Source organism: Pinus tabuliformis, chromosome 3_2 (assembly GCF_031772625.1).
Source record: "Pinus tabuliformis cultivar Carrire ecotype Pingquan chromosome 3_2, CPIR1, whole genome shotgun sequence".
NCBI lineage: Eukaryota > Viridiplantae > Streptophyta > Pinopsida > Pinales > Pinaceae > Pinus > Pinus tabuliformis.
Window position 1 is genome coordinate 1,242,345,150 of NC_142302.1, and position 562,224 is coordinate 1,242,907,373.

Below are 562,224 nucleotides of genomic sequence, written 5' to 3' on the forward strand. Positions count from 1 at the left end.
AAAATCTTGATGGACTGCTGGCCTTTGAAATATTTGTAAGTACTTGTTTCAGTTAAGTAAGTCTTGAGTCATATTTTGTTTTTGTCAGATTTGAGTGTCTAGTTTCAGCTGCTGAATGTCTAGTTTTAGCTTTTGAGAGTCTTGTTTCAGTTTTGAATTAGTCAGTTCAACTATGAGTCTTGAGTCAAAGTTTCATAGTAATTGGTTTTTGGTTTGTCAAAGTTATTGACTCCATAGCCCAATGGACGAAGGCACTGCCTGCCTTCCAGAGATCTGTAGTTCTTAGCACCTCCAAGGAACTACCATCCCCATTGGAGCCAATGTTAGAGTCGGTTTTTTCATCCCTCCGTCAGAGATCAAATCCTCTTATTGCATTTCATATTAGGTGTCCCGCCTAGTCATTTGCATTCCATTAGGCGCATAGTTCATCTGACGGTAGTGGCATTCCTCCAGTTTCCCTCATGTTATCTACCTGCTGGCTCATATTTGCTCATAAAAAAGAATATACAGTATGCTTTTTATCCTGAAAATTGCAAAGGTTGTCTTTAGGGTTTCATGGTCAATTAGGTCTAGGGTTTCATTAGGGTTTTGTCAAAAAATGTGTCAAAATGTCTAATAATTACCAGTAGGCCATGAGGAGGTTGCAACATCAATAAATTTCATCACCAAGTGTTCGAAAATGTGTTTTCTTCAAAACTCTGTTTTGAGAAAAAAAACAGAGTATTTAGCTTTTATTGTAAAAAATCATGAAAATTTTGTTTTCCTCATTGTAAATTCATTCATCTGTAATCCTGGTTTCTTTCCTTAGCCCCAGAAGCTTCAAAACTGCAAGACAGGTAGAGCTCGGGTCATTTAGTTCATCACAAAACTCAAATGAAGTGAAAAAGTGAAAAAAACAGAGTTTGAAGATAAAGTCATTTGCAAAACATTATGAAAGTGGGTTTTGGCAAAATAAATTTAAAATCTCCATGTATAAATCATTCCTCCAAGTGTTTGAAGTTCATTTGTACTCCAAGAGAAAAAAGAGCCAAGAAAAAACGATTTTGGTGAGTGAGTGACAAGTTTGGGTGAGTTTGGGTGAAAATCGACAGGCACGACGCACTGGGCAGGAGGGCGCGGCACATGGGCCTCGTTTTGCAGTGTAAAAGAACACGGGCGCGGCCCATTGGGCCTCGTTTTGCAGTGTAAAACAACATGGGCGCGACGCATTGGGTTGTATGCGCGGCGCACACAGCCAGAGAGCCTAAAACTGCTAGCATTTGCTCCAAATCGCCAAAAATCGCACGGATTTGCCTTGTGACAAGTAGGTAGATCCTCCATCATTGTTTTTCATCCAAGTTTGTGCTTATATCATGGTGGTTGATGAATGGTAATGGTTTTAAAAAAAACATCAAACCCTACCATTTGAAATTCCAAGAAACTTGCTGCCTAGGGTTTGATTAACTATTTTTCTACCAAGTCTATCATCCCTCCATCACTCCCTTATCCCATTTTCCCCTTGATTTCGTTATTCCCCTAAGCTCCCTTACACCCTAAGTTCATTAATCCCCTATCCCAGTTTCCTTTCCCAAATTCCCAAATTTCCAAATGTAAACCCCAAACCCTAATCCTATACAAAAACTCCCATAACATCCCATATTTCCCTAACTAAATCTATCCCAACAGTCCCAAAATTCCCATTATTTTTGCTCCCCTTATACTCCCTCAATTCACTATTTTCCCTTGGTGGCAGAGGTCAAGCACATCACCAAAAAAACAGTCCAATACAGTTTGACATATCAACACCTATTTCTCCAGGACAGTTATCTACCAGCTGCTATGGCATCTAATCCTTCATATGATTATGAAGAGGAGACCCAAAGTGACTCACCCACAGAGGGACATGCACCCAGGAGGCCTCATAGAGGTGGCAAACATATCAGAGAGGAACCAACCACTCTTACTGAATTACAGGTCTGCCCTCTTGCCATTTTTTGTTTCCAGCATCAGTCGTGTTATGAATTTTGCGACAAGGTTGCTAATATTCAGTTTCATCATGAGTTGGCCTGCTTATTTGTGTTTCATTTACATGGTGATCAAGCCACTCTTGCTGGTGTCACTTTCACATTAACACCAGAAACTATTTCATTAGTAACCGACATACCAAACATTGGAGAACCATGGAACAAGAAGCAGAAAATTGACTGACAGCACTATGAACCATACATCAAACCCGGTTTTTTGAGACAGCTCAAGGGAGTGTTTCCTTTTCGGTACCTCAAGGATGAATATGCTCCTTTAATGAAACTCATGAAGTATTTCACCTGTGAGGGCCGGTTCTCCCACTTGTATGCTTATCACATCAGGTTGGTGATGCATTTTACTCAGGTGCGGATGATGAACATTTCTTACTTCATATGCCAAAACATAGAGAAGATGACCACTCTTGTGCAGCACAAGACCCCTCAGCAGCAGTTCAACAATATTTATCATTTTTCTCTCATCAAAATTATGGTCGTTCATCAGCTTGGATTACAGGGCATCACTTGAGATGACTTCATCTCTCGTGAGTTTTTCAGAGCTCAACAGGGACCTTTAGAGGCTGGTCATGAGACATGTGGACCTTCTTATCAGCATGAGGGCCATGAGACCACTAGTGTGCCAGTGTTCACCACCTATGAGAGGGGCACTAGACGGTTGTTTGCAGTAGCAAAGCGAGTGTTATCTCCACCCAGGGTGGAAGGGGCCTCACTTCCTTCATCAGCATAGCAAATTCAGGACTAAGGCAAGAGGCCACTACAGGAGGAAGGACCATCAGGTGAGCGGGAGACTGATTTCATCCTCATTGAGGGTGATGATACCAATATGGGCCCTTAAAGCGCAAATCTTAGTGAGATCATTAAGGAGCAGCAGGAAAACATTGATGCCTTGTCTACCAAATTGGATAGAGCCCAATGGACTATACAATACTTGGAGCAGAGGAATAAACAACTTGAGGATCAGCAGGTGGTTATGGAGTTGCAAAACATTCAGCAAAATCGCCAAGCTGCCCGAAGGAGGAGGGTGGAGTTCACTTCATTGGAGCAAGAGATAAATGCCGATAGGGATTCATGGCTCAAAAGAGTCAATATCCACTTGGAGAGGAAGCTAGAAAAGGCAATAAATGAGAAGAATATGCTTAGAAACTTGTCATATCATTACTTGTCCCAGAACTTGGTGTCCCAAGCGAGAATCAGGAATTTGAAAGCAAAGTTGAAGAGAGCATCAAGGAGGCAAAAAGAGGATGAAGGAATTTAGATCCTGGTTGAGGCTTCCTTGGCCTATCACAGCACTTGATAGAGAAGACTCAGCGCAAATTTCAAGAAATTTGGAGTAATTTTTGCATTTTTGCAAATTTTTGGCACAAAAAATAGGTTTTTCTGCCCTATGCGCTGCGCCACGTGGCGCTTGCTTTTGCTAGAGGCCTCCAAATCACAAAAACTCAACATTTTTGGTTTTTTCATGCAAAATTACACTTTCCTACCTATGGCCAAGAAATTTGGGCAGGTTTTGAGCCCTCAAAAATGTCAAAAACACTCAAAAAATGACCTCACTGCCCCTATTTTGACACACAGGAAGCAGTGTTGGGAGAATGGACTTTTGGAGGGGTAAATGGAGGCAAAATTGAAAAATTCCACTTGGGTTTGAAAGTAGACAGGTATACCTTTCCATCAAGCACACCTAGAGCTCATTTGGACATTGGAAAGTCCTCCAAAAGTGGATCCAAACAGGTGCTACGCATAGAGAATCAGGTGCGGCGCATTGAGGAAAAATTGCCAGTTTGACCAAGTTTTGCTCTGTTTTTCGCCCAGCTTCGCCTAGATTTTCACTTGTATAGGTATATTCATCAGTTTAAAGGTTGTTTGAAACTGAATGAATCAATTCCCTTGTTTTTAGAGGCATGCTGTTATGTTGCCTAGTCTCTAGTTCTCAGTTTAGAATCAGTTGAATCAGCTCCTAAACATGTGAGCTCGACCCCTAGAGGCAAGGATGAACTATGTTTGTCTATATTATGTTATTTTTTAGTCATTAGCATGGTTGGACTCTTGAGAAAGCCTTGAGCTTCATTGTACATTCATTTTCAGTATTTTGGCTAAGGAATTGAGACCAGGATTTACAACACTCTTTGGGATTCATGTGGCAATTTGTCTTGGTACAATTCTTCTCTTTGTGATTGTGAATTTTTTTATGTGATTGCATTATCTATCTTATTTCTTTTGAACTAAACAAACAAGAGTGTAAGTAGAATTCATTGAAAGTGCAATGCTCTACTTGAAGTTTGCTTTAGTTGTTTGATGTTTTCAGTTGTTTGGGGAGGATTCATGTTTTCTCTTGCCCTCTTCAACACCTCACCTGTCTTTTCCTTCCATCTCACTAAAATTTAAGTGCTAAAACGATTGCCTACCTTGCCCCATTGAGATCTCTGCAGAACTGAACTTCAATTCCCGCAACCCCAAAATGTGCCTTTTCCTTTGAGCCAACAAAACACTATTTTATCAAATCAACTCTCTTGCACATATATGTAGCCTAAAATCAAAAGATATTTTAGTCATCTCAAGCCCCACAGATCCTTATTTGCTGAGATTGACCCGGAGAGAACCCTCTCCTGACGTGGAAGGGCTAGCTACCAGGCTGAGACTGGTTTGATGTTGGCCCTAGATCTTACCTTTTCAGCCTGACGTAAATCTAGGCACTAACACGACATAAAACTGAAAGAGGAACAACACTATCTGAAACCCCAAAGTCTTTGTGTTTTATTAACCATAAAAAAGATACAAGAGCTTTCTTAGAGCAAGTAATATGATTCAAAGATCGGATCCAAATAATGGAGATAGGCCTCTCATTTATAGAAATTATCTTCAATGGCTAATTGGCTTGATCTCCGTCCAAGCAATCTCAACCATTGATGAAGATCAAATGATATATTAATCATCACCGTTGAAATAAAGTTACTTTTAAGGAAATTCAAATTTCACTTATAATCTCCTTTTAATTATCTCAAAAATTATTATTTTGAGTTAATTGCCTCAAAAAGTTGACTTTGACTTAACTACTATAGCCCAAGGGTCCAAATATATTCAAATTTTCATTATTCCTTTGGTCAGGGACCTCCAAAAATTAAAAACTTTAAAACCTGCGAATTTTAAATGTTGGAGAATTTAATTTTTCCTAGGACCTAAATTGATTAAATTTCTAGCTTTAGCGTTTTAATTTATTTTAGCTAGAAAATTTAATTAATTGACTCATGAGGGGATTATTAATGTTTCAAACCCTATAATACTTTAGCATTAAAGCTAAAATATTATTTACATGAGATATTACATTTCTAACCCATGAAGGGGAGACACCCATTCGTTATAGACTCTCAATAATTACCCAATTCTGCAGTACCAAATATGATCTAATAGATTAAGTGACTTATAATAAAATAATCTAACCAAATTGTTGAAATTATTCTCAAATCACTTTTACAGATACTCGATAAATAACACTAGGACTCATTTAAAATCCTAACTACAAAATCCACCCTAACTTTGAGGTGAGGCTGGAGGGAAAAACTTTGTCGATCATTTGTGTTTAGAAACACACATGAATCGGTGAGACTAAAAACCTGCTAGGATAGAAATCATCTTCAAAAAAATAAATTTACCTAGATTGTTACATACATTTGTCTTACTAGGATCATTTACATTACAAAATGCACAATGGGGTTACAAAACTCCAGTGTACATATAGCTGATAATGATGAATATGTGGATCATCTAAGTGCTCGGACATGCTGGAAATCCATGTGCAAAAAAATGTACAGCTATGGGATAGTTGACATGGAATGGTCAACATCTGGCTCTACTTGGGGACATGTTGCTTCATCAAAGGAATGTGAGAATATTGAATCTGCACTGAAAGAAAACAAAAAATGACATAAGTAGCGTTCATCCAAATATAATCCAAAAATAATCCAAATATAAGTAGAAGCTCTGTAACAATTCTATAAACATGAAATGAAAACTTAATCTAAGAATAGAAATAAAATGCTAAAATGACAAGGTGTAGGGTTAGAAATACAATACAAAGGATGCCCCATGGAATCAGATGTCATCTTTGAAAAATAACTTGAACATTTGGCCATTTGTAGGTAAGTCAAGTGGTTCACCATCAAATCTGCTCAAGTGGAATGAATTTGGACCTACAATGCCTTGGATGATGTAAGGTCCCAACTAAAAATTGTCAAATTTCTTATGCAAACCTTGCTTCTAATTTTTGTGATCCCATAGTAAAACTATATCTCCAACCTGCAAAGATCTAGACCGAGAAGATTTGTCAAAGTTTTTTTAATGTTAGACTGATTTTTTCATATACTATCAACTGATTTCATGTGTGTTTCATCCAACTCCACAATTTGATCAATCCTGTTTTCAAAAACATCTTTATCACTAGAAAAATATTGAAGGAGTCAGTAAGCTGGTAATTTAATATGGAAAAGTAATGTCACATCCATGCCATAGACTAGTTCAAAAGGACTTTTACCAGTAGCTTTATTTTTAGTTATCCTATCTTCCCACAAAGCATACTTGATTTTGTTGTCCCTGGACCACTTGCTATCTCCTATTATCTTCTTGATAATGGTTATAAGATTCTTCTTACTTGATTTAGCTAAGACATTACCCTGAGGATAGTAGTTAGATGAATGAGATAACACAATTCCATACTTCAAACAAAAAGATGAAAACTTTATAGAACTAAAATCCTTAGCATTATCGGTGGTGATTTTAGCTGGGACACCAAATCTACTAATAATATGATTTTCAATAAAATCCATTATGACTTTTTCAGTGGAATTATTAGTAGGAATGGATTCAATCCATTTAATGAAATAGTCGGTAGCCATTAAGATCCATGAATATCCATTACTATAATTTTCATGAAATTTCCCAATGGAATCCAGACCTCAATGCTGAAAAGGTGCCTCAACAACAATAGCCTATAGGGGCAGGGAAACTACCTTATGCTTCCCAGTGAAAATTTGGAAAGCTTGGCAAATTCTAACAAATTTATGAACATAAAAAAACATAGAAGGCTAATAGAAACCAGCTCTAAGGATTTTATGGGCAGTAGTTCTAACAGCATAATGACCACCACAAAATCTTGAATGAAACCCCGAAATTAACTTTTTAGACTCTATCTCATCAACACATCTAAGTACAATTCCCTCAGGATTTCTCCATCCAAGGCCATCTTTCATAAGTCAATACTTAGTGGCTTTTAATATAAGAGACATTCTCCTATGAGAAACTAAATGGTTAGAACATGTAAGATTTAACAAATAATAAATAATATCCTTGTACCATTCATGCTCTCCTAATCTTTGCAACTCAGATGAAGATGAATCTTTAAGACAAATCAAACCAAGATATTTTTCATTTCCCTCGGCCATCATTTTAGCCAAACCTTGACCTTTAACTAACTTGGTGGGTTTAATATCTAAATCATATTTTTGAATCTTAGTAACCCACCTAGCACGAGTCCCTAAGCAATCAGTTTGAGTTAATATATCTTTAACAACAGAGTGTGGGACAAAAGAAATGATCTTGGAATAACCCACATAAGTCCTGAAATGCTTAAGATATTTAACTAAGGCATAGGCTTGCTTTTCCGTTGGAGTATAATTTAATTCAAAATTTTGAAGCACACTACTCATGAAAGCTATAGGTTGTTCATGATCGTCTTTGTTATTTTGTAACACGACACCAACAATGGTATCTTCAGAAGCAAAAGAGAAAATCATGAAGTCTTTTGAATAATCGAGACTAACTAAGATAGGAGCTTTATCAATATCACCTTTGATCTCCTAAAAATCCTTTTTGTCATCGTCTTTCCATAAGAATTTAACATCCCTTTTTAGAAAACTTTGAATTGGCTTAGCTATTTCCGCGTAGTTTGGAATAAATCTTCTAAGGAAATTGGTTTTCCCAAGAAAAGACTAAAGGGGTTTGAGATTATGATGGAGAGGAATCTTTTGGATTGCCTTAACCCTCTCAGGGTCAATCTTGATCCCATCCTTGGAAATGATGTGACCAAGCAACTTCCCTTTTGTTACTCCAAAAATAGACTTAGCAGGATTCAAAGAGATTCCAAATTCTCTGAATCTATTAAAGACCTACCTCAAATGACCTATATGACTGATACAATTCTTAGAAAAAACCATAAGATCATCCTGATAAATTTCAATAATTTTATCGATTAAACCCTTGAAGGCATAGTCCATAGCCCTTTGAAAGGTAGCCCCGACGTTAGTTAACACAAAAGGAATTCGAATGTATTCAAATGTACCCCATGGTGTGATGAAAGTAGTTTTGAGTCGATCTTCCTTCTTAACCCAAACTTGATTATACCCAGAGAAACCATTTAGTAGGGACATCATTCAAGAACCTGTTATCCTTTGTAACATAGTCTCCGTGTTTGGCAAAGGGTAATTAACCTTTTTTACATGCTAAATTAAGGTTCTGAAATCAACACAAAGTTTGACTGTCCCATTCTTCTTTCTAACAATCACTAGATTGGAACACCATGATGGATGCTTAGTATGAGTAATGATTCTAGTTGTGAGCATTTTTGCAAGCTCCTTTTGGTCTAAGGGGGCCAACCTAGGGTTTATTTGCCTAAGCTTCTGACAAAAGGGCTTAGAATTCTCCTCCTTTAAAGGGATAGTATGATCCATGACATCTTTCCTATAACCCTTTAGCTCATCATAATAAAATGCTAAGAAATCCTGATATTCATGAAGTAAATCAATTATATTTTTTCTTTCTTCCTTACTAGTACCCTTACCAATTTCAACAATTTTATGGTCACTAAGGGTACCTATGTTTACTTCAATAAATTAGCCAGGATCCATCTTATTCTCTTCTCCTTTCTTTATGGAATCATGTCAATCAAAGTGTTGCTCTAAGGAAATAACATTCCCGGGAGTGGGATTTATAATATATTCATAGTCATCAGACCTATCCTCCCTATATCTTACCTGAAAATTCTCAAATCATCCAAGTTATTTAAAAAACGAATCACTTTCTTTTCATCATTAAAAACTTGCCAATGCTCTAAGTTATTTGGAACAAAAGGTCTGAAATAATTTCCATTTTAATCTTATCCTTCACTAATTCATCAGGCAACTACAAGGTAGATTGAGCTACAACAAGCTCATCGGCCAAACTATTTTTCTCTCTTGGGATAGCTTCGTTGTCAAGAGCATCAATGTATTCCAAAATATCCCACACTACATTCCGATAGTTTTTCAATCTCTCATTCTTACAAGTAAATTTATTTTTGAATTGCATGATAATCAAATCAGAATCTCCCTTAATATGAAGAAATTTAACCCCTAAGCCCTTTGCCAACTCAAGGCCAAACAACAAAGCTTCATACTCAGCCATGTTGTTGGTTGTTCCAAATTCTAATAAATAGGCAAATTTGAAAGGAGACTTCAACACAATCCCAACACCTTTACCATGCCTAGATGATGCACCATCGAAATTCATATACCATACTTGACTCTTCAGATCACCTATCTTTTCATCAACCTTAACTTCTTAGGGGATTATGGAATTAGACAGAATAGCATAATTCCCCAAGTCATGTTTGTCGATGATCACCTCATTATGGGGTCTCTTAGGATCTTCCACATGGAATCTCCTTTCTAGCTCCCTATTTATTCTAATGAACCCGAAACCTATAGGAGAAGGAATCATAGCATATGACCAATTCATTTGGATACTTCCTCCTAGAACATAATGTCAGGGTAGACTAACAAATGGACCTGTAAATCCTTTATTAACCCATGTACTTCGATTTTCTTAGAATCCATGGCACATATGTTGTAGTAAGGCCTAGAAATACTTAAATTTAGTTGTTCCATGACCCTCTTGGTCATAACAAAAGCTGAAGTTCCTTAATATAACATGCAATTGTACAACCTTCTGTTATAAAGGAAAATGACCTCCTCATCAACTCAAAGGAGAAAGACAAACTGGTTAAAGATATGTCCTAATTCACAGTCCTATTTTCAAAGGTAACGTTCCCCAAGAACTAGCAAGAAGAGTTAGGACGCTCGCCATGCATGAGTTAGGGGCGTTAATCCCTAGGGTAACTCATTGTTTTTCCCAAGGGACAGAGTTACCTAAGTTTTGTGAGATTTCGAAGGTCAAAGAGCGGTTTGACTGACTGGCATTCCACTTTTCACTCAAATGTCAGCCCGAAAAGCAGGAAACATCTACCTTCGACTTGTCTAAGGATATTGTTATTCCTAACATAGTCTAATGGAAGGGGAAAGAGAAATAAAGCAAGGAAACATCCTAGCTTTTTCCTAAAGGAACTCATGAGAGAGTTGGCAAGGATAAGCCTCTCATCATCTATATATTGGAGGCTTGGGCATTGTGAAAGAGGTCAAAGGATTGTCAACTGATTGTCGAAACTTTGTATGAGATATAGTTGTTTTTCTACCAAGAGGTTAAGAAGAGAGAGAGAGAGAAAGGAGTTGGAGGATTAAGGGAAGCTTGATTCACCAGATGGTTGTAATCATTATTTCCTATCTAATAATATAGACCTGTTGTTGTGTTGTCTACTCGATGGTGCTAATGTCATGTTTATTTACATGTTGATTTAGTACCATAGTTTATGAGTAGCTTAGATGCATGTTGTTTTCATATCTTTATGTATTAATATTTTGATTATCAGAGTTCATATGTTGTAGTATTACTCTCCATCTTGTTTATATGCAAGTGTTGATCTAGGAGCTAGCAAAGGGGTCTTCCGCTCTGCTACATTGGGTTCTCCAGCAAGACTACATCAAGATATGAGGTAATCTCTCCTTTTCTTCTTTGATTATCATGCATTGATATAGATATGTATATGCTTCTTTGTGCCAGCTACAGTTAATTTGAACAGTCTTCCTTGGATCCTGGGAAGATCCTTGAGGGTATTCCAACCACAACCACCCGTGAATTAATCCCTATAGCACATGTAACCATTAACCATCAAGGTAATGGAAAAAGGTTGATGCTCATTGTTCTCAAAATCCATACTTTGCAAATACACATGAGCATCCTGGTTGACAGTCTCAGGAGCCTTGCCCTGAGTAACATTAATACGAGGATTCTCAATGGCGTTTAACAAATTATCCCTTTGGGAAGGGATTTTCAAAAATTCGGTGACAGGAACCCAGATTTTGGAATTGTTCAACCATCCACCCAAATAAATATTCATTTCAGAGGAGGGGTTAAAATTTCGAAGGGGGGCATGATTATCACTTTGATCTTTATCCCTTCTTTGATAATTTATCCCCTTATCTTTCATAATTTCTAAAATTTGATCTAAAGAGGGCCTTTCACCGAATACTTTAACCACCATATCATTATCATTTTCAAAATTATTGATACTATAGGAAGATGTGAAAGGCCTGACATCATGACTATGTTCCTTAAGCCTTTCCCAATTTTCATTTGATAGGTGATACTCCCTACCAACAACATTAATTTGGTTACTTACCCCAAAGATCCCACTTTCAAAAATTCTCTTAATAGTGGGGCAAGTAGCTTCTTCATGCAAAGCATCACAAGCCCTAAAATATGGAGGAGCATCCTCAACAAGATTGGCAGATTCAACGGGATTTTGTGGTCGATGTTCATTTGATTGCCCTTTCCTCTGCCAAGCATTATTATTTTCGTTATTATTTCTAGGTTGGGAACTTTGAGCTTGCGACCTTTCCATTTGGACCAACCTAGATCGCAGAGTACTTACCTCTTTGGCATGGTTAGAGATTAATTTTGCTTGGTTAAGCTCCATGCTTTCCAACTTTTGAAGTAACTTTTTCATAGGATCATCTTTAGATTCCTTAAATTCTTTACCCTTAGGCTCTTTTAGCTTTATGGAAGCTCTATCAAACCCTGGAATATCATATTTCCAAGATTCCTTCTTATCCTTTTCAAGCTCTTCGGCTAAATTTTGACACTCCTTATAATCAACAAGTTTAGCACGTCTTAATTCATAAGAGGTGTCAGTGTTAAAAGCATCAATGTAGAAGTCCCGGTGAGATTTATCAGGAGGTTTATAATATTAAGGTAATTCCTTAACAATACCATTAAACCTTCTATTAAATTCCTTAGTAGTTTCATTTTATTTTTTATTTATGATACTTAGGGATTTAACAAGATGCATGTCTTCCATCTTATCTCCAAACTTCTCCTTGAAGGCATTAGTAAGAGCTTGTAATGAATTGAAGGATTGATTAGATCTTTCGGTGAACCAATCTAAAGCATCATCTTCCAAAGAGAGCACAAAGAGCTTCATCCTTACATCCTCATGAGCAACATTAGCACCACCCCATTTGTTAATGAAATGCCTAAAGCAAATAATATGATCTTTAATAGTTACCATAGTATTGCATTGGAAAGAATGCAATTTATCCATACCTGTATTAGGAAGGTCATGCGACTAACACTAAATGTTAGTGAAATTGCAAGGAAGATACAATTCATCCATGATGTATTGTTGAATGGGATCTAAAAAAAGTGAATGGATATCAGAGAGAGTTTCCCATCCAATATTATCAAGGTATGCACGGGAAGAGAGCATGTTTATTGAACTCTAAAAACCCTTTCAGGATCTGGAGTGGGATTAATCAAAGTATTCGAATTTCTTCTAGTGCAAACCCTTGTAGGAAATGAATAAAGTGGAGTCGCCACTTGGAAAAAAAATCTACTCATATACTTGAGATGAGATATGAAGGATAGAAAATGAAAGATAATAATTTTCGTAAAGCCAGGGTCCAATAAATAGGTCCCCGAAAATGGCTCCAAAAAATCTTGTCACACAAAATATTTAGGTGCCACGACAACGACTCAGATCGGGGGTTGCCACACTGATTCCCAATCCCTCTGTTTTATTTTTTCTTTATGATACTTAGGGGTTTAACAAGATGCATGTCTTCCCTCTTATCTCCAAACTTCTCCTTGAAGGCATTAGTAAGAGCTTGTAATGAATTGAGGGATTGATTAGGTCTTTCAGTGAACCAATCTAAAGCATCATCTTCCAAAGAGAGCACAAAGAGCTTCATCCTTACATCCTCATGAGCAGCATTAGCACCACCCCATTTGTTAATGAAATTCCTAAAGCGATTAATATGATCTTTAACAGTTACCATAGTATTGCCTTGGAAAGAAGGCAATTTATCCGTACCTGTATTAGGAAGGTCATGGGGCTAACCCTGAATTTTAGTCAAATTTCAAGGAAGATACAAGTCATCCATGATGTATTGTTGAATCGGATATGAAAAAAGTGAATGGATATCAGAGAGAGCTTCTTGTCCAAGATTATCAAGGTGTGCACAGGTAAAGAGCATGTTTAATCAAACTCTAAAAACCCTTTCAGGATCTCGAGTGGGATTAATCAAAGTACTCGAATTTCTTCTAGTGCAAACCCTTGTAGGAAATGAATAAAGTCGAGTTGCCACTTGGAAAAAAATCTAACTCATATACTTGATATGAAAGATGAAGGATAGAAAATGAAAGATGAGAATTTTCGTAAAGCCAGGGTCCAATAAATTGGTCCCCGAAAACGGCGCCAAAAAATCTTGTCGCACAAAATATTTAGGTGCCGCGACAACGGCTCAGATCGGGGGTTTCCACACTAATCCCCAATCCCTCTTTTTGAGTTGTCTCCCAATAGCATACTAAGGGGGGTAGACCCTATGAAAATGGAATGAGAGGAGATCAGTTGGGAACCAACCAATCTGGGAGACACAGCTAAGCAACCAATACTTGTTTAGATTGTGCGAGACTTTTAAAGGATTCGATTTGATTTGAGGAAAATGGTACCAGTGCCTTACAGAGTCAACTATCTTACAAAGGAAATAAAGTCCAAGTAATGGATGGGAAGTTGCTCCTGAATGAGTCGACTATCCTATATGCAAATGAAAAACTTAAATCTATGTGAAATGCAGAGACTTGGTCAATTTTAGTTAAAATGTTTGTTTTAAGTTTTATCCCTTAATATTTCTATCGACCAAGCTTATGCTTCGAAATATGATTTTAATATGCAATAACTATATTAGTATGCAAACTCAGTGAAATGATGTGATTGTGAAAGGAGGGCCTAAAATTATTTCTAAAATATGTCTCGAGTGTTTTTTAACTTAAGGCTCAGAAAAATTATCTTAATGTGGAATCAAATACTTATACCAACAATGTAAAATATGAAGTCTACACAAGTAATTACTAAAAACATAACAAGAAACCAATGTAAAATGCTAGAAATAAAACACTTTATATTTAAAAATCCATTTGTATGAGGTACTCAATCATATCATTATATGCATGAGTAAAACTAGATTAATCCTTCCTGAATGAGCAGGCAAAAACAAATGTACTTCAGAAATTAATCTTTTAAACTCATATCACATCATTGAAATATCAGCCTAGAAATATGCTCTTAAAACCAATGATAATGCCAAAAATTTATTTTAAACCAATGATCCTATTACCATGCAAGATTCAAATTTTTTCTATGGGTAACAACAGAAACTTCAAATGCGAAACTGCTAACTAATAATTCAGAAATTTTATGAGTTTAACTATTTCAAATCTAGTGATTCATTTAATCTTAAAACTCAAAAATAAATTATTGAAAAGCAAAGAAATAATATTCAGGAATTTGTCAATTAACATGCAAAAGGTTACTGAGGATGACTTCTATTTCTAAAATGTATTCCAATAAAAGAATTGTAAACCTGTTGTGGAACTTTAGTTAACTGAAACTCTATGCCAGTATAGTCTTGCTTTCAATTAGATCAATGAAATTGTGAAAATTTATAATACGAAATTCTACTTCAGTAACTGATTTATTTCACCTACTTATCTCTCACAATAAGTTATTTACGAAATCCCTTCAGTAAACATCCAAATAATTTCTACTGCAGTTATCACACAATTACATAGAGAAAATAGCAATGATATACAAGAACAAGAATTAATCACATCAACGCAGTTGTTTTTGGACAATTATCCCAAAAAAATCCCAATGTGGGAAAACTGGTGCAGCAGATGAGGGTTTTATTAATCTTCAACAACAATCGCTTTACAAAGAATAATTTCACAGAGAAACTGAGACACTTCTGAGAGAAATCAACTGAGACAAAGTTTCTCCTCCTCCTAGAGAAGTTATGACACCCCGGAGACCCTTCACACACCTCTGCGTCACTTTTGTGCCACTCTGAATCACTCTACGTTAGCCTGCGTGAGGACTGCGTCTCCAATGGTATTATCTGCATGCTCTTCCCTCTACGCTATCTCTCGAATGCCCTGCGTCACCTCCTCCTCAGTCATTGACTGTTGCTGATGCCATCTTGTTTGTCCACCCTGCAACTCTCCCTTTGAAATCAAACTCCTTCTCCTTGAGAATCGATTTCCCTTGGGATATTGAGTACTTGCGACCCAAAATGGATTTTGGATAGATTCATAAGTCAAGGTGTTCCTCACAAAGGAAAAATGAAAGTCCAAGGAAGTTCCTGGAACTAGCCCCATTGCAGAGATCGTCTCATTCTGAATCTGCTGTAACTTGAATGGGCAAAAATGGACTTAGGATGCAGAAGTTAGCACTCAAGGAAGATTCCCTTTGTTCTTTGGGAAAAGAGGCAAAAACCCCCAAAAAAGGCCTAAAAGGCCTTATAAGGGAAAATCGCATCGCATGAGGAAAAGAGGAGGACTTAAGGTCGGGCAAAAGGCACCCCCGATCAGCGACCTCCGATGATCGAATCAGCGGGTCGGATCGGATGCAGGCAGTGGCAAAGGTCCCGGTCGATGCGATATTGCAATATGCAATATCGTGGATCGCCAAAATTGGCGATGCCACGAGGCAGAGGCGGGACCTCGGGCCAAGCAATATCGTGATCGCCAGTATCGGCGTCGGCAGATCGCGTCGGCATAGGCCACGCCATATGACTTACCCCAGGTCCATGCGATATATGCGATGCAATGAAAATGGACCCAAAAGGGTTTTGTGAATGCCAATATATAATATTTCAAGTCCGTCTAAAAGCCATTTTACGAGATTTTTCAATATTTTAATGTATTTTTAAAATACCAAGGGGAAACCATGAAACATGGGAATTGTGACTTGCGATAGCGATTTCAGGCAAACCCGATAGAAATATAAGGCGAAATTCAAGATATTTGAAGTCTGATAAACGGAAAAGTGACGAGTTTTCCTGTGTTTTAGTGTATTTCTCTGTGTAAATAGAGAACACTATTCTTGGGGATTTCAAAGGCCCAAAGGTCCCTTCCATTGCAAAACAGGTGGCCACCATACCTTGGGACGTTAGCAATGATTGTTAAACACTCCAGAAGGAAGATGAAGGGACAGCGACCGGGAGCCAGAGAGCCCGAGAGCTGAAACGAATAGACAAGCACTGATAGGCTTAAAAGTCGTTCCATGACAGAGACAGAGGGGTTGCTGAGTCTGAGAGCACGATTGAGAGGCATAAGCAGGCAGTGCAACGAGCTGAAGGGGGGGAAAGCCTGAGAGTGCGATTGACAGGCAACAAAGGTGTAGAAAGGTCGTTGGAAGGTTGCCAAGGATCGCTTGGAGGTCAAGCGGATCACAAAGGCATGCAGAGGTCGAGAGAGAGAGCTTAAAGAAGAAAAAGCCAAGGCCAAAGCCAAGAGCCAGAGCCAAGAGCCAGAGCCAGAGCCGAGAGCCAGAAAGCCGAGAGCTTCAAGGGCCAGGGAGAGATGGTGTTCTAAGCCCACTGTTCTTGTGTAAAAAAATGGAGTTGAGCCAGAGATCTTGTAAAAAGATTGCTGCCATAATCCCAGAGAGCTTAGTCGAGTTGACTAGAGCTCAAGGAGACGTAGCCCAAGAGTTTTGTGTGAACTCCATATTAAATTGTTGTTCTATATGTTTTGTTTTATTGCTACATTGTTTATTGTTATATGTATGTGTTATATCAACATAAACAACAGATTTTAAAGTACACAAACAGTTTTAAAAAAAATACCAGCATACACCTTAATATCAAGCACTTATTAATTCCGCACTGGTTAATGAATAAGACTTGGGAATATTTAAAGCTTTGGAAGTGGGAGAGGTTCTTATAAGTTAGACAAGAAGCCTAAGTGCCCCATTTTCAGATCAGGTGGTATCGGAGCTTAAGTTTGGTTAACCACACCTTTAAGAAGGTTATATCATAATGCTTGATTGAAAAAGCAAAGATTGCTTGTCTAAAAGGTGTTCGAATAGCAAAGGGTTGATTGTATGCTTGTTTTGCAGACTGACTATTTTCTGAGTTTGCAGAGGTAAAGGGAAAGCTACTGATAGCTCAGTCCAGGAAGGACAAATAGGAAGAAGGGTTGAAGGCATTCCTGTATCCCAAGGACCTCAAGGCAGTCCTTAAGCGCAAGAAGTTGTTGCAAAAGTTTTCTGCAATAAGCTCTTTATTAATCTTGTTTGAAGTTCTTTGTTCATTGGCATAATGACAACTTCTACAAGTGTATCCTCGAATTCCTCTTGCATCACAAGACTCTTTGATGAAGACATAAATCAAGACTTTTTCATTATGATGGGCAAGGTGAGAGAAATGTATGAGGATGGAAGGAAGAGTAGCAGACTTAGAGAGAAGTTGAATTCCATGAAGGAAGAGAAGCAGTTTCTTTCTGACAAATTGCAGGAAATGGAGAGGCAACTTCATATTGCAAATATGAACCTAGATAGGATGCATGAGTTGGAGACACAACTCTTTGTTACCCAAGAAGCCTTAGTCAAGTATCAGCTTGAAGAAGAGGTAAACCATTCCAGTTTGTCTTCAAATTATTCTAAGGATGCTTATATCGGTTCTTTTGAAAAACATACTAGAGGCATAGGTTCCAAGCTAATGTCCAAGATGGGCTATGAAGGAAAGGGGTTGGGAAAGCATGCACAAGGTATTGTTGAACCAATAATGGTTGAAGAAAGGCTTAAGTATTTGGGTCTTGGCTATGGACAGTCTTATGGAGAGAGTTCCAAAGCTACCATAAAGACCATTGAAACAGCTCCCAGAAGGGGTTTCATTGCAAAGTGTGAATATTATATTCAGGAGGAATGCAATGGCTTGAAACATCATTTGCAGGATGCAGGTGTTCAGAAGCACACACTTGAACTAGAGAGTTGTGGAAACTCTAACAACCTTGAAGAGATTGATGGTGTTCCAAAGGGAGCCACTTCTTCATTTGCTTCACCTCCTCATGAAGGAAATAAAGGTGAAAGAGGCAGGTATAAATCTGGTTCTAATCATATTCCTTTTGATTTTGCAAAGCATGGTAAATTTCCCCATAAGCATGGGAAAATAATTTCATGTTCCTTTTGTGGTTTGGATAACCATCATGTTTCTAGATGTTAGAAGAGAATGGCCACATACATGAAACTTTTGAAGGAAAAGAAGCAATGAGCCAAAGGTCCATTGGACAAGGCAAATCATGTTATCAAGAGGATGCACATGTGTTGCACTTACTGCCATTAGCAAGGGCATCTTGCTGAAAGGTGTTGGACTCTGAATCTAGAAATGCTTCCACCAAAGCTGAAGAAAGTGGAAAGAGAAGGTGGCAAAAATGGAAATGAAGTTTCCATGAATGATGTGCTTCAAAATGATTCACATGTTGATGCTGATGTGCAAACAAAGGAAAAACCTTTGAACTGGATTGGTAAGAAATGGTTAGAGTTCTTTTCCAATTAAGGTTGCATGTCTACTGATGCATCTATTTGCATTTCTTTGTTGATGAGATGCAAGTTGCAGGTTTCTACGAAGATGGTGAATGGAAAAGAATGAGTGGGAGACTCACTTTGTTGCTGCAACATTATATTTCATTTCAACTTCAAAATTCCAGTGTGCTTAAGCGAAAGTTGAAGGATGAAATGCATGCATGAGCATGAGATGCATGAACACAGGGATGTTGATGTTTTCCTTGTATTTGAACATGTGTGTGTAATTATCTTGAAGGGCTGATTGCTTTAAACATACATGTAGTATTGACTTGAAAAAAGTTGATTTGGTCTCTGAGATGGAGATAGTAATGAAGTGTTTCATGTTTTGAAAAGAGTCCTAATGGTCCTTTTCTACATGCTTGACTTGAAGGGTCATTTGTTTTAAAGGCATGTTTTGTGGGCTTGTCGTCTAGTCCATCATTTGTATGCAGATGTAAGACATGGAGGTGTTCACAAGATGTGAAATCTGTTTCTTTTGTTGAAGCAGGAGTTAGTCCATCCAGTTGTTGTCTATATTTCTGTTGTTGTTAACAGTTGTTGTTGACAGCTTGCCAAACATGTACAAATGGAAGTTTTGTGGAGCAGATATACTTCACATTTTTTTGAGCCACCTTGGATCAATGATCAAGTCAGAGAAGTTCAAACTACCTTCTATGACCATTTCAGTAGGAGTTCTGCAGGAAGGTAAGGAGGAAGACAGCTCTTCCCAAGAAGACCAGCCCATCTAAGAAGGGAAGTGGTTAGAAACTTTGGTTCAAAGGCACTATGCAAGGCAAGTGTAGGGAGGCTGAAAGAAGAGGGTGAGTCACTCTCATTTACTGTTCAGATCCGTATATTAGTCTTTTGGAGACCAAAAGTTCTTTTAGTGGGAAGGCGTGATCCAAAATGGATTTTGGATCGATTCCTAAGTCAAGGTGTTCCTTATAGAGGAAAAATGAAAGTCAAAGGAAGTTCTTGGAATTAGCCCCATTGCAGAGATCGTCTCATTCTGAATCTGCTACAACTTGAATGGGAAAAAATGGACTTAGGATGCAGAAGTTATTGCTCAAGGAAGATGCCCTTTGTTCTTTCGGAAAAGAGGCAAAAACCCAAAAAAAAAGGCCTAAAAGGCCTTATAAGGGAAAATTGCATCGCATGAGGCAAAGAGGAGGACTTAAGGTCGGGCGGAAGACACCATTGATCAGCGACATCCGATGATCGGATCGGCAGGTCGGATCGGAGGCAGGGGATGTATACCCAAGGCAAAGGTCCCAGGCAATTCGATATTGCGATATGCGATATCGCCGATCACCGAAATCAGTGAATCGCAATCAGCGATGCCACGAGGCAGAGGCGGGACCCCGGGCCAAGTGATATCATGATCACCGATATTGGCGTCGGCAGATCGCGTCAGCATAGGCCACGCCATATGACTTACCCCGGGTCAACGCAATATATGTGATGCAATGAAAACATACCTAAAAGGGTTTTGTAAAAGCCCATAGATAATATTTCAAGTCCGTCTAAAAGCCATTTTACTGGGTTTTTCAATATTTTAATGTATTTTTAAAATACCAATAGGAAACCATGAAACATGGGCATTGCGACTTGCGATAGCGATTTCAGGCAAACCCAATAGAAATATAAGGCGGAATTTAGGATATTTGAAATCCGATAAACGACAAAGTGACGAGTTTTCCTGTGTTTTAGCGTATTTATCTGTGTAAACAAGGAGCGCTATTCTTGGGGATTTCAAAGGCCCGAAGGTCCCTTCCATTGCAAAATGGGTGGCCACCATACCCTGCGACATTAGCAATGATTGTTAAACGCTCCAGAAGGAAGATGAAGGGACAATGATTGGGAGCTAGAGAGCCAGAGCGCTGAAACGAACAGACAAGCACTGATAGGCTTAAAATCCATTCCATGATAGAGACAGAGGGGTTTCTGAATCTAAGAGCATGATTGAGAGGCATAAGTAGGCACGATATCGGCATCGGTGGATCGCGTCGGCATAGGCCACGCCATATGGCTTACCCCGGGTCCATGCGATATTGCGACTTGTGATACATATCCAGACCCGATGGGTTTATGAATGCAAATATATAATACGTCAAGTCCGCCATAAGGTCCTCCGACGGGATTTTGCAATGTTTAATGTATTTTTAAAAATACAAAAGAAAACCATGGAATGCGCCTATGCGACTTGCGATGGTGATTTAAAAGGTGGACCCGATGAAAGATAAGGTAGAATTCATAATATTTGAAGTTCGAAAAAATGACAGATTGATGATTTTTCCTGTGTTTTAGCATATTTCTCTGTGTAAACAGAGAACACTATTCTGGGGGATTTCAAAGGCCCGAAGGTCCTTTCCATTGTGGAACAGGTGGCCACCTCCCCTAAAGATGTTATGCAGTGATTTCTAATGCTCAGAAGAGGGATTTGAGCGGACAGAGGCCGGAAGCCAAAGAGCCCGAGAGGGAAAATGAACAGACAACGCCGATTGGCTAAAAGCCACAGAATGACAAAAAAAAAGAAAAAAGGAGAGGGCGGCGTTGAGACAGGAGCGCAAAATGCTAAGCCAAAGCAGGAAGCTAAGGTGAAAGAGAGCAGCGCAGAAAGCACCGTGCAGAAGCAAAAAGAGGCCAAGGGAGCAAAAGCGAATGCGCAGGGCAACCAAGGGAGTCACTTGGAGTTCAAGTGGAAAGCCAGAGAGCTGTAAATTGCAAAGAGCCAAAGAAGCCAGAGCCGAGAGCCCAGAAAGCTGACATCTTCAAGAGCCAGGGATAAAATGGTGTCTAAACCCACTGTTTCTGTGTAAAACAACAGGAATTGAGCCAAGATCTTGTAGAAAGGACTTTTCCATAATCCCAGAGAGCCTAGTTGAGTTGACTAGAGCTCATGGAGATGTAGCCCAAGAATTTTGGGTGAACTCCTAATTAAATTGTTGTTCTGTGTGTTTTGTTTATTGCTGCATTAGTTATTATAGTGTGTATTTACATATCAACATACACAACATATTTTAAAGCACATAAACAACCAACAATAAATATAAGCATACACCTATAATTTCAAGCATATTATCATTTCCGCATTGATTAATCAATAAGACTTGGGAATATATAAAGCTTTGGAAGTGGGAGAGGTTCTTGTAACTTAGACAAGAAGCCTAAGTGCCCCATTTTCAGATCAATTTGCTTGGTGTGTCTCCAAATGACCCTCAAGTCTTTTCTTATACTTTTCCTATTGATGAATCAACTATCGAGATTAAGTCTCTAATCAATAGCTAAGATTAAAACAGACTTGATCCTCGTCTCTTAGAAGCTTCTCACCCTTATCTTTATTAATACCTATTAATATTTTATTTTCCTAAGTTTAGACTTAGGAACACATTAAAAATATTAATTATTTTAAAACTCCTCATCTGGGTGGAATTTCTCCAAACTATTTCTCGGTCTTGGAGATCTCATGTGTTCTAGCCCCTCCACAAAATTTCGAAGCTAGAGCACATCCAATGCTACCCAAAATCAACACTCCCTCTTAGCGAGGAATGTTGATCCTCTGCATCGGTACTCTACGTTGTTTGATTTTTAGTCTACTGCGTTGTTGCAACCTGTACTGTTGCCCATGAATTGCAACTATCACGGCTACATCTTTACTGTCACTCCCTCTGAATGTGCTGCATCATGTTGCCCATAGCACTGCCACTACTAACTGCTGCACTGCAACTCCCTATACTATCTGCTTCTACTACTGAAACAGATTCTTCATCATCCCCATATTCTCCCTAAAATAAACAAACTTTGTTCTTCCTAGAGCCTTGGTGAGAAATATATGCCACTAGTTCTCCTGTTTGAGTGTACCTCAACTGTATTGTCCCTCGTTGGACACAGTCTCTAACGAAGTGACACCTGATATCAATGTGTTTCGATCGATCATGAACTATTGGATTCTCGAAGAGCTTGATGCAACTCTGATTATCACACAAAATCTTGGTCGCTTCCATCTTCATCCTGAATAGATTCACAAGCAATTTCCTAAGCCATATGGCTTTGCACAAAGTTGTGCTAGCTGCCATATATTCTACTTCAGCTGAGCTCATAGCCACGGATTTTTGTTTCCTAATACACGAGGAGGTCATTCCTGATCCAATGTTGAAACAGTACCCAGTGGTACTTTTCCGATCTACTGAACTTCCAGCTCAATTTGCGTTAGTGAACCCACTCGACCTGATGTCATTGCCTTGGGTGTACAATAGTCCATGCTCGACTATTCCTTGTATATATCTAATAACATGCTTGGTTTCTGCCTAGTGCGCCCTCTTTGGTTCTACCATGAACTGACTAAGGGTGTTGACAGCGTAACAAATGTCTGGCCTTGTATTGACCAGATACATCAGGGACCCTATAAGTTGCCTGTACAAGGTGGGATCGACTTCTTTATCTTCTGATGCATCAATCTTCTTCCAGTTGGTGATCATTGGAGTAGCCATAGGTCTACATTCCTACATTCTGAACCTTTTCAAAATCTCTATAACATATCTCCCTTGTCCAAGGAAGATTTCACCCTTCTGCTGCCAAACTTCCAACCCCAGGAAATAATGCATCCATCCCAAATCCTTCATGTCGGATTTTTTGGCTAATTTCTCCCTACAGTCTTTGATGAGCCTGTCAGGAAAATATCATCCACATATAGTACCAGGATTAGAGGCTCATTCTCTACGACAAGATAATAAAGATTAGGATCTGCGTCACTCTTGACGAATCCCATCTTCTTGAAGTAGGCATCAATTCTACTGTACCATGCTCTAGGTGCCTGTTTAAGCCCATACAAAGCTTTCTTCAATATGCATACATGAGATTCCTTCTCATGTGTCTCAAAACCCTCTGGTTGTTTAATGTATACTTCTTCTTCTATCACCTCATTCAAGAACGTCGTCTTAACATCCATCTGGTGAATCTCCTACCCCATTTGAGCTGCAAGGGATATCACGGATCTAATAGAAGTATACTTGGCTACTAGGGTGAAGGTTTCTTCATAATCTATCCCTTCCTTCTGAGCAAACCCCTTAGCCACAAACTTAGCTTTGTATTTTTCTACACTGCCATTTGCAACGTATTTGACTTTGTAGATCCATCTCGACCCTACAACTCACCTATCCTAAGGCCTAGGTACCACTTCCCAAACATCATTGACCATTATGGAGTTGTACTCCTCCACCATAGGATATACCCATACTTGATGCTGAATGGCCTCCTGAAAACTAGAGGGTTCACCAACCTGAGCCACCAAGGCTTGGTATCTATCAGGCTGTCTACGCTCCATTTTCTCGTTCCTAGGTGCCCCGAAAAAATCTTCTGCATCTCGTAGTATCTGTCAAAGTTCCTATCTTGCTCTACCACTGGTAGTGGTGTCACACGGAATTTGTCAAGGGTGCGGACACGACTGACCTTCCTAGAAGTCTAAGACATTCTAATGACAAACAAGACAAAATGGAGTGATCTTTCTCTAAATACACCTTTTACAACATGAAAACTACAAGTGTTTAGGCTTACCTTATTCCAAAACGCTGTTGTTGAAGTCCGTTCTTGACGATCCGGATGAGCTCCTCCTTCAAGTCAATTCCTGCAACCACAAACAATCAAACAATTACCAAGCACTTGCATTTCATATAATAAAACATATATTCAACATGCAGACCAAGGAACACATGAAATAACTCATTAACACAAGCTATTGAGAAAAATAAACCAGTTTGTATTAATAACGAAACAAAGAAACTCTTACAACCTGGCCTTGGTGTTGTGCAAGTTCCTCCCAGGGTCCATCAAGGGTTTTCCTCTACTTTGACGAAGCTCACCCTCTCCCAAGTAGAATCAAGTGAAGACAATCTCTCCTCACAAAGGCTCTAATGGAAGACCTAAATCCTGCAGCATTTACCCAAAGAAAATGTATAGCTCCAACCTCTTCTCCTTCTGGCTCAATGCCTTTATTTATAGTGCTGTAAAGAGGTTATTCAGGTCCACTATCAATGGGATCATCCCCCTCTTTGGGTGGGATAGCTCCCTTATTGATGGGATAAGTTCCCCCTTAATAGAGATACATGAACCAACTGGAGGCGCATCCATTTCATCAAACCGACCTCTAGAATGTTCTAGAAGTAACCACAAGTAACTTTTTCAAGATAAAACTCGCGCATTTTGCCTTTTACAGAGGGACGCACCTGTCCCTTAACATACAGAGCGTCCATGGACGCAGATTTTGTGAACATGGTCAGCGTCCCCGCAGGTAAGGCTAGAGAGAACCTGCGACCCCAGAGATAAACATAGTTTTTACAAGACTTTCTCTCTTCTTTGAGTTTGAGATGGATAACAGAGGCATGAGACTTGCCTAAGAGGGTAGCATGACTGTTGATTTGAGCCATACTAACTGTAAGTAGTCAAGGTGACATTTTTTAGTGTAACAGATTGCCCCCTAAAGTGCGAAGCCTGGAATAGAGTAGGGTTTTGTAATTCTAGGAAGGGTGAAGCGCTTTATCATTTCAAGGATTGTCTTGTGGATGGCCTGGTTGGAACCTGCAATTTTCAACACAAAATACATGGATAAGATTATATCATCACTGAGGTAGGCATTCCCATACTCAGATTCAAAACTTTAACTAATGGACTAACTATTCTGATACAGGAATGATCTTGCAGTACATCATTTTAATAGACTTTTGTAGACACAGTATGGACGCAGCCATCTGTTTATGATTAGTCTACATAGATAATGAATACAAAACTCCTCGCAGCCTGGATGGTAGAAACTAGATCCAGGGTCTTCACTTCTACTTCCCGAATTGGTACGATTCTAGCCATGTGATTAAATGATTCGATGTCGAACATGATAGAAACCACTTGATTACCAGTCAATGATGTAAACTGTTAACAAGCGTGAGAGAAACCACCAGTAATGTCAATGGTTCTCAAAGTACCAAGCACAACCCGTGAAATGTGAATAGATGTTTTGATGTCGAACACTTCACGGAATCCTTTGATCGAAAGTCAATGATGTAAACTGACGTCAAAGGCGAGAAACCTGCCATTGATGCATGCAGACTTCAAGGTACTGTCGATTCCTAAGTCATCTTTCTAGATAATGTGTCGATGTCGATAGAAAGCGACCCGTTGCAGGCAAGCCCGCAACACGAAATCATTGTTCAAGTTGAAGAAATGTTGCTGTAAGGACTGACTCAGGGATGGTCAAATGGATGACAAGTATTTTGCAGATGAAAGTTTTGCTTGCAGACCTCTTGAACACATAACGACACAACAGATGGCTTGGTGACGAATAACTCAAAGTTAATCCCCGAAACCCGGTTAAAGACTTTCAAAGTGATTTGGTCAACTGTGAGGTAAAAGATTTCCCAACCCAGGTGAATGAAAAGTGTCGTGTTCAAGAGTGGTAATAAAGTTTCTTCTGAGACAAAAGGTGACAAACAGGTTCATTCTTCTCTCTTTTCCCCCACCATTTCTGGCAAGTACCTCTTTATTTTTAACAAGCTTGAGGAGGATAACATATGCTTGATTATAAGCTCATCCTTCGGACGAGTCCAACCTAGTTTAAATTCGAACCCTAGGAAGGAGTGGTTCGTTCCTGTTTGTAATTGAACAGGTCCTCTACTGTAAAAGTTTTAACGAGCCCAGTATAGGAGAAACTCGGCGTTTTTCAATTTTAGAGAGTCTGAAAAAACTAAAGAAGGCTCCACGTTGAACTTTTTCGTATATTTGTGTCCCTCAAGCCCGAAAAAGTATAAAACAATACCTGGGGGAACCGCTTGATCTTGCGACCAAGGAGTACTTTCATAATAGTGTCGTTGACCTGAAAAGTAAAAAGCGATCAAGGACACGTCGTTTTATTTCCTTATCGAGTTCGAAACGACAAAAACCCGGCAATCTTTTCCTGATTTTGCGGTCAGAAAAGAGCTAAAAGGGGACCGTCTTTTAATTCCGTTTTAACGAGTGAAAAAGAAACACTCGGCGATCTTTTCATGTTTTAGGAGTCAGAAAAGGGCTTAAAAGATGACTCTGATATTTTTGTTTGTGAAAAATTACAATTTCCCTCGAAATCCCTTTGTCCTGCACAAAAGCAACACATTACTCATACCTGTTTAAAATAGGCAAAAATACATTCAAAAACATCTTTTCATGGTAAAAAATGAACTAATTCATCCAAAAAACCTATAAAAAGACCTTTTACCATGTCATTTTTACCGTTTCACTGTTGAGGTTGAAAAAGGAGCTTTTGACAAGAAACTTCCCGTGGTCGCTGCGGAAAATCTGACCGTCGGAATCGAACGCCGTCTCATCCAGGTATTTTACACATCCTACTCTGCATTTCTATCCGTTTAGAATTAATTTTTAGGTCTTAGTTTCATTTTTTGGGGGGTTTTGGTTTTGGAATGCGCCTCTCGGCGGACGCAGGTGCCCTTCGGGTGACCTGCGTCCCCCGACTTTTTCTCATACGGGAAAACGGTCGGAAGACGCAGTCCGCCTTCAGGCCAGCTGCGTCCGGGCGCCCTGTGCTACAAAGCCGGGGTGCGTCCTCCGAGAAACGCGCATTTCAAAACCCCAACTCTCTCAAAAAACCACCAAAAATTCCCAAATCAATTTCTAATTGCTATTTTTGATATGCAGGGCATTAATCATGTTAGACTGGAGAGAAAGAGAGCATGTAGAGGAAGATGAAGCTGCAATAAATCATCAACCTTCCCTGGATGCCCTAAGAGCATGCGGATTATACAAATATTGGACCATACCGGGCATGAGGGGCCAGGTAAGATTCTTGGAATGGCTGGTTGAGCGATGGAACGTATAAGAACAATGCTTTTACATAGGAGGGCACCAGCTCGAGATAGAGCCCTCGGATGTATACTTTCTCACTGGCTTGCCAAACAGAGGTGAGCAACTCAGTCTTGCGGGGACTAGGCCGGGTGGCCAATCCCTTGATAGTCTCCGCGAGGATTGGTGCACACGTGGGGCTCACCATTCAAAAGGCATAGAGATAAAACACATCACTCTACCGGAACTCAAAGTCATAGCGTTCACGGTTACCAGAATTTGCGGCGCGGCCGCTTTACACATTGCTTCCGGATCCCAAATGCGGATGGCAATTGACTGTTACCAAGGCACCATTTTCAACTGGTGTGAAGCTGTGTCGGCTCATATGAAGAGCCAACTGACCAAGGCAAAGAACGGACGACTAAAGACTTTTGGATATGGGCCTATAGTCGTGAGCTTTGCCTTGGAGAGAATTCCAATGCTGATCCCTCAGCAACTCACTGTTGATATCTTGGGTCCCCAGCAGCCAAAGCTGATACGATGGGTTGCGGTGATGGCCCGGCATCCTGACGAGGGCGCGACAGTAGTTCGATTCTCAGATAGTTATTTTGACTGGTTAGAGGGCCAGCTTTTTGTGATACAGGACTTTCCGTATGCCGGAATGGATTTCAGAGGTGATCCGGACATGGTTCTTCCACAGGGAGAACAATGGGACGACAGAGGTACTTTTTATTTTCACAAGTTTTCTAGTTATGTATTTTTTTTGTATTTTTTATATATATCGTCTCAAAATTAATAGTAAATCTTTCAAAATGCAGATGTTGGTCCACAGCGTCCAGCCAACCTCCGGCCTTATGATAGACTACATCCAGCTGCACCGGTACCGGCCCCACAGGATGCGACAGCAGAAGTACTAGCTGAGTTGGAGCATGATCTAGAGCGTCTCACGGCAGATATACCTGAGACTACTATGGACGACATTCCTATCAGGCTTCAGCGCTTCGTAGTCGCGGTCCCTGGACCGTTTAGGAGATTTTTGCGTAAGGTAGCCCGCGCAGTGGTGTCGTACAGAGAGCACCACCAGTGATTGACTAGTCACTTTTGTAGTCACATGTGACATTTTTGACTTTTTGTACTATCATTTTGCCGATCATAAGGTGTTTTCAACCTATGATCGAAGACGATGTATATATTTTTTGACACACTTCTATCTATATATATCACTATTACCGGCTTATCTTGTTTAACATATGTGATGAAATGTTTTTAAATTTACTTGCATGATTATCGTAAATGTCTGTCCAACATTCGAGAAGCAATTGCATCTGCTAATGTATTCAAAGACCTTGGAATATGTTGATATTCAATGTAATCAAATTCACGTTCCAAGAGACGCACTCTCAAAAACAACCTTAATAACACAGGATTTCTAATGGCATAAACTCTATTAAGCTGTAATACAACAAGTTCAGAATCTAACCTCACTATCAAACGTCGAATTCCAAATGAAATAGATTCGGATAATAATTCAACCACTGCACTGTATTCTGCAATGTTATTCGTTGTTTGACCGAGGCTTACCCCATGCATAGAAACTAACTCGTCAGAGGGCGAATAGATAACCCAAGCTGCGAAAGAGATTCCGTGTATTACGACAAGCACCATCAGCAAATCCAATGTATGTTTGGAGAGGCGTCGACATCTACAATATCAAGAGTAAAACCAAGATAAGCCAGAATAATGACGAAAAACCACACTCGCTAAGCTAAGCACACTGACTAAACTAACACACTTGCTAGCTAGAAAGGAAATCTAACCTATCTAAAAATTTCTCCATACCCATCATTTTAAGCATAATACCTCTTTAGGTAAAGTCCATTTCTGGGTTTACCCAAAGAGTCCCCATCAAAATCAACTAACTCATAAGCCCCTTTTGCTAGCTTTCGCTTTACAATGTAGGGCCCATGCCACATGGGAACGAATTTTCCGGCACCTAGCTTATCGTTAGCTTGATCATATAATAGTACTAGGTCTCCTTCCGAAAAACTTCGAGGGGTTACATTTTTATCGTACTGAGCTTTCATTCGTTTCGCGTGAGTCTCGATAGCTAAAGTAGCGTCACGTCGAGTCTCATCTAATTTAGCCAAGTATAATAACCGTTTCTCCTCTTCGGAAGTAGCTGGAAGTAATTCGACAGCCATTTGAAGTGATGGGATTTCGCATTCAATAGGTAACACAGCTTCTAAGCCATAAACTAGCTGGAAAGGGGTGAAACCTGTTGAATTTTTCACTGAAGTTCGATATGCCCATAGCGCCGAAAATAACATGTTATGCCAATTCGTTCGATGGATACCAATGATCCGTCGAATCATGATGACTAGAACTTTGTTGATTGACTCAACCAAACCGTTGGCTTGCGGATAATAAGGAGTAGAGCTATCGTGGCGCAAACCAAGCTGGCTTGTAAGCTCAGTCATCATGACGTTTCGAAAATGGCTCCCATGGTCAGTAATGATTGCTTGTGGGACACCAAACCTAGTTATGATATGATTGAATACGAAAACTGCAGCTGTCTTGCCGCTTGCGTCGAATGTAGGCATCGCCTCGGCCCATTTTGTAAAATAATCAACCGCGAGGATGATATACGCATGCCCCCCGGCCGAGTGAGGGTTACAAGTAATAAAGTCAATGCCCCATTTGGCGAATGGACCAGCGGCAATTATAGGGTGGAGAGGAGCAGGTGGAGCGCGCATCTTTCGATCAAACACTTGACAGTTGTGGCATGTTCTGACAGCAAGGATACAATCTTTAAACATAGACGGCCAGAAATAGCCAGCGCGCAACACCTTCTGAGCTGTGGCATACCCAGACATATGACCGCCACATGCTCCAGAGTGACAATCATTCAAAACTCTCTCAGCCTCTTCGTGAGTTAAACAACGTCGAAAAACTAAGTCTGCCCCCCGGCGATAAAGTGTATCTCCAATAATTCTGTATTGCTGGGATCGAAACCGAATTTTTCGACGGTCTTCCTTGGAAGCTTCAGGCCGAAAGGTTTGGGTTTGGAGATAGATGATTATATCCCCATACCACGGATCTAAAGTGCTAATAAGAAACAAAGATTCGTCCGCAATGGACTCCTCTGCCACAGTCTCTGTGTCAGCACTCGGGAAATCACACATCAATTCCGCAAAAACTAAAGATTTCTTAGACTTGGACTTCTCGAACTCCAAGTCGAACTCTTGCAGGATAACAATCCATTTAGAGTACTTGCCCCCTAGCAGTTGTTTTGTCAAAATATAAATCATAGGGTTGCAATCCGAAATAACTGTAGTCTTGCGGAGAAGAATGTAGTGACGAAAACGCTGGACAGCTTGAACGGCTGCCAGGGCCAATTTCTCCACATGCGAATATTTTAACTCAGTGGGATTTAAGGTTCTACTAAGATAATATATCACATGCTCTGCTTTGAATTCATCTTCTTGAACTAACACCATTCCAATGGTGGAATGCGAAGCTGCGAGGTATAAGAAGTAGTCCTGGTTGTAGTTGGGAGGATGCAATAACGGTGCATGGGTCAACGCGTGTTTTAATGCATCAAAAGATTGTTGGGCAATCTCGTCCCAAAAGAATTGTGCGTTCTGTTTCAACAACCGTGTAAAACCTTTAGTGACCTCGGCGTAGTTTGGGATGAATCGGCGTAAAAAGTTCGCTTTCCCTTGCAAACTTTGGAGTTGGCGCAAACTCGAAGGAGGAGGCAATTTGATGATAGCCTCGACTTTCGAGGGATCGACGCGAATGCCGGCTTTTGAAACAACAAATCCCAGCAATCGACCTGTTTCTATACAGAAAACACACTTGTGGGGATTCAACCGAATTCGATAATGCCTACACCTCATAAAGATTGCTCGTAGGTGGACAAGGTGATCAGCTCGATGTAAAGAATGAGCAGGCAAATCATCGAGATAGGGTTGCACAATGTGCTTGATGTCATGAAATGCATAAGACATCGCCCGTTGAAAAGTGGCCCCGGCATTCTTAAGTCCAAAAGGTAATTTGCAATAAGCAAATGTCCCCCATGGACAAATGAATGCCGTTTTTGGTTGGTCGGCAGGTAGAATATTGATTTGATTATAGCCTGAGAAACCATCCATGAAGGAAAACATCTCACTTCCGGCACAATCATCAATAATTTGATCGATATAAGGCGTAGGATAGTTGTCTTTTGGACAAGCTCGATTGATATCCCTATAGTCGATACAGATTCTTATTGTTCCTTGTTTTTTATTGACGGGAACAATATTCGATACCCAATCCGTTAACGGGATCGGATAAATGAAACCTGCTTTCAACAGCTTTTCGACTTCTGCTTTAATCGCAGCCGCTTTTCGAGGGTGAATCTGACGCAACCGTTGCCGAATGGGTTTAGCATCCGGGTAGGTTTTGATTTCATGAACAACAATGGCAGGATCAATTCCCGGCATTTCCTCGTAAGACCAGGCAAACACGTCGCGGAATTCTTGGAATAGGGCCTTGTAAGTTTGGATTTCTTCTTCAGTACATGCGGCACCTATATGAATGTTCTCCTCGATTCCGGGCTTCACTGAAATATCAATGGGAATAGTACGAGAAATATTCCCTAAATTCAGCTCTGAATCAGAATGTTTCGTTGGATCCTGAGCGTCTTTGACATATTCAGCGGTAAAGATAGATGAAAAATCATTTTCAAATGCATCATCCTTAGGTAAAAACGAAGATCTGTGATGGAGATCTTCCCATGGTAGATCATCTACACTTAGGATTTCGCGAAGTTGTTCGTCAGATGACACTTCTTCGGGAAACGTTATCCGTTCTAAGGGTGAGGTGAAAAGTGACTCTTCACTGACCACATTCATTTGGTCGGTTTCGGTTGAATGAAAGTCGGTAAAAGACATAAGAGCTTCATAAGCAATCTCATACGGACTCAACGGCATAACATCACCGAGTGAGTCTAGCTCAGAGTCAGAGGGAACATACCAAGGATCATCATAAATAATGTTTTCTGACGTGATCATATGAATTGTTGCAAACGAAGGGTCTGCATTGAGTGGAGGGAGAGGAAAAGTTCCCAGTAAACCGGAATCCTTAACTAAACCTACACCAATGTCCCTATAAGGGATTGTCGTTTTACCAACATGCTGGATAGTTTCTGAAGAGGTTGGGTCGGATGAAAAGTATGTCAGCTGATCAATAGTCACGATCTTACCGTTATGTGGAAACTTAATGACTCTGAAGACCGATGAAACGACCGCTGTCATAGCATATGACCAACTTCGACCCAAAAGAAGGTTGTAGTCTAGAGGGGCATCAACCACTTCCACATCCAGACTAACGGTTTTACCTTCGACCCCTATAGGCAATTCTTGTAGAATACCAAACGGACGGAACCCACGGCCATCAAAGGCCTTAAGGATGGTGGGGGATTGGTTCAACGAAGGAGAACCAAGCGATCTCCAACATTGAATCGACATAATACACGTAGAAGCTCCCTCATCAATCACAGTCCGATGAATAGGCCTGTTTTTGACTATCACTGGAATTTGGAAAGCCATTTGATGGGGGAGACGCGGTGTACTACTTTCTAGATCAAAGATCATTAGGTTCGGGTCCTGAACATCGACAGCTCCAATAGCCGACAAAAGCAATTTTCGTTGCGCTGGACATGATTGCAGCACTTCGAGTGCCGACATTGCTGAAGGTGAAACAGCTAAGTCTTCAACAATGTTGTAATTCTGGGCTGCTCTCGCATGTGGATTGAAAGCAGACCTTCGAAGTACACCCTTGGCGGGCGGCTTAATCACTAAGTCTGGGTTAGGTTTTTCGATCTGTAGTGGATCGGAACCAGGAGCTGAGGTTGATGGGTTAGAGTGAGAAGATTCTGCTTCCTTACCATCAACAGGAGCCTTACTACCATAATCTTGCGATCGAGTCGCAATCCTGACATGAGACATCATCAAAATGGGTTCTTCACTGGCATTCGAAGAAGAACCTATCATCTTATTCTCCTGCTCTGGAAATGGATTTTTTAACACAGCAGGAGTGGGAGAACCTTTGACTATTTTCACTACCTCGGCCCGATGAGGGCAGTCTCTCGTAAAATGATCTTCTTCACAAATAAGACAAGGATATCGAGGTTTGCGTTTTTCGTCATTGGTTTCCGACTTTTCCGTTTTCTCCTTTGGAGCCTTGTCTGCTTTAGCCTTCTTCTTTCCTTTCTTCTTTCCACCGTTTTTTGATTTGGCCGTAGATGACTCTACAGCGTGAATGTCGGCGGTAAGTTCAGGAGGAGAAGACTCTCCTGTCGGAGAATCAGGCAAAGTGATAATTGGAGTATTGGAGGCCTTGGAAGACTTCTTCTTACTCTTCGTAGTCACGATACCAATCATACCATCAGCGGCATGAGATCCCGAAGGAGCAGCAGCGATTTGGTTTGACTTTGGAAGATCCGGAATTTTCTCGTGTAACGTACCCGACTGAGTGTAAACTAAGTCAAGGTATTGTGCCTGAGCAATGACTTGCTCCTCAGTAACTACTCCGGCCTTAGCTACATCTTCAGTAATTCTTGGTAATAATGATTTGACAAACCATTCAGCTAAGATTTGGTCCGGGATAAAAACTTTCACTAATCTTCTTCGACGTCTCCACTCATGGATGTGATCAGAAATGTACGTGGATGTCGATTGTTTTAGCGAAGTTAATAATTCTGTACCATTATCGTATCTGACTGGTAACTGAAAATGAGTTAAGAACGAGGTAGCTAACTGGCTAAAGTTGTAAAAAGAGGCCCGTGGTAACTCAATGTACCACTTGGCTGCGAGACCAATGAGTGTACGCTGGAAAAGACGTAAGCGGATGGAATCATCTGAGATGGAATTTGATGCACACCAGAGGTGGTAAGTCATCACGTGATTAGACGGATCCTCTCCAGACTTACCTTCGAACTTGGGTATATCGCTGGGCAACTTATTTGGCATTGGCGGCCAGAACTGAAGATATTGAATTGGATCGTTCGTTAGGCGCGTCAAGTCGGGTAAATCTAAAGTCGCAATAAACGGTAACTGCCGGTTAGGATCTCTAAAACTCTGAGTCACAATACCAGCCCCAGGAGGAGGATATCCAGGATAACTAGGAACAGGAGTCGCATTTGGGATATTATATCCTCCTGGAAAACCAGGATTAACCGGACCGTACTGGGGTTGCTGAGGTGGTTGATAAGTGTACCCAGGATACGGTTGATACTGGTAAACCGGTTGTTGGGCAGCTTGCCCAGGTTGATACTGTCCCTGGTACGGAGGTTGAACAAATTGAGGTTGAGTAGTAACAACCGTACTTGTACCAGGTTGGCCTGCAGGCATCTGGACTGTGGTTTGAACCGTGGGTCCAGACAACGGTACAGATGTCTGAGGAGTGGTTACAGGGACAGTAGAAACCGGAGCTGCCGATACTCCAGAAGTAAGCATGGTAGATGAAGCGGTAGTTGCTGCAGCCGTGTGAGGTGGAGTACCAGGTGCAATTGGCGGCTGAGTAACTACGGAAGTTACAGGGGTCTGAACACTTGACTGGACAGGTTGCGGTTGCTGGGGTGGACCAGGAACTGCAGGTTGTCCTGCTTGAGGTACCGACTGTATACTTGGTTGCGACATCTGTTGACCCTGTGACGGATCCCATGTTAACATTCCAGGGTATTGACTCGTAACAGGTTGAGGATACTGAGATCCATAGCCGTATTGAGGATAGGGTTGATAATTGTAAGGTGCAGTCCCATATGATTGCCCTTGAGGTGGTTGATAACCTTGACCAGGGTATTGACCCGTAGGTTGATAACCTTGAGGTAAATACGAATACTGGGGTTGACCTTGACCTTGAGGTTGGTATCCTTGAGGTTGGGGGTTGATACCCTTGGGGTTGCCATCCTTGAGGTTGCCATCCTTGAGGTTGATATTGATACTGAGGTTGACTTTGGGGTACATATTGAGGCTGGGGTTGATACCCTTGGGGTTGATACCCTTGAGGTTGCCCCCCAGTCACGAATGAAGTACCTTGAGGTTGCCCCCCAGGCATTAACGAAGGTTGCCCCCCAGGCGGTAATTGGCCACCTTGAGGTTGGTTAATGGGAGTTGAACCTGACATCATATAAACGTCACCTATACTCAATGGTACATTACCACTGTTTCCAACTAATAACCCATGATCAATGGGTTGAGGAGATGCTCCCGCAAAGGTACCAGAAAGTGATTGATACCCAGTAGGAACAGAAGGACCGCCATGTAAAAATGATTCAGGACTTTGTGAAAACACAGATGACTGACCAGACATATTTACAGGAGAATGAATTCCTCTAGGTGGAACCGGAGTACGAGGTGTAGAAAAACCTACTGAGTTGTCTAAAAAATTGGTTAATGCAAGGTACCAAGATTCACTTCTAGGAGGACTGTAAAAGATGGATTCACGCTCCCTTAGATCAAGGGTAATTAGATCTTCAGAATCAGAAACGCCTATTTCTTCCTCTGGAACAAGTTCTTCTATAGCAATTAATCCAACAGGAAGATTTTCGGTGATAATTCTTTCTATTCTTGGTGAATCAGGAACACTAGGAGTTGGAGTAACAGGTTCGGAAATTTCAGGTTCTTCGCCTGTTTCACTGGCAGATGAAAAACTACCAGCAAGCTCGGAAACTGTAACTGCTTCGGGATTGTAACCTGTTTCTAAACTTTGGTAATCTGGATGGACTACCAAGGAAAACTCTCCTTCTTCAGGTGATCCTACTCTACTGCCACTAGGAGGAGTTACAAGGACCTTTAACCCTTCTAAATGACCCGGAATGTCTTCAGGAGATTCACCCCGCGATTTACGGAGTTTTCTTAACAAATCTATTCCGGTAACAATCTCAGGAGACTTGCCCCGAAGTCTACGGGACTGTCTCGGTAATTCCGCCACAATTAAAGATTTTAACTACAACACACGAAAACAAAGTAAAAAATTTCAAATCAAACCACCTAAAGTCTTCTAAAGAACCAAACAAATTTGAAGCACACGCCTAAATAATCTAGAGCGTCAAACCACACACAAACAGTAGTCTTCCGGACCAAAAGCGCTAGTTGGTGATTAGGCCCAACCTCGCAGGATTCAGTACAGAAATGGCGGGTGGAACAGTTACCCCGGCAACCTGCTTAATGAATAGACTGGACCAAGTTCCTCCACTTTAACCGTCTCGAAGTGAAGCGAACCCCCCAGAAAATCCAAGTGAGTATAACCGACGTCTGCTCCAGGTACAGTGGGACCTTCCCTCCACCGTCACCTTGGGTAGAATCCTAGATATTATGGCCACTAAGGTTACCAATCACAACAATTACACCTGGGGGAACAGTCTAAACTCCGACAGCACGCAAGGGCAGAGTAGCAAGCTCCAATCCCCTTACCGGCTCCTTGACAACAATCCAAGGTTTACCGATAAGTGACCCCTGGCTCCTCGACAATGGTTAATCCGAGGTTTACCGTTTGTAATACGTACTGCCTGGCGTCGTTCCCAACGAGGGAGGAATGATCCCCTCACTGGTTCGGACACGAGCTCGTGCTTCTCCTTTAAGAGGAGCTTTCCCAGAATGTAACTGAAACAATTGGATTTGTTCTACTCAAGATAGACTATCTGTTTGGTTTTGTAGTCTTGGAGAGTTAAGTACTCACCTACTCCAAGACCCTAGCCTAAGCTATGTTGGTGCTTCAGAGCCCTAGAAAAATAAAGATTACTAGATTGATTTTAATTTAAGCGTTACTTTTAAGGTTGTTTCTAAAGTCAAAAGGTGATGGAAGTGAAACCAGTGGTGTGTTGACTCGACTCGAAACCACTACAAAATGCACCTAGAATGATTTATCCACTACTTTACTTTTTCGATGAATTGCTTAACTAAAAAGTTGAGAGAATGCAATCTTTATAAAAGCAACTTCTTAATTGAAGACAATCAAAGAAACAATTGTCTTTTCCAAGCATAAAAACATAACCTCTCTTTACATGCACGAAAAAACTCTTTTCTTCTTTCGAAAACAAAAAGCTACTTGAAACAAGACTTTTTAAGAAGATGTTTTTGTATTTTTCTTTTAATAAAGCAAATAAATCTAATATAACCAAAAATCAATCTTAACAACTCTTAAAATCTATGAAAATGCACTCATAAGCAAACTAAAGGCAAATTTACTCTAAGCAATCTTAACGAGGCCAAAACTAACAATGATTATTTCTAAGGTGTTTTACTTGATCACAATCAAATCAAGGACTAGTTTATTGCAGAACCAAAAACTAGTCAAAACAAAACTCTAATCTTTTTGTTCTTTTTGTAAAATGGAAATCAATACTTTATAAACAAGCAATTCGAAATTTGACCCAACACAACTCAAATGGCAAGTTGCTCACAAAAGGAGACTTTACGACAGGCCCGACTTCTAAGAAGGTTGACTAACCAGAGAGATCTAAGGCTGGACAACTTTCTACTATCAAAGTCACTACAAAGCCTTTCCAAAAATCAAACCCTAGGTCTAAACTTCGTTGAAAACCACTAAAACACTCAAAGCTCACAAAACTAGTTCAGGTGAAAATTCTTGATAGGGTACTAAAGGATCTGGGCAGAAAACACTAAGGAAAATCAAAATCTAAAAGGAATTTAAAGCAAAAATGGAATTTTCTTAAGTTTTACAGGAAGACGCAGGCAACCCGTTGTCACAGGTGCGGCCCCGCTCTGTGCAAACGGAAACAGCGCGTCCAAAGACGCACTGTGCAGTACTCAGAGGGTGCGTCCTTCTGGAAAAATGAAGAAAAACCAAATCTAACTAAATCTAAAGCTAAGCCACCCAAATACTAATTCTCACAGTCAAAAACCAGAAAATAAAAATGATTTTCTCAAAGCAAAGTTCATATAAAGGAAAAGACTCTCTCATTAATGGATTCCCCAGTGGAGTCGCCAATTTGTCACACGGAATTTGTCAAGGGTGCGGACACGACTGACCTTCCTAGAAGTCTAAGACATTCTAATGACAAACAAGACAAAATGGAGTGATCTTTCTCTAAATACACCTTTTACAACATGAAAACTACAAGTGTTTAGGCTTACCTTATTCCAAAACGCTGTTGTTGAAGTCCGTTCTTGACGATCCGGATGAGCTCCTCCTTCAAGTCAATTCCTGCAACCACAAACAATCAAACAATTACCAAGCACTTGCATTTCATATAATAAAACATATATTCAACATGCAGACCAAGGAACACATGAAATAACTCATTAACACAAGCTATTGAGAAAAATAAACCAGTTTGTATTAATAACGAAACAAAGAAACTCTTACAACCTGGCCTTGGTGTTGTGCAAGTTCCTCCCAGGGTCCATCAAGGGTTTTCCTCTACTTTGACGAAGCTCACCCTCTCCCAAGTAGAATCAAGTGAAGACAATCTCTCCTCACAAAGGCTCTAATGGAAGACCTAAATCCTGCAGCATTTACCCAAAGAAAATGTATAGCTCCAACCTCTTCTCCTTCTGGCTCAATGCCTTTATTTATAGTGCTGTAAAGAGGTTATTCAGGTCCACTATCAATGGGATCATCCCCCTCTTTGGGTGGGATAGCTCCCTTATTGATGGGATAAGTTCCCCCTTAATAGAGATACATGAACCAACTGGAGGCGCATCCATTTCATCAAACCGACCTCTAGAATGTTCTAGAAGTAACCACAAGTAACTTTTTCAAGATAAAACTCGCGCATTTTGCCTTTTACAGAGGGACGCACCTGTCCCTTAACATACAGAGCGTCCATGGACGCAGATTTTGTGAACATGGTCAGCGTCCCCGCAGGTAAGGCTAGAGAGAACCTGCGACCCCAGAGATAAACATAGTTTTTACAAGACTTTCTCTCTTCTTTGAGTTTGAGATGGATAACAGAGGCATGAGACTTGCCTAAGAGGGTAGCATGACTGTTGATTTGAGCCACACTAACTGTAAATAGTCAAGGTGACATTTTTTAGTGTAACAAGTGGGTATATCTATCTGCTCCTCCTCTTCTTAAGGCTCACCTTCTGTTGTTTTGTCTTTAGGAGAAATACTAGCGCCAGTTCCTGCTAGTCGAAGTGGATGAACCAATGGATCATCCTTTGATTGCTCATTGGAAGGAATTTCTCGGGATATTCCGAAGGCTCTGTCCTCCATTAACTTCACATCCCGTCGAATTACGATATTCCTATTCCTTGGAAGATAGATTCTACATGCCTTATAATTCTCACTATATCCTACAAGATATCCTTTCTTTGCAGTCTGATCTAATTTCTTCGTCTTCTCTTTGGGTACATGGCAGTATGCCAAACTCCCAAATATCCTAAAATGCTTCACCTCAGGCTTCTTACTAGTGCAGACACTTTCTGGAGTAATCTTACCTAATGCTCTATGAGGAGTCCTATTCTGTATATAGACTGTCGTGTTGCATGCTTCTGCCCATAGAAACTTGGGAATATCTTGATCATACATCATTAACCTGGAAGCTTCAACAATAGTCTGGCTCTTCCTTTCTGCTACTCCATTCTGCTCCAAATTATAGGGGGTTTTCCACTCTCTTCTGATGCCTTCCCTTGCACAAAAATCAGTGAATTCCTTGTCGATGTATTCTCCACCATTGTCTAAGTGCAATATCTTTATCTTCTTTCCTGTTAGGTTCTCAACTAGAGCCTTGAACTCCTTGAATCGACCAAAAACCTCATCCTTTGTTTTCAGAAAGTAGATCCAAGTCTTTCTGGAACGATCATCAATGAAGGTGATGAAATATTCGAAACCACTAAGAGATTTTGTGGACATGGGTTCGTAGATATCTGACTGTATCAATCCTTGAAGACTCTTATCCCTATTGTTTCTTTTGGAAAACACTACCTTGGCGTGCTTGCCTAGTGCACATTCTCTGCATACATCATCTCATTCAGTACATAATTCTGGAACTCCTAATACTATTTTCCCGAGAATTATCAGAGCCCCATGGTGTGAGTGTCCCATCATCCTGTGCCATAGTTCATTCAAATATTTATCCCCACTGATGCCTATCAGTGTCATTGGAGATTCTAGTTGTAATCTACACAACCTATTACTTCTGATTCCAATCTGGGCCTTCTTTTTCCAGATCGGGTGTTTGACATATACTTTTTCGTTAATGAAAAAAACATCATAGCCCTTGTTTTGAAGCTGAGATACAAAGATTAAGTTCATCCCCAATACTGGCACATGCAGCACATTGGTTGCTCGAATTCGATCCCCTACTTCCGTTTGAAAGACTACAATGCCTCTTCCTACAAGGGTACACTTTGCCTTATTTCCCATGGTGATATGAAAATTCATCCTTTATTCCTGATAATTTGAAAAAAATTCTCGTATTCTTGTCATATGCCAGGAAGCTCCATTATCTCTATACCAAACCTCAAAGGAGGAAGAACTTGCTAGGCAAGCGACTTCTTCTTCCAGTCTGGAAGCTAACATAGAATAATCGTGATCCAGGTTCTTCGTGCTCTCTTCTTTCTTTGGAGATCTATGTGAGTCCCTCTAAGTTGATGCCTCAACATCATGCTCCTGACTCATAGAACATTCTTATATCCTGTTGCCTGATCTCTACTCTGATACCATGTGAAAATTTCTAATATGAAATTATAATGCATTAACTAATTTATTTCACCTACTTATTTGTCACAATAAGTTATTTACAAAATCCCTTCAGTAAACATTAAAATAAATTACATAGATAAAATAACAGTGATGTACAAGCACAAGAATCAATCAATCAACACAGTTGTTTTTGGACAATTGTCCCCGGAAAAACCTAATGTGGGAAAACCAGTGTAGTAGATAATGGTTTTATTAATCTTCAACAACAATCGCTTTACAAGGAATAATTTCACAGAGAAACTGAGGCACTTCTGAGAGAAAACACCTGAGACAAATTTTCGCCTCCTCCTGGAGAAGTTCTCACACCCTGGAGACCCTTCACACACCTTTGTGTAACTTATGCGTTACTCTACGTCACTCTGTGACACTCTGCATCAGCTTGCGTCTCCAATGGTGTTGTCTGCCTACTCTTCCCTCTGCGTTGTCTCTCGAATTCCCTGTGTCACCTCCTCCTCAGTCACTGACTGTTGTTGATGCCCTACCCTTCCTCCACCCTGCAACTCTCCCTCTGAAATTGAACTCCTTCTCCTTAAGAATTGATTTCCCTCGAAATACTGAGTATTTTCCCAGTGTATCTCCAAATGACCCTCAAGTCTTTTCTTGTACTTTTCTTATTGATGAATCAATGGTCAAAATTAAGTCTCTAATCAATAACTAAGATTAAAATAGACTTATCCTCATCTCATAGAAGATTCTCACCCTTATCTTTATTAATACCCATTAATATTTTTATTTTCCTAAGTTTAGACTTAGGAACACATTAAAAATGTTAATTATTTTAATAACTCCTCATCCAGGTGGAATTTCTCCAATCGATTTTTGGGTCTTGGAGATCTCATGTGTTCTAGCACCTCCACAAAATTTCGAAGCTAGAGCACATCTGATGCTACCCAAAATCAACACTCATGAGGTAAGAGTTTAGAGGATGTGCACTAGTCAACCCTTAGGGGCTTGAAAATACTTGGAGATAAGATTCCCAAGTCACTAAAGATCTCCAAAAGGCAAATTAGAAAAAAAAAAAAAAAAAAATTGAGAATTTTTTTGTTAAACATTTTGGGTTTTTTTTGGAAAAAAATTGGGAATTTTTAGGAAATTTTTCGTGACAAAATTATGGTGAAATAGGGTGAGGGAGTAGAGGCTTGAGGGCCAAGAAGGTAGCTGGAATGGACAGATAAGAGAGGGAGATGGAGGCCGAGAATGAAGGGGAGGTCAAAAATGCAAGGGAGGTCGAGAATGAGGGAATCCATGAGCTGAAGGTGAGGGTCATAAAGGAGAAAGGGAAGGCTGATAATGAGGCCAAAAGGGAAAAGAGGGAGAGGATGGAGTGAGGAGGAGCTACGAAGAGATGAGGGAGGCAGCCGAGGGAAAGGAGAGGATTACGTGAGGGAGAGGGAGGACCAAGGAGTAAGGGAGCCGAGGGTTGAGGGAGAAAAGGAGGGAGGTCGTAAGTTTGGAGGGATAAGGGAGGCTGAGAGCAGGCGAGAGGAGAAAAGAAGGACCGAGAAGGGAGAAAGAGGCTGAGAAAAAGAGAAGGGGAGGCCAAGAAGGAGGCTGGATATGGTTAGTGCATGGCCTCAAGGCCATAATTTGTTTTTCTCATGATCCTCTTGAAATTTATCTTCAACCTGCAAACAAAATGGAGATGTTCTCTGGGGCCTAGATCTATCTCCAAAATCCACAAAAATCACCTACAATCTTCATATTTTCCCCTGCACAAACAAAATATAGAAAATGCCAAAACATGTACATACAAGAATATGAAATACTCAAAAGCCCAATGAAAAAAAATGATATTTACAAATCTACAATAATATTCTACAGATCTAACATATCTACATATCAAAGCCTTTTATTAGCTAGATCTAAACAATTTTGCACAAATTTATAAATAAACTGGAAATTTTAAAGAGGCACAAGCCCAAGAAAAACCCTGCAAATAAAATATTTAATAAGATGACTTTAGAAATTTAAAAAGAAGTAGGTTCTTTAGATTCTATAAATTGAGAGTCAGTTGGTCTAGTTGAGGACTTCTCCAAATGCCTAAATCCTGAATGATAACTTCTGCACACTTATATATGATTGTTAGATTAACAGAGAGGCAAAAAAATCATAAGATCGTCAAGAAATAGAGATACATGTTAGTTCTATCAAATCAAAATGATATTTAAAAAACCCTGAAATTTGTGCAGGATACTTATGCACAGATCAATCCTCAAAGGCTATTATCTAGCAAATAAAAATAAAAGCAGTAGAGTATTAAGAGAAATATTACCACATAAAACTGAAAGAGGAACACCACTATCTGAAACCTCAAAGTCTTTAGGTTTTATTAACCAAGAAAAAGTTACAAGAGCTTTCTTAGAGCAAGGACATTATTCAAAAATTGGATGCAAATAATGGAGATTGGCCTCTCATTTATAGAAAAATTCTCCAACGGATAGTTGGCTTGATCCTTGCCAAATCAATCTCAACCATTGATGAAGATCAAATGATATTTTAATCATCACCATTGAAATAAAGTTACTTTTTTAGGAAGTTTGAATTTTACTTTTAATTTCCTTTTAATTAACTCAAAAATGATTATTTTGAGTTAGTTGCCTCAAAAAGTTGACTTTGACTTAACTACTATGGCCCAAAGGTCCAAATATCTTAAAATTTTCAATATTTCTTTGGTCGGGGACCTCCAAAAATTAAAAACCCACAAATTTTAAATGTTGGAGAATTTATTTTTTCCTAGGACCTAGCATTTTAATTTATTTTAGCCAAAAAAATTAATTAATTGACTCATAAAGGGGATTATTAATTTTTTCAACTCTCTAATACTTTAGCATTAAATCTAAAATATTATTTACATGAAATATTACATTTCTAACCCATGAAGGGGGGACACCCGTTCGTTATAGACCCTCAATAATTACCCATTTCTGCGACACAAAATATGATCTTGTACCCTTAGTGACTTGTAATAAAATAATCTAACCAAATAGTTAGAATTATTCCCAAATCACTTTTATAGAGACTCTTTAAATAACAGTAGAACTCATTCAAAATCCTGATGACAAAATCCACCCTAGATTTGGGGTGAGACTGGAGGGAAAAACTTTGTTGATCATTTGTATTTTAGAAATGTACATAGATCAGTGAGACCAAAAACTTCTTAGGATAGAAATCATTATCAGAAAAATAAATCTACCTAGGTTGTTACATACATTTATCTTACTAGGATCATTTACATTACAAAATGAAGAATGGGTTTACAAAACTCCAATGTACATATAGATGATAATGATGAATTTGTGGATCATATGAGTGCTCAGACATGATGTAAATCCATGTGCAAAAAAATGTACGTACAGTTATGGGGTAGTTGACATGGAGTGGTCAACAAGTAGTATCAAAGAAATCCTTGAAGCATTGTTGGACTATTGTTGAATAAATATTTCAAGTCTTGTTAAAAATTATTTTGGAAGACTTAAAGAGGCATTGAAGCCTCCTTGAAGAATTGAAGCAGATTGAGAGGGTTGTGGCCCTAGAGGATTAGAGTCCTCACAAAGGTTTGGAGCATTGTGGAAGACCAAGTTGGAGCTTGGACTTGAGCATTGGAGTTCTCAAGTAGACCAAGTTGGAGCTTGGATCTGAAATTAGGGTTAGATTCCTCACCAATTAGGGTTAGATTCCTCACCCAAGGTTGAAGCCTTGGAGAATTTGAAGAATCTATTATATAGGTTGGAGCCTGGTTGTTTGTAAGAGGATTGGAATCCTAATTGTTTCTTATTAATAAAATTATTTTCTTGTTGTACATCTTATTTTCTTATTTTATTGAAGATCTTAATTGACATAATTTAAAAATTACAAAGAAATACTAATTCACCCCCCCCCCCCAGTATTTCCAACAACATACGGGAAATCTTAATAGAAATGATGGCTGGAAAATTAGTAAGAACTAGATTCCTGCCCTTTCTTCTTGATTTTCTTCCTCCTGAATCATCTATGGATTCCCTTTCTCTTTCCCTAGTCGTTTCCTTCTTTATTTTCTATTGGTTTTCTAGTTTTCTTGTCTTGTTTTGGTCTAAATTGTCTTCTTACTTTTGATTGACATTTTCTTGATTGTTCTTTTATAATTACCTTTCCTATTAGTGTGATTAATGTAGTACTTTGAATGAATATATATATTATTCATGGTTATTATGATTTTTTTCTATTATTATGATTAATAATAATTTAATTTTACATATACATATATTTATCTGTCTTATAATATGTTGACTGTGTTGGAGGCCACAAACAGGTGCATGGGGTCTCCCCAATGTGAAGTCCCAATTAGACCTCACACCATTTGGAGTAGGATCCCCAACTGGGATACGATCGGTTGCGAAAGAGATGGGTTTTAAGAGTGTGCCTTGGTTGCAATAACTAAATAGAATGATGTATGCACAACTTTGGTAGAAACAAGTGTATGGTCTTTGTGAAGTGTCAAGTGAAATGCATGATAATTTCTATCACATCTAAGGGAGAGAGAGTGGGCCCTTTAGAAGAGATATAATCCTTTTATGCTAAAGAAGAATCCAAGGCTCTCAACAATTCTCCCAAGCTTTCGATCCTAAGCCAAAAGACCAGCCAATTTCCCTTTACATGAGTTATTAGGGTATATCTATAACATATGAGATGACTATTCATCTTCTTTTGTGACTCTTTGACTTCCCTCACAACTCTTTGACTTCCTTTTACATAATGACCTTTCATATTCCAAAATTGACACTTGGACTTCCACTTACAAAATATCTAAATAAAAATATTTACAAATACCCACATAGGACAAAATTGGGTATAGTCAACTAAACAAGCCTAATAGGACAAACAACATGTCAAGTTTGAGTTCGGGGGAACTCTAGCTCAACTGCTTCAACTTGTATCTCTTCCTTCACATAGCAATGCCAAGATATATACTATGCAATGATATCCTCAAATTTTTCGATGGGATCAGGCTCGAAGCAGACTCTAGCCTCCATTTCTTCTAGATACACAGTCTTGGAGCCAATTTGTGTTTCCTTTTTCAACAAGAACAACATGGTGTTGATCTTGGTAGGGCCACCAATATACTTTTTCATATCATGTACGTTAACCTCTAGGTCCCCTTTGGTAGCGCTCTGCTTGAACTGGTCCAAGTATTCTTCCACTTTATGTTTGATCGTATTTCTACCTTTAGCCTCTATGAGTGTGCCAACGGAAGGGATCTTGTGATACTTCACCATGAAATCCACATTGTGATACAACTGTGCATAACCATTAGGGGAATTTTGAGGTCTAAAATGGGCCTCCTAAGGAAATTATAAAATAATAGTGGAAATATTAAAATAATGTTAGATTACATCATCAAAGTTTAGAGGGAAAAAAGAAAAAAACTATTTTTTCAACTCATATTTTCAACTTATCTCCCTATGGGTTAACTCAAATTTCGAGAAGAAACGCTTGTTAGATGCAAAATTTGATTCCTCATCTAAGGATGACCCATGTTTCATACTTTTGATGGACTCTACTACACGAAAAATGAAAAATATATGAAAAATGTGATTGCAATCACGTTTTTTCATGTATTTCTCATTTTTCGTGTAGCAAGGCCCATCAAAAATATGCAACATGGGTATTGCTTGGATGAGAAATTAAATTTTGCATCCAACGAGTACTCCTCCTCGAAATTTGAGTAAAATCTTAGGGAGATAAATTAACAATATGAGTTGAAAAAGTAGTTTTATTATTGTATTATTTTTTAATATTTTTACTTTTTTACTCCAAAAATGGTGAATCATCCCCCATGGTTGACATCATCATCTTGAATCATATTGGTTCTTATAAAGTTTATTTTGGTTGTACATTTTTCTTAGGAGACCCATTTTAGACCTCAAAAATCCCCTAATGAGGGTTGAATGTTGGTGATGAAAGTGTCGAGTTGTTTGTTGCTTTGGATAAGCATCCAAACTTTAGCCTTCTCGAACTCAGCTTTTTGCCTTGCCTTCTTCACCAACTCAGGAGTTGCACCTCTATAATACATTCCCCACTCATGCACAACAGTAATAGATGCATGAACACCTTGAGAGATTTCACATTCTCTAAAGATTTATATTGCATTCCATGTAGGCGGACAACTGCTTTGTGCACAGTGACCAAATCCTCATAGAGGTTCCTCATAGTTTCTCCCAATGTCAATACTTCGCCAGATATGGATTCTTTGAGTTCTTTTATATACACCTGTGCATAAGCGACTTTCTAAACCTCTTCCTAGATATATTCAATCTTTTTCCTTGTTTCCTCTAATTTCTTTGTCATCTGTCTATTCTCGACCATCAAACATTTTGTGTTTAACTTGGAGCCTCCTATGAAATCAAAGTTAGCTGCAACAATATGTTCCGGATTTTTCCTAGTGTCCATCAGGATCACCTTCTCCTTAATAAAATTAGGATGTGTGAGGTCGTACGAGAAGTGCTTCTTTCTTTCTCGTACGAGAAGTGCTTCTTTCTTTCTTGTACAATCTTCTTCTACAAATCATCATAAGTTAAACTGTAGATATCCATTGGCGAACCTTCATCAAGAGGAGCAATTTTCTCTTCCTCGCCTAAAGCTTGCCCTTCTGTAGGAGGAGGGGGAGACAGAGTGGTGATGTGATGCATAAAAGGTATGATATCAACATCTTGATTATGTTTCTCCAGCTCTATCTCCATGTCTTGTATCACTATCAAGTTTTCGATTTCCTAGGCAAGTTATTTGACCTGCAGCTGCTTACTTCCTTCAAGTAGTTGATCTTGTTCTTCTTCTTCGGCTTGTTTCTGTATTTTTTCTTCCTCTTCTTATCACTTCCTTTCTTCTTGTTATTTTTTTCTTATTCCTCCTTCTTCCTTAATTCTTCCTCCTGCTTCCTCTACTTCCACCTTATTTGCATTTCTATAGCCGCTTTCAAGATGATCAGATCTTCTTTGAATTTGTGGCTCTGCTCTTTTGCTAGACTGTGCATAACCTTTCTCTTGCCCTTTTCATGCATTGGGTTGTGCCTTTCTAATATATTTGCTTCCTAAGTGGCTTTTTGTTGAGAAGTGGTCTACGATGTACCTGCAAATTTGAATGGTGCATGGGGCTTAGAGGCATTATAAAAATTCTTGATAATTTCCTCCTTTGGTCTCGAATAAGCCCTGCTTGGCCAACCGAAATGTATCTTTGTACAATGTCTTTTACAAACAATCATGGGATTGTACGGGTGGTATTCCATAAGACCAAATCCAAATTTATCTAACTCTTTTCCCTCAGGCTCCATAACCTTTAGTTTCTTAATCTCGTACTATCCAATTTACAAAGGAAGAGTGGGCCAAGGCGCTTTCTTCTTCCTCTGCATGACTCCTGATAAACCTGTGGAAATATGATAAGATACTTCCTACATGATCAATTTTTCAGTGGCATACCTCGGAAACAAATGAGAATATTTCTGACCACCGAGCACCCTAAGGTAAGTTCCATCTGGCGAGTTAAACCAATCGGAAATTTCTGCTACTGCTTCCATCCCCTGATGAGACATGCATGGTGGCTCTTCCTCGAAGATCATCTTGCACAAAACTATGAGGAAGTTATCGGTAAAATTCTCTATGACTCCTCTGTAGCTACACTCTGAAAGAAATTTCCAGTAAATATGTACAATAGGGTCCTTCAGTGTCCATGTCCAACTCATGCCAAGAAAATAATTATGAGCACATATCACATCCAGCAAGTAAGAGAACATATAGAACCTGGCTTGCTTACCCTTAGGAGGGTTCTTGGCATTAGTCACATGGATATTTAACTGTTGAGCCAACAAATCCGACCAATTGAATTCTTTCCCTTCATTCACAACCTTATGCAGCAAAAATTCCCAACCTTCAAGAAAGGTCTCAATACTCTTTTGACCATAGATCAGGAAACCTAGGACTATAACTATTTAAATGATTTTTTGAGAGATTTGATCATATAAGTGTTATTGGGTGTCTGGCGTAATTTGGATGGCTCTTTCACCCAACCTTTGACGACATATTTAGTGCTCAAGTCACTGGTGACTACGTGGAAGTGAGAATCCATGGAAGCTTCTGGCAAGGGAAAATGATACATCAGTTGATAGTCATGTGCCATGAATGAGGCAAGCCTTTTTCCACTGACACTGTTGAGGATCATGCTCTTTCCATCTAGGTGTGACAATATCCACTTGATAATGTCTCTGCAAAGGAAGACCGGAAACCTACATGCAATCTTATGCAATCCTGACTTTTGGACATTGATATATACCTGTCTGTCTTCTAGATCTACTTTGTAACTAGTTGTTGAGAATGCATGTTTTGATGTGTTCCATGTGATATCTGAATATTTCTTAATGAAGAGTTGAGTCTCTGATAGAACTGGCATAGTGACAGTGGTACTCTCAACTACTTCACCAGTGTTTCTCTCTATGGTGTCTTTTGAGGTAGGTCTCTTCTATGGCATGATAATAGAAACTGATAAAAGAGAGATAAGCTCAAAAAGTGCAGTACTTGTATCACAAGATGCACTCATGGCGAATACAAATCAACTCAAGCAAAACAATTCATTTAGCAAGATCGAAGCAACAACTTAGTGACTAAAGGGAATGATTGTGCAATTTTTGGTCTAAATATTACAGTTTGGGCTCATGAACTGCGCATTGCGCAATCTCAACAAGAAAGGGGTGAGCTAGAGGCTTGAGACTGAGCAATTAGCAGTCTCAGCTAGGAAGGTTGAGGGGAGAGACTGTGCATTGTGTAGTCTCAGTAGCTAGGGTTGAGTCTTGAGGCATAAAACTCGCAATGCGTAGTTGGGCAAGTAGTGACTGCACATTGCGCAGTCTTAGAGGCCAAGCACGAAGCTTGTGCCTTGAGTATGTGAGTTGCATAGCTGTGAGAGGCAATTTTGGCGAAGAATGTGCAGATATGCCCAAGAAGGAGAGAGAAAAGTGACAGATCTAAGTGTTGGGGCAAGAAGGAATGTAGATCGGATTGAGGGGAAGTTAGATCAGTGAAAATTGAGTGCCTGAAACAAGCATACAAAAGGAAAAAAGAACATGCATAGAATGACACAACAACAGTAACTGTTGATGGGAAAAAATAAAGAAGTCGATATGAAACTAGTAAAATTTGAATGACGGACCAAACCACACTTGTAAAATCTAATAATAGTTAAAATGTCATCTACCATGAAAAGAAACAGGAAAAATAACACTTATAAAAGAAAAAGCGACAAAAAAAATTACAAAAAGTGACACATGCAAAACTTACCCGAAAGAGTTCCACAAACTTATCCGAAAGCTCCTTGATCTCATTGGGAATGATAGAGCTCCAAGATATAATGTGAAAATGATCTCTAGGGGTGTCTATTATATAGTCTAATCGAGTTAGGGTTTATGACATGTGTTGACCTCTACCGGTCAACTACCCATGCAGTACACCCCCTTTTTCTTGCAAAGAAAGGGGCAGCACCTGGTCGACATATCCGTGCCATCCAACAGTCATCAGCAGCTTGATCAATCTAATTGTAAACCTAGTCTGCATGTATTAATTGTAAATAATCTTAGCAGATATGAGTCGTGTATGTGAATTGCCTAGGTGGGCCTAACTTTCTAGTGGTAATCTACGTCCCAGAAGGTTTTTCGTCTCACCGATCCATGGATCGGCAGAGTTTTCCTTCAAACCTGACCCCAAATCCGGGATGGATTTTGTCATTGGAATTTTAGGAGAATCCTAGTGTGTTGATCTGCTAGATTATAGTTGTGTCGCAGAACTAGGTGATTTGTGAGGGTTTGTATTAAGTGGGTTTATCCCCTTGAGATGTAAATTGTAAAAGTCATGATGTAATGTGTCTTGAGGGTTGAAAAATGTTTTAAATCCCCTCGTGAGTCCTAAGTCCTAGGTCCTAGGTGATGTTTCCGAAGGCTTAGTTTGATGATCCATTTTAAAATGAATTAAAAAATTAAAAAATGAATAAAAATAATAAAAAATGAAATAAATAAAAAATAATAAAAAATTAAAAAATAAAGCAAAAACCCTATGTAATAAAATAATAATATTTTAAGTGAATGCATGCAAAATATTATTTTTAATAAATCGACGGGTGAGATCAAAAGATGTCTTGATCTTCATCAACGGTCGAGATCATTTCAGCATGGATCACTCGAACTAGCCGTTGGAGTCATTTCCTTTAAGTAGGGTGCTAGGGGTCAGTTCAGATCATGGGATCTGTGAGTCTGATACTGAAGAAGCTCTCTTGTAAATTTGTTTCTGGTTAATAAAAGAAGACTTTGGGGTCCATATCTTGCTAGTGTTACTCTCTTGAAATGCTGTGAGATTGTTTAATTTTCTGCATATGTTATTTTCAGCCGTTAATAATAGCTTTTTGTAGAGTATTGTGAGCACAGGTATCTTGTTCACTTGCTAGGGTTTGGGTGCTGTTAGGGTTTCTGAAGTAATGGCAGGTATCTCCATTACTTCCTGAGATCTAGCAGTATTTTTGCCCTCTTTACTAATGGTTGTTTTGAGCTGTGCAGAAAACATTTTCTGAAGGAAATTTGTGGGCGTTCGGGGAAGTTCTCGGCTGAACCAGCCAACTCCCGCAAGCATTTTTTGCTGAGCCCAGCTGGATTTGATCCTGGGTCTATCATTCGGTTTATTTTTCTAATTTGCATGAGAGATTTTCTGAAGTTCTTCACAGTGACAATCTGAAATCTTTATTTCTTTAAAATATTCCTGTGCTCATTGCTGAATCTGGCTGTTAAGGGGCCAAATCTGTACATTAATCAGCTGTTTTAGGGTTTCAAAATTTTCTGATCTAGGGTTTCAAATTTCAAGATTTTGCTTTGTACAGTTTTGATTAAGGTTTTTTTTTGTATCTACAGGCATAAGGTAAGAAATCCGTCTAGACCAAAATCGCTCCAACGTGCTCAATCGCAGAACGAGGAGAGGTTTCAGTTCATCAGCTATCGGATCGGTGTAATACTGGGCATCAAGCCGTCTGCATAGCCTGCGGATCTGGACTTTAGCGTTAAATTTATCCTTGTGGGAATCAGCAAAAAATTGCCGCTGTATTCATGCGAGGAAAAGGCTCCTTAAATCTTCGCCAGCAGAAGAAAATCCTGAAACGAATCGAAAGAGAATACGTCGCTATCTCAGCAAATCATGAAGGCAACATCGGATTGCTCAGATCTCGATTTCTAGTTTGATGAAGCCAGGCGGCTCAGACAAACAGTGGCTTCCGTCAATATATGATCTTCATTCACACACGGTATCAAATTCTAATTCACGGCGGCTCAGGTAACGTCTGTAAGGCTCGGAGCGTTCGGTGCTCAGGGAAAATTTCAATCTGAATCGTATTTCTCTCTGCCATCACCTGTGTATGCCAAGGATTTTTCTGCGATTGCTCATTTAGTTCTGATGCCGGGCCAAGTCATGCATATTCACGCATTTTTTTTCTCCGGCTAAGTATCAATGTTTCAGTTTCTTGGGTTTTACGAATTTGCGCAGGTAATCTCCAATCATTCAGTATCAGGTAAATCGATCTTGTTCTGCATGGTTACGTCCAGCCCTTTTTTCCATTTTAACGCAGAGGGTGACCACTGAATCGAAATCTTTATGGCGGTATTTTCATTATAATTTCGTTTTTTTTTCTTTCAGAGGTTAAATCGTATTTCTTTGATGTATATACGTATAGAAAAGGGTAAGCGTAATTAAATTTTTATTTTTGGATTTTAATAAATAGTCTCATTTTTATTTATATTTATATTTTTAGATTTTAATAAATATAAAAAGGAAAAAATAAAAAAGGTTAAGCGTAGTTAAATTTTGATTTAAATAGACTCTAAGTTTAAAATTTCATAATTTTTAGATTTTCTGTTTGTTATAATATGAAAAAATAAAAAAATCAAAAAGAAGATTTATTTATAAAATATTTTTTGGCTTAGTTAGAGTATGATTTTGTTTTGTTTAGATTTTGATTTGTTAGATTTGTTTTAAATTTAGATTTTAAATTTAGATTTTATATTTTTAGGTTTTTTTTATTTTAGATTCATTTTCATATATTTTTAGTTAAAAAAAAAAAAATCGTTTTTCTTTTAAAATTCGAAAAAATATAAAAATTTTGTGGAAAATTATTTTTGCCAGATTCAGTTGTTTTCATGTTATATCTTTCACACTGAGATCTAAAATTTTCAAGTCGAGATACGAATATGATATCTGGTTAATGGTTTATGACTCGTGGTGGTTTAAAGCCATTCATCTGTTTTAAATTTTCAGTTACTAGATATCGTTTTGGTCATTCTAAGAGCATTGTGATTTAGCTGATGACAAATGATTGTTGTTCACGGTTTATGTTTCTATAATCATCTAACAAGTAATCGTTTTAATAACAATCTCTTAAGGCACTGGTCTGCTAAATTAATCAAATTCATCTAGTGCTTATCTTATCGTGTCTCGTGTCTCCCAACCAACTGGTCGACAGTTGGTCTTCATCATTTCACAGGGTCTACCCCCCTTAGCCGCGGTAGACAGGCTTAAACGGAGGGATCAGAGTGACAGCCCCCGGTCTGAGGGTTGTCGTGTCAATCCGCGCGACAACATTTTTTGGCGCCGTTGCCGGGGATACTTTTTCTCGGTGTTTCAAACGACAATCATCCTTCTCATTTTTATCTTTTCATCTGGCCCGGCAACGCCAACATTTTTTGGCGCCGTTGCCGGGGATAGAGTTTTTCTGTTCCTGGAGGTTTCATCGACATTCACCTTCTCATCTTTCTCATCTCTCATTTTGAGCTGGTAAATTCAACCTTTTGGGTTATCATTTGGATCTTTTATTGCTTTATTTTTCGCCATATCAGTAGCATCTCTTCGGTTTGTTTCTTGTTTGGGTGGCGACTCCACTTTCTCATTTTTCCCAGACAAGAAGCTTTCTTCATATCTGCTTGTGGTTACTTTTTGGATCCTAGAATCAGATTCATTGTTCAAGTGGCGACTCCACTTCTTTCATCTCTTAATTTTCTTGAGCGGAAATCTCTTTCTATCATCCATTTGATCCCTTATTGTTCATCATAGATTATTCATTTAAACCATGTCATTTTACTGATAATCTCCACGATCTTCCGAAAGAGGCCATTTCTAAATTATTTAAGTTCTTGGGTGGTGATTCGGTCGTTGTTGGAAAGCATTTAAACATGTTTACTTGTGTAATGATCTTATATTGTAGATTTCCTCAATATAATCATGAAGATTTCAAGATGCGTCTATTTGTCCATTCTTTAGAGGGTGATGCCTTGAATTGGTTTAATAATTTTCCTAATGGTTTTTTCACTTCTTTACAAGACATTCTCAATGCTTTTAAAGATAGATATGATAGTCCAAACAGCTTGCCTTCTACCTCTAAAATTGTGCAAAAGAAAGAAAGTAATCTTATAAAAAATCCAGCTGTTGAAGAAAGTTTTCAAGATCCGAATGTGTCATCCACCGGAAATACCGCAGACCAAGTTCATGATAGTGAAAAATCAGGGACAAATAATAGTGAAAGGGAAGAACAAAAGCAAATTATACAAGATCTAATGATGCTGGTAAGAAATATGGAAAGCAATCAAACTAGTCTTATCAATGATGTTAAAACTTTACGCACCCATCTGGAAAAACGTAATAGGGAGTTGGAGGTCACACAAAATCAACATGCTAAGGAAATTGAGGCCATGAAAATTAAATATGAAACAGAAATTAGAAACATGCAAAGCAAGATGTCAGTCTTAGAGGAAAATATGGTGACCATGAACGCTGATCATGATAGGGAAATTGACTCTATGACGTTCAATCATAACAATCAGTTGGTTGACATGCAAGCGAATCATAAAGAAGAAATAAATTTCATGCAACATTGCTTGATGGACATAAAAGAAAAGAATGATAAAGTAATAAAACACATGCAAGAACACCATGCCATACAAATTAGTACTATAAGGGATGAATGCTCTAGTTAGATGGATGCCATTAGAATACAAGTTCAAAAGATTCAATAATGGTCAGATGATAAGAGAAACCAGGAGCCTTCTCATTTGCCGCAACAAGTTCCATCTTATTATGAGGAGGTCATTAGGTGGTTAATTGAAGGTGATCCAGATAAGCTTAAAAACGATAAAAATCAGATGCAAGACACAAAAAGACTTAGCATGCATATCTTACACACTTCATCTGATAGTTTCGAAACAGAAAGTTCCAGGTCATCAGTAATTCGACCTGCCAGAAAGAAAAAGCGCAAGAGAAAGAAAATAAGAAGAAGATTTGACGCATCAGACGGTCGCGAGCAGCTTGATTTTCGGATAGGAAAGAGTCCTACCATACGCAAAATTGGACATGGTACATCCGACAAGCAGCCGACAGATTTGCCTGAAAGCAGGCAAATGCTCAGTATGCACTATATTGAACACATCTGATGCTGTAGAGCATCCTTTGTATCGTATTTCTAACCCTACTCCTTGTTTTTTCCGCATTTTTGTTTCTGCTTTAGATAGTCAATAAATGAAGAGCTTTTTTCTTTCCTGTGCTTAATGTATATGCTGATTTTTGGATGGACGCTACTTATTTTTGTGTTGTATGGATGCAGATTCTGGATTCTCACATTCCTGCAAGCAGCAACGTGTTCCCAAGTAGAGCCAGATGTTGACCTCTACCGATCAACTACCCATGCAGTACACCCCCTTTTGCTTGCAAAGAAAGGGGCAGCACCTGATCGACATATCCGTGCCATCCAGCAGTCATCAGCAGCTTGATCAATCTAATTGTAAACCCAGTCTGCATGTATTAATTGTAAATAATCTTAGCAGATATGAGTCGTGTATGTGAATTGCCTAGGTGGACCTAACTTTCTAGTGGTAATCTACGTCCCGGAAGGTTTCTCGTCTCACCGATCCATGGATCGGCAGAGTTTTCCTTCAAACCTGACCCCAAAGCCGGGATGGATTTTGTCATTGGAATTTTAGGAGAATCCTAGTGTGTTGATCTGCTAGATTATAGTTGTGTCGCAGAACTGGGTGATTTGTGAGGGTCTGTATTAAGTGGGTTTATCCCCTTGAGATGTAAATTGTAAAAGTCATGATGTAATGTGTCTTGAGGGTTGAAAAATGTTTTAAATCCCCTCGTGAGTCCTAAGTCCTAGGTCCTAGGTGATGTTTCCGAAGGCTTAGTTTGATGATCCATTTTAAAATGAATTAAAAAATTAAAAAATGAATAAAAATAATAAAAAATGAAATAAATAAAAAATAATAAAAAAATTAAAAAATAAAGAAAAAACCCTAACTAATAAAATAATAATATTTTAAGTGAATGCATGCAAAATATTATTTTTAATAAATCGACGGGTGAGATCAAAAGATGTCTTGATCTTCATCAACGGTCGAGATCATTTCAGCATGGATCACTCGAACTAGCCGTTGGAGTCATTTCCTTTAAGTAGGGTGCTAGGGGTCAGTTCAGATCATGGGATCTGTGAGTCTGATACTGAAGAAGCTCTCTTGTAAATCTGTTTCTGATTAATAAAAGAAGACTTTGGGGTCCATATCTTGCTGGTGTTACTCTCTTGAAATGCTGTGAGATTGTTTAGTTTTCTGCATATGTTATTTTCAGCCGTTAATAATAGCTTTTTGTAGAGTATTGTGAGCACAGGTATCTTGTTCACTTGCTAGGGTTTGGGTGCTGTTAGGGTTTCTGAAGTAATGGCAGGTATCTCCATTACTTCCTGAGATCTAGCAGCATTTTTGCCCTCTTTACTGATGGTTGTTTTGAGTTGTGCAGAAAACATTTTCTGAAGGAAATGTGTGGGTGTTCGGGGAAGTTCTCGGCTGAACCAGCCAACTCCCGCAAGCATTTTTTGCTGAGCCCAGCTGGATTTGATCCTGGGTCTATCATTCGGTTTATTTTTCTAATTTGCATGAGAGATTTTCTGAAGTTCTTCACAATGACAATCTGAAATCTTTATTTCTTTAAAATATTCCTGTGCTCATTGCTGAATCTGGCTGTTAAGGGGCCAAATCTGTACATTAATCAGTTGTTTTAGGGTTTCAAAATTTTCTGATCTAGGGTTTCAAATTTCAAGATTTTGCTTTGTACAGTTTTGATTAAGGTTTTTTTTTGTATCTACAGGCATAAGGTAAGAAATCCGTCTAGACCAAAATCGCTCCAACGTGCTCAATCGCAGAACGAGGAGAGGTTTCAGTTCATCAGCTGTCGGATCGGTGTAATACTGGGCATCAAGCCGTCTGCATAGCCTGCGGATCTGGACTTAAGCGTTAAATTTATCGTTGTGGATGAAGAGTATATGGACACACAAGTGGAAAAGGATTATCATGTTCTTTATTTTCATCTTTGGTATTTCTCCACTGCCAGTAGGCCTAGACAATACCCTGGTAGAGTCAATTCACAAATGCAAAAATTTCTCTATTGCCAACGAACCTAGATAGTACCTCAGCGAAGTTGCTTGCTTCACGTCCCTGTGTAGGAAGCCTTTCTCTTCTTTCACCTTTTATTCATTTTTATATTTTTTGTAGAACTGTGCATCGACACTTATTTATTTCATGGCACAGAAGAGGGATCCTAACATATTGAGAGCATAAGAGGTTGTTCTTTCAGAGAAGAATATTTACATACCTCTGAAATACAATCCACTTGTTTAAGTTTACTCCCCTCCTTACTCTACTCAACTTAGTTGACAAGATAAAATAGATAAAACATAGGAAACTGATTAAAGAATAGGGTACTAGTTATAGATACAAGCATCACAATTCCACAAAGGCTTTCTCCAAGAAAGAATGTATTTTCCATATGGGTATCATCGTCTAAAATATACAAGGCTCGTGCAAAGAGAAGGAATAAACAATAATCCAAGCATTAAAAGGGGCATGATTTCCTCTTGAAATTTTCCATGGTCATTTTGAAAGAAAAGCACGGTTTCATGCAAAACTTATGTAATAGAAAGGAAATAAAAGGGTAGGGAAAAAGGTAAACAACAACAAAAGGAAAGAAACTAAACTAAGCTACCCTACTCTAAGCTAATAAGGGATAGGATAACCTTACTTAAAACTAAACTTCCAATGTAACCATCGAAGCATTACCTGACCTATATGGGTGAGGGAATCAAAAGCAAGAAAGATCATCAAGAGAAATAGTTGACAAGATATATGAAACATGACATGCTCCAAAATTCAAAGACCGAAAACGCAAGAAGAACAATACAATAAGAAAGCATATGCTAAAAAATATTCTAATGCATTAAGATGATTGTGCACATTGTAACAAATTGTCAAGCTAAAACATTCTTTCGAACTTTCAAACCTGGAAAACATAAAGAAAGCGAAAAACTTGTGTTTTGCAAATGGGCTTGTCAGGTATGATTCCTCCAACCATTGAGCAATAGGATCGTGAAAAACAAATAAAGGATCTGAATATTGCGAGATAGATTAATTTTCAACTTTCACGATTATATGATGAGGTTTCTTTAAAGAAATAATATCGACCTAATCATGCTTGGGACTAACATCAAGACTGCGAGAACCTGACTTAACCATTAGTGCAAATTGAAGTGCCTTGAAATCTTGAGGTAGCTCCAAGACATTGGAAGATAGATCATCGAAGACCATTGGCTTAGAATAATCGATAATGGAAGGTACAAATTCATTAGTAGGTGAATCAATGAATAGATTGAGAAATCCATGATCAGGATTTTCTTCATCCGAAATAATGAAATCCTCGTGATCTGATGAATCGTGGAGAGGGGGTGATCGAAAATAAGAGATTTTACTCTTTGTTTCTAGAAACTAATTGGATGATGGATGAGAGAGATCACAAAGGGAATATTTTTCCTCACCTTGATCTGATGTAAAACGACATTCCACCATTCCTCACTGCGATCAAAATTGACATTATCTAAGACTAACTCATTGAAAGAGGTGACATTTGTAATAGACTCATGGAAGATGTTAGGATAATGAGGGGGAGGTGAGAGAGAACAAAAATAATATTTCATCGCAAATAATTGTTTAGAATCAAAATCCCACACATAGTCATTTTGAATGATATCACAAGTTTTCGGGTTAACACTGACTCCATCCTGAACTCGATCCTTTTGAAAATCAGGAGAAGTGATTATAACAGGTTGTTGTGACAACTCAAAATTAGGAGGATCGAAAGAGACAACAAATGGAGAATGAGAAGGAAGAATATGACTAGTCAAATCAAATTCGCAATCGAAACTTGCATTCAAACTTTGAACATGTAGGGTGGGGGAAGATGGTGGTATATCAATAGATTGACTTTCAAGTTCTCCAACCTCAACCTATGTGTATGGAGTTGTTTGATGAGAAGAAGATGAAGAGTCAGTGAGAACAACAACTTCTTTTCTTGCAGAGATCCATCATTAGTATATGTTGGGAGACTTTCAAAAGATTCATTTGATGGATTCAAAGAAATGTGAACAAGATACTCAAACTTCTCTTTAATAAAACTCCAGTGAATATCATCTTTAGAAAATTTGTAACAGGAATGAATAAAATGATTGTGAAATATTCAAGAGATTCATCAAGTGCTTTTCTAAGACAAATGATTTTCTTATAAACAGATTCATAGTCATACATGTCAAAGGCGCGGTGAAGCTCCTTGACAAGATGTTCGAAAGAGTGAATGGAAGCAGTTGGAAATGTGTAACACCATTCTTTAATGCTTGTTTTGAATGTAAGGATGAACAACTTGCAAGCAATATCTTCATAGTCAATTTCACAGTAAGTACAAAATTCAAGAAAGCGAGCGATGTGCTCAAGAATGGTTGTTCCACCCCCACCATCAAACTTCAAATTTGACAAGTCTTGAATTATCCCCATGGTAACTTTCATATTTGCAACTCTAGAAAAACATGTCGGGGTCAAGATTTGGGAAGAACCCAGTTGAAGGAAGAAAAAAGTTCAAACAGAATTTCACGAGATCAAATTGTCATCTAGCCCTCCTTCTAGCGCTAAGAAACCAGTTGACGGTGCTAGAAGCCGCCAACAGGTGCATGGGTTCTCCCCGATGTGAAGTCCCAATTAGACCCCATACCGTTTGGAGTAGGAGCCCCAACCAGAATATAGTCAGTTGCCAAAGTGGTGGGTTTTAAGAGTGTACCTTGGATGCAATAACCACATAAAATGATGTATGCATAAATTTGGCAGAACAAGTGTATGGTCTTTCTGAAGTGTCAAGTGCAATGTGTTACCGTTCAAACTAGCAGGGGTCCTAGAAGGGGATCCTAGAGGGGAAACTACTAGGTCCAAAGAAACAATGGAGTGATAGTCGATTATCACCACAGTTAAATCTCCCTACTATTTATGAACTTTCATTGATGGGAGGAGACCCAGTATGAAGGGAATCACCAGATGAATGGGTCAGTGAAGAGGTAGGGAGTGATTCCTTTGGCCTATTCATAAGAGAGACTCAAATGTATGGTTTACTTGCCTGAGAAGAAAGGTGTAAGGCTCTCTATGAAGGGCCAAGGGGATTTCAAGGGCTAGGGTTTAAAAATAAGACTTATGAAGGAGGGACCTATTACTAGAAACCTTTGTGAAAACTGGGTTTCAAAATGGTCTTTGTGAGATTACCTTCAAAAACTTGCGGGACCACCTGAGACCAAGTAGACCAAAAATCAAGTCAAGAGGAATTGGTCACTGAAGGAGGGGTTTGAACTAATTGTGGAAGAGAAGAGGATCAATGCAAAAATCTTCTTGGAATTGAATGCAATGATCCATATGAGGTCACTAGCCAAGGGAAACCTAGGGCAAGAAATGGTTCTTGAGCTAGGGCTTGCAATATCTCGAGATCCCACCGTCGGATTTGCTTCAAATTTGGAGGGCCTCTATAGAAATCACCAACGCAATTCTGGACAAAAATAGAAGTGTTTGGATGGCTAGATTGTGAAATAATTGATGCCCTAGGTGACTTATGTAGGCTAGACCTGGAGAGAAAGAGAGAAATGTGAGAAAAATATGTTTTTAGGTGATCATCTATGGAGGACCAGTTCCTAATCCTTTGGGAGAAATGGATTCAAGATGATTCCAATGCTTAGGATAGTTTCATTCAGTCAAGGAGGCCTCTAGAACAATTTTGCATGTCAATTAGGGGATGAGAAAAACTCCTCCAAGGTCTTTATACTTCAATGTGCAATATATGATGACTTGTCAAGTTAAATTTCAATGAAATATCTCTAGAAACATTCACTTTTTCAAACATGGCCCATAACATGATGCAATGCTAATAAAAGAGAAATTTATGCCCTTTTACCCAAGAAAAGCAACAAAATTTCAGCCTAGTATAGCGAAAATCCCAGCATCATTTACATGACAGAAAAAGAATGACAAAATAAAATTAAAATAACACTTACATGTGAGAACAAGTATATCCAATCATCATCATATGTCAATATATAAACTCCAAGATAAAATGAAGATATCTAAACATCAAAATTCATACATCCATCCAATTTCGTCCTTCAAAGAGAATAATGAAAATATCACAAGAGAATATGATCAATCCAAGTGATGATGAGAGAAATGAATCACCTATCATCTATTTATACACTTCCTAATGAATTTGATTTAGCTAATTAGGCCTAATTTAGGCCCTAAAATAAAATAATGTGCATAATAACAAAACTTTTGGTGACAAGCCCACCAAAAAGCTCAATAATGTAAAGATAAGCCTTTCAAGAGGGTTGAATGATCAACAAAGTAATGTCATTGGGCCTTTGAGGATGCTTGATGAAATCCAAGGGGGGCCATGATGAAGAAAAGGGAATCCAAACATGGTGGAAAGGGGTTGGGCCCTTGTTATCCAATCAATAACATGTGGTGCTCCCAACTGGGTGTGGGGGCACAAGGACAACCTCATGGGTCTCCAAATGGATCAAATATACCTGTAAACCATATGTAAGGGTCAGAGTGATGACATAAACCCTCCATTTGCAGCAAGAGGCATCCTGGAACATCTACCAAGTGTATGGTACAACTGTTGAGCCAACTGGGCATGTTGGACCAGGTGCATCAGTCTCATCCAAAAGGTAGAGTACAAGCAATCAATGAACATTGTCGGGGATCCGTGAAGCAATATGTGTTATGGTGGAGACCCATGGCTCTCAACAACAATCCTACATGTACCAATGTGACCCTGTGGAGAGCTAAGACCCTGTATAGGGAGACCAAGCCTTTAATGAAGACCCACCTACAATCCTACATAAGATCCAATGTGTCCCCTTTCCCTCAAGTACAACAAATAATTAAAATAATCAAGTAATAATTCTTACAAGTTATGGGATCAATGGGGCACTTCATGGTGGCATGCCCTTCCATAGTGGGCTTTAGCAAGTACAAGTGTCTCCAAGCTCAAAAGGGGGTTAACCAAGGACCCTATTTGGTGGTTTCAACCTCTAAATGGGATAACATGTCCATAGTACATCCTTTAAGAGGTAGGTGACAAATGATATAATGATGGAATGGAATAGGGGTGAGGGGAAACATCCAGACCACATGTCAAGGTACATTGGGTAGCTATAACAAGGGAAGACCATACATGGGTATATGAATGTAGGAGGGAGAAAATTGTGGTACATAAGTTAGCCCGGCCTTTGTTTTTCCACCCTTCTTCATATTCCTTTTGCCTTTGATTTATTTTTCTTTCTCATAACTGCTCGAGGATCCAAGGGATAGAGAACATGATGTGTTATATGTAGCGGTGGATACCCACTTGAGGTCGGGCAATTCATCGCCCACCAGGGGTTGGGACAATCATGGATTCCTTAATGATGGAAGGGGCTCATCTAGGGCCCATAGGAACCAGGGTGATGACCATGCATAAGGGGTAGAGATTATGTTCAGTTTTTCCCACGTGCTAAATTTGTATCTCCTGGCCTTATTTTTCATTTTGCGGTACATTTCCTGTTGAGAGTGGCCAAATTATGATTTTTACTTTATTTTTAGATACATCAACTTTCGGGCCATCATTCCAGGCCCGAACCAAGGTGTGGACTAGGGCAGGGGGCGTTGAATTTCCATGATCTTGGGTCTAGGATAGAATCTTAGAATATCTGACACTACCAAACCAAGAATCTCAACAAGAACTACTTTACACATCGAAAAATATAAAGCAGTGAATCACATATGCACAAGTATACACAATTTTTAACCAAATATTATACAATAATGTACAACCCAATATTTGTTATATTAAACCAATCTTAATAATACAACAGTCTATGGAATACAAGATATGCTGACGATTATGTTGCAAGCTCTATGTCGTATCTTGTCTTGTCGATCCTTCACTCCCGTTCTGAGCTCTAGCTGCCCTTTAGTCCATGAAAGGACAACACATAGAGTCTCCAGGAGGGTTGTCACCTATCATTGTTGCAAGTTGCTTTCGCTACAATGAACACGAGATGATCCAATCTACTCTAGGCTGGCCAATACCTGAGCTCCGATCTTCCAATCTAGCAATCACTTTTTTCCATCAAAGTGCTACACATTAGGCTCCAAAATTCACCCTCACTTCAGTTGTCACACCTCCTTTAGGACTACTAGTCATGGGCTACTTTGGGTAGCCAACACTTTGCCCTCCACTAGTCCAATGGCACCCAACACTTCACTATAAGTTCTGCTCCTAATTGAGGTCTCCAATTGCCCAATTTCACCTCAACACATGGCACTTATAGGCTTCTCATAAAACTAATCCAAAATGGACCCTAAAACACAGATCCAACACAAGAAAAAATTGCTCCAAATTTGTTGTATCATTGTTGTTATAATTGTGTCCTGGTTAGGGCATCATGGCATGCTGCAATAGCCCTAAAACATACACCCAAACAACCCTTAATAACTATGGCCTCACCTAGGAAGGATCCTCCATTTATGTGTTGTTGTTTTGGGCATAAATATGCTCCAAAAAAAACCCACGCAGGCACTGTTTTGTGGTGGTAAGGCCTCCGGCCTACCACAACATCCTACCTATACCTACGCCCCCACAAAACAAAGTTTCCTTACCTTATTTATGCCTAAACATTCCTGTGTCCCTCCTACTTATGATCAACCTTCCTGCAAGTGTAACCAACCCTTTAAATAGGCCCACACAGTGCCAACCTCTCTCCAATTCACTCGGCCTCCCTTCAACAAAACTTGGCCTCCGTGTAGTGGAAAAACTGTGAAAATTTATGAATCTAACAAATCAAAAATCCTACAGAAGTAAACTGATTTGCATTACCTACTTGTGTTCTTCATTTTAACAAGTTATTTTCAGAATTATTCAGAAAATATTAGTGCAAATATACTCTAGCCTACACCAATATACAGATCAAGAACTGAAAAATAAATGAGACAACCACACAAAGGACACACTTATTTTTGCACTAAACATCCTTGGAAAAACCAAATGTGGGAAACCGATGCAGAAAATCTGAGGGTTTTATTATTAAGAAGATTTATGAATACAACGAGGTTGCCAAATCCGGCTCACCCAACAAAGAATAAACTCGGCAGAAGTACCTCTATCTGGAGACAGATATTTTGGAGAATCCATCAACTAGATGAACAAACCCCACAGGTGACTGTGTTGTCCCTAGTGCTGTGCAGCGATGGCTCCTCCGAGCTCTGCGCTAGAACTGCATCACCTCCTCTAGGAGTTGTGTCACCCTCCCAGTGAGCCTTCCCGACTCAGAAATTGATCTGCTAAACTAATCCCTGATTTGCCTCACAGAAACTGATACAAAATGGATCCAGAAACACTCTAAGTCTTCAAAAATCAAAATAATCGCAAAAGGATGAACTCTTATAACAAGCGGAAAACACAATCAACAGGCAGAAACATTAAGAAAACAGTGAAAACATGCTTATCAACAGTCAAGAGGAACAATGTACAAGAGCCATCAGATCTGGCTGATCAACGATCCAGATCCGATCGGCAAATCGCAATTGGCGGTGGCAGATGGGGCTTATCAGAGGTGACCATATAAATGTTGCGATAGAGATCAATGGGGTCGACGAGGACCATCGATCAAGCACGCAGATCGACGACCCAGGTTAACCCGCCATATCACATCGACAAATTACAATGGAGCGCTTTCAATGGCTCGGGTGCTCATGCGATATGCGATTGCGACAAGTCACATCGCAAAGTCGCATCGGAGCAACACCATGGAGCGGGGCCGATATAAACACAACTCGCGATAACTGGACTTGATAACATTATAAACGATATTTGATATAATTTCAGATCCGGAAAACAGAGTTTTCCTCTATATTTATGTTTTTCGTTAAATAAACGAAATACAAAGGATAAAGCGCCGATGCAATACCCGAAAGGGTTTGTTAATGCAAATATATATATTTTCAAGTCCAATATGAGCGGGATTTTCATATTTTAATGTATTTTAAATATAAAAGGGGAATCATGATACAAGCGGGATTTCGAACGGGCCAAAGGCGGTAAGTGGTTTGGGTCGGGCTCTGCCCAATCCCATACATTGGCTGCCACGTGTCTAGGCCCTGGAGAGAGAAAACCACCCTTATCGGGTGGTTAACCCCCGTACGAAAGATCCACCCGAAATGAACCACAACCCTTGGATCCAGATCTCCTAGATCAACGTTGGAGATGCGATGTGATTAAAAGGCGGACCCGATAGGAGTTATAAGGCAGGATTCATATTATTTCAAATCTGATAAACGAAAGTTTGGCGATTTTTCACACTTTTTAGTGTATTTCTCTGTGAATACAGAGAACGTTGTTTCTAGGGATTTCAAAGGCCCGATGACCCATTTCGTTACAGAACAGGTGGCCACCATCCCTGAAAGCATTTAGCATTGATTGCTAACGCTCAGAGGGGGATTTGAGCGGACAGAGGTCGGGAAGCCAGAGAGCCTAAGAAGGAGAAATGAACAGACGTCGCAGATTGGCTTTAAAGCCACAAACTGACAGAAGCAAAGACAAGCAGTATTTGAAGCAGTGCTGAGACAGAGAGAAAAAAGAGACAGAGAGTCAGTGAGGAGAGTCTGTGTACTCAGAAAGACTTGAGGAATCCAAGTAAAGCCTTATTGTTTGTATCTGTTGTGTGAGGCTCAAATTGAGATCACTTCTATAAAAATCTGTTTTCAAAGACATAATAGAGAGGTCACCACTGAAGGCTGGACCAGGAGACGCATCCCAGGAGTGTTTGGTGAACTCCATATTAAACTTGTTGTGTTTATGTGTGTTGTCTATTATGTTTCTTTATCTGCTTCATTGTCTATGTATTTCGCAATCTTATCGATCCATTGCACAAAGTAACATAGGCAAATACATGCATATGAGTTTGTAATACCTTAATAATTGTCTAAGATCTCATTTTCAGATCAAGTGGTATCAGAGCTTTAGGTTTGCTAAGGTTAGACAAGCTTGTGCTGGATTGTTGAATGCTAACTAGGTCAAAGCTCAAATTAGGAGAAGGAGAACTAGTTGATACTAACCCAGAAATTGGAAGAGTCTATCCTAGGAGGAAAATGAAAAAAGAAATTCCCTTGGAATCAGACTCTCAGTTCATGGACAGTTTCATGACCATGAGAGCCATGGTAGAAGAGATGTATCGAGAATTTAAGAAAGGTCGAGGGGAAAGCCCTTCAGCATCTCAAACAGGCAAAGGAGTAGAGGAACCTCTTCTAGTTGCCCATTCAGAACCCAAAGGGAAAGGGGAAGAGACTCCTCCATCAACACATCCTTCTAGCCCTAAAAATAAAAAGAAGAAAACATCTTTTATTAAATTAGATGTAAAATTTGATTTGCCAATATATGATGGAGAATTAAATGTAGAAAAGCTAGATAACTGGATTAGACAAATTGATGTATATTGCAGGGTGCAAAACATCGATTCAGAAAGGAGAAAGATTCAGCTGGCCAACCTTCACCTTGGAGGAACTGCCCTAGTGTGGTGGGAAGGCAAGACACAAGCTGATTTGAAGAAGCATGGTAAAATTATTTCTACCTGGAGTGAATTTGTTTCTACCATTAAAAAACAATTCTATCCACTAGCTTATATGCAGCAAGTGATGATGAGTTGGCAAACTCTTCACCAATTAAAGGGGCAAAGTGTACAAAGCTATACCCAGGAATTTAGAAAAAGAGCTTTAATTCTAGGCATTTCTCTAGACTCACCTGAAACTTTGTTGAAGTATATAGGTGGTCTGCATAGCTATTTGAGGCACACCATTCTCATGTTTAACCCCACTAGCATAGATGAGGTATCCGTTCAGGCTACACATCTAGAGGCTAGAGGCAAGAATGTGAACCCAGAGATTGGGGGATCATCAAAACCCACTGCAAGAAAGAACAAGGAAAAGAAGAAACAGAAATGGAAAGAGAGGAAGGCAAACGTTGTACAGAAAAACAAACCTTCATGCACTCATTGCGAGAAGGATGGACATGATGATGCACATTGTTGGTCTTTGTATCCGGAGCTGAAACCCAAGAAGTTCGATGGCAAGAAGAAGAAGACTATTGCTGCTATTTAGAAAGATTTGGGGTTAGACTCAGGTGATGAAACAATAGTCACAGCCACAGGTATAAAAGGTAAAAATTCTGAAGCATCTACTAGTAATTTACACAAACTATTGATAATAGAGAAAATTAGAGGAAAATACATGAGCTTTTTCATATTAGAGTTATTTCCAAGCATCAAAAGATTGATACTTTATTTGATAGTGGCTCACAAGTAAACTTGATTTCTGAAGCAATTGTAAAGAAGTTGGGATTACTAACCACACCTCACAAAAAGTCATATCCATTAGGGTGGGTATGTTATAAAGCAAAGCTACAAGTGACTAGACAACGTAAACTTAGGTTTTCTTTTGGGTCAGCATTTGTAAATGAGGTTGAGTTAGATATAGTTCCCTTGGATATATGTGGAATTGTGTTAGGAAGTCCTTACTTGTATGATAGAAAAACAATTTTCTATAGCACTAAAAATAAGTATCAACTCACCAAAGATGGAATAGAATATATTGTAAGAGCTCATAAACTCAAAAATTTACACGCTTATAAACTCAGGGCAGATGGAAAGAATTGTAAATTAATGCAAGCAATTTTTACTAATGGTTGTAAAGGAAAAGAACCCTGATAATACCAATATATTTGAGGGTTGTGATGCTAAACAGAAAGCTGATTTAGAAAACGTTGTTTCAGAATATGATATCCTATTTCAAGAACCTAAAGGTCTACCACCCAAAAGGGAAATTGTACATGATATTCATTTGCAGCAAGATGCTCCATTGCCTAACATCAAAATGTACAGATTATCCGTTTTAGAGAATGCAGAGATCAAGAAGTAGGTGCAGGAGTTGCTCGAGAAAGGGTTCATAAAACCAAACATATCACCATGCGGATCTCCAATCGTATTGGTGAGAAAGAAAGATGGTTCATGGAGGATCTGCATTGATTACAGAGCACTGAATAAAATAACAATCAAGAATCATTATCCCCTTCCTCACATTGATGATCTATTGGATTAGTTGAAAGAAGTTGTTTACTTTTCCAAGTTGGACTTGTGTAGTGGCTACCATCAGGTCGGAGTAATAGAACAAGATGCATGGAAGACTACTTTCAAAACAAAGCAAGGGTTGTATGAATGGCTAGTTATGCCTTTTGGCTTAACTAATGCTCCTGCCACTTTCATGAGAGTTATGAATGATGTACTCAGGCCTTTTATTGATGATTTTGTAATTGTATATTTAGATGACATTCTTGTTTTCAGTAAAACATGGGAAGAACATTTAAAGCATGTAAAGCAGACTCTAGATGTTTTGAAAAGAGAAAATCTCTATGTTAAGTTATCAAAATGTGAATTTGGAAAAACATCTTTAAATTATTTGGGTCATATTGTAGGGGGTAGTGAATTGAAGATAGATCCCTCTAAGGTTGAAGTCATTGTGAACTGGCCTAAAACCAAATCTGTTATAGAAGTTAGGAGCTTCTTAGGAGCAACACAATATTGGAGAAAGTTTATTGCTAACTTTTCCTTGATTGCAGCTCCCTTACATGCTTTGACAGGATTGAACAAGGTGTTTCAGTGGGGAGGCAAATAGCAGAAAGCCTTCGACACCTTGAAAGAAAAGATTAGTACAACACCAGTACTAGCATTGCCATATCTTCAAAGACCATTTGAGATTGAAACAAATGCCAGTGACTATGCCATGGGAGCAGTGTTGATGCAACATGGTAAACCCATATGTTATCATTCTGAGACATTTAATTCTGCAGTAGTTAATCATCCCACATATGATAAAGAGTTGTATGCATTAGTACAGAGTGTGAAAAAGTGGAAACATTACTTAATGGGCAAAGAAACAATTATACATACTGATCATCAACCACTTCAGTATTTACACTCGCAAATTAAATTGCAACAGTCAAAACACTATAGGTGGATGGGTTTTCTACAACAGTTTCATCTACTCATCAGATATAAGAAGGGCATACACAATAAAGTCGCAGATATGTTGTCTAAACCAATCATAAATGCATCTACTATCTTTAAGCATAATTCAGTATTGCATGAAAGCTACATTGAACAATATGTTCAAGATGTAGATTTTAAAGATGTATATGCAACTTTAAGTCATGGCAAACAAGTAGAAGAATTGGATTATCATGTTAAGGACCAACTCTTGTATTGTTTGGGAAAGTTATGCATTCCTCAAACTGAAAGAGTTAACATAATCCAAGAAGCACATACTTCTCTAATATCAGGTCATTTTGGTATAAGTAAAATAGTTGCACAACGGCAAAGATTCTACTATTGGCCAAGAATGCATGAAACAGTTTCTAGATATATTGAAGGGTGTACCATGTGTGCTAAAAGCAAGCCCAATAATAGAAAATTAGGCATGTACACTCCACTTCCAGTTCCTTCTCATCCTTGGGAAATTGTTTCCATGGACTTTGTTGGGGGATTGCCAAAATATAGAAAAAGTCATGACTATTTATATGTTATTGTGGACAGGTTCAACAAAATGTGTATTTTAATACCTTGTAACAAGCAAATTATAGCTGAACAAACAACAAATTTGTTCTTTCAGCATGTCTGGGTTCATTTTGGGCTACCCACTTCCATTATATCTGACCAAGATTCCCGATTTGTTGGTAAATTTTGGTCAAGTTTGTGGGAATTAATGGACACCAAACTGAAGAAGAGCACAACCTTTCATCCACAAACAGATGACCAAACAAAGGTGGTCAACATGACAGTGATCCAGTTGCTCGTGGGTTATTGCAGCAAGCATCCCAAGCTTTGGGATGAAAATTTATGTTATGTGCAACATGCTTACAACCGTGCTAAACACTCTTCTACACAAAGATCTCATTTTTGACACTTGTTTTGGTTTTACACCAAAGTCTCCCTTGGATTTTGTCTTTGGGACAGACATAATGGTTGATGGATATCGTGATGTGGACAAAGCAACCAAGTTCATTGAACAGATCCAAGAAATTCCCCAGGCAATGCAGGAACAGCTGGAACAGAGCCAGGCCAAGTACAAGGCAAGGCATGATAAGCATCGAATTGAGCATAGCATCCAAGTTGGTGATCAAGTCTGGTTGTACATCAGCAAAGACAGAATGCAAGGTGAAGGTAAGAAGCTGAAGCCAATAAGGTATGGGCCTTTCAAGATACTTGAAAAAATTGGTGAGAATTCTTTTCACCTTGATTTTCCAGCTTACATGCACATATATTCAGTGGTTAATGCAGAAAATTTTGAGATTGTTTGAAGCTTCATTAATTGAAGATCCCGAAGAGTAAAGTCAGTTGCCTTCTATTGATGATCTGTTGCCTGAATATCTCAATGAGTTGCAGGAAGATACAGTTCTGTACAGAAAGGTAAGAATTACGCGCAGAGGGGATATTGAGTACCTCAAAATTGGACTCAAAGGTTCAAAACCAAGCAGTGCACGATGGATGGAAATTTGACAAGTGAGGAAGTTGTATCCTCACTTGATCGATGCTTGAAAACCAACTATTGGTGGTCCAAAAGCTTTTTCAATGGGAAGGCGTGATCCAAAATGGATCCAGAAACCCTCTAAGTCTTCAAAAATCAAAATAATTGCAAAAGGATGAACTCTTAGAACAGGCGGAAAACATTGTCGGCAGGCAGAAACATGAAGAAAACAGTGAAAACAGGCTTTTCGGCAGTCAAAAGGAACAATGTACAGGAGCCGTCGGATCTAGCCGATCAACGGTCCAGATCCGATCGGCAAATCGCAATCGGTGGTGGAAAACAGAGCTTATCAGAAGCGACCATATAAATGTTGTGATAGCGATTAGTGGGGTCAACGAGGATTGTCGATCAAGCATGCAGATCGATGGCCCAGGTTAACCCGCCATATTGCATCGGCAGATTACAACGAAGCGCTTTCAACGGCCTGGGTGCTCATGCAGTATGCGATTGCGACAAGTCGCATCGCAAAGTTGCATTGGAGAAACACCACGAAGCGGGGCCAATATAAACACAACTTGCGATAACTGGACCCGATAACATTATAAACGATATTTGATATAATTTGAGATCCAAAAAATAGGGTTTTCCTTTGTATTTGTGTTTTTCGTTAAATAAACGAAATACAAAGGATAAAGCGCCGATGCGATACCCGAAAGGGTTTGTTAATGAAAATATATATATTTTCAAGTCCGATATGAGCGGGATTTTCATATTTTAATGTATTTTAAATATAAAAGGGAAATCATGATACAAGCAGGATTTCGAGCATGCCAAAGGTGGTAAGTGGTTTAGGTCAGGCTCCGCCCGATCCCATACATTGGCTGCCACGTGTCCAGGCCCTGGAGAGAGAAAACCACTCTTATCAGGCGGTTAACCCCCGTACAAAAGACCCGCCCTAAATGAACCACAAGCGTTGGATCCAGATCTCCTAGATCAATCGTGGAGATGCGACGAGATTAAAAGGCGGACCGGATAGGAGTCATAAGGCAGGATTCATATTATTTTAAATCCGATAAACGAAAGTTTGGTGATTTTTCACAGTTTTTAGTGTATTTCTCTGTGAACACAAAGAATGTTGTTTCTGGGGATTTCAAAGGTCCGATGACCCATTCCATTACAGAATAGGTGCTCACCATCCCTAAAAGCATTTAGCAATGATTGCTAATGCTCAGAGGGGGATCTGAGCGGACAAAGGCTGGGAAGCTAGAGAGCTTGAGAAGGAGAAATGAATAGACAACACAGATTGGCTTTAAAGCCACAGACTGACAAAAACAAAGACAAGAAGTATTAGAAGAAATGCTGAGACAGAGAGCAAATAGAGACAGTGTTAGTGAGGAGAGTTTGTGTACTCAGAAAGACTTGGGGAATCCAAGTAAAGCCTTGTTGTTTGTATCTATTGTGTGAGACTCAAATTGAGCTCACTTCTGTAAAACTATGTTTTCAAAGAAATAATAGAGAGGTCACCACTGAAGGCTGGACCAAGAGACGTAGCCCAGGAGTGTTGGGTGAACTCCATATTAAACTTCTTGTGTTTATGTGTGTTGTCTATTATGTTTCTTATCTGTTTCATTGTCTATGTATTTCGCAATCTTATCAATCCATTGCACAAAGTAACATAGGAAAATCCATGCACACGAGTCTGTAATACCTTAATAACTGTCTAAGATCTCATTTTCAGATCAGAAACCCCAGCGTTGCCTCTGCGTGATTGTGTCAGCCCCTCTAACTTATGCATCAACCTCCTAGAGTTGTAATGTTAGCTCAAGTGCTGCTCTCTCTGTGTGTATTCTCCAACTCACCCCAAACCTTCCTTTATACTTTTCCTATTTAGAAATCAACGACTGTGATATAATCTCTAATCAATTACTAAGGTTAAATTAGACTTGATCCTCGTCTCTTAGAAGATTCTCACCCATATTTTCATTAATACCCATTAATATTTTAATTTTCCTAAGTTTAGACTTAGGAACCCCATTAAAAATATTAATTATTTTAATAAAATACAATCCGGGTGGAATTTCACCAAATGATTTCTGGGTCTTGGAGATCTCAGGCATTCTAGCCCCTGTACAAAATTTCGAAGCTAGAGCACATTCGATGGTACCCAAAACTCAACACTCCCTCTTAGCGAGGAATGTCCTCTAGCAATACTTCCCAGCAGAAGTATCACACTGATCCACGTCATCGGTCCTCTACATTGCTGATGCTTGGCCTGCTTCCCTTCATCCATTGCGTTGCTGCAATCTGTACTGCTGCCCATGACACTTAAATGGTCACTGTTGCATTTGTACTGCATCTCCCTGTCAATATGTTGCATCATGTTTCCCATAGCATTGCCACTGCTAACTGTTGCACTGCAACTCAGTTGTTGAGAAGTAAGCAACTAAAAAGCCACCCAAAATATCACATGCTGGTTAGTCTAGATGCCCCTTGATGTTGAAGCTACCTCTGCTACTAATTTGTGTTGACCCTCTAATGCTACTGTGATATTGTTGTATATTCTTTATGTCTTCTACACTGTTGCAACACTCCACTACGCGGATTTAGACTTTGGCACTCTAGCTCTGCCACTATTTCTCCATCATACCTCACACCAAATGACTCTCATCATTCTCCTACTTCCATTAAGGGCTCCTGTATCCGGATGTGATCCAAGAGTTTGGGAACCTCAAGGTTCCTTGCCATCTATAGTCCTCCCAACTACAACTCAATATCACCCCACCTCTTCTCTAGAGGTGCATGACCACTCATGGTGCAATCATCATCTTCCACTCCATCAACTTTTGTTGAAGCAGCCTTCGAATCATACTTTTCTTCTTTACCCTTCTTCTGAGGGAACTGTGTGGGGAAAGGACCCATTTCTCCACATCTGAAGCATTTGACTTTGGATATGTCCTTCTTTTGTTTTTGTAGCCCTTGTTGTCTCGTTGATGCGAGAGCCACATCCTCCTCTTCCTCCTTGATTTTGACCCCTTTGTTGTTGTCTCCCGCCTTGGTCCATCGTATGATCTCTTTCTGTCGAAGAGCTGCCCACATCTCCTCCCAACTGGGAAGAGAAGCCCTACCCAAGATGCTTTGGAAAAAGGTTTTCCAGTCCTCAGTGACTGCATTCAAGGTATTCCTTACCATAAATTTAGCATCTAGTGTAGACCCTACAGAAGTTAGTTGGTCACAGATCCTTTGCAACCTGAGAAAGAAGGGATCAATTTCTTCTCCCTCTTCTGCATTTGAAATTGTCTAAACTGACTCTCAAGCAACATCTTCCATTGAAAGGAAGTTTCCTCGTACAATGTGGTCAAGACCTCCCGCATTTCCCTTGATGTGTCCTTCTCAGCAATATGTGGCATCGCATGATCTTTGACCCCATTCAAGATCATGCACTTTGCTTTTTCCTGAGCATCCTTGTACTTCTTGACAGGATCAGCATCACCAGAACAACAACCGTCCTCAAGGCATAATCCTTGATGTGATTTTTATCCAAAACTGTGGAGATTTTGGCCTTCCAGATGACAAAGTTGGATGCTCCATTCAACCCATCCAGATCCCTCAATCTGTTAATGTCCATCTCTGCTCAAATGAATGTCGAACATGTTCTCTTCTCCCTCTTTTGCTACTGCCACAGCAAAACTCGGATCTAGATTTCTTTGGCGCTATAAATCCTCTAAGGAACAAGCTCTTTCTAAATTTCGATTTCCTTCAAGGAAATCCTTCTGCCAACCACTGTTGAACCACCCCTCTCGAATCTCTCTTTATTGTTGCTCAGCACTGGATCTAGATTTCTTGGCAAGAAATCTTCTGAGGAACCGATTCCCTCTACTTTGCTTCTGCCCCACTAGGTATTGTTCTGCACCAACAGAATTAGCACCCCACCAGCAACTCCATATATACTCTGTGTTGCACCTCAGCCACGACAACCAAAAAAGTGAGACTCAATAGCCTCTACACTGGCCTAGTAGCCACTGTGATGCCCTTCGCAGCGACAACGTCACCCAATCAGGCTAACACAGGCTTTGCGTGAGCCTCCCTTGGTGACTGTGTCACACCTCCTCTGCTCTCTTGGCCTGAAATTGCGTTGTCTCTCAGGATAGCTGCCTTCATGCACAAATTTCTCTGTCCTTTCGTTGATGGCTTCAATGCTCCTTGATCTGTAATCGCTTTGATACCATGTGAAAATTTCTGAATCTAACAAATCAAAAATCCTACTATAGTAAACTGATTTGCATTACCTACTTGTGTTCTTCATTTTAACAAGTTATTTTCAGAATTATTCAAAAAATATTAGTGTAAATACACTGCAGCCTACACCAATATACAGATCAAGTATTGAAAAATAAATGAGACAACCACACAAAGGACACACTTATTTTTGGACTAAACGTCCCTGGAAAATCCTAGTGTGGGAAAATCGGTGCAACAGATATGAGGGTTTTATTACTAAGAAGATTTATGAATACAACTAGGGCACCAAATCCGGCTCACCCAACAGAGAATAAACTCGGCAGAAGTACCTCTATCCGGAGACAAATATTTTGGCAAATCTAGCAAATGGATGAACAAATCCCACAGGTGACTGTGTTGCCCCGAGTGTTATGCAGCGATGGCTACTGCCAGCTCTGCGTTGGAACTATGTCACCTCCTCTAGGAGTTGTGTCACCCTCCCAGTGAGCCTTCCCATCTCACAAATCGTTCTGTTGAACTAATGCCCGATCTGCCTCACAAAAACCCCATCGTTGCCTCTGCGTGACTCCGTAAGCCCCTCTAGCTTTTGCGTCGCCCTCTTGGAGTTGTGTTGTCTCTCCCTAGTGTTGTGATGCCTCTCTATTATGTATTCTCGGCCTTAGAAGAAATTCTCGTTGTCGAACTTCCCCTCTCTGCACTAGAATCTTACTCCAAAATTCTTAGCAAACCACGCCCCGAAATTTCGATCTAGCTCAATTGTTGCTCTATGTGTGTGTATTCTCCAACTGACCCCAAGTCTTCCTTTATACTTTTCCTGTTGAGAAATCAATAGTCATGATCTAATCTCTAATAAATGGCTAAGATTAAATTAGATCATCGTCTCTTAGAAGCTTCTCACCCATATTTTCATTAATACCCATTAATATTTTAATTTTCTTAAGTTTAGACTTAGAAACCCCATTAAAAATATTAATTATTTTAACAAAATACAATTCAGGTGAAATTTCACGAAACAATTTATGGGTCTTGGAAATCTCATGTGTTCTATCCCTTCCACAACATTTTGTAGCTAAAGCACATCCAATGCTAACCAAAAATCAACAAAAACAACCCTTATTCCACCCAAAATGGTTTCCTAAACTCCTATTGTTCTTACTCCTTGACTACGACCCAATTTTAGAGATCAATGCTTGACTTGTTTTCACTTGGATGAGTGAAATAACACTCTCCTCACCTTCTATTTATACACCTATAGAAGGGCTCCTCAAAACATCATTTTAGGGCATATACAACTATTACAAGGTTAAATAACATTAAGCCGACCTTGACACTTCTTGTGCAAACCCACACATAACCTTCAAAAATTCATATCTCCATTTCTAGAGCTCTGATTTGAGTGATCTTTGAAGCGTTGGAATCTCCACGCCAAGATCTATCACTTCAAATTTTATCATGCTTAAATTCTTCATGGTTTTGGCCCAAATCTCGATTGGTGCAAAACCCCAAGCTTGGGTTCCAAGCCCACAAGTAACTCTTGTTGCGCTGTTCCCTCCAATCCCTAAATCCTAGCGCTTGGAGTACCTCCCAAGCTACTCAAAAACCAACAGGGGGAGGCTAATCCTATAAGGACCCAGTGGACACATGTACATCCAGATGGGAAAAGAGATGAATTAGGCTCAAATGAGTGGAAAGGGAATAATGTATGTGGTATCAAGAAGTGGAACCACGCAACCTGTTAGAGTCGGTCTGGTCATCCCTCCATCAGAGATCAAAACTCTTTTTGCATTTCATGTTTAGGTGTCCCATCTCTCTTGATCAGTTGCATTTCGTTAGGAGCATGCCATAAATCTGACGGAAGGGCTTTTGTCATTCATTCCCCTCATGCTTTGCACTGTTGGCTCAGGTCTGTCCATCAAAATCAAATCTTAAAAGTCATTTGCAGTTCTGTTTCATTTTCTAGGTCATTACAGTCATTTTAGTCATTAGGTCTAGGGTTAGTCAAGCTGTGTCTTCACAAAGTCTAATAAAGCTAGTAGGCTAGAGGGAGGTTCTTGATAAGTTGTTATTTCAAAGATTTTTATCGTCATATAGATGGATTATGACTTTTCTTCAAAACTCTATTTTGAAGACAAGTCGACATTTTGTTATTTGCAATAATTTTCAAAAAAAATTCAGTTCTTGAATTCTTCAAGCGCTGCCCTGGTCTCCTTTTCCAAATTCCATGATAATTATCCCTGCAAAAAATTGCCAAAAAATTCATCATTTCAACCAAAAAATCAAGGAGGAAACAAAAAGTTAGAGTTCTATTAATTGTAAAAAAATGTCAATTGCAAAACATTACAAAAATGGGTTTTGGAGAACCAAAAATCAAGCCAATGTCTTTATAAGGTTTTGCTATCAAGATGAATGTCATTCTGCATGCCAAGGTTGGAGAAAAGCATTTCAAAGCAAATTTGGGTGAGCAGTGCGTGTTTTGGAGAGAAATCGTTTGCAACTAACCGGCGTGGCGCACATAACAGGTGGCACGGCGCACTGGAAGCGCACGGTGCACTGGGATTTTCTGCCTAGTGTTAATTTGAACGGGCACGGCGCACTGGGCTCTTGGTGTGGCACAGATAGTCCAAAGCCCGATATTGCATGAAACTTCACCAAATTGCTCATTTCTTGCGAGATTTTGTCAGGTAGGGTTGCTATTTTGACATTGCTTCAAATTTTCTGATAAGTGTTGGTGGTTTATGGGCGATAGCGGTCGAAACAAAAATCCAAACCCTCCCTCTAAAGTGCCTTCAGAGGAAGTTTGCTATAGGTTCGTTACTCTTTGATTTGTCACCAAGGATCCTCCTTTTCCCCATTTCTCCCTTGTTTCCTCATTTCCTACCCCCACCCACTAAGCTGATCAATCCTACATTACATTCAAATCCCAAAAACCCAAAACCCTAGCCCTTATAAAAATATCCTCAACCCTATACAACTAATCCCAAACCCTAAACCTTATTCCCATACATAAAATCCCCCCCCTCACCCTAATTAAATTTATTTCAATATTCCCTAATCCCCTATTGTTTTCCCCTTCCTAACATTCCCTGGTTGCATTTGCTTTTTCCCCTTGGTGGTAGAATCACAACACAACAGTTTTTTACATCATTAAAGGCCAATTCAAGCACAATTCATACACAACAGTCATCTTGTCTTCAAGGTATTTTGTACAGCAGTCATGGCATCTTAGCATTCATTGGACTATGAGGTAGAAACCCAAAGTGACTCTCCCTTGGAAGAATAGGGACCCCAGAGGCTTCATAAAAGTGGCAGACATGTTAGGGAAGAACCGATCACCCTTACAGAATTGCAGGCCTGCCCTCTTGCTATGCAGTGTTTTCAGCATCAGTCATGCTATGAGTTTTTTCAAAAGGTGGCTAGTGTCCAATTTCATCATGAGTTGGCTCGTCTTTTTGTGTTGCACTTGCACGGAGATCAAGCTATCTTGGCTGGTGTCACCTTCACACTTACACCAGAGTTTGTCTCATTAGCAACCGTATACCAAACATTGGTGAACCATGGCACAAGAAACAAAAGATTGATCGGCAGCATTATGAGCCATACGTCAAAACCAGTTTCTTGAGGCAGCTCAAGAGAGTGTTATTGTTCCGATATCTGAAAGATGAATATGCTCCACTAATGAGATTGATCATGAAATATTTCAGCTGTGAAGGATGGTTCTCTCGTCTTTATGCATATCACATCAGGTTGCTCATGCATTTCACCAAGGTACAGATGATGAACATTCCGTATTTCATTTGCTGGAACATAGAGAGGATGACCACCTTTATACAGCATAAAACACTTCAGCAGCAACTTAACAGTGTATATCATTTTGCTCTTATTAAGATTTTGGTGGTTCATCAGCTTGGATTGCAGGGCATCACTTGGGATGATTTCATCTCTCATGACTTCTTCAGAGCTTCACGGGGAGTATCAGAGGTTAAGCATGAAGGTGAACATTCTCATCAGTATGAGCGCCATGAGACTGCTAGTGTGTCGGTATTCATCACATATCAGAGAGGCACCAGACATTTGTTTGCAGCGACAAAGCGAGTGTTATCTCCACCCGGGGTGGAAGGGGCCTCGCTTCCTCCATCAGCATCACAGGTACAGGACAAAGGCAAGAAGCCAATGCAGGGTGAGGGACCTTCAGGTGAGCCATCAGGGGAACGAGAGACCGACTTCATTCTCCTTCATGATGATGATACAGATACGGGTCCACAAAGTGCCAAACTTAGAGAGATCATCCAGGAGCAGCAATCAGAGATCGAAGCCTTATCCCTTGACTTGGAGAGGGCTAAGTGGACCATGAAATACTTGGAGCAGAGGAACAAACAGCTTGAAGATCAGCAGGCAATCATGGAGCTACAAAACATTCGTGAGCATCGCCAAGCTGCACAAAGGAGAAGAGTTGAGCTCACGTCATTGGAGCAAGAGATTAATGAGGATTGGGAGGCCAATCTCGAGAGAGTTAACATGCACCTAGAGAGGCTGTTGGACAAGGCCGACAAAGACCATGCACTGCTGAGACACATGGATTTTCACTACATGGCACGAAACAAAGTGTGCAAGGCCCGAATCAGGAATTTGAAGGCGAAATTGAGGAAGGCAATCAAGAAGCAAAAGAGGCAAAGGGAGCTCGATCGTCTTCAGATATTGGCCGAAGCCTCTTTAGCCCAGCATAACACTTGATAAGAAAGCTCTAGCCCATATTTCAAGAAATTTGGGGCATTTTTGGTATTTTTGGAAATTTTTGTGCAAAAATAGGGTTTTTCTCCCTGTGCGCCGCGCCACGTGGCGCGCGGTTACGATTGGAAGCTCCAAATGCAAAAAAGTTTATAGTTTTGGATTTGTCATGAAAAATCATGATTGTTGGTGCATGGCCAAGAAGTTTGGGCAAGTTTTGAGTCCTTAGGAGGTCAATAACACCCTAAAAATGACCTCTTTGCCTCTAATTTCACACACAGGAAGCAGTCTTAGGAGATTGAGGTTTTGGAGGGGCAAATTGGCACCAAATTCAGAAATTCCACTTGGGCTGGAAAGTAGACAGGCAGGGCTTTCCAACAAGCACACCTGGACTCAATTTGGACTTCAGAAAGTGCCTCAAAAGCAACATCAAAATGGCGCGACGCATACAGAAATTGGCGCGACGCACAGAGGTTTCAGCAATTATAGTAGATTTTGTGGTCATACCTATGGTTTAAATATGATGGTTAAGAGGGCTTTTTGTTGGTACAATGGGATGTTCATACTATAACCAAGGACAAGTTGTTCTTACCATGCCTTAGGATGACGAGGGTCTTGCATGATTGATGTTGTGACTTAGAGTAGTATCCTTTCAACCAAGTACGTGGTGAGGGTGATGCTTGCTCAACATATTGGTTGGGCTAGAGGGAGATTTTGGCCATGTGATATTATCACTTCTCCCCACATGTTTTAGTTCTTTGAAAACCTTATTTTTGGAGTATTTGGTAATCTTGGAACACTATAATAGATTTGGTTCATTGTCATTAAAGGGTCGGATCTACCTAGTTTGGAGCTAGTGAGTTTAGAGGTACTATGTTGCATTGATGCCATGTTTTCAAACTTGTAAAGCAGCAAGAAAGACATTTTCTTTAAGAGAGACACGTGGGATTCTTCCTCTCATGGCTAGATGGATTGGCACTTTCTTGCTCAAGAGTATTGTTTGATTTCCCCCAAACCTACCTATTATTGAGTTGAGGAGCTCTATCTCAAAGTCTGAATTGTTTTCAAACTTGCAAATTGTCAAGAAAGGCATTTTCTTTAAGAGAGACACATGGGATTCTTCCTCTCATGGCTAGATGGATTGACACTTTCTTGCTCAAGAGTATTGCTTGATTTCCCCCAAACCTACCTCTATTATGGGGTTGAGGAGCCCTATCGCAAAGTCTGAATTGTTTTCAAACTTGCAAATTGGCAAGGAAGGCATTTTCTTTAACAGAGACACACGGGATTCTTCCTCTCATGGCTAGATGGATTGGCACTTTCTTTCTCAAGGGTATTGCTTGATTTCCCCCAAACCTACCTCTATTATGGAGTTGAGGAGCCCTATCTCAAAGTATGATTTGTTCAAGATAAATATTAGGATGTCAGTGCCTTCTTGGAGATATAGGGGGCGTAGTTTTGGTTTCCCACTTCTCTAGCATGTCCACTAATGTGGAGGATATATTAGTCGCGTCAACTTTCAAATGTGTGGTACGTTTGACTTTCTTTAAGTTATAAGAGTTTTCTTGGTTGATGACTTATTAGAGAATGCCATTCAAGGCTCAATTGGCCTCTTTTAGATGGGTTATGTACAATTTTTCATTAATTCAACACTGAAGCATATTTTTTAGCAGTGCCTAATTGCCAAACATTTTTAGAGCAACACTAAGGATTGATATTCAACTCTTTTGTAGGGCAAGTTGCAATGGTGTGGTGCAATGTTTGGAGATGGTTGTTTTCTTATTCACACTGCTTTCTCCAAATTTCATAATGCTCGTGGATTCCAACTTTTTTCCAAGTGTTACTTATTCATTTCTTTTCTTTTTTCCTTTCAGAATGAGCATAGCTCATTGTCTACATTTTACCTTGTGGCAAGATGAGATCCACCATCAACGCCTAGCTAAGGGCACTTTGTTGATTAAGTTGCATCTTCCTTCTTGGAACTGAGCAAAACTCCAAGTTGATATTTTATATGTTAGAGTATGTTTCCTATGATCATTATGTCCTTACCATTCTAACTCGTTTCACTCCTGCTAGCTACCTTTGAAGTATTGTTTAACAACTATCACATCCACTCTTACACACAAATTACATGGATCATCCATCACTAGGAGATCATTAGGAGGACAAGGAGATCTTTTTCCCTTTCCATGATCCCCAAAAGTAGCTTACTATATAGATTAATCATTGAACCCTGTGTGAACTATTAGAGTAGGGCAAACAATTTCACCTCATATTTTGCTTCCCTTTGTGCTTAAAGGAAGGGTGTTTGAGGAGTCATGAACTAGTGTTTACATAGTAGGTCACAATAAGGTATGGTAAGTTACTCACCCATTATGGACAAGGTACTGAGGTGCAAATGCTGTACAAATGCATGAAAAAAACAGAGAAACAACAATACAAGAAAACCAAATGCCAAACTGAATTTTGGATCGAACTGTTTTATTTATCAATGAGATTTCCCCGCTTTACATTTCATGGGCAAATGCCTGTTTTATAGTTACAACTAATTAACCGTTACAGACTTATTCGTTACAACGAACTGACTATACCTAAATTTGCTAAAACGACTAAATCGTTGTCAAAACTAACAAACTCCACCTTAACAACAATTTTCCCATTCATCATCTTTCCTGCAAGCCAAGAGAAGCTAAACACCATCGCAGCTTCTCCACTGTAACTGGCTTTGTGAATATGTCTGCACAATTTTCTCGTGTATGGACCTTTTTAAGAGCTACTTTTCCGCCATCGATCACATGTCTCAGAAAATGATACCTTACATCAATGTGCTTGGTTCTGCTATGATAGGCAGGGTTTGTAGCCAAGTGAATAGCGCTTTGACTGTCACAAAGTACATTCACTTTCGCTTGCGTCCTTCCAATCTCATCGAGCAAACCCTTTAACCAGATTGCTTCTTTACTGGCATCTGAAGCAGCTATATATTCAGCTTCGGTAGTGGACAACGCAACTGTTTCTTGAAGCTTTGACATCCAACTAATTGCTCCACCTGCAAGAGTAAAGACATAACCTGTAGTAGATCTTCTTTTGTCCAAATCACCTGCATAGTCAGCATCTACATATCCGCAAACTGATCCTTCACTACCATTAAAGATGATGCAATGGTCACTTGTGCCTCTTAGATATCGAAGCACCCATTTCACTGCTTGCCAATGTTCTTTACCTGGATTTGCCATGAACCTGCTGACAACTCCAACTGCATGTGAAATGTCAGGTCTTGTAGATACCATCGCATACATTAAGTTGCCTACAACGTTTGCATATGGTACATGAGACATATATTGCTTTTCTTCATCAGCTCTAGGACTCAAAAACGAAGAAAGCTTAAAATGGGAAGCTAAAGGAACATTAACAGGTTTCACATTATTCATAGAGAACTTTTCAAGTACCTTCTCCACATACTTCTGCTGTGACAACCAAAGCTTACCATTTTTCCTGTCTCTGTGTATCTCCATGCCCAAGATATGTTTTGCTGCTCCAAGATCCTTCATATCAAACGCCCTAGAGAGTTGAGCCTTTAACCTGTTGATCTCTTCCATGCTTTTGCTTGCAATAAGCATATCGTCAACATACAAAGCTAAGATAATGAATATGCCATTGAAACTTTTGAAGTACACACAATGATCATACTCACTTCTTATAAAGTTCTGGCTCACCATGAAGGAATCAAACTTCTTGTACCATTGTCTGGGAGACTGCCTCAGACCATACAATGATTTCCTGAGCTTGCAAACTAATCTTCTGCTGCGACCTCGTACAAAACCTTCTGGTTGTTCCATATATATCTCTTCGTTCAAATCACCATGTAGAAAAGTTGTTTTGACATCTAACTGTTCTAACTCAAGATTAAGCAACGCAGTTAGTGCCAACACAGTACGTATATAAACAAGTTTTACAACTGGAGAAAAAATCTCATGAAAGTCTATACCTTCAACCTGAGAATACCCTTTTGCTACCAGTCTCGCCTTATATCTTTCGATACTACCATCAACTTTCCGTTTCAGCTTGACGACCCATTTACATCCAACAACACTTCTCCCTTCAGGAAGCTCTACAAGATCCTAGGTATTGTTCTTGGCTAAGGAGTCCATTTCTTCTTCCATAGCCTTTTTCCATTTCTCGCTATCTGTATCATCTATCGCTTCCTGATAACAAGACGGTTCCCCATCTTCAGTAACCAAAGCAAAAGATGAAGCAGAATCTTCATACCTTTTGGGAGTTTTCCTTTCCCTTGTAGACCTTCTCAGAGCATCTGGTTGCTGAACTGGTTCAGAAACTTGCACTGGTTCAGAAGCTTCAACGGCTTCCTTTGTGTCTTCAACACCTTTGTCTCCAGAAGTCTCTCCTTCCTTTCGACTGTCACCGAAAGATCTAGCCTCCAACTGAACTCGTTGACTCGGTGATACCTGTTCCTGTTCAATTCTTTCAACATTTGATTTTAATAAAGAGGATTCATCAAATGTTACATCTCTACTAATGACTATCTTCCGCAATGTATGATCCCTCAAATGAGAATAGTCACAAGACTGACCTGTCCAAACTTCTTTAGGAATTTTACAATCAATCGCTATTGAAGGTGATCTGTTAACTAAATAACAAGCAGTAGATACTGCTTCTGCCCACAACTCCTCTTGCAAGTTAGCATTGCTGATCATGCTTCTGGCTCTTTCCATAAGAGTCTGATTCATACGCTCAGCAACACCATTTTGCTGAGGAGTATAAACAACAGTTTTGTGTCTAATAATGCCCTCATCCTTACAGTATTGTTCAAACTCAACAGAAGTGAACTCACCACCATTGTCAGTTCTTAGACATTTAATAGATTTGCCTGTTCTTTTCTCTACCATTACTTTAAATTGTTTAAAGACATTGAATACATCAGCTTTCCTTTTTAGCATATAGACCCAAACTCTACGAGAGTAATCATCAATGAACGTTAAAAAATACAATGCACCTCCATATGACATAACAGGGGAAGGCCCCCACAGATCAGAATGAATGTAGTCTAAAACATCTTTACTATTATGATTGCCAACTTTAAATCTCTGTTTACACTGTTTTCCATACACACAATGTTTACAGAAATCTAAATTCAAGGATTTCAGACCGGGAAGAGATTTACGTTTCATCAGTATGTGAAGACCTTTCTCGCTCATATGACCCAAACGCTGATGCCACAGACGAGTACCTGCTTCTTCCTTTTCTGACGCAACCGCTGCTTCACCGACCTGAGTACTTCCTTTTAACCTGTAAAGATTTCCGACCTTTTCTGCCTTCATAACCACAAGAGCACCTTTGAAGACTTTCAAGACGCCATCCTGACCTATAAACTTATAACCATCTGAATCCAACACACCCAAAGAGATTAATTTTTTCTTCAAATCAGGTACATGTCTAACACTAGTTAATGTTCTAACTGTGTTATCATACATCTTAATCCTGATATCTCCCATCCCAACAGTCTGACATGACATATTGTTACCCATAAACACAGAACTACCGTTTACATTTTCATACGAAGTAAACCAATTTCTATGTGGGCACATATGATGTGAAGCACCAGAGTCTAACAACCAGCTATCAAAACTCTGAGAGACATTACATTCAGGTGAAGTTTCATCTATCATACACAATTCTTCAGCAGATAAAACTTCGTCTACCATACCTGAATCAGCCTGATTCGCTTCGTTCTTCGGGTTTTCGGATTCCTTCCGTTTCCAACAGTCCTTCTTCAAGTGTCCAACTTTACCGCAGTTCCAACATTTTGCCTTACACTTCTTGCCCTTCGATTTCGACCTGGAAGACCCCCTTGGTTTGTCTCCTCTTTCCTTTGAGCGTCCTCTAGCGACCATGGCTTCTGATGCAGTTGTATCAGTGCTGGATTTCCTTCGTACTTCTTCAGACAGAAGAGCTCCCATGACTGATTCAAACTCCAAAGAATCAGCAGAGCTGAAGCTGATTGAGTTTACGAAGTGATCCCATGATTCAGGCAGAGAACACAGCAAGGTTATGGCTTTATCTTCTTCCTGTATTTTGACTTCCATATCTGTTAATTGACAAATTAGTGTATTAAAAACATTCAAATGTTCTGCAACGCTTGAACCTTCTTTCATTCGAAGACTGTATAACTGTCGTTTCAGATAAATTCTGTTGGTTAATGATTTTGTCATATAAAGGTTTTCAAGTTTTTCCCACAAACCTGACGTCGTAGTCTCTTCAACGATGTTGAAGAGAACTTCATCCGCTAGACATAACCGGATGGTACTGAGAGCTCGGGCATCCAAGTCCTCCCAGTCTGAAGTAGTCATGGTTGTGGGTTTCTTAGTAACCCCATCCAATGCCTTGTGCAACCCTTGTTGCACAAACAGATCTTTAACCTTCAGTTTCCAAAGAGCAAAATTGCTCTTTCCGGTGAATTTCTCCACCTCGAATCTTGCATTCGACATCTTGGCCATTTTTCCTCCTTCCTAGGGTTTCAGTCTTTCTAGGATTTTATATTTCCCTTTTCTTTTAGGTTTTCCTTCAACTAAAGAGTATATCTCCTTATTTCTCCAAATAGGAAAAAAAAACCCTTAAAATTTTTCTTTTCTTCAATAATAAAAAAAAAAACTGTCTCCTTACTTCTCCAAAACCCTTAAAAAAATTCCTTTTCTTCAACAAAAAAGACTGTTCTGTTCCTCCTATTTCACTCACACATTCCTTTAAAAAAAAAATCTGAAACAATTTCTGAATACAAGCCCAGAATTATTTAGCAACGGCCGAACAAAAAAAAAAAAAAAAAAAAGATACCCGGTCTTTCACACAGCTTTTGCTGGTCTTTACGCAGGTTCTGAAACGCTGACCTCCTCTTACGCAGGCTGATTGCAAGTCTTGGACTCACGCTGCCTTCACGCCCATCCAACCGCTCTCACGTAGGCTGATTCAATGCACAGCTGGTCTTTACACAGGTGCTGATTGCAAGTTCTTCAATGCACAACCGCCTTTTATTCAACGCTTTTGCACACGCAGATTTGAGAAACACCTTCACGCTGACCGCTGAACACCTAGACGTTCACTCTGACCGCTGAACACATAGACGCAGCCCTTCCTCCACGCAGGTCTGGCAACGTGGAACTTGGCTGGGCGCAGAGACACCTTCACGATGACTGTAGAACGCAGAGATGCAGAGACACGCCTTCACGCTGAGAACAGCCTCTCGACAGCACCCCTGGACTCCAGACTCAATTCACTGGCTCTGATACCAATTGCTGTACAAATGCATGAAAAAAACAGAGAAACAGCAACAGAGAAACAGCAATACAAAAAAACCGAATGCCAAACTGAATTTTGGATCGAACTGTTTTATTTATCAATGAGATTTCCCCGCTTTACATTTCATGGGCAAATGCCTGTTTTATAGTTACAACTAATTAACCGTTACAGACTTATTCGTTACAACGAACTGATTATACCTAAATTTGCTAAAACGACTAAATCGTTGTCAAAACTAACAGCAAAGACCAAAGGGAGAGGAGAAGACAACATTTTAAAACTGCTAAAAAACCTAAATTTGCTAAAACGACTAAATCGTTGTCAAAACTAACAGCAAAGACCAAAGGGAGAGGAGAAGACAACATTTTAAAACGGCTAAAAAAGATGCCCACTCTCTTGATCCACAACTTATTCTCGTTTTCTTTTGACTTTAATTTCTCTGCAGGACAGGTTATGATGTCTATTATAGACCTTCCACTTTTTACATTGGTATTAGTAGATGTTTTCCTGCAAGTATAAGAGACACACACAAACATGCAAGCACACATTAACTAAATTATCATTTTTTCGAAAAAAAATTACTTTTTTTATATATTTGATATTAAAACTTATAAAATTTCATCTCAACCATTTAGAATCTGGGAACCAAGTTTTCTACTCCCGACACATGATATGGTATCATTCACCTAATTATGTACAAAAGGGCCTATAAGGCCCCTTCGTTACATCATTCAAAAAGGACCAAGAATTGGATTCTTCTAGTTAATTAACTACTACTACTATTTATTCCTGAATAAAATATTAAATAATACACTGAAATTCCCATGTCAAGCTGTTCAGATACGAAATTCTGGGCACTAAATCATACACGATGTATGTCCGTAAATCTCTCGTCCTTGCATGTAAAGTCCGAAAAACCAAGAAATATTTTGTTTATGCAATATTAATAGTTATAAACGTTTCTATTGTCTTACATTTTCAGCCAATTGCCTGCATCCAGTCTAAGAACCTCTGGCAAAACCATATCATCATCGTCGTTCCTTGAGGAATGGCAGAAGTCACAACCTATTTAAGAACCTCTGGCAAAACCATATCATCATCGTCGTTCCTTGAGGAATGGCAGAAGTCACAACCTATTTTATGATGCAATAGACCAAATATTCCATCCCACTTTTCATGGACATCAAAGTATGGAAAATTAAGGAAAATTGAATGCAAGAGTTTCCAGGGAGATGAGCTATATCATTCAAATTCCACGGAGCATCTAAAATAATAAGCTCCTTTTTCTCGCGGAGCATTGTAAAAGTGGAGTAAAACATACAGACCTTAATGGCTAACACCATTAAAGATAAAATACTATATAAGCACGCGTTGTGTGAATTTATGTGATGGACACAAGATATGTCACAAAGCTTTTATTGTTCTCATATGCCTCTGGTATGTCCAAATGTCTTCGTTATTTTTGAGGTATACGATCGGTAAGATGCCTTTGGAAGTCCTTCAACTGCTCTGTGAGATCTTGGAATGATGGACGGCAATTTGGATCACTGCATCATCAAATGTATGTCCTGTTATAGCTATCATTTTGTGAAATACATAAACACGCCTCTCCTTACAAAATACTACAAAATACAAGCAGACACCAATAAATAAGGACACCTGTGCCAACAGCTTTCAATCATGGATGTCCATCGAGGATTCAATCCTTCTGGGATCTGCAATAGTTGGTTCATAAATCCAACAGCTCCAACCACCTTTGGGTTGCAACAAAATTTCAATAACCTTTAGTTAAAAGGATAAAGTAAAACAGCACTATAGAACAGTCAAGTTTCAAAATGTGAGCATCCAAACATTCTCAGAAATATAAGAAACGATTAAAAAATGAGTTTAGATTAAAAAAAATTCTCCATTGAAGCAGGAATCTTAAGGATGTCATGATGTAATTCATTAACCCAAAACAACGTGGGCTTTGCATATTGAAGAAAACATATGATTTCCACTCAAACAAAATCAAATAATTGTCATAGATGCATGACTATGAACTTTATGACAAATAATCTTATCGCAAATTAGAAACGCTGGGATAGTCGGGATGTGTACGCATAGTATGCTGTTTTATAGATCATGAAAATAAACATTTTATATTTTTTTAGTTTTTATTTGATAATTTTGTTTTAAAATAATTTTGTTGAAAATTTTGGTAAAAAATCATTGGAAGGGTAAATATAAATTGTTGAATATATCCAAATGGAATACATTAAAGATTTTCAAAGTTTTGAATATATTTATAAGGTGACTTATAAGGTATTTAAAAAAAATTAAGTAAATGGAAGAGTGCAGATGGCCTAAGGTCGTGTTTAATAATATATTGTGCAAAAGAAAGAAGACTTGGATGCAGCAAAATAGCAAATAGTTTAGTAAATGGGGTATTTGCTTGAACATGTATCCCACAAATAGTAAAGAGATAAAAACTTTTGTTATGGATAAGTTCCACAAACATACTAGGGAGAAAGAAGTAGTATTATGTTGAAGAGTTTAATGTCACTCATAATCATCAACAAAATGCATACATAGGGGCCAAAATTTCTTGGAGAGCCAAAATTCTTATTGCTCAATTAAGGACTAATTCTCATCAACTCCGTTGTGAAACGGGGCGAAATAGGGTGCTGGAAAAGGCCAAAAGAAAATTATTAGAATGGTAAATATAAATTGTTAAATATATCCAAACTGAATACATTAAAGTTTTTCGAAGTTTTGAATATATTTATAAGGTGCAGCCATAAGGTATTTAAAAAAAATTAAGCAAATGGAAGAGTGCAAATGGCCTAAGGTTGTGTTTAATGACATATTGTGCAGAAAAAATAAGACTTGGATGTGGCAAAATAACAAATGGTTTAGTAAATGGGGTATTTGCTTGAGCATGTGTCCCACAAACAGTAAAGAGAGAAAAACTTTTGTTATGGATAAGTTCTACAAACATACTCGGGAGAAAGAGCTCGGGAGAAAGAAGTACAATATTGAAGAGTTTAATCTCACTCATAATCATCAATAAAAAGCGTAAATAGGGGCCAATATTTTTTGGAGAGCCAAAATTCTTATTGCTCAATTAAGGACTAATTCTCATCAACTCCATTGTGAAATGTGAAATGGGGCACTCGAAAATGCCAAAAGAAGTGTGGGAGGAAAAAGTATGTATTTTTTTCTCTTCCGAAAAAGTGAAAACAGAAAATCATTTCATTTTAGAATGCGAGGCCTTCAAAGACAACAGCGAAAGTTATTCAGATATTCTGGCAGTGAGCTCTTAGGATAATCTATTCAGCAAAGGGTTTGTCGAGAAGTTGGGAGTGTATATTGTGAGACTTCACAGAAAAGGGCCAAATACAAGAACCAGCTGGAGAAGCAATCTTTCCCATATGCTATCTTTAGCCTCGTGGACATTAAAATAATTTCATTTCATTTCATTATATTAAATGCATTTAAAAGAACTAAAAATACCAATCTCATCTAATATTATGTCATCAAATTCCAATGGAAAGACAAAATCCTAAAACAGTTAAACCTCACATAACCCCTAAATATAATTGGTAGAAACTATTTTCATTATAGGAACCCTAAATACAATAGGTAGAATACTATAATTAAGACAAATACGAGGCTGTTTTGGAAAATCTGTAACCAAGCGTCTATCGATCCCGGAAAGCAATTTGTAAAGCAAACTTGAAAAGAGTTGCAATTTGTTTTCGCGCAATCATTGAAGATTTCCAACAAACACTTGCATACTGGTAAATGAGTCGTTTGAAAGCGCAGATTGCAAAAACCATGGGGATTTCTTGTTCGAAGAAAATCAAAACTGATGAAAAGCAGAGTGGATAATCACTGAACACGAAAAAACACATGATAAAAATAATTATTGAATAGATGCCTCGCATTGTTATATGCTTAAAAGGTGGTGCTCTAGGCACTAAAACATTGTTACATTGAAGGACACTTTTCGATATTCACTTTTTTTCGGGGCTCTCTTGTGAATTGAAAAAAAGTGAAATAAATGCTTGTAATTCATATTTCAGATTCAGCCCTAATGATCATAGTAGGAAATAGATCTAAGACACTTCGAGGCTCAGGTAAAATTTCTAAATTTGCAATAGAAGTCAAATTTTCAAAATTCCAACAAGGTATTAGAGTTGATTGGACTGAGATTGCCTTCTTGCTGATTCGAAGGTCAGATATTTCAATCGTTGAACCTGGAAGCCGTTACGAAGGTGATGAAACATTCTTGAAATGATCACTTGCACTTTTGAAGGGCTTGATGGGTTGTGTTATTTCCTATATTACCATCTAAGTGGAAAATCCCAATCCACGAATGCTACCTTGAGGGTAACAAATGGGAGTTTTTCCATTGTCACCTTAATAAAACTTCCACTTCACTTTTGGCCGGCTCTGAAGAAGCCAAGGAGCTATCCCCCTTTAATATCATAGTTAATTATTGGAAGAGACTAGTAAATCTTGATTGTAATTAAGCTATTCACATCAATGAACCCCACAAAAATATATCATATGCAATATAAAAGATTCAACCACTTGGTGAGAATAAGCTTAAATCACCACAATCTACTTAGATGCTTGAAATGAATTCGAAATAAGTGGATTATACCTCAAATCTGATTTGTTATGTATGCAAAAAATATATTTCAGAAATAAGTGGATTATAACTCAAATCTGATTTGTTATGTATGCAAAAAATATATTTCAGATTTGCAATATGCCAATTCCATCCCAAGCTAATCATGAGCTTTGAAGAACTAAACTATCGACAACATAGTGAATTTAACTTGCAAGATAACCAACTTTGAGTTAAATGTAACCACAATAGATGCTATTTTATCACATAGATAGGCTAGCCGCTATACATAGTGTGATGTTAAGAGCAATCTAATATGTGCTTAAGGTAGCACAAGTGCCAGGTGAACTTGGCTTGTCTTTGACCCCCAAATCTGTTTCATGTATTCAATTGTGTAAATTCCAGATTTCCGATTATAAAGATATTTTCTGCCCACCATTGCTGCATGCAGGCATTCTCATCTACGAGGTTATTTATATTCTGGGAGACAAGGTTCATGTATGAACATTGTTGTAGCATCACACCATCATCATCGTTGGATGTGCTCCCTCTGGAGACCCTTAATACCTTGGTTATTTCAAAGGTTCACCAAGCAGATCTTATATGCATTCTGGATTATTTGGAGGAATAGTTACAACTATGATAGTGGAAGTCTTGTAATAAATCTTGCTGGGCCAAAACACTATGAATTCTAGACTTCACACTTCAAAATCCCAAACAATGACATCGTTGAAAATGGATTTCCAAGTTTTAGATTTTTTGGTATAAAAGAATGATGTATCAGATACTAGGCAAGTGGTGAGTAGTTTTGGTGGGTCAATATAGGTGAGATGGAATGTTTTTTCACCAATATTAGTGAGTACCATACAATAGACCAAGCATACAATATCTTCATTCTTAACCCCAACCATGACTCCAATTAACACACCTATTGTTGATTTTGTAGCCTTAAAAGATATTCTACATTGGCTTGCTGTCTTTAGATGTAGAAGATATTTGATTCTCTTTTAAGTGCTTGATGGGTGGAGTAAGTGATTTTAAAGTTTTCCTAAGGTTAACTAACAAAAAGTACAATAATTAATTTAATTAATTATTGTGGACTATTAAGCGAAAGTTCTAAGGATAAATAATAAAATTATTTAAGTGACTTATTAGATATAATCTCAACCATTGGTCTCAATCAAAGCTTCAAATTCAATCCTAGCCATTCATCACTTAGGAGATTAGCGTTAGGGATCTTGGCTTAATAAAATTATAAAATAAGCCTAAGGGAGAGGTGAAAACACAGTTGTGAAGAAAGTGCTGCAAGGAATTTTGGGAGAAATTTGAAGTCGATTTCAAGAAAGAGGGAGGTCGAGTTGTTGAAGAGGAGGCCCAAATTGTTGGAGAAGACCGAAATAACCAAAGAGTTTGATTTTCTCAAGTGCACAAGGGTTGTATGGGATAAGAAGAAACGGGGGCAATTTTCTAGTGGGACAAGTCTAATTCTCCAAGGCCGAGTTTCTTTTGGAGTTGATTTCCATGAGCCAATTTCCTTGAGGCCGGTTTTCCCAATGGGGTCAAGTTTCCAAGTTTCCAGCATTTGTATTTTTCTGTGTATTCTTTGTGGGTCTAGGCCCGGATTTTCCTAAGATATTTAATATGAAGGAAGATTGTATTGGGTCGTTGTTGTAGTTGATTGATCTCTCCACTTTAATTTTGCCGCATTTTATTTTCTAAGTTCATAAACAAATGTATTTATTTTATCAGCAATTTTAGAAATATTTGAGATGAATATTTTATGAGTTTTTAATAAATTGTTGAAGTATATCAGATCTGGTATAAAATAATTTAACATGGTATTATCTATGGGGGAGATTAGATATCACAAAGGTTTTATGCTAGCATAATTTTTATATTACAACAAGGGTTTTGTGGCCAAAGTCGATCTAGTAATATGGCATCCTTAAGTCTGAGGTATGAAGACAGATTGGAGAGGGTTGTAAATTTCAATCCATGGAAGGAGTGAACCACCTTTGTTTTGATGGGGAATGGTTTATGGGCAATTGCAAGCCAAGAGACTCGAGTTAAGATGCTACATGTTGCACACTTTCTGTCAAAGTTCCGAGGAAACAATACATGTTGCACACTATTTGTCAAAGTTCCAAGGAAACAAATTACTATATTTTTCTTCAATGGATCAAGATCATCAACCATCAACACTATGTTATTGTAAACCCATTTTGCAAATTTTTAATGTAAATGATGCTAGTAAGACCATGAATGTATGTAACAACCTAGGTAAGCCTATTATTTTGGTGATAATTTCATCCTAGGGGGTTTTTCGTCTCACTAACTCATCTATGTTCTGGTTGGTAGAGTTTTTCCCTCCAACATCACCCCAAAGCTAGGGTGGAATTTGTCGTCAAAGTCTTAGGTGAGTCCTAGTGTTCTTGTCAAGTCTTATGTAAAAGTGATTTCGAAATAATTTAAGTTAATTGGCTCAATTATTTTATTACAAATCATTTGGTCTACTAGATCATATTGTGTCGCACAATTGGGTATATGATTTGAGGGTCTAAGTTGAATGGGTATTCGCCCTTTGATAGTTGAATTTGTAAAAATCTTATGTAAAAAATATTTTAGTGCATGGTCCCTCATCATATTTACACCATGGCTAAAATATTAGAGGGTCGAAAAAATATTTGATCCCCTCAAATGTCAATTAATTAAATTTTATGGTGAAATTAAATTAAAATCGTAAGTAAGAAATTTAATTAATTAGAGTCAAAATTAAAATGTCTAGAGAAATTAAATTCTCCAAGTAGAAAAATTCGTGGGTCTTAAAGAAATTAATTTTCGAAGGTCCCCAAAGGAATATTGGAAATTTCAAGAAAAATTGGGCTCCTAGACCTTGGTGGCTAAGTGTCAATTTTATGAGGAAATTAGTTCAAAATAATTATTTTTGAGCTAATAAAAAACGAATTTAATGAAAAATTCGAAAATTCTTCAAAATAAATATTTTCAATGGCTAAGATTAAATATCAGCAAGGATTTATCAACGGCCAAGATTATTTTGACAATGATCAAGCCAACTAGCCATTATTTTTCCACTTGGAGGAATTATTTATTCATTTGTGTCAAAAGCCATTTGCTTTTTGCCTTAGAAAAATTTGCAAAAAATCTGATATAATGCTATTGTCCTACTACTGTCCCATTGCGAACATTTTTTTAATCATAATAAAGACTTTGGGTTGTAATTCATGGTGTTTATTGTTCATTTGGATTGTGGTATGTGTTGGGTATGGGCTTTCATATGTTGTGCTTAATTAATTTTAAAAGTTTGTTTTTCATTAAATGAGGATAAGAACATTCTATTAATAGATTTTGGGTCTATTTTAAGTGATCTAATTCGCCCTATGTCTAGCAAGCTTTTCTTGAGAAAAAATAAGTGTGAATTGTGGGCTAGCAACACCCCCATCTCAAAATGGAAACAAATTGAGAAAATCCAAAAACGCTTGATCATGAGCAAGTTCAAAATAAAAAAATTCAGTATCTTATGAGATAATGTTGAGTGAAACAGGAGAAACTCTCATTGAAGCAATTGCTATGGTGCAGCTCATAAGATATCTAAAAAAAATTGGGCAAATGGGAGTAGGTAGATGCCCTAATGTTATCCTCAATGAAGGCATGAGCGAAAGAAAGAAAACATGGATGAAACAAAACTACATATGGATGCAAAAATGGAATATCTACCTCAATCCCTATCCCACAAATAGCAAGGAGCTAAAGGATTTTGTTATGGAAAAGTTTCGTAAATGGGTATGGGGGAAAGAGTTGAGTAGAAAGAAGAAGTACTACATTGAGGAATTCAACCCTACGTGTGATTTACAACAAAAAGAGTTCATTGGAGCTAGCATTCCGTGGAGGGCAAAAGTTCTTATTGCTCAATTAAGAACCAACTCGCATCAACTTCGGTGTGAAACAAGACAGTGGAAAAGGCCTAAAGAAGTTTGGGAAGAACGGGTGTGTACATTTTGCACGTCTGGGGCCGTGGAATCGGAAAAACATTTCATTTTGGAATGTGATGCTTTCAAAGACATTAGAGAAAGTTATGGGAATATGCTAGCATCGGTTTCTTGGCATTGTATATTCAGTGAGGGGATTGTTGGAAAGTTGGGCCAGCTCATCATCAATTTGAACAAGAAAATAATTGAATTACAAAAGACAAAACGCAGGGAACTAATAGTCCTTTCATTGATAATGTTTGTAGGTTTACCAGTCCTTGGTTTCCAAGTTCACAAACTATGGGCATGAACTAGCCTTGTTTGGATCTCAAATATTTGTTGTGGTTTATCTAAATTCGCTAAGGTTGTGGCTTGCATCTAATTTCAAAAGTTTTATTAGCCATTTATCAAAGAAAAACTTCAAAAAAAAAAATCGAAATTTATTTTCAAAACCCTTGTATATTTGTAAATTATTTTTTCTAATTAGGGTTTTGAGTATTTATGAATCTATTTTTGCAGGTGAGTTCAAGTGAAAAAGCAGAAATAGAGCTAGATCTAGGCCCTTGAGGGTAAGAGCTAGTGTTTCCCTCCTTGGTCCCTGCATCACCCTTCTAGCCCTCTACGTCACCTTTTTAACCCTGTTCAAGGTTGGCAGTGAGGACTAGAGGCCTCAACCTCCCCTTCTCCCCCAGCGTCAAGGGTTTATGGCCCAGGGTGTGCCTAGGAGGCCTTAACCTCCCCTTAAACCCCTAGATAGTAGCCCTAAAGCCCCTAGGGCCTAGCCGTAGACTTTTTAGGGCTTTCTCTCCTTCCTCCACCCTTCGTTCTCCTTTTGTGGCCTCTTCTCCACCCTTTTTTAGGTATTCCTTAGCCTTTTCCCCTAGCCGTTGATTTTTTGAGCTCTTTTCTCTTTCCCTTAGCCCTCATTTAGCCCTAGTTTGGCCCCTATCTATTTTTGAAAATTTTTGGGACTGATTCCTTGGTGGTTTTGCAAAGACATTTGGCTCAAAAGCTTGTGTTTTCAGGTTGCAAGAGCATTGAAGAAATTTTGGCAAAGTTGGGCAAGTAATCTACAAGCCCTTGGGTGTAGGGTTTGCTCTCTAAACCCTCATTTTATCTATGTTTTGTTACAACTGTAATAACATCTTCATAAGAGTGATACCTAGAAACACACCTAATTGGTCAAAATACTTTAAAATTGCAAAATAAGTTTTTCCTAAATTTTTGGCCACTTGAGCTTTGCAAATCTAGCCTAGATCTACATTTTTGCTTGATAGAAATTTTATGCATGATCACTGTATCAGATCTGAATATTTTCTTAATAACACTCCTAAAAGAACTTAAAAATCAATTTTTCAGTTTGGCATTTTTATTCTAAGCTTTTTTTGTATATTTTGGCACTTGTTGTAGCATCAATAGCTCACTCTTAACATGTTTTCTTACTGTTGTAACAAGTCATTTCAGATCTGATATTGGCTGAACATAACATCTTAAAAGGGTTGAGAACTCATACTTTCATATTGGTTAACTTGTTCTAACACTTAGCAATTGTTGGGCACAATTTGGCACACACCCTCACATTGATAGCTCATTGACTTCACTCTTGTTTCTCTGTTGTCATAAGTACTTTTCAGATATGATATAACATCAAATAAATCCTCAATAGTGGTTTTTATTTTTTCATGCTCTAAGTGATTCATTATGGAGAAGATTTGTTGCTTAAACATTGGAATCTAACGTTTACTTGTCTTGTGTTAGCTATAAGAATTGCTAAAACTTTGCACTAAGACACTTGTTGTCGCACAGATTGACACGACAACGCTCAGACCGGGGGCTGTCACTCTGATCCCCGATCTCTCTATTTAAGCATGTCTCCCGCGGCTAAGGGGGGTAGACCCTATGAGGTGATAAAGACCAACTGTCGACCAGTTGGGTTGGGAGACACGAAGAAACAAGCACTAAATAGATTTTGTTAAGTTAAAAGACCAGTGCCTTATGGGTTTGAGGTTTAAACGATTAATTACTAGATGTTGCAGAGATGTGAACCATGTACATCAATCATTTATCATCAAATCACTTGAACGATGCAAGATATCCAGTAAAACCACAATGCTCCTATAATGATTAAAGCTCAATAGCGATATTCCAGCGATTAAAAATTTCGAAAGATAAATGCTTTAAACAACCACGCAATTATGAACATTAACCAGATATCATATTCATGCAGCTAATCTTCAAAATGATCATTCATGTGCAGACTCGCATAAAATGATAAACATTCATTCCACATCAAAAATTTTAGCCTTAACAAATATAATAAAGCGTGATAAACCCCTGAGCCAAGAGCGAAAAAATATTTCCAAAATTTTTTTATGTTTTTGAAATACAGCGAAGATTTAAAGCTAAATGAAACTTTCAAACAAGAATCTAAGTGATGTTAAAATCAAAATCTAAGAAAATGATTTTTTTATATTTTATACCCCTTTTTTTATGATTTTATACCTCTAAAAAAAAAATTAAATTCTAAATGAAATAAAATCTAATTTTAAAACAAGAAAAATGATTTTGAACTGAAACAAACAAACAAACAAACAAACAAAAAAAAAAAAAAAAAAACAACTTAAATCTAAATCTAAACTAAAAAAAGAAAAATAAAACCATAACTAAAACCTAACGAAAACTTTACGGATTTCTTTCTTTCTTTCTTTCTTTCTTTTTTTTTTTAATTAAATCTAAAATAAAACCTAAATCTAAAATTTAATAAATAAACTTAAACTATGCTAACGTATATCATAAAGCTAAAGCTAAAACAACGTAAAATAAATCTAAATGAAACTAACTGCTGAACCAAAATAAAACTCAGATTTAAAATCGAAATCTACCCAAAAAAAATGACTGAGGTTCGAATCGAAAATCTAACCAGCGCAAAAGACCCAATCGTTCCCCACGTCGTATACGCAGGTCCGTAGAAGCTCGATAGCACAAAGGGAAAGAAATATGGCTGCGTAGGTGACTGCGTGGGCATGTAAAGGGATCGAGGGTTGCAGAAGTTGAAATTACGCAAGGTTTTAGCACTAAATGGAACGCGAGCAGAGCGAAAATATCCACAAGAGATGATGGATTAAGATGAATTGCAGGCTTGACGTGAGGGATGAGAGGACGGTCAGGGTTTTGCAGTTTCAGCAATGCTCGATGGCTGAATCCTCTGACATGTGGTGTATCGTTGCAGGCTTGATGTGCAGGTGAGCGATGGGAGAAAACTTCACGCAGGAGGAAAGAGGAACTCGTTTTTCTGTGCAGGTATATAGGCGGGATATGCTCAGCGTGAAAGATTGGACCTGCAGAGATAAGAAAATATCTTGGACAGGGCAAATGGCACTGTGTAGAGGATAAACAACTTGCTGCGTGAGGGAGAGGAAGTGAAACGTAGCTGCAGCTGGAGATAACACACAGAGACGGCAGTGTAGTGCAGATCCAAAATTCGAATTTTTTCCAAAAAAAAATTGAAGAGAACAAGCAACAGCAAGCAGATTGCCCAGAAACTAATGAAACTTTCCACGAAATTTATATCTAAATTTCTCTGCTCCAAAAGCACCTGTAACCTGCAGAAGAAAAGAAAACCCTAGTATAATATATGTATAAAACAAAATTGAAACCCCAGATCAACTAAGCAATTTACAGCTTTTGACTCTTAAACAACGAGATCTATCAGTAATCAGCAGTAATATTGTCGAAAATTTCAGATTTTACTATGAAAAACTTCAGAAAATCTCTCATGCAAATCAGAAAAATAAACTGAATGATAAACCTAGAATCAAAACTAGCTGGGCTCTGCAAGAAAATGCTTGCGGGAGTTGGTTGGTTCAGCCGAGAACTTCCCCAAACGCCCGCTGATCTTCTTCAATAAGGGTTTTCTGCATAGCTCACTTCAACCATCAATAAAGAAAGAAAAAATAATACTAGATCTCAAAAAGCAATGGAGATACCTGCCATTACTTCAGAAAGCCTAATACCATTCAAACCCTAGCAAGTGAACAAGATACCTGTGCTCAACAATACTCTATAATAAGCTGTTACTAATGGCTGAAAATCAAAATATGCAGAAAATAAAATAGCTCACAGCACTTCTAGAGTAACACCAACAAGATTTTAACCCCAAAGTCTTTCTTTATTAGCACCAGAAAAGTTTACAAGAGAGCTTCTTCAGCGCAAGACTCCAAGATCCAATGATCTCAAATGACCCCTAGCACCCTATTTAAAGGAAAAGATCCCAACAACTAGTTCAAGTGATCCATGTCAAAATGATCTCGACCATCGATGAGGACCAAGATATCTCTTGATCTCATCCGTCGAATTTTTAATGTATTAAAAAAATTGAAATTCTGCATTTATTTACTCAAAATATTATTATTTTATTATTTTAGGTTTTTTACTTTTTTTATTAAATTATTTATTTATTATTTTTTAATTTATTTTTAAATGGATCTTTGAACTTAGCTTTTGGGAAAATCGCCTAGGACCTAGGACTTAGGACTTATGAGGGGATTAAAATATTTCTTAACCCTCAAGACACTTTACATCATGACTTTTACAACTTTACATCCCAAGGGGGGAAAACCCATTTGACATAGACCCTCATAAACCACCCAGTTCTGCGACACAACTATAATCTAGCAGATTAACACACTAGGATTCTCCTAATATTCTAATGACAAAATCCATCCCAGCTTTGGGGTTAGGCTGAAGGAAAACTCTGCCGATCATGGATCGGTGAGACGAAAAACCTTCCGGAACGTAGATTATCACTTAGAAAATTAGGTCCACCTAGACAATTTACAGACATGACTCATATCTGCTAAGATTATTTACAATTTATACATGCAGACTGGGTTTACAACATAAATTGATCAAGTTGTCGACGACTGTAGAATGGCACGGACATGTCGATCAAGCGCTACCCTTTTTGCAAAGAAAAAGGGGGTGTGCTGCTATGGGCAGTTGACCGGTAGTGGTCAACATCTGGCTCTACTTGGGGACACGTTGCTGCACTATAGGAATGTAAGAATCCAGAATCTGCATCCATGCAACACACAACAAAAATAAGTAGCGTCCATTCAAAAATCATCATATAACATTTAAGCACATAAAAGATAGAAGCTCTTTAACAATGAAAAGTAAATCTAATCTAAAACAAAAATGAAATTCTGAAATGACAAGGAGTAGGGATAGAAATACAATACAAAAAATGCCCTATGGCATCAGATATCATCTTTGAAGAACATGAGTTTGGTCCAGCTATATCTCGAATGATGTAAGGTCCCAGCCACAAACTGTCAAACTTATGTTTTCCTGGTTTCTCATTCTTGCGGTCCCAAAGCAATACCATATCTCCCACCTGCAAAGATCTAGATCGAGAAAATTTATCAAAGCTTTTCTTAATGTTAGATTGATTTTTACATATGGCATCAAAAGCTGTCCTACGGGTTTCATCTAACTCCACAATCTGATCTATTCTATTCTGAACAACATCTTTATTAGTAGAAAAATTCTGAAGGAGCTGATAAGCTGGCAATTTGAGGTGCACAAGTAAAGTTACATCCAAGCCATAAACTAATTCAAAGGGAGATTTACCAATAGCTTTCTTCTTAGTGATTCTATCTACCCATAAAGCATACTTGATTTTGCTGTCCCATGATCTCTTATTATCTCCTACTATCTTCTTGATAATGGTTATGAGATTCTTGTTACTTGATTCAGCCAGACCATTACCCTGAGGATAGTAATTTGACGAATGAGATAAGACAATGCGATACTTGAAACAAAAAGATGAAAATTCTAAAGAACTAAAAGCTTTGGCATTGTCAGTAGTGATCTTAGCGAGGACACCAAATCTAGTAATGATGTTATTTTCAATGAAATCCATAATAACCTTTTCAGTGGCATTCTTAGCAGGAATGGCTTCAACCCATTTAGTAAAATAATCCGTAACAGTCAAAATCCATGAGTAGCCATTGCTAGAATTTTCATGGAACTTCCCTATGAAGTCCAGACCCCAATGCTGAAAAGGTGCCTCTACAATGACAGGTTGTAGAGGCAAGGCAGCAAGCTTCTGTTTCCCAGTGAAAAGTTGACAGGCTTGATAGGCTCTAACAAACTTGTGCACATCAGAAAAAATTGAAGGCCAATAATAGCCAGCTCTCAAGATTTTGTGGGCGGTAGTTCTAGCAGCATAATGACCACCACAAAATCCTGAATGAAACTCAGAGATTAATTTCTTGGACTCAACGTCATCAACACACCTAAGCACTATGCCCTCAGGATTTCTCCACCCAAGGCCATCCTTCATAAGGCAATACTTAGTGGCTTTTAGTCTAAGAGCCCTTCTCTTATGAGCGACTAAATGGTTAGGACATGCAAGATTCATCAAGTAATAAACTATGTCCTTGTACCACTCATGCTCTCCTAATCTTTGCAACTCCGGCGAAGATAGATCGCTAAGACAGAACAAACCAAGAGTCCTTACGTTACCTTCTGTTAACATCTGAGCTAAACCTTGGCCTTTGACCAGCTTGGTGGGTCTGATTTCTAAATCATACTCTTGTATTTTAGTAACCCACCTAGCGCGAGTCCCTAAGCAAACGGTTTGAGTTAATATATCCTTAACAGCAGAATGTGGGACGAAAGCAATGATTTTAGAATAACCCACATAAGTTTTAAAGTGCCTAAGAGACTTGACCAGGGCATAAGCCTGCTTTTCCATGGTATTGTACTTCAATTCGGAATTTTGAAGTGCTCTACTCATGAAAGCAATAGGCTGCTCGTGACCATCATTATTCTTTTGAAGCAGGACACCAGCAATGGTATCTTCGGAAGCGAAAGAAAAAATCATGAAATCCTTGCAATAATCGGGACTAACTAAGACAGGAGCTCTTGCGATAGCACATTTGATTTCTTGGAAAGCCCTTTTGTCGTCTTCTTGCCAAACAAATTTTGCATCTTTCTTTAGAAGATTTTGAATAGGCTTAGCTATTTCTGCGTAATTTGGAATAAACCTTCTAATAAAATTTATCTTTCCGAGGAAAGACTGAAGGGATTTAAGATTATGAGAGAGAGGAATCTTTTGGATTGCTTCAATTCTTTCAGGATCAATTTTGATTCCTTCCTTAGAAATGATATGGCCGAGTAATTTCCCTTCCGTTACTCCAAAAACAGACTTAGCTGGATTCAAAGAAATCTCGTATTCTCTACATCTATCGAAAACCTGCCTAAAGATGATTTACATGACTGGTACCATCTTTAGAGAAAACAGTAAGATCATCTTGGTAAATTTCAATAAATTTCCCGATTAACCCTTTGAAGGCATAATCCATAGCCCTTTCGAATGTAGCCCCAGCGTTTGTTAATCCAAAAGGCATTCTGATGTATTCAAAGGTATCCCATGGTGTGGTGAACGTGGTTTTATGACGATCTTCCTTCTTAACCCATACCTGATTGTACCCAGAAAAACCATCTAGCAGCAACATCATTCCAGAACCGGTTACTCTTTGCAACAAAGTCTCCATGTTTGGCAAAGGGTAATTATCTTTCTTGCATGCTAGATTGAGGTTTCGAAAATCGACACACAACCTTATCGTACCATTCTTTTTCCTAACAATCACCAGATTCGAACACCACGTTGAATGCCTTGTTTGGGCTATAATCCCTACTACAAGCATTTTCGCAAGTTCTTTCTGAACCAAGGGGGCTAATTTAGGATTAATTTGCCAAAGTTTCTGACGAAAGGGTTTAGCATTTTCATCTTTTAAGGGGATAGTATGTTCCATTACATCTTCCCTATAGCCCTTTAATTCATCATAAGAAAAAGCTAAAATATCTCGATATTCGTGAAGTAAATCAGTTAGCTTTTTTCTTTCCTCCACACTAGTACCTCTACCAATTTTAACGATCTTTGGGTTTTTAGAAGTACCAATGTTTATCTCGAGATATTCGTCTGGGTCCATCTTATTTTCTTCTCTCAGCTTCGTGGCATCATGCCGATCAAAATGTTGCTCTAAGGCAACCACATTCCTAGGAGTAGGATTTATGATATGCTCATGATTTAAAGATCCATCCTCCTCAGAAACTATCCGGAAATCCTCAAACTCATCCAAACTATTAAGAAAACGAATGACTTGCTTTTCATCATTGAAGACCTGCCAATGCTCTGAGTTATCTGGAACAGATGGTCTGAATATTACTTCCATTTTGATCTTATCTTTAATTAGCTCATCAGATAACTGGAAAGTAGTAGAAGCTACGGCAAGTTCATCTGCCAAACTATTTTGCTCTCTTGGAATTGCTTCGAGGTCAAAGGCATCAAAATGCTCCATAGTATCCCACACAGCATTTCGATAGTTTCTTAATCTTTGATTTCTGCATGTGAATTTATTTTTAAGCTGCATGATAAATAAATCAGAATCCCCTTTAATGCTAAGCAATTTAACCTTCAAGGACTTGGCCAACTCAAGCCCCAACAATATAGCCTCATATTCAGCGACATTGTTGGTTGCTTCAAATTTTAATCGATAGGCAAACTTGAAAATGTGACCAAGGGGAGATTTAAGCACTATTCCAGCACCTTTACCATGCCTAGACGTTGCACCATCGAAGTACATATACCAAACTTTACCCTTGAGATCCCTAATCTTATCATCGGGAGGAATTATAAAATTAGACATGATGGCATAGTTCCCAATGTCAGATTGCTCTTTGATTATTTCGTTGTGAGGTCTCTTAGGATCTTCAACATTTATTTTCTTTCGGGCCCTCTATTTAGTCTTACAAAACCATTACCCCTAGGAGAAGGAATCATAGCATATGACCAATTCATTTGAATACTTCCTCCTAAATCAGAGGCCCACTTTCTAGATAACAGCATACCCCAGGCATCAGGCACATCCACAACAACAATATCCATGACAACCATGATGTCTGGGTAAATTGAAAGATGAACTTGCAAATCTTTGATTAAACCATGCACTTCGATTTTCTTAGAATCCATGGCGCATATGTTATAGTAGGGTCTAGAAACTCTTAAGTTAAGCTGTACCATGACCCTTTTAGTCATTACACAAGCTATTGCACCAGAATCCAACATGCAATTATTCAATTTATACCCATTAACTAATAAGGTGATAAAGAAACGCTAGTGATCTTTGTTATCAGCATCTAAGCTTTGCAGATATATGGGAGCATCATGATAGTCAACTTCCCGAGTCTTCTGTTGAGAAGTATTGACTTGAGGACCTTGAATCGCTTTTAGTAACTTGTCTCTTTGGGAAGGGATTTTAGCAATCTCGGAGACATGAACCCAGATTTTTGCATTGTTATACCAACTTCCCAAATCGACATCTATTCCAGAGTTTACACCAGGGTTAAAAGTTCAAAGGGGAATTTGGTTCCCGCTTTGATCTTTATCCTTTCTCTGATAGGTCAAACCCTTATCTCTAGCAATTTCCAAGATTTGCTCGGGAGAGGGCTTTTCACCATATAACCTAGCCAAAATATCATCTTCATTTTCAAGGTTATTTATACTAAAAGCTGATGAAGGATTCACAACATCACGACTCTTTTCCTTGGCCTCTATCCAATCATCCATAGACAAAGGAAACTTGCTGCCTACTACATTTATTTGATCAACTGTTCCAAACATTCCATTATCTAAAATTCTTCTAACGATGGGACAAGTGGCCTCTTCATGAAGAGCATCACAAACCCGACAGTAAGGAGGAGCATTATCAACCAAATTAGTTAGCGGATTAGGAGGTCTCTACTCACTAGATTGACCCTTCCTTTGCCAATTGTTATTTCTATTATTATTATTTCGAGGTTGAACATTCTGCGTTTGCGCTCTTTCCATTTGGATCAACCTATTCTGCAAAGTGGTTATCTCCTTATTATGATTAATTTCCATGGTTTCAATTTTTTGAAGCAATTTGAGAACAAGTTCACTCTCAGGTTCTTGGACTGCTTTTCCTTTAGGTTCCTTTAGTTTCGTAGTAGCCCTATCAAAACCTGGGATCTCAGATTTCCCAGATGCTGCCTTGTCCTTTTCAAGCTCTATAGCTAAGGCTTGGCAATCTCTATAATCATTAAGCCTAGCACGCCTTAATTCATAAGATGGCTCAGGACTAAAGGCATCAATGTAAAAATCTCGGAGAGATTTGTCTGTAGGTTTGTAATCTTGAGGTAATTCTCTAACAATACCATTAAACCTTTTATTAAATTCTTCAACAGTTTCATTCTCTCTCTTTTTTATTATGCTAATAGCTTTTACGAGGTGTCTTCCTTCTCTCTTGTCTCCATATTTTTCTTTAAAAGCATCAATGATCGACTGTAAGGAGTTAAATGAATTCTGAGGTTTTTCTGCAAACCAATCATAGGCATCGCCTCCTAGAGTTAAGATGAAAAGAGTCATTCTGACATCTCATGATCGAAATCAGCAGATCTTGCGTACTTAGCCATCCATATGCTAAAATCTCGCAAATGAGAGTTAGCACTAATCGCATTATCTCCTTGAAAGTTAGGCAATTTATCGATCCCAATAGATGGAATATCGTTGGGATATCCTGGAATGTTAGAAAAATCACAAGGGGCATACATATCCATGATGTTGTGCCTAACTTGACCTTTAAAAAGCAAATGAATATCAGAGAGGGTTTCTTGTCCAAGGTTTACAAGAAGTGTACGAGAAGAGAGTTTGTGTAATCGTACCCTGAAGACCTTTTCAGGATCAGGTGTAGGATTGCACAAACTGCTTGGATGTCTTCTAGTATACACTCTTGAAGATAATATATGAAGTGGAATCGCCCCCTGAACAAGAAGTGAAACACGAAAAAGCTCGAGATGACACCGATTTCATTATCTATCAGCCTTTACGCTTCTCATTTAGCACTATCACGCTGCGTCCTTTGCGTGGCTGCTATCCTCAGATCCTGCCATTGCAAAACCTGCAAATCGCTGCTCTCTCTCCATACGTCCAGCTCTCTTTCATCACCAAACACTGCTCCGTTGCCGCCGTCAAATGTCACGCAGACCTGCATATTAAAAATAAAAAATAGAAACTGTTGGCCCTTCAGCTATCCGCGGTCACCTGTGTGTTACCTCCACGCTGCATTTCTATTGCATATTTCCACCATTGAAACTGTCGGATCCGCGTGGCTCTCGCTTTGGCCCTTCTCCATCCCGTAGCCTCTCCTCCCTTGCTCCTTGGTCGACATCGAGCTCCATATCCGCATCAATCTTTATTTCCTTCACGCGTTTTCCATCTCCGCCGTCCCGCATACACTGAAACACTCAGCAATTTTTTTTTTATGAACAGGGTAGCGTAGTTAAGATTTGTATTTTGGAATGCGTATGGTATAGGGTTTACATTTTGATTAAGTTAGTTTCTTTCTTTTTCTTTTAGAATCAGATTTTATTTGATTTAGGACTTATATTTCATATAATTTTGTATGCGATCAGGTGATTAGTGTTGTATTCAGTTTAGATTTTAGAATTAATTTTTATCATAGTTCAAAGGTTTTTAAATTTCATTTGAGTTAGGTTTTTGATTTATTCCATTTTAATTTTGATAAGAGTTTTGATTTTAAATTTAGATTTAGATTAGATTTTAAATAATTTAAATCTTTTACTTTAGTTTAGTACTAGGACTTTATTTTTGTTTTGTTGCAACCTTTTAAATAAAAAATTCCTAAAAATTATAAAACTTTGAAAAGACATAAAAAATTTCTTTTCTTATAGTTTAGATTTAGAATTATTTTAGTTTAGATTTAATTTTGTTAGAAGTAAATAAATAAAAAAAAAAATATATATATATATATATAAAACAAAAAATAAAAAAATGATAAAAGGTTTCCTTTTAGTTTAGTTCAAATTTTGGATTTAAAGTTTCATTTACTTAGTCTTCCATCTTGTTTTATTTAAAAAACTAAAATATTTTGAGAAGGCTTAACAAAAAATTGAAAATTTCATTTTGGCGAATTTTGCAGTGTTTATGTTCCATTTCTCTATGGCTGAATGCACTTAAAGGTTTAGTTAAAGTTAGCTATGTGAAAGTGGTAACTGATCATCATTTAAATTCTATGATCATTTAACGCATTTAATTTTTCTTTAAGTTTAATTGCTATATCATCATTAAAGCATTGTGAATTTACTGGATATCTTACATTGCTTGGGTTATTTGATGGTAAATGTTTGTTTTACATGGTTCGTATTTCTGCAACATCTAATCATTTAATCGTTAACTCCATAAGGCACTGGTCTATCAATTTAATAAAATCAAATAAGTGATTGTTTTCTCTCGTGTCTCCCAACCCAACTGTTTCACAGTTTGTCATTCATTTTCCCATAGGGTCTACCCCCCTTAGCCGCGGGAGACAGGCTTAAACGGAGAGATCGGGGATCAGAGTGACAGCCCCCGATCTGAGCGTTGTCGTGACAATCTGTGCGACAACATTTTTTGGCGCCGTTGCCGGGGACAGAGTTTTTCTGTCCTTGGTCCTTTCCTTTCAAGCTTTTCCGTGTTTCACTTCCTGTCCGGGTGGCGACTCCACTTCACATATTATCTACAAGAGTGTATACTAGAAGACATCCAAGCAGTCTGTGCAATCCTGCTCCTGATCCTGAAAGGGCTCTCAGGGTACGATTACACAAACTCTCTTCTTGTACACTTCTTGTTAACCTCGGACAAGAAGCCCTCTCTGATATCCATTTACTTTTTACTAGTCCAGTTGAGCACGACATCATGGACATATTCGCCCCGTGTAACTTTGCTAATATTCAGGGTTATCCTAATGATACTCCAAAGCATGGAATGGATAAATTGCCTATCTTTCAGGGAGATAACGCAATCAGTGCTAATTCACATCTGAAAGCTTTTAGTTCATTGCTTCGGAAGTACGCAAGGGCCGCTGATTTTAATCATGAAGATGTTAAAATGACCCTTTTTGCTCTGACCTTGGAGGGTGATGCTTTAGATTGGTTTACTGAAAAGCCTCAAAATTCATTTGATTCCTTACAATCGATTATTAATTCCTTTAAGGAAAAGTATGGAGATAAGAGAGAAGGAAGACACCTGGTAAAAGCTATCAGCATAATCAAAAAGAGAGAAAATGAAACCGTTGAAGAATTTAATAAAAGGTTTAATGATATTATTAAAGAATTACCTCAGGACTATAAACCCACTGACAAATCTCTTCGAGATTTTTACATTGATGCCTTTAGTCCTGAGCCATCTTATGAATTGAGGTGTGCTAGACTTAATGCTTATAGGGAGTGCCAGGTTTTAGCTATCGAGCATGAAAAGGACAAGGTCGCATCTGGGAAGTCTGAGATCCCAGGTTTTGATAGGGCTGCTACAATATTAAAAGAACCTAAAGGAAAAGCAGTTCAAGAGCCTGAAAGCGAACTTGTTCTCAAATTGCTCCAAAAAATTGAAACCATGGAAATTAATCATAACAAGGAGTTAGCCACTTTGAAAAATAGGTTGATTCAAATGGAAAGAACACAAACGCAAAACTTCCAACCTCGAAATAATAATAACAGCAATAACAATTGGCAAAAGAAGGGTCAGTCTAGTGAGTAGAGACCTCCTAATCCGATAACTAATTTGGTTGATAACACTCCTTATTGTCGAGTTTGTGATGCTCTTCATGAAGAGGCCACTTGCGCTATCGTTAGAAGAATCTTGGATAATGGAATGTTTGGGACAAGTGATCAAATAAATGTGGTAGGTAGCAAGTTTCCTTTGTCTATGGATGATTGGATAGAGGTCAAGGAAAATAGTCATGATGTTATGAATCCTTCATCAGCTTTTAGTATAAATAACCTTGAAAATGAAGATGACATTCTGGCTAGGTTATATGGTGAAAAACCCTCTCCCGAGCAAATCTTGGAAATTGCTAGAGATAAAGGTTTGACCTACCAGAGAAGGGATAAAGATCAAAGCGGGAATCAAATTCCCCCTCGAACTTTTAACCCTGGTTTAAACTATGGATTAGATGTCGATTTGGGAAGTTGGTTTAACAATGCAAAAATTTGGGTTCCTGTCTCCAAGATTGCTAAAATCCCTTCCCAAAGAGATAAGTTACTAAAAGCTATCCAAGGTCCTCAAGTAAATATTTCTCAACAAAAGAATTGGGAAGTTGACTATCATGATGCTTCCAAATATTTGCAAAGCTTAGATGCAGATAACAAAAATCACCAGCCTTTCTTTATCACCTTGTTAGTTATGGATATAAATTGAATAATTGCATGTTGGATTCTGGTGCATCAGCTTGTGTAATGACTAAAAGGGTCATGGAACAGCGTAACTTAAGAGTTTCTAGACCTTACTATAACATATGTGCCATGGATTCTAAGAAAATTGAAGTGCATGGTTTGATCAAAGATTTGCAAGTTCATCTATCAGTTTACCCAGACATCATGATTGTCATGGATATTGTTGTTGTTGATGTACCTGATGCCTGGGGTATGCTTTTATCCAGAAAGTGGGCCTCTGATCTAGGGGGGAGTATTCAAATGAATTGGTCATATGCTATGATTCCTTCTCCTAAGGGTGATGGTTTTGTAAGACTAAATAGAGAGCCCGAAAGAAAATTTCATGTCGAAGATCCTAAGAGACCTCACAACGAGATAATCAAAGAGCAATCTGACATTGGGAACTATGCCATCATGTCTAATTTCATAATTCCTCCCGATGATAAGATTAAGGATCTCAAGGATAAAGTTTGGTATATGTACTTCGATGGTGCATCGTCTAGGCATGGTAAAGGTGCTGGAATAGTGCTTAAATCTCCCATTGATCACATTTTCAAGTTTGCCTATCCATTAGAATTTGAAGCAACCAACAATGTCGCTGAATATGAAGCTATATTGTTGGGGCTTGAATTGGCAAAATCTTTGAAGATTAAGTTTCTTAGCATTAAGGGGGATTCTGATTTAGTTATCATGCAACTTAAAAATAAATTCACATGCAAAAATCAAAGACTAAGGAATTATCGAAATGCTGTGGGGGATACTATGGAGCACTGCGATGCCCTTGACCTCAAAGCTATCCCAAGAGAGCAAAATAGTTTGGCAGATGAACTTGCCATAGCTTCTACTACTTTCCAGTTATCTGATGAGCTAATTAATGATAAGATCAAAATGGAAGTAATATTTAGACCATCTGTTCCAGATAACTCAAAGCATTGTTAGGTCTTTAATGATGAAAAACAAGTCATTCGTTTTCTTAATAGTCTGGATGAGTTTGAAGATTTCCGGATAGATTCTCAGGAGGATGGATCTTTAAATTATGAGCATATCATAAATCCTACTCCTAGGAATGTGGTTGCCTTAGAGCAACATTTTGATCGGCATGATGCCACGAAGTTGAGAGAAGAAAATAAGATGGACCCAGGCGAATATCTTGAGATAAACATTGGTACTTCTGAAAACCCAAAGATGGTTAAAATTGGTAGAGGTACTAGTGTGGAGGAAAGAAAAAAGTTAACTAATTTACTTCGCGAATATCGAGATGTTTTAGCTTTTTCTTATGATGAATTAAAGGGCTATAGGGAAGATGTCATGGAACATACTATCCCCTTAAAAGATGAAAATGCTAAACCCTTTCGCCATAAACTTAGGCAAATTAATCCTAAATTAGCCCCCTTGGTTCAAAAAGAGCTTGCGAAAATGCTTGCAACAGGGATTATCACTCAAACAAGGCATTCAACATGGTGTTCAAATCTGGTGATTGTTAGGAAAAAGAATGGTACGATAAGGCTTTGTGTCAATTTTCGAAACCTTAATCTAGCATGCAAGAAAGATAATTACCCTTTGCCAAACATGGAGACTTTGTTGCAAAGAGTAACCGGTTCTGGAATGATGTCGTTGCTAGATGGTTTTTCTGGGTACAATCAGGTATGGGTTAAAAAGGAAGATCGTCATAAAACCACATTCACAACGCCATGGGGTACCTTTGAATACATCAGAATGCCATTTGGATTAACCAACGCTGGAGCTACGTTCCAAAGGGCTATAGATTATGCCTTCAAAGGGTTAATCGGGAAATTTATTGAAATTTACCAAGATGATCTTACTGTTTTTTCTAAAGATGGTATCAGTCATGTAAATCATCTTAGGCAGGTTTTCGATAGATGTAGAGAATACGGGATTTCTTTGAATCCAGCTAAGTCTGTTTTTGGAGTAACAGAAGGGAAATTACTTGGCCATATCATTTCTAAGGATGGAATCAAGATTGATCCTGAAAGAATTGAAGCAATCCAAAAGATCCCTCTTCCTCATAATCTTAAATCCCTTCAGTCTTTCCTTGGAAAGACAAATTTTATTAGAAGATTTATTCCAAATTACGCAGAAATAGCTAAGCCTATTCAAAGTCTTCTAAAGAAAGATGCAAAATTTGTTTGGCAAGAAGACGGCAAAAAGGCTTTCCAAGAAATCAAATGTGCTATTGCAAGATCTCATGTCTTAGTTAGTCCCGATTATTCCAAGGATTTCATGATTTTTTCTTTCGCTTCCGAAGATACCATTGCTGGTGTCCTACTACAAAAGAATAAAGATGGTCACGAGCAGCCTATTGCTTTCATGAATAGAGCACTTCAAAATTCCGAATTCAAGTACAATACCATGGAAAAGCAGGCTTATGCCTTGGTCAAGTCTCTGAAGCACTTCAAAACTTATGTGGGTTATTCTAAAATCATTGCTTTCGTCCCACATTCTGATGTTAAAGATCTATTAACTCAAACCGATTGCTTAGGGACTCGTGCTAGGTGAGTTACTAAAATACAAGAATATGATTTAGAGATCAGACCCACCAAGCTAGTCAAAGGGCAAGGTTTGGCTCAAATGTTGACCAAAGGTAACGAAAAGTCTCTTGGTTTATTTTGTCTTAGCAATCTATCTTCGCCTAAGTTGCAAAGATTAGGAGAGCATGAGTGGTACAAGGACATAGTTTATTACTTGATGAATCTTGCATGTCCTAACCATTTAGCTGCTCATAAGAGAAGGGCTCTTAGACTAAAAGCCACTAAGTATTGCCTTATGAAGGATGGCCTTGGATGGAGAAATCTTGGGGGCATAGTTCTTAGGTGTGTTGATGACGTTGAGTCCAAGAAATTAATCTCTGAGTTTCATTCAGGATTTTGTGGTGGTCATTATGCTGCTAGAACTACCGCCCACAAAATCCTGAGAGCTGGTTATTATTGGCCTTCAATTTTTTCTGATGTGCACAAGTTTGTTAGAGCTTGTCAAGCCTGTCAACTATTCACTGGGAAACAGAAGCTTGTTGCACTGCCCCTACAACCTGTCATTGTAGAGGCACCCTTTCAGCATTGGGGTCTGGACTTCATAGGGAAATTCCATGAAAATTCTAGCAATGGTTACTCATGGATTTTGACTGCTACGGATTATTTCACTAAATGGGTTGAAGCCATTCCTGCTAAGAATGCCACTGAAAAGGTTATTATGGATTTCATTGAAAATAATATCATTACTAGATTTGGTGTCCCTGCTAAGATCACTACTAACAATGCCAAAGCTTTTAGTTCCTCAGAGTTTTCATCTTTTTGTTTCAAGTATGGCATTGTCTTATCTCATTCGTCAAATTACTATCATCAGGGTAATGGTGTTGAAATTTGGTACCGGAGGACAGGTGGTTCCCTTAGGCTTTGATCTTTGGCCTAGGGAAAAGTGTCCAAAAGAATTTAATTTTTCTCCTAAAGTAACTTTATAATTTTTATAAAGTTAAATCTAATTTAAAAGTGACTTTAAGTGATAAAGTTATTAAGTCTAATTTTAAAGTGACTTTTATAAAGTCAATGAAAAATTAGAAAGAAAAAGTGACTTTGGAAATAAATGACTAAGTGGGTCTTTATTAAAGTGGGGTGAATTAAAAAATAGAAAGTGAGATTTAAATGAGCATTTAATCTCAGCCATTGATCTAAATCTATTTCAGCCATTGGATTTAGGGATCACCCAAAAGTCACTTAGGGTTGGGTTAAGGGAGGAAAAGGAGGAAAAAGATCATTAATTCTTTCTTGAGCAGAATGAGAGAAGGAGAGCAAGAGAGCAAGGGAGATTTCTGGACAGCCGAAAGCGGAGTTTCAGCAGCTGAAAGCGGAGTTTCAGCAGCTGAAAGCGGAGTTACAGCAAAGCGGAGTTTCAGCAGCTGAAAGCGGAGTTACAGCAAAGCGGAGTTTCAGCAGCTGAAAGCGGAGTTTCAGCAGCCGAAAGCGGTGTATCAGCAACAGCCGCGGTGTAACAGCAACAGCCGCGGTGTAACAGCAACAGCAGCGGTGTAACAGCAAGTTTCATAGCTGAAAGCGGAGTTTCAGCAAAGCGGAGTTTCAACAGCTAAAAACGGAGTTTCAACAGCTAAAAGCGGAGTTTCAGCAGCCGAAAGCGGTGTATCAGCAACAGCCGCGGTGTAACAGCAACAGCAGCGGTGTAACAGCAACAGTAGCGGTGTATCAGCAAGGCTAAGATAAGTTGTAAAAGTTTGTTTGTTGATTTTTGCTGAACATTTCTCTCACTGTAAAAAGGCATTTTCCAGAAATAAAGAAGAGCTCTCAAACTGGTTTTCCCCAAGATTTGTAGGGGGTTTTTCCAGGGTCACATTGACCAAAAATCTCAGTGTTTAAATGCGTTTTAATGGCTGTTTGTTACTGCTGATTTTTATTTCTGTAATTTCCAGCATTCTGTAAAATTTCCAGAATTTGTGTTTTCAGCAAATTTATTTTTTTCAGCTTGTTAAATGTATGGTTATGGGAAAGAGCATTTAACTATATCGGAGAAATAAGGAGAAACTGAAAACCGGGGTGGGAAATGAGAAATTTCTACATGGTATCAGAGCTTGAGTGCTGAAGGGCAGTTTGGGACAGCAAAAGAAAAAATCACAGTTGCTGATTTTTCACTCAGAAAATTCCAGCAAGCTGATTTTTTATAAACAACAGTTTTATCTTTATCACAGCAGTGCTATTTTTCAGTTTTAGGACAGCGATATGTCATTGGGATTGAGGGTAGAGGATAGGCTGGATGGGCATATAAATTACAGCGTTTGGAAGGAGAGAATGCAGAGTATGTTTGAGGAGGCAGAAGTCTGGGATATCATGGTGCATACAGCACAGCACCCTGTTGTTGTGCCTACTGATGCAACTCAGTTGACAGCTTATAATAGAAAAAACAACAAGGGTAAGAGGTTGATTCTAGACGGAATCAAAGACCATTGCATTCCCCATGTGAGAGGAAAGAGCAATGCCCATGAGATGTGGACAGCATTGTCCAATCTCTACCAGAGTACCAATGAGAACCGGAAGATGGTCCTGAAGGAGAAGCTGAAGAACATTAAGATGGGTAATGATAGTGCAGCTGGATATCTCACAAAGATTACTAATGTGAGAGATGAGTTGGCAGCGATTGGAGAGGCCATTCCACCCACTGAGTTGGTGCGGATTGTAGTGAATGGCCTCCCCCGTTCATGGTTGAACTTTGCTGATGGGGTTTGTGCACGTGAGACCCTTCCCACATGGGAGAGGTTTTGGGATGATTGCATTCAGACAGATATCAGGAAAGGACAGCTTGGGGCAGCCAAGCCAATTGAGCAGGATGAGAATGTAGCACTGGTGGCAGGAGGCAAGAAAGGCAAAGGGAAGAAGCAGGCTTCCACAAGCAGTGGTGGGGGCAAAGGCAAAGGTAAAGGTAAACAGGGGAACACACAGAAGGACTATTCCAAGGTGAAGTGTTGGAATTGTCAGAAGATGGGACACTATGCAGTTGTGTGTCCGGAGAAGAAGAAGAAGAAGGGGAAGAACCAGGACGTGGCAGCTTCAGCAGAGATTGAGGACTTTGCAAGTCGTTTTGACCGAGAGTTTGCGTTCACTACATGTGAGTCCTCTAGTGCAGGATCATCTGCCACACAGGTTCAGAGGGAGCATGCTTTTCCCTCGATTAGCGGAGCATCTTCAGGTATTTGGTATATGGACAGTGGGGCTTCACGTCGTATGACAGGAGTCCGTGAGTACTTCTCAGAGCTTTCAGAGAGTGGCACTGATATTGAGGTAGTACTCGGTGATGACAGAGTTGTTAGAGCAGTCGGGGTGGGACAGTGACATTTCAGAGGGAGTCCAAACCTCCCTTGAAGGTGTCAGAGGTTCTTTATGTGCCAGGGATGAGGAAGAACCTCATATCCGTCTCAGCTTTGGAGGACAGAGGATATGAGGTACTGTTCAGGGGAGGACAGGTGTTGATGTATCCCAGGGGCACTCCAGCTGATTCAGCTAGAATGATAGGTGTACGCCATGGAAAGGTGTACAAATTTGCATTCCAGCCCCTTTTGTCATTGAGCAGTAGTACCGACAGCAGAGCTAGCAGTTCTGAGCTGTGTGAGATTTGGCACCGCAGGATGGGACATATGTATCATGGAGCCTTGAGGACATTGCGGGAGATCACTACAGGTGTGCCAGATTTCAGTACTGATCACTTTGATACTTGCAGAGGTTGGGCGATGGGCAAGTTTTCCAAATCCCCTTTTCCCAGCAGTCACAGCAGAGCGACTGGGATACTTGATTTGATTCATTCTGATGTGAGCGGTCGGATGTCTCATGTTTCCTTGAGTGGATATGAGTACTATGTTTTATTCATTGATGATCAATCCAGGAGGACCTGGATTTATTACTTGAAGACCAAGAGTGAGGTCTTCAAGCGGTTTCAGGAGTTTAGAGCTCTTGTGGAGACACAGACAGGTCGGAAGATCAAGTCCCTGAGGTCGGACAATGGAGGAGAGTACACCCTTGGAGAGTTTGTTGACTATTGTGCGGAGGCAGGCATTAGGAGGGAGTTCACTGTTCCTTACAACCCCCAGCAGAACGGGGTTGCGGAGAGGAACAACAGATCCATCATAGGGGCTGCCAAAGCCATGTTACATGATCAGGGGTTGCCATTGTTCTTGTGGGCAGAGGCCTGCAACACAGCTGTTTACTTGCAGAACATGAGTCCGCATCGTGCCTTGGGGCACATGACTCCGGGGAGGCTTTCTCTGGGAAGAAGCCTGATCTTGGTCATCTTCATATCTTTGGATGCATTGCATACTCCTATATACCCAAGGAGAAGAGGACCAAACTAGAGCCCACCGCAGAGAAGGGTATCTTTGTGGACTACAGTGAGACCTCAAAGGCCTTTCGGATTTACATTCCTGCACAGAGGAGAGTTGTTGTCAGACGGGATGTGAAGTTCGAGGAGGACAGGGCCTTTAGGAGGTCACAGGAGTTAGAGTATCTGGATCAGCCAGACCCTCAGCAGCAGTTGAGTCAGTCGCAGGGATCCAGTGGGCAGGGATCAGGAGGATCTGGAGGTACATCTATGAGGATGTCAGGTCCATCAGTGAGCAGTGGCTCGCCGAGCCAAAGGGGTGGTGCTCCGGGCAGCATGCAGAGCAGTTCACAGAGCAGTTCACTAGGGAGTCCACTGATGGACAATTCACACGGTACCTCAGCTTCTACAGGTTCAGGTGCAGGCAGGACGACAGCAGACAGACAGTCAAGAGTTCAGGCTACTGATGGTGATGAGGAGGAGGAGTTTCATTCTCCTATGGGAGAAGCATGCTCAGGGAAGAGGAAGCCCAAGTGGCTTCAGGACACCTTGAGAGATGCCACATCTGTTGCTGAGCCGAAGAGGCCGGTCAGAGAGAGTAGACCACCTGAGAGGTTTTGTAGTTATATGGCGATGGTTACCAGCATCTTTGACTCTGAGCCTTCTAGCTATGAGGAGGCAGCTAGCCAGCAGGTCTGGAGAGAGGCCATGCAGTATTCTTCTATCATGAAGAATGATGTTTGGGAGGTGGTGCCGAGGCCTGAGGGCAAATCCGTGGTTACTTCCAGATGGCTTTACAAGGTAAAGCATGCTGCAAATGGCAGCATTGAGAAATTCAAAGCAAGGTTTGTGGCTAGAGGGTTCTCCCAGGTAGAGGAGTTGATTATGAGGAGACCTTCGCTCCCGTGGCTCGATATACTTCGATACGCTCCATTATATCGATAGCAGCAGAGATGGGTTGGAAGATCCACCAGATGGATGTGAAGACCGCATTTCTCAATGGCTTCATACAGGAGGAGGTGTACATTGAGCAGCCACAGGGCTTTGAGGTGCATGGGAAGGAGTCTCATGTGTGCAGACTGAAGAAGGCCCTTTATGGCCTGAAGCAAGCTCCCAGAGCTTGGTACTCCAGGATAGATACATATTTGCAGGGGATGGGTTTCACAAAGAGTGAGGCAGATCCGAACCTTTACTTTATTGTGATTGGTGAGGAGCCTCTCATTCTGGTGCTGTATGTGGATGACTTGGTCATTACAGGTGCAGAGAGACTCATAGAGCACTGCAAGAGAGATCTTGCGGCGGAGTTTGAGATGAAGGACATCGGCTTGATGCATTACTTTTTGGGTTTGGAGGTGTGGCAGGAGGAGGGGCATTTCTTCCTGGGGCAGGGGAAGTATATTGTGGACATCCTTAGCAGATTCCACATGGAGGATTGTAGACCCATGTCGACACCGATGATCACCAACTGAAAGAAGTTTCATGCTTCGGATTCCGAGTTGGTGGATCCCACATTGTACAGGCAGCTGATTGGTTCCTTGATGTATTTGGTCAACACTAGACCAGATATCTGTTTTGCAGTCAACACGATGAGTCAGTTTATGTGTGAGCCTAGTAAGGTTCACTGGGTGGCTGCAAAACACATTTTGCGGTACTTGCAGGGGACAGTGGATTATGGTCTGGACTACAGGCAGGGAGATGGAGTGAGATTGGCAGGATACACTGATTCTGATTGGGCAGGTTGTGCTTCTGATAGGAAGAGCACTTCAGGGTGTTGTTTTGGGTTGGGTTCAGCAGTAGCGTCATGGTTCAACCGGAAGCAGCAGTCAGTAGCACTGAGTTCAGCGGAAGCAGAGTATATGGCAGCCAGTCTAGCTAGTTGTGAGGCCATCTGGCTTCGCAAGATGTTGTTTGGCTTATTTGGTCAGCCGTTGAGACCTTCAGTGATTTACTGTGATAATCAGAGTTGCATTAAACTCACGGAGAATCCAGTATTTCATGACAGGTCAAAGCATATCGGGATCAGATATCATTTCATCAAAGACTATGTTCAGAAGGGAGCTGTGAAGCTTGAGTATATTTCCACTGATGAGCAGGTTGCAGATATTCTTACCCAAGCCTTACCACGGGGCAAGCATGTCTATTTCAGAGACAAGATGGGTGTGGTGAGGAACACCTTCCTCGGTAAGAGGGAGTGTTGAAATTTGGTACCGGAGGACAGGTGGTTCCCTTAGGCTTTGATATTTGGCCTAGGGAAAAGTGTCCAAAAGAATTTAATTTTTCTCCTAAAGTAACTTTATAATTTTTATAAAGTTAAATCTAATTTAAAAGTGACTTTAAGTGATAAAGTTACTAAGTCTAATTTTAAAGTGACTTTTATAAAGTCAATGAAAAATTAAAAAGAAAAAGTGACTTTGGAAATAAATGACTAAGTGGGTCTTTATTAAAGTGGGGTGAATTAAAAAATAGAAAGTGAGATTTAAATGAGCATTTAATCTCAGCCATTGATCTAAATCTATTTCAGCCATTGGATTTAGGGATCACCCAAAAGTCACTTAGGGTTGGGTTAAGGGAGGAAAAGGAGGAAAAAGATCATTAATTCTTTCATGAGCAGATTGAGAGAAGGAGAGCAAGAGAGCAAGGGAGATTTCTGGACAGCTGAAAGCAGAGTTTCAGCAAAGCGGAGTTTCAGCAACTGAAAGCGGAGTTACAGCAAAGCGGAGTTTCAGCAGCTGAAAGCGGAGTTTCAGCAAAGCGGAGTTTCAACAGCTGAAAGCGGAGTTTCAGCAGCCGAAAGCGGTGTAACAGCAACAGCCGCGGTGTAACAGCAACAGCAGCGGTGTAACAGCAACAACCGCGGTGTAACAGCAACAGTCGCGGTGTAACAGCAACAGCAGCGGTGTATCAGCAAGGCTGAGATAAGTTGTAAAAGTCTGTTTGTTGATTTTTGCTGAACATTTCTCTCACTGTAAAAAGGAATTTTCCAGAAATAAAGAAGAGCTCTCAAACTGGTTTTCCCCAAAGAGTTGTAGGGGGTTTTTCCAGGGTCACATTGACCAAAAATCTCAGTGTTTAAATGTGTTTTAATGGCTGTTTATTACTGCTGATTTTTATTTCTGCAATTTCCAGCATTCTGTAAAATTTCCAGAATTTTTGTTTTCAGCAAATTTATTTTTTTCAACTTGTTAAATGTATGGTTATGGGAAAGGGCATTTAACTATATGGGAGAAATAAAGGAGAAACTGAAAACCGGGGTGGGAAATGAGAAATTTCTACAAATGGTCTGCCTGAATCAAGGAACAAGAATCTCATAACCATTATCAAGAAGATAGAAGGAGATAATAAGAGATCATGGGATAGCAAAATCAAGTATGCTTTATGGGCAGATAGAATCACTAAGAAGAAAGCTCCTGGTAAATCTCCCTTTGAATTAGTTTATGGCTTGGATATAACCTTACCTGTGCACCTGAAATTGCCAGCTTATCAGCTCCTTCATAATTTTTCTCCTAATAAAGATGTTGTTCAGAATAGAATAGATCAGATTGTGGAGTTAGATGAAGCTCGTAGGACAGCTTTTGATGCTATATGTAAAAATCAATCTAACATTAAGAAAAGCTTTGAGAAATTCTCTCAATCTAGATCTTTACAGGTGGGAGATATGGTACTGCTTTGGGACCGCAAGAATGAAAACCAGGAAAACATAAGAAGTTTGACAGTTTGTGGCTGGGACCGTACATCATTCGAGACGTAGCTGGACCAAACTCATTCCACTTGAGCAAATTGGATGGCGAACCACTTGATCTACTTGCAAATGGCCAAATGCTCAAGTTGTTCTTCAAAGATGATATCTGATGCCATAGGGCATTCTTTGTATTGTATTTCTAACCCTACTTGTTATTTCAACATTTTATTTCCGATTTAGGATTAGATTTACTTTCCTTGTTAATAAATGAAGAGCTTCTATCTTTCATGTGCTTAAATGTTATATGATGATGTTTGAATGGACGCTACTTATTTCTGTTGTGTGTTGCGTGGATGCAGATTCTGGATTCTCACATTCCTGCAAGTGCAGCAACGTGTCCCAAAGTAGAGCCAGATGTTGACCACTACGTGTCAACTCCCCATAGCAAGTACACCCCCTTTTCTTCGCAAAAGGGATAGCGCTCGATTGACATGTACGTGCCATTCAACAGTCATCGTCGACTTGATCATACTATGTTGTAAACCCAATCTGCATGTGTGAATTGTAAATAATCTTAGCAGATATGAGTCATGTATGTAAATTTCCTAGGTGGACCTAATTTTCTAGTGATAATCTATGTTCCGAAAGGTTTTTTGTCTCACTGATCCATGATTGGCAGAGTTTTCCTTCAGCCTAACCCCAAAGCCGGAATGAATTTTGTCATTAGAATCTTAGAGGAATCCTAGTGTGTTAATCTGCTAGATTATAGTTGTGTCGCAGAACTGGGTGGTTTATGAGGGTCTATGTCAAATGGGTTTTCCCCCTTGAGATGTAGAGTTGTAAAAGTCATGATGTAAAGTGTCTTGAGGGTTAGAAAATGTTTTAATCCCCTCACAAGTCCTAAGTCCTAGGTCCTAGGTGATTTTTCCAAAGGCTAAGTTCGAGGATCCATTTAAAACTAAATTAAAAAATTAGAAAATTGAAAAAATAAAAAACAATAAAAAAATTAAAGATATAAATAATTAAAAAAATATATATATGTATATACAATAATGATAAAATTTAAAAATTTAAAAAAAATAATTAAAAAATAAATAATAAAACAATAAAATAAAATAAAAACTTAGAAATAATAAAATAATAATATTTTTGAGTAAATAAATGCAGAATTTCAATTTTTTAATGCATTAAAAAATTCGACGGATGAGATTAAGAGATATCTTGATCCTCATCGACGGTCGAGATCATTTTGACGTGGATCACTTGAACTAACTGTTGGGAATTTTTCCTTTAAATAGGGTGCTAGGGGTCATTTGAGATCATTCGATCTGTGAGTCTTGTGCTAAAGAAAGCTCTCTTGTAAACTTTTTCTGGTGCTAATAAAGAAAGACTTTGGGATTGAAATCTTGCTGGTGTTACTCTCCTGAAGTGTTGTGAGCTGTTTTATTTTCTGCATATCTTTATTTTTCAGCCATTAGTAATAGCTTGATTTAGAGTATTGTTGAACACAGGTATCTTGTTCACTTACTAGGGTTTGAATAGTATTAGAATTTCTGAAATAATGGCAGGTATCTCCATTGCATCTGGGATCTAGTATTGTTTTTCTCTCTTTATTGATGGTTGAAGTAAGCTGTGCAGGAAACCCTTATTGAAGAAATCAGTGGGCGTTTGGGGAAGTTCCCGACTGAACCAGCCAACTCCCACAAAGCATTTTCTTGCAGAGCCCAGCCAGTTTCAATCCTGGTTTTATCATTTAAGTTTATCTTATGAATGCATGAGAGTTTTTCTGAAGTATCTCATAGTAAAATTGAACTTCTGAAAATAGTATTGATGATAACTGACAAATCTGGTTCTTGCAGAGTCATAAAGCTGTAAATTTTGTAGCTGGTTTGTAGGGTTTTAGGTTTTTATCCTTGCATATATTATCTTTGGGTGTTTGTTCTGCCACTGCAGGTTGCAGATCTGAAGGTGAGCTTAAATCTTGAAGCCAGATCTACGCCCTGGGGGGTAAGATCTGGCCTTAGAATCAGTGATTGCAGGAATACTTATTTCAGAGCTGGAAAATCTTTATTGGGTGTGATAACTAGAAATTCTGAAGCATAGGAGTATCACTTTATTTGCAAATTTCGGAGAAATTTTAAAGGGTTTATCAGTTTCTGGCTGCATATTATATTTCTTTGGAAAATTTAAACAAAAAATACGTATTTTAATTTGCCCTCTGAAATCTGTTCTGGCATAATTGTTTTCGAAGTTTTATTTGAGGGTTTGATGCTTTGCAAGCTATCCCAAACCTCACGCAGTTTCCATCATTTAATCTGCTGCAGCTCCAATCATTTTCACGCAGTCCTCTTCCCTCTGCATGCTTTCCCTATTCTGCTGCCAACAAATTTGGAACCCGACGCTGTCCATTCCAACTTCAACGCATACTTCATTTGTTGTAGCAAGCATATTCACTGGGTATTGTTCTCTGCAGACACCGATTTCATTATCTATCAGCCTTTACGCTTCTCATTTAGCACTATCACGCTGCGTCCTTTGTGTGGCTGCTATCCTCAGATCCCACCATTGCAAAACCTGCAAATCGCTGCTCTCTCTCCATACGTCCAGCTCTCTTTCATCACCAAACGTTGCTCCACTACCGTCGTCAAATCTCACGCAAACCTACATATTAAAAATAAAAAATAGAAACTGCTGGCCCTTCAGCTATCCGCAGTCACCTGTGTGTTACCTTCGCGCTGCATTTCTATTGCATATTTCCGCCATTGAAACTCTCAGATCCGCGTGGCTCTCGCTTTGGCCCTTCTCCATCTCGTAGCCTCTCCTCCCTTGCTCCTTGGTCGACGTCGAGCTCCATATCCCCATCAATCTCTATTTCCTTCACGCGTTTTCCAGCTCCGCCGTCCCGCATACACTGAAACACTCAACAATTTTTTTTTTATGAACAAGGTAGCGTAGTTCCTATGGTATAGGGTTTACATTTTCATTAAGTTAGTTTCATTCTTTTTCTTTTAGAATCAGATTTTATTTGATTTAGGACTTATATTTCATATAATTTTGTATGCGATCAGGTGATCAGTGTTGTATTCAGTTTAGATTTTAGAATTAATTTTTATCATAGTTCAAAGGTTTTTAAATTCCATTTGAGTTAGGTTTTTGATTTATTCCATTTTAATTTTGATAAGAGTTTTGATTTTAAATTTAGATTTAGATTATATTTTAAATAATTTAAATCTTTTACTTTAGTTTAGTACTAGGACTTTATTTTTGTTTTGTTGCAGCCTTTTAAATAAAAAATTCCTAAAAATTATAAAACTTTGAAAAGACATAAAAAATTTCTTTTCTTATAGTTTAGATTTTGAATTATTTTAGTATAGATTTAATTTTGTTAGAAGTAAATAAAAATAAAATATATATATATATATATATATATATATATATATATATATAACAAAAAATGATAAAAGGTTTCCTTTTAGTTTAGTTCAAATCTTCGATTTAAAGTTTCATTTACTTAGTCTTCAATCTTGTTTTATTTAAAAAACTAAAATATTTTGAGAAGGCTTAACAAAAAATTGAAAATTTCATTTTGGCGAATTTTGCAGTGTTTATGTTCCATTTCTCTATGGCTAAATGCACTTAAAGGTTTAGTTAAAGTTAGCTATGTGAAGGTCGTAACTGATCAGCGTTTAAATTCTATGATCATTTAAAGCATTTAATTTTTCTTTAAGTTTAATTGCTGGATTATCGTTAAAGCATTGTGAATTTACTGGATATCTTACATTGTTTGGGTTATTTGATGATAAGTGTTTGTTTTACATGGTTCGTATTTATGCAACATATAATCATTTAATCATTAACTCCATAAGGCACTGGTCTATCAATTTAATAAAATCAAATAAGTGCTTGTTTTCTCTCGTGTCTCCCTACCCAACTATTTCACAGTTGGTCATTCATTTTCCCATAGGGTCTACCCCCCTTAACCGCGGGAGACAGGCTTAAACAGAGAGATCGGGGATCAAAGTGACAGCCCCCGGTCTGAGCGTTTTCGTGACAATCTGTGCGACAACAAGTAGCAAAGGAGGATCAAAGAGGGGTGATTCGACATTATTTGGTGGGAGGATTTCCATGAAGGAAATCAAGACTCAGAGGGAGTCTAGAAGGAACTTGCTCCTTAGAGGATTTCTAGCGCCAAAGAAACCCAAATCCGAGTCTTGTTGGGGTAGCAGCGAGAGAGGGAGAAGAGAACCTATTCTAGACTTGTTTGAGCAGAGATGGCAGTTAATGGATTGATGGATCAAGAAAGACTAGATGGAGCATCCAACCTTGTCATCTGGAAGGCCAGGATCCTGGCATTCTTGGACAAGAATCGCATCAAGGATTATGCCTTGAAAGTAGTTGTTGTTCCTGTCGACGCTGAGCCTCTCAAGAAATAAGACAAGGCTCAAGCAAAGGCGAAGTGCATGATCTTGGACGGGGTCAAGGATCATGTGGTCCCACATATTTTGCTGAAAAAGAAACAACAAGGGAAATGTGGGAGACCTTGACCACCTTGTATGAGGGAACTTTCGTCGAACGGAAGATGTTGTTGGAGAATCAGCTAAGACAGTATTAGATGTAGAAGGAAGAAGAAATCGATCCCCTCCTTCTCAGGTTGCAAGGGATTTGAGACCAGCTGACTTTCGTAGGGTCTACACCAGATCCTGAGTTCATGGGAACGACTGTCCTGAATGCAATCACTGAAGACTGGGAGACATTTGTCCAAAGCATTTTGGGCAGGGCTTCTCTGGCTTCTCTCCCCAGTTGGGAGGAGACGTGGACAGCTCTTCGACAGGAAGAAATCAGGCGGTTAACCAAGGCGGGAAGTAGCGACCAAGGAGTCAAATCCAAGAAGGAGGAGGAGGATGCAACTCTCACATCATCGGGACGACAAGGGCAGCAAAAGAAGAAGAAAAAATATATAACCAAAGTAAGATGCTTCAGGTGTGGGGAACTGGGACGTTTCGCCACACAGTGTCCTATGAAGAAGGGCAAGGAAAAGAAGTCTGACTCGAAGGCTGCTCCAACGAAAGCTGACAAAGAAGGCGAGGATGGCGATTGCGCCATGAGTGCTCATGCACCTCTAGAGAAGATGTGGGGAGACATCGAGTTGTACTCGAGAGGACTACATGATCCTTGAGGTGCCGAAACTCTTGGATCACATACGGCTACGGGAGCCCTTAACGACAGTAACAAAATGACAGGTGTCGGCTGGAGCGATGTGTGACGGAGCAACAGTAGCAAAGCTAGAGTGCCAAAGTCTAAGGCAGCGCAGTGGATGTTGTTGCAGTGCGAGAGGCACAAAGCATTTTGCAGCAGCGTAGTAGCAGTAGAGGGTTCGCACAGATTAGCAACAGAGGTAGCTTTAGCACCACGAGGCATCCAAACTAGCATGTCAATTTTTGGGTGAAGTTTTAGTTGCTTACTTCTTAGCAACTGAGTTGCAGTGCAACAGTTAGCAGTGGCAATGCTATCGGCAGCATGAGGCATCATTTTGAGAGAGATATGTAGTACAAATGTACCAATGGCAGTGACAAAGTAATGGGCAGCAGTGCAGGAAACAATGCAGTGGATGAAGGGTATCAGCCAACCATCAACAACAAAGAGAACCAGTGCAGTTGATCAATGTAGTACTTATGTTGAGAAGTGTTACTGCAGCACATTCCTCGCTAAGAGGGAGTGTTGATTTTGGGTACCATCGGATGTGCTCTAGCTCCAAAATTTTATGGAGGGGCTAGAACACATGAGATCTCAAAGACCCAGAAACCGTTTGGAGAAATTCCACCCAAATGAGGAGTTATTAAAATAATTAATATTTTTAATGGGTCCCTAAGTCTAAACTCAGGAAAATAAAAATATTAATGGGTATTAATAAGAATATGGGTGAGAAACTTCTAAGTGATGAGGATCAAGTTTGTTTTAATCTTAGCCGTTGATTAGGGACTTAATCTCGACCGTTGTTTCATCAACAGAGAAAGTATAAGAGGACGTTTGAGGGTCAATTGGAGATACACTGGAGAGATCAAACAGTTCGATTTTTCTAGGGCGAGGGTTGCCGAGAAAATCGAGCTAGTGATCTAAGTTGCAGTGAGGGGCAGTTCGGCATAGGAACTTCAGTCCAAGGCCAAGAATATATAGTAGATAGGCAAAGCAGCACTAGGAGAGACAATGCACCTCCAAAAACGCTGACACAGAAGCTATAAGAGCTGATGCAATCCCATAGAGGCAGCGCTGGGGTTTCTGTGAGGCAGAGAGAGCAGCAGTTCAGAATATCGATTTCTGAGCCAAGAAGGCTCACTGGGAGGGTGACGCAACTCTTAGAGGAGGTGACGCAGTTCCAGCGCAGAGCTTGTAGCAACGATCGCTGCCTAGCACTGGGGACGACACAATCACCTGTGGGGTTTGTCCATCCAGTTGTTGGATTCGCCAAAATATCTGTCTCCGAATAGAGGTACTTCTGTCGGTTTATTCTTTGTTGGGTGAGTTGAATTTGGCACCGTAGTTGTAATTGGAAATCTTCTTAATAATACAAACCCTCTATATGTTGCATCGGTTTTCCCGCATTGGGTTTTCCCGAGGACGTTTGTCCAAAAATAATGATGTCCCTTGTGTATTTGTCTCGTTCTATTTTCAGTTCATGGTTTGTATGTATGTGTAGTCTGCAGTAGTGTTTTTCATCGTTGTTTAATAGATAAATAACTTGTATGTAAAAACAAGTAGGAGATGATAAACCAGTGATTGCAGTAGGATTTCTCATGTGTAGATTCAGAAATTTTCACAAGAGGGGTTGACGCAGAGCCTCAACGCAGTGCTAGAAGGGCGCAGTTTCTGTCAGGGCAGAAATCCGTTGGAAAAAAAGCAAGACACGTAGAAGGGGAACTTCCTCCTCAGAGAACTTTCTGCGAGAAAGTTCGAATTTCTCACTTGCTGGGCAAGTGTGCTAAGCAATGACTAGAGGAGTCAATTCAATTGTTGGATAAGATGGCATCGCATGGGCTTAGAGATCAGGACAAATTGGACAGAGCCTCCAACTATGTCATATGGAAGATCAAAATCTTAGTTGTTCTAGAGGAATATGATCTCGAGGCCTACATCAAAAGTGTTGTAGTTGTTCCTGTTGACGACAATCATAGGAAGAAATACAAGGCCGAGCAGGGAAAGGCAAAGAGGTTGATTCTCGATGGAGTTCAAGATCATGTGGTCACACACTTACAGGGCAAGGATACAGTCCGGGAGATGTGGGAAGCCTTGTCATCCCTGTATGAAGGCTCTTCCGAACAGCGGAAGATGTATTTAAAGCAGAAGTTGCAACAGACCTTGATGCAAAAAGGAGAAGGGGTGAACCTCTATCTTTAATGTCTTCAGGACACTAGAGGCCAGTGCTGTAGTGGGGTCCACTCCTCAGCCAACCGCGATGGTGAGGATAGCCCTGAATGGAGTCTCAAATGAATGGCAAGTTTTCGTGCAAAGCATATTGGGCAGGGAGAAACTACCTTCATGGGAAAAGATGTGGACGACTCTTCAAAAGGAGTTAAGGAGGGACCTAGTGAAGGTCAACCTCAGTGGTAGCAGTGGGAGTGGCACAAAGACGAAGGAGGAGGAGGAGAACGCAACTCTAGCATCGAAAGGACAGCAGAAGTCGAAGTGGAAGAAGGACATTTCGAAGGTGAAATGTTTCAGATGTGGCGGGTTGGGTCACTTTGCCTCTCAGTGTCCTTTGAAGCAAAATGATAAAGACCAGAAACATGATCCTAACGTTGCAGCCGCAAAGATTGACGAGGAAGACTATGCCATGAGTGCCCACGCATCTCCAGGAGGGAGATGGGGCGATATTGAGTTTTAGTCAAGAGGACTACATGTGGGCAGGATCCCTGAGGAGTCCACCTCCTGGATCAATTCCTTGCTACGGGAGCCCAAGATTCAGTAATAGCGAGATGGGCTTAGTGTCAAATCATGCAGTGGATTGTTTGGAAGATAGATGCAGTCGTTGGAGACTAGAGACTAATCAACATAGAGCAAGATTGGCAGTAGTGCAGTTGGCACAGTGCAGTGGTCAACAACGGCGCAGAAGATTCAGAGGGTCAAAGACTAGAGCAGTTAGATTACAACATTCATGTTATTATGTTGAACACAGTTAAGTTCAGTTAATTTTGGATGTTTTTCAGTTGCTTCTCTCAACAACTGAGTTGCAATACGGATGCAGTGTTAGCAGTGGCAGTGCAGCATAGCAAATGCAGCATTTGAGAGGGAGTTGTAGTACAGATGCAGCAGTGCCAGTGCCAGTGTCACGGGCAGCAGTACAGTAGCAGCACCAGCACAGTGTTGGTGGCAGCAACAATGCAGAAAGGAGGTGCTTCAGAAGTAGAGTAGCATGTAGTTGGACATTCTTGCTAGAGCACTTTCCTCGCTAAGAGGGAGTGTTAGTTTTTGGTAGCATCAGAAGCGCTCTAGCCTTGAAAATTGGTCGAGAGGCTAAGGCACATGAGTTATAAATAACCCAAAAACTGTTTGGTGAAATTCCACCAGAATTGTATTTTATTAAAATAATTAATATTTTTAATGGGGTTCCTAAGTTTAAACTTAGGGAAATTAAAATATTAATGAGTATTAATCAAAATATGGGTGAGAATGATCTAGAAGGCATATCAAGTCATGTTTTAATCTTAGCCGTTGATTAGAGACTTAATCTCGGTCATTGAAGACTCAACAGGAAAGGTATAAAATGACGGCTTAGGGTTCATTTGGAAACACACACAGAGAGAACGAATTGATCTAGAATTCGATTCCTAGGGCAGGGTTTGCTAAGGATTTCGAATTAAGTGATCATTCTGTAGCAGATGGGCAATGAGAATCTAGGACAAGGACTTTACGGAGAATATTGACAGAGAGGCGGAGAGAGCCAGCAGAGAGGCAGCGCAGTAGCCGGGAGAGCTGACGCTAGGCCAGTCTGGGCCCACGCAGCCTTGACGTAGAGACAGAAGGGCCAACGCAGAGGAGAAAAGCTGCCTGACACGCATAAGTCGGAACTGTTGGGAACAGCAGGAACTTTCGGGAACTGTTGGAACCGTCGGGATAGCTAACGTAGAGGGCAGAAGAGGTGACGTAGAGGGCTGACACAGAGCCTGAAGGCTAACACAGACCCTGAAAGGCTGACGCAGGGCCAACACAAAAATAGCTGGGGTTAGCCAGTCTTGTGCCAGATCAGCCGGAATTCTGCCAGGTGAAGTGAGGTAAAACTCACTCAGATTTTCCACCAATATTTTTCTCTATAAAGGATTGCTAGATGAGCATCCTATATTTGTATTCATATATTTCTCCTGCATAATAATAAAACCCCCAAAGCTGCAGCACCAGTTTGCTATGTTTTCTGTTTCATGAGATCAAATATTTAATTAGTGTAGGCTACAAAAGTAATCTGCTTCAGTGTTCAAAAGAATAACTTGACGAATGTAATTTTAAAAAAATCAAGTACGTGAAGTAGATTTAGATTCGCTGCACTAGGGGTTCCTTAGAGATTAGGAATTTTCACATGGTATTAGAGGATTGATTTTGAAACAGGAAGAGCATATCGAGTGCTAAGCAGAAAAGTTGCCTGTCACGCAGACGCTGGAACTTTCGGGAACAACCGAAACTGCCGAGAACTGTCGAAACAACTGGGATAGCTGACGCAGAGGGCATAAGAGGTGACGCAGGGCTAGTGCAGAGCCCGAAAGGGTGACGGACCTACACAGAGCCAGCCAGAAATCAGAAATCAGCTGGAATTCTGCCAAGTTAAGTGAAGTAAAACTCACTCAGATTTTCCGCCAGTATTTTTCTCTGTAAAGGATTGCTAGATGTGCATCCTAAATTTGTATTCAGATATTTATCCTACATAATAATTAAACCCTCAGTTGTTGCCCCAGTTTTCCCGCATTGGGTTTTTCCGAGAACTATTGTGTCCCAAAATAAGTGTGTCCTATGTATCTTGTTCTTTGCTCTGTTTTCTGTTTCATGAGATCAAATATTTAATTAGTGTAGGCTGCAGAAGTAATTTGCTTAAGTGTTCAGAAGAATAACTTGATGAATGTAATTTAAAAATCAAGTAGGTGAAGTAGATTCAGATTTGCTGCAGTAGGGGTTCCTTGAGGATTAGGAATTTTCACACAATGTACTTCACAGTATCTAGAAAACTTCCTCTGGTCTCACTGTCCCTGCCCCTCTCTATCTCTGCTTCCCTACTGAAGCTCAAACTCTTCCAACACTGCTAGCTTTCTAGAAAATCGAACTTTCCAAGGAAATCGAACTCTCTATGGTTCTCACAAGTGTATTCTCCATCTACCAATCGACTTCTTCTTATAATCCTCCATTGGACCTCCAACAGCCAAGATTAAAACTTAACTAAGGGCTCAGATTAATTCTATGTCGATCCGTGTGAGTTTCTGGATGAATTAGTGTAGGCTGCAGAAGTAATTTGCTTAAGTATTCAGAAGAATAACTTGATGAATGTAATTTAAAAATCAAGTAGGTGAAGTAGATTCAGATTTGCTGCAGTAGGGGTTCCTTGAGGATTAGGAATTTTCACACAATGTCCTTCACAGTATCTAGAAAACTTCCTCTGGCCTCACTGTCCCTGCCCCTCTCTATCTCTGCTTCCCTACTGAAGCTCGAACTCTTCCAACACTGCTAGCTTTCTAGAAAATCGAACTTTCCAAGGAAATCGAACTCTCTATGGTTCTCACAAGTGTATTCTCCATCTACCAATCGACTTCTTCTTATAATCCTCCATTGGACCTCCAACAGCCAAGATTAAAACTTAACTAAGGGCTTAGATTAATTCCATGTCGATCCATGTAAGTTTCTGGATGACTCACACCTTATCTCAATTAACACTAATTAATTAACAAAATTTTCTAAGTTTAGACTCAGGAAATATTAAAAAATAGGGTAATAATCTAATTGAGACACTTCAAGGTGGAATTTTCGTAAACGATTTCTGGGTTATGGAGAGCTCATGTGTTTTAGCCTCTCCACAAAGTTCCAAGACAAAAACACCTCTGATACAAAAACTAACAGGAGACATTTGGCACTCTTTTTGTAGGGTACGTCGGGATCCGGCATGAGCAGGGGATACCGTGTACAACTGAGGCAGTTTTCCAGTGGGTATCCGGGCTACAAACATTATGTTGGCACATTCTCAAGAGGGCGAATGGAAGACTTAGTGGTGATGGTTGGCAAGAACAGGACGGATCCACGTACACTGAGTCGATTACGAGTATCAGATACCCATCTATTCACAGCATTCAGGGGGTAGCTATTTGGCACATGTGGTTTACAGGGGTCATCAATACTGCACAACGATGGGCACATGGCAGTGTAGCATGCATCAGACTAGCTCATGATATATGGAGCCTATATATTGATTCCATGCAGGGACTAGAGACGAGGCACGGATGGATTCCAACAGTTGTCAGAGTTATGCCGCAGCAAGTCAGGCTATGGGATCCAGGGATTCAGCTCGTTGATAGATCACTCTGTCTCTTGATGAGTGGAGTCATGAAAGATGGTGATCTAGTTCACTCTTGGGTTGACACATGGTGGTTTGCAGAGGCCTTCATTGTATGGCGATGCCGGATTTCCTTGTTGCTAAACAGGTTTAGGGTTAGCTTTGGATGGGTAGGCTTTGGCATCATGGAGATGCCTAGGCAGGATGTACTTGGCCTTAAACAATACTTCCTCATCAAGTTCCACGAGAGGAGGATACATTATGTGCATGATGGGCAGTGAATTATAATCAGAGTGGCACAGTGTTGACATGGTGGCATCATTTTGAGATTAGCATGGTACCCTAGTATTGAGGGATTCATTTATGACAGGATGGTGCACAGATTTAGGGTGACTCAGTGGCACATTTGGGACCCCGATACTGCTTGCTTTGACAATTTGGGCCGGCAGAGAGAGGGAGCACTTGTTCAGGCATTGCTCGAGGACAAGCAATTTTTGGCAAGGACTGTAATATCCCCAATTTTGTGAGCATGGTAATATTAAGTAAATGCAGAAAATATTATTTTGGAAAAAGGTGGCAAGCATTATTTCAATGGAGATTTGGCGGCAAATTATTATTTTAATAAAATGGAGGCAAAGTCACTTACTGGAAAGTGGCCCCCACCAAAATAATAATTAAAAAGGGAGACTGGGAGCATGGGGAGAAATCATAAAAGGAGGATGGACTCATTTGCTAATCATCTTTTGATTATTACACTTCACATTACATCTTCTCTTGGAGTTCTTTAGCACAAGAAGGCAAGTGTTGTTTAGCATAGGAGTTCCAAGCAGAATTCCACCCTCATTTCAGAGAACCTCGAGTGTCTCCCTAGTGAGGAAATTTGGGGAGCTCAACTCAAAGTTTCCATTGGGCTTAATTGCAGGTTACATTAGCTGGTATGAGTTCCTTCCAGGGCGTAGAGGTGGCTCAAATTGCTTTTGGGGAGATCAGTTATGGACGAGCAGAACACCCAAGGATTTGAAGGTATTTTCTCTTTTTTTAGCCAGAGATTTTTGTGCTGATTAGCAGGGATGAGTTTCAGGGAATTTTTGGGGTTGAAATTCTACATTTCTGGAAGTGCGCTAGGGTCTCGACTCTCCATGCAGGCTTGCGCAAAGGCTGGAGAATTAGAGTTTGAGGAGAGGTAAGGGCCAAAGATGGGAGGTATTCCTCAACAGATAATTTATCTAGAGTTGGGATAGATTTCCAGTGCTGGATTTGGGCCTAATTCAGCAATATCAATATTATGGAGGACTTTCTAGCCAAATTGGGAAAATTGCACTTGTTGGGGATCACCGAGGGTCGGTGGATTCAACCCAAATCATTTCTAGGATTTTGTGGGTTTATTGAGAGGAGTCTCCAACTAATTTTACAAAAAAAATTGGGTGATATTCAAACCTGATATCCTCATTCTTATAGCAAGGAGAATTGTTAATTATCTAGGGAATTTGCATCATTTTGTGGGTTCAGTTTTGGCTTGGAGAGAGGCCAAACATTTTCTGAGTATTTTCGGGTTTCATGAGAGGAGCTCACAACTGCAATTTCAGAGCACTCCGAGCATTATTTTGAGCAGAACGTCCCATGTGGCAGTTTGTAGGAGATTTTCTGGGCAGTGCGTATTATCAATTTGGAGCAATTTCAACAATTGGGTCAGCGAGATTTAACCTGGGGTTTGCACAACTTTCTTAGCAAGCCCAAGTTCCATTGTTCCCTTATTTTGTACTTAGATTTCCCCATATTAATAAAATGGTTCATATTTTTTGCCCATATTTACTGGTGTTCTAGATTGGGTACCTTGATTTCATATTTTGTCTATTGTTCTTAGCACATGTTTAGATATTACTGTTAATTTCTCCATTAGGAATATTAGAATGACTGGTTAATATATATGTATCTCAACTTTCAAGAGCTTGAATGGGAGCCTCTTACTTCTGAGCCGACTTGACTTGATGGAGCACCGACTTGATCATCTTTGATCCAAAAATATAAAATTTCTCTTTTGAAACAAACATGAAGACCATGTTTTATTTTGAGTATTACATATATTTGGAGGGCTACAACTTGATTATGAAGACCGAACAAAGCTATAAATGTTAGTTTTGTAGCATTGGATGCGTTCTAGCCTTGAAATTTTGTGGAGAGGCTAGAATACATGAGATCTCCAAGATCCAGAAATCGTTTTAGGAAATTCCGCCTAGAAATGACTTCTTTAGATTATTACCCAGTTTTTAAATATTTCCAAGTCTCAACTTAGGGAATATGGTTAATTTATCAGTAAAAATTAAGTCAAGGTGAGAATCATCTAGGAACTCACACAGATCGATCCAGAGATGATCCTAGCCATTGATTAAGTTTTAATCTTGGTCATTGGTGCTCCAATATAGGATTATAAGAGGAGGTCGATGTGGTCATGGAGAAGATGCTTGAGCTGTTCAATTTCATGAGCAGATCGATTTCCAGACTAGCAGCAGTCAGCTGCCAGAGAGAGAGAGTTAGTGAGATCGAAGCAATGAGAGGGGCAGAGACAGTGAAGTTGGAGGAAGGATTCCAAATCTGGAGAGTGCATTTGCAGAGAGGCAAAAGAGCCATAAAGAGGTTGACGCTAGGCCAGCGCAATAGCCTCTAGAGTCAAAATTGATTTGCTAGGAGAGATTGATGTTTTCAGTTCCAGAGGCCGAGAAGGAGTCCCAGAGTGCCAGAGAAGCGTCTTTCTAGTCAGCAAAAGGTAGAACGACTTCATTAGAGTCCACACCGAGGCTAGATGTCCAGCCAGCTACGCAAAGCAACGCAGAGGCTCAGAGGGCTGAAATTCTGAACAAAAGTTATGCCAGGAGATTACCTATGGGGTGAGGAAAATTCCTCCACATATTTTTGCCAATATTTCTCTATAGGATTGTCAGTTTCAGCATCCAGTTGTACTCGTATTATTTCACTATTGCTTAATATTATTACCCTCAACTGTTGCACAACCAATTTTCCCAAGTTGAGTTTTTTCGAGGACTTTTGTCCAAAAATAACTGTGCGCTAGCATTTCTTCCAGCGTTTATTCTTCCACAGTTTTATTTGTGTAGGTTTCAATGTGATTTATTCAGTATTTACTATAGCAAACAACGAATAAATTGTTAAATTAAATTAACAATTAGGAGAATAATTTCCAGTTGCTGCAGTAGGATTTCGGTATTGGAATTTCCACATGGTATCAGAGCACAGTTGATCAGATCGAGAGCTCAGAGGCGAAGAGAGGAGTTTCATTGTTCAGTGTGGGCAGCAAATCAAAATTCCCAGGGGCGGTGTAGTCACTTTGCCAAGAGGCTGAGTTACTTGAGGATATTCTATTTTTCTGGGTGAGGAGCAGAAAAATTCGATCTCTCCAGATCGAGTGATTCCAGAGGTAGAGGGAAAAGCTCAGTATTTTTGTGGAGCAGATCTCTAGCTGGACGCAGTGGCTTTTGCAGCAATTTGCTAGAGCAGAGCCAACATCGGGTGGAAGAGAGGAGCCCACACAAGGGGAAATTTTTCCTTAGGGAACTTCTAGCCTCGAGAAGTTCAATTTTTCCTTGCATATCAACAATAGTTGTGAGCAGATCTTCTCACTCCAAAAGGGAATGTGAATCACTGGGTAGCAGCGAAGCAGAAGGAAAGAGGAGATTTTCGCCATTTTGTTGAGATGGCCACTACTAGGCTTTCAGATTAGGACAGGTTGGATGGGGAGTCCAACTATGTCATCTGAAAGGCAAGGATGCCCTTCCTTCTGGATGAATTTGGCCTGAAGATGTATATTGATGCAATGGTAGGCTGGTAGCAGTTCCCCAGGACGTAGACCAACTGAAGGAATATCAAAAGGAGATGGCACGGCTAAATGTTTGATCCTAGATGGTGTCCAGGATCATGTGGTTTCTCACATAGTTGGTAAACATAATGCCAAAGAGATGTGGGATGCCCTCACTATGTTGTACGAGGGTAGTTCCGAGCAGCAGAAGATGTACCCGCAGGAGAAGCTATGGTGTGTCAAGATGCAAAAGGGGGAAGGCATAGACCCCTTCATCACCAGGATTCAAGAGATTTGGGACCAGCTTGCAGTTGTTGGGGCAACGCCCAACCCACGAAGCTAGTGTGATTGACACTCAACAATGTCTCCGAGGAGTGGCAGGTATTCGTCCAAAGTATTTTGGGCAGAGATACCTTGCCAAGATGGGACAGGATGTGGGTCGATTTGCAACAGGGGGAATTGAGGCGAGCTCTTCTAAAGAACTCCATCAATGGTAGCAGTCGCAGATCGAAGCAGGTGAAGGAGGAGGAGAATGTGGCCCTCGCATCGAAGGGTCCTAGTCAGTGACAAGGGGAGTAAAGAAAGAAGAAGGACCTATCAAAGGTCAATGGTTTTAGATGTTGTGAGCGTGGTCACTACAATACCCAATGTCCTCTCAGGAAGAAGGACAAGGAGGAGAAGCAGGACCAGCAGGCAGCTTCAGCAGAGATCAATAGATTATCCTCCAGGTCAGAGGAAGACTTAGCCATGTTTGTTGATATACCTCCAAGAGTGAGGTGGGGAGACTTGGTGTTGGAGCTCCAAAGTGCTACATATGGGCAAGATCCTTGAGGATTCCACCTCATGGATCAACACCTTGCTACGGGGTCCCACAATATTCAGTATCAGGATGGATCAGTGACAATTGATGCAGTTAGATTCTAGAGTGACAGTTGCAGAGACTAGCAACAGTCAAATGTTGGAGAGCGCAATGCAGAGTTGGCAGCAGTGCAGTTGGCACAGTGCAGAGTCAGCAGCAGCGCAGATACTTCAGTGACAATGCAAATGTTAGTAGCAGTCAAAGACTCGAGAGATAAATGCATCATACTGATCACAGTTGATTCAGTGTTTTGGATGCTTTTCAGTTGCAGATGTTGCAATTGCAACAACAACAAATGAGAGAGAGTTATAGTGCAGAGGCAGTGTTGGCAGCAGTATGGCAGTGAAAGCAGCAGCACAAATGCAACATATATCAGAGTTGCGAAATGGTTGGTGGGCAATATCACCAGACATCAACAGCGTGACAGGAGATGATGCAAACACAGGATGCTGCTACAGGGTGTGTAGTAGCACTAGAACACATTCCTCGCTAAGAGGGAGTTTTAGTTTTTTTGTAGCATCAGATGTTTTCTAGCCTTGAAATTTTGTGGAGAGGCTAGTATACGTGAGATCTCCAAAACCCAAAAATCGTTTCTAAAAATTCCGCCTAGACATGACTTAATTAGATTATTAACCAATTTTTTAAATATTTCCCAAATCTAAACTTAGGGAATATGGTTAATTCATCAATATTAATGAATTTAAGGCGAGAATCATCTAGAAACTCACACGGATCGATCCAGAGATGATCCTAGCCATTGATTGAGTTTTAATCTTGGTCATTGGTGCTCCAACAGAGGATTATAAGAGGAGGTTGATGTAGTGATGGAGAAGACACTTGAGCAGTTCGATTTCGTGAGCAGATCGATTTCCAGAGTAGCAGCAATCAATTGCAGGAGAGAGAGCTAGTGAGAGGGGCACAGAGACAGTGAAGTCGGAGGAAGGATTCCAGATCCAGTGAGTGCATTTGCAGAGAGGTAGAAGAGCCACAGAGAGGCTGACGTTGGAGCAACGCAATAGCCTCTAGAGGCAAAATCGATTCGTTGGGAGCGATTGACGTTTTCAATTCCAGAGGCCAAGAACGATTCCCAGAGTGTCGGAGAAGCATCTTTCTAGACAGCAGAAGGCACAACGACTTCATCAAAGTCCAGTCCGAGGCTAGAGGTCAAGCCAACTGTGTAGAGTAGCGCAGAGGCTTAGAGCATCGAAATTCTGAAGGCAAGTTGTGCCAGGAGATCGCTTGTGGGGTGAGGAAAATTCCTCCCCATATTTTTGCCAATATTTCTCTATAGGATTGCCACTTTCGACATCCAGTTGTACTCATATTATTTCATGGTTGCTCAATAATAAAACCCTCACCTACACCAGTTTTCCCAAGTTGGGTTTTTCTTGGGAACTTTGTCCAAAAATAACTGTGTGCTAGCATGCATCTCTTCCAGTGTTTATTCTTCCACAGTTTTATTTGTGTAGGTTGTAGTGTGATTTATTCAATATCTGCTGTAGCAAACAACAAATAAATTGTTAAATTAAATTAACAATTAGGAAAATGATTTCCAGTTGCTGCAATTGGATTCCGATATTGGAATTTTCACAATAAAAATTCAACATGCCCCATATAAATATTACAGGGGAGTGCCCTTTTTGTAAGAAGTTGTCTCTTTGCGACATGCCCTTGCATAATTATTAATTATTATTATTTATATTTTATTATTTTTATTATTCCATATTCATCTTCATAAGAATAATTCATTAAACTTACAACATTGGAAAAAACCCTACTCCCGCCAGCAAAAAAAATTCGCTTTTGGTAACAAGGATCTTCCGTTGTGCGGGGGCAAGGATGCTGAACCCTAGCCGCCTCTGCCCCCGGTTTCGCCTCTGCATCTTGGCCAGGATCCGACGGTTTTCGTTGCTGCAGACGGTGCAAGTTGGCAATGCGTTGGCCTCTCTTTTGCTAAGATTTGGAGCGTTGAGGGAACATGGGCATGGAGGACTTGGCCGACACTATTCTTGTTTCGTGCTGTTGCAACTTGCCTGGGTGTGATGGGGCTTCTGAAGGCCGCTGTGGAAGATAGATGGCAGCTTGTTTATTTTCTGGTTTGTCTGATACAGGAGGAGAGTTTGAGGGGGCAGGGGAGGAGTGGCTACCCAGGTAACTTTTTCCCCATTTCGTGCCTATCTTCATTGCCTAGGCTGCCAGGATTTGAGCTTATCTGTCACGGATTCTTTTCTCATGAGTGTTTTCGCCTGTGATGGTTCGGAGCTGAGTCCGAGTTGTTCGTGGTCCAATTGGTTCTGCCGTCTCCCTCTTGGGGCTGCACCACTGCTATTTATTTGATGTTTTTTGTAGTGGGTATGGAGTTTCTCTGTTACCCTCTACAGGACTGCTCCTAGGCTCAGTGTTTTGCCTCTTTGGGGTTTCTGGGCCCCTGTTTCTGCAGGATTGCTGGGGTTTTCATACCCGTTTTTTTTGTCTTTTGCCCTGAAGACTGTACTTCGGGCTTTTTCATGAATACTCCATTTGGAGTATTGATTTGTAAGTGGCTCTGCTCACTATTCTACATATGCTTTTTGCATCTACAACATGTAATTTTCTGAAATCAATGAAAATTATGCTTTTTCTCCCCGGGAGAGAAAGAAACAACCAAAAATAAAAAATAAAAAAATTATTCATTAAAATCTTTATGCAGAAAATGACTTGATCAATCAAATATTATAAAAGAACAATTCAGAGCCCCTAATTGCACAAAAGTTGAAAGACCATGAGCTTATAAGGGTGCCATACTTGCATAGAATTGAGACCAATCCATGGAATCTGCTCAGTGGCAAGTTCCCATAATATAACTCCAAAACTGTAAACATCTGACCTGTTCAATTGAAAAAAACCAGCATATTGATGTGATCATACAATCAATATGTACTCTAAGGTAGAGGTAAGATAATGACAGACAATATGACAAGATATATAATAAATTCTACTCTAAAGAAACCAACAAATCATATGGGAAGCAATACCGACTTACTTTTCATTGGAATATTCATTTCTCAGTACTTCCGGAGCCATCCACTGTGGCTGCAAAATAGACAACACTCCATGTTTATCATAGGAATATATATATCTATATCTATATCTATATATATATATATATATATATATATATAAACAGAAAAGAAACAGATTTGTATGAATTACAGCAATGCAATATTACCGTTCCCTTTCCTGACTTGCTAGTTAGAAAAGTGTTAGTTTTTAAACGTGATAGACCAAAGTCCGCAACCTGAAGTTTTCGAGCCCAAAAAACATCAAGATACAAGAGAATAAAATTAGATAATATAATTTTATAAATATCCAACCACAAAAGAAATTCAAAAGAAATAGCAAGTTTTGACAAGAGTGCAAGTGGAACACAAAAGAGATAAAAAAAACCACAAACCTTTACAGTCCAGTTTTTGTCAACCAAAAGATTTGAAGATTTCAAGTCACGATGGATAACGGGTGGGTTGGAGTGGTGAAGGTAGTTCATTCCACGTGCCTGTATGAAGTACACCGCAATTTTTTAAATTATTAATAGTATAGTTCATGTACCATACAGTTGAATATTAAAACACCAGATTGCCATGTGGACATATAGAAGCTGCTGCGTAGAAATAAATCACTAACTATGTCCAATGCCATGCGTGCTCGTCTCCTCCAATCCATCCCCGGAGTTTTTCTTTGTAGCAATCGGAACAAACTCCCTCTACAATGTAAAAGATATATTATAAGACAGATAATTTACGAAATTTAAAATGCTGTAATTATAACTCTTACCAAAAAAATGTATTTTAAATAATGATTGAAGATACCAGATACTACAAAAGGTAAAAGTGTGCTATTTAATATGTTAAAAACCTGGGAGGTGGTGGGGAATACAGAGGCCTAAAATATGAATGCACTTACAATGTCTTATTTCTGTTCTGAGCATAATCTAAAAAAATTCAAAATTGCTATGTAGCATGAAATGGAAAAAAAAAATGGCACATGCAAAGCAGAATGCATAACCGAGAATTTGAATAAGAAAAATATAGAGGAGGTCCTGTCTAAGAAAACAAATTCTAATATGCATTTAGTGTTTACCTGATAGAAGAAAAGAAAAAATATGATCATTGTAAGCAAAATTGATTATCACTTCAAATTTTGTTAAATAAAAGGAGTTCAGAAGAAGCTCCAGTGATAAATGTATGTATCCTCTCAATAAATTTGTTGACAGCACTGAAGAAGCTCTAGAAAAAATTGGTGTACAAACTATTTTATAGACTTGACTTGTAACATTGTTACTAACCCAGTGAACTACCATGTAAGACTTAAAGTCATAGTAAGCTTTTCGATATTTGTTAATTATTAAAATTGGTTAATAATCTAATTATACTGATTATTAACCATATGATTTGCAGTGTATCTATTTCGATATTTGTCGTAGCAGATAAATTGTTAAACTAATTAACAATTAGGAGAAATAATACAAGTTGTTGCAATAGGATTCCGGTACTAGAATTTTCACATGGTATCAGAGTGCAGTTGATCAGTCGGAGAGCTCAAAAGCGAAAGAAGGAATTTTGTTGTTCAATAAGAGCAACAATCTGAAATTCCCAGGGGCAACGCAGTGTTCTACCAGGCAGGGCAAGTTACTCGACGAAACTCGAACTTTCAGAGCAGAAAAAATCGATTTTCCAAATAGAGTAATTCTAAAGGCAGAGGGAGGAGCTTAGATTTTTTGTTGGGCAGATCTCTAGCTGGACGCAAAGGGTTTTGCAGTAGTTCGCTAGAGCAGAGCCAACATCGGGTGGAAGAGAGAGAAGCACACAGAGTTGAAGGAAAATTTTCCTCTGGGAACTTCAAGTCTCAAGAGTTTGATTTTCGTTACAGATTGGCAGTAGTTGTGAGCAAATCTTCTCACTCCAGAAGGGAGTGTGAGCAGCAGATTCAGCAGCCGGGCAGAGGGAAAGAGGGATATTTTCGAGGTTTATTTCTCCAGTTTTGAGTTTCCAGATTTTGCAACTCTACAAGGATGGTCGTATGAGATTGCCAAATGAGGTCTTGCGGGTTAGCCAGAATGCATATCTGGGCAACATATCGGCTTCTAGTTGTTGGAGCAAGTGTGAGTTGTCTAGTGTGACCTGCAAAGAAAGGAAGGGTCCCAGCCAAGGACTAGGCTTGAAAGGAGATAGTGGGGAACCAGATCGAGGAGGAGGAGTATAAGACTCCAATGTGACATATATGATATTGGGCAGGGTCCAATGCAATTGCAACAAGGAGATCGGTCAAATCCGTTCCAGTTTGTTGCAGCGGGACCATCATCCTTACTATAGGAGCCCATAGTATCATAGTAGCAGATTCAATGTCAGAAGATGCATCCAGTGATTCAAATGACAACTACAAATCTAATTGCAGTCACTACACGTGAGACAGTTGCAGAGCTAGATGCAGTGACACAGGCAATGTGAATTTCCCAATTGCAATATGCAAGTGCAATTACATCTAGAATATTCCCAGTGTAGAACTTCGCAGTCCAATTTCCAGTGTAGGAGGACAATGCAAGTTTCCAAGAGGGAGCAGAAAGATTTCCCAAAGGGAGATTGAGACTCAGAGGGAGTCTAGATTTAGAGGGAGCAACCCTATGGAAGCTAGTGCTCCAATAACTGAGAGATTAGACCCATTATTGCAATAATTGCAACATGAGTGCGAAAGAAAGGTAACAGCTATTGAATTGAGGCTTCTGTGATCCAATCAACTCTAGCCGTTATCAATATAGCCATTACCTGGTCATGGATTACAGCCATTGGAGTTTCTGCTCTATCTATTTAACATGCAAAGCCTAATCTACTCATTCAACTTGCCCTGTGAATGAACCACACTAGTTGGTTCAAAACGCATCGACAAATGAAATATCTTGTGATTTACGTCGAAAAATCTCTCATAAAGGTAACAGCAGCAATATGAGTAGATTAGAGTCCCAGAGTTGTAGAGATTTGGGCAGGATCCTTGAAGTGTCCCATGGATCATTCTATGGTTACGGAGTCCCACAATATTCAGTAGCAGGATGGATCAATGGCATTTGATGCAGTAAGTACCAGAGTGACAGTTGCCGACTAGTAGTAGTCAGATGTTGATGAGTGCAATGCAATGTTGACAGCAGAGTAGATGGCTCATTACAAAGTTAGAAGCAGCACAGATTCTTCAGTGACAATGCAGAGGCTAGTAGCAATCAAGACTTAGGAGACAAATGCATAATACTGAACACAGTTGATTCAGTGTTTTCGATACTTTTCAGTTGCAGCAGCAACAGATGAGAGGGAGTTGCAATACATATGCAGTGTTAGCAGTAGTATGGCAGTGTTGGCAGCACTATGGCAATGTTAGCAGCAACACAGATGCAATGTATATTAGAGTTGTGCAGTGCTTGATGGACGATGAGTAAGGGAATAGTGCAGTAACTAAGCGAACAACGCAGTGACTGAGGAAACAACACAGTGACTGAGGGAGCAACACTGTGATTTAGGGAGCGGCATTGTGACTGAGGGAGCAACGCAGTCATTTTCAACAAAGTTTCTTGTCAGACATCAATAGCGTGACAGAGGTCATACAGAGACAGAGTGTTGTGGCAAGGTGTGTAGCAATAGAACACATTCATCGCTAAGAGGGATTTTTAGTTTTTGTAGCATCGGATGTGTTCTAACCACGAAATTTGGTGGAGAGGCTAGAATGCATTAGATATCCAAAACCCAGAAATCATTTTTGGAAATTCCGCTTACAAGAGTCTCAATTAGATTATTAGTCGATTTTTAAATATTTGGTAAGTCTAAACTTAGGGAATATGGTTAATTAACCAGTATTAATTACTTAGGGAATATGGTTAATTAACCAGTGTTAATTGCGATAGGGTGAGAATCATCTAGAAACTCACACGGATCGATCCAAAGATGATCCTAGCCATTGATTATGTTTTAATCTTGGTCGTAGTTGCTCTAACAATGGATTATAAGAAGAGATAGATGTGGTGATGGAGAAGACACTTGACCTGTTCAATTCTTTGGCATATCGATTTCCTGAGTAGCAGCAGTCAGTTGCCAAAGAGAGAGCTAGTGATCGAAATAGTAAGTGAGGGGTAGGGACAGTGATCCAGAGGAAGTTTTCCAAATCTGGACAGGCAGCAACAAGAGGGCCGAGTTATCCCAGTGAGGCAACGCAGAGCTCTAAGCAATAGCTCCAGAGAGGGAAGTTAAATTTGTTGGAGAGAAAATGGTTCTTAGATGCAGAGGGTCGGAGAGACAAAATTCTCAGTAGAAGAAGGTAGAACGACTTCATCAGAGGCCAGTCAGAGGCTAAACATCATAGTTACTGCGCAATCCAGCACAGAGGGTGATGTAGAAGCTTTAAGAGGCCGAGTTTTCTATACGCAAGTTGTGTCGGGATGGTTTGTGGAGGAAGGGTAAATTCCCTTCAATTTTTGCCTAGATTTTCTTGCTATGAATTTCCAATTTCAGGAATCCAGATTGTACTCAGATTTTCACTATTACATAATAATAAAAACCCTCACTGTTGCACCAGTTTTCCCAAGTTGAGTTTTTCCAGGGACATTTGTCCAAAAATAATTGTCTTGTATTTTGTGTGCGCTAGCATTTCTCAATTTCCAGCGCATTATTTTTCCGCAAAATTTTATTTGTGAAGGTTGCAATACGTTTATTTCGATATTTGTCATAGCAGATAAATTGTTAAACTAATTAACAATTAGGTGAAATAATACCAATTACTGCAATAGGATTCCAGTACTGGAATTTTCATAAGAACTTGGGGCAGTTCCCTGCAACAAAATTTGTTAGTTGAAAATAAATAGATCAACCCTATGTCTGCAATTAGGGCACCAATGGTTGGCTGAGGCCTTGCTTGTCAACTTTAGCCCTTGAAACCCTAGCCAAAAAGGCTAGTTAAGCTGCAAAACCAAGTGTTATACAAATAAACTCAAATTTCTTGGTGCAAATTACAATAAATCAATGCCAAATAATTTTCAATGATGTTCCAAGCCTGCAACCACAAAAAATTAGCTGAAGAATTGCTGCAAAACCCCACCACTTTACTGAAATCATAACAAAACCCCACAAAAACCCTCCAGTCCTCCAAGGCTCGCGGCTAGGGCAGAAAAGGCCTTTAAGGCCTGTGATAGGGCTAAAAATCCCTAGAAGAGCATCCGCTAGCCCAAATAGGGTTGCGGCTAGGAAGTAAATCCCTTCAAGGGTTACGACCTGTTGATCTAGATTGTCATTGATGTCAATATGGCAATATTTTGGATAGTAAATAATGATGTGAAGCCAAGCAGAGCAGATCCGTGAAGCAATAACAGCAGGAAGAGTTCATCGAAAGCAATCAAAGAAGAGCTATCGGAGCAGTGTATCGAAAGTCATAGGAGTGAAGAGAAACCACAGGAGCGACGAGCCAAGACAAAGCAGATCTATCGAAGGAAGGAATAAACCGTGGAAACCTATTAAAAAGTTCACAACGCATAAAACAAACCGGAAGAGTTAACATATCGGCAGATATAATATCAGCAGGCTCTATTACATGCCACCGCACAAAACCCCCGATTGCAATTTGAGCTGTGGACCCGACTTTCCAATAGAACAAGCTCTAATATAATACCGCGTCCGCCACTATAGGAAGTTACGTATCGCAAGTCATAAATGTCACCACCCAAAAACCTGCGATTGCGATGCCATTGCGGACTCGCTGCACCATTGTAATACAACTCAATAGAATATCACATCAGTTGCATAATTGCAAACCATAAGGTTTATTATGTATCACCACCGCAAATCCACCGATTGCAATATCTACTACAGAACCGATGGTTCCACTACAATACGCCATAATACAATATCGCATCCACCGTAAAAACTTTCATATTGCAAGTCATAAATGTTGATTTGGGGTAGCATCGAATGTGCTCTAGCCATGAAATTTGGTGTTGAGGTTGGGGCACATGAGTTCTCCAATACCCAAACAGGGTTTGGGCAGATTCTAAATAGTTTGAGAAATATTAAAATAATTAATATTTTTAATGGAGTCCCTAAGTTTAGAATATTAATGTGGATTAATATAAAACTGTGTTGGAATGGTCCAAAAGACATGGATCAAGCCAGATCTAATCTTAGCCGTTGATCAGGGACTTAATCTCGGCCGTTGATATGTCAACAAAAAAAGTATAAGAGGAGGCTTGAGGGTCACTTGGAGAACACACCAAATGATCAGTCATTCTATTCTCTAGAGCGGGTTTTGCTAAGAGAGATAGAATCAATGATTGAAGTTGCAGCGGAGGGGTAGTGAGTACAGAGAGACAAAGAGACAGAGATAGTGCTGGGAGATCAGCGCAAGAGCCAGAGAGAGTTACGAAGAACCAACCAGGGCTCACGCAGGGCCACGAAGAGGCAGCCAGGAGCTGCGTAGTGCTTCAGAGAGGCCAGTGTTGCTGACACAGAGGGCCAGAAGGCTGACGCAGGCCCAATCATGGTGACGCAAGGCCAGCGTTGGGCAGAGAGAGGCTAACGCAGTCCAGAAAGGCAGACGCTAGGGTTTCTGGGGCAAATTGGCACTAAGGAGCTGCCAAAGGGTTTATCCAGGGTTTCAGCGGGGACATTTGTCTCAGACTGAGTGGTACTACTACCAAGGGCATTCTCTGTCGAGTAAGCCGGATTTGGAACCTAGATTGTACTCTGAAATTGCTTAATATGAAAACCCTTAGATAGTTGCACCGTTTTCCCGCATTAGGTTTTTCCGGGGACATTGGTCCAAAAATAACGGTGTCATTTTGTGTGCTTGTTTCTATTTCCTTCAGTTGATGATCTATAATATGTTGAGCATGCACCAGTGTTTATTTTCAGTATTTACATTGTAAATAACTTGTTAAGTAACGGAAAAAGTCGGTAGGAAAAAATCAGTAAAGTGCATGGAGGGTTTCTAACTGGTAGACTTAGAAACTTCAACATGGTATACAGGCATGGTTGCAAATCATAGGAGAACAGACGACATCAGCCGAGCGGAGCAATAGCAGCAGAACACAGATGTCCCGAGTGATAGAAGTTGTGTCTAGCATCGCAGCAACAAGGGAAGGGTGACGCAATACCTGCATCATCAAGGGTGAGCTAGGAAGAGGCAACACAAAGGCTAATGGAGGCAAAGGGAGACACACACAGAGCCACGCAGAAGCTAGGAGGGCTGACGCAGTTGGCTGAGGAGGCAGAGTTGCTAGTGCCGAGATTACACAGAGCCTAGGAGCTCTCACCTTCAGGTTGCTGTGGTTTAGTAGGCTGTGGGAAATTTGCAGAGTGGAGCTAGTGGGGTACTGTAGTTAGAACAGTACCTAACAGGGCAAGGAGGAGGGAGTTGCTACCGAGGGTTTCTAGCCAACAAATCCAGATCAGTGGTGCAATGGCACAGACGATCAGAGTAGGGGGCATCTCGACATCGGCAGAAGGATTTCCAAGAGGGAAATCGAGACTTAGAGAGAGTCACATCGAGAACTTCCAGGAGGGAAGTAGAAGAGCAACATGGCACCACACGAAGTAAGAGACCAGCACTGTTGGACGGAGCCTCAAACATCGCAGTCTCGAAGGCCAGAATCTTATTTTTACTTGACAGAAATCGTGTCAAGCACTTCGCCTTAAGGACGATAGCAATCCTAGTTGATAACGACAAGTACGAGGAGGTAATGGCGAGGGCCAAGAGCATCATCCTTGACGGGGTCAAGGACCATGTAGTACCACACATTGCCGAGAAGGAAATGGCATATGAGATGTGTAAGGCCCTAAAGAAATTGTACCAACATACTTCTGTGCAGAGAAGAATGTTACTAGAAAATCACATGAGGTCATACCAGATGAAGGGAGAACCGATCGACAACTTCCTCGGTGGACTGAATGAGTTCCGAGATCAGTGGACTTCCATAGGGACCACGTCGGATCGGGAATTAATGGTGAGGACAGCCCTAACTGCAGTCTCAGAAGACTGGGAGGTATTTGTCCAGAGTATGTTGGACAGAGGGACCCTTCCACCTTGGGAGGAGATGTGGGCGGCGCTTCGCCAAGAAGAGATCCGATGACAAACAAAGGCAGGAAGTAGTAGTAAGGGGATCAGAGTCAAAAAGGAGGAAGAGGAAGATGTTGCCCTAACATTTAAGGGAAAGCAAGAAAAAAGGAAGAAGGATCTCTCCAAAATCAAGTGCTCCCACTGTGGGGAGTTGGGTCATTATGCAACCCAGTGTCCAAGGAAGAAGAGTAAGGGAGAAGTCTTCCGAGACTAAGGCAGCGCCAAAAAGGGCAGAGAAGGAAGTGGTGACAGACGATGACTGTGCCATGAGTGCACACACGCCACTTGAGCGAACGTGGGGAGACATCGAGCTATAATCAGACGGACTACAAGCGATGAGGGGCAGGATCCTCGAGGTACCCAGCCTCTTAGATTAGACCATGCTACGGGAGCCCCTATGAGGACTAGCAGGACTGGCAGATGTGGGTAAAGAAGGATGCAGATGGAGCAACAAAGAGAGCTACAGTGCAGGATTCCCAGGATAGCGCGAGGCTAGCAAGCTGCAACGGTGCGAGAGGCACGGGAGTGTTGCACCAGTGCAGGATGGCACAGAGAGGTGTGCAACAGTGGAAGATGCAGGGAGTTGTTGCAGCAGCGCAGAGGTCAGAGAGGGAGCACTTGTCAGCGGCAGAGGGAGCTTCAGCATCAGCGGGTGTCTCTAGCCCAACAGAGAGGTCAGATTTGGGAGATCAATTACTTACTTCTCAGTAACTAAGTTGCAGTGCAATAGTGGGTAGCACGATGCAGCATGATGAGAGGAGATGCAGTGCAGATGCAGCAGTGGTAGTGATAGAGCCATGAGCAGTAGCACAGATGCAGAGGGAGCTATCGTATAGATGCAGCAGTGGCAGTGGCAGAGCCATGGGAAGCAGTGCAGGATGCAGCAGTGCAGAGGATGATGGGCAGCAGGCCTAGCATCAGCACAGGGACCGATGTTGGATGATCAGGGTGATGCTCAGTGAGGAGCATTGCTAAAGCACAATCCTCGCTAAGAGGGAGTGTTGATTTAGGGTAGTATTGGATGTGCTCTAGCCACGAAATTTGGTGGAGAGGTTGGGGCACATGAGATCTCCAATACCCAGAAAGGGTTTGGGCAGATTCTAAATAGTTTGAGAAATATTAAAATAATTAATATTTTTAATGAAGTCCCTAAGTCTAAACTTAGGGAAATTAAAATATTAATGTGGATTAATATAAAACTGTGTTAGAATGGTCCAAAAGACATGGATCAAGCCAAATCTAATCTTAGCCGTTGATTAGGGACTTAATGTCGACAGTTGATATGTCAACGAGAAAAGTATAAGAGGATGCTTGAGGGTCACTTGGAGAACACACCAGATGATCAGTCATTCTATTCTCTAGAGCAGGGTTTGCTAAGAGAGAGAATCAGTGATCGAAGTTTCAGCTGAGGGGCAGTGAGTACAGAGAGACAGAGAGGCAAAGATAGTGTCGGGAGATCAGTGCAGGAGCCAGAGAGAGTGACGCAGAACCAGCCAGGGCCACGCAGAGGCAACTAGGAGCTGCGAAGTACTTCAGAGAGGCCAACGTAGCTGACACAAAGGGCCAGAAGGTTGACGCAGGGCCCCCTGAGGAGGACGCAGAGGGCCAGAAAGTTGACGCAGGGCCTCCTGAGGCTAATGCAGGCCTAGTTAGGGTGACGCAGGGCTAGCGTTGGGCAGAGAGAGGCTGACGCAGTCTAGAAAGGCAGACGTTGGGGTTTCTGGGGCAAATTGGAGCAGAGAAGTTGCCGGAGCATTTATCCAGGGTTTCAGCCAGAACATTTGTCTCAAACTGAGTGGTACTACTGCCAAGGGCATTCTCTGTTGACTAAGCCGAATTTGGCGCCCAGATTGTACTCTAAAATTGCTTAATTAGAAAACCCTCAAATAGCTGCACCGGTTTTCCCGCATTGTTTTTTTCCGGGGACATTGGTCCAAAAATAATAATGTCATTTTGTGTGGTTGTTTATGTTTCCTTCAGTTGATGATCTATAATATGTTGAGCATGCACTAGTATTTATTTTCAGTATTTACATTGTAAATAACTTGTTAAGAAACAGAACAAGTAGGTAGGAATAAATCAGTAAAGTGCATGGAGGGTTTCTAACTGGTAGACTTAGAAACTTCAACAATAAAGGGATGTCACAATTAAAACAACGATCGTGATATAAGGTGTGGATCTGATTGCTCTATTATAAAACACACTAATGTAATATCGCATCTACGTATCAAAATTTTCATATCACAAGGCTTAAAGAGATGAAACATTAAAACGTTGATTGCGATATAATATGCAGACCCAAGAGCTCCATTAAAATACACCTTTACGTAGTATTACGTCCGAGTATCGAAAGTTACACAAATCATAAAGGGTTGTCACCCCGGACCGTCGATTGTGATAAACCCCGGAACCGCCGATTGCGATAAACCCCGGAACCGCCGATTGCGATAAACCCCGGAACCGCCGATTGCGATAGAAGTTGTGGATCCAATGGATCTATTGACAATTGTTTAATGTTATATCACGTCCGCCTCATCAGCAATATGAGTATCAGCTATGTTACTTTGGTAACATTAAAGGTTGCAATTATGGGACCTCCAAAAGTTGCGATTGCGATTAGCGGTGACCTGGCATGTGGGGACCGCCAGACTTCTATTATAATATGGTTATAGCCTCTCTAGTCTCTCCGTAAATAAACAAGTCGGCCTCCCTCCAATAAACATGTCTCTCAAGTCGTTGGTGAAACTTGTATAAATACAAGTTAAAACATTTCACTAAAGGTAGCGATTGGGTATCGAGCACAAAGAAGAATTAAAAAGTTCACAACTCGTGAACTTGAAAAGACAGAGAAAGTCGAAGGTCGAGAAGCCAAAGGTCTAGTAGAAGACGAAAGTGCAACGGAAGCCGAAAGACGAACAAAGAAGGAAGTAAAAGACAAAGTGGGTGGACAATCTTTTGACCTACTTCATCTTGGAAGGTTCAGACCCAAAGTGAAGCCATAGCGCAGATAACGACCTGTTGCAAAGACTACAAAGACAAGATTTGGAAAGAAGTTCTTGGAAGCAGTATAATACAATCAAACATTTCATGACAGATTAAATCTATAGGGTCGGAGCCCTTGGGGTTGGTGCCTCAAAATTGGAAGGATTGGTGTCCTTGGAGTTGGTACTCCTAAATTCAAGGTTGGTGCCTTGGTAAGATAGGGTCGAAGCCCTAGATGTTGGAACCTCATCAAAGTCCAAGTTGGTGATTGGAAAAACTCATCAGATATTGTATTCAATCTTTTTCTATATTTAATAAAATAATTTCTTTGATTAGAATTGTAAAGAATCTAAACTGGTAATAATAACAATTGAAAAAAAATACTAATTCACCCCCCTCTCAGTATTTCCAACAATTGGTATTAGAGCCAGCTTCTTCCGAATCAGCCTAACAGTTGGAAGAAGGATTCTTAGTTAAAATAAAGAATCAAGATATCACAGCAAGAAGGCTTCCCTTGTTCGATGGTACTAATTTTGGTTTTTGGCAAAAGAGAATGTTTTACTACTTACTGTCCCTTGGACCTGAAGTTTGGAACATTGTTTTGAATGGGTACAATGCCCCTCCCACTCTTCCTACTAATCAAGAGGAAAGGAAAGCATACATTGTCAATGCTAAAGCTCTAAATTCCATTACCAGTGGAATTACTGATTCTGAGTTTACGAAAGTCTTGAATTGTGACTCGGACAAAGAAGTATGGGATAAACTGGTTAACTTATATGATGGGGACTCCAAGGTTAAGAAGGAAAAGCTTCAAACTCATAGTAGGCAGTTCGAAAGTCCGAAAATGGATGATGAAGAAGATGTTGCATCATACTTCCTCCGAGTAGCTGAAGTAGTCGCCTCTCTTAAAGGATTAGGAGAAAAGATTGAAGAAATCACTATTGTTCAAAAGGTCTTAAGATCTCTCCCAGACAGACTTGACTCCAAATTAAGTGCTATAGAAGAAATGAAGGAACAAGACACTCTCAAAATGGATGAACTTCATGGAATCCTCACTGCCTATGAGATGAGAAAAGGAATCCCACGTTTCAAAGATGCAACATTCAAGGCCTCAAAATCAAAAAAGTGAAAAGGATGGAATATCAGCAGTGATGACTCCGATGTTGAATCCGAAATTGGTGCAATTTAAATGAAGATTAAAGAAAGGATCCAAACTAAAAGGTAATCATCCTCTTATTTGTTTCAACTGTGGAACAATAGGTCATTACGCTGCAAAATGTCCTCATAAGCATGACGGTGATAATGAGGAAGGAAGGATATACAAAAAGAAAGGATTTACTAAGAAGAATTTCCTCTCTAAACAAGATGAATCTGATGAGGATGAATATGTGGTCATCAAGAAGAAATCATCCAAAGATATCTTCCATCACAAAGAAAGTAATGATGAAGAGAATGACTATGCTGGAAGCAAGGAAGTACTATTTATGGCATTCACTAAAGATGATGAACCAAGAAAGGAAAATGAAGAAGATACAAATGAATTACTGATAAGTACCATTGAAGAAAATGAGGAGTTACAAAAGAAGGTTATCTCTCTTAAAACGGACAAAGAGGAAGCTAAAAGAAGGGAGGACATTATATGTGAAAGACATGAAGCTGAAATAGTATCTCTCAAAAAGGAAATGGAAAAAATCAAAAGAATTTGGCAAAGTTCTCAAACACTTGATCACATTCTCAACACTTAGAAATCTCAAAGTGACAAGTCCGGGATTGGTTTTTCATCAAGTGCAAAGGATAATACAAGAAGCTATGTTGACGTACTTTGCAGCAATCCAAAAGAAGAAAAATCATCTCATCAAAGGCCCGACTCAAATCCAAAGAATGAAGAAAGAGCAACTCCAAGCAAGTAGGTTTATTCAAATCATGGCTATTATAACAGGTACCAAACTATCTTTCTTGGACAATGTTATTATTGTAAAAAAATTGGTCATCAAGCTAAACATTGCATGGCTCGTAAACCATGTAGTCTCAAAGGGCAAGGACAAATCAAGACTTTCAACCCGTTTGATCCTTTCGCCAAATTTGATCCAATTTGCTCATTATGTAACGATAATCGACATAGCGAACAAAATTGCCCCCTCAAAAGTAGAGAAGCAAAAGATGAGAGTCCCAATATGGATAAATGTGGTCTAGCTTTATGTGCTCACAGTGAGGAAAATCTTTGGTTTGTGGATCTTTGGTGCTCCAGGTGACAAAAGGAAGTTTATCTCATTAAATAAAAAAGAAGGAAATGTATCCTTTAGGAGTGGGCCTACCAAAATTGTTGGAAAAGGAACTGTTACCCTTATTAATGGAAAAGGAAAGGCTCAAAATGCTTTGCTGGTAGATGGGCTCAAACACAATCTCTTGAGTGTTAACCACAAATTTGTGATCAAGGACATAATGTTGTCTTCAGCATTAAAATTTTTGAAATAAGGAACTCTTCCTCGAGAGAACTTGTGGAAAAAGGAGTTAGAACATCAAATAACGTCTACATTCTGAATAAAATTCAAGAAGATAAATGTTATCTAAGTCAAACAGGTGAAATTTTGTTGTGGCATAAATGACTGGAGTTTTGATAACTTGACCAATATCAACAAAATCAATGCAGTAAGGGACATTCCAAAGATGTCCAAACCAGATCAAGTTGTATGTGGCCCATGTCAACATGGGAAGCAAACTAGAACCAGCCACAATACTAAGGAGTTTTCCACGAACTCTTCCTCAGGAGAACAATGTGCACCTATGAGCACACCGATGACCACAAACTACAAACTAAGCAAATATGATGATCCCCCTAGTAGATGCAACTCTTTACAGGTCAATAATTGGAGCTCTCTTATACTTAACTGCTACAAGGCCCGACATTATGCAAGCAGTGGGAATGGTGGGAAGATTTCAATCAGCTCCTAAGCAATCCCACATGTTGGTTGTAAAAAGAATTCTCAGATACTTGAAAGGAACCCCTGACTTTGGTCTTTGGTATCCCAAAAGCACAAATACTACAGTGACAGCTTATACCGACGCTGATTGGGCTGGAAGCGTGGATGATCGTAAAAGCACCAGTGGAAATGCATTTTTTATGGGAGATTGCATAATAGCTTGGCTCAGCAAAAAATAATCATCTATATCTCTCTCTACAATTGAAGCCAAATATATAGCCGCATGTGACTGTTGTACACAAATAGTATGAATGAAGGAAGCTTTGAAGGATGTCAACATAGAAACTAAACAGTCAATCACCATCCATTGTGATAACACAAGTGCTATCAGTCTCAGTAAAAATCTAGTGATGCACTCAAAAACCAAACATATACCAATCAAGTATCGTTTTCTCTATGAACAAGTGGCTAAACAAAACATCAAGTTGGAATATATCAATACCAAGCAACACATTGCATATATTTTCACCAAACCTCTTCCTCGAGAAGCATTCGAACATATCTCCATCAAAAGATGGGGGTTATTGCTTTAGCATCACACTAAACCAATTCTTAAGATGCCACGTGACAGGGGGAGCAGTTCCACAGGGGGAGTCCTTGTGCACTCCTTTGCCATTGATGTCAAAGGGAGAGAGAAGAAGAATATTGCCACCAATGACAAAGGGGGAGATTGTCATTGATGTCAATATGACAATATTCTGAATAGTAAATAATGATGTGAAGCCAAGCAGAGTAGATCCATGAAGCAACAGGAGCAAGAAGAGTTCATCGAAAGCCATCAAAGAAGAGCTATCAGAGCAATGTATCGGAAGTCATAGGAATGAAGAGAAACCATAGGAGAAACGAGCCAAGACAAAGCAGATCTCTCGGAGGAAGGAATAAACCATGGAACATAGCGAAAAGTAACCCCGCAGAAAAACCCCTATTGCGATTTGAGCCACGGACCTGACTTTCCAATAGAACAAGCTCTAATATAATACCGCTTCCACCACTATCAGAAGTTACGTATCGCAAGTCATAAATGTCACTACCCAAAAACCTGCGATTGCGATACCATTGCGGACCCGTTGCACCATTGTAATACAACTCAATAGAATATCGCACCTACGGACCTGATGGTTCCACTACAATACGCCATAATACAATATCGCATCCACCATATAAACTTTCATAAAGTAAGTCATAAAGGGATGTCACAATAAAAACTACGATTGTGATATAAGGTGCAGACCTGATTGCTCCATTATAAAACACCCTAATGTAATATCGCATCAGCGTATCAAAATTTTTATATCAAAAAGGCTTAAAGGGATGAAACGTTAAAACGTCGATTGCAATATAATATGCAGACCCGACAGCTCCATTAAAATATACCTTTATGTAGTATCGCGTCTGGGTATCAGAAGTTACACAAATCATAAAGCATTGTCACCCCGGATCGTCGATTGTGATAAACCCCTGAACCGCCGATTGCGATAAAAGTTGTGGCTCCGACAGATCTATTGACAATTGTTTAATGTTATATCGCGTCTGCTTCATCGGCAATATGCATATCGGCTATGTCACATCGGTAACGTTAAAGGTTGCGATTGCGGGACCTCCAAAAGTTGCGATTGCGATTAGCAGTGACATGGCATGTGGGGACTGCCAGACTTCTATTAAATATGGTTATAGCCTCTCTTGTCTCTCCGTAAATAAACAAGTCGGTATCCCTCCAATAAACGTGTCTCTCAAGTCATTGGTGAAACTTGTATAAGTACAAGTTAAAACGTTTCACTAAAGGTATCGATTGGGTATGGGGCACAAAGAAGAATTAAAAAGTTCACAACTCGTGAACTTGAAAAGATAGAGAAAGCCGGAGGTCGAGAAGCCAAAGGTCTAGTAGAAGACGATCGTGCAGCAGAAACCAAAAGCCGAGCAAAGAAGGAAGTAGAAGACAGAGTGGGAGGACAATCTTTTGACCTGATTCATCTTGTAAGGTTCAGACCCAAAGTGAAGCCAATGATCCCCCTAGTAGATGCAACTCTTTACAGGTCAATAATTGGAGCTCTCTTATACTTAACTGCTACAAGGCCCGACATTATGCAAGCAGTGGGAATGGTGGGAAGATTTCAATCAGCTCCTAAGCAATCCCACATGTTGGTTGTGAAAAGAATTCTCAGATACTTGAAAGGAACCCCTGACTTTGGTCTTTGGTATCCCAAAAGCACAAATACTACAGTGACAGCTTATACCGATGCTGATTGGGCTGGAAGCGTGGATGATCGTAAAAGCACCAGTGGAAATGCATTTTTTATGGGAGATTGCATAATAGCTTGGCTCAGCAAAAAATAATCATCTATATCTCTCTCTACAGTTGAAGCCAAATATATAGCCACATGTGACTGTTGTACACAAATAGTATGAATGAAGGAAGCTTTGAAGGATGTCAACATAGAAACTAAACAGTCAATCACCATCCATTGTGATAACACAAGTGCTATCGGTCTCAGTAAAAATCTAGTGATGCACTCAAAAACCAAACATATACCAATCAAGTATCGTTTTCTCTATGAAAACGTGGCTAAACAAAACATCAAGTTGGAATATATCAATACCAAGCAACACATTGCATATATTTTCACCAAACCTCTTCCTCGAGAAGCATTCGAACATATCTCCATCAAAAGATGGGGGTTATTGCTTTAGCATCACACTAAACCGATTCTTAAGATGCCACGTGACAGGGGGAGCAGTTCCACAGGGGGAGCCCTTGTGCACTCCTTTGCCATTGATGTCAAAGGGAGAGAGAAGAAGAATATTGACACCAATGACAAAGGGGGAGATTGTTGATCTAGATTGTCATTGATGTCAATATGACAATATTCTGAATAGTAAATAATGATGTGAAGCCAAGCAGAGTAGATCCGTGAAGCAACAGGAGCAAGAAGAGTTCATCGAAAGCCATCAAAGAAGAGCTATCGGAGCAATGTATCGGAAGTCATAGGAATGAAGAGAAACCATAGGAGCAACGAGCCAAGACAAAGCAGATCTCTCGGAGGAAGGAATAAACCATGGAACATAGCGAAAAGTAACCCCGCAGAAAAACCCCTATTGCGATTTGAGCCACGAACCTGACTTTCCAATAGAACAATCTCTAATATAATACCGCGTCCACCACTATCAAAAGTTACGTATCGCAAGTCATAAATGTCACTACCCAAAAACCTGCGATTGCGATACCATTGCGGACCCGTTGCACCATTGTAATACAACTCAATAGAATATCGCACCTACGGACCTGATGGTTCCACTACAATACGCCATAATACAATATCGCATCCACCATATAAACTTTCATAAAGTAAGTCATAAAGGGATGTCACAATAAAAACTACGATTGTGATATAAGGTGCAGACCTGATTGCTCCATTATAAAACACCCTAATGTAATATCGCATCAGCGTATCAAAATTTTTATATCAAAAAGGCTTAAAGGGATGAAACGTTAAAACGTCGATTGCAATATAATATGCAGACCCGACAGCTCCATTAAAATATACCTTTATGTAGTATCGCGTCTAAGTATCAGAAGTTACACAAATCATAAAGCATTGTCACCCCGGATCGTCGATTGTGATAAACCCCTGAACCGCCGATTGCGATAAAAGTTGTGGCTCCGACAGATCTATTGACAATTGTTTAATGTTATATCGCGTTTGCTTCATCGGCAATATGCATATCGGCTATGTCACATCGGTAACGTTAAAGGTTGCGATTGTGGGACCTCCAAAAGTTGCGATTGCGATTAGCAGTGACATGGCATGTGGGGACTGCCAGACTTCTATTAAATATGGTTATAGCCTCTCTTGTCTCTCCGTAAATAAACAAGTCGGTATCCCTCCAATAAACGTGTCTCTCAAGTCATTGGTGAAACTTGTATAAGTACAAGTTAAAACGTTTCACTAAAGGTATCGATTGGGTATGGGGCACAAAGAAGAATTAAAAAGTTCACAACTCGTGAACTTGAAAAGATAGAGAAAGCCGGAGGTCGAGAAGCCAAAGGTCTAGTAGAAGACGAACATGCAGCAGAAACCAAAAGCCGAGCAAAGAAGGAAGTAGAAGACAGAGTGGGAGGACAATCTTTTGACCTAATTCATCTTGTAAGGTTCAGACCCAAAGTGAAGCCAATGATCCCGCTAGTAGATGCAACTCTTTACAGGTCAATAATTGGAGCTCTCTTATACTTAACTGCTACAAGGCCCGACATTATGCAAGCAGTGCGAATGGTGGGAAGATTTCAATCAGCTCCTAAGCAATCCCACATGTTGGTTGTGAAAAGAATTCTCAGATACTTGAAAGGAACCCCTGACTTTGGTCTTTGGTATCCCAAAAGCACAAATACTACAGTGACAGCTTATACCGACGTTGATTGGGCTGGAAGCGTGGATGATCGTAAAAGCACCAGTGGAAATGCATTTTTTATGGGAGATTGCATAATAGCTTGGCTCAGCAAAAAATAATCATCTATATCTCTCTCTACAGTTGAAGCCAAATATATAGCTGCATGTGACTGTTGTACACAAATAGTATGAATGAAGGAAGCTTTGAAGGATGTCAACATAGAAACTAAACAGTCAATCACCATCCATTGTGATAACACAAGTGCTATCGGTCTCAGTAAAAATCTAGTGATGCACTCAAAAACCAAACATATACCAATCAAGTATCGTTTTCTCTATGAAAAAGTGGCTAAACAAAACATCAAGTTGGAATATATCAATACCAAGCAACACATTGCATATATTTTCACCAAACCTCTTCCTCGAGAAGCATTCGAACATATCTCCATCAAAAGATGGGGGTTATTGCTTTAGCATCATACTAAACCGATTCTTAAGATGCCACGTGACAGGGGGAGCAGTTCCACAGGGGGAGTCCTTGTGCACTCCTTTGCCATTGATGTCAAAAGGAGAGAGAAGAAGAATATTGCCACCAATGACAAAGGGGGAGATTGTTGATCTAGATTGTCATTGATGTCAATATGACAATATTCTGAATAGTAAATAATGATGTGAAGCCAAGCAGAGTAGATCCGTGAAGCAACAGGAGCAAGAAGAGTTCATCGAAAGCCATCAAAGAAGAGCTATCGGAGCAATGTATCGGAAGTCATAGGAATGAAGAGAAACCATAGGAGCAACGAGCCAAGACAAAGCAGATCTCTCGGAGGAAGGAATAAACCATGGAACATAGCGAAAAGTAACCCCGCAGAAAAACCCCATTTGCGATTTGAGCCACGGACCTGACTTTCCAATAGAACAAGCTCTAAAATAATACCGCGTCCACCACTATCAGAAGTTACGTATCGCAAGTCATAGATGTCACTACCCAAAAACCTGCGATTGCGATACCATTGCGGACCCGTTGCACCATTGTAATACAACTCAATAGAATATCGCACCTACGGACCTGATGGTTCCATTACAATACACCATAATACAATATCTCATCCACCATATAAACTTTCATAAAGTAAGTCATAAAGGGATGTCACAATAAAAACTACGATTGTGATATAAGGTGCAGACCTAATTGCTCCATTATAAAACACCCTAATGTAATATCGCATCAGCGTATCAAAATTTTTATATCAAAAAGGCTTAAAGGGATGAAACGTTAAAACATCGATTGTAATATAATATGCAGACCCGACAGCTCCATTAAAATATACCTTTATGTAGTATCGTGTCTAAGTATCAGAAGTTACACAAATCATAAAGCATTGTCACCCCAGATCGTCGATTGTGATAAACCCCTGAACCGCCGATTGCAATAAAAGTTGTGGCTCCGACAGATCTATTGACAATTGTTTAATGTGATATCGCGTCTGCTTCATCGGCAATATACATATCGGCTATGTCACATCGGTAACGTTAAAGGTTGCGATTGCGGGACCTCCAAAAGTTGCGATTGCGATTAGCAGTGACATGGCATGTGGGGACTGCCAGACTTCTATTAAATATGGTTATAGCCTCTCTTGTCTCCGTAAATAAACAAGTCGATATCCCTCCAATAAACGTGTCTCTCAAGTCATTGGTGAAACTTGTATAAGTACAAGTTAAAACGTTTCACTAAAGGTATCGATTGGGTATGGGGCACAAAGAAGAATTAAAAAGTTCACAACTCGTGAACTTGAAAAGATAGAGAAAGCCGAAGGTCGAGAAGCCAAAGGTCTAGTAGAAGACGAAGGTGCAGCAGAAACCGAAAGCCGAGCAAAGAAGGAAGTAGAAGACAGAGTGGGAGGACAATCTTTTGACCTGATTCATCTTGGAAGGTTCAGACCCAAAGTGAAGCCATAGCACAGACAACGACCTGTTGCAAAGACTACAAGGACAGGATTTGGTAACGAAGTTCTTGGAAGCAGTATAATACAATCAAACATTTCTTGACAGAGTAAATCTATAGGGTCAGAGCCCTTGGGATTGGTGCCTCAGAATTGGAAGGATCGGTGCTCCTAAATTCAAGGTTGGTGCCTTAGTAAGATAGGGTCAGAGCCCTAGAGGTTGGAGCCTTATCAAAGTCCAAATTGGTGCTTGGCAAAACTCATCAGATATTGTATTCAATATTTTTCTATATTTAATAAAACGTTTTTTTTATTAGAATTGTCAAGAATCTAAACTAGTGATAATAACAATTGAAAAGAAATATTGATTCACCCCCCTCTCAGTATTTCCAACAGCGGCCAAGCCCTAAAGGGTTGTCGCTAGTGAAACAAGCCCTAAAAGGGCTGCGACAATGGCTAAAGGAGAGGGCCAAGGCCTCCAGGAGGTTGGACGACTCCTCTAAAGGGGGGCCAAGGCCTTAGAAAGACCTCAAAGGGCAGCGGCCAGCCCCAAGAAGGTTAGCGGCTAGGCTAGAAGGGTTGGACAGCTAAGCCTTAGGGCCAAAACAAATTCCATAAAACTGCAAACAAAATTCTATCCACAAATTTGTTGTCAAAATGTTGGATGCTAGGCTTGGAGGATGAACAGAGGCTATATCTTGCCTTCCTAGGCCTAGATATGCCTCAAAACCCCAAGAAAATCTCTTGATTAGCTTGAAGTTCACCTGCACAAATGAATCAAAATACCAAAACCCCAAATATATATACAACAAATATAACCCCAAAAATATATAAACCCCAATTGCTACAAAACAAAAGTTAGAAAAAATTTACAAATTATTTTACAAATAATGTAAAAATTTATTTACAAATATACAATGGTAGAAAATTAAAAAAATGGAGAAATATTTTTTGAGTAATAGTAGTGGATGAATGTATTTTTTGAAAAATTTGAATATTGGCCAAAAACCCTTCTGCAAAATTAAAATACCATATAGAAATCTTAGAGCCCAAACAAAGCTTGTTCTTCCCCACAGTGTGTGAACTTGGAGCCCAAGGGCTAGTGTACCCCACAAATCTCTATAATTCTTCTCAAGTAGAACTGTTAGATCATATGGTGAATCAAATCACCTACGATAAAAAATTATTTAGCCAATAGAATACTCTTATCACCGACAAATGAAATAACAAGTTCATAATAATTTTAGCACAATATAGGAAAGCACATAACTAGCACGTACTACAGATCAATGGAAGAAAAACACCAAGAACTGAACCCCAAAGTCTTTCTCTTATGATACAAAAATGTTCCCAACAAAGCAATGGCTCAATATTTGGAGCCCAAGGGCTAGTGTACCTGCAAATCTCTATAATTCTTCTCAAGTAGAACTATTAGATCATATGGTGAATCAAATCACCTACGATAAAAAATTATTTAACCAATAGAATACTCTTAACTGACAAATGAAAACAAGTTCATGATAATTTTAGCACAATATACGAAAGCACATAACTAACACGTACTACAGATCAATGGAAGAAAAACACCAAGCACTGAACCCCAAAGTCTTTCTCTTATGATACAAAAATGTTCCCAACAAAGCAATGGCTCAATATTTGGAGCCCAAGGGCTAGTGTACCTGCAAATCTCTATAATTCTTCTCAAGTAGAACTATTAGATCATATGGTGAATCAAATCACCTACAATAAAAAATTATTTAACCAATAGAATACTCTTAACCGACAAATGAAATAACAAGTTCATAATAATTTTAGCACAATATAGGAAAGCACATAACTAGCACGTACTACAGATCAATGGCAGAAAAACACCATGAAATGAACCCCAAAGTCTTTCTATTATGATACAAAAATGTTCCCACCAGAGCAATGGCTCAATACTAGCGTTACAAAAGTTACCTCGTCCAAAGATATTCAATCGAAGCAAAATGACTTCTATTTATAGATAAATCCCTCCAAGTGGAAAATAACGACTAGTTGGTTTGATCCCCGTCAAAATAATCTCAACCATTGAAAAAATGGTGGGGGGGCGTACCTCAGATTTCGCGTTCTCTCCCTAGTACCTCGGCCCTAAGGTCCTCGTTTTTAGAGGGTCAGATGGAAGGGGAAAGAAACTTTCTCCAAGAAGGTGTAGATGCCCCGGTAGCGGATCCACGGAGGTTTCGATCCACCACTATATGTTGGTACTCCCATGTCAAATGGAAATGCCAGGTTCAATCTTTTAATCTCCACCGTCGAATTTTTAATTTTGACGAAAAATTTGAAATTTTCTTAAAACTCATTTTTTATTAATCCAAAAATTAATATTTTGGATTAATTCCTTCAAAATTTTGACTGACTTAACCACCAAGGTCCAAGGGCTTATTTTTTCTTAAAATATCCATTTTTGTCTTGGTGGGTGACCTCCAAAAATTCACTTCTTTTTGACCCACGAATCTTTTGGTTATTTTCCACCTACAGAAATATTAATTTCACTATAATTGTTTTTTACTCAAAATTAATTAATTTTCCACGTTATGATTTAATTTTATTTTTGCCCAAAAAATTAATTGATAGTAGAGGGGTTAATATTTTTTTCACCCTCAAATATTTTAGCCATGGTGTCAAATACGAGGGACCGTGCACTAAAATATTTTTTACATCAAATATTACAATTAATTCGAACCTCAAAGGGGGAATACACCTTTACATATAGACTCTCATAACGTTACTCAATTCTGCGACACAATATGATCTAGTATAGGCCAAGTGGTTTGTAATAAAATAATTTAACCGAATATGCTTAAATTATTCCCAAACCACTTTTACAAAAACTCGATATAGCACTAGGACTCACCTAAGACCTTGTCAATGAATTCCACCCTAGCTTTGGGGTTAACGCTGGAGGAAAAACTCTATCGGATATCCGTGTTTTGAAACACACATAATTCGGTGAGGTTAAAAAACCTCCTATGATGAAATTTGTCCCCAAAATCATAGGGTTACCTAAGAGTTGTTACATGATTAAACGATCATACTATCATTATTTACAATATAACTTGGCAGAAATTGGGTTTACAATGATAACACAATGTTGGCAGATGACTTTGATCTTTAAAAAAAATTCTCCGCATCTTTACATTCTGCTTCCTTGAACTGTTGACAAAATGTTGTCAGCATCTAGCTCTACTTGGGGACACGTTGCTTCGTTTAAGGAATGTGAGAATCCATAATTTTGTATCCAAGAAAACAGAAGTCCATCAAATACATATCCATTCAAAATCCAAATCATCATGTATATATAGAACATTTGTTGGAATAGAAAAATCTACTCTAACAAATCAAAACATAAAAACATAATTGTAAATGCAGGAAAGAAAACTAAGGACATAAATGAAGTCCTAATTAAGAGTGTAGGGTTATAAATACAAGACAAAGGATACCCTATGGCATCAAATGTCATCCCTATAGTATAATTTGAGCATCTGCCCATTTGTTGGAAACTCCATGGGATCGCCCTTCAAAGGATTGAGATGTAAAGAATTTGTTCCAGCAATTCCTCTGATAATATAAGGCCCAAGCCATAGACTATCGAACTTTCCATGATTGTCGAGTTTCTCATTATCGCAATCCCATAATAATACCATATCGCCAACAACCTGTAAAGACCTATTCCGAGCTCCATAATCTAATCAATTCTTCTCTGCACTAAATCTTTTTCATCTGTAAAATGTTGACGAAGCCGGTAAGCTAGAAGCTTGAGATGAACAGGTAAAGTTACTTCCAAACCATAGACAAGCTCAAAGGACTTTTCCCGATAGTCCTCTTTTCCGTGATTATCTCTGCCCATAATGCATTTTTGATCTTACTATCCCATGATCACTTGTTATCCCCCACAATATTTATTATGATAGTTATCAGATTTTTGTTACTCGACTCTGCAAGACCATTTCCTTAGGGATAACAATTCGAAGAATGAGATAGAACAACACCATACTTGAAGCAGAAAGAAGAGAACTCAGAAGAACTGAAAGCTTTGGCATTGTCTGTTGTAATTTTGGCAGGAACACCGAATCGCGTGATAATCTAATTTTCAATCAAATTCATGACAACTTTTTCGGTGGCATGCTTTGTTGGAGTGGTTTCAACTAACTTTGTGAAGTAATCATTGCAGTCAAGATCCATGAATGGTCATTACTAGAATTCTAATTAAATTTACCAATGAAATCCAACCCCCATGTTGAAAAGGAAAATCTGCTATCACTGGTCGAAGAGGCAAGGCTGTTAATTTCTGCTTTCAAGTGAAAAGCTGGCATTCCTGACAATTTCTGACAAATTTATGCAGATCTAAGAAAATGGTAGGCCAATAATATCCAACACGCAAAATCTTTTGGGTTGTGGTCTTCATCGCAAAATGGCCCCCACAAAATCCTGCATGGAACTTAGTGATAATCGTCTTAGTTTCGTCTTCATTTAAGCACCTGCGTACTATTCCATTTGGATTTCTCCATCAAGGTCATCTTTTAAGATACAATACTTGGATTCCTTTAGCCCAAGAACTCTCCTCTTATGAGCTACCAGGGGATTAAGGCACGTGAGATTTATCAAATAGTAAACAATATCCTTATACCATTCAATCTTTTCCACTTTTGAAGTTGGAGGGAAACAAAAGATTCAACCACTCCATTTTGGCAAACAACCTCTAATGCCTTTTCATTACTTTCTGTCAACATTTGAGCCAATCCTTGGCCTTTAACAAGCTTGGTTGGTCTAATTTCAAGATCATACTCCTAAATTTTGGTCACCCAAATGGCACGAGTCCTTAAGCAATCAGTTTGAGTTAATATATCTTTGATAGCAGAGTGTGGAACAAAGGCAATGACTTTGGAATAACCCACATATGTCCTGAAATGCTTAAGGGATTTGACCAATGCATAGGCTTGTTTTTCCATAATGTTGTAATTCAACTCTAAATTCCACAAGGATTTGCTCATGAAAGCAATTGGTTGCTCATTGCCATCTTTTTTTTTCTATAATAGAACACCTGCTATAGTATCTTCAGATGCGAATGAAAAGACCATAAAATCCTTTGAATAGTTCGGGTTGACTAGGATAGGTGCCCTAGCTATAGCAAATTTCCCTTTTTACCTTTAGATTTCCAAGCAAATTTAGCTACCTTCTTCAATAAACATTATATGGGCTTAGCAATTTCAGCATAGTTTGGAATGAATCTCCTAAGGAAATTAGTTTTTCCAACGAAATATTGAAGGGACTTAAGATTATGTGGTAATGGAATCTGTTGAATAGCCTCAACCCTTTCAAGGTCAATCTTTATACCATCTTTGGAGATAATGTGAGCACAGTTGAGGCAGACAGGCAGTGCAGAGGCATACATTGCAAAGTTTCAGAGACTAGCTATGATGGTATCTGAAATCTCGAAGGTGAGATTGGTCATGTTGTTTGTTAAGGGACTGACAGACTCATTGTGTGGTTGGGTGAGGGCCTATAAGCCCGTGACTTTGCATGATGCGATCTCCAGGACTAGGGACATGTTGGAGGCAGTCCCTAAGACCAAATTACCTCCCATGCCTACCTTTCCTCAAAGGGTTAAAAACAACATACCTCCTCAAAAGGAGTAGACAGGATGTGGGCAGATGGATGATGAGACCAAGAGGGACCTTTGAAGGAGGAAGTTGTGTTTTATGTATCAGGAGCCTTGGTAACCTGGACACAAGTGTTCCAAGGGCAAGGCCCACTATATTGAGGTATTTTCTGATAGCGAGCCAGAGGAGGAGGGCAAGCAAGAGCAAACAGGAGAGGAAGAGCATCATGATGCAGGGGAGGAGTCACATTATCGAGGTGCCAAGGGGGGCATCATTGCTTCACTTATAGGGGTTCTGAGATATCATACGTTGAGGATCAGGGGCACCATTCAGGGTCAGATAGTGACATTTTTGGTCAATGGTGGGGCCACCCACAACTTCATTGATGCATAGCTAGTAGACCAGAGAAGTTTGGAGATGCAGCTTTTTGAGGGCTTCTCAGTTCTGATACCTGGGAACTGTTACTGCTCAAATTAACAGGGAAGCTAAAGGGGGATCCCTAAAGGGCAAATGCTATACCAAGGACAACAAATGGAGACTTAGCCCATTGTCACCTCAGATAAGGCTCCCTACTATTTACGGACTTTCACTGATGGGAGGAGACACGGTATGTTATAGATTCACCAATAAAGGATAAATCAATAAATGGACATGGAGTGACCCAAACGATCCCTTTCTAGAAGAGGTTGAAGGATAGATCTTGCTTGCTTTCTAAACAAGGTACAATGTCTTCTAGGAGAAGGATGGGAAGGTTTGAGGGTTAGGTTCAGGGAATATGACTTGTGAAGGAGTTTCCTAATCCCTAAAATCCTTATTGAAATAAGTATCTTGGATGTTTCTTGAAGAATTATCTTTTCAAAGAAATGGGACCACATAGAACCAAGTGGACCCAACCTAGGTTAGGAGATAAGAGTTTAGCAACCAATGATGTTCTTAACCTAGACAAGGAAGGAGAAAGGATCAAAGAAAGAATTTTCACTTAAAGTTGTTGAATTGATCCTATGAGGCACTAGCCTTGGGGATACTAGGGCACAAATTGATCTCGGAGCTAGGGCTTGGTTTTTCTCACAACTCTACCATCAGAATGGCTTCAAAATTGGAAGAGGCCTTGACAAAACACCAATGCAGGAGAGGCTAGGAGATTGAACTTTTCGGACGACTATTTTGTCAGGAAAATGATGCCCTAGGTGACCCAACTTGGCTAGAACTAGGAAAAGGTGAAAAGGAGTTGATTTTAGGTGACCACCTCTTGGTAGATCAGTGCCTTAGTCTTGGGAGAATGGATTCTATGATAAATATGAATGAGGACCTTGATTCTTAGTCAAGAAGGCCTTAAGACTACCTCGTTAACCTTCTAGGACAACGAGAAGCAATCTTGCAACTTTTATACTTCGATATCCAAAAGGTGATGGCTTATCAAGATGAATTCATTGATAGAATTATCCCTAGGAGATTTCATTCAAATTACATGACCCATACATTGAGAGATGCTATATAGAAACAAAATTCCACAATATAAGCAGTAAATGCATGCAACAATTAGCCCTAAAAATAGTGAAAATCTCAATCCAATGTATATGACAAAGTAAACCAAGAATAGCATTAAAAGCATGTACTTACATGTAATAGAACATATCCAACCATCCACAATTTGACAATAGAGAAGCTCCAAGATAAGATAAACCAAATACACACATCAAAATTAATCCATAAAGCTCCAATTCATCCTCCAAGAAAAAGTGTGAAATTCTCAAGAGAAAGAAGAAATCCAATCCAAAGTGACGATGAGCAAATGAACTCATCTCACTTGTATTTATACACTAATAAGGAATTCGAATTAGTCGCCTTGGCCTACATAAGCCCCAAAAATAAAATAATGTGCTACTATCTAACTTTTGGTGACAAGCCCACCAAACTAGCTCACAAATGAAAGAATAAGCCTCTTAAGAGGTTAGATGATAAATAATACATGTTGTAGGGCCGTCAAAGAGCCCTGATGAGGTCCATGGGTGCCACAATGAAGAGTATGACCCTCAAAATTGATGGACAAGGGCTTTGCGCCTAGTTCTCCAAGCAATACACCTGTGGTGCTCCTAATGGGTGTGGGGGCACAATAATAACCTCATGGGTCTCCAAATGAGTCGAAGAAGGCGATAGATTGTCTACAAAGGCTCTAATGATGGTGTAGGGGATGCCACATCATCCTACAAGTCCTAGGTCAGCTACCAAGTGCATGGTACATCTGTGGGGTCGGCTAGGCAAAGTTGAACCAAATGCATCTTCCTTGTTCAATAAGAGTATCTCGAGCAATCTTTGAACATCCTAGGGGATCCACGGAGTGTTGTCTACTATTGTGGAGGTCCATGGCTCTCAACACACACCCTACATGGGCCAATGTAGCCCTCTGGGGGTTAGGACCTCATATAGAGAGACCAAACCCAAGATGTAGACCATTTGCAATCCTACATAAGATCAAATGTGTACCCTAGCCCTCCAGTACAACAAGTCATTAGAGAAATCGAGTAAATGAGCTTACCAACCATGGACCACAAGTGGGGACTTCATAATGGTATGCCCTTCCATAACGGGCTTCGAAATGTGCCAATATCTCCCAAACTCCAAATGGGGTTAATCAGGTTTCCTATTAGGTGGTTTCTACTTCTAAAGGGGATAATACGTTCAAGGTACATCCTTTAAGAGGTGGTGGTATGTGATAGGTAGATGAATAAAGTAGGGGATTAGAAGGGGCAACCCTAGGCCACATGTTGGGGTGCAAGGGTAGCTAATAAAAGGAAAGCCCACACTTGGGTTTATAATGTATAGGAGGGAGCAATCGTGGTACATGAGGTGCCCCGGCCTTGATTTTCCCACCCTTCTTTATATGTCTTTTGTCTTTTTTTATTTTTCTTTGATTAATTGCTTGGGGCTCAACGAGTAAGAGCATGATGTGTGAGATATAGCAGTGGATACCACCTTTTAAGGTAGAGGAGTTCATTTCCCAACAGGGGTTGGGACAATCATCGGTTCCTATATGATGAAGGAACCTCATAAAAACTATAGGAACCAAGGTGATTTGGGTAGCATCGGATGTGTTCTAGCTCTGGAATTTTGTGGAAGGGCTAGAACACATGAGATCTCCAAGACCCAGAAATAGTTTGGAGAAATTCCACCCGGATGAGGAGTTATTAAAATAATTAATATTTTTGATGGGTTCCTAAGTCTAAACTTAGGAAAATAAATATATTAATGCGTATTAATAAGAATATGGGAGAGAAAGTTCTTAGTGACGAGGATCAGGCCAGTTCTAATCGTAGCCGTTGATTAGGGACTTAATCTCGGTCGTTGATTCATCAACAAGAAAAGTATAAGAGGAGGTTCGAGGGTCAATTGGAGATACACTAAATTCATCAAAGAGTTCGATTTTTCAGGGGCGAGGTTTGCTGAGAAAATCGAGCTCGTGATCTGAGTTGCAATGAGGGGCAATTCGGCAAGGGAATTTTTGTGTAACGCCGAAGAATACATAGCAGAGAGGCAGAGAAGCACCGGGAGAGACGGCACAATCCTAGAGAGGGTGACACATAGGCCGTAGGGGCTGACGCAGGTGACGCAAAAGCCGTAGGGGCTGATGCAAGCCCTTAGAGGCAACACTGGGGAGATTCTGTGGGGCAGAGAGGGAGCGGTTCAACAAATTGACTTTTTGAACAAGGGAGGCTCACTGTGGGGGTGACGTAGCTCCTAGAGGAGGTGACGTAGTTCCAGTGCAGAGCTTGGACCAGCCATCGCTGCCCAACACTGAGAACAACTAGATCACCTGTGGGGTTTGATCATCTAGTTGTTGAATTTGTCGAAATATCTATCTCCGAATAGAGGTACTTCAGCCAGGATTTTCTCTTTTGGGTGAGCCATATCTGGTACCCTAGTTGTATTCAAGAATCTGCTTAATAATACAAACCCTTTATATGCTACACCGGTTTTCCCGAATAGGGCTTTTCCGGGAACGATTGTCCAAAAATAACGGTGTCCCTTGTGTGATTGTCTTAGTTTATTTAGTTCATGATCTGTATGTATGTGTAGGCTGCAATAGTGTTTACATCGATGTTTATGTAATTAAATAACTTGTTAATGCAAAGAACAAGTAGGAGATGTTAAACCAGTAATTGCAGTAGGTGTTTCTGATGTGTATATTCAAAAATTTTAACATAGTATCAGAACAATTGCAGATCATAGGTGACTGAAGACACCAACCAAGAAATCCAGAGAATTTGCAGCAAAAAAAGCAGTTGTCCCGAGTGACAACATTGTTCTAGAGACAGAGACGCGAAAGGAGTGACCCATTACAGAGAAGGTGACGCAGAGGCTCACACAGTGCCTGCGTCAGCACTCTGAGCCAGGTGAGGGTGACGTAGTAGCTGGGAGGAGCCCACACATTAGCTGCGTCAGCTGTCAAGGCCAATGCAGAGGCAGAGGAAGGAAGATCAGGCTCATGCAGAGCCACGTCATCTTTCTGAGCTAGGAAGGATTGACGCAGTTAGCCAGGAGGAGTTGATCTAGCCCAAGCAATGATTGCACAAAGCCTAAAGGGCTCAGATTCTTCAAGTTGTCGGGGATAAGGAAGCTGAGCAGATTTTCGGTTTGAGGAGCTGGTGGGATGCTGTTTCTGTTGGTGCAGAACAATGTCTAAGGACACTGAACCAAGGTAGAGAGAATCACTGCCTTGATAGATTTCTAGCCAAGAAATCTGGATCCGGGCTGCAACAGCAAAGGAGGATTCTAGAGGACCGATTTGACAGTTGGCCGGAGGATTTCCGAGAGGGAAATCAGGACTCAAAGGGAGTCTAGAAAGGAGCTTGTTCCTTAGAGGGTTTCTTGCGCCAAAGAATCCCAGATCCAAGTCTTGCTAGATTGACAGCAGGAGAGGGAGAAGAGAACCAGCCCTATTTTTTGAGCAGAGATGGAAATGAATGGGTTGAGGGATCAAGACAGATTGGACGGAGCATCCAATTTTGTCATCTGGAAGGCTAGGATCGTGGTAATCCTAGATAAAAATCGCATCAAGGACTATGCCTTGAAGGTGGTTGTTGTTCCGGTTGACGTTGATGCAGCGAAGAAGTACGAGGAGGCCCAGGCGGAGGCAAAATGCATGATCCTAGATGGGGTCAAGGATCATGTAGTAACACATATTGCTGAGAAGGAAATAGCAAGGGAAATGTGGGAGACCCTGACCACCTTGTACCAAGGCTCTTCCATTCAACGGAAGTGCAACAGAAGATGTTATTTGAAAATCAGCTGAGGCAATAACAAATGCAGAAAGGAGAGGAGATAGATCACTTCCTTCGCAAGTTTCAAGGGATTCACGACCAACTGACTTCCGTGGGGTCTACACCAGACACAAAGTTCATGGTCAAGACTGCCCTGAATGCAGTCACCGAAGACTGGGAGACATTTGTCCAAAGTATTTTGGGCAAAGCAACTCTCGTTGGGAGGAGATGTGGGCAACGCTTCGACAAGAAGAGCTCAGTTGATTGACCAAGGCAGAGAGTAGTGGCAAGGGAGCCTGGGACAAGAAGGAGGAGGAGGAGGATACAACGCTCGCATCAGCGGGATAGCAGGGGCAACAAAAGAAGAAGAAGGACATCACCAAGGTCAGATGCTTCAACTATGGGGAACTAGGACATTATGCTACTCGGTGCACCAGGAAGAAAGGCAAGGGGGAGGCTTCTGAATCGAAGGTTGCTACAGCAAAGGTGTGCCATGAGTGCTCATTCGCCTCTAGAGAAGAGGTGGGGTGACATGAAGTTGTAGTCGAGAGGACTACATAAGGGGGCAAGATCCTTGAGGTGCCCAAACTCTTGGATCACATATGACTACGGGAGCCCTTAACGACAGTAGCAATGTGACGAGTGTCGGTTGGAGTGAGGTGTGATGGAGCGACAGTGGAAAAGCCAAAGTGCCAAAGTCTGAGGCAGCGCAGTGGATGTTGTAGTAGTGCAAGAGGCACAAAGTAGTTGCAGCAACGTTGTAGCAGCAGAAAAGGAGCACATCTTAGCAGCAGAGGTAGCTTTAGCATCACGAGGCTTCCAGACTTACCAGGATGTCAGCTTTTGGGTGAAGTATCAGTTACTTACTTCTCAGTAACTAAGTTGTAGTGCAGCAGTTAGCAGTGGCAGTGCTATGGGCAGCATGAGGCAGTATTTTGAGAGGGAGCTGCAGTAAAGATGTAGCAGTGGCAGTGGCAGAGTCATGAGTAGCAGTACAGGAAGTAGCAGTGCAATGGATGAAGGGCATCAGGCCAAGCATCAGTAGCACAAAGGACCGATGCAGAGGATCAGTGTAATGCTTCTATGGTGAAGTGTTGCTAGAGCAAATTCCTCGCTAAGAGGGCGTGTTGATTTTGGGTAGCATCGAATGTGCTCTAGCTCCGAAATTTGGTGGAGGGGCTAGAACACATGAGATCTCCATGAAATCGTTTGGACAAATTCCACCTGGATGAGGAGATATTAGAATAATTAATATTTTTAACGGGTTCCCAAGTCTAAATTTAGGAAAAAAAATATTAATGTGTATTAATAAGAATATGGGCGAGAAAGTTCTAAGTGACGAGGATCAAGCCAGTTCTAATCTTAGTCGTTGATTAGGGATTTAATCTCAATCGTTCATTCATCAACAGCAAAAGTGTAAGAGGAGGATTTAGGGTCAGTTGGATATAAACCAAATTGATCAAAGAGTTTGATTTTTCAGGGGCAAGGTTTGCTAAGAAAATCAAGCTAGTGATCTAAGTTGCAATGAGGGGTAGTTCGGCAAGGGCATTTATGTCCAAGGCAAAAGAATACATAGCAGAGAGACAAAGAAGCACTGGGAGAGACAGCGTAGTACCAAAGAGGGTAACGCAAAGGCCGTAGGGGCTGACGCAGGTGACGCAAAAGTCGTAGGGGTTGACGTGTCACGTAGGCCCTTAGAGGCAGCATTGAGGATATTATGTGGGGCAGAGAGGGAGCAGTAGAGCAAATCGACTTTCTGAACAAGGGAGGCTAACTATGGGGATGACGCAGCTCCTATACGAGGTGACGCAGTTTCAGTGCAGAGCCTGGAGCAGTCATCGCTGCCCAACACTTGGAACAGGTGGGTCACCAATGGGGTTCGATCATCCAATTGCTGAATTTACTAGAATATCTGTCTCCGGATAGAGGTACTGCTAGGATTTTTCTCTGTTGGGTGAGCCATATCTGGCACCCTAGTTGTATTCAAGAATCTTCTTAATAATACAAACCCTCTATACGTTGCACCAGTTTTGCCGAATTGGGTTTCTCTGGGGACGATTGTCCAAAAATAACGATGTCCCTTGTGTGATTGTTTCAGTTTATTTCAATTCATGATTTGTATGTATGTGTAGGCTGCAATAGTGTTTACATCGATGTTTATGTAATTAAATAGCTTGTTAATGCAAAGAACAAGTAGGATATGTTAAACCAGTAATTGCAGTAAGGGTTTCTGATGTGTAGATTCAGAAATTTTCACAATCTCTGTTATGAAACCAACTCACAAAAAGATAGAAAAGATATATCGACTTAAAAAGCAACCTCTTCGAGGGGGCAACCTCCTTTACATTACACAAATGAACAATTCTTGGATGATCCAAATGACTAAACCTCCTTTCTATATATAGGAGTCTAAGGGATCACAATATAATCAAAGTCAACATAACAATAATAATATAAGGGAACAACAATAACAATAGTGGGCTTCTATGGGGCACACTAATAACAATATGGGGACAATAGGGGCCCAATAATAACAATAAAGGCTACAATGACAATAGTAATGGGGGAATCACTAGTCTTATAGGGAACTAACATGCCCCTCTCCTTAAAAAAAGTGTTGTCCTCAACGCTTGAGTATTTCTAGATGCTTTTGTATAAAATTCTCATCCTCCCATGTGGAATCTTCAGAGAGTAAGTTCTTCCACTTGATGAGATACTCTGAAATTGATCGATTTCGTAGCTATCGAGTTCTTGTTTTTGTTTTTGTGACTGCTTCAAGTTCCAATATGATTTTTCCTTCCTCGTCAAGTTCTGGCAATATTGTTTGAACAGGGAGCTTATCACCTATAACCTTCTTTAAACATGAAACATGGAAAACTAGGTGCACTCGAGACTCTACAGGAAGCTCCAATTTGTATGCCATGGTACCAATCTTTTGCAACACCTTGTATGGACTATAATACTTTGGTCATAATTTATTATCCTTCTTAGCTTGCTTGACGGACATTTGTCTATATGGTTGTAGCCTTAGGAATACACAGTCAACAACTAGATCAAAACCAATGTTCCACCAAGGTTCCGGGACGAGGGGGCGAGGGAGCGAGGGGGCGCGGGAGCGGCCTATGCAAAAGCTCCCTACCATTTTTTAGGAAACATGGGGGAGCGTCAGGGTCTTAAAAAATTATAAATATAAAATATAATTTATTAATTGAGTCCACAATGACAATTTGGTTTGAATTGAAAAGCTGCAAAGCATGATCATTAATATGAATATCATTTGACATTATCCAAATTTATAATAACATATAAAATAATAAATTTAAAATTCTAATTCAGCTTGGTCAAATTCTAATTTAGATTTTAGTCAGACAGAGGGAGAGCTTCAGCTTGATAAGGTAGCCACTGAATTCTGTGAAAAGGTAAATGAACAGATCAGGAACACTGCATTAGCAGTAGAAGGGGCAACTACAATGGGTTGTCCAGCTGTATTGGATCCAACAGCTAGAAAGTTTGTTATGTTATATATAATATAGACAGTACACCATATGCTGAAAGAAGAGTTTTAGTTCGAGGAGAGATGAGAAGATAACATGAAAGAGTTTCTGACAGTTTACTATCAAATGACATTGACTGCAGGATGACCATCTGCGAACCAACTTGGGTGACCAACGATAGCATGGATAATTTGTCTACCTTATTAGAGCAATGCCATGCAGTTCAAACTTCAAACTAACAGTGTATTTCAGGGGTGAAAAAAATTTTCAGACCTGAGAATTCAAGCTGAGCAACTGTGGTTTGTGTAAATTTTGTAACTGTATAAATTCATATATAACGACAGTTCCTGAGATTTCTTGCTGCCCATAGTATTTTGTCATGCTTGCAGTAAACGCATGTTAGTCTATAGTCCACCCAATTATTTCCCACATGACATAGGTGCTGCTTCCATAGTTTGTATGTCAAATGTCATGCAAATTAAAAACACAAACTGAATGTCTCATATTCTTTGCCTGTCACTCCAGTTATCTCCCCACTGTAATCCAACCATCACTTGAGAAAAAAAGGAGAAGTTTTAAAAGGGAAAATGCATGTACGTGTTATATGGTCCAACAAATTTCCATGATACTGACCCTCTAAAATAACGCTCTTTGAAACCAAAAGACAGCACAAGACGTATCCCCATACAGCACATGAGTAGCTTTGTACCACTTTAGGAAATCATAAACTATAAGCAAGGCCATTTTTTTGGGAGCATGGGGAAACGTCCCCTCAGGGAAGGAAAACATTTCCTTGGCATGTCCCCCTGAGTTTCCTCCATTTTGGGAGCGTGGGGAAATGTCCCCAAGTCCCCGGAGCGCGGGGGAGCGAGGAAACTAGACCCCTAAGGTGGGGGGCGAGTCCCCGTGTAACACTGATCAAAACGTATTTCGCTGCGATGTTGATCTGCCTGTTGTTTCATTCTATTCTGCGCCAAAGTGAGGTTATCCTTTAAGAGTTGGAGAACTTGTTGTTGATGCTCGATCTGATCTTCCACTACTTGAACCTTAGAATTTTCTCTTAAATATGATGTGATGGATGGTGGATGATATCCATAAAGTGCCATAAATGGGGTCATTTTTGTTGCACTATGGAAGGAAGTGTTATACCACCATTCAGCTACATGCAACCATTTGACCCATTGTGTCTGTTTATCAAAGACAAAGCAACGAAGATATCCTTCCAACCATTTGTTTACTATCTCAGTTTGCCCATCAGATTTAGGATGATAAGATGATCTATGAGCTAACTGAGTGCCGAGACAAAAAAAATAATTTTGTCTAAAAATTCCCAGTGAAAATAGGATCTTTGTCGCTTACAATAATCTTTGGGTTTCCATGTAGCTTTTGAATTGTTTCCATAAATGCAGTAGAAATTGTACTAGATTTAAATGGATGAGATAATGCACAAAAGTGTGCATACTTAGTAAGTCTGTCAACTACCACCATGATGACCCTCTTTCCTTCGAACTTGGGTAAATCTATGATAAAATCCATTGAAACCTCCTCCCAACATTGGCTTGGAATGGATAAAGGTTGTAATAGACCTAGGGTCTTAATTGTTTCAACTTTATTTTGTTGGCAAACCAAACATTCCACCACAAACTTTTGAATATCCGATTTCAGGCCATCCCAAAATAATTCCATCTTAACCCTGTGGTAAGTTTTTAAAAATCCTGAGTGCCCTCCTAAGGGAGAAGTGTGCAATTCCATAAGAATCTTTTGTTTGAGTTGGGAATTCTTACATAGGTATAAGTGATATGTGTACCATAACGAATCATTTTTCCAGCTAAATGTGTCGGATGTACTAGGATCTTCTTGTATCTTTTGAATGAGTGCCCACACTTCTTCATCATTCTTCCATTCATCCCTTGCTTCGTTTATCCAATCTGGTTGGATAATAGAAATGGCACAAAGCAATGCTTCCACATCCTCATCCTTTCTTGAAAGTGCATCTGCCACAACATTTTGCTGCCCTTTTTTGTAGATGATTTCAAAGTCATAACCTAACATCTTTGTGACTCAGTTTTGGTACTCTTCTAAAGATAATTTTTGTTCTAAAAAGTATTTAAGACTATCATGATCCGTTTTTACTTTGACGTGTCTTCCCATTAGGTAGGGTCGCCATTTCTCAAGTGCATGTTGTATTGCCAACATTTCCTTCTCATAAATAGCTTTGTGTAAATACTTTCCTTTGATTGGACGACTTTCGAAAGCAATGGGTCTTCTTCTTGCATTAAAACAGCAACAATTCCACAAGAAAGGTTTTTGTGAAGTCAGGTGTAGCTAAGACCGGTGCTTGGAACATTGCCTCTTTAAGATGTTCAAAGGCCTTTGTTGCTTCTGGAGTCTATGAAAATACATTTTTCTTCAATAATGTTGTTAGGTGCTGCTATTCTCCCATAATTCTTAACAAACTTGAGAATCGAGATAATACCCTGTCAACCTGAGGAATCCTCGCAGATGCTTTATGGATGTGGGGATTTTCCATTCCTTAATGGCTTTAATTTTGCTAGGGTCTACCATAACACCTTCATGAGATACAATATGAATTAGATATTTCACCTCTTGTACTCCAAAGAAACATTTAGAGCTTTTTGCATATAATTGTTTCTCCTCCAATAGTTTCAGCACCCTGTCCAGATGTTGAACATGATCCTTCTAAGACTTGTTGTAGATTAGTATATCATCAAAAAATATTAACACATTTTCTAAGGGTGGGTTTGAAAATGGAATTCATCAAACCTTGAAATATAAAAGGTCCATTGGTAAGGCCAAAAGGCATGTCCAGAAATTCATAATGACCCTCGTGAGTTCTAAATGTTGTTTCCGAAATGTCCCCAGTCTTCATTCTGACTTGATGATATCCTGAATGAAGATCCAACTTGGTGAAGTAAATTGATCCATGTAATTCATCAATGACAGGGATGGGAAATTTATCTTTAATAGTGAGCTTGTTGAGCTCCCTCTAATCTGGACACATGCGCCATGATCCATCGTTCTTGTGCACCAATACTACTGGAGCAGAAAAAGAACTCTGACTAGGTTGAAATATACCAGCGTCTAGCATTTCTGCAATCATATGTTCAATTCCACTCTTTTGGGCATAGGGATATCTGTAAGGCCTGATGTTTGGAGGAACACTTCCTGGAATCAAATGAATAACATGATCATGATCACAAATAGGTGGGAGGCCTTTGGGATTGTCATATACCTTGAAATGATTGTCAGACTTTTTGAAGATCTGGAGAAAAAGATGATTTCGATGTGGGAACCTCTAGCGAACATAATTGTGCAATTACACCTCGTTGTTCTTTCTTTAGAAGCTTTGTCATTCCGTTAGAGTTGATTATCTTTTCCAATTTCCCTGTGATACCCCTTAATTCAACTTCTTTTCCTTCTAAACAAAATTTCATAAAAAGCTCTTGAAAATTAAAAGCTATTGTACGCAAGGATTGTAGCCATTGGACTCTTAGTACAACATCAACACTACCCATTGGAATGGAAAGCATTGGGCTATTCAATACATATTCTCCCATCGATAGCTTGATATTATGGCACTTTCCAGAGTAATTTATGGTCCCTCCACTTGCAACCATCACTTGACACTTTGGTGCTGGATATAAGAAGCAATTCAATTCCTTGGCTATCTTAAAATGAATAAAATTATGGGTACTGCCTGAATCAATCAACACTATTACCTTTTTTTTCTTGATATGTCCTTCTATCTTGATAGTTTGAGGAGTGGTAATTCCAGCCAATGCATTACAAGATATGGTCGGATTCATTTCTTCTTTCTCTAGGGTTTGTTCCTGGTGTACATCTTCTTCTTTTGACATTTCTTGTTCCTTTTCTTCCTCCTCTTCACAATCTATGTAAAATAATTTCTTCTCAGCACACTTATGACCTTTAGTGTATTTTCTACAACAACTGTAACAAAGCCCTTTTGCTCTTTTTTCTTCTAATTGTTGTGATGTCAACCTTGTAGGTTGTGGAAGGCTAGGGAAAACAACACTTCCATCTTTATAGTTGTGAGTGGTAGACTTCCTGGTTGCCATAATTTTGGTTTCCATTTTTCTTCCCAACCTGAATGCCTTCTCCAATTAATCAAGTTCCCAAAGGTTAACCTCATGTTGGATGTTATCCTTTAAAGTCTCTATGAACACATCAATCCTATGGTCCTCTGGAATATCTTTTACCCTTATATTCAATTTTTTGAAGTCCTCAATGTGCTCCATCATTGAACCCTTTTGTTTGAGATTTATCAATTGGCTAAAAAAAGTGTTGCTTTCAGTATCCTCATAATGTGCTATCATTTCTTCCGTAAAAATTGCTCAAGTGACAATTTGTTTACGAGAGCAAATCCATCGATACCATACACACTGATTTTGTTCCAAATATAAAGTTGCAATACGTAACTTTTGTGTGTTTTGCACATTATGGAGATCGTAATATTGCTCCATCTGTAGTATCTATGTTATGCGATCCTTGCCATCAAAGTTCCTCATATCAATCTTTGGAACATGGTGAGTCTTCAATCCAACGTTAAAGTCTATGAAATCATGATTAACATTTCTTTTGTTCTCATCATGAGTTTCCTTTACTACCGCTTCACCATTAGTAAACATTTCTTGTAGCGACTTTGTCAAATCTGTCTTCAAATCTTCCATTTTTCCTTCCATCTTAGCTTCCACGTCTTTCTTTAAACCATCCATCTTAGCTTCCATGTCTTTCATTAAACCATCCATCTTATCTTCCACGCCATCGATCTTAGGTTCCACGCCTTTCTTTAAACCGTCCATCTTAGCTTCTGTTACTTTTTGTGAAAGTGAATTTTGTTGCAGTTGGTCTCGTAATTTTGATATATCATGTTGCATTTCTTCCTCTTCCTCATGAATCATGCTAGAGCTTTCAGGTTACTTACTAGGGGTTTCCATTTTCTTTCTTCGGGGCATTAATTAATGATAATTATGCCTCACTATGCCCTTTGAATTCCTTCAAACTAATTTTCAAACCAAACTTATGCGAAATCTTAAAAAAACCACACACCTTTTTTCACTTTGTAGGAGCTCAATATTGAATCTGATGTATCTCTAAAATTCGGGATCTCCAAGGTCTGAAATTGCGAACTGTGGTAGCCCTCTGAGTCTTTCCAACACCACCAGTCTGATCGAAATTGGATTTTCCAAGAAAGAGTTATGCCCAATCTCCCAAGATGACCTGATTATATACTTTTTCAGTAGAGTGAACTTGTACGAAGTGCCACGTGTCACTGTTTCAACCTTCGGACCTGAAAACGATGCACAGAAAACTACAGTCTGTCCTCTTTTTGTAACTTCTTATGAAATTTAAATCTGATACTCACAGAGAAAGTTATGACGATTTCCCCAAGGTCCCCTGTTTTGGATGTAATTCAGGAGCCTGCAAAAACCCTAACTTCCATAGATCAAATCTCTGAAAATATAGTGAGACAAGATCTAAAATTCGGACTCGAGGATCACCGAGTTTTCGTCTCAAATGGGTTTTTTTGCTTATAAACGACGCAAAAAAAAGTTATAGCGAAAATTCCACGATGACCTATTTCGAGCAGCGACACCCTAGAATCCAAAGTTCTGATACCAAATGTTATGAAACCAGCTCACAAAAAGATAGAAAAGATAGATCAACGACTTAAAAATCAAACTCTTCGAGGGGGCAACCTCCTTTACATTACACAAATGAACAATTCTTAGATGATCCAAATGACTAAACCTCCTTTCCATATATAGGAGTCTAAGGGGTCACAATATAATCAAAGCCGACATAACAATAATAATATAAAGGCACAACAATAACAATAGTGGGCTTCTATGGGTCACACCAATAACAATATGGACACAATAATAACAATAAGGGCTACAATGACAATAATAATGGGGGAATCACTAGTATTATAGGCATCTAACAATGGCCGTGATGATGGAGTAGAGCTTATGTATTAGCTTTTTCCCACGTGCTAAATGTGCTTGTCTCAACCATCTTTTGCATTTTGTAGTACATTTTCTTGTTAAATGTGGACAGGTATTCTTTTTCTTTTATTTTTAGCTGTATCAACCTCTAGGGCATCATTCCAGGGCTGACCCAAAGCGTGGGCAAAGGGAAGGGGAGAACTAACCCTGTGTGGACCCGATGGAGGAATGTGGACCCAGGTGGGAGAAATGATGAATGGGGTAATAATGAGTGGAAAGGGGATAATATATGCGAATGAGGTAGCGGGACCACGCAGCAACCAAAATCAAGTTTTCAAGTGAAATACCATCCCTAAAACTAAATGGTTAATAAAAGAGATCCCACGGGACTAGAATCCAAGGTTAATATCCAAAAGGGGTCTAGGGGACAAAAGAAGAGACCTAGCCCATTCTTTTCACCGAATCCTCCCATTAATCCATGTCTGGAAAGTGTCCATGATAAACAAACTACAATACTCAATTAAGAAATGGCAAAGCATACCTTTAGGTTCAAGAGGCTCATCTTCAAACATACGATCATGGCACATGGGTGAAGGACCACATCGCTGACTCAAGTGACCTAAGGTGTGGGCAAGGGGAAGGGGAGAACTAGGCCTACGTGGACCCAATGGAGGAATGTGGACCCAGGTGGGAGAAATGATGAATGGAGTATTAATTGTGAAAATTTCTAAACTGAAATTCTACAACTGCAGCAATTGATTTATTTCACCTACTTATTATTCACAATAAGTTATTTACGAAATCCCTGTAGTAAATATTAAAATAAATTCTACTGCAGTTATCACACAATAACCCAGAGAAAAAAAAACATGCACAAGAAACAATCACATCAACACAGTTATTTTTGGACAATTGTCCCCGGAAAAACCCAATGTGGGAAAATCGGTGCAGCAGATAAGGGCTTTATTAATCTTCAGCAGCAATTTCTTTTACAAGAAATGATTTTACAAAGAAACTAAAAGAAAACACCTGATACTTTCCCTTTGAGACCTTCTGACACTTTGGAGACCATGCTCCCACTTCTGCGTCACCCCTGCATCACTCTGCGTGACCCAGCATGGCTCTAAGTGGCTCTGCGTCAGTGTGCGTAGGTTTTGCGTCTCTCCTCTAGACTACATCTCTCTCTACATCACCTCCTCCTCTGTCACTGCGTCCTACTGATGCCCTCCTCTTCCTCCACCCTGCAACTCTCCCTCTGAAATCGATCTCCTCTGCATGAAAATTAGTTTTCTTTGAGATATTGAGTATTTGATGGTGTGTCTCCAAATGATCCTCAAGTCTTCTCTCATACTTTTCCTATTGATGAATCAAAGGTCAAGATTAAGTCCCTAATCAATGGCTAAGATTAAAACACACTTGATCCTCGTCTCTTAGAAGCTTCTCACCCTTGTCTTTATTAATACCCATTAATATTTTTTTTCCTATGTTTAGACTTAGAAACCCATTAAAAATATTAATTATTTTAATAACTCTTCATCTGGGTGGAATTTCTCAAAATGATTTCTGGGTCTTGGAGATCTCATGTACCTTAACCTCTCCTCCAAATTTCAAGGCTAGAGTACATTCGATGCTACCAAAAATCAATAGAGTGGAAAGGGGGTAATATATGGGGTAATCAATAGAGAGCAACTGAGGGGCATTGAGTACAGAGAAACAGAGAAGGCAGAGATTGTGTCGGGAGAGCAGCGCATCAGCCAAGGAGGGTGATGTAAAGCCAGCAAGGGCTCACGCAGAGGTATCCAAGTGCTATGTAGAGCACCAGAGGGGCCAGCGCAACTGACGTAGAGACTCCCAGAGCTAACGCAGCGCTTCTTCGGGCTGACGCAGGCCTAAAATGGTTGACGCAGGGCCCATGTGAGACAGAAAGGGGCTGACGTAGTCCAGATTGGGCAGACACTGGGGTTGCAGGCGCAGTTTTGTGCTGAAGAGCTGCCGAAAGGATTTTCCAGGGTTTCAGCCAGGAGATTTCTCTCAAACTGAGGTAAAGCTGCTAAGGAAATTATCTGTTGGGTAGGCCAGTTTCGGCACCCAAATTGTACTCTGATATTGCTTAATAAGAAAACCCACAGATAGTTGCACCAAGTTTCCCACATTGGGTTTTTCCGGGGACATTGGTCCAAAAATAATGGTGTCATGTGGTGTGTTTGTTCTTGTTTCTTTTAGTTGCTGATCTGTAATATGTTGAGCATGCACTGGTTTTTATTTTCAGTATTTACTTTGTAAATAACGTGTTAAAGAAAAATAACAAGTAGGCACGAATAAATCAGAAAAAGTGCATGAAGGGTTTCTAAACTAAGTAAACTAACAAGTAGGCACGAATAAATCAGAAAAAGTGCATGAAGGGTTTCTAAACTAAGTAAACTTAGAAACTTCAACAATGGTTGGCTCAGGTCGCGGAGAAATGGCACAATGAGCTAGTTGGTGGCTGCAAGGGGCTGCTGGCTGCCCCGCTGAGGACCATCTTAGAGAATAAAAAAAATAAAAAAATAAAAAATCTCTTAGGGATATCACCCACAAAATGGTGAGTAATAGGAATCACACTATGGAGTGTACAAGATGATCCCCAAGCTACATTTGACAATGGAGAACTATAGGATCACCGACAACTTCTTCATGGTGAACATGTCAGACACCAATGTGGTGTTGGGCGTTCAGTGGCTGTACAATAGGGTGCTACACCAGATGGAGTTCATAGGGCCAGATGAAAGAAGAATGTGTTGAGGAGCATATCCCTATACTTGTATGCCTATCCCTATAGGGATATGTACTTGTGTGACTACAAGTATATATCCCTATACTTGTATGCCCTTTGTATGGCAATACAAGTAATCTATGGCATCCCAAGTTTTCTTTTTTATTTCTCCTTGTTATGATGTGATATAGGCTCGATCATGCCAAAACACAGGAATCTAAGATTAAAAGAAGTGCACCTCCTATCATTGTAAAAACTGAGCAATTATATATAACAAATGTATATGGAGAGATGAAAATTATACTATGAAAAGAACCTACAGTTACAACGAAATTTTATATCATAATTATGGATGTAACATAAATCCTTTTCTTGCTATGAATAAATTGGCATGATAAGTACTTTCAGGGAAGCAACATCAATTAATCACTTCCTGTTATTATGTTTAACAGCAAAACAAGTATGAAGTCTGGAAAATTGAACATACTTGGCATAAGCCTTTATGATCAAGTTTAATCAGTAAAAATTGTCACTTTGTTTTTTTTGCATTACCCTGAATCATTAGCATTCTGTATAAATTTCCTAATGATTTTCCAGCCTTGGTTTATTATTTCCAGAGACTGTTCTTCCAACAAACAAAATAATGCATTGGTTCGGTAATCATCTGTAAGGATCAATGTTGAAAGTATAATTTTGGAGAAGATATTGTCAAAGGTCCAGCAATAAAATTATTACAAATAGTGGGGAAAATTCAAAAATATTGGAAAATATCAGCAAGCACAAACATCGACCTGAAAAATGGACAAATCAGTGATCTAAAATCTCTGAAAAAGCCATAAAAATTGAGATTAATTGGAGATTTTGCAACAATCGTAAGGACTAGCTGAAATCTGGGAATCAATTTCATTTAATCTAAACTTTCACATAATATTTCACAAAGCCTTCCATCCCTCTGTAAGCAACCATCAAGGATAACTGTCCCCACCAAACCTAAGGCACACTACACAAAACCATTGAGGGCAGTCACTCTATACATATACTCGACGCAATAGATCGTCCTCAAATATGGTAACAAATTTAGGAACCAAAACTTAAGAGATTTATATACTCTGGATCAGATGTAGAGACTGCAAAACATTTGAAATACATGAATATCAAAATTGAAGCTGAACAAAGGGGAGACAGAAATATTGAGAACAAACCGTGGAAGAAACTCTGATACTATGCATAGCCGCCCTGAAGAGGCCACTGCTCCCATAAAAAGAAGTATGTTTGGATGCCTCAATTTCCTCATGATTTCCACCTTCACATGAAAACAGACAGTACTCAAATTCTTTGGACCTAATGTACTTCAAAAGGAGACCCACATATAATATAATAAATTAATAATAACATCATCATTTAAATATGACAAAATATTTCTCAGGAAGCATTGCTCCATCAAAAGATTTTTTTAACAATTAAGAAGTGTTAATAGTGGGAGAGACTTCAGCTGCTCCCACAATAAACTCCTGCTAGCACCAACAGCTCACAAGCCAGCACTAGCCAGGTAACTTATGACTTAGCAAGGGCCGAGACATCTGGAGACACACTCATGGGGGTCCCACACCAAGGGAATGCCTACCCTGCTAACCTTATCACAACAGGCCAAGTGTCTCACTGGGGACTCGAACTCAGGTAGGGAGAGTACAAAATTTACCTCCCAACCACTTGAGCTATTGCCCCTCAACATTGTTGCATTAAAAAGGTACACAAGTCTTATTCAAACTTCAAACAAATGCCGGATATGAAAACAGATAGACACACCTCCTCCTGAAATGATTGCAGAAGTTCCTTCGAGTATTCCTGCTCCGTAAACACCTTAATAGCTACATCCTGCATTGGAATTCATTGTAATAGATTACAAATAGCATGTGTGGTTTTTCTCAACACTACTAAGCAATATAAAACCAAAAACCAATCTATAAAGACTTGTGAATCAGCAAGATTAGTGAGAAACATACCGAACCATACCAAAGACCATGGTACACAGTTCCACAAGAACCTGTACAAAAGTTGAGAATCTTAAACAGAGTTACTTACACAAAAGAACTGCAGAAAGTTGATAAAACGAGCTTTCTCTTAAGAAGAATTATGAACCACTATTTGACTACAAGGCTACTGCATTTTTCTGGTGAGGTAAAAAAATTCTGATTAGAAAATTAATTTGCAAGGCAGATATTTTGTCCACTGCCATGTTCAGAAGATAGCACTGGAATGTTTATGGAGTATATCTGCAAGATTGTAGCAAATATAGAAGTAGAAGAAATAAAAATAAGGTTGATAGCCTTTTCAAAACTGAAATAATGCCAATACCCACGAGTTATCAGAAACTAGTCAATGGGACTGAACGGCATCATTTAATATAAGGTACATCCACGAGGAAGTGCTTGATGCATTTACTAAGAAAAATCCAACTAGGCACAATTGTAAAGCAAAAATACTAAAAGAATAGAGGGCAGAATCCAAAATTTAACCCAACTATCTCAATCTTCCTCGACAAAAGCTCTGAAGTATCCACTGTATGACAGCAAAATTTCATGCAAAAACATCTCTAACAAATTCTGCCTCAACATTTAAATTCTAAAAGTTAAACTCTAAAAGGATTAGAGCAAACTTTTGGAACACATTTTCAAGTACATAGCATAAGTGCAAAAGCAACTCCTAACACTAATCTACCAAAAGCCAAGAAACTAAAGAGCTAGAGGATAGTAATAAAAGATAATACAGATACAAATCCATCTCAAATATAAAACACAGATAAAGGCACAACAGATCTAGAAGAAGAATGAGGAGATGAGGAAGAAGTGGTCTCCCCAGCAGTATCTTTGATTACCAAGAAGAGCCCAATACAATGTTCAATAAACTCTTAGAGAGATATGTGTAAAAGTCATCTTATCCTTGAACTATATTTTAGAAATTGAGAATAACAAATTGGGTCAACACAAACAAGATGTAAAACAATTGGCGACAAGGTGTTCTTTAAAGGCACTCCTTGTGTGAAGGTCATTGGTTCGAAATCTGGTCATCTAGCTTATTCATCTGATGAAGGTGGGTAATTTATTGTGAGGTACACTAACCATTTTAGTATTCAAGTGCTTAGATTTAATGTTTAAAGGCATTCTCGTATGGATCACTGGTTGAATCGAATGATAGACAACTATCGGTGTAATACTTGTGTAAGTTTTAACCCCATACAGAAATTACCTACATATGAATTCTAAAAATAGAAAATAAACAATGGCGAGAGCATAAAACATAAAACAAATATACACAGAGATTTTCCCCTAGATCACAAAATCGGGACTACCAGATTCATTTTTCATTATATTCCTTTCAATGTTATAATACATATATATACATGCCGAAGCATCCATAAACCCCAATCCATTAACCCTGGATTAAAACATAACCGTAGTTCCCTTGACCGGATCTACAAAATACCATGGATAGAAAACCATCATGCCCAAAACCATGTGCGAAATCCATGCACAAAACCACAGGTAGGTCCACCCACCTAATATAGGGTCCAAAAAAAAAACTACCACCCCCCTGCATAACCCCTTGCGCATGAGGTAGTCGTGGAAAGAATATAACACAACCCAACAACTTGTTCCCTTACTTCACCTTTGTGGCTATCTCTTGCCCCTAGTCGAATGTGACCTTCCTCAGGGTCTTTCTTTCACTATCTAAGAGGTGAACAAATAGGATGCTCCGATGATGGTAGCGTTCCATATTATCCATACATAGCACTTGTCATCACTGCCCTACTATGTTATCCCACCTTTTAATTGGTTGTTGTCAATTGCTCTTGTTGTTTTCCTGTTGACCTTGTCCTATGAGAAGAAGTTGTTGTATATACAAGACGTTGATGCAGTTGTAAGAAAAGGAAGAGCATAAGCCCATTATCAAACTACAAACGAATGGCAAGGGATGTAAAGGAACAAAATTCAAATTATAGCTTTAGCTCTACCCCCTCTATATTGCCACTCGTCTCCGAAGGTATCCATGCATATCATGCCTATCAAAGTAAAAGGAACTCTCAAAGAACATCCCAACTGCAATGAAGCAATAAAATACTCATCTCACTAAAAGGGGTTATCTCATTATTAAATGATAATCAATGAATATTATTAAACAAGATAAGTAAAGAAAGAAAAATACAAATATGGGGAGTTGAAAAAAAGAGTTGAGGAAGAAATCAAGTAGCTAAGTGTTCCCACTGCAAAGATATTTACAGACAATGGCTTGATATAACCTAGCATAAGGCTATGCCACCATTCATTACGTAAACCCCAATCCATAACACCCATGTTGGGAGCGGGATCCCCCAAGGACAATTTTGGGGCTAAAAGCCCATGTTTGAATCAAATTTTGTAATAAACTTGTAAAGACTTCGCATTTTGTGGTTGCGAAGCACGAAGGTATCATAAGTCATAAAGGGTTGTCCGCCCTTAACGTTGAAAAGTAATGTTGGTTGTAAGAGATCTACCCATGGTCCGCTGACCATGGAATTGTATAATAAGAGCTAAGCTCTAAGTAGTTAAAAGGAGGAATGAGGTAAGAAGTCTAAGTCTTGGGTCATAGCGTAGGTAGAGGCTCTGCAGCTGAGTGCGCAGAGGCCTAGGGTAGAAGTCCACAGCTGAGTGCGCGGACCCCTGCAGCGGTGTGCGCAGGGTGGATAGAGTTGTAAACGCTTGGGAAGATATAAATAAAGAGAAATATTCTGCAAATTCTGTGTATTTGTTCTATGGATGCATTTTGATATGTTATATATGAATTTCCTTTATTATGCTTATATGATGCGCGAATGAATGTAATTACATTGGAAAACTGAACGCAATTAAGGATATATGTTTACACGGTGTTAACTATAATTGTTGGATAAAGATAAGCAAGTCACTTAGATTAATTGGGGAATCTGCACAGTACGCTACCATAGCAGCGCGAAATAACCTGAGCTGCAGGTTAGGGCTACGCGAAGGTCGATCGTACCCTTTCGCAGAGGTTTTGAAGGGCAGAATAGAGGGCTCATCTTGCAAAACCCTAGAGCGAAGCGACCTGCGCGAAGGCAAGGATAGAGAGAATTAACTGACATCACAACCATCTCAGGGTGCGGAAACTTGGTTCCAGCATCCCCCCCATACTGCTACGGGTGAGACTTCAGTCCGCACTCTGCCCGTTGATGCCGAAAGGGCCAGTAGTGTAGGGATTTGTTTGGCTAATTAACGCTGAGCCTGGGTCAGGCCCCCTCAAGCCAATAACCCATCACTTACACCTATCTTCTGAAAATGCCGAATTAGGAACTATTCCTCTCCTTAGGATTGGAAGCACCAAATAGGGCCATTTGACAACCCTCACATACTTAAGCATGGTAACTTCGTATAATCATACACTAGTAGGACATTTCAAGATGACGCTAGTGTGAAGTGCTTTGAACACAAAACTCCCAAACTGCTTGCCACGTGTCCTCCAACACGTCATGCTCACATCATATCCCCCTAACGATAAGCCGCCATCTGTCCAGTTTAAGGAGAGCGAGGGATCACTTGACGACTAGGTTCACACTTGGGTTTACTTAGTAAATGGGAGCCATCAAACCCGGAGCACTTTAAGAAATCGTTCTCACAACACTATGGGGTTCCAACCTTCCTAGCTTCCAGGGTGGCCACCTTCAGCAACTTCCCCCCCTTGCAATCCAAGTGACGGAAGAAGTTTCCATTGTCGTCCCTCTACAAAACCCCGGTGCCCTTTACCATTGAGTCCCTGACTCTAAATTAAATTATCTTTTGGGCTTCAAGCTCTACGACTCTTTTGCCCTGTCATGGCGACTAATGCCAACTTTCCTATAAGTTCATGGCCTCAATCCTCTGCGCCGCTACAAGGCCTTCCTCCTCATTCTCGTCATGACTCGGTCAAGTGACATCAAATTTGCATCGCGCAGTGTCTTAGACGGAGAGCTCTGCAACCTTCCCGGCTACAAGATTTGCCACTGCATAGGCTTCTTCGAGCCAGTCTTGCCGACTATGGCTTTGTCTCAAAAATCAGGTAGACTCCCAGATGTGCTTCACGGTTTCTTGACGATACCCTTGGTTGCTTAGGATGATCTACGACGTTATCCCTCCAGAGCTTGGGTGATAGATTCTCCAATGGGTTCCGTAAGTGCTCCTACGTCACTTACCTACCACAGGATTGGTGTGGACTCTTGAGAGGTTCCTACCTCTCCTACCACACGCCGACAGTACTGAACCCTAGGTCGAGCCTGCAAGCATATCCATGGCGCTACACAGAGCCCTTGGTTGCCTCGACATCCACCCTAAGACGCCAACAACAGGTATCCATCCAAATGAGAATGCAAGGTTGAAGGTCATTTACGCAAAGCTTGGAACTCGACTAGTCCCAGAGGAAAACTCCCCTTGACGTTAATACATTGCTTGCCATGCAACACAGAAACTTGTGTCTTGGAAAACAAATAACATGCAAGCAAATACAGACCCTACTATGCAGATGGTCTTCCATGTAATCTTCATATTAATAAAAGGGTCTCAAAACCCACTATCTTTAAAGTTTTAATCCAAGCTCTCATGGATCGGCCATGACATGTAACGAGTTTCGTCTCTACCTTAACGCTGAGTTATTTATGTGTTGCTTCTCACGTTATTAAACATGTATGTAGATTCAAGCTCAGCGCATCATTGTGGCTTAGTCATTGTTATCATGCGGTTTGTTATGCCTCTTATGCATCAAATGTTTTGTGTCTACCATTAGCAATCATTACACATATTTTTTCTTTCATCTTTCAAACACATGCATCGATATATTTAGCGCACATATATATATATATATATATATATATATATATATATAAGCATAATCAACACAATGCAATCCCTGAATCCAAGTTGCACGAAACGGGGAAACGGGTACGAGTTTCCGAAACAGGCACGGGTACGAAACGTGACCCCCCCCCCCCCCAATTTTGGAAACGGGGAAATGCAATATATATATATATATATGGATATGGCACGGGTACGAAACATGACCCCCCCAAATTTTGGAAACGGGGAAACGCAATATATATATATATATATATATATATATATATCAATGTTGTGAAAAGCGCGAGCGGGATTAAATCGGCGCCGGGAATGAAGCGGAAAAAATCGGAAAAAGCGGGAAAAAAGCGTTTGGTACAAAAATATTCATTTTTTTTCATTTTTTTTCAATTTTTTTAATATCTAAACCATCTACAACATAAAATAAATACATTGACACATAAATATGATAAAAAAACTAATATATAAGATGTTTAATATCATTTCTAGCGCTAAAATCACACATAACATTGAATCATGTCCTGAATAGTAAGTCCTGACTCCTGAGTCCCAGCTCAGCCTCAAAATATCAACAAAAAATATGATAATGTATCTCATCATGTCATAATGTCATATACAATAAAATGAGGTCTAATCCTATTGATTTCCTCTGCCCCTCTTGCGAGAAAATGCCACAGCTTTCCCTTTCCCTCTAGATGTAGACGCTGGTGCTTGTGCTGGTGGAGATGGCAGTGGAGTCTGATGTGCTCTAGAAGCTGAAGAACTAGAAGTAGGAGCTATAGGAGGTAGACCACGTCCTCTACTGGTGGCAGGGGTAGCCCGAGTAGGTGGTGTCACCTGGAAACATTACAATCTCCCAATCCTGAAATCCTGAAAAAACTGATAAGTCTGCTGGATTTTAAATGAAATCTAAAATTCTACTTTCTCCATATGAAATCCAATGAGGCTGGAACCACTCTCAAACATCCTGAGTCATTTCATGGTAATGTTAAAAATTTAAGTAAAAGGATGAAAATGAAGATTAAGGAGAATGTCACTTTTACTTTAAGAATTTAACATTACCATGAATAGCATATCCATACTAGGGCCTAGACTTGATCATTAAGCTGCCCCACTCAAAAATTATTTGTTTCTTTCAAAAAAAATTGCATGAAAAAACCCAAATGACCAAAAGAAAAACCAAAAAAAAAAATATAAAATCGTGCTGCCCTGACACCCCGAGCTTTTTTCCAAAAAAAGCGCGATTTTTTCGAAAAAAGCGGCAAAAAAAAATTTAGGCGCTTTTTTCCCATTAAAAGCGCGATTAAATCGGCTTAGGGAAAAAAGCGCGATTTTTTGAAAAAAGCGCGATTTAATCGCGCTTTTAACAACACTGATATATATATATTAGAACATTTAAGAAATATGTGCAATCATAAAGCATATACGATACATTCTAATTTATTACATTATGATTAAATTGCCAATTGTCAATGCATAAACTATAAGTCTCTAAATTGACATCACATTTACTCATGAATGATCACATAATGAAAATAGCAATATTTAAAATCAGCCATGAGAAATTTCTAATTTCTTGTCTCGTGCTTGATTGGGAGTCTTCTCCTACATAGTCAGACGACCTTAGTGCTCTTGATTAAATACAAGTTCCATACCCTAGTACCCTACGTGCTCTTGATTATTGGGAGTCTCCCTTGCATAGAGGGCTTGGTTCTCTTGATTAAATACAAGTTCCATACCCTAGTACATGACAAAATCCAATGGAAACATTGCAATCCCCCCAATCCTGAAATCCTGAAAAACAGATAAGTCTGCTGGATTTTGAGTGAGATCTAAAATTCTATTTTCTCCATATGAAATCCAATGAGGGCGAAACCACTCTCAAACATCCTTTTTCATTTCATGGTAATGTTAAAAATTTAAGTAAAAGGATGAAAATGAAAAATAAAGGAGAATGTCACTTTTACTTTAAGAATTTAACATTACCATGAACTGCATATCAACACTAGGGCCATAGGCTTGAACATTAGGCTGCCCCACTCAAAAAAATCCTCTTTTTTATAACTTGAGAGGCATCTAGAAGCATCCAGAAGATATTTTAATCGCCCAATAGAAAATTAGAAGCGAAAAAAATTTAAAAAAATACAAGAAAAAGTCAAGTTAGAAGAGGAAACTCCATTGTACGGCCTGGAAACGCATTTCTGGCCATACTAGCCATGTTTCCTCCTCGAGAAATAGGCCAGTACGGCCGGAAACGAGTTTGCAGGCCGTACGGTACGAGTTTCCTTGTTTCCATTTCGTTTTCGGTCGGAAACAGACCCTTCTCCAACATTTCCTGCAACTTAGCCCTGAATCCAGAACCATTATCTACAACATCATGACATGATTCATTAGAAGATAAACAGCATACATAGATACTTATCTTTGAACTTGCATGGCAACTGAATCTAGGACAAGGACTCTCCACCCAACCGTAGAAAGTTGCAGCCACACTTACCTGCACTCGTCACCCCCGGGCAAAATTCCAGAGTCTAGGGGGGTTGCTTGCTTCTGGGACTAGCACACGAACTGCCACTGAATCAAGGACTCTAGATGACTTCCTTCCTCAATCCCACCAACTGACAATTGCTTGGACGATACCAGGAGTTCAGAGACACCCAACCTCACCCCCAAGTGCACACACAGTGATTCACCCTCATCTAGGGAGTCCCTAATCCACAGTACCATTAGGGAAATAACCACAAGTCTTCATTCCAGTCTTCCTCTGCCTCTGCTCCAAGATGGTATGTTCCCAAGTTGTTACTGGGCTCTAGAGTCTTTTATCTCAACCCACAGCCTCCATGGGACCCAAGCTATTACAGGGCTTCAGACATTCCATCCCAACCCACAGCCTCCAAGGACCCAAGCTGTTATAGGGCTCCAGAGACCTTTGTCTCAACCCACAACCTGTGAAAATTTCTAAATCTAACAAACCAGAAATCCTACTGCTACACTGATTTGCATTGCCTACTTGTGTTCATCATTTTAACAAGTTATTTTCAAAATTATTCAGAAAATATTAATCCAAATACACTGTAGCCTACACCAATATACAGATCAAGTACTGAAAAATAAATGAGACAATCACACAAAGGACACACTTATTTTTGGACTAAACGTCCCCGGAAAAATCCAATGCGAAAAACCGATGTAGCAGCTCTGAGGGTTTTCTATTATTAAGCAGTAGTTCTGAATACAAATGTTAGTTTCCCTCCTGACAAACCAATGACAGAGAAATACAATAGCGGAAAATCTGAGTGAGTTTTACCTCACTACACCCGGCACATTCCAGTTGATCCGACAGCAAAACTAGCTAGTCCCAGCTACCACTGCGTTGCCCCTTGGCAATAACTACGTTGGCCTACGTGGATCTCTCTCAGGCACTGCGTCAGCTCTTCTTCCCACTGCATCAAATTTCCAGCTATTTCGGCAGTTCCCGGCTATCTGCGTGGAAGACATCTTCCTCCTCTGCACTGGCCCTTCTGCCTCTGCTTCAAGACTGAGTGGGCCCAGAATGGCCCAGCGTCAGCTCTCTCGGCTACTGCGCTGCCTCCACAAGCTTCTCTCTGCCTCTCTGTCAGTATTACCGAACTATCCCTGCCCCTTGCTGCAAGAGATCTCCTCAATCGATTTTTCCTCCTGAGAACTTCTCACTTCAAAACATCGATTTCTTGATCTGTCTGTGTGTCTTCTCCAACTTACCCCAAGCCTTCATTTACACTTTTCCTGCTGAGAAATCAAAGACCGTGATCTAATCTCTAATCAAAAGCTAAGATTAAATTAGACTTGATCCTCGTCTCTTAGACGCTTCTCACCCATATTTTCATTAATACCCAATAATATTTTAATTTTCTTAATTTAGTATTAGGAACCCCATTAAAAATAGTAATTATTTTAATAAAATACAATCTTGGTGGAATTTCACCAAACAATATTTGGGTCTTGGAGATCTCATGTGTTCTAGCCCTCCATAAAATTTCGGAGCTAGAGCACATCCAACGCTACCCCAAAAAATCAACACTCCCTCTTAGCGACGAATGTGCTCTAGCCATACTTCCCAGCAGAAGTATCACACTGATCCATGGCATCGATCCTCTGCGTTGTTGCTGCTCGACTTGCTGCCCTCCATCCAACGCGTTGTTGCATTCTGTACTGCCGCCTAGGACACTGCCACAGTCACTACTGCATCTATACTACAACTCCCTCTCAATATGTTGCATCATGCTGCCCATAACACTGCAACGCAACTCAGTTGCTAAGAAGTAAGCAACTAAAAAGCCACCCAAAAGTTAACATGCTGGTCAGTCTAGATACCTTGTGATGTTGAAGCTACCTCCGCTGATAATTTGTGCTGACTGTCTAATGCTACTGCGCTCCTGTTGTATCTCTTATGTGCCTCCCTCACTGCTGCAACACTCCACTGAGCTGCGTTAGACATTGACACTCTAGCTCTGCCACTGTTGCTCCATCATCCCTTGCACCAGCTGACTCCCATCATTCTGCTACTATCCTTAAGGGCTCCCGTAGCTGTATGTGATCCAAGAGTTTGGGAACCTCAAGGATCCTGGCCCTCACTGTAGTCCTCCCGACTAAAGCTCAATATCACCCCACCTCTTCTCTAGAGGTGCGTGAGCACTCATGGCACAATCGTCATCATCGTCCTCTCTGTCAGCTTTTGCTGGAGCAGCCTTTGAGTCAGACTTCTCTTCTTTGTCCTTCCAAGGGCACTGAGTGGCAAAATGACCCAGTTCTCCACATCTAAAGCATCTGACTTTGGATATATCTTTCTTTTTTCGTTTCTGCTGCCCTTGTCCCGCTAATACAAGAGTTGCATCCTCCTCTTCCTCCTTGTTGACTTCGATCCCTTTACTGCTTCTTCTCGCCTTGGTCAACCATCTGATCTCTTCTTGTCGAAGAGTTGCCCGCATCTCCTCCCAACTGGGGAGAGAACCCAAGATGCTTTGGACAAAGGTTTCCCAGTCTTCAGTAACTGCATTCAGGGCAGTCCTGACCATAAATTCAAGATCTAGTGTAGCCCCTACGAAAGTTAGCTAATCACGGATCCTCTGCAGCCTGAGAAGGAAGGGATCAATTTCTTCTCCCTTCTGCATCTGAAACTGTCTCAGCTGACTCTCAAGCAACATCTTCCGCTGAACGGAAGTTCCCTCATACAATGTGGTCAAGGCCTCCCACATTTCCCTTGTTGTGTCCTTCTCAGCAATATGTGGGATCACATGATCCTTGACCCCATCCAAGATCATGCACTTTGCTTTAGCCTGAACCTCCTCGGACTTCTTGAGAGGATCAACGTCGACTGGAACAGCAACCATCCTCAAGGCATAATCCTTGATGCAATTTTTATCCAAAACTGACGGGATCCTGGCATTCCAGATGACAAAGTTGGATGCTCCATCCAACCTACCCTGATCCCTCAACCTTGAACTATTGATTTGGGGTAGCATCAGATGTCCTCCAGCCACGAAATTTGGTGGAGAGGTTGGGGCACATGAGATCTCCAATACCCAGAAAGGGTTTGGGCAGATTCTAAACAGATCAGGAGATATTAAAATAATTAATATTTTTAATGGAGTCCCTAAGTCTAAACTTAGGGAAAATAAAATATTAATGTGCATTAACATGAATCTATGTTAGAATGTTCCAAAAGACATGGATCAAGCCAGATCTAATCTTAGCCTTGATTAGGGACTTAATCTCAGCCGTTAAGATGTCAACAAGAAATATATAAGAGCAGGCTTGAGGGTCACTTAGAGAATACACCAGAGTGATCAGTCATTATATTCTCTAGAGCGGGGTTTGCTAAGCAAGATAGAATCAGTGATCGAGAGAGCAACTGAGGGGCATTGAGTACAGAGAAACAGAGAAGGCAGAGATTGTGACGGGAGAGCAGCGCAGCAGCCAAGGAGAGTGTCGCAAAGCAAGGGCTCACGCAAGGCCACGTAGAGGCAGCCAAGTGTTGCGCAAAGCACCAGAGAGGCCAATGTGTCTGACGCAGAGGCCCAGAAAGCTGACGTAGGGCCTCCTGCGGCTGACACAGGCCAAGAAAGGTTGACGCAGGGCTAACGTGAGATAGAGAGGGGCTGACGCAGTCCAGATTGGGCAAATGTTGGGGTTGCAAAGCAGTTTTGTGCTAAAGAGTTGCCAAAAGGATTTTCCGGGGTTTCAGCTAGGAGATTTCGCTCAAACTGTGAGGTATAGCTACTAAGGAAATTCTCTGTTGCGTAGGCCAGTGTCGGCACCCAGATTGTGCTCTGATATTGCTTAATAAGAAAACCCTCAGATAGTTGCACCGGTTTTCCCACATTGGGTTTTTCTAGGGACATTGGTCCAAAAATAATGGTGTCATGTGGTGTGATTGTTCTTGTTTCTTTTAGTTGTTGATCTGTAATATCTTGAGCATGCACTGGTGTTTATTTTCAGTATTTACTTTGTAAATAACTTGTTAAAGAAAAATAACACGTAGGTAGGAATAAATCAGAAAAAGTGCATGAAAGGTTTCTAAACTAAGTAAACGTAGAAACTTCAACATGGTATCAGAGCGTGATTGCAGATCACAAGACTAAAAGACATAGCCGAGCAGAGCAATAGCAGCAGAAAACAGTTATCCAGAGCTGACAAAAGTTGTTTCTAGCAGCGTAGAAACCAAGAAGTGTGACGCAGAGCCAGCGAGAGCCACGTAGAAAAAGTCGGGAGCTACACAGAGCCTCAGATAGGCCAGCGTTGCTGACGCAGAGGGCCAGAGGGTTGACGCAGGGCATCCCAAGGCTGACGCAAACCCATCTGGGGTGACGCAGAGCTAGCGTGAGGCAAAGAGGGGCTGACGGAGTTCACAGAGAGGCAGTTGTTGTAGTCTAGAAGGCTGTAGAAATATTGCAGAGTGGAGTTGATGAGGTATTGTAGTCAGAACAGTACCTAACAGAGCAGGGACAGAGGTGTTGTTACTGAGGGTTTCTAACCGAGGAACCTAGATCAGCAATGCAGTGGCACAAGACAATCAGAGTAGGGGGCATCTCGACAAGCAACAGAAGGATTTCCAGGAGGGAAATCAGGACTCAAAGGGAGTCCAGAAGTGAACTTCCAGACGGGAAGTAGAGACTCAGAGGAGTCGAACAAATAACTTCTAGAAGGGAAGTAGAGGAGCGTCATGGCACTACACGAGGTAAGAGACCAGGATAGACTGGACGGAGCATCGAACTTCGCAGTCTGGAAGGCCAGAATCTTATCAGTGCTTGACAGGAATCGTGTCAAGAACTTCGCCTTGAAGGTTATAGCTATACCAGTCGACCCCAATGATAACGACAAGTACGAAGAGGCAATGGCGTGGGCCAAGTGCATTATCCTTGACGGGGTCAAGGATCACGTGGTACCACATATAGCCGAGAAGGAAACGGCAGTTGAGATGTGGGAGGTTCTCAAGAACCTGTACCAGCATACTTCTGTGCAGAGAAGAATGTTGCTCGAGAACCAGATGAGGTCGTATTAGATGAAGAAGGGTCAATCGATTGAAACCTTCCTCGGAGGACTGAATGAGATCCGAGACCAGTTGATTGCTATAGGAGAGACATCGAATCAGGAGCTTATGGTGAGGACAGCGCTGAATGTTGTCTCAGAAGATTGGAAAGTGTTTGTCTAGAGTACACTGGGAAAAGGGACTCTCCCACCTTGGGACGAGATGTGGACAACTCTTTGACAGGAAGAGATCAGACGGCAGTCGAAGACAGGTAGCAGCAACAAAAAGGGATCAACGTCAAGTAGGAGGAGGTGGATGTGGCCCTAGCATCTGAGGGAAAGCAGGAGAAGAGGAAGAAGAAAGATCTCTATCAAGTGCTTCCACTGTGGCGAGATGGGTCATTATGTGACCCAGTGCCCAAGGAAGAAGAGTAAGGGAGAGTCTTCCAAGACTAAGACAGTGCCAGCCTGGGCAGAGAAGGAAGTTTTGACAGACGATGATTGTGCCATGAGTGCACACACACCTTGAGCAGAACTCGGGAGACATCGAACGGCAGTCAGGAGGACTACAGGCGATGAGGGGCAGGGTCCTCGAGGTACCCAGCCTCTTGGATTAAACCTTGCTACGAGAGCCCCGAAGAGGAGTAGCAGGAGTGGCTGATGTGGGTAGAGACGGATGCAAATGGATAGGCAGAGAGAGCTACAGTGCAGGAGTCCCGAGACAGTGCAGAACTAGCAGGCTGCAGCAGTGCAAGAAGCACACGAGTGTTGCACCAGTGCAAGAAGGCATAGAGAGGTGTGCAACGGTGCGAGATGCAGGGACTTGTTGCAGCAGTGCAGAGGTCAAAGTGGGAGCACTCGTGAGCCGCAGAGGGAGCTTCAGTATCAGTGGGTCTTTCTAGCCCAACAAGGAGGTCATTTGCGAGATCAGTTACTTATTTCTCAGTCACTAAGTTACAGTGCAGCAATGGGCAGCACGATCCAGCATGATGACAGGAGGTGCAGTGCAGATGCAGTGCTGGGAGAAAGGACCAGCAACAGCACAAATGTAGAGGGAGCTGTCGTACAGATGCAGCAGTGGCAATGGCAGAACCATGGGCAGTAGTACAGCAGGCAGTCGTGCAGAGGATGTTGGAACTTGGGCAAGAAGGCCTAGCATCAACATAGGTACCGATGACGGATGATCAGAGTAATACTCAATGAGGAGTATTGCTAGAGTACAATCGTCGCTAAGAAGTAAAAAAGATCCTTTTTCACACCCCATTGATTTTTGAATATGGTTGTAAGCTCTTCCCAATTTCTAATGCTAACTGCTAGTAACTGCCTAAACCAAATCCTCACATTTCTTTCAAGTGACTGTACAAACAATCTCATATAAACGTTTTCTTGTTCAATATTCATGTTGTCTGCGAAGTCAAGGAAAGCTTGAAGAGGGTCCTCAGCTGAGGGACCGGTTTCTCCATTGTAGTTGGGAAGGTATTTTAGGTACCCAACTAGGAATGCATCAAGGTTATCAGGTAAGACTAAAGCAGCATATCTACCCTGTACAATAGGTCGGAAAGCCATGACAGCACGTGGTATATGAGGTGCTTGAGGTATATGAGGTGCTTGAGGTGTATGAGGTTGTCCAGGTGGAGTATGAGGTGTGTGTGTGGATGTAGAGGATGAAGAAGAAATAGAAGAGGAAGATGGTGTTTTAGGAGTTGATGAACTAGTTGGAGGTAAAGGAAGAGGAGATCTCCTGAAAGACTTCAAAGGAGTCCTAAGAACTAACTTTGGGACCTGTAAAGGGATACCTTCTTTTGTTTCAAAGAGAGGATTGGAATATATAGAGAAAGTCTCCTCGGATAGTTTAGAAGAAGAAGCTTCAGGTCGGTCAAAAATGGAAGGGAAATGATAGGTGGTAGGGAATACGAAATCTGTGGGTTTATATTCTGGTAGATTAACACCCAATTCAAATTCAATTTTAGGTGATCCTGGAGGTAGTATGGGTCTTGGATGAGATTCTAATGAATGAATAAGGTAGGCTGACTTAAAATCAACTCCTTTATTTAGAAGTTCAGCGACCCTAGGTGATAAATGGGAATGATCAGGATCAGATGGGATATTACTATAGGGGTCAAATGATTCTAATTCTTCAGACTGTAGGACTGAAGAGGAAGAAGAAGATGGTTGGTGTCCCCTTTTAGATCTGGCTTTTTTCAAAATCTTTTCAAGATCTGACAAAAGACTATCTCTGTCACCTTCTGAACGGATCTGGTATGTTTAAAAGGTGCCAGCTTGGGAGTGACGAGTCGCCTAGGTGAATGATGTTAACCTTTCTAAATCCTTTAATCACCTTTAAAAGAAAAGAATGAATGAATATCGTTCTCCCAAGGGAAACTTAAATGAAATTCGAATCCCCGGCAACAACGCCCGTCTGTTGTTGTACCTCTGAGATAGTAGTAGGTCAGCTACCAATATCAGAGCATCTAAAATAATTGTTTTGGGGGTTTTTGGTTTTAATTTTGGAAGACCAATGAATGAAGACAGATGTAGAATTGAAGTAATTAATCCTTTCGGTTATATTAATACTTCAGCAAAGGGCTGCTATAAAGCATTACACGGTGATATAGATCAAAAATAGTGGTGAGTAGAAGACAGCAAAAAATATGATTATCACAGTTTCCAGACTATAAAACAGAACAATCATAAATTGGAAAACCTTCTAAACTACGTTCCAAAGGTTCAAGGCAGTATACTTAATGCTTACACAAGATGTTGATGATTTACTGATTAGAGGGGATTAGCTAAACAGACAATTCATTAATCCATTCTCCTAATAAATGATCACTTCAGGAGCTTATAGGAATCAATTGAGATACAAGTTGTTCCTACCTAGATATCTTTATAAGTCATAAGCATATGAAGAAAAACATAATGATTGAAAACAAGACAAACTTATAGGATAACACAAAACCGTGTAAAACTAGATTCAGAATCCTCTGCTTTGTATTAAGGTTCCAGAAAGACTGAGTACATCTAGTGTCTGCAAAAGCTTCCTTCAAAGGTGGCTTCCAAGTTCCAAGTAGTATTAACAGTCAAGACTTTTCAAGCAATGAACTATGAATCTCGAACTTCGAACCTATAACATCTCGAGAAGAAAGTTATTTATACAATAATAAAACTAAAAAATATCTTAAAACTGTTTAAGATTTATTCTAGGAAAGGAAAGATCTTCATGCAAGAAGATAGGGGCAGCTAGTGAACTGCTTCTTGCTGTCCCCTTTTATTCAGGTTGTGCTAGCTTTGTTTGTCTGATATTTTGCCCTTTATGCTGATCGATTGTTTGTATCTTTTACTCTAGCCAATTCATTCATTTAATCTTTATCTAATACTCTTTAAACTCTGTTTAATATGCTTTCACCCTCCTGAGTAACCTTTACTGTGATCCTTTTATCCTTACTGTGGATTTCAGATTTTTACTGTGTTTTTCAACAATAAATCGCTTTGGATTTTATGTTACAAGAGTGAAGCGATTTGATATGGTCTTCATATTTGTCCTCCAACTCTACACAGTCTTTTTCTTTGTAAACCTGGAACAGTAGTCTTCACCTGCAACACAAAAATCATTTAAGAAAAACAAGGTGACAGAGACGGTCATGACTGGCTTTATTAAGTCTTTAAAAGCTATTGGAAGGAGTCTGGCGCATATCTGAATGTAAAATGATGATTTTTTGGTCGCAGAGGCTTATGGAGGGTTCGCCGTGTAAAACAGTGAAAAACAAAGCAAAATGGTCATTTGGCGTTCAAACGGGAAAAGCAATTTTCCTTTGAAATATCGTGCGATAGTGAACAGTAACCATTTTGTCGTTTTGTGGAAGGCGGTTTTCACCGCACCACCTATAAGGCACAGGTGGTTTTGGGGAGAGGTCACCCGAAACGATCTGAACCTGACACGTAGCAATGGGAACAATGGAATACTGCTTTTCGAGTGGGTAATGCCCGTATAGAGAGTCAACTCGAAATTTGCAGAGGGCCGTTGGATCTGAACACCTTATATCGGACGATGGTGGAGTGAAGGAGGAGTACGGAGGGTACGAATGATAAAAAATGGCAGAAATCGTTGTATTATGGCTTAAAACCAAGATTAGCGATTAAAACAGAGGTTCAGTGATTTCTTCGTTAAAATCATAAAAAACAATTTAACGAAGAAAAACTTTGCAAAACGCATATAGCGGATTTGAAATTTTATAAATGTGGGCAGATAAACGCCGTCGAGTCTAGGCTCAAATCGCATATCGGAGATCGCATCGACAGAGGGTGTTGCTATTAGCGGGACTTGCGATGAAGGGCAGATGCGAAAAGGCGATAAATTATGGTATATATTGCTTCAAGTCCGTCACGCATCGCATATCGCAATTTGAAGGATATATGTTATAGCTGGGACTTTGCGATGGGGGCGGATGCAATATGGCACGAAATATAATATATATCTGCATCGGGTCCGGGCCCATCGCAATCAGGGATCGCAATGGCGGAGGGTTGGTGCTTTAGTGGAACTTGCGATGAGGGGCGGATGCAATATGGCTATGGAATATGATTTATACCCGCATCGGGTCTGGGCCCATCGCAATCGCATTTCGCAATGGTGGAGGGTTATTTATATGAAAGACTTGCGATCCTGCCAATGCGATGTTTTTTATAAAATACATAGTTTTTAACAAAACTAAGGGTTTCGGGCAGTGTTACTTGGGAGCGGGAGCGAAAGCGGGGAGCGGGAGCGAAAACGGGAGCGAGACCGACATTTTCAGAAGCTCCTGGTCTGGGAGCGAATCCCAGAGCGTTTTATATATATATATATATATATATATATATATATTTTGATACATATATGTCAACAAAAACATGTAGAATAATGAATTAGATATAAAAAACATAGATTGAACCATATAACAACAATCATCTAAAAGTTATAATCTTCATCAACCACGTCCACAAGTTAGTAACATAGTAACATACAACATATTGAGTCTCATGATTCATCAATCTTAAAGTTTCAAGCTTTCAAAATTCAATATATAACATTTATCATCATTGATCACCAAATTTGTACTTGTAAGCTAAGCGTAACCATTACAACAAATAATAACTAACATGAAATGAAATGAAATGAAACAACTTTCAACTTTTATGAAGCATCATATTCATAATTCATTACTAATGAGTTATAATTGCCAACTTCAAACTTAAATTGTCATATATTGCTTAAAAAAATATCATAATAAATATGAAAGAGTCAATAGTTATAAAAGCTACTAGAAACTAGAAAAGAGAAGTAAATCTATTATCTATTTCTTATGCTTGAGCCTCTTACCACCACGAAAAATGTCTAATTTTTTAGTCTTGTTGGAAAATCAGGATCTTTGTCATTAATATCACCCTCTAAGCATTAATATCCAGAGGTATCTTTGTCATTACCTATGTATCTGTATAGGGATCTTTGTCATTAATATCACCCTCTAAGCATTAACATAAGATAGAAAAAGCATAGCATGTCAAGTCAAGATTTTGTTTGAGTGATGCATACAGTTTTAGGAGGGTTATGATAGAGGAGTTCGACAACCAATGTCACCAACATCAAGGTACATAGAGAGATTGGTGCTCTTGATTTAATACGAGTTCCATACCCTAATACAAATGACAAAATTCAATGGAAACATTGCAATCCCCCAATCCTAAAATACTGAAAAACTGATAAGTCTGCTGGATTTTGAATGAAATTTAAAATTCTACTTTCTCCATATGAAATCCAATGAGGTCGGAACCACTCTCAAACATCCTGAGTCATTTCATGGTAATGTTAAAAATTTAAGTAAAAGGATGAAAATGAACATAAAGGAGAATGTCACTTTTAAGAATTTAACATTACCATGAATAGCATATCAATACTAGGGCCTAGACTTGATCATTAAGTTGCCCCACTCAAAAATTATTTGTTTCTTTAAAAAAAATTGTATTTCAAACATTACTACAAAAAAAATTTGCAAAAAAGGCAAAACCCTCCCAAAAAGGCAGGGAGCGAAACTTTTTTTAGGGAGCGCGCTCTCGACCCGCTCCCGCCCGGAGCGCGAATTGGGAGCAGGATCGGGGGGGTTCTCCCCCGCAACACTGGTTTCGGGTTATTTAATTAAAGGAGCTAAAATATATGGGAAAGGGAATTTTAGGGGTTTTAATACATTAAGTTAGTATTAATGTGGAATATGAGCGAAAATGCGCTAAGTTATGATGTTTTTTATGTGTTACTGGCTTTCCACATATATATATATATGAATACTTAGGCTAAATGACTTTTGTGGGTTTTTCATGTAAAAAGGGATTTTACATGGGATTTTTACTTTTCGTGGGCAAAAAGGGTTTTGAACTTAGGAAAAGGGGTTTTTGTGGAAAATGAATGAATATAAATGTATGAAGGTAAGAAAGGGGAAATTAGTAAATATAGGAATGAATGGGGTGAAATTAGTAAATATAGGAATGAATGGAGATGAAATTAGTAAAGTAGTCCTTTATTTGCTTTGTATAATCGCCTGATTGACATAGAAACATATGTTAAAAGATGATGATGTACCCTTTGTCCAATGAACTATCAAACATTCTGCAACCTTCTTCTACTCACCCTTTGCTTATCCTGTCATTTTTTCTTTACTTAATGGGTGCATTTAAGCTAACAAACCCTTTCCTTTCTTCTTAATTTTACAAAAGCAAACTATCCAAATCTACCCTTATAACCTCCAAGGGCTCAAATTAAACTAATGAGCACATTATTATTCTCTACCTAACTACTGATCTGCCAAGATTAAACAATTTGGCCAGATCTTTATTCTCTAACTATAACATCAAATTTAAAGCATGAAGCAGTCAAGATTAAACAGTTTGATTGTCATGAGTTGTGGCATTCAAGACAAGTTGCACACAACCATTATTTTGCAGAAACAGAGTAATGGCATTTAGACTTGCTCACTTTCAGAGTTTATTTGTTTTCTTTTCTTTCTAACCTAACATTTTGTTTTTGCCTTGATTTTTTGAAGCATCTAACCTAACATTTTCTTTGATATGGACATTATCATCAAAATATTTTTTTTCACTAACATTTTATTCACTATTCTTATGTCCATATCCTAACTTAACATTTTTTTTAAATATTCTATCTTATCAAAACCAAAAAATGCTACAACATTGGCTCCAACTGGGGACGGCTTTCCCCTGTAGAATGCAGAGAACCTGTAGATCCATGTGCCTTTTCCTCGGGCTATGGAGACCTTGCTGTAAGAAAAATCACACTGACATCTTGGAAAGGAAAAGAAAACCAGAGTATTTACAATGAAAAATATTTCAACTTCTTAATACTGAAGGTAATGTTTGAGAAACCTTCCATTAACGATAAGTAGAATATTGCCCCTCAAGATTCTGCAGCACAAAAGTGTTACCCTTTACTTCAACAATTGCTAAAGGTCCAAACAATAGATTGTCAAATTTGCCATGGTTTCCTTTCTCTTCTCTCCTAGCATCCCATCTTAGAAATAAATCTCCTTCCTTAAAGTCCCTCTCCCTAGCTCCTCTGTCACGCAGGACCTTCATCTTATTCTGATATTTCATCAATTTGTATTGAACTTCATCTCTGTTTTCATTAAGCTCGATAATCTGATTTATTCTTCTTGAAAAATCATCAGGTTCATCTGTTGCATCCTGCATGAATTTCAAAACAAGGAAGGCCAAATTGGTAGGGAAAATTGCATATTTCTCATAGACTAACTGAAATGGAGATCTGCCAATTGATCTCTTTGAAGTAATTATGTTTGCCCATACTGCATAAATCAAATGTGAATCCCAGCTCTTCTTATGATCAACTAGAGTCTTTTTTATTACATTTACCAAACTCTTGTTTGATGACTCTGCAAGACCATTACCTTGAGGGTAGTATGGAGTTGAAAGATGTAACAGAATCTGATATTTCTGGCAAAAGTCAATCAATTTAAAACTAGAAAACGTTGTTGCATTATCAGTTACAATTTGAGTTGGGCAACCAAATCTAGATAAGATATTCTCCTCAATAAACTTAATTACTATTGCATCAGTAGCATTTCTGACTAGAATTGCTTCCACCCATTTAGTAAAGTAATATGTTGCAGTGAAGATCCATCTATGTTGATTACTTGAAGTGGGGTGAATCTCTCCAACAAAATCCAATCCCCATTGAGAAAAAGGTGTTGAAATTATTGATGGAATGAGTGGAAGAGCTGGTAATTTTTGTTTACCGGCAAACATTTGACAAGGAATACAACCTCTGACCTTTGCCCCTACTTGCAAGAACAATGTAGGCCAATAAAATCCTCCCCCCAAAATCTTGTATGTTGTTGCTCTCCAAGCATAGTGTCCCCCACAGAATCCTGTATGAAACTGATCAATGATTCCTTTAGTTTCTGATTCTGTTAAACATAATAACAAAATATTCAGTGGATCTTTCTAGTATAAATTTGCATTTATAATGCAGTACTTGACTGATTTTAACTTGAGGGTTTTACACTGGGTTTTGGAGAATGATGCTGGACACTCAAAATGGATCAAGAAATTTACAATATCTTGATACCAGTTTGACAACAAGAATTTTTCATCAATGTGTATTGCATTGATCTGCTATGAAGGTAGAGGTTCTTGTGGATTCTCCCCTTTAGAATGAAGGGAAGGTTCTTGTGGATTCTCCCTTCTGCAAGGACAGAAGGTTCTTGTGTATTCTTCCCCTGTATTTCTAAAACAGAATTGATTCCAAGAACTCTGCAATTGGATTCAGCTAGAAGCTTGGCTAATCAGGGAGGGGAAGGGAAAAAGCAGTAGTAGAAAGGAAAAGGAAATAAGAATAAGAGAAAGGAAATAAGGAAATAAGAATAAGAGGGAGGGGAAGGGAAATAGCAGTAGGAGAAAGGAAAAGGAAATAAGAATAAGAGTATTTCCTTTCTCTTATTCTTATTTCCTTTTCCTTTCTCCTACTGCTATTTCCCTTCTCCTCATTTCCTTTTCCTTTCTCCTACTACTATTTCCCTTCTCCTTATTTCCTTTCTCTTATTCTTATTTCCTTGAGCTTTTACTAGCTTGGTAGTCTTGATAGTTAGATCAAACTCCAGAATTTGAGTGATCCATCTACCTCTTTTCCCATCAGTGTCTGGTTGGCTTAGGACAATTTTCACAGCACTATTAGGGACATAAGCAGTAATAAGTGAATGTAAGACATACATTCTGAATGATTTCAGGGCTTGAATGAGGGCATAGCCTTGCTTCACAATGATGTCATACTTAAGCTCAGCATCTCTCATAACCTTGCTGAAAAAGGCTATGGGTTGGTCATGGGAATCTTCATTTTTCTGTAAAAGAACAGCAACAAGGGTTGTTTCAGAGGCAAAAGAGAAAATACTAAATGGCTTAGTATAATCGGGGCTGGCTAAGGTGGGAGCTTCAGAGATTGCCCTTTTTATTTGTTCAAATGCATGCCTAGAAGAGGGAGTCCATTTGACTTCATGGTCCTTTCGGAGCATGTCTGTTATATCTTTCACTATCTCTGCATAATTGGGAATGAATCTCCTTAGAAAATTAATCTTGCCTAGAAAAGCTTGAATCTCCTTTCTGTTTCTAGGCAAGGTCAATGTTTCAATGGCAGATACTCGTTTGGGATCAATTACTACTCCCTCCTTTGAAATTATATGGCCCAACAATTTTCCTTCTTTGACAACAAACAATGACTTCTTAGGGTTCAATGGTATTCCAAATTTTCTACACCTGTCAAAAACCTTCATCAAGTGCTTTAAATGTTTCTAATCAGATTTAGAAAAAACAGTTATGTCATCAAGATAAATAACCACAAATTTATTTACCTGACCCATGAAAGCGATGTCCATAGCTCTTTGAAATGTTGCTCCAGCATTGGTTAAGCCAAATGGCATCCTAAAATACATAAAATGTACCCCAGGGTGTAGTAAATGTTGTCTTCTCTCTATCTACTGTATCAACGTTTACCTGATTATAACCTGAAAAACCATCAAGCATAGAAAGTCTTTGTGCTCCTGAAACCATTTGAAGTAACTGATCCATTTTGGGCAAAGGATAATTATCTTTTAATGATGCCTTATTCAGATTTCTAAAATCCACACAGTCTTATTTCTCCATTTTTCTTTCTACCAGGAACTAGATTTGCAACCCAATTAGAATATCTAAGAAGGAGAATGATCTGAGCATCTAGCATTTTCTTAATCTCTCTTTCTACAATTGGTAGAAGGGCTAGATTTATCCTTCTAAGCTTTTGTTGATCAAGTTTTGCTTCTGGCTTCAAAGGAATCTTATGTTGTATTAACGAGGTATCATAGGTCTTTAAATCAGTGTAAGTCCAAGCAAAAACATCTTTATAATTTTGCAGTAACTTAAAATATTGAGCTTTGATTTCAGGGTCTAGAGATGCACATATTTTGATGTTTTTGATATCTTCATCGGTGCCAATGTTAATCTCTTCTATGTCATTTTTCGAAGAAATGGACTGTGGGTTTCGGAAAACATCATTTTGATCAAATAATTTTTCTAAAGGAATGAGTCCTTTTGGAATAAAATTATTTGATAATTGAATAATGTCGTGATTAGCAATTTGGGTTTTGAAATCTGAAGTATCATTTCCGTCTGCGTTTTCATTTATTTCAATTCTATCTTAATCAATTTGAAGAAATGAAAAATCATCTATTACCTGCAAAAAGGATTTCAATTGTTCATCATCTTCGAATATTTGCCAATGTTTCAGATTATCTGGGATAGATGGCCTATATTTGACTTGTATCTGATAGACTACATTACATCAGTATGATCAGGGATTTTAAAAGCGCTGAGAGAGACAACTAAGGCATTTGCGTGAATATTTTGATCTCTGGGAATAAGAGTCAAATTAAAAGCATCAAAAAGGTTTTCAACTGAATCCCATACTTCATTTTGGTAGGACCTAAGCCTAGGGTGCTTGGTCTGGCAAATATTTTTTACTTGCTTAACAATAAGTTCTGAATCGGTAAACACACTTAAGTTTTGGACTTTTAAGCTTTTGTCTAATTGCAATCCTAAAAGGAAAGCTTCATATTCAACAACATTATTAGTAACTTCGAAGTCTAATTTACATGATTGTGTTATATTTTCTTTTTCAAGTGAAATTAAAACTACTCCAGCTCCTGCCCCATCTTTCGTGCAAGAGCCATCAAAGAACAGTTTCCAAATATCAGTTTGGTTTGGTTCAAGACTTTCAACTACTACTTCAATTTTGACTTGAGTTTTATGTTGGTTTGAAGTGAGCTGGAAACAACCAAAGTCTTGATCTATTGCATAAATTGGATGGTTCCTTGGCTGGTCAGTTTTACAAACAGTGTGTACAAATCTTACCTCTCTATATAATCTTAATTGCTCTCCTCCATAAACAGGAATAGTAGCATATGACATATCCATCTATAGAGTTCCCCCTAATTTGACACAGCATGACCTAGAAAGGAGCATTCCAAACTTGGGAGGGATATCTGTGACAACAATATCAAGTTCTACATTTTTGACTGGAATTTGGGCAAGGGTAACCACTAGATCCTTGATCAATCCTAAACAGGGTACCGTTTTAGAATCAAAGGTGTACAGGTCATGGTAGGATTTAGTGATGTCAAATTTCAAATGGTCCATGATAGATTTAAGCATAAGATTGTGTGATGCTCCTAAATCAAGCATACAACTATACAACATGGAATCATTTGTTTTAAGAGTTACATAGAAAGGAGGCACTATCTCATCTATCATGTCTAAACTAGGGCCAAAAACCACTGCTGCATCTTGCAGACTTATGACATCACCTTCAGCATCAACTAGGTATTTTCTATCCATTTTGTGACTTGGCTTTTGTAACCAAGGTTTTTAGAAAGTTCTGACAATGGAATTGGGATCTTAACTCTCTAATTCTTTTTCAACATTAAATGCAGTCAAAACGTTTTTCCCAGCTTGGGAAGTATCAATTCACTCATCTAATGGCTAAACAAGAGTTGTTTGAGCTTCAACGGTTTTGGTATGTGGTTCAATTACTGGAGTTTCCTTTGGAGGTCTCCCAGGACCAAGCCTAGGCCTAAGATCATACCTCTTGTTTAATTCTGCAATTAAAATTTCAGAAAAAGCATGATATTTAGAGACCTGTGCAGCTTCCTGATCTTCTTGAACCTGATTCTATTGTGCGAGAGGAATGATGGTTGTTTGATTGGAAGAAGAAGAATCCATACTATTAATATCTTCAGTAATTGTCATAGTATTAACATCAGGTTGTTGGTCATCTATCAATAGAGGAGTAGGAACCTGTTGATCATTGCTAGGTCTCTGAAGAATTTGTAGTGGTGGATTTCTTTTCTACTGACCTTGATTTTGGTTTTGAGGTCTAGTAATTGTTTGTTGTATTGTCCTAGGTTGGGTGTCAATCTTTGAAATCCTATTTGGTAGGTTTCTAAGAAGAGATCTTACTTCATGTATTTTTGAGTCCTCTGATTTAGTTTTAGTGGAACTAGAGCCTTCTTGAACAGATTTGAGTTTTCTTTGAGCCTTTTCTTCCTTAAGTTTTAAAGAAGTTGAGGCTACCCTATTTGCTTCTACTTCTATAGCGTTTGTTTGCATATCTTCAAGAGTTCTTGAAGTTCTCTCTCATAGCATAACAACAAAGTCATCATCAAAAGCTTTACAAAATCTAGACTTAGCTGCTGCTACAGGGGGCTTACAATCAGCAAGAATTTTGTGATAAAGTTTATTGAATCTTTTTATAAAATCTGATACTGGTTCACCGAAGTTCCTTTTAAGCTCTTCAAATTCTGTGAGGAAGTAAAGAGGATCCTTTTTCACACCCCATTGATTTTTGAATATGGTTGTAAGCTCTTCCCAATTTCTTATGGTAGCTGCTGGTAACTGCCTAAACCAAATCGTCACATTTCCTTCAAGTGACTGTACAAACAATCTCATATAAACGTTTTCTTGTTCAATATTCATGTTAAGGAATTTAGACTTCTGTGATCCATAACATTGTCTAGATAATCTTCGGCAAAATCACATAATCAATCTTTTGTCGACGCGTTTCGAACCAACCAGTGTGGTTCATCGTCAGGACAAGTTGAAGAACTAATCTGGTTTAGCTTGATTAAATAGAGTGTGCAGAGACTCCAACGGCTATATTGCAACGGCTAATTTTGACCTGAGGATCAAAGTCAAACCCCTGATTTTATTATTAATAGAAGCATCTAATTTATTATTATTAATAAATTTATTGTTTAAATATAATGGTCATTATATCTTCATATTTATTAAATAACCTATATTTATTATTATCCCCAAATTATTTAAATACAAATAAATATTATAAAATTACTATTATTCTTAGAATTTAGTTACCATAGGTAACTGTGTAATTATTTAATAATAATTGTTTAAATCAAAGGGTCCAATGGTAACCTAGATATAATGGTCATTAATAAATAATGGTAAACTAAATCATGGTAAACTAAATATAATGGTCATTAGAAATTTTTTAAATACAATAAATAGTATTAAATCACTATTATTCTTATAATAAAGTTACAATAGGTAACTGAGTATTTATTTAACAATAAATATTAAAATTAAGGGTCCAATGGTGAACTAGATCTTCTAAAATAAATCATTTTTATTAATTATTTACATGTAATGGCCCATTCGAAATTAAAATAATAAGTTCATACAATAATTTATGTATATTAAATAATCTATATTTACTTAATAATTTTTAATTCTAATATAATAAATAGTATTCTAGTTAAATCATTATTATGTAAAAACCATAATTAAAGAACATGTTTATCTAATTTAGTAATTTATATCCATTAAACATTACTAAAATTTTTTATCAAAATTAACTATGTTATTACTTATAATATTCATGTTGTCTGCAAAGTCAAGGAAAGCTTGAAGACGGTCCTCAGCTGAGGGACTAGTTTCTCCATTATACTTGGGAAGGTATTTTAAGTACCTAGCGGGGAATGCATCAAGGTTATTAGGTAAGACTAAAGCAGCATATCTAGCTTGTACAATAGGTCGGAAAGCCATGACAGCGGGTGGTGTATGAGGTGCTTGAGATATATGAGGTGCTTGAGGTGTATGAGGTTGTCCAGGTGGAGTATGAGGTGTTTGTGTGGATGTAGAGGATGAAGAAGAAATAGAAGAGCAAGATGGTGTTTTAGGAGTTGATGAACTAGTTGGAGGTGAAGGAGGAGGAGATCTCCTGAAAGACTTCAAAGGAGTCCTAAGAAGTAAGAATTAACTTTGGGACCTGTAAAGGGATACCTTCTTTTGTTTCAAAGTGAGGATTGGAATATATAGAGAAAGTCTCCTCGGATTGCTTAGAAGAAGAAGCTTCAGGTCAATCAAAAATGGAAGGGAAATGATAGGTGGTAGGGAATATGAAATCAGTGGGTTTATATTCTGGTAGATTAACACCCAATTCAGATTCAGTTTTAGGTGATCCTGGAGGTACTATGGGTCTTGGATGTGATTCTAATAAATGAATAAGGTATGCCGACTTAAAATCAACTCCTTTATTTAGAAGTTCAACAACCCTGGGTGATAAATGGGAATAATCAGGATCAGATGGGATATTACTATAGGGGTCAAATGATTCTAATTCTTCAGATTGTAGGACTGAAGAGGAAGAAGAAGATGGTTGGTGTCCCCTTTTAGATCTGGCTTTTCTCAAAATCTTTTCAGGATCTGACAAAGGACTATCTCTGTCACCTTCTGAACGAGATCTGGTATGTTTAAAAGGTGCCAGCTTGGGAGTGTGGAGTCGCCTAGGTGAATGATTTTGACCTTTCTAAATCCTTTAATCACCTTTAAAAAAAAAGAATGAATGAATATCGTTGTCCCAAGAGAAACTTAAATGAAATTCAAATCCCCAGCAAGAGCGCCAGTCTGATGTTGTACCTCTGAGATAGTAGTAGGTCAGTTACCAATGCCAGAGCATCTAAAATAATTGTTTTGGGGGTTTTTGGTTTTAATTTTGGAAGACCAATGAATGAAGACAGATGTAGAATTGAAGTAATTAATCCTTTCGGTTATATTGATACTTCAGCAAAGCGCTGCTATAAAGCATTACACAGTGATATAGATCAAAAATAGTGGTGAGTAGAAGACAGCGAAAAATATGATTATCACAGTTTCCAGACTATAAAACAGAACAATCATAAGTTGGAAAACCTTCTAAACTACGTTCCAAAGGTTCAAGGCAGTGTACTTAATGCTTACACAAGATGCTGATGATTTATTGATTAGAGGGGATTAGCTAAACAGACAATTCATTAATCCATTCTCTTAATAGATGATCACTTCAGGAGCTTATAGGAATCAATTGAGATACAAATTGTTCCTACCTAGATATCTTTATAAGTCATAAGCATATGAAAAAAAACATAATGATTGAAAACTGGAAAAACTTACAGGATAACACAAAACTGTGAAAAACTAGATTCAGAATCCTCTACTTTGTATTAAAGTTCTGGAAAGACTGAGTACATCTAGTGTCTGCAAAAGCTTCCTTCAAAGGTGGCTTCCAGGTACAAAGTAGTATTAACAGTCAAGACTTTTCAAGCAATGAACTATGAATCTCGAACTCCGAGCCTATAACATCTCGAGAAGAGAGTTATTTATACAATAATAAAACTAAAAAATATCTTAAAACTGTTTAAGATTTATTCTAGGAAAGGAAGGATCTTCATGCAAGAAGATAGGGTCAGCTATTGAACTGCTTCTTGCTGTCCCCTTTTATTCAAGTTGTGTTGGCTTTGTTTGTCTGATATTTTGCCTTTTATGCTGATCGATTGTTTGTATCGTTTACTCTGGCCAATTCCTTCATTTAATCTTTATATGATACTCTTTAAACTCTGTTTAATATGCTTTCACCTTGCTGAGTAACCTTTACTGTGATCCTTTTATCCTTACTGTGGATTTCAGATTTTTACTGTGTTTTTCAACAGTAAATCGCTTTGGATTTTATGTTACAGGGTGAAGCGATTTGATATGGTCTTCATATTTGTCCTCCAACTGTACACAGGATTTTTCTTTGTAAACCTGAAACAGCAATGTTCACCTGCAACACAGAAATGATTTAAGAAAAACAAGGTGACAAAGACGGTCATGAATGGCTTTATTGAGTCTTTAAAGGCTATTGGAAGGACTCCGGGGCGTATCTGAAGGTAAAATGATGGTTTTTGGTCGCAGAGGCTTATGGAGGGTTCGTTGTGTAAAACAAGCAAAAACAGAGCAAAATGGTCATTTGGGATTGAAACAGGAAAAATAGTTTTCCTTTGAAATATCGCACGATAGTGAACAGCAACCATTTTTTCGTTTTGCGGAAGGCGGTTTTCATCGCACTGCTTATAAGGCATGGGTGGTTTTGGGGAGAGGTCACCCGAAACGATCTAAGCCTGACACGTAGCAATGGGAACAGTGGAATACTACTTTTCGGGTGGGTAATGCCCGTACAGAGAGTCAACCCGAAATTTGCCAAGGGCTGTTGGATATGAACGCCTTAGATCGGACAGTGGTGGAGTGAAGGTGTAGGGAGGGTACGAATGATAAAAAAAAATGGCAGAAATCATTGTATTATGGCTTAAAACCCAGATTAGCGGTTAAAACAGAGGTTTAGTTATTTCTTCGTTAAAATCATAAAAAACAATTTAACGAAGAAAAACTTTGCAAAACACATATAGCGGATTTGAGATTTTATAAATGTGGGCGGATAAACACCGTCGGGTCCATGTTCAAATTGCATATCGGAGATCGCATCAGCAGAAGTTGTTGCTATTAGCGGGACTTGTGATGAAGGGCGGATGCGAAAAGGTGATAAATTATGGTATATATTGCTTCGGGTCCATTGTGCATCGCATATAGCATGCGAAGGATATATGTTATAGCTAGGACTTCGCGATGGGGGCGGATGCGATATGGCATGAAATATAATATATATCCGCATCGGGTCCGAGCCCATCGCAATCGGGGATAGCAATGGCGGAGGGTTGGTGCTTTAGTGGAACTTCGATGAGAGGCGGATGCGATATGGCTATGGAATATGATTTATATCAGTGTCGCGTCTGGGCCCATCACAATCCCATTTCGCAATGGTGGAGGGCTATTTGTATGAAAGACTTATGATCCTGCTGATGTGATGTTTTTTATAAAATACATAGTTTTATAACAAAACTAAGGGTTTCGGGTTATTTATTTAAAGGCACTAATATATACGGGAAAGGGAATTTTAGGGGTTTTAATACATTAAGTTAGTATTAATGTGGAATATGAGCGGAAAGGGAAAATGCGCTAAGTTACGATGTTTTTTATGTGTTATTGGCTTTTCACATATATATATATGAATAGTTAGGCTAAATGACTTTCTGTGGGTTTTTCATGTTAAAAGGGATTTTACATGGGATTTTTACTTTTCCTGGCCAAAAAGGGTTTTGACCTTACTAAAAGGGGTTTTTGTGGAAAATGAATGAATATGAATGTATGAAGGTCAGAAAGTGAAAATTAGTAAATATAGGAATGAATGGGGATGAAATTAGTAAAGTAGTCCTTTATTTGCTTTGTATAATTGCCTTATTGACATAGAAACATATGGTAAAAGATGATAATGTACCCTTTCTCCAATGAACTATCAAACATTCTACAACCTTCTTCTACTTACCCTTTGCTTATCCTATCATTTTTTCTTCACTTAATGGGTGCATTTAAGCTAACAAACCCTTTTCCTTTCTTCTTATTTTTACAAAAGCAGACTATATAAATCTACCCTTATAACCTCCAAGGGCTCAAATTAAACTGATGAGCACCTTATTGTTCTCTACCTAACTATTGATCTGCCAAGATTAAACAGTTTGGCCGGATCTTTATTCTCTAACTATAACATCAAAATTAAAGCATGAAGCAATCAAGATTAAATAGTTTGACTGTCATGGGTTGTGGCATTCAAGATAAGCTGCACACAACCATTATTTTGCAGAAACAGGGTAGTGGCAATTAGACTTGCTCACTTTCAGAGTTTATTTGTTTTCTTTTCTTTCTAACCTAACATTTTGTTTTTGCCTTGATTTTTTAGAGCATCTAACCTAACATTTTCTTTGATATGGATATTATCATCAAAATATTTTATTTCACTAACATTTTATTCACTATTGTTATGTCCATATCCTAACTTAACATTTTTTTAAATATTCTATCTTATCAAAACCAAAAAATGCTACAACAGTGGAAAGGCTAGAATACATTGTGAAAATTTCTGAATCTACACATTATCAATCCTACTGCAATCACTAGTTTACCATCTCCTACTTGTTTTTACATTCAACAAGTTATGTAGTTATTTAAATAGTGATGAAAACGCTATTGCAGACTACACATACATACATATCATGAACTGAAATAAAATGAGACAAATACACAAGGGACACCGTTATCTTTGGACATTCATCCCCGAAAGAACCCAATTCGGGAAAACCAGTGCAACATATAGACGGTTTGTATTATTAATCAGATTTTTGAATACAACTAGGGTGCCAAATCCGGCTCACCCAACAAAGAATAAACTTGGCAGAAATACCTCTATCTAGTGCTGGGCAGCGATGGCTGCTCCGAGCTTTGCACTGGAACTGCATCACCTCCCCTAGGAGTTGCGTCACTACGTCAAAGCTCTCCTTCTGTGTCACTGCAACACTACATCAAAGCTCTCCCTCCGCGTCATTGCGTCAAAGCTCTCCTAGTGCTTCTCTACCTCTCTACTATGTATTCTCTGCCTTGGACTGAAGTCCCTCTGCCGAACTGCCCCTCACTGCAACAAATCACATGTTCGATTTTCTCAGTAAACCTCACCCCAGAAAAATCGAACTGACTGATCTCTCAAGTATGTCTCCAACTGACCCTCAAGCCTACTCTTATACATTTCCTGTTAATGAATCAACGGCCGAGATTAAGTCCCTAATCAACGGCTAAAGTTAAAACAGACTTGATCCTCGTCACTTAGAAGTTTCACACCCATATTCTTATTAATACCCATTAATATTTTTATTTTCCTAAGGTTATACTTAGGTACCCATTAAAAATATTAATTATTCTAATAAATCCTCATTCGGGTGGAATTCCTCCAAACGATTTTTGGGTTCTGGAGATCTCATGTACTCTAGCCCCTCCACAAAATGTCGGAGCTAGAGCAGATCCGATGCTACCCAAATCAACACTCCTTAGCGAGGAATGTGCTCTAGCAATACTTCCCCATAGAAGCATTACATTGATCTACTGCATCGGTCATCTGTGCTGATGCTGCTTGGCCTGATGCCCTTCATCCACTGCACTGCTGTGTCTTGTACTACTGCCCATGACTCTGCCACTTTCATTGCTACATCTGTACTACAACGCTCTCTCAAAATGTTGCCTCATGTTGCCCATAGCAATGCCATGGCTAACTGTTGCACTGCAACTCCGTTACTGAGAAGTAAGTAACTGGAACTTCACCCAAAAACTGACATGTTGGTCAGTCTGAATGCCTCATGATTCTGAAGCTACCTCTGCTCCTAATCTATGCTCCCTCTCTGTTGCTACTGCGTTGTTGCAAACTGCTCTTTGCCTTGTTGATTTGCGGTAGCATCGGATGTGCTCTAGCCATAAAATTTGGTGGAGAGGTTGGGGCACATGAGATCTCCAATACCCAGAAAGGGTTTGGGCAGATTCTAAACAGTTCGGGAGATATTAAAATAATTAATATTTTTAATGGAGTCCCTAAGTCTAAACTTAAGGAAATTAAAATATTAATGAGAATTAATATGAAACTGTGTTAGAATGATCCAAAAGACATGGATCAAGTCAGATCTAATCTTAGTCGTTTATTAGGGACTTAATCTCGGCCGTTGATATGTCAACAAGAAAAGTATAAGAGGAGGCTTGAGGGTCACTTGGAGAATACACTATAGTGATCAGTCATTCTATTCTCTAGAGCGAGGTTTGCTAAGAGAGATGGAATTAGTGATTAGGGAGATGAAGCTGAGGGGCATTTGAGTGCAGAGAGACAGAGAGGCAGAGATAGTGGTGAGGGAGCAACGCAGTAGCCAAGGAGTGAGATGCAGAGCCAACCAGGGCTCACGCAGGGCCACGCAGAGCCAGTTGGGAGCTGCGAAGAGCCTCAAAAAGACCAACGCTACTGACGCAGAGGGCCAGAGGGCTGATGCAGGGCCTCCCACGGCTGACTCAGACCCATCCGTGGTGACGTGGGGCCAGCGTGAGGCAGAGAGGGGCTGACACAGTCTAGAGAGAGGATGACCCTGGCGTTTCTGGGGCAGATTGGTGTTGAGTCGCTGCCAGAAGGATTATCCGAGGCTTCAGCCAGGAGATTTGTCATAAACTGAGAGGTATTACTGCCAAGGAAATTCTCTGTTGGGTAGGCCCGTTTTGGCACCCAAATTGTACTTTGATATTGCTTACTAAGAAAACCCTCAGATAGCTACACCGGCTTTCCCACATTGGGTTTTTCCAAGGACATTAGTCCAAAAGTAATGGTGTCATATGGCGTGTTTGTTTATGTTTCTTTTAGTTGCTAATCTATAATATGTTGAGCATGCACTAGTGTTTATTTTTAGTATTTACACTGTAAATAACTTGTTAAGGAAAATAACAAGTAGGTAGGAATAAATCAAAGAAAGTGCATGGAGGGTTTTTAACTAAGTAAACTTAGAAACTTCAACATGCCTCTCGCACTGCTACAACATCCACTGTGTTGCCTCAGACTTTGGCACTCTAACTCTAACACTGTCTCTCCATCACACCTTGCTCTAATCGACACCCGTCATTTTGCTACTGTCATTAAGGGGTCCCATATCCGTATGTGATCTAAGAGTTTTGGCACCTCAAGGATCCTGCCCACTTCTGTAGCTCTTTCAAACAACAGTTCTAAATCAGCTCACCTCCCTCCCGGAGATGTGGCTACCATCTCTACCAAAAGAATGTCGCCCTGGTTCTCTTCTCCCTCTTTTGTTGTTGCCCCAGCAAAACTCGAATTTGGATTTCTTCGACGATAGAAATCCTCTAAGGAACAAGCTCCTCTGGACTCCCTCTGAGTCTTGATTTCCTTCACAGAAATCCTCCTACCAAATGTCGAATCACTCCTCTCCAATCTTCCACGTGGTAGAACCCGGATCTAGATTTCTTTGGCTAAAAATTTGTCAAGCTAGTGACTCCCTCTACCTCGGCTTTCTCTCCACAAACACTGTTCTGCACCAACAGAAATAGCGTCCCACCAGCTCCTCAAATCGAATCTGCTCCTCCAGCCTCGGCAATTCACTGATTCGAACCTCAGGCTCTGCACTGGCCTAGAGAGTTGACGCAATGACTACATGGGCTCCTCTCTGGCTATGCGTCACCCTCTACAAGCTTGAAATGGTGACGTAGGCACTACGTAGGCCTCTACGTCACTCCTACAGTTGCTCCTCGGCCTCTGAAACAACGTTGTCACTAGGGACAATTGCTTCTCTACAGGAAATTCTCTAGATCTCCCAGGTGGTGTCTTCAGTCTCCTATGATCTGCAATCCTCTGATACCATGTGAAAAATTCTGAATCTACACATGAAAAATCTTACTGCAATCACTGGTTTACCATCTCCTACTTGTTTTTACATTCAACAAGTTATTTAATTATTTAAATAGCGATGAAAACACTATTGCAGAGTACACATACATACAGATCATGAACTGAAATAAAATGAGACAAATACACAAGGGGCACCGTTATTTTTGGACAATCATCCCCGAAAAAACCCAATTTAGGAAAACTAGTGCAGCATATAGAGGGTTTGTATTAGTAAGAAGACTTTTGAATACAACTAGGTTGCCAAATCTAGCTCACCCAACAGAGAATAAACCTGGCAGAATTACCTCTATCAAGAGAAAGATAAACAAACCCCACAGGTGACTGCGTTGTCCCTGATGCTGGGCAACGACGGTTGCTCCAAGCTCTACGCTGGAACTGCGTCACCTCCTCTAGGAGTTGCGTCACTACGTCAAAGCTCTCCCTTTGCGTCAATGTGTTAGAGCTCTCCCTCTGCGTCAATGTGTCAGAGCTCTCCCTCTGCATTAGAGCTCTCCCTCTATGTCACTGCAACACTGCGTCAGAGCTCTCCCTCTGCGTCACTGCGTCAGAGCTCTCCTGGGGCTTCTTTCCCTCTCTGCTATGTATTCTTGGCCTTGGACTAAAGTCCCTCCGTCGAACTGCCCCTCTCACTGCAACAGATCACTTCTTTGATTTTCTCAACAAACGTCGCACAAGAAAAATCGAACTGACTGATCTCTCAAGTGTGTCTCCAACTAACTGTTAGGATATTCCGACACATAGGAAATAGTTAAGTATAACTTGGTCTAGTATAGAGTTAGGTAAAGTGTGTTTCTTTACTATGTACATTTTGTAACTTACAATCTGATGGTCACGATACGTAGTGATCTGACGGTTCATTCTCTCCTCGGTTTTACCGACACTTGATTCGTGGCTTAACACTCGATTGGTCCATGATCTCTATTTAAAGAGCATGGAGGGTCATTTGTAGGTTAACTGTCCATGAGAAAAGCTTAGGTAAATTTTCATTATTTTACTAATAAATTGCCTGAACTGGCCGCGTTGGCTCAGGCCGTGGACTGTTTCCCTCTTTGAGGGTTTTAACCACGTCAAAAGTACTGGTGTATTGATCTGTGATCTGTTTGTGAGCGGTGTCCTTTGGTGTTATGTCTGAGGAACTTACCCTGTAAATTCCTACGTGGTATCAGAGCTATTTGAAGGCCGCATCCGTTGGTGATCCAAATCTGAAGCCGATAGAACTGCATCCGACTGTCGTTTCCTAGATCTACTGTTTCTGACTACTTTCGGGCCGAGAGGACTGCTCTATTGTGTTAGGAGCATCTGTTCAAATAAGGAACCCCTTTCGTTTCACACGAAAAGGTTTCTGGTAGCCCTAGCTACGTCATTTTTAAGATATGGAGGTATACAGTGTTTATTTGCAGTTTACAGTTATTTTCTCTCTGTTTATTTCGGTTTCGGTTTATTTATCTTTTTGTTTTTTTTTATTACCGGATCTGAACCTTTCATTTCTGCGTATGCTCTTTGCCTCGCGACTCTGTGCGATCTGCGCAAATCAGAAACAGAAATGAAGGATTTTTCTCATGTGGATGCTCTTTTTCGCTGCGCCTTAGTGTGATCTCGGAAATTCAAAAACATTGAGGAAAATATTTAGTTTCCGGCTAAAGCTAACTTCGAGCCGCAAGGTTCGTTTTTTTTTGTATGTCCGTGTTGGGTTTTGTGTTTTTTGTTTTGTAGGGAAAAAGAGTTTTCTCAAAGCAAGCATGCAACCCAAAGCTTCAACCCCCTCTCTCTCTCTCTCTCTCAAACTTTTTGTATAGCTCACTTGGTCCAAAGCTAATTTATGAAAGTAGAGGTCTTGAGTTCAAGTCTCCTTTTTGTGGGGGCAGATTTTTCATTTCCGCACATTCCCGCACTTCGTCGGCATCTTCATCAAATTTTCTTCAAAAAGCCATAACTTCTTCATCCGGAAGCCGTTTTCAGAACCGTTTTTTTTTAAACAGCCGAATTTTTCGAGATCTTTCCATTGGAACACTTAGTTTCAGCATCTATAGCTTCAATTTCTGTTAAAATGGAAAGTCCATGCCAAGTTCTTGACAGCACCAACTACTTCCAATGGTGGTCCTACATTGTGGATTTACTTAGAAGTAAAGGTCTCTACAGAATAGCCTCAGGCCAAGAAACCAAACCGAAAGATGAAGATAAGGCAGCTAAATGGGAAAATAGGCAAGATCAAGCACGTGGGTTGATAGGGATGTCTATTTCTCCAGATCTTAGATTCCATATTGCAGAACTTGATAATCCTGATGAAACATTGAAACAGATTACTAAAGTTTTTGGAATAAAAAATGAACTTAGAGCCCATCAACTTGAAAATGAGTTGCTTACATTGGACCCCAATAATTTTTCTTGCGTTGAAGATTTTTTGTCCAAGTTCAAGACCCTTAGATGTTCAAATTTGGTACCAGAGGACAGGTGGTTCCCTAAGGCTTTGATCTTTGGCCTAGGGAAAAGTGTCCAAAAGAATTTAATTTTTCTCCTAAAGTGACTTTGTAATTTTTTTATAAGTTAAATCTAATTTAAAAGTGACTTTAAGTGATATAGTTACTAAGTCTAATTTTAAAGTGACTTTTATGAAGTCAATGAAAAATTAGAAAGGAAAAGTGACTTTGGAAATAAATGACTAAATGGATCTTTCTTAAAGTGGGGTGAATTAAAAAATAAAAAGTGAGATTTAAATGAGCATTTAATCTCAGCCTTAGATCTCAATCTATTTCAGCCATTGGATTTAGGGATCACCCAAAAGTCACTTGGATCACCCAAAAGTCACTTGGGGTTAGATTAAAGGAGGAAAATGAGGAAAAGGTCATTCATTCTTTCATGAGCAGATTGGGAGAGCAAGAGAGATTTCTGAGCAAGGAGGAGAAGGAGACAGCAGCTTGGCACACATTCCAAGGCAACAGTTGAGCAGATTTGTACAGCTGGTTCAGCACACAATGAAAGGCAGATTTTGCCACAATTTTCGAGTGGTTTGCACAAAAATCGACGAGCAGTTTGCTGATTTTTTTGCATGCAAAACGAGGGCCGTACAGCGCATTTATTGCAGTCCGTACAGCACATTTAATGATGGCTGTACAGCAGCATTTAATGCTGAAAGTGGGTACAAAAATCGAGGAGGCCGTATAGCATTTATTGCTGTCCTGTTTGCTGTAATTTCCAGTTTGCTGTGAGGCATGGGAAAAGAGATAAGTTGTAAATTTGCTTGCTGATTTTTTGCTGAATATTTCTCACTGTAAAAAGACAATTTTCAAAAATAAAGAGCTCTCAAACTGGTTTTCCCCAAGAGTTGTAAGGGGTTTTTCTAGGGTCAAGTTGACCAAAAACCTCAATGTTTAAATGTGTTTTAATGGCTGTTTATTACTGCTGATTTTTATTTCTACAATTTCCAGCATTCTGTAAAATTTCCAGAATGTGTTTTCAGCAAATTTATTTTTTCCAGCTTGTTAAATGTATGGTTATGGGAAAGGACATTTAACTATATGGCAAAAATAAGGAGAAACTGAAAACCGGGGTGGGAAAACAGAAATTTCTACATGGTATCAGAGCTTGAGTGCTGAAGGGCAGTTTGAGACAGCAAAAGGAAAAATTACAGCTGCTGATTTTTCACTCAGAAAATTCCAGCAAGCTGATTTTTTCATAAACAGCAGTTTTACCTTTACTACAGCAGTGCTATTTTTCAGTTTTAGGACAGCAGAATGTTATTGGGATTGAGGGTGGAGGATAGACTGGATGGGCATACAAATTACAGCGTTTGGAAGGAGAGAATGCAGAGTATCTTTGAGGAGGCAGAAGTCTGGGATATCATGGTGCATACCACACAAAACCCTGTTGTTGTGCCTACTGATGCTACTCAGTTGGCTTGAGTATAATAAGAAAAACAATAAGGGTAAGAGGTTGATTCTAGACGGAATCAAAGACCATTGCATTCCTCATGTGAGAGGAAAACGCAATGCCCATGAGATGTGGACAGCATTGTCAAATCTCTACCAGAGTACCAATGAGAACTGGAAGATGGTTCTGAAGGAGAAGCTGAAGAACATTAAGATGGGTAATGATAGTGCAGTTGGATACCTCACAAAGATTACTAATGTGAGAGATGAGTTGGCAGCGATTGGAGAGGCCATTCCACCCACTGAATTGGTGCAGATTGCAGTGAATGGTCTCCCCCGTTCATGGTTGAACTTTGCTGATGGGGTTTGTGCACATGAGACACTTCCCACATGGGAGAGGTTTTGGGATGATTGCATTCAGACAGAGATCAGGAAAGGTCAGCTTGGGGCAGCCAAGCCAGTTAAGCAGGATGAGGATGTAGCACTGGTGGCAGGAGGCAAGAAAGGCAAAGGGAAGAAGCAGGCTTCCACAAGCAGTGGTGGGGGCAAAGGAAAAGGTAAAGGTAAACAGGGGAACACACAGAAGGACTATTCCAAGGTGAAGTGTTGGAATTGTCAAAAGATGGGACACTATGCAGTTGTGTGTCCCGAGAAGAAGAAGAAGGGGAAGAACCAGGACGTGGCAGCTTCAGCAGAGATTGAGGACTTTGCAGGTCGTTTTGACCGGGAGTTTGCGTTCACTACGTGTGAGTCCTCTAGTGTAGGATCACCTGCCACACAGGTTCAGAGGGAGCATGCTTTTCTCTTGATTAGTGGAGCATCTTCAAGTATCTGGTATGTGGACAGTGGGGCTTCACGTCACATGACAAGAGTCCGTGAGTACTTCTCAGAGCTTTCAGAGAGTGGCACTGATATAGAGGTAGTACTCGGTGATGACAGAGTTGTTAGAGCAGTCGGGGTGGGGACACTGACATTTCAGAGGGAGTCCAAACCTCCCTTGAAAGTGTCAGATGTTCTTTATGTGCCAGGGATGAGGAAGAACCTCATATCCGTCTCAGCTTTGGAGAACAGAGGATATGAGGTACTGTTCAGGGGAGGACAGGTGTTGATGTATCCCAGGGGCACTCCAGCTGATTCAGCTAGAGTGATAGGTGTACGCCATGCAAAAGAGTACAAGTTTGCATTCCAGCCCCTTTTGGCATTGAGCAGTAGTACCGACAGCAGAGCTAGCAGTTCTGAGCTGTGTGAGATTTGGCACCGCAAGATGGGACATATGTATCATGGAGCCTTGAGGACATTGCGGGAGATCACTACAGGTGTGCCAGATTTCAGTACTGATCACTTTGATACTTGCAACAGAGGTTGTACGATGGGCAAGTTTGCCAAATCCCCTTTTCCCAGCAGTGACAGCAGAGCGACTGGGATACTTGATTTGATTCATTCTGATGTGAGCGATCGGATGTCTCATGTTTCCTTGAGTGGATATGAGTACTATGTTTTATTCATTGATGATCACTCCAGGAGGACCTGGATTTATTTCTTGAAGACCAAGAGTGAGGTCTTCAAGCGGTTTCAGGAGTTTAGAGCTCTTGTGGAGACACAGACAGGTCGAAAGATCAAGTCCCTGAGGTCAGACAATGGAGGAGAGTACACCCTTGGAGAGTTTGTTGATTATTGTGCGGAGGCAGGCATTAGGAGGGAGTTCATTGTTCCTTACAACCCCCAGCAGAACGGGGTTGCGGAGAGGAAGAACAGATCCATCATAAGGGCTGCCAAAGCCATGTTACATGATCAGGGGTTGCCATTGTTCTTGTGCGCAGAGGCCTGCAACACAGCTGTTTACTTGCAGAACATGAGTCTGCATTGTGCCTTGGGGCACATGACTCCGGAGGAGGCTTTCTCTGGGAAGAGCTTGATATTGGTCATCTTCATATCTTTGGATGCATTACATACTCCTATATACCCAAGGATAAGAGGACCAAACTAGAGCCCACCGCAGAGAAGGGTATCTTTGTGGGCTACAGTGAGACCTCAAAGGCCTTTCGGATTTACATTCCTACACAGAGGAGAGTTGTTGTCAGACGGGATGTGAAGTTCGAGGAGGACAGGGCCTTTAGGAGGTCACGGGAGTTAGAGTATCTGGATCAGCCAGACACTCAGCAGCAGTTGGGTCAGTCGCAGGGATCCAGTGGGCAGGGATCAGGGGCAGGGATCAGGAGGATTCGGAGGTGCATCTATGAGGATGTCAGGTCCGTCAGTGAGCAGTGGCTCGCCGAGCCAGAGGGGTGGTGCTTCGGGCAGCATGCAGAGCAGTTCACTAGAGAGTCCACTGATGGACAATTCACACGGTACCTCAACTTCTACAGGTTCAGGTGCACACAGGAGGACAGCAGACAGACAGTCAAGAGTTCAGGCTATTGATGGTGATCAGGAGGAGGAGTTTCATTCTCCTATGGGAGAAGCATGCTCAGGGAAGAGAAAGCCCAAGTGGCTTCAGGACACCTTGAGAGATGCCACATCTGTTGCTGAGCCGAAGAGGCCGGTTAGAGAGAGTAGACCACCTGAGAGGTTTTGTAGCTATATGGCGATGGTTACCAGCATCCTTGACTTTGAGCCTTCTAGCTATGAGGAGGCAGCTAGCCAGCAGGTCTGGAGAGAGGCCATGCAGGAGGAGTATTCTTCTATCATGAAAAATGATGTTTGGGAGGTGGTGCCGAGGCCTGAGGGCAAATCCGTGGTTACTTCCAGATGGCTTTACAAGGTAAAGCATGTTGCAGATGGCAGCATTGAGAAATTCAAAGCAAGTTTTGTGGCTAGAGGGTTCTCCCAGGTAGAGGGAGTTGATTATGAGGAGACGTTCGCTCCCGTGGCTCGATATACTTCGATCCACTCCATTATATCGATAGCAGCAGAGATGGGTGGGAAGATCCACCAAATGGATGTGAAGACCGCATTTCTCAATGGCTTCATACAGGCGGAGGTGTACATTGAGCAGCCAATGGGCTTTGAGGTGCGTGGGAAGGAGTCCCATGTGTGCAGACTGAAGAAGGCCCTTTATGGCCTAAAGCAAGCTCCCAGAGCTTGATACTCCAGGATAGATACATATTTGCAGGGGATGGGTTTCACAAAGAGTGAGGCAGATCCGAACCTTTACTTTATTGTGATTGTTGAGGAGCCTCTCATTCTGGTGCTATATGTGGATGACTTGGTCATTGCAGGTGCAGAGAGACTCATAGAGCACTGCAAGAGAAATCTTGCGACGGAGTTTGAGATGAAGGACATCGGCTTGATGCATTACTTTTTGGGCTTGGAGGTGTGGCAGGAGGAGGGGCATTTCTTCCTGGGGCAGGGGAAGTATATTGTGGACATCCTTAGCAGATTCCACATGGAGGATTGTAGACCCATGTCGACACCGATGATCACCAACTGGAAGAAGCTTCATGCTTCGGATTCCGAGTTGGTGGATCCCACATTGTACAAGCAGCTGATTAGTTCCTTGATGTATTTGGTCAACACTAGACCAGATATTTGTTTTGCAGTCAACACGATGAGTCAGTTTATGTGTGAGTCTAGGAAGGTTCACTGGGTGGCCGCAAAACACATTTTGCGATACTTGCAGGGGACAGTGGATTATGGTCTGGACTACAGGCAGGGAGATGGAGTGAGATCGGCAGGATACACTGATTCTGATTGGACAGGTTGTGCTTCTGATAGGAAGAGCACTTCAGGGTGTTGTTTTGGGTTGGGTTCAGCAGTAGTGTCATGGTTCAGCCGGAAGCAGCAATCAGTAGCACTAAGTTCAGCGGAAGCAGAGTATATGGCAGCCAGTCTAGCTAGTTGTGAGGCTATCTGGCCTCGCAAGATGTTGTTTGGCTTATTTGGTCAGTCGTTGAGACCTTCAGTGATTTACTGTGATAATCAGAGTTGCATTAAACTCACGGAGAATCCAGTTTTTCATGACAGGTCAAAGCATATAGGGATCAGATATCATTTCATCAGAGACAATGTTCAGAAGGGAGCTGTGAAGCTTGAGTATATTTCCACTGATGAGCAGGTTGCAGATCTTCTTACCAAAGCCTTACCACGGGGCAAGCATGTCTACTTCAGAGACAAGATGGGTGTGGTGAGGAACACCTTCCTCCGTAAGAGAGTGTTAAAATTTGGTACCAGAGGACAGGTGGTTCCCTAAGGCTTTGATCTTTGGCCTAGGGAAAAGTGTCCAAAAGAATTTAATTTTTCTCCTAAAGTGACTTTGTAATCTTTTTATAAAGTTAAATCTAATTTAAAAGTGACTTTAAGTGATAAAGTTACTAAGTCTAATTTTAAAGTGACTTTTATGAAGTCAATGAAAAATTAGAAAGGAAAAGTGACTTTGGAAATAAAAGTGGGTCTTTATTAAAGTAGGGTGAATTAAAAAATAAAAAGTGAGATTTATATGAGCATTTAATCTCAGCCTTAGATCTCAATCTATTTCAGCCATCGGATTTAGGGATCACCCAAAAGTCACTTGGATCACCCAAAAAGCACTTGGGGTTAGATTAAAGGAGGAAAAGGCCATTCATTCTTTCATGAGCAGATTGGGAGAGCAAGAGAGCAAGAGAGATTTCTGAGCAGGGAGGAGAAGGAGACAGCAGTTTGGCACACATTCCAAGGCAGCAGTTGAGCAGATTTGTACCGCTGGTTCAACACACAGTGAAAGGCAAATTTTGGCATGATTTTCGAGGAGTGGTTTGCACAAAAATAGAGGAGCAGTTTGCTGATTTTTCTGCACGCAAAACGAAGGCCGTACAACGCATTTATTGCAGTCCATACAGTGCATTTAATGCTGGACGTACAGCAGCATTTAATGCTGAAAGTGGGCATGAAAATCGAGGAGGCCGTACAGCATTTATTGCTGTCCTGTTTGTTGTAATTTCCAGTTTGTTGTGAGGCATGGAAAAAGAGATAAGTTGTAAATTTGCTTGCTGATTTTTTGCTGAATATTTCTCACTGTAAAAAGGCAATTTTCAGAAATAAAGAAGAGCTCTCAAACTGGTTTTCCCCAAGAGTTGTAGGGGGTTTTTCCAGGGTCAAGTTGACCAAAAATCTCAGTGTTTAAATGTGTTTTAATCGCTGTTTATTACTGCTGATTTTTATTTCTGCAATTTCCAGCGTTCTGTAAAATTTCTAGAATTTGTGTTTTCAGCAAATTTATTTTTTCCAGCTTGTTAAATATATGGTTATGGGAAAGGGCATTTAACTATATGGGAGAAATAAGGAGAAACTGAAAACCGGGGTGGGAAAACAGAAATTTCTACATTAGACTTCTCTTGGAAGGTGTTAAGGTTAAGAAAGAAGATAGTAACCTTATCTATTTCATTCTTACTAAGTCGGGACCAGCCTACTCTGTGTTTGTTTCCACTTTCCATTTTACAAAAGAAGCCTTCATTTCTCAAGGACAAGACAACAAGTCCCCTTCGTTTGATTCCTTTTGTGATTCTTTAATAAGAGAACAAGAAAAACTCTTACACCTTGGTCTTCTTAATCTTGGAAACTCTTCTAAGAAAGCGTTAGCCGCCCAGCAGCAACCAAATCCAAAGAATCCTAAGAAGTTGTATCCTAAAAGGAATGGTCCTAAACCAAACAAGGGTCCTAAGCAATTTCAGCCTCAAAATGAAAAATCATTTCAACAAAATGATAAGACAAATAAAAACAAAGGGAAGAAGACTGATAGACATTGCAACTTTTGTAATCAAGATGGCCACTTAGAATCCAAATGCTTTAAGAAGATGGAAGTCTTGGAAGCAGCAATGAAGGAGCATAACATCCATTTGGAGCACTCTTCAACTTCAACTTCATCTTCAGGAATGGCACTTTCTGCATGTGGTTGTCAAGCATCTCGGTCTGGCTATGCATTAAATGTATCTTCTTCTTCTCATTCTCATGAGTGGCTCATTGATTCTGGAGTTTCTTATCACATGGCCAAAAACAAAGCCATGTTTTCTTCTTTAAATGATTGTAACACCAAAAATATATATGTTGGTGATGATAGATCTCTTAGTGTTGTAGGGTCTGGAACTGTTCATATAGACAATGGTCAATTTAATGATGCATTATGTGTTCCAACCTTATCCTGCAACCTTCCATCTATATATCAGATAACTCATTCAGGTGAAGGTAAAATCGTTGAATTTTCACCTCACGATGTTGTAATTAAGGACCTAAGAGATCCAAGACAGATTTTAGCTACTGTCATCGCTGATGATTCTACAAGGTTTCATAAGTTTCACAACTTTGGGTCATCAAATCTTCCCTCAGTATTTGTTGCTCATAACGATGAAGTGAGCAAACTTTGGCATGAGCGATTTGGTCACTTAAACTATCGCTCCCTTCAGAATCTATGTAAAGAAAATATGGTGACAGGTCTTCCAATGGTATCTTGCAGAGATGGTGTTTGTTCCGGATGTGTACTCGGAAAACATCATCGGGACAATTTTGAAAAACGTGCCTCTTGGCACGCCTCAACCCCTTTACAGCTTGTGCATAGTGATTTATGTGGTCCACTTCCAGTTGTTTCATTCTCTGGCTACAAGTATTTCTTAACTTTCATTGATGATTTCTTCAGACGCACTTGGGTATACTTCTTAAAACTCAAGAGTGAAGTATTTAACATGTTCTTGGCCTTTAAGGCCTTTGTTGAAAAACAATCTGGACATCAAATTCTTAAGCTAAGATCTGATAATGGCGGAGAATATGTTAACAACAAATTCATCAACTTTTGCACTGAGAATGGAATTCAAATGCAACATACTGTTCCATATACTCCACAACAAAATGGTGTAGCTGAAAGGAAGAATCGCACCTTAAAGGAAATGGCTAATTGTATGCTTCAATCTAAAGGACTTAGTCTTAATTATTGGGCAGAAGCAATTAACTGTGCAAATTACATAATAAATCGCACTCCTACTAAGGTTTTAAAGAATATCACTCCAGAAGAAGCATGGAGCTCAATTAAACCAGATGTAAGTCACTTTCGTGTTTTTGGAAGTGAAGCATGGGCCCATATTCCAGATGAAAAACATAAAGCTTTAGAACCTAAGAGTGAAAAACGTATTTTTGTTGGATATTCTGAAGATGTCAAAGGATTTAGACTTATTCCACTTACGTCCAAAAATGTTATCATTAGAAGAGATGTAAAGTTTGCTGAAAATATATCGGCCTACGAGCCTAGTTCGGCGGATGTGCCACCTCTCCCTATCTCTTCTACTTTTGAAAATATTTCTTCTTCAGATGATGAAAGCGAGGATGAAAATCCTCCCCCACCTTCTCAGGATCCTCCTTCAGCTCCTCAGCTTCCAAAATGGGTCCGTGCTACTCGGGATGCAGCAGGTGATCTTGCCGATGATCCTACAGATCAGCGACGTACACGTTCTCAGTTTGATAGAGCCTCTTCTTTACTGGCTCAAGCTGCAGTGAATTATGATCCTGACACCTTTGCAGAAGCTTCAGGCCATCCAGATTGGGAAGCAGCTATGAATGAAGAATATCATTCATTATTGGCAAATGATACATGGGATCTTGTTCCTCTACCAAAGGGACGAAAACTTGTTAGATGCAAATGGGTTTACAGAACCAAATATGGACCAGATGGGAAAGTTGATAAACATAAAGCTCGTCTTGTTGCTAAGCGTTTTTCACAAGTTGAAGGCATTGACTACACTGAAAGCTTCTCCCCTGTTGCCAAAATGAACTCTATCCGCCTTGTTCTTTCCCTAGCTGCCTCTTTCAAATGGGAAGTCCATCAGATGGATGTTAAATATGCCTTCTTGCATGGGGACTTGCATGAAGAAATCTATATTCCATTTACCTTTCCAGTTCTATTGCCCTCAGGTTCTCATAAAGAAATAGAAGGTAAGTATGAAACTGAGCGTAGCTCATCAGGAAAGCTATTGTTGATCCTTCAGAGCCCGATCTGCATGATCCTTTTTCTGGTGAGTCCAATTGTGACTCGCCCGGTTGAGCCGCACCAGATCCAGAAGAAGCGGTTGTTGTATATCACGAGGATATACAGGAGTTGGTGAAGCCGCTCGGGACAGGACACGCTTTTCAAGCAGCAATTCCTTCCGGAACAACCTATTGGCTTTATACAAACAGACTCCAGCCTTGCATGTCGGCTTAAGAAATCCCTTTATGGTCTCAAGCAAGCTCCTCAAGCTTGGTATGCCAAAATGGATAACTTTCTTTTAGAATCTGGCTTTTCTAGGTGTCATTCTGACAATACTGTCTACACCAAGAAAGTGGGCAAGTCTCTTATCATTCTTGTTCTTTATGTTGATGATCTTATCCTGACTAGTAGTGATCCAAACCTTATAAACCATGTGAAGTCTAGCCTTAAAAGGAAGTTTGAAATGACAGACTTAGGACACTTACATTATTTTCTTGGTCTTCAAGTCTTGCAATCCAAGGAAGGTATTTCCCTTTCCCAGTCCAAGTATGCCTGTGATATTCTATGCCATTTTCACATGGAAGACTGTAAGCCAGCCCCTTCTCCCTTCCTGTCTGGAGTCAAACTTTCAGTCACTTGTACTTCTCCTGAAGTTGATGCTACCTTATACCGTCAACTTGTAGGAAAACTTTTGTATCTAACCCATACTCGTCCTGACCTTTCCTTTGTTGTTGGCCTTGTTGCTCGGTTTATGCAAAACCCACGTGAAAGTCATTGGAAAGCAACTAAAAGAATACTTCGTTATGTTCGAGGTACAGTTCAGTTTGGGATTCATTACAGTGCCGAAGCATCTCCTCTATTGGTTGGTTTCAATGATTCCGATTGGCTGGTGACCCTGATGATCGGAAGTCTACTGCAGGTTATGTGTTCACTCTTGGTTCAGGACCTGTTACATGGGCTTGAAAGAAACAAGGTGCCATTTCTCTTTCTTCAGCAGAAGCAGAGTATCGTGGTGCCGTAGAAGCTAGTAAGGAAGCCTTGTGGCTTCGTCAGATCCTGTCAGAGTTTGGCTTTCAGCAGCAACATCCGACTACACTTTGGTGTGATAATCAAAGTGCCATTCAACTATGCAAAGATCCAGTCCAACATCAGCGCAGAAAACACATTGAACTGCACATGCACTTCATCAGAAAGCTCATTCACGACCATGTTCTTGAAGTGCAATATTGTTCAACAGATGATCAAGTTGCAGACATCTTTACAAAGGTTCTCACAGAGGCGAAGTTCACTAAACTTCGATTTATGGTTGGAGTTCAGGAAGTTGTCACTAAGGGGGGATAGGCTCTAGTGCCTCCTTCCTTCTCCTATTGCGTCATATTTGTAAATCCTTCAATCCTATCCCAAGTTGTTCTTAAGGGGAGATGTTAGGATATTCCGACACATAGGAAATAGTTAAGTATAACTTGGTCTAGTATAGAGTTAGGTAAAGTGTGTTTCTTTACTTAACTTACAATCCGACGGTCACGATATGTAGTGATCCGACGGTTCATTCTCTCCTCGGTATTACCAACACTTGATCCGTGGCTTAACACCCGATTGGTCCATGATCTCTATTTAAAGAGCATGGAGGGTCATTTGTAGGTTAACTGTCCATAAGAGAAGCTTATGTAAATTTTCATTATTTTATTAATAAATTGCTTGAAGTGGCCGCATTGGCTCAGGCCGTGGACTGTTTCCCTCTTTGAGGGTTTTAACCACGTCAAAAGTACTGGTGTATTGATCTGTGATCTGTTTGTGAGCGGCGTCCTTTGTAAGTCCCTAATCAATGGCTAAGATTAAAACAAACTTGATCCTCATCAGTCAGAAGTTTCGCACCCATAGTCTTATTAATACCCATTAATATTTTTATTTTCCTAAGTTTAGACTTATGTACCCATTAAAAATATTAATTATTTTAATAACTCCTCATCCGGGTGGAATTTCTCCAAACGATTTCTAGGTTCTGGAGATCTCATGTATTCTAGCCCCTCCACAAAATATCAGAGCTAGATCACATCCAATGCTACCCAAAATCAACATACATGATATCTCCAAAAGCGGAAATTCCTCCTAGAGTGTCTCAATTAGATTATTAACTGTTTTCTAAATATTTCCTAAGTCTTAGGAAATATGGTTAATTAATCAGCATTAATTGAGATAAGGTGAGAATCATCTAGAAACTCACACGGATCGATCCAGAGATAATCCTAGCCATTGAATAAGTTTTAATCTTGGTCATTGGTGCTCCAACAGTTGCTTATAAGAGGAAATCAATGTGTGATGGAGAGATTATCCAGTGCAGATATTCAATTTCCCAGGCAATTCGATTTTCTTAGTAGCAACAACTCAACAAAGAAGATAGCACCAAAGGGTGAGTAGCAGGCGGAATAGGAGAATAATAGCATTCCGAGAGGAAGATTTCCAGTTCTCGGAAGAGTCGAATGAGGGAAGGCTGAAATCTCCAGAGGGCCAGCATAGGCTTTGCACAGAGGGCGACACAAGGAGCTCAGCGCAGTGGCTGGGAAGCTATTTCGGAGGCAGAAAATAGTTGTGGGGTGAGAGAAAATTCTCACAATATTTTTGCGAGTATTTTCCTCGGATTAGATTGCCAGCTGGGCATCTAAATTATTGTACTCATAATTGCTACTGAATATTAATAATAAAACCCTCATCTGTTGCACCACTTTTCCCAAGTTGGGTTTTCCAGGGGACAATTGTCCAAAAATAACTGTGTCGAAATTATTGTGCACACTAGAAATTCTCAGTTTCCAGTATTTTATTTTCCGTAGTATTTTTATGGTGAAACTTGCAGTGTGATTTTATTCGTTATTTGTCGCAACAAATAAACTGCATAATTAATTTTTTGAGTTAGAAGAATAATTTCCAGCCGCTGAAATAGATAAAATTTCACATGTTATCAGAGCATTAGAGATCAACCGGGAAGCTTAGTAGCAAAGAAGAAAATTTTGCTGCTCAGAGGGAGCAGCATGCTGAAATTTTTTAGAGGCAGCGCAGTCCATTGATAGGTAGGCTGGGTTGTTAGGGTAGCAGTTTGATTTTCAATTGAAGGTAGGCAGGAAAATCGAATCGCCCAGATTAGTGATTCCAACAATCAAAGGGAGTAGTTGCAGCTTAGATTTTCGCTAAGCAGATTCCTGGTTGGACGCAAAGGATTTTTGCTACATGCTACTCTGCGTCGGGTGGAAAAGAGCAATGGCAAACAAAAAAATTTCGAAGTAGAGCCATGGACAAAAGTAACATTCAAGAGACTTCAGATTTGTCTTCCAAAGTGGAAGACAAATTTGCTTGCTTAGTAGGATCATCTTCACAAGGAGTTTGGTATATACACAGTGGAGCATCAACTCACATGACAAGGTTAGAGAATATTTCTCTAACTACAAAGAGGTGCAGATGGACTTCCAGATTACAATGGGAAACAAAACGAAATGTACTCCAAGAAGAAGAGGTACCATATATTTTCAGGGGGAATCAAGAGAAAGCACCAATGCTACAGATGTATTGCATGTGCCAGGATTGGGTATGAACTTGACTTCAGTATCCCAGTTGCTGGATAAGGGGTATGACATTCACTTTGTAAGCAAGAAAGTGTTTGCGAAACACCTGAGCTAGAAAAGACATTCATTTTGTAAGTAAGAAAGTGTATGTCAAACACCCAAGCTGGAAAAAGGTAAGACAGGTTGGAGTTCGAAGTAACAAGTTATACCGGTTACAAATCGATTCTCCAATGGCACTGATAGGCAATTACAGTAGCAATGGGAAGGAGTAGAATGAGTTATGGCACAGGAGAATTGGACATCTACACCATGGAACACTCAAGATGCTCAAAGAGATGGTAACATGGTTCCTGAACTTGGCACTAAACACGATGATGTGGGCAGAGGATGCCTACTTGGGAAATATGCTAAGGCGACATTCCCAATAAGTGACAGCAAAGCTGATGGCGTGTCAGGAGTTGTAAACTCAGATATTTGCAGCCCGACATCCACTAGAGATCTCAGCGGTGTCGAATATTTCGACACCTTTATTGATGACCATTCCAAGAAAACCTGGATCTACTTTTTGAAGACCAAGGATGAGGTATTCGATTGTTTCAGAGAGTTTAAATCTCTCGTGGAGAATGCGACAAGGAAGAAGATCAAAGTTCTTCGCTCAGATAATTGTGGAGAATATATTGATAAAGACTTCACAAGTTTCTATGCGAAGAAAGGCATCGAGAGAAAATGGACAACTCCATATAATCCACAGCAAAATGGTGTACCAAAGCAGAAAAACAAAACCATTGTGGGAGTTGCAAAGGCTATGTAATATGACCAGAATCTGCCCAAATTTTCGTGGGCAGAAGCATGTAACACGGTAATGTATATTCAGAACAGGACTCCTCATAGAGCATTGGGGAAGAAAACGCCAGAAGGAGTCTCCACAAGGAAGAAGCCTCAAGTTAGCTACCTCAAAATTTTTGAGGTGGCATTGCTTATTGTCATGTGTCAGATGATAAAAGGCAAACTGGATCATACTGCAGAGAAGGGGTTCTTCGTTGGGTACAGTGAAACCTCAAAAGAATTCCTCAAAGGGAAGCGAATAGACTCCTTCCTCCAAGTGCCCATCAACGTCTTCTTATATTTCTTTGTTCGGACTCCAATGGCTAAAATTAAATCTTAAACTATGGCTACGATTAACTTGAAGTCGATCCATGTGAGTTTCTAGAACATTCACACCTTGACTTAATTAATTTTGATTAATTAACCATATTCCCTAAGTTTAGACATAGAAAATATTTCAAAACTAGGTAATAATATAATTAAGTGATTTCTAAGTGGAATTTCTAGAAATGGTTTCTGGGTTGTGGAGATCTCATGTATTCTAGCCTCTCCACAAAATTTTGTGGCTAGAACGCATCCGATGCAACAAAAACTATGTTGCAGGAAATGTAGGGCAAGGGGGAGTTTCCATTCGGAAATGAGTATGAAACGTTGAAACGCGTATGGTACGTCCCTGAAACGTGTTTCAGGCCGTACTGCCACGTTTCACGAAACTAAAACCTGGCCAGTATGGCCTGAAACGCGTTCCAGGGTCGTACGACTCACGTTTAAGTTTTTTACTCGTGTTTTTTTTATTTTATTTTTAATTTGTTTTCTAATTTATTTTTAGGTTATCCTAGTGACTTGGAGAAAGTAGAATTAGAGTTTTAGATCTCACTCAAAATCTAGCAGACCTATCTGTTTTTCAGGATTTCAGAACTGGGGGGATTGCAATGTTTCCATTGGATTTTATCATGTACTAGGGTATGGAACTTGTATTTAATCAAGAGAACCAAGCCCTCTATGCAGGGGAGACTCCCAATAATGAAGAGCATGTAGAGTACTAGGGTATGAAACTTGTATTTAATCAAGAGCACTAAGGTTGTTCGACTATGTAGTAGGAGACTCCCAATCAAGCACGAGACAAGAAATTAGAAATTTATCGTGGCTGATTTTGGATACTTCTATTTTCATTATGTGATCATTCATGAGTAAATGTGATGTAAATTTAGAGACTTGTAGTTTATGCATTGACAATTGACAATTTTATCATAATGTAATAAATCAGAATGTATCATATATGCTTTATGATTGCACATATTTCTTAAATGTCCTAATATATATATATATATATATATATATATATATATATATATATATATATATATATATTCGCATTTCCAAAAGTTGGGGACGTCGCGTTTCGTATCGGTTCCCGTTTTGGAAACTTGTACCCGTTTCCCCGTTTCGTGCAACCTAGTACAAAAACTAACATTTCTTAACTCTAAACTTAGGGAATATGGTTAATTAATTAGTATTAATTAATTCAAGGCGAGAATCAACTAGAAACTCACACAGATCGATCCAGAGATGATCAGAGTCATTGATTAAGTTTTAATCTTGGTCGTTGGTGCTCCAACAGAGGATTATAAGAGGAGGTCGATGTGGTGATGGACAGTACACTTGAGCAATTCGATTTCTGAGCAAATTGATTTCCAAAGTAGCAATAGTCAGTTGCTAGAGAGAGTTAGAGATCGAAGCACCGAGTAAGGGGCAGAGACAAGGAGGCTGGAGAAGGCATTACGTTGATTTTGGGTAGCATCGGATGTGCTCTAGCCATGAAATTTAGTGGAGAGGCTAAGGCACATGAGATCTCCAAGATCCAAAAATCGTTTGGAGAAATTTGATCAAATATTGATCTAGGACTTTAATGAAAGCTCAAATTTCAAAGTGTTCGAAAGAGTGTTGAACCTGAACGACCGGATATATCTTGTCTTCCTGATTCTGGCGCCGTGAACGGTTCGAAAAACCGACACTGTATGAAGAAGTTATTGCAATTTGAAAAAGCCCAGTAAACTGCAATTTCCAAGAATTAATTGACTTTTGGGAAATATTAAAAAACGAATATTCCTTGGAATATTCCCCTATTCCCCGAAATATTCCTTTTGGCTGACCAATCAAGTGTTGACACGTTGGCAAGCCCAGAGGCCGCCACGTGGCCCTAGAATGGTATTGTAAAATTTTGTTGGGTCCAATGGAATCGAACCCATGACCTCCGGCAAGCTAAACCAGCGCACTACCAACTCTACTCTAGATTGTTTCTTAACAGCTTAAGGGCAAATGTTGTATTTATGTTTTAACGGGTCGCGGTTTGGGGGTCAGGACCACCAGCGGTCCCATAAAACCTGGTCACATATCCGCGAAGTTAACCGTTTGCCAACAAACCGCCAGCCTTAACGGCCTTATCCCTAACCGTCAGCGGATTAACCAGTCACATGCACGCCAGATGGTAATGGTAACCGCTAGCTCCGACAGTTAGCTTCCGGGAGCGCTAAAAAAAGACAGATTTTGCCAAATTAGCTACAGTTAAGTGCCAGTTTGCCAAAATTAGTGAAGGATCTCTAGGGGAAACTACCTAAAGGCACTCCAGAAGCAATTTTTGACCTAAGAGAGTGAAACAAGAGGCTAGCTAGGCTAATTGAAGCCTTTTGAAGCCAATGGAACAATCCTGAGAAGCTGAAGAAACCATCTTCAAGGACATTTTCATCCAGAGAGATTTTGGAGCTTAGGGCCACCAGGGGTTGGAGGCAGTTGCAGGAGCTACCAATATTCGTTCTCAAGAAACAAACAGTGATTCCTGACTGTAATGAACCTTCTGAATCCATTGCAAGGGTTTATAGAAGCATCTAGAGACTTCTAAAGGTCGAGATGCTACAGGGAAGTTCCAAGCAACCTAGCGCCAACTGTGGAGGAAGGCCTAGATTGGGGATGCAGTGCTCATTTTGAGCAAATGAACAGCTTATTGTTGATGTCTGATATGTTCTGGAGACAGCATAAGAGGTTTCAGAGACAGTTGAAGAATTCTGAAGGAGTTAGTGACATCTAGAAGCTCAGGGAAACTCAGTGCACCGATTAAAGGAATCAAGTCTAGGGGATCTTAGATCTGCTCGCAGAGTGATGATAGTCGTAACAGGGATATAGATGGTTTTCTAAGCCCATTGGCTCAATTCAGTAACCTTTGGAGTTAAGTGTGGAACTTGTAAAAGAAACTTTGCCATAATCCCAAAGATCCAAGTCCAGATGACAAAAGCTCAAGGAGACGTAGCTCACGATATTCGAGTGAACTCCTAGATTAAATTTGTTGTTATGTGTTGATGTTTATTTGTTGCTTTCTATGGATATTATGTGTGTTTAATATCAGCAGAAACAAATCGACTTAAAGCACTTAAACAGTTAAAAACAAACAAAGACATACACCTGTTTCAAGTACTTAATTCCGCAATTGTCAACATAAGCTAGATCATATATTTGTAAGCTTTGGAGTGAGAGGTTCTTGTAAGCATAACAAGTTGTTAAACCCTCATTTCAGATCAGGTGGTATCAAAGCAGGATGCTTGATTGACAGAGCAAAAGATTGCTTGTTTGAAAGGTGTTCAAATAGTCAAATTCTATTGTTTGATTATTTGTAAACTGACTATTGTTTGAGTTTGCAAAGGTGAAGGGAAAGCTACTGATAAGCTAAGTCCAGGAGAGGACAAGAAGGAAGAAGGGTTGAAGGCATTCTCCTTACCCAAAGGACCTCAAGGCAACCCTTGAAGCATAAGAGGGTTTGTTTACAAAAGGCTGCTTGAATAAGAATTTGATTCTAATGACATCTAGTTCAAAAATTTGTCATTAGTCCTTTGAAAGCTTTGTGAATTTTGTTGAAGTGCTTTTGTTCATTTTTATAAGGACAACTTCTACAAGTGAGTTTTCCAAATCCTCCTCTTTCACAAGGTTCTTTGATGAAGACATGCAGCAAGACTTGTTCATCATGATGGATATGGTGAGGGAAATGTATGAGGATGAAAGGAAGAGCACCAAACTTTGAGAGCAGTTGAATTCCATGAAGGAAGAGAAGCAGTTGCTTTCTGACAAATTGCAAGAAATGGAGAGTCAACTTCATATTGCAAATATGAATCTGGAAAGGATGCATGAGTTGGAGACATAGCTCCTTGTTGTCAAAGAAGCCTTAGTCAAGTATCAGCTTGAAGAAGAGGTAAACAATTCTAGTTTGTCTTCAATTTCCTCTAAGAATGTTTATGTTGATTCTTTTGAAAAACATACAAGAGGCATAGGGTCCAAGTTGATGTCAAAAATGGGCTATGAAGGAAAATGATTGGGCAAACATGCACAGGGCATTGTTGAGCCAATAATGGTTGAGGAAAGGCCTAAGTATTTGGGTCTTGGCTATGGACAATCTTATGGAGAAAGTTCCAAAGCAGTCATGAAGGAAATTGAAACAATTCCTAGAGGGAGTTGCATTTCAGGTTCCCTACCTCAAGCTTGTAAAGATTGTATTCTTGGGGAATGCAATTGTTTGAAACATCATTTGCAGGAAGAAGGTGTACATAAGCATACACTTGAACTAGAAAGTTGTGAAAGCTCTAAAACCATTGAAGAGATTGATGGTGTTCCAAAGGGAGCCACTTCTTCATTTGATTCACCTCCTCATAAAAGTAACAAAGGTGAAAGAGAAAGGTATAAATCTGATTTCAATCACACTTCTTCTGATTATGTTAAGCCTGGTAAATTTCCGCATAAGCATTGGAAAAAAATTGCATGTTCCTTTTGTGGTTTGGTTAACCATAGTGTTTCTAGATGTTGGAAGAGGATGGCCACATACAGGAAACTTTTGAAGGAAAGAAGGCAAGAAACCAAAGGTCCATTGGACAAGCCAAATTATGCTGTCAAGAAGATGAACATGTGTCGTACTTATTGCCATAAGCAAGGACATATTGCTGAAAGGTGTTGGACTTTGAATCCAATAATGTTTCCACGAAATTTGAAGAAAATGGAGAAAGAGTATGGGAAGAATGGAAAGGAAGTTTCCATAATTGATGTGTGTCAAGATGATCCACATATCGATGTCGATGTGCAGTTAAAGGAAGCACCTTTGGTGTGGATTGGTAAGAAATGGTTAGAGTTCTTATTCAATTAAAGTTGCATGTCTTTTGATTTGACACATTTCTTTGCTAATGGAATGCAAGTTGCAGGATGGAAAAGTTGAGTATATAGACTCACTTTATTGCAACAAAATTATCTTCATTTCAGCTTTCAAAGTACATGTACATGTGGTCGAGGATCTCGTACTTATGATTGAGCTTAAGAGAAAGTTGAAGAATCGAATAGATGCATGAGAATGGAATGGAATGTATGGAATTTAAATTTTGAATTAATTAAAATGCATTTAATTGAAAATTTCGAATTTCCTCAAGAATTTAAAATTTCGACGGATGAGATTAAAAGAAATTTTGATCCTCATCAATAGTGGAAATTGCTTTGACGAGGATCACTCAAACTAGCTGTTGCAAGATTTATCTTTAAATAAGAAGTCATTTGTCAGTCAATTCATCCGATCTCTGGATCATGTACTAAGCTCTCAAGCTCTCTTCTATACTTTTTTGAATGCAAAAGTCTTAGGGGTTTCAACGTGCTGTAGTGTTACTCTTCATGAATGATCTAAAATGACCATAAACTAAATATTGATGTAGAATTGATTAACCATTAATGATTTGAATCTTAGTTGAAGCACGCAAACCGAGGAAAAATTGTTTGAATAGAACACTTTACAATAGCTGATTAAACATAAAATCGATGCATAACAGAGGTGCAACCAGTAAAAACACAACGATACCAGAGAGCAAATTGATGACGGAGCTCGTCCCCGATGGACTACGTCTCCAGGTCCGCTTTCAAGATGGGCAACCGTTTTTATTAGGAATGAGAAGGAAGGAGTCAATTACACAATGAATTAGTCACACTGAACTTGCACACAGGCAATTCTGACCTCTGCATCGGATAGCCCTCTGAAACAGTGTTCCAACGCTGCTTATGGTTTCCAAACTGACCCCGGATGCTCCTGAAACACTAAAAACAAAATCGCCCATGTCCTCCAGAATTTGCATACAAAAGTCAAAAACCACTCTCCTTGATCAATGAAGAGAAATTTTGCCTTTATAGGCCTAAAGATGCATAAAACCACCTTGGCTGAATTCAGGATGAATTGGTTGCAAATTGGTTGTTTTTTTGCTTCGGTCTAGTGACATAGGGAAACCTAGGGTTAGTTCCATGGTCCTTGAATTAATTCCAAACATAAAACTGTGTTAAAAACCCAAAAATAAACTTTAGGTTAGCTCGAAACTGCTAGCTAGCAGCTAACTAGACGGAGGTGCTAAAGGCCCATGTGAACACCAGTAATAGAACCGTTTGTTGGCGGTTACCTTGGCGACTTGCCCTTCGACGGGTTCCGGTCTGCGGAGACGTGTCACATGCCAACAGTGGCGGACCGCGCGGCTAGCTATCCTCCAAGTGCTAACCATCATGACTTAGCTCCGACAGTCTTCCAAACCATATTATATGTTTTCTCCGCCGCGGTTTAGACTAACGGTTTAGGCTGCGGTTCCCGAACCCTTACAGTCAAGATCGCCTTGTCACATTTCCATGGTTCTGTTGCGGTCTGTGGACGTGGTTAGGGACTGATATGTTTAATTGTAATGTTTTTTAATGTTTTAACATTGAAAATAGGCCGAGAGTGTTGTATAACTTAGGTTTAGGACTTTAGGTTCGGATTTTAACACTTTGGTTAGGTTTTTTTAATACATATTTCAATTCATTAAGGTTTAGAACTTAGGATTAGGGTTTAGGTTTAGATACATGGTTTGATTGAGTCTAGTTTTAGGGTTAGGGTTGTATAACACATTTGTCATAATGTGACAAAACCAAAAACATGTCATCGATACAAGAGCAGTTACGACGACAATATAAATCCTGAGAAGGGGAACCATATCGAACCTTTGGCACGGACGACACCCATGTCGACCCCAAAACCTGCTTGTCGAATGACAAAACACATGTCGTCGACCAAATCCTAGGGAACTATCGATGAACTCATATCGACAACCAGATGCAAACCCATATCAACTGAACGCCATGAAACCATGAACATTACCTGAACAATCTGATCCATAACCAACACTTGTCGAACTGTCGAAGCCGAATTGAAGTGACGACAACACTGAATACTGATGACGACACTTGAACACCTGTACAATTGAATCAACGGATCCTCCTGGATCAATGAATTTATGGTAATATTGTTTTAATTTCTTCTTAATATTATGTGTAAATTAATCTGAATATAGGTATCGTATTCAGTTTGTTGGATCTAGGATAACATTTTTAATTTTGATTGAAGTAGCAGGTATCTCTATTTCTTTAAAATTCTACTGTTGTTCTATTTCTCTACTTGATTCGATGGTTGATCTAGTGTTTGCAGAAGATCTCTCAGGTTCTCATTGAGCGTTTGAGGATAATCTTCCGTTGGACCAGCCAACTCTCAACACATATTTTCTGAAAAGCCTACTTCATATAAGCCTCGGGATTTATCTAACGATAATCTTTTTTCTGCAAGGCTTTTTTGAGCTAGTACTTCTCTAAAATTTCAAAATCTTTTAAATATTTTGTGGAAATTTTGATATATCTGGCTATTAAGAGCCTTGGATTATCAGGGAATTGGACTCATACTCCTTAGATCTGATAGATCTCTAAATTATTTGTATAGATCTCTAAATTATTTGTATAGATCTGTTATTTACTTGTGTAGATCTGGAATTTTGTAACATAATTTCGAATTTTAACACTTGGGTTTTCGAGATTTTCTCTATTTTTTTACATATTGGGTATTGGGTTTTTCTCTTTTCACTTGTGCAGGAATAGATCTGAGAAATCAGCCAAGAAAATCTTTAGATCTGAGCTAGATCTAAACCCAGGAGAGCAAGATCTTGGCTCAAAGATTGTGTGCAGGAATAGATCTGAGAAATCAGCCAAGAAAATCTTGATATCTGAGCTAGATCTAGACCCTGGAGGGCAAGATATAGGCTCAGATTGTGTGCAGGAATAGATCTGAGAAATCAGCCAAGAAAATCTTCTGATCTGAGATTTTTTCAAGCAAATCTGGGGTTTTGAGACAGATTTAGGCCCTAGAGGGCAATATCTTGTCCCAAATTTGTTTGCAGGGCCAGTGATTAAAGATTTTGCAATAAATCTGAAGATATGAAGCAAAATAATTTTTTTCGGAACAAGGGTTTCAAGTTTTGAGGCTCCTAAGCCCAGATCTGCCTTCTCTTAGCCCAACGCTAGTTCTATTGGCCTTGTGCTAGCTCTCATTGGTCCTAGATTCCCCTTGTTCCATTTCTGATTTGAATATTTAATTTTCTGAAGCTAAGCGTTGAAGGTTTTTTGCAGAAAATTTGGTAAAAATTTGTGTTTTAGGTATTGGAATTTTTTTGTCAACTTGGGCAAGTGATCTTCAAGGCCCAGGGCCTAAGGGTTTGATCTCTAAACCATATTTTTCCTCATTGTTTGCTACAATAGTCATATACCTTTCTAATAGTGGTAAAAAACACACCCAAGTGGTTTGAAATTAACTAAAAAAATTGCTAAATACATTAATACATCATTTATGTTTGATGTGTATCAAAAATTTGGCCTAAATCTACATTTTGGGTCAATGTTATCTCTGAATAATTATGTTTCTGAAGTCTGAAATATAACAATGGCAAAATTTCATGTGAGTTAACCTAGAAATCAGTTCCTAAGTTGTCTAATACATTGAGGAATTAATTTCTTGAGTTGGGCATTCATCATTAGGCTTATTTCATGTTTTAATTGTTGGCTATAATAAGTATATCAAATCTCATATAATTCTGGAAATCACATCATAACAGGCTGAAAATTTTTGATAATTCATCTGGGCAAGTTTGGAAACTTTTCGATAAATTTTTTGCATAAAGATATCATTGATAGCTTATTGTTTTCATCGTCATATCACTGCCATCATAGAGTTTTTATTACTGTTGTCCTAAAAACTAATTTTTTGAAAATTAAGTACTCTGTCATGGAATTGTGATAAAATGCATATCTTTTATTTCATAAACTGAGTATTTTTTTAGCATCTATCGACATTGATTGCAAAGAAGTTTTTGTTCTCTTTGAGCTATAATTGTATAAAAAAAGATTTGAAATAAGCTTCTGATTTAATTGTAATATTTTCAAGGGTTTATTTTTAAGTCTTCATCCAATAAAGCAATCTTTTTATTTTGCGATTAAGGGCTTTTGCGACACAAGTGTTTCTAATCCTCAGGTCTAACTTCTTCTCATCATCTGGTGCATTTGCATATAAGTTAGTTTTGCATAAATAAAATTTACTTCCAAGCATAAAGCTTGGTTGGTAGAGAGAAAGGTATCCATCCATCTTTGCTTGAGAAGCCTACTTTTAATAGTACTTAAAACAGTGACCTTGCAGTTGTCAGAGCCACAGCTCTCAGCAGCGCCGGAGGCACTAGGTGTGTTAGATTTTCAGGAGAGGTATCGTTAATCACACCTTAGTGTGCTTCACCTTATCTTCTTTCTGTCAATTACTACGAAATCAGGCTCAATATAGGAAGGATCGAAGGGTTAAAACTTAGATAGGCATTTAACTAAAATTAACCAAGATTCTTGCATCTCATATTAACTTTAAAATCTGCACTTCATATAAGATAGTCATTCATCGAAGCAGTAGTTGCAAATCAATTACTTGGTCCTAAATTTCCTAGCAAGATATAAGGCACTGGCATCAATTGCTTAAAATCTAATCAAATCCTATAAATCTTGCTAAAAATCTAAATCAAGTAATTGGTCGCTTCACTGTGTCTCCTGAACTGGTTGGTTTCCAAAGAGTTCTTTATTCCATTTTTGTAGGGTCTACCCCCCTTAGCCTGCTATAGGGAGACAACTTAAATGGAGAGATTGGGGATCAGGGTGGCAGCCCCTGATCTGCGCTGTTGTCGTGGTGCCTAGACATTCTGTACGACAACAGGTTCCTAAGTCTAAACGTAGGAAATTAAAAATATTAATGTGTGTTAATAAAATATGGGTGAGAAAGTTCTAAGAGATGAGGATCAAGCTAGTTCTAATCTTAGTTGTTGATTAAGGACATAATCTCGGCTGTTGAAGACTCAACAGAAAAAGTATAAGAGGAAGCTTGAGTGTCAGTTGGAGATACACCAAGTGATCAAAAGAATTCGATTTTCTAGGGCGAGGTTTGCTAAGCAAATCGATTTATCGATCAGAGTTGCAGCGAGGGGCAGTTCATCAATGGATTTTCATCTGAGGCTGAAGAATACATAGCAGAGAGGCAGCGCAGTGCCGGGAGAGACAGCGCAAAACCCTAGAAGCGCTGACCTAGAGGCCGTAAAGTTGACACATAGGACGCAGAGGGCTGACGCAGTGAGACACAAAAGCCGTAAAGGGCTGACGTAGTGAGACGCAGAAGCCGCAGACGTTGACGCTAGGTCTCAGAGGCAGCGCTGGGGAGATTCTGTGGGGCAGACTGGGCACAGATTAGAAGACTCTAAGCCGGGAGAGGGTGATGCAGCTCCTGGAGTCACGCAGTTCCAGAACGGTCTTTGGAGCATCTTTCACTGTCCAGCATAGGGAACAACTGGAGTCACTGTGGGGTTCATCATCCGGTTGCTAATTTGTCGGAATATCCATATCCGGATAGAGGTACTATTGCCGAGGAAATTCTCTGTTGAGTGAGCCATTTCTGGCACCCTAGTTGCATTCACGAAATCTACTTAATAATACAAACCCTCTATATGTTGTATCAGTTTTACCGAATTGGGTTTTTCTGAAGACGATTGTCCAAAAATAACGGTGTCCCTTGCGTTATTGTCTCAGTTTATTTCATTGCATGATCTGTATATATGTGAAGGCAACAATAGTGTTTACTTCAATGTTTATGCAAATAACTTGTTAATGTAAAGAACAAGTAGGAGATTGTAAACCAGTAATTGCAGTAGGGGTTTTTGATGTGTTAGATACAGGGATTTTCACACATTAGAGATCTAGCGAGTGCATTTGCAGAGAGGCAGAAGTGCCACAGAGAGGTTGATGTTGGGGCAGCATAGCATCCTCTAGAGGCAAGATTGATTTGCTGAGCGAGAGACTTCCTCAATTCCACAAGCAGGGAAGGAGTCCCAGAGTGCCGGAGAAGCGTCTTTCCAATCATCAAAAGGAAAAACGACTTCATCAGAGACCAATCTAAGGCTAGACATCCAGCAGGCTGGGCAGAGGGCCGAATTTCTAAAGGCAAGTTGTGTCGGGAGTTTGCCTGTTGGGTGAGGAAAATTCCTCACTAGATTTTTGCCAGTGTTTTTCTCTATAAAATTGCCAGATTTCGACATCGAGTTGTACTCAGATTTTCACTGCTGCATAATAATAAAAACCCCCACAATTGCACTGGTTTTCCCAAGATGGGTTTTTCTAGGGACATTTGTCCAAAAATAATTGTCTCATATTTTGTGTGTGCTAGCATTTCTCAGTTTCTAACGCATTATTTTTCGTTGTATTTTATTTATGAAGGTTGAAGAGTGATATATTCAGTATTTGTCGTAGGAAACAACAAATAAATTGTTAAATAAAATTAACAATTAGGAGAATTATTTCCAGTTGTTGCAATAGGGTTCCTGTTCTGGAATTTTCCCAGGCTAGATGCACCTAAGAAGCCCTCAACGTTGGAGCAAAGGAGGCCACTTTGAGCAGTTGGAGACACTTGGAGACCCCTTTGTGGTGCCCCAACTAAATCTTGGGACCCCATAGGATCCATTGAGGTGGATTTGAGCGCCAACCCTCAACTCATGGACTTGACATGCTTCTACATCATCTTGTGTTGATTTTGGGTAACATTGGATGTGCTCTAGCCATGAAAATTGTTGGAGAGGCTAAGGCACATGACATCTCCAAGACCCAAAAATTGTTTGGAGAAATTCCACCCAAATGAAGATTTATTAAAATAATTAATATTTTTTATGGGTTCTTAAAGTCTAAACTTAGGAAAATAAAAATATTAATTGGGTGAGAAAGTTCTAAGTGATGAGGAAGATCAAGCCAATTCTAATCTTAGCCATTGATTAGGGACTTAATCTCGGCCGTTGATATGTCAACAAGAAAAGTATAAGAGGAGGCTTCGGGGTTAGTTGGAGATACACCAAGTGATCAAAGAATTCGAATGGGGTGAGGTTTGCGGACGAAATTGAGTTAGTGATCAGAGTTGTAGCGAGGGGCAGTTCAGCAAGGGATTTTCATCTGAGGCTGAAGAATACATAGCACAAAGGCAATGAAGTGTCAGGAGAGACAACGCAGGCCGTAGAAGGGCTGACGCAGAGGTCATAAAGCTGACGCAGTAAGACGCAGAAGTTGCAGAGGCTGACACTGGGCTTCAAAGGCAACGCTGGGGAGATTCTATGGGGCAGACTGAGGGTAGATCAACAGATTCTGAGTCGGGAGAGGGTGACACTGCTCCTAAGCAATGCTTGGAGCAGGTTTCGCTGTCCAGCATAGGGAACGACCGGAGTCAATGTCGGGTTTGATCATCCGATTGCTAATTTGCCGGAATATATCTCTCTAGATAGATGTACTACTGCGGAGGATATTCTCTATTGGGTGAGCCATTTCTAGCACCCTAGTTGTATTCACGAAATCTGCTTAATAATACAAACCCTCTATATGCTGCACTGGTTTTCCCGAATTGGGTTTTTCTAGGGACGATGGTCCAAAAATAATTGTGCCCCTTTGTGTTAGTCTTAGTTTATTTCAGTCCATGATCTGTATATTTGTGAAGGCTACAATAGTGTTTACTTTGATGTTTAAGCAATTAAATAACTTGTTAATGTAAAGAACAAGTAGGAGATTGTAAACCAATAATTGCAGTAGGGGTTTCTGATGTGTTAGATTCAGAGATTCTCACATGGCATCAGAGTGATTGCAGATCATAGGCGATTGAGACACCAGCGGAGAAATCTGAGAATTTGCAGCAGAGAAGCCGTAGTCCTGACAGGCAGCATTGTTCCAGAGCCGAAGAGGCAAAAGGAGGAGTGACGTAGTACAGGAGAAGTGATGCAGAGGCTCACGCAGTAGCTAGGTTGAGCAGATGCAGTCCCTGGGAGGAGCCCACACAGTAGCTGTGTCAGCCATTAGGGCTAGCGCAGAAGCAGAGAAGGGCAGATCAGGCTCACGCAGAGCCACGTCATCTTTGTTGATTTGTGGTAGCATCAGATGTGCTCTAGCCATGAAAATTGGTGGAGAGGCTAAACCACATGAGATCTCCAAAACCCAGAAATGGTTTGGGGAAATTCTAACCGGTTAGAGAGATATTAAAATAATTAATATTTTTAATAGAGTTCCTAAGTCTAAACTTAGGAAAATTAAAATATTAATCGCTATTAATATAAAACTGGGTGAGAATGCTCTAAATGACATGGATCAAGCCAAATCTAATCTTAGCCGTTGATTAATGACTTAATCTCGGCCGTTGAAGACTCAACAGGGAAAGTATAAGAGGAGGCTTGAGGGTCAGTTGGAGATATACTAAGATTGATTAGTCAGTTCGATTTTCTGGAGCGCGGTTTGCTGAGAAAATTCGCACAAGTAATCTGTTGCAGTGAGGGGCAGTGAGTACATAGCAGAGAGACAGAGATAATGCCAGAGGGTCAGCGCAGTGACTGAAGAGGCTAACACAGAGGCAACCAGAACTACGCAGAGGCAGTAGGAGCCACGCAGAGGCAGCTAGAGACGGCGAAGATGTTGAGGGGCATGCATAGGTGAAGCAGAAGACCAGAGAGCTGACGCAAAGAAGCAGAAGGCTGACGCAGAGCCTTGGAGAAGCGCCTGAAGGATTTTCGTGGGGTAGACTCGCTGAATATCTGTCTCCAAGAAGAGGTATTACTGTCGTGTAAAACTCTCTGTTGAGTGAGCTAGATTGGCACCCTAGTTGTACTCAAGAAATCTGCATAATAATAAAACCCTCAGAACTATTGCACCGGTTTTGTCGCGTTAGGTTTTTCTGGGGACGATTGTCCAAAAACAACGATGTCCCTTGTGTGTTTGTCTAGTATTTCAATTGTTGATCTGTATATGAGTTAAGGCTGCATTTGTGTTTATTTTCAGTATTTATATGTATAAATAACTTGTTAATGGAATAAACAAGTAGGTGAAATAAACCAGATAATGCAGTAGGAATTTCTAATGGGTCAGACTTTGAAATTTCAACATGGTATCAAAGCGTTGCAGATCACAAGAGGACTGAAGGCACCAAAATATCATAAATTTGCAGCAGTAACAGTTGTCCCGAGAGACAAAATTGCTCCTAAGCAGAAGGGAGCAGAGAAGGAGTGATGCAGAGGGTTTGTGTCATCATTTCGAGCCAGAGAGAGGGCCAACGTAAAAGCAGAAAGAGGCAAAAGAGGCTCACGAAGAGCGACGTCATCCTACTCAGCTAGGTAAGCTTGACGCAGCTGGAAGGCTCAATTTCTTCAGTTGCCGGGGTCTAGGGAGCTGTGGGCAGATTGTGGAGCTGATGGGGTGTTGTTACTGTTGGAGTATAACAGTACCTAACGACACAGATCCAAGGCAGAGCGATTCGCTACCTTGACGGATTTCTAGCCAAGAAATCCAGAGCCAAGTTAGTTGCAAAGAGGATTGGAGAGGAGCGGTTCGACATTTGACGGGAAGATTTCCAGCAGGGAAATCACGACTTAGAGGGAGATTTCTAGGAGGGAAGTCAAATCTCAGAGGGAGTCCAGAAGAGGAGCGGTTCGCCATTTGGCGAGAAGATTTCCAGCAGGGAAATCACGACTTAGAGGGAGATTTCTAGGAGGGAAGTCAAATCTCACAGGGAGTCCAGAAGAGGAGCGGAGATGGCAATGAACGGACTAAGGGATTAGGATAGGTTGGACGGGGCCTCCAAATTTGTCATCTGGAAGGCTAGGATTCTGTCAATCCTAGATAGACATCGCATCAAGGGCTTTGCCTCAAGAACCGTGGCTATCCTCAGATTGCAAGAGATTTTGGACCAACTTACCTCCATAGGGGCCACGCCAGATCAGGAGCTCATGGTGAGGACTGCCCTAAATGCAATCTCCAGGGAGTCGAAGACATTTGTCCAAGGCATTTTGGGCAAAGCTACTCTTCCAAGATGGGAAGAGAGATGCGGGCAGCTCTTCGCCAAGAAGAGATTAGACGGTTGACCAAGGCAGGGACTAGTAGCAAAGGAGGTCGAATCAAGAAAGAGGAGAAGGATGCAGCTCTGGCATTCGCGGGACAACAGGGGAAGAGGAAAAAGGAGGACATCTTCAAGGTAAAGTGCTTCCAGTGTGGGGAGTTGGGTCATTATGCAACCCAGTGTCCCAGAAAGAAAAATAAGGGAGAGGCTTTTGACTCCAAGGCAGCTTCGGCTAAGGCGGAGAAAGAAGTCGAGACTAATGACGACTGTGCCATGAGTGCTCATGCACCTCTAGAGAAGCGGTGGGGAGACATCGAGCTGTAGTCAGGAGGACTACAGAAGATGAGGGGCGAGATCCTTGAGGTGCCCAAACTCTTGGATCATATCTGGCTACGAGATCCTCGAATGACAATAGCAAGATGACAGATGTCAGGAAGAAGCAAGATGCGATGGAGCGACAAGGCAGTGCTAGAGTGCAGAGGTCTGTAGCAATGCAGTGGGGGTTGCAGCAGTGCGAGAGGCACAAAGGTGTTTGCAGCAATGCAAAAGGCACAAAGGAGGTTGCAGTAGTGCGAGAGGCAAAAAGGTGTTTGCAGCAGCGCAGAGGCAGCAAAGGGAGCACAGGATAGCAGCAGAGGTAGCTTCAGCATCAAGAGGCTTCCAAACTGACAAGGATGTCAGGATTTGGGTAGATCAGTTACTTACATCTCGGTAACTGAGTTGCAGTGCAGCAGTTAGTAGTGGCAATGCTATGTGCAGCATGGGCACCGTGTTGCGAGCTAGCTGCAATACAGATGTAGCAGTGTCAGTGAAAGTGTCATGGGCAACAGTATAGGGAGCAATAGTGCAGAAGATGTTAGGCAGGCCAAGCATCAGCACAGGTACCGGTGCGGAAGGATCAGTCTGATGTTCAATGTTGGAGCATTACTAGAGCACATTCCTCGCTAATAGGGAGTGTTGATTTGTTGTAGCATCGGATGTGCTCTAGCCATGAAAACTGGTGGAAAGGCTAAAGCACATGAGATCTCCAAGACCCAAAAATGGTTTGGGGAAATTCCACCCAGTTAGAAAGATTAAAATGATTAATATTTCTAATCGAGTTCCTAAGTCTAAACTTAGGAAAATTAAAATATTAAAGGATACTAATATAAAACTGGGTGAGAATGTTCTAAATGTTGATTTGGTGTAGCATCGGATGTGCTCTAGCCACGAAAATTGGTGGAGAAGCTAAGGCACATGAGATCTCCAATACCCAAAATGGATTTGGGCAAATTCTAAACAATTTGGGAAATATTAAAATAATTAATATTTTTAATGGAGTCCCTAAGTCTAAACTTAGGGAAAATAAAATATTAATGTGAATTAATATAACATTGTGTTAGAATGGTCCAAAAGTCATGGATCAAGCCAGATCTAATCTTAGCCATAGATTATGGACTTAATCTCGGTCGTTGATTTGTCAACGAGAAAAGTATAAGAAGAGACTTGAGGGTCACTTGGAGAACACACTAAGAGATCAAGATTTCGACTTTCTGGGGCTGGGTTTGCTGAGAAAGTTGAGAGAATGATCTGGAGTTGGAGCTGAGGGGCAGTGAATACAGAAGCAAAGAGGCAGAGATAGTGCCAGGAGGATCAGCGCAGCAGCCTGGAAAGCTAACGCAGAGGGCAAAAGCCGGAACTGCCGAGAAAGCTGACGCAGAAGGCAGAATCCGGAACTACCGGGAACAACCGGAACTCCCAGGAACTGTCGAGAAACCTGACATAGAGGGTAGAAGAGGCTGACGCTGGGGTTTTTCGTGGGGCAGATTGGCGCTGAGGAGCTGCCAGAGTGTTTATCCGAGGTTTCAGCCGGAACATCTGTCTCAGATTGAGAGGTGCTACTGCCGAGATTTTTCTCTATTGGGTGAGTCGGATTTGGTACCCAGATTGTATTCTGAAACTGCTTAATAAATCAAACCCTCAGATAGCCGCACCGGTTTTCCCGCATTGGGTTTTTCCGGGGACATTGATCCAAAAATAACGGTGTCATTTGTGTGCTTGTTTCTGTTTCCTTCAGTTGATGATCTGTAATGTGTTGAGCATGTACTTGTGTTTATTTTCAGTATTTATTTTGTAAATAACTTGTTAATTAATCAGAACAAGTAGGAAGGAATAAATAAAAAAGTACATGAAGGGTTTCTAACAGTTAGACTTAGAAATTCCTGTTGGCATTATGATGCATGTGTTGTACTTGATGGCAACCCTCTCATAGAAGAATATCTCACTTATGTATAACTGGATGAATCTTCAGAAGAGATATCAGATGTGACTGATGGAGGACAGCTCAAAGGAATCAGATGATAGTTCTAAGTGTGACAAATTAGCTTTGCCATCAAGTCCAAAGGGGGAGATTGTTGCCATTATGAGATAAGTGTTGTCCTCGATGGCAAACCTCACTGATGACAAATCATAGTACAGAAGGTCAGCAGCAAGGAATTGATGATCAGACTATAAGAAGAAGAGAAAGTTCATACACGCAGGTTCGTTAAGCCCAAGTCGCGTGTACACGCTGGTTGGCTTCAGCAAAAGCGCGTGTATGTGGAAAAGTACCTTTGGTCCATGGCGGTTAGTCCTTGGAAGTTGTGCCTAGGGTTTCGGACCATTGTGTCTCGACGGGCGTGTCGATCCCTAGTTTTGAAGTTGATGGTATTGGATTTCTATGGTTTTGGCTCTTGGTATTGAACAAGGCCTAAGGCTATATAAGGAGAAGGAAATCATTAGGCAAGTGCATCTGAAATGTCTTGAATATCTGATGAAGCATTAGATCCAGTATGCAGGGTTATGGGTTGATGATGCATTGCTTGATCTGAGCTAAGGAGAGATCTCACCGGTTGATGGAGAACTAGATCTAAAGAGAGATCGAGATCAAATGGTTTGAAATGAACTATCTTTATGATGCTTATTCTAGATCTATATACTGACGCATGTATTATTCTATAAATGTTATGAGTATGACTGATGTCTGGTACAGCTGCAAGTTATGAGAAATTATTTTTAGATCTGTACGCGGGTTGTCTTTGGCAAAAGCGCGTATACACGCGGGTTTGATTCATCGAAGTAGCGTATACATTGTAAAGCTTGATATTTGAAGTTGCAGATGGATCTGATGGTTATTACAGAGTTCTGTGTCTGCTCTGTGTTCTGGTGACTGTTGTTAACAGGGTTTCAGTGATTCAGAGTTTGATGATTGTTTTGAGCTTCAATGATAGTTATGGGTCCAGTATGAAAATTGGATGAAAAATGGCCTTACAGATTATGTGTTGTGCTTCAGTGTATCCAGTCTGAAAATTGATGAAACGTGGTACCTGGAGATGAGAAGATTGTAGGCAAGCACCTACGTACTAGTATCTAAGCTAGTACAAAAGCTAAAGGAGATCTTTGGAGCATTGTAGCAGGTAGCAGCCTGCGTACTAGTAAATGGATCGGCTAGTACAAGAGCAAAGGGGGTTGTAGCTCCCGTACTGGTATAAGACTGCACCAGTACAAATATTGTAAAAGGATTTTCTTATTAAGAAGAAGATTGAGATGACTTGCAGCAGGTGGTTTTCACCCACATTGGGTTTCCACCTTATATCTTTGTGTTCATGTGTGTGGCTCTTGTGTGATGTTCTGTTCTGTTATTCTGCACCTGTCTACTGTTAATATGCTTAATAATGATCTGATGCATTTACTGAAGATTAAGCTAACTGAATTATAAGATCTCTGGATATAAGCGAGTTTCATTAGACACAGTAGCGTGTACACGCGGGTTCACTTAATTGAAGTAGCGTATATGTTTCTGAGTATGAAATTGAAAAGTTTGATTGATCTGATAATACTGATTCACCCCCCCCCCCTCTCAGTATTATTTCCAACAATTCCAACATGGTAACAAAGCGTGGTTGCAGATCACATGAGCACTGAGGATATCAACCAAACAAAGCAGCAGCAACAGAAAACAGTTGTCCCGAGTGGCAAAAGTTGTTCCTAGCAGAGTAGTAGCAAGGAAGGGGTAACGCAATGCCTGCGTCATCAAGATTGAGCCAGGAAGAGGCAGCGCAGAGGCTGAGGGAGGCAAAGGCAGGGGCACGCAGAGGCCAGGAGGGCTGACACAGTTGGCTGAGGAGGCTAATTTGCTGGTGCCGGAATTGCACCGAGCCTAGGAGCTCTAACCTTCAATTTGCTGGGGTTTAGGAGGCTATGGGTAAGTTGTAGAGTGGAGCTGGTGGGGCACTGTAGTCAGAAAAGGACCGAACAGGGCAAGGCCAAGGTAGAGGGAGTTGCTGCCGAGACGGATTTTTAACCAAGGAATCCGGATCAGTGTTGTTGCACAGAGGATCAAAGAGGGGCAACTTGACATTGGCAGAAGGATTTCCAGGAGGGAAATCGGGACTCAGAGGGAGTCTAGAAGAGAACTTCCAAACGGGAAGTAGAGAGACTCAGCAGGAGTCGAACCGAGAACTTCCAGACGACAAGTAGAGAGACTCAGCAGGAGTCAAACAAAGAACTTCCAGGCGGGAAGTAGATTCAGCAGGAGTCAAACAGAGAAGTTCCAGGCGGGAAGTAAAGAGACTCGAAGGAGTCGACAAGAAGAGCAGAGAAATGGCCATGAATGGGCTGAAGGATCACGACAGGTTGGATGAGGCACCCAGCTTTGTCATCTAGAAGGCCACGATCCTGTCTGTTCTATATGCCATGAGTGCTCATGTGCCACTTTAGAAGAACTGGGGAGACATCGAGTTGTATGCAGGAGGACTACAGGCGATGACGGGCAGGATCCTCGAGGTACCCAGCCTCCTGGATTAGACCTTGCTACGGGAGCCCCGAAGAGGAGTAACAGTACTAGCAATGTTAGTAGAGATAGATGAGGATGGAGAGATGGAGGGATCTACAATGCAGGATTCCCAGGACAACGCGAGGCTAGCAGGCTGCAAGAGTACAAGAGGCACGGGAGTGTTGCACCAGTCCAAGATGACACAGAGAGGTGTGCAACGGTGTGAGATGCATGGAGTTGTTGCAGGAAAGCAAAGGTCAAAGAGGGAGCACTTGTAAGTAACAAAGGGAGCTTCAGCATCAGGAGTGTTTCTAGCCTGATGGAGATGTAAGAGTTGGGAGATTAGTTACTTACTTCTCAGTAACTGAGTTGCACTGCAGCACTTAGCAGTGGTAGTGCTATGGGCAGCACGATGCAGCATGATGAGAGGGGTTGCAGTACGGATGCAGCACTGGCAGTGGCAGGGCCATGGGTCGCAACACAGGATGCAGCAGTGCAAAGAATATTGGGTAGCAGACCTAGCATTAGCACAGGGACCGATGCCGGATGATCAGGGTGATACTCAGTGAGGAGTATTGCTAGAGCACAGTCCTCGCTAAGAGGGAGTGTTGATTTGGGGTAGCATCGGATGTGCTCTAGCTACGAAAATGGGTGGAGAGGCTAAAGCACATGAGATCTCCAATACCAAGAAAGGGTTTGGGCAAGTTCTAAACAATTTGGGAGATATTAAAATAATTAATATTTTTAATGGAGTCCCTAAGTCTAAACTTAGGGAAAATAAAATATTAATGTGAATTAATATAAAACTGTGTTAGAATGCTCCAAAAGTCATGGATCAAGCCAGATCTAATCTTAGTCGTTGATTAGGGACTTAATCTCGGCCGTTGATTTGTCAACGAGAAAAGTCTAAGAGGAGGCTTGAAGGTCACTTGGAGAACACACTAAGAGATCAAGATTTCGACTTTCTGGGCTGGGTTTGCTGAGAAAGTTGAGAGTGATCTGGAGTTGCAGCTGAGGGGCAGTGAATTCAGAAGCAGAGAGGCAGAGATAGTGTCAGGAGGATCAGCGCAGCAGCCGGGAAAGCTGACGCTGAGGGCAGAAGCCGGAACTGCCGGGAACTGCTGAAACTGTCGGGAACTGCCAAAATAGCCGGGAAAGTTGACACAGAGGGCATAAGCCAGAACTGTCGGGAACAACCGAAACTCCCGGGAATTGCTGGAACTGCCGGGAAAGTTGACGCAAAGGGCAGAAGCCGAAACGGAAGGGAACAGTGGGAACTGTCAGGAACTACTAGAACTGCCAGGAAAGCTGACGCAGAGGGCAGAAGCCGGAACTGCCGGGAACAACCGAAACTCCCGGGAACTGCCGGGAAAGCTGACACAGAGGGCAAAAGAGGCTAACGTAGTCCCTAGAGGCTGACGCTGGGGTTTTTCATGGGGCAGATTGGAGCTAAGGAGCTGCAGGAGTGTTTATCCGGGGTTTCAGCCAAAACATCTGTCTCAGATTGAGAGGTGCTACTGCCGAGATTTTTCTCTGTTGGGTGTGCCGAATCTGGCACCCAGATTGTATTCTGAAACTGCTTAATAAATCAAACCCTCAGATAGCTGCACCGATTTTCCCGCATTGGGTTTTTCCGGGGACATTGGTCCAAAAATAACGATGTCATTTGTGTGCTTGTTTATGTTTCCTTCAGTTGATGATTTGTAATGTGTTGAGCATGTACTTGTGTTTATTTTCAATATTTACTTTGTAAATAACTTGTTAATTAATCAGAACAAGTAGGAAGGAATAAATAAGAAAGTACATGAAGGGTTTCTAACAATTAGACTCAACAAGAAAAGTATAAGAGGAGACTTGAGGGTCAGTTCGATATACACCATGATTGATCAGTGAGTTCGATTTTCTAGAGCGGGGTTTGCTAAGGAAATTCAAACAAGTGATCTATTGCAACGAGCGGCAGTGAGTACATAGCAGAGAGGCAAAGATAGTGCCATAGGGTCAGTGCAGTGACGAAGAGGCGAACGCAAAGGCAACTAGAGTTATGCAAAGGCAACAGAAGCCACGCAGAGGCAGTTAGAGACTACGCAGAGGCTGAGGGGCCTGCGTTTGTGACACAGAAGGCCAAAGAGCTGACGCAGAGAGGCAGAAGGTTGACGCAGAGGATTCTAAAGCTACGTTGAGGCTAGCAAGGCTAACACAGAGGGTTCTAGAGCTACGCTGAGGCTAGCAAGGCTGACGCAGAGCCTTGGAGAAGCGTTGAAAGGATTTTTGTGGGGTAGACTTGCTGAATATCTGTCTCCGAGAAGAGGTATTGCTGCCATGTAAAAATCTTTGTTGGGTGAGCCGGTTTGGCACCCTAGTTGTACTCAAGAAATCTGCATAATAATAAAACCCTCAGAACTGTTGCATCGATGAAATAAACCAGAAAATGCAGTAGGAATTTCTTCAGACTTAGAAATTTCAACGATCTTCCTGAGCCAGGAAGGGTTGACGTAGTTGGCCGGGAGGAGCATATTTAGTGCACAAAGAGATCGTGCAGAGCCTGAAGGGATCAAATACTTCGAGTTGCCGAGGCTAGGGGAGTTGTGCAGATTTTGATTTTTGAGTTGGTGAGACGTTGTTTCTGTTGGTGCAGAAGAGTGTCTAAGGAGACTAAACCAAGGTAGAGGGAAGCACTACCTCGACAGGTTTCTAGACAACAAATCTAGATCCCGGTTGCAGCAGAAAAGGAGGATTGGAGAGGAGTGATTCGACAGTTGGCCAGAGGATTTCCAAGAGGGAAATTAAGACTTAGAGGGAGTCTAGAGAAAAGGAGCAGAGATGGCAGTGAACGGATTGAGGGATCAAGACAAATTGGACGAAGCTTACAATTTTGTCATTTGGAAGGTCAGGATCATGGCAATCTTAGATAAACATCGCATCAAGGACTATGCCTTGAGAGTAGTAGTTGTCTTGGTTGACTTTGATGAAACCAAGAAGTATGAGGAGGCCCAGGCATTGGCAAAATGCATGATCCTAGAAGTGGTCAAGGATCATGTAATACCACATATTGCTGAAAAGACAACAGCAAGAGATATGTGGGTGACCCTGACCACCTTATACCAGGGCTCTTCCATGCAGCGAAAGATGTTATTTGAGAATCCGTTGAGGTCATATCGGATGCAAAAAGGAGAGGAGATATATCCTTCCTTCTCAGGTTTCATGGGATTTGCGACCAGCTTACTTCCGTGGGGTCTACACCAGATCCGGAGTTCATGGTCAGGACTGCCCTGAATGCAGTGTCCGAGGAGTGGGAGATGTTTTTCCAAAGCATTTTGGGCAGAGCAACTCTTCCTATTTGGGAGGAGTTGTGGGCAGCTCTTCGACAGGAAGAGCTCAAGAGATTGACCAAGGCAGGGAGTAGCGGTAAGGGAGTTCGAACCAAGAAGGAGGAGGATGTAGCTCTGGCATCAGCGAGACAGCAAGGGCTACAGAAGAGGAAGAAGAAAAACATATCCAAGGTCAAGTGCTTCAACTATGGGGAGCTGGGACATTATGCCTCTCAGTGCCCTAGGAAGAAAGGCAAGGGAGAAGCTTCCGACTCAAAGGCTGCTCCAGCAAAAAAAGCGGAGAAGGATGTCAAAACTGATGACGAGTGTGCCATGAGTGCTCATGCACCTCTACAAAAGAGGCGGGGCGACATGGAGTTGTAGTCGAGAAGACTACAAAGCTCAGGCAGGATCCTTGAGGTGCCCAATCTCTTGGATCACATACGGCTACGAGAGCCCTTAACAACAAGTATCATGATGACAGGTGTCGGGTGGAGCAACGTGTGATGGAGCAACAATGGTAGTGCTAGAGTGTTGAAATCTGAGGCAACGCAGTGGAGGTTCCAATAGTGCGAGAGCCACAAAGGAGTTTGCAGCAGCGCAGTGGCAACAAAGGGAGCACCGGATAGCAGCCGAGGTAGCTTCAGCATCACAACGCTTCCAGACTAACCAGGTTGTCAGTGATTGGGTGAAGTCAGTTACTTACTTCTCAGTAACTGAGTTGCAGTGCAACAGTTAGCAGTGGTAGTGTTATGGGCAGCATGAGGCAGCATTTTGAGGAGTTGCAATACAAATGTAGCAGTGGAAGTGACAGTTTCATAGGCAGCAGTGCAGTGGATGAAGGGCAGCGGGACAAGCATCAGCATCACAGAGGACCGATGCAGTAGACCAGTGTAATGCTTCTATGGTGAAGTATTGCTAAAGGAGTGTTGATTTTGGGTAGCATCGGATGTGCTCTAGCCATGAAAATTGGTGGAGACGCTAAGGCACATGAGATCTCCAAGACCCAGAAATCGTTTGGAGAAATTCCATCCGGATGAAGAGTTATTAAAATAATTAATATTTTTAATGGGTTCCTAAGTCTAAACTTAGGAAAATAAAAATATTAATGTGTATTAATAAGAAATGGGTGTGAAAGTTCTAAGTGACGAGGATCAACCTAGTTCTAATCTTAGCCGTTGATTAGGGACTTAATCTCGACCGTTGATACGTCAACAGGAAAAGTATAAGAGGAGTCTTGAGGGTTAGTTGGAGATACACCAACTGATCAAAGAATTCGATTTTCTAAGGCAAGGTTTGCTGAGCAAATCGAGTTAGAGATCAGAGTTGCAGCGAGAGGCAGTTCAACAAGGGATTTTAATCTGAGGCTAAAGAATACATAGCAGAGAGGCAGTGAAGTGCCGAGAGAGACAACGCAGGCCCTAGAAGGGCTGATGCAGAGGCCATAAAGCTGACGCGGAGGACGTAGAGGGTTGATGCAATGAGACGCAAAAGCCGCAGACGCTGACACTGGGCTTCAGAGGCAGCGCTGGGGAGATTCTGTGGGGCAGACTAGGAGGAGATTAGCAGATTCTGAGCCAAAAGAAGGTGACGCAACTCTTGAAGATGTGACGCAATTCCAAAGTAGTGCTTGGAGCAACTTTCGTTGTCCAGCACAAGGAATAACCGGAATCACTATGGGGTTTGATCATCTGGTTGCTGATTTGCTGGAATATCTGTCTCCAGATAGAGGTACTACTGCCGAGGATATTCTCTGTTGGGTGAGCCATTTCTGGCAGACTAGTTGTATTCACAAAATCTACTTAATAATACAAACCCTCTATATGGTGCACAAGTTTTCCCGAATTGGGTTTTTTCGGGGACGATTGTCCAAAAATAACAGTGTCCCTTGTGTTATTGTCTCAGTTTATTTCACAGCATGATTTCTATATTTGTGAAGGCTACAATAGTGTTCACTTCAATTTTTATGCAATTAAATAACTTGTTAATGTAAAAAACAAGTAGAAGATTGTAAACCAATAACTGTAGTAGGGGTTTCTGATGTGTTAGATTAGGGAATTTTCACATCTTGGAAACCTCCTTTCGCTTGGACATGCTATTTGGAGCTCATTTATTGTATGACGTCAGCCCTACAGAGCTAACGGCTCACACATGTGGGCTAATTAGGGCCTACTATGTTAAATCTAGTTGGTTGGCTTGTAACCCAAGCATATTTTGTGATCAAACTTGTTTTAGGGGTATCGTTAGGCTAATTTTGGGTCATACTCATATAAATAGAGAGGCTCATTCTCTTCGATCATCATCACTTGGCCTTGAATTCGGCACTCTTAGAGATTTTGGCCTTCTTTGTATCTTGTGAACATGTGATTCTATGGATCATTTTTGTCTATCGGAAGTGTTTATTGACATTGAAGAAGTAATCTTGAATAAATAAAGGATTGTTCATTCATTTTGTCTTGTAAGTGAACCTTGTACTTGATCAATCTTTGATTTTATGTCTAATGTATGAAATGAATTGGCAATCTAGTGTTTATATAATGTGCTCTTATTATTGAAGATCTATTGTATAGAATCTAGATATCATCATTGTATGCATTACTCATGTATGAAATGTGAATGGAAATCCCCTTAGTGAACCTTTGTAATAGCTCTCCCAAGTGACCTTGATCCCTCACAAAGATAATCATTATGGTTTTGTGCTAGGGCATAAAAAAATCCTTACTCCTTTGCAAGATTTAGCCAATATTTCACATCCATAGATTCCATCATTCCAAGGACTAGGCATTGGCCTTGTCAATTTGGTGATCAAACCTAAATTCACCCCCAAAATAATTTTTTTCTCTCTTCTTCTAATTTCGACCCCCTTAAGGATAAGTAGCCAAGCTAGTGCTTGGTACTAATTTTTTTCTCTCTTCTTCTAATTTCACCCCCCTTAAGGATAAGTAGTCGAGCTAGTGCTTGGTGTGAATTGGCCTAAAAGGGGAATTTTGGATGGTGGAGAGATTCAATATTGAGAGAAGACTTGGTTGCCCCAAAATCAACCTACCTCAGCGGCCAATCTTTCCATCTTAAGTCCTAATTCTCTTGCCCTAGGTAGATTTGCCCTAGGAAAATCCTAGTTTCCAAAGCTTCAACTTAAGGGCTTGTCAAAGGTTTCGTAGACAATTTGCTTGCAAATACTCGTTGATTGGAAATCTTTTCTTGGTTTGTTGATCCTAGGATATCCCATTTCGCTTGCCCTATGTCAATTATGCCAAGTGTGTCTTAATTTGGTCTTATTAGAGGATGTGAGTTGCCTCTATTTCCTTGATTAAGCCTTGTAATTAAGAAAAGCCATCTTCTATAATCCTCTAGGCTGACCTTAATCCTTGTGCCTTAATTTGGTTTGATTAATGTGAGTTGCCTCTATTTGCTTGATTGAGCCTTGTACCTAAGAACAGCCATCCTCTATAAGCTTCTAGAGTCACCTTAATCCTTGAGCCTAGCATATCCTTCACAGGTGACCTCTATAACAGGAAGCCTCCCATTGGTCAAAGTTCATAAACCGTAGGGGGTAGTGGCTACGGTGACAATTGCCACATCTCATTGTTGTCACTTAATCTAGTGTTTTCTTTGTAGGGTACCCCTTTACAATACCTTCTAGATTCTGTGAAAATTTTTGAATCTAATAAAACAGAAATCCTACTGCAGTAAATTGACTTACATTATCTACTTGTTTTCTTCAATTAACAAGTTATTTTCAAAAAAATATTCAGAAAATATAAATGTAAATACGCTGCAGCCTACACCACTATACAGATCAAGAACTGAAAAAAAAATGAGACATCAAGCAAAGGACACTTATTTTTGGACTAAACTTCCCCGGAAAAACCAATGTTGGAAAACCAGTGCAGCAGCTCTGAGGGTTTTCTATTATTAAGGAGAAGTTTTGAATACAAATGTTGGTTGCCCTCTCGACAAACCAATGATAGAGAAATACAATAGCAGAGAACCTAAGTGAGTTTTACCTCACTTTACCCAACAGAATCCGGTTGATCCGGTAGCGAAACTGGTTGGCCCCATCTGTCCCTTCACAGTAACTGCGTGGCCCTGCATGGAGCTCTCTGAGGCTCTACGTAGCCCTTCTACCCACTGTGTCAGCTATCCCGGCAGTACCGACAGTTCCCGGCAACTCCCGACTTTCTGCGTGGAAGGCAGTCCTTCCTCTACGCTAGCCCTCTTGGCTCTGCATCAAGGATGCGTGGGCCCAGACTGGCCCAACGTCAACTCTCCCATCTACTGCATTGCCTCCACAAGTCTCCCCCCGCCTCTCAGTCTGTATTCCCGAACTCTTGCTACCACTCAGCTGCAAGATCTCCCCAATCGATTTCCCTCCCAAGAACTTCTCTTCCCAAAAAATTGATTTCCTCAATCTCTGTGTGTTCTCTCCAACTGACCCCAAGCCTCCATTTATACTTTTCTTGTTGATGAATCAACGACCGAGATTAAGTCTCTAATCAACGACTAAGATTAAATTAGACTTGATCCTCGTTTCTTAAAAGCTTTTCACCCACATTTTCACTAATACCCATTAATATTTTTATTTTCCTAAGTTTAGACTTAGGAACTCCATTAAAAATATTAATTATTTTAATAAAATACAATCTAGGTGGAATTTCACCAAACGATTTCTGGGTCTTCGAGATCTCATGTGTTCTAGCCCCTCCAGAAAATTTCGGAGCTAGAGCACATCTGATGCTACTCAAAGTCAACACTCCCTCTTAGCGAGGAATGTGCTCTAACAATACTTCCCAATAGAAGTATCACACTGATCCACGACATCGGTCCTCTGCACTGTTGATGCTCGACCCACTGCCCCTCATCTACTACGTTGCTGCAACCTGTACTGCTGCCCATGACACTGCCACTGTCACTGTTGCATCTGCACTGCAACTCCCTCTCAATATGTTGCATCATGTTGCCCATAACACTGCCACTGCTAACTATTGCACTGCAACTCAGTTGCTGAGAAGGAAGCAACTAAAAAAGTGACTAAAAAGTTGACATGTTGGTCAGTTTGGATACCCCGTGATGTTGAAGCTACCTATGTTGCTAATCTGTGCTGACCCTTTGTTGTTACTGCGTTGTTGTTGTATCTGCTCTGTGCCTCCCGCACTGCTGCAACACTCCACTGCGCTGCTTCAAACTTTGGCACTCTATCTCTGCCATTGTTGCTCCATCATCCCTCACACCAACTGACTCTCGTCATTCTGCTACTGTCATTAAGGGCTCACGTAGCCATATGTGATCCAAGACTTTGGGCACCTCAAGGATCCTGCCCCCTGTGTAGTCCTCCTAGCTACAACTCAATGTTGCCCCACCTCTTCTCTAGAGGTGCATGAGCACTCATGGCGCAATATTCAACATCACCGTCATTGTCAGCTTGCGTTGGAGCAGCCTTTGAGTCAGACTTCTCTTCCTTGCCCTTCTTTTGAGGGCACTAAGTGGCGAAATGACCCAGTTCACCACATCTGAAGCATCTAACTTTGGATATATCTTCATTTTTCCTCTTTTGTTGCCCTTGTTGTCCGGCTGATGTGACAGTTGCATCCTCCTCTTCCTCCTCCTTAGCTCTGCTTCCTTTGTCGCTGCTTCCCGCCTTGATCAACTGTCTGATCTCTTCCTGTCGAAGAGCTGGCCACATCTCCTCCCAACTGGGGAGAGAAGCCCAAACCAAGATGCTTTGGACCAAAGGTTTCCCAATCTTCAGTGATTGCATTCAGGGCAGTCCTGACCATGAATTCAGGATCTGGTGTAGACCCTACAGAAGTTAGCTGGTCTCGGGTCCCTTGCAACCTGAGAAGGAAGGGATCGATTTCTTCTCCCTTCTGCATCTGATACTGTCTTAGCTGACTCTCAAGCAACATCTTTCGTTGAACGGAAGTTCCCTCATACAAAGTGGTCAAGGCCTCCCACATTTCCTTTGCTATGTCCTTTTCATTAATATGTAGGACCACATGATCCTTGACCCTGTCCAAGATCATGTACTTCGCTTTCGCCTGAGCCTCCTCGTACTTCTTCAAAGGATCAGCATCAATCGGAATCAAGGCATAATCCTTGATGCGATTTTTGTCCAAGACTACCAAGATCCTGGTCTTCCAGATGACAAAGCTGGATGTTCCATCCAACCTGTCCTGATCCCTCAGTCCATTAACTACCATCTTTGCTCAAATGAGTGTCAAACAGGTTCTCTTCTCCCTCTTTCGCTACTACCCCAACAAAGCTCGGATCTGGATTTCATTGTCATTAGAAATCCTCTAAGGAACAAGTTGCCTCTAAAATTCGATTTCCCTCACGGAAATCCTTCCCCTCTCTAATCTCTCTTTGTTGTTTCTCAACAATGGATCTAGATTTTTTGGCAAAAAATCTTCTGAGGAACTGATTCCCTCTAACTTTACTTCAGCCCCACTAGGTATTGTTTTGCACCAATAGAATCAACACCCCAGTGGCAACTCCAGATGAAGTTTATGTTACACCTCTTTCCCCGGCAACCGAAAAAATGAGACTCAACAGTCTCTGTGTTGGCCCAGCGATCATTGTACTGCCCTCTGCAACCACATCGTCACCCAAACACGCTGACGTAGGCTTTGCGTGAGCCTCCCTTAGTGACTGCGTCACCCCTCCTCTGCTCTCTCGGCTAAGCACTGTGTTGTCTCTAAAGAAGGTTGTCTTCAGCACAGACTCTCCTCTGTCCTTTCACTGATGGCTTTAGTCCTTCTTGATCTTCAATCGCTCTGAAACCATGTGAAAATTTCTAAATCTAATAAAACAAAAACCCTACTGCAGTAAACTGATTTACATTATCTACTTGTTTTCTTCAGTTAACAAGTTATTTTCAGAAAAATATTCAGAAAATATAAATGTAAACACACTGTAGCCTACACCACTATACAAATCAAGAACTGAAAAATAAATGAGACCTCATGCAAAGGGCACTTATTTTTGGACTAAACGTCCCCGACAAAACCCAATGCAGGAAAACCAGTGCAACAGCTCTGAGGGTTTTCTATTATTAAGCATGTTATCTCAAAATCAGGCCCTGGAAGGCTGCAGACCAGGAAGACTTCAAGTAACTGTTTCAGACCAATCTTTCAGCTAAGGCTTAGCCTCCTTAGCCTGAGAGGGCTCTCTCAAAGGATTTAAGGTTTGTGATTATAATTGAGATGGCTAACTCTTTATAAAACAAATAGGAATGAGGCTGGTAAAATCTGAATTAACAAGCATCCATTGGGCTCATGGAGTCATATGTCATTTAGCATCAACAGTGAATTGGCTTTGCAATAAAATCAAGGCATTCAGACTTCAATATAGATAAAGTACAGCAGACACAAAAGGGACAGTATTTGAGCATATGAAGGAAATTAGAACACTGCAAGTGATTTCTAAGTAATCAAGTACTCACAATACTGTATATAACATGAAAGACAACAAGAGGAATTCATACATTGAAGTCACTATGATTCTTGAGCAGCAGAAACCATTTACTGTATTACCAAAGAAACAGAGTCTTTACATAAGCTGGACAACACAGCTTTTTTACATAAACTTCCAACGCTTACTACATTTCCCTTTCTCCTATATATAGAGTTCTTCTACCTAACTAAGATTCCTCCTCAAACCTGAGGGGAACTCGAAATCTATTTCTAATGACACTTGTTCAACTTTTAACTGCCTATTAAATATAACAAACTGTAACTAGACTTTCTAGAGATTTAAATCAAGTAGGAGTCTAACTCCTTATTATGCTAATAATAGCCTTGATTACAAACATTCTTGTTCTTTGACATTTGGTCCCTTTTTAGTTTGGTTGTGATGAATGTTCAAAACTCCATGCTGGTCTTCAATGTCACATCTTCTCCATTTCCCTGAAACATAGGAAACTACCCTTGCTCATCGGTCTTTAGTTTGCCTCAAAATTTTCAAATCCAAAGAAGCATGTCCTTTATCCTTGATTATCCAAAATGTAACAGATGGCCACGTCCTTGATGTGTTGTCCACCTCTTTTATGTGTAAAGGCAAAAACTCTTTCAAGCTGTTTTGACCTATCTTGAACTGTGGTAAATGTGCTCACTTTATGACAAAAATTTAAAGTTGGATTCGAATCCATATTTTCTCCACCTGTCTTGACCTGGTTGAATGTTTATAGCTTTAGATGATGCCTTGTATATATTCCCCTTTCAAAATTCCCGCTTATGTTTCAAAACTGGTTGATTGATATTGGATTGTTTAGCTTCACCAGTTTTGTAGTCGTGCTACGAAACTGCTGAGCTCTAGTCATCACCTTCAGCAGTTTCGTAGCGCGCTACAAAACTGCTGAGTTGTTTCAAAAATCACAGTTTCAACCCAAAACTTTGCTATTTGAGCACTTTGTTGTTTAAACATTCTTTCAACTATTCCAAGACCTTCCAAAACTGAATGGGAATGTTTGAAAAGATTATACCAAGCAAAACCATCAAAACTTTGAAACATATCCTTACTTGAAGTGAGATTTCTTTATGGAGATTCTTTTTGCTGGTTCAATTGTATCTTTAAGTCTTCAATTTGTTTCTTCATTACTTTGATCCCAAACCTGAGGTTTGTATTGACTTTTCTGATAAATTGAGCTTCTTTTATTGCAGGGGTAGTCCAGCTACGGAATTGAACATTAAAATCAACCACCTCAGGAATTTGAAATGTTTGGTCCTCCCACCGAGCTTGCATTTGGTTGAAATAAGCCTCCTTAGCTGCAAATTTCCTAGCAGCTTTCTTCAATCTAGCAATTTCAAAGTTGGCAGATTCCAATCTCCTTTTCAAGTCTTCCACACTACCTTCTTCTTGAGTGGCAACTGTTTTGCCTTTATCCTTTCTTTCATGAAGTCGTGTCACCTCCCCTGTTTCATCAGCTCTTGGTGGTACCTCCTGTACTTGTTTGAACTTCCTTGTTATGGGTCTCCTGGGCTTAAAAACAAATTGATCAACTTGATCATCAAACTTGAGTTTCTTTGAGGCTTTGACCTTCTTAGCCTCCTCTTTTCCTGACTGTATCAACTCAGCTTGAACTAGTGTTGACTCTTCAATGTCAATTGCTTGCAATAAATCATTTAAGTCTCCCTTTGAAACAGGGCTTTCTTCAATACTCACTGACTTACCTTTTTCTTTAGCCACCTGGCTCCTAGTTCTTCTTCTTTGAACTCCTCCACCTGTGCTTGATTCATGTGCAGTTTCTTTGACCTGAGTTTTCTCTTTAATTGACTGCTGGGGTGTATCCTGAATAGTCAGTGGCTTGGTAGACTCTCCAACTTGTTTCCTTGCCTTTAACTTTGAAATCCTCTTGGCTCTTGTTTCTGCTTGAGGACCGGTTGTTGTTGAAGGTTCTTTTGCAGCTTGAGGGCTGAGACCGGTCTTGCTTTTGAAACCGGACATGAATATAAATGTGTCCCAATCTCTGCCTACCCTTTGGAGTTCATGTAGAACAATCAACTTAACCAAGTCATGATGGAACAATGAAGTCTCACAGGCTTCTTTTCTCAGTTGTACCTTGTCACACATTTTACTTAAGCTACGGAATAAGTAAAAAGGTAGATCAATAGATGTTTTCCCTGTGAAATGCAACAGAAGTTTAAAATGGTATGAATACACTTTGCTATATCTCCCTTCACAGGTCAGATACTTCTGTATACAAGTAAGCAAATGGGCATATGATTCTTTAACATAACTTCTAGGAACAGACTTGCTCAAATCTGAGTTAATGAACTCCTGCTTTAGAAATTCTTTGCATGGGTTCATGTCAAATTTGAAATTCTTGAACCAATTCTCTTGCCCTCTTGGAATTTCTGTAACTGTGGATATCATGTCTGGTGAAACCTGCAATTCCAGCATGCCAACCTTTGAGTTTAGTCCTGTGAAATTGAATGCAAATTCCTTAGTAACTTGTGCATGACCTCCCTGAAGCTTCTTGCAAAAATTCCAACATCCAGCTTGTTTAAATGCATGCTCGACTTCTCTGTTCTTCAAGGTTATGTCTAAACCTTCAGGCTCGTTTCTCAGACATTTGCCTGATCTGTGATCTTTCCTTTCTGTCGATCCCTCCATGAAGATTCAGTGTAATGGAGGCTGGAAATGCTAGCGCTGCTCAAACTCCAAACTCTGCCTCGCCTGATAGCTGCCTCGCTTGAATTGCTGCCTCGCTTGATGACAATGTTTTTCAAATTGAAATCTTGCAGATTTGTTTCTCATGCAAGGCTTACAATCATCATTAAAATTGTGCATACCTGGCTTTCCTTGGAACTTGTATTCTGTGTGTATCAACGTACCTGGTGGTTGTAATAATGGAGATAAGCGGTTGGACGAGATATGTGGAGTGCACAAACTGACAATGAATGACGTAGCCATAGATTAACTTGACAGATTTGACAGTTGGGAAAGATTCGCTGCGGAATGCACGAATCTCTGATTTCGCAGTGCGGTCAGTGTAAATTTTGAATTATGCGCTGCGAAATCACCTAATAACGTATCGCGCTGCGAAATCACCTAATGGACTACTTCGCTGCGAAATCACCTAAAGGACTTTTGCGCTGCGAAAACTGTCAAAAAGGATTAATGCGCTGCGAAAACACTTCAGGATGGTTACATGCGCTACGAAATCACCTAAAAGGCTTTGTGGTACATAGTAATTTTTTTTTTTTAAAACCAAACTGACACATGGCTATGAGACCGGTGATGAATGAGAATGAACAGTGATGAAGGAGAATGCATACTTGACTCAAGACCCTCTAAGACGTAGACTCTAAGTAAAAAACAAAAAATAAACTTAGACTAGCACCGACCTTTGTCATCAAGCTAGTATGAGAAATTTTGGCATTAGAATTTTTAAGTGATAACAAAGCAGAATTTCTGAATACAAATGTTGGTTTCCCTCCCGACAAACCAGTGACAAAGAAATACGATAGCAGAGAACCTGAGTGAGTTTTACCTCATTTTACCCGACAGAATCCGGTTGATCCAGCAGCAAAACTCGCTGGCCCGAGCTACAACTTCGCTGCCCCTTCACAGTAATTATGTGGGCCAGCGTGGAGCTCTCTTAGGCTCTGTGCCAACTCTACGTAGCCCCTCTGCCCACTGCGTCAGCTATCCTGGCTGTTCTGGCAGCTCCCCGACTTTCTGCGTGAAAGGCAATGCTTCCTTTGCGCTAGCCCTCCTGGCTCTGCATCAAGGCTGCGTGGGCCCATACTAGCCCAGTTTCAGCTCTCCTGGATACTACGCTACCTCCACAAGTCTCTCTCTGCCTCTCTGTCTGTATTCTCAAACTATCACTGCCCCAATCAATTTCCCTCCTAAGAACTTCTCTTGCTCAAAAAATCGATTTCCTCAATCTCTTTGTGTGTTCTCTGCAACTGACCCCAAGCCTCCAGTTATACGTTTCCTGTTGATTCAGTCGCATTTAATTCTCTAATCAACAGCTACGATTAAATTAGACTTGATCCTCATTTCCTAGAAGATTCTCACCAGTATTTTCATTAATACCCATTAATATTTTTATTTTCCTAAGTTTAGACTTTAGAAAAAACTTAGGAACTCCATTAAAAATATTAATTATTTTAATAAAATACAATCTGGGTGGAATTTCACCAAACGATTTCTAGGTCTTGGAGATCTCATGTGTTCTAGCCCCTCCACAACAGTTCGGAGCTAGAGCACATCCGATGCTAACCAAAATCAAAAGATTTGAGGCAACAGGCCCCATATTTGCTAAGTTGATTAACACTTCAACTACTTTTCTGCAACAAATATTAGATAGCAACTCCATAAATCAATCCCTATAAAAATCAAAACGCATAATAACAAATACATGGATGCAGATGTACGAATACATAGTTGTACATAAACTTTGTAATTAGAAGATAAGATCACATTTAAAGGCTGTATAGTAATGTTAGTTAACAAGTCCAAAATAGTAATCATTTACTTCAAACTGTAACAAGGGTCACCAGGGAAAATATAATTTGTATAAGCACCACAAAAGTTTTCATATTGCATAAGTCCCAGATAACTTGTAGCAAAAGTATATATCAGGGAATATAGATATCCCACAGGTCCTCAGTATAATAAGGCATCTCAAAAAAGAATAGTAAAATGTAGATCTGAACAATCAGACATGCAATTGCAATTCTGGCACATATAAATTGCAAAAACAGTACCATGCTTCAACTAGTTAGTCAGTTAGGAAGAATCATGCACATAAAAACAAATATAGAGAGTGGAGGGGATAAAGAAAAACTGCCTTTCCCTATTTGTTCTCCAATTGTAAGTTCCTCCCATAAAACTTCATACTCCAGATGGTCTAAACCTGCTTCCACCTTTTGTACAAGACCACTTGTTCTGCTAACATTGGTCCTGCTGCTAGTGCTACGCGTATTTGATGAATGCCATGATCCCATAGAATAATTTGATGTTGAGCAATTCACAGCAGAAAAGTAGTTTTCATTATGTTCACCAGCTTCAGATCTATGTCTGAAATCCTTTTCATGGTCAGGCTGCAGCCATGACCATGAGAAATGGTTCTTAGGCTCACCTCTATCATGTTCACCTCCCCACCATGGCCAGCTTATTCCCTTCTTTGCCATCCATGCTTCTGCTTTTAGGCCCAGTGTCTTGCGAATGCTACCATTTCCTTCACCTTCATCGCTAGCAACATGTTCAGCCTTTTCCTTCAATTGTACAGATAGTGTGGAAGGATGAGAAGAACCAAAGTGTGAGTGCATTGTGATCCCTCTAGGTGTGCTACAACCACTTGATGTTGCCTCACCATACTCACAGTAACTGGTGTCAGAACAATGGCTTCCTCCACTTCCACCTTCATGTTCCATGTACTTTTCACCTATGTGTATCCTTGAACGCACCTTAGATGTCACCTTTGATGCCTGTTTAAAGAAGCCAAACAAATATTTTAACTTTTATGCATGGCAGCATCAAATAAATAACCTGATGAAGTAGAATGTATGAGATGTTTTCTTTTGTTCGCTAATGCAATATAAGATACAGTTACCAAAAAAGTTTATGAATAATCCTGCTTACATCCCTAAGAGAACAAGATAAACTTCAGAGTCATACCAAATTGGAGATTTTGGATGTTAGAGGAATTTGAGATGAACGGTGTATTTCTGCTTTGGACTTGCTTGCCTCGCTGCTGGTTTGACTTCGGTCACCAAAAAGACTGGAAAAAGATGCTTTATTCTCAGGTGACTGACCTGATTGCTTCCAGAAGTGACGTGTATCACTTGACACACATATAAAACCAACAAAGGTGCCATTATCATCATAAAGTGGGCTATTGGTTACCATTGCCGGGAAAACCTCCCCGGACTTCTTTTTAATAGGAAAATGTCCTGTCCAATATTCTCGCACAGTAAGATAATTTAGTACTCTGTTTGAAATATCATTGTTACTGGAAGGAATGAAAAGTTGGATGATATTCTGTCCAACTGCCTCTGAGGCAGAATACCCATAAAGTAATTCAGCAGAATGATTCCTGCAATTACCAATCCCTGAATAATAACTTATATGTCTTAAGGAATACATAAATCTACATAAATGCAGCACAAAAACCTTGTATGAACATTATAACATCCTTCATCAAAACTGAAAAGAAGTTCTAAAGTTCAAGTACAAAAACAAATTACTTAAGGAACTCCATGAACACTAAAATCCTATAAGGCAATGTTAATGTGAAGGTAAAGATGTATAACCAAAGCAGTCTATTCAATCATAGGCATTAGTTCAAAATATAAAGTTAAGTAAGCATATGGTGAAGTTTCAAACCACAACACTTGAAAAACGCAGCGAAATCCCTTTCCGTGCTAGCACAAATCAGGCTAGACTTGAAATCAGAAATGACTTCAAGTATATGATAAGTCACAAGCTTTAAGAAAAAAGATCATTTGAATTATTGCTTTCTTTAGAAATTGAACACTGGGAGAATTCTTGGAATAACTAGACCATGTGCCTTGTGATTATTGTACTGTCCACCCTGTTACCCACCACCAATGGGTAACGCCTATTCTTCAGCCAGCAGCCACTTGCAACCACCTGATTAGCTCGATGTGCCACTATTCTCTGCCACCTGAGCCAGCTATTGTGTGCCCTCGCTCATCTGTCATGGTCGTATGTTTGAAGGTGGGCCTTCTGTTAAGATTGGCAACTAGGGCCAAACTCCATGTGGATCATCTTATTTATGGCAGCTGATATTTTTTTTGGATCCCTCTCATCGAGAGGTGTAGGGTTGATCTAAGAATCATCCAGTTCCGATAAGTATTCATGGAGATATGAATTTATTTGTGTTATTGGAAAAATCGTCAAGGTCAGCCAGCAACCAAATAAACCCCACAAGTGCTCAATGTTTTAGTATAAAAGGAGATGACTTGAGAGTCATTTCTCACACTCACTTCACTCATGATCTCTCTCCACTTGTTTTGGGTTTGGTGGCTAGAGAGATCTAGAGGGAGATGCCCTAGAGACTATGAACCTAAGATGCCCTAGTTGCGGTCTTATGAGGAGATCATCTTGCAGATAAGAGGAGATCTATACGCTGCCATAGAGGAGACTAATTCGATCTAGACGCAGTCATGGAGGATCATGGAAGAGTCTCATACACAGCCCTAATCACAGTCATGCAAGAAGACCATCTAGCCGCAGTCTTGAAGGAGATCTGGCTGCAGATCCAAGAAACCCTAGCCACAGTCAGTTCTAATACGCAGCTAGAAGAACCCTAATCCACAGCACAAGGAAGGCCCTAATCTGGAGCTAGAGGAGGCCCTAATCCGCAGTCAAGAAAAGGATACACAGGTCCGAGTTGAGGGGAAAGGAAGCCACAGCTCATAGAAGGATTCTAGGGTCACTTAAGGGCTGACTTAAGGAGCAGCAGGGTACTGAAGTCTTATCACAGCCACAGGTCATTTTGGAGCGCTGTAAAAGGAGGCCGAGACTCTATTTTAGGGAGTTGTTCAGCTCAGCAAGAATAAAAGGAAAGGCCGAAGCAATTTCAAGGACGATTGGGCATGTTTGAGTAGGCTGAAGATGATTGTCATCTTGCCCTAACCAGACCTTAAATTGCAGCAGAGATATATCAATCAAGGGGAAGATGCATGTTGCATCTATGTTGAGTTTGTGCTAGGTGGAAGATTGTCCATGTGTGGACAGAAGTTTATGCAGCCTGTGGGAGCAAGTGAAAACAAGCTACAGTCTTGGGTGTAGGATCTATGTGACTAATGCAGTCATGGATGGAGCATAGATCCGCATTATAGAGGACAGTTTAGGATGTCCTTCTTGGAGGTTTGATGTCTCGGATGAGGTACAGTTAGGTACCTCTGCTAAATCATATCTACAAGTTACAGCTAGCTGCTTTGCTAGGCTGCAAGCCATAGCAAGCAGCTAAGGCTGTTACATGACTATGTTGCAGTATGCAGCATGTTGGGTGCAGCATAGTAATGAAGTGTTGCATAGCGATGATGAAGGATGCAGCATGATAAGATGCAGCATGATGAGATGCAGCTTGATGGTGGAAGCAGCACGGTGATGGATGCAGCAAGGTGATGGAATCACCTTGGAAGAATGTTTGCCTTCATCCAGATTCAGAACTGCTATCCATGTCCTCAGATTTGCAACCTCATCTTCATGGTGAAGATCTCTGCTCTTATTTTGTCAAGTCAAAGTGTTGACTTCTGATGTATATGTACTATCTCTCTCTGCTGAACTATTGAAGAATATAAGAAGAATTGATCAAGGGTTTCCCCACTTTGGGGTTTGTCCCGGGCTAGCGCCACATCTTGTGTCCTCTTGTCTTAGCTTGTCTTCTGCGATTTATGTTTATGTTATATCTGCAGTTTATTTTAATGCTAATGTGATTGCTAATCTAGAAAAGATATTGAGCTAACTATGAAAATTGAAATAAATTGCTCTAAGCATAGAACATACCTAAACTTAACATGGTATCAAAGCTGAGGTGAAAACAATGCCCAAGACAGAGTGAAAGAGCAATCACTGAAGACAATTAGGAAAGGACAAAAGGATCAATGGGTTCCTCATCCCTCTTCAAATTCACGGAGGGTGAAATCGAAGCAGAGAATATTATCAGAATAGTGCAACGAAATATGGCCTACCTAAATATCACTTCAATGGGAAGACCGGATCTTAGGGTGGAAGGAAAGGCAGATAACTAGTTTGGCCATTATGCGAAGGCGTAATATTCCTAATTAGCTATGGCTAATTAGAATATTCGATTTTGCTCAATTTTGCCTTCTATATTTAGTTGTAAATAAAAAGTTGAGGAGAAGGGGACATAACTCACTTTTGGTCCTCTCGTAAAGAGGTATTTAATGAAATTATTATCTCCATTAGGTGATGTAATAACACTGGTTAAATATCCATGTAAATATAAAAATATAAGACTACGGCCATGGGACACGTATTCCAAGCTGAATGGTGAGCAAAACATCCTAGTGGGTGTTCATTTCAGTTATTATGGCTAAAGGAAATTGGCAAAGGCTTTAGAAAGGCAAGAGGCATTAATCGACATTTTATTTACGAAAATAATGGAAATTAGTTGAAAAGGAAGGTGAAAGGTCACATGGTGCATTTGAGGAGGAAAATGAACGAAAATAATGGAAAATGAAGAAAATAGAGGCCTCATTTATATAAAAGCTTATGAGGATCAATGGGTAGGATTGGTCAATGTAAATTTTTGTCAGTTCAATTTTGGAGCTCTCATTCTATTCTCTCTCTCATACTCTTGGACACTTGGAGTTTTCTTGGAGCACTCTTGGAGAGTTTGGCATACTTGAATGCTTGGAGCAAGAAAGCAAAGGAAGAGCAGGAAAGTGCAACAGGACATCGGGATCAACAACTACAGTGGGTTTTTCTTGCAAGTACCGAATTGCATGTATGCTTTCCTCACTAGTTTTGGTATGCATGGCACATGCATGTGGTTTCTTGGTATGATCTATCATTGGCATGGAGGATTGCCTGGATTGACAATGGATTTGGCTAGCCTTGCCATTTTAGGGATAGCCATGGTGTTGTGGGTTCATTTCTTTGTTTTTTTGGTTGGTTCTCATGTTTCCTTTAGCTTGGGTTGAGTTATTAGTTCCTGGAGCCTTGTTTGAAAAAATTCGATCTCTCCGAATTGAGGGATTAGAGGGAGCAACCAGTACTTTTCGCAAAGCAGATCTCTAGCTGGACGCAATAGTTTGGAAGCAGTTTGCTAGAACAAAACTAGCATTGCGTGGGTGAAAATTTTCCTCGGGGAACTTCTAGTCTCAAGAAGTTCGATTTCTCTTACAGATTCGCAATCATTGTGAGAAGTTTTTCTCACTCCAGAAGGGAGTGCAAATAGCCCAGAACCAACTCAGCAGAAGGGAAGAGGAGATTTTTGACATTATCTGAGTTGGCCACTGCCAGACTACGAGATCAATACAGCGTGGACAGTGCTTCCAACTAAGTCATCTGGAAGGCAATGATGTCCTTCCTTCTAGATGAATATGACCTAAACCCAAATATTGATGCAGTGGTAGCAGTACCCCAAGATGCATATCAACAGAAGGAGTACATAAAGGAGATGGCGCGAGCAAAGAGATTGATCCTAGATGGTGTCCGAGATCATGTTGTATCACACATAGCGGCCAAGGGAACGGCCAAAGAGATGTGGGATCCACTTTTCACGTTGTACCAAGGCACTTCCGAGCAGCAGAAGATGTACCTAGAAGAGAAGTTGAGGTGCATGAGGATGCAAAAAGGGGAACGCATAGACCCCTTCCTCACCAGGATTCAGGAGATCTGGGACCAGCTTGCAGTTGTTGGGGCAGCGCCTCAACCCACAAAGCTAGTGCGATTGGCACTAAACTGTGTTCGAGGAGTGGCAAGTATTTGTCCAAAGTATCTTGGGCAGAGAAACCTTGCCAAGGTGGGACAGGATTTGGGTCGATTTGCAGCAGGAGGAGTTGAGACGAGACCTAGCGAAGAACTCCATCAGTGGCAGCAACAGCGAATCGAAGTAGGTGAAGAAGGACGAGAATGTGGCCCTCGCATCGAAGGGTTCCAGTCAGGGACAGGGGGAGCAACGTAAGAAGAAGGACCTGTCAGAGGTCAAATGCTTCAGATGTGGTGAGCTTGGTCACTACAATATTCAGTGTCCTCTCAAGAAGAAGGGCAAGGAGAAGAAGCAGGACCAGCAGGAAGCATTAGTAGAGATCGATAGGCTTTCCTCCAGGCTGGAGGAAGACTTTGCCATGTTTGCTAACATACCCCCAGGAGTGTGTTGATTTGGGGTAGCATCGAATGTGCTCTAGCCACAAAATTTGGTGGAGAGGTTGGGGTACATGAGATCTCCAATACCCAGAAAGGGCTTGGGCAAATTCTAAACAATTTGAGAAATATTAAAATAATTAATATTTTTAATGGAGTCCCTAAGTCTAAGCTTAGGGAAATTAAAATATTAATGTGATTTAATATAAAATTGCATTACAATGGTCCAAAAGACATGGATCAAGCCAGATCTAATCTTAGCGGTTGATTAGGGACTTAATTTTGGTCGTTGATATGTCAACAAGAAAAGTATAAGAGGAGGCTTGAGGGCCACTTGGAGAGTACACCAAATGATCAGTCATTCTATTCTCTAGAGCGGGGTTTGCTAAAAGAGAGAGAATCAGTGATCGGAGTAGCCGCTGAGGGGCAGTGAGTACAGAGAGGCAGAGATAGTGTCGGGAGATCAGCATAGGAGCCAGAGAGAGTGACGCAGTAGCAACTAGGGCTCATGCAAGGCCACGCAGAGGTAGCTAGGCGTTGCGCAGTGCTTCAGAGGGGCGGACGTAGCTGACGTAGAGAGCTAGAACGCATGGCCTCCTAAGGCTGACGCAGGCCTATTCAGGGTGACGCAGGGCCAGCCTTGGGCAGAGAGAGGCTGACGCAGTGCAGAGAGGCAGACGTTGGGGTTTCTTGCGCAAATTGGAGCTGAGGAGCCGCCGGAGGGTTTATCCGGGGTTTCAACCGAGACATCTGTCTCAGACTGAGAGGTACTACTGCCAAAGGCATTCTCTGTTAGGTAAGCCGGATTTGGCACCCAGATTGTATTTTGAAACTACTTAATAAGAAAACCCTCAAATTGTTGCACTGGTTTTCCCGCATTAGGATTTTCCGGGAACATTGGTCCAAAAATAACAGTGTCATTTTGTGTGCTTGTTTTTGTTTCCTTTAGTTGATGATCTATAATATGCTGAGCATGCACTAGTGTTTATTTTCAGTATTTACATTGTAAATAACTTGTTAAGTAACAGAACAAGTAGGTAGGAATAAATCAGTAAAGTGCATGGAGGGTTTCTAACCAATAGACTTAGAAACTTCAACAGAGTGAAATGGGGAGATTTGGTTTTATTGCCCCAGAGTGCTACAGATTGGTAGGATTCTTAAGTACGTCCAGCACTTGAATCAGTACCTTGCTACGAAAGCCCACAGTGTTTCAATAGTAGGATGGATCAGTGGCAGTTGATGTAGTCAAATGCCAAAGTTACAAATCCAAAGTCTAGTTGCGGTCAGATGTTGGGGACCGCAGTGTAGAGTTGGCAACAGTGCAGGTGGCACAGTGCAGAGTCAACAGCAACGCAGATGCCTCAGTGACAGTCTAAAACTCAGGAGACAGATGCATCATACTGATCACAGTTGATTCAGTATTTAGGATGATTTTCAGTTACAGTTGCAGCAGCAACACATGGAGGGAGTTGTAGTGTAGATGCAATGTTGGTAGCAGCTCAACAGGGTCAGCAGTAGCACCTATGCAAAAGATATCAGAGTTGCGCAATAATTGGTGGGCAACAGGTGAGGCCAGACATCAGCAGTGTGACAGGAGATGATCCAGAGACAAAAGTGTTGCTACAGGCAGCAGCGATGCTAGAACACATTCCTCGCTAAGAGGGAGTGTTGGTTTTTGTAGCATTGGATGTGTTCTAGCCTTGAAATTTTGTGGAGAGGCTAGAATGCATGAGATCTCCAAAACCTAGAAATCATTTCTAGAAATTCCACCCATAAATGACTTAATTAGATTATTAGTCAGTTTTTAAATATTTCATAAGCCTAAACTTAGGGAATATGACTAATTAATCAAAATTAATTAAGTTATGGTGTGAATGTTCTAGAAACTCGCATTGATCGACTTCAAGTTAATCCTAGTCATCGATTAAGATCTAATCTTGGTTGTTGAAGTCTCAACAGAGGATTATAAGAAGACGTCGATGGGGCTGGGTGAAACCACTTGAGAGGTTCAATTTCTGAGAATATCGATTTCCAGAGTAGCAGCAGTCAATTATTGGAAAGAGAGTCAGTGAAATCGAAGCAATGAGAAAGGGGTAGGCACGATGAAGTCAAAGGAAGGATTCCAGTTCTGCTGAGTGCATTTGCATAAAGGCAAAGGAGCCATAGTGAGGCTGACACAGAGCAACGCGGTAGCCTCCTCTAGAGGCAATTTTGAAATTGATGGGGAGTAGCTGAGTTTCAATGCCAAAAGCTAGGCAGAGGTTCTAGAAGTTGTAATATTGAAGTCTAACCCAATAGAAATTCTTCTTGTACTATTCGGTTTATTTCACCTACTTGTTTAATTACTTAACAAGTTATTTAACCATGTAAATATTGAAAATAAACACAAGTACAGTATCAACATCTACAGATCATCAACTGAAAGAAAACAAGCACACAAGTGACACCGTTATTTTTGGACCAATGTCCCCAAAAAAACCCAATGCGAGAAAACCGGTGCAGCTATTCAGAGGGTTATATTATTATGCAATTTATCTGAGTACAATTGGGTGCCTAACCGGCTCACCTGACAGAGAAAAATACACGACAACAATACCTCTATATCCAAAAACAGGTATTCAGAAAACCTGTCCCACAAAACCCTCCCCGACACAACTAAAGCCTAGCGCTGGCCCTTTGGCTACTGCATCAGCGTACTGTTGACCTGCATCAGCCCTACGACCCTTTGCATCAGCCTTTTGAGGCACTGCGCAACGTCTAGGAGCCTTTGCGTCACTCCCTCTACCCTCTGCGTGGATGAAGCAGACTCTCTGGGCTTTTTGTTGACTCTGTTGAGCTCTGCATAGCCTGGACTAACTGTTGCTCTCGCTCTCTCTGCTTCTGTGCTGGTCTCCCAGTATTGTCCTTGCCTCTCTGCCTCGTACTCAATGCCCCTCGTTGCTGATCACGGATTAAACTTTGCTTAACAACCCGCTCTAGCAAAATGAATCAATGTTCACTCTGGCGTATCTTCCAACTGACCCTCAAGCCTCTTCTTATACTTATCTCATCGGTCCTTCAACGGCCGAGATTAAATCTCTAATCAACAGCTAAGATTAGATTTGTCTTGATCCATTATTTTTGGAACCTTCTAACCTAGTTTTATATTAATACCCATTAATATTTTAATTTTCCTAAGTTTAAACTTACGAACTCCATTAAAAATATTAATTGTTTTAATATCTCCCAAACCGGGTACAATCTGTCCAAACCATTTCTGGGTCTTGGAGATCTCATGTGCTTTAGCCTCTCCACCAATTTTCATGGCTAGAGCACATCCGATGCTACCCCAAATCAACACTCCCTCTTAGCGAGGACTATGTTCTAGTAATACTCCACACTGAGCATCACCTTGATTATCTGGCATCGGTCCCTGTGTTGATGCTAGGCCTCCCTACCCAACATCCTCTGCACTGCTACATCTTGTACTGCTGCCCATGGCCCTGCCACTACCACTGCTGCATCCGTATGGCAACTCCCTCTGCATCCGTGCTACTGCTGGTCCATCCTCCCAGCATTGCATCCCCTCTCATCATGCTGCATCGTGCTACTGCACTGCAACTCAGTTACTAAGAAGTAAGTAACTGATCCACCCAACTTCTGACATCCCTGTCAGGCTAGAAACACTCTCGATGCTGAAGCTCCCTCTGCCACTAACAAGTGCTCCCTCTACACTGCTGCAACAACTCCCTGCATCTCGCACCGTTGCACACCTCTTTGTGCCATCCTGCACTGCTGCAACACTCTCGTGCCTCTCGCACTCTTGCAGCCTGCTAGCCTCGCATTGTCCGGGGACTCCTGCACTGTAGCACTCTCTGCTGCTCCATCTGCATCTGTCTCTACCGACATCCGCCAATCCTGCTACTCCTACTCCTCTACGAGGCTCCCGTAGCAAGGCATAATGCAAGAGGTTGGGTACCTCGAGGATCCTGCCCCTCATTGCCTGTAGCCCTCTTGACTACAGGTCGATGTCTCCTCACTTCTTCTCAAGTGGCACATAAGCACTCATGGCACAATCGTCATCCTCCTCTACTTCTTTCTCCGCCTTCGTTGGCGCTGCCTTCGAGTCTGAAGCCTCTCCCTTACTCTTCTTCCTAGGACACTGGTTTGCAAAATGACCCCTTTCCCCACAATGGAAGCACTTGACCTTGGAGAGGTCCTTCTTCTTCCTCTTCTCCTGATCCCCGCAAATGCTAAAGCCGCATCCTCTTCTTCCTCCTCCTTGATCCTGACCCCTTTGTCGCTACTCCCCGCCTTGGTCAGCGGTCTGATCTCTTCTTGACGAAGAGCTGCCCACAGTTCTTCCCAATCCGGAAGACTCGTCCTGCCCAATATGCTCTGGACGAATACCTCCCAATCCTCAAAGATTGTGTTCAGTGCGGTCCTCACCATCAATTCCTCATCCAGCGTGGCCCCTATGGAAGTTAGCTGGCCACGAATATCCTTCAACCGACCAAGGAAGACATCTATCTGCTCTAGCTTCTGCATCTGGTATGCCCTTAGTTGATTCTCCAGGAGCATCTCCCTCTACACGAAAGTATTCTGGTACAATGTCTTCAAAGCGTCCCACATCTCCTCTGTCGTTTCCTTCTCGGCAACGGCAGAACCACCTAAACGGTGTTTTCCTTTAGCCAAATCAACATGAAGTAGAACTCCATCATCTCCCAGCATCAAGTCTGGTGTAACAGTCTTTGAAATATCTGGACAAGTCACATAAGCACAGATTACTAGATTCCCAGGAGTTTTGACAGTCTCTCCTGCAGCTTGTGCTTGTTTCGAAAATCTATTTAGAAGGGAAAGATTTTCACTGAATAACTCTGATTTAGTTAGTCTAGGCATCTTCTGTCGAAATATTACAATGTCAAGTTTGATACCATGCTCTTCCATCTGGTTAGCAATTATGTCTACCTGATCCTCTTTTGTTCCTTCATCAGGTTCTTTGATCAAGGACTGGGCACCTGTAACCAAACTAAGGCGTTTATGTCCTGCACTCTTTCTTCCAAGTTTCCTTATCAGCAAGTCTACTCCTCCTCTTGGCAGCGTGTTGAAGATCCTCATCAACAACCTCAATAGGTCGAAAAACAACCACACTCTCATAGCCACCAACTTCCCTCTGCAGATCATTGTCAGCTTCTTCAGATAATAATGGTTTATCCCTCCAAAATCTCTTGGAGGCCTTCTCTGTCTTTCGATTCCTTTTCAATTGGAATACGCTACAAAACCTCTTAACTTCTTTTTCAGCAAACAGCTCTGGGTCAGGCTCGATTATTCTCTTAACAGCATCGTCAATTGGAGGCACATCAGCATCTGATCTTCTTGATTTTAAATGAAGAAAACCGTAGAACCACTTTCTTAATGATTGTCTCCAAGCCTGCAGGATATAAATATGAACAAATTACTAAATATGCACACTTCTAAAACAGGATTCAATGTTAATTCCGGTTTTAATGCCTCCTCTCTTCTCCTTGTGTTCTTGCAGAACTTGCCTCAAAGACATATTATTCACAGTGTCACCACTAACAGGCACAAAATCACCTCGGATCATATTCTGTTGATCAATAAGACGCAGGGCATGCATTCCCAGCGCTAACACAATCATTTGATTCAATAGCTGTGACAATGAAGTTTGTTTGGGATTTCCAGTGAGACCTCTCCTAATAGCTTGTAACTTGCTTTGCCTCTGATTGCTGATGATGTTCTGAATTGTGCTTGTGCAGGGATAGGAACTTGAAGAGCTGGAGAATAAATTACATATTCTAAAACAACACATTTAATGATTTCTTCTTCAAAACAGGGTTTTGAAGAAGAATCAATCTCACACTGACATAAGACGGAGTCTAACACAGCGGATGCCTTCAATTTTCCTGTGATCTACAACCACACTCTGATACCATGTTGGAATTTCCAAGTCTAACTCGTTAGAAATTCTTCCTATACTATCTGGTTCATTTCACCTACTTGTTTAATTACTTAACAAGTTATTTAACCATGTAAATACTGAAAATAAACACAACTACAGTATCAACATCTACAGATCAACAACTAAAAGAAAACAAGCACACAAGTGACACCGTTATTTTTAGACCAATGTCCCTGGAAAAACCTAATGTGGGAAAATTGGTGCAGCTATTCAGAGGGTTATATTATTATGCAATTTATCTGAGTAGAATTGGTTGCCTAACCGGCTCACCGGACAGAGAAAAGTACACAGCAGTAATACCTCTATATCTAGAAACAGGTATTTAGAAAACCTATCCCACAAAACCCTCTTCGGCACAACTGAAGCTCAACACTAGCCCTTCTGGCCACTGCGTCAGCTTCCTGCTGACCTACGTCAGCCCTAGGACACTGTACGTCAGCCTTCAGAGGCACTGCGCAACCTCTGGGAACCTCTGCATCACTCCCTCTGCCCTCTACGTGGATGACGCAGTCTCTCTGGGCTTTACGCTGCCTCTGCTTCTGTGCTAGTCTCCCAGTATTGTCCCTGCCTCTCTACCTCGTACTCACTACCCCTCGCTGCTGATCACTGATTCAACTTTGCTTAGCAACCCCGCTCTAGCAAAATGAATCACTGATCACTCTGGTGTATCTTCCAATTGACCCCCAAGCCTCTTCTTATACTTTTCTCGTTGATCCTTCAACGGCCGAGATTAAATCTCTAATCAACGGCTAAGATTAGATTTGGCTTGATCCATGACTTTTGGAACCTTCTAACCCAGTTTTATATTAATACCCATTAATATTTTATTTTTCCTAAGTTTAGACTTAGGAACTTCGTTAAAAATATTAATTATTTTAATATCTCCCAAACAGTTACAAGCAATAGTTGACCAGAGGGCTTGAGGAGAAGTTGTTCCGAGCTGAGAGCAGAAGTGACTGCACTAGGGTGACGTAGTGACTACACAGAGCTAGTTTGGCCAACTCAATTTGAGCTGAGGTCAGTGCCTGGATTTGTTTGTGGAGTGAGGAAATTTCTTCACTAGATTTTTCTTGCGAGTATTTCTTTGTAGGATTGTCAGTTCCGTCATCCAGTTGTACTCATATTATTTCACTGCTGCATAATAATAAAACCCTTAATTGTTGCACCGGTTTTCTCAAGTTGGGTTTTTTTCGAGGACATTGGTCCAAAAATAACTGTGTAAATTTATGTATGTGCTAGCATTTCTTCCAGCATTTATTCTTCCGCAGTTTTTTTTTGTAAGTTGCAGTGTGAGTTATTCAGTGTTTGTTGTAGGAAATGGTAAATAAATTGTTAAATTAAATTAATAATTAGGAGAATAATTTCCAGTTGCTGCAATAGGAATCGGGTTTCCAATTTTTCACATTATGTTGCCTCTTCTGCAAGGTTGGCTGCTCTGGAAAGAAACGACAACTATTGTGGTCAGTCTTCACCTTGAATGCCCACTAGGTAATGCCTGAACTTGGCCAACGCATGCCAGCATCTCCTTATCATAAATAGAGTATAATCGCTCATGGGGTAGCAGTTTCTTGCTCTCAAACGTTGTAGGATGGCCTCTGTGTGTCAATACAGCTCCAAGCCCTTCGCCAAAGGCATTGAAATCCAGCACAAAAGGTCCTGTGAAATCCTGAAAAGCCAAAACGGGTTAGCTGCTCATCACCCTCTTGAGGCGCTCAAATGCCTCCCGTGCAACCTCTATCCACTTAAATGCCCCTTTCTTTGTCAAATTTGTGAGGGGTGTTGCTAGCTCTGAGAACCCCTTCACAAACCTCCTGTAATATGCGCAAATACCGAAGAATCCCCTCAGCTCGGTCACATTCCTAGGAGTGGGCTAGTCAAGGATGGCCCTGATCTTCTCCTAGTGTACCTTTACTCCATCCTCCCCAATCATGTGCCCAAGGTACAACATCTCTGTAAGTCCAAACTCACATTTAGACATCTTCGCATACAGTTGTTCCTCCTCCAGTATGCACAATACCTCCTCCAGATGTTGGAGGTGCTCCTCCGAAATCCAAATCAGAATGTCATTAGAAAAGACAAGGACATATCATCGCAGCTGCTTGCAGAACACAGGGTCCATTCAAGAACACAGGGTCCATTCAAGACTGAAATGTGGTTGGTGCATTGGTTAGCCCAAAGGGCATCACCAAGAACTTGAAGTGTCCGTAGTGGCAACGTAAAGTTGTCTTGGGAATGTCTTGCCCCTCACTTGGATTTGGCTATACCCTAAGCGCAAGTCTATCTTATTGAAGTACTTAGCTCTTCTAAGCTCATCCATCAGGTCGTCAATGCGTGGGATGGTGTACTCGTTCCTCAGTGTCTTCTTGTTCATGGCCCTGTGTGAAAAATTCTGAATCTACACATCAAAAATCCTACTACAATCACTAGTTTATCATCTCCTGCTTGTTTTTACATTCAACAAGTTATTTAATTATTTAAACAGCGATGAAAACACTATTGCAGACTACACATACATACAGAGCATGGACTAAAAATAGAATGAGACAAATACACAAGGGACACCATTACTTTTGGACAAATGTCCCCAGGAAAAGCCAATGCAGGAAAACCGGTGCAACAACTCTGAGGGTTTTCTATTATTAAACAGCAGTTCTGAATACACTCTGGATGCCCTCTCGACTATCCAGTTACAGAGATAAAAATATACTGGCAAAAACCTAAGTGAGATTACCTCACTTCACTCGGCAAAATCTCTCCATTCCGGCAATTGGACTGACTATCCCCGATTACAGTTGCGCTGCCCTTTCGCAGTAGCTGCGTGGGCCTACGTGGAGCACACTAGGAAACTACGTCAGCATTGCGCTGCCTCCTCTGCCTCCTGGAGCTCTGACGTCAAGCTTCTCAGCTAATCCTGCTGCTCCCCAACTGAATTCGAACATCTGCTGGAGGGTGGCTCTACCCTTGCGCTGGCATTGCGTCAAGCAACGCGTGGGCCCTCCTAGCCCAACGTCAACCTCCTTGGGTCTGCGCTGCCTCCTCTAGCGTCTCTCTGCCTCTCTCTCTGTGTATTCGAGGTCCCGGAGAAGATCCTCCAACCTCAACTATCCATGCCCCTCTACTACAACAGATCACTTGTTCGATTTTCTCAGCAAACCTCGCCCCAGAAAAATCGAACTAACTAATCTCTCAAATGTGTGTCAAACTGACCCTTAATCCTCCTCTTATACTTTTCCTGTTGATGAATCAACGGCTAAGATTAAAACAACTTGATCCTCGTCACTTAGAAGTTTTTCACCCGTATTCTTATTAATACCTGTTAATATTTTTATTTTCACAAGTTTAGACTTAAGAACCCATTAAAAATATTAATTATTTTAATAACTCCTCATCTAGGTGGAATTTCTCTAAACGATTTCTGGGTCTTCGAGATCTCATGTATTCCAGCCCCTCCACAAAAATTTGGAGCTAGAGCACATTCGATGCTACCCAAAAGCAACACTACATCTTAGCGAGGAATGTGCTCTACTAATACTTCTCAACAAAAGTACTACACTAATCCACTACATCGGTCCTTTGTGTTGTTGATGCTTGGCCTGTTGCCCTTCATCCACTGCACTATTGCTTCCTGTAATGTTGCCCATGACTCTGCCAGTGTCACTGCTACATTTGTACTACAGCTCCCTCTCAATATGCCGCATCATGTTGACCATAGCACTGCCACTACTAACAGTTGCACTGCAACTCAGCGGCTGAGAAGTAAGCAACTGAAACTTCACCCAAAAGCTGACATGTTGGTCAATATGGATGCTTTGTGATGCTGCAGCTACCTTTGCTGCTAATCTGTTTTGACCCTTTGTTGCTACTACGTTGCTGCAAACTGCTCTGTGCCTCTCGCACTTCTACAACATCCATTGTGTTGCTTCATACTTTGGCACTCTAGCTCTGCCACTGCTCCATCACACCTCACACCGACACCTGTCATTTTGCTACTGTCGTTAAGGGTTCCCGTAGCCGTATGTGATCCAAGAGTTTGGGCACCTCAAGGATCCTACCCGACATGTATTCCTCTCGACTACAACTCCATGTCACCCCAACTCTTCTCCAGAGGCACATGAGCACTCATGGCACAAACGTCATCCTCGCCTCCTTGTCAACTTTCATTGGAGCATCCTTCGAGTTAAAAGCCTCCTTCTTACCCTTCCTCCAGGGGCAAAGAGTGGCAAAATGTCCAAGTTCCCCACACTTGAAGCATCTGACCTTGGAAGTATCCTTCTTCTTTCTCTTCTGCTGCCTTGTTTTCCCAATGATGCGAGAGTTGCATCCTCCTCCTCCTCCTCCTTGACCCGGGCTCCTCTGCCACTACTCCTTGCCTTGGGCAACCTCTTGATCCCTTCTTGTCGAAGAGTTGCCCACATCTCCTCCCAATTGTGGAGAGTCTCTCTGCCCAAGATACTTTGGAAAAATGTCTCCCAGTCCTCGATGACTGCATTCAAGGCAGTCCTAACCATGAACTCAGGATCTATTGTAGACCCCACTGAATTCAACTGGTCGCAGATCCCACTAAATTCTCTCTTCTGCATCTGGTATTGTCTCAGTTGATTTTCTAATAGCATTTTCCATTGAATGGAAGTGCCCTGGTACAAGGTGGTTAGCGCCTCCCACATCTCCCTTGCTAATTCCTTCTCAATGATATGTGGTACTACCTGATCTTTGACCCCGTCTAGGATCATGCACTTGGCCTTAGCCTAGGCCTCCTCGTACTTCTTTAACGGATCAACGTCGACCGGAACAACAACTACTTTCAAGGCATAGTCCTTGATGCGATGTTTGTCAAGGATCGCCAGGATCTTGGTCTTGAAGATGACAAAACTGGATGCTCCATCCAATCTGTCCTGATCCTTCAGTCCATTGACCGCCATCTCTACTCAAAAAGTGTAGGGTTGGTTCTCTTCTCCCTCTCCTGCTGCTAATCCAGCAAAACTTGGATTTGGATTTCTTTGGCGCAAGAAAACCTCTAAGGAACAAGCTCCTCTAGACTCCCTCTGAGCCCTCCTCCTGCCAAATGTCGAATCACTCCTCTCGAATCCTCCTTTGTTGCTGCAACCCGGATCTACATTTCTTTGGCTAGAAATCTGTCAAGGCAGTGACTCCCTCTACCTCGCTTTTGTCTCCACAAACACTGTTCTGCACCAACAGCAACAGCGTCCCACCAGCTCCTCAGATCGAATCTGCTTTGCTCCTCTAGCCCCAGCAACTGACTGATTCGAGCCTCCCAGGCTCTGTGTTGGCCCAAAGAATTGACGCAGTCACTGCATGAGCTCTTCTCGGGTTCTCTATCACCCTTTGCAGGCTCAAAACACTGACACAGGCACTGCGTGAGCCTTTGCGTCACTTCTCTGGCTCTGCATCACTCTTTCAGCCGCTCCTCTGCCTCTGAAACAACGTTGTCACTCGAGACAGCTACTTCTCTGCAACAAATTCACTGGATCTCTTGGTTGATGTCTTCAGTCTCCTATGATCTGCAATCCTCTGATACCATGTGAAAAATTCTGAATCTATAAATCTTATTGAGATCACTAGTTTATCATCTCCTACTTGTTTTTACATTCAACAAGTTTTTTAATTATTTAAACAGCGATGAAAACACTAGTGCAAACTACACATACATACAGATCATGGACTGAAAATAGAACGAGACAAATACACGAGGGACACCACTATTTTTGGACAAACGTCCCCAGAAAAACCCAATGCGGGAAAACCGGTGCAGCAGCTCTGAGGATTTTATGTTAATAAGTAGTAGTTTTGAATACACTATGCATGCCCTCTCGGCTATCCAATTAAAAAGATAAAAATATACTAGCAAGAACCTAAGTGAGATTACCTCACTTCACCTGGCAAAATCTCTTCATTCCGACAACTGGACTGACTGTTCCCGGCTAGAACTGCGTTGCCCCTTCACAGTAGCTGCATGAAGCACACTAGGACACTGCATCAGCATTGCGCTAACTCCTTTGCCTCCTGGAGCTCTGACATCAACTTTCTCGACTAACCCTACTGCTCCCCAGCTGAATTCGGACTTCTGCTAGAGGGTGGTTCTACCCCTGCACTGGCACTGTGTCAAGCAATGCATGGGCCCCCCTGGCCCAGCGTCAGCCTCCTTGGGTCTACACTGCCTCCTCTGGCGTCTCTCTACCTCTCTCTGATGTGTATTCGAGGTCCCGGAGAAGATCCTCCAACCTCAACTATCCCTACCCCTCTACTGCAACAAATCACTTGTTCGATTTTCTCAACAAACCTCGTCCCAGAAAAATCGAACTGACCGATCTCTCAAGTGTATCTCCAACTGACCCTCAAGCCTCCTCTTATACTTTTCATGTTGATAAATCAACGGTCGAGATTAAGTCCGTAATCAAAGGCTAAGATTAAAACATACTTTATCCTCATCACTTAGAAGTTTCTCACCCATATTCTTATTAATACCCATTAATATTTTTATTTTCCTAAGTTTAGACTTAGGAACCCATTAAAAATATTAATTACTTTAATAACTCCTCATCCAGATGGAATTTCTCCAAATGATTTCTGGGTCTTGGAAATATCATGTGTTCTAGCCCCTCCACAAAAATTCGAAGCTAGAGCACATCTGATGCTACCCAAAATCAACACCCTGTAATCTATCACATGCGAAGGGTCTCATCTTTCTTATTCACCAACACCATAGAAGAAGCGAAGGGACTAGAACTAGGCCTAATGTGCCCCAACCTCAACAGCTCCTATATCGCCCTCCCAATCTCATCCTGCTATGCCTTAGGATGCTTGTAGGGAGTGGAAATGACTACATGTACCCCCTCCTCTAGCTCAATGGTGTGCTCGAACCCTTAGTCTGGTGATCTGCCTGGAGGAATCTCTCCAAACACTGCCTGGTGCCTCTCTAGGAGTGCCAATATGTTCAGGTGTGTCTGTTGCTTCTGCCCCCCTGTCTCTGAGATCCTCAACTCAACTGCCCAAGCAATGTCTCTATGTCCCAAGTCTGCCTCCATCATGTGCCCTGACACTGCTTGGGGTGCATATGAGTGCATACCCCTCAAGACCACCAACTCCCCATCCAAGCCAATAAACTCCATCACCAATTTGCTCCAATCTATGGTGACTCGTCCTAAGGAATACAACCATTAAACCCCCATCACTAAATTGGTAACCAGAACATCCAACATGAAGAAGCGATTTGTCATCGAGTAGTTCCCCATAGTCACTGTCATACTGGGAACATAACTTGTGCACTGCATAGTCCTATCACTGGGCACTAGAACTGAGAACCCCTCAAAAGTCTATGTATGGATGCCTCGCCTCTCCACCCACTGTGCAATAATGAAATTGTGGGTAGCCCCACTGTCCGCCGGCACTGATACTCTCTGACCCTGTACAATCCCACGGATCCGCAATGTCAAATACTTCAAAACTCCTCGAAATGAAGCGATAATTCCTCCTGTGGGTAAAAATGCCCCTCCAGCAAGCAGGGATGGTGGGCCACCTCCACTTGTTCCCTGAGGTCCGCTACCTCATGCATCTAGATCATGCTCCATATCCTCCTCAGCTTCACTGTCTAAAAGCACCTCGATGTAGTGGGCCTTGCCCTTGGCACATCGACGCCCTGGTGTCCATGGCTCCGAGTCCTAACATGTAAAACACAGCTTCCTCCTCTTTAGGTCTCTCTTAGTCTCGTCATCCATATGTTCTCTCCTTTTCCATTCCTTTTCCGGAGGCTTGGTGTCCTTCCCCTTAAGCAGGAAAGTGGGTCTAATGGGTGCAAGTGCTCTCGTCTTCGAAACAACGTCTATCATGTCCTGGGCTTTGCTAATGGCATCCTACAATGCAATCGATAGATATGCATCCACCCATCCCCTCAGTGGCTCGTCCAACCCCTCTATTAATAGCATGATCAATCTCACTTCTAAGATGCCAGAGACTATCAGTGCTAGCCTCTGCGACTCAGCTATAAAAGCCTTTGCGCTGCTAGTCTGCTTCAAGTTCACCAACTCCCTGAAGTGCAGCCCCAAATCTTTCCAGACAAATCTCTCCATCAGTAAACTAGTGAACTCAATGTAAGAAGTAATGAAAGCATGCTCGCGTATGACCAACCCGTGGTACCACCACTCTTGTGTGTCTCTCTTCAAATAGAGCATGGCAAATCTGATGGCGTTTGTCTCCCTCATTGGGTTCAAGGTAAGATATGTTTCTAGCTTCTAAACCCAAACCCTCGTTGAACTACTAGATGACCCACCATAGCTAGGTAAGGTCACCTTCCCAGCCACTCTCTAGTTATCCCAATTCTGATTTTGTTGCCCTCCTCGGAATGAAGCCCCAGCTCCTCTCTATTTCTCCTTCAGATGGCAATAATCTGCAAAGAAGAGAGTCCTCTTGATCCTAAGGTCCAAGGCCTCATATTCGTCAATCTCATCAGTGAACGATCTAATCAACTTCGTGAAAGCATCAGCCCCTCTCTCATGCTCTAGCTCCTCCGTGAAGCATGGCATAGTGGGTCTGGGAGTTTGCCCATACATGTGGGTGGTCCAAGGATGTGCTTAACTCCGCTCTCCTATGCGTTAGCCCCCTTCTCCATCATTGTTTCCTACCTACATATTCTACATTTGCAGAGTCATCACCTGCCTCATCATCTCCATCATTTGTTGGTTTGTTCTGGCCAACTCCTCCAGTGGTGGGTCACACCCACCATGTCTAGGTTGAGGATCCCATGTAATCTCGGGCGTTCTCAAACTCTGTATCAGAGAGGTGCTCAGACTCACCCTCTCTACCATGGCCTCTTCGTCTACCTCTACCTCTGCCTCTAGGACAATAAACTACTCCACCAAATGGTCTAGTCATGACATGCTCCTAACCCCACAACTGGCCAAGAACATGCTCTGATACCACTGTAATATTCTAACTAGAAAATTTCTAGTGAAATACCAAAACATGCACTAGCTACAACACAACCATAACATGAATAATCTGAATTGCATGTAGTAACAAATTAGAACTCCATAGGGCAGAAACACTGCATCTGAGCCATTTCATTGATAATCATGAGAATCTAAGTACAAATGTTAAAGGAAAGTGTGCACCTGGGCTTGCTACAGTAAGCAAGAAAATAACCAAGTGAATATAACTGAAAGTCTCCACCCAAAATGGCTTCTCCAAGCTGTGTGTTCCACCACAAATTTTTGCAACCGCTGTTGTGGGTGAACTGAGGTTTGGGGCTCTCAAACTCCTCCAAAAATTCTGCAAAATTAGGAGCAAGCTCCTTAATGCTAGTCAAGCAAATCACAAAAATGGTTTGGGCTTATTCTAACCTCCCAGAATTACCCAATTTTGGTGCTACGCCCTCTCTCACTAGTTTTGCGTCCCCCACAAATCATTGTTGTTGTTGTAGCCCCAATTGTTGATTTTTGGGTAGCATCAGATGTGCTCTAGCTCTGAAATTTTGTGGAGGGGCTAAAACACATGAGATTTCCAAGACCCAGAAATTGTTTGGAGAAATACCATCCGGAGTGCATGTTACTCAAATAATTAATTATTTTTAATGGTGCCTAAGTTAAAACTCAGGAAATTAAAATAATTAAAGTGAATTAATGTAAATATGGGTGAGAAGCTTCTAAGTGACAAGGATCAAGTCTAATTTAATCTTAGCCATTGATTAGAAATTAGATCACGGTCGTTGATTTCTCAACAGGAAAAGTATAAAGGAAGGCTTGGGGTCAGTGGGACAAGACACAGAGAGAGATCAACAAATCGATTTTATGAAGTGAGAAGTTCTCTCTTGCAGCGGAGGGGCAAGGATAGTTCGAGAATATTGACAGAGAAGCTTGTGGAGGCAGCGCAGTAGCCGAGAGAGATGACGTTGGGCCAGTCTAGGCCCACGTAGTCTGAAAGCAGAACCAGAAGGGCCAGCGCAGAGGAGGGAGTTGCCTTCCATGGAGATAGTCGGGAACTACCGGGAACTGCCAAAACAGCTAGGAATGCTATCGCAGTGGGCAAGAGAGCTGATGCAGAGCCTCAGAAAGGCCCACGCAGTTACTGCAAAGGGGCAACACAGTTGTAGCTGGGGCTAGCCAGTGTTGTTGCCGGATCAGTCGAAATCTACGGAGTGAAGTGAGGTAAAACTCACTCAGATTTTTCGCCAGTATATTTCTTTGTCACTGGTTTGCCGGAAGGGCAACCAGCATTTGTTTTCAGAACCACTACTTAATAATAGAAAACCCTCAGAGTTGTTGCACCAGTTTTCCCGCGTTTCTTTTTTCTGGGGACGTTTAGTCCAAAAATAAGTGTTGTTTGTGTGATTGTCTCATTTATTTTCCAGTACTTTATCTATATATTTGTGTAGGTTGTAGTGTATGTAATTCGATATTTGTCTTAGCACAGAAAGTAAATTGTTTAATCGAATTAATAATTAGAAGACTTAACATCAATTGATGGAGTAGGAATCGGGTAACCGAATTTTCACATGGTATCAAAGCAATTACAGATCAAGGAGGATTGAAGCCATCAACAAAGGACAAAATAAATTATGTCTGTGAAGGCAACTGTCCCGAGAGACAACGCAGTTTCTGGCCGAGAGAGCACAAGAGGGGTGACGCAATCACCAAGGGAGGCTCACACACGATCTGCATCAACTTCATTGGGTGATGTTGTTGCTGCAGAGGACAGCGTAGTGGTTACTAGGCCAGGGCATGTTGATTTGGGGTATCATCGGATGTGCTCTAGCCACGAAATTTGGTGGAGAGGTTGGGGCACATGAGATATCCAATACCAAAAAAGGGTTTGGGCAGATTCTAAATAGTTTGAGAAATATTAAAATAATTAATATTTTTAATTGAGTCCCTAAGTCTAAACTTAGGGAAATTAAAATATTAATGTGGATTAATATAAAACTGTGTTAGAATGGTCCAAAAGACATGGATCAAGCCATATCTAATCTTAGTCGTTGATTAGGGACTTAATCTCAGCCGTTGATATGTCAACGACAAAAGTATAAGAGCAGGCTTGAGGTTCACTTGGAGAGTACACCAGATGATCAGTGATTCTATTCTCTAGAGCTGGGTTTGCTAAGAGACATAGAATCAGTGATCGAAGTTGCAGCTGAGGGGCAGTGAGTACAGAGAGACATAGAGGCACAGATAGTGCCAGGAGATCAACGCAGGAACCAGAGAGCGTGACACAGAACCAGCCAGGGCCACGCAAAGGCAGCCAAGAGTTGCGCAGTGCTTCAGAGAGGCTAGCGTCGCTGACACAGAGGGCCAGAAGGCTGACATAGGAACTCCTGAAGCTAACGCTGGCCTAGTCAGGGTGATGCAAGGCCAGCATTGGGCAGAGAGAGGCTAAAGCAGTCCAGAAAGGCAGACGCTGGGGTTTCTGGGGCAAATTGGAGCTGAGGAGCTACCGGAGGGTTTATCCGAGTTTTCAGCCGAGACATTTGTCTCAAACTGAGTGGTATTATTGCCAAGGGCATTTTCTGTTGGGTAAGCCGGATTTGGCACCCAAATTGTACTCTGAAATTGCTTAATAAAAAAACCCTCAGATAGCTGCACCGGTTTTCCCACATTGGGTTTTTCCAAGGACATTGGTCCAAAAATAACAGTGTCATTTTGTGTGCTTGTTTATGTTTCCTTCAATGGATGATCTGTAATATGTTGAGCATGCACTAGTGTTTATTTTCAGTATTTACATTGTAAATAACTTGTTAAGTAACAAAACAAGTAGGTAGGAAAAACAAGCACACAAGTGACACCATTATTTTTGGACTAATGTCCCTACAAAAACCCAATGCGTGAAAACCAACGCAGCTATCTGAGGGTTTTATTATTAAGAAGTTTCAGAATACAATCTGGGTGCCAGAAATGGCTCACCCAACAGAGAATTCTCTCGGCAGTAGTACCTCTCAGTCGGAGACAGATATTTCGGCTTAAAACCCTAGATGAACAATCCCACAGCTCTCAGCTCCAATCTTCCCCACGAAATCTCCCAGCATCTGCGTCTAGGGACTGCGTCAGCCTCTCTAGCCCAATGTCAACCCGACTAGCCCTACATCAGCCTCTGGAACCTCTGCGTCACCCACGCTGGCTCTCCTCGGGCACTGCGCAACTCCTAGCTTCCTCTACGTGGCCTCTTGCTCGCTCTGCGTCAACCCTCTCCCGGCTTTTGCGCTAATGCTCCTGGTACTATCTTTGCCTCTCTGTTATTGCATTCATTACCCCTCAACTGCAACTCTAATCACTCCTTCGATTTCCTCAGCAAGTCCTGCCCCAGAAAATCGAATTCTTGATCAACATGGTGTGTTTTCCAAGTGACCCTCAAGCCTCCTCTTATACTTTTCTCGTTGATAAATTCAACGACCGAGATTAAGTCCCTAATCAACAGCTAAAATTAGACCTGCCTTGATCCATGACTTTTGGACCATTCTAACTCAGTTTTATATTAATTCACATTAATATTTTATTTTCCCTAAGTCCCTAATCAGCGGCTAAAATTAGATCTGCCTTGATCCATGACTTTTGGACCATTCTAACTCAGTGTTATATTAATTTACATTAATATTTTATTTTCCCTACGTTTAAACTTAGGGACTCTATTAAAAATATTAATTATTTTAATATCTCCCAAACTGGTTAGATTCTGCCCAAACCATTTCTGGGTATTGGAGATCTCATGTGCTTTAGCCCTCCACCAATTTTCGTAGCTAAAGCACATCCAATGCTACCCCAAATCAACAAACTGGAGTACAAGAATATTTCTCGAGCTATCAAGAAGAACAAATGGTCTTCCAGATTACTATGGGAAACAGAACGAAGTGTACCATAGCATTTCAGACGGATGCAAGAACCAACATCCGAGCTACCAATGTTCTGCATGTACTCAGGTTAGGAATGAATATAATTTCAGTGTCCGGTTACAAGACAAGGGATACGATGTATGCTTCATTAGGAAGAAAGTATACATCAAACATTCAAGCTAGAAGAAGAAGAAACAAATTGGAGCTCGAAGCAACAAACTGTATAGGTTGCAGCTTAAGTCTCCAATGGCATTGATAGGCAACAATCATAATGGTGAAAAGGAACTAAATGAATTATGGCATAGGCGAATGGGACACTTACACCATGGAGCACTGACGATGCTCAAAGAGACTATTACCGGAGTTCCAATCCTTAGTACTGAGCATGATGATTTATGCAAAGGATGTGTACTAGGTAAGTACGCTAAAGTAGCTTTTTCCAAAAGCAACAATAGAGCAGAATGTGTATTGGGATTGATACACTCAGATATCTGTGGTCCAATATCCACAAGAGATCTTAGTGGTGGTGAGTACCAGTGTTGCGAAAATCGCGATATTATCGGAAAATCGCGATTTTTTGAGTTGGGCGATATTATCGCCCAATTTTTATGTTTTTTTCGCAAAAAAACGCAATAACTTGAAATAATCGCGATTTTTTCGTAATAATTGTGATTCGAACTAAACTTATCGTGGGGCCGGCGGACAGCGGGTTTATAAGCCAAAAAACGATTTTTTTTATTCATTTGGACAGACAACGGGAGCAGCGTGGATTGGGAGTGACCTAGGAGAAAAACCTTGGTGAATTGGGAGCTGAGGAGGAGAAAAACCTTGGTGGATTGAAAACTGAGGAGGAGAGGATCAAATTTCTCTGGCAAACCGTGGTTTCCAAGTATAGGCACCAAATTTATATGTTTTGTTTTGGTTTTTTTTTGTTTTTTCTTTGGTTTCTATAACCCATTGTTTATCAAAGATTTTTTAGTTGATTTGATGGTGTTTTTTTCATTTTTGTTGCATAAAGTGGAGAGAGTTCATTTTGGATTGAGTTGAGGTTTTTTTGTTTGTTAAATTGTCAAAAATTCAATGTGTTGTGTCATGTTACTCATGTATGTAATTTTTTTTAATTTTTGTAACTTGCAATTTTTATTGTGCCATAAGTTCACCATTCAACTTCAAAGTTCAAACTTCATCTTACATTAAAACTCAAGAGTCAAGAGTTCGACCAAGTTACAAACATGCTAAGGAAATTGGACCCTCCGTGGGAATTTGGTGAACCTGATGGAGGGTTTGATAGAATAAACTTGAGTTGCAAGTTGTGTGGGCATCATATGTCAGAGGGGGTTTATAGATAAAGTATCACCTTGCACAAATCCCTAGATTTGATGTAGGGCCTTGCACAAATACAAATCCAGAAATCATCCGAAGAGCCATGAGATCATTGGAAGAATTAGAGCACGAGAGAGGAGCCAAAGCAGAAATGAAGAATCAACTAGCAAAGAGGGTGTTAGGGTCAGGTGAACATGGAAGTGGCACTTATTCTACTTCCACATCAATATCTACAACCAACCCGGTAGCTGCCTCATCATTTTTTGTTCCTAGAACCACGCCTGGTTCACAACCATCTATCACTTCAATGCTTAAAAAACTGAGAAAGAACAAGCTAACAAGTTGTTGGGCAAATTTCTCCTTTGGAGTGATATTCCTTTCAGCGTTGCAAGGAATAATCCATTTTTCCAGTTTGTTGTTGATGTTATTGCAGCTGTTGGCCCAGGGTACAAAATCTCTTCTTATGATGATTTTAGAGGCTGGATTCTTCAAAATGAAAAAGTTCACTGCACCAAAAGATTGGAGGAGTTTAGGGCATCATGGGCACAAACAAGATGCACTGTGATGTCAGATGGTTGGACCGACCAAAAGAGGAGAACCATTATAAACTTTTTGGTTAGTTGTCCTAAGGGGACAATGTTTGTGAAATCTGTTGATGCATCTTCACATATCAAAGATGCAAAAACTTTATGTGATTTGTTGGATGTGTTTATTTTGGAGGTGGGTGCAGAGCATGTTGTTTAAAAGTCATAACAGACAATGCTACAAATTATATTATTGCTGGCAGGATGCTTATGGAGAGGCATCCTACCTTATTTTGGACACCTTGTATTGCGCATTGTATTGCTTTGAAGTTGGAGGACATAAGAAAAACTTCCTTTGTCAAAGATATTGTTGACTCATCAAAAAGCATTACACAATTTATATACAATCATACATCTGTGCTTAGCTTGATGAGAAAATGCACCAACAACAAGGAGTTGGTGCACCCCGCCATTACACGATTTGCCACCAGTTTCATGTCTCTTCAATCCCTCTTGAATTCTTTGTGGGATGTGAAGAAAATGTTTCTTTCAGAGGAGTGGCGTGCTTTGACAATGAGCCGCAGACCAAAAGGAGACGCCATATGCAGATTAGTTTCATACCAGGAAGACTTCTGGGCAAGAGTGCAGGAGGTGTGCACCATCACTGAACCTTTGGTAAAGGTTCTTTGATTGGTTGATGGTGAAAAGCCCGCAATGGGCTATTTGTATGAGGCCATGGACAAGGCCAAGAAATCTATTCGGGCCTACTATGATGATAAGGGAGATGAGGGGTTTCAAAAACAACTCCTATGGGAAATGATTGTTGAACGATGGAACAACACACTCCATCATCCCATTCATGCTGCAGGGATCTACCTGAACCCCGCATTTTCTTACCCATGTGGGTTCATATTTGATGCTGAGATCATGGATGTATTCTTAACCTGTGGTCAGAGGATGGTGCGATCTCCAGCAGAACATACAGAAATCTCCAAAGAAATTGAGACATACAGGATGGCAGGTGGCACATTTGGCTTTGAGATCGCTGTGAATGATAGGACAACTAAAATGCTAGGTATTTTTTAGTTTGTTTTCATTGTCTCTTCAAGTTCATAACTTCATACTTTGCTTAAACTTTCAAATTTCATTTTTTTTCTTATGTTTATTTAAAATTTTATTTGTAATTTTGTTGTAGATGCATGGTGGAAAATGTATGGTGCCAGGGTACCCCATCTGCAAAAACTTGCCATTCGAATCCTCGGCGAAACATGTAGCTCCTCAGGATGGGAGAGCAACTGGAGTGTATTTGAAAAAATACACAACAAGAAGCGCAACAAGTTAATCTTAAAACTTAAAATATTGCAAATTTCCAATTCATTTTTTGAATTCATTAAACAATATATTTTTTTTATAATTATTATTTCATGATCTTTGTACAAGTTGGAGTCCCAACGACTTAATGACATGGTCTACGTCTATTACAATTTTCAATTGTGGATGAGGCAACTTGAGAGGATACCTAATATGGAAGCCATCTCATTGGATGGGATTGACACCACTGCTACATGGAGGGTTGAGACCGAGAGGCCTCTCATGGAGTTTGCCAATGATTGGTTAGAGCAGGAGGTAGTGGAAGGCGTAGAGGGGGAGGAGGAGGAGGAGGAGCAACAGGAGGAGGAGGAGGAGGTGACAGCACCTACCCAGGCTACCCCTGCCACCAGTGGAGGACGTGGTCTACCTCCTGTAGCTCCTAGTTCTTCAGCTTTTAAAGCACAGCAGAGCCCACTGCCAACTCCACTGACATCTACATCTAGAGGGAAAGGGAAGGCTATTGCATTTTCTCGCAAGAGGGGTAGAGGAAATCAATAGTATTAGACTTTAGTTACTTGGTTCATTTCATTGTATATGACATTATGACTCATGATATGAGATACATTATTTTTTGTTGATATTTTGAGGCTGAGTTGGGACTCATGAGTCAGGACTTACTATTCAGGACATGATTCACTGTTATGTGTGATGTAGCACTAGAAATGATATTACACATCTTATATATTAGTTTTTTTATCATATTTATGTGTCAATCTATTTATTTTATGTTGTAGATGCTTTAGATATTAAAAATTTTGAAAAAAATGAATATTTTTGTATTTTACGATTTTTTCCCGATTTTTACAATTTTTCCGATTTTTTCCCTCGCCGATATTATCCCGATAATGATTATTGCAACATTGGCGAGTACTTCGTCACCTTTATTGATGATCACTCTAGAAAACACTGGATCTATTTCTTAAAGACCAAGGATGAGGTCTTTGATCGATTCAAAGAGTTGAAGGCTTTCGTTGAAACATGACAAGGAAAAAGATAACATGTTGCGTTCAGATAATGACAGAGGTTATCCTGACAAAGGCTTCACAGATTTCTGTGCAAAGGAGGGCATCAAAAAAGAATGGACAACTCCATATAATCTAGAGCAGAATGGAGTAGCGGACTGGAAAAATAGAACTATTGTTGGGGCCTCAAAAGCTATGTTGTATGATCAAGACTCGCCTAGATTATTATGGATAGAGACTTGCAACACAACGATATATATCCAAAATAGAACTCCTCACAGAGCGTTGGGGAAGAGAACGCCTGAAGGTGTCTTCACAGGGAAGAAGCTGAAAGTAAGTCATCTCATGATATTTGGAAGCACTAGAGGAAAAGCGTAGTAAACTAGATCAGACTGCAGAAAGGGGGTACCTCGTAGGATATAGCGAGACCTCAAAGGCATACAGAATCTACATTCCTAGCAACAGGAAGATTGTAGTGAGACGGGATGTGAAGTTCATGGATGATAGAGCTTTCAGGAAATCTCGAGAGATGCCAACAGAAGGTCAGTCAGTAGATTTTCCATTAGTCCAGCAGCAGTAGGAGCAGCAAGGAGGACAAGCAGGAGGACAGACACCTGGATGGAGTACAGTGACCAGTACCATTATTTCCTCAAAAGAAGGAAATCTATATAGTTCTCAGCATAGGGAATGACAGGACCAAGAGGAGGAGTTGATTGAGCCTCTCACCACCAGTGATAGAACTAGTAGGGAAATACGGCAGACACTAAGGGATGCAGAGGAGTTTGTTGGAGCTCCTAGAGACGAGAAGAGGCAGCGTAGACAAGGTGACAGATACCAGGGCTTGGTAGCACAGCTTGAAGAACCCTGTAGCTTTCAAGTAGTCGTTCAACACCAAGTTTGGGTGGATGCCATGGTAGAAGAGTAGAGTTATATCATGACGAATGATGTTTGGGAAGTAGTACCTAGACCAGAGGATAGATCAGTTGAAAGATCAAGGTGGATCTACAAGATCAAGTATGTTGCAAATGGCAACATAGAGAAGTACAAGGCTAGGTTCGTGGCAAATGGGTACACACAGAAAGAAGGAATAGACTATGAAAAGACCTTTGCCCCAGTAGCCCGATATACCTCTATCAGATCCGTTATATCCCTAGCAGCTCAAATGGGATGGGAGATTCATCAGATGGATGTCAAGACAACATTCTTGAACAGGGTGATAGAATAAGAGGTGTATATAGAACAGCCCGAAGGCTTCGAAACTCATGAAAAAATAACTCATTTATGCAGATTAAAGAAAGCCCTGTATGGGCTCAAGTAGTCACCCATAGCATGGTATGGTCGGATTGATAGTTACTTGCAATAGTTGGGATTCGTCAAGAGTGATGTTGATCCCAATCTCTACTATTAGAATAATTAATTATTTTTAATTAGTCCCTAAGTCTAAACTTAGGAAATTAAAATAATTAATGGGTATTAATCTAAAATGTGGGTGTAACTTCTAGAAGAAGACAAAGATCAAGTCCAAATGATCTAAGCCATTAATTAGAATCTAATCTAAGTCGTTGGTTTTCAACTGGAAGATTATAGGGACATCGAGGGGCACTTGGAAAATACACCAGAGGCATATACTTAGTTACCTGAGTAAGATCGATTTTCTCACTAGTCGAACTTCGGCAAGAGAAAATCGAATCAGAGGGAGAGTTGCAAGTGAGAAGGAGAGAAAGGGTATTAGCATCAGTGGGGAGGTCAGGCGCAGAAGACGCATAGCAGAGGGAGGACAGCACAGAGGCTGTTACACAGAGGAGGGACAGCGCAAAGGTAGTGTGATGTTGCGACTGCACAATTCTCACGCGGGGGCTGACGCAGTGAGACGCAGAGGCGTCAGCGAGTCCTCTCCTGGATTAAAAACTCGTCAAGAAGTGTCTGTAAAATTTCTTAGAGAGAATCCTCTTCTACTCTGCTAGATGTATCTTGTACATGAGATTTTTGCTGAAGAATAATAAAGAAACCCTCATTTGCTGCATCGGTTTTCCCACATTGGGTTTTTCCGGGGGCAATTGTTCAAAAATAATTGTGTCATCATGGTTGTACTTGTGCTAGTATTTTTCTTTGCATTCACTTTCCCCAGTATTTTAATTGTGAAGACTGCAGTAGAATTTATTTTGATATTTGTAATAGAAACACTGTGAATAACTTATTTCCGAGTTAATAAGTAGAAGAAATAATATTAATCACTACAATTGGATTTCTATTTAGAAATTTTCATAGCACATAGGTCATACATAGTTTTCATTGCTTGTTGGGCATTTATACTTTTTCTACAACTCACCCACAACATTTTTTCTTTCCGGGCATTTTTCGTTTAGCCATAGGCCACCCACAAAACTCTAAAACTTGATGCACTATGAGTTAAGTGTTGTATTGAACGATGAAGCGTTGAGTCTATGCAATCATCTGCAGTGAAGCCGTTTTGGAGACTGTTTATATGTGATTTGTGCAGAAGTAGTGAATTAGTATTAGAGTTGGTTATCGAGACTTTGTGTGTTGAGTTTGAAGTCCATGTGTACATTGCTCCCTTGGATGAATATATCGTGTATTGAACAGTGAGTTTATCTCTGGCATGAGATTATATGTGCATTGGTTATACGTTGAAATGTGAGTGCATTGAAAGATTTCACTATGCATTGTTATATGTGTTGAACATCGCCATTGTAAGAATCATTTGAGTTGGAAATTCTTTGAGCACAACGCCACCACTGTACTCAATCCTACAAATCGAAGGTGCAAAGTTGAATGTCAACAAATTTTCACTGCATATTTGAATGTCAAAATCATGAACTCTAAAGATTCTACATTCAGGCGACTGTTTAGCATCTCCATGCCTAGTGTATGCACAGTTATTAGAAGACTAGACGCAAAACTTTCAGGATGTGCAGATCCATCTCTCTTTGCAGATTTTCCACAAGGGTTTGATTATTCTAGCAGAGATTGGTTGGCGCAAGTTGTGCATTAACATGACATCAAATGTAAAAAAAATGGGAGTGGCTTAAAAGATGTTCCAGCAGCAAGCAAGAGGTGATAAGTAACACCAGCACTACACAAAAACCCAATCAAAGTACTTTGTAGTGAAACAAAGCACCACCAATATGCATAGCCTTATGAGAGATAACTCTCTCCATTGATTTCTATGAAGTAGCTTGTCGATTCATCTCCTGCTTCCTTGCAATTGCATTTTCTCACTCAATTCCAAGAAATTTTTGTGGTTGTAAACACTCCATTTTGGTAACAATTTGTTGTGAATGTCTTCAACGACTCTATATGAAAGGTTACAGTTTGGAAGCCATGTTGTGTTCCTATGGTGGGAATAGAAATCTTTAGATCTGTGTCAATTTGCATTGCAATTTAATGTGTGAAGTTTATTAGTGCTCTTAAAGATAGGTGAATGCAACAAACTTTGGACACCATTGGTCCATGTTTTCAATTCTTCTAGTTAACTGAAGAAGGGAGTAAGTTGTTATTTTGACATTGTTTCAACAACTTGAACTTCAACAACACAATTCAACACACTTCATTTGTTTGAAAAATGGCTAAAATTGGTGAAGTATTGGAGTTGCTAAATACTTTAATGTGAAAATTTATGAATCTAACAAATCAAAAATCCTACTGCAGTAAATGATTTGCATTACCTACTTGTGTTCTTCATTTTAACAAGTTATTTTCAGAATTATTCAGAAAATATGAATGCAAATACACTACAGCCTACACCAATAAACAGGTCAAGTACTGAAGAGACGAAAAAAAATTAAAAATTAAAAAAAATGAGACAACCACACAAAGGACACTTATTTTTGGACTAAACGTCCCCAGAGAAACCCAGTGTGGGAAAACCGGTGAAGCAGATAGGAGGGTTTTATTATTATGCAAATTTCTGAATACAACTAGAGTGCAAATCTAGCTCACCCAATAGAGCATAAACTCGGCAGAAGTACCTCTATTCGGAGACAAATATTTTGGCAGATCTAGCAACTGGATGAACAAACCCCACAGGTGATTGCGTTGTCCCTAGTTCTGTGCAGCAATGGCCGCTCCCAGCTCTGCACTGGGACTGCGTCACCCTCCCGGTGAGCCTTCCCGGCTCAAAAATCAATCTATTGAATTGATGCCCAATCTACCTCACAAAAAACCCAACACGGCCTCTGCGTGACTGCGTCAACCCTCCTGGAGTTGCGTTGTCTCTCCCTGGTGCGACCCTACCTATCTATTATGTATTCTCGGCCTTGGACGAAAGTCTCGCTACCGAACTGCCCCTCTCTGCACTAGAAGCTCACTCTGAAATTCTCAGCAAACAACGCCCCAAAATTTTGATCTCGCTGAATTGTTGCTCTCCCCGTGTGTTCTCCCACTAACCCCAAGCCTTCCTTTATACTTTTCCTATTGAGAAATCAACGGTCGTGACCTAATCTCTAATCAACAGCTAAAATTAAATTAGACTTGATCCTTGTCACTTAGAAGCTTCTCACCCATATTTACATTAATTCACTTTAATTATTTTAATTTCCTAAATTTTAACTTAGACACCATTAAAAATAATTATTTATTTGAATAACATGCACTCTGGGTGGAATTTCTCCAAACGAGCACTCTAGGTGGAATTTCTCCAAACGATTTCTGGATCTTGGAGATCTCATGTGTTCTAGCCCCTCCACAAAATTTCAGAGCTAGAGCACATCCGATGCTACCCAAAAATCAACATTCAATACACACCATTGTTCATGATACAGTTAAAATTGGCAAGGGCAATCTCATTGACATTCAAACATATTTAAAAAGTGCACAAGATAAGATTGAATTTTTGCAACTTGAGTCACAGCTTCAGCAAGATGAATTACAGCAAAAGAATTGTCATACTGAACTTGTTTTTGTTCAAAACAATCCCTTTTTTCAGTCTACAGTTGACTCCCATCAATAGCTAGAAATTGATCAGATCAATGAGCCCATCTCAGGAGCAGATTTGCACACAAAATGCAGAAATTTAGCCTGCACTTCCCAAGCCCATCATCAGACCTTGGGAAGAGCTTGTCAGCAATAAGAAGATAGCAAGTCTTGGATATGACAAGGAGGTGTCCTTTCATACTCTAGATTATTCAAAACGCATCAAATTTTAGAGTGTTGGATTTCTTCAAGACAACTCATCTTCACGTGCTCCTCTTCCTCCTCCACAACAGATTGTCAAATGCCAACATTGTGACAAAGTTGGCCATGTGAAAGATAATTGTTTTGGTCTTCACCCTTGTAAGCATTGTGGTTAGCACACTTGCCATTCAAACAAATGCTTCAGAAACAAGCCTTCTGCAAGAACGAATATTCACCTTGGATGGATCACTTCTTGGCAATGGTTTTCAACAGCCATGAAGATATTTTGCTCATATCACAGGATTTGTTCTCAAATACTGAAAAGCCTTGAAGTCGAGGCCTCTTCATCTTCTTACCTTGTATCTGATAAGGGGGAATTTATGGTCATCTACAAGCTCCAAAGATAAATCAAGCGAGCCTGAGCCACAGCCTGAACCTGCTGCCTAAGCCTAGAGCTAGCGTTGACCATACCTAGATTCAAAGTTGTAGCCAGAGACAAAGTGTTGACATTATGGCTAAAATGTGATGTCTTTGAAGGCAACCTGCTTGACAAAGATGTACTTGATGACTATGGAACTAATGTAGATTGGTATAGATGTTACAAATGATGTGGACAAAGAAATGACAGATTGATGATAAATGTGATGTTTAAGAAAGTATACATGGATCCTATGAAAAAGGATTGCTTACATACGCAGGGCTTGTAAGTGAAAGTCGCGTACAAAATCTGAACCATGGTAATTTGCATATCTGTGGTCATTACCATGGTATTGGCCCATAGTAATGGTTGCGGCAATGTTTATTTGATCTCACCAATGAATACTAACCACATTACCAAGGGATTTACCTAAGGCTAAAAGTATATAGAGAGATGGAGATCAAAGTGTTATGTGTGCAAGTAATTGGTTTGTTCATGAGTGACTTGATCTAGAACAAATGTGCACCAGAGAGCATGGAGATGGCTCAGATCTATCATAAATACACATTGCTTGATTTGTCTATGTTTCTAGCTAATAACGATAGATCTATGATGATGGTATGATCTGCATATAATGATGTGTGACTCTAATAGTATGTGTGTCAAGATTTGGGTTTGACAAATATTATGATTTGCAGCGAAGGTATGATTCAATAATTTAAGATCTGTACACTAGTTTGCTTCTGGTTAGTCGTGTACATACATAGGTGTAGGTCAGTATTGTCGCATATAAATTTTGTGATAATTTATTCAATGTGTTGAAATATATACGCAAGTGTTGTGCATGGTAATCGCGTACATACGCAAGTGTTGTGCATGGTAATCGCGTACATACGCAAGTCTGGATCAGTATTGTCACGTATAAATTATGTGATAATTTATTTAGTGTGTTGAAATATATACGTGGGTGTTGTGCATGGTAATCGCGTACATACACAGATATGTCTTAAGGAAATCGCGTACATGTACTAGGGTTTGAGTGGTTGTTTGATGTTGATAGTTGACGATGTCTATTCTATTTGTTGTTTTCTCTCGATGATGCCTTGATCATGCTGATCTATGTCTGGCAATGTTGATTGAGTCGAATTTGTTGTGAATTGAAACATTGATCAATTTAATGATGCAAAAGTGTGATTGGGTATGTTTCAATGATCTGAGAATGGTTCAGTACTTGATTCAGAGCAGGTTTGCAGGGGAGCGGCTCCCCCCCTTCAAACCTGCTCCCGAATCGTGCTCCCTTTGGGAGCGACTAAGGAGCACACTCCCGAAATCACTCCCACATTAGAGCGAATTTCGGGAGCAAAATTTTCGCTCCCTAGCCTTTTTTGCAATTTTTTTTTGTAGTAACATTCCAAATGCAATTTTTTTTCAAAGAAATAAATAATTTTTTAGTGGGGCAGCCTAATTATCAAGCCTATGGCCCTAGTATTGATACGCAATTCATGGTAATGTAAAGTGACATTCTCCTTGATCTTCATTTTCATCATTTTACTTAAATTTTTAACATTACCATGAAATGACTCAAGATGTTTGAGAGTGGTTCCGACCTCATTGGATTTCATATGGAGAAAGTAGAATTTTAAATCTCATTCAAAATCCAGCAGACTTATCAGTTTTTCAGGATTTCAAGATTGGGGGGATTGCAATGTTTCCATTGGATTTTGTCATGTATTAGGGTATGGAACTCGTATTTAATGAAGAGCATCAATCCCTCTATGTACCTTGATGTTAATGACATTGGTTGTCAAACTCCTCTATCATGACCCTACTAAAAATGTAACCATCACTCGAACAAAATCTTGACTTGACATGCTATGTTTTTTCTATCTTATGTTAATGAGGGTGACATTAATGACAAAGATCTTGATTTTCCAACAAGACTAAAAAATTAGACATTTCTCGCGGCGGCAAGAGACCCAAGCATTAGCAATAGATAGATTTACAAGTCTTTTCTAGTTTCTAGTAGTTTTTATAATTGTTGACTCTTTCATATTTATTATGATATTTTTTGTACACAATATATGACAATTCAAGTTTGAAGTTGGCAATTATAACTCATTGGTAATGAATTATGAATATGATGCTTCGTGAAAGTTGAAAGTTCTTTCATTTCATTTCATTTTATAACATTTCATTTCATGTTAGATATTATTTGTTGTAATGGTTACACTTAACTTACAAGTACAACTTTGGTGATCAATAGTGATAAATGTTATATATTGAATTTTGAAAGCTTGAAACTTTAAGATTGATGAATCATGATTCAAGAGACTCAATATGTTGTATGTTACTAACTTGTGGACGTGGTTGATGACAATTATAACTTCTAGATGATTGTTGTTATATGGTTCAATCTATGTATTTTATGTTTTTTATATCTAATTCATCATTATACATGTTTTTGTTGACATATATGCATCAAAATATAAAATAAAAAAAATATATATATATATATATATATATATGTTATATAAAAAACGCTCCAGGATTCGCTCCCAAACTGGTAGCTTCTGAAAATGTCACTCCCGCTCCCAAATAACCTTGATTCAGAGGTTGATTCATGTTGATTTTGGGTAGCATCGGATGTGCTCTAGCTCCAAAATTTTGTGGAGGCGCTAGAATACTTGATATCTCCAGAACCCAGATATCGTTTGGAGAAATTCCACCTAGATGATGAGTTATTAAAATAATTGATATTTTTAATGGGTTCCTAAGTCTAAACTTAGGAAAATAAAAATATTAATGGGTATTAATAAGAATATGGGTGAGAAACTTCTAAGAGGCGAGGATCAAGTCTGTTTTAATTTTAGTCGTTGATTAGGGACTTAATCTCGACCATTGATTCATCAACAGGAAAAGTATAAGAGGAGGCTTGACGGTCAATTGGAGATACACCAAGTGATCAAAGAATTCGATTTTCTGGGGTGAGGTTTACTGAGGAAATCGAGTTAGAGATCAGAGTTGCAACGAGGGGCAATTTAGCAAGGGGTTTTCATCCGACGCTGAAGAATACATAGCAGAGAGGCATCGAAGTGCCAGAAAAGACAACGCAGGCCCTAAAAGGGCTGACGCATGGCCTTAGAGGCAACGTTGGGGAGATTTTGTGGGGCAAACTGGGAGCAAATCAGCAAAATCGAATTTCTGAGCAAGGGAGGCTCACTATCGGGGTGACACAGTTCCAACGCAGTGCTTGGAGCAACCATCATTGTCCAACACAGGGAACAGCCGGAGTCAATGTGGGGTTTGAGCATCCGTTTGCTGATTTGTCGGAATATCTGTCTCCGGATAGAGGTACTACTGCCAAGGATATGCTTTGTTGGGTGAGCCATTTCTGGCACCCTAGTTGTATTCAGAAATTTGCTTAATAATACAAACCCTCTATATGCTGCATTGGTTTTCCCGAATTGGGTATTTCCGGGGACGATTGTCCAAAAATAACGGTGTCCTTTGTTTATTTGTCTCATTTTATTTCAGTTCATGATCTGTATGTATGTGTAGTCTGCAATAGTGTTATCATTGTTGTTTAAATAATTAAATAACTTGTTGAATGTACAAACAAGTAGGAGATGATAAACCAATGATTGCAGTAGCATTTATGATGTGTAGATTCAGAAATTTTCACATGGTATCATAGCATTGTAGATCATAGGAGACTGAAGACACCAGCCGAGAGATCCAGAGAATTTGTTGTAGAAAAGCAGCTATCCCAAGTGACAGCGCTATTTCAGAGGCAGAGAAGCAGCTGCAGGAGTGACGCAAAGACTCACGCAATGCCTGCGTCAACATTTCAACCCTATAGAGGGTGACGCAGAGCTAGAGAGGAGCCCACACAGTGATTACGTCAGCTCTCTAGGCCAGCACAAAGCCTGAGAGGTTCGAATCAGTGAGTTGTCGGAGCTAGAGGAGCAGATTCGATCTAAGGAGCTGGTGGGACATTATTGGTGCATGACAGTATTTATGGAGGCAGAGCCAAGGTAGAGGGAGTCACAACCTTGATAGATTTCTAGCCAAAGAAATCTAGATTCGGGTTGCAGTAGCAAAGGAGAATTGGAGAGGCATGATTCGACATTTGGCCAGAGGATTTCCGTGAAGGAAATCAAAATTCAGAGGGAGCTTGTTCCTTAGAGGATTTCTAGTGCCAAAGAAATCCAAATCCGAGTTTTGTTGGGGCAACGGCGAAAGAGGGAGAAGAGATTTAGAGTTGTAGTTCGAAAGAGCTACAAAAGGGGTAGGATCCTTGAGGTGTCCAAACTCTTGGATCACATACAGCTACATGAGCCCTTAACGACAATAGCAAAATGATGGGTGTCGATTGGAGCGAGGTGTGATGGAGCGACAGTGGCATAGCGAGAGTGCCACAATCTGGCGTAGCACAGTGGATGTTGTAGCAGTGCGAGAGGCACAGAGCAGTTTGCAGCAGCGCAATAGCAGCAGAGAGGGAGCACAGATTAGCAGCAGAGGTAGCTTCAGCATCACGAGGCATCCATACTGACCAGCGTGTCAGTTTTGGGTGAACTTTCAATTGTTTACTTCTCAACAACTGAGTTGCAGTGCAGCAGTTAGCAGTGGCATTGTTATGGGCAGCATGAAGCAGCATTTTGAGAGGGAGTTGTAGTACAAATGTTGCAGTAGCAGTGACAGATTCATGGACAACAGTACAGGAAGCAACAGTGCAATGGATGAAGGGCATCAGGCCAAGCATCAACAGCGCAGAGGACCGATGCAGTAGATCAGTGTAATTCTTCTATGTGGAAGTATTGCTAGAGCACATTCCTCGCTAAGAGGGAGTGTTGATTTTGGGTAGCATCAGACATGCTCTAGCTCCGAAATTTTGTGGAGGGGCTAGAACACATGAGATCTCCACAACCCAGAAATCGTTTAGAGAAATTTCACATGGATGATGAGTTATTAAAATAATTAATACTTTTAATGGGTTCCTAAATCTAAACTAGGAAAATAAAAATATTAATGGGCATTAATAAGAATATGGATGAGAAACTTCTAAGAGACGAGGATCAAGTCTATTTTAATCTTAGTCGTTGATTAGGGACTTAATCTCGGACGTTGATTCATCAACAGGAAAAGTATAAGAGGAGGCTTGAGGGTCAATTGGAGATACACCAAGTGATCAAAGAATTCGATTTTATGGCGCGAGGTTTGCTGAGGAAATCAAGTTAGTGATCAGAGTTGCAACAAGGGGCAGTTCAGCAAGGGATTTTCATCCAAAGCTGAAGAATACAAAGCAGAGGAGCAGTGAAGTGCCGAGAGAGACAGCACAAGCCCTAGAAGGGCTAACGCAGAGGCTGACACAAGTAGCGCAGAAGCCGTAGAAGCTAACACTAGGCCTCAGAGGCAACGCTAGGGAGATTTTGTGCAGCAGACTGGGAGCAGATCAGCAAAATCGAATTTCTGAGCAAGGGAGGCTCACTATCGGGGTGACACAGCTCCTAGAGGAGTGACGCAGTTCACAAACCCTCTATATGTTGCACTGGTTTTCCCGAATTGGGTTTTTCTGGGGACAATTGTCCAAAAATAACGGTGTCCCTTGTGTATTTGTCTCATTTTATTTCAGTTCATGATCTATATGTATGTGTAGTCTGCAATAGTGTTATCATCGTTGTTTAAATAATTAAATAACTAGTTGAATGCAAACAAGTAGGAGATGATAAACTAGTGATTGCAATAGGATTTCTGACGTGTAAATTCAGAAATTTTTACAATTCAGTGTGACAATGATTCAATTAGTTAAATGATTCAGTGTTTAGTAATCTGAGATCTACACGTAGGTTGTATGCAGAGGAAGCACGTATATAAACATGTTCTCTTTAGAACAATAGTGCATACATTCTGAAGTAAAATTGATCAAGGTTTGCAGTAAGAGCACTGGGTTTCTATGATGACTAACAATGTACGACTTACTACGTTGATGAATGTTTGTGCATTGGTATGATCTGGTTATGGTGATTCAGTATTCTATCATTCAGTATGGTATCTTGGTTTGTTCAGTGATTGGATGAATTGATTCAGTATTTGATTTCAAAGTTGTTACTTGGTATTGAGCATAATGTTGGGTGTAGGTCCAGTTTGAAAATATGATGAAAAATGGCCTACTGGTTTTGATGGTTGTTTGAGTCAGGTGGATCCAATATGAAATATTATGAAACGGAGTCCACGAAGAGATGTCAAGGGTTGTAGCCTTAAGTGAGGGAGTTGGAGCTCTCTTCCAATCGTAGCTAGTAAATTTGTTCAGGGGGTAGGAGCTCCCTTCCAGTAGAAACCGTAAACGAAATCAAGGGGTTATAACTCCCTTCTAGTGGGTGTTGGAGAACGAGTGGAGGTTGTACCCTCCTGCAGGTTGGTGCCAGCATGCTGGTAAGAATTTGTGCCATTACAAAATGTAATGAAGGTTTTCTTGATAATAAAAGAAGAAGACAAAGACGACGGCAGCAGTGGTTTTCTCCCACATTGGGTTTCCACCTAAAATCATGGTGTTCTATGTGTGTTGCTTATGTGTTATGATTTATCTATTATTTACTGCATACTAAATGGTTAATGAATTAATAATGCAATGGTTAAGCTAACTCACTAATGGAAGTTATGATAAATTAAGTATTCTGGATATATGTTGTTTCCATTCACTAAAGTCGCGTACATACACTGGTTGCACAAAGAATAGTAGCGTATAGAATTTTGTATACGAAATTGAAAGATAAAGTGAATTTAAAAATAGATTCACTGCACCCTCCCCCCCCCCTTCCCGCCTTCAGTATCCTCCTAACACAGAAAAGCCCCAGAGCATACCTTTGGTTTGTGTCCTTCCTTAAACCACCACAAATTGAGACCTCAATGGCCTCCCTTTTCAGAACACTTACTCTAGCAAAAGACTTTAACTTCTAGCCAAATTGGGGAGAGTTCTAGGTTGAGGCCTGTTACCCACCACCTATGGGTAGTATGCATAGGAGGAAAAATTTCTCCTAGATGGTCCTCAATCGGAAGCCAGCAACCCCTTGCAGCAACCAGATAACTCAATGTGCCATTATCTCCACCACCTGAGCCAACCATGTGGTCCTTCGCCCATCTGTTATGATCGTATGTTTGAAGGTGGACCTCCCGACGTCGAAGGTGTGGATTTTCATTAGTATAGTTGAGTAATTTTCCTTACTTATCATCGACCCTTTTAGCATGGATTGGTGGGGGAATTCGGTGGAAAGAGTGGGCTAGGTCTGTACCCTTGTCTCCTCCACACAATTTGGTGGTTACCCTTGTATCATAGTCCCATAGGATCTCCTTTACTGACCATTAGCTTTTAGGTTGACACTACATGGGAAATCCTTATTTTGGTTGCGTGGTCCCACTTCCTGGCACCTTATACATCAGTCCCTTCCGCTCATTCTAACCCCATTCATCATTTTTCCCATCCGGGTCCACATGTGTCCACTTGGTCCACATAGGATTAGCATCCCCCTCCCCTTGTCCACATCTTGGGTTAGGCCTAGAGAGATTAATGAAGCAAAAAAAAAACACAAATTGACCACTCGCAACAGGCATAAGGCATATGAAGAAGGGTGGAAAAACAAAGGCATAAGGCATATAAAGAAAAATCAATCAAAGGCAAAACGCATATGAAGAAGGGTGGAAAAACAAAGGTCAGGGTAACTCATGTACCATGATTTTCTCCCTCCTACACTCGTATACCCAGGTGTGGGCTTCCCTTATTATAGCTAGCCTTGTACCATGTAATGTGGCTTGGAGCAATCCCCTGATCCCCACTTTGTTCCATCATTATATCATTTGCCACCTACCACCTGATGGATGTACCATGGACATGTCACCCCCTTTAAAGGTTGAAACTACCTAATAAGGTCCTTGATTAACCCCCCCCATTGAGCTTAGAGACACTTGTACATGACAAATCCCACTATAGAAGGGCATGCCACCATGAAGTGCCATATTGATTCGATGATTTGTTGTATTAGCGGGCAAGGGAACGCATTGGATCTTATGCAGGATTGCAGATGGGTCTCCATTTGGGGCTTGGTCTCCCTATACGAGGTCCTAGCCGTCCAAAGATCCACATTGGCACTTGTAAGGTGAGAGATGACAGCCATGGGCTTCCACCATAGCAAAGAGTACTTCATGGATCCCCAACACCACTCATTGATTGCTCTTGTTCTACCTTTGGGATGAGGATGATGCACCTAGTTCACCATGCCTGGCCGGCTCCACACTTGCACCATACACTTGGCAAATGTTCCAGGGTCCAGATGAGGATGTGTCTCACTACAGGAGACAAAGGGAAGGCTTATGTCATCATCCTGGCCCTTACAGATGGTCTACAGACAATTTCGATCCACTTGGAGACCCATGAGGATGTCCTTGTGCCCCTACACCCACTTAGGAGCACCACAAGGATTTGCTCACTATGTTTGAGATCTATTCTTTCATGCACACTTTGGACTTCATCAAGCCTTCTCAATGGCCCAACGATTCATTATATTGATCATTTTGCCCTCTTGAGAGGCTTATTCTTATGTTATTGAACTATCTTGGTGGGCTTGACACCAAGGGATGTTATTATTGCACATTATTGTATTATCTGGGGCTTAATTGGGCTAAATAGGCAAATCGAACTCATTAGATATTGTATAAATAGAAGTGAGGTGATTCATTTTGATCATCATGACTTGGATTTGTGTTTAATAGCTACTTGAGAATTTCGCATTCACTTTGGAGGACGAGCTTGGTTTGATGGATGAATATTGATGTATGGATTTTATCTTCTTGATCTTGGAGCTTCATTGTTGGCATAATTTGATGATCAGATATACTCATTTATACATGTAAGTGATATTTTTCAATATACTCATTTTTACATGTAAGTGATCCTTTTCATGCTTATTGAGCCGAGAGGCTCATTCTACAGCCCAGTATGATATGTAACCATGTCCGTCCATCATCAAAGTTGAAATTTTGCTCATGTCAGCCAAAATAAAAAAATCTACAAAAAAATATTATACAAAACATTTAAATAATATCTGCTCGTAAAAAAATTTGCAAGAGAAGAAATTGGATCCCTCTCGCCTCATGTTAGATCCGTATTTAAGATGGATATATGTTGGTTGTTATTATTTACTGTCACATGAAATGTTGCTGGAATTTCTACTATATAAGTCTGAAATTTATTGCTTTTCTATGCGAAATTGTCGAAATTTTGATCTTTTGTAGCGTTACATCATTGCATGGGCCATGTATGAATGGAATCTGGATGAATGTTCCTAGATTATTGTTGTTCAATACATCTTTATAAGTCATCAATTATCGCATATCGAAGTATAAAGCCCTTAAGCAACGACTCTCATGCCCTAATGTCATGTGAAGTTGCTTGAAGGCCTCCTTGATTGGGTAAATCCTTTCCAAACGATAAATTCCCTTTGACTCCATCTCTCACAAAGGATAAGGCACTAATCCTTCCATAGGTGATCACTTCTAAAGAATATTTCTCTCACCTCTCCTTCTCTTTCTAGGCCTAGCCTCCATAGGTCACCTAGGGTATCATTTTTCTCCTATTGTAGCCATCAAAAAAATTCAATCTCTTGTCCATAACTACGTTAGGGCTTTCTCTAGAGGCCCTCAAAAATTCAAGAAATTCGAATGGTGGGATCTTGAGATAAAGCAAGCCCTAGCTCAAGGATAGTTTCTTGCCCTAGGTTTTCCTTGGCTAGTGTCCTCATTTGGATCATTGCATTCAATTCTCCAAAGAAAATTTGTCCTTTGATCCTCTTATGTTCCATAATTAGGTCAATCCCATGCTTGGTTGATCAACCCCACATCCTTGACCTAAATTTGGTTCCACTTGGTCCCGTGTGCTCCCACGACCTTACAACTCTAATTTCACAAAGATCACATAAAGGTCAATTCTCTATAAGGAATTTTAGGTCTAGGAAACCTCTTGACAAGTTATATTCCCAAACCCTAACCTAAAATATCCTCTTAGCCCTTCCTAGAGACCATATCATCTTGCTTCTCAAGTAAGAAAGCCATATAATTGAGTCTCTCTTGTGAATAGGCCTTTGGAATCACTCAATTTCCTCTTGTTGATCCATTCATCTAGTGCTTCGCCTTATACCGGGTTTCCTCCCATCGGTGAAAGTCCGTAAAGAGCAAGGAGCCTTAGTTGAGGTGACAGTGGGCTATCGCTCCATTATTGCCCCTTGACCTAGTAGTTGCTCTATAGGATCCCCTCTTAGGACCCCTACTAGTTTGAGTGGTAACATTTTGGCGTTGTTGCCAAGGACACAAGACATGTGCCTTGTTCCCCATACGACAATATCAATATCTCATTTTTGGCAATTCCATTGGATGAACAAAGCCCTAGTTCCTCATCGAACTTCAAAGTCAATGCTTGTAAGGTGAAGCAAGCATCTCTCACGACATTTCAAGTTCACCCCGGCGACTCCAAATCTAGAATTTTATAAAAATTTGCATGGCAATAAATGGATGATTGGAGACGCCTATTTTATATGTTTCAAGATGATGACCCTAGACCCAATGATCATGAGGAGTTTGATTCCTCTCTTGATGAATCTCTTGGGAGCCATGAAATTAAGGAGCCTTCCCAATGCCCTAAAAGGGTGTTGTGGTTCTTCCCAAGATATGAAGATTGTAGTCCACCTTGTTCCTTCCTCGATAATCAAGATGATGTGATTGTGGATGTGTATGAGCCTTCAATCTCTTCATGCCATGAGGAGGATATGCCCGAGCTTGCTATTCATCGGAAATTTATGAGCTTGGTTCTTGAGTTATCCATATGCTCATTGAAAGAAGGGTTGCACGATTTGGATTCTTATCTTCTCTCTTAATCTGTGACCCTTGATGCATGGTCCTCAAATGTTCCCGCCCCCCACCCATACCATTCCTCTCTTGATGAATCTCTTGGGAGCCATGAAATTAAGGAGCCTTCCCAATGCCCTAAAAGGGTGTTGTGGTTCTTCCCAAGATATGAAGATTGTAGTCCACCTTGTTCCTTCCTCGATAATCAAGATGATGTGATTGTGGATGTGTATGAGCCTTCAATCTCTTCATGCCATGAGGAGGATATGCCCGGGCTTGCTATTCATCGAAAATTATGAGCTTGGTTCTTGAGTTATCCATATGCTCATTGAAAGAAGGGTTGCACAAGATGGATTCTTATCTTCTCTCTTAATATGTGACCCTTGATGCATGGTTCTCAAATGTTCCCGCCCCCCACCCATACCATTCATCAGGCAAATCGTGCGATGGGAAGAGTGATATTTGGGAACCTTGCCGCATGATGGTTCATAAGGGAAAACGTTTTTAGATTGATTTAATAATAATTTGGTTAAATTCGATCTATGATTATACTTAGCACTTGAATAGTGTTATATGCAGGTTAGGGTAAGATGCATTGCATGCTCATTTCCTCATTATAACTAACATCATATGATATTTTCATAATAGAGTAGTTGTAGTTAGATTAAATTTGCATTTTAATTTCCTGTTGATTTTATGGCCTAATACTGAACATGGGTGATCATAAGACACCACAAAAACATGTTGCCCCGTGTACTTGGTCTTTGATATGTGCAAGTAACAAGTCTGCGGTAACAAGAGATAGTTAGTGTTCTCATGACCCCCCATTCGAGTAGATTTGTGCACCTTTCCGAAAGCTCATGTCCTAGTTAGAGCCAGATGTTACCCACCCCCTGTGGGTAGTATGCATAGGAAAAAAAATCTCCTAAATGGTCCTCAGCTGAAAGCCAGCAACCCCTTGCAGCCACCAGATAGCTCGATCTGGCATTATCTCCACCACCTAAGCCAGTCATGTGGTCCCTCACCCATCTGTTATGATTGTATGTTTGAAGGTGGGCCACCCAACCCCGAAGGTGAGGCTTTTCATCCAGGTAGTTGAGTAATTTTCCTTACTTGTCAAGGACACTTTTGAGTATGGATTGGTGGGGAGATTCAACGAAAATAGTGGGCTAGGTCTATACTCGTCTCCTCTGCTTGATTCGGTGGTTACCCTTGTATCCTAGTCCTGTGGGATCTCCCTTACTGGCCATTAGTTTTTGGGTTGACACTACGTGGAAAATCCTTATTTTGGTTGTGTGGTCCCACTTCCTCACACCATATACATCAGTTCCTTCCGCTCATTCTAACCCCATTCATCATTTTTCCCATTCGGGTCCACATGTATCCACTTGGCTCACATAGAGTTAGCATCCCCCTCCCCTTGTCCACATCTTGGGTCATGCCTGGAACGATGCCTTGGCAGTTGATGCAGCTAAAAAGAAAAGAAAAAACACAATTTGGCCAATCTCAACAAGAAATGTACCACAAAATACAAAAGATGGCCAAGACAAACAAATTTAGCACGTGGGCAAAATCCAAACATGAGCTCTACCACTTATTTATGGCCATCACCCTGGTTCCTATGGGCCTTAAATGAGCCTCCTTCAACATTAAGGAACCCATGATTATCCCAACCCCTGGTGGGCAATGAAATTCCCCACTTGAAAAGGGGGTACCTGCTAATTCATCATACACATCATGCTCTCACTCCCTGCAGCCCCGCGCAGTCATGAAGAAAAAATAATCAAAGGCAAAAGGTATATGAAGAAGGGTGGAAAAACAAAGGTCAGGGTAACACATGTACCACAATTTTCTCCCTCCTACACTCATATACCCAAGTGTGAACTTCCCTTGTTATAGCTACCCTTGTACCATGGCATGTCACTTGGAGCATTCCCCTTATCCCCACTAGGTTCCATCACTATATCATTTGCCACCTACCACTTGATGGATGTACCATGGACATGTCACCTCCTTTAAACGTTGAAATCGCCTAATAGATTCCTTGATTAACCCCCCTATTAGGCTTAGAGACACTTGTACATGCTAAAACCCACTATGGAAGGGCATGCCACCATGAAGTGCCCCATTGATTCCATGACTTGTAATCTCTTTTACTTGATTGTTTCGATGATTTGTTGTATTAGAGGCCAAGGGGATGCATTGGATCTTATGCATGATTGCATATGGGTCTCTATTTGGGGCTTAGTCTCCCTATACGGGGTCCTAGCCCTCTAGAGGGCCACATTGGCACTTGTAAGGTGAGAGTTGAGAGCTATGGGCCTCCACCATAGCAGAGAGTACTTCATGGATCCCCAACAACACTCATTGATTGCTCCTGTTCCACCTTTGAAATGAGGATGATGCACCTAGTTCACCATGCCCGGTCGACTCCACACTTGCACCCTACACTTGGCAAATGTTCCAAGATCCAGATGAAGATGTGTCTCATGGCAAGACACAAAGGGATGGCTTATGTTATCATCCTACCCCTTACAGATGGTCTACAAACATTTTCGATCCACTTGGAGATCCATGCGGATGTCCTTGTGCCCCCACACCCACTTGGGAGCACCACAGGGATTTGCTTGGAAAACAAGGGGCCAACCCCTTGTCCACTATGTTTGAGGTCCATTCTTTCATCATAGCACACTTTGGACTTCATCAAGCCTTGTCAAGGGCCCAACAATTCATTATATTGATCATTTTGCCCTCTTGAGAGGCTTATTCTTATGTTATTGAGCTATCTTGGTGCGTTTATCATTCCACATTATTTTATTATTTGGGGCTTAATTAAGCCAATTAGGCAAATCAAACTCAATAGATATTGTATAAATAGAAGTGAGGTCATTCATTTTGATCATCATGAATTGGATTTGGGTTTAGTAGCAACTTGAGAATTTCGCATTCACTTTGGAGGACGAGTTTGGTTTCATGGATGAACTTTGATGTACAAATTTTATCTTCTTGATCTTGGAGCTTCATTGTTGGCATAATTTGATGATTGGATATACTCATTTATACATGTAAATGATATTTTTCATGCTTATTTTTTTTATTTAGTTTGTCACATGAAATGTTGTTGGGATTTCCGTTATATAAGTCTGAAATTTACTGCTTTTCTATGCGAAATTATGGAAATTTTGATCTTTTGTAGCGTTGCATCATTGCATGGGCCATGTATGAATGGATGAATGTTCCTAGAGATTATTGTTGTTGAATAAATCTTGATAAGTCATCAATTATTGCATACCGAAGTATAAAGACCTTGAGTAGCTTCTCTCATGCCCTAATGCAATGGGAAGTTGCTTGAAGGCCTCCTTGATTAGGTAAATCCTTTTGAAACAATAAATTATCTTTTAATCCATCTCTCCCAAAGGATAAAGCTTTAATTCTTCCATAGGTGATCACTTTTAAAGAATATTTCTCTCACCTCTCCTTCTCTTTCTAGGCCTATCCTCCATAGGTCACCCAGGGCATCATTTTTCTCCTATTGTAGCTATCAAAAGAGTTGTCCAGTGTGCTTGGTATTTGATATGTGCAAGTAACAGGTCTGTAGTAACAAGAGATTGTTGGTGTTCTCATGACCTCCCATTCGAGTAGATTTGTGCACCTTTCCGAAAGTTCATGTCCTAGTTGAAGCTAGATGTTACCCACCACCTGTGGGTAGTATGCATAGGAAAAATAAATTCTCCTAGATGGTCCTCAACCAGAAGCCAGCAACCCCTTGCAGCCACCAGATAGCTCGATGTGGCATTATCTCTGCCACCTAAGCCAGTCATGTGGTCCCTCACCCATTTGTTATGATTGTATGTTTGAAGGTGGGCCTCCCGACCCCAAAGGTGTGGCTTTTCATTCATATACTTGAATAATTTTCCTTACTTATCGTGGACACTTTTAAGTATGGATTAGTGGGGGACTTCGACGAAAAGATTGGGCTAGGTTTGTACCCTTATCTCCTCCGCTTGATTTGGTGGTTACCCTTGTATCCTAGTCTCATGGGATCTCCTTTACTGGCCATTAGCGGTTGGGTTGACACTATGTGGGAAATCCTTATTTTGGTTGCGTGGTCTCACTTCCTCACACCATATACATCAGTTCCTTCTGCTCATTCTAACCCCATTCGTCATTTTTCCCATCTGGGTCCACATGTCCACTTGATCCATATAGGGTTAGCATCCCCCTCCCCTTGTCCACATCTTGGGTCATGCCTGGAACAATGCCTTGGAAGCTGATGCAGCTAAAAAGAAAAGAAAACACACAATTTGGCCACTCTCAACAAGAAATGTAACACAAAATACAAAAGATGGTCGGAACAAACAAATTTAGCACATGGGCAAAAGCCAAAAAAAAGCTCTACCCCTTATTTATGGCCATCGGCCTAGTTCCTATGGGCCTTAGATGAGCCTCCTCCAGCATTAAGGAACCCCTGATTATCCCAACCCCTGGTGGGCATTGAAATGCCCCACCTGAAAAGGGGGTACCTACTAATTCATCATACACATCATGCTCTCACTTCCTAGAGCCTCGAGCAGTCATGAAGAAAAATCAATCAAAGCAAAAGGTATATGAAGAAGGGTGGAAAAACAAAGGTCAAGGTAACACATGTACCACAATTTGCTCCCTCCTACACTCATATACCCAGGTATGGGCTTCCCTTATTATAGCTACCCTTGTACCATGGCATGTGGCTTGAAGCATTCCCCTGATCCCCACTCTGTTCCATCACTATATCATTTCCCACCTACCACTTAATGGATGTACCATGGACATGTCACCTGCTTTAAATGTTGAAGATGCCTAATAGAGTCCTTGATTAACCCCCCATATTAAGCTTAGAAAGACTTGTACATGCCAAAACCCACTATAGAAGGGCATGCCACCATGAAGTTCCCCGTTGGTTCCATGACTTGTAAGCTCTTTTACTTGATTGTTTCGATGATTTGTTGTATTGGAGGGCAGAGGGGTGCATTGGATCTTATGCAGGATTGCAGATGGGTCTCTATTTGGGGTTTAGTCTCCCTATACAGGGTCCTAGCCCTTTAGATGTCCACATTGGCACTTGTAAGGTGAGAGTTGAGAGCCATGGGCCTCCACCATCGCAGAGAGTACTTCATGGATCCCGAGCACCACTCATTGATTGCTCCTATTCCACCTTTGGGATGAGGATGATGCACCTAGTTCACCATGTCTGGCTAGCTCCACACTTGCACCATACACTTGGCAAATGTTCTAGGGTCCAGATGAGGATGTGTCTCACTGCAGGAGACAACGGGATGGCTTATGTCATCATCTTGGCCCTTATAGATGGTCTACTGGAAATTTCGATCCACTTGGAGACCCATGAGTATGTCCTTGTGCCCCCACACCCACTTGGGCTGGCTCCACACTTGCACCATACACTTGGCGAATGTTCCAGGATCCAAATGAGGATGTGCCTCACTGCAAGAGACAAAGGGATGGCTTATGTCATCATCCTGGCCCTTACAGATGGTCTACAAACATTTTCGATCCACTTGGAGACCCATGAGTATGTCTTTGTGCCCCCACACCCACTTGGGAGCAACACAGGGATTTGCTTGGAAAACAAGGGGCCAACCCCTTGTCCACTATGTTTGAGGTCGATTCTTTCATCATGGCACACTTTGGACTTCATCAAGACTTCTTAGTGGCCCAATGATTCATTATATTGATCATTTTGCCTTCTTGAGAGGCTTATTCTTATGTTATTGAGCTATCTTGGTGCATTTATCATTGCACATTATTTTATTATTTGGGGCTTAATTAAGCCAATTAGGCAAATCAAACTCAATAGATATTGTATAAATAGAAGTGAGGTGATTCATTTTGATCATCATGACTTGGATTTGGGTTTAGTAGCCACTTGAGAATTTCGCATTCACTTTGGAGGACGAGTTTGGTTTCATGGATAAACTTTTATGTACAGATTCTATCTTCTTGATCTTGGAGCTTCATTGTTGGCATAATTTGATGATTGGATATACTCATTTATACATGTAAGTGATCATTTCATGCTTATTCTTGTTATTTACTTTGTCACGTGAAATGTTGTTGGGATTTCCACTATATAAGTCTGAAATTCACTGCTTTTCTATGCGAAATTATGGAAATTTTGATCTTTTGTAGCGTTGGATCATTGCATGGGCCATGTATGAATGGATGGATGTTCCTAGAGATTATTGTTGTTGAATAAATCTTGATAGGTCATCAATTATTGCATATCGAAGTAGAAAGACCTTAAGTATCTTCTCCCATGCCCTAATGTAATGTGAAGTTGCTTGAAGGCCTCCTTGATTGGGTAAATCCTTTCCAAACAATAAATTCTCTTTGACTACATCTCTCCCAAGGGATAAAGCTCTAATCCTTCCATAGGTGATCACTTTTAAAGAATATTTCTCTCACCTCTCCTTCTCTTACTAGGCCTAGCCTCCATAGGTCGCCTAGGGCATCATTTTTCTCCTACTGTAGCTATCAAAAAAGTTCGATCTTTTGTCCGTAACTGTGTTAGGGTTTTCTCTAAAGGCCCTCCAAATTCAAGAAATTCCGGCAATGGGATCTTGAGATAAAGAAAGCCCTAGCTCAAGGACAGTTTCTTGCCCTAGGTTCCCCTTGGCTAGAGTCCTCAATTGGATCACTGAATTCAATTCTCCAAAGAAAAATTGTCCTTCGATCCTATTCTCTTCCATAATTAGGTCAAGCCCCTCCTTGGTTGATCAACCCCACATCCTTGACCTAATTCTAGGTCCACTTCGTCCCGTGTGGTCCCACAACCTTATTACTTTAATTTCACAAAGATCACACAAAGGCCAATTCTCTATAAGGATTTTCAGGTCTAGGAAACCTCTTGACAAGCTATATTCCCAAACCCTAACCTCAAAAATCCTCTTATCCCTTCCGAGAGACCATATCACCTTGCTTCACAAGCAAGAAAGCCATATAATTGAGTCTCTCTTGTGAATAGACCTTTGGAATCACTCCTTATCCTCATGTTGATCCATTCATCTAGTGATTTCCCTTATACCAGGTCTCCTCGCATCGGTGAAGTCTGTAAAGAGCAGAGAGCCTTAGCTGAGGTGACAATGGGCTATCGCTCCATTGTTGCCCCTTGACCTAGTAGTTGCTCTATAGGATCCCCTCCTAGGACCCCTGCTAGTTTAAGCAGTAACAAAACCTCAATGGTCTTCTTTTTTTTAGATCATTCATCTAGCAAAAGACTTCAGCTTCTAGCCATATTTGGATTATTCGAGGAACTACACTAAGCATTCCAGTGTTGGTGGTCATCTTTAAACCACCACCGGTTGAGACCTTGAGTTCTCCCACCTTATACAATCATCTCAGAGAGCACATTCAGCCTATTATTGTCATACATTGTTGTATTTTTGTATTATAGCTCTCTTCTTGGACTCGTATATACCCCTTTGGATTAAGGGGGGGAATGTTGGACACCTAATCTGCTAAGAGTTATGGTGTGGAATACAAACACTGATTGGAGCCCAAGTGACCTTGGAAGATGAATCCAACTGTCATGAAAAAAGTATTTATATGTGTATATTTGTAAATAATAATGCATTGAACGATTTATCATAATTTGTTGTGTATCATTTCGTTTATGTTTAACAAATTAATTAAATAAATGCTTAATTGAGAAAAAGGCCAAGTGACTAAAATAAAATAATAAGTCACTTAATCTAAGGATAAGTAGAGAAGCTTCTAGAGCAGGAAATAAATAATAAAAAAGTGCTTCTAGAGACCAATAGAAGGATCCATCAAGCCTTTAAAAGGAGGGAGAGCTAATCATTTGGGACATTTTGGGGTTGAGTAATTTTCTTATCAAAGAGGTTTGGGAACGAGGTTCTCAGCATTCAGCAAGCCCCAAGACGAAAACCCTTGGGCTTTTTATTGTGAGTTGGACAGAAACCCAACCCACCATTGAGGAGATTTCACCCAGAAATCTTACAAAGCTTCAGCAATATTATTGGAGATTAGATCTGCAGAAAATCTAAAGATTGGAGTGAGGATCATTCAAATTCTCAATTTGGGCTTCATTGATGTAATAGCTATTGTCGGCCATTTGCTGGGCTTATTTAATACAATAATAAGGCTAAATTTTGTTATGATTTCTCTTGTTAATTCCGATTTGCAACATTTCATTCAATTATTGGGTTCTATTGCAAAATTGTTTAATTTACTTGGAGTGAGGATCATTCAAATTCATTGATGTAATAGCTATTGTCGACCATTTGCTGGGCTTATTTAATACAATAATAAGGCTAAATTTTGTTGTGACTTCTCTTGTTAATTCCGAAGTTTGCAACATTTCATTCAATTATTGGGTTCTATTGCAAAATTGTTTAATTTACTGACAATATTTATCGTATAAATTTTTATGATGTAATTTTGCCGAGATTATTTTTAGCTAAATATTCTGAAAGGAATATAACAGTTATACATCCAAAATCAGCCTTTATGTGTAACTATATGTGCTGAAAATGAAATAAAACATGAACTAAAGACAAGTACATTTACATATCTGAATACTCCTTGTCAACAAAAAAGAACAAGGTGCTTTTTCCGCAAAACCAGGTCATGGATTGATTAGATATAAATTTTAGTGGTAAATTAGATTTGTTTTGGCCATAAAGGGCCCCACACCCTTGTTGGGTGCTTGAGTGAGCCCACACAAGCAAAAACAACCATGAAAATGGGGCAAATTTGGGCAAAACGTTTCAGCAATGTTTCCAAATTTAAAAAAAAAAAATGTCATACAATTGTTTCGACCATGTTTCGGCAACATTCAAGATTTCTAAGGGTTTCTAATACAAGTACACCAAGTTGGGGACCATTTCTTGCGACATGTAAAATGTACCCTTCACTCTAGTCAAAACCACTGATAAGGCATGATAAGATTTTTCCCTCATTTTAATGCATGGTTCGCCAATTTCATCAAAACTAGTTAAACAAACAAGGTTAATAGACTTGTACCCACAAATAGCACTACTACTACAAGAAGCATGTTATATACATGAGTAAACTTCGCATAATCAATGTTGTTTGGATTTACATTGATGTACTAAATGAATGAATATATGTGTGTGTGTGTGTGAATGGTAGACCCTAAGAGGCTTGTTATGGACGATGTACTTGAGCGGTTACATGAAGAGATAGAGGAGCATGATTGTCAACCATTGGCTAGGAGGAAGACACTAAGTAAAGAGATTAAGGTGCAAACCTCAACACCACCTTCTACACATAGTGGAATGTTGAGAAATGGTACCAAGGAAGTGTTTCCTAGTGCTTTGAGCCTAGCGTGGGAAAAGAGGTAAAGTGAACCCCTTGGGAAAAAGTGATTTTATTTATAAAGTGATTTTATAAAGTACCTTCTTATATTTAATTACTAAAGTCTAAAAGTGACTTTAGTGATTTTAGAAAGTGATTTTTTCTAAAAGCGATCTTATAAAGTGAGTGACTTAAGTGATTTTAAAAAGTGTTTTTTCTAAAAGTGACTTGAGTCATCTCAATGAGAGATTAAGTCACAACGGTTGATCTTGATATGGCAAGATTTAATGGTTTTAGTAATTAATGAGTTTATAAAGGAGAAGGGGGAGTGAAGAGAAATTTTTTATTTTTATTTTTAATTCTTCATGAGATTTGGAAAAGTGGAGGAGAAAAAGGGTGAGGAAAGGAGAAAAGGAGGCTGAGAAAGCAAAATCCCAACAGAGAAAGAAGTGTACAGCAATAAAAACAATAGCCAGCCAACACGAATTCCAAGACAGAGAGCAGGCATGAAATTCGAGGCAAGGATAGCGTGATTTTTGAGGCAGTTGAGGCTGCATTTATTGCAGAGAGGAGGCACAAAATCTGAGATTGTTTGAGGGTGGCTGAGCACTCTTTTTTAGGCTGCTAGAGTGCAAAATTCAAAGCAACCTGTGGGCAGTAATTTCTAGGGGCAAACTATTGATTTTCTAAGTGTGAAGGACATGAAAATCAAGGTATCCAGCTCAAGAATTCAAAGAACAACTAAAGCACTTTCTCCAAGCAAATTTTAGGCACAAATTTCAAGGTAGATAAGTGGATTTAATTGCTGTTATTTTATGATGTAAAATTCTCTGATAAGAATAAAATTTCTCTCACTAGTTTTCCCTTCAAGGTTTTTTTCCAGAGTCACTGGACCAAAAAATCATTGTGTTAAATTTGTGTAATTGTTGCATTTATTCTCAAAGAAAGTGAAAGAGTAAAGTAGGCTTATGTGTTTCATATTTTAGCAAATATTCATGTTTAAAAAACAGCAGCAAAAATCTATGTTGGGTTGGGCATTAAAGTGATGTGATTCCTAAAACTGAAACCTAGTTGGGCCTACAATTTTCTACATGGAGCACCCACCAATAGCTATCTGTCTCTAGCCACGAGACTTCGCTATCAGGACAACCCATTCCTTCACTAGGGGTATGAAAGTCAATGGTTAGTTGGTAGATTACTCATTGTAGTTGATTCATTATGATGAGCTACATTTTGATTTATAATTCATCATCCATTACATCAGATATATCAATGTTTTACACACACAAATATAGATGTCTATAGTCATGGTTTCCCAATGTTGTCGATTTTCCTAAAGATTGAACCCTTGAAATTTTTGTTCAATGGCTATTTTTCCAACAATAAATCTTGTAGTTGTCAAAAAGTTATATTCCATGACAGCGCAAGATAACCTAAAAATGAATATTTATCATTTAAACATGTTTCTCATTTCATTTGGTATTTTTCATTTCTAGTAACAATGAATTGAATTGTAACTGTAGTTCTTAAATTTAATTCACATTTGTAATGTAAGAATTAGCATAGCAACAAACAATTGATTTCTTCCTAATTTCCAAATAAAGGAGAAGGCCAAGATTTTTTTGGCAGTTTCACGTGTCTCATGGAAAAAATATATTGTTGGAAAAAAAAAAAAAAAATCACGAAAACCTCATAAGGAAACCCCAATCATTTCCCTGAATTTTGTTGATGGTATCAAGAATAAACCCATTGACATCAATTACAATGATGGTTTTGTTGATGGTATCAAGAATAAACCCATTGACATCAATTACAATGATGGACCGGATAGGGTCAAGTGGGGCACTTCGTAGTGACAGCAAACACAATGGATAGACCTTAAGAACTACGTGAAGAAGAAAGAAAGAAAGTATTTTAACGTCCACGAAGTTAAAGACAGCCTATCGGACAGATTGCTTCTTCGACTAAAGATAGCCTATGGGACAAATTGCTTCTTCATCTGCTTGATGTATTAAGCCCTTTTTCTGTGAAGTTTCAAAATAAATGCTCTCAGCTTCTCGACAAACCCCTCACTAAATAGATTATCCCAAGAGCTAGTTGTCAGCCTATCTGCATAACTTTCCCTGTTGTCTTTGAAAACCTCACATTATAAAATGAAATGTTTTTCTGTTTCCACTTTTCCGGAAGAACAAAAACTGCATACTCTTTCTGCCCACACTTCTTTTGGCCTTTTCCACACTTCTTCTTCTTTTGGCCTTTTCCAACACTTCCCCTGTTGTCTTTGAAAGCCTCACATTATAAAATGAAATATTTTTCTGTGTTGTCTTTGAAAGCCTCACATTATAAAATGAAATGTTTTTTGTTTCCACTTTTCGGAAGAACAAAAAAAATGCACTCTTTCCGCCCACACTTCTTTTGGCCTTTTACAAAGCCCCTACCAATGAACTATGATTGACTTGTAATTTCAAGTGCTTTATGGGGATTTCACATGCAAACTTAGTGCCAATAGAGTGAGTTGATTATATGTCTAGCTATTAAAAAGTAAAACATACATGTCAAGTAAAATTAAAGAATTTAATAATAAAACATAAACTTCTTTATTGAGCATTAAATTTCTAAATTTTCATGTTTAATAATCTTTCCTAAAGAGAAAAATTGAAAATAAGTTTAAAATTGATATCTGCTAAGTTATGGTTTTGCAATATTCTGAAATAATTGTTGACGATGACTCAAGTTAAATTTTCAATTTCAAACTAAGTTTTATATTGATATCTGCTAAGTTATGGTTTTGCAATATTCTGAAATAATTGTTGACGATGACTGAAGTTAAAACGGTATGGATTTGAAACACGTTTGATGACGTTTTTTTGAAATTTCCCGGCCAGCAAGCCTTGGTTTAATTTGTGATTTTATTTCTTAACAAAAAAATTATGCAGTTTGTAGGTTAAAAAAAAAAAAAAACACACCAAAAATTTCAGTGTTAAATTAAAGTAAACATGTAATTAATTAAGGTAAACATGTAATTAAGTTAAATGGGAGAAAACATAAATACCAAAACGTAATTTGACCTGAAGGGTTCACAATGTATACAGGTTGGCCCATGGACTGCAAAATTTTGTTATAGTGTTTAACCGCCACCCGTTCGAAGGAAGAACCGCTTGCCTCTCCTCTATTCTCAGCAGAACCCTCTCTACACCAAGGAGAGCCTCCCGGCTCTTCATGTTGGCCTAGAGCTGATCTTTCACTGCCCTTTTCTCTTCTTAAATCGAAGTCGGCTCTCTTGGCGGCGACCAAACAGGACCTCTGAGGAGAAAGCAATTGCGCCTCCGGAGGGGATTCGAACCGCCGACTTCTCTGAGCCCCATTTTCAGGTAAATGAAAGGCTGGGGGTCTATTATGATGACGGTGGAGGTGGTGGCTGTATGTGTCGTCCAGCAATTTGGACATTTCTTGTCGCATGTGCTCATGGCTCTCTTCCAGTTCACGAATTCTCTTCAAGAGAACTCCAGGGGAATCCTCTTCCAGTGCTGCAGGAGGAAGCCCTGTGACATGACTCATGGTTGTGGTGAAACTCTTAAAGAAAGCATAAAGATTGGAGTGCCGACATGTCCTGAAGTCAAGAAAATGGTTCAAGGATTGTTTTCATTGGTGTTGAACCCAGGTCTTTATAATTCAAACTCCAGACTTGAATTGTGTGCTAATGCAACGCAAAGTTGCAAGCGGCAGAAAAGGATTCGAAACCGACACATTCTCCACCTTCTCCATCCAAACCCTCACCTTCCTCCGCTGCTACGCATCGTCTTTCCCCCACCTCGCACCACCCCCCTCCTACTCCTCCTGCTGCTCCTCCGTCCTTTCCCTGAAAAGAATTCAGATTTCAAATTGATCACTGGCACCTCTTCTTTCCGCTTATATATTTCATTTTAAACCAAACTATCGACGTCGAAAAAGATAGAGCGGTTTGCCGTTTCGTTTCTGTTATTGTTGGATTCAACTCCATGAATATCTGCTAAAATGATGATGATGCTGTGATTCGAAACTAATTACTAAAATGGGTGGATATATACAAAACATATATTTTGCTTTTACATAAACTTTAGGAGATAAAAATTATATTAGTAATAAGTTTGTATATATAGAATTTTTATTTAAAAAGTTAATGAAAAAATATGTTAATTTCATATTTATGTGTTTAAAAAATTAAAATAATTTAACACGTAAAATATTTGAGTGTGAAATTTTACAAAATTTATAACTGGAAAAATACCTATTTATAATTTAATAAATTTATTTTCTAAATAATAAATAAAAATTCAATCTTTTCATTTTTTTATACTTTGGCATGATTTTTTTAAATACTTAATAAATCTAATTTCTAAATAATAAACAAAAATTCATTTTTTGACAAATTATTTATAATAAAAATGATATGTATCTTTATTTTAGTACTATTAATTTAAATCTAATTTCTTAATAATAAATAAAAATTCAATATTCTTTTTGAATTTAATTATTTGTATTTATATTTAGTATTATTATTATTAATTATTTTTAAATATTTTTTATTCCATAATGCATAAGTTGGAAAGAAACACCCTACCCATACCTAGCTACTGATTATGGTACCCAACTCTCTCTGTTCACACATCATATGTGGATTGGTGGGTTTATCATAGTTGGCGCTGCTGTACATGCAGCGATTTTTATGGTAATATTAATTTAAATCTAATTTCTTAATAATGAATAAAAATTCAATTTTTTTTTGAATTTAATTATTTGTATTTATATTTAGTATTATTATTAATTATTTTTAAATATTTTTTATTCCATAATGCATAAGTTGGAAAGAAACTTTAAACAAATTAATTTATTGTTGTAGATGTAAGGTAAATTATGGGAGGGATAGAGTTATTCAACTACTTTTCCCATTATAAAGAACACAAAAATTCATAACTTGTAAAAAAATATGAAAAAAGTTACCATGTATAATGTAAATGTAACATATTTGAAAGTGCTAAAGTATTTGGACATTAGTGTGTATATGTAGAGATATTTTTCATTCCTCCCACTCAATAAAGGTAAACTATCTAATGTAGGTCTAAAATATACATTCAAAAATGTTGGAGTAATTAAACATTGATGTGTGTCTTTCTATAGAAAGAAGTCTATTTCATTCCCCCTTCCTTGATAACATTTCTTTTCAAAAGCTCACTTTAACTATCCCCAAATTGTATTGAGAGACCTCTATTCCATTTCAAAAGCTCACTTCAACTATCCCCAAGTTGTACTTAGAGACCTTCCTTCCTCTTATTATTATTTTTATTTTAAAAATAAAAATAATAATAAGTTTTACACAGTTTATATTTTTTTAGTACAATTTAAATTAAATCTAAAAATTAAAAAGTAAATTAACAAATAGATAAATTTATTTCGTTTTCTCTGCTCCATGGATAGACTAGTAATTATTGCTACTGTCTCGATGGACTTCAGGGAGGTAGTTGGCTCGTGAGTTTATCCAGACCCAGAGCCACCGACACGGGTGGCAGACAAGCAGAGGAAACTGATTCAGGAGAGTATGGTTGTTGTGCGATCATGGAAGAGAAGCCACCGTCCTAAGACACCTTGTAGTTGCATGCCACAGGTCAGGTGTCAACCTCGGGCTCTGAGTTTTGTTTTTTTGTTTTGTAGTGGTTAATTCTAGTAGGCTCTTTTGAACTTTACAGTGGTCAATATTGGCAGCCTTTTTTGAATTTTGCAGTCTTTTTACAGTGGTCAATTTTGATATTAAATTTTGAGTTCTGGATTTGTAGCCCCTGCTTGGGTTAAATGAACCTATCTTTATCTCGTTCTCGGACTGGTTTCCCCATCTAGGGCAGTCTCAATTTTAAGTCTTGATGTTTAAATGGGCATATGGTTGACCTAGACCCGCAAAGGTCGGAGCCTCATTGTATATTATGTTTTCATCAATAGATTTAGTTTTACCTAGAAAAAAAAGCAAATAGATAAATTTAATTTTTTTAATTAAGAAAAAATAGTTTTAATATTTTTATGAGTAAATTATAATAATAAATTAATAAAATAAAATTATATCTTATTTAATTAAAAAAATGATATAAAAATAATGAAATTTAATGCCTTACTCATTTAATTTATTTTATTTAATTTTAATTTTAATTTTTATATATAACAATAATTATAAATACTAAATTGTAAAAACCAAATCAATTATACTTATTCAACATCGAATTTGATTATGAACTAGAATATTATTAACAATGACAAATTGTTTCATTCATTATAAACTAGTTTAAAATACGATGGTAAAATTTCATTGACCATTTTTCATTATCCGTCCCAAACAACAATAGTGTATATAATTTTACTTATGTTACATTGATTTATCTAATTAATATATCCAATTGTAAAATATATGATCACCACGTTGATTTATTAAGTTAACCTACCCAATTACAAAATATGTAATCATCACGATAAATATACTAATTAAAAGCAAAAAGAATCTAATAATAAGCATTTTACATTTGTTATAAGAATCTAACTCTAATTATCTAATAGTTATAATAAATAATTCATTTAGATATTAATATTTTATTAATTAAAAAAAACTAATAAAAAGATTAGTTTCTTTATATTTATAGTTTCCAAGACTTCAAAAATACAAGTTACGAATTTATAAAGGAATCAAGTTATTTATTGAGAATTAAGTCACTTAGAATTGTTTAAATGACTATCCAAAATAAGTTAACAATAATATAGTTATGGTATTAAAAATATAAAATTATTTTTTCTTTTTAATTATTTTTTTAATTAAATTATATTTTTGAATAAAACTAATTTTCATATTATATATATATATATATATATATATATTTAACATTATAGTTATGATATTAAAAATATAAAATTATTTTTTTTAATTAAATTATATTTTTGAATAAAACTAAAATATATATATATTCATTTCTAAAAATATTAAAATATATTAAATTCAATTACATTTCAATAGTAGGAATGGAATTTGACTTGTGTTTGGGGTGATTTGTTTATTAAATATGTTTAAAAATTTATGGAACCGTCAAGATTTTTGCTTAAAAATGTGAAGAAGGGTTAGAGAGGTTTGAGGAGATTTGTTTCTCAAATACATTTTAAAAATTTATAAAACCTTCAAGACCATTGCTTAAAAATGTGAAGAAGAGTTAAAAAAGTGTGAAGTGATTTATTTCTCAAATATAGATATCAGTGAAAGAAAGAAAACGTGGATGAAACAAAACTACACATGGATGGAAAAATGGAATATCTACCTCAATGCATGTCCCACAAATAACAAGGAGCTGAAGGATTTTGTTATGGAGAAGTTTCGTAAAAAGGTATGGGGAAAAGAGTTGGGTAGAAAGAAGAAATATTACATTGAGGAATTGAACCCTACGTGTGATTCACAACAAAAAGAGTTCATTGGAGCTAGCATTTAGTGGAGGGCAAAAGTTCTTATTGCTCAATTAAGGACCAACTCACATCAAAGGCCTAAAGACGCTTGGGAAGAAAGGGTGTGTATATTTTGCACCTAACGTATTTCATTTTGGAATGTGATGCATTGCACCTAAAGTATTTCATTTTGGAATGTGATGCATTCAAAGACATGAAAGAAAGTTATGAGAACACGTTAGCATCAGTTTCTTGGCATTGTTTTTTAGCGAGGAGATTGTTGGAAGGTTGGGTCGGCTTCTCATCAATTTGAATCGAAAAAGGACTGAATTGCAAAGAGCGAAAAACAGGAGACTAATGGTCTCATAGACTATTTTTAGTCTCATGGACCTTAAAATATCATTTCGTTTCGTGTCATTTACAGTTTAAAAATTTATGAAACCGTCAAAATCGTTGCTTAAAAATGTGAAAAAAGTTAGAGAAATGTGAAAACTTGCAAATAAATATGTTTTGAAATTCCAACCGTACTCAATACTTAAATATTCCATAAAATAATTTTTATGCTATAAATAAATGTATCATCAACTTCCCTTATATTTGAATTTGAATGGGGTTAATGGTTATAACTTTCCTATGTTTAAATTTTGAATTGGCATAATAATTAAAGAGGTGTCTTTCCTCAAAAACCAGAGAAATAAAATATTTGCTAAACTGAACTTCATTTATCACAACCTTTTAAATCTTTAAATATTAACGGGATCTTTATTTGTCTCGACCTCTTCCTCTATTTGTATAAGAGCGACGACAGGTCGTTACCCCGGAATTCAAGTTCCAGCGCATTGTAGTCCTTCATGCACGGGGACGGCGATGGGGGCGTCTGAAGTTACAACTGGTGCAGTGCGAGAAAAAAAAGGACGATACACTGTTCAAGTGCAATACCAACTCGAATTCCGATAAAAGATTACGTCCAAAAACAGCGGAGAAACTTTAGGCGACGAGACAGATGCGGGGGACAATGATATGCCTCAAGGATCCGATTGACCACCAGAAGATCGCTCCCATGGTCGTGGTTCCCGTTGTTCAAGGAATGAATCCGAGTCGAATTCATTGAAGACTGAAGCCAGGTTAGCTCATATTTTTACTTCCACATTTTAATTTTCGTAAACCCTAACTTGTAGTTAAATTATTTTTCCTTACCACAAACCCTAAATTATAATTAAATATGGATCTGTGCAGTATAAATTGGATTTTTGATTATATATATGAAATTTAGTGTTTAAAATATAAAACCGAGATTTAAAAAGAAATTTAACTGTAAACCAGAAAATTGAAACGTAGGCTAGATTATTGGAAAGTTTTATTTATTTATTTTAGGTTTAATTAATTTAGAATTGGAATTTATTGGAATCAGGTAAATTTTTCACAATTTAAATGTTTTAGGGTTTTTCAAAACACTAAATTTCATATATATAATCAAAAATCCAATTTATACTGCACAGATCCATATTTAATTATAATTTAGGGTTTGTGAAAATTAAAATTTGTAAGGAAAAATAATTTAACTACAAGTTAGGGTTTACGAAAATTAAAATGTGGAAGTAAAAATATGAGCTAACCTGGCTTCAGTCTTCAATGAATTCGACTCGGATTCATTCCTTGAACAACGGGGAACCACGACCATGGGAGCGATCTTCTGGTGGTCAATCGGATCCTTGAGGCATATCATTGTCCCCCGCATCTGTCTCGTCGCCTAAACTTTCCAATAATCTAGCCTACGTTTCAATTTTCTGGTTTCCAGTTAAATTTCTTTTTAAATCTCGGTTTTATATTTTAAATTTGTCAGATTCGAAAATGGTTGCCACTTGCCCGGACTGTCCTGCAGGCTGCTTATACTTCAATCCTACGGATCCTTATCCTTTTCTAGTGAATAAAAGCCCTTTCATCATTACAAATTATAAAAAACAGTGATGGGAAAGCGCGTTTGACATGTGGAATGCCGTAGAGTTCATGTACGTGCGCAGCGTGTGAATGCTTCTTGCCGTATGCGCGTTGTGGAACCGCCTTTGGGGGCTTGGCAGGTGGCACGGTGCCGCTGATAAATATAGTCTTCACTTCAGTGATTTGCGACCTTCAGTTACAGCAGGCAGGTTTCAATAAATATATTGGAGCACCAGTGGTTACGTACTATAGTTCGTCTTGGGCAATGAGCATTGTAGTCTGATTAGTCGTTTGATGTGTTTTTTTTTAAATGCGGAATTTATTTTATTTTATTTTATATTAAAAAATTAATAAAATCATAAAATATTATTATTTTAATTATATCATCAAAATTAATTACTAAAAAAAACTTTCACAAAACTTAATCTATTTCATTGAAAGTTATTATAGAGTCGATGAAAGTCAAGGTATTTCATAAAATTTTAATGTTTTTAATATGAAATGCACTTACTGATTTATTTTTTTTACTTATTTTTCATAATAAATTATTTACGAAAAAATTTAGTAAGTACTATAGAGAAAAGAAGAGTGAAATACAAGCACAAGAATCAATCACATTAACACAATGGTTTTTGGACAATAGCTCTCGGAAAAATCCATTGTGGGAAAACTAGTGCAACAGATGAGAGTTTATTTATTATTCTTCAGCGACAATCTCTTTACAAGGGATGATTTGCAGAACATAGAGAAACCTTTGTGAAAACACCTGAGATAATTTTCCTCCAATCACTGGAGAAATTCTGACACTCAAGAGACCCTTCAGCCTCCATTGTGTCACCTCTGCATCGTTTTCTGCGTGAGGAATGTGTCCTCTCCTATGCTGCCTCTCTAAGTTGTCCCTCTGATGTATTGCGTCCCCTCCTCCTTAGTCTCTGGCTGATGCTAATACCCTCCTCTTCCTTCACCCTGCAACTCTCCCTCTGAAATCAAACTCTTAGATCTGGAAAATCGACTTCCCTTGGGTTACTAAGTATTTGCTCGGTGTGTCTTCAAATGACCCTCAAGTCTTCATGTATACTTTGCCTGTTGAGATATCAATGGTCGTGATCAATTCTCTAATCAACGGCTAAGATTAAAACAGACTTGATGCTCGTCTCTTAAAAGCTTCTCACCCATATTTACATTAATTCACTTTAATTATTTTAATTTTCTAAGTTTTAACTTAGACGCCATTAAAAATAATTAATTATTTGAATAACATGCACTCCGTGTGGAATTGCTCCAAACGATTCTGGGTCTTGGAGATCTCATGTGTTCTTGCCCCTCCACAAAATTTTGGAGCTAGCGCACATCCGATGCTACCTAAAAATCAACATTTAAAAGTGATAATGGAGTCAAACAAAGTTGCCCTCTATCCCCTACTCTTTTTGGTTTATATATTGATAAACCGGAAGATTGCTTAAATCTGCAAGGTGAAGATGGTGTTCGGTTGGGGGAGTTTGTGATAAAGCTTCTTTTATATGTTGATGATCTTATATTGATTTCTAATTTGGCCCATGGATTGCAAACGCACCTATATGCCATTGAGCATTTTTGTAAAGCAGTGAGGATGCAAGTCAATACTAGCAAGACCAAAATAATGATTTTCTCTAATAAAAGGAAGCAAATCGAGCATATGTTCTTCTTTGAAAGCAACATTCTTGAAGAAGTAAATGAGTACAAGTACCTCGAGATTGATTTCAACAACAAACTTAATTGAGAGGACTACAAAAAGAAGAGAATTTTAGGAGGGTGGAAAGCATCACATACTCTTCAAAACATATGTAGAGAGACAAAGTTATGGAATTGGAAAACAATTAAAGTGTTTTTTGGACTCCTAGTTTGTCTAGTGATGCTATATGGGTGTGAATTGTGAGCTAGCAGCACCCCCATCTCAAAATGGAAACAAATTGAGAAAATCCAAAAACGTTTCATCATGAGCAAGTTCAAAATAAAAAGTTCAGTACCTTATGAGATTATGTTGAGTGAAACAGGAGCAACTCCCATCAAAGCAATTGCTATGGTGCGGCTCATACGATATCTAAAAGATTGAGCAAATGGGAGTAGGTAGATGACCTAATGTTATCTTCAATGAAGGCATGAGTGAAAGAAAGAAAACATGGATGAGACAAAACTACACATGGATGCAAAAATGGAATATCTACCTCAATGCATGTCCCACAAATAGCAAGGAGCTAAAAAATTTTGTTATGGAGAAGTTTCGTAAACAGGTATGGAGAAAAGAGTTGGATAGAAAAAATAAATACTACATTGAGGAATTCAACCCTACGTGTGATCTACAACAAAAAGAGTTCATTGGAGCTAACATTTCGTGGAGGGAAAAGGTTCTTATTGCTTAATTAAGGACCACCTTGCATCAACTTCAGTGTGAAACAAGACGATGGAAAAGGCGTAAAGAAGCTTGGGAAGAACGCTCGCATCAACTTCGGTGTGAAATAAGACGGTGGAAAAGGCCTAAAGAAGCTTGGGAAGAGAAAGTGTGTACATTTTACACGTCAGGGGCAGTGGAACCAAAAAACATTTCATTTTGGAATGTGATGCATTCAAAGACATCATAGAAAGTTATGGGAATATGTTATCATTGGTTTCTTGGCATTGTCTTTTTAGCGAAAGGAGCGTTGGAAGGTTGGGCCAGCTCATCATCAATTTGAATAAGAAAAGGATTGAATTACAAAAGGTGAAAGGTAGGGAACCGATGGTCCCATAGACTATTTTTAGTCTCGTGAACGTTAAAATATCATTTCATTTTTATACCTGTCACAGGTAGTGTATAACCCATCAAGTTTTTCATTGACTTGCTATTAATCTATTTTTAACCAAAAAATTTTGAAACTATGATATAGTTTGACTTTATAAATTAAATTATATTATTATTTAATAACATTTTAATTTATTTCTCTCATTTAATTGGTTTATTTTGTTGACATCTTATTTCCTCATGATGGCTTTTGTTGCTATGGTACTGTTGCGATGGTACTACATTGACGTGATGTGATAATCATATGGCAGATCGCTTCTTCACTTCATGGGACTTACTTCACGAGTCAACAAAACACCCTTCGTGTTTTGCGCCCCCTCACCGCCCAACGAGGTCCTTCCGGTGACCGAGTCCCATCCCTCCCCAACGTTAACAATGATCAACTCCGTCCTCTCCATTAACGTTAACAACTATGTTTCCTTGCGGCCCTTTCGAATACTTCGTTTGCGGAGCTCCCGTTTGCAAGTGAGCTCACCGGATGACACGACCTGTCACCTAACTCACATAGCCACCCCACACCCTGAATTCACTCCATTTGCACCTTCATCTGTCTAAATTCCATTCCATTTTGAAATCCCCTGTACCCTCACACGGAGCTGCTTGAAACCACCTACAAATATCAGTCCAATATTCAACGTGAGCAACATGACGGAAATTTGCAGGATTGCAAATTGATGGTCTGGTTAATAAGTGTTGAGAAATGGAAACAAAAAATTCCAGTTTAATTTGTCCTTAAATTAAACTATGAAATAAAATCGAATTCTATTCTCTTAGCAACTTGTAAATAATTAATTAAGTTTAATTAACTTAATTAGCTTAGGAATTTCGAGTTGGAAGTCTTTATGTAGTCATGTATATGTTCTCCCTAAATTTTAGGGTTCCAGGATGAGTTTATTTGAGTTGTAATTAGATAACTCAGTTTATGGTAAGTTAAACTAATTCTAACTATTGGAGGAACTAGTAGAGGTCTAGTAGTGAGTTGGTGCACTGGTGCATCCTCGATGCTACTCCAACTAACTGGATATTCACTCAAGAGACACTCATGCATGTCAGTTCAAAGAAAGACCCAGTTGAGACTAGAGTGCAAGGATAGTGTACTATCAGTTGTAGAATGATCTGAGTTGTACAAATCAGGCATGTAATCAGAAGAGGACCTAGATTTGGATTGCGCTGTTATGAAAGAAGGAATTCCCAATTAAATATGGGCTATTCCTCTTAGGAATTGAGCACGGAAATAGGGGCTCAGCAAACAGCAGAAATTGGCCAAGTGTTGGTTAGTGTGGGCTTGTGAGGCAGAGAGTTGATCATACTTATGCAGGAATTGTTCTTGTGAGAACAAACATTATATTATTACTCAGGTTTCTGATTAATGCAATAGATAGTCGGGGTTTTGAGCAGTGGCTTTCCCTAGAGAAACAATTGCATTATGTGTCTTTGATTATCTTCCTTTTGTCGATTATTATTTTCATCGATCATTGGTTTCCACTATTTAAAGAGTAGATTCTTGTCTTGTGTTTTAGTACATTACATGAGATGTGAATCTGCAAGAAAATCTACAATAAGCATGCAATGTTGATCATATTCGCGTTTAAACTAAAACATTTAAATTGCCTGTGTTGATCGGATTGCAAATATCATTCCAATATGTTTAAACTACTTGTGTTGATCATATTCACGTTTAAACTAAAACATTTAAACTGCTTGTGTTGATTGGATTGCAAATATTGGTCCAATTTTCAACGCGAATGGAGCTTAAGCAATGCAACAGACATTTATACCCAAATGTCTCTCATATTGTAAGTTCAAAATAGGAAATGTCAAAACCTACACAAATTCCAGGTCTTGTTAATAAACATAATGTTTGTATTTCTGTTGGTTTTTGTGGTGTTGGTCAAAACCCAATTTGTAAAACTCGGAATTCTCCACATTACTAAAACCCATTTTATTTAGATTATTATATAAAGGAAATGTTGTTATGGGTTGCACAGTTGGTTGTTGCTTGTCCATAAAGGCTAGGAGAGCACCAAAATTTATTCATACTATTATATAAAGGAAAATTTGTTATGGATTGCACATAGCTAGTTCTGACCCAAAATTGCTTGTTCAATTGTTGCGGCAACTCGCTTGTTAATGCTGGTTAACCATTGCAGCAACGCGTTGTTTCACCGTTGTGGCAACTCACTATCTCACCGTTGCAACAACTCATTGGGTTAAAAAATGGTAAAGCAAGTCAAATGGGAAACAATCATTGCCCTTCCGGTGCAAGACCCTAAAGAAAAGATCATCTTTTCTATAACATATTTAGATTGGTCTAAAGTACATGGAAAACACATGGAGATTGATTGGATTGCAAAAATCCATTCAACTAGAATTGGAGACTTTATTAGAGGAGAGGAAATGAACCCAAATGCTCCATGTTCTTTCATCCGAGTACAAAATAAATGCCCAAGCTCAAGGCCTACTGCTTCCTTGCTATATGAAGTGTAAGTTTTTTAGAGATGCATTGTTTAGATGTTGGTATTAATAGTGCTCGATCATTTTTCATGGATTCATATGTATTGACTTTTCAAACATTTTTATGCAATTATGCTTGTACATATGGCCCCGGGGACAGAAGAGAACAAAATGAAATTAAGCATAGATACTCATTTGTGAAAAAGAGGGGTTTCCAATGCCATTTCATTGTAAACATCATGGTTCAAATTCCTGAGATAGTGATAATAACATATAATATGTATGAGCTTGTAGATAGCCAAGGATGGCCTTGTCATGGCCAACAGGGCAGTTCGGGTCATGCTAGGTCGTTGCATCAACCAAAGTTATCAAGGGACATGATTTCCTATGTAGAGAGTTGTTTCTTCTTAGAAGTGCTAGTTGACTCGGTTTGCATAATGCATGTTAAAAAATATGTTGACATGGATGTTGCAACTCAAGATAGGGATTTCTTTTTGTGTAGGAAAGATGTTGTTAACATCTATAATCGTCTAATGAAAGGAAATTATCAGTTGCATAAGAATAATGAAATGAGTGTGAACCTTTGGTATAAAAAACACCTAGATGATTTTTTCTTTTATCAAAAGCCCAATGGTGTAGAGATCCTTTCTATAGTTGGAATTCAAATGAAGTGGATGTTGGAGACCATGGTGAAACTATCGAATAATAGCCTAATAAACATGGATTCAACATTTAGCACGAATAAATATGGGGTGAGTGTATTAAGAATGATTGATCTAGATTTAAGACCTCTGTGGTTTATTTCTTTTTACTTTGTTACCAAAGAATCCACAGTAAGAACCATTTTCTGTGGATTCTCCGGTAACAAAATCAAAAAAAAAAAATGATTGATCTAGTACAATAATATGATTAGTAATGTTTTATAATGATTAATGAGTTGAAGTTTACTTCAAATGTTTTTTTAATGTGATAGTATCAGTTGTACATACTCGTGGTGTTTGATGAGCAACAAAGTGGGGTGCCAGTTGCATGGGTGGTGGCATCACGTAATACATCACATGACATTTCACTATGGTTGGAGCACCTCATGCATAGGTGTCACCAAGTTGATCATAGTTGGAAAGTTAATGCCTTCACGGTTGATGATGCATTGGCTAAAATCGGTGCTTTAAGATAACTTCAAATCAATAACTAATTAAAATAAAAACAATCCTGCGAAAAGAAACAATAAACCTTAACAAATAATTGACTTTTAATTAATTAAAAATGAATATTGAAACAAATTTAATTATAAATTAAAATCAATAATTAATTAAAACTAATATAACAATTAAAATTAATAAAATTAATAATTAAGAATTAAAATAAATACAATGAAAATAATTAAAAAGAATTAAAATAAATATAATTGAAATAATTATAGAATTGATTATTATTAAATACAAACATAATTAATATAACCCTAATAAAATTAAGATAACCATAACCCTAATTAAGATAATAATAATCAGATAATGAAATTAAAATCCCTAAACATCACAAAATATAATTAAATTAGCAACAACAAAAAAAACATAATTAATATAACCCTAATAATAATAAATAAATAAAAAATTATTTAATTAGTTAAATTCTAATATCTGTCGGCTAAGCATCTCATCTCTATTTATTTGGAAAAATGAGAACAGTCTTTCAATAATATTTCACATCCTGAAGATGAACCATCGTTGCTGGTTTGAAACGTCGATCAGAAAAGAAACCTAATGCGATATATCCGAAAGATTATCTACATAACTTCAACCTTCTTATTTTACAATACAACTTGTATTTATTACAAAAATAACATGCTTGAAATGAATTGAATGTGGCAGGAGAATCACAAAGTGCAATGTTATATTGTGTTTGGCACGTACGTCGAGCATGGCTAAAAAATGTGAATTGATTGGCCAGTAGTCCAGAAATAGCAAAAGAGATGTTTAGTGATTTGGGTTTAATTATGAATTATTGTTCCAATGTTGAAGTGAGCAATGCAATTAATTATTTCTTCAACAAATTTGCTAATGAGGAGAAGTTCCTAGACTATTTCCACAAGAATTGGGTTATTGGTGACAAGATTTGTAAGTTGACAAACTCTTTCTTACATTTCTCTTTTTGGTTTTCATACGGATGAAATATCTTCATTAACCCAACTTTTATTCAATTAGGGATGTGGGTAAAAGGTTGTCGAGATTTTCCCCATGCAAATCAGGAGACAAACAATGTTGTGGAGTCATATCATTGTTACCTAAAAACAAACTTTCTATCTGATAGAAGAAAGAAATGCTTTCGTAGGATGGATGGTTGATATATGTTCTTCTAACAAATGTTGAACCTTGTTATCAGTTTAAGGAAATTCTAAAAAGGGAAGGATTTTTGAATAATTACAAGAAAGAGAAACAATTTGAATCATCAATGGAAAAAGCAAAAAGAATTCCAGATAGTGATTGCAGCCCTCATGAGAAAATGTCTCATGCTTTTTGGGTGAGGAGTCAATCCAAACCTAATAAGCAATATCTTGTCACTTGTCATCGCACAAATTTCTTAACTTGTGATTGCCCATGGTCTATTCGTGGCAACATTTGCAAGCATGCCATAAAGGTGGGTTGGTTGTCTTCCCGTTCAATGGCTTCAAACCAATTACTAAATCATCAAAGCACAACTTATTCATACAATGACCCTCCTAACCAATTACTAAATCATCAAAGCACAATTGATTCATACAATGACCCTCTTGAGATAAATATAGAGGCAATATCAGATCTTGGTGAAAATGCAAACACATTTGCCATGGATAGTCACAATGTTGATGTAAATGTTGAAGGACTTGAGTTGGCCAAAGAGGAGTTATTTGGCTACATAGACCTGGTTCGAAAAAGCCGTCTTGCTATTTTGACCAAGATTGAACAATCAGTTGCTTTGTTTTAAAAAATGTTGGATGACGCCAACAATCTTCATATTATGGATTATGAATTCACATGTGGGTTGGGTGCTTTTGAGACATCTTTGAAGAGGAACAAGAGTTTCATGAGCCCCAAAAAGAGAAGAAAAACAAGAAAACAAAATGCAATATTGGAAATTGACTTGAATAATGTTGCAGATGAAGATGAACCATTTGAATTTGATCAACTAAACAAGCGAGGTTGCCCTCACTATAACAATGCATTGCTTTCTAGGTGTATTGTGATGCATTTGTTTTCAATTTGATTTTAATATTTATTAGTGTATTACATGTGTTTGATGTATTATAGTTTTGTTGAATATGTTCATGTATGTTTCATAGGTGGTCAACATATGTTTGTTGATTTCTCTAATTTCTTTGAATTGGCGTTTAAGGTCAATAAATAACTCCATGCATTTACACTCAGTCTTTCAATACATTGATTATTTTGTATGTTATGGAAGATAGCTTTCACGGGGTTTTCCATACTTGCATTATGCTTGCATACATTGGTGTCTAAACATGAATCTGATATATAAATTGGAATAAAAACAATGGAAATGTAACAAAAATTGTAGAGGAAATGCAACAAAATTGTAACTAAACATGTAAAACACAATTTTACCAATTTTTTTATAACTGCTCAATGCTAATGGTGATATATTATTGGATAATCATATATATTACAACATCAAAGATTATATATATTACAACATCAGCAATAGTGAGGGAGTGAATATTAGCAAGAACACAGGGTTCAATCTGAAACTGAGAATGAAGGAGGATTTTCATGAATATTGCCAATACAATAATCACTGTGTCCTACTTCACCAGGATGAAGATACCCTCATGTTTCCATAATTTTATTCCAGCATTAAAAGTCTTTTTTTTTTTAATCCAAGATATATGACTTTTTATATATCCTTGTTGGCAGCCAAATCATTGGATAGCGAAATCTAAGACCAATCTAGTTAGCCCCACAATGTTCCATGGAAATAATATACTGAGCAACCCTTGTTAAGGCTATATTTAAGTTTAGGTAGTTAAATGGATCTTTATTTCAGGTTTGTTTTCCCGAGGCATCCCACCTTGCTTTACATCCTTCTTGTGCGGCAGTCTCCAATATTTGAATCTAGGCTGTGCAATATGCAATGGTCTGTTGCCTATTCCTGGTGATATACTCTACTACCTCTGACGAACTGGCCAATTGTTGTTGTTCTTTTATCACCTCTACAGGTATTTCATATTCTCCTCTAACCCACAGAATTCTCTCGAAATTACGTTTAAAAATTTTAAGAGCTTCCACCCAACTGGCCTGATTTCTCAAATACGATACAAAGGCTCTCAATTGGACATCCCCTACATCAGGGTTGGGATTCCATTTTTTGTTAAGAGATACCATAAAATTATGTTGGTACAGTTCACAGAGCAAGTATTTTTCTAGATTCGTGTAGGCCCTATATGCTTCTATGAAACCATGTTTGTATTCAACCTGGAAAGGCTTATTGTTGATGATAGCATTCTTTTTAAACATCAACAATCTTTCTGTCAAGTACACGTTGTAATTGGTTGAAGGAGCCCTGCAACTAAGCACACCGTCCATTATCTATCCGAGTTGTTTCTTATCATTCTCCATCTTTTTCACCTTGCTTTGTAGCTCAGCCACTGTGTTTTTATGTTTTCCTTCAACTTTGTTTATATATTGTTCGCATTTCTTGCAAAGGTCACGAATTAAGTTTTCGTGCAAATGGAAAGGTATTAGTTTTCCCTTATAAGAGGGTATACACATGACTAAATTATCCTTTTCTTCCTCATCCTCTGTTTGCACAACAACTTCTTTGGTCAATTTGATCTCTAGTTCTCGATCCTCTGCTAGTTTCATCTTTCGTTCCTGTTCCTCAAATTGTAGAGTAGTTTCTTTTGTTAGTTTCATCTGTGATTCATGTTCCTCTGTTTGCACAGTTGTGCTTTTGGTCAATTTCATCTCTGGCTTTTGGTCCTCTGTTTGCACAACAATGTCAACAATCTGTTTTTTTCCAAGGGGTATATTCTCTTGGACCCCTGGAGAAGGTATATCTATGACACCAATGGGTAGGGACTCTGCAACTTGGGCCAAGCAATTTAATCTATCAAAAGTTTCTTTTTGTCTCATCTCATCTGTTAGGGTTTTAACTTTGATTTGTAGTTCTCTGTTTTTCATCAGGAGAATCCTATTCTTCCTTAACAATGAAATATACAGAGGAAGATTTGTAGGGGTACTTATTGTTCCAACATGCTTCTTTGTCAATTTGAGTGGTGCAGTTGGTTGGTCCTCCTCATCATCCCCATACAATTCTTGTGGTGCAGTTGGTTGGTCCTCCTCATGATCCCCATACAATTTTGGTGGTGCAGTTGGTTGGTCCTCCTCATCATCCCCATACAATTTTGGTGGTGTAGTTGGTTGGTCCTCCTCATTTTTGGAGGACAATTTTGGTGGTGTAGTTGGTTGGTCCTCCTCATTTTTGGAGGACAATTCTGGTGGTGCAGTTGGTTGGTCCTCCACATCATCCCCATACAAAATTGAAATTGAGTCAAAGCCCTTTGTTCTGTTGGAGGACAATTCTGGTGGTGCAGTTGGTTCGTCTTCCACATCATCCCCATACAAAATTGAAATTGAGGCAAGGCCCTTTGTTTCGTACCATTCAACTACTCCTTGTATGTACTCATAGTCAGAATCAAGAGAGGGAACCTTATCAACTTGTTCTTTTGTGTCAGCAAGGTGGCCTAATCCTTGTTCCATGAATCCTTGTTGCATGCATCCTTGCTCCATGACTGCTTCTTCCATCAATACATCCTGTGGATGCTCTTTCTCTTATGTTGTTTCTTTTGTAACAACAGGGAGGGTTTCAGGAACTGGAGCAAGATGACCTCGCTTTCTCTTGTTCTTCTTGGCTTTTGGCACTATTATCAGGTGTTTCCTGTATCCTCTCAATATTCTGGTGGTAGGTTTACTCCCTAATATTTCTACTTCATCATCATCATCTTGTTCGTCTCCTTTCTGTGGGGATTTAGCAGCAGAATCCTTAGCAACCCTAGTTTGAACAATGGGTGGCTCGGTTGCCATATGGAAAGGTTCTGTGGGAATTTATGCAAATGGGTGGTCATGGGGCGGAGTTGTAGCTTGGGGTTCATCAGGTGGAGTTGCAGCTGGGAGGTCATGGGGTGGAGTTGCAGCTGCTAGGGCATCCTCTGGCAGGGTAACAACTTCAGCATGCAATGGCCTTCCAACTATTTCATCCCAAGTTCTCCCTTCCCTTTACAGCACAACATCCTCCAAAAGTTTAATGAGGCAATGGTAGAACATGATTTTGAATGTCTGTTTTGCTTCCTGCACAGATTAGGCCATATGCTCTAGGGTTTTTGCAAGAAATAAAGGCATGTTAACCAACCTGCCATGACACAAGTGGTCTAACAACCAGATGTGCTAGTAATAAATAATGACATACCTTCCTTCGCATGTGAAAAATCTCTGGATAAGGAATGCAACATCTTTCCAAGGTTGTGGTAATGTCCTCCTATCAAATCATGTGCTTATCTTCTCCAGTTGTTCGCCTGCCTCAAGGAATTTCGCACAATATCAAGTTGGGGTTTTCGGGGTGTGTTGAAGCCCCGAAAATCAGGTCTACAACAATGGGGATACCCACCTGGTCCGGACCTTGAAAGCAGCTCATTTTCCATTTGGGATGGTGGGTCCGACTAGGCATAATGGGACCAGTTTCCCAATTTGTTTGTGATGACGCTAAGGGTTGATGTTTCCTTTTCTAAAAGTTTCTAAATAAAATGCTTTTAATCTAATTCTAATCTAAAACATGCATTTTTATTCTAATAAATAGAAACATCTAATTTTAAACTATCCCGGGATTAACTCTTCACTTATGCGATCTAAAATAGTTTCTAACAGCAATTGGTAATAAAGATCATTCAATTGCTACAAGAAAAGAATTCATTAAAAGTGAATTGTCTCGTATAAGAAATTAGCCGAAACAATTGTGAGAAACATATCACATAATAAGTTATTCATACATTAAGCATAAACAGAATAGTCACCACCGTACAAAAGTGCCAAATGATAACTTAAACATTCAAGCTTTCATATATAAACAACTGAACATAACATATTACTTGACACATAAGCAGAAATCATTAAGAGATAAAAGTACCATTGATAACAAGTCCTACTCATGAGCTTCAACAATATAGATTTATCTTCTCATAATTCAATATCTACTAAGAGTACAGAAGTGCATTTCAGTAGCAGATATTAAACACAGATATCAATAAATCTCGTTCCATTCATTCATCAAAACCTCCTCAGAGGGTGCAGAAGTGCATGTTCTGAAGAAATGTTTTTGACAAATTTCTGGACCCCTCTCTAAATGCATGAGAGGGGTTAAAATACTACTAACTAAAGACTAAAAATAGTTTATTACAAAAATATAGGAGGAGGTTTAAATGACCGTCCTCATCTAAGGCAAAAATAAATAAAAAATAAAACTAAAATTGTATCTGAAAATTAACTATGCATCTGTTCTCTTAGATCGCAAGCATTCAACATCAGCTTCAGGAGCATCGATTGGCCGACCTCTGATTTTAGTTGTCCTGCGAAAACAGAATTGACAAGTGCTGGTGCTATCTTTTCGACAGAATTTGTGAGGCATTTCAGAGTCATACATTGACTGTGCGGTTTAACCAAGTATTGCCAGTAAGTGTCCCAATTCAACTTGGTTAACTTCTTGATTGACTCTGCCTTTTCTTTAGCTCTCTGTCTCCAAGACTTGAATTGCCTGTTTGTTATATCAGCGCTGTCCAATACCCACTTGACCATGTCTGTATAGGGAAGTATCTTAGGCCTTGCTGCTATGAGGTGTAGGAATGAGCATGCAAGTTCAGTAAGTGATGCTTCAGATGACCCGCGTGCGTCTGTTGTAACTGTAACTTCCATAACTCTGGGGTTTTCCTCTTCCAGCAAATTGTACATGCCTTCCCAAGTGGATATACCGACTTCTCTGGTACAAGTGGTGTTTGTGAATAAGGGCGTCATCTCTGTTTTCTTAGCAATCAGAGCTTTTCCTTTTTTCCCCATTACATTCTGCACACTGGTCTGTATATTATTCCGCTTGCCGCTCCTGCAAGTTTACAAGTAAGGAACGAATAATGGTAAGTGATAAGGTGACAGGAAAGCTCTTAATTTCAAAATCATATCAAATATATCACCCTACGTGAAACAACCTTTCGATCATATCTAAATCTTTTCTCATAAATGACCATCAATAAACCACTAAGTTGACATTAATGTCCATAACGCGGTATCGGATTACGAGAAATATTTCATTGAACAATGAGCCCTGTTGATCTGCGATAAAGCGATTTTGCGATTTGCTTCGCAATATCGCCAATCCTTCTCTTTATCAATCATTTGTTTCTTTATGTGACTGCGAGATGTGATTGCGAGATGCTTTATCACATATCACAAGATCGGGATGTTTTATCTTAGGTGTTGCTTGCGACATATGACATCCGCAATGTGCAATAAATCTGTAAAGCACGCGATCTCGCATCATCGCGTTTTCACAATTTCGAAAGTTTGTTTATATGATATTCACCTTTATCCTTTTGCGATGCGATGTTTATTGTTAAGAGAACAATTTTATTTGAGACTTATCATAATACTTAAGTTTTTTGCGTTTGCAGATGTTTTTCCTAAGCTTATGATTGCGTGTTTTATTCCAAGGGCAATATAGGTGCTAGTTTTTATTTTTTAGAAGGGTCCCCATTTATTTAGTGTTATTACTAATACTAAATAAAAGGGGGGGTTGTTATCTTTTGAGTTTTCTAAAACTTCCAAAACAGAAAAGTTTTCTGGAAAATCAAACTTTATTATAGAAATATAAAGTGCATCATGCTCATAGCCATTAATAATAGTTTGTTTATTTCGTGCTAATTCTAATTATTTTCTTCCCAAAGCTAGTCATTATATTTACATCAGCCACTACTTGGTTTATAAAGATAAAAACAAAGAGATCTTTGTAGATCAGTTTTAAGTATGCTCATTTGTCGTAGGTAGAGCCTCTGCTGCGAGCAGGCGTTCATAGCCTCAACAGGGTTACCTGTTACCCAGCAATGATCCTGTATCCTATTTCGAGAAATATACAATTTTCAAAGATAAATTCATATCCCAACTTATTGCTTTTGTTTTCTTTTAACTCTTAAAAAACAATGTCTTGGTTTGGTAGCCAAATTATGACAGTGCCATTCACTTGATTTATAACTTTGCTGAACAAGCTGGCTCGTGATGAGACCCCTTGTCTTTTGATTGCAACAATCTTGAGTCATTGCCCTGTTTTGGTATGCAGTTTTGGTAATGTCAGCAATTTATAATCTCTATGATCATGATAAGTTGGCTCGTGATGAAAACTCTTATTCTTTAAGTCTATAGTGTATCATTGGATTACTCCTTGAAACTTGTAATTCCGTAGGTGGGGATGAAGTCATTGGTTCCTTAAGAATAGCTTTGGATGACAATTATAGAGTTTTTGAAGACAACTTTTCTACAGAGAACCTTCATTTTGTTATTGATGCTTTTCATGACCGATATAAAACAAATTCCCACTAAAGGTTGTTTTTATCAAAATTCGTAAGGCTGAAACTAATAAAATTTTCAAGCTTGTAGCATTTGCCTGTATCTTTCAATAATAATGATTAATTTTCCAAATCAGTTCTATTTATACAAGCGAAAAACAAAATTTAAAAGAAACACTGATCTTTTTCGTGAAATATAAAGGTAACCATTTACTACCTGTTTTATTATCAAACTAAAGCTATAAAAAATAATTGACAAAAATAGAAGAGGTGATCTTCTATGGAAAGTATTTTTTAAGGATCTGCCCATTAACAGGTAAAGATTCTCTTTTCCCTGCTAAATCTTGGACCTATCATTTCAACAATTTGGAATGGTCCAAGCCACATTTGTTGGAATTTAGAATGTTTGCCTTTTTCTTCGTGAGCCTTATCCCATTTCAATACTAAATCTCCAATTTGAAAATCCTTCCTAGATACCATGTTTGAATCGAAGGAAGCCTTTACTAATGCTTGATGATGAGCATGTGTAATTTTAGCATGTTCTCGTTGCTCTTCTAGCTTAAGGATCTGCAGTTGTCTTGGTTGTAAAGATGAAGATGGTGTTTCTTTTATAAATTGAACTAAGGCCAAAGAAGGGATTGCTAGATGAGTTGGGAGAAGTACTTCTTTCCCATAAACTAAATTAAAGGGAGAAGTGCCAATTGAAGCCTTTTGAGTTATTCGATCTGCCCAAAGAGCATACATCAAAGATTTGTGCCAATTTTTATGATTTTGATCAATGGTTCGCTTAATGATTCTGATTAAGTTTTTATTTGTTGATTCGGCCAACCCGTTCCCTTGTGGGTAATAATTGGCAGAATATTTAAGCTTAAAACCTCTTTTAAGTGCAAATTCAGTCATAGCATTGCCAAAAAAATATGATGCATTATCAAACATTAAAGCAGAAGGTAAGCCAAACCTGGTAATTATGAATTGATCTATGAAATTGATGATATGTTCAGCATTAGTTGTCTTGAGAGGAATTGCTTCTACCCATTTAGTAAAATAATATGTAGCTGTAAGGATGTACCTATGCTGTTTAGAAGAGTGAGGAACGATCTCACCTATTATATCCAATCCCCATTGCTCAAATGGTTGATCGATATTGACTGGTTGCAATGGCAATGATGGTTTCTTCTGTCTTCCAGCAGCAGTTTGACAAACTTGACATTTCCTTACGTAGCTATGTGCATCTTTAAATAGTGTAGGCCAATAGTATCCTGTGCGTAAAATTTTATGTGCTGTTGCATCTCCTGCATAATGTCCACCTGCTGGTCCATCATGGAGTTCCTGCAACACTTTTTCAGCTTCATATTTCTCAAGACATCGAAGAAGAACAGAATCATAATTCATCCTAAAAAGCACATTGTTTATGAGTTGATATTGCTTGGCTTTCAATCTTAGGGCTCTTTTCTTTGTATAATTCAGATTTGAAGGAGCATATCCATTTTTTAGATAAAACATGATATCAGCATATCTCGATTCAATATCGTTTAGGCTTACCTCATACATTTGTACCTCTTGATTAGGAGATGGTATTTCAGAAATAAGCGATGCTCCAGCCAACATCTTGCAAAAGCCTTGACCTTTTACAATATTTGTTGGCTTGATCTCAGCGTTGTATTCTTGTAGGGCAGTGACCCAATTTTCTCTCTTTTCACCCACGTCTTTCTGCACTAAGAGATTTCTTACTGCTGGAAATGGCACTATTATCTTTGTATGGGTTTTAAGAAGAAAGGGTCTAAAATGTTTGATCGCTTTGAAAACAACATAAGCTTGTTTCTCAACGTCAGAATAATTTAATTCAGCCCCTTGCAAATTTGAACTAAAGAAGGCAATTGGGGCTTCCGCTTTGTCTTGATTGGCTTGCGTGAGTATTGCAGCATATGACTTCTCAGAGGAAAATGTATACAAAATGAAAGGATCGGAAAAATTTGGAGTTGCTAGGGATGGGGCATTAACAATCGCTTGCTTAATCAGATTGAACGCTTCATACTCTGCTTGGCCCCATTTAAAGAGTGAATTCTTCTTGATCATTGCTTGTAATGGTGACACAATCCTTGAGAAGTCTGGAACAAATATTTTAACAAAATTAATTTGGCCAAGGAAGGATTGCATTGCTTTCTTATTATGTGGTAAGGATATTTCGGAAATTTCCTTAATTCTATCTGGATCAATATGAATTCCAGATTTTGACACTATAAATCCAAGAAGTTTTCCTTCACTTAATGCAAAAAAGGACTTTTTTAGATTAAGTGAAATTCCATACCTTTGACAACGTTGGAAGATCTGCTTTAAGTCTCTGAGGTGATTACCACATTTTTTAGAATATACTGTTATGTCATCCAAGTAAATCACCACTGATTTGTTTACTAATCCTTTAAATGCGATATCCATGGCCCTTTGAAATGTGGCGCCAACGTTAATCAGCCCAAAAGGCATCTTTTGATATGCATAAGTACCCCATTTGGTTCTGAATGTGGTTTTTAGCTGATCGTCCAGATGGACCAAAACTTGGTTGTAGCCGGAGAAACCATCTAAAAAGGACATCAATTCTGATCCCACAACTGCTTGCAATATTTGTTCCATAGGAGGCAGAGGAAAATTATCCTTTTGGCAGGCTTTGTTAAGATTTCGAAAGTCAATACAAATTCGAATGTCTCTGTTTTTCTTTCTAACTGGAACCAAGTTGGAAACCCATCTAGAATGTCGAACGGGAAAAATAATTTTGGCTTTCAACAATTTATTGAGCTCAGACTTAATCTGACTTTCTAAATTAGGATGGATCTTCCTCAGCTTTTGCTAGACTGGTTTTTCATCAGCTATCATCGGGATAGTATGCTGAATGATTGAAGTGTCGTAAGTCTTAAGGTCATCGTAATTCCAGGCAAAGACACTTTTATACTGTTTCAGGAGCCGAACAAAGGCTAATTTTTCTTCTGGGGCTAGGCCAAGACCTAAGTTGATATTCTGTGGCTTAGTATCCATTCCTAGATTTACTAATTCATAGTTTAGAGTTGAACTTTGAAGTTTTGAATTGGTAGACCTTTTGAATCTGTCTTTCAAATCGTATAGGTCTTCCAACTTGACTACAGATTTTGGTATGGCATTATTATTGCTCTTGTTGTAACTACTTGTCATGTTGGTCCTCATCAATTATCTGATTAGTGTAAGATCCTTCTGATGTCAGGAAACTTACAATATCAGGGTCATCGTTAAAAATTCTCCAGTTGGTAACATTATCAGGGATGGAGGGCCTAAAGATCAATTCGATTGAGAATTTGTCTGGGCTATAGTCTTCTGAGGGAATGAGCTTGGAAGCTACATTAGCCAGGAGGTCAACACTAGCATTTTGGAGTCTGGGAATGGATGAAATATTGAATGCTATAAAATGTTCAGTCAGATCTTGCACTAAAGATTGATAATGCTTTAAATGACCTGATAGACAATGTATAGTATTTCGTACCTGTTTAATAACAATCTCAGAGTCTCCAAAGACTTGTAGATACTTGATGTCTAGTCTGATTGCCTTGTACAACCCTTGTACTAGAGCTTCGTATTCTGCAGTGTTGTTTGTGCAATCAAACTCAAGTCTACAGGTTAGCATGGTTTTATTCCCTTCTGGACTAACTAATACACATCTTGCTCCTGCTCCATCATTAGACTTGGAACTGTCAAAAAATAATTTCCAAAACAAAGAGTTATTTACAGGACTATCTACAAAATTAATGCATTTAGAACTATCTGTTTGAGAAAAGTTTTCTACTTGAGACAAAACAGAATGTTCTAAATAAGGCGAAGTATGAGCATTAAAATTTCCTAGGAAAGAGTCAACAGAATAGTTTCCAATTATATTGTTGTTGTATGCTATAGGTTCATTTTCTCCTTCCAATTCCGTCACTATGTATTTTTGGTGTCTTTCTTGCTCAACCTTTATCTGATTTGGTTTACCATTGTAAGGGAGCCACATGTGTGACCAGTCGGTCGCAAAGTATCCATGAAGCTTTTCAGACCAATCCCTGCTAAGAATTAAACCATAAAATTTAGGAATGTCTGCAACTAAAATATCAATGACTTGACATACCTTTGGATTCGATGACAGCCTTATGGTCACTTGATTTAGTTCACCAATTACTTCAACCTGCGATCGGTCCAGCTGAACTATGCGTACTGTAGATTTTTGAGGTTGGACGTTTAACTTTGCACAAATTGTTTTAGGCAAAATATTAGATGAAGCACCTGAATCTACCAAACAATTATGCAAATTTTTATTGAAAATTTCGTAAGTAAGAAGGAATGGAGGAGTATGGGATTTTGACCTACCTCCAATTAAAGCAATATCATTTGGGTCAACTTTATTTGCCATATTAGTTGGAGGTCTTCCCATCTCATGAGAAGCTTGCGAGATTACAGCGGCAGGAAGAGGTGCAACGGGTATTGCATGTAACTCTTTCAAAAGTAATTTTTGTTGATGTTTTAATTTGCTCAGTTCATGAAAAGTAATGTTAGCCCTAGTCTTCTTCATGTCTTCAACGATATTATACTCCATCTCATCAGAAACAATCAGTGTTTTAGATGGAGTTGATGAATCAGATTGGACTGGGCTTGTTTGAGTCGCTTTTGGTGATGATTTCTTACCTGCGACTTTATCCTTGGATATCGAGCTTGCGCTCTTCTGTTTAGAACTAGGCTGTGGGGGATCAAGTTGATTTCTACTTCTGGTACTAACTGGCGATGCCTCTTGATCCTCTTCATCTGGAAGAATGAAGTCCCACATTCCTTGTAGCTCTACAACTTCATCTTCATCAATAGATTCTTCATTAGAAACTTCCTCTTCTTCTCCTTCAGACTTTGCATTTGTTATAGCATTGGGAGGTTTTGAATCAATTGAAGGATTTTTTCTATAAGGCTTGTAGGGTTTCTTAGAAGAAGTCTCTGCTACTTGTCTTTTAATGTCAACCATTTCGTTAGACATGGTTTTTAAAACTTTCTGCAATCCTTCTAAATCAAATGGGTCCTTTGATTATTTTTTCTTAGGGTCATCTTTAAAAGTAACCTTCTTAGATTTTCTCTCATCAACAACGTTTTTCTTTTCTAAAGCTAAGATATGTTTTTCTACCGCTATCGCTTCCTTCATGTTTTCGGCCAATGTTGTCTTGGTAGCCCTATCAACAAAGATTGCTATGTTTGATGGTAGAGCAGATATGTACCATTCACTTCGAACTTCTTCGCTAGGCTTGGAAGCGGTAGGGATTTTATTCAAAAGTTTGTTGAAACGCGAGTTAAAATCTTTGATAGGTTCTCTTGATTCAGTCTTAAGATTCGATAGATCATTGATCAATGTTGCTGTAGACCTATCATCACCGAACTTTGTCAAGAATTGCTCTTGGAAAATGTCCCAACTAGTAATGGATCCTGATGGTAATGAAAAATACCAGGACCCGACTGCTGCTTGCAAAGTATAGAGAAAAAGTATAACAACAGTGTCTTCATTTGTAACCCCTTTTAAATTTATTGATAACATAAATTTATTTATGTGTTCTTCTACTAGCATGCCTGCTTCAGGGTTAAACTTGGGCAACCATTTCTCAGGATGAGCCGGTAATTGACTCAAGGGTGCAGGCGTTGAGACTGCCCATGGATTGCTTCATGGGTTTTGAGCCATCATTGAACTACTAACAGAGGAAAGCGCAGACGAAGTTCCTTATGGTTGGGAAGAAGAGAATATTACAGTTCCAGATGGTTGAGAAGCAGATGTTGAAGTTCCAGTACCCTGTTGTATGACAATTTGGAGTGGGGGAGTGGATGGTTGACTTCGCAATGGAGAAGATGATGAAAGAGTCTCACTATCAGACTCTTGAGGTGTCTTCCTTGCTCTTTTCCTTTTAGGCAGAGGTAATTCAGTTGGTTCGATACCAAACTTTTCACTCTGTAATCTGGTAAGAGGATGAGAAGGATTTGTTGGCATTATGATTCAGGTGTTGTACTTGATGGCAAACTCTTTCAGATGGTAAATCAAGAAGGACGCAGGAAATTTTGTTCAGTAAGTGCGTCCCCGCAGGTATTCCCTACAGAACCCGCGTCCAGGGACGCTGGCCAGCCGTTCAGAAGGTGCGTCCGCCCAGTGCACACATTTCAAGGTAGAGAAAAGCTCGTGGGGGCTTCTTGTGTGGTATCTAGCCGACGGTTGCGTGTTTCTATGGTGTCGGCTCGTGGTATTGTTCCACGCTTTGGGGAGAAGCTTGCCTATATAAAGCAAAGGAGTTCATTTGGATTAAGCATCATCTTGGTTGATCATCTCTTGGTGTGATCTAGTCCATATCTTTAAGGGTAAATCTTCTAATGGACTACGATCTATATGGCGCATGATCAGATCTGTGGATCTGAGTGTTTGGGTTGGTTCTGAAGTCCTCTTATCTTCTATATCTAAAGGGACGCAGATTCAGTGAAGGGAAAGTGCGCCGGGACGCAGTACAGTAAAGGATCAGGTGCGTCTCTGAAGCGAAGGACGCGGCGCGTCTGTGGTATTGGGTGCGTCTCTGAAGCAAAAGACGCGGCGCGATAGTGTTGATGTGTGCGTCGGTCGCAGACAAGCAAAAGTAACAGTGCGTCTGCACGCAGAACAGCATAAGGTATACTGCGTCCAGTCGCAGGCCACAGAAAGAAAATATGCGTCCCTGTCTCAAGATGATCTGTTAACTGTATATTTCTGTTCATAAGGTGTTCTGGGTTGTTTCTGTAATTACTGATCTGATATTTGTAATAGACTGTATCTGTTGTATACTTGTTGATCATTTTGAAAAGAAGTAGGGGGTTGTAGCTCCCTTCCAGGAGAAGTCTGGAAAACGAGAAAGAGTTGTAGCTCTTTGCAGGTTGCAGCCTGCGTGCTGGTAAAGGACTGCACCAGTACAAAATCATTGTAAAAAGAATTTCTTGAAAGAAGATAGAGACATTATTGCAGCAGGTGGTTTTTCTCCCGCATTGGGTTTCCACCTTACATCTTGTGTTCTTTGGTGTGACTGTCTATTTTCTTTATTCATGCTCATTGTTTTATGGTACTGATATGCAAGAATATTTCAAAAGACCAAATAAGGAAGATTTGGTAAATTGCTAGATAATACTGATTCCCCCCCCCTCAGTATTATTTCCAACAATTGGTATCAGAGGAGGTCCTTCAGAACAGCTTGATCGCTTGAAGGTAGATCGTTCATCATGAGCAACTACGAGAGAGAAGCATCAATCAGGCCACCCGTCTTCGATGGAACAAACTTCAATTATTGGAAGGTAAGAGTTACTGCATATCTTCAATCTCTTGGTACAGAAGTTTGGAACATTGTAGAATCAGGCTATGCCTTTCCTTCAGTTACTCCTACAGATCCAGCTGAGAAAAAGCAGTATGAAACAAATGCAAAAGCAGTCAGTACTCTATTAGGAAGTATATCTCAAACAGAGTTCATGAAGGTCATGCACTTCAAATCAGCAAAAGAGATATGGGACAAAATGATCACTAGCTATGAAGGAGATGAACAGGTAAAAGAAGCTAAACTTCAAACTCTCAGGATTCAATATGAGACTCTCAAGATGTATAATGATGAAAGTGTGGCTAATTATTTTCTTCGAGTAGATGAGATTGTTAATTGTATGAAAAATTTGGGTGAAGAAATAAAAGAGACTATAGTAGTTCAAAAGATTCTAAGATCTTTATCTCCCAAGTTTGAATCTAAAGTATCTGCAGTAGAAGAAAAGGAAAATCTCCGTGTTCTCACTATGTCTCAGCTGCATGGAATTCTAACTGCTTATGAAATGAGAAAGGGAGGTCCATCAGACAGAAGGGAAGCTGCTTTTAAAGCATCAGGCAAAGAAGATCACTATGAAGCATGTCATGTTCCAGAAGAAGAGGAAGAAGAATCAAACTTTGTCAGAAATCTTCAAAGGGGTTCTGGAAGGTTCAGAGGTAAGCTACCTTTCAAATGTTTTGCTTGTGGAAGAGTAGGTCATTATGCTGCAAAATGCTCTTATAAGGATAAAGGAAAGGAACCAGTTAGATGGAACAAGAAACAGGGTACAAATAAGAAAAGCTACTACACCCATGAAGATAGCGATGGCTTATCAAACAGTGATGAAGATGAACAAGGTAACAAATATAGATTGTTAATGGCATTTGAAGATGATAATTATGAGGATGCTATAGATGTGGATAACCTTTATGATGAAATTACTAGACTCAAGAGATGTATAGAAGAAAAGAACATGATTATTGATACTCTACAATTTCAGATTGATGAAAAGGAAAAACATCTTGAAAAATTAGAAGGTGAAATTGTTGGTCTTAGAAAAGAAATTGAGAAAACAAAAACTATTAATCTCAAGTTTGTCAAAGGATCTGAAACGTTGAATGAGATTATCAGTGTGCAGCGATCTCCTCTAAATAAGACAGGTCTGGGCTACAATGGAGAAACTTCTCAAGCCTCCACTTCAAAAAGTTATCTTGATGCAGCAAGAAGAAATGAGCAAGAACACAAGGAAGATCATCAGGTAAAGCAGGGACAAACTTCAAACTATCAGGGGCAATCCAGCTTAAGGGTGAACAAAAGCCACAAGCAGCCACAGGAAAAACCTTCTCAATTTGGTTCAAGAATAGATGAAAATAGAAATTACAATCAGTCGGCTGGTAGATTCAATAATCGCAGAAACTTCTTCAATGGACAATGCTTTTCTTGCCATAACTTTGGTCACAAAGCAGCCCAATGTGTTGCGTATAAAACAATCATGACTAGGGAAGCTCAAAAACAAAGAAGCATGACAGGGAATACAAAAAGGACCTATAACAATTTTTCAGCTCTTGAAAATGAAGTTGAAGCAGGTTTCCGGAAAGAAAGGTACAAGAACAAAAAAGGGAACAAACCTCAGGCACCAAAACATGGAAAATAAAGGAACCTCAAACAGAAAGATGTGGGATAGCATTCTATGCAGAAGGACAAGAAAATCTATGGTACATTGACAGTGGATGTTCAAAGCACATGACAGGTGATAAAGAAAAACTTGAATCTTATTCTAATTTAGAAAAGGGAAAGAAAGTCTCTTTTGGAAATGATACTCCTGCAACTATAAAAGGAAAAGGTATTGCTCCTTTAAAAGAAGATGTTAAGGCTGGAAATGTTTTGTTTGTTGATGGACTAAAGCATAATCTTCTAAGTGTAAGCCAGATGTGTGATCAAAGAACCGAGGTTATATTCAGATCAAATGGATGTCTTGTTCGTGATCTTGATACAGGTAAAACAGTTCTCAAAGGAAAAAGAACTTCAAATAATCTATACATTTTTGATGAAGAACAACAACAATGCTATTTAAGCAAGGATGAAGAGCACTGGTTATGGCATCGAAGATTGGGACATCTAAGCTTCTCACAAATAAGGAAAGCTTGCAAATATCAGGCAGTTCGCGATCTTCCAGATATCAAAATTCCTGACAACACCATGTGCAGATCATGTCAGTTTGGAAAACAGACTAGAACTAACTTTCCAGAGAAAGAAGGATCAGCCAGTATGCCTCTTGAGCTAGTACATACAGATGTATGTGGACCATTCAGAAAAAGAACACCTAGAGGAGAGGAATACTTGATATTATTTATTGACGATTTCTCCAGGTTTGTTTGGTTAGGACTTATGAAGCACAAAGATGAAGCTTTCGAAAAATTCAAATCCTTCAAAGCCTTGGCTGAAAATGAATCAGGTCACAAGATTAAGTGCCTCAGATCCGACAGAGGTGGAGAATTTACTTCAAATGAATTTTTCGATTTCTGTGATGAACATGGAATAAGGAGAGAATTTTCTACAGCTAGAACTCCTCAGCAAAATGGAGTAGTGGAAAGAATGAACAGAACAGTCCAGCAAATGGCTCGTGCTATGCTTGATGAATCAGGAACTCCTGCAACCTTCTGGGGTGAAGCTGCACATGCGGCAGTTATTATTCTCAACAAGACAAATGTCCGAGTGAACAGCACTCAAACTCCTCATGAGCTCTGGAGTGGTAAAACTCCTTCAGTAAAGCACTTCAAAATCTTTGGGAGCAAATGCTATATCAAAAATACTGAGGAGCAGCTTGGCAAACTTGATCCTAGAGCAGATGAAGGAATTCTTCTTGGCTACTCTCCACATAGCAAAGCATACAAATGCTACAATAAAAGACTTGGCAGAATTGTTGAAAGCATTGATGTAGTGGTTGATGAGAAAGGATACATTCCTAGGCAAATACATCGTGAAGACATTGAAGAAGATGAAAGCTACCCTCAAAGACAGAATGATGAAGAAGAAGAACCGCAAGAACAATTTCAAGACGGACCTCACGAAGAAGCAGAAGAAAGAACAAGAATAGAAGAAAAGACTCCATCCAGATATGTTCAAAAGAACCATCCAGAATCTCAGATCATGGGACAAAAGGAAGCAGGTATACAAACTAGAAGAACAGTTGCAGAAGCTTCAAGTTATTTGGCATTACTCTCCTCTACTGAACCACAAAATGTGAAAGAAGCATGCAAAGATGAATGTTGGGTGAAAGCAATGGATGAAGAACTTGAGCAAATCGAAAAGAACAATACTTGGGAGCTGGTTCCTAGACCAAAGGATAAGAATGTTATCGGAACAAAATGGGTTTTCAAAAATAAATTGAATGAAAATGGAGAAGTAATTAGAAACAAAGCCAGACTTGTTTGTAAAGGGTATGCACAGCAAGAAGGAATAGACTTTGAAGAAACTTTTGCTCCTGTTGCAAGACTTGAGGCCATCCGAATGTTTCTTGCTCTCTCAAGTTGTCAGAACTTCAAAGTATTTCAAATGGATGTGAAATCAGCTTTTCTGAATGGAGACTTGGATGAAGAAGTATACATTGAACAGCCAGATGGTTTCATTCTTGGAAACGATCCAAATCTTGTATGCCGATTAAAAAAGGCTCTCTATGGTCTCAAACAAGCTCCAAGGGCTTGGTACTACCGGTTGGACAAATATCTTCATCAACAAGGTTTTTCAAAAGGTTCAGCAGATAGCAATCTTTATATAAAAGTTGAAAATGACAAATTACTAATACTTGTTGTGTATGTAGATGACATTATTTTTGGCAGTAATGAAGAAGCTATGAGTCAAAGCTTTGCCTCAGTCATGCAGAAAGAATTTGAGATGTCCTTGCTAGGAGAACTGACATACTTTCTTGGTTTGCAAATCCAACAAAAGAAAGGAGGAATCCTTTTATCTCAAACCAAGTATCTCAAGCAGATTTTGAAGAAATATGGCATGGAAAATGCAAAACCAGTATGTACACCCATGGTTACAGGATGTAGTCTCAGTGCAAATGACGAATCTGCAGCAGTTCATCAACCAACCTACAGATCTATGATTGGAAGTCTACTATATTTGACAGGTACCCGACCAGACATCATGCATGCAGTTGGAATAGTTGGAAGGTTTCAGGCAAATCCAAAGGAGACTCATCTTCAAGCAGTAAAGAGAATCTTCAAATATCTTCAAGGGACTCAAAATTATGGCCTATGGTATCCTAGAGATACAGATCTCACTCTTCATGCTTATACAGATGCAGATTGGGCCGGAAGCGTGGATGACAGGAAAAGCACAAGTGGTGGTGCATTCTTTATGGGTTCTAGACTGGTATCTTGGTTCAGCAAGAAACAGAGTTCAATTGCCTTGTCTACAGCTGAAGCGGAATATGTTGCGGCTGCATCTTGTTGCACCCAACTTCTTTGGATGATGCAGACCTTGCAGGATTATCAAATCACTTGTACACCTCCTATTCCTATCTTATGTGACAACACAAGTGCAATCAGCATCTCAAAGAATCCGGTTATGCATTCAAAAACCAAGCACATACCAATCAAGTACCATTTTCTCCGGGAACAAGTACTTGAACAGAAGGTCAAGTTGGAGTATGTTCCTTCTAAGGAACAAGTTGCTGATATTTTCACCAAACCGTTGCCCAGGGACACTTTTGAATACCTCAGGCAAAAGCTGGGGGTTGTTGATGCATCATCTCACTGTTGACCATCTTCCTATTGATGGTATAGGCTCAGGGGGAGCACATAATGCATTGTTGGCATTATGGAGAAAGAGATCTTGGAAATAGCTGCTATATGTCTCTGTCTCCTTCATGATGGATTTCTGGTTACAAATCTGGAGAAGCATGAGCATAGGGGGAGCATACCCTTTGCTCTTGATGTCAAAGGGGGAGAATGATGAAGCTGAAGATTATGTGGTTGCCATCAAGTCCAAAGGGGGAGTTTGTTGGCATTATGATTCAGGTGTTGTACTTGATGGCAAACTCTTTCAGATGGTAAATCAAGAAGGACGCAGGAAATTTTGTTCAGTAAGTGCGTCCCCGCAGGTATTCCCTACAGAACCTGCGTCCAGGGACGCTGGCCAGCCGTTCAGAAGGTGCGTCCGCCCAGTGCACACATTTCAAGGTAGAGAAAAGCTCGTGGGGGCTTCTTGTGTGGTATCTAGCCGACGGTTGCGTGTTTCTATGGTGTCGGCTCGTGGTATTGTTCCACGCTTTGGGGAGAAGCTTGCCTATATAAAGCAAAGGAGTTCATTTGGATTAAGCATCATCTTGGTTGATCATCTCTTGGTGTGATCTAGTCCATATCTTTAAGGGTAAATCTTCTAATGGACTACGATCTATATGGCGCATGATCAGATCTGTGGATCTGAGTGTTTGGGTTGGTTCTGAAGTCCTCTTATCTTCTATATCTAAAGGGACGCAGATTCAGTGAAGGGAAAGTGCGCCGGGACGCAGTACAGTAAAGGATCAGGTGCGTCTCTGAAGCGAAGGACGCGGCGCGTCTGTGGTATTGGGTGCGTCTCTGAAGCAAAAGACGCGGCGCGATAGTGTTGATGTGTGCGTCGGTCGCAGACAAGCAAAAGTAACAGTGCGTCTGCACGCAGAACAGCATAAGGTATACTGCGTCCAGTCGCAGGCCACAGAAAGAAAATATGCGTCCCTGTCTCAAGATGATCTGTTAACTGTATATTTCTGTTCATAAGGTGTTCTGGGTTGTTTCTGTAATTACTGATCTGATATCTGTAATAGACTGTATCTGTTGTATACTTGTTGATCATTTTGAAAAGAAGTAGGGGGTTGTAGCTCCCTTCCAGGAGAAGTCTGGAAAACGAGAAAGAGTTGTAGCTCTTTGCAGGTTGCAGCCTGCGTGCTGGTAAAGGACTGCACCAGTACAAAATCATTGTAAAAAGAATTTCTTGAAAGAAGATAGAGACATTATTGCAGCAGGTGGTTTTTCTCCCGCATTGGGTTTCCACCTTACATCTTGTGTTCTTTGGTGTGACTGTCTATTTTCTTTATTCATGCTCATTGTTTTATGGTACTGATATGCAAGAATATTTCAAAAGACCAAATAAGGAAGATTTGGTAAATTGCTAGATAATACTGATTCCCCCCCCCTCAGTATTATTTCCAACAATCAACAACGTTTTTCTTTTCTAAAGTTAGGATATGTTTTTCTACCGCTATCGCTTCCTTTATGTTTTCGGCCAATGTTGTCTTGGTAGCCCTATCAACAAAGATTGCTATGTTTGATGGTAGAGCAGATATGTACCATTCACTTCGAACTTCTTCGCTAGGCTTGGAAGCGGTAGGGATTTTATTCAAAAGTTTGTTGAAACGTGAGTTAAAATCTTTGATAGGTTCTCTTGATTCAGTCTTAAGATTCGATAGATCATTGATCAATGTTGCTGTAGACCTATCATCACCGAACTTTGTCAAGAATTGCTCTTGGAAAATGTCCCAACTAGTAATGGATCCTGATGGTAATGAAAAATACCAGGACCCGACTGCTGCTTGCAAAGTATAAGGAAAAAGTCTAACAACAGTGTCTTCATTTGTAACCCCTTTTAAATTTATTGATAACATAAAGTTATTTATGTGTTCTTCTGCTAGCATGCCTGCTTCAGGGTTAAACTTGGGCAACCATTTCTCAGGATGGGCCGGTAATTGACTCAAGGGTGCAGGCATTGAGACTGCCCCTGGATTGCTCCATGGGTTTTGAGCCATCATTGAACTACTAACAGAGGAAAGCGCAGACGAAGTTCCTTGTGGTTGGGAAGAAGAGGATATTACAGTTCCAGATGGTTGAGAAGCAGATGTTGAAGTTCCAGTACCCTGTTGTATGACAATTTGGAGTGGGGGAGTGGATGGTTGACTTCGCAATGGAGAAGATGATGAAAGAGTCTCACTATCAGACTCTTGAGGTGTCTTCCTTGCTCTTTTCCTTTTAGGCAGAGGTAATTCAGTTGGTTCGATACCAAACTTTTCACTCTGTAATCTGGTAAGAGGATGAGAAGGATTGTATTGTGAGGTCACACTACCTTAAGATAATTCATATTTTTCGGTGATATGGAAAATCCTTGAAGTTTATGAATTAAAGACTCAACTTCAGGGGGTTTGATAGTAGATCTATCTAAAATATTTGGGTTTATGGTAGTGGTTGTTGTTTTCTCAACTTCTCGCTTAAGATTTAAATACTTGGAATGCAATGGAGAAGTCGGGGGAGATGTTGAGGGCGATTTACTCTCAGAATGGTATTTAGATTTAGATTTACTAGCCATTCACAGTTCGGGCCCTCCTTCTAGCGCCAAATATGTTGAAGCCCCGAAAATCGGGTCTACAACAAGGGGGATACCCACCTGGTCTGGACCTTGAAAGCAGCTCCTTTTCCGTTTGGGATGGTGGGTCCGACTGGGGATAATGGGACCAGTTTCCCAATTTGTTTGTGATGATGCTAAGGGTTGATGTTTCCTTTTCTAAAAGTTTCTAAATAAAATGCTTTTAATCTAATCCTAATCTAAAACATGCATTTTTATTCTAATAAACAGAAACATCTAATTTTAAACTATCCCGGGATTAACTCTTCACTTATGCGATCTAAAATAGTTTCTAACAGCAATTGGTAATAAATATCATTCAATTATGGTGGACTGATGGAGGCTAGAAGGCGAGGGTTTGGATGATGGTAGGGTAGTCGAAGGCACGACCGACCAGGCCGAGGGCCTAGCCCCTGGCAGGTTGGGTTAAGGAGAATGATGACGAAGGAATATAGTACGACTCAGGACAACGTGGATGCTTGCGAGGTGTTTGACAGTTGAAAGGTGTGACAGAGATAGCTGGGGGAATTTTTAATAAGAATTTTGGTGAAAGTAAGGGTTTTTCCAGGCGAAGGAGACGAAAACTAGTGCGCTGGCACCATACCCGGAAGACTCGAGCTGCTACTGTTTTGCGTTGGAAGGAGCAAGCCGCTTGCGGTTTTTTAGGGTTGCCTGCAAGGATTTAACCATGGTTAACCAGAGGGAGACTGTTGACCTTGAACCAGCTCCGGAGGATATATTATCTGTGTGGGGGAAGGACCTAACTGCGCAAAATGTGGATTGGTATTTTGGAACCGTAGGCAGCCATGGACACGAGAAACAATCTGCGGGAGAAATAGGCGATAATAGGTTCTCCAAAGGTTCACTGGAAGGGCGTCTAGATTTGGCCGGTCAAAACAATCTCGACGCAAAGGGATTTCAGGAGGTGAGCCTTCAGAATGAGCCCCATCTTTTTGTAACTCCTCGCTCGATTCAAGGAAGTAAAGGGAAGACCTCGGCATCGGGTTCCCTCTTATCAGGAGGTCTTGAAGATATTGTAAATTTCGGGTCGATTCGAGGGTTTCGAACCAGTGCTGAGAATGAAAGGGGACCGGCAGTCATCAGAACCGTTTCTGCCAAAAATCTGGTAAGCCCTAGTTGGACTGTAGCTCGGGTTGAATCAGGAGGGTTTTTGGAACCGAGAGCTAGTCTCAGCGATTCAGGTTATGAGAGGCAGGATGTGGTGCTTGATACCTCAGTAGTGATAGGGAAAGATTCAGGTAGCAAAGCAATTCCAGACATTAGCGCCCAGAGAAACCCCACAGCGGAAAAAGAAGTGCAGGAGCAGCAAGAAGGAATAATCAAGAATGTCGCGAGCACCCAAACCAGGGAGGAGGGTTTTGAGGTAAAAAAGACAGGGGAAAAAAGGAAAAAACCGAAACCCATCAAGAAGAAGGACTTTGCTAATTTAGTGCTTGGAATGGATGTGCAGGTGGATGAGGCCCTAGAAGTGGCCGAATGTACTCTGGTTGGAAGAGCGAGGGGTAAAAAACACACAACCCAATTCATTAAAAATTGGGGAGAGCAGAAATGGCCGTCGAACATAGTTAAAAATTTCAAGGTCTCGGTCTTAGCTAAGGGATGGTTTATGGTGAGATTCGAGAACAAAGAAGCGGCGGATTGGGTAATGGAGAGGAATTGGGCATTCGGAAATCTCCCAGTTTTATTCAAAAGATGGAGCCCGATGTTTGATGCATTGCATGAAAGAACAGATGAGTTTCCAGTTTGGGTTCGAGCTCCAGGACTGCCCTCCTTTCTCTGGGTGGAATCGGTGTTCAAGTCTATTGGGAATATGTTAGGCACTTATCTGGAGGCGGACATGTCTTTCCTTCAAACTCAAAACAAAGCGATGGCCCGGATCCTGGTTAATCTAAACCCTAGAGGTGGTCTTGCGGAGACAATTAACATTCAGTACAGAGAATATGTGTTCGAGCAGCCCCTAGACTATGAACATCTTCCTTTTAGGTGTCATAGATGTCACGTCTATGACCATCTAGCAAGAGATTGCCCCCTGGGGAAACGTCGAAGAAGGAATCAGAAGACAAATGAAGTGGAGGACATGGAAGCAGATCAGAATCAGTCTTTTCAGAAAGTGGAGACAAAGGAGAAGCAGGAGGTGGAGGCTATGGAGGTGGACAAAAATCCAGGGGAAAAGCAACTAGATCAGGCCTCAATCGTCCCTCCAGACAGGGAAGAAACGACCGGAATAGGGCTCGGCAATGAAAGTTCGATCCAGGAGCCAATCAAAGGACCATCAGCTTCCACAAGTACCACTCCTATTGAAGACATAACGGGTATGAGACTAGACTCAAGTAACCCATCTTTATCTCCTTCTGAAACTAAAGATGATTGCTTGATTACTAGTACACTTCATAAAAAATGCATGCTTGATGACCAAATTCATATTGAAAACCTCACGGCTGCTATCCCCTCCCTAGATCTGAACCATGATGATGATCTGAATGAGGAAGCTAAACCACATCCTGCCTCTCATACATGTCACTATAATCTTCGGTCTTTAGATAAAAAACCTGTGCTTTTAGGATCGATTGGCGGAATAGGTCGAACATCCCCTCAAAAAAGAAAAGGGAGGGGCAGGAAATCCTTATTATCAAAAGCACAGGTTAGAGCAATTTTTGATGTGGCAGACGGGAAACAGATGTCAATCCATGGGGCGCTTAGAGTAGTGAATCCCCAAGAGAATGTTATCAAATGATTTTGTTATCCTGGAACTGCAGAGGTTTAGCCAGTAAACCCAGAAAACTGGCCTTAAAGGAGATGGTCATGAGTTCGAAACCGGATTTTATTCTATTACAAGAGACCCTAGGTAAAAGTATAGAAGTAGAAACAACACTAATGTCTCTGCTCCCGGGCTGGCTTTTCACAGCAATGGATTCAGTCGGCCACTCGGGAGGTTTGGCGATTGGATACAGAGAAGGAAGAGTGAGAACCATAAACCAGTGGGGCTTGGATCATGCAATGGGAATGGAGATTCAATCTCCAGAATTTGGCTTCCCTTTCACGATCCTAAACATTTATGGGCCCTGCCAGGGGAGGATGAACTTCTGGAACGATCTTCTGTCAAAATCTATAATGGGAAGCCACAATATGGTTTTGGGTGGAGACTTAAATTTCTCAATAGGAAGCGCCGAGGCCTGGGGACCTGCGGCAAGAGAGGACCCTCTATCAGACTTTTTTCTGAATGCCATAAATTCCCATAATCTGATAGATGTTAATCTTATCAAGCTAAAACCAACTTGGAGGAATCGAAGAGTGGGAGAAGCCAGAATTGCTAAGAGATTGGATCGTTTCCTCTTAAGTGAAGATCTGGCTACCAATATTCCTATGTTTCGGCAATGGGTGGGAGAGGGAGGGAATTCGGATCATTTCCCAATCTTTCTAGAGCTATCCAAACCTCCTAGGAAACCAGCAGCGCCGTTCAAATTTAATGCATCATGGCTGCAAGAGGAATCCTACAATAAGATGTTTAATGAAACCTGGAACCATCCAGATGGAAGTTCCCAGGAAGGGAAAGGATTCCAGTTCATGGAAAACTTAAAAAGGCTAAAGAAAGCAACTATCGAATGGGAAAAATCTAGGAAGCAAAGACAGAACGAGGAATTATCCCAAATCAATGAAGAGCTCCGGGGGATGGAATGTATGGAGGCAGATGGCTACACATCGCAGGAGTCAAAAGAGAAGATATTACTGCTTGAAAAACATAGGGACCAAATTCTACTGGCAAGAGAGGAGGAATGGAGGTTGAAGAGTAGGGCAATATGGTTGAAAGCCGGGATGAAAACACGAGATTCTTTCATAACTATGCAAAAGGGAGGAAAAATTCAAATACAATTTGGAAACTAAAGAATGAGGAGGGCAGAGAGGCAAACACCTTTGAGGAACTCTCGATTCTGGGGAGAAATCACTTTCAGAACCTGTTTGCAGAGCAAGGTGAGATCACAATAGCAGAAGTAATCAGGACTGCCCAATGTTTCCCTAGGTATGTAGAGGAGGAAGAAGCGGAGATTTTAATGAATGAAGTTTCAAATGAGGAAGTTGAAAGTGTTATCAAATCAATGGCAAAAGACAAGAGTCCAGGCCCGGATGGGTGGACCATAGAACTCTTTCAACACTTCTTTGATCAGATTGGGATAGAATTAACAGAGGTAGTGGAAGAGTCAAGGATAAAAGGAGAGGTTTACAGTCCATTCAATGCAACTTTCATAGCACTTATACCAAAGAAGGAAGCTCCAGATTCTTTCGAAGACTTTAGGCCAATCTCCCTCTGTAACTGTATATACAAAATCATTGCCAAAGTGATTGCAGTTCGAATAAAACCAATCCTTTCAAGATGTATCTCCAATGAGCAGTTCGGTTTTTTGGATGGTCGTCAGATTCACGAAGCTATAGGAGTGGCACAGGAAACTATTCACAGTGTCAAGCAGATGAAGAGGAAGGGAGCAGTGATTAAGATTGACTTGTCTAAAGCTTATGATAGAATAAACTGGGTTTATATAAGGATGCTCCTCACCCATTTAGGATTTAAATATGATTTCATCAGGTGGATAATGGGATGCATCTCTAGTGTCAGTTTTGCAATCCTAATAAACGGTGCAGCCTCGCCTTTTTTCAAAGGTCACAAGGGATTAAGACAAGGTTGCCCCCTGTCACCCCTTCTCTTCCTTCTGGTGGCAGAAGGACTAAGTCAGCTGATCCGCTTGGCCAAAAGGGAGGGAAGAGTAAAAGGATTGGAAGTAGCAGTCAACATGTTCATATCACATCTTTTATTTGTAGACGACATCTTATTGTTCACCAGTGGAAACCTAAATGAAATTAAGGAAATAAAAAACATTCTTGACCTGTTCATGAAAGCGACTGGAATGCAAATAAATTACAGGAAGTCCCAGCTAATCACGGAAGGATTAGACAGGCTTGAGAAAAACCAGATCACCTCAATTCTTCCCTTTGATGTGCTCAACATGGAGAATCCTTTCAAATATTTAGGTTTTTGGCTGAAACCTAACGCTTACAGGAAACAAGACTAGAACTGGCTGGTTGCTAAAATTGAAGCCAGAATCTCACACTAGAGCTTCAAATGGCTCTCCAGAGCAGGAAGACTGACCTTAATTAAATCGGTATTACTAGCCATGCCAGTCTATTGGGCTGCATTAACATGGGTCCCAAAAGGGATTTTAGAAAAGATAAAAAGAATCTGCAGTAGATTTCTCTGGGCAGGCTCAAAGGAGGACTCTGTTCTTCCATGGGTAGCCTGGGAAAAAGTGGCAAGACCTAAAGAATGGGGAGGATGGGGGATAAAAAATCTCACTGACTTCAGCATCTCTCTGGCAGCAAAATCAGGTTGGAGAATAATCACAATGGAAAATCTATGGACAAAAGTGGTGAAAAGGAAATACATAGACCCTTCTCCCTTAGAAGAATGGATCAGGAACCCAGTCAAGAAGGAGAAAAATGCTTCGGTGGTTTGGAAAGCCACGGTGGAGGCATTCAAGGTGATCGAACAAGGTCTGGCCTGGCAGATTGGAAATGGGGAAAATCTGAGGATAGGGAAAGATCCTTGGGTTGGATGCAATGAAAAATTTGCACTTTCCCCTGGGTTAATCAGACAGCTAGAATCAAAAGGCATCTTATTTCTAAGCCAGGTCGAGAAAATTGGTTTCTCTTCTATATGGGGGCAAGCTTGGAAATTTGGAGAAGATCTAGGTCTACGGCCAGCCTGGTGGAATGAGTGGAAGGTATACACCGAAGAGCTAACTCGATCAAATGTAAGGATAAAAGACAGACAGGATCAGCTGGTTTGGGCACATGCGGAAAATGGATCTTACTCCCCAAAATTTGGGTACAAATTTCTAATGACAAAAAAAGGATGGGGAGATCCGGAATGGTGGGTCAAGCTGATTTGGAAACTCAAATGCCCAGCAAAAGCCAGACTTTTCTTTTGGTGTATTCTAAAAAGGAAAATTCCTACATGGGATATACTTCAAGCCAGGTACAAACAAGGGCCGGGGAGATGTCCTCTATGCAAATCAGAATCTGAAACCATAAGACATCTGTTTCTAGCATGCCCATCTGTCAAAAAAGTTTGGGCGGAGGTCGGAAAGCTTATTGATAAACAGGTTGATTGGGAGGGGGAAAATTTTCAGGAGGTTTGGGACAAATGGTGGCGCAACTATCCTGAGGGGAAAATGCGAAATTTGCCACCCATTATATGCTGGGGAATCTGGATTGCAAGGAACAGGAGTATATTCATGGAAAAGGAAACCACAGCTGAATCAATAGCGATTCAATGCACTTCAATCCTGTCAAATATTCCTGAATCGGAGGAGGAAAGAAATCCTAGGCAGATAAGGGAGGAACAACTCAAAGAAGGAATCCCATGGGCATATTTTGACGGGGCTTCACAGAACAACAAAGCAGGAGCAGGGATGATCATCCACCTAAATGAAAACCAGTCTTTAAAAGCTTCAGTGGGTTTAGGCATGGGGACAAACAACTTCGCAGAACTCTCAGCCTTAAAACTCCTTCTATGCTGGCTCATCCACAGAAACATCCTTACGGTTCAGATCTTTGGAGATTCTTTATCTGTCATAAAATGGGTCAATGGTCAAAGTAGATGTCACAGTTATATGCTCAGACCATTATTAGAAGAAATTCAGTCTTTGAAACTCTCTTTTAATGTGTTTTCAATATGCCATATATACAGGGAGCGAAATGTTACAGCGGACAACCTTTCTAAGGAAGGTCTACAGCAGGTTATGGGCAGTTGGAAAATAGCGGAAGAATCTCATGGACAGATCTGATTGTCGGATCAGCCACCTCACACATAGTGCTTTTCTTTTATCATTACAGTTCTAAAAGACTTTTATGTTATTTTAAAAATGCTTGAAACATACTTATACTTTGAGACATAATGGGAACAAGTTCTCCATAGTTTTTTGAATGGTTCTTCTATTTTCGTTTTGGGCTGTTTTCCTCTTAAGAGGAGGCCCAGGAAATAGAAAAATTGACATCTCTAGATGGATAACATTTTTGGACTGTTTACAGTGACTGTTAAGCTGGAAACGTAAACTGTTATGAGTTTTCTACGTTTTCAGAAGATACCTTAGTCAGTTTTGAGATGCAGAAAAGACTGTCTTTTTTGTAGCAGCTATATGAGATCATCATACAGCAAACAGAATGCCCAGGCATATACTTGTAACTCTTTATTATGCTTAATAAAAAGTTCGCTTTTTTCCTTGGAAAAAAATAAATATCATTCAATTGCTACAAGAAGAGAATTCATTAAAAGTGAATTGTCTCGTATAAGAAATTAGCCGAAACAATTGTGAAAAACATATCGCATAATAAGTTATTCATACATTAAGCATAAACATAATAGTCACCACCGTACAAAAGTGCCAAATGATAACTTAAACTTGCAAGCTTTCATATATAAACAACTGAACATAACATATTACTTGACACACAAGCAGAAATCATTAAGAGATAAAAGTACCATTGATAACAAGTCCTACTCATGAGCTTCAACAATATAGATTTATCTTCTCATGGTCGAGCACCTAAAGGTCCTTATCAGTCGAGTCATGCCTACGCATCCTCTCCCGTTGGTCGAGTCATGCTTACGCATCCTCTCCCTCACCCAAGGGATTGGGGTGAGCGTTAACGCCCTTTGGTTAAGAAAAGATTTGGTAAGTGAGAACCTGATCTTCGACAATGCTGCTATTATATATGTCATTATGGTCATTACCGCTAGGGGCAAGGCAATATAGAGTTTGAAGGGGTAAGTTATTCAACCGCGCTTTGCTTTGGGCGGGTAAGAGAGGCACATTATAGATAATGCTGCGGAACTCAAATACTTGGTAAACTTGAATGGGCCAGATTATGTGACCAGTAGAGGAGCCTTTTGATTAGGGTTGAAAGCGATCGTGACCAAGATGCAGCAGATCCATATTCAGATTTTCCAAAGCCAGATGCATAAGAACCTACATAATTCAATATCTACTAAGAGTACAGAAGTGCATTTCAGTAGCAGATATTAAACACATATATCAATAAATCTCGTTCCATTCATTCATCAAAACCTCTTCAGAGGGTGCAAAAGTGTATGTTCTGAAGAAACTTTTTTGACAAATTTCTGGACCCCTCTCTAAATGCATGAGAGGGGTTAAAATACTACTAATTAAAGACTAAAAATAGTTTATTACAAAAATATAGGAGGAGGTTTAAATGACCGTCCTCATCTAAGGCAAAAATAAATAAAAAATAAAACTAAAACTGTATCTGAAAATTAACTATGCATATGTTCTCTTTGATCGCAAGCATTCAGCATCAGCTTCAGGAGTGTCGGTTGGCCGACCTCCGATTTTAGTTGTCTTGCGAAAACAGAATCAGCAAGTGTTGGCGCTATCTTTTCAGCAGAATTTGTGAGGCATTTCAAAGTCATACACTGACTGTGCGGTTTAACCAAGTATTGCCAGTAAGTGTCCCAATTCAACTTGGTTAACTTCTTGATTAACTCTGCCTTTTCTTCAGCTCTCTATCTCCGAGACTTGAATTGCCTGTCTGTTATATCAGCAATGTCCAATACCCACTTGACCATATCTGTATAGGGAATTATCTTAGGCCTTGCTGCTATGCGGTGCAGGAATGAGCATGCAAGTTCAGTAAGTGATGCTTTAGATGACCCGCGTGCGTCTGCTGTAACTGTAACTTCCATAACTCTGGGGTTTTCCTCTTCTAGTAAACTGTACATACCTTCCCAAGTGGATATACTGGCTTCTTTGGTACAAGTGGTGTCTATGAATAATGGCGTCATCTCTGTTTTCTCAGCAACCGAAGCTTTTCTCTTTTTCCCCATTACGTTATGCACACTGGTCTGTATTTTATTCCGCTTGCTGCTCTTGCAAGTTTACAAGTAAGGAACGAATAATGGTAAGTGATAAGGTGACGGGAAAGCTCTTAATTTCGAAATCATATCAAATATATCACCCTATGTGAAACAACCTTTCGATCAGATCTAAATCTTTTCTCATAAATGACCATCAATGAACCACTAAGTTGACATTAATGCCCATAACACGGTATCGAATTACAAGAAATATTTCATTGAACAATGAGCCCTGTTGATTTGTGATAAAGCGATTTTGCGATTTGCTTCGCAATATCGCTAATCCTTCTCGTTATCAATCATTTATTTCTTTATGCGACTGCGAGATGCTTTATCGAATATCGCAAGATCGGGATGTTTTATCTTAGGTGGTGTTTGCGACATATGACATCCGCGATGTGCGATAAATCTGTAAAGTGCGCGATCTCGCATCATCGCGTTTTCGAAATTTCGAAAGTTTGTTTATATGATATCCTCCTTTACCCTTTTGCGATGCGATGTTTATTGTTAAGAGAACAATTTTATTTGAGACTTATCATAATACTTAAGATTTTTGGGTTTGCAAATGTTTTTCCTAAGCTTATGATAGTGTGTTTTATTCCAAGGGCAATATAGGTGCTAGTTTTTATTTTTTAGAAGGGTCCCCATTTATTTAGTGTTATTACTAATACTAAATAAAAAGGGGGTTGTTGCTGGCCACAACAGGGTGCAAACCATTGTTTTCCCATCTGGGGTAACCCTGTCACTTCCGCAATTGCTTCTCTTGTCACATGCACCACTGTCCCTGCAACCTCATATCTGCCCTCCCTGTAATGCATGACAAATTCTAGAGCTATGCTGTCGTCATACCCCTAAAACCTGTGAATATACTCTATCCAGCCAACTTGTTCAAAAAATGGTTTAACGAGTGGAAATTTGTGTAGCAATAATTCGCTACCTTCTTTGCGAATTCTTGAGCCTCGAATCTTTATTCAGAGTCCAGAGTGTCGATGGTTGTGTTTGTTCTCTGCAATAGTTTTGAATGTGGGAGAACGACGCAATGGAAGATTTGAGATAACGAGTCCAGTAGGTGTCGTCTATTGCGACGATAGTACCCAGTCAAGTGTTGTCGCAACGGTTACAACCCCATTTTCCATCGACTGTTTGTTGTTTTCATTATCAGGGGATCTGTAACCGTTGTACATAGTCAGGTGTTGTCGCAACGGTTGCTTGACATTTGGTGCCAACCATTTGTTGCTAACGTGGTCAAGGGAGATTTTCATCATAATAGTTTAAAGTTTGATTATGTGCAACTTTGTGGGCCCATGTAGCATTACACCCACTCGAATTACATGCCTTCAAAAGTATTGGTTATAGTTTATTATTTATCCTTTAATGCATATTATAATTTTGCATGATTATCAATTTAAATTCATTGATTTGCAGGGTGTTCATATTATTTTCACTGTTTGTAGGCTTAGCTGTTGTTGTTGTCATGTATGTCAGAACGTGCTTCAATTGAAATCACATGATCTTGTGGCTATAGCTGTTGATAATGGATAAATTCACAACAATTGAATTGTTTGTTTGGATATTTATACAATTCTGTCCCTTGAGGTTGGATCTATGGATTGGAAAAATGCAAGATATCACAATTGCATTTTGCATTTAACCATGTATAAAGGGAAAATCATGATTGATCTATAAGCTATCTTGGTTGGCTTGTAACCAAGGGTATCTCACATAATTTGTTATTGAAGGGACTTCTTTAAGAATTTGATCTCATTAGACTTTTATTAGAGACTTGTATAAATATTGCATGTGGTACTCATGGATAATGAATGAATGAATGTTACTAGAAGTTGGAAATGTGAAGAGGTATTGAAGGCATTCTAAGGTCTTGTTTTGTAACATCTTTTGGAGTCCTCTATTTGATAATAAAAAGATTTATTTTTCTATTCATTTTTGGGTTCTGTTTAAAGTGTTCTTAAGTGATAAAATAATATTTGTAAAAGGAAATAGTGATAGACAAAACTGAACTGTAATGAAAATGACGCAACTGAACTGAAATGAATTGTTAGACACAACAGAGCTATAATCAGAATGAGACATCTGAATTGCAATCAAAATGTAGTTCCATTAACATCATGACTGAAAAATACATTTTTTACACACACATAATGAGATATAAAAAAAAGTACCAAAAAATAAATTGAGCCCATCTATGAAAAACATAGCTCATATAAATACATAAAAATGATGGACATAATGGTTGTTTATCATGCTAGAATCTATCACAAGATGCAAGAACACCATAATAGGACTCCCACCATAATAACCCCAATAACAATCACAAGAACAATCCATTCATTGACACGCCACGTATATCGATGCATGTCAATGACAATTGGTGGAGCACATGTTGGCTCCTCCACATATCTTGCACATCCACATCCATTGGATGCTGCTTCAATGAGTATATCATCAACAACCCTTTGGACATCTGATCGGTAAGTTATGTTAAAACTTTGAAATTGTGCAACAATGTTTTTGGCTTGTTTGTGGAGGGGTTTCAAATTTTGTTTTCTAACTTGGTAAATTCCAATCATTTGATTGGTTATCAACTTTGAATTGGTGTAAGTGACAATGTCACTTGCACCATAATTCCTTGCTTCTCTTAGCCCATCAACTAGGGCAAGATAATAGGCTTCATTGTTTGTGGTTGTCCCAAGTATTTCTCTACTATTTTGATACACTTGGCTTAGTGCTTCATTATGAAGCACAAATCTAGTCCGTGCTTGGCCTGGATTTGGATGGCACCAAACCTGGATGATCAATGTCCACTTTTGCACCATCTGCAAAAGAAGAAAACAATTAAATGAAAAAAACAATTTAATGAAATATTGTTATATTGTTAAAACAAGGTTGCAGCAACTCACTGTTGCAGTGGCGGAAACTCACTGTTACAGTGGTGGCAACTTATTGTTACAGTGAAGGCAACTCACTATTACAGTGGCGACAACTCACTGTTACAGTGGCGACAACTCATCGTTATAGTGGTGGCAACACACTATTACTCAACCATGAAAATATTAAAAAGAATCTTAAAATGCTTTAATAAGTTAATTTACTTTATGTATTAAAAAAACATCTTAAAATGGTTTCATGATAAGTTAATTTACTTTATATTTTACTTTGTAGTTGTACATCAAAAAAAAAATTGGACTTGGTTTGGTGCCAACAGTAATACCAACTTAGGATCACACACTATTAATTTCATTTTACTCTTTTAAACCAAGTTGCAAATCATTCATTCTCATAGTTTAATTTACTTTTATCCTCTACTTTTTAGTTGTGCATCGAAAGAGCTTCTTGGAATTGTTTTCTACAACATAAGTACCAACTTAAATCACAAAATATTTTTTTATTTCATTCTTTTAAAATAAGTTGTAGAGTCATTCATTTTCGTATGTTAATTTACTTTATCTTTTACTTTGTCGTTGTGTATCAAAAGAGCTTCCTGGATTTGGTTTGCTGCAACCTAAGGTCACTATTATTTTATTTCATTCCTTTAAAATAAGTTTCAGATCATTCATTGTCATATATATTATCTATTTTAATATTATTTCATTTCTTTAAAATAAGTTGCATATCATTCACTACCATCTATCTAGTTGAGCTCACTGAGAAAAGAAAAGAAAATCAATGACAAGTGACAAGCGAGTTGCCGCAATTACCCTTGACCTCTAACAACCACTACTAATAATAATGCTCCACAACATTGACTAGTGAGTTGCTGTAATGGTGACCTAGATAAGTGTCATAGTGGAAACTTACTGGTCACCGTTGCGGAAACTCCTGGAACAACATCCCGAAGCAAAATTTATGAGGTAAAATGCATATAATTTGTAATTTACAGCTCTAGAGCTAATTTGTAAATTCTAGAGCTAAAAAATAATAAATATACCTCTGCAAATGGTCACCTTGTCTTGCTTGGCATAAGAGAAATGCACTCGACAGGGTTGTTGAAAATAGTAGGAAACTCTTCCTCTGAAAATAGTAGGTGACCTAGATAAGTACTGTAGTGGCAACTCACTGGTCACTGTTGCGACAACTCCTGGAAAAACATCCCGGGGCAAAAATTCTTAGGCAAAATGCATATATTTTGTAATTTACATCTCTAGAGATAATATGTGAATTCCGGAGTTAAAAATATAGTAAATTTCCTCTGCAAATGGTCACCCTGTCTCGCTTGGCAGAAGAGAAATGCACTCGACAGGATTGCTGAAAACAGTAGGCAACTCTCCCTCTGAAAACAATAGGCAACCCAGATAAGTGTCGTAGCGACAACTCACTAGTCACTGTTGCGGCAACTCGCTTACCACCGTTGTGGCAACTCCTGGAACAAAATCCCAGAGCAAAAATCCTAAGGTAAAATGCATATAATTTGTAATTTACAACTTTAGAGTTAATTTGTAAATTCTAGAGCTAAAAAATAGTAAATTTACCTCTGAAAATGGTCATCTTGTCTTGCTTGGCAGAAGAGAAATGCACTCGGCAGGATTGCTGAAAACAATAGGTAACTCTCCCTCTAAAAACAGTGGGCAATAGCAAGCCTTTGGGAAAATTTCTAAAAATCGCCTGCAACTCTCCCCTGTTTTTATTTCACTCGATGGAGTGGTTGCACTCTCCCCTATTTCCTTGGGAACTATGTTTCCTCGCTCGATGAAACTCTCCCCTATTTTCTCGAGAGCTTGACGGAATGATTTCACTCAGAGGTTTCCTCTTGATGGAATGGTTGCACTCTCCCCTGCTTCCTCTCAACGGAATGGTTGCACTCTCCCCTGTTTCCTCTCGAGGAAATGGTTGCACTCTCCCCTGTTTTCTCTCCTCACTCGACGGAATGAAAGGTTGTCTCCCTCTCCCTTATTTCCTCTCCTCGCTTGACAAAATGAATGGAATTGAACGCTGAAACGAAATGAACGCGACAAAACTCGATTGTACGCGACCTCATCTGACCTTCCACGTGCAACAGATTTGAGGATTTACGTACATTTACTCCCCACCCTCCTCTAGTTAATGGGGTTAATTGCTAATGGATTTGGGTGGATTTTCTTATTCAAATTCGAAATCCATTCGAAATTGGAGTCATCACTCTGTATACAGATCACAAGTCGCCATTGGTGAAGACGGGCTACTTGTCACTTCGACGAGTGTGTGTGGTTGTGTCCCTTCAGTGAGTTGTCGTGTCGTTGTTGGCCTGCAAATGGGTGTTGGATGACGAACCCTGAAACAACCATTAATTTCCAACGAGAGCTGGACACAGACGTTAACTTTAACGTTTGGACGTCAACTTCTCATTGTTAACGTTGGGACCGAGTCGCTGGAAGGGCCTCACCGGCGGCGAGGCAGCGCGAAACACGAAGGGTGTTTCGTTGACCCATTAGCCCACTCCATTTTAGTCCGTTATCCAAGGGACGATGACAGGGCATCTGAAGTTACGACTGGTGCAATGCGAGAACAAAAAGGATGATACATTGTTCAAGTGCAATACCAACTTGAATGCCGATAAAATATTATGTCCAAAAACAACGGAGAAACTTTAGGCGACGAGACAGATGTGGGGGATTTTGATATGCCTCAAAAATCTGATTGACCTCCAAAATATTGCTCCCATGGTCGTGGTTCCCCCATTGTTCAAGGAATGAATCCGAGTCGAACACATTGCAGTCTGAAGCCATGTTAGGTCAATATTTTTGCTTACAAATTTTAATTTTTGTAAACCCTAAATTGTGGTCAAATCTTGATTTGTATTGTTTAAACTGGGTTTTTGATTGCATATATGAATTTAGTGCTCTGAAAAACCCTAGGACATTTGGATTGTGAAGAGTTTGCCCATCAAACTTGTGATTCCAATAAATCTCAATTCTACAGAAATTAGACCCAAAAATAAGTCGAAATACCTTCAATTAATCTAATAAATAGCCTATGCTCAACTTGTTGGTTTGCCGTCAAATTTCTTTTTGCAATTTTATGGTAACACTTCCAATTTGAAGTTGTCGCCTAGTCAATCTCAATTTTATATTTTTAAATTTGTTAGATTATGAATTGGTTGCCACTTGCCCCACTCTCCTGTAGTCTGTGTATACTTCAATCATACGGATAAGTGTGCAACATGTGAATGATAATTGCCATATGTGCATTGTGGAACCGCATTTGGGGGCTTGGCAGGTGCCATGATGTTGCTGATAAATATAGACTTCACTTTAGTGATTTGCGACCTTCAGTTACAACAAGTTTCAATAAATATATTGGAGCACCAGAGGTTATGTATTGCATTGGGCATAGTTCGTCTTGGGCGACAAGAATTGTAGTATGATTAGTAGTTTGATGAGGGGTTTTTTTTTTTTAAATGTGGAATTTATTTTATTTTATATTAAAAAATGTAATCTAAACAATAAATTATTATAATATTATAATCTTAATTATATCATCAATATTAATTACTATAAAAGTGATCTGAACTTAAACAAGAATGCAACAAATTACAGATATAATCATAAACACAGAGATACAACAGAAAAACACTTCATTTCATTAATAGAAAAATATTGAACTATGCTTACAAATAGGATGGAAATAAGATAGCTCAGGCGATGGTAGCTTATCTCTGAGAAGAGATGTGGCGGATACATGCATCTGAACTGAGTTACAATGAGGCTCAAGGGCCTTTTTATTATTGAACAATAAGAGAAAACCCTTTTTTATTATTGAACAATAAGAGAAAACCCTAACCCGAGGAGATGTAACACCAAGAGTTTATGGGCCCCGTTGGGGTTATTTGGGCAGCTAACTTCTAGGGGTCGTAACTTGATCATATTATCTTTGTTTGACGCATATGATACCTCGTTGGAAAGATCTCTTTGAGGACTACAGCTACTAATGTGATTTCCATAGTAATAACTAAAGAAATTTTTCCAAAAGAACATCATTTAGGCCCTCAAAACGACTCCGGAAGTTCAGGACACGAAGAACTGCCAAAAATAGTAAATTGTGCTACAATTAAGGAAACAAATGAAACTAACTGGGGAGTCTAGGTGGAATAGGCCGGTGGCCACCAATATCCACCTGGATCATTCCTCCCCCCTTAGGAAGCAATGGTCCCCATTGTGTGCAGAGACTCCATGAGGTGAGGAAATTTCTGTTGAACCTGGAACCTGGTGAACCACTTGCCCTAGTGAAGGAGTTGGCTTGCTTTAACAAATCAATATAGTTGTATCCTTTGTTTACGAGTGTTCTTGATCTGTGTGTCCATGATCTGATTAGTTGTGGCCTGTTCCATGCAGTTCAGGTTGAGCTCTGTTGGTGTGAGTTGTTCTGCAATGTCACATGTGTCCAACAATGGTGAAAAGTATGGCCGAAGGCGATCTACATTGAACACTAGGTGCAAACCAAGGAACATTGGGATGCTGAGCTCGAAGGTATTGTCTCCGACGACCTTGGTGATGGTGTATGGCCCATATCAGAGGGGGCGAAGCTTGCCGTGGGGTCCAATGAGGCGCTCCTTCTGCAAATGTACCCAAACTTTATTGCCCACCTGGAACTTGTGCGACACTCGATGGTGATCATGACGTTACTTGTACTTAATATTGGATATGTCCAATATATCATGAAAATGTTAGCGGATGTGTTGAATGCACTCAATGAAGTTGTTAACCCTTTAAGCTTTAGACTGCACATGAGTCGAACCTACCTGAGTGGCTGCAAATGGTATGGCCACATCAATGGGGCATAATGGCTGAAATCCCAGCCCTACTTGAAAGGGGTTGTGGCATGTTGAGCTGTGGAGAACTCTGTTGTATCTATGTTGGACATAAGGGAGACTTTCATCCCATGTGTGTGGATGCTTCGAATTGTACATGCGTAGAATGTGTATGATCATCCTGTTGACAACCTCTATTTGGCCATTAGTTTGGGGATGGAAAGTCGTGGACTTAGTAAGTTTTTTATCCAGCATCGACCAGAGACTTGACCAAAATGCACTCAGGAATCTACTGTCCTGATCTGAGATAATGGATTGTGGGATCCCAAAGTGTACCCACACTCGCTCAAAGAAGAGCTTAGCAGTGGCCTCTGCTGTGACACTCTTCTTGCAGGCCACCATGATGGCCATCTTAGATAATTTATCGACGACCACGAAAACAAAATCCTTTCCGTGCTTAGTAGAAGGAAGGCCCGACATATAGTTCGTGGAGACAGATTCCCAAGGCCGACTAGGAGTAGGTAGAGGAGTATACAGGCCTTACTTCTTGATGGTTGGTTTGGAAATGGCGCAGGCGATGCAGGATCTAATGTACTTCCCAACATCCTAACGAAGTTTCGGCCAATAAAAGTACTTTTGCAATACTGCCACTGTTTTCTCTACTTCGAAATGTCCAGTGACCCAACTGTAGTGCACGTCCCAAATCATTTTGGCACACTCACTTAAAGGAACACATATGTGTCCCAAGTGGCATAACAATGCATCCTTAAGGTGAAAATTTGGAACGTGCTTCCCTTCCAGGAGTGTTTGGTATATTCTGCTGAATTCTGAATCACTCTTGTAAAGATGCGGCCACCCCGATGTCTCGTGCCCATAGGAGTCGAGCACAGTGATTAGCGCCATGACTGGTGGTTGGCTAAGGCAATCAACGGCATTATTGGTGCTACCCTTCTTATACTTAATGTTCAAATGGAAATGTTGCAGAGAGGTGGACCATTTCTGATGGCGATCGTTTTGAAACTTCCCTTGTGTTTGTATGAACTGTAGAGGCCGGTGGTCTGTGTGGATGACAGTTTCCTTCCCGAGAGTGTAATGATTCCATTGAAGACAAACCTGCACAATGGAATACATTTCTTTGTCGTAAGTGGGTACTTTCAGACTGTGTCTGAAAGTGCCTCACTGTGGTAAGCCACTGGATGCCCATGTTGAGTAAGAACCGCACCAATAGCATAGTCGGAGGCATCTGTCTCAATCTCAAATGGTTGTTGCAGGTCTAGTAATGTGAGAACTAGTGCAGAACAGAGGAAATTCTTCAACTCGGAGAACGCTTGTTGTTGGGTTTTTGACCAAAAGAACTTTTATTTTGCTCCACCCTTGGTGACTTGACTTAAAGGCCAAGTGATATGAGAGAACCCCAACACAAACCTACGGTAGAAATTGGCAAGACCCAAAAAGTTGTGGAGCTCTGTTAGAGTGGTTGGGGCTAGCCAATCTTGAATGACTTGTATCTTGGATGGGTCCACATGTACACCCTGCTCATCAATGATGTACCCCAGATATTGAACCTGGGTCAGGCCAAAGGTGAATTTCTCCAAGTTAGCACACATCTTGTGTTGCTAAAGGGTTTGAAGGACCTGTTGAATATGGTGGAGGTGCTCTTCCCAACTCTGGCTGAAGATTAAGATGTCATATAAATACACCACCATGAATGCATTGGTGAAGGGCCACAAGATGTTGTCCATCAATCTCATGAAGGTTGCAAGGGTGTTTGTCAATCTGAACGGCATGACCAACCATTCGAAAAGGCCCTCCCTGGATTTTAAGGTATCCTTCCACATATCAGAGGGTTCGATAGGCACCCAGTGATAACCTGACTTCAAGTCAATCTTGTTGACATATTTGGTCCCCTTGAGCTAGTCCAAAAGGTCATCAATCCGCGGGATTGGGTACCTATTCCAGACAATGATCTTGTTCAACACCTGATAGTCAATATAAAGCCTCTAGGTCCCATCTTTCTTCTGTACCAATACAATTGGGCTCCCACAGGGAGATGAGCTTGGTATGATGTACCCTTTATGTAGCTTGATCTTGTCGTTCTCCATAACAGAGCGTCGATAGATCGGTCCATTGGGAAACGACGCACCCGGGGTTAGATCGATGGAGTGCTTGACCTGACAGTGCAGAGGTACTCCTGTGGGTGAGGCGAAAATATCCCTGTACTCCTCCGTGACCTTTTCCATTTGTTGTTTTTGTGCAGAGGAGCCCTGCTTAGAAGCCGTGGCCACAACCTTCTTTTTGCCTTGGGGGCGAATCATAAGGAAAACATATTTCATGGTCTGGGAAATAATCTTACTGCATTGCTTTGCAGTGATTAAAGAGATGGCGGTAGGCAGGGCTACCTCCGGTATCCTGTACAACTTATTCGCCAAAGTAATAATCACATAGCGAGGTCTAGACTCATATACAACATGTCGCTTCCACAAGTATAGTTGTTTTAACAATACATCAAAAAATTCAAGAGGAGCAACGTCACACAGTACCTCATACATGAAGGGATTGATGTTGTAGGGAAGGAAACACTGTTGGCTGACGCGAAGATCTCATCCTTGGTGAAGCCACCCGATGGTGTACGGTTGTGGATGTGTTGTAGTCTTTTGGCCCAGCCGCTTCACGACTTTTGCTGAAATGAGGTTCTTTTGGCTCCCGCTGTCGACAATGAATTGCAGCAGAGAACCCTTCACCCACATCTGTGAGTGGAAGAGGCGTTCCCCCTCCTCTAGATCTTTAGGCTCAATTTTTTGGATCTTTGTGGTGACCATGGTGGCACTGGGCTTCACATAAATTATCTTCTTCCCTTTGTCAGTCCCCTTATTGGCTTTTGATTCAGAGTCGAAACCGGTGTCTGATTCAGAAGCCTTCAACTTGGCCACCAGTGACTGCTTGGCCCGACACTCACTTGTATTGTGAGTGGAGCTCTTATGGAACGAACACCATTTTCCCGTGTCCTTCTTTGTCTTCGTGGTGTTGTTCTTTGCTTGCAGCTTCGACGGTCTATCCTGGGTAGCTCGCCTTGGCTTGGTCCCTTGTTCTGTGGTTTGGGAGCGCCTTTTCCTTGCTTTTGATTCGCAGATCCAAAGTCCCGTTTCTTTTGTTTAAACTTCTGCTCAATCTTTACAACGTACCAATATGTCGTGCTAAGCAAGGAAATGTCTAGGAACTCCATTGCGTCCTGGATGTACTTGTGTAGACAACCGCGGTACTTGAGCACCAAATGTCACTCAATATCCTTGATACCTAGCTTCGTGCGAAGGGTATGGAAAGTATTTGTGAACTTTGGCACATCTTGGTCCCTTCCCTGCCGTAGCGTGGTCCACTTTATGTATTTATCTTCATAGCTCCCAACAGGGTAACAATGTTCCTTGATGGTGTCTCACAAGTGGGTGTAGCTGAAAACAACGAGGGTTCACTCTCATCCTTTTTTTCACAGTAGGTTTCCCACCAGTCCTTGACGTGTGGGGCTGCTTTGAGAAGTGCAAAAATAATGTTTTCTTGATTGGAAAAGTCATGAACTGAAAAATATCCTTCCAATATATTTAACCATTTATCTACGACGTCTTCAGCTATCAGGCCTTCGAATATGGGAATATCGAAGTTAACTTGTACCTTAAAAGGAGTGGTGCCTCTAGAGTGGCTGCTAGATGAAGATGCATCGCATGTGGGTAGTCGTTGAAGGATCTAGGCAATGTTATCCATCATCGTGTGCCTCTGTCGCTCGAGGGATTCCTCGAGCAACATTTTGAAAGGATCTCCTAGCCCCTCGTCTTTCTTTTCTTCCGTCATGTGAGGTTGTTAGGTTTTGCGACCCTGATCCTGCAATGCTTCAACCAGATCGAGCCCTAACTCCTTATACCCTGACCTCATTGGGGACATGCAAAGAAAAATAGAGAAAGAGTAGACCGCTCTGATACCACTGATCCGAACTTAAACAGGAACGCAAAAAATTACAGATATAATCATAAACACAGAGATACAACAGAAAAACACTTCATTTCATTAACTGAAAAATACTGAACTATGCTTACAAACAAAATGGAAATAAGATAGCTCGAGCGATGGTAGCTTATCTTTGAGAAGAGACGTGGAGGCTACATGCCTCTGAATTGAGTTACAATGAGGCTCAAGAGCCTTTTTATTATTGAACAATAAGAGAAAACCCTAAACAACCAAAACCCTAACCCACGGAGATGTAACACCAAGAGTTTATGGGCCCCATTGGGGTTAGTTGGGTAGCCAACTTCCTGGGGTCGTAACTTGGTCATATTATCTCTGTTTGACACGTATGATACCTCGTTGGAAATATTTCTCCGAAGACTACAGCTGCTGACGTGATTGCAATAGCAATCACTAAAGCAATTTTTCCAAACAAACATCGTTTAGGACCTCGAAACATCTCTGAAAGTTCAAGACTCGAAAAACTGCCGAAAATAGTAAATTCTGCTACAATTAAGGAAACATATGAAACTGACTGGGGGATCTAGGTGGAATAGGTGGGTGGCCACCAATATCCACCTGGATCAAAAAGTTAAAAAAAAAAAATCTATTCTATTGAAAATTATTATAGAGCTGTTGTCCATAGAATTTATGAAGAGGTGAAAGTCAAAATTAGAACCTCAACGGGTATTTCAGAAAGCTTTAAAGTAACATTGTAGTCAAGCAAGGTTGTACTATATCCCCTACTCTCTTTGGTTTATATATTGATAAATTGGAAGTGTGGCTAAATCTGCATGGTGGAGATGATGTTCGGTTGGGGGAGTTTGTGATAAAGCTTATTTTGTATGCAGGAGATATTGTATTGATTTCTAAATCGGCCCATGGATTGCAGATGCACCTATATGCCCTTGAGCATTTTTGTAGACCATTAGGGATGCAAGTCAATACTAGCAAGACCAAAATAATGATTTTTTCTAATAAAAGGAAGCAAAGCTAGCATACGTTCTTCCTTGAAAGCAACATTCTTGAAGAAGTAAATGAATACAAGTACCTCATGATTGATTTCAACAACAAACTTAATTGGGAGGACTGCAAAAAGAAGAGAATTTTAGGAGGGTGGAAAGCATTATATGCTCTTCAAAACATATGTAGAGAGGCAGAGTGGAGTTGGAAAATTATTAAATTGCTTTTTGGACTCCTAGTTTGTCCAATGATGCTATATGGGTGTGAATTGTGGGCTAGTAACACCCCAGTCTCAAAATGGAAACAAATTGAGAAAATCCAAAAACGCATGATCATGAGTAAGTTCAAAATAAACAAAGTTTGGTACCTTATGAGATAATGTTGAGTGAAACAAGAGAAACTCCCATCGAAGCAATTGTTATGGTGCGGCTCATAAGATATCTAAAAAGAATTGAGAAAATGGGAGTAGGTAGATGACCTAATGTTATATTTAATGAAGGCATGAGTGAAAGAAAGAAAACATGGATGAGACAAAACTACACATAGATGCAAAAATGGAGTATCTACCTCAATGCATGTCCCACAAATAACAAGAATCTAAAGAATTTTGTTATGGAGAAGTTTCGTAAACGGGTATGGGGAAAAGATTTGGGTAGAAAAAAGAAGTACTACATTGAGGAATTCAACTCTACGTGTGATCTACAAAAAAAAGAGTTCATTGGAGCTAGCTTTTTGTAGAGGAAAAAGGTTCTTATTGCTTAATTAAGAACCAACTCTTATCAACTTCGGTGTGAAACAAGACGATGGAAAAGGCCTCAAGAAGTTTGAGAAGAACACTCACATCAACTTCGGTGTGAAATAAGACGGTGGAAAAGGCATAAAGAAGCTTGGGAAGAATGAGTGTGTACATTTTGCACGTGTGCGGCAGTGGAATTGGAAAAACATTTCATTTTGGAATGTGATGTGTTCAAAGACATCAGAGAAAGTTATGGGAATATGTTAGCATCGACTTCCTGGCATTGTCTTTTCAATAAGGGGATTGTTGGAATGTTGGGCCAACGCATCATCAATTTGAATAAGAAAAAGATTGAATTGCAAAAGGCGAAAAGTAAGGAACCAATGATCCCATAAACTATTTTTAGTTTCGTGGACATTAAAATATCATTTCAATTTTATACTTGCCGGTAGTGTATAACCCATCAAGTTTTGCATTAACTTGCTATTAATTTATTTTTAACCAAAAAAAATTGAAACTATGATATAATTTAACTTTATAAATTATATTATATTATTATTTAATAGTATTTTAATTTATTTTTTTCTCATTTAATTGGTTTATTTTGTTAACATCTTATTTCCTCATGATGGCTTCTGCTATTAAGTTATTGTTGCGATGGTACTACACTAACGTGATGTGATAATCATACGGCGGAACGCTTCTTCACTTCATGGGACTTGATTCATTGTAAACCTAGGCAAGCCATATTTCCTATGCTATAGGGTATTGAATGCCTTAACAGTACCATGACAGTGACCGTGATCGTAACTATAGCGGAGGATTCAAGGATATATTCATACGTACATGAGCATACAGGAAGGGTCATCCATCCCGCCGCCATGTGCTACAGAAGGACCGCGATAGGTAAGGATGATTTAAACGACGCCAATTTAAACAATGATGGGTTCCTGCTGACGTTATATAACATTATTGTTCACGTGATAGTAAGTGCATTAGTGGGTTGCATTAGTGGCTACAGCTGGAATGTCGCGTTAAATGATAAATGTTTGGTATTGGGATTTTGACGTAGATTTTTTCATAACTTTCAATATATTTTAAATAATAAAAATATGATTGTTTTTATTTAAAATTCTATTAATTTTATTATTTAATTTTAATTAAAAAATAAAAACATGGTATGGTATAATTAGATTTGAAATAAAATTTAAAAATGTTATTTAAGTTTGTAAGGGGTTAATTTTTTATGGAATCATAATTCATTAAAAATAATTATGTTTTTTAAATAATGAGTGTTAATTTATTATTGTTATTGGAATATTATATCACTTAAAATATACTTAAATTAAATTACTGATGGTTGATAAGGGGATTTAATTTTCAGTTTTTTTAAATGTATGTGGATTCATTATTGTTATTGGAAAGTAATATCATTTAAAATAATTTGTTAATGATACATAAATAGATAAACTTTCACTTTTCCCAAAAAATTATTTGTAATGAAATTATATATTTTTTAATCATATCCAATCTTAATTTTATATCCCAAATTAAAATTATTATTTTTTAAATAACAAATTCTATCTTATTCCTTTGACTATATATTTATATAATTATAATAATAATAATTAAAATTAAAATATGTTTTTTTATTTTTATTTAAACGATAAAAAAATGAAATAGATTTTCAATATCTTATATAAATTTTTAAATTCAATTTTCAATTTGAATTTATTATAAAAAAATTGAAATGTTATATATATATATATATATATATATATATATATATATATATATATATTAAATGAGAAAATAGTCTTATTAAATGCTTTTTCTTTTTTAGTTAATTTTAACCAAAATTCAATAGAGATTTTTAAAAACTTGAATTTAAGTTGTTTAATTTATAAAATGTTAGTGGCCCTATTCTGGTGAGCATGTATATATATATGGTTGTTTTGGATTAAGAGTAACTTGAAATAAGTTAATGGTCCAAGATGGAGAAACAACTAGTAAAAATGAAAGCTTACCCTTAAGCATCACTAATAATTACACCGAGAGCCCATTGCACTCTAGGCTCTCTCCAACCCATTACCGTATTTTGACTCGTTCTAGATCCATCTCAACATCTCTTTTCACTCTAAAAGAGGTTTGCATCTCAAGAGATTTGATCAGTCTCGTGGACAATTTAATTTCAACCTTTAAATAAGATGTATTCCACATGAATACCATGAGTCAATACCTTGGGTTCTCATACCATGGGTGAAGTTATTTTTATTTTAATGTTATTTTTTTTATCATTTTTTATTTTATTTTAATCCACTAAAAATGTTTTCATGTAGGGTTAATTTTATTTTAAAGGTTAAGCAGGGTTGGAGAGAGCCTCTCGACGCAATAAAAAACTTAAATAAAATTAAAAAATTAATAATTATAATTATCAATAAAAATTAATAATTAAACCAGCCTATATCTATCTTAACTCCGAAGAGAGATCAAATTTATGTGTGTTTGGTAGATCCAAAGCTAAAATAGATCTAGGTTGATTTATTTCAGATAACATGATTTTCTTTCAATAACTATGATGAATTATCTTATATTTCTGAATAACAACAACAATAATTATCCCTAATATTAATGGACAACTAAGGTATAATAAGTATTCCCACTATTTTAAAAAATATTTTCCTAAAACTTTACAAAAACTTATAAAAATTGTATTAAATTAAGTATTGAAAATGAATTTAACCACTAATTTCTATGAAGATTCTAAAAAACCACCCATAAACTATATACTTCTATTTTTATTTTTTAAAGATAATAGCTATTAATTATCCATACTATTAATAAACAACTAAGTTATGATACTTCATTATTTTAAAAATATACTTTAAAATTTTAGGAAAACTTATAAAATAATATATCAAATTACCTATTGAAGATGAATTATGAATTTAGATAAAATTGTGGAGAGGAGAAAATATTGCACACACAAACTACTCTACATATATTAATATCATCACAATCACAATATTGATAAGTCAAGCTCGGTTTTAGGATAGATTGACTATCTTAGGCCCACAATCTATTTAGTTGAGAGAATATATCAACCACAAATTGATCTAGGAGGTATTTTAGTTGGACAAATTCTCTTAAATCCAACTAAATAATAATCTCCTAAATAATACAAACAAAAAAGTCACTTAGAGATTACACTAACCAATACATATGATGAGGGACACCAAATATTAAGCATAAGAGAAGTAGGAGATAATATCTCCAACACCCTTCATTAATGAATATTTGTCTTGATCTTTGTCTGGTAAAGTTTTCATCAACATCTCTAATCATTTTGAAATCTTTGAGATTGAACTCCATCGAGCTTTCTTGTAACCTTTGTAAAGGTGTAGCTCCCAAGTTGAATTCATGAGTTCTTAGATTCCACCTTCTTGAACTCCTGAATCATGGATATCTCAAAGTCAATTATTGAACAACATTTCACATTCTATATCATAACCTCATTAGTAGATTGCAATCCACATGCAATTCTTTACAACTAATGAGGGATCCTTCCCTAGATCCACAACTTCCAAACTAACTAGACAATCATCCATATTGAGCTATACTTCCACTTGATTCCTTGAAAATATAGTTTCTTTAGAACTTTCTTCTCGTTTTGGTTTTTTGGAGGACATCTTAATCAATATGGGTATTCAATTCAACATCTTCCCTACCATCAAGTATGGGATACTTTGAGCTTTCATCACTCCATCCCTTTCCTAAGCTCCATGGATTGTTCCCTTCCTTAGAACTTGGGGCATTTTGTGTAGATTTTGGTCATTGGATTATGTCTCCCCTTGGTTTAGATGTTTCATTGTTTTCATTGAAGTGTTGTTCCCAACAAACGTTAGAGACGTGAGGGAGGTTCCTCACTGTGTAAACGATTATTCAATAGAATTGACAATGAGGAAGGCCACCATAACAATGATAATTGAGAAAAAAGAGACCTGAAGATCCCAATTCATGATGAGACCAATATAACTAAGGACCTCCTTTATTTGAAGTTGTTAAATACAATCTATTTCTTCATGAATTGGAATGAAATCTAACAATGCCCTCACCATCTTAGGAGGCATATGAATGAATTAAATGCCTCTCTTTAGACTATTGTTTGGGCCTTGCTTACTCATCTTGCAAAATCATGTGAAGCTCTCTCCATTGGAAGCACTTCTAAAATACTCTACTAGCCTTGGGGTATATATCAGATATTAGGTGGAAGTTGACACTAACAATGGAGAGACCTTAGTCATTACATCAAAATGATGTAAGTTTTGAGTTACTTTCTATTTTGTTCTTTTCCCCTTAATGTTTTTTATAAGAAGCTAAACTTGCAAATTTTAAGGTAGAAGAACTACAATATTTTTAGCTTTCATTATTTTTAAAAAGTTATGATTCTGATTCTCTATACTTATAGTTCTATATGGAAATGGAATTTATTGACACTATATAACAATATCTCATTTATTTTTCTTATTAATACAAACACTCCTTTATAGATATATAAATAGATAGATAGATAGATAGATAGCCTCATGGTTTAGTTCATGTTGTTTGACTTGCCATGTCAAAGTTGTCATGCCCAACAAGGTCATGAGGTCAAATCCACATGAGTGCCTCATGGTGAGTACATGTTGTATTATGATGACATTTACCCTAGGCGCCATTCACATAATGTGGGAAAGTGCATAAAGGATTTCTCTCAGTAAGTTTTTGAAGTTTAGCAGTTGAGATTTTATCCATAGAAAATGAGGTTATCGTCAAGTGCTAACTTTACAAGCACAAGCTAATCAACATGAATAATGAGAGGATTCTTAGCATTGCTTCAAGACAAACCAAAATGTCAATTAAAAATATTAGTTTTTTACTTAAACATTAAATTTAGATAAATGAAGAGCTCTGCTTTAAAATTATTATTATATCATTAAAAGTATTATCATAACAAAATTTAAATTGAAAAAATGATATGAAGAAGAAAATGAGAATAAGAGATAGATAATATACTATAAGAAAATAAAAAACAATAAGCTAAAATATCAAAATGATTTATCTATTCTATCAAATTTGAAGAAGAAATTTTATAGTGCTATAAAAAGAACAAACTCTCGCGAGATTCATATTGAAATTGGATGGAAGGCTAGATATACAAATGATTAATAGAGAAGAATGAATGAAAAGAACTTGAAGAAATATTCAGTATTAGCTCTAGTTCACTTAATACAATAGTTTTTGTTTCTTTTATTCGAGAGGAAGTGGTTGAGTGATTATCTCAACCATCATCCAACAATAAAAATGCCTAACAATTTGATATCATTACCTAACTTGATATTGTTGCATATTTAAGCCATAAATCTAAGAAAATATCTTAAGGCTTACACCATTGAAAGAAAACAAACATTGACACGACTAGACATTCTTCAAATGTTTTGTCTTTGAAAACCATGCTTGGACCAATAAGACTCCTTCAAGCTACTCCCTATTCCACCAAAAGGTATAGTCTTCTAGGTGTGACCCAAAATTTTCTAACATCATTAGCATTTGAAATGACTTGTAAACCTTGTGAAAGTATGATGATGAACTTTGAAATCGCAGATACAATCCCCACGTACATGTTTCATAACTCCAATGAGATATTGTCTCTTCGTTCCATCAACAAAATTCTAACTTTTAATATTATCAAATTTTAACAATGAAATAAAATTTATTGTAAAATTAAACAACTTCACATCTTTATATTATAAAGTCAAACAATTACACTCCCATTAGAAAAACACAATAATACTATTTTCTTTTAAAAAATAAGAAGTTTTTTAAACGGATTAAATTAAGATAAGATAAGGTCTTTATAATACATAGTCAAATAATTGCTTTGTAATTTAAATAATATAATTGTTTTTTCAATTTAAAAAAGAACAACAATGAATATTTTTAATTAATCACAACTATGGATCAAACTGTTTTTAATTAATCACATCTATGGATAAAACTATCTAAGCATCATGTTTGAAAAATATTATAAACAATTGCTCAACTATGTATAACAATTGCTCAACTATCTTGTATTGTAGATGCACATGGTGATGACAACTATCTAAACATCATGTTTGAAAATTATTATAAATAATTGCTCAACTATCTTGTCTTGCAGATGCACATTGGAAATCATCACCCAGAATAAGAAATTTTGTTCAAATAGGAAAAGGCGGAATGTAGATGAGTTGAAGCAGTGTCATATATCATACACTAAATCATGTATGATGGAGGATCCACGTTATGGATAAGTCTATGATTGTATGAGGCTATACTTTAAGGAGTGTTCATTTCAGGATTTGAGTATGTAAATTGGAAAGCACATTTGATGAGTATTCAGAGAAGTGATCAAATTTGAAGGGCAGGTCTTAATTTCATTTAGAAGGGCATACATTCAAGTCACCCTTCCATAATGAAAAGCATAAAAAAAAAGCAATTCAATTGACAACAATAAATTATCTTCATTTTTTTTTTAACACATGGTGAATCGGTAACTGTTTGGACTAATCTAAGGGAGACCCCAGATCAACCCCCGTGGCTGCCACTATAACACCAAGAGTATTTCTAGCAACCTGCAAGCCAGGTATACCAAATCTTATGATTTAGCAAGAGCTGAGACTCACGGATAAGGGGAGTCTACTCCTTGAGCCGAGATCATAGCAGGACACCAAGAGTATTCTTATTTCTGGTGAAATTTTTGAAAGATCAAAGGGTGTGTTGATTGAACAATTTCGAGTTCCCCACCAGGCAATTCAATCCTTAGATTCTACACTTCCTTGAAATTCTTTAAAACCTCACCGAGAGAATGATGGGAAACCTCTGCAACCATGCATTTCTTTGGGCCCAAAACATGTTGCAATGTCTGCCATGATCTAACAATGTTGCCTAGTACCCATCATGATTCCAATCAAATAGCTCCATATCCCCCTGTTTTTACCACTATTGTTAAGGTTTGTTTTTTCACTGGATATAACACAGTCCACCTTAACTACCACAATCTGCACTTGGGGGACTATACTAGAGAACCTCTTTGAAACTGCACAGCATCGTCCCAAGGCCTTAATATCACCAAATTTGTTGAATATAAGCAGCAAAAGTGAATCTGGGAGCCTGTCAAGGTGGTCTATCGATGAATTAAACCCCATGTTTGGATCAATATAGATATTCCTCAATATAGCACATAACCACGTAAAACTCAATTGATTTAGGACTTGATCAGAAACTACTTCACAATCAAATGAAATCTTCAAATCTTTGATACATCTTAAATATCATGAATTCTCATAATCATTTACACAAAATCTCATACTATTCTGGCTAGGAAAACCTATAAGAACCTTCAGATTTATACCAAAACAAATAACAGTCAGGCTCATTCTAGTGCAAATATTCAATCTTGGTTCCATCTCGTGCAACCTCATATTATCCATTACCAAACCCAATCCCTTAAAAAAACCACAAGAACCTCAACACAATGATTAAGCTCCAAATTTCTATGAATTCCCACAACGATTCATACTAAACTCAATATCATTAGAGCCCAGAAAACTCCAGAGTTAAGATGGGTCTAGGCTGGTATTTTAGTAGAGATCATATTATGATAATAGTTTTACCCCTTGCTTGTTGTGAAAGACTGAACACCAAAATCTATAGTATTTGTATCTTGGAGTATTTGTTTCTGAGTTGACACTTCACTTGTTGTTTGATTGGCAGATTGATGGACATGAACAACAAAGAATATTTAGAGGAACATACTGCACATTTGGCATGAAACAAGGATCATAAAAATTGCTTCCAGCAGCTTTGAAGGAGAATTCAATCATTGCAAGAAGATATAACTTATATTCAGAGAAAATTATTCAAATTTTCCATCTCTGTCGTTATCAGTATGGCTGTAGCTTGATCAAATTTTTAGAACTTTCTCTACCAAATTGCAATTCCAGACTTTTTCAACAACTATAAATGGTAGAATTTGGCAAGAGTTGTAAATCGGTTTGTCTTTGAATGTATAATAAGGCCATTTTCATTTTGTAACCTTATTTGGGATTATATACACTTGTAAAGCAACATCGTATATGACTTGCAATGTACTCATTCCGACATAATCTTGAAAAATCCATGCTAAAATTTTTGGATGAGCTTCAATATAGCTTTCATGGTTCAGAATTATGGCTTCTCAATATTTTTTCACTTCTAATTCAAGCGGGATATTGTTTAAGAATGTGTACATCAATCTAAGAAAATAAACCCTGAAATTGCCTGCATTTGAGAAACAATTTTCAAATTCTAGCCAGAAATATTCATGCCTGCTTATGCTCCTACATCATCCAACTAACAAGAAAACATCAGTATAGTACTTCCATCTGCAGAATTAGACGAGGATCATTGATGCCTCCTTGTTGAAAGGTGATCCACATAAGTATTGATAGACAAGAAATGTTGTAATTAAATAATCATTTTGTTAGGTAATATCTACTCAACTAGCTTGGCCAATCACCAAATACATAATCAGTTGTGTTTAAATATAGTTTTCCCTTTTACTCCTATCATCTATGTAGCTTATCCCTCCCCTATGTGACTAATGCAAATTATATCTATTGTGTATCGTACTTGTAATTGTGCATTTGTTCTGTTTATCTAACAGTCCATGTGCTTTCTAATAAACAAATTACTTAGACATGTAACCAGTTAGCTCACATGACATAGAAGTACGTTTAAGGAAATTAAGGGTACTTGCACTTATCTACTTAGTATTTACCATTCTTTATCAGTTGTAAGCAAAGATGTGGTTCATGTACACTCATCAGACATTAATCAATCCTGGCATGCAATGATAGCCATGATCAGAAATTCCAAGATAAAAAACAGAGGCATCCTCATGATATGATGAATTGTAAAGAGGGGAAGATTGAAAATAAGAAATTTCACCCTCTATTTCTTGAGAAAGATCAAATGACTGATTAAAAAGATATGGAAAAGAAGATACTTCCTCTCCGTGTTCGAATGTAAAACTGACATTCTGTGAGTTTTGAGTGTGATTAGAAATAAAATCATCAGAAACTGATTCTTCGCAAGATTCAACAAGAATGATAGAATCGCGGAAAATGCTAGGGTAATGAGGGAGAGTTGTGGAAGGAGAAAAATCAACCTTCATCATAGATTCTTGTTTAGATGTAGACTCCCACACATAGTCATTGTAAATGATATTGTTGGTTTGCTGCTCAACGCTAACTCCATCTTGAACTTGATCCTTATGAACATCAAAAGAAATGGTTGAAACAAGCGAACCAAAAAATGTACAATCAGGAGGATCAAAGGAATCAACGGATGGAGGACAAGGAGATAGAACATCATTGCAAACATCAAATTCGCAGTCCAAACCTGCGCTGAAATTTTGAGTATGTGGGGTGGGAGGAGATGGTGGTAAATCAGCGGATGAACTCTCAAGTCCTCCCATCTCAACCTGTGGAAATGGAGCTGTTTGATGAGGAGAATATGAAGAGTCAGTTGGAAAAACAACTTCGTTCATCACAGATTTAGAAGCTCTATAACTGAGGTACATTGGGAGACTTTCCAAAGATTCATATTCGTGTGGATTCATTGAAATGTGAAAAAGGAATTCAAACTTCTCTTTCATTAAATTCCAATCAATATCATCTTCAAAAAATTCAAAACAAAATTGAATGAAACGATCGTTAAAATCATCAAGAGATTCACCATGTGCTTTTCGTAATCACATGATTTTCTTGAAATAGATTTGTAGTTATACCTGTCAAAGGAGCGAAAAATATCTTTGACAAGATGTTCGAAAGAGTGTATGGAAGCGACTGGAAATTTGTAGCATCATTCCTTTACGCATGCTTTGAACATGAGGACAAACAACCTGCACGCAATATCCTCATAATGGATATTGTGTTTAGTGAAAAATTCGAAGAAAAAAAGCGGTATGCTCGAGAATGGTTGTTCCACCCTTGCCATTGAATTTCAGATTTTACAATTCACTGATAATTCCCATGGGCACTTTCAGATTTTGGGTTCTATAAAAACATGTCAGGGTTAAGAATTGAGAAGAAATCATTAAATTTGCAAAAAGTTCGAACAAACTTCATGGGCTCAGCTTGTCATCGGGTCCTCCTAGCACCAAAAATGTTGATGGTGCTGGACCCGCCAACATTCATGGGATCTCCATATGAAGTCCTAATTATACCTCACACCAATTGGTGTAGGAGTCCCATCTGAAATACGACTTGGTTGCCAAAGTAGTGGGTTTTAATGACATGCCTTGGCTGCAAAAATGCATAAAGCGGTGTAATCATGACTTTGGTGAACAAGTTTATGACTCTGTAGAAGGTCAAGTGTAATGCATGGAAGGTTCTAACACACGAGGGGAAAATGAGTGAGCCCCTTAGAAACCTGTAATAGTATGCAACTTGAAAGGGACACACGAGTATAAATACATCACAAGCTAATATGAAAAATAGTTCACAAGTTAATAGTGATGGAATTATACAACAACATGCATTCAACAATATTCATACTAATGCAAATGAAATAGTTCATAAGCATAAACATAAGTGAAATAACATACATTGCAAATACAACAAGAATAGTCCTACTATATTCACAACATATGCAAGAAAATCCATCGACTCTGAGCTTTTATTAAATTGAAAGCTCTAGCCTTACATATACCATTGACAATCCACTAGCCTCAATAGTGGAACTTGAAGTCGACACCTGCTCCTCTAAACAGATATACTCCCTTTATGCTATGGAGAAGCCAAGGCTCAAAACTCCAAAGCTCTTTATTCTAACCCTAAGTCTAGCTAAAATCTTGCCTCGTACAAGCCCTTTACATGAGTTATGAGGATGCATTTATAATAAAAGGGGGTGACTCTTCACCTTCCCCTTTGTGACTCTTGGACTTCCCTCACGACTCTTCAACTTCTTTACAAATGACTATTCAATTACATCATGACTCTTTACATTCCACAATTGACAATTTCACTTACAAATTATTTACAAAAGAATATTACAATTTACTCATACCCATATAGGACAAACTTGGGTAGAGCCAACTAGACAACCTAATAGGAAAAAACATATCATGCTTGCGTTTGATGAAACTCTAGCTCAACAACCTCCGCTTGATGTTTCTCGCCAACGTAACAGTGCCAAGTTATGTACTGCACAAGCTATCTAGGGCTCTAGAGCCGACTATCTCAACCACAACCTTTAGGGGACCCAAGCTATTACAGGGTTATAGAGATTACATCCTAACCCACAACCTATAGGGATCCAACCTATTACAGGGCTCTAAAGATAAATAAAGGAATTGTTAAAATATATATAGAATAAAAAAAAACTTTAATAATACTACACCACTTATCAATAAAGTTTTCATCTTTAAATGTTAGTATTGAAGTGGTAAAGGCTCAAATATTTATCTATTTTTGCAGATTTTCTTATAAGGTAGGTATGGTGTACTTTTCTTTTTCATAAATTCAACTTTAGTTTTATTTTTTCATAAATTAAAAATTAAAATAAAGCTCTCTTCATGTACATGATACATCTATTATTATAACTAAGAAAAGTTCCTTGGTAATGATATGTTTGTTCATGCATGCGACATTGAGTAAGATATAAATATAAAAGTAACTTAACTTGAAAACTTGAAAACTTTTAAATGAAACAAATAAATCCATTCTAACTACATTCATCAAAACTAGTGTAACATTGATAGAATATAACATCAAATCCACATCATGAATTTAAAAGTCAATGGAGACATTGTCATACACACAAGTGTCGTGGCGGAAAAAGTCGTTTGTGCGGACACAACTGACCTCCCTAGGAGTCTAAACTCTCTAGCGACAAACAAGACAAAATGGAGTGATCTTTCTCTAAATATACCTTTTAAAACATGAAAACTACAAGTGTTTAGGCTTACCTTATTCCAAAACGCTGTTGTTGTAGTCCGTCCTTGCCGATCCGGATGAGCTCCTCCTTCAAGTCAATTCCTGCAACCACAAACAATCAAACAATTACCAAGCACTTGCATTTCATATAATAAAACATATATTCAACATGCAGACCAAGGAACACATGAAATAACTCATTAACACAAGCTATTGAGAAAAATAAACCAGTTTGTATTAATAATGAAACAAAGAAACTCTTACAACCTGGCCTTGGTGTTGTGCAAGTTCCTCCCAGGGTCCATCAAGGGTTTTCCTCTACTTTGACAAAGCTCACCCACTTCCAAGTAGAATCAAGCAAAGACAATCTCTCCTCACAAGGTTCTAAATGGGAGTCCTAATTCCTACAACATTTACCCAAAGAAAATGTATAGCTCCAACCTCTCCCTCCTTCTGGCTCAATGCCTTTATTTATAGTGCTGTAAAGAGGTTATTCAGGTCCACCATCAATGGGATAATCCCCCTCTTTGGGTGGGATAGCTCCCTTATTGATGGGATAAGTTCCTCCTTAATAGGGATACATGAACCAACTGGAGGCGCATCCATTTCATCAAACCGACCTCTAGAAAGTTCTAGAAGTAACCACAAGTAACTTTTTTAAGATGAAACTTGCGCATTTTGCCTTTTACAGAAGGACGCACCTGTCCCTTAACATACAGAGCGTCCAAGGACGCAGCCTTTGTGAACATTGTGAGCGTCCCCGCAGGTAAGGCTTGAGAGAACCTGTGTCCCCAGAGATAAACACATTTTTTACAAGACTTTCTCTCTTCTTTGAGTTTGAGATGGATAGCAGAGGCATGAGACTTGCCTAAGAGGGTAGCATGACTGTTGATTGAGCCATACTAACTGTAAATAGTCATGGTGACATTTTTTAGTGTAACAGATTGCCCCCTAAAGTGCGAAGCCTGGAATAGATTAGGGTTTTGTAATTCTAGGAAGGGTGAAGCGCTTTATCATTTCAAGGATTGTCTTGTGGATGACCTGGTTGGAACCTGCAATTTTCAACACAAAATACATGTATAAGATTATATCATCACTGAGGTAGGCATTCCCATACTCAGATTCAAAACTTTAACTAATGGACTAACTACTCTGATACAGGAATGATCTTGCAGTACATCATTTTTATAGACTTTTGTAGACACAGTATGGACGTAGCCATCTGTTTATGATTAGTCTACATAGATAATGAATACAAAACTCCTCGCAGCCTGGATGGTAGAAACTAGATCCAGGGTCTTCACTTCTACTTCCCGAATTGGTACGATTCTAGCCATGTGATTAAATGATTTGATGTCGAACATGTTAGAAACCACATGATTACCAGTCGATGATGTAAACTGTTAACAAGCATGAGAGAGACCACCAGTAATGTCAATGGTTCTCAAAGTACCAAGCACAACCCGTGAAATGTGAATAGATGTTTTGATGTCGAACACTTCACGGAATCCTTTGATCGAAAGTCAATGATGTAAACTGACGTCAAAGGCGAGAAACCTGCCATTGATGCATGCAGACTTCAAGGTACTGTCGATTCCTAAGTCATCTTTTTAGATAATGTGCTGATGTCGATAGAAAGCGACCCGTTGCAGGGCAGGCCCGCAACACGAAATCATTGTTCAAGTTGAAGAAATGTTGCTGTAAGGACTGACTCAGGGATGGTCAAATGGATGACAAGTATTTTGCAGATGAAAGTTTTACTTGCAGACCTCTTGAACACATAACGACACGACAGATGGCTTGGTGACGAATAACTCAAAGTTAATCCCTGGAACCCGGTTAAAGACTTTCAAAGTGGTTTGATCAACTGTGAGGTAAAAGATTTCCCAACCCAGGTGAATGAAAAGTGTCGTGTTCAAGAGTGGTAATAAAGTTTCTTTTGAGACAAAAGGTAACAAACAGGTTCATTCTTCTCTCTTTTCCCCCACCATTTCTGGCAAGTACCTCTTTATTTTTAACAAGCTTGAGGAGGATAACATATGCTTGATTATAAGCTCATCCTTCGGACGAGTCCAACCTAGTTTAAATTCGAACCCTAGGAAGGAGTGGTTCGTTCCTGTTTGTAATTGAACAGGTCCTCTACTGTAAAAGTTTAACGAGCCCAGTATAGGAGAAACTCAACGTTTTTCAATTTTAGAGAGTCTGAAAAAACTAAAGGAGACTCCACGTTGAACTTTTTCGTACATTTGTGTCCCTCAAGCCCGAAAAAGTATAAAATAATACCTGGGGGAACTGCTTGATCTTGCGACCAAGGAGTACTTTCATAATAGTGTCGTTGACCTGAAAAGTAAAAAGCGATCAAGGACACGTCGTTTTATTTCCTTATCGAGTTTGAAACGACAAAAACCCGGCAATATTTTCCTGATTTTGCGGTCAGAAAAGAGCTAAAAGGGGACCGTCTTTTAATTCCGTTTTAACGAGTGTAAAAGAAATGCTCGGCAATCTTTTCATGTTTTAGGAGTCAGAAAAGAGCTTAAAGATGACTCTAAGGTTTCACTTTTTTGTAAGTTTTAACGAGTCCGAAAAAATGATAAAAATGTGCTCATGGTTTTCACTTTTTCATAAATTTTAATGAGTTCGAAAAAGGGATAAAAATGTACTCATATGACCGACTTTCAATTTAATTTACGAGCAGGAAAAGACGGAAAGAACTCGGCGTTTTCATTTGTTTTACGAGAATGAAAGATAGCAAAATAATCTCGGGATTTTCATGAGTTTAACGAGTCTTGAAAATAACTGAAATTGACTCGATATAGGTTTCATTTTTACAAAAGCTTGAAACAGATAAAAACTATGCTTCAAAGTAGTTTCATTTTTACACAAGCTTGAAACAGAGAGAAAACTGTGCTTTGATGCCCCCTAAGCGTAACTGCTAGAGCGCATGCCCCCCCAGCTTCCTTTCATTCAACCAGTTGGATGAAATGAAGTTTGAGTTACGAGATTATTTGAAAGACTCGACCTAAAACTATAAGAAAATTATGCAAAAAACTGAAATAACTAACCTAAATATACGACTTAACACTTATGAGATCTAGTCAATCTTTCGACTCAAGTAGAGGAGGATTTGTTTCATTTTTTTTTAACGAGCTTGACACAGGAAAAGAACTATGCTCGGATTCGGTTTCATGTTTACGCAAGCTTGAAACGAAAAACTATGCTTGTTATAAGTTCACATGCCCCCAACATAATGACGCAAAACGAGGTACATGCCCCCCAAGCTTCATTGCATTCAATGAGTTGGATGGAATGAAGCTTTACTTTCAAGATCTTGGAAAGACTTGTGGGAGTTGTTTCATTTTTTAGGGAGGTTGACACAGGAAAAGAACTATCCTCAAAACCCTTGTTTCATTTTTTAAACGAGCTTGACACAAGATAAGGAACTATGCTCGTAACTACTTTCTACAATCTACCTAACAAAAACTCTACTCTAAAAACCTTGATTCATTTTTTAACGAGCTTGACACAAGACAAGGAACTGTGCTCTAAAATCCTTGATTCATTTTTTAATGAGCTTGACACAAGACAAGGAACTATGCTCATGACTACGCTCTACAATCTACCTATTTAACCTACCCTTGTTTCATTTTTTAACGAGCTTGACACAAGACAAGGAACTATGCTCAAAAAGTTCGCATGCCCCCAGCATAATGATGCGAAATGAGGTACATGCCCCCCAGGCTTCATTGCATTCAACCGGCTGGATGAAATGAAGGTTTACTTTCAATATTTAACTTGAAAAGGGAGTTGTTTCATTTTTAAAGAGGTTGACACAAGAAAAGAACTATCCTCATACCTGATTCATTTTTTAACGAGGTTGACTCAGTAACAAGAACTATCCTCAAACCTGATTCATTTTTTAATGAGGTTGACTCAGTAACAGGAACTGTCCTCAAAACCCTTGTTTCATTTTTTAAACGAGCTTGACACAAGATAAGGAACTGTGCTCATAACTATTCTCTACAATCTACCTAACAAAAACTCTACTCTAAAGGCTTGATTCATTTTTTAATGAGCTTGACACAAGACAAGGAACTATGCTCTAAAATCCTTGATTCATTTTTTAATGAGCTTGAACTATGCTCATGACTACTATCTAGAATCTACCTACTTAACCTACCCTTGTTTCATTTTTAAACGAGCTTGACACAAGACAAGGAACTATGCTCAAAAAGTTCGCATGCCCCCAGCATAATGATGCAAAGCGAGGTACATGCCCCCCCAGGCTTCATTGCATTCAACCAGCTGGATGAAATGAAGGTTTACTTTCAATGTGTAACTTGAAAAGGGAGTTGTTTCATTTTTAAGGAGGTTGACACAAGAAAAGAACTATCCTCATACCTGATTCATTTTTTAACGAGGTTGACTCAGTAACAGGAACTATCCTCAAACCTGATTCATTTTTTAATGAGGTTGACTCAGTAACAGGAACTGTCCTCAAAGCTGATTCATTTTTTAACGAGGTTGACTCAGTGACAGGAACTGTCCTCAAAATCCTACTTGCTACAATCTATCTACATATCCTAAAATCTAGCTGATTCATTTTTTAATGAGGTTGACTCAGTAAAAGAACTTTCCTCATACCTGATTCATTTTTTAACGAGGTTGACTCAGTAAAAGAACTATCCTCGCTACAGCCTATTTCATTTTTTAACGAGGTTGCTACAGGAAAAACTATCCTCGCAGACACCTGTTTCATTTTTTAACGAGGTTGGCACAGGAAAAGGAACTGTCCTCGCTCTCCTTGTTTCATTTTTTAACGAGGTTGATACAAGAAAAAACTATCCTCGCACACACTGATTCATTTTTTAACGAGGTTGACACAGTAAAAGGAACTTTCCTCACCATCCAGTTTCATTTTTTAACGAGGTTGAGAGAGGAACAAACTATCCTCGTAGACACCTGTTTCATTTTTTAACGAGGTTGGCACAGGAAAAGGAACTGTCCTCGCTCTCCTTGTTTCATTTTTTAACGAGGTTGATACAAGAAAAAACTATCCTCGCACACACTGATTCATTTTTTAACGAGGTTGACACAGTAAAAGGAACTTTCCTCACAATCCAGTTTCATTTTTTAACGAGGTTGAGAGAGGAACAAACTATCCTCGTGACATTGATCATGGCTTCCAACTGGAAGAAAGACATGTCAATGGACACACCTTGATCATGGCTTCCAAAACGTCTTCATCCGAAGGAAGAATAGTTTTTTGGAAGGAACACACGTCAAGGGACTCAAAAGGGATAAGAACATCGTGTTCAAATAATCCCATAGAGTTTTCCATGTCAATTACCGGATCTAAAGCAACAGTGAGAGGCTCACTTACATCGGTAACTGAAAACATGGGACCAGTTGCCACATAATTAACCCGTGGCAGGGTAGATACCACTTTAGAATCAGGAACATTTAGGGGTGTCATATTACTGGTAGTTGAAACAAGACTAGGGAACGAAAGCTGGTCTACAGTCACAATACTGCCATTGTGAGGGAAAGACATCACGCGAAAGAGTGTCGATACGACAACTTTCATTGCATAAACATAGTTTCACCCAAGGAGTAAATTGAAATCCAAGGGACCTCGAACTACCATAAGATCAACACAAACAGTTTTACCTTCCAAGGTAATAGAAAACTTAGGAAGGATCCCTAAAGGTTCACTAATTGTTCTGTTAAAAGCTTTCAGATTCTGCGTAATAGGCGCAAGCTGAGGGGAACCCAAAGCTTTCCAAACAGCTGAGGATAAAATACTAACAGAAGCACCTTCATCTACCTGAGTACGATGTATGTCCCTACCACCAGCCTTGACAATGATTTGGAAAGGGATGGAGGAAGGAAGACGAGGTTCTGTCAGTCTATTCCAATCAAAGGAAAAGACCTCAGTACTTGGAGGGGGTTCTGTAGAAACAGGTGAAATGCCCCCCGGCATAGAAGAATCCGATGTAACAAGAAGAACATCAGCGGTATGAAATTTACTCTCGAAAAGGAGAGTGTGATCGACCGAATGTGAAATTGAATCGACCACTTGATCAACTAATGGATCATCAACCTGAGTGACATGAGTTTCACTCTCCAATGGGAGAGTGTGATCGACTGTACTTGAATTTAGATCAATCACTCTGTCAGTTGACGGTAGGTTGGGAGAAAGTTTACGGTAACCAGTTGGAAATTCTTGCTGTGGAACAGTAAGGTTTTCCAACAATGTTGAGGCTTCATCCATGTGAGGGCAAATGTGAGTTTGATGACTCCCTTTGCATAACTTACAAGGAAACCTAACTTTACCCTTTTTCCCAGGAACCTGACTATCACTGGTTGATGGATCAATGGAAAGTTGATGAGATTTTTCTGACCATACTTCCAAGACCTTTGGAATACCAGGACAATTGACAAGGAAGTGGTCACCCTTACAAAGCCTGCAAGGGTATTTGGGTTTACGATGCATGTCGGAATTTTCCTCAACACAACTAACACTTACAGCCATCGTTGGTTGGTTGACTTCTTTCTTATCTTGCTTCTTCTTCTTCTTCCCTTTCTTCTTCTTCTTAGCCTCCTGGTTACTAACATCAAGGCTTTTACCAGGCGAAGAGGAAGAAATGGAGGAAGAAAGATTAGGCGAAGAAGGTAAAGGGTCAACAGAAGGTTGGTGATGTTGAGATGGTGAACTCTGTTGAGGTGAAGCATCCGGTTGAGATGGAACAATTGGAGTATTTTGGGCCAACGAAGTTGAAAATAACCATATCGGTAAACCTATTGTAAATCCAGGTAATGACAAAGTAGCCATATAAGGAGGACCAACATTTCCAAAGTAAGGAAAAGTACTAGGATTCTCATTAGGAGGGGTTCCTAGGTTGATAAATTCCGGAACATTTGCCATTATATTCAACTTCAGTGAATTTTATTAACAATTTAAAACTAAAATTAACAATTCACAATTCTCACTTAACAACTAAAATTCACAATTCACACCTATGGTCTCTAAAAGTAAAAACAAACAAATTAACACGCGCTATCAAATCTAGGAGTCAAACCACACACAAACAGTAAGCTCTCCGGACCGAAAACACTAGTTGGTGATGAAGCCCAACCTCGCAGAATTCAGTACAAAAATGGCGGGTGGAACAGTTACCCCGGCAACCTGCTTAATGAATAGACCGGCACAAGTTCCTCCACTTTAACCGTCTCGAAGTGAAGTGAACCCCCTGGAAAATCCAAGTGAGTATAACCGACGTCTGCTCCAGGTACAGTGGGACCTTCCCTCCACCGTCACCTCGGTAGAACCCTAAAGATTATGGTCACTAAGGTCACCAACAGTCACAAATACACCTGGGGGAACAGTCTAAACTCCGACAGCACGCAAGGGCAGAGTAGCAAGCTCAATCCCCTTACCGGCTCCTTGACAACAATCCAAGGTTTACCGATAAGTGACCCCTGGCTCCTCGACAATGGTTAATCCGAGGTTTACCGTTTGTAATACGTACTGTCTGGCGTCGTTCCCAACGAGGGGGGAATGATCCCCTCACTGGTTCGGACACGAGCTCGTGCTTCTCCTTTAAGAGGAGCTTTCCGAGAGTGCAATTGAAACAATTGGATTTATTCTACTCAAGATAAACTATCTGTTTGGTTTTGTAGTCTTGGAGAGTTAAGTACTCACCTACTCCAAGACCCTAGCCTAAGCTATGTTGGTGTTTCAGAGCCCTAGAAATGTAAAAATTACTAGATGAATTTTAATTAAGCGTTGTGTTATTAAGGCTGTTATTACTCAAATGGGTAAATGGAGATGAAACCAATGGTGTTATGACCCGACTCAACTGAATGCAATCGAATATGATAATGCAATCCTTTCAATTCGATGAATCCTAACTAGAGTAAGGAGAGAGTTTCCATTCACTTCCAACAATGCAAAAAATTGATCATTAAGAGAAAATTTAACAAATTCTCTAATGCACTAATTTCATCAAGAAAAACTAATGCAAATCAATTCCAAACCAATTTTTATTTTTATTTTTATGTAAATTCAAATCAAAGAAAGCTGATCTAAATCTACGATTGATTTTTCAGAATGTAAACTATGCAATTGTAATCTATGCACAATTCACATGAAAAGTATGCAAATGTAATCTATGCACATTTTTCATTCATATTCTGAAACTGAGAACTCTAATTATGCAAATGTGATCTATGCAAGAGAATTCTCAAACACAAGATGACTCTAATGTAATCTAAGAACCAATCAAGTGCAAGTCGAGAAAATTGGGTGAGAGTTCCAAAGATCAAAACATAAAAACACTCAAAGGCGATTAACACTCATACACAATTTAGCCCCCCCCCGGCGAATGAGGGGGAAATTTTTTTGCAAAAACAAAAGCAAAAAGATGCAAAATTGTGAAAAGACTGAGAGAAACCTCCAAGTAATGACCAAAGGAAATCAAATTAAGAATTTCTCAAAAAAGAGACTTAAAACACCCAATTGATGAAAGCTAAAAGCAGGAATGCTAATGAAACAAGTTCAGGTGAAAATTTTTGACAGGGTACTAAAGGATCTGGGCAGAAAACACTAAGAAAAACCAAAATCTAAAAGCAATTAAAGCAAAAATGGAGTTTTCCTAAATTTTTACAGGAAGACGCAGGCAACCCGTTAGAACAGGCGCGGGCCCGCTCTGTGCAAACGGCAACAGCGCGTCCAAAGACGCACTGTGCAGTACTCAGAGGGTGCGTCCTTCTGGAAAAGTTAAGAAAAACCAAATCTAACTAAATCTAAAGCTAAGCCACCCAAATACTAATTCTCACAGTCAAAAACCAGAAAATAAAAATGATTTTCTCAGAGCAAAGTTCACACAAAGGAAAAGACTTTCACATTAATGGATTCCCCAGCGGAGTCGCCAATTTGTCGTGGCGGAAAAAGTCGTTTGTGCGGACACAACTGACCTCCCTAGGAGTCTAAACTCTCTAGCGACAAACAAGACAAAATGGAGTGATCTTTCTCTAAATATACCTTTTAAAACATGAAAACTACAAGTGTTTAGGCTTACCTTATTCCAAAACGCTGTTGTTGTAGTCCGTCCTTGCCGATCCGGATGAGCTCCTCCTTCAAGTCAATTCCTGCAACCACAAACAATCAAACAATTACCAAGCACTTGCATTTCATATAATAAAACATATATTCAACATGCAGACCAAGGAACACATGAAATAACTCATTAACACAAGCTATTGAGAAAAATAAACCAGTTTGTATTAATAACGAAACAAAGAAACTCTTACAACCTGGCCTTGGTGTTGTGCAAGTTCCTCCCAGGGTCCATCAAGGGTTTTCCTCTACTTTGACAAAGCTCACCCACTTCCAAGTAGAATCAAGCAAAGACAATCTCTCCTCACAAGGTTCTAAATGGGAGTCCTAATTCCTACAACATTTACCCAAAGAAAATGTATAGCTCCAACCTCTCCCTCCTTCTGGCTCAATGCCTTTATTTATAGTGATGTAAAGAGGTTATTCAGGTCCACCATCAATGGGATAATCCCCCTCTTTGGGTGGGATAGCTCCCTTATTGATGGGATAAGTTCCTCCTTAATAGGGATACATGAACCAACTGGAGGCGCATCCATTTCATCAAACCGACCTCTAGAAAGTTCTAGAAGTAACCACAAGTAACTTTTTTAAGATGAAACTTGCGCATTTTGCCTTTTACAGAAGGACGCACCTGTCCCTTAACATACAGAGCGTCCAAGGACGCAGCCTTTGTGAACATTGTGAGCGTCCCCGCAGGTAAGGCTTGAGAGAACCTGCGTCCCCAGAGATAAACACATTTTTTACAAGACTTTCTCTCTTCTTTGAGTTTGAGATGGATAGCAGAGGCATGAGACTTGCCTAAGAGGGTAGCATGACTGTTGATTGAGCCATACTAACTGTAAATAGTCATGGTGACATTTTTTACTGTAACAACAAGTTCAAATTCATGTATTTGTATTCCAAATTTGTCTAGCTATACATTTTTCTTTTCTACAAAATGGAACTTCATTCCCAACATAGATAGTGGAATTTCATGCCCATGAATGACATTATGGAAAAACGGTCTCACGACTAATCTAGAAATTGGGTGTATAAGTCACCATTGCCACTCTTGGCACTCCCAAGTGCATTTCCAAATTGATATTGCTGCAAAAATTCAATAACCAATTAGTTGTAAAATCCAAAATGCATATAATCAATTTCGTTAATTAATGATAAGTTTTTAATGAACTACTCATTTTCACCGTGAAGATCCAAGGCAATGGAGAAGACTGCCCTTCCTGGGTAGATGGTGGAGCACTTGGTGATGTATATAGGCATGGTTCAGGGGTGATGGATAAAGGCATGGTGGGAGAAAAATAGGAAAAAGGTAGTGGGTTTGGGCGATGATACATCCCCATCGGTTGTACGATAGTGGGAATAACCCTAGGGTGAGGGATCACCCTGGGGGGGAAATTGGAATGTTAAGGGTGGATGATTGGAACAATGAGAAGGGTGGATGGTTAAAGGGCAAGGGTGGGAATTGGGAAGGGTTTGGGGAGGCGGTTATAGGCATGGGAGAATTTATGAAGGAAAAAGGTGGTGGATGTGGCCGACAATACATCCCCATTGGTTGTACAATAGGGGGAAGCACCCTCGGGGAGGAAATTGGGATGGTACTGATTGGAGAATTGTTCCCAATGCTATACTTTCTTTCACCGACATGCTCATCAAATAATTGAAGTCGACAAGTTGGCCCGTCAACTGTAACAACAACAAAAAAGTTCATATAGTTATGCCTATGCATTGAAAATGATAGTATATCATATTTCACTTGAAAAAATGCATAACATCATATTTCCATACCATTTTTGTGTATAATAGAATGTTGCACTAACGCAGGCATGTGGTCCACATTTCTTTGTTGTTGAGAAGAGAAATCCAATTGTTCATTCATGCTCTCTTTTTTTTCACGAACTCGTCCAACCCTTTCAAATTGTAGTTTATCTTTCCTGCGTTTGACTTGCGACCACAACGCCTTTTCTTATTGATTAGGCTCAAGAAACTATGTTTTCTCTTCGTAGTGATCTTGGATGGAGTTATAGTATTGAAAAACATTATGTTGTATTCTTGACATGCTTTGTCTACCAAGTTGTTTAATGCATATTCCTATTCCAAATTTGAAGGTATTCTGGATCTCAATTTCTTTGAGTTGATGAGTTAACACGTTTCATCTCATCATCTTCAAATAATACAATATCTGGTCGTACAATGGTCGATTCAACATTATATGAGAAATTATCTAAATCATCAATGCTTGTTTCATTATGATAGTTTAGATTGGGAAGAGAATCAAAGCTTGCAGAAGCTCTGTTTGGATTCTAGGCCCAATATAGGTGATTCATTCAAGTCAAATAAAATTCTAGGAATTTCTATAGTAGGATTAGTGACATTAGGCAATACATTTTCACCCAAACTAATGTTACTCGCCAGCATCTCAACTTTCAATACATGTTTACAGACATTTCCATTTAGGGCCCACTTGCAATTACAGAAGTGTAGATTGGAATCTTTATAAATGACATTGTACCCAATATCACGAGTATTCTTATTTTGGCTACGAACCCAATAATTGTTGTTACTCTTTTCATTAGGCACTGTAGTGTCCTATCTAGGGTGCTAGACTAGGCTATATTTATTATCGACCAGGATGCGTAGACTTAGAGGCATGCGTCTAAAGTATATAGACATAAAGGATTATTAGCTAAGTGGTTATGATGGTAGGTCACAGGACTTCTTTACGGAAGATTGAGGTATGTTACCTATCACCCAAACACTTAGGTCACTCAATTAATCTACCTAATTACCACACTGTCACTCAATTCATTTATCAAATTAAAACACTGTGTATCACTTCAAACCAAGATTTCAATCTCCTTACAGAGACACCATGCACGAAACCCCTATTTAACAAATACTCAGCATTCACTAATATTCATGCAAGATAAAGACATATGGAAATCATAAACATACTTTGAAATGAAAGCAGAGTTCATGACATTGCTTTAAAAAACAACAAAGGATCGAATCCCTTACAGGATACGATTCACGATCCCAGTGATGAACTGTTCAAGCGATATCATAAACATAAACCATACGCATTCTATTGAAATCAACAACCAATTCTAATTACTGTGCATGTCATGTAATACCCTAAGTTGCGAATGAAAATGAAATAACAGTATACCAGTTTAACGCAGGGCCCGTCCGCGTTCCAGAGGTATACTGGACTGTGGTCAACCGATTATAAAATCAACGCAACAAGACAAAGATCGTAACTGCAACTGTGTTCTTGATATTAAGTTCAAACTCTGTTTCAAATGATACAACGATTACCAAACATTGATTACACAGGACTGTATTTACATATGTTTTTACAACCCTTACATTTCGAAAACGAATGTACATTCTTGATATGGCTGTTGCCGCTTTTATCATGTCGAGATTTTTAAAATGTTTCTATCCTAAACTAATTTCAAAAAGGAACAAAACTAAATCAATTTAGAATGCTTTGCTGTTGTTGCCTTTGTCGCCAACATGCTATACTTTGACCATTGTTGACCGCGCATGTAGGAGGGTCGATTCTGCTGTAGGATAGGTATTCGTCCATGCTTGGACATTCTACTTTTCATCCCTACCCTTCGTTCTAGCCCAGCTGTCATGCCACATGTCAAACAATGAACCAATTACAGGATGTTGGAACTTCCTGTAGCCATTTTACCAAAAATCCCTAATTCTTTAACATAAAACTCCTAAATCAATTTCAATGCATTTTAATAACTATAGGACTATTAACTAATCAATTTTCAAGGGATCTAGGAGATATATTGTTGGAGAGGTAAATCCCCTCTGCGGACAGAGGCGATCCCACTAGCCCAAAATGGGTCTAGCAACAATCAATTCACGCTACCATGCAAGTTCCTAGTTGCAAACTGAAAATGGATTATGAGAACCAACCAGGGGTCCAACGCTAATGTCGAAGAAGAGTTGATACTCCTGTTCCCTTGCTTCGGCAGGTCACAATCCTCACGATCCCCGCGAACGGATACCTGCACATGCAAAGAACGAAGCGAATACAAGCATAAAATCCACTAAAATACAACTATATTTCAGTCAGAAAGGAAATAGATCAAACATTATCATCATAAACAGTAAGATCGGAACCATAATGATAGTCGTTCATTAATGAATAATCAACAGAGAAAGATACAACCAAAGTTCTGACGTTGATTCTCTCCTCTGGCTGGGCGAGCAGCTATACATGTCTTGCAATAGACCTTCTCTCTCTCAGACTTTCGGCAGCATAACCTCCCTATGCTCCAAGACTCTTACTATCACTCAAGACAAGCGTTATCACAACTAGCATCACTCCAAAAACTAGCTTGTCAAATGCATGAGGACAGACTTTTATAGATGGAGAAGGGGAAGAAGATACAATGCATCAGGACACCCATTGTGGATTGGCATTATCTCCAAAAGCCGCTGTAGATAGATGTCAAGGATAGATGATGACTCTTCGACATCTAGAAGATGAGATTTATCCTCAAAAGACTTCGTGACTTGAAGGGAAAAAACATCTGGGCGCGCGTTTGTCAAAAATCATTACCAAACTTGGTTGGCGCGGGTGTTGTTCTAAGACAGAGCGCCAATGGTCGCACCCTCTTTTGAGGATCTCATTGATTGGCGCGGGTAGGACATTGTGGACCCGCGCTAATGGAAAAAGGGCAGTTTTCAGGGATATTTTGCAGGAGGTGTCTTCAGGGAACATGAAGTACATACTTAGGGGAACATAATGCAAGTGTTTTATGTTATGTCACTGCTCACAGGTCCCGGAATGAGTCCTCCAAAGTATGGGGAAGGGGTAACAGGGACGGTGACCAATGGTGACAAATTACTGTGTAACAGATGCCCCCTAAAGCATGAGGCCTGAGAGAGAGAGAGGGGTGAAATGCTTTACAAGAACACATGTAGCTGCTGTCAAGAATCCGCATTGAGAGATACAACTGATAGCTCAAGTACATAATGTATGTGGTATGGTCGCAGCCATCCATAAGAGAGTACATAATAATCTAGATCCATAGTATGGACGCAGCCATCTGGTTAGGATCAATGAATTGACTCAGGTATGGTCGCAACCATCCAGTGAATGAGTCATGTATCAAGAATCACGCCTGGATTACAACAGACACAATCCAGGGTCTTGCGCTCCATCTCGACCCGAACAAAAGTACAAGTTCAAGCATGCGAATATATGAGCTGAAGTCGAACATGCATGAACATCGTCTCATTAACAGTCAATATTGAAAACTGTTAACAGACGCGAGAGGTACCACCAATAATGACAATGGCCCTCAAGGTACTATAGGTACAATCTACGGCATGCGAATTAGTGATCTGGTGTCGAACACCCGTAGAATCATTCAATTGGAGGCCAATGATGAAAACCTCACGTCGAACACGAAGAACTTGCCATTGAGGCATGCAGGCTCCAAGGCACCGGAAGGGAGTCTCTAGATCAGCTTCCTGGATAATGAGCTGAAGTCGACAGGAAGTGACCTTGATCGAAGGTGGGTCATAATGTTTCCCACATCATCGACACGAGACAGAGAGATAATGTTTGTGAATCAGGATTATATGAGCTATCAGAGGGATGTTGTTTCTTTGCAGAGGTCAACTTCTCTTGAACATATCGGCGGCACGATAGTGGAATTGGCAGTATTTGACATCAATGGATCAGAGGTCATGGTGACGAGGCAATGAGCAGATGAGAGGTCAAACAGGATTACCCAAGTCCACGGAGGCAAGTGAAAAATGAGATGAGATATCCCCACCCAGACACGAAAGCAGACAAGTGCCATGTTCAAGAGCGACATACTGCCGACACGACAATAATTATGGTTCCTTTTTTCCCCCGCCATTTTTGGCGAGTACCCCAATTATTTTTAACAAGCTTGATGGGGATAACATATGCTTGTGGTGCGTCATTTCGACAAAATCCGATGTCATCAGGTTTTAACGAGTCTGACAAAGGAAGAACTCGACGTCTTTTCATGTTTAGAGAGTTTGAAAAGACAACAGAAAAGGAAACTCCAAGGGTGTCCTTTTTCGTAAAGTTGTGTCTCTCGAGCCCAAAAAAGTATAAAACAATGCTCGAAAGAACCGCTCGACCATTACGATTGAGGAGTACTTTTCATAAATAGTGATTTCGACCTGAAAAAGTAAAAAAGCGATCAAAACCACGTCGTTTCGAAACCGTTAACGAACCTGAAATGACAAGGGTCCGACGATCTTTTCGTTTTTACACAGTCGGAAAAGAGTTTAAAGACGACCACCTCTTATTTTCGTTTAACGAGTCAAGAGGGATAACTCGGCAATCTTTTCGTCTCTAACCGGTCGGAAAAGAGCTGAAAGTAGACCTCCATTTTATTCTTTTTAACGAGTCAAAAGGGAAAAAATACTCGGCAATCTTTTCATATTTTACGAGTCAGAAAAGAGCTTAAAGGAGACTCGTCCTAGAGGAACGAGTGGTATAATGGGTAGCAACTGGTTTCGGTAATGGCGGAACTGCTCAAAACATATGATGGTCGAGAGGCTGGCTAATAAAACCACTCATCGCTGCGGTTCCTCAGGAAAGGTAAAACAACCAAGTGAAAGCATATGATTGGCCAAAGAGATGGTGACGATGGAATGAAACAACCAAGGCTCATCTAACAGAACTTAGCGGATAAACTCAATGGGTATGGGTTCATTTTTACACAAGCTTGAACCATGGAGAACTCTGCTTGGATTCGGTTTCATTTTTACACAAGCTTGAAACGAAAAACTATGCTTGTTATAAGTTCGCGTGCCCCCAGCATGATAACGCAAATCGAGGTACATGCCCCCCAAGCTTCATTGCATTCAACGAGGTGGATGGAATGAAGGTTCACTCTCGAGATCTGTGAAAGACTCGACTTGTATTTTACGAGATCTTAATCAAAAGACTCGATTTGGAAAGGAGGAGATGTTTCATTTTTTAATGAGGTTGACCTAGGAAAAGAACTATCCTCATAACCCTTGTTTCATTTTTAACGAGCTTGACACAAGACAAGGAACTGTGCTCCAGACATAGTGTTTCGTTTTTTAACGAGGTCGTCACAAGATCAAAACTATCCTCGGACGCCTAGTTTCATTTTTTAAGGAGCTTGACATAGGAAAACGAACTATGCTCCGCCCGATCCTCGTTTCATTTTTTAAGGAGCTTGACACAGGAAAACGAACTATGCTCCGCCCGATCCTCGTTTCATTTTTTAAGGAGCTTGACACAGGAAAACGAACTATGCTCCGCCCAATCCTCGTTTCATTTTTTAAGGAGCTTGACACAGGAAAACGAACTATGCTCTGCCCGAACTTCATCATAATGAACAGGAAGTCAGTGCTTCCGAGAGTGCCGCTCCTGGTGGGAGGACAACATTTCGGAAGTCAGGACCCCAGGACACTATGCACAACGGCGGCATCACTGGATATAGGCACGGGATAGGTGGCCACGTAGTTGATCTGTGCTGGGGCAGATGCAGCTGGTGGATGAAAACCAGGAGGGGTTGACAACTGCGCAGGAGGGACCCGTGGACGAACGAATGATAATTGATCGATAGTCACAATTCTTCCATCGTGTGGAAAGCAAACCACACGGAAAAGTGAAGAGACAAGGGCCCCCATGGCATAAACATAGTCACGGCCAAGGAGAAGACTGAAATCTAAAGCACCTTGGGTAACCGATACGTCTATATAGATGGTTTTGCCTCCCAAAGTAATAGGGAACTTTGGAAGGATCCCTAATGGTTGACTAGTTCCTCCGTCAAAAGCCGTCAGATTCGGCGCGACTGGCACAAGCTGTGGGGAACCCAAAGCTTGCCAAGTAGTGGCAGGCATAAGACTGACAGATGCACCCTCATCCAAAATAGTGCCAGGTATTGCCCTATTATAGGCGTGTACCATGACCCAGAAAGGCACATGGGATGGAAGGCGGGAGGTAGTCAAACGACTCCAGTCAAAGGAAATGACTGAACTACTTGGTGGGGGAATCGTATGATTGCCCCCCTGCTCTAAAGGGACCGAAGCAGGACTCTCGGGAGCAGGACTCTCTGGGATAGGAGAGTCATTTACAAACACAGGAGAATCTGAGGAGACGAGAAAAACATGGGAATTATGCTCTTCCAAAACAGAGCGGTCGACGGGTGGTGAACTCGAGTCGACACTCTTTCCGACCAATGGTTGGTCTGGAACAGGCTTGGCAGAGCCAGGTTCAGGAAGAGGAGGCTGGACAAGAGAGGAATCTTGGTCGATCTCTTTGTCAGCAGGGCAACGATCTGCGGCTGCAGAGAGACGTTGATAACCAACGGGAAGTTGGGGTGAGGGAGCTGTAAGACTTTCCAAGATAATAGAGGCTTTATCCATGAGCGGACAAAGGTGAAGGGGATGATTGCCTTCACAAAGTCTACAGGGGATTCGAATCTTCCCTTTTCCCTTAACATTTCCAGCTGATAGTGTAGCATCGCCGTGAGCTTCAGAGGACGATGAGGGGCGGGCCGGATCGCGAGACCATACTTCTAAGACCTTGGGAATGCTAGGACAATCGCGAAGAAGATGGTCCTCCTTGCACAACCTACAAGGAAATTTGACCTTCCGCAGAGGAGCAGAAGGTGGCTCGACTTGAGTTGTACTTTTAACCTCTCGCTTAGGAGTCTTCTTCTTCTTCGTCTTCTTCTTCTTCTTCTTAGCCACCTGGTTACTTGAATCCAGACTTTCGCCAGGTGAAGTAGAAGATGAGGACGCAGAAACAGGCGAAGAAGGGGAGAGGTCCACCTTGGAATCAACATGATTTCGTTCGGGTGGAGGAGACGGTGGAACAGGAGTCATCACACTTGGGACCACCGAGGTTGAAAACAACCATACGGGCAAACCGATGGTTAACCCAGGCAAAGACAAAGTTGCCATATACGGAGCACCGACATTTCCAAAAGAAGGAAATGGACTAGGGTTTCCATCCGGGGGAACACCTTGGCCGGTAGACTCAGGGAAGGATGCCATTGAAAACGAGAAAGAACTCTACTCAAGCTAACGCAAACAAGATCTAACTGGGTAAATGTGAATCGTGGCCGAATAAATTTTAAGACAAAGGAACTGAACTTGACCTTTTCATGTTTTAAGAGTCGATAAAAGGAGGAAAAGATGACTCTAGTCTCCTTCGAATGTTTAATGAGCACGAAGTGACAAGACGCTCACTGGCACCTTTTCTTTTAAGGAGTCCGAAAAGGATCAAAAGTGACTACTATGGAGATTCTAGGCAAAGGGTTTACCAAACAATCCTTAAAACTGCTTATACACCTTGGCAATCAGATGAAAACCAAGGACTTCCCGTACGGCAGTCAATCTTCCCGAATGCCGTGTTCAGTGCATTACGGCTTGTAAGGCGGTAGACATGGCTTCCTGTGGATAAAGGATGATAACCTAGTGGGGTCTCCACATATACTCGACGGTACGTGGGAGCACAAATCCGTGCTAGACCACTATCGAGTCACAAAAGGAGGAATCACCCAACCGTAATGTGAAACAATAGTGACTAGGTTTAACGACGCCGGAACACGTCTCTAGCCTAGACCTCTAGAATGTATGCGTTAAGTTCCAATGCGTTGTTAGATTCATTCAGTTCATTTTACAGTTGATCTTTGATTAGGTTTCGATTTTCAGGCCTTACCGTATGTAATATCTCAAAATTTCCTAGATGCAAACTATATGCCAAAATATATCATTTCATTCGATGAATGCTAACTACGAGAGAGTTGAGATCTTTCAATCGAACAAAATGATCATAAAACAAATAATGATAACTCTAATGCAGCTAATGGCAATAAAAGAAACTTTTCTTTAAAGTCATTAATCACTAACAACAACGAAAAACTTTAATTTCCATTAACTAATATAACGCAAAAGAGATTGTTCGTTTTTCTTTTATTGGCAAAATGCACTAAGTAAATTTTGAGAGATACGATAACAGAGAGCAAAAAAGCAAATTTCACTCAATGGACACAATCAAGTCTTTGAAAAGAAAGGCAATCCTTCAAACCAAGAAAAACTCCAAAATCTCAATGAGCCATGTGATCTAGGCTCAAAACGAAGCCATATGGAAATCAAGCAAAAAGAACTAAATTGCTCGAATAACCCAAAAACAAACTTCAACAACCACCAAACAGATGCAAAAGAGTATCCAAAAAGTTAACTGGGTCAAGAGAAGACCGAAACAGAAACTGGCAAACACCCAAAGTATGCAAATGTAATCTATGCACACTTTTCATTCATATCCTGAAAATGAGAATTCTAATTATGCAAGTGTGATCTATGCAAGAGAATTTTCAAACACACGACGATTCTAATGTAATCTAAGAACCAATCAAGTGCAAACCAAGAAAAACGGGTGAGAGTTCCAAAGATCATAAACTAAAAACACTCAAAGGCGATTAACACTCATACACAATTTAGCCCCCCCCCCCGGCGAATGAGGGGGAATTTTTTTTTGCAAAAATAAATGCAAAAAGATGCAAAATTGTGAAAAGATCGAGACAAACCTCCAAGTAATGATCAAAGGAAATCAAATTAATAATTTGCCAGAAAAAGACTCAAAACCAGTCAAAAAAGACTCTGATACATTCAGATGATTGAACAAAACAGGAAACCCAAGCTTGGAAGGCTGTAAACAAGCAAAATGAACAAGTTCACAGGGTTGGCGCGACTGTCAGGAAGAAAACTGCGCTAATTGAGCATTGGCGCGAGCTGTACACTGGAAAATGGCGCCAATTGGCGCGACTGTCAGGCCTAAAAACGCGCTAATCAAATTTGTCGACTTAAAAATAAAAACAAGCAGTTCAGGGTCTGATCGACAGTATCCAGGTAGACTAGGCAGTTCAGGGTCTGATCGACAGTATCCAGGCAGACTAGGCAGCTCAGGGTCTGATCGACAGTATCCAGGCAGACTAGGCAGCAAGAAATAACTTAAAAACTGGCCCAGAAAGCTTATTTACGCAAGCAAACAAGAGAAAACCAAAATGCAAGACAAACTCCAAGCTGTTCGGTTCATAAACCAAACCGGAGATTGACTGAAGTGGCGTTGATCTACTCCGCTAATGCAAAGCAATAGCGTTTCGAAGGCTACCTGGCCGTTCTTCAGGCTCCGTCCAAGGTTTATGAATCAAACATCAAATAGCTTTCCCTAGTGGAGTCACCAAATTGTTGGAGAGGTAAATCCCCTCTGCGGACAGAGGCGATCCCACTAGCCCAAAATGGGTCTAGCAACAATCAATTCACGCTACCATGCAAGTTCCTAGTTGCAAACTGAAAATGGATTATGAGAACCAACCAGGAGTCCAACGCTAATGTCGAAGAAGAGTTGATACTCCCGTTCCCTTGCTTCGGCAGGTCACAATCCTCACGATCCCCGCAAACGGATACCTGCACATGCAAAGAACGAAGCGAATACAAGCATAAAATCCACTAAAATACAACTATATTTAAGTCAGAAAGGAAATAGATCAAACATTATCATCATAAACAGTAAGATCGGAACCATAATGATAGTCGTTCATTAATGAATAATCAACAGAGAAAGATACAACCAAAGTTCTGACGTTGATTCTCTCCTATGGTTGGGCGAGCAACTATACATGTCTTGCAATAGACCTTCTCTCTCTCAGACTTCCGGTAGCATAACCTCCCTATGCTCCAAGACTCTTACTATCACTCAAGACAAGCGTTATCACAACTAGCATCACTCCAAAAACTAGCTTGTCAAATGCATGAGGACAAACTTTTATAGATGGAGAAGGGGAAGAAGATACAATGCATCAGGACACCCATTGTGGATTGGCATTATCTCCAAAAGCCGCTGTAGATAGATCTCAAGGATAGATGATGACTCTTCGACATCTAGAAGATGAGCTTTATCCTCAAAAGACTTCGTGACTTGAAGGGAAAAAACATCTGGGTGCGCGTTTGTCAAAAATCATTACCAAACTTGGTTGGCGCGGGTGTTGTTCTAAGACAGAGCGCCAATGGTCGCACCCTCTTTTGAGGATCTCATTGATTGGCACGGGTAGGACATTGTGGACCCGCGCTAATGGAAAAAGGGCAGTTTTCAGGGATATTTTGCAGGAGGTGTCTTCAGGGAACATGAAGTACATACTTAGGGGAACATAATGCAAGTGTTTTTAGGTTATGTCACTGCTCACAGGTCCCGGAATGAGTCCTCCAAAGTATGGGGAAGGGGTAACAGGGACGGTGACCAATGGTGACAAATTACTGTGTAACATATATGATGGAAAGAAGTAGGCAAATGATATGTTTTAGGAGGAAAAAGGAGGTCATAGGATGGTACCAACATCTCTCCCCGACTTAATGAATTAGCATGTCCTCATGCTAACCCCGAAGTGCTTCCCTTGAACTCTGTCCCTGCCTGTATCTCTGCTGCCTTTAGTAATGTATCCACATTCTTTTTCACCTAGGCATCTTTCTGACCATGGAGCTCCTGCTTTAATCTTTTGTATTTTTCTTTGAGGGTCTTCTTCTGGTTGTACCACTTGGTGGCCCATTTACAAATATCCGTTTGCTTAGCCTCAAGTTCACTGATTCGCTCCCTTAACTTTTCATTCTTCTGTTGAGTCTCTTTACTCTGCGCTCGGAGCATCTCATTTTCTTTCTTGATAACCTTTTCTAACATATTAGCCTCCATGAGTTCTTCCTTTAATTTCTCAATTTGTTTCTCCAGTTTCTTCTGTTTCTTAATGGGAGGTGGTGAACCTTTTTCCTGCCTGTTATGGCTTTCAACCTCTATATCAGCTCCTGGTCCTGGTGGTGAGTGGTCACTACTCTCAATATCCATCGGTATGGGTGCATTGGATTCAAGCTGGTCTTCTTGTAACTGGGCTTTCGGTGCTCTCCTTGTTCTTCTTGAATAAGTGGTGAAAATTTTATCTTGCTCTGCCTTCTGAGCATCTTCTTTTCTCATTTTCCTAGTCCTTATGCTGCTCATAGGTGGAGGTACCTTGTTGGCTTTGGATACTGGGATCTCTTCATCGATATCCTTCATGAAACCTGAGTTCTCCTGCAGTTCTTCTTTGTCTTCCTCATCTTTAATTTGATTAGCAGCTAAGAACTCCTTCCACGGTTTCCCTCTTCTCTGCAATTCATGCTCAATAAGAATTTTAATTAAGCCAAAATGATATAGGCTCTTGTCCTCATTTCCCTTCTGCTTTTGGATGGTCTTCGACATCTTGGTTAAGCTTTGTAATAGAAAATATGGTAGGCTGATAACACATTGCCTTTTCAAGTGTAGCAGTAACTTAATATGGTATATATAGACAATACTATAACGGCCTTCGCAGGTTACGAATTTTTGGAGAATATAGACCATCTCATCCCAGGGATGCATCAACCAACTCCTTGGGACACCTTTCTTCCAGTTAACTGATGAGACTCTGGATCTAGACATAAATTGAGTCCACGACTTCTCTTTAAATTGCTTTGTTTTAAAGTACTTCTCCCCTTCTGGGCTAATCCCTATTGACTGGGCTATGGTGTCCTCCGAAACCCTGAATGAGAAGTTACCTATCAGGGCTTTCTCTCCATTGAATGTGAAGGCGAATTGTTTGGTAACCTCTTCATTACTTCCATGAAATTTCTCTAAAAAGGGCAACCACTGTATCTCTCTGAGAATTGAAATGCAATCTTCATGATATTGAGAACTGTCGAACATGCTCGGCTCGACCCTATTGGTCATTTTGGCAGAGGGTCGTGCTCTATCAATTTCAACAAAGAAATTTCGATTTATTACCTGGTGGTGTCGCTCCCTTAATATCCAGTATGATGCTCGGTCGACTGTCTTGTGACTTTGGTGGGAGTCGAAACCGAATGGTTATATTTCCCTCTTGTGGCGCTCACTGCTTTCAATCCTTGTCGAAACCGAATGGTTATATTTCCCTCTTTGTGGCGCTCACTGCTTTCAATCCTTACTGTGGAAGTCACGGGAGTCAAATGCTAGCGTGAAATAACTGAGAATGATGGTGAAATAACCACTATACTTACTTCATAGCGTATTCATCCTTTGGAACAGAGGAATGGTTGTACCGCTTGTATAGATGTCATCATAGGAGCGCTGGAAGCGTATATGCAATACTGGGGTATGATTTCAGGGAGTCCTCTGAATCATTTGGCTACGTCGGGTGGTGGAATCATAATTCGGCCGTGTGGAATACAATGAATAGGCCCGCTTTAACATTTGTTTCTTTCCCTTTTAAAAAAAAAAAACACAATCCACCACGTGTCCTGTTTCTATTGGTACTCGGCCAAATGGAAGATGTTGGTATGACTGTAGGGTGCGATTGGTATAACAAGGTTGATATGAAAAGGGGTAATGGATTTAGAAGTATGAAATAGGTTGGGGTATGAAGAATGATAAGAATTAACAGTGAGATAAGGGATGATGGAAAATGTAGTGCCCTTGAAATCGATCATAACAGTCACAGTCATTAAAATTAACATTAAAAATTAATCTAAGAAATTAAATGTTAAGAATAAGGAACATATTACACTTTTGTTGGTTATTGTTGCATTGGCATGCTGAGTAGGATTGGCATTGGCATTGGCATTGCTGACTATTCCTTGTTGTTCATCACAGGTCCCCTGAATAGATTCGAATGCAACAGGTCCCTCTGAAATCTTGAAGATGTTCATGCAGCTCCTTATATGTATACAGGTTCATTGAGCTTGGGTATTTGATGGAGTCTTGGTGCCCAGCAACCTATGAATCCTTGTAGAAACTTGATGAAACTTTGTTGAAGTAGCCCTGAAGTATCAATCTCTTAACATGTCCCTTCTATGTGTCTTAAACAGGTCCCATTACTGCTGGTGTTGGTAGCATGGTCTTCTGGACAGAACAGGTCCCCCTGCATAATGTTTATAACCAGGTCCCTCTGAGATAAAACAATGACAAAACAACTTATTTATTGAAATCTGGAATGCTGGAACAAACTGCTTTGAACATGTACAGTGAGGAGATGAGATAAGAAATCTTTAAGAATTTACAATGGAGAGATAAGAGAACAAAATGCTGATGCTTCTCTCCCCGACTAAAGTGTTGACTTGTCCTCAAGTCATTATTCGGTTGATAAATCAAACAGTGAACAAAAGAAAGAGAATTCTTACCCGCCAACGAATTGGTTTTCAAGTAAGAATTCGGGGTTAGAGTGTGCCAGAGGCTGGTTTTCACATCTAACCCATTGTTATTATATTTATTTTTATTTTTATATATTTTTTTTAGTTTTTGTTTTGTATTTTTTTTTTTTTTTTTTTTTTAAATTTATTTATTTATTTATTTTCTTTTTGAATTTCTAAATTGAAAGGAAATGAACTAAGGCAGGGATACTGCAGCTGAGGGCTGCAGTATCTCAACCTCTCTTTGTTGAGACACTGTTTGGAGAAAATCTTGCTTGCTGATGGGCTTAGTGTATAGTATCAGGCGATGACCATTGACAGTAAAGGAATGACCTTCTCCATCAATAGTTTGAGCTTGACTGAACCATTGTCGTAAGCCTGAATAATTTGGTATGGGCCCATCCAATGGGTGGTAAACTTGGCTTTATGATCTCTGAATTTAGAGTCAAAAAGTAAAGCCCAGTCACCTTCCTTGAACTGCTTCTTCTTGATATGTGCATCATGCCACTGCTTCCTTTGTTTTTGCATGAGGATTGTGGTTTCCTCTGCTTGCTGCCTCATTTCATCCAGCTGGTTTAACTGCTGAATTCTTTCTTGCTGTGCTTGGTCCAAGTCAATTTGCAAATCTGCAGCCAGTTTAAAAGTATGTATTTGAAACTCAATAGGAAGCATTACCTCTTTGCCGTACACCAACTGATATGGTGTAAATCCTGTAGTATCCTTCCACATAATTCTGTAAGCCCAGAGTGCATCTTTGAGCTTCTCTTCCCAATTCTTCCTGTTCATTGCCACAGTTTTAGTAATGATCCCTTCCAAAGTTTTGATTGTGGATTCCACCTGCCCATTGGCCTGTGGATGGTAAGGGGTACTTTTCCTATGCTTGATTTGGTATTTGTCTATGATGTCCTTCACTAGCTTTGAGGTGAATTGAGTACCTTGATCAGTCACTATACAAAAATCTCTTCAAAAAGGAAATTTACCACTGTGTGTTCGGTGGCTCTAACCAGTGCTTTTGCTTCAGCCCACTTTGTGACGTAATCAGTACATACTAAGATGTACTTCTTACCATTGGAGGTTGGGTTAATGGGTCCTATAAAGTCTAGAGCCCATTTGTCAAATGGCTCTAGGTGAACTTGGGGCTGGAGGGGCATCTCATCTGTAGCTGTTGGCCTGCCCATTCTTTGGCAGCTGTCACAACTCTTCACATACTTCTTGGCATCCTTGAAAATGGATGGCCAATAGTATCCAAGAGTAAGAACTTTGAATGCTGTCCGCTTAGCTGCAAAATGCCCACCACACGGTTCATCATGGCAAGATTTTAAAATATCAATTACCTCATCATTTCTTACACATCTTCTAATGATCATATCATAACCAGTGTAAAATAAATCGCCATTAAGCCATGAATATCTAGCACTTTGTTTGACTATTCTCTTCTTTTCCTTTGCAGTAAAGTGTGGAGGTGTCCTTCCTGTAGACAAATAATTGGCCAAATCAGCATACCAAGGATTTACTATGGAAATTGCAAATAAATTTTCATCTGGAAAAGAATCTTCAACTGGAACAACCTCACCTGGATTTTGCAGTCTAGAAAGAAAATCTGCCACCTGGTTCTCTTTGCCTGGTCTATCTAACACTGTGATGTTAAATTCCTGTAACAATAATAACCATCTGGTAACTCTGCCACTAGTTATTGGTTTATTCATTAAATGTCTAATGGCAGAATGATCAGTATGTACAAAGACCTCATAAACAGTTATATAATGTCGGAATTTATTCACAACATATATGATGGCAAGTGTTTCCTTTTCTGTGACTGTGTAGTTTAACTCTGCAGGTGTTAAATTTTTGCTAATGAAATAAATGGAATAATTACAAGATTCCTCTTTTTGGCCTAATGAGGCACCCACTGCAGTGTCAGATGCATCTGTAAAGATATGAAATGGTAGGCTCCAATTAGGCCCTCTCAAGACTGGTGCGGTTGATAACTTCTTTTTGAGTAGTTCGAATGCTTGTTGGCAGTTCTCATTCCAGTTGAAAAGTACATCTTTTGTTAGAAGTTTAAACAAAGGTAAAGCTATTTTACTAAAATGTTCAATAAACCTTCTGTAATAGCTTGCATACCCAAGGAAACTTCTTACCTCTCTTTGATTCTGTGGAATTGGCAAATCAACAATGATCTGGATCTTTGCTGGGTCAACTTTGATGCCTTGAAAAGAAATATAGTGGCCTAACACTATCCCTTCGTTTAACATCATAAAGCACTTTTCATTGCTGAGGGACAGATTAGCTTCAATACATCTTTTCAAAACTCTCTCAAGGTTTTCTAATGCATGTTCAAATGAATTGTCGTACACCGAAAAATCATCCATGTAAACTTCAACACAATCATGAATTAAATCAACGAAAATAGCTAACACAGCTCTCTGAAATGTAGCTGGAGCGTTGCAAAGTCCAAATGGCAAAACATTGTAAGCATAAGTGCCCCAAGGACAGGTGAATGTGGTTTTGTCCTGGTCTTCTGAGGCTATCCTGATCTGGTTGTAGCCACTGAAACCATCAAGAAAAGAAAATGATGATTTCCCAGCTAGGGTGTCTAACACTTGGTCAATAAATGGTAGTGGGAAATAATCTTTGAGCGTTGCTTTGTTCAGCTGTCTGTAATCAACACAAATGCGCCACTTACCATTTTTCTTGGGCACTATAACCAATGGGGATACCCACTGAGTGTCAGAAATAGGATATATAAAATTAACTCTCAAAAGTTTTTGCAATTCTTCTCTGACAATATCTTGGAGCATGGGGTTCATTCTTCTCTATGGTTGCCTCACTAGTTTAATGGTGCTATCCGTATAAATATTGTGAGTGCATGTGTCGGGGTGAATCCCATGCATATCAGTGTAGTCCCAAGCAAAGGCTTTCTGGTATTTTCTCAATAGTCGAATCAATTTCTCTTGCTCAGATGAGTCTAGGTGATTGCCTATGTTCAGAGTTTTCCCTAGACTAATCTCTATGATCTGACTCTGTGTGTTGGTGATGGATTGAACTGGAAAAATATCGTGAAATGTGGTTTGCAAAGATTGAATGGTGCATGTTTCCTGAAAGTTTTGGGCCAAAAGTACATTTGCAGCATGATATTGGTCATTTCTCAAATTTTCGGAAATATCAGGTTGAGAAAGGAATAATTCTACCAAATCATTATTGTCTTGTTCTTGGAAATCATAGATTTGGTCAATGCTAAAAACAGATTGTACTTCTTCTTGATCATTAAATTTATCATCAAGCCACAAATTGTGTGTTACTGCTGGTGATTGTGCCGATGGATAAAGAGTGAGTTGTTTTCTTTCAGTCCCTCTTGAAATGATCATGTTGCCCGATCGACATCCTATGAATGCATCAGCAGTCGCTAACCATGGTCTACCAAGGATGATAGGGTGCCCTCCTAAATTGGATTTGGGCTGAAGAACTAAGAAATCCACTGGATACTCCCAAGAGTCCAGTGAGACAATTATGTCCTCCAAAATCCCTTTCGGAATCACTTTAGACCTATCAGCTAGTTCTAGAACAATCGTTGTATGTTGCAAATTTATGAGTTGGAGTGTTCTCATGGTTTCAAGAGTCATGACATTGATTGCAGCCCCAAGATCTATCAAAGTTTGTGGAATTTGTATGTTGTTAATGATGGTGGTCACTTTGGGAATGCCAGGATCAACATACTTTTCCATGGAGATGGTATTGGTCATAAGGCCTGCTAAATGTCCTATAACATGAATGGTTTGAGGATCAATCATTTTTCTAGGAGGCTTCTTGAGGCATATGTCTTTGATGGCTTTAGTATAGATGGGAATGTCTTTTATAGCTTGCAGTAGTGGAATTTTTATGTAGACATTCTTGAGTTCATCTAAGACATCAAACTGTGGTATAGAAAGTGGAGGTTTTATTTGGACCAATCGGTCTGGAAAAGGTGGATGCAGTGGTTGCATCTGTTTATCTTTGGTATCATCGTTTGGTTTTCTTTGATTTGTCATTTTATTTTCATTTTCTGTGTTTTCTTCTTGCTTATTTGTTATTGGAGAATCTTTGTGGAGTACCCTACCAGACCTCAAGTTGATATTTTGCAAGGGTAGTGTGGGATATGAGGTTCCCTCTTCTACATTGTAGGCTGGCCTCTCTGCTCTATTATTTGGATTTGGGACAGTTTGAGCAGGAATTTGAGTGGGTCTGGGAGGTTGTGAGTTAGCTGGAAATTGCAGTTGTGGTGGATTTATTGGTGGAGGAGCAGGCAGTGCTTGTTGAGTAGGTTGAGGCTGATAAACAACTTGCTGAGGATACTGTTGATATGGTTGAGAATGTGATGAATACGACTGTTGGTATTGTTGATATGGTTGTGAATATGGTGGGTATGATTGAGGATATGTATGATAAGATTGAGAGTACTGTTGAGACGGTCTCCATTGTTGCTGTGGTTGGTTTTGGTGCTGCCATGGCATGGGTACATTCCATGAGTTCTGTGCATACATTTGATCATTTATAGGAAATTGCAAATTTTGATTTGGAAACATACCTTGAGGTGCTGGGCTTGGCTACCATGGTCTCTTTATGCCCATGTAATACACGTTTTCCATCTCTGCATTGCCTGCCATATTACAGTTCTGCAAAACCTTAACTTTCGGACAGTTAAACATATCATGATGTTCAGTACAGAAAGCACAAACTTGGATGTTTTCTAGTGGACAATCTTTTAATGCATGTTTCTTCCGGCATTTTGGGCAGAAGATAGCCATTATCTAATCTTCATCTTCTTGTTTCTTCTTAGCTTTTAAAGTGTCAATTTGGTTCCCTAGAGTGCTCAACAGATCTGTTTTAAACTCTTCTAACAGATTCCCTATTTCAGCCCTTGTGACACTTGCAGAGGCAGATTTTGTGACTTTGGATGACAGGGTTCTTTTTCCCATTTTAGCTTTGCTCCTTGAATACTTTTCACACAACTCAGTGATTTCTTCAAAGGGTAAGGCAGAAATGTCACCTTTGCCCATCAAGTTAAGATCATCCATGTATTCCTCTCGGATACCTTTCAATAATATTGTGCGGATCAGATCAAGAGGCATAGTTCGGTGTTTGGATTTTTGTAAGTTGTAGACAAACCGTTCTAAGTATTCCTCTAAGGTTTCATCCTCTTGTTGGCTCATTCTAAAGATATCATCTTTAGAATCTTTGGATCTACAATAAGGCTGATATTTCCTTAGAAATATTCTTCTCATGCCATCCCAATCAACTATAGCATGCTCACCAAGCCTCATGAACCATCTTAAGGCTGATGCCTTTAATGTCGCTGGGAAGAGTCTAAGCCTATGGGCATCATCTGTATAGCCATATGTTCGACATACAATGTCAAACTCGAACAAGAATGAGTCTGGATCTTCCGAAGCCATACCATAGAAGTTTGGTAGCACGGATGGAGGTATGTTTTTCATTTTGATCTCATCATCTTCCTGTGGTTCATGTATAGGAAACTTAAAAGTTGACTCCTCTTCATCTCCCTGTCCTTGATGTGGTACTGATCCAGCTCCTTCCTCAGCCATTCTAATAGGTCTCTCTGTGTCAGTGTCACTTGTTTGAAAGAGGAGATTAAAGAAAGATTGTTCGGTCACTGTGCTACTTTCTCCTTGTGTGGAAGATCTAGGAAAGTGCTTCTTCTGCGATTTATGTGTGAATAAAGTTTTCCTTTCGATGAGAGTAAGTCTTTGTCCTGACTTTTGTTTTTCTTCTAATGCTTGGATGACTTCCTCAGCTGGTGTTGTATTCCCTAAAGAGTCTGCTCCTGATGATGATGGGTTAGTTTTTAGATGGTGGGGGGTTTTTACGAATCTACCCTGACTGTCTCTAAATCTAGGCATAAATGAACATGATTTCTAACTGTTTTTTTGTTTATTGAATTTTTTTCTTTTTTTAAATCCTTTAAGTACGCCTCCCCGGCAACAGCGCCAAAATGTAGTGTCCTATCTAGGGTGCTAGACTAGGCTATATTTATTATCGACCAGGATGCGTAGACTTAGATGCATGCGTCTAAAGTATATAGACATAAAGGATTATTAGCTAAGTGGTTATGATGGTAGGTCATAGGACTTCTTTACGGAAGATTGAGGTATGTTACCTATCACCCAAACACTTAGGTCACTCAGTTAATCTACCTAATTACCACACTGTCACTCAATTCATTTATCAAATTAAAACACTGTGTATCACTTCAAACCAAGATTTCAATCTCCTTACAGAGACACCATGCACGAAACCCCTGTTTAACAAATACTCAGCATTCACTAATATTCATGCAAGATAAAGGCATATGGAAATCATAAACATACTTTGAAATGAAAGCAGAGTTCATGACATTGCTTTAAAAAACAACAAAGGATCGAATCCCTTACAGGATACGATTCACGATCCCAGTGATGAACTGTTCAAGCGATATCATAAACATAAACCATACGCATTCTATTGAAATCAACAACCAATTCTAATTACTGTGCATGTCATGTAATACCCTAAGTTGCGAATGAAAAGGAAATAACAATATACCAGTTTAACGCAGGGCCCGTCCGCGTTCCAGAGGTATACTGGACTGTGGTCAACCGATTATAAAATCAACGCAACAAGACAAAGATCGTAACTGCAACTGTGTTCTTGATATTAAGTTCAAACTCTGTTTCAAATGATACAACGATTACCATACATTGATTACACAGGACTGTATTTACATATGTTTTTACAACCCTTACATTTCGAAAACGAATGTACATTCATGATATGGCTGTTGCCGCTTTTATCATGTCGAGATTTTTAAAATGTTTCTATCCTAAACTGATTTCAAAAAGGAACAAAACTAAATCAATTTAGAATGCTTTGCTGTTGCTGCCTTTGTCGCCAACATGCTATACTTTGACCATTGTTGACCGCGCATGTAGGAGGGTCGATTCTGCTGTAGGATAAGTATTCGTCCATGCTTGGACATTCTACTTTTCATCCCTACCCTTCGTTCTAGCCCAGCTGTCATGCCACATGTCAAACAATGAACCAATTACAGGATGTTGGAACTTCCTGTAGCCATTTTACCAAAATCCCTAATTCTTTAACATAAAACTCCTAAATCAATTTCAATGCATTTTAATAACTATAGGACTATTAACTAATCAATTTTCAAGGGATCTAGGAGATATATGATGGAAAGAAGTAGGCAAATGATATGTTTTAGGAGGAAAAAGGAGGTGATAGGATGGTACCAACAGGCACACAATCTTCATTTGGGATTTGGTTAGCTCTACACTTGGATGAATTCAACCGTTCCTCAATTTTTCTAGGTCGTACAAAACCAGCTTCTTTTAAACGTTGCATATGATTGTAATATAATACAACCTTTGTCAACAACACATAAATCAACCAATCAAGCCACCTATGGCATGCATTGTTCTTCTCACTTAGGTACCTTTGCTTGATATACCGATGGTGAGACTCAATTGCATTATTTGTATTTTGATTGGAATGTGGAAAAATTTTGTACGCTTTTGCCCACATATCTGTAGAAAGAAATTTATTGGTTATGAATTAATAATTATACATATGACATGCAAAATAGAGTCATTAAAGCCACTTATAAGAAACTTACATATTTTGTTGTTGGCTAACCAAGTTGTTTTAAAATATTTCAAAAACTTTGTATGGTCACTGAATCCTTCAATTAAATTTTCAACTTCCTTTTTACAGATTCATCATCTTCACATTTGTGCATGATTTATCCTAAAGCATGGAAAATGCGGATTTGGTTTTCCCTTCCTTGGACTTTATTTCCAACATTCTTCAACCATGCATGACGAACATGCCACACACATAATAATATTGTACAGTTGATTGAAGACCTGGAATAACATAATTTTTAGAGAGAATGTACATTAAGAATATTTTTATGTCTCTTATAAAAAGAATAAACACATCACCTTAACACTTCAATTTCAGTAGTAGCATCATTTGTAATCAAGGCTTGAACATGCCAACCTGGTTGCTCTTTCTTCCCAATGGCAAAGAGAGTTGACATCCATTTAGAAATATCAGCTATAATATTGCGTGATGATATCACCCAAGCTACTGGAACCCCATTGTGATGTTTGTCGAAAACCATTAAAGTGTAAAGTTGATACTACATTACAAACAATGTACATAATTATATTTATATAAAATACAAGCATTAAAATGGGGTTGAATAAATGAATTAGATTTAGGATAATACTCACCCCATACTTATTTGTACTAAATGTTGAATCCATTGAGATTATATTGTAGTGAGAATATTTTAGCATCATTGAACGCATCCACTTTGTCTGTATGCCTATGATAAAAGGGATGTTTTCAGCAAGATCTTGTTTCTGGTAGAAGAAAAATCTCTCAGCGTGTTCCTTATACCAACATTCTACATTGATTGGATCACTTTGTTCTTTAACATACTCTAGCCTTATGGTATCATTGTAAATGTTTAATATATCTTGTCTTGTCATGTATGTATCTCGACATGTCCCTGTGTATAATTCACCGAGTCCATCCTTCACATCAGAGATAAACTTGTCCCATATCATTGTAATATTAAAACCTCTTTGGGTTAAAAGTTGGACAATAGATCACATATCCCTTGTTAAATGTGGTGCATAACTGAATATCATAGGCCTACCGATTGCATCTTTTCCATGACTAACAACATTGGATTTATCAATATGCCTACATGCAGTGTATATTATTACAGCATCATTTGGTCTAAGTTGAAGTCGTCACACAATGAAGTGACATTGGCAACCAACTTTAATACTTTCATGTCGATTGTGTTTTTCGTTTTAATATGAGGATGCACTCATAATTATGTTTTTGCACTTCAAACCATATGCACACCAATAACTATATATAAAACATTTATGACAAATTAGATATAACATTTATGGATATTGAAAAAAATTATACGTATATTGAAAAAAGATATAAAGACTCACATAATGTACTCCAGATATGTTGAAAAATATGTTTTCCTGATATCCTCTACTTTTTTACTTCATCGAGAAGTAAGAAGAAATTGAGTGGGCACGTTCACTCGATTCCTCTCCTCTTATAAAATCATCAAGTCGACAATATGGAATAATTGCAACTTGGTCCCCATCAATCTCTATCCATGTTAAGTCTTCTGCTGAAAATTCAATCATATCCTCTGGGTCTTCAACTTCCAACCCATTAATCCTCTCCCACTTCTTCATTCTTCAAATACCTATAAAAATTGCATTGAAAATAATTTGGTTTGAGTAGATATTATGGTCTTGATTAATGCATATCACTAAGAATAGAAATCACATTTTTAGCTAAATATTTTATACTTTTCAGGTAAACCACTTTGGTAAAGGTAATATTTGGGTCACTAATCAACTTAAAGATTTCTAACAAATTTAGACTAACCATGTATGGCATATGATGTCTTTATGGAGGTGGTGTCACCATGTTGGTCTCATGGTACAACTTGTGATGAGTAATTGAGGTGGAAGGGGTCGAAGGGAAATACCTAACATGCAAATCTCATAAAAGCAAGGATGTGCCTAACATCGCGGCTTGAGATTGTGTGCTAATAGAGGCCCTTCAAAGAGGGACCGAAGGGAGAGACATAACACCTCTCTCAAAGGAGGAAGGTTTTGTAATCTCCTAGATTGACGGTTTGGGTCAAAACTAATGTAGGAATGTCACACCACTTTGAGTTTGATCAAGAAAGAACTAAGTTTACTAAAGGGAGCAAGACTCAACACATTCTCCATAGAAAAAGTGGGCATTCTGAACAAAGTTGATTTAGACAATTTAGAGGCTACATCCATATGAGGGAAAAGGTGATTTTGATGCCTCCCTTCAAATAACCTACAAGGAAACCTAACTTTACCCTTTTCCCCAAGAACTTAAGAATCACTAGTCAATGGATCAACCATAAGTTGACGGGAATATTTATACCACACTTCTAAGACTCTAAGTATACTGGAACAATCCTTATGAAGGTGAGCACCCTTACAAATCTTGCAAAGGTATTTGGGCGTGCATTCATGTTGGAGGGTTCCTCGACATTACCAACACTCACGACCATGGTTGGTTTGTTAAACACTTTCTTATGTTGCTTCTTCTTCCTTCTCTTATTCTTCTTAACCTCCTAGTTACCAACACTAGGACTTTCACGAGGAGAAGAAGAAGAAAGGGTAGAAGACATGATGGGAGAAGAACTAATTTATTCATGATAAAATAATAGTAAAGTTTAATACAAGATTAATCAACATCCTACTCACTTGGCCCTTGTTCTCGTAATGGTGTATTTTATTAATTTTGTTAAAAGTATAAATATGAACATTCATGTCATATTTTATTAATTTTGCTAAAAGTATAAATATGAACATTCATTAATCAACTAATTAGCTAGGGGATGAGTTGTTGAAATAATGGCTAACAACACAAACATTCAGTAAAATCTTGGAAGTGCCATGAAGCTTCAGAAAGCAACGATGTTTGTTTCTTTTACCGTTAATCAACATATGAAGAACTACTACTTTGCATTTCACTATGTAGTCTTGTAAGGTCCTTCACTCTATAGAAATTTAAAAATATATTTAATATATTTATGTGTTATTCTTGTTATAGACATGATTGAACAAAACAAAACATTGTTGAAGAAGGTTTATACCTTGATGAATGTCATAGATCCATTAATAAATTTTGTTCATATTAAAAAAAACCATAGTAAGTAGATACTAATTAGTTAGTTTCTGTAAAGACAATGTGCATTAATTTTTAATATTTATTATTTATCGTATACCACTTTTTAAAATGCTAAATTGGAATGTCCTAATGGGGACCCAAATTTTCTTTCATATAACCTACTAGCTAGAGTCTACAATTATTTCCTACACTGATTTCTTTACAATGCACATGAAATTATTTTTATTTATACAATAAGTTGCATTTATCATGGGATGATATATTGTGCTTTGTTTATCATATACTTGTGTTTTATGTTTTTTTTTTTAAAGAAAGTTTCTAATATTTTTCGTTTAAAACAAAGAATGATTATTTATGTATGGTACTCCCAAGTGAATTTCCAAATTGATAGTTCTGCAAAAATTACATTAATTAATTAGTTGTAAAAAATATAATGCATAGAATCAATTTTATTAATTCATGAAGAGATTTTGATTAACTACTCATTCTCACTGTGAAGATCTAGGGCAATGGAGAAGACTGCCATTCCTGGGTAGATGCTAGACCACTTGGTGATGGATATATGCATGGTTTAGGCTTGATGGATAAAGGCATGGTGGAAGTGAAATAGGAAAAAGGTAGTGGGTGTGGGCGATGATACACCCCCACTGATTGTACAATAGTGGGAATTAGTGTGCTAATTGGGGCCCTTCGAAGAGGGATGAAAGGGAGAGACATAACACTTATCTCCAACAAACCCCCCAATATCGAGAGTAAAAACACTAAAAACTGTTGTGAATTAAGATAAGAGGCAATCCCCTCTATTAAATATTCTTTGAGAAAACAAGACACAATGGTGGTGACTAACTAATGTTATAGAATAGGATAAGGATCATGCAAATCAAGTAGCTCCGAAAGTTAAGACTCACCAAATCAAACTTTATTTTGCAATCTAGTTCCTCTAGCTAAAAATCCAAAGCCTATAACCATAATCCTTGAAGAATAAATGGTGGAACCTCTCGCCAGATCAAAATTGTGTGGAACCAAATAGTTGCTCACGTAAGCAACATGCGGATTGATTTGCATATATCTCGATCAAAGCATTATGCTCCGTTAAAGCATGCAAGAAGTTAACCCTAGAGAGGTCTTAGATACCTTCTTCACCCACTTTAGTATTAAAGCCAAAAGAGTGTTCAATGGAGTAATGTGAACCATACACCTTGTTACATTCTAAAAATCCATCACCACCTTCAAAATTTGAAAATCAAAGTTGATGGAAGCCTTCAAACCTTTCCATAGTGTATAAGATTCAACATGATTATTTATTGAAATATCAAGAACCCAAACAAATGCACTTTCAATTAATCCTATAGGATTTGTAATAACCCCTCTATCACCCACCACCCCACTCTATAACATGCTAATTAGTAAGTTAAGAAAATTAGTAGAGTTTTTAGAATTTTAATTGAATCATCAATAATTATTAGTGGTAGGAATTTAATTTTCGTGGAATGTTCTAGAATATTTATGTTTTTTTTGTCTTTTTAATTAAATTGATTAATTAAAAAAAATCCATACAACCAAGTGTCATATAAAACAAGTTATGGTTTTTGGTCATGTGGTATTGATAAGCCTTGATATTGTATCAAAGCTTATTTACATTAGCAAATCTCCATTATAAAGTGAGCGCAAATCCTCATGATTAAAAATCTAGATACATGTTGTTGTAACTGTATAGATGTTTAATTTATGTATTACTTGTTTTTGTAATTAATAATAATAATATAATTTAAAATAAAATTATAATTTAGTTAAGTTTTATGTTTTTTTAAATCTTAATAAAATGAGATATACTAAAGTAGTGTGTATTGTTATTGATTATGAATTGATATCTATTATTTACTAGTCATCTAATTTATATGGTTGCACTAGTTTCATTGAACTTTTGTAATCAAATATATTTTTTTCAAAAACAAAAGCTTTGGAAGTAAATTTTTTACTTTGATATATATTGAGAAAGGCATGTCTCCTTGAAAATTGATATCTACCAATATTTATTAGCCATCTCATTTTTATGGTTGCACTAGTTTTATTATTTTGAATTTTTCTAACCAAACATAAACTTTGCAGCTAGTTCTAAGAATTAGAATCCTACTTTTGTCATTTCATTTGATGAACTTGGTAGGTTATTTATTTATTCAATATGCCTGTGCTTTTATTAAAATGTGTTAGTTGTATTTCTTTCTCCACTTATAAATAAATGTTAAGAACATTGATTTGGCTCCTAAGACATAAAACTTAATAAACCATAACTGGTTCTATATCATTTGGTAACAAATTTCAAAATCTCAATGACAAGTACGTTTATTATTTCCATTTTAGTATAACAAAATTTACATTTAGATATTAACAAGAGTATTTTGGGAACATATTTCAATTCGTACAAAATATATTATGAAGTAAGTTTACACTTCTTTTCATTTTTTTAATGGATCATTTGAATTTGATTAAATTATTAAATTTTGGTATTAATAATAGTATATTTTACAATCGTAATTACATTTCCACAATAGTTAATGGACAAAAAAGAAACATTATTTATAAGTAATTAGAATTTATAATTATAGTGAATGAAATATAGTTAATGGTTTCAATTTTCTTAATTAATTATAATTTGATTAATTATTTTTATTATTTAAAAATATTTTGTTTGTAAACTTAAATATTTTATTTCAATTTTTATTTGTAGAATTTATTTTAATGTATATTTAGGTGAAACAGGAATTGGAATGTTTTGCCTATCATTGTCTTATTATTCTTAATATGAAAAAGTAAGGTATTTATGTATTCTTAAATGGATTGTGTGTCACTTTTGTGGTGAGGCGAGGGATATGTATACAAAAAAATTTACATACATAAAACAAAGTGAAAAATAATTTGTTACTTTCCCTTTAAGTTAAGCTATGTGATCAATCAAACAAGAAAAATGGTTTTAGTTTGTTTTGCGTATGATAAAAGATCCTATGAAGACCTATTCATCCTTTCCACTATCAAAGTAGTTGGGCCTTGTTGAGATATCTTTTATGACGGGTGTTGGGGCTACGTCTCAAAAGAACTAGTGACGGTTCCAGCAGTCAAAAGAATCAACCAAGGTAATGAATGAGGCTTTAATGCTTCCCGCACCTCCACCTATAGGGAAAGATGCCCTATCGTTTGGCCAATAAGATACCTTCGTCTCACGGGGGGCAGTCGAGTCTTTAGCTTCTTAGTAATCAGTGATCAGTACTGAGCACTATACAAGTCGGGTAGCCCTATATAATACCGCACGCACTGAGCCTAAGCCGAACCCCCTCTGAATCAAGTCTCTGTGTTGCCCGGTAGTCTTTTCCGTGGGATGATTGAAGGATTTGAAGCACCTTAAAAGACAACTTATATGTTTCAAAATGTAACATGACCATGGTAGCTTATTGGATGCCTACCCCCAACAGTCCTAACCTAACCTATAAATTATTTTATGACCCCTGTGGGGAACTTTAGTTTTTTCAAGTTATGATTGCTTTTAGGTGTCTTCCTTCACTTATGGTGTGAAAAAGTAAGCTCAAATAAACTATGTACAAAATCTCTTGAAACTTGATGCCCTTTGTTCAAAGTATAGAGTAGCTTTGTGTGCGTAGTGCAATGCGTGTGTAAGTGACAAAGTGAACATAAAAAGTGTGAAGTGATGTGGATATACAATGATCCTTTACAAAATCCCCTACTTACACTAAGTTATGTTTGTTCCTTATCTGCAAATAAAATAATGTGTGGTTGATGGGCCACTTATTACCTTCCTATTACACTATGTGAGCCTAAAAAGGGAGATGGAAAACCAAGTGCTTTGAGAAAGTTTTCAGATGCAAGCCTAGGATCGTCTAAAAGACGCAAGGGAAGCAGGGGCTACTCCCTTTCTTTAATAACACTTGGTTCCTAGTCCCAATGCTAATGAAGTAAAAATGCTTTGGTTAGTAAAAAATATGTGTGGATTATGGACCACTTACTCCTTTACTAATTAAGTTATGTGACTTGTGAAAAATAGCAAAACAAATTGAAAAAGATGTCACTTCATTTCTCTTAAGAGGCTAGCTATAAGCTTTCATTCACAAATATATAGTCTTCAATTAAATAAACAAAATTATATCTAATCTCATAGTTATTTTCGCAAATGTGTATTATAAATTGAATGTATCTAGATAAATATGAGTAGATATGCATCTTTGAAACCAAAATCATAACAAATTCACATGCAAAACTAGGCCAAATTAAATTAAATTAAATTGAAAAAGCATGCAACCCAATATGGTAGAGATATAATGTCATGCTCAACTCTGTCAAAATAAAATAAAATAATAAAACATAAAATTAATAATTATAATTTAATTAATTATGAATAATAATTAAATCCTAAATCTATTTCACCTCTGGATCTACCAAGCTCCTATTATGCAACTTTGAAACCAAAATCGTAACAAATTCACATGCAAAATTAAATTAAATTAAAGAAACATGCAACCCAGTATGGTAGAGATTAGGATGTGCACCCCTTTTAACCTATTATTATTATTATTCTACAAATTAAAAATAAATAAAATAATATATATAGTTTAGATTATAAATCATTCTTTATAATCCATCTATATTTTATAATTAATTTGGCAGCTCGCTAGATGAGCTTGGTCAGTGTTAGGTGGAGCTCTTAATAATGGGTGTACTACAAAGTTTCTTAATAATGGGTGTGGGTTAAATTTGACGGGTGACCCAAGGAATTTTTTTATGACTTTTTTATTTTTAAACTGCCCATCATATGACTTTTAAAATTTATTTGTACAAGTTTCATCTAATTTCAAATTGTACTCATAATTGTTCAAATTTTTCATTTTTTGTTGTACAATTCGGCTCAAATCTCATTGCTACACTTTGTTTTGAGACCTGCTGATCAAATTTTTCTGCAAATTTTCCAGATTGTTCAAATGTTCTGAGTTTTTTTGTTTAAAATGGAAATAGATGGGAAATATATATAGAAACAACAAAAAATAATATTATGAAGTGAAAAAATATATATTCATAATTACTTTCACATGAAAATAATGAATGTTAATATTGTTGCAATAAATTTGACAAAAATAATTCACTCACAGCTATCATGTTTTCCATTTGAGTCACTACCAATTTACAGTGACAGAAATTCATGTCAGCTTCTGGACACACAGAAATCAATAAACCCTGACCACACATGTACATGATACTGATAAATTTGCATGCAAAATAAAAATACTGGTGTGTTTTTTTAATCATGGAAGGAATGAGTGGACATTGAGAAGGCCGACAACACCGAATGTAAAGATTGTGGACGGTAAATCCACAATTTCCGGTAGTGGATGTTCAGCGAAATCTCAGAAGCAAACAAATCCATTTATGGCTGTTTACAGGCTTATAGGTGAGCAAATCAAACTGCATTGAAACCATTTTTATCTTATATACAGATTCGGCTCTATAAGGACAGTTTGGCTGAGTAACATGAAAACACTGTTAAAAACTTAAATATGTATTTTAACTTTTGCAAATTCTCGAAATGCTTCATCGGTGAATTTTGAAGAATTTTTTTCATTACTTGATCAATAATTTGTCCAAAATTTTAAAATTGCACCTGTAATTCCTTCAATTTTTTGCTATTTCCGCAATGACTGCACTCTAAAAGATACAATGCATAAAGTAAATCAAAGATACAATGCATGAAGTAAATCAACATCTGACCCTAGTGGAGAAGAATTTACAAAAGCAACCTCTGATAGGTTGAAAGAGTAGCCTGACTGTTTAGCATGTGCAGCAGACAAGATGGGAGGACATTACAAAGTAAATATGGGCTATAAATCAGAATATTTGCCATTCTCATGATGTTGGAAGTGAAACTTTAGGGTCCTCCCAAATACAGAATTTTCCTCTGGTTGATCCTAAAATTATCTGGGATTACCTACAAAAGGGGTCTTGGCAAGGACCTGGTATTTACTGTTTATGTAAGAAAAGCTCCAAAAGTGTCATGCATCTCTTCTTGAACTGTCACTTTACCAAGGAAGTGTGGAATCTGGAGTGACTCTGGAGTCTGGACAGCCTCACAATGTCACAGTTGTGGAAAAAGAAGCTGGGAAGGAGAATCAATTCAAGCAACCCTGGAAACCTGGTTCAAACACAATGGGGCCAGAAAGAACCACCAGTCCCTGCCAGCTTTTGTCCTATGGGAAATCTCGCTGACAAGGAATGAGGCCTTGTTCCAACTTCCAAGACAAAGTAATCTCTGCTGGGAACCTTCCCTAAATTTAAGACAGCCTACCTTTGCTACCAAAAAGTCTCAAAGCAAGAAAAACTAAAGAAATCTAGCAGCCCCAGACAGCTCTCCTAAACTTTAATACTCCTCATGGATTCTTCGATGGTGTAGCAAGCAAAGTGGAGGTGGGGGGATTCTGATTCTTCCAGAGAATCTGAACACAAAGCCAATCTCCTTTGAATGTGGATTAGGTGCTGCCACAAATACTTTTGCAGAAGTAAAGGCTAATGAACCTAGCAAGAGGAGGAGGTCTCAGAAACCTAAACATATATGGGGATTCCAAACAGGTTATTGACTGGATGCAGAGCTCCAAAAATCAGGTGTTCAATTACAGGGGTGCCTCGAGTTTGCAGAAGAACTAAAGAACACCTTCATTTCTGTATCCTTTCACCACATCTACAGAGTATAACCAGGAAGCTGATACTTTCTCAAATCAGGCACACAGAAGAGAACATGGTTCCTTGCCGATCAAAGGATCAACTGTGGGTGGGGGAGAAATCCATCCACCTAGACAAATCGAATACTGTTAAAGAATACTCCAGTTGAGCATGAAGCTATTTTCAGTCCATCTCTGATGATTGCAGGTTTTCAGAATCTTTCTTTGAGGCCAAAGTAGTAGCTCACAGACTAGTACTTTATCCAGTCTGGCAATACTCTTTCATTGTATATGAAGAAAATACCAGTGCCGCCTTTGCAAAACGTGTTCCTTGAAAGACTGAATAAACAAGTCATATATATATACTCACTCACTCTAGATTAATGATGTGGAGTAGACTTCTGATAACTTTCTGTATTTTAAGTAAACAGACGGTCACCGTAAAGGGAACTTCTGTTGGTGTGGGTAAAGGATTAGTTATAAAAGATAAACTTAGTAAATTTCCAAGAGGCAGACCAGTGGAGAGGAGAAGATTGGAAGTGGAATCTGACGAACAGTGGTATTTCTTCGTCTTTTCACGCGAATTAATAAATGCCTTACAACATTGTCAAATTTACAGGGATTTTGCATTGCAAATCATAAACTTTTATAATATGCGAAATTTCAAAGGAAACTTGACGTCTTGATACGGTTCAGGTCAAAGGTTCGAATCAGAGAAAAAAGATTGAGATATTTCATTACGGAAAAGCATGCCTGTGCAAGAATACTGGGACAAAGAGAGCTCAATGACAAACTACGCTTAAGGAAATCCGTTTGGCAGTTTACTTTGAACACCTTAGCACTCAGAAGGCACATATCAAAGCTTTAAACTGTGAAGTGAAAAGGTCGTCTGTAAATGCATAACACTTGTCATTATATTGTATTTCGATACGGGAAGAAAAGACAAACAACAAGCAAGCAAAATCTTTATTGGCAGCTGAAAGCAAAGCGAGGAGCATAAAATGATGTTTCTACGATCTGGGAAAATGACAACGAATCCTTCGTTCTGCATTTGTTAGCAAAAGAAGATCAATATTAGACGAGACAATGCATTTATGGTTTCCCATGGAAAATGTGTATCGAGTTGAGTAGAGGAAAGATGTTCGAAAATGGGCTATTATATTAGCTTTTCGAAAGGGTGAAAACTTTACAGGTGCAAATATGGTAGCCGCTTTTCTTCCCACAAAAATGTTCACTGGATTTCCATTTATAATACAGGTAAAGTTTTTACTAGTTTCGGTCATCATTTCAAACACAAAAGAAGGGAAAACTCACGAATAATGCATGTTTAAAATATGAGACGACTTACCAGTCAACAGTTTTTCGTCACGAGAGAATTGGTGATCCCTTGTTTCCCAATCGCTTGTAGAGAAGCCGAAACAACTCTTTGCAGAAGCTCTGAACCACGTTTTAGAACCGGCAACGAGGTGCGTTCGATGGCAACAAATATTTGGTCTGAACCACGTTTTAGAACCGGCAACGAGGTGCGTTCGATGGCAACCAATATTTGCTCTCAACCACGTTTTAGAACCGACAACGAAGTGCGTTCGATGGTGGGAACGGGAAGTAGGTGGGAATAAACCACTGTGGCTTTATGGCATTAAACTATGTCATCGCATCGCAGATTCGCAGTGCCGACGAATCTGTACTTCATCGATAGCCATATTTTCAACGTACAACAATGCAGATGCCTGGATGCGGATATATATATCAAACAATTATTAAAAAAAACTTAAAACTTTTCATTTTCAAACATGCCCGTCATATTGACGTTATTAAAAATTAATAGCAAGTTACACCTGACGCGCATATTTGAAATTAGAACGTATTTTACGTGTAAAAAACCTAAAAACGGGCATACGGGCGTCAAATTTAACCCCTGATGGGTGTACTACAAAGTTTCTATCACGTATAGTTTTAATGTTTTCCAATCTCTTCAATATCTTTAAGGGCAATATCTTAAGGCGAGTCCTATTTCCACCTCTATAGCAAAGTTAATACTATAGAGGTACCCCTCTGACAGCCTTATAGAGCATCATCGACCATACATCATCGGACCATGCATCGTAAACTTTATCTGTCTCCGGCATCCCGCTCCGGCTGCCCATCGAAACCCCTGGCGACCCTGCCCGCAGCCTCCCATCAGATCGTATTTGTTGCGGCAACAGTCCCTCTATTTCAAATTTCAGATTTGAGTTTTGAGCGGGATGCACCTTTGTATACGATACATATACGATTGAATTTTGAAAACCCTCCAAACTTTGAAATTTGAATTTCAATGCGCGCTCAAATTTTTGGAATGAACTGATGACAGAACCATTGTTGGGTTTCCACCATGGTTTTTGTGTTACATTCGCCCAGCGCTGACGTTTCATGAAGTTTGTGGTGAAAGTATCAAAACGTTTCTGAACGAATGCCTCCGCCTCCTCCTCCTGGTTTGAGGTCCCAATCCCCGCCGTGGATGAACGGGGTCGAGGACTGCGTATATCAGCGTAATGACCTGCTTATCCTGTTGTGATAATTAGCGTATCCTAATTACAAATAGCATATAGCTTGCATATCCTTTGGGAACTCGCGTATCTGGTGGTAACTCGCCGATATCAACCGATAACCCATATTCGCGTATTTGGCAATAAGTCGCGTGTATCAAGGAATCCCATATTCGCTAATGATAATAAATCGCATACGCAGCAGTGTAATGAGCATATTTGGCTTATCAAAACTCGCATATCTGACACTGGTAATCTGCAAAGACGGCGAGGGCAGAATAGTGGCGCCGCGGCAATGATCTGCGGAAGAGGCCGCCCCTGCACACCCTATGGTGGCCGGTTGGAATGAGAATGGGCGGCGATTCAAAGGCTAGAGTAGTATCTTCTGATAATAATGTGTAATGAGCATATTTGGCTTATCAAAACTCGCATATCTGACACTGGTAATCTGCAAAGACGGCGAGGGCAGAATAGTGGCGCCGCGGCAATGATCTGCGGAAGAGGCCGCCCCTGCACCCCCTATGGTGGCCGGTTGGAACGAGAATGGGCGGCGATTCAAAGGCTAGAGTAGTATCTTCTGATAATAATGTTTGGGCCTCGTGGCCATCGACTTCCCGTTTGTGAATAATGTTTGTGTTTATTATGACTTCCCGTTTGTGAATATCTGACAAATTTTAAATGTTTGTGTTTATTATGACTTTGTCTAATTTATGTGGGGGAGGAGAACGCGGACTAAGCAATTTTGGCTATCACCTGGCTACTAGACAGCCCTGGGCCTGGCTATTAGATTAACAGTGAATACTATCCTATTAAATATTACATTCTTATTTGGTTGTACATTTAACTTTGAGTTTACGCCTAATGGCGTTTCTTTGTCAAATCCGGTGCTTGAGTCTTCATAACAGCATCGAGGAAATGTTCTGGTCGGTGTATCGTTAGTTTAAAAAATCATCCTTCCGCCTTTAATTTTTAACTCTTTAGCGCATTTCCTCTTCAATCCTCGGGAAATAGAGGGCGGATAAGAGCATTTTTCGGTCTATGATAAAAACCCTCTGCACTCAACGGACCGACAAAATTAAACCTGATATAAAACGCTCAAAATCACACCTAGAAGTTTTAAAATGATGTCTACTTCTTGTTGTGCACTTGTAAGTTGCAGAGTTTTAAAATTATATATATTTATTTATTTCGTGCACATGTAAGTTTCAGACAAGATGCATAGAGCACCAATGAGAGAGATTATTAATAGGGTTTCAGTTTGAAAAGCCCTTCGCACATGTACAACGTTCAAAATCAAACCTAAAAGTTCTAAAATTATATCTCCTTATTGCTGTGCACATGTAAGTTGCAGAGTTTTAAAACTATATATATTTATTTATTGATGTAAGTTGCAGACAAGATGCATAGAGAACCAATGTGAGTGATTATTAATAGGGTTTCAGTTTAATAATTTATTAGATAATTATTCACGGTTTCATTTATGTTGATAGCCGTCTATCTCAACTTTGGTATGAGGTTTAAGGTTTTAATGATTTATTTGGAAATAAATTATCAGTTAAATTTTTAATTATAAGTATTGTTGTCTGTGTAAATATGGTAGCAAAATTATTCATCTAGTGTGTTTTTTTTCAAAAATATATATTTGAAATGTTAATTATTTTATGTGGTATATGATTAAGTATATTTATTTATACCTATAATATTTATATATTAAATTTTAAAAATGTTTTTTTAATGTAAAATTAAGTTAAATTTTTTCTATGTTTTGCAATGTAATGTAAGAATTAATTGTATTTTCAAAGATTTTATCAAAACTGATTGGTATATTAGGATTGGTATACAGGAGTTCACATGATTTGTTTTTTTGGATTTGATGTTAAAAATAAGTTTTAAAACTTCTTATTTTATTTTAAAAAAATTGAAAATAACAAAGTATTTGGATTTTATTTAGCTTGTGCCAAAAATGAGAAGAAATTTATTTAAAAAGTTTATGTTTTAAAAATATGAAATATAAAAAGCTTTAAGAATCATTATATTTTATTTTTACCAAACAGTCATTATAATTAATAATTAGTACCATATAGTATAGTTAGGCTAAGTTTTCAAATATGCATATATTTTAATTATTTTATTTCAAAATAAGAGACTTTAATATTTTTTTATTTTAATTTTGATGAAAGCATTGCATTAACCCTTTTGTTGGGGATTAGGAATTCCAACTAATAATTATTATGTCGTTTAGACTCTTCTTGAAGGCCTAATGATAGCTAGTGAAAAGCCTATCCCTAGCTTATTTTTCATAGAAGACCTTAAATCTTGGTCAAGAAAACATCCCCAAAGATATGATTTTAAAGTGTATCCACTAGAAAACTATGAGAACATTGAGTAAATTCAAATCTTATGAGATCAAATAGTCTAGGACAACATGGTCAATTAGCTAATTTTTTGTCTAACTCAAGTGAATAATTAGCATAAGGATTATTTAGGATTAATTATAATGAGCAATTGAGACCCATTGCATATTCCAATGAACAATAAACTCTTCATTAAATAAGAATTAGCGAATTGGTGCCAAATGCCACATTGGAGGAGCTTTAGTCATGCAACCATAGTATTTAGAGTTTTGGGAGTTTGAAGGCCTCTAGTTATTAGTATATATGGCAATATCTCTTTCACACAATCTCACCGCAAAGAGCATGTCAAGTTTTGTCTCTCATAGTAACAATGAGGTCATACTTGGGTGGATATCAATCATATGTAATCAATTCAAAGAAAGTTGGGCTCCTTGTACGATTGCATGCCAATTATGAATGAGGGACATTGCTTGGAGGGTTGGACCATCAAATGTAGGATAAAATGCTTAATATTCCCATTGAATTCGACACTCTATACATGGAATGCAACCAAACATTTTTCCTCTCTTCCAATTATTTATTAAAAGTGAGTATGAAATTTATGAAAAGGAGAAGTTTCAGTTTGTCACAAATTTTTATTTAATTATGAAATTTATGTAATTATAAATTTTAAATTTTTATTGGGGGGAGAAGAGATGGAGGGGTAATTCATTACCTCCAAGAACAAGAGGATCACAAATTTCAGTGGGGTCTAGGATCTGCGAAAGAAAAATGAGTTTAAAAACTTAGGATCCTAGGGGATTCAATGTTGGTAACAAGACAAATCTCTAAACCAATGCTAGGAAATTCACGATGTCTCCCCTAAATTGTTTAGGGAATGGAATTGCTATCTTTGAAATTTGAAAAAATTTCTCTACATCACATCCTTAGATCTCTAAACATGAGGTAGATTTCCTAGCCAAGTGGGGTGTCCAATTAGAACAAGCAATAATTTTGGTTGATGATGTGTGATCTATCGTGCCAATATAGTAATTAACATCAATAAATAAATAAAAATTTGATATTGAATTAATCGACCCCAATGTCAGTTGAATTAAGGAGAACTAACAACAAGATAAAGTTTGAAAAACACAATCCCACATTGGATGATGGGAATGGTTGAATTAAGGAGAATTAACAACAAGGGATAGTTGGAAGCACACAATCCCACAGTGAATGATGCAGAAGGATAGATGGAAGACTGGAAAATCTTACCCATGTTACAATCCATGCACAACAATCATCACATCTAGAGATAATAAGAAGGAGGTGGGTTAGACTTACATTCACATAGATATTCCGTTCTATAGAAAATGTGGGGTTCAGATCTAGTTGAGGAGAGTCAATTTAATGCCACAATGTATTCCCTATGGGTGAGGATCGCTTCTCTAATGTTTGAGGTGTTGGAGAATTTAATGTTATAAATGAAAGGAAATGGATCTTGAGAAGAGAAGAACCCATAAATTTGGAAAGCCAAAGATATTAATCAGCACATTAGCTTACACTTGGTTGGAACCCTTCTCTAGAGAATTGGATTCTACCAATGATGGGGAGAAACTATGCTAGTAGGAATTTCAAGAGCTCGAAGACTGTTGTGAGAAAAAACTTCAAAAACTTGATGGGAATATCTGAATTGCTAAGAAGGAGAATGGAAGTTTTAGAAAGAGGGATGACCTAGCCTAACCGGTTGATTACAAATGGGTATGGATGCATGCAAATATGGAACTTTATCTCATTCACATGGAGATAGAGTTGCTACTAAGGACGAAGGAGACTGCCTGGAGCTAAGAGGAAGAAAGAAATTAGGACTTCCTGGGACCCACCTTGTCTTTGAAAGATATGATCAATGCAAGTGTGGCACACAATGAAGGAGGAGCACACAACAAGCAGGAAGAAACTATGGACAAGTGAGACCCTAGCCCTTCAAGGGAGAATTAATAAATAATGTAGTATGCTATGTAAATTTGAAAACTTTTTGGGGAAATTCTGTAAAATTTATGGGCATTTTCATTGTAATATTGTAGAGCAGAAGACCTACGACACTAAGAAAGTTAAGTTGTGGCTCTACTAGAGTTTTGGACCCACTGATGTTACTATTGAATAGTTATAAAATTTTAGATAATTTTGAAAATTATATGATTTAAAAGATTGACTTTTTCATTCATTAAATCCTTTCATATTTTAAGTCATTTTCAAATTAGAAAACGTTTTATGACATTTTGTCATTAAAGTTATGAGGAAATTTTAATCCTTTAAATATTTTAATTTAAGTGAAAGATATATATATATATATATATATATATATATATATATATATATATATATATATATATATATATATATATATATATATATCTTTTTTTAAGCTTGGTAGGTCCTCTTTTTTCCATTCATTTATAAGCAAATTTACACCACATAGATTGGCTAGGTGGCCTCAAATTTCCCATTGGGAAACCAAGTCTGTTGGCCACCTATCCGTGTTGTATGCCATTTAAAAACAAAAAAGTTTTAGACTTTCTATCCAAGCTATATAAGCCTCTGTTTCATGACCATATTCTAGATTTCTACCTATACATATTCTTGCATAAGGAAAAGTAGAAGTTATCTGCATATAAAACAAAATTAGACAGGGGAGATTATCTAATCATTATGTTACTCCGAGGCTAATTCCATCGGTGCAGGGTATTTGACATTCGATCCAGGCATCTCAAATAGTTCCAAGATACATGGAATGTGCCTCTCAATTCTACCCAGCCTGATATCTTGCTTATGGAGTTGAAACTGAACTTTCTGAAATTCTTGTTTGTAGCTCAGCATGTCTTGGATAGTAACAACCATGCTCACTGAAATATGCTCCATATCCTTTCCCATCATGATTTTTATCAACCAATAAAGGTATGAGGTTTGTTTAAATTGAGCGATACTGCCTCTAGTGTTACCAAGATCTGGGACTAGGGTCCTCTAGTCACCCATTTTTGCATCTTTCTCGCTGTCTTGCTTGACTTCCTCTTCCCATTCCTCTAAAATTTTCAAAATACCTTCATCTATGCCCTCACAATATGCCTCTGCAGCCTCGCTGATAAGCCTTTCCACCGATTTTCTACCCCTGCGAGGCTCAGAGATGCTCAATTCCTTTTCCTTTTTAGGCACCTATTCCCGTCTTCCACGACCATGACTTTTTCCATGACGAGCCATGGTGGAGATGCCCTAATCCTATTCATTGCAACAATTCATTAACCAAAAACAATTTAACATGGTATAATAATGATCACACCCCTGGGTTGTATTATCACAGATAATTGTCCCACCTTACTCCTCCCCTTCCCCTTCAGTGTCAATGCCAGAGCCTTTGTGGTCATAGGTCCATTCCCTAGTAGGGTCGACCTACTTCCACTAGCAAAGAGACCCCATCGCCACACCCAACTCGTCATGGTCGTAGGAAAGTTATCTTCCCCTCGCCAATTACCAATTGGTGAGCACTGCCGCATGCCAGCATTAAGCCAGCCATGGTTTTCATACCCTTTCCCCTCTGCCAACATTGAACCAACCATGGTTTGCATAAATTCATTAAATTATTTAAGTAAAATTTCTTATACTAATTAAAATCAAAATTTTAATATTATTGTTATTAAAAAATACAAATTTCTTATTGTAAATTTTAATATAATTTGATAAAAATATGATTAATATTAAACATCAAATTTAATATATTAACATAGTAAATTATAATTTATTATAATATAAATACGAAAACAATTCTAATGCACTTCGACAACAATTTTAATGCATAGAATTATAGGGAGCAAAATATCTACGATTGGACTTTAATTTGTTTAAAATAATACTAAACCTTCATCTCCATGTTTTCCACTTCCTTTGTTCCAACACTTATACAACATAAATTTCAATGTAAAAATTATAATTATAATATATAGGGTTAATTTTGTCATTTTTCTATTTTAAAATAGATAGTTTTATAATATCGGTGAGACGATCTTTCAAACTGCATGTAATTTCAAGCAGAGATATGAACTCGAAACTTAGCGGGGATATGATCTTTCAAATTGCATGTAATTTCAAGCGGCAACCCCTATAGTCTTATGTGGTTTCAATATGCTTGATGAAGGCTTGATCTATGGCCTCTCTGCGATTTGGGCATAAACCATTCATCGATCTAGATATCGATACGATCTGTGGCCTCTCTGCGATCTACGACATAAACCATTAATTTCTATCTACAACATCTATATGACTTAGATATCGATACGATCTACGACGTCTCTGCAATCTGGACATAAACCATTCATCGATCTGGATATCGATCTAGATATTTTGGTGATATGATCTGCAGCCTCTCTGCGATCTAGACATTGATACTCACTTTTGATCTGCCTCTAATCTGTGGTAATATTCTGGTGATACGATCTGCGACCTCTAATTATTTACATCTCTGCGATCTGGACATCGATACGATCTAGATATAGATACGATATGTAGCCTCTAATACGTGCTAATATTTTGGTGATACGATCTGCGAGTGTGCTCTTTTTTTGGAAGGAGGCAATGAAATTTATAAAGGCAAAACCAGATTGTAATGATTTCTACGTAGAACCAAATTTTTCTCACTCTCATCAAGGATCTAGCCACATTTGATCACAAGTTCCCTGCAGAATTGATTATATTCGAATCACAGAAGCTTTACAGAATTCTCAACACTAGGCGCGGATGAATTTTATAGTGAGCCATTTGTTGTGACTAGAAACTCGTGGGATTTTACCTTTGGATCTATGGTCAATCCAATCCGGGGCAAGTGCGATCTGCAATCAGGTTTGCTGATATCAGGTGCACACATTCCTTATCTTTTTCTCATACATATTTGCACATATATTTTCATGTATGAATATTTCACCACAGCTACCAAAGATTACCAAAGGCAGACCTAGCATAGTTACTCTACAAGGCCTTTATAAGTATATAGAGTCTTTATAGAAACGTAGAGAAGAAAGAGAAGTCAAGCTACAAAAAGAGGTAGAAGTCTTGCTGGAAAAAAAAATTACATCTCTTGAAGACATGTTCCAAAAACAAATAGAAAATAAAATAGAACTATTGGAGAATAAAACGGTGGCAATGGAGACTAGGTTGCAGGTTATAGAAAAAAAAACCAAGATACTAACCAAACACCCCAACAGGGAGATGATGATACCTTAGAGAGTCTTAAAATGAAGGACATGATTAAAGAACTAGAAGAAAAAGTTAATAGCCGCCTAACCCTAAATAATGTGGTAGATAAATTAGATATCAAACCAATTAAAGATGAAATGAAAAAATTAATAGAATTAGACCATGAGTGTAACAAAAGGGCCATGAACCTTATAATCTTCAGTTTCAAAGAGGAGTTAGATGAGGATACTTTAGCCATAGCCTAGACAAAATTACATAATAGATTACAAATTGAAACAACATGTCTCACAGAAGCAACAAGGTTGGGGAAATTAACTGAGAATAAAGGAAGACTGATCGGAATAAAGGTGAGCTCTACTGATCATAAGTATGACATACTTAGTAAAACCTCAAGTCTAAAAGGAATAAGAATATTTATAAATGAAGATGTCATTCCAGAAGATCAAGCAGAATTAAGAAAGGAGTTTCAAAAGGTAAAATAAGCTAGGAAGGAAGGAAAATGGGCAATAATCAGAAATAGAAAAGCTTGTATTCGAGATAGAAATCAAAAGGATAGAAATAAATAACAATTTATCATGCTCCAGATTCTTTCTTGGAACTGTCGGGGTTTTCCATGGAACAAAGGCCCCAAACTAAGTTGGATCTCAAATGATGTTGATATTATCTTGCTTGTTGAAACATGGGAGCACGAAGAATCTAAGGTCCCTAACATAGATGGCTTTATGCTATGGTATATTTGGGAACAAGCGGTCCTCCCATAGAGGCATTAGGGGAATAGCTTGTTACATTAAGAAGTACATCTCCCCGCATGCTAGGATTTATAAAAACGACCCTTACAACCAATATAGTTGGATAGAGATCATTGACATTAATAATAAAAAGACCTACATAGCAATATGTTATCCCCCCCCATCAATTCTAACTCCTCTAAGAATAAGAATCCAACTAAAATTATTCCTTACAATGGTTTAGAGAATGATATTTCTAGCCTATGGAATAAAGGTAATATCCCTTTAATAGGTGACTTTAATGCTCGAAGCTCAAGCAACCAAGCTATTATTCTGAGAAATCATTCCAACCTTAATCCTCTTTGGTTAGATGGAGATCCTACTCTGGTTAATAGGTACAAAAGGAGCTCTACAGACCTCGAGGAGAATTTGTTTGGGTCGGAGCTAGTCAAACTCTATAGTGCTCAAGATCTCATAATTTGTAACGGTCTAAAGAAGTGGCCCAATTCTAGCCAGATGACCTGCATCCATGGGCTTGGTAGCGACGTGGTAGACTATGTTATTTCCGATCTCCCTTTATACAATGAAATAATAAATTTTGACATCTTAAATGACCACGAGCCTAACTCTAACCATAGACCTATACTTACAACTCTCAATTTTGTCAATGCATAGAGATCCCATAGAAAATAATCCTTTTAGCCAAAAGAACTTAGTATTCGATAGAAATAAAAACAATATCTTTCTAAATGAATTAAAAACTAATTTTCTTCCTTTATCTAGGATAGACAACATAGAAGACATCTATCACAATTTTACTACAACCCTCTCATATTCTATTAATAAGTTCTCAATTGAAGTTTCAAATAATAAAAGAAATAACAAAACCAACCCATGGTATGACAAAGATTGTATAAGTGTGAGGAGAGAAATTAAGGAAGTTGTTGACGAATCTCTCAAAATGGACAAGATAAAAATATACAAAGCCCTAACTAAAAGGAAAAAGAGGCAGTACATTCGTAAAAGACAAGAGAATCTGTTACACCTCTCTAAGGTAGCTCCTATGAAATTTTGGAAGCAGATTCTGACTAGGAAAACTAAAGATAATAATAAAATTGCTTTACACGATTGGAATTCCTATCTTAAAAAGCTTTATGAATCTCCAAATGTCATGGATAACTTTGAAACCTTGCTCACAAAAAAATAAGTTTTCTCATTAGAAGACATTGATTTTGGGATTAAACACCTGTCAAATGGGAAAGCTAATGATATTGACGGTTACCAGGTAGAAATCTTAAAAATTGGAGGTCCTGTTCTCATCCCCCACATCCACAAGCCTTTTAATCAAGCAGTCAAGCAAGGGTTCACTAAACCATGGACTGAGAACCTAACTATCCCTGTTTTTAAAAGCGGGGATACAAATAACCACTCTAATTATCGTAAAATTATGATCAGCCCCCTCTTAGCCAAGTTATATGGAATTATTTTGGAAAAGAAGTTGAGCATATGGCTTGAAAGTGAAGGTAAGCGAGCTAAAGGCCAAGCAGGTTTTATAAGGCATCACTCAACAACAGACCACCCCTTTACGCTTAGGATCACTGTGGAGGAATGTTGTAATGATAAATCCAATCTCTTTTGTTTCTTTGTGGACTTTAGAAAGGCTTTCGATACGGTTCCTAGAAACAACCTTTGGAATAGATTAGAAGAACTAAAGGTTCCTTTCAAATTGATAGCTGAAGCTATGAGGTTATACGAGAATGTAATTGCCAAGCTAAAAAGCAATGAGGGGTGGTCAAAAGATATAAAATGTAATATCAAATTTAAACAAGTTTGCCCCCTCTCCCTTACCCTATTTAGAGGAAGCAGGATGTGCTGGCACGATCTTAGCTGGGATAGTCATCATCCTTCTTCTCTATGCTGACGATATTGTTCTTCTCGCAAGGTGCCCATCTGATCTTGATAAGCAACTTAGGGTTCTTAAGCTTGGGCTCAACCTGTTAGAGTGGGTGGTGGGAAATTCTTATTGTTTTTGTATGTTTTGTCTATTGTGTATTTGGATGTATAAGGGTTCACTAGATGGTGGAAAAATTCAGCCCCTATAAGCAACCATCAGTCCAGAGAAGTATTAGGCTTGCGATGTCACTAGTGTGGTGGGATGGTTCAACTAGTGCTTGAAGGTGAATGCAGTTGCTGCTCTCATGTAGATGAAGTCCAATGCTCTATGCTTGAAGTTCTTTTCCCTTACTTAGGTAACAAAACTTTCCTCTTTCTCTAGTTTTTTGTAGGTTGGTTCTTTTTAGCTTGCATATATAATATTGTTGTATGCATTGGTCTGTCTATGGTGGGGTGTGTTGGTCTCTTTTCTGAGCTTATTTTTACTCATGGTTGAAGGGTTTTCCTTTTGGATATCTTTGAATTTTTCCATGTGGCTTATTCTACAAGGTAGTACAAAGACCACTTTTGTTATTTGTGCTACAAGAAATATTCAAAAGTTGTAGAAAGGAATAGAGCAACAAGTAAACCTTATCTAATTGCAAGAAGGGAAAGAAAATAATTTCAAGAAATTTTAAATAGGATTAAGTTTACTATAGTAAACCCTAATTTGTAGAAAAGAAAGTAGTTTTGATAGAGCCACTAGGTTAAGGATCCTAGGGGATCTCTGAACTTCTAAATTCCATCCGCAAGGTCTAGTGTGCATTGTAATGTGACATGGAAGGATGAAAATTATTTGTGTGCAAATATGGTGTTGTGATGTAATTTGTGGGTTGTTACAGGAGTCCCTGTGTTGCAACAAGAGATATACCCGAGAGCATTATCATGCATTCTATATGAAATTTAAGAGATGGATAAGGTGAAGGAGGCCTAGATAAGGGTGAAGTAGTGCCTAGGTACCTTTAATGTATTAGTTCATGCAAAAAATAGGAAAATTTGTAGTTTCTTGTATCTTGTCGAGATAGAAATTCATGCACTAATATATTGTAGAAATGTATAATAGTATGTAAGGAGATAATAATCTAAGTAAGCTAAGTGCACAACAAGAGTACTAACTATATACAATATTTTTTTCTAAATCAAGAGCTACTATCTAAGCTTAAATCAAAATACATAAGTGGATTGATAAACTAACTAATTGTAGAAAACAATATTATCAACATAAAGGATAAATTGAAATTTTGACTGAAAATAGTATTATTGAATGAAATAAATTATTACTAAATTCATGAAATAAAGTTGCATAAATAAACTTGGAAGCAAGGCTATTCACTAACACTTCAAATATTTTCAAAGATAGGTTTTTCGAAAATGGATGACTAAACTAATGCATCAAGAATAAGAATAGAAGGGGCCTTGAGCACCTTGGTTGGGCCCTACGGAAGATGTGTGCATATACGGAAGATGTGTGCATATACGGAAACTGGGCATATACGGAAGATGTGCGCATATACGGAAACTGGGCATATACGGAAGATGTGCGCATATACGGAAACTGGGCATATACGGAAGATGTGCGCATATACGGAAGATGTGTGCATATACGGAAACTGGGCATATACGGAAGATGTGGGCATATACGGAAACTGGGCATATACGGAAGATGTGCGCATATACGGAAACTGGGCATATACGGAAGATGTGCGCATATACGGAAACTGGGCATATACGGAAGATGTGCGCATATACGGAAACTGGGCATATACGGAAGATGTGCGCATATACGGAAACTGGGCATATACGGAAGATGTGTGCATATACGGAAGATGTGTGCATATACGGAAACTGGGCATATACGGAAGATGTGCGCATATACGGAAACTGGGCATATACGGAAGATGTGCGCATATACGGAAACTAGACATATACGGAAGATGTGCGCATATACGGAAACTGGGCATATACGGAAGATGTGCGCATATACGGAAACTGGGCATATACGGAAGATGTGCGCATATATGGAAACTGGGCATATACGGAAGATGTGCGCATATACGGAAGATGTGTGCATATACGGAAACTGGGCATATACGGAAGATGTGTGCATATACGGAAACTGGGCATATACGGAAGATGTGCGCATATACGGAAACTGGGCATATACGGAAGATGTGTGCATATACGAAAACTGGGCATATACGGAAGATGTGCGCATATACGGAAACTGGGCATATACGGAAGATGTGTGCATATACGGAAACTGGGAATATACGGAAGATGTGTGCATATACAGAAACTGGGCATATACGGAAGATGTGTGCATATTGTTATAGACATTTTTGTGCCTTACAGCATTGAGCATGAAATGTCCATAATCTAAGGGATCCAAAGTCCCTAGACATGTTGTTCCTACCCCTAGAGGAGCAAGGCTAGCTAACCACAACAATTCACAGAAGTTCTCCACCTGAAACCACTCAAAAACAAGTCAATTCAGGATCATGTCAACTGCTCCACTGAGCATCTGCACCGAATGTCAACTGCTACACTGGCTACCTGCGTTGAATGTCAACTCCAACACTAGCTACCTGCGCTGAGCGAGTTTGGACATGTGGCAGAGTCATTCCTCAAAGTGTCAATGCCCAGGAAGCTTCCAAAATGACACTTGCATCAAGGAATTCGACTGGTGATGAGTAAGAGGTTCCAAATCTCCAAGTGGAAGCAAGAACCTCCAAGTGGACTCAAGAACTGAGAGAGGGAGAGGACACTAGTCAGATCTCAAGCTGACTCATCCTCTCTCCAAACATCTATATATGGATCTCACCTCCATGGGATCTAAAGGCTGGAATTTTGTGAATGTAAATAATTGTTGTTGGTTTGAGACTGGAAACATTGGGTGCTTAATGCTTTGAAGGGAGCTGAAGAAGGAATTCCATTCTGCTGGGAAGGAGATGCTGGATTGGAGCCCTCTGGGTTGTATCTCTTCCTGAACCTTGTTATCAATCAATAAAGCTATCTTGGTTTTCTCCTATATACTGGTGTATTTGTATGATTGCATTAGTGTATTTGATTTGTTTCTAATCCTGAATCATTTATGAATATGTATATTTGCCTTTGTGTTGTGTTCTTCTCTTGTTGCAAGTAGGTGTTCTCTTGTCACAGGTAGCTGTTCTCTTGTGATCTCGTGTGAATCAAGTAGTTGTTCTCTTGAGGAAGCGAGGAGGCAAGTAGCTGTGAACACCCAAAGAGGAGAGGATCTAGATCGAGGGACAAACAGAAGACAACGGTAAGTCTATCGATCTCCCCTCTTTCATATTTCATAAAGGAAAGAACCAGAATAGCTGTATCTGTTTGTTGCTAAGGCACTGTCACACCTTAGGTGGATAGGATCGTCCTGCATAGGCATTTTTCCCCACAACAAATTGGCGACTCCACTGGGGAAGAACTTGTTTATTCATTTCATTTGTGTTTCTGTCATTTTTGTTTACTTCATAGACTTGACAGCAACAATCGAACTGCATCTTTCCCGGATGCAAAGTAGAAAGTTGCTGCTTTGATCCAGTTGCTGGACTTGTCTATGGTCTAAACAATAGATCCCCAAATGATGTGATGATCCTTTGTGATAGTCTTTAGTACCCTCTCAAAGCATCCCTCTGTTTATACCTTGCTTGTGTTTCTGATTTGGCCTGAAACAGTTGATTTTTGAGCATTTTATGACCCAGAACCCAAGGGAAACGAGAGTTTCTCTTTCAGCGCAACTGCTGTGAAGGCAGTCTGCATTTCAACGCAGGTCCCGTGTGGGCTACCTGTGCTGAATGTCAAATCCTCAGTGTTGAGGTTGCGCTGAACCAGTTTAGCCTTGTGCAGCTGGGATTCTCTGTCCTCTGTTGCCCTGTTTTGATCTCTGTTTTTTGCAGCCTTTAACCAGCATAGGTACCAGTCTAATAACTCCTTTTCTTTGCTCAGATTCCGCCTCTTTTTTGTACAAAAATACTGTGAATGTTTTTATGTGTTTGTGGAGTCATTTACAGTTTTCCTTTGCATGAGTGAAGTGGTCATCCTGTAGCCTTTGATTCAGATTTGATTGATTGTGATCTTAGAAGAGAGTTCATTGGCTGTTTGCAGATTGATTATAGATTTGATTTTGCTTATTGGTTTGAATTTGTCTCTTTTAAGTGTCAAAACAAGTCTTTATTTCGAAAATAGCAAAGTGATTGTAATCTCTTCTACCCTTGTTGTTCTCGAAAGAGTGAACTTGTTTGTATTGATCATTTTAAAAGCAAATTCAGAGTTGTGCAAAAAGCTTTCTTTGTAGGCATTTATACTAAGAAAGTGGAAAACAAACACCTGCATTGTGCATTTGATAAGTTTGCATGTTGGATTTAGGAAAAGTGCATTAGAGTGTGCTGATTGCTCTTTGAGAAAAGATAGTTTCTTTTCCCTTAGTAGCTAGGATTTTCAAAGTTGAAAAGATTATAAAGCTTGCTTATCATCTTTAGACTGCATTTAGGAATTTGTATCATACATCTCGTGGTGAACCTTGAAAGGCAAACTTTAAAAAGATCAACCTAAAATAAACTGAATGAACCTAACAACGCTTTGTAACATAACGCACAACATAGAGGTCTAGGCTAGAGACGTGTTCCGGCGTCGTTAAGCCTAGTGACTGTTGATCTCGTGGAAGGTGGGTGATTCCTCCTGAGGGACGATAGCGCTAGTACGGATTGTGCTCCCACGTACCGTCGCGTATATATTGGGAGACCCCTATAGGCATATATCTTTTATCCTTAGGAAGCCGTGTCGGCCGCCCTACTGATCGCAATGCAGTGAACACAGCATTCACGAAGATCGACCGCCCGTACCCTAAAAAGTATTCTGCGGTTTTGCGAAAAGTTTGGCACACCCTCTGCCTAGATCTCCAGATTAGTTTCTTTTGGCCTTTTTCAGACTCTATAACAGAAAAATTCCATCCGAGCATTTGTCACTTCGGGCTCGTTAAAACATCGAAGGAGACTAGAGTCATCTTTAGCTTTTTCTTGACTCTTTAAAAGTGAAAAAGAAAGTTGTGTCTAAAGCGTCGTTAACAATTTATTTTAAACGGAACAATCACCCTTTTATCCTGCGTTGATCTTTAGGTTGAAACGATGGAGCACACCAACCAAGGAGTTCCCCTTGGTGGAAATCCTAGTCCCTTCTCCTCTTGGGGAGATGTTGGTGCGCCCCACATGGCCACATTGTCGCTTCCAGGACTGACAATTGGCCTACCAGTTTGGCTCTTTTCAACCAATGTCGTTCCGAATACTGCCATTCCTGAATAGTCGAGTCAACAGTTAGATCAGACAAGAGTTGCCTCCCAGCCTTCCACTTCATCTTCCTCCCCTCCTTCTTCTTCGCTTGACGGAACTGGTCGAACAAAAAACCGTGTTCCTAAGGAGAAGAAGGAGAAGAAGAAGAAAGAAAGGAAGAAGAAGGAGCCTAAGGCGACTGGGGGCAAACAAGTGTCATCTAACAAAAATCCACACACCGCACTCGTAAGGCCTAAATCGCCATGCGTCATATGCAAGGGAGACCACTTCCATAGAGATTGTCCCTGTATCCCCCGGATACTGAGAGACTGGTCCCCCCGTTTGCACAATTCGGTAACATCGACCTCTGATAGCCATGTCGACTGCTCACCGTCAACTAGCGGGAGTGAAGCCCCAGGACAGAGCGGGAAAGCTAAATTTCCCTGCAGACTGTGTGAAGGCGATCACGCCATCCACCGTTGTCCCTTCTTAGACGAGGCAAAAAGAGTTCTGGAAGATCGCCCGATTTTACGAGCGCAACTTCCTCCTGGATATCAAAAACTCTTGCCAAGTCCCTCGCTAGTTGAGAATCCGACTGACCCGCCCAGGTGGTCAGCCGAAGCACCTGTCATTGAAGATGAACCGTCTGGATCCATGCCTGACGAAAGTCAAAAGGTTGATACGGCAGTTGACCCGGTTTTGCCTTCAGAGGCTCTATCTTCGAATGACACCGTCACAGAGGAGAATCAAGACGACACCGTCCAGATTCTCTTCATCAGCACTGACTCTGATGATCAAGGGGGCAATGCCACCATTCCTTTATCGCAGGAAGGAAGTTCATCAGAGCGCTATCCGGCCGTATATTCGGTCCCACCACCAAGCAACCTAGTTGTGTCCTTTGACTGGAACCAACTAGGCAGACCCCGGTTGCCAGCCAGTATACCACTCAGAATTATTTGTCAAATATACAGAATGGTAATGGCTGGCACTATCATCGATGAGGGGGCATCTGTGAGTATCCTTTCCTCTATTGCTTGGAAAGCGCTTGGTTCGCCAGCGCTTTTGCCTGAGATGAGAAATCTATCGGGCTTTGATAAAGGAACCAGTCGACCTTTAGGGATCCTCCCCAATGTGCCTATAACATTGAAAGGGAAGACTGTTCAAATGAACGTGATGGTCGTTCAAGGACCCTTGGATTATAACCTACTCCTTGGAAGAGACTATATATATTGCATGGGAGCTGTAGTCTCCTCACTCTTTAGAGTAATGTGTTTTCCGCATGAAGGAAGAATGGTCAAGCTCGTGGACCAACTTTCGTTTCCCGGATCACGCATCACAAATAGTCATGTACCATCCCTAAATGGTCTATTCATGCAATAAGTGTCTCAACCCACGGTCCGTCCTCCTGATGAGCGCGAGTAATCCGGGAAGATATGACTGGAACCCAGGGGGCATGCGTCCTGGCCTGCTTCGGCAGGAAAACTTTGGGTATAGAGTAGGTTTCCGCGGGAGAATATGACTAGTCCGTACCCCGTCCGTGGTTGGAAGAGGGGTTGTTCTGGAATAAGATTCGTTTGTCAAAGTTATGTGAGAGGGCAGGGGTCGTCACTCACCTCTTCCTATTTCGGTAGACATTGCCGAGGAAGTGTTTTGTTTGAAAGATTAACGAGACAATATTTGGGTAACCTGAAAGAGGTAAGCCTCTCCCAGAGAAACGAAAGTTTCGATGGTAGAAAAGTAGAGGTGACCTTGAAACTCTGTTTTATACCTGGGGGCATGCAAACCTTTTGGAGTGCAAGCAAGGGGCGACTATTTATTTTTTTTAAATTTTTAGGTCCTTCCTTTAAACCTGTAGGTCTAACCCTTTAAACTCGTAGGATTAGCCGTTTCCGAACTTGCATGAAGAAAGGATGGGGAGCAAAGCTTAGTGAGATGAAGCTCCATAAAAAATAGAATCTTGATGAGACACTCTTATCAAATGACTGGGTAATCGAGCAGTTTTAGCATAAAGTTCATGCTCGTTAAAAAATAAACGCAAGATCCGAGCAGTTTTAACGCGGTCTTGATCCTCGTTAAAAAATAAATATAAGCAGTGAGCAAGAGTTTCCTCCAGTGTTTAAGCTCATTTTTAAATAAAAAATGAACCTATCCCGGTAAATAACCACTGTGATCGTAAATTTATCAGCCATAAAAGCCTTGGTCGTGTTTGCACCTGCCACCTCCACTTTTCATTTGGCCGATCGTTCACCTCCATATGATTGTTTACCCATTTTGAGGAACAGCTGCGAAGAGTGATTTCACCTAGCCATCCTTGTGACACTGCCGTGATTGGAAAATTCCAACTTGTACCTGGAATCTGCTGCTATCCCTGTTCATCACTCGTTCCTCAAAAGACGAGTCTTCTTTAAGCTCTTTTCAACTGACTCGCAAAAAATGAAAAGATTGCCGAGTTTTGGCCTTCCAGCTCGTTAAAGGACAGGAAGAGCTATCCCTCCTCTAGATTTTAATCTTTTTTGACCTGAGGGATTATTGCACAAAAAGGTCGAGCGCTTGTTTTATTCGGCTCGTTAAAGTTATCGAAAACTCATCCCTTCTGTATTGTTTTATACTTTTTCGGACTGAAGGGATTAGATGACGAAAAAGGAATTTTGGAGTTGACTTTATGTATCTTTTCAGACTCTCTAAAAATGAAAAGAACCGAGTTATCCTTGTCGTTAGACTCGTTAAAATTATTAAATAGCGACAAACTTGTCTTTAGACGAGAACGAGTTTCCCTATCGCTAGGCTCATTAAAACATAGCGATGGCCTTGCCCGAAGGGCAGGTTATAGAACAAGAATATGTTATCCTCCTCAAGCTTGACAAAAATAAAGAGGTACTGGTCAGCAATGACTGGGGAAAAATTGGGAGAAAACTAAAGAGAACTTTGATGGTAGCAGGTCGCTCTTGAACATGACACTTTTCCTCCGTACCACAATCGGGTTGGGTTGTCTCATTCACCGGTCACATCACCATGGTCTCGCCATACCATCCATATTTGGGGTAATGCTACCGATCCATCGCATCAGTGTCGCCATATGTTCAAGAGAAGTCGTTCAGAAAGAGTCAACCGGGTCCCATCCACTGCCATACATTATCCTTCATCCATTCATGACCGCCACCCTGAATCATATGTCACAGATCGTTTTCACCTCCATTAAAATCATTAGCTCCGTTCCGTGTCACTGATGTGGGATTCATTAAGGCCCTCCTTTGACGGATCGCTTCTTGTCGACATCAGCTCATTATCCAAGAAGTTGATCTAGGAACAAACCCTTCAGTACTTTGAAGCTTACATGCCTCAATGGCAAGTTTCTCACTTCCGGCAACAGGTATACATCAATGACCTTCGACCAGAAGATTTTGTGTGGTGTTCGACGCCAAGTCCTTTATTCACACCACGTGAATTGTACTGCAGTACCTTGAGGGTCATTATCATTATCGGTGATTCCTCTCGCGCTTGTTAACGGTTTACATCATTGATCGGTAATCAAGCGATGTCTTTCCATGTTCGACTTCAGCGCAATTCTCACATGGATCGACTTGTACTTAGAGTGAAGATCGAACGAGTTTGAAGACCCCGGATCTAGTTTCATCCATCCGGGCTGCGATATATATTCAGGAAAGATAAAGACATTCAACATGTACATCATTGCGGCAGATGATCATCCTACTCAAAGGATGATAATTTCGCCAAAATTATCAGTCTACCATCAGAAGATCGTCTGTTCTATGTACAAAAATGAATTTATAAAGCTGAGCATGGGAATGCCCGCCTCAGCTAGATCATGAAAGCAGTATGAATCATAATGTATTGTATTGTATCTTATTACAGGTCTCCTCCCAGCAAATGGATGAACTTCGGACCCTCCTGGATAAAGCATTTCACCCGATAAACGGCCTCATACTTTAGGGGGCAACTGTTATAGACATTTTTGTGCCTTACAGCATTGAGCATGAAATGTCTATAATCTAAGGGATCCAAAGTCCCTAAACATGTTGTTCCTACCCCTAGAGGAACAAGGCTAGCTAACCACAGCAATTCACAGAAGTTCTCCACCTGAAACCACTCAAAAACAAGTCAATTCAGGATCATGTCAACTGCTCCACTGAGCATCTGCGCTGAATGTCAACTGCTACACTGGCTACCTGCGTTGAATGTCAACTCCAACACTAGCTACCTGCGCTGAGCGAGTTTGGACATGTGGCAGAGTCATTCCTCAAAGTGTCAATGCCCAGGAAGCTTCCAAAATGACACTTGCATCAAGGAATTCGACTGGTGATGAGTAAGAGGTTCCAAATCTCCAAGTGGAAGCAAGAACCTCCAAGTGGACTCAAGAACTGAGAGAGGGAGAGGAAACTAGTCAGATCTCAAGCTGACTCATCCTCTCTCCAAACATCTATATATGGATCTCACCTCCATGGGATCTAAAGGCTGGAATTTTGTGAATGTAAAGAATTGTTGTTGGTTTGAGACTGGAAACATTGGGTGCTTAATGCTTTGAAGGGAGCTGAAGAAGGAATTCCATTATGCTGGGAAGGAGATGCTGGATTGGAGCCCTCTGGGTTGTATCTCTTCCTGAACCTTGTTATCAATCAATAAAGCTATCTTGGTTTTCTCCTATATACTGGTGTATTTGTATGATTGCATTAGTGTATTTGATTTGTTTCTAATCCTGAATCATTTATGAATATGTATATTTGCCTTTGTGTTGTGTTCTTCTCTTGTTGCAAGTAGCTGTTCTCTTGTCACAGGTAGCTGTTCTCTTGTGATCTCGTGTGAATCAAGTAGCTGTTCTCTTGAGGAAGCGAGGAGGCAAGTAGCTGTGAACACCCAAAGAGGAGAGGATCTAGATCGAGGGACAAACGGAAGACAACGGTAAGTCTATCGATCTCCCCTCTTTCATATTTCATAAAGGAAAGAACCAGAATAGCTGTATCTGTTTGTTGCTAAGGCACTGTCACACCTTAGGTGGATAGGATCGTCCTGCATAGGCATTTTTCCCCACAACACATATACGGAAGATGTGTGCATATACGGAAACTGGGCATATACGGACACTGGGCATATACGGAAGATGTGCGCATATACGGAAACTGGGCATATACGGAAGATGTGCGCATATACGGAAACTGGGCATATACAGAAGATGTGTGCATATACGGAAACTGGGCATATACGGAAGATGTGTGCATATACGGAAGATGTGTGCATATACAGAAACTGGGCATATACGGAAGATGTGCGCATATACGGAAACTGGGCATATACGGAAGATGTGCGCATATATGGAAACTGGGCATATACGGAAGATGTGCACATATACGGAAACTGGGCATATGCGGAAGATGTGTGCATATACGGAAACTGGGCATATACGGAAGATGTGCGCATATACGGAAACTGGGCATATACGGAAGATGTGTGCATATACGAAAACTGGGCATATACAGAAGATGTGCGCATATACGTAAACTAGGCATATACGGAAGATGTGTGCATATACAGAAATTGGGCATATACAGAAGATGTGCGCATATACGAAAACTGGGCATATACGGAAGATGTGTGCATATACGGAAACTGGGCATAGACGAAAGATGTGCGCATATACGGAAACTGGGCATATACGGAAGATGTGTGCATATACGGAAGATGTGTGCATATACGGAAACTGGGCATATACGGAAGATGTGCGCATATACGGAAACTGGGCATATACGGAAGATGTGCGCATATACGGAAACTGTGCATATACGGAAGATGTGCGCATATACGGAAACTGGGCATATACGGAAGATGTGCGCATATACGGAAACTGTGCATATACGGAAGATGTGCGCATATACGGAAACTGGGCATATACGGAAGATGTGCGCATATATGGAAACTGGGCATATACGGAAGATGTGTGCATATACGGAAACTGGGCATATACGGAAGATGTGCGCATATACGGAAACTGGGCATATACGGAAACTGGGCATATACGGAAGATGTGCGCATATACGGAAGATGTGCGCATATACGGAAACTGGGCATATACGGAAGATGTGCGCATATACGGAAACTGGGCATATACGGAAGATATGTGCATGCCTTTCGATTATGCACGTCGTTCGTGTATCTGCATTGTATACGCGCAAATTCAATATACAGAAATTGCGCATGTACGGAAACTGTGCATATACGGAAGCTATGCGCGTGTCTTCCGTATATGCACAATTTCCGTATATGCCCAATCTCTGTATATGGAATTTGCGCATCTGCGATGCAGATACACGAACGACGTGCATATACAGAAGGTATGCACATACAGGAAAGTTAGGGATATACGGAAGACATGGGCATGTCTTCCGTATATGCCCAGTTTCCGTATATGCGCACATCTTCCCTATATGCACAGTTTCCGTATATGCGCAATTTCTGTATATGGAATTTGTACACATCTTCGTTTATGTTATAGAAACTGCTCATATACGAAAACTGTGCATATACGGAAGATGTGCGTGTGTCTTCCGTATATGCAGAATTTGCGCATATACGGAAACTATGCATACACGGAAGACATGGCGTGCCCTCACCCGGCCCGTCCAAACGCACGCCCACCCGTTCACCCGAGTCACCACACGACTTCACCCGGGTCGCCCGACGACCTCACCCAGTTCGTCCGAACGACTTCACTCGGGTCGCCCGACAACCTCACCCAGCGCACCCAAACGACTTCAACCGGGTTGCCCGACGACCTCATCCGACTCGCCCGAACAACTTCACCCAGGTCGCCCGAACGACTTCACCCGGGTCACCCGACGACCTCGCTCGGTTCGCCCGAACGACCTCACCCGAGTTTTCTGCCCGACGACCTCGCCCGAGTTTCCTGCATGAGTTTCTTCCACAAGTTTTTCGCCCGAGTTTCTCACCCGAGTTTTTCACCCAACTTTTCTGAACGAGTTTTTCACCCGAGTTCCGCCTGTCGTGCGGGCTCATCCACGCACCGCAAAACTCCTTGTTCGAACTCGTGTTGATCGAATGATGGTTATTTGCCTCCAAACGCCCTCCAATATATACGGGCGGGTGGTGGGTTATGTCACTCGGCCGACCCACACCCAACGCCCAAGCCGACTCGTTCAACATGTTTCCTTCACCCTAGTGGAGGGTCGGCCTGCCCAACTCGTGGGACCGCCTTCTCAACTCGCCCAACATCATATAAACTCGTCTCTTGGTCATTCACTTCGCATTTCGAACGTCCTTCGCATGGTGGAGTCGCCCTGCCCGTCGCACGGACCGCAAGTCCTTACATCCTCCCCCACTTGAAGTCATTGTCGTCCTCGATAATATCTCATCCCGGCAACCATCTGTCACCAAGATATCCATACCAAGGCATACACCCCATCGATATTGTCTCCACCACCTGCCCAACCACAGCTCCTACACTCTGATCCACCCAAGCAACCCCAGATGCCTACCCAACGAAATCTGAACCTTAAAAATAGGCAGTCTTAGCAAGCATACAATGGAAAGACATCATATCCAGCTTATGTTGTGGAAATCCATGAGATTAACCTGAGATCTGGGAGATTTCTCCCGAATAACCAACCTCCCCCTCCACCTAAGGAGGTTGAGGAAGAAAGAGAGGAAAGCAACCTTAAATTAAATCCACTCTTCTGTATATGCACAGTTTCCGTATATGCACACATCTTCCGTATATGCCCAGTTTCCGTATATGCGCACATCTTCCGTATATGCCCAGTTTCTGTATATGCACACATCTTCCGTATATGCCCAGTTTCCGTATATGCACACATCTTCCGTATATGCCCAGTTTCCGTATATGCACACATCTTCCGTATATGCCCAGTTTTCGTATATGCGCACATCTTCCGTATATGCCCAGTTTCCGTATATGCACACATCTTCCGTATATGCCCAGTTTCCCAGTTTCCGTATATGCGCACATCTTCTGTATATGCCCAGTTTCCGTATATGCGCACATCTTCCGTATATGCCCAGTTTCCGTATATGTGCACATCTTCCGTATATGCCCAGTTTCCGTATATGCACACATCTTCCGTATATGCCCAGTTTCCGTATATGCACACATCTTCCGTATATGCACACATCTTCCGTATATGCCAGTTTCCGTATATGCGCACATCTTCCGTATATGCCCAGTTTCCGTATATGCGCACATCTTCCGTATATGCCCAGTTTCCGTATATGCGCACATCTTCCGTATATGCCCAGTTTCCGTATATGCACACATCTTCCGTATATGCACACATCTTCCGTATATGCCCAGTTTCCGTATATGCGCACATCTTCCGCCATTCATCTTCCTATTAGTCTTGTTCGTTCATCTCTTGACTTACACCTCCCACGATAGGATCTCCACCATTCATCTTTCGGCTAGTCTTGTTTGTTCATCTCTTCACTTAGCCTCCCGCGATAAGATCTCCGCCATTCATCTTCTGTCAGTCTTATTCGTCCATCTATTCACGTAATCTTCTGTGATAAGATCTCTGCTGATCATCTCCCCTTAATACTGTTCCCAATCGATCCAATGGTTCCGCTGCACTTCTGCTCTGATACATCCTCCTTTCACTAAATTCAATCTTTGCTTGCTCTTCCACTTAACTCCTTGCATGCTTGATTTTCCCAAAAACACGAAAACAACTTTAGTTTAGTTTCTTTGCTTATTCATTAGTTTAGTTTGATGCTCTTTACTTCTGTAACTTAGATAGCAGCATTAGATTAGTGTTGATTTAGAAATTTTTCTTAGCATAGCTATTTAAATGGTTAATCAGGTTATGGTGTGTGTTAGCATTACATGTTGTTTCCTTCATTACTGCAGTAGAGTAGCTCTCTCTTAGAATAGATTTTCTCTTCTTCCATCAAAGAATCAAGCTTCTTCTAACCCTATAGAAGTCTGGCTTGGAACCCCTGGGGTCTCTTGCCAAATGAACAGTGACAACAAATAGGACCTTCACTTTTACTTGTGCATATAGCATTGTCACCTCCAAGTTTGTACGAACCTCGGGTTGATAAGTAACGATGTTAGCCCTGGGAGTTGCAGCATTCTTGTTGCAATACCTAGGCTCATCACTTTTTGGCGCCATTTCCAAGGAGGTGTCAAAGTAGAATGTGATTACTGCTTTCTTCTATTTCTAGTCTCCAACTTTCTTTTCTTCTACTTCTTATCCTCAGTTTTCTTCCATTATTTTATTTCTGCAAAAGTAATCTAATAGCTTCCTTTATTTCATTTTTCATTATCTGCTTTCCATTCTGCAAGTAGAACTTCAATTCAGAAGGTAGTCTTTTTATTAGTAGTTTTCATTCAAATCAGCAATTTCATTTCTGCAAAGTACTTTCCTACTAAAAAAATCTTCCAAAAACCAACCAAAAAACATTTACTTCATGCCTCGTACGAATAGGTACAATTCAAGGAAATTCTTGCCAAATACCCCCACTGCATCCAACAATCAACCTTCTCTCTTCTTCGATGACTATGAAGTGGAAGAACCTTTAGGTGAGAAACCTTACATATTTGAAGAACCTACAGGGGAAGAAGAAGAGGAAGAACCCATTCCTACTGAACTAATGGCTGAAAACCAAAATGACAGAGGAAATACAGAGAGAATTGAGGGCGTCTTCCCCATCAGGGAGACCAATGGGGACACTAAGATGAAGAATATAAGCCCCTCTTCTCTACCTCATTTCCATGGCCTGACCACAGAGGACCCTAACACTTTCCTATTTGAGTTTGTTGTTATATGCCGAACCTATGACTATACAGATGATGAGAAAAAGTTAAAATTGTTTCCATCTACCCTCAAGGATGCAACATTGCGCTGGTTCATGGGTTTACCTAGAGATAGCATCACAACTTGGGCTCAGATGCAGCAAGCTTTTAACAACAAATATAGGGACTACTGTAGGTCAAAGGATACAAAAGAAGAGATTTTCAGGATGACCATAGGCAAGGATGAATCCCTAGAAGACTATGAAGAAAGATTCCAACTCAGTTACAAAAGGGCCAGGTGCACACTTGACCCTGAGTCACTAAAGTTGGTTATGCTTAGAGGAGTAAGGGAAGATCTTATGGATACCTTACACATGTTAGCAAGAGGAAATATCTACGAATTACCCTATGAGTATATCAAGATTGTCTTTAGAAACCATTCTAGGGCAGCCAAGAAAAAAGGTAGGGGTAGTCAACCTATGGCCAGTACATCATCCTCCAACTCATCCATTAAGGGTGAAATTGGAAATATGCTGGAAGATTTCAAAAGTGATATGCTGCAAACCCTTTCCTTACAATTGGACACCATGAACATCAAAATGAAGCAAGAGGAAGCAGAGAGAGCCTTGGCCATCTTTTGCCCTAGATGCACCAGGAGGCATCCTAGGAACGAATGTTAATTGAACTGTATTGAGATTTGCTCGGTCTGTGAAGAAAACCACTCCACAGAAAAGTGTCCTTCTTTACCTAGACTTAAAGTTGTATATCAAGGAGCTAAAGGGGTCACTGAGCAGCTTTGCTACATCAACCAAAGGAGACCTCCTGGGCCTAGACCATACCAGCAGGGTATGCAAGGGTCATCCCATGCATATTACAACCCCAACCAAACCACAACTATACCTTCTTAGGGAACCCCTGTTCATCCTTTTTGGTCTACACCCCCTCCTTGGTCCTATGCATCTCAGTATCATTCCCAGCCAGCCAGCTAGTCATTTCAAACTTATGTTCAGCCACAACATTAGTGGAATACCCCACTCTAGGGGTGGAGGCCCCAATTCAACAATTTTCCAGCCCTATTGCCTCCACCACCTACCCAACCAAAACTCCTACACTATGCTCCACCCAATCAACCCCAGATTCTTGCCCGGCCAAATCCGAACCTAAACAATAGGCAGGCTCAACAAGTATACAGTGGAGAGACATCATACCTAGCTTACGCTGTAGAAATCCAGGGGATCAACCTAAGGTCTGGGAGAATTCTCCCTGATAACCAACCTCTCTCTCCACATAGGGAGGTTGAGGAAGAAAGAGAGGAAAGAAACCTTAAAGTAAATCCACCCTTTCCTGAGAGATTAGCCCAACCACTCTAGCCTACCCCCGAAGAAACTGAACTTCTGGGAGAATTGAAAAATTTATGTGTAAAGATCCCCCTTCTCCAGGAAATCAAAGATGTTCCCATTTAAAATAAGTTAATTAAGGAAAAATGCTTCAAGCATCCAGGAAGAAGAAAAAGGGATGCTCCTATCATTAATTTCATTGGGCAGTTGTCTGACTTAATGTTGGGGCAGGTAATATATCCAAAATATTTGGACCCTGGAAGCCCTGTAATGGATGTGCACATCAATGGCACCATTTTCCCACACACTCTGATTGATCTTGGGGCTTCCATTAATGTGATGACCAAGGACACCATGCTCAAACTCAACCTCCAAGGGTCATTGAGGAAGACCACAATAGTTCTGCAACTTGCAGACCGTTCCACAGTCACCCCTGAGGAAATTGTGGAGGGTGTGATGGTCTCCATTGACTCCTGGGAGCACCCTGCAGATTTTGTATTTCTCCAGCCTAAGGCTAAACTTATTGGTTACCCTCTCATCCTTGGGAGGCCATGGTTGGCCAAAACTAATGCTTACATTAGCTGCAGAGCTGCGAATACGACCATAAAAAATGGGCATATTTCCAAACTGTTAGTCCTATACCCTCCTGCTCAACCTACCCTAGAGCTGGATGAGCGCGAAAATGTCGGCACCACATCAGCCTTGCCACCCCCTCGATGGCTTGATCGAGCCAATCCAACGTGCTCTCCCACTCCAAAGTCCGACTGTGAACAAAGAGGATAACCATGCCACCAGCGGAGACCATCCCTGGTCGATGAGGCCTAGTAAGGGAAGCTAGCCTTGGCCAGGTGCACATTAGTCCACTTAAGTAATGACTTCCTTTGTTTCTTGGAATCAAATATGTTTAAACCCAAATACTCAAATTTATCTATATGAATATACAGAAAAAGGTAAACCAGAATAGAAGGGTGTCTAAATAAATTAGCAAGTTCTACGTTTTTGAATTGGAATTTGATGGATTGAGTAAAATATGAGGGTATATCTAGAACCACATCTGGTTGCAGCATTTGACTTAAAACCCCTAGGGGTGGTCTACTTACATTCCATGTATCATCTTCACCAGATGATACATATTAACTCTAGATCTATCAAGAGAGGAGAGGAATCAAATTTCTTTAGGTGCAAACCTTTTAAAAAGTGATTTTTAAATATTTTGACTCGGTCAAAATAAAATAAAAATAACTGATAAAATAAAATAACTTCAAAATAAAATAATAGAAATAGAAATTATAAGTTATTACTATTAATTTTTGTTTGACAGTTAATGTAAACTTGACTTGGTCAAGTTTCCAGTAGTTTCCATGGTATTGACTAGTGGTTGTCATGTGGAATATAGCATATTTAAAGGGGAAATTTAGACCAACATAGATCCATATTATCTCTAAATTGAGGTTTAAATCTCAAGAGATTTGATCCCTCCCGAGGCTTGGTAGATCCAAAGTTAATGATGTATCTAGGCCGGTACAATAAATTAAAAACATAAAAAAGTAAAGATGAAAACATAAAGATGAAGAGAGTTGAAATTTCAATACCACACTACCTTTGGCATGGGGGCTTCACTCACGTGTGTTCATGGCATACTAAACAATGCCCCTAATTTGACTACATATTGGAAAATACCTCTAAAAATCACATTATTTAACCTCCTACCAATACCATCCCAATACATCTTTCCAATTTAAAAAACCCCCACTTTCACTAGATATTGTCGGTATCCATTTTTTTATTAACATTTTTATACCCTTTTATATTATTTCAATAACTTTTAGCTCCATTTTTTATACTTGCCAATATAGAAACCCTTTGCCCCCTATTATATACTCAATATATTATGTCATTTATTCCTCAGTATATATCCCCCAATATGAATGCAAGTGGTATGGTATCAGTCTCCCAACAAAGCCCCTGTGACCTTTGGCCTCTATAATATACTAGCATTTTTTAGAAAGGATTAGTGTCTCTTTAGAGAGAGAGAATTTGTCGCTTGGTTCAACTCTTTTAAAAAATGAGAGATATCTAGATGTTATCTAGACTAACATCTAAAGAAAGGGATAGTCATACTCTTACCACCAATGTGATTTTGAGATGTAGAGGTAGAAAAATCTACTAGATTATTCTATCCCTAACTAAGCTTTGTTTTAAAACTAATATGACAAAAAATTTATGTGTAAAATCTCATCAAGTTAAATAATTTGAGATTCTCCTTGAGATGCCATGCCCTTCTTTTCTCAATAGTTTCTTCCAATATCACTATTAGGATTTTAATAATACCTTGTTGTTAGCCTCGAGAATTGGCTAGTTCCCATCGCTAAAGCACCTTTCTATTGAGAGCTCATGGGGTCAATTCATGCTCTAAACCCTTGGGGTTAGGCTCTGAAATGATCTGGCAGGATTAATCCCTTCAGGTGGATCTACCTGGGACCGTTTCAGTGGGTGTAGAAGTCACCAATCTCCAGAGTCGGTGAACCACTTCGAATAATAATAATAATAATACTTTTTTTGTTTATAAGATTTCATGATATTGATTCATTAATTTGTCATTATTAAAGAATGTACCTTTTGGTTATCAAATATTAATGATTTTTGGGTTATGTTTTATAGTTTATGTTAATAATTAATTGTGATTTTTTTGAAGAGATTTAATAATGAAATTTTCAAATATAACATAACTAAAATATTAATAATAATTTTATTTTATTCATAATTATCCCATTACAAAAAATACTTATGTATAGACATATATTTGTAAATTCTTTATTTTCATCTCTTATTTTTATAATAGAAGTATATGTATTGTAAATGTTTATCCTTGGCTTTTTGTGATTAACAACATGCTTAAATTGGTATTTCCATACTCTTTTAAAATATGCATATGTACTCAATTTATCCTATAGTTAAAAAAAATTAACATATTTTATATATAACATTCAAATTTATTTCCTTGCATTATTTTACAAGATATTCATCTTCTCACAATCTAGCATGCACTCTCCATGATTCAGAATGCAATCAAACTTTTTCCAAGGGGAAAACCCATAAATTCTTCTCTTCTTAGAATGTGCTTCAAATGAGATACAAGGACCCAATCCCTAGACCAATTCCTTCTCCCAGTACCAAGTTAGCCCTTCCTCAAGACATTTCTTTCTTCTTCCTTGCAACTTTGACTTGCCAACAACAATCATCTACTTGACCTACAACTTCGACTTCCCATCTACCGCTACTCAACCTGCAACTTCAGCCCAACTACTTCCTCCTTACAACTTCTTGGAAACCCGAATACAACCTCCTTCTGATACCTTCTTAGAGAAATATAGATCTCCCAAGGTCAACGAGGTCTAGATAAAGGTTTTCCCTTTCATCCTCCAACAACTCAAACCTACAATTTCAGCTTGTTTCTGCAGCCTAGAAACCCTATACTTTCACACGTGTGAGAGAGATAGAGCCCAGAAACAAAAAGTTTTGTCCTCCCTGCTTCCCTAAGAACTTCGCTCTCCTTCTTCTTCCTTTCCAACTATAGATCGAACTCTTTCTTGTATATCTAACTTGGGTGAGTGTGTGTGTCCAAATGAGTTTGAATTTCTTTCTTTTACAGGCTTCTTAAGGGGTCGAATTCCCTCCTTTAGGCCGACTTAAGGATCCCAGGGACGAATTGTACTCTTGGAGTTTCCAGGACTTTATAGACTCAAAAATAATTATTTTGACAATTAAAAATTTCTCGGAAGGGCCTTATAAACATGATGTTGACTCCTTTTACTCATGACCTAGGATTAATAACCTGCTAATCCCTAAATGACATGAATTCCTCCACATTCTTGGGAGATTCCCACTCCATGATGGCCCTTATATTTTTTGTATCTACTGTTATGCCTTCCTTGGAGACACCAGCTCCCAAGTAATTCACCTTTGTCTAAAAGACACTGCACTTGCTAAGCTTGGAATACAACTAATTCTCTCTTTAGCAATCTCAACATTATTGCTAAGTGCTCGACATGCTCTTCTTCATTCTTAGAATATATCAAGATGTCATCAATGAACACAATAACAAAATTGTCTAGATAAGGATGCAACACACTGTTAAAATAAATTTTGATTGGTCATGAGGTTGCCTTCACCATATATGATGAAACAGATTAATTTCCCAAAACCAAGAGGCATCTAGCACAAGTGGAAGTTTTCACCATTAGGAACCACCAAGAAGTTATTGTAGGTGACAATTTTCTTGAATAATAGTGATGAGTCAATACACATCTACAAATAGTAGCCATTGTTGGTTGACAACTGAGTTATGATATGTTTTGTCACCTTTAAAAGGAAAATATAGATATATTATATTAAATTATTCATGATGTCGAATGGTTATATTATGTTATTTCCATAAATGTAAAGCAATACAACTTTCTAGTAAGTAAAAATAATGGCATAATGGTACAATTGAAATTATGGATTTAACCTATACAATTAGACTTGGACTTAGTCAATTATTTTCCATGGTAAGGGCTAATTCATAGTTGATTATATATTTCCAATTATATGCTTCTTCCCCATCATCAATTTCTCAACCAACTTTGTTGTAAGGTATCTCATTAGATATTACAAAATGTTGATTGTTGGGCCATGATATGCAAATCCAACCTCACTTTGATTCATATGTATGCTAAATAGTGTATGAGAATGTGTTCCTTAGGTTTACATCCCTATTTCCATATTCTTGGCATAATATTTCTTCCATGAATTCTTGATTTATATTCATCTTCTTGTTTCACAGCTATTAGCCTATGTGAGTTAGTTCTTAGTGGTGATATTAGTTATTGTTTATGCCATGGGATGGTAATATTGAAGTGGAATTGATTTTAAATTCCATTAATAATGGTCTGATGAAGGGTGCATGGGGTGTACAAGTTACAAGGAATATACATATGCTTTGGTAGACTTAGTGATTAACTCATGATTATTTGTGGGATGGTTGGGATGATGTACTAGTGCATAAGCTAGGAGGACCAAGGAAATTTTAAGTAGGATAGATGATCAATGAGGTTTTACATAGGATTGTTAGAGGATGGCACGACTTGGCTATGTGATATATTATTTGTGTTACCCATGGAAAGGCAATAGCGTTGATAAGTGCATCAAAGATATGTGAATTATTGATGAAGCAAGGACATGATATTCATTAACTATCATGTGTTAGTTTAGATGGATGATAACATGGCCTCACATTAGGGAGTTTATTGTTCAAGTATTCTTGTATTATGGGAGAAAACAATAAGTTTCCCATGGTGGGGTCGTGATGATGCAACATTTCATACAGTGAAATGAGCACCTTGGATTTCCATATGGTTGAAGGTTCTTAGCTTAGGTTCCATCCAGACATGTCATATAAGTATATTGTTGATGATACAAACAATATATGGTCATGCCCAACTATTAAAGTTATACTAATGGAACACAATAACTAGGGTTCTTAGTGGTACAAGACACTCGAGCAAAATAAAAAGTTTAGCCTCATGAGAAATGGTATCAAAGCCATGTTTGAATTATGTGGAAATTTCTCTTCACTACCAACCCATTTTATTAGAGGACTTAAAGGTAACGGAGTTGAGGATGCAGATGTGTTGAGCAAGTACCCAGATTTACAACAGTTCAAGGATGTATTTCCTAAGGATATTTCAAAGTTACCACCTCAAAGGGAGGTAGAATTTTCTATTGAGTTGGTTCCAGGGGCCGCTCCAGCATCAAAAGCACCTTACAAGATGAGCATACCTGATTTGGTAGAGTTGAAGCTACAGTTGAAGGAAATGTTGGAAAAGGGATACATTAGGCCAAGTGTATCACCATGGGGCGCACCAGTATTGTTCGTAAAGAAGAAATATGGTACTCTTAGATTATGCATTAACTACAGGAAGTTGAACAAAGTGACCATCAAGAACAGGTATATGTTACCAATGATTGATGACTTGTTCGATTAGTTGAAGGGAGCAGTAGCGTTCTCGAATATTGATATGAGATCCAGATATCACCAGGTATGAATCAAAGAGGAAGACATTTACAAGACGTCTTTTTGGACCAGGTATGGGCACTATGAGTTTGTTGTAGTTCCATTGTGTTTGACTAATGCTCCAGTGACATTTATGTGCTTGATGAATAGTGTGTTGCATCCGTATTTGGATAAGTTTGTTATTATGTTCATTGATGACATATTGGTATATTCTAAAAATGAGGAAGAGCATGCCAAGAATTTAGCAACATTGTTGAGGTTGTTGAGAGAGCATCAGTTGTATGTTAAGCTCAGTAAGTGTAGTTTGTTTCAGACTGAGGTACATTACATGGGGCATGTTGTCTCCAAGAAGGGAATTACAATAGATCTAGAAAAGATAAGGGCCATCATGGAGTGGGTAGCTCCTAAGAATTTGGATGAGGTGAGATATTTCATGGGTTTGGAAGGCTATTATAGGAGGTTCATTAGGAATTTCTCACAAATTTCTTGTCCTATCACATCATTGCAAAGGAAGGGTAAGAAGTTCAAATGGACAGAGGAGTGTGAGGCTAGTTTTGAGAAACTTAACCAGTTCTTGACACATGCACCAGTGTTAAAGATTGCAGACCCAGATAAAGAGTTTGTAGTATGCACAAATGCTTCCAAGAAAGGACTTGGTGGAGTCCTTATGTGGGATGGATAAGTGGTATGCTATGAGTCATGAAAATTGAATGAGAACGAGCAAAACTACTCGACACGTGATCTTGAGTTGACAGTGATTATACATGCGTTGAAGATGTGGATACACTATCTTCCAGGCAGGAGGTTTATATTGATAAGTGATCACAATGGTTTGCGGTATCTATTTGACCAACCAAATATGAACGGTAGGTAGGCTCGGTGGTTGGCTACTATAAGTGAGTTCAATTTCAAGATCGAGTGCATCAAAGCTAAAGAGAATAGAGTGGAAAATGCTCTTAGTAGGTGGATATAGGTAAATCACGTAGTAGCTATGAACTCCTATGGGATAGACTTACAAGTTAGGATCATGGAGGCAAGTCAACAGGATGTCAAATATATGGAGATTTTTCATAGGTACAGGTATAGGTGATAGTACAGGTACATGTCATGGTACAAGTACATGTATAGGTACATGATATAGGTACAAGTCATGGTACAGGTGCAGGTGCACAAGATGTGGACTATTGCCTTATGAAAGATGGATTGGTTAGATTCTAAGACATGATATATGTCTCAGATAGTAGTAAGCTCATGAAGGTGACCTTGAGAGAGTTTCATTCGAAACCATATTCAAGTCACCTAGGTTATTAGAAGACATTAACCACAGTGAAGATATTTTATTATTAGCAAAACCTAAAGAGGGATGTAGCCGAGTTTGTGGCTAGGTGTTTTAATTATCAGTGTGTGAAGGTAGAGTGTAAGCATCCAGGTGGACTGCTACAGCCGGTTGTGATTCCGGAATGGAAATGGGAGGTCATTTCCATGAACTTCATCACAGACTTGCTGAGGATAGTGATACAACATCATTCCATCATGGTTCTTGCGGATAGGTTGACAAAGGTTGCACACTTCATTCCAGTGAAGTCTACATTCTCAGCTAGCGATGTAGCACAAGTATTCATCAGAGATGTGGTCAGATTGCATGGAGTTCCGAAGAATATTGTGTCAAACAAGGATGTGAAGTTCACTTCCAAGTTTTGGAAGGAGTTATTTGAAGGTTTGGGCATAGAGTTGGACTTCAGTACAACTTATCATCCTCGGAAAGATGGATAGACAAAGAGGGTCAACATGATATTGGAGGACATGTTGAGGATGTATGTGATGCATTAGCAACGATAGTGGGAAGATTATCTTCCACTAGTAGAGTTTGCTTACAATAATGGTTATCAGGAGTCCTTGAGGATGAGTCTATTTGAGGCATTGTATGGGCAGAGTTGAAATAATCCTATCAGTTGGAGTGATTTGGTAAATAGAGTGTTGATTGGACTAGACATGTTGACAGACATGGAATAGGAAATGCAGGTGATCAAGAAAAACCTAAAGGCAGCACAGGATAGGTAGAAGAACTATGTAGATCGAAACAGGTTGTTCAAGGAGTTCCAATTTGGTGAACAGGTGTACTTGCTCATCAAACCAAAGAAGATATCCTTATATATTGGATCATATGCCAAGCTGGCACCACGGTTTTATGGACCCTTCAGTATTATTGAGAGGATTGGGCCAGTAGCCTATCGAATTTCACTACCTATGACAGTGAAAGTCCATGATTTTTTCCATGTGTCATTGCTTAAGAAGTATGTTAAAGATGTTGATCATGTGATTGACTGGTCTATATTTCAGGTGGAACTAAATGGAGAATTCCAACAGGAGCCTCAATGTATATTGCAAAAAAAGGTGCTCATGCTCTGGAATCGAGAAATCAAGCAAGTTAAAGTGTAATGGAAGAAATTTGGGCCCGGTGAATCTACATGGTAGATGGCAGATCATATGCGAGCTATGTATCCTTCCTTGTTTACCGGTTGAGGCAAAGTATTTTTGGCATGGTGTTTTGGTATGGTGTTTTGGTATATGTCTTGATATATGTTTTGGTATATGTTTGGTAATTTTGGTATATGTACATATGTATGTGGATGTAAATACCACCATGAGCTACATTATAAAGATCCAATAAGCGATATGGGTTTCATGTCATTATGATGTTATGTTGTTATGTTTTCATGTTGGTTTGCTTCTCAGCAGGTTGATCATTGTAAATACTACAACAAGGTAAGTTATAAAGCTCCATCGATAGTATGTTTTGCTTATAGAAATCTTGTGGTTAGAGGTAGTGTTGAAAACTGAGGATGGTGTTCCCCCAAGGGGGAGGGTTTTGTAACATCCCTCGTGAAAATTCCATGTAATAAAAGTTAATAAAGGCAAAATAATAACCACACCTGATGGGACAGTTATTCCAATCTGAATGTTGGGAAAGACATCCTAGTGTGGGTGTTCATTTGGTTATTAATGGCTAAGGAAATTGGCAAAGGAAATGGCTAAGTCTTTGGAAAGGAAAAATGGCATTTTTGGCACATTTATTTAATAATGAAAATAATGAAAATTAGGAGAAAAGGGAGGTGAAAGGTCACATGTTGCACGAGAGGAGGAAAATGATGGAAAATGAAGAAAATAGAGGCCTCATTAATAAAAAGGCTTATGAGGATCAGTTGGTAACCTTTTGTCAATTCAATTTTGAAGTTCTCCCATTATTATCTCTCACTCTCATACTCTTGGAGACTTAGAGTTTTCTTGGAGCACTCTTGGAGGGTGTGGCATACTTGGATTTTTGGAGCAAGAAGGAAAAGGAGGAGAATGAAAGCGCAAGAGGGAATCGGGATCAAAATCTATACCAAGATTTTATTACAGGTTGCATGTATGTTTCCCTCACTAGTTTTGGCACGCATGAAATATGCATGTGGTTTGCTGGTTGTGAGTTGTCACTAACATGGACAATTGCCTGGATTGAGAGTGGATTGCCTAGCCTTTCCATTTCCTGGATAACCATGGTGATTGTGGATTTTTTTCATTGTTTTGTTTGGTTGGTTCTCATGTTTCCTTAGCTTGGGTTGAGTTATTAGTCCTAGAAGCCCTGGTTGGAAAAACACTCTGGAAGCCCTATAACAGCTTGGGTTGAGTTACTAGTCCTAGAAGCCTTGGTTGGAAAAACACTCTGGAAGCCCTTGGTGGGTTGAGTTACTAGTCCTAAAAGACCTGGTTGGACAAACGCTCTGGAATCCCCATAAAATTTGTGGGTTAAGTTACTAGTCCTGGATGCCTTGGTTGGACAAACACTCTAGAATCCCTTGAAGGCTTGGATATAGACCAATATGATGATGGTTTTCTGATGTCTAACCGTGAGGTGGAATCATTGTTTGATGGGTTGAGATGGATGGCCTATAAGAATGAGTGACCTAACATTAATAAAAACTAAGCTATGAGGTGTAAACCAATTAATTTGAGGGAGGTTTAGCCCTTCACTAAGTTTTAGGTTCAAACCAGATAAAGAAAGAGTAAGAATGGAAATCAATTTTGAGGAAATTACTTCAAAATCCCCATTATAACCTCCACTATAAGTAAATTATTAACTTATCCAAAAAGACTAACCCCAACCCAAAAAAACTAGTTTTTTTTACTAGATTTACCTTACCTTAATCCACTTTAATAATTTAACATAATAGCTAAATCATTTAATAAAATAAATTTAAATATTACATTGATTTTTAAATATTATATTGATTTTAGAAATTTCATTTGTTTACATTAATTTTTTATTATTATAATGATTGTTTTTTTCCAATTATGATAATTATTTAATATATATATGTAAATTTTGACATCTAAAATTAGTTTTTTTAAATAAATAATAAAATAAAGAAAATTATTTTTTTTAATGGTATTTTCAAATAATCCCCTTATATGGTTTTTTTAGTTTCTCTTATTGAGACGATATCATAACATTCAATCTTATTTAATATTTTAAAATCATTTTACTTTTAATCTCAAATTCCTTAAATTCTTAACTTTATCACAAATTAAAAAATGTAGTACTTTAAAATTCATGAATATGCTAATAGTTTTTAGTATAGTGCATAATTGTAAAATGAATATAAAAAAATTATAGTACTTTAAAATTCATGAATAAGCTAATAGTTTTTAATATAGTGCATTATTTTAAAAAAAATGTTAAATTATATTTTAGTATTTTAAAAATTTATTAAAAATTTATTAATTATAATTATATGTGTGGAAAAAATAAGTTGCTTGGAGATAAAAAAACATTATATTTAAAATATCATATTTATATTTAACTTAATCTTCTAACTCATTAGGTTGATTTTATTATAAAATATAAAAATAAAATTCGAATAATATTGTGTGTTTTTCAAACTTGAACAAATAAAATCTATTAAAAATTTATTATTTTGAAATTATAAATATTTATACAACATTTCTATTTAAACAACTATAAAATTGATACTTAAAATATAACTTTGGAAAATGATTAAAATTGAAACTTAAAACATAACTTTAGAGATAAACTTTCTCGCCAATGTTAGAAGTGTTGGGACTAAATAGATCCGCAGTTGTAACTCATAAATTCCTAACATGGCCGAATTTTTCCATGCACAAAATCAACATTCATAAATGGAAGCTTTGAGATACGATGGTTGAATATGCAGATCATACCATGTTAATCTGTTTTGCATACAAAGTTTTTTCCTTATTATAGCCCAAAGTTATATGAAATACTTGTCGAAATTGAATCATTTTTTAAAACAATCTCTCAAGAAGTGTTGGGATTGAAGGTGAAACACATTGAAATTGAGGTATTTAATGCGTTAAAATAATATTTTATTTATTATATATAATGATTTTGGAAGAAGGTTTTGTTTAATAGTGGAATGTTATGATCCAAATTGTGTAAAACTTTGGTGGTTTAATAATAAAATGTTATGAATAAAATTATGCCAAGCTAAATTAAACTAGATATTTTAAATCCTAGTAAATTAATAATATATCTGAATAATTTGAGCCAAGCTCATGCTCCAATTTAGCCACTATCACCATAAAAATATATCCAACCACCTGCCAATTAATATTTAAACTAAACAGCTTTATTTTACATCTAAACTGAATTTAGATTTGTGGATTTGAATTTGGGTTTATGTGAGAGCATTATCTCGAGTCAGCATTATTTTTGCAAAATGATTTGCCAATTAAGTATTTCATTATGATAGAAGATATTTATTCCAGCTCTCCATCGTTAAAAACGGAAAAAAGATCAGAAACTGCATTTTTCCAAACAATAAATATATTATACTACAATTACGAATATATATACAAATTGTCTGGTAATGGCCACATATTTTGTACAGAACTGCCTTGGCTTCGATTTATTTACAAAGTTAAAACCAGAAGATTGGGATTCAATGAAAATTTAAAGCTCTGTTTGCGTAATCGTTCCATTTTTTACCGTCCATGACCTTTAGGTTACTGATATCATCAAAACCAGACTGAAGGTCGACCGGGAGCTCTTTGTTGGTGAGAATGTGTTCCTCCGCAATTATGTTCGGTCGCTTTTCGCTCAGAGAGTTCCGCAGAGTCTGCGAACATAATATTATCCTCAACGAAGAAATTTCCATCCACTGCATGCTCACTGCTTACCTCACCACCATTGATTTATCCAAAAAGATCGCTCTCTGAATTACAGTGAATTTTTTAAAACTCTGTGAATAAACAAATGACAGGCCCGCAATACAAAGTGCTAGCGAGGCCTTAAATACTTCGACGGGAGAGATAAATAACAATAATTTTTCTCTGTTACAAGACAACAAATTGTTAATAACTAGACAACAAATTGTTAATAACTCTAACTTGTAAGGATGGCACTTCACCACACAATTGTTGGCATTATGATGCATGTGTTGTACTTGATGGCAACCCTCTCATAGAAGAATATCTCACTTATGTATAACTGGGTGAATCTTCAGAAGAGATATCAGATGTGACTGATGGAGGACAGCTCAAAGGAATCAGATGATGAATCTTCAGAAGAGATATCAAATGTGACTGATGGAGGATAGCTCAAAGGAATCAGATGATGAATCTTCAGAAGAGATATCAGATGTGACTGATGGAGGACAGCTCAAAGGAATCAGATGATAGTTCTAAGTGTGACAAGTTAGCTTTGCCATCAAGTCCAAAGGGGGAGATTGTTGGCATTATGAGATAAGTGTTGTCCTTGATGGCAAACCTCACTGATGTCAAATCATAGTACAGAAGGTCAGCAGCAAGGAATTGATGATCAGACTATAAGAAGAAGAGAAAGTTCATACACGCAGGTTCGTTAAGCCCAAGTCGCGTGTACACGCAGGTTGGCTTCAGAAAAAGCGCGTGTATGTGGAAAAGTACCTTTGGTCCATGGTGGTTAGTCCTTGGAAGTTGTGCCTATGGTTTCGGACCATTGTGTCTCGACGGGCGTGTCGATCCCTAGTTTTGAAGTTGATGGTATTGGATTTCTATGGTTTTGGCTCTTGGTATTGAACAAGGCCTAAGGCTATATAAAGGGAAGGAAATCATTAGGCAAGTGTATCTGAAATGTCTTGAATATCTGATGAAGCATTAGATCCAGTATGCAGGGTTATGGGTTGATGATGCATTGCTTGATCTGAGCTAAGGAGAGATCTCACCGGTTGATGGAGAACAAGATCTAAGGAGAGATCGGGATCAAATGGTTTGAAATGAACTATCTTTATGATGCTTATTCTAGATCTACATACTGACGCATGTATTGTTCTATAAGTGTTATGAGTATGACTGATGTCTAGTACAGCTGCAAGTTATGAGAAATTATTTTTAGATCTGTACGCAGGTTGGCTTTGATAAAAGCGCGTATACACGCGGGTTTGATTCATCGAAGTAGCGTATACATTGTAAATCTTAATATTTGAAGTTGCAGATGGATCTGATGGTTATTACAGAGTTCTGTGTCTGCTCTGTGTTCTGGTGACTGTTGTTAACAGGGTTTCAGTGATTCAGAGTTTGATAGTTATGGGTCCAGTATGAAAATTGGATGAAACGTGGCCTTTCAGATTATGTGTTGTGCTTCAGTGTATCCAGTCTGAAAATTGATGAAACGTGGTACCTGGAGGTGAGAAGATTGTAGGCAAGCACCTACGTACTAGTATCTAAGCTAGTACAAAAGCTAAAGGAGATCTTTGGAGCATTGTAGCAGGTAGCAGCCTGCGTACTAGTAAATGGATCGGCTAGTACAAGAGCAAAGGGGGTTGTAGCTCCGGTACTGGTATAAGACTGCACCAGTACAAATATTGTAAAAGGATTTTCTTATTAAGAAGAAGATTGAGATGACTTGCAGCAGGTGGTTTTCACCCACATTGGGTTTCCACCTTATATCTTTGTGTTCATGTGTGTGGCTCTTGTGTGGTGTTCTGTTCTGTTATTCTGCACCTGTTTACTGTTAATATGCTTAATAATGATCTGATGCATTTACTGAAGATTAAGCTAACTGAATTATAAAGATCTCTGGATATACGCGAGTTTCATTAGACACAGTAGCGTGTACACGCGGGTTCACTTAATTGAAGTAGCGTATATGTTTCTAAGTATGAAATTGAAAAGTTTGATTGATCTGATAATACTGATTCACCCCCCCCTCTCAGTATTATTTCCAACAACAATGCTAGTATCCCACACTGTAGCAGTGAGCGCAATGCCTGAGAAGTCGTTTGCATCTCAAAAGTAGTGTTGCCACCGCGCTGAGGATTTGAGACCTTGCCATCGCCTTCGCCTCTGCCATGATCGCCACCTCCACCACCAAATCGCCTTTCGTTCCATCCTCCAGAAAGCAGGACTGGCAGCCTTTGGCTGCACCCTCCAGGCGGTCATGGTTATAGAAATTAAAATTTTGAGGGCGGGTTTTCAAATTCAAACTCAAAATTCAAATTCAAATGAGTATGCCAATTAAATGCGTACGTTGTGTATCCTGTATGGCGAGTCTTCCACCTCTTCAATCGTATATGTATCGTATACAAAGGTGCATCCCGCTCAAAACTCAAATCTGAAATTTGAAATAGAGGGACTGTTGCCGCAACAAATACGATCTGATGGGAGGCTGCGGGTGGCTGCGGGCAGGGTCGCCGGGGGTTTCGATGGGCAGCCGGAGCGGGATGCCGGAGACAGATAAAGTTTACGATGCATGGTCCGATGATGTATGGTCGATGATGCTCTATGAGGCTGTCAGAGGGGTACCTCTATAGCATTAACTTTGCTATAGAGGTGGAAATAGGACTCGCCATATCTTAAGGGCAAAAGTTAATGACCCTGTTATAGGGCATTAAATGTTTGTTTCGCTGCAAGCTCGATAGCCCGATAATATACGCATTTATTTTTTATTTATCTAATCACCGCATGCGTGTGTTATCAGGCTATAAAGCTTACAACTAAACAGACATTAAATGCCCTATGGCAAGCTCGTTAGCTCTTGCCATCTTTAAGAGCTAGAACATGATTCAATGTACTTTAAAGGAAGCAACTTTTGTCTTATTATGGGTTAATCATGTTCATGTACACCCCTTCAAATGTAACTTGGGGAGATCAAAGAGTGAAACACTTAGTACATTTAATTATTTAATAATTATTATTATTGTTTAATTAAAAATCAATAATACAGAATATAAACTTAAATAATATTTTTATAATAAATAATATTAACTATTATTTACTTTAAAAAATATAAAATATTAACTAATATATAATAATTTAAAAGTTAAAGAGAATTAAGCAATAATTAATAATAAATATATTTTATATTTTAAATTTATTAGTTATAAAAAATATATTTAGTTATCCAATCTATTCAAATTATTTTTTATAGGTCATAATTTTACTTTACCATGATTATATTTATATATATACTCTCAATAAAAAGTATATATGCAAAATATATTTCTAACAAAAACTATTAAACATGTTACAACTATTACAAAAATATATATGCAAAATTTACTTTTAACCCAAACTTTTAAACATTCATAAACACATGTTATAACTATTACACTTATCTATGCATAAAATAAGTATGTATATCAAACCTATTTCTAAAACAAACTATTAAAGATTAACAAACACATGTTTACAGTATTAGTATTTAATATTTAACCTTATATTATCGAAGAGAGTTACATTTTTTTTCTCAAATGCAATTGGCTTGTAATTGCAAGATGGGATATATGCAATTTTAATTATGTATTATTTTTTACTTTAATTTAGTTATATTTAAACTAAGCGACATGTACTAGCTACCGTGTAGCTCTTGTTAAAATGTAACACCATTAAGCTACTCCAATAAAATATATTAAAATCTGATGTACTTTATGAAAAGGTTTATAATTGGATTTGTGAATAAACAAATTGAGGGAAAAAAATATTTTTTTCCAACATTAGTGATTCCAACTATACTGGTTAAAAGTAATTAAAAACTTATTTAGAGATGTGTCATAACATTAGTGATTCCAACTCAAATATAAAACTTGTTTTTGGCTTTTGTTGTTGTTCAAACCTTTTTGTTTTCGGTCAAGAGTGATTGGAAACCAAACAAACTATGTCAAGTTAGTTGGTAATATTAAAAAAACAAAGAGTTAGATGTTATGAATGGTTTGGAAATAAAATCGTTTCAGTTTGATGTTATCATGGTTGGTAAAACAAAACAATGTGAAAGATTGAGGTTGAGCTTTATGGTTTTGTTTACGGTAAGTTAAATACCAAAGTAATAAATGTAGTTTAATTATGACATTAGGTATTATTATCTTTAATCCAATTAGAGAGGAGCTTAGCAATGTTTTATTTACGTAATTGTTTCTGAGACATCACTATATATATTAATGTAGAATGCTAAAGCATTGGTATGTAGAGTGATGCTATGGTTTAATGTATATAATATTGATTTTTTAAATAAATTATTACAAAAATATGTATCAATCATTTCCAAATTTTTTGTGGTTGGAATTTGTAAGTTGGAAGTTTGGATTTACCACAGTCATTATGTTTGTTTATCTATGTTTCGTATTCCTAAGAGGATCCATCATGAGGACACAAAAGCCCGAGGGAAAGTATGTCAAGAGAACCATATACATATATGAGATGCAAAATAATAAAAGAGTGTCGACACTAAAACTATAGCGAAAATCTCTAAAACCTAAGATAAAAACACTAAAGGAGAATTATCTAGGTCACAACACTTCTTTAGAAATTGCAGATTTGTTGCTTCCATTTGTATTTTGATCCTAATTCTCTCTAATGAACATATTTATTTCCATATATCCACTCCTATAATGATGGAAAGAATGTCAAGAGGACCATATAACTACATAAGTGCAAAATAAGAAAAGAATATCGACACTAAAAATATATGTCTTTTTTTTTTTAATTCTTAAATGTACGTATAAAAAAGTGATTAATACTACTTTACAATTATATTATTTAATTTTACTTAAATAGATTATAATTCAAAAAATTGTATAAAGAAAGTACAAAATGTTGATCTAGATAAATGTTAAATGTTTGGAGATGTAACATATTTTCCCATCTTGTGATACATTGACATTGACTTCCACTACCTATCAAAATTAGTGTACTCAAAATAACTATAATAATAAATAAAGTTAAATAATAACTATTGTGTTATATTATAAATAATTTAAAAAATAGTATGATATGATTTCCTTTAAACTTGATATATGGGAGGTATTAATCTTGATGATACATTTCACAAATAAGTCCAAAATGATTGTTCTTTAGCTATTATTCAAGGTCATTAAAGTTTTGTTCTCAAATCAATGACAAAAACTTTTAGGAGTACAATATAACTTGCATCATTGTGCGGCTATCAAATTTGTTAAGATTAATTGTCAAGTCATGTCAATTCTCATTCATTAATAGACAAAGGTTATGTTTAATTATTTCATCTCCAAACATTGCACATAGGTATGCATGAAATAATGTATCCCTTACCAAACACTAATTTGTATATCCAACTCGTGTTGTTGCATCATTTGCATAAAAATATAGATATATGTACATTCACAAAGTTATATGTGTGTGTATGTGTTGGGGGGGATGTTGGAGATTAACAATACTTTATTTATGTGGAGAATATGAAATCGGACTAAAAATTTAGAGCATTGAAACCATACTGAAATCCATACAATACAAGTGAATTTGGTCCTTCCCTCTCTCCATTTAATCATTGCCCTTCATAATGGTAACTATTATATTATTCATTTCAAGGTAAATATGAATGTTGTAAATCCACATATATTGAATTGAAATTTTGGTATTATTCAAGTCAAGGTGATTATGAATGCATTTCTCACTGCCTTAAAACCATATTTTATTTAACAATATAATTTCCACAAGTGAATTGTAATGAACTCTATCAACTTTTAGTAATCATCATAGTATGGTGATGTGAGAGCAAGAGCACAAATGAGAAGTGGATGTTGTTGCTAATGTTGATGACGCCCCATAAAAAATTTCAAAAGGTATTTTTTTCCCACTCCATAAACAGAGCCATTCTCGAATTGAATATTTGAATGGTTGATTACACTTTGAATCTAAATGCCTATTTACACGTGGAATATTAAGAATTATATATCTTCAATTTTTCTCCATGAACCCTTCCTATTTTAATTAATATATTGATTGTTTTTGTGGACCAACAATTGTTATGTTAGTTGTAGGAGAAATGAAATTTGGCTGCTAGGGTTGATCAAGGAAATTTAGTCTAACACACTAGAAAAATATAATTCATTGCACGACGAGTGTAGAATGAATGTAGACAATCCAATCATGTGAGAAGATGATGGAAAGTTTTTTTCTTTAATTGTGTATGAATTACTAATTTCTTATGGACAAATAGTTTCCCTTTATTTGGTTGATTCCTGCCTAGCTTGTGACTTCAATTGTGTTGAAAGATGGAAATGGTAGTTTTGAAGGCAAGGACATCAACCTAAACAAACAACATTTACAATATATACAAAAGGGTTGACAAGGGATTTCATGTTTAAATATATCACTCTTATTCTACTATTGCATGTAATAAGTCAATATGATGGTTACAATGAGTTCAATGTTAGAACTATCTAAATATCTAAAATTTCCCCCTCTTCTTTAGATAAAGAATTAAGTAGTTTAGATAAGCAATTATGTAGTATGAGCATTTACATATTGAAACATAATTTAAGGTGTAGTTTTGAAGGCAAGGAGATCAACCCAAACAAACAACATTCACAATATATGCAAATGGGTCGAAAAATGGATTTCATCTTAAAAGTTATCTCTCTTATTAAATTATTGCATGTAGTGAGTCAATATGATGGTTACAATGAGCTCAATGTTAGAACTACCTAAAAATATAAATTTGTCCCCTCTTCTTTAGATAGATAATTAAATAGTTTAGATAAACAATTATGTAGTTTGAGTGTTTAAATATGTTAGTTTTTGTAGCATTGGATGTGTTCTAGCCTTGAAATTTTGTGGAGAGGCTAGATTACATGAGATCTCCAAAACCCATGAATTGTTTCTGGAAAATTTTCCTAGAAATGATTTAATTAGATTATTGACTAGTTTTTAAATATTTCCTAAGTATAAACTTAGGGAATATGGTTAATTAATCAATATTAATTAAGTCAAGGCGTGAATGATCTAGAAACTAACACGGATTGATCCAAAGATGATCCTAGCCATTGATTAAGTTTTAATATTGGGTATTGGTGCTCCAACAGAGGATTATAAGAGGAGGTTGATGTGGTGATGGAGAATATATTTGTGCAGTTTGATTTCATGAGCAGATCGATTTCTAAAGTAGCAGCAATCAGTTGCTGGAGAGAGAGTAAGTGAGATTGAAGCAGTGAGAGAGGGGTAGAGACAATGAAGCCAAATGAAGGATTCCAGATCTGGTGAGTGCATTTGCAGAGAGGTGGAAAATCCACAGAGAGGTTGATGTTGGGGAAGCGCAATAGCCTCTAGAGGCAAAGTCGATTTGCTGAAAGAGATTGACGTTTTCAGTTCCATAGGCCAGGAGGGAGTCCCAGAGTGCTGGAGAAGCGTATTTATGGTCAACAGAAGGCAGAAAGACTTCATCAGAGTCCAGTCCGAGGCTATACATCTAGCCTGCTACATAGAGGTTGACGTAGAGGCTTAGAGGGCCGAAATTCTGAAGGCAAGTTGTGCTGGGAGATTGCCAGTGGGGTGAGGAAAATTCCTCTCCATATTTTTGCTAGTATTTCTTTGTAGGATTTCCAGTTTCAGCATCCAGTTGTACTCAGATTATTTCACTGCTTCATAATAACAAAACCCTCAATTGTTGCACTTGTTTTCCCAAGTTGGGTTTTTCCGGGGACTTTTGGCAAAAAATAATTGTGTTATTTTATGTGTGTGCTAGCATTTCTTCCAACAATTATTCTTCCGTAGTTTTATTTGTGTAGATTGCAGTGTGATTTATTTAGTATTTGTTGTAGAAAACAGTGAATAAATTGTTAATTTAAATTAACAATTAGGAGAATAATTTCCAGTTGTTGCAAAAGGATTATGGGTTGGAATTTTCACAAAATATTGAAACATAATTTAAGGTTTATTTATTTTTATTGTTCAATCTTCTACAACTTTCTTGCTATAGGAAATTAAAAGAATTATGCAATCATTCATTTGTGTGCGTGTGTGCGCATCTTATAATAATACTTGTACTCCATAATGGAAAGGCTAGTGGAGAATCTCTCACAATCCAAACACCAAATTTTGGTAAACTTTCACAAGACTTTCTCATAGCATACAACTCGATATTTTGTTAATTATTAAAGAATTTGATAGTGTATCTTAACCTATCCTTCACCACCACATCTATGCATGTCATAAGTGTAGGAAGCATTCACCACCACACATCTTCCATAAAAGAGATGAATATAGGTGCTTTAATGCTTCTTTAACAAGTGTAGATAAGTGTAGGAAGCATTCACCACCACACATCTTCCATAAAAGAGATGAATATAGGTGCTTTAATGCTTCTTTAACAAGTGTAGATATCTAGGGATATGTTAGAGGATGTTCCACTATAGCCATCATTGAAAACATGACATAATTTGAGCCTAACAATATTCACTTACAAGGCATTTGTGATTTTTGAAAATCATTCTAAATAAACTTACAACCATTAGGCATACCGCTAAAAATTAAATTTTGAAATAGTTTTAAAAGACTAGAAAATATTGAAAAACAACTTTCCTATACCAAAGGTAATTAAGTATCGTCACAACATTTACACTAATAAAAAATACCATCCATTAATTGCAAAAAAAAAAACAACGTTTTGTAATTCAATTAATAATTTGAAATAAGAATTGAGAAATCTTTTGCAAAAAGGTGTGTGTAATAGCAACTCGATGCACTTTTATGTTGTACTAGTTATTGTTTTAAGATTTTTTTGGTAGGTATCTTGATTATTGGAGTTTGGACTTGATTCCACAATATCCATTTTTGAGTTGACGTTTCGAGTCTACAACAAGACTCATAATCAGGACAAATTCCTACAAAGAAGAGCGAGAAATGAAGGAAATAATATGGGATGAAGGAAATGAAAAGTGAGAAAGCCGACCAGTCTAACCTAAAAAATATTAATAATTAGGGAGACATAATAAATAATAAATTTTATTTTTATTTATTATTAAATTGGAACTATTAATACTAGTTTCTATTATTAATAATTAATAATGAATTATAATAATAATTATTATACATTATTATTAGTATTAATTATTATCATTATTGGTATTAATGTTTTTTAATTAATATTAATAATGAAGTTAATTAATATTAGTAATAATGATAATAATCATTATTATCAATATTATAAGTTAATATTTATTGTTATAAACTTAATGAGTTGATAATAATAATTAGTAATAAAGATAATAATAATATTCATTATTATTATTATTATTGTTATTAATATAATAATTATTTAAGGGAAGTTATCATTAGGTATATTATTATGGAAGTGCATAGATGTTACCAAGCTATAAAGACAAGGAACTAATAAGGTTGGAATAGAGGACAAGGAGCGATCCAGGTGGCTCTAGACACATGCAGAAGTCCAAGAGGACTCAGGAAGGGTCAAAAATCAAAGTGTTTGGATTGTGCTCAAACTAGGTTCATGTTGAAGATCTCGTCGTCGTGATCGCGGTGGTGTGAATGGTTCGTCAAACCGAGTCCGTATGCGAAAGTTAGGAGCAATCAAAGTTCAGGGTTGACTTGGGTGACTGGGCAGGGTTAAGGAGGCAGCAATTTGGACAAAATCCAGCCACTGGATTCCGGCCAACCTGGGCCAGATTCCGGGTGAAATTGTGGCCTACTTAGTTTTCCCAATAACCCTTATTTTCCAACGAATTTAAAATATTCATTTATTTTAAAAAATAATATATATATATATATATACTTAAAAAAAGGTGGCGGGCCACCACCCCCGCCACCCCACTTCACCATATATATATATATATTAAATATATATCATAAAACGAGCCCGGTGGGAGTTGAACCCATGGTCGGGTCCACCAACCTCGCCCACGCGGTGGTCCCACACTAAAAGGCACCCATTTAACACTCAAACGGTCTCACATATAACCGCTTGCCATTTCAACAATGCACAGTTATGGGTTGTAAAACAAACGCCTCCATTTAAACGTGCCCAAAACAAATCCGCGCCACTAAAAGGCACCCATTTAACACTCAAATGGTCTCACATATAATTGCTCGCCATTTCAACAATGCACAGTTATGGGTTGTAAAGCAAACGCCTCCATTTAAACATGCCCGAAACAAATCCGCGCCAAAATACTACATGTGCGCCAATTTTGGGCAAGAGCGAGATTTGATCCCCCGACCTCCCCGCCTCAAACCTTCCACCTTAACCAACATGCCAACAACCTTTTCATTGACATATTTGCCGATGAAATTTTATAAACCCATTTACACAGTGTGTCTGCATAGGGGGAGCACGACACGAATTTTGAGACAGAGGAGGCAGAACCTTGACACGCATTTCGAGGTAGAATATTCTTTGATGCCCGAAGATTCTCCGAGGAGGTAAAAATTCTTTTTATCAGAATGTAACCAAGTTTACAATCAATTTTCTTAGATTTTCACAGGGAATGCCATGGCGAGGTCGGATTCACCTTTTGAGTAGCAGATTTGTAGGTTCCCAGCAGAGGAGAATCTTCAAGAATCTTTGAGGGAATCTTCCAGATTCCTTGGATGCTAAAATTCGCTAGAGTCAGAATGCAACCAACTTCATACTCATTTTTCTCAGAATTCCGCAAGGAACCTGATGGCGCAGTCAGAATTTTGATCTGAGCAGCAGATCTTCAAATGACCTGGAGGAGGGAATCTTTGAGGAATCTAGGGGGAATCTAAAAGATTCCTTAAGCCCTAGATTTTCACTTGTCAGAATTCAGAAATTTGATAGTCAATTTTGCATTATTCGACGCCACAAATCTGATGGTGTATTCAGATTTTCCATTTGGCCATTCTATTTTTTGGCCACTTTTCAAAGTGGAGTGCAGGTGTCAGCATTCAATGCGCAAGCAATCATTCCATGAGATTCGACGCTGCGAGATTGATGGTATGACCAACTTCAACAATTTGACATCCTCTTCTTCAGATGGCCCCAGGATGTGAGGTATATGTAGTGTGTTCATGTACTTCTTTTTACTATGAGATGCATTGTGCTACATAGATCTCTGTTCGATGTTTGATGTGGGATCTTGTTTTCTTACTTGTTCATGATTCCTGCTTGATGTGATGCGGAATCAACTATGGGATGTACTTTTTGTCATGATTCGTCATGTTTTGTTTGAGATCCCTTTGTTGTTATGTTGATGGGATACTCATGTGTCGCCATGTATGTTAGCTTTGAGATCCATTTTATGCCATGTTGGCGGGATGCTCATTATCATCATGCATGAGCTTAGGTCATACTGATAGGAGTCCTTTTTGAATGAGAGTTCCTGTAGCGGAACATCTCTTGGAGCCACTCCTGCGTGAGGCCATTTTCCTTGTATGATAGCGATGTCACCACCTATGTACATCATCACTATTGACAACACTTAATGCAACGACCTACACCATCTTGACACTGGGGCCCGGTGATCCGGATTTAAACAGGAACGCAACAAATTACAGAGATAACCATATACATAAAGATGCAGCGGAAATAATACTTCATTTCATTAATGGAAAATACTGAAATATGCTTACAACCAGAAATGGAAATAAACCAGCTAGGGCGATGGTAGCTTATCTCTGAGAAGAGATGTGGTGGCTACATGCCTGTGAACTGTGTTACAATGAGGCTCGAAGGCCTATTTATTGTTGAGAAACAATGGAAAACCTTTCACATCCCGAAACCTAACCCTAGGAGATGAAACACCAAATTGTGGGCCCCGTTTGGGTAAATTGGTACATCAATTTCACGGGGTCGTAACTTTGGCATACAATCTCCGTTTGACACGTACAATAGCTCATTAGAAAGACCTATCCGAGCACTACCACTTTGGGAGGCAACATCTATCCTTGGACCCATGTTGCCCCAGATTTCCCAAAAAACGTCGTTTAGGGCCTCAAAACGGCTTCGGAAGTTTAGGACCTGAAAAACTGATAAAAATAGTAAACTGTGCTACAATTTAGGAAATTGAAAAAGCTAAAAGAGATAGTTGTGGGGGTCCAAATGGGATAGGTGGGTGGCCACCAACATCCACCTGGATCATTCCTCCCCCCTTAGGAAGCAATGGTCCCCATTGCATTGAGTTCCTCCCTGAGATGAGGAAGCTTCTGCTGAGCTGGGTCTCTGGTGAGTTGTTCTGCAATCTCTGATGTGTCCAGAAATGGTGGGAAGCATGGTCGACGTCGGGTCCACATTGAACACTCGGTGCAAGTAGAGGAATGGAGGAATGTTGTGCTTCAAAGCATTGTTGCCCATAGCATTGGTACTGGTGTAAGGACCATGTTGGAGTTGCCTGAGTGTCTGATGGGTTCTGGTAAGGCGTTCTCTCTGCAGATGTAACCAAACTTTGTCGCCCACCTGAAACTTGTGTGGTACCCCTATGGGTGAGGAGAAGTTGTTCTTGTGTCTTGTCATGATTGTATCCCTTTGCTGTTGTTGCTGCTACATGGAGGAACCCTTCGCAGGGGTCATGGATGTGATGACAATCTTCCCCTTACTTTGGGAGTGAACCAGACAAATGAATTTCCTGGTCTGGGAGATGAGCTTGCTGCCTTTCTTAGCGGTGATCAAAGATGTGGCAGTAGGTGGGGCTACCTCCGGTATCCTGTATAATGAGTTACTAAAGAAATAATGACAGCACGAGGCCTTGACTCATACACAGCATGTCGCCTCCACAAGTATGGTTGGCCTAGTAATACATCACAAACATCCAGAGGTGTAACATCACATAATACCTCATCTATGAAGGGCTTGATGCTGTAGGGAAGGCGGCATTGCTGGCGAACTTTGAGATCTCATCCTTCATGAAGCCATCCGGTACTGTACGGCTGGGGGTGTGGTGTAGTCGGTACGCCCAACCGCTTCACGACCTCTGCTGAAATAAGGTTCTTTTGGTTGCCACTGTCAACAATGAATTGCAGCGGCGAACCCTTCACCCACATCTGTGAGTGGAAAAGATGCTCCCCTTCCTCTGGATTTTTGGGCTCATTTTTCTGGATCTTAGCAGTGGCAATAGTGGCGTTGGGATCCGCATCAATGATTTGCTTCCCTTTTCCATTCCCCTTGTCGGATTCTGGCTCAGGGTCAGAACATGCATCTGATTCAGAAGCCTTCAACTTGGCCACCAGCGACTGCTTAGTCTGACACTCACTTGTGTTATGAGTGGGAGTCTTGTGGAACTCACACCACTTTCCTATGTCCTTATTCGGCTTCGTGGCGATGTTCTTTTCTTGCAGCTTCGACGGGTTGTCTTGGGTCACCCCGCCTTGGCTTTGTCCTTTGGGCTTCGGATTTGCAGATCCAAAGTCTCGCTTCTTTTGTTTGAACTTTTGCTCGATTTTGACAGCGTATCAGTATGCTGTGCCGAGTGAGGAGATGTTCAAGAACTCCATCTCTTCTTGGATGTATCTGTGTAGGCAGTTGCGGTATTTGAGTACCAGATGTCGCTCAGAATCTTTGATACCCAACTGTGTGAGAAGGGTATGAAAAATGTTTGTGAACTTTGGCATATCTTGGTCTCGTCCCTGTCGTAGCGTGGTCCATTTGATGTATTTGTCCTCATAGCTTTTGACAGGGTAGTACCACTCCTAGATGGCATTCCGGAAGTCATTCCAAGCGGGTGCGGCTGAAAATAGTGAGCCTGTACTTTCATCCTTCTGCTGGCAGTAGGTTTCCCACCAGTCCTTGACGTGGGGGCTGCTTTGAGAAGAGCGAAAATAATTTTTTCTCGACTTGAAAATTCATGAACAGAAAAATAACCCTCTAGCAGATTTAACCATTTATCTATGGCATCTGCATCTATTTGACCCTCGAATATGGGGATTTCAAAATTAACTTGTACCTTAAAGGGCATGGCGTTTCCAGAGTAGCTGCTGGAAGCCGATGTGTCGCTTTTGGGTAGCTGCTGAAGGATCTGGGCAAAGCTGTCCATCATCGCATTCCGTTGGCGCTCGCGGGCTTCTTCGAGCAAGATTTTGATAGGCTCTCCTGCCCCCTCGTCTTTCTTCTCATCCGCCATGGGAGGCCGTCGGGATTTACGAGGCTGGTTTGCAAAGGTTCGACTAGTTCAAGCTCTAACTCCTTATATCCTGACCTCGTTGGGGACATGCAAAGAAAAACAGGGAAAAAGCAGACTGCTCTGATACTACTAATCCAGATTTAAACAGGAACGCAACAAATTACAGAGATAACCATATACATAAAGATGCAGCGGAAATAATACTTCATTTCATTAATGGAAAATACTGAAATATGCTTACAACCAGAAATGGAAATAAACCAGCTAGGGCGATGGTAGCTTATCTCTAAGAAGAGATGTGGTGGCTACGTGCCTCTGAACTGTGTTACAATGAGGCTCGAAGGCCTATTTATTGTTGAGAAACAATGGAAAACCTTTCACATCCCGAAACCTAACCCTAGAAGATGAAACACCAAATTGTGGGCCCCTTTTGGGTATATTGGTACATCAATTTCCCGGGGTCGTAACTTTGGCATACGATCTCCGTTTGACACGTACAATAGCTCGTTAGAAAGATCTATCTGAGCACTACCACTTTGGGAGGCAACATGTTGCCCCAGATTTCCCAAAAAAAACGTCGTTTAGGGCCTCAAAACGGCTCAAGAAGTTCAGGACCCAAAAAACTACTAAAAATAGTAAACTGTGCTACAATATAGGAAACTGAAAAAGCTGAAAGAGACAGTTGTGGGGGTCCAAATGGGATAGGTGGGTGGCCACCAACATCCACCTGGATCACCCGGAGACGTAGTCCCTCCTGGATGAACTCCATTATCAACATCTTGTTATTTTATGTTGCTGATTATTTTCATGTTCCTTCTTCTTTACAACATGCATATATGTTCAATTATGCTATTTTAAATGCAATTTTAATCACATCACAAAAGCAAAAGATCTTGGTTAAATCCGGGAGTTGAGTCAACTCGGATCAAGTTTGGTATTGGAGCAGTCTTTGCGTGGATGTGAATTGCAAGCGTGAACAATGGAACGTGCAGCGATAGAGGATGAAAAAGCAATGTACGAGACCATGCTCAAAATTTCCAAAAGGGTGGAAATAATGTATGAAGCTCTACAAAAAGAGACAGAGGAAAAGGAGTGATTGCAGCTTTAGTTGCGAGCCACGGAAGAGGCCCTGGAAGAACTAAAGCACAACAACCAAAATCTTCAAACAGAGAACGTTGAATTGAAGATGCTTCTACATGAAGAGAAGGAGGAAAAACAAAGTTTTCTACAACAGCTGCAAGCTAAGGACGAGGCCTTGGAAAAGCTGCAGTGTGACCCATGTGAGGTAAAAAGCAATTCTCTGAATTCATGTATGTTTCTTGATCATGATTTCACTGTTTTTGAAAATCATACCACATGAATTGGCTCTAAACTGTTGAAGAAAATGGGGTATGAAGGAAAAGGCTTGGGAATTAATGGCCAAGGCATTGTCAACCCTATAAAAGTAGAGGAATTACCCCGTCAGGCAGGACTTGGGTATGTCGGAAAGGAAATTGGGGAATGCACCAAGACAGATCACGAACCACCAATAACAGATGATGAGAAGCCTTCATCAGTTCTTTCAAAATCGACAGAGGAGGTAAAATATGTTGATTTCGTTTAGGTTCGTCTTCACATAGTATGATTTCTATTGGAGATTTGGAGATCCCCATTACAGGGACAAACATAAGGCTCCTTACCAGGATGAGGTACAAGGAAGAAAAGGAACTTGGTGTTAATAACCAAGGCATAACTCAACCATTGGAGGTTGTGCAGAGACCTCATTTTGCAGGCTTGGGATACACTAAAGGAGAATGCTTGAAGGTGTCAGATTCTTCCGAGATATTGTCAAAATCGTCGAGGGAAGAGAATGATGGCAACAAATCCCCACCATCCCATGGTAGTGCCCATTTCAGGGAAAGAGTTGAGGCAAGCTCTCATCGCCATAATAACACAAACGACAACAAGGAAAGGTATAACTAGTCTCGATCTTCGAATGTTCATTTTAATTATAATCATGTTGTTAATGATGGACATAAATCATGGAATCGAAAGACATGTACCTTTTGTGGATTACATAACCATACATTTTCTAAGTGTTGGAAAATAATAGCAGCACACCAAAGGAGGAGGCATGAAAGACCCTCTCATTAGTAGGTAAAGAAACATGTTAATCAGATCTGGAGGAAGAAGATGTACTACAGTCATTGCAACAGAGGTGGCCATCAAAGAGCCACTTATTGGAAGCTCCATCCAGAGCAGCGCCTTAAAGATAAAGCATCAGTGCATGAACCAGGTGAAACAATTGTTCGACAAGCAAAACCACCACAGGGGGATGCCCCATTCCCAGTGATAAGTGAAAAATGGTTTCTAGATATGTTAACTTGTCATGGTTGTGCCTTTGTAAATCATTTGTTGCATTTTAAAATGTAAAAGTGATGATGTGTTTTCCATCACCTGTCAAGCAACAATGATGTCTGGTCTTGTTTTGTGTTGCATTTTAAACTGTGAAAGTGATGTCATGTTTCCATCACTTGTAAAAGAAACAATAGTGTTTGGCCTTATTTTTGTAAATCATGTGTTGTAGTGATAATGTGTTTTCCATGACTTGTTGAAGCAACAATGATATGATGGCCTTGTTTTCGTAGCTGGGGTATTGTTTCCATTTCAATGTAAACTTGACCACCGAGTATGTGTTATAAACTCGTGGAAATTATGGGATGCTTGGGTCATTAGTTGGTCTTGAAAGTGAAACATGTAATTTGCAAAAACAATGTACTACAGGTTGCAGAGGTTGCAGGTGTTGGCTCATCACTTAAGGCTCCGAAGAACAAAGGTGAAGGAGATGGAAGCGAGAACTTTCAGGATGCTTGTGATGCAGACAAGGTACAGAGAAGTTGCAGATTATTTTTCATGCTTTTGGAGGACCAAAAGCTCCTTAGTGGGGAGGATTGATCTAGGTGGCTCTAGACACATGTAGAATTCCAAGAGGACTCAAGAAGGGTCAAAAATCAAAGTGTTTGGATTGTGCTCAAACTAGGTTCATGTTAAAGATCTCGTCGTCGTGATCACGATGGTACGAACGATTCGTCAAACCGAGTTCGTATGCAAAAGTTAGGAGCAGTCAAAGTTCAAGGTTAATTTGGGTGACTGCGCAGGCTTAAGGATGCAGAAATCTGGACAAAATCCGGCGACCGGATTCCTGCCAATCCGGGCCAGATTCCTGGTGAAATTGTGGCCTATTTAGTTTGCCCGCGAATTTAAACTATTCTTTTATTTTAAAAAATAACAAAAAAAAATAAAAATTAAAAAAGGTGGTGGGCCACCACCCCCACCACCCCACTTCACCATATATATATATATATTAAATATATATATCATAAACGAGCCCAACGGGAGTTGAACCCACAACCGAGTCCACCGGCCCCGCCCACGCGGCGGTCCCACACTAAAAGGCACCCATTTAACACTCAAACGGTCTCACATATAATCGCTTGCCATTTTATGTGTGCCAATTTTGGGTAGGAGCGGGATTTGATCCCTCAACCTCCCCGCCTCGAACCTTCTGCCTTAACCAACATGCCAACGGCCTTTTCATTGACATATCCACCGACGAAATTTTATAAACCCATTTACACAGTGCGTTCGGGTAGGGGGAGTGCGGCACAGATTTCGAGACAGAGGAGGCAGAACCTTGACACGCATTTCGAGGCAGAATATTCTTTGATGCCCGAAGATTCTCCGGGGAGGTAAAAATTCTTTTTATCAGAATGTAACCAAGTTTACAGTCAATTTTCTCAGATTTTCGCAGGGAACGCCATGGCAAGGTCGGATTCGCCTTTTGAGTAGCAGATTTGCAGGTTCCCAGCGGAGGAGAATCTTCAAGAATCTTTGAGGGAATCTTCCAGATTCCTTGGATGCTAAAATTCGCCAGAGTCGGAATGCAGCCAACTTCACACTCATTTTTGTCAGAATTCCACAAGGAACCTGATGACACAGATAAAATTTTGATATGAGCAGCAGTTCTTCAGATAACCCGGTGGAGGGCATTTTTTAGGAATCGAAAAGATTCCTTAAGCCCCAGATTTTCACTTTGTCAGAATTCAGAAATTTGACAGTCGATTTTGCACTATTCGACGCCACAAAACTGATGGTGCATTCAGATTTTCCATTTGACCATTCTATTTTTTGGCAAATTTTCAAAGTGGAGTACAGGTGTCAGCATTCAATGTGCGAGCAGTGGTTCCATGAGATTCGACGCCACGAGATTGATGGTACGGACAGCTTCAGCAGTTTGACATCCTCTTCTTCAGATTGACCCAGGATGTGAGGTATATGCAATGTGTTCATGTACTTCTTTTTACTACGAGATGCATTTTGCTGCATAGATCCATGTTTGATGTTTAATGTGGGATCTTGTTTTCTTACTTGTTCATGATTCCTGCTTGATGTGATGCGGAATCAACTATGGGATGTACTTGTTGTCATGATTCGTCATGTTTTTTTTAGATCCATTTGTTGTTATGTTGATGGGATACTCATGTGTCACCATGTATGTTTGCATTGAGATCCCTTTTATGCCATGTTGGCGGGATGCTCATTATCATCATGCATGAGTTTAGGTCATACTGATAGGAGTCCTTTTTGAATGAGAGTTCCTGTAGCAGAACATCTCTTGGAGCCACTCCTGCGTGAGGGCATTTTCCTTGTATGATAGCGACGTCACCACCTATGTACATCATCACTATTGACAACACTTAATGCAACGACCTACACCATCTTGACACGGGGCCCGGAGATGTAGTCCCTCCTGGACGAACTCCATTATCAACGTCTTGTTATTTTATGTTGCTGATGATTGTCATGTTCCTTCTTCTTTACAGCATGCATATATGTTCAATTATGCTATTTGAAATGCAATTTTAATCACATCATGAGAGCAAAAGATCTTGGTTAAATTCAGGAATTGAGTCAACTCGGATCAAGGAGGAGGGGGAAGCAGAGTGAAGATTCAAAGCGTTAATGGATATGATGGAGAGGGTTAGAGGGAAGGCCAAATGAGGGTTAAAGTGTAGAAGGGACCAAGAGAAAGATATTTTAGTTGAGGTTGTGAAACCTGGGTTCTTGAGTGAGTAAGGGGATCCAATTTCTACTTACTTCCAAACCCCCCTCTCTATTAAGATTGTGAGGATGTTTAATAATTTCAAGGGCTTTACAGATCCTTCGTTTATACTGATGCCTTTCCCTGGTGATTATTTTCGTGTCTTCAAGACAAACATGGTGACATGTCTTTGATGAGTGTTTTGCAAGTGCAAAAGATCGAATTCTACCATTCTTAATGTCAACGTCATGTTCTTTGAGTCTAATTTTGAAATATCTTCTTGTTTCTCCAATATAACATTCTCCACATGAACATAAGACCTTATAAACACCCTCAAGTTGGAGGTGATCAATATTGTCCTATACTGATCTCATCTTCTACCTGATGGTAGTTAATGGTTTGAAAGAGGTATCAATGTTTTTCTTTTTGAGAACTCTTGCTAGCTTATCAGCGACACCTTGAATGTATGGTAGATAGGCCTTATTAATAGAAGGTTGGGAGTTGTTGAAGAGGGACTTGATTCCCTATTTTATAAGTATCTTGATTTTTGAGTCGACGTTTCGAGTCTACAACAAGACTCATCATCAAGACAAATTCCTATAAAGAAGAGCGAGAAATGGAGGAATTAATATGTGATGAAAGAAATGAAAAGTGAGAACGCTGAATAGTCTAACCTAAGGAATATTAATAATTAAGGAGAAATAATAAATAATAAATTTTATTTTTATTTATTAATTTTTAATTATTATTAAATTGGAACTATTAATGCTAAATTTTATTATTAATAATTAATAATGAATTATAATAATAATTATTATACATTATTATTAGTATTAATTGTTATCATTATTGGTATTAATTTTTTTTAATTAATATTAATAATGAAGTTAATTAATATTAGTAATAATGATAATAATCATTATTATCATCATTATAAGTTAATATTTATTGTTATAAACCTAATGAGTTGATAATAATAATTATTAATAAAGTTAATAATAATAATAATTATTATTATTATTTTTATTCATCATTATTATTGTTATTATTATAATAATTCTTTAAGGGAAGTTATCATTAGGTAGATTAATAGGGAAGTGCATAGATGTTCCAAACTATAAAGACAAGGAACTAATAAGGCTGAAATGGAGGACAAGGAGGAGGGGGAAGGAGAGTGAAGATTCAAAGGGTTAATGGATATGATGGAGAGGGTTAGAGGGAAGGCCAAATGAGGTTAAAGTGTAGAAGGGACCAAGAGAAAGATATTTTAGTTGAGGTTGTGAGACCTGGGTTCTTAAGTGAGTAAGGGGATCCAATTTCTACTTACTTCCAAACGTCCATCTCTCTTAAGATTGTGAGGATGTTTAATAATTTCAAGGGCTTCACGGGTCTTTTTTTTATACTGATGCCTTTCCCCGGCGATTATTTTTGTGTCTTCGAGACAAACATGGTGAAATGTCTTTGATGAGTGTTCATCGAGTGCAGAAGATGAAATTCTACCATTCTTAATGTCAATGCCATGTTCTTTGAGTCTAATTTTGAAAGATCTTCCTATTTCTCCAATATAACATTCTCCAAATGAACATAAGACCTTATAAACACCCTTGAGTTGGAGGTGATCAATATTGTCCTTTATTGATCTCATCTTCTGCGTGATGGTAGTTAAGGGTTTGAAAGAGGTATCAATGTTTTCCTTTTTGAGAACTTTGGTAGCTTATTAGTGACACCTTGAATGTATGGTAGACATGCCTTATTATTAGAAGTTTGGGAGTTGGTTGAAGAGGGTCTTGTTCCATTATTGGTTTTAGCTCTTTTGATGGTTTTCATGATGTATATATTTTTATATATGATGCTAGCAAACACTTTCTTCAGATATTTTATCTCCTCCTCTACATGCTTAGAGTATGATATTCTTAAAGCTCTAACGAATAGGGTTTTGAGCACTCCCACCATTTGTGCTGGATGATGATGTGGCTCCACATCTAGGCAGTTATCAGTATGGGCTTTCTTCCTGAACACTTTGTGCCCTAATGATCCATCCTCATTCCTAAGGAGGAGAATGTCAAGGAAAGGGATGCAGTTTCTTTCCTCCACCTCCATAGTAAACTTGATGTCATTAGATAAACTATTGAGGTGGCCTAGAAATTTTCATAACTCCTTTCCCCAATGTGGCCAATTTATACCGGTGTCTGCAACAAACCCGATCCAGAATTTTGGTTTCAGAGGGAAGTTTTCTAGGGCTTCCTTTTCAAACTTTTCCATAAAAAGATAGGAAACTATAGGGGATAGAGAGGACCCCACAGCTACTCCATACGTTTGCTCAAAATTCTCCTTGGAAGGTAAGGAATGTGGAACGAAGACATATTTATGCAAGCCTTGTAGTCTTGGGGCAAATGACTTCTTTTATCACTTGTATAGCTTCATCGAAAGGAATCTTTGTGAAGAGTTGAACAACATCAAAACTTACAATCTTATCACAAGAATCCAACTTCTCTTTCTTTATAAGCTCCATATAATGATTAGAGTCTTTAATGTATGAAATAGTTTTGCTGACCACATGAGCTAAAGTGCTTGCAACATATTTAACTAATTCGTATGTAGGTGCCCCAATAGTATTGACAAGGGGTATGAGGGGGCCACCTTCTTCATGAATTTTGGGGACTCCATAAATTCGAGGGGTAATTTCACAGTCTCGAGAAAGGTATTTCTTAATTTTATCTTCAAGGTTAGAATCTTTGATGGATTTTCTGACCACCTTGGTGATTTTAGAAATAGGGTTTTCTTTGAGCTTCTTGTAACTACCACTATTATATAGGTGGTCCCTCATTTTGGAAACATATTCTTCTTTGTCCATTACTATTGTTGCCCCTACTTTGTCCACTTTCAAGATGGCAATGCTATTATTGTTCCTCAGGCTCCTTAGGGAAATTTGTTGCCCATGATTTAGGTTGTTTTTCGGAGGCTTCGCCTTTCTTAAGATGACTGCACAATCTTGTCTAATTTGTTCTCTATCTTCATCCCTTAGAATTTTTATTCCATCCTCAAGGTTGAAGATAATTTCTTCAATTGGAATATGTTTGGGTGCTACAACAAAGTTAATTCATTTACTTAAGACTTCCAATTCATCCCTATTTTTCTCATAAGAGGAAATATTAACCACATTATTGTTGCTTATATTATTAGCATAGATATGAGTAATATTCACATCATTATCTTCATTTACCTTTTGGATCTCATTATTTGTGTTAATAGGGATGAGGGCACTGGTAATGGTGCTCTCAGAGTTATTTTTCCAATCAATAGACCTCTAGTTGTCAAGGTTTCCCTAATGTATTTCAACCAAGTTTACTACACTGCTTTCTGAGACGTTGTCCGATTTCCGGTAAGATTTTTTCAATTGTTGATCCTCCTTTTTCACTGTATGCTTACTATCATTACGTTTTTCGTTCTCCCAATTTACTTTATCTAGCTCCTCATCCAAGTTCTTGGTTTAGAAATGGTTATAATTACGTATAATGTTGTGGACGTTTCCTATATTCAAAATACTAGTAGTGGTCAATACAATGATTGCTAAGTCATTGTCCTTCACATTTATATTATTAATATTTACTCGATGATATGTATCAATCGGTGGAAAACATTTCTTTTCTTTCAAGTTTTCGATTTTCTTATCTTGTTTATCCATTACAATTTGTGCCTCATTTATTGCTTTAAGAGTTGCGATAGTGTCGATAATCTTCCATGGGTCATGGAGAATTCTCTGAGTAAGATCAAGATGTTTTATGTATGCCATTGATGAAATATGGTTTAGAGAGAAACAAATTCTTCGGATTTCACAGCGAATGAGAGACTTGCTTAAACGTTAAAATTCCCTATTGTTAACTTGGTTATGCAATGTATGTTTTATGCAGGCAAAGGAAGGAATTAGGTTAGAATCGTGACGATTTTTTAAGAAGTAAAGATGGGCAACTCTTCTTTGAATTTTTACCTTAATTTTCTCGAGAGTACGAATCTCAATCCAAATGTCCCTTCCGTACAAGGTGCTAATGATTGTTTTAAGATTTCTGTGGTGGGTATCTTGATTATTGGAGATAGTACTTGATTCCATAGTATCCATTTTTGAGTTGACATTTCGAGTCTATAGCAAGACTCATCATTAGGACAAATTCCTACAGAAAAGAGCGACAAATGAAGGAATTAAGATGGGATGAAGGAAATGAAAAGTGAGAAAGCCGACAAGTCTAACCTAAAGAATATTAATAATAGGGGATAAATAATAAATAATAAATTTTAATTCTTAATTCTTAATTATTAATTATTAATGAGTTATAATTATAATTATAATACATTATTATTATTAATTATTATCAATATTGGTAATAAAAAAATTTAAATAATATTTTTTCCCAAGGAAAAATCACAATTTTATTCAGAAAAAAAGTGAACAAAATTACATATAGTAGATGCTAAAAATCATATGCATAATCACGGATCTTGTTGACCAAGATCAATAAAAACTCATCAGAGAGTTACCCTATTCTACTCTTTCCTACCTTTCTTTTTTTCCACTTTTCACCAACCACTAGAGTTGGGTGTGGATGATACAATGGACCTTTGAGACTCATTTATGTTTGACGAGATTTCTTTGTCAGAATCTGAGCCTTTTGGTGCGTGAGTTCGTTTGGTACCAATTGCTTCTTTTTCGGAGGTGATCATCATAATTTGTTGTTGTTGCTCAATAGGCATTGGAACTAATGTTGAGTTGAGTTTTGTCTCGTCCTTCTGCGTGGTGTCCTTGGGAGTCTATGCATTGTTATTTCTGGTATTATCTATAGGTTCTTCTTCTTTTGTTTTAGCTGCCTTTGTTTCATAAAAATATCATCATTTTGGCTTTTGTGGTTATTTATTTTTTCTTTCTTTTTTATTTTGTGGACAAGCACTTTGAAGATGACCAGTTTGAAGACATGTATGACATCTAAAGGCCGTATTCTCATAGTCGAGGGGCTGGGACCACTGCTGATTGTTGTGGTAAAGCAGGATGTGATCATCTAATCCTTTACTAAGGTCAACCTCCACACATATTCTAGCGAGAGTGAAGATTCCATTTGTGATGCGATTTGCATCTATTTTTAAAAATTTCCGTAGGGCATTCCCTTTTCCTACTGTTGACATGGAAAATTTTCGCTATACCAACAAGGGAAACTAACCTGATCGCAAGCCCCAATTAGATCTACTTTCGTTTGGAATGGCTAGTTCCAACGGGTTTTAAGGGACCTCGTAAACTGTTAAATGAGTTGAAAGATGGTTTCTGAGAAGAAGGCTTCAACTAAATCAACAAAATTAAAACAGCTAACCACTATGTATTAAATCCTATCTACACTTCTTCTAACTACTCTAGTCTATGTCCTAACTGTTAGTGTCGGTCTTGAAAGCCCTCCATCAGTGATCAAAGCTCTTTGCATTTGCATTAGTAGGTGTCTCATCAGTGTCAAAGTTTGCATCCCGTTAGGCATGCCATAACCCTGATGGAGGAGCTGGTCTATTTATACCCCTCTTGGCTTTGTTGGATCAGGTCATATCAGTCATTGAGTTTTTCAAGCTTGTCTTGTTTTGTCTTAAGGTCAAAGGTCCTAGGTCTAGGGTTTTGGTCATTTGTCTCAGCAAGGTCATGTCTTTGAAAGTCCTTGAGTGCCCAGCAAGCCAGAGGGAGGATTGTGAACATGTTTCTTTGATATTTTCATCATGTACAGTTCATTTTTAACCTTGGATTTAAAAACTCTGTTTTTAAAGCCAAGGTCATGTTAAATTTTTGTAAAAAGAATAAATTTCCAAAAAGTCTTCAAAAAGGCAGCAATAACCCTGGTCCCCTTGCCACAGTCCCTCAGATGATCTACCTGCACAAAGAATCAAGGCAAAGCACTCAAAAAGTCAAATTCAGAATAAAGGAAACCAAAAAGTCAGTGTTTTAAAAAGTGTCAAAAATAAACTTTATAAAGTGGGTTTATGGATGAAATTTTTTCAAATGAAGTTTATAAAGGTTCAACTTCCCACCTTTTTACTCTTATTATGCATCTCAACGATTGAAAGAGTGGTTTGAGAGAGTGATTGGCGAAAGGAGCAAAATCGCAGTGATTTCGGGTAGCAGAGTGGTGCGCGACCCGTTGAAGGAGGTGCGCGACCTGTTGGGCGGTGCGCGACCCGTCCAGGACCCCTCCGCAGTGCAAAATTACTACGGGCGCGACCCGTTGGGAGGTGCGCGACCCGTTTCGGTCGAGGTAGGCTCTTTACACATTGATTTGGAGAATGGTGATGAATATAAGGTTGTATGCTATGATTCTAACCTCAAATCATGCAAATGAAAAGACTTATATGGCTGCAAAATTCATGTGCAAATTGTGCTAGGGTTTATGGTGTTTCAAGCTGTTTTTCCCTTTGATTGATTTCCTTCCCTTCCCTTCCCACACTCATATGTACATTTCCTTTCCCCATGATTATTTTATAAATGAAATACAAATCCCCTTCCCATCCCTAAATCACTAAAACTGATAACCCTACCTCTCTCCCAAAGCATCAAAAACAAAACAAAGTGAAACCCTAATTCCCCTCTACCATATGCATATGCAAGATAACAAAAACTGTTGATAAAATGTCAACATGTGTGGTGTATGGTTCCCTTTTGTTTTTCCCTATTAAACATGTATGCATATGTTCCCATGTTCACTTGTATGCATGTTTTTCCCATATGTAATACTCTTTGCAAATGATTTCCTTATTACAAAAATGTGTTCCTATATGAATATGATTTGCAAAATTTCCCTTAAAAACTCCCTGTTATTTTTATATATTCCCATTCCTGGTTAAGAAGTTCCCTCCCCTAACATTTCCCTCATGTTTGCTTCCCCTTGAAACAGCATAGATTTCAGCACTTTTTGCAGGCAGAGACAGCAGTTTGGTTTGTCCACTTTGCTCCAAAACCATGTCAGAAACCGAAACTTATGAGCAAAGTGATGACCATTCATCATCTACAGAGGTTGAGGAACAGAGGAGGCCTCATAGAGGGGGTAAGGGAGGACATCATAAGCGGGAGGAGCCTACTTCTTTGGCAGAATTACAGGCCTGTCCTTTGGCAATGAATTGCTTCCAGTACATGTCTTGCTATCAGTTTTGTGAGAGGATCTCTCAGATTCAGCATCATAGAGAGTTGGCCCGTTTGTTTGTCTTACACCTCCATGATGGACATGTCACTCTGGCAGGGGTGAACTTCACATTGACACCTGAGGTGATCTCACAGGCTACAGGGATACCAAATGTGGGTGAGGTGTGGCCTAAGCGCAGGTTGCTTGATTTTGTTCACTTTGAGCCCTATGTCCGGCCATCCTTTGTGAGACTTTTGATGGGTGTTTTCCCATTCAGATTTCTCCGGAGCTTATTATGAGGCTTATTATGCATTATTTTACCTATGAGGGCAGATTTTCACAGGTGTATTCATATCACATTCGCCTTTTGATGCATTTCACCCGAGTGAGGATGATGAACATCCCGGTTTTCTTGTTTCATAACATTCAGAGGATGGTGCCCATGTTGCAGAGGAAGACCCCGGCCCAGCAGTACAGGAGCCTTTGCCATTATGGTTTGATTCAGCTAGTAGTATTGCATCAATTGACACAGCAGGGCATCTCATGGGAGGAGTTCATCTCTCGTGAGTTTTTCACAGTGCCACCTCAGCCACATCAGGAGGTCATTCATGAGGAGGGAGGACCATCTCAGCAGCCTGATGCTCCCGTCACCCGACATGTCCGCTTCACTCCTTTGGTCACTTATCAGAAAGGCCCAAGGGCCTTATTTGCAGCAGCTAGGTGAGTACTATCTCCACAGCAGGTGGAAGGGGTCTCGCCTTCATCTTCAGCTCAGCGAGTGTTATCTCCACATCAGGTGGAAGGGGCCTCGCTTTCTTCATCAGCACAGGTACTGCAGAGGGGCAAAGAGCCCATGATTCATGAGGATCCGGTGATTGATCTCGAGGCCAGTTCTCCTAGCCAAGAGGCGAAGGAGATCATTCAGCATCTTAGGGCTGAAAATGATGTTTTACAGAGGAGACTTGAGGATGCCCAATGGACCATCACCTACCTGGAGCAGCAGAACACACAGCTAGAGGAGGAGAAGGCACTTGATGAGCTATGGAGGATTCGTAGCGACCGAGTCTTAAACCGTAGGAGGCCCGGTGATCCATTGCCTGCTGACCGAGAGTCATTGCTCATTCAGGAGAATGCCCACTTGGAGAGGTTGTTGGCTAAGGCCAACCAAGATAAAAGGCTGCTGAGAAACATGAAGAATCATTATTGGGCAAGGATGCATGTTTGCAAAGCTAAAATGAAAATGTTCCAAAGGAGGTTGTTCGAGGCTCTTAAGCGGAGGAAGAAGACCAATCCACTCCGTATCTTGGCTGAGGCATCCCTCAGAGATCATGGCACTCACTAGCATCAGCTACAGCACAAATCCCAAAATTCTTTGAGAATTTTGGGTAATTTTGGAATTTTTTGGAAATTTACAGGTTTTGGCTTCTCAACGGGTCTCACCCCCGGTGAGACCCTTTGTCATCGTAGCTCCGTTTTGCAAAAACTCAACATTTCTAGATTTGTCATGCAAATTTACACATGCCTATGGATGGACTTGAGTTTTTATGGAGTTTTGGGCCTCCAAAAGGTCAAAATACAGGCAAAATTTGACTTTCTGCCCCTTTTTTGAGTTGCAGAAGCAGTCTTGGGAGAATTGACTTTTGACTGGGCAAATGACCTCCAAATCCAAAAATTCCAGTTGGGTTGGAAAGTAGACTCAGAGACCTTTCCAATGAGCTATCCTGCACCTCATTCTGACACTGGAAATGCCTCCAAACAGAGCTCCAAAGTGCGCGACCCGTTGAGGAAATGTGCGCGACCCGTTGAGGAAATTGTGCCAGATTTGACCAGTTCAGCCCAGAAAACGCAGTTTGGCTCCAGTTTGACTTTTTGAGGTGGATGGTGGTCCTCTTGGATTTAATTATGACACTTTTTGGATACTTTTACTCTTGTTTAACTCTTCTAGAAGTTTCTTTCATGTAAAGGGTAAAAATTGAATGTATGAACTGGTTTCCAAGTTTATAGAGGCAAGTTGTTTTGACTGCCTATTTTCTAGTGCTTAGTTTAGAAGTGGTTCAAACAGCTCCTAGGATAGTGAGCTCGACCCATGGAGGCAGGGAAAGAGGTTAGATCATCTATATTATGTAATTTCTTGCTCATTTTCATGGTTGGACTCTTGAGGGAGAAGCTATCATTGTATTATCACTTGTATCTCTGCAATTTTTGGCTAAGGAAGACCAGGGTTTTGCAGTCATCTTTGGGATTCTTGTGGACTCATGTGTTGATGGTGTGTTTCTTCATGTTCTTGTAAGCTTTGTTATGTGATTCATTTCCTTTCTTTACTGCTGCACATTAAACAAATGAAGTGTTAAAGTATGAATTCATGCTAGCCATGCTCTGCTTTTAAATTTGTTTAATTTCAATGTTTTCTTCTGTCTAAAGAGAATTCAAAGTGATTGTTTGCTCTCTTTAGCTCCTCATATTTCATTCCTGACCATTCATTTCAGTTAAAGACATCAATACAGGCTCCTACCTCGCCCCAAAGACCCCCCTGCAGAAACTGTGTCAAATCCCCGCACCCTAAATTGCAGCTCCTCAATTTGCCACCAAAAACCCAAAAACCCCCAAAATCAACCTTTATAACCAGTTTACTAGCCTAATATCAGTGTTACATTGTTGTTCATCTCATCCTATTGAAAATCTACCGAGATTGACCGGAGAGAGCCTTCTCCTGCCCCGTAGGGCTAGCTACGAGGCTGAATGGTTTGATGTAGCCTTGAGGTTTGCTTTTTCAGCCTGAGGTGAAATTTCAAGTGCTAACACTAACTATCCTAATCTATCCTGCAGGAGCATGACAAAGAGAGGTTAAACATCATATATGAATTCCAAGTCTAAATGAATCAATTATTAGTTCATACAAGAACAAGGCTGCATTAATACTTAATTACAATCCAATCATTCACACAGGAATGCATATTCCATTTTATGGAAGAGAAGATTGCAACTGATGTCTAACAGAGTTTTGAGTCAGCAACCTTTCATGATTTAACCATGATATTGAATCATATTCAAATAACTAGGCATAACCATGAACTGTAAGTCATAAATATGCACAAAAACAAATATACATTTGCATTTATACCAGTGACAACATTCTGATCAAAACACATCATAAAAGAGGAAAATCAATCTAAAACACCGGCTCTTTATTGAGCTAAACAGTCTCCTTTTATTCACAATAATCAAAGTTGTTCCTCCCAAAACCAAAATCCCTTCTCTCCTATCCGGAGGTAATACTTATACAACTCAAAATGACCCTCCCCCTACTGAGTTTTCACCTCCTTTCTTTACATTACATAGATCCGAACATACAGAGGAGAATGCTCCATGAGGCTGTTGACACGTCGAAGTCATATTTGTTGGAGCGTTCTACTTCCTAGGGGAGGGACAGAGAATGACTACGTATCATTTCGTTGCACTTGTGTGGGATGGCTATTATTCGATGTCATTTATTGAAGGAAACTAAAGATGCCATGCTCATCATCCCACATCTGGCATGCCTTGAGGTTCATTTGGAGGGAGTGACATCTAGGTGGGTGGGTGTTGTGCTTCCCTTTCGACGCAGAGCATGCCTCCATTATGCATTGTGGCAGTTCATCCCCCTTTTTGTAGACTATGCTTTTGCAGTATCGACATCGGGGGTGCATAGGTGTCATCTTGACATACATCACCTTTATCTGCTACCGGATCCACTTGAATTCACCTGCAGAGATAATTCATATTAGCAGTGATTATGAAAATATGATAAAATGCCCAAGAACAACTCTCGTCATCATTGAAACTTTAAATGATAAGGCGCAATGCAATCAAAAGGAGCGAGTGTGAAAGAATCGGCCCCTGGCTTAGCCAACATCGTGTTGCGACTGAGTCACAATCGCACATCTCAACAGGCAATCATGTGCCATATCACCCCTACCGGATTTCCTTCGAGAACCCGGATCATGACATTTCATAGAAAACACAGGAATACACAGAAAAGACCGCATTTGACCACAAGGCCAGATTTCAAAATTTATAAGCCCAGACGCATAGTTATCGGCGGGTCCGCTTCATCGAATTGGACCTTATGCATAAGCGCTAGACCTCGCCGATAGCGATTTAGCGATGGGGAGGCGGACCCGATAACATATATTTTCTGTTTGATAAGATTGGCGGGTCCGCCAAATCGCATATCGCAATGTGCGTAGGCCTAGGACCCCGCCGATTGCGATATGCGATTCGGCCAGACCCGATATATATATAGATATATATATATATATATATATATATATATATATATATATATATATATATATATATATAGGTTGTATTTAATAATGCGGTGGGTCCGCCATATCACATTGCGTCTTGTATATGATCCCGGGCTCCGCCGATATGCGATTTGCGATGCGATTGAGGACTTAATTGCATCGCAATTATTGATGATTAACAAGCCTTTTCCCTTGATCAAGGCGACGTGCGATAAGCGATAAACGGGTATGTTAAACGTTTTTTTGTGAAGCATTTCCCTTGTGAGGAGTTAAGAGGGGGATAAAGATGCGATAAGAGGTTTTGCGCGTTAAGTACACGAACGGCCATAGTAAAGGTAGGGGCGATTATATGTGCGGGCATAAATGTACCATGAATACTTATGAGGATTGAAACCCCTAATGAAGGGGCTGAATAAAGGGCTAGGCTGGGTTATGAATGAATTATGCAGTAGAGATTCATTAAGGGGGCCTTGACCATTTAGAAATTTAAGATTTGGTTTTCCAAAGAGTTAAAATCCTTGGGATGAAATAGATCATTCAGAGGAGTGCAATATCAACTTCTAGGGGACCCATTGAAAATTGCTACTAGGGAAAATTTTAATAGGGTGGTGGTTGTGGCTACAACAAATGGCGACCCGCTGGGTGAACCAGTTGCCTCTGTTTCCAAATAAACCTTGGATTCATAAAACATCAAGGTGTTAAGATAAACTCGAAATGCAAACTGTACAGATGAACAAGCATGGGTTGCACTTAAACATTAATTGCTTCAGGTGGGATAGAGACAAATAGCTTCTACTTATTGATAGGATTTTGACAAGAATTCTCCAATGGCAGTGTTATGGGGTTTATTGACCTTCCTTTACCTGTTTCCACTTTCAAAAATCCTTTCGGGGCCATCACTGGTCTGTCCATACCTGTTTAGGTGTGTACCTCAGCTCTTTATTGCTCATCAAACTTGATGTAAATATGTTTATCTGCACTTTATATATAATTTTTAGTGCTATACTTTCATATGATTGAATGGGGCGCAATCATGGATCTTGCCATATTTTTAAACCACTTAAGCAAGGTTGGGCTTGCTGTATGAACTGGTACTCTGAGCCCAGCAACTGTCCCTACTCTAACCGGCTTCCCAAACAACCTATCCTTCCAGTTTTAGGCACAAGGACTAGAGAAAAATTGGATTTGCCACAGGTATATGACAATGAGTTTAGTCCATGAAAGGAGGTTTACTTGTAGATGACAGGTATTGGACAGTTTAGTGCAGTGGATGGGACCAATGGAGAATGACTGTAAACCTTATAGGCAAGTATGTGCTAGGTCTGAGTGGGATTTATTCAAAATGTAGCGTCCCTCCATGCCAGTCCAGCTGTAGTTACACATTCTTGTTTTATAAAGATGCCTCTACATGCTCCAAATGTCCAAGTTATCAACAGATCTTACCCAGTTCTCAACAGATGCCAATGAGTGGCTTGGTTTGAATTCTAGAGCTGATTTTCAAGTTCTCATGGGCTGATAGAAATTTTTATTGATTTGTAGGGTAATGATGGATTTACGAACAACAGAATCATCAGCATGTTAATGAGGAAGGGAAAGGCTGAAAGTGGTGAGTAAGTGCACTCTTGAAAAGGTAAGAAACGAGACTGGAGGGCCAAAATAAGCTGACTGGAGCAGACTATAATTCAAAACAAAAGGAAGATAAAATTTGTAGGGAACAAAAGAAAAAGACAGAAACGTGACTAAGCTAACAACAAAACTAAAATGAACTCTAACCTACTCAAGAGGTAACCACCATGTGGTGGCTACTGGAAGTATCTTTTGAGATGTTGGCCATTAACAAGGAGTTTTTCAGTTTCCCCCTGTAAAGTTTTCAATCTGCAAGTTCGCTGACCAATTTTTTCCACAACTTGAAATTGGCTCAGCCATAAGTGTTGGAATTTTGTCTTAAGCTAATCTCCATTAGACACCAATTCTCGATTATATCCTGAAAACACATCTAATAGGGACAACATTTCAAACCCAGAAACGCACTGGAGAATGTGTTCTATAGGAGGGACAGGATAGCTATCTTTCTAGGATGCTTGGTTTGGGTTTTTGAAATCGATACATAGCCTGACGTTTCCAATTTTCTTTCTTACTCGCACGAGATCAGCTACCCAGGGGGTGTGCACGACCAGAAAGATGATTTTGGCATCCATCATTTTGTTAAACTCTTTCTTCACCAACAATCCTGGGCCTAGGTACATCTTACGATGCTTCTGTTGGTAGGGCTTAGCCTCCTTTTTACTCCCATTCATAAGTTTGTCATCTTCGAACACCTACCAATTTGAGATGTTATCAGGCATGGATTGTCTAAAAATCAATTCAACATAACATTTATTCTTCTTTAATCTAAAATCAGGGAAAAGTTTAGCAGCCATACTAGCCATCAGATTAGCATCTTGGTTTTTCCCTCGAGGTATGTATGTGTTATTAAAAGAGTCAAAACTATCAATTAAGCTCCGTACCTCATGCTGGTACCTTACCAAGTGTGGTGAATTGCATTGCATCTTTTCCCTTACCTGATCCACGATTGTCTGTGAGTCACCGAAAACTTTAAGATTTTTTACCTTCATATCAACGGTTTTCTTCAGGCCCTGCAGCAAGCCTTCATATTCTGCTGTATTGTTGGTGCATGCAAACTCCAACCAGCTGGCCATCAAATGTTGGTTCCCTTGTGGGTCAATGAAAATGCTCCCAACACCTGCACCTTCAAGGCAGTTAGAGCCATCAAAATAGAGTGTCCAAAATACAAAGTCTAGTGTTACATCAATTGAATTACTTCCTATGAAACTAGTTCTATTATCTACTATATTACAAGGTGGTTCATCAGTTGGATTATAGGGCAGAGCTTCCAACTATTTGTTTATTGCAGTTTGTTCAGTTGTTTCTGCACGGAATTCTTCAAAACAGGTTTCTGTGGCACAAACATTGAAACTATAATTCTCAAGGATAGAGTTGGTGAACATTACAGGTTCGTTGGGACCGTTTAGTTCCATTACCACATACTTCATGTATCTTTCTCGATCAACTCTTAGCATATCACCTTTTCCCTTCTGAGGCAGCAAGAGGTGGGACCAATCAGTTAAGAAGTATCCATTCAGTTTTGCTGACCAATCCCTACTAAGCAACATTCCATAAGCCTCGGGTATATCGACTACCACTATATCAATGACTCGTGTGTATTGTGGTTTAGCCGTCATCCGGATCAATACATGTTTCAATTCCCCAATCACTTTCACATTTGTCCTGTCTAATTGCATGATTCGAGTTCTAGTTTTCTCAGGTATCACATGAATTCTTTTAGCAACAATGTAAGGCATCACAGTGGATGAGCCACCTGAGTCTACCAAGCAGTTGTGTATGTTCATGTTGAAGATTTCAAATGTGAATAGGAAAGGGGGAGTCATGGATTTTTCTTTCCTTCCTATCATGGCTGCACTGACGTCTTGGGGTTTTCGATTCATTTTTGATAAGGTGGCTTCCATGGCTACTGGCTTTTGGGTTGTGCTGGGAGTACTAATAGGTTTGGAGATTGACTTTTGGGTTTGGCTGCTCGGGATGGTGGGAGTTTTGCAGTTCCGCTCATTCATAGCTTTCAAGAGCAAATCTCTTTGTTGCGTTAATTTCAGCAAATCAAAGTATGTGATATTAGCCCTAGATTTCTTAAGATCATCCACAATATTGTAATCAATGTTATAAATAGGATAAGGTAGAGTAAACATACCGGTTTTTCCATTCTTAGGTGGGAGTTTACCATCTTGAGTAGCCTTTGTTGTAGTGGGAGATGCGTTTTCTTTCTCTGGATGGTTTGCAACCGGGGTATCCTTGGACTGACCACTAGGTCTACTCTTCTCAACAGGGACTTTGGGAGCAGGTGCCTTCACAGGGCAGACATCTTTCTTGGCCTGATCTGCAGGCTTCATCACACTTGCAAGCAACCCTTTGCTTCATGTGTGGATTTTCTCCATACTGTCTCCTTGGTCATCATCATTCTCATTTGTATAGAAATCCCACAGTACGTTGATTTGAGATTCCTCTTCCAAGGGCTCTTCTACTTGGTGTTCTTCCTCATTTTCTTATTTTGGCTCTAGCTCCACTATAGGTTCTTCTTGGTTAAGGAGCGATCCGATAAGAGCTAGCTCTTCTGTGTTTAAATTCCCTTCATTGGGTGGAGTAGGCAGTGCAAGTGGGCCATGACTACCTTCTGTCTTCTTACGATAGAAAGGTTTGAAAGGTTTTTTGTTGGTATACTCTCCTCCACTCCCGCTTGTACTCTCTCCAGAATTCCTTTTCATATCGATGACTGTATTTGTCAGCTTCTTGATGATCCGATGCAAACCTTCTACATTTGTGGTATCCTTTTCTTTGGTTTCAGCCCCTTTGTTATCACTCCCACTATTTTTCTTGGATGCTTGAGAGGCTTTCTTTTCTCCGGTTGTATGATGGCATGCTGTGAGACTGAGCATTTCATTCTCGACCTTTACTGCTTCATCGATAGCACCTTGTAAGGTTCGTGCATTACTCCTCTTGACCCACATTGCAGTAGGGACAGGGAGAGCAGTGATGTAGAATTCCATGAGCACCTCCTCAGTAGGTCTAGTGGTGGCTAGGATTCTGTTGAACAAGGTGTTGAACCAGATATTAAAATCCTTAACCTTTTCCTTGGTTTCCATTTTCAAACGGGACAGTTCTAGAACTAAGGCAGCAGGGGTTTTGTCATCGCCATACTTGTCCAAAAAGACTTGTTGAAAGGCAGCCCACGAAGTGATTGATCCTGTTCTCAAGCTAAAGTACCATGTGGAAGCTGCACTAGTCAGGGTAAAAGGGAATAGGCGACAAACTATATCTTCATCAGCTACCCCCAGCATGCACACGGCCAGGAAGAACGAATTGATATGGTTTTTAGTGGTGTCTCCCCGCTCAGGGTCAAATTTAGGCAATACCTTTTCTGCATTCTTGGGTAAGGGATGTTGCTACCCAGGTATCGCTACGACATCCTGAGCGAGCCAGGGAGGAAGTGCTCCCGGCGGAGGTGGGAGTTGGTTCCCACCCGGTTGAGGAATATTAGCCATATCAAGGATAGGGATGTTTTGGTGGAGGTTTTCTCCATTAGGATTTTCCAAATCAAGCCAGGGATTGCCTTCAGAAGGGGAATCCTCGAGAATTTCTTCCCAAGGAGAGTCGATGCTCTGCAAAGAATCAAGCACAATATCTTCAAGAGAAGGGGCTGCAGATGTCTCTTCGTTTATGTGATAGACCCTTGGCTTTCTTTTTGTTGTTGGAGGTAATGACTGAAAGATAGGGCACTATGATAGAGAAAGAGCGTAAGCCTGATTAAGTCTTCCAATTGGTTGTTCTAGAGTGACAGGATACTCCCATAATGTCTCTTCTTCGTAATGAGGCTTTTCTGAATGAGAGGAGGGGTATTTTCGACCTTCACAATCCATGTATTAATCTTCTTGAATCTATGTGTGGCACTTATAGATGAATTCTTGAAAAGCTATGGATGGCAGTTTAGGCCCTCCTTTTAGCGCAAATTTGTTGACATGGCGAATTTTCACTATACCAACAAGGGGAACTAACCCGATCGCAAGCCCCAATTAGACCTACTTTCATTTGGAATGGCTAGTTCCAACGGGTTTTAAGGGACCCCGTAAACTGTTAAATGAGTTGAAAGATGGCTTCTGAGAAGAAGGCTTCAATTAAATCAACAAAATTAAAACAACTAACCACTATGTATTAAATCCTATCTACACTTCTTCTAACTACTCTAGTCTATGTCCTAACTATCCTAATCTATCCTGCAGGAGCATGACAAAGAGAGGTTAAACATCATATATGAATTCCAAGTCTAAATGAATCAATTACTGGTTCATATAAGAACAAGGCTGCATTAATACTTAATTACAATCCAATCATTCACACATGAATGCATATTCCATTTATGGAAGAGAAGCTTGCAACTGATGTCTAACAGAGTTTTGAGTCAGCAACCTTTCATGATTTAACCATGATATTGAATCATATTCAAATAACTAGGCATAACCATGAACTGTAAGTCATCAATATGCACAAAAACAAATATACATTTGCATTTATACCAGTGACAACATTCTGATCAAAACACATCATAAAAGAGGAAAATCAATCTAAAACACCGGCTCTTTATTGAGCTAAACAGTCTCCTTTTATTCACAATAATCAAAGTTGTTCCTCCCAAAAACAAAAGCCCTTTTCTCCTATCCGGAGGTAATACTTATACAGCTCAAAATGACCCTGCCCCTACTGAGTTTTCACCTCCTTTCTTTACATTACACAGATCCGAACATATAGAGGAGAACAGTCCATGAGGTTGTTGACACATCGAAGTCATCTTTGCTGGAGCGTTCTACTTCCCAAGGGAGGGACAGAGAATGACTGCGTATCATTTCGTTGCACTTGTGTGGGATGGCTATTATTCCATGTCATTTCTTGAAGGAAACTAAATATGCCACGCTCATCATCCCACATCTGGCATGCCTTGAGGTTCATTTGGAGGGAGTGACATCTTGGTGGATCAGTGTTGTGCTTCCCTTTCGACACAGAGCGTGCCTCCATTATGCATTGTGGCAGTTCATCCCCCTTTCTGCAGACTATGCTTTTGCAGTATCGACACCGGGGGTGCAGAGGTGTCATCTTGACATACATCACCTTTATCTGCTACCAGATCCACTCGAATTCGCCTGCAGAGATAATTCATATTAGCAGTGATTATGAAAATATGATAAAACGCCCAAGAACAGCTCTCGTCATCATTGAAACTTTAAATGATAAGGCGCGATGCAATCAAAAGGAGTGAGTGTGAAAGAATCGGCCCCTGGCTTAGCCAACGTCGTGTTGCGACTGAGTCACAATCGCACATCTCAATGGGAAATCATGTGTCATATCACCCCTACCGGATTTCCTTCGAGAACCTGGATCATGACATTTCATAGAAAACACAGGAATACACGGAAAAGATCGCATTTGACCACAAGGACGGATTTCAAAATTTATAAGCCCGGACGCATAGTTATCGGCGGGTCCGCTTCATTGAATTGGACCTTATGCATAAGCGCTAGACTTCGCTGATAGCGATTTAAGATATCAATCCTTAAGTTATCCAGTAGGTTTCCAATTTCTGCTTTCGTGACACCTCCACCGGATACTTTTGTTGATCGAATTCCTTGTTTATTCCTTGCAACTCCCATTGATCACTGGATGCACAACTCACAGATGGTATCGAAGTCCTCTTTTGATATATCTCCCTTTCCCACTATGTTTAATAGTTCTAGAGAGTCTTCTCTAAAAGCTCGGAGAAGGATAATTTTCAAAATTTCCTTATCTAGGTTAGAATGACTTGATCTCTGTAGTGTGTACTTAAAATGTTCCACACAATCCTCCATGTTCTCGTCTTCCTTCTGCATGAACTTAAAAAGTTCTTCCTTAATGTCTCGAGATTTGTAGTAATCTTGATACTTCTCCAGAAAATAGGTTTTCATCTCATCCCATGTGGAGATAGTCTTTCCTCCTAGACCCATAAATCATCGCAGGGTTGTCCCTTTTAATGTAGCAGGGAATATTTTCAGTTTATTTGCATCGGTTATGTAGTCATATCCTCGACACACAATATCAAATTCAAAAAGGAACATGTCCGGATCTTTAGAAGTCAGCCCATGAAAGTTAGGTAAAGCTGTCAAAGGAATGGGCTTCGTTGGTGCGCCAATCCCAAGATCCCAAATTGGGAAGTCAATAGTAGAGGTTGTGGGTGCCATGAATATCCTCCAATAATCACTGGGAATTTCAGCAAGTTTTGCAGGGAATGATGGAGGGGGTCTTGTCATGGAAGTTTGAGTTGCTTTAACAACACTCCCCTTATCCCATGGTGATATGAATACCCTTACAACTCCTTCCTCCCTGCCACAATGGCTTGATTCCTCAAACCTTCTTCTTGCAACTTCCTCTTCCTCTGTTACCAGCAGTGATACTCCTTCATCAGGTACACTGCTGCATACTTCTTCTACTGTTGGAAGGGTTTGTTGTGTTAAATCAACAGGAGGTATTGTAGATAGCATTGGTTTCTCAACAGATTGTCCTTCTGATTTCGTTCGAGTCCCCGCCCTCACAACAACACGAGAATATGCCTCTGATTCAACTCTTGCGATGATTTGTTGGATGTAAGTGTTCCTTCCCAAATCCTGTCCTCCTTTCTTCAGGGCTTTTCCTATGCCCCTTTTATTCGAATCTTTGTTCATGAAAATTGGTAAGAGGGAAACATCTAAATTAAATCACTATGCTTAGGACCTGGAGCAGGGTGTCAAAAGACCATTCCCTCCCCAGGACGAGAGATTAGACAAGAAAAGAAAACGCATGAAAGGAAATCTAAGGCTCAGGACCTGGAGCAGGGTGTCAAAATACCATTCCCTCCCTAGGATGAGAGATTGGGTTTTAACAACTCAGAAAAATTCAGAACAATTAACCAAAGCAAGCGACTCAGCCCAAAAACAATAAAAAGCAACAGAAATCAAAATACTAAGCTCAGGACTTAGAGCAGGGTAGCACTTCCCTCCCTAAGATGAGAGATTGATCCTTTGGTCAATGCAGATCATGTCTTGCACCTTGTTAGCCTTCCCTGGAAACGGTGCCAAAATGTTGGTGTCCGAGTGTGAATAAACTATTCCACCCTTTTCCACATTAATTCATCAATCTGGGTGCATACAATTTTCAAGGTAACATGCAAGGTATATGCAGGGGCAAGATTACAATCTAACATAAACCAAGGATTCACAGCTAAAGAATCAAAGCATCGTTGTAACAATAATTAGAAATAAATTGCAGAACTTAAAAAGGCATCCACAACAATTAATTAAAGAGTTGTAACAACAATAAGAAATTAGCACACAACAACAGAAACAACACACATAAAGAAAATACACAGCACTTGATCAGAAGAGCGGGCCCAGCTCTCTGATCAAGGCTGCGTTAACTCACAGCTAAGAAGAGAACAACAAACTTGCTCGCATTCAATTAATATATAAGAAATTGTTACAATGTTTGTCTCTGCACGGCTAACCCTTTCGCACAGGAATGAAACCCCTTTTATACAAATACATGGGAAAGACATATTCCCCCAAATTTGGCAACTAATGCCCAAAAATATACAGCTGTTAGAACAACAACTAATTGCCGAAAGAGAGACAGAGAACAATAAAGATCCAAAATAAGCCTGGGAGCAGCTGAGAGTTGGTTATGCTGTTGCAGTGTTGCCGAACAGCTATTGTAAACGCGGGACTGCTGCTGCGAGCTGTGAATGTGATACCTATTCACCGAAATCTTCAGAAATAGCAAGGTTTAGTAGTTCGCATATGCAAAACCCTGTGACCTTACTTCATCAATTAAATATTCCAAGAGACATTATGAGGGAGGTTCACCTTGAGGATTTATCACAATTAATGCATATCATTTGGTGCAAAAAGGATGAAAGGATAGGTGAAAATGTAAGGAAAAGATAGGTAGATTTGGCGCCCAACAAGTACGATACTGACATCCATATTGAGTTTTGGAAACTTGGAGAGAAGTAAAAAAACAAAAGTTAAATCATCCCATTTCTCTAACTGTACCAGAGAAGTTGGGTTAGCATAGTTAACACATAACCGGGGTAAGGAGTTGTATTTACAAGTCCCATCACTTCATTGATCGTGGCATGAAGCCAACAAAAGGTTAATGTCATTTGAATATTGCAGGTGGCATTGGAAGGTATAGGAGGACTCAATGGAAGAATTATATCAAATTGGAAGAGTTGGAGGAAAAAAATGATAGTATTGACCACAAGTTGAACATTCTAGCCAAGCGATCAACCAAGAACTCCTTCTCTTTGGATGAGGGTATTGACAAGCCAACGTGGATTCCTAGAGATTTTACCCAATAGTTATTATGACTCACTAGTTTTTTGCTTGCAACACTAGTGTTGTTTTTGTCTTCTCATGTCGATGTATGTCAAGGTCTTGCACAACCAGTCTACTTTTATAAGTTTTTATTTATAAGATGCTCTAGTTAGATGAGGTCTCAACAACCTCAAGACTCTAAGCTTATGTTACCTGTCTAGTTTCCCTTCAGGAAAACCAGCATCAATTTTTTTTGGTTTATGTAATCCTCATTTAACATAATGCAAACTACCTAACTTAAAAAAGAAAAAAAGAAAGAAAGAGTAGAAAGGGTATAACTAATTTTGTGATAAATCTCAATATATAATTTGTGACTACTACTTATAATATTTTATAATATTCTTTGGAGATTAATCCCTAACATCCATCTAATAATTACTAATAATTAAATTAAAATTCTCAAAATCCTATTTCAAAATAAACAGGCCCTGTTAGCTCTGCTACATACTTCAGCTTTGGAGGACCAAATACCAGCTTGGCCATGTGTTTATGCTCAGAAAGGGGTGCTTGGAGCAATCTTCTCCTCCTTCCTTCTTCCCCGTATTCTCCTTACACTCATCAATCCCATTACCCTTGTTTTTCCCCTTGCGATGCGATCTGATCGCAATCGCACAATAACCCCGCTGCCTCCTTTCGCTCCTTGTCTTCTGCCACTGCGATATTGCGATGCGATCTGATCGCTATCGCATATCGCATCCATATGTGTTTTAAATTACGCCCCGTGTCTTCTCCGCTGCGATATTGCGATGCGATCTGATCGCTATCGCAAATCGCACCCATGTGTGTTAAGGCTATGCCTCCCTGTCATCCATCGACGCGATATCGCGATCGCAGTCTTAGCCGTCCGATCATCCCCGCCCATGATCCGACGGTCCTCGTTCTTCCCGCGCATATGCCTCCCGATAACCCTCATACGCCGATCTCCGCCGTTCAATTCGCCAGATCCGACGGCCCTGGTTGCTCCATCCTCGTCACCTCCCGATAGCTTCTTCCGATGTGATCTCCGCCATTCATCTGTGGATCCGACGACCATTATTTATTCTCGCCCTGTGCATGCCTCTGCCATACTGTCTTTACGCCTTTAACCTGTTTTATGTTCCCGAAGGAGGAAGAAGGCCAGATCCAACACTTTGCACCATTACTCCTCACCAACTGCATTTAAAGAAGAGAATGGCTGAAGGACAAGCAGGATGCCCTCGAGCAGTTCAACCATTTATCAGTTATGGAGATTGTTTCATATTACACTCTACCGGCTGATGAAGGACATCAGAACATCCGAGAGGGTCAAATTCATTTGCAGACACAGTCAGATTGCAACAGAGACCCATATTAGATAATTAAAGTGGTAGGTGGTCCATTATGACCCCTCCATGCATAGCCTAGCAGAGATTTTTGTAAACTGATTCTATATATACTCAAAAAAACGATGTAATCAAGGGGGATGAGTGTGAGGTGAGTGTTAGTGTGTTGTAAGGTTCAACTTCTGGAGACTGTAACTACTGTGATACCTGCAGCGTCTGGTCTTCATTTTCAGCTAATACAAGCTTCTTTTGCTGTTAATTGCTCACTTTCCACTTCTTCTTCTTTGTCCAGGTTGTGCCTGTTATGCATTTTTAATCTGCTTTGATGTTTAGCATTAGAGGGGTTGTCATCCCACCTCTGTGTTAGAATCTAGTTAGTATTGTTGAATGTGTATGCAGGTTTCTATTGTTTTAGTGCCAGAGAGCTGTCATCTTGTCTGTGCATTAGGAAATAGATTTGCAGGCCTCTTTACTGGTTGCAGCCAGCCATCACATGGTCTTGTGCATCTGCTGGTGTGGTCAGTATTCTCCATGTCCACTTAATCCTCAAACTGTGAGTAATTGGTGGTCTAAAGCCTTGTAGTTTGGGGGTGTTCACCCATGTCTGGGGTTAAGCACAGTAGAAGTGGTTATCTGGCTTGAATATGCAACATTTCTTTCATTCATCCACCATTTTATCCAACATTTTGTTGAGTTTATAATGTTCTCAAGCATCTCTGATATACAACCTAGGAGAGTTTCTTGGGGTGATAACAGGCCCATCAACAAAAAAAATACAATATTCATATTTATATTCAAATTTTCAAAATTGACATTCATTCTCTTAAGAATATACTATTTACATCTATATAAATATGAACAATGTTTTAGTGTTTAAAGTTCATATTCGTTCTCAGAATTTTAAAATTTTATTTCACATTGTGTTGATGTGTTTAAGAGACACAAACCTCGACAAGTTAGATATGGCATAGTTAATTTAGACTAAGTCAATGATTAACTTGATCAACTTTGACTACATTGACATCTTGTGATGCATCAACTTTTTAAGGGTAATGGTATATCTTGAATTTATACAATATTTTAAGTGCATTGAGGATGAATCTCACTACAAATGTATGTAAAATTGGTTTTGATATCCACCTTGTTTTAGAGTTTCAATATTTAACCTTTTCCAAATGCCCATATGTTGATGTTTGTTATTTATTTCTTAAATTTTGGTTTAAAATTGTCAAACACACATGGATAGCAAGACAATGTGAAAGATAATACATGCAATACATTTTTATTAACAAGAGATTTACATTTATAGTACATTATGTGACTCTTGGGTTTTAGATCCCAAGGTCTCATGGACTGCTTTTGTCCATTCAACTTCCACACTAACCATTTAGGATTAGGTGTCCAACATTCCCCCCCTTAATCCGAAGGGTTATGTATGAGTCCAAGAAGAGAGCTGTAATACAAAATGTGCAAAAAATGCATGGCAGCACTAGGCTGAATGTGCTCTATGAAATGTTGGTATAAAGGGCGGTGGTTTAAGGATGAACACCAACACTGGAACGCTTAGTGCAGTTCCCGGAACTCTTCCAAAACTAGAAAGAAACTGAAGTTTTCTGCTAGAGGAAGTGATCCTATTATTTTAAAGAGGGAAACCTTCAACCATGAAAGGGAGGTCTCACCCCTCATAAAAGGTAAAACTTCAACCTGAAAAAGGGAAGTCTCAACCTGTGATGGTTTAAGGATGACCAACAACTCTGGAATGCTTAATGCAATTCCTGGAACTCTTCCAAAACTGGCAAGAAGCTGGAGTCTTCTGCTAGAGGAAGTGTTCTTAATCTGTGATGGTTTAAGGATGACCAACAACTCTGCGATTCCTGGAACTCTTCCAAAACTGGCAAGAAGCTGGAGTCTTCTGCTAGAGGAAGTGTCCTAGATTGCCAACTGAAGGCATGTTCAGGCATCTTTGTCTCTGGCTACAACTCTGAAACTGGTGTGGCAGGTTGTGGCTCAGGCTCGCTTGATGTGACTTTGAAGCTTGTAGATGACCATCATTTCCCCCCCTGTCAGATACAAGGTGAGATGATGGAGAAAACTCAACTGCAAGACTGTTCAATATTCTGGAACAAGTTCTGACATGTGTTTGGAATATCTTCTTGGCTGTTGATGCCCATTGCCAAGAAGCGATCCATCCAAGATGAATCTTTGTTCATGCAGGACGTTTGTTTCTGAAGCATCTGTGTGAAGAATGGCTGGTTTTATGACAGTGCTTACATGGATGAAGATCAAAACAGTGATCTTTCAGATGGCCAACTCGGTCACAGTGTTGGCATTTCACAATCTGTTGTTGTTGTTGTTGTGGAAGAGGGGCAGATTCTGGAACAGTTGAAGCTGAACTGTCATGAGAAGTAGGTGAACTGTCATCAATGAATCCAACACTCTGAAACTGAATGGGCTTTGAGTAGTCTGGAATATGAAAGGACAAGTCCTTGTCATATCCAAGACCAGTTCTGTGCTTGTTGTGGACGAGCTGTTCCCAAGGTCTGATGATGGGCTTGGGAAGTGCAGACTGAGTTTCTGCATCTGCATGTACAACTGCTGCTTTATTGGATTCTGGATCTGATTCAGCCTCAATGTTACTAATTTCACCACTTGTTGGTTTAACCTTGAACAACATATTGTTTTGAGCAGAAAACAATTTGGAATGACAAATCTGTTGAAGCTCATCTTGCTGGAACTGAGATTCTAGTTGCAAAAAATCAATCTTTTCTTGTGCATCATGCAGGCAGGTCTGAATGTCACAAAGAGTGTCTTTGCTAACATTTACCTTCCCACCAATAGTGGAGTGTATTAGTGTATTCAGTAACTCTAATACATCATCAAATCTAGCCATTGTCTCAACAAAGAAATGAACACTCAACAATCCTAGCAAGTCTAGACAAACCCCAGTTATTGAAGATTTCAAAAGTTAAGAATATCAGTTTGAAAAATACATTGTCCAATACCAGACTTTCAGAGAGATTCTGTTCTTTAAATTCTGTAGAAATTTCACATCTGACTAGACTTTATAGAGCTTGCCTCTATATCCCTTCTGGAAGCTCAGGAATGCAAAAAGAATAAAAAATCCGCGAATACCAGCAATGGAGACACGGCTCAAACTCCACGAATATACACAAGGGTAGCTCGACCTCTTCCTTCAATAATAAACCCAAGAATCTCAACCTCTTCCTTCAAGAATGAGAGGCTCAAAGTCTTTCCAACACAGATACAATAGATATGTTTCACCCTTAAAATGCTCAGGTATACCAAGATACGCTTTGTATGGATGCACAGCTAAATGACTTCTTCCTTCTTTGAAATTCGAACTTCAACTACAGGAATGGATTACATATACCTCTGATATATCAACTCAAATAATAACAGAGATCTGAATTAGAATATACCAGCAAATGTTAGGAAGAACAGTGGCTGTAGATAAGTGTTATAACATCAAAGAAGCTCCATCATTACGGAGAAAACACCACAGTGATAATAGTATAGACAGGCTTATCCAGCAGAAGAGATGGGCCTCTGGGCTGCTTGAAATATTTGTAAGTAAATTTTGCCCATTCCTGGGCATTCACAGAAAAATTCTGGTACGCCAGAGGATGATGTATGTTTATTTCAACCTATGGGGAATCTGGTCAGTGGTGACGTTCTGCTATGCAGTCTTGCCAGCTTTTTGTCTGTTAAGTGGCAAACCATTCTTACCTGCGGTAAGCTTTTTGGATGCTATCAAGTCACTAAATATCATAAACAGAATACAACAATACATAAACACCATTAATACACCATTAGCACCATTAATACATGACTTCATGTGTTACCAATTTATATGAGCCTGACGCCATGAAGTATTGATCATCCTGTAGATTTCGAAGCCTCCCTTTGCAATTGCTAGTGCATTGTTCGTTTCCAGCTATGGAGTGTTGATGCGCAAATCAAGCTACAGCGCAAGCTGGATGTCTTTGACGCTTGGTTTCTCTCCCAGCAATTATGAATCCCAGCAAATGCTCGACTCCAGTGCGTAATCCAATGGGGTCTTTGCCTTTCTTTTCTGACGTTTTAATCACTCTTAGATTGGAAAATAATGCAATGGTAATGTCGATTCAATTGCTGTTGCAGTGGTCTGAGCATGCCTTCAGTTGTATTTCCCTCTCAGAAACGTGATAATGAAATATTGTTGTTCACGGTGCAATCACGCAGTGAATTGCTTGACACGTTTTGCTTTTCGAATCCGATCCCGTTTGGAGAAATGAGGAGCAATGCGGAGATTCGAATTAACGACTTACAAAAAAGGAAAATTTTCTTGTGATTCGAACCGACGACGTATGGGCTCACGTCTGCGTTCAGGAAAAGTGAAATTTCGCGGTGATATCTTGCAGAAACGAACCGACGACGTATGGGCTTTATATCTTGCAGAAACCGACGACGTATGGGCTTCAGTACTCAATGCATCCTTCAGCTGAGAAAATTGTCTCGGAACCACATTTGTATTGTATGTGAGAAGCTTGGACCAAGCTTATTCGATTTTCTACGCAAAAACAAATATCGCCCATTTCCTGTTGATCTAGTCCGGGAGTTTGGTCGGCAACTTTTGAAATCTGTAGCATATATGCATGAATTACGTCTGATACACACAGATATGAAGCCAGAGAATATACTTCTTGTTTCTTCGGACTATTTAAAGGTTCCAGATTACAAGAAACATCCCCAGGATGAAACACATTATAAACGACTGCCAAAGTCAAGCGCAATTAAGCTCATTGATTTTGGTAGTACAACATTTGAAAGCCAGGATTTGGTGGTTTGGATAATGCCAACCGAGAGCTGATATACAGTGCTAATAACCGGGAGTGGATTCAAACAATGGCAGCGTATCACAAAAAAAGGCGTGGTATGGAATGTGCACCAGCATACAATATTTGGGTGTTATAGTATTTGGAGCGTACTATGTTACGGAGCCATGAGCAACCGGTGGACTGGGAGCTGAGCAGTGTAACAGAGGCATGGATTGGGCAACGGATTGGATGGTGGTAGTGCCAGACTGGGGAGTGCAGTGGATTTTGCAGCGTGGAGTTTTAAGAGCTAAAAACGCATGTATTAAAACATGGCAAGCCTTTGAATTACCAATGCACCAGAATTATATAGCAGGCCCACCAAATTCAATCATTAATGCAAGAGTAATTGAACACCGCCAGCAACATTTGAACACGGCCATCGCACATGGTCTTCAAGGTATTTCCACACATAGTCAATATACCATTATTTACACAGCAATCGACATGTTCTATGTGACGGACGAGCAGATTGCCAATTCCCCCTCGCGGAAAGATGGAATCGACGAACAGACGGAGATGACTCTCCGTTTATTCGGTTGCGAATTGATTCAAGAAAGCGGAATTCTGCTTAGATCGCCACAAGCAGTTATGGCAACAGGCCAGGTTCTTTTTCATCGATTCTATTTCAAAAAATCATTTGCACGCTTTAACGTCAAGCGGGTTGCGGCAAGTTGTGTTTGGCTTGCGGCAAAGCTTGAAGAAAGCCCTCGAGGATTTCGCAGGTTTTGAATGTGTTTCATCGAATGGAATGCAGGCGAGAGAATTTTCCTCTTGAACCTTTAGAACCTCATTCCAAAAAATATGCAGAGATGAAGATGGACTTGAACCGAACAGAACACCACCTTTTGAAAGAGATGGGATTCAAGAAAAATATCAAATAGCGCAGGCGTTCAAACCAGGCAGTGCGCAGTCTCAGGACAGAGGCGCTCAAGACAGAGGGAGTCAAGTTTAATGGCTTATTCAAGCACATTCAATATTGCAGGCGAGCTACAAGAATCCGTTCATGTGGGTAGAGAAATCAACGCACAGGTATAACGACCTCAGTGTTAGGTAGTGCCACCTTAACCAGAGAGGGCGAGGAAGAAATTATGGCATGGTCTGACTGCTCAGAGAGCGACAGAGGCAGAGGCAGAGTAGCGCTCTGGACAGAGGCGTTAATTATGGACAGAGCCCAATTTGCAGAGAACATGAAATGGTTTTGAAGTCTGAGCGCATTCAAATGAATATGTCAGGGCAGCGCAGGCTTGGTAGAGACGCAGGACAGCCAATAATGGTAAATCGCAGATGGATCAGCGCTTTTAAATGGGGCGTTTATGGATAGAGCACAGCGGTGACAGAGGCGTTGATGGCAGAGGCGTTATAAGGCAGCGCTTGAAAAGAATATGGCAGAGGGCCAGGACTGCTCACAACAGAGGAATGGCAGCGCTGATAGAGGTAACATCTTCTATTCCAAGAAATGCTCAGAAAAGTATAATCAAGAGGAGAGCATTGGTTTACAAAGGCCACAGAAACAGGTGGCTCACAATGGAACAGGGCAGGAGATCGCCCGCTCTGATACCATGTTAAACACACATGGATAGCAAGACAATGTGAAAGATAAAACATGCAATACATTTTTATTAACAAGAGATTTACATTTATAGTACATTATGTGACTCTTGGGTTTCAGATCCCAAGGTCTCTTGGACTGCTTTTGTCCATTCAACTTCCACACTAACCATTTAGGATTAGGTGTCCAACAAAGATTGTGTGTAATTAATTTATTACAAGAGTATATACTAGTTTAGATCTATCTTAACTCTGGATCTATCAAGCACTAAGAGGGATCGAATCTCTTGAAGTGAAAACCTATTTTAGAGTGAAACGAGATTTGATCCCTCTAGGTGCTTGATACATCCAGAGTTAAGATGGATCTAGGTTGGTATAATTATTATTTTTTATTAAAGCTATTATGATATGTGTGCATAAATTGATCTTCATTTTATATTTAAAATAATTTTACAAATTTTTCTTTAAAACAATATATTTACATATTCAAAAATGTTCTAAATCTTTTTTATTGATTTAAAATGTGGAACAAATTCTCATATATAGTTGTGTGGTAATTGAATTTAAAGTGTTAATTTAACTTTTCTACATTTAAAAACTTATTTTGAGTATAGCCCAAGGGTTAGCTCAATTGGTCTTCTTGTCACTAAAAGCACCTCGTTAATGTGAGTTCACGAGGTCAATCCTCTCTTCAATGCCCTCGATGTTAGGATTTGCTAATAAGTTGATGGGATGATCCCTTCGTGTATACCTTCTTATGATATTTCCTAAAAAAAAACTTATTTTGAGTATATTCTTTAACTAATTTTACTTAGTGTTAAAATTGTAGGAACAAATCAAGATCATCACAATTAAATTAATGTCTAAACAACTCAGAATTTAATTAGAAAGAAAGGGTGAGTATATTACCCACTGCCCAATGTTATCATTGATGTAAGTATAATTAAGACATAATTGATACGCAATATATTACTTTCAGAACTCTGAGAATTAGGGTTTCTTGTGAAGAATGCTAACTTGGAGAAGCTCTGCAAGGCAAAGATCATTCATAGTGGAAAACAATGGTGGGAAGTGTTTTTGGGTCAACTAAATGTTCATTTCTCAGAGATTCCCGCAGAGGATGAAGGTAGTAAATTTAAATTTCAAATTGGTAATTCAAAACACTCAATGTCATACCCTCCTTCGATCTGGTTTTTCTGTCCCTCATAATTTTTAGTAAATAGAGTTTTAAAAATAAAACATAAGTTAAAATAAATAATTTTATATTTTAAATGTTAAAATATAGAAAATTCATTACAAATAATTCTAATTAATACAAATTTGTAAAATTAATTTTTTTTATAGTAAAAGTTAAAATTATTAAACAAATTCTTTTAAAAAAATGGTTTGTTAAGCCCAAGGGGTGTAGAATAGATGGTGATAGGGTGTAATGTTAAGTCACTGTGTGATGTAATGATCATTGGTTCAAAACTGTTAAAATTGGCAACTAGGGCCAATCTCCATGTGGGTCACCTCATTTATGGCAGTTGATATTTTTCCTAGACTCCTCTTGTCGAGAGGTGTAGGATTGATTGAAAGATCATCCAATTCCGACAATTATTTATGGAGATATGAATTTATTTGTAATTTCTTGACAAATTGTCAAGGGCGGCCAACAGTTAAGTGTGTGGCACTCTTGCCCAATGTTGTATATAAATAGAGGAGAGGTTGAGTCATTATCTCAACTCATCTTACCTCTCATCTCTTCCATTGTCTCTTGGGTATACGAAGGAGAGAGGACGCAGCTAGAGCAGCGTGGAAAGAGAAGGACGCAGCTAGGGCAGTGTGGGAAAGAGGACACAAATAAGGCAGCATTGAAGGAGGATGCAGCTAGGGCAGCAAGGACGCAGGAAGGTGCACAAAATGGTTTAGGCCTACGTTGACCTGCACATTGCCTCCATTGACTGCGGCCTTGTGTGGGCAGCCTCTGCTAGGCTAGATGAAGTACTAAACAGGTCTGCATTGACTGTTTAAGGGCACACTTATGACTGCGTTATCTGGTTAGGGTTGGCTGCAGTATTCTGTAGCATGCACTATTGTTTTGACCATCTTACCTTGACTGTTTTGGGTTGCCACTACCTCTGTTCGAGACCAAGTTCTCCTAGGTTGTCTTGAAGACATTTTGGGCGTTGATTGATCACTTTTACTATTGTTGTCCAAGGGTTTTATTACTGTTGTTGTAAATCACTGATTAATGATATTATGCTATCTATCTCTCTCTGTTGAAGTATTGAAGATAAAAGAAGATTTGATCAAAGGGTTTCCCCACATTGGGGTTTGTCCCTGGCTAGACACCACATCTTGTGTCTCCTGTCTTGGCTTGTTTTCTGTCAATCGTTTAATGTTCTATCTGCACTTTACTTTATGTTGTGATTTCAAATCAGTGGCTAATAAAAAGTAAAAGAAGTAAACTGCTCTAAGCCTAGAACATACCATAATTTAACAAAAAACTTTGTGGGAAAAAATCCAGCCATTTTAAGGGTTGGTGTGGCCCAGGCCATGTGCGATCCCAGGGTGATTTTGACAACCTAGATGCCCTGGGTTGCGGTTTCTCAAGCCACAGGTAAAGCCTGATGTACTCTTTGGAGAACCTATATCACTTGACAAAAAAAATGTTTGCTATAATTGTGGCACCATTTGATAAAATATTTGAAACCTCGATTTTGAGAATATGCTAAATAGAATAGTTTCAAAGATTTTCATCATACTGAGACATATTTATATCTATATATATTTTAATTACTATTAATATTGTATGAACAGATTGATATGACAATTAAATTAATGTCTACATGCACAAAATTAAATAAACCTTTTCTGACTTCTCCTTGGATTATAATATCTTAAATAATATACTAAGAGAGCAACTCATAATTTAATTTAAAAAAAAAACAAATTACCCATTTTCTAGATTTATCACTAATGCAAGTATCATTATAAGTTAATTGATATTAATTTCAGAACTCTGAGAATTAGGGTTTCCTATGAATAATGCTTACTTGGAGAAGCTTAACAATATTTGAAGGTTAAGATTGTTCACAGTGGAAAACAATGGTATAATAGTTTATGGATAACACCATAGGATTCTTTTGATTGTGGTTTTTTTGTCCGTGGATTGGTAAATAACACTCAAATCCCCAGCCAAATCTCTCTCTTTGGAAAAAAGGAAAATTCATTGGAATTTTATGCCTTTAAATAGGATACATTAGAGAATAATACCATGGTAAAAACCATGGGTTAAGAATACCATGGGAAAAACCATGGATTGTCAAACCTAAAGCCCAAAAAGGTAAAATGATTGTTTTACCTTAATTTCATTTTAATTAATAACTTTAGTTTTTTTATTTTATTTTTATTTTTATGTAATTTGACAGAGTCAAAATGTTTACAAGATAGGATATTACACATCTCTTCCATATTGGGTTGGAGAGTGCCTCTTGGTGCAATAAATATATAGATATTAAATTTTGGTTAGTTGTTTGTAATTCATTTATGACACGAGTATATTAAACTTTGGTTAATTGTTTGTAATTCATTTTGAACTCTGTAGTCTTTGGATACAAACTAGGTTTGCAATCTTATGGCCATCATTTGTACTCTGCGACCTTCGAATACAATCTAACTTTGTGGTCTTATGGCCATAATTTGAACTCTGCAGCCATCTTTTGTTTGCGGCCTCCATTGAGGATACTCTGCAGTGTGCAAAATAATATATAACATTTTTCGTACATTGAACTCTCACAATAAAACTTGTTGCGGGGTTTGCTCGTCTTTTTTTTCCCAAGAAAAAAGCACAATTTTCATTAATAATAAGAAAATTACATGTTGTATCATCAACATGTATGAGATGCAGTCACCAGGAATGGGAAACCCATTCCGAATCAGTACAATCATAGTTCAATATTTACAATATCAACATAATATTTACATAAAGGAAACGATAAACCATTGTCCATTTCAGTTACCAAGAACAGTAAATAAACAAAAAGCAAAAATATGTTGGATGATCTTTTTGAATATCAATCCGAAATGTTTCCATCCAATTCGATGAATGGACGATGAAAGAACTGGAAAAAAGCTCTATCTTTGAATTCCTGAATCAACCACTGCCCCCTGTTTTGTTGCACGACCTCTTTGGATAGATAGTCAGCGAACACATTCCTTTCCCAATCCCTTGACTCGCTCATGTAATCCATATAACCTTGTCTTCGAATTTGTGTTGTTTAACCAAACCCTTTCTCAACAAAGTAAAGTCAACATCTGCGATTGCAAAACGGTAAACCCACTAGATGATGGCGGCCAAAAGCAGAGCAAATATTATTAAACCAAACATTTTGGTGGGATGATGGTGCGGTCGGGTTTGCTCGTCTTGTTTAGGGTGCTCAGATAATTAGTAAATATATATTGGAAACACGGATTGTATATAAACACTCTTTATGGTCTTGGATCTCTGTAGTCCTTTTCAATTATTCTAGGTGCATTCGTTCCCTTTCTCCTAACTTTATTTTCTTTTCTTTCGATCTTTTAATTAAAATATGAGTAATTCTCCTCATCTTTCTAAACCTCCCTCTTGCAAAGGGAGGCCTAGAAAAATTACCCTAGAGAATCTCTATGATTACATTGAATCCATGGAAAATCAAAGAGATGAGAGAGAATTACAACTTAAATAAGAGTTACACACAATGCGCAATTACATTGAATTTGTAGAAAAGTGAAGAGAATAGAGAGAAGGGCAATTGAAACAAGAATTACACACAATACTTACAAAGCAAAAGCTTGAATTATCTGCAATATTTGACAACAATCACGAACCTTTAGAAAACAAAATAATAACATTTGAGACTAAAATTGAGGGAATAAAAGATAGGATGCAAGAATTCGAACACAAAAAAATCAATGGTAGAATAAAATTGCAATGTGAGAGACGAAATTAAAGTATTAAAAAAAAACTATATAATAATCGAGCCTTAAGTAGCATAGAAAATAAATTTGATATCAAATAGGAAATGAACAAGTTAATTGAACTAGACCACGAGTGCCAAAATAGTGCCTTGAACCTTATAATTTCTGGCATAGAAGAGGAAGATGGTGAGGACACCTTAGAAATAATAAAAGAACAACTAAAAAATAAGTCACAAATTCAAACAACTTTTTTGATAGAAGCAACAAGGGTGGGAAGACTATTTTCACATAAACATAGATTGATCGGTGTTAAGTTAAGTTGTAAGGACCAAAAATTAGATATACTCAGTAAATATCCAAGCCTAAAAAGATCAAGTATCTTTATAAATGAAGATATCATCCCAGAAAATCAAGCCAAGCTAAGAAAAGAGGTCCAAAAGGTCAAAGAAGCAATAAAGGAAGGGAATTAGGCAACATTAGAAATAAAAAAACTCTTATTAGAAAGAGTCCAAAATAACAATAATAAATAGGAATTAAGAACACTTCAGATCCTCTTCTGGAAATGTTGTGGTTTTCCATGGCGTAAAGGACCTGTGTTAAGTTGGATCCCGAGTGACATCAATCTTATTTTCTTAGTTGAAACTTGGGAGCATGATGAATCTAGGGTCCCACACATGGATGGATTCATCCCCTGGTCAACCTGGAACAAGAAATCCTTTCATAAAGGATTTGGTGGTATATCATGTTATATAAAAGATAATATTTCTCCTCAAATTTGGCTTTATAAGATTGACCCCTTCAATCAATATATGTGGATCAAAATTTCTAATTATAATAACAATAAGATCTTTCTCACAATTTTCTATTTCACTCCTATCAACTCTACCTCTATAATAAAAACAACCTGGATAAAAATTGCCCCTTCAACACTTTAGAGAAGGATATCCATAATCTTAGAAGTTAAGGTGATATCATTTTTCATGGGTACTTCAATGCTAGAACTCCTAATAACTAAGCTACTCTCCTAAGCAATAACTCTAACCCCCTATGGTTGGATGAGGATAGTGACTTAACTAATAGATTCAAAAGAAATTCCGAAGAGACAACCGAGAACCTATTTGGTACATAACTCATCAATCTTTGTAGTTCCCAAGACCTAATTGTTTGTAATGGAATTAATAAGTGGCCTACCTCTGGCCAAATGACTTGCATTCATGGGCTAGGCAGTACTATTGTGGATTATGCGATATCTGACATCCATGTTCTCAACTATATGGTAAATTTTGAAATCCTAAATGACCACGAGCCTGAGTCTGAAGCCAAACCCCTATCCTTAACCCTCAACCTTGACATGTACACTAACCACGTCCAAACACATCATGAAAGTCAAAGGCACTTTCGTTTTGAAAAAAAAGTAAACTAGATCTCTTCTTACAAGATTTAAAAAGAGCTTTTGGTCTTCTAACCTATCACGATAACATTGATCTTACCTACCACGATTTCATAATTATCCTTTCCACTACCATTAACAAATTCTCTACCGAGGTGTCGTATAAATAGAATAATAGAACTTCCAACCCTTCGTACGACAATGATTGTAAAATTTCCAGAAAGGTGATCAGAGATGCTCCTAATGAAACTACAAAGCTTGAAAAAATAAGTATGTACAAAGCTCTCATAAAAAATAAGAAAATGTCCTATATTATTAAGAGGCAAGAGTGTCTTCTCCACCTTTCTAAAGCGGAGCCTAATTTTTTTTGGAGGAATATACTTGTTTTTAAAACAAAATAAAATAATATGGTCCCCTTGAATAATTGGGATTCTTATCTTAAGAGTCTTTATGACTCTTCGGACACCATGAGAAGCATCAAAAATACTCCTATAAAGTGGGATATTTTCTCCTTGCAAGACGTGGAGTTCGAGATTAAAAAAATCGCCATAAAGGATATTAAAGGTTACCGAGCTGAAATTTTCAAAATGGGAAGGTCTATCCTCATTCCTCGTATTCATAAGCTTCTCAATCTGGTAATAAAACGAAACTTCCCTAAGCCTTCGGCATAAAGCTTGATTTTGCCTATCTTTGAAAGTGGGGATAAAAACGTTCCCTCTAACTATAGGACCATTATGATTAGCCACATCTTATCCAAGCTATATGGGCTCATTTTGGTAAAGAATATTAGCATATGGCTTGAAATCCATGATAAAAGAGCTAAGGGGTAAGCTGGTTTTAGCAAACACCACTCTACTTTTGACCACCTTGTCACTCTTAGGATCATTGTTGAGGAATGTCACAATAGTAAAATTGATTCCTTATGTTGTTTTGTTGACTTTAGAAAAGCTTTCGACACAATTCCCAGGGATAAGTTATGGAAAAAACTTGAAGAGATAATGATTCCTCTTGAGTTGAGGGTTGTGGTGGCTCAACTATACAAAAACGTTGTCACCAAGCTTAAAACCATTAAGGGTTGGTCAAAGGAAGTTAAATGCAATATCAATGTTAAGCAAGGATGTCTCCTATCCCCTACCTTTTTTGGCATTTGCATTGATAAGCTAGAAGCGTGTCTGGAAGATGCGAGATGCGTTGGCACCAAATTCATTGGTTTGGTCATTACTCTTCTGCTTTATGATGATGATATAGTTATTCTAGCCAAAAGCCATGAGTACCTTGACAAGTACATTCAAATCCTCCATGATTATTGCTTAATCCTAAAAAGACTAAAGTCATGATAATTAAATGCAAAAAGACCAACGATGACAATTTCATCTATAATAACAATTACTTGGAGAAGGTTTTTGATACAAATATCTAGGAATTGACATCCATCATCAAATCAATTGAAATTATAACATTGATAAAAGGGTTATGGGCAGTTAGAAAGCTTATTATGATCTTGAAAACAATTGTAAGATGTTTTATCTCTTGGTTTGGAGTAAAAAAACGTTGCTTTTTGCGACCCTCATCACCCTTGTTATTTTATATGGATGTGAGGTTTGGGGTTGTAGTTATCTAGATAATCATGGAGGGAGATCAAGTTGATCCAAAAGCAATTTATAACTTACAATCTCAAGATCAAAGGTAATACTCGCTAATCTATCCTCTTGACTGAAGCGAGCATGTCCCCCATTGGAAGCACGACTATGTTTCACTATCTGATGTATAAGAAGAAGCTCTACAACATGGATACAAAGAGATACCCCAAAATTGATTTTAACTCTAGCCAAAACCCCCATCTTCAATTCAAGGGAAGTTGGCACAAGGATGCTCAAGCATGGCTTGACTATTGGAGTTTAAAGGAGGAGATCATCTTGAAGAATAAATATAATATTAAAAATACTATCACTTCCAAGTTTAAGGACACATTATGGGATATGTTATAGACTATTTTGTCACATACAAACAAATGACCTTGAACCTAAATCAATCATCATCCATTCAAACTTTGTAATTGTCCCCTACAAAGAAAAAGGCATGTCCTTTGGAGAAGTTCTAAAATTTTTGTATTATATTGATAAAAACCCTAATTTAGGTCCTTGTCACACTTACCTAGTTTAGTAAGTGCCATGGCATAGGTTGCATCAAAGGGAAAAGCGTTGGTCAACACATATTGCTTTCACTACAAGTTTGATGACCCTTGAAATGAGGAAAAAATTAAATATAATTTCGAAGCTTCCAATTCTAGAGGCTTCTATCGTGGAAGTTTCCATTCTCTATTAAAGAAGTCCTCGAACTTATCACTTATCCCATGGAGCTTATCCCCTTCTAAAGTGGATCTTACCCTAGTTTAATGGATCTACAACCTCCTCATTTCTCCTATAAATGCATTACTTGCTATTAGGACTGGGTTGGATTTTGGAGACTCTTAGTTATGCCCTAATGTTTTTGATTTGTGCCTTGAGGTCCCTAATCCATCCATGTGCTTGAGGTATTATTGATGGCTTGATATTGTGGCAAAGGAAGGACAAGATAGATGGAGAGATCTACAAGCTCAAGGCCTACAAGGGTTGTAATATTCTCCTACTTTTATTAATACAAAAGTTCCTTGTTTTCCTATACTTATGTTTCATTTATGCATATGTAGAACAATGATTCCTTGGCTTCTTGTTTAGAGTTGTTTGTATATGTTATTTGTATGGTTTGGTTCTCTTTCTTGTTTTGGATGATTTGCAGGTTCCAATTTTAGCATTTAGAGTTGGAGTTAAATCTTGCAAGTGGGAAGAAGAAGAGAGCTTGCATTTGTTCCCAAGTATGTCTTTCTTCCATATTTCAAACTTCTCTAAGGAAAGCTTAGTTGTTTTGTCTTGGTTGTTTCTAGATCAAGCCACTAGGTCTAGGGAGGTTGCTTCTATCAAAAGAAGGAATTTATTCATAAAACAAGATGATAAGGTGATTAAGGGGAAAAGAAAGCTATTGTATTATAAGGAGGTGATCAACCCCTCTCTTGCTAACCAAAATTATCTCTACCTTAACCAGTACTAAGAAGAAAATGAACATTGCTAAGATAAGAACTAAATCCCATGAGATTTGAAGTGAAACTAGGCGGTGGTCTATTCCCAAAACATCTTGGGAAGAAAGAATCTATCAACTATGCAACACTAATAGAATCAAAGATGAAAAACACTTTCTCTTGGATTTCCTAACGCTCACCCACATCCATTCTCATTTGCAAAACATCTACCACACTACCAACCTTCTTGATTTATTTAGTTAGGATAACTATAGTGATCTCAGGATGCTTCTCTTCCTTGTATTTCACCATAGAAATAATTTTTTTAAAAGCCTCGATTAATCTCTTTTCTTAAGGTTTGATTGTAGAAATTCCTTGTACATTCAAACTGCTAATTGTAATTTACTAAAACAATAGACTTGAATCTAGTCTACTCATCAACGGAAACAATTAAACGATTGCGAAATCACGAAGCATAGCATAGAAAGAATTCTATCAACACATTACACAATTATTTCCCATGGAAATCCACAACTAAAAACCATTTCTATCTGTATATTGCATTAGTTAGAAAATATGAGAAGATTACAATGCTTTTCTCAAGCCCGTGCAACCTCTGCATTATTGTTATCTGTCTCACAACTCTTAGACAAGCCTAGGCCAATATTTAACAAATTTCTCTCTTGCCCAATTCCCTATTTCCTTGCATTGTTTTATTGGGAATTAACCCCTATTAATCAAGGAAATTTCTCACTTGGAATTGCGCAATCCTCATAGGCCTTCTTATGACTACATGCACCACCTGTACAATTTGGATGATTATACAATTGATAGTACACTGCCCCTGAACTCCAATATCAACTGGGTAACTCTCTAACATGCATGAGTTATTTATGAGTGAATCATTAGTAAACTGGTTGATCACAGTAGGTAACACCACACTACTAGACCTCCCACTAGTTCCTCCAACAGTTAGAACTAGTTTAGATGACTTAAACTCAGTTAAATTGAATTAATTAATTACAAATCAAATTAAAATAAACCAAGCCTCACACGATGTAGGAGACACTCTACATGACTCAAGTTATACCCTTAACTCAAATTAACTGAGCCAAATAAGTCAAATTAACTTAGTTAACTAATACAAGTTGTCATGTGACATGGAATTACAATTTTATTCCTAATTTAATTCAAGGAGAAAATTAAATTAGGATTTTCTTGTTGCATTTTCAACACTTCCTCTCAACAAGAAAGGGATTATCTACTACCTTGAACCTACCTCTCTGAAACTCAAATGTGCATCTTTACAATGCCTTTGTCAAAATTTCTACATGATTTTCCTCTGTAGCAATGTACTCCAACAACATGATTCTCCTCTGCACACAATCTCGTAGACAATGATACCAGATGTCTATATGCTTGGACCGATTCTCAGAGAGTTTGATACAACTCTGATTGTCACATTAAATTATTGTAGGTGCCATCTGCTGACCAAATAACCCAACAAGGATCTTCCTCATCCAGATAGCCTCACAAGCTACTTGACTGGAAACCATGTACTCTGATTTTGCCGAACTAAGTGCAACTGATCTCTGCTTCTTGTTGTACCAAGAAAACATTGTTGACCCAATACTAAATATTCCACTTGATGTGCATTTCCTATCGGATTGACTCCCTTCCCAATTTACATCTATGAAGCCTTGCAACTTCACTCCCTTTGTACCAAAGACCAAACTGATTGATGCCTATGAGGTATATCAACACATGTTTAGCTTCCTTCCAATAGAGTTTGGTTGGCTTAACCATTTCTTGACTAAGCTGGTTAACTGCAAAACATATGTCTGGTCGTGTGTTCACCAAATACATAAGTGAACCCACAAGCTGCCTATAAATAGTAACCTCCACTACTTCACCTGAAGTAGCATCTTCCTTCCTCCAATTCCCCGCTAAAGGAGTCTCTATCGGTTTGCTTCTCTCCATATGGAATTTATTTAGTATCTCGTTGGCATACTTTCCCTGAGAGACAAACAATTGTTTAGATAATCTTCGGCAAAATCACATAATCAATCTTTTGTCGACGCGTTTCAAACCAACCAGTGTGGTTCATCATCAGGACAAGTTGAAGACCAATCTGGTTAAGCTGGCTTAAATAGAGTGTGCAGAGATCCCAACGGCTATAATGCCAACAGCTAATTATGACCAAAGGTCTTAGTCAAACCACTAATTATATTTTTAATATTGCTAAAACCTATAATCTATATATACTAAGAGGGTTTCTTTGTTAATTTTAAGTATGAATAATATAGTATTTTTAATCTATTCGTTCATATTTAATTAGATAATATCATTCCATTATTACTTTTCTAAGAAATTTGTTACATTAGGTAAATTGTGTATTAATTTAATAATAATTGTATAAAGCTAGACGTCTAAAGGTAAACTCTAATATAGTATTTTAATTAATTATATCAAAGGGCCCATTCGAAAATAAAAATAATAATTAAATCATCTATATAATTGATAATTCCAATATTATTAAATTAGTATTCTTGTTAAATCTTTATTACTTAGGTAAATACATAATTAAAGTATATGTTAATTAATAATTGAGTATTAATTTAATATTAATTGATTAAAGTTAATGGTCCAAAGGTAGACTCTAATAAAATAATTATATCAAATTGGCCCAAAAAATAATTTAAGTTTATTCAATAACCTAAATAAAATATAATTCCAATATTTATAAATTAGAATTCTTGTTAAATCCTTATTATTTAGTTATATTAGGTAAATACATAACTAAAGTGTGTGTTTATTAATAATAGAATATGGGTACATAGTGTATTAATTTAATATTATTGTTTAAAGCTAAGGTCCAAATGTAAACTTTAATATAATATTTAATTAATTAATTATATCAAATTGGCCCATTCGAAAATAAAATAATAATTTATGTTTAATAAAATAATAATTTATGTTTATTAAATAATAATTCCAATATTTTTAATTAAGTATTCATGTTAAATCTCTATTATTTAGTTACATATAATTAAAGTATATGTTTATTAATAATAGAATATCCAAAATTATAACTAACTCAATCTCACTAACTATTATGGGTATATCATATAATCATATCAAAGTATTATATATAAAATAATAATTTCTTATTTATTATTAGACATAAAGGTCATTTTATCAACTATATCACTTTCTATAATTTATATTTAATAATCTATATTCATTAAATAAGTAATACTAAAAAGATATCTATGTCAATTAGGTAAATAGATTATTACTCATAAGGTATAAAATAGGGTTTAATAGTCCAAAATAAAAGGAATTAGTAATCCGCCAAAAACACACCTTAAGAAGATGGAAGACGGAGACCAAAGGACCTAACAAAAGGGGGAAAGAGGAGGCTAGGAAGACAAGGCTGGGACCCAGCAACTGCTGATCTTCCAGCCATCATCCCTATTCAGATTATTCGGCCTTTTCTCAATCTCCAGGGCCTCTCTAAATTTTTGCGATGGTGAAACTGTGCTACTTTGGCAATGACTTGAGCCTCTTCTATACATACATGATGCATAGTCTTCCCCGCATGCTCAGCCAGGGCTGAGGACTTGGTCCTACCATGCCTTAAGTCCGCCGAATGCTCGCTAATCCGTTGATTGATAGAGCGACCAGTCTCACCAATATAAGGGGTCCCACAGGAACAGGGAATGACATAGATGCCCTTCATGTACTTAGGGTCAATAGGGTCTTTCACAGACCTGAGGGAGCCACGGATGGTGTTGAGAGGCCTAAAAGAAGTGGACACATCATACTTCCTCAGAATCCTTGCAATCCTGTCCGTGGTCCCTTGGATGTAAGGTAGGTTCACACCCGAGATATGATCTTTAGGAACCCTTTTGGTAGAAGGCTCCTTCCTAGCCTTGAGGAAGGCTTTCCGACCAAGGTGCCTATTGTAACCATTCTTCTCAAAGACATCCAGGAGATGGGCCTTTTCCGCTTCCAGGTTCTCCTCATCCGAAATTCTAACAGCACGGGTGGCAAGCGTGCTAAGAACCCCTAACTTCTGAGCTGGGAAATGATGCAAAGACGCATGCAAATATTGCTCAGTATGCGTCTTCTTTCTAAACACCTGATGAGAAAAGGAACAATTCCTCATCTCCTTGCCATACTTTCATACCAAGGAAATAATGCATGAGCCCTAGGTCCTTCATCTCGAATTATCTTGCAAGATTTTACCAGCTTCTCATCACCTGTTAGAATTAAATCATCAACATATAATACTATAATCAATAATTTACCTTCAACCACAATATGGTAAAGGTTTTCATCTACTTCACTTTTGGTGAATTCCAACCTGGTGAAATAACTTTCAATCCTGGTGTACCAAGCACAGGGTGCTTGTTTCAATCCATACAATGCTCACTTGAGTCTGCACACATGCGACTCTCTGTTGAAGGTCTCAAATCCTTCGATTGCTCAATGTACACCTCTTCCTCAATCACTCTATTGAGAAATGTTGTCTTCAGATCCATTCGATGTATCTTCCATCCCATCTGCACTGATAGTGTTAGAATAGATCTTATTGAAGAGTACCTTGCTACTGGAGAAAAGGTATCCTCGCAATCAATTCCCTCCACTCGAGAGAACCCTATGGCCATAATTCTAGCCTTGTATTTCTCCACAATCCCATATGCTGCTTGCTTTACCTTATGAAGCCATCTGGAACTCACCACTAACTTGTCTTCTGGTCTTGGGACCGCTTCCCAAACATTCTTTTTGATAATGGAGTCATACTTCTCTACCATGGCATCAACCCATACTGGTTGCTACACTTCTTCCTCGAATGAGTATGGCTCAATCTCTACACTCTCGCTCATCAAAGCCATGTATCTAGTGTACCGATCTCGTGACTTCCTTTGTATGTGTTGTGATGTGGGTGCTCCCACATTCTCTATAGCATCATGCATCAATCTGTCAACCTCTCTGGTGCGCTTCCTTCCATATCTAAAAGTCTCTACATGAGTGGGTGCTTCCACTCTATGCTCCTCTACATGTGGCTACTCCACATCATCCCGCAATTCTTCTTTTGGAGCTTGAAGCTCTTCATCTGCATGTAATTGAAGCTCCCTCTCAAGGGAACATCTCATGGCCTTGTGTTCATCAAACTTCACATCTCTACGAACTATTGTCATCCTGTGAGATGGAAGGTACACTCGATAGTTTTGAGGTGTATCACTGTACCCCAAAAATATACCCAACTCAGCTGTTGGTTCTAGATTTTTTCCTTACATCCTTGGTAACATGATAGTAAATTGATGAACCAAAGATCTTGAAGTGTGCCACATCTGTTTTCTTACCTGAAAAAGCTTCTTCTGGTGTACTCATCCTAAGAATTTGATGAGGACTCTTGTTCTGCACATATACAATTGTGTTGCATTCTTCATCCCACAAGTGCAATGATAGGCCCTGATCATGTAACATTGTCCGTGCAACTCCCACAATACTTTTGTTTTTCCTTTTAGCCACCCCATTTTGTTGCAGGTTATGGGGTGCTATGAACTCTCGTTGAATGCTTCTGATGCACAAAAATTTCTTGAATTCATTCGCACATATTCTCCAACGTTATCACTCCTAAGAGCCTTCACTTTCTTGCCAGTGTCTTTCTCAACAAGTTCTTTAAATTCACAAAATTTAAAGAACACTCGATATTTCTTCTACATGAAGAAAATCCAATACTTATGTGAGAAATCATCTACAAATGTTACATAATACCTATGCTTGGCCATGGAGGCTGTCTAGAATGATCCACACACATCTGAGTGAACTCTTAGATCACTTGCGCTCGACTGTCCTTATCATGAAAGGTAGCTTTGCTGTACTTCCCCAATGTACACCATTTTCATGTATCTCTCTGCTCTAGTGTACCCTTGATAATTCCTGTAGAAATCTGCCGCATGATCTTCAAAGCTCCGTGGTGCAAGTGACCCAATCTTTTATGCCACAACTCACCGATGTCTCGACTCTGCACCTTCTCTGCTTCTGTACTCAAAGCAACACAATCTTCTGCATCCAGTTTGTAGAGGTTCTTTACCTGAACCCCGATCTGCTTCACTTGTCCTAAGGCTATGTGACAAAGGAAAGCCTTTCCTTTTCTAAATATCACATTGTATCCATGGTCCTCCAACATGGAAAATGAAACCAAATTCTTCTTCAAACCCAAAACATACATGACATATTTTAATGTGAGAGGAGAACCGATTGTGCTATACCTTCCATCATCTCCCATTTTGATGTGCATCTGAAGGTCCTTCTCCTCCAAGTCACTAAAGAATCATTTGTTGTCGGTCATATGGAATGGGGCTCCACTATCTAGATACCACAAACTACCCATCATTGATGTCACCATGCAAGCGATGAGGGTGAAATCCAACTCGAATTGTGAAGAAAGAGCTTCACCTATTACTCCTCCTAAGGGATTCTTTCCAACCTTCTTGTGCGGACACTTCGTGGCATAGTGTCCTAGCTCGTGAGAGTGAAAACATTTAATCTTTGACTAGTCCTTCTTCTTTCCACCCTGACTGAAATCTGATTTGGAATGGAATGGCTTCCATCTAAGGCACCATTCTCCTCACCATCATGATTGGATGAGATTCCATCTCTAGTGTTCTGCCGAATCTCTTCTTGCACCAAGTCAGATCACAAACGCTCCCACTTAGGTAACTTCTCCCTCTCATTTACCGAATCCTAGTAGTTGTGTCAATGTTGGCTAGTTGAATTGTTTATGAATTAAACATTCAAGTACCACATTAATTGTCAACCAGGGAAAGTATTTTTATTTCAAAGGCTACTGCGTACTGTATGTACTTAAAGTCTAAAAGCATCGAAAAGCTGTAGTATATGTAATTCTTACGCTATGTTATTACAGTACTTGTTAAGATGAAAGCAATTAATTAAAACTATGAATCTGGAAAGCAAAATAATGGATGCTCTGTTGGCAGAGGATCAGGACCCTATCCTCCAGATGGGGACGTTCATCACCTGCCCCTGTAATCAGATTTACTAACGCACACTGCACTCTCATTCACTGGTGAGAAACAAACTCAAGTGATTAATGAAACAGAGTACTAGCAAAACAAAGAATACCAGAGGTAATGCTATCAAATCCAAACAGAGTACCAGAAAGAAATTACTGCACACTTACACACTTGACAAGAAAGTAAATGGGTGAATCTTGTGAGGAAGGTGGGCCCAGTCCCTCTCACAAGATTCCCCAGGAAAACGAAGACGGGATTAAGTGCTCAAAACAGTATTATATTCATCTGCCAAGAAGATTAAATACAATAGAGTTCAGACTTGCTGATGTTCTCAGAATCTCGATTACAAACCGACCGTAGACACCGACTAACTCTTGTTTCATGTAGATGTCTCCTCTTTATAGATGAGACATCTATTACAATAGAATATTACAGCCTATTCAGTTAACCCATCTTGTCAAAAATAAGAAATTCAGAGTGCTGTTACAACAGTATGATAATACATTCTTTTCTTGAGCTTTAGCTGTTACACAGCGGGTAACTGACTTTGACCGTCTTCTCGGGATCTTCATATTCCTTCGCCATTTCCCCATGCTTGTTCATGCTGACTGTGTTCTTCTTTCTTTAGACTTCCGTTTGATTATGCCACGTCAAGATTCTTTAGATAGCTGCCATCTGTTGTTCGTGGCTGTTACAAAATAGCTTGCTTTAGGTAATTGCTGTTGCTGACTGTAGCAACTACGGAGTTGCTGCTTCTGGTGTTGCAGCAACTGCGTAGTTGCTGTTTCTGGTGTTGCAGCAACTGCGTAGTTGCTATTTTTGGTGTTACAGCAACTATACATTATAACTCCTGCAAGCTTAAGATGACTATTTGACAATTTAGTCAGCGTTTCCAAGGATAAGTATAAAGATATTCACGAATATGAAATAAACAATTAAACATAGATATGCGGAAGGTTACTTCATACCTTGGGGTTAATATGTCATTATAAAATAAAAGCTTTCAACTTATGACTGCAAAAGGGTAATAATACGGCAAAAGATAAGGTCAAAAATAGGTCAATTGTGAGTCCCAACATCCCCCCCAACTGAAGAGATTGCATGTCCCCATGCAATGTCTACTCTGAGTCTGAGTCGGAGAACTGGGACGAACAATGCAGATTACTAAGACAATAGCTGTAGGGAGTAACATCAAACTTGTCTCTGAAACCACAAACAGCTCGTATATGTTTCCATACTGCTGCCTCTTCTCTGTTAGAAAGCCCAAACTGACCCTTATACTGATCACCCGGCAACCATAAAAGAGGGAACTTGAATTTGTAACCTATCCAGTTCTCAGCACAATGTTGCATGCATTCAGCATACCGAGGTACCCTTGATAATGCTACTTGCAGATTTGATGGGTTATACGGGTGATATTCTTTCCTTTCTGCGGGGCAGTTATCCCAAAATAGCTTATTTGCTTTCACAGCCAATGATGCTTTGGTCTTTACATACTGCTGACAGTCTGTTAGGACCTCTGTTCGCAGTCTCATAACATGATCCTTCATATCATCATTGTCTATCATTTTTAAGTGTTGTAAAATGAAAGTGGCAGCGTTCTGTGGTTCAGACCGAATCCACAAAAGGCAATTCTGTTCGTTTTGGAGGCTTGAGACATAGGCATTTTGCCAGGTAAGTTGATTCGCCAAAAATGAGATGAACGCTCTCAATTGTATGTCACCTACTACAGGTGTCATATTCATGTTTCTTTCTTCAGACACAGCTTCATTATGGAGGTACAATTCACATAGCAGATTTTGGTCGCTCTTGGGTGCCTCTGCAAAAGTCTTCATAAACTGATCTGCTGTGACCACTTGATGAGGCCTCCCCTCTTTGATGGCCTTCAGCTGAATAAATGCAAGCCTTTCCCTTAAGAATGTGGCATAGTTGAAGGAGGGTTTCCTTGTGGCGAGCATCCTTTGGCATAACTCAAACATCAGGGACATCCTGTGTTTCAGTTCCTTAATTTCTTTATACTGGGCCCTGCACTGTTCCAGTGCTTCCCAGTTCCTATAAGCATGGTCAAACCAGGTCCCTTTCTGTTGTTCAAATGCTTTGCCTTGAGACTGGTGATATTCTCTCCACCATATGCGTTTCAATTCCTGAAAACTTTCTGTTTCTACACATGCATCACTAACAGTGGGAAGCTCTGTTTGCATACAGGCATCAACCAGAGTGGGCTGAGATGATCCAGCATCTCTCTCTTCATCTTTGACTAGAGCTTCTTCCTCCTGTTGGGCTAATTCATTGTTCTCCAGATTGATTTTGGTGGTCCGGGATGAATCTGTATCTTTTTCCTTTTCTTCCATGATAGTCTGGGTAGGCCGGGGTGAGTCCTTGTTTTATTCTTCCTTTTCTTCCTGCATAGCGTCGGGAAGCTCCTTTGTTTGTTCCTGTGCAGCCTCTGAGGAACTTACTGGTTCTTGTGTGTCAGTAAGTTCTTGATCTTGTGCAGCTTCAGGTGAACTTACTGGTTCTTGTGTGTTAGTAAGTTCCTGGTCTTGGTCTTGCATGTTCTCTGGATGACCTGTTGGTTCTTGTGTATCAACAGGTCTCACCGACTGCATTTCTTCTAAGGATCCTGTTGGTTCTTATGTAACAACAGGCTTCTCTATCTGCACTTCCTCTGAAACAGGTTCTTTTGTCTGCACATCCTTTAAAGCTCCTGTTGGTTCTTGTGTAACAACAGGTCTTTCTGACTGTGCTTTTTCTACAAATCCTGTTGGTTCTTGTGTAACAACAGGTCTTTCTGATTGTGAAATTTTTATTTCAGCATCAGCAGACTCCTTTGTTTCATTTTCAGCCTCGGGGGCTTCCTTTATTGGTTCTTGCACTAACCTATATCCTGCCTGAGCATATATCTCACCACAACTTGTACACAGATATTCGATATCTTTGCTTTTCTCTGCTGTCGACGCTGCTCTTGCTAAAACATGCAGGCTGAATTCTTCTTGATATGCTTCCCTGATTCTTATTATCTCTTCCTGGTAATCCTGAATCTGAGCTTTCAGAAACTCAATTTCTTCTTGCAGGGCGGGTATAGTAGGTTGATCCTGTGAGACAGTAGATTCCAGTGGAGGCAGAGGTTCTGCTACGTCAATTTGATCAATATTTCCCACAGGTGGTTCTTGTGTGTCACCTGGGGTAGTGGCTGGTTCTTGTGTTGCAGCCACTTGCTCACTATCATTCTGGGTGTCGGCAGCTGGTTCTTGTGTATCAGCTGTCTTAAGATATGATGCCACGAAGCTATGAACGCTCTGCATCTCAGCCTCTGTGGGTGAGGGAGAAGGGTTTCGAGAAGTGGCTGGAGTGCGGGGTTTTAAAGCAATGGATGGTGGGCTGGAGGAATCAGGGGATCCAACTACTGCCGATTTTCTTTTTGGTAAAAAGGCAGGGAATTGAGGTGTTTTTCTCTTCCTGCTGGCTCTTGAGGTCGGAACAGTAGTCGGGGTGGTGGGTGCTTTGGTTGAAACCCTCGTTCTTCTTCTTTTTACTGGGGTTTTCTTTGCCTGCTGCATTTTTCTTTTAAGCTGCGTAATTGGGATATTATCGTCGGAATTATCAGTAGAGATACTGAGTATGGGGGCGGGAGAATTGGTTCTTTTGGGAGACACAGTTAATTCCGCTGCTGCTTGTTCATTTTCTGTAACATGCAGAGGTGTTTGCTGGGGTTGTTCGGGAATATGCTCTGTCTGCTGAGGGTTTTCCGAAGGGGTTTGCTCAGGGGTGTCGTCCGTTTGTTGAGGAGGCTCCTGGTCTCGCTGAGGTGTGTCCTCAGCTTGACGAGGAGTTTCCTCTTCTTGATGAGGACTACCCTGCACAGGCTGTGGAATTCTTTCCTCTGGATGGGGATTAATGGGGGGTGGAGGGATGTTCAGAGGAAGAGCTCTGTTAATCAGCAGTTGGATTAGGCGATGGTGTTTTAGGGAGAGGGCTGGATTCTTCGCTTTCATAGCATATCGTGCCATATTTTTAAGACAACCCAGCAAATAATATGGCATGTTCAATAATTGACCATTTCTTAAGTGATTTAACAGAACGAAGTCGTGCTGGTAGATTACCTGGTAACGACCTTCACATGTCAGATACTGCTTGACGAATTCAGCGACTCTTGGCCATGGTTGAGGTAACGACCGCAATGCTACACCTCTGCCCTTGGTTTCTACTTCCTCGCCCGGATGGAGAAAGTCTTGCTGCGCGTTCAGAATCAAGTGCTTCCTGCTGAACCACCTTGTACCAGTGGCTGGGAGTCCGGTGACTTCGGCGATGAATTCTTCCGTAACCGGAACTTGAATTCCTTGGACGACAGAGAATCCTTCTGTCAAATTGCATGTGAATTCCAGGACTTGCTGTTCGTCAAAGTCCAGAAGTCTCTTGAAATATTCTATCCATCCAGCTTGCAGGAAAATTTGGTAAATTTCCGGAAAGAGCTCCAGAACTGCTGTCGTGCCTGGTTCATGAGTGATAAGGGTTCCTCCCATGGCTGTTGTCTTGGTAAATCTTCAGAATTCGGGGCCGAGCTATCGATTTCAACTCAGAGTATACATCACAAATGGTAACATGCTGTAGTTTTTACATACAACCGGGAGAATTAAGGGTGGCAGTGGTTGGCGTGGTTTACCATTATGGAAATTGCTTTGGTAACCCCCCCCCTTCCTACGTGTGAATGATATGATTGGGAAATGCAATCATTTGGTGGACCTATCAGCCTTTTTCCGCTTATCTATTATTTAATGCTTATTCATAAACGTGCGTACCTTCGTCCTTTACCTTTTTGGATCGCTGCGTCAAAAAGTCTTTTCTCGTCTGCTGTCAAATTATAATCATTACCGCGGATCTGAAAGCACGGGAATATGGGTGATTTATAATGATAATGACGGGAAGTGACGGTGAGGTACTGTAATCATCACGAAAGGTGGTATATTTCGTGTGGAAAGGATATTTCGGATCAGGAAGCACTATCGTGGCACCGAGATTGGTGTTGCAGCAACAGATAATTACCATTGAGGCAACCGGGATTAGGGGGAAACGTTTGTAAAGATGGGGAATGTGCTGGAATAATGGAACTAGTGTTACAGCAACAGGAATAATGTTGAGACAACGGGAAGTGGTGTTGCAGCAACGGGGATAATGCCGCAGCGACATGGTGTTGCAGCCACGGGAAATGGTGTTGCAGCAACAGGAAATGGTGTTGCAGCAACAGGAAATGGTGTTGCATCAACAGGAAATGGTGTTGCAGCAACAGGAAATGGTGTTGCAGCAACAGGAAATGGTGTTGCAGCAACAGGAAATGGTGTTGCAGCAACAGGAAATGGTGTTGCAGCAACAGGAAATGGTGTTGCAGCAACAGGAAATGGTGTTGCAGCAACAGGAAATGGTGTTGCAGCAACAGGAAATGATGTTGCAGCAACAGGAATTCGGAGTCCGCCCAGTAATTCCTTTTGAAGCCTTTGCTCTCAGCTACTTCCCATGCTACATCTGCAAAATCTCGAAATATAATATTGCAATCCTTGGCAGGATTTATTAGTTCCTAAAAAAAAATGTCTAATCCTAAAAATTACATAAATAATAGAAATTCAAGTGCTCTGAGGGACAGCAAGTTCCCCTGGAAAAGAATACTGTTTTATTGCCATGCAAGTGGCTTTAAAGTCCTCTTTGGAAACCGGCCGCTGATACAACCGAAGTCGGTAGCCATTCACTAACAGTGGTGTTCTGCTTCCATCGATTGTTAATAGTCTAACTGTTCCATTTGGGAAAACAGTATCCACTTCGTACGGTCCCAGCCATCTTGTTCTCAGCTTCCCTTGAAAGTTCTCGAAACGTGAGTCATAAAGAAGAGCCCAGTTACCTTTCTGGAACTGCTTTTGCTTAATGGTTCTGTCATGCCATCTGCTCCTTTGTTGCTGTATCATAGTTGTTTGGTGAACGACATCCAGTCTTTTCTCGTCCAGTTCCTGCAACTGCTGCAACCTGGCTGTCTGTGCATCAGTTAAATCAAGGTTAACAGCTAAGGCAGTTCTTAAGGTTTTAATTTCAAATTCTACAAGAAAAATAACATTCTTTCCAAAAACCAATTCATAGGGTGAAAATCCTGTTGTGTTCCTCCAAGTGGTTCTGTAGGCCCAAAGAGCCTCGGGCAAACGCTGAAACCAGTCCCTTCTATTCTCCTTTATTGTTTTTGTTAAGATAGCTTCTATGACCTTATTTGTGCTTTCCACCTGCCCATTTGCTTGGGGGTGGTACGGTGTGGTCATCTTATGCTTTATATGATATTTCTGAAGCGTATCTTTGAAACTGTGAGAATTAAAAGGAGGTCCTCCATCAGTGACTAATTCTCTGGGTAGTCCAAATCTAACAAAGATTTCTTCAAATAGGAATGTTAGTACTGCTTCTTCATTAGCTTTAATGAGTGCTTTGGCCTCTACCCATTTAGTCATGTAATCTGTGCATACTAAAATGTAAACTCTTTGATTGGATGGAGGATTAATGGGACCTACAAAATCTAATGCCCATTTCTCAAAGGGTTCGAGAGTTACCTGAGGGTTGAGTGGCATTTCATCCCTATGGTTGGGCTGGCCCATTCTTTGGCAGCTGTCACAAGCCTTCACATATTTTTTTGCATCTTTAAAAATTGATGGCCAGTAATAACCCATTCTAAGTACCTTGTGAGCTGTTCTTTTATCTGCAAAATGTCCTCCACAAGGACCATCGTGACAAGCTTTCAATATGTCATAAATCTCATCTTCCCCAACGCATCTCCTGATTTCTTGATCTATTCCTGTATGGAACAGACACCCGCTTATCCAGCTGTACCTAGCACTTTGCTGAATGATCTTCCTTCTTTCCCTGTGTGATAGGTGTGATGGTAATTTTCCTGCAACTAGGTAATTGGCAATGTCTGCATACCAAGGTGAGTGAGCAGATACTGCAAATAGATACTCATCAGGAAAAGAATCATCTACTGGAACATTTTCATTGGTTTTTAAACGAGAAAGAAAATCAGCAACTACATTTTCTTTTCCTGGCCTATCTACGATTGTGATATCAAATTCCTGTAATAGTAATAACCAACTGGTGACTCGAGCATTAGTAATTGATTTATTCATTAAATACTTGATGGCCGAGTGGTCTGTATGCACAAAGGTAGTATAGCCAGTAATATAATGCCGAAATTTATTAATAGCATAAATAACTGCTAAAAATTCTTTCTCAGTTACTGTATAATTTAACTCAGCTGGTGTCATGTTTTTGCTAATGAAATAGATAGCATAGGGGAGATTGTTTTCTTCCTGACCCAGGACAGCTCCAATTGCCGTGTCTGAGGCATCAGAGGAAATGTGAAAGGGTAATGTCCAGTCGGGTCCTCTCAAAATAGGAGCTGTGGACAACTGATGCTTAAGTTTATTGAATGCAGTCTCACAGTCATCAGTCCACTTGAATTCAGCATTTTTCATTAATAACACAAACAAAGGAGAAGCTATTTTAGAAAAATCCTTAATAAATCTTCTGTAATATCCGGCATGTCCTAAAAAACTTCTCACCTTTGTTTGTGTTTTGGGGATAGGAAGGTTCTGAATCACCTGAATCTTAGCTGGGTCGACTTGGATTCCTAAAAATGAAATGAAATGACCTAATACAATGCCCTGGTTCATCATCATGTGGCACTTTTCAGTGCTTAAAGCGAGGTGTGCTTCAATACACCTCTTGAGTACTTTTTCAAGGTTTTGCAGGGCATCTTCAAAGGTCACTCCATAAGGAGTGAAGTCGTCCATGAATATTTCTAATGAATCGTTTAACATATCAGAAAAGATTCTTATCACCGCTCTCTGAAATGTCGCTGGAGCATTACACAACCCTATGGCAGTACTCTATAGGCAAAGGTTCCCCATGGGCTGGTAAATGTGGTTTTGTCCTGATCCGGGGGTGCAATCCTGATTTGGTTGTATCCACTAAACCCATCCAAGAATGAGAAGAATTTCTTACCTGCTAAGTTATCCAATACTTGATCAATAAAAGGTAAAGGGAAATGATCTTTTTGGGTTGCTTTATTTAATGCTCTATAGTCTACACATACTCGCCATTTCCCATTCTTCTTTGGTACAATTACGAGTGGAGAAACCCACTCGCTGTCAGATATTGGATATATGAATCCTGCATTTAAAAGTTTTTGGAGTTCCTCCTTTACAATTTCTCTGAGGTTAGGGTTCATTCTTCGTTGGGGTTGACAGACTGGTCTGGATCCCTCCTTAATGTATATACGATGAGTACATAATTCAGGGGAGATTCCTTTCATGTCTGTGTAGTCCCATGCGAATGCCTCTTTGTTTGCTTGGAGTAACTTTATTAATTTCTGCCTTTCATCATCAGTCAAATCAGGATTTATATTCAGCGTTTTACCAGGCTCAATTTCAACTGTTGTGCTCTTGGAAGAGTTGCCTAATGCTGTCTGGCATAAGTTTTCATCATTCATATTCTGCCGGGATTCAGGTTCTAGGATTGCAGCGAAGTGATTAGATGTTTCTGGATTAACCGAAGAGGGTTCAGAAATAAAACTGCTAATTAGTTCATCTTCGGTGGAATCTTTAAAGGTCAAAGCTTGCCCAATAGTTAATATCGGTTGGGTTTCCTCATCCTCATAGTCTACCCATATAGAATTGTCATTGTTAATCATGGGAGTGGCATGGGGATAGAGGGTCAGCTGTTTAGTTTCTTGTCCATTGGAGATGGTCATTGATCCAGATCTACAGCTGATAAAAGCATCTGCTGTAGCCAACCAAGGTCTCCCTAGAATCAACGGATGACCCCCCAACTTTGTTTTGGTTTGTAAAACCACAAAGTCAACCGGGTAGTTCCAGGATTCTACAGAGATTATAAGGTCTTCAATGACCCCTTCAGGTTTGATAGTAGAACGGTCAGCTAATTCTAAGATAGTAGGAGTTTCCCTGATAAAATTTTTCAGCTGGAGCAATTGAGCTGTTTCGAGAGTCATGATATTTATTGCAACTCCTAAGTCTACTAAGACTTTAGAGATAAAGGTTTTTCCGACCTGGACTGTTACTGTAGGGTGACCAGGGTCACCATACTTGACAGGGTAATCTTTTTCAGTCATTAAGGCGGTTAATTCCCCCATCACATGAACTGTGAGGGGGTCCTTAGCCCTTCTTCCAGGTTTCTTTACACAGATGTCTCTAATAGTTCTAACGTATATAGGAACATCCCTTAGTGCTTGCAATAATGGGATTTTGACATACAAGTTCTGTAACTCTCCTAAAAGATTGAAGGTAGGTTGTTCAAGTGTTTTAGTGAGAGCCAGTCTTTCAGGGAATGGTGGATCTACCGTTTGGTTGTTATTGTTAGGTGCTGTTTCTACTGTTTCAGTACTATGGTTAGCTAGTTTCTCTTTTCTAGTCTCTTCTTTGTCAGAGTCCGTGATATCATCTATAATAGGTTCAACTATTCTCCCTGAGCGAAGATGGATATCATTACATTGCATGGGAGAAATAGACTGATTTTGAATGTCAATAACTTGCAAGGCCTTATTATTATTCGGATTGGGGTTAGGTTGTACAGGCAGTTGTGGTCTCATTGCCTGATTATTCGGAGGATTATTAGATGGTAAGGAAAGAGATTGTTGTTGTTGAGGAAAGGGTATCTGTTGGGCTGCCCAGTTTGGGTTCCATTGATTAAAGTATGGTTGCTGGGGGGCCCAAGGATTCCACATAGTAGGGTCAGGAAAAGGGATATTTGGTTGCTGCATAAGTGGAAAGTTCATTGTGTTGAAGGGTGGGTATTGCATTTGATTCATGGGTGGGTAAAAAGGAGAATTATTATTCCAACGATTGAATGTTGTATTAGAGCTTGTACCTTGTCTCTGCGGCCATTGCCTCCTCTGAGTCATTAGGTACACCGCTTCAGCTTCTTCTTCCGTTGTCTGCAGTGCTGCTTTGATTCCAGGCAGAGAGGGGCATTGCTGTGTTTCATGATCCTTTTCGCAGATTGTGCATATAGGCATCCTATCCAGTGGTCATTCTCTAAGTGGATGTTTTTCTCTGCATTTTGAATAGAAAATTGCCAGAGCAGCTTCTACTTCTGCCTGTTTCTTCTTGACCTGCAGAGCATCAATCTGTGAAGCAAAAGAACTTAACATTTCAGTTTTAAATTCTTCTAATAAGTTACCTATCTCAGCTCTTGTTGCTCCTCCACTGGCTGACTTCTGAACCCTTGAATACACATTATCTCTGCTTTTCGATCTGCCTGCCGCTCCCCTTGAACACCGCATACAGAGGTTAATAATTTCATCAAAGGGTTCTTTAGAAATGTCCCCTTTCCCAAGCATGTTCAACATGTCCAGGCAATCATCTCTTACCCCTTTCAGCAGTATGGTCTTCAAAATGTCTTTGCTCATATTAGGATGATCAGACCGCTGCAGATTATACTGTAATCTTTCCACGAAATCTTCCAAATTCTCGTCCTCTTTCTGGACCATTTTAAACAATTCTTCCTTTCTTTCTCTTGTCCGGCAGTAGTCTTGATACTTAGCCAGAAATCCCTCTTTCATTTGGTCCCAGGTGGTGATTGCCTGAGCTCCCAAGCTCATAAACCACCTCAGTGCGTTCCCTTTTAGTGTTGCTGGAAACAATTTCAGCTTCTGATTAGGACTTATGTAATCATAGCTTCTACACAGTATGTCGAATTCGAAGAGGAATTCGTCCGGATCTTCGGAGGACAACCCATGGAAATTGGGTAATGCCGAGAGTGGAATATTCTTCATGGGGGTTGTTCCTCTCGGAAGTTCCCCAATAGGGAATTCCAGGGTAGAGAGCGAGTTTTCCCCTCTCCCTTCTGTTCTGTTATCTTCCATCGGTATTTTCCTTGAATCACTCGCTTTGTCTTCTGTTCCTTCAGGTTCCTCTACCGGTTCCTCGGTGTACTCTGGTGCTTCCAGCTTCCTCTCAGGTCCTATCACTTCCTCCGTCTGTTGGTCTGTTTGTGAGGAGTATTGGATCTGGGGTCTCCGGGAACTTGTCCTCTGTGACGCTTCTGCCTTAGAGATGATTTCATCGATGTAAGTCTTCCTTCCTCCTTTGCCGCCTGTAAAATTAGGTTTCTTGCGTCCTCTCATACACCTGTTATTTTCACAAAGAAACCATTAATGCTTTTAGAATTCTTTAGTTGCCTTCCCCGGCAACGGCGCCAAAATGTTGGCTAGTTGAATTGTTTATGAATTAAACATTCAAGTACCACATTAATTGTCAACCAGGGAAAGTCTTTTTATTTCAAAGGCTACTGCGTACTATATGTACTTAAAGTCTAAAAGCATCGAAAAGTTGTAGTATATGTAATTCTTACGCTATGTCATTACAGTACTTGTTAAGATGAAAGCAATTAATTAAAACTATGAATCTGGAAAGCAAAATAATGGATGCTCTGTTGGCAGAGGATCAGGACCCTATCCTCCAGATGGGGACGTTCAGCACCTGCCCCTGTAATCAGATTTACTAACACACACTGCACTCTCATTCACCGGTGAGAAACAAACTCAAGTGATTAATGAAACAGAGTACTAGCAAAACAAAGAATACCAGAGGTAATGCTATCAAATCCAAACAGAGTACCAGAAAGAAATTACTGCACACTTACACACTTGACAAGAAAGTAAATGGGTGAATCTTGTGAGGAAGGTGGGTCCAGTCCCTCTCACAAGATTCCCCAGGAAAACGAAGACGGGATTAAGTGCTCAAAACAGTATTATATTCATCTGCCAAGAAGATTAAATACAATAGAGTTCAGACTTGCTGATGTTCTCAGAATCTCGATTACAAACTGACCGTAGACACCGACTAACTCTTGTTTCATGTAGATGTCTCCTCTTTATAGAGGAGACATCTATTACAATAGAGTATTACAGCCTATTCAGTTAACCCATCTTGTCAAAAATAAGCAATTCAGAGTGTTGTTACAACAGTATGATAATACATTCTTTTCTTGAGCTTTAGATGTTACACAGCGGGTAACTGACTTTGACCGTCTTCTCGGGATCTTCATATTCCTTCGCCATTTCCCCATGCTTTTTCATGCTGACTGTGTTCTTCTTTCTTTAGACTTCCGCTTGATTATGCCACGTCAAGATTCTTTAGATAGCTGCCATCTGTTGTTCGTGGCTGTTACAAAATAGCTTGCTTTAGGTAATTGCTGTTGCTGACTGTAGCAACTATGGAGTTGCTGCTTCTGGTGTTGCAGCAACTGCGTAGTTGTTGTTTCTGGTGTTGCAGCAACTGCATAGTTGCTGTTTTTGGTGTTACAGCAACTATACATTATAACTCCTGCAAGCTTAAGACGATTATTTGACAATTTAGTCAGCGTTTCCAAGGATAAGTATAAAGATATTCACGAATATGAAATAAACAATTAAACATAGATATGCAGAAGGTTACTTCATACCTTGGGGTTAATATGTCATTATAAAATAAAAGCTTTCAACTTATGACTGCAAAAGGGTAATAATACGGCAAAAGATAAGGTCAAAAATAGGTTAATTGTGAGTCCCAACAGTCAACTCTTGGGAAGGTCTAGAAGTGTTAGGTTGACCAGATCATCTTCAGCAACTATAACACCAACACTTCCAAGCTCATGTCGACATTGAGTGAACTTGGTCAAGTACTTTGTATTATGTCACCCTTCTCCATGATGATTTTTCGGAGCTTGTCCTTCAATTCCAACTTCCTGTGGTCACTGTTGTTTGAAACAGGTATGTCAAGGCCTTCCACATTGCATATGGAGTCTCCTTACCATGGAGGTTCGATACAATATGATCTCAAACTCCTTCTAGGATAATCCTTCTCATCTTTGCAAGACATTTTCTCCACTCTACTAGATCTTGAGCATAATTTGTCTTAGGAAGATCAGTGTCTATGAATTTCTTTAAGCCATTGTCTTCCAACACTACCTCCATCCTATCCTTCCAAGCAATATAGTTCGAACTACCCTGATCCAAAACCTTTTGCTTATAGATGTGTTAAAGAATTACATGCATAATTTGTAGCTTAATAGAGAAAACTTAATGTGTACATGAGACAAGAGGAGAAACACATAAAGCATGAAAAAAGACAACAACACTTGATAACGGAGTTCATTCAACTTGGACTACATCTCCGGGCCCTGCTCGATCAATGGGGAGGCCTTCATTCATTAAGTGGCATGAGAAAGAAGAGTACAAGCATCAGTTACAAAAAAGAAGTTTTATACCTCCATACTGAAAAATGGCCGAAAAATGAAGAACCCTGATGGAGAAATGGACAGTGCCATTGCATTCGTGGCATCAAGAAGTGTTGAAACCATATAAATTTTTTCAAATTTTGACAAAGTGAAAATTCGGCCCTCCTGGAAAATTCTGCCTTGAACTGCATGCATTGCCTCCTCTGCCTAAGCGCACTGAAAAACTGTGTTTAAATAAAAAAACACTGGCGGATTCTTCAAAGAGGTCGTTGTAGAGCAGTTGGTTGGGGATCCGATTAATAGGGAGGAGGTTGGGCGGTCAAACCCCACCTCCTCCTTTTTACATAACAAAATCCTTGTTATAACATTATACAACGATTTAAAAAAAATTATATATATTTTAATGGTTGGGTTCGGCCTGCCCACCGTACCCACCTCTGTGTTGGCCGTTGCAATAAATGGTTCGTTGTGGGTTGGGTCCGTGCCCCAAGGGCCGACCCACTAAACAACTCCCCCTTTTAACATATAGTGGTTACGGGTTGTGGCTTCGTGGTATGGGGTGGCGGGGTCATGGCCGCCCACCCCGTGTTAATTGCAACATTCGGTGGGTTGTGGGTGGTGGCCTACCACCCCCTTTTTTTTAATATTTTTTGTTTAAATAAAAACAAAATGGCACGTTTTTGAAAATTTGGTTTTGGACCATAGGAGTCTTTTTAACTAGGCCACGTTTTTGTCCGGAATTTGGCGGGAGTTGGCCAGATTCCCTCTGCCGGAAAAGTGATAATTGTGTCCTTGTTAAACCTGCCGAGTCATCAAAAGTCAACCCAACTTTCACTGCTTCTATCTCCTTCATTCGAACTCGGATTGGAGTGTCGTTCGCCCCATTGGAATCAGGGCGACGAGCACTTCGATCTGATGTCAAGTTCATCGCCTTTCCACCACTTTGAAGTTTGAGATTTTTCCCATGCCATTGTGTTTGAAGATCCACCTGGATCAATCCTCCCCATTGATGAGCTTTTTGACCGCCAAAAGCTTTATCAGTCAATTGGCAAGTGAGGGAATTGTTCCCTCACTCTTTCTTTTTCCAGCCATTTTGCCTTGCTCGGATGCATCCCCTTGAAAACAATCGAAGGTATTCCGCATCTCCCCGTCATGAAGTCCTGGTTCTTTTGTCAAG

At 39.3% G+C, this 562,224-nt stretch overlaps 1 protein-coding gene across 2 annotated transcripts; it reads right to left on the reverse strand.

Moving 5' to 3' along the window:
- Positions 1-88,821: 88,821 nt before the first annotated feature.
- Positions 88,822-330,435, reverse strand: LOC149185235 (uncharacterized). 2 transcript variants are annotated; one of them, XM_089417845.1, is made up of 13 exons: positions 329,474-330,434; positions 272,493-272,910; positions 271,663-272,302; positions 185,714-185,754; positions 185,517-185,585; positions 184,913-185,013; positions 140,838-140,916; positions 140,611-140,709; positions 140,386-140,454; positions 140,200-140,249; positions 139,962-140,043; positions 89,243-89,337; positions 88,822-89,130 (listed from the first exon to the last, which is right to left on the reverse strand). In XM_089417845.1, the coding sequence occupies exons 1-13, from the start codon at positions 329,977-329,979 to the stop codon at positions 89,040-89,042; spliced, it is 2,340 nt and encodes a 779-aa protein (XP_089273971.1). In that variant the 5' UTR covers positions 329,980-330,434; the 3' UTR covers positions 88,822-89,039. The 2 variants fall into 2 exon arrangements, with proteins under 2 accessions (XP_089273971.1, XP_089273972.1); XM_089417846.1 differs by lacking the exon at positions 89,243-89,337 and having other exon boundaries at positions 88,926-89,130; positions 329,474-330,435.
- Between the last annotated feature and the right edge of the window lie 231,789 nt (positions 330,436-562,224).

Bases quoted from the DNA above. Each gene is read 5' to 3' on its own strand.
- LOC149185235 (XM_089417845.1), bottom strand. From the start codon at position 329,979: ATGAGTCATGTCACAGGGCTTCCTCCTGCAGCACTGGAAGAGGATTCC. The intron at 272,303-272,492 runs GTATGACTCTGA...TTCTTTAAACAG, and splicing joins CATCCAAAATCTCCAATTTG to GCATCAAAGGTGACATCTAA. The intron at 185,586-185,713 runs GTATGTTTCTCA...ATTCCAATGCAG, and splicing joins ATGGTCTTTGGTATGGTTCG to GATGTAGCTATTAAGGTGTT.